The following is a 570,190-nucleotide window of genomic DNA, read 5'->3' on the forward strand; positions in this document are numbered from 1 at the left end:
GAATGATTCTTTATCATCTTTCTCCACCACCAGATAGAAGGTTTCTTCTTGGCAGAGACTTGATCTACCTTTGTATTCCCAGTTGTTCTGCAGGGCTTCAGACATGATTGATATTAACATGTTTTTGGAAATGAATATAATCTTAAAGCAAATCAGGAAACCATTATTAGCAAACATTACAAAGCTCTATGTGTGATCTCAATTTCTTTCACTAGACTGAGTTTCTCCAGAATCAGTAAATCACTGAATCTCTCTGTCTTTCCAGAGTACTGAATGTTGACTGTGGTATGTAATTGGGCATTAAAAGGTGTTAGCAAGATGCCTCCAGGGATCTAACTGAGGGCTAATGCAATCAGAGAGGACTTCATTAAGTGGGACTTGGGTCGGTAAAAATCTTTTTCCTTACCAGCAGGAAATTAATGATAATCAGTATTTGTATAGTATTTATCATATCTTCGCAACATCACTGGATGCCATCTTTGTTTTTATCCTCATTTTCTAGATGAAGAAATCGAAGCTCAGAGAGGGTCAAGACATCCATTTAGCTAGAGGCAGAGCTGGAACTAGGAACCAGATCTAAGGAAACCAAAAGCACCTTTATAAAGATTTTGTTCCATATCGGTAAAATCAGTGAGTACCTCTGTGGAGAGGGCCACGACAGTCTTTGATTTCACTTTCAAGCAGTCGATAAAGAAAATTGGGAGAAATAAGGACCGATCATTTTGCCAGAGCTAATGTAAAATTCTATCAATGGACACTGTTAACGCTTACCGGCTTTATAAAAGACTACGATTCCCAGCATGCCACAAGGTACCTCTGGGAGGACTTCCATTCCCAGCATGCTGTACTTTGGAACTCTGAGTCCCAGAATGCAACGCTCCCTTGCTCCCAGAGCGTCGTCGAGACTACAGTTCCCAGCATGCAGTGCCGCCCCCAGTTTCTGGCGTCCCGCTGGACCCCGCTTCGGAGAGACCTTTTGGACTCCAGAGGGCGGGTCCTGAAATCCCAGTCTCCTTTGGGGGACGTGTCCGCGGGCCAGTTCTGGCGCGTTGGGCCTGTCCAGACGAAGCCTCGAAGGGATTGGTTGGGGCCTGCCCCGGGCTTCCCTCAGGCAGCGTTTGAGGCAGCCCCAACAGGGTCCTCCTGGGGCCTTTCTCCCTTTGAACTGCGGTGGCGGGCGGGCGCACTGTCTCCTGCACCCCTCAGGGCCGGGGCCGCCATCACCATGGCCACAGCTGCGAGTCGGCCCTGCGACGGCGGGTCGCGGGACATCTTGTGGCGCGTGAGTGCGGCGCGCACTATGGCGCGCCCTCGGCCCGCAGCTGGAGTCGGGCCTGGCGGGCGGGCGGGCGGGTGCTCGCGGGCGCGCTGGTTGGCGGAGGGCCGGCTTCTGTGTAGCGTGGGGAGCGCGTGGGGAGGGGGCGACCAGAGGGACCGATTGATTACAGGGATGCGGGGGGTGTCCCGAGTGGAATCTGATTGCGGGGTGGGCGGGGCGGGCTAGGGAAAGCTGGTTACTCGTGTGTGCTAGCCGGACATCCTGAGTGTAAACTTGTCATGGGGTGGGACAGGAGTCCTGAGTGGAGGCTGGTTAGAATGACAGGGATGACCTGCACGGGAACTGGGGCAGGGATGGTCAAGAGTTTTATGCAAGGGTGGTGTACCTGGTAGGTGCAAAATAAATAGCTTGTTGACTACTTGGAGTAGGAAGTGGGAAAGAATGTCTAGAATTGGAAAGAGTGTGGTGTGGCCTTAGCAGAGGCTGTATCCCAAGCTAAAAATTTTGAGTCCTTAAGTCTTGCCTGTTCTTTACCACCTATATTATCAATTACTGATGTCCTGTAGATGTACTTCAGGAAATATGACTGCAGTTTTTTTGGGTTTTTTTGTTTTGTTTTTTCTCCTTTTTTCCTTTCCCATTGCCACTGCCTTCCTTCAGACACTGACTGTAAACTTTGGCTTTGGGCAGTTGTGGTAGACTGCCTCCTAATTGTCTCTTGTGTGGGTCTTGCCTCCTCTGATCCATCTCCATCATAGGCACCTTACAAACCCAAGAGTATTTTACCTTCCAAAATGTAAATCCGATTAAAGTAAAGCACTTTCATGCTTCAGACCCCTCAGTACCTCTTCTTTACTCACTTAATCAGCAGTGTATCTTGTGTCTCTAAGTGGTAGACACTGGTGATTCACACATGAATACAATGCAGTAATTGCCCAATAACTGCCATAGCTAATAATTGCGAACACAATTATGGTATACAGATGATCCCTATAAAATGTATACACCTTTTAGATATTGACATATCAATCAATTAAACCTAAAGAGAGAAGTCTAAGTTGCTGTAAAATACAGTTGTAAAACTAAGACAATACCTCTCCTTCCTTAAAGTGTGATATTTAATGTAGCATCTGACGCTGGACTAAATGCAAGCATCAGTTCACTGATAACACAAGATTTGGTAGTTGTATGCAATGTTATTAATAGGAGTAACCATTGGGGTTTATATATAGCTGCACGGACTATGATCTGGGTGTAAATACTAGTGATTAACATCCCATATGAAAAGATAGGATTTGCATAACTGAAATAACTGAAGTAGTGTGACTTCCTGATTGAGGGATTTTGTTTGTTTAATTATAGGTTTTGGGCTGGAGGATAGTTGCAAGTATTATCTGGTCAGTGCTGCTTCTACCCATCTGTACCACAGTATTTATAATCTTCAGCAGCATTGATTTATTTCATCCTATTCGGTGGCTCTCTGGTAAGTAGTACTCAGTTTGGGGAAATCAAATTTACAGGACCCGTTTCTCAACATAAAAGTTGTGTTATGTTTCAAGCCACCCAGGTGCCCCTCAAATAATTTTTTAATCACTGCCTATATTGATAGGCATGGCAAAACATTCACCTTGAGGTAACCTTAAGGCATTCCTTTTATAGATCATCTTTTCACTATATAATTATAAGATTAGTAAACCTGTCAGAGATCTGTATTATCACATGAACAAAAAGATTATTAGAAGACCACATAAATGAAAACTTGCCTTAATTTTTGTTTATGTGTTTGTCTTTTTTGATTGCTTTTTTGACATTTTCTTTTTAAGGACCAGAACTGTTTCCTTTATCTATTTAAAAATTTGGAATAGAAAATATGACATCTTTTTAGAAAACCTGTCTGAAATTAAGACTACTTCATTTCTGTATTGTGGCTAATAAGAAAAAGGTGAGAAGAGAGAGAAGAGGAAGGAGTTAAAGACTAAGAAACATAGATGTAAACACAAAGACTGATGAGGAGGAAAAGCTTGGAGCAGACTAAATGTTTCTCAAAAATCCATGGACATGAAAATAAAATTAAATTTATTAAACTATGATCATGTTAATTAATAATAACCTCCAAATTATTGCCATGTACTGCATGCCACATACCATTCTAAGCATCTTAGTATATTGTTATCCTTCCTACAACCCTATATAATAAAGAGGTATTATCCCTGCTTTATAAATGAGGAGGCTGACGCTCAGGTTATAGAAGTCTGTGCAGAGACACACAGTCAGTCAGTAACTGAACCAGGATTTGAACATTGGTCTCTGACTTCAAAGCCTGTTTTTCCACATACCACACTGGAATTAGAGAGAAGTGTTGCCAGAGTAGGTTTTGAACTCTAAAGTTCTGCCTAAAGCTAAGAAGCACATATACTCTTGAAATTCTTTTTATTTCCCTTTCCACAACAATAATAGAATAAAGAATTATAGTCATGTTAAGTTTCTTATTGAGACGTCTCAATCACTTCTTGCATGGGACCTACGGGGCAGATAAAATTAAGCCATAAGCCAGCACGGGGATGGCAGGTATTTCTGTAACCACCTTCTCTGAGTCTGGATCACTCATTGATCTTGGCGGTCTGGTCACAAGCTTGGAATATTCAGTACTGAAATCTAGAACCATTACCAATTGTTCAGATTTGGCATTTAAGAAAAAACTTTTTGCCATTTCATGGGCCAGCGTTTTTTAATCCTAATAATACTTTCTCTCCAGATTGGATTTGATTTATGCCATTTTTCTCATCAAATGTTACTCATCTCCTTCAACTTTTGCTTCAAAGTCTTTTTAGAGAAATTGTACTCTTTCCTTACTTATTTCCAGTCACATGAATCGGTTCTTTCATTCTCTTAGTTCAGTATAATGTTGGGGTTTAATTGTGAATCCTTAACAAAAACTCTTTATTAATTTTGGTGAATAAATTATACTCTTAAAAGTTATTGATTTCATTATTAAGCTTTAGTCTCTTCAGAAAATGTATTTCCTTGCTATTAAGCTTTAGTCTCTTCAGAAAATGTATTTCCTTGCTGTTTTTATTTCTCTTATTTATGTTTTTAGGTGTAACATAAGTATATATGTTAAACTTGGCCAGATTTTTTAAATGGAATATTGCTTGTTGAACTACTCTAAAATGTGAATATATTAGTGTTTTACAAGGATATCATGATTTTTTTGTTTTTTTAATTCAGCATTTAAATGATTTATGGATTATGCTATTTTCAGAAATGTTACTCATTTAGCTATAGGAGCTAATTGCATTTGTTAAGAAGAGATCTGAAAAATATTTACATTGTAAAAAGAAGCCTTGTCGGTGTATTACTAAATGTGGTACTTCTCTGTTTCACATGAGGAAAGACATTTGCATATGGTAGTATTTTGTCTGATGTTAACATCTGGGTCCTCTAAAAGAAATTCTAGTATAATTTTAAAGGACCCAGAGCTTGGTCCAAATAACTCACACTGTAGTTCTTGAGTTGATGTCCTGTAGGACCTGTCAGCAGTGTATGAGTAAATTCTTGAAGAAAAGATAACTTTTAAAATGAAAGTTACAGTTGTGGTTCAAACCCTTTTTCTGTTGCAATATACTAATCATGACTACATGACTGAATGAACTTACTAATTCATCTCTCTTATGTTTTAGATTCTTTCAGTGATCTGTATAGTTCCTATGTAATCTTTTACCTCCTGCTGCTGTCAGTGGTAGAAGTAATAATAAGTATTTTTAATGTGGAGTTCTATGCAGGTGAGTTTTCAAATGTTAATCATCATAAAAATATGTGAATTTATATTCTTAATGGCAGGCTCAATGCATTTTGTATGTGGGTGTGTATAATAGGCTTGTTTTGTGTCAGCTTAAAATGTGTATACAGAATCATTTGCTTTGCATGTTTTAACTAAAAATTTATTTGAAGGTTAATTTCTCTCTGTTTAAAAAATATCTAGAGCTCTTAGGACAGATATTGTATGATTTCACTTATATAGGAGGTTCCTAGAGTCGTCTAATTCATAAAGACAGAAAATAGAATGGTGGTGGCCACAGGCTGGGGGGGGGAGGGGATGGGGAGCTGTTTGATGGGCACAGAGTTGCAGTTGAGGTGGTGGGAAAGTCTTGAGGTACATGGTGGTGATGGTTAGACAACAATGAGTATACTTATGCCACAGATCTATATGCTTAAAGATGGTTAAAATGGGGGAAAAAATGGTTAACATAGCAAACTTTACTTATGTGTGTTTTACCACAATAAAAAAAAATTTAGACCTTTTAATAGTTCACAGCTGCTGTTAAGGCTGTGACTCAGCAGATGTATTATAAAAATAACTCCTTTATAGGGTAGGAGATCAGGACCAGATGATTTCTGAGGTCCTTTTCAAATATAAAAGTCTATAATTCTGTAGTTTAAAAAAACAACAACTGTATGTTTTGCCTTGAGAGAATCACCTGCTAGATTCCAGAGCTTGTTCTTTTTCCCGTTTCTCTTTTTACTTTTTGTGCCTTTTCTGATTCCTGTGTCTATCCTTGTGGTACAGTCAGAAGCTTCTTCTGACACTTCTTTTTTGACTGTAACATCATTCCTCTTTTTAGCTCTTCAGTAGTTGCTTCTTAGAGTTGGTATAAAATTTCCAGTCCTACTCTGGATGTTATAACACATACCCTTTTCCTTTGCTTTCCTAATCTCTCACTCCTAGCTGTTGGATCTCTTTTTCTGTTCAAGCCATATACAGATCTCCTTGGCTTATAGCACGTGTTCTTTTATATGGTCCCATGTACCTAGGTCATCTTGATGTAGATGCCACACTAGGGCTTTCCATCCTGTCATTCTTAAAGTCTGATTAGTCACTTTGGCTCATTCCTTCAACAAGCATTCTATGTGCTGTGCATGGTGTGGGGATAAGACATAAGTATTATGGTCCCAGTTATCCCTAGAGGATCACAATTAATGAGGAGACAGAGTAAACATCAAATATATTCAATTACAATAGACTGGATAGTATGGGAATATATAGGAGCACCATTTACCCAGCATGGGAAGCTTCCTGGAGGAGGTGATGCTTAAAGGATGAATTGTATTAATTCGAGAAGGAAGATGATGATCCAGGGAAGAGGATAGCACATAAAAAGGCTTAGAGACACGAGAAGCTTTGGTATGTTCAGAACATTTTAAATCAGTTGCACACTCGGTAGGTCTCATGGGCATTTCTTGGGGGGAGGGAGAGGTGATAGCAGCCTCTTTCTCAAAGTGTAAAGCACCTAAGCCCTCTCCCTTCACACGAATTTTCCATGTCTCTACAGTCTCTTTACTTGGAATATATTAAAAGAAGAATGTGTATGTGGATAGGTCAGGAAACCCTCTACTAGCTGTTTTCAAAGGTCAACATCCCTCCTACCCACACTCGCCTACCCCAGCACACTTCCAGAAAACTTATTTTGATTATCAGAGAGGTATTAGAAATTCCTATACGAACATTTATTTTGGTATTCAGTGTTGTCATTATTTGCGTAGTTTGTGGTTTATTTTTCACAATTGGACTATATATTGACCAGTTCAAATGCTGAAGTAAAAATAACTTGTCAGAGGACAAGCACTATCTTTTAAAAATTATGATTTCTTCTTTTCTGGCACCTAAGAGAATGGCAGGGTAGACACTATTTGAACTATTCGGAAATTTTAATTAAAAAGAACTGAAAAATGTTAATCCTGCTGTCCTTAGGTTTCATCTCTCAGAATCTTTGGTTTCTCTTTTTCGTGTGCATCTTTTTATATTCAATCTTTTCAAAATCTTTTAACTGCAATTTTTTTTTTTTTTAAAGATTTTATTTATTTATTTGACAGAGAGAGACACAGCGAGAGAAGGAACACAAGCAGGGGGAGTGGGAGAGGGAGAAGCAGGCTCCCCGCAGAGCAGGGAGCCCGATGCAGGACTCGATCCCAGGACTCTGGGATCATGACCTGAGCTGAAGGCAGTTGCTTAACCGACTGAGCCACCCAGGCGCCCTTAACTTCAAATTTTTGAGAATTTTTCTGTACTTTACATTGACTCTGTGTTTCTTCCTCCCCTCTGGAATAGTCGTGCAAGTATGAGAGGGAATAATAGTTCAGGTCCTCTGACTACATTCGCTGCAGTCTAAAGCCTAAAGCCATGGTAATGTGCTTTGTTTACAGTTGTGCCTTCCATTCCCTGCTCCAGACTGGCACTGATAGGGAAGATCATTCACCCTCAGCAGCTCATGCACTCATTTGTCCACGCTGCAATGGGGATGCTGGTGGCTTGGTGTGCTGCGGTGATAACCAAGGGTCAATACAGTTTTCTTGTGGTTCCCTGCACTGGTACTGAGAGGTAATGGTAACTACATTTTTTTCTATAGAACCTTGTCTAGTTACTAAGCCAAAGGTGACCTGGATAGGTAAATAGTTTATGGGCATTCTTTGCTTTCGAGACTTTTATGGAAGTTGCTTTTATACATAATATCAAATGTTTTTGATATTTATGTTTGTTGAATTCAACAGTTTTTTTTTTAAACATTGTCTGTGCAAGGTACTGTGGTAGGTGCTGCTGGATTTATGAGAGGGATTCATGCATAGATTATAGGTCCTTGAGAGTTAAGAACAGGAGGGGAATTAAGCCATGGACACAAACGGATGTGATAGGAGAGAAATAGGAATTTATGTGACATGGGATGTAATAAGAAAGTGAGATGTGCACATAAAACCTGTGGCAGTTCAGGAAACAGGGAAGATCCCTGGCTTCTTAGAGGAGGTGGCGTTTAGGTTGGGGTTTAAGGAAGGATTGTATGGGAAGAATGAAGGAAAAACTTTAAAATAATTACAACCACCTTCTTCAGTAGAGTACTTTTATAATTTTGAAACTGATACAGTTTTTTGGTGGGGAGAGCACACGCAGGGGCAGGGGGCAGAGAGAGAATCTTAGAGAATCTTGAGCAGAATCTTAGAGAATCTTAAGCAGGCTTCACACCTGGCATGGAGCCCAATGGGGCTCAGTCTCACAACCCTGAGATCATGACCTGAGCCAAAATCAAGAGTCGATTGCTCAACTGACTGAGCCACCTCGGCGCCCCATAAACTGATAACAGTTCTTGAACACATGACATTGATAAAAATTTCAGGTTGACATTCTGACTTTAAAAATAAAAAAAGATTACAGTAGTAATCTTAAGTTCTCTATTTTTTCTTCTTTTTTTTAGATTTTATTTATTTGAGAGAGAGCACGAGTGAGGGGCAGAGGGGCAGAGGGAGAGGGAGAAGCAGACTCCTCACTGAGCAGGGAGCCCATCTCGGGCTCTGTCCTAGGACCGCAGGATCATGACCTGATGCTGAAGGCAGGCACTTAACTGACTGAACCACCCAGGCACCCCTATACTACTGAATATTTAATTTCTTTTTGTCCCCCAGTTACTATTATGTAAGGCAGGTTTTTTTTTTTCCTAATATGATCAATTTTCTTTAGTGGAAAGGGCCCCGTGAGGGATTGCTCAATTATAAGAGACAACACAGAGAGAAGCCCAAAGTGATGGCATCTCTAGCAGGTCCATAACGTTCAGTTCTAGTTCCTCTCTGTCCACATGTAAGCAGCGTTGCTTGCTATCACAGGGGACATTCTTACGTTTACCAGATTTCCAGAGGAAGAGCTAAAGAGTTAGCCTTTAGAGAGGTCAAATTCTCATGCATCAGGGAAAGGGTTTTGTTCATCTTTTGCCCTCACTGAACCTGAAGTGAACCATTTTGTTAGAATTTGGGACATTTCTTAAGTGAGTAAGTCAAAGTTTGAGCCTAAAGCAGTGATACATGTCCCTGACTGTTGAATTAATAACCTAACTTTTTCTCTCCAGTTTAAATAGCCCTGCTGCACAGACCTGCTTAAATGAGTATCACCTTTTTTTTCTACTGGCTGGAGCGTTTATGGGCTACAGCTATAGTCTCCTGTATTTTATTAACAACATGAACTATCTGCCATTTCCCATCATACAGGTAAGATAGCATTTGGGCGCTACCTTATGTCAGCATGTGGCAGATGCAAAATTGCCTGGATGTATGTATATATAACTGGCCTTATCTGATTAATTCAAGATTTGATCAGTAAAACTTAGGACTGAGATCATCAAAATGCCATTTGGAGAGGAGAGATTTGTCTTCATGAGTTTTAGCATATGTGTGAGAGCTATCACTGCCCTTCCCACTGCCACTCTGAGAACACTGCTTTGCCCCACTCTTTCCCTCCCTGCTAGGTAGTGGCAGTTGCTGTGACCTAGCAGGGCTGGGGGAGGAGGATGATGACATTCATGCAGCGTACCTCTGTGCAGCTGCCGGCTTCTTTTTGAACCTAAGAACTCATGGGCTTGAGGATGTGCAAGTAAGTATAGAATGTCAGTTACTGTCTCACATCTTTTCTAGAACGAGGCATGATGTGTATAAATAAAACAGTTTTGACTGGTTTGAGTAGGACAGTTCAGACTATCTTTCAGTTAGGTTTTTAAAGATCTAATCTGGTGGGGAGCCTTCTGTGCAACTAGAACCACCTTCTAAGGCAGGAGAGAGAAAGATCAGTTGAGATTTCTCCTGTGGCATCAAGGTTCTCCCCCAGCTGTTCCCACTCTTCCCAACTGTGTTCTTATTCGCTTCATTCCTGTGCTGTGGCAGGCTGAGGACTGGGCCTTGGAGCAAAACTATTAGAACCAGCCCCTTCCCACTAGGACCCAGTCTGGTGGGGAGGGAGTGACATGTAAACAAACATGTCATGAGAGTATGAGGGTGTGTAGGTTTGGCTTCTGGTTTCACTGAAGTTCCTACCTGCCTTTTGCCTCCATGAGAACAATCTGTTGAAAATTCACGTACTGCAAAGAGGTAGTGCTCACAGAAAAGGAGCTGGCCCTTACCTCCCTGCAAACCATGAGTGTATGAAGAAAGAGTCCCAGTTAGAAATTCTTCACATTTTGAGAAGATGAATTAAAAGCAGAGTATCAGCTTTGCCACTTTAAAATTTTACAAGGAGGAAAAACCCTGAAATTCTATACAGAAATATCCATGCTGAATCATATTTGATCCAAATATAATTAAGAATATAGAGAAGAAAAGTGTTAGAGAAAAATGAGATACCCCAAAATACCTTGCTTCCCCCTGGACCTCATTTGAAAGTGACCATTTGTTTAACATCACAGACATGCAGTAGAGTAAATGTAGGAGCAGACCAGTAATTGATAGTACTAATAAATTGTTCCTACCATGTAATGTCACATTTGTAAAATTTGACTACTAAATTATTTTGTAATTTCTATTGACAAAATTTTAGATTTATTCTTGTATCCCAGAAGTTTCTCTTCTGATGGTAATATTTAGCTTTTACTTCAGGTTTAACTTTGGCAGAAGGTTAACTTCTGACATTTGGCCATTCAGTATTTGGCCAAAATATATTTTGGGGGCCTCTCTTGTAACCGTGAGTGTATAGTATTTGGTCTGCCCGGCTGGGTGCTCTCTCCAGCCTGGGGATGCTTGGAATAGGGGTTTTGTTGGGTGGGTACAGTGGAATAAGGGAGGTCAGGATTTGGGCAGGAGCAGTTGAAATGATGAATCTTTGTGCCCAGGATCATAGTTTTTCATCTATCTCGTTTGTAACTGTGTTTGTTTCCCAGCTGTGTAGATTTACCTTCTCAGAAGATTGAAGGGGAAGGAGGACACCATACCTTAGCTTTCTTTGCTTATCCCTAAGAGCCTGGTGTGCATTGTATGATCTTCCCTTAATGCGCTTTAAGTTGCTAAGGAAAGCAGGATTATCAGGAAATTGTAAGCTTGATGTGAGATCAGGCCTATTTCTTCTTCTGAACCTCCATAAAGTGATATGATGGCAATCGCCATTTACTTTTCTTCTTTAACTGGCCAAGCTGACCAGAGAATGTTAGACCTCAAAATAAGAATTTTTTTACAAGCAATAACAACCATTATTATTAGCATCATCATCATCATCATCATCATTATTTTTGGTGCTGCCTGTCAGCTTTCTTCCTAAGAGTATAGTGGTAACATTTTGATTAAAAAATATTCAAATACTGTAGATAAAATTAAAGTTCCCTTTGGCCATTCTGGGGCCAGTCTCAATCTTTGCCTCAGAGATAATTGTGACCAGTTTAGTGTATATTCTGCTAGGCTCTTTTCTGTACATTTACATATGTAGGACCTATAACATATATCTTGTGGGGTGGAGCTTCCATTAATAGTTTTATATTGTCCTTATTATTCAGTAACTACAGTTTTCATGTAACTATGAAAAATTATATCTTTTTAAAGATCTAATTCTAACCAATTTACCATTAGCCTACTAATTTTTCTTTAAACTAGTCTATAGTTCTAAAACCAATTCCATTGTCTTTATCATATTCTTAATGACAGACTGATAGGGAAAAGCAGAACATTAGCATGGAGTAGAGGACAAAGAAGTGGATGAACATCAAGACAGGGCTTGGCAAGTTCTAGGCCAACAAGACTAAAAGTATTAAATGAGATAAGAATTATAGAGCCTGGCACATAATAAATCCTCAGTAAAGGGTTAGTTTCTAGCCAAATCACAGAAGAAACCCAATAGGGAATTGAAAAACACTTCAGCTACGGAGCAGTAAGAGGGTATATTAGCTATTCTCTGCATATCTACTGAAATGCCTACCTGTTTCCCTAGCCTCTTTGGACCCTTGTGAGTCATGGTTGAGGTGAGAGCTTCAGTAGGAATAGTATAGGAACTATACCCTTTTTATTGGGGGGTCAAGTAAGAAGGTTAGCATCCAATGGCTGCATGGAATTGTGCCATTCCATATCTCAGACTTTGAACATATCCAAATAAACCAGGATACTTGAAGCTGTGTGTTTAGTGACCAAGTATTCATATGGGCTGCTTTTTGGTAAGATGCTGTAGGAGTTCACAGACGTGGTATGAAGATAAAACTTTTACCTATGTATATAATTATTTGCTTTTCTTTAGCTTCTGAATTTTCTTAAAGAAGGATCAGTCGTAATAGAAGCACAAAAGAAGACCAGAATTTGGGAAATTCATCTTTGCTTCATTAAATTTCCTTAGGTTCTTTCCAATAATTTAAAAATATTTTTTCCATTGGCATTTTTGGGGCAGGGAGAGGAGGGGGGCTAATAATCTTTATTTCACAAGAAGTGTAGTTTTATCAGGAAAAAAGCATTTCACATTTTTTCTTAATTGATACTTCTTAGATTGTTAGAATTGAAGGTACTACTCATTTATGCACTGTTTAGCTGGGTCAGCCTTCTTATCGCACAGATAACTGGAGACATGACTTGCTCAGTGCTGCAGAGAGAAGCACTAGAACTCAGGTCTCCTGACTCAGTCTAGTGTCTTCTTCTGCCTCTAGTTTTTCTTGCAGATAGCATTTAAAAACAGTGTAGAGGCAGTGTGTACATTATATTTAAGATTGAAGTCTCTGAAACTGGCCTGCGTGGATTAAAATGTCAGATTTTCCTTTTGCTAACTGGTAAATTGGTTCAGTGTGCCTCAGTTTTCTCATTAATAAGATGAGGATAATAATGGAACCTTCTTTATAGGGTTGTGCTTAGAATAGTACATGGTACATGCTAAGCAGCCAATGAATGTTAGCTGCTGTTGTTCTGATCATCATGTTTTTTGTACTTACTCCATCTCCATAGTCCTCAGTTTAAGTATAGATCAGTATTGTTAATTTTGTCATTTCTGCTCTCATATTAACGAGATCTGTATGATGTAAATATTAAATATTTTATCATCAGAAATCATTGATTTTTTACCTCTGGAATAAACTTTGTTTTTTTATACAATGATTATGTTTTTTATATGTGGACTGTTTTAGTTATGTGTTTGCTTTAGAATGAAATAGATCCTCTTCTTGGATGTGTCATTTGATTCTGTTTTTCTTTTTTTTCATAGCAATACAAGTTCTTACGCTTCAGGAGATCTCTGCTCTTGTTAGTTAAGCATAGTTGTGTGGAATCACTGTTTCTGATTAGAAATTTCTGCATCGTGTATTATTTTCTTGGTAAGAATTTCTGCTTTTTCATACAATGTATGTGCTAGCTCATAGCTCAGAAAATGTCAGTTTCAAAGTAATTTTTTTTTTTTAAGATTTTATTTATTTATTCATGAGAGACAGAGAGAGAGACAGAGGCAGAGGGAGAAGCAGGCTCCCCGTGGAGCAGGGAGCCTGATGCGGGACTCGATCCCAGGACCCTGGGATCATGACCTGAGCCGAAGGCAGACGCTTCACCGACTGAGCCACCCAGGCGTCCCTCAAAGTCATTTTTTTTTTTTTTAAAGATTTTATTTATTTATTTGAGAGAGAATGAGAGAGAGAGAGCAGGAGAGGGGGGAGGGTCAGAGGGAGAAACAGACTCCCTGCCGAGCAGGGAGCCCGATGCGGGACTCGATCCTGGGACTCCAGGATCATGACCTGAGCCGAAGGCAGTCGCTTAACCAACTGAGCCACCCAGACACCCCCTCAAAGTCATTTTTTTTTTTTTTAAAGATTTTATTTATTTATTTATTTGAGAGAGAGAAACAGCATGAGAGAGGATAGGGTCAGAGGGAGAAGCAGGCTCCCTGCCGAGCCGGGAGCCCGATGTGGGACTCGATCCCAGGACTCCGGGGTCATGACCTGAGCCGAAGGCAGTCGCTTAACCAACTGAGCCACCCAGGCGCCCTCAAAGTCATTTTTGATTGTATTTGTATGTTCCTTAATTTTAGGTATGTGATTAGTCCAACTGATTCATTGTTTAGATTGTCATAGAGTATTTAGTTAAGGGATAATATTGTTAAAGAAAATTTGGTATATACATACAATGGGATATAATTCAACCTTAAAAAAAGAAGGAAATCCTATCACAAGCTACAACATGGATAAACCTTGAGGACATCATACTAAGTGAAATAAGCCAGTCGCAAAAAGACAAATACTGCATGATTCTTCTTACATGAGATATTATTTGAGTAGTCAAACTCTTAGAAACAGAAAGTAGAATTGTGCTTGCCAGGAGCTGTGTGGGGAGGGGAAAGGGAGAGTTGTTGCTCGGTGGGTAGAGAGTTTCAGTTTGCAAGATGAAAAAGTTCAGGAGATCTGTTGCACAAGGTGTATATGGTGTATGTACACTTAGTGGTTAAGATGGTAAATTTTGTTATGTGGTTTTTACCACAATAAAAAAAAATTCTTTTTTAAAAAAGAAGAAAATACTGTATATTACTCTATAAATAACATACTCCTTTTATAACTTTTTGTAACTTGGTATGAATATACTGGAAATATCCTGCTGCTGAGGGAACCTTATAGAATTTATTAACATGAATTTTAAACACAAAAATACTTGTACTTATTTAATATGATGAGCAGTTCAAGTTGAATGGAAAACATTAATCTCAATAGCAACACATAATAATATAAACAAAATTCAACATCCTAAAATACTGTTTTCAAACTATAGGTTTCCCCACTATCTGAAAGTAGAGAGTTCCTGTGAAACCTTTTGTAAGCCGAAATGGCACAAAGTGAAGTAGCAATTAGCTTTAATTTACAGGGAAAGAGTTTTGAACATCCCCCACCCCCAAAATAACCTCTCAGGCTTTTCTGATGCTTCAGGACACATCTTGCTAATGGATGCACAAAACAAATGGAGATAAAGCACAGGTGCTCACTGACACAGTGAAAGCTATGGAGGCTTGATGCTGAGACGCTGAGCGGATTTCCTGGGTTAGGAGCTTGGCTGCGCCCCTCTCACTGTTCAGGATGCCCTGCTTCTGTACAGTAACAGCTCTGGCGTGGGGCAAAACAAGTGCTGAATGCTGTTTTCGCTTTTGTGCCTTATTCTTAAGTGTGGATTTCTTTCAGTTGGTGCAAACAGGTGCTAGCATAGGCCTTTCATAGAAATGAAGTGACATAACACAAACTTTGGAAAAGCAGGGGTTACCTATATAACTTTCTGACCCTACTTTTTTCTATGGAATAATTTTACAGAATTGTTCTCACTGGGTATAGGCCATTCTGTTGTCCACGTCATTCACTTGTAGTTTAAATAACCCATTTTTCTACATAGCTCTTATAATTGTCATTCTAAGGTTAACACTTTATTGTTTTTTATTAACCTGCTACCATGAGCCTGGATGTTCCCTACAGTTGTACATTTGGGCTGACATAGCAGCCGCATCAACATTTCCGTGGTCAGCTGTATCTTCTGTAATCCCATTTATGTTCCATTTCAGATTTCATTTCAGGAGTTACCACTTTTCATTTCTTTGTTGCACTTTGGTCTTTTTGGCCAGTTTCCTCTTTCAGTTACTCATTTTTGTAAAATGTTATGTGGGCTTTTCAGGGAGACAAGGAGGTAGCACAATTACATGTTTTGCTGTCTGTGCCTGAACTGAATAACAGACGTCAGTGACCAGTGGCCAGCAGACTTAGAAAGAAGGGATGTGATTAGTCAGAAGTTGTGGTGTGTATCTGTTATCTACATACCGATTTGTGTACTGAAAAGCTAGAAGTACTATATTCAGTTGCTCACAGTAAATGTACCGTGGTAACTGAAATTTGAATTGTGTTGTTGGGGGACTGTTGTGATTTAACTAAACCACTGAAGTATGACTGAAATATGTACATAATCTGACCTGTGCAAAGCAAGGACTTCGTATATTTAGAAATTATTCTCTTTTCCTGCCCATTCCTTTTTTTTTTTTTTTAAGATTTATTTATTTATTTTAGAGTGGAGGTGGTAGGGGGCAGAAGGAGAGAATCTTAAGGAGACTCCCCGCTAAGCACAGAACCCCATGTAGGGCTTGATCTCACAACCCTGAGCTGAGATCATGACCTGAGCTGAAATCAAGAGTTAAAACGCCTAACTGATGGAGCCACCTAGGCGCCCCTCCTGCCCATTCCTAATCAAACAATCTAGCTTTCTGACTGAGGTCTTGGTATCTACTTGGTCATCTCATCAACCTCATATTACAAAACATGGTTAAGATTTGCTTTATATATTAACTTTTTATGTTCATAGCGTGGTATTTTTTTCTCTCAGGCCATATCCCCAAAGCTTGGATTAGCACTGCGATGGACCTTCAGATAGATGAGTAAGTGACAGATGAAAAGTCTGATTTTTCATGCTGCTAGTTTCCATCCTTTTTAGGTGTTTGCCACTTTCCCGATGTGTTGTTCAGATTTAGCCTTTAAATTTTTAAAAAATGGTATTCATTTTGGAATATACCTAGTTCACATAATTTAAAATTTCAATGCCATAAAATAGGGTATACAGTTAAAAAGAATCCTTTTGCTCCAGTCTCTAGTCACCCAGTTCCTCTCCCTGGAAGTCAGCAATGATAATTTGTTTTTTATTAGATATAGCTTTTATATTATGGAAAAGTGGATTTCTTGAGTTGCATGGACATACCTCTCGTTTGCTTTTCTCCTCAATCATCATTCTCTGCTATGTTGTAGTAGGTGAGCACAGTGCTATGGTATTATTCTAATTTTGCCTCTAAGGAAGCCAAAATTGAACAGGGTCATGGGACCAGTTGAAGGTCGTTAAGTGGCAATCGAGTGGCAGCACTAGGGTGTATTGCTCTAGTTATTCCCAATGTACTTTGCACATAGTTAAAGCTTTAATCTTTACTTGGCAAATAAATGTAAATTTCTCTATTAGTATTTGTTCTTTTAATTATTGGCTATTCTACCGTGAGATTTTTTGTGTGTCATATATGGGTTTAACTAATACCATTTTTCGGGAGTGAGGATACTGGTATTTGTGGGTGCTTAAGATATTATGGTTTCTACATTGTGGATTTCAATTTCTTTTTTGTGTGGATTTCAATTTCTAACTTTTAAAAGTTCCTAGGTAAAATGTAGTTTTGTCCTCTGCTTAATTGCTAGATACGAAACTAAATGCATGGGTCATTTATTATGTTAGCCCAAATTTTACGTTGGGTCAAATGGAAAAAGAAAAATAATAATGATATTTGATTGTAATTTAACATAGTACTTTTTTCTTTCTTTCACTTAAAATATATTTTGTTCGTATGGCAGTGCCTAATATACTGTCCTTAATATATGGTGGGCCCTCAATAAATATTTACTTAAAATCTGAAAATAACTTTCTTCTCCCCAGGAAGTGTTAAGCACTATGCTGGGCACGCCTAACATAAGGTGTTTTAAATCTCATAATAGCCATAAGAGGTAGAAAGAGATTATGCCACCATTGTATGGATGAAGAAATTGAGGTGGGTTAGGTCAAGCAGTTAACATAATCACAGCACTGATAAATGGCAGAGCCAGAGGTACTAATCCTGTTTTTAAAATTGCTAGTTGTGTGATTGTAGGACTATGATGACTTTGCCAGTTGATCTATTCAAGGCTTTGGTAAAATAGTGTTCACTTTATTTAGCTTTTTTTTTTTTTTTTTTTTAAAGATTTTATTTATTTGAGAGAGAGACAGAGAGTGCTTGTGCGGTGTGGGGAGGGGCAGAATAAGAGGGACAAGCGGATTCCCCGCTGAGCACAGAGCCCCATGGGGCTGATCCCAGGACCCCAAGATCATGACCTGAGCTGAAGTCAGATGCTCAGCAGACTGAGCTACCCAGGCTCCCCTTCTTTTAGCCTTCTAACAGTTTCTTAAATTATTTTAAAAGTAAAGATTGTGATTTTAGATAGTGCCATGTGCTCTTAACTATTGTGGAACTGTTTTTAGGGTGTACAGATAAAGCTGAAATCTGGCCCAGGAGAGGTGCTAGTCTTGTTGAATGGTTATGTATCAAACTACAGAGCAACAATAGTAAAATTTTACCCAGCCTCTAAGGGTTGGTTTATAGGCTTGACTCATTCTTCCTCCATAGTAAATGACAGTGAAGATTTGGAACACAAGAAACTGAGCACAAATTTAGGTCTGTTCTTCCTTTAGGGCTCCCTTACATAGTTTATAAGAAAGTATTAGGGAGAGAATTTTATGGGGTGTAAAAGGAAAGGAGTCTGTATCACCATTATTACTTAGAAATAAGATTTATTTGTTTTTCATTATGAGGCCCCAAGTCTGTTAAATGCTTAGATTGTATTTTCCCCATAGGATTAAACAGTAATTTCTGCTTCCGTAGGCAGTTTCACAGGCCTCTTGACACTGTGCGTGGCCTCTTGAATCTCTCATTACTCTACCATGTCTGGCTGTGTGGTGTCTTTCTTCTGATGACTTGGTATATCTCATGGATACTCTTCAAAATCTTTGCCACAGAGGTTAGTATTGAGTTTTTTGTTAATGCTTTTGTGTTTTGAAGTGCACAGATTTATTTATAGCAGAGCACTGAGTATGCTCTTGTGCCCAGAGCCATTTTGAGTAAGTTGGGTTTCGGTCTCTTTTCTGAGACTTCATTAGGGACGCATCATTTGTAACCATAATTTACTCTGTGTGTATGTGTGTGTGTGTCTGTGTCTATGTCTATAAGGAACAGTGTTAGTGTTCTTGATTTTTGGAAACTAAACTGAATGAACTGCTAGCGGAGCTTACTCTGCTTTATCTGTAGTGTCATTCTCTTCTGAAGGTTTCCATTTCTCTATTGAGCACATACTAAATGCCTGCATTTTAAATTAGCTTTATTTAAAAGCTATTTAAAAGCTATTGTTAAAACTACTATTAAGATATTTAATATAAGACAATAAAATATTTGTTCTTTGAGAGAAAGTTTTAAATTTTGTATTGAAATGATTTTAAATGAATGGGAATTCCATTGTCCTTATCATCCAGGTGTTTGTCTTAAAAAATGAGTGTTTCATATTACCATCTCTGTAGGTTTGTATCCTTCAGTGGCTTCAGAGAATATTTGTTTCTATTATTGGAAGCCAGAGATCTAATCACATTGGGAGAGTAACATCTTAGAAAGTAGTGTGTTTGGGTATATTTAATTTTAATGCAACCTATTATTAAAACATGGAAGATATTAATTTGGTTATATTGTCTCCTGTTGTAATAAATTCAATTAGTGTTAACTTACTGAATGTAATAAAGTCAAGAAAATAATTATCTTCATAGTCTTGATATTTGATTATATTTGATAGGCTCATCTGTTCCCTGTTCAGCCACCATTTTCAGAAGAGTCAGATGAATGCCTCCCGAAGGTTTTGAACAGCAGTCCTCCCCTCATCATAAAGGTATCTGAATTGTGCATTTTGTGTCTTTACACAGTCATCTCTAACTTGTCTTATGGAATGGACTTAATATTTAGTGTATTTAGATATATTTTTTGAGGGCCTAGAATATTCTAGTACCAGTATTGTAAAAAATCAACTACATGCTACATTGAATGCTGTTTACTTTTTCAGTTTTCATTCCAAGTGACTAAAATATAAGGATATAAGCTAATTTGTACAAGCCAAATTATATTTAGGATAGATATAAAAATATTTCCAAACATGAAATACCATGATATGCAACCATGTGCGTTAGCTTTTCACAAACTCCTCATGGTAGCAAAACAAAATGCTGTTTTTCATTTGTTTTTTGTTTTTGTTTTTTATCATTGAGTCAAGGTGTATTTTTACTCGTGTAATATTGTTGGTTGTTATCATCAAAGGTGGTGCTTGATAGGTGTACACATACAGTGAACTCTCTTAAAATAGAAAGAATGATAATGATCCCAAAATCAATTTTAATCAAAAGAGTTTAAAGAAGCTGTAGTAAGTTTACAAATGAAACTGAGAATAACTTGTTTTGATTTAAATTGTATTTTAAAATTTTAAAGTAGATCTACAATATGTGTGATCCTGTTAAGAGATCATAGTGCTTAAAAAAGAATTTGAAGAAAATGGAACCCAGAGTTTGGAATACACTCTAGAAAAGTTACAAACTAATAAGAAAATGAACCACTGAGGGTCTGATTATCTTTAAACATCTATTACGACTAATTTATTAGATAAACAAAAATATCAGGTACTCATTGGGATACTTAACATATCTGTATTCACTCGGTAGGTGTCAGTCACTGTTAGTTGCTTAAGGCATAATAATGAATTAGATGTGGCACAGCCTAATGGAAAAGGCAGATACACAAAATAATGAAAATTTATTGTGGCAAGTGCAGTGGGAACCAAAACACTTACTCTGCTTGGAACCAAAACAAGAAAGCTTCACAGAAGTGATGGTGTCTTGAATGATGAGTGAAGGGGTTTGCCAGGAAATAAAATGAAGATTTTCAGTAAAAAAGTACAACATACGTTGTGTGTCTGCTGTGTGCCAGGCACTGCCTTTGGATGTGGTAGCAAGTAAGACGCAGTCCCTGCCTCACAATTTAGTGGGTGGAACCAGATGAGACAAGTAAACAGGCAATTACAATAAATTATGTTAAGTGCCACGGTTGAGAGCTGTGTGAATATATGTTTGTGTGAGGGAAGCCTGGGAAGTTCCAGGAGGAAGTGATGTTTTAAGTTTCCCACCATAGATGTGGGAAAAGACACAGATCTGTAGCTGTAGCCGCCAGTGGGTGGGGCAGCCTACAGAGGGTAGAAGCAAGAAAGTTCCAGGACTCTAGAAAGTGGAAAAGTATTTACTTCATGAAAAATTTCAACTAATTTCCCTTACATATATAATGCTGAGCCCAATTCATAAATAAGCTTTTATGTAGAAGTTAAAAAAATTAAATAATGTGTATTTTTTTTTTTCCCCTTTTAGTATTTGGCCTTGCAGGACCTGATGTTGCTTTCTCAGTATTCTCCTTCACGAAGACAGGAAGTTTTTAGCCTTAGCCAACCAGGTATTGCTAAAAGTAACAGATATGGGCTTGTGTGTGCAGAAAGTGTTCCATTTAAAATTTTTGGTGAGAGAGATGTGTTTAATACAATATCACACAGCTGTGAGTCCATTAAATGAAGTATTGATTTAAATCTTATGCAAGTAAGTGTTTCCATTGCTGTGGTTAGAAGTTGTATTTCCAGAAAAGTATTTTTAAACTCTTATGTATTATCTTCTTCAGCATCCTCATTCCCTTAACCTGAAGAAATTATGAGGTAGGTTGACAGTTTAAGAGCAGAAGAGTATAGTTTAAGAATCCTCAAAGTTTTAATGCTACAAAGGGTCTTGAAAATCAGGTGGTCTAATCCCTAGATGGGGGATCTAAGTCTCAGAGAGATTAAGTGGCTTACATAAAGTTAATGTCAGAGATGGAGTAAGAAATTCTATCATTTGACTCCCAAATACAGAGCTCCCTCCTTCTGCCGTGCTACTTTGCCTCCCTTTAAAAAAGAGTAAAAGAGTACTAGATTTGATGGTGACCCCAGGATGCTCTTGGCAACTCCGAAACACTTCTCCGTTGTTACTTGTTACAAACTCCTTGTTACAACTATGCCAGTGCCCTGCCTTGTTCCTGGATGGAAAGCATCTCAGCCCAAGCACCAGTGAACAGGGAACCTAGATAGCTTTTCATCTCTGTAATCAGCTTTTCATTGTTTTGCATACTTGCCAATTCCCACATATAAAAGAAACCTTCTATAGTTAAATGTTACATGGAAATGAAATTCAGTTACATAAAATGATTGGAGCCACACTCTCCTTTTGGTATCATGAAAAATCCAGAGCTGATGCTGTGGAAAATTAACAAGTCTTTCCTATCAGAGTTAGGTTCACCAAGGGATTCTCTATAAGATAAATACTTTCACCAGATACTCCAGTAAACTGCAACAGGCTCACGTGTTCTCTGCCAGAGAACTTACGTTCTAGAGCATATTATTAAAATTCAACTCGACCATTACATAGTTCCTTAGTGGTCCTGAGTTACTAGCAGTACAAAACATTCTGGGGCCTATTGATGGAGATTTTGTTTGCTTGCCAGTTAAGTTATAGTCCTCTTGAGCTGTATGTAAATGGGGACAGTATTTAGGGAGGGATCTAAGTGAAGAGAGAAGGATTATTTGGTACCTAGGGTGGGGAAGCCAGTTTTCAGTGGACTCCTCAGCTATTCTCAGCATAGAAAGATTGATTGGTTGGTTGATTTCTACATGGCAGTTGTAGGCGATAAAGGTCTTAGAAAATGAAAAGATAATGAGAAGTAAGAGAATTTTTACAAGATTGTGGATCACAGTAGTTTAAGTTAAATAATAAAGAATGTAAATTCTCTATAAAGTGTGATTGTTATCAAATACTGTGTTATTCCTACAGATATAATAACAAATAGGAGCTATTATAAATGAAAATGTAAGGAAGCATAGTGGGGCAGACACAACAGTTTATAGGTCACTGGGGGTCATGGGTTGCATCTCATAAGACATGCTTGTATTCATTGTCTTAGTCTTTAGTCTGTTCAGTGGTGCTAAGGAAGTAACTTTGCTCTTTTTCACCCAACCCATGCTCTAGTGTTTGGCTTTATTTTAGCAGCCAATGTAAGAGGTTTTTTGTTTTGTTTTGTTTTGTTTTATGCTAAAATTGCAAGCTTTTACTCATAGACTTTTTGGAAAATTATTTTGTCCAAATATTTATTGAACTCCTGCTGTGTATTAGATGACAGGAGTATAAATAGTAGCTTAGCCAAGGAAAGTGGGCCCTGATGCAAAGTGTCATGTAACATTTTTTTTTTAAGATTTTATTTATTTGAGAAAGAGAGCCCATGAGTGGGGGGTGGGAGGAGAGGCAGAGTTCAGAGAAGCAGACCCCCTGCTGAGCAGGGAGCCCGATGCAGGGTTCCATCCCAGAACCCCAAGATCATGACCCGAGCCGAAGGCAGATGCCTAACCAACTGAGCCACCCGGGTGCCCCTGTCATGTAGGATTTCTTACTGAGTTTTCTCCTCACATTGAGAACGTGACTATAAGATTATGTAACATTTTAAAAGCTGGTATTTGGACCTCCTAGGTGGACATCCCCACAATTGGACAGCCATTTCAAGGGAGTGTTTGAATCTTTTAAACGATATGACTCAGAAACTGGTTCTCTACCAAGAAGCCGCTGCTACGAATGGGAGAATGGTGTCCTCATACTCCGTGGAACCCAAGAAATCGAATTCTCCAGGTAATTCATATATTATTGCAAGAAGGCAAAGTATGTACATTTTGTTTCCTAAGAAAGATGATGGTAGTTAATCTAAGGATATGTATATATGAGTGTGAGGGATGTATTTTTAGGGAAAATTGATCTAATACATGGAATATTGTACTGAACCAAGAAAAAGGCCTGGGTATCATTATAGATTGAAGAAATTAAGTCTGCCGTGCCGGTGGTGGCTCATCCTGTAGAAGCCTTCAGCTTCCTCAAGTGCAGAGCCAGGTGAAGCATTATAGGTCATACTGGGTGCTGTTCTCGTCGCAGTATCCCAGACAGATAGTTGCTGGACAGTGCCCAGAGGAGAGCACCTGCAGTGACTGAGCAATTTCACTGTGGGGGCATCACATTCATTGTTTTAAGAGAGCTTAATAGAATATTTGAAAGATGGAACCTGAGGGCAAGAAGTACAGTGGAGGGACCGAGGCTATTTGACCAAATTCCTTAAGTAGAAGAGGCCTAGGAATGTAAGACTAATGAAAGGTCTTAATGTCCACATGGCTTTTGGAGGCAGACCTTGAATGAAAATGAGCAAAACTGGCTGGGTGAGGACTGTGGTAAACTTGAGAGTGCGGGCTTCACCCGAAGGGGAAGCCGTGGGTTAGCTTCAGTCCATAGGTTATAAGAATTTAGAGCTGGTGTGCCGCAGCCCCCCTGCCCCCCATTAAGTGAAGCCTGAAAGCCAAAAATATTGTGGGTGAAATGTTCCACTTTTTTAAATGTTGGCAATTAATCTTGATATTTAAAAAAAATCCTATATGGGTCACAGCAAGCATCATTACTTTGGAGGGGCCATAGACCAAAAACAGAGATTACAAATGAAAAATGATTTAGGTAAGACCATGAATGTCAGATTGTAAAGGATTCTAGAGTGTTTCAGTTCTCAACATTCGGATTAGCATTTATTTTACTCAACAAATGTTTACTGAATGCTTACTATATACCAAGCAGTGTGCTAGAGGCCAGAGATTCAAAGATGAAAATACACTCTTGGAAGTGACTTCTGGTGGAAGGCACATAAATAATGACAGGACAGTGTAACTGCTAAAAGGAAGTCTGTCACAAAGGAGTCTGAATGGGTAGGATGATGGTTGATAATGGAAGGAGGCCTTGTATGTCCAGGTAGGAGTTTGCATTTTGTAGGGAGAGGGGTGCCATTAGAGGATTTTAAATAGGCTAGTTATATCACATTAGCATGTTAGATCATTTTAACCCTGGGTTGGGGGGGGGTGGTGTCATGGGTCTGACCAAATAGGAATTATTCATTACTTTAAATTGCTGTCACATCCCATTGCTCAGTCAAAATTTGTTTCTAATTTTGCAAAACTTAAAAAACCTCAGTCTTAATTTTTAAATCGATTCTTCAAATATTTCCAAAGTCTGGCACTTTAAATGTTTGATGTTTTATGGCAGTTTTATTAAGACGATAGAATAGAATACTAATGTAATTTATTTGTCTTTGTGCCTTGTACTGAAGTGGCTGGAAAAATATTCCTTTGTTTTATACAACAGAATCTATAAATTGGTGGTTATAAGATAATTGTCGAAGAAGGTATTTACGGATCATATTTGTAGATGGATCTGGGCAGATTCATCTCTGGTGTGACTTCCGTTAACTTGAAAAAATTCTGTGGAAAATGGATAAATGTGCACCCTTTATCAGTACTCTTTCACAGTACAGGTTTGTTTTAGTCAAGTAACAGCTGCGGTAGGACCTTGCGGTAACACTGGGCATATTCCAGTGCAATAATTGAAGTTGTTGTCGTTTGAAAATAAAATATAAATTGGTAGGTTCGTTCAACTCGGCTTAGATTTAGAGAAACTGACCTTGAAGGTGAAGGTATTCTCGTGGGGGCGGGGTGGGGGGGTTGGAGAAAACAAGAGAGGCTGCACCAGTCTGACGGAAGAGGATGTAGAACGCTCCACGAGTGGTCACTGAGCTGCAGTAGTAAAAGCTGGATGTTGAGAATGTGAACCCAAAGGAACCAAGCTCCTGAGCCTTGGGTAAATGCATGAAACCAAAACCTGAGATGTGTACAGTTTGTTCAGGTTGCCTCTTCAGCACTGGATCTGTTCTTTTACAGAAGAAACTACTTTTCAGACCCCGAAATCTAGCCAGCTACCTCGGTCTTCAGTGCCACCATTAGTTAAGACATCACTGTTTTCCTCCAAATTATCTACGCCTGATGTTGGAAGTCCCCTCAGAAGCCCGTTTGGCTCTAGTGTAGTGAATCGGATGGCTGGAATTTTTGATGTAAATACCTGCTATGGGTCCCCTCAAAGTTCTCAGCTAATAAGAAGAGGGCCAAGATTGTGGACTTCTGCTTCTGGTAAGGGGACTGTTTTCTAAAATTTGAAATGTCATAGTTACAGAGACTTAGATATCCTGAGTTTTCACCTTCATGGTTTTTTGTTTTCTGTTTTTTTATTTAGATCAGCAAATGACTGAATTTTCTAATCCTTCTCCATCTACCTCTGTTAGTGCTGAGGGTAAGACAGCGAGACAACCCAGTATGATTTATTCATGGATTCAGAATAAACGTGAACAGGTAGGATGATATGGTTATAGGATTTATATTCGCATGTATCATTGAGAGTATTAAGGATGCCACATGAGTAAGCCATCAGGGATAAATAAAAACTTTTTTTTTTTTGATGCTTCATGTATTAAGTTGACTCATATGAAATTGCCAGTATTTGACTGGTTTTGAGTTATGTAAATTGCAATTTCCTATGACTTCATCTAATGTGAAGCCTTTGATCTGTGAATTCTTTCATTTAAGAAATACTTACTGAGTTCTTTATATATGCAGAGTGTGGTTTTAGGCACTGGGAAAACAGCAAACAAAAGCCTCTGACCATTTGTTTACATTCCAGTGAAGGGAAATAGATGAACAAGCAAATGTATTAAACTATATCTCTTTCAATATAACAAAAATCTATTAATTGTAGGACTTATTTTGTGTACTGTTAAGGAAAAAAGTTGCCAGTTAAACCATGACATGCTATTGATTATAAGATGCATCCCAATATGTTATATTCAAAATACGAACAATATGTGTTTTAAAAGGGAAGAAATTTGATGTCTTAAGTGCTATAGAGAAAAATAGAGCAGGTAAGAGAGGTCTCATGGGTAAGGCAACACTTGATTAGAGACCTGAAGGGAACGCAGGGAACAGCAAAATGCAAAGGTCTTCAGGTGGGAGTGAACTTGGTTTGGGTGAAGGATAGCGTGGACACTGTAGGTGGTGGGGAAGTCAGAGAGGTAGCAGGCACCAAGAGCTCATCAGGCACATTAGCTATTGTGAAGACTCACATTTTCTCTGAGTGAGACAGAAAGCCATAGGATGGTTTTGTCCGTGAGAATGACATGATGTAACCTTACATTTTGAAAGTGCTGCTTTAGCTGTCGTGTTGAGATGAGATTCTCGGAGGGCAGGAGTAGGAGCAGAGAGACAGTTGTAAAGCTGTTGAGGTAATCTAAGTAAGAGATGATGGTATCTGTCACCAGAGTGGTTGTGGTGGAGACTGTAAGATGTGATCAAGGTCTGGATATATTTTGAAAGCAGGTGTAATAGGATTGGCTTATGGTCTGGTTGTGATGTAAAAGAGAGAGTCAATGTTGACTTTCAAGTTTTTGGCCTGAGAATCTTCTGAAATAATATAGTTGCAATTAGCTGATGATTCTGGAAGAGGAGATTTGATAGAGGTGAGGTAGGGAAATCCTGAGTTCGGTTTATGTCCATTTTGAGATATTTATTAGACAACCAATTGAAAATAAGGAGTAAGAACTGAGACATAGATCCAGAGTGTAGGGAAAAGTTCTGGGTTAGAAATGGGAATTTGGAAGTCATCAGCATACAGACAGTATTTAAAGCCATGAGACTCCATGAAAACTCTTCGGGATTGGATACAGAAGAAGAAAGATGCAAGAACGGGACCCTCCAGGGACTACAGGTCTGGGAGATGAGGGGGAATGGCAGAAGGGACCAAGTGACTGTGGTGTGAGAAGAGAACAGAGAGGAGGAGAAGTGAGTGGCCACATTCTGCTAATAGGTAGCCTGAGAGCTGCACTAGGAAGAACTGTTGTGCTGGGAATGTGGAGGTCGTTGAGTCCTTGATGAGCTTCTGGGTGGAGCAGCTGGGATGAATGCCGATTGGATGGGGCCAGGAGAGATTGGGGAGGAATGGGAGGCCACACGGAGAGCTGGATCTTTCAAGGAGTTTTGCTGTAAGGGGTGCAGAGAAATGGGGTAATTAATAGCTGGAGGGAGTTGAGGGGTCAAAGAAGGGTTTTATTTTTTAAGATGGGAGTTCTGACAACATCTTTGCTGATGGAATGATTGATTAATAGAGACTGTGGGCATTTTACAAACTTTGGGATCCCATTTGCCCTACATGCCATAAGTCCTGCCATATCATGAATTTTTTCAAGTCAGTTGGGGTATGTAGCTTTCAGCTTAATACTAAGAAAATTGTTTCCCATGGAAATGTCAACTAGTAGAAAACCATTTCATCTCTTAAGATTTTTTTTTTTGTAAGGGAAACACACTCTTTTGGTATTAAGAGGCTAAAGGGCAAGACAGTTGTAGAGAATTGAATAAGAAAATATCACTGGAACCACTTTGAATTCCTTTTATCATAGGGCTCTAATTTGGGGGTTAGCATGTGTACATGGAAATGCAGTTTAGGTTAGACGACCCATCTTGGTTATCTAATTTATAGTACAAAGGTATTTACTTGTGTAGTTTACGGCAAATATTGTTCTTTTTCTGTAAGATGTGAAGTGTTTCACAGCAAGAACCTGGGAATGTGTTAACATTATATTTGAATAGAATTGAGAGCTGTAAATGTGTTCATTCTTCCTTTTCTCCAACTCAGGTTAAGAATTTCTTATCAAAACGGGTGCTGATAATGTATTTTTTCAGTAAGGTAAGAATATATAGTTAAAGTGTTGGGAATGGTGGGGAGAGGAAATGAAATAAGAAATGAAGTACCAGGTTGGATTTGACTTCTAAATACTAAGTTCGATCCTAGCAAGCCAGACAGCTTTGTAGAGTGCTTCAGCAAACCTCCGTGTGAGGAAGAGCTGCCCTAGCACTCAGCTCATCTCAGTGACTTCCTAAGGCTTGACTCCAGTTGACCTCCTGAGTCTCCTGGCTGCAAGCAGCTTTGTGCTTCCTGCAAAATAATCAAATCCATGGCGGTCCTTCACGGCTCACTATCTTGCTATAATCTTTGTGGCCAGTTTGGTGTTCAGAAGAGAGATGACTGGATTAGGTTGCAGACGTTAAGCTTGTGTGGGACAAAAAGTTGTAATTCAGGCCACAAACTGAATGACTTTCCAGCTTGTGTGTCAGCTGCTTCAGCTGCCATAGGAGAGTAACTCTGAATTGCAGAAGCTAAAAAGCTTTCCTTTTTCACTCACTACAGCTGTTGTATGTTAATCCTTTGATGAGCAAAACCTTTGCCCATATGTAGGGGAAAGAATTTTTGTTTTGTTTTATTTTAATCTAACTTCTTTAGTTCTGAAGATCTTACAGTATTAGCTAATATTGTACTCCAAGTGCATTGGCATGCATCATTCATTTTTATTCTGTGGGGAGAGATCTGAGTAAGAGTAACTGATAGAACGTAGGTACACAGAACAAAGAATCGTTTCAAGAGTTTGAAACTGTTTTCTCACTTTGGTGGCAGGGAAGATCCACCCACCTAGCAATGACCTTTACCCAAAAGAATCTACCTCAGGCTCTCCATTAGAGCTTTGGGACAACTATCAGCCCCCTGAGGAAGGTGTCTTGTCTTTTCCACCAAAAGGAAGAGGGGTTGGCCGAAGTTTTACTTCAGAGGATGGGAAGAAAATTCACCCTTGTGTCTTATGCACGCCATATTCTTTCCTCTTTAAGTTCCCTCATTTAATTCTAACAGCATTCCTGTGAGATGTCTCTCTGTCCTCATTTTACAGATAAGGAAGCTTGAGGCTCAGAGGGGTCAAGTAACTAGCCTAAGGGCCCATAGCCAGTAAGTGGCAGAGCACATGCTCAACAAATCCGCTTTTTCCGTGGAAGTGAACGGCTGACTTTGATTCTAGTTTTGCAGGTGGATCTATTTTATAATAAGGAGTTGTAGACACTGTTGTTTGGGGTTGAGAAATGTAACATGCTGATGTACTTAATAGGCTTCATTGGGTACATCACAAAGTCAGCGTTTGTTTAAATGGGCCAATTGTTGCTCCTTACTCTTTGACCTTGCTATATTAAAGAAGGTTGGGTGGTATTTCTTTGGAGGGGGCTGAGAGTAGACCGTTTTAAGAGAGGTAATATGTATTTAGGCAATTCTGAGGTTTAAAAAAAAAAGCATTGTAACCATTCTCAAGTGATCTCTGTACTAATCTGAGGTCGGTTGAGTGTGTGTAACTATTTTAAATGAGAAACTGAGACACAGAGATTTAGAGATTGTGCAAGGGTCACATAGTAAGTTGGTGGCAGAATGCTTTACTGCAGTTAAATCATATTGTATAAGAATTTCAGATTTTAATTCTTGAGAGGCAGCTGTGAATTTTTTATTGTTACAGGCTACCTAGTTGATTAGATGAAATAACAGAGTTAATGCCCAGGGGAACTTACTTAAATGTTTCTGTTGTATTGTAGCACCCAGAGGCTTCTATTCAGGCTGTTTTTTCAGATGCCCAAATGCATATTTGGGCATTAGAAGGTAAGCATTCGCAGTGAACTACAACTCTGATTTTAATTATTGGTTAAATACTGAAGTATCTCCAAAAAAAAAAAATACTGAAGTATATCCATGAAAGGTCAGTTCTGGACCTTGACCTCAATCTTTGAATTTTTAGATACATCTTTATATCTTTGTTTTATATAGATCATTTTTCTTAGATATTTAAGTGTACTTTAATTTGGGCAGAAATTATCCTTGCATTTAAGCAGAGAAACTGAGTCTGGGATTCTTGCCTGTCTTTTCTACTTCAAAAAACTGCAGTTAATAGATTGTTTTCAATTGTCAACTTATATTGACATAACATTTTTAACATTTTAATGTATTTAACTTAGCTTGAATATGAATACTTAGTTGTTAAATAACTGTTTTTTTAATCTCCTAGATCCTGCCTTCTCAGTGCTTAAAATGATACTTTCTCAGAGAGCCCTTTCCTGACCCCCTATGAAAAGTATCCTCACAGCTGTCACTCTGTTCCCTTATTCTGCTTTTTCTTTCTGCCACTCATCACTACCAAACACAGTATTATTTAAAAATTTTTTTTCCTACTAGAATGCAGACTGTCATCTTATTCATGACCCCATGTAGTTGAGCACCTTTTCAGTGCCTGTTCCAATGTTTTGCCCATTTTTCTATTGTACTACCCCCTCCTCTGTTTTAAGTTCTTTATATATTCAGGATATTAATCCTTTCTCAGCAGATGTATTGCAAATAGATTTGCCTAATTTGGATTTCCGTTTAATTTGGTTTTTTCTTTTCCTCTTGAGGTCTGTCTCACTTAGTAGCAGCATCATTTACTGAAGATAGATTTGGAGTTGTCCAGACTACACTACCAGCTATTCTTAATACCTTGTTGACGCTGCAAGAGGTAGGCACTATTTGGATTTGGTAGAGGTCGTGTCTTTCCCTCCCTCCCAGGTTTTTCAGTTTATTTCTTATAGATCACATTTATTGAGTGACAAAGCATATGTTAGAAGTTAAATATGGTACTGTTCTCACCCTTGGGAAATTATAGTCTAAGAGAGACCAGGAAGAGAAACTGCTGATTCCTTTGTAAATAATAATTTTATAGAAAAAAGTTACTAAACCTCTGGTATTAATCAGATTATTTAGGATATTAGGATTCTGTTTAGTGATGTAAATTTGGATCCTTACACAACTTGTAGTTACTAAAAGTGACCTGTAGTTAAGTTATCCATGCAGATAAATGTTACCTATTGGCCAGAGGCTCAAGAAGATAGAGCTGAGCCTAGTGGATCCCTGCTCCCAGACTGGGTGCACAGTTTTAAAGTAGCAGGTCTTTTTAGTCCTAGATGTAAAGACAGAAAAATAAAACCTGTTTCTTGCCTTTGAATAGGCTGCCTTTCCTGACTTCATGTTGGGTGCCGTGTCACTGTAGCTGTAAGTCAGATGAGAGATAGGAACACTGGGTGCCAGAAGCATCTCAAGGTGGGAGCTGGGCTGCGCAGTAGGTTTTCCGGAGGAATGGTGTTGAAGTAGGTTTAAAGGAGGACAGTTGGCATATCCTTGAGCCTTAGGAAGCAGTGTAAGACTGAAAAGAAAACATGTTTCGCCGTTCCTTTCTTCAACTCTCAATTTATTTTACCTCTTAGAAAGTCTTACCCATCAAAGCCAGTGATTTTTGTTTTTCCCCCTTTGAATTCTTTCTGTGCTCACTTTCTCATGTATGTTTTTTAAGACTTGTGTGTACACGTGAATAGTTTTATTATTTGTACTCTTATCCCAGCTACCTTTCTCTAAAGAAAGAATTTCCAAAAAAAAAAAAAAAAAGAAAGAATTTCCTAGTATTTTGCACACCATCTAACAGTCGCCTTGCCTAAGCACACAGTAGGGTTCCCAGGACTTGAGCATATCTTCAACACTCATAGCATAGTTTGTTTTTCATCACCCTGGCAGTGTAGTTTACAATAAAATAATAACAGGACAGTACTTTGTAGTCTGTGGAGCGATTTCTTCTCTTGTTTTGTTTTTTTCAATTAGGAAGACTTATTTTTAAATTCTCTAAATACCAAACTTCTGTTTTGTTTTTTTTTATTTTATTGAACTTTTTAAATTCAAGTATAATTAGCATACAGTGTTATTATAAGTTTAAGGTTTACAATATAATGATCCAAGAGTTCTATACATTGCTCAGTGCTCATACAATACGTGTACTCTTAATTCCCTTCATCTATTTCATCCATCCCCCACCAACCTCCCTCTGGCAACCACCAGTTTGTTCTCCATAGTTAAGAGTCTGTTGTTCTTTTTTTTTTTTTTTAAAGATTTTATTTATTTATTTGAGAGAGAGAATGAGAGAGAGAGAGCACATGAGAGGGGAGAGGGTCAGAGGGAGAAGCAGACCCCCTGCTAAGCAAGGAACCCGATATGGGACTCGATCCCGGGACTCCAGGATCATGACCTGAGCTGAAGGCAGTCGCTTAACCAACTGAGCCACCCAGGCGCCCATCTTTTTTCTTTTTTTTTTTAAGATTTTATTTATTAGAGAAAGAGAGCACGAGCAGGGGGGAGGGGCAGAGGGAGAGGGAGAAACAGACTCCCCATGGAGCGGGGAGCCTGACACAGGGCTTGATCCCAGGACCTGAGCTGAAGGCAGATGCTTAACCAACTGAGCCACCCAGGCACCCCTTGTTTGTTTTGTTTCTTAACTCTAACCTCACTCCTGTCAGAATGGCTAAAATCAAAAACACAAGAAGTAACAAGTGTTAGCGAGAATGTGGAGAAAAAGGAACCCTCGTGCACTGTTGGTGGGAATGCAAACTGGTGCAGCCACTGTGGAAAACCATATGGAGGTTCCTCAAAACATTAAAAACAGAATTACCGTATGATCCAGTAATTCCACTACTGGGTGTTCACTCAAAGAAAATGAAAACACTAATTTGGAAAGATATATGCACCCCTATGTTTATTGTAGCATTATTTACAACAGCCAAGATATGGAAGCAACCCAAGTGTCCGTCCATAGATGAACAGATAAAAAAAGATGTGGGGACACAGACACACACGCACACACTGGAATATCACTCAGCCATAAAAAAGAATGAGATCTTGTCATTTGCAACAACATGGCTAGATCTAGAGAGTATTATGCTAAGTGAAATGTCAGTCAGAGAAAGATAAATGCTATACGATTTCACTCATACCTTTTTTTTTTTGATCGTCATAGCTATTTTGTGAAGGAAGTAGGATAGAGCTATTTAGGTCTATTTTACAGATGAGGGAGGCTTGGGAGTGTGGTGACTTACCTCAAGTCTCACACACAAGTCTCGTAGGTGGCAGAGCTGGGACTTGAGCCTGAGCTATTTGCAGGGCATTAGCAGTATAGAACTGTGGATTTGAAGGCTCAGAGACCCTTGACCAATATTCTTTTATAAGTCACAGTTCATTCTTTGTTCCTCTAGACCCCTGTGCTGCTCTACCCAACGTTTGTATAGTACTCCAAAAGAAAGGATTTTTCTTTAAATTTTTAACAACTCCATAAGGTTAGAATAAGGCCTATTGTACAGGATTGTGTCTCTCTCAAAAAGTCTGTATCTGTTGGTATGACTTACTCAGGATCATGCTCAGTAAATGGTCGAGGCAGATTTAAAAACTAGGCTTTCAGACCCCAGGCCTCTGTGAGGGCTTGGAGGGGTGTGCATTTCTTAACCTCCTTTCGTGAGATAGAATGGCAATATGTCAGAAGGACCAAAGTCTGAGAGCTAGAGTCAGTTCTACCTGTTTATAAATCCTAGCTCCTACTACTTCCTAGCTGTGCAACCTTGGAAATACGTTTATCATATTTCATTGAATCTAGGATATCATTAATTAGAAGATACATCTCCAATTCAGAAATTATAAAATGGAGGGGAAGTGTTTTATATAACCAATAAATATAGTAATCTCTAAACATCAGCATCTGTATCTGGAAAATGGAGGGAGTGATAACAGTACTTATCTCATAGGGATGTGAATTCTGAATGAGATCATCTCTGTAAAGCATTCAAGGTACCTGTCCCATATTAAGTGCCCAGCAGATGTAAGCTTGTATTACTTTGTTACTATTACCATGTTGTATGACAGTGTTCTTACAGTGTACAGGAGAAAAGGTCTTTCAAGACTTAAAAAAAGTATTGCTATCAATACTGTAAGCAAACTTGAGCACTGGGTGTTGTATGTAAGCGATGAACCACTGAATTCTACTCCAGAAACCAATATTGCACTGTATGTTAACTAACAAATTTAAATTTAAATAAAAAAATAGTGTAAGCGAGCATTCCAAGAGACACAGGTCCAGCCTCCAGTACTTTCTTAGAGACCAAGGGTAATTTATTAAATGTCTTTCAGATCAGTGTCTTCATCTTTAAAATATAGTACCTTGCAGGGTTATTATGAGGGTTAGAGAAAATCTGTAAAAAGCCTAGAGTGGTGTCAACTGCCTGGCAATTATCAGACAGTTACCATGTGCTAAGATACAGAATAAAAAAAGACAGACCTGGTTCCTAAAAGACAGGAAATTTTTAACAGATATAAAACAGATTATTGACGAATACAAATAGTTAACTACAATTGTAATAAGTACCACAATGTACAGAAATGCAGGTCAGGTATGCAATAAATAGCAGGTACTATTATTATAAAAACATCCCATTAAATGGTTGTGATGTTAGCATGGTGGCTTTGTTAGCAAATTATTTTATTATTTAAGTGAGATAACATACATAAAGCAGTTAACTCAGTTTCTGCCACATGTTAACCACAATCAGTAAATTTAGCTATCAGCATCATCATCTATTATTTTTATTACTTTGTAGCTGTGGTTCTCGCCAGGGGCGATTTTGCTCCCCAGGAGACTTTGGGCAATGCATGGAGACATTGTGACTGGCACAGAGAGAGGGTAGGGCTATTGGCATCTGTTGGGTGGAGACCTCAGATGCTGCTAAATGGCCCGTAATGTGCAGGGCAGCCGCCACAACAGAGAATCACCCAGTCAAAAATGTTAGTGGTACTGAGATTGAGAAACTCTGCTCTGTAGTCATGATTTCCATTAAGAAATTCCCTAACAAAGCTGTTATCCTTACCATTTGTTTGGGATTCTGGCTTTAGTGGAATAACCTTTATTTAACTAGGTTATAAGTAGGATCCTTGAGACCAGGGACTTTGAAGTCTCTGCACAGTGGACATTTGTTAATGACACTGATAGATAAATACTCACAGGAGAGCAACTGGGGTTTTCTCTTCATTTGGGTTTTGCGCATATACTACTGCATATAAATCCAAATGGGCCCAAAGTGCCTATTTTCATAGGATAGCTGTTCTTTAGGCTTCTATAAGGGATTTTTAACTTCTCCTGAAGAGTATATTGTTCAATGGTATACTGTACTCACCACTTACCCATTTCATTGTTTGGGATAATTCTTTTTTTTTTTTTTTTAAGATTTTATTTATTTATTTGACAGAGAGAGAGACAGCGAGAGCAGGAACACAAGCAGGGGGAGTGGGAGAGGGAGAAGCAGGCTTCCTGCCGAGCAGGGAGCGGGGCTCCATCCCAGGACCCTGGGATCATGACCTGAGCCGAAGGCAGACGCTTAACGACTGAGCCACCCAGGCGCCCTGTTTGGGATAATTCTTAACTAGATATTTGAGATCATATAATCTGAGTCTTCAGGCCAGGAACATGTGTAGTGCATAAAATGAGTGCTCAAAGATACTTGTTTAATCTCACAGCTAATTAAGTACTTCAGTTCTGACCATGGGGCACATCATTAAATATTATAAACTGGCCTTCCATAGATTTAAGTTATTCATGTACGACTTTCATAGTTTTTGCTGTAACTGTTTATTACCATATATTATTGTCATAATATTAGTCATATGCCACCTGAACTATTATTTTCTTAGTATTTTAAGTCATTCATTTTTAACTTAAATTTATTTAAAAGGAATTTTTTTTTTTTTTTAAGATTTTTTGTTTATTTGAGAGAAAGAGAGAGAGACAGAGAAACAGCATGAGAGGGGAGAGGGTCAGAGGGAGAAGCAGGCTCCCTGCTGAGCTGGGAGCCCGATGTGGGACTCGATCCCGGGACTCCAGGATCATGACCTGAGCCGAAGGCAGTCGCTTAACCAACTGAGCCACCCAGGCGCCCCTTAAAAGGAAATTTTATATCACTTTTGTAAAAGGAAAACTAGCTTGAGTTGCTACAAATAAAATATAGGTGTACAGTTCCTTATCTCAAACCCTAGGATATATCTCAAAATTCAGATCTTTTTAGATTTTAAGAATATAACATTGTATATGTATCATATATTACATAATACTCCTATTGGAATCTGAGGTAGAATCCCCTTTATCAGATACATTAATACTTTTCTCCAGTGAAATATCTGAGTATTCATATTTAGTGAAATAAAGACTGTGAATAGCCTGTGTCAGCTCAGGTCAGGCTTTACTGCCAGATGAAGTCAGGTCAGCTTTTGCCACCAACAGTTACAAAAGTTTTTGTTTTCAGGGCTTTTCTGGATTTTAGTCTTAAGGATAAGACAATTAAAATGAGAAAAGACAATAATTGAAATCTCTAGCTAGTAGATACTGTTTTTTGCTGAAGTCCCTGAACCTGAAACCTGTTTATCCTTTGTCATAAAAGGAGATTAGTGAGGATGAAAGATGTGTTGTGGACATATTAGCTCCAAACTCAAGACTTTTCCTTCCTCATTTAACTCTACATCCTTAGGGTCTGTTGTTCCTTACTTATTTTTTGCATTTCTTTTTTGAGCTGTTCCCACTATTTGTAGGAGCTGATATTTTATGACTTATTCTTAGAGGTCTTTTGAAGAACAAAGAAGAAACAGTTCAGTAAAATTCATTCTTTTGCATTTACCCTTAGGACCCTTTTAAAATCTAAGATGTATTTTGGAATCTTAGTGATTTTCCATTTCCAGTATCTTGGAACAGTTTGCTGTTTGATCATCCTAGGAATTATTTCATCATTACTCATCAGTTACTCCCAATTGTGGTAAAAAGACCAATGAGAAAATAGGAGAATGATGGAATCACGTAGTATCACGTCATCTTTCAAGAAAAGGCCTATAAGCAATTTGGACACACATTTTTATAGTCTTTTTTTTTTAATTTTTTATTGTTATGTTAATCACTTTTTTTTTAAGCTTTCATTGAGTACGGTTGCTAATTCAGAATTTTAAAATTTTTTATTCACACTGGTAATGGGAAGAAAATTGCCAGTATGTTCAATAATTATTTAGATAAATCAGAACATGAATGCAAATAGATAGCACTCTAGACAGCTCTGTCAAATCAAAATATAATGCAATGTACTTATGTAACCTTACATTTTCTAGGAGTTACATTAAAAAAATACAGGTGAGGTTAGTTTTAATGATATATTTTATTTAACTCAGTAAATCTACAATATTATAATTTTATCATGTAATCAATACAACAACTACTAATGAGATATTCTACGTATTTTTTAACACTAAGTCTTCAAGGTCTGATACGTATTTTCCACTTACAGCATATCTCAGTTGAGAGCTGCCACATTTTAAGTGCTTAGTAGCTACATGTATCTCAGTGGTCACCATATTGGGTAGCACTGCTCTAGATTTTACTGGTGATCATGTAAGAGGAATTTCAGACTGTGAATCTTCAGATGACAATATTCTAGGTATATTTTCTCAAACTCAAGAATAAATGACAGAACAATGTATTTTTAAGGAGAAAAAGGAAATATATGTGATATTCTCATCCAGTAAGTCATTCAGGAGGAAAGACTTGTCTCACAATATTTTATAGTAAGAACCTGTGAATCATCCCATTTGGTCAAAAGTACATGTGACAGTATTCTTTCATTTTCTATGATATTTTGCACCAAAATTTACTTTATATGGCTCATAAGTCGATAAGTGCTGAAGGTATACAAAGGTGTATACAAAGGTAATCGGAAGGAAGTAGATGATGTTGAAATGAAAAAACTCACTGGATTGGTCATTCGAATTTTTCTTTATAAACCTAAGAATGAAAATGTTTTCCAGTTACAGTGCAAGGAAAATGGCTAGTCTCTCTTCAACAAAATTATGAGCTGTCAAAAATTTTTTAAAATACTGCATTTTGATGGTATCATTCTTTTGTAGATTTTTTGTAAGATGACTTTAAACTATAAAAAGGGTCTATTGGACCCAGGTGGTAAATGATGATGACTATTTTTCCTTGTCTGATGAGGGTTAGTCAGAAAGTTTGCAAGAAAATTGAAAAGGGGGCGCCTGGGTGGCTCAGTTGATTAAGCGACTGCCTTCGGCTCAGGTCATGATCCTGGAGTCCCGGGATCGAGTCCCGCATCGGGCTCCCTGCTCAGCGGGGTGTCTGCTTTTCCCTCTGACCCTCCTCCCTCTCATGCTCTCTGTCTCTCATTCTCTCTCTGTCAAATAAATAAATAAAATCTTAAAAAAAAAAAAATTGAAAAGGAGGTAACTTTATCCCTTATGATTCAGTGTTATCTAATGTTGCTTAAGTTTGTCACTGAATACCACCTCCCATACCACGTAAAATTATCTCAAATATGTCCCAGTCTTAGGAAACACTCTTATAAGTTACTGTTGAAAGAATAAACAATTGGACTTGAACTTGTCATGGCAAACTGAACACACGCATTAAATCTTGTTCCTTCCCCCAAACTCTGCTAAACTATAGTAAAAAGACTTTTAAAAAGACATAAATCCATAAACAGGAGAGGAGACAACAGCAACAGAGTTTTCAGAGCTGGAGAGCAGATGGTTGAAATAACTAACTTAGCAGATCCCAGAGGCAAATCTGAAGTCAGTAGTGGGATAAGCACCAAGTACCTCTGGAACCAGGGGCGAAGGGACAGGTACCAAAATAAGGATGGGTGAGAGCTGTTTGAAAATCAGTTAGATCCTTAGATTCTCTGCTGCTGGTGCTCCTCCCTCCTTTAGGGAGGTTTATCCTTTAGAGAGGGTAGAACACCGGGGTCTCTGGGCTGGCAGAGTTGTGAGTAGATACAACAGACACAGTTGTGGGTTCTGTTTGAAAAGCATAGGGGTGTACTCGCCTGAGCACAGGCCCTCCAGAGTACTGGAAAACTCTTCTCTGGGAACTCTGACTAATCCAAGAAAAAGTTTACTGAATTGGGCACCCACCCTAAAAAAACCCCATGTGGATCACCTGTTGTGAAGCCTATTGTCCGTAATCTCTGTGTACTCAGCTTTGGGTCAGCTTTTTTAGGAGGTCCCCACCCTCAGTCATGAGCCAGGGATCACTAGATTTCTGAGCAAAGTCTCTAATGCAGAAGATAGAGACCAAAGAAGCAAAGGAAGGGAAAGAAGAAACTGTAAAAACAAAAAACCAAAACAACAAAAATCATTAAAATCCTCAGAAATAAGAGAAGATATTACATCCTTGAAACAAAAATAGGATGCTAAAATAAAAAAGATCACTCAGATAATATAAAAGAGTTCTTGAAATTAAAAACTTGATGGCAGAAATCATTTTAACTGTTTTTAGTTCTTTTGGTGGTTACATCCATAAGTATAAAGAATAGGCTTATACTATTATTTCTTGTCACTGTAGACATGATCTTGCTATAGTAGATTAATCCACTTATACATTCCTATCTTCAGTTTTCCCTTTTCTTAATGTAGTTATATCATTTAAAAATTATATCGTTTACCTTGGATCTTTAAAAGATATACTTAAATCTCTTTATCAAGTATAAATAAAGTCAGTTCTCCCCACCTATTCTTGCTCACAGATGCTTTATCATCTAGAAATGAAAAAGAAGATAAGCTAGTTTAGTAAATAACTTTATTTACGTAAAGTATAGTTTTGGTCTTTTTCTTTTTGCTGAGATTTATAATAAAAGTACTCTTAGCTGTCACACACCTTAAGCAGAGTAGGATATCTGTGTTTCACTTACCAGCTTTGCATTTTCAGACCATTGGAGTATAGCTCCTTTTTAGAGGACGGGTCTGGACTTTTCCCTGCTAACTGCTGTCGGGGCTGAGCCTCCACTGCGTTGTTTCTCGAATGGTTTTTTTTTTTTCCCCAGCAAACTGTTCTGATTGTGATCCAAAATAAATGTTGTCTAGTATGTCTGTATGATGTGTGTATCTCTATCAGTCTATTTGAAATAAAATCTCCTTAATCCTTTGGACTAATATGGCTTTCTTCGTATTCTGAACTATTTTCTTTCTTTCTTGATCTAGGCAGTCGACAAGTACTTCAAGCTTCCTCATGCTTCCAGTAAACCACCTCGGATTTCAGGAAGCCTTGTGGACACTTCTTATAAAACATTAAGATTTGCATTTAGAGCATCACTAAAAACTGCCATCTATCGAATAACTACTACATTTGGTGAACATTTGAAGTAAGTTTACCTGTTTTAATCCATGATAAGAATCCACATTCAGGAGTTCTGTTGAGAAATAGGTATGAGAATTACAAAGGCTCACATGTTGAACATGTTTTTTTGGGGCTTTTACAATTCCTACTGGGAATTAACAGCTTGGATTTAGACTTTATATTTTAAAATTGGGCCTATCATATAAGCTTTGGGGCCTTCTTTCATATAGACAACAAAGAAGATAGAAAGTTATAAAAGCAGTAAATGTAATTTCATATAGATATATATGAATTATATATATAATTTTTTTTAATTACCAAAACATCCTTATGAGAGAGAAAAGGCAAAAAATGGAGTACCTTTTCAGAAAAGCATATTAAAAATAATTCCGATATTACATCTTGGTCAGCTAACTGAGACTTGGGGTGAGCAGAGTGTTCCATAAACGAGTCTTTGGTACTTTGTGAATCATGCTGGAAAAACAGTGACAGATCATAACACCTTCGGAAACGGAACCAGAGAGAAAACCACAAATGCCAAACCTGTTTATATTTAGTTTCATTGATGTTTATTGCTTTCTTCTCATGAAACAATCTAGTTAGGCAGGATAAGGGATACAAGTTTATTAACTGTGTTTATCACAATTATAAGTGACCTTTAGAGGATATAAGAGATTGCTTTTTCTGTATGCAGAACTATCAATAAATAGTTCAGAACTTCCTCATACTGCCTACTTTTAGAAACAGCAGTATATTTCCTTTTACTTCCATAATACACAGCAGAAATAGTAGGTTTTTATGGAACACTTGGTTCTGTGTGGGAATGTAAAGAGCTGTAAGAGGTTTATTCACTTGTTTAAAAACAAAATTTTATTGAGAGCCTTCTAGATCTGTGCTCTCCAATACGATAGCTGCATATGGTGGTTTAAATTTAAATTAACTAAAAATTCAGTTTGTCAGTCACACTGGCCACATTTTAAGTCCTCAGTAACTACATATGGCTAGTGGCTGCCATATTAGCTTAGATCTAAAACATTTTTGTCATTGCAGAAAGTTTATTGGGACAGCACTGTTCTAGACAATACACTTAGCACTTTATACATGTTCTTTTCATTTCCTTTTCTCAAAGAGTTTGTGAAGTGTAGAAGTTATCATAACTCCACAGATACGGAAACTGAGGCTCAAGGAGGTTAAGAACTTGCCTAATAGCACAATCTAGTTGGTATTAGAACATGAACCTGAAATCAGGTCTTCCTTCCTATTCTTAAAATGCCACCTTTTCTCCCTGTGCACTGGACTGCCTCTAAGATGTAAGGTGCCATGGAGGATGCTCAATGGATGTGGAGCATGAAATAGTTGTACTGATGATAGAGCAAGAACAGGGAGAAAGGGGGACACAGGGAGTTTTAGATAAGAAAGGGGGATAGATAACTGATTAAAAAAAAAATTAGGAGAATGAAATTCTGCCTTAGTTTCTTTTCTCTGGGAAGAGCCATGTTTTAAACATGATGAGGTCAGCAGAGACTATTTTGTACGTCTAGGACAGAATGGTGTGGGGGAAAAAAGATGTGGAGTTAAAAAACATTTGGATTTATGTCTAGTTACATCATTAATTGTCTGTGGTTGTGGTCAAGTTACCTAATGATTTAACTTACCCATGATTATGCAGAACCAGAATTCAGACTCAAATCTTTCTGACCCCAGAGTCTCTCCACCGGTGTCTATACTCTTAACTGGTAGGCTGTGTTGTCTTCCCTAACCTCTGACCTTTTCACAAACGTCTGTTTACCTGTGTTTACCGTCCTATGGAAAAGGTGTGTCATTCGGCCTCACTAGCACCCAGAGGGAGTACACACAGTAAAGTACTTGAAATGGTTCAACTGGAGGCAGCTGAAGGTTTAAGCTGGCAGAGATGTAAGGCAGTTTGGGGTGATTCGTAGTGAAATTATTATAATACTTTTTTTGGCACTTTTAAAACGGTAACTTTCTGTAACCTGGAATTTTATCATTTAATAATAACATCTTCAACAGCCAGAAAACCAGAATCTTTCATTGTATTTAGTTTTTGCCCAAAAGTTTAAAAGGAAGTTTTCTACTAGTTTCGGTATATATTTGCCCTAATTTTGCCAAGGTGATGTATTTTAGTGGGGGCAAGAGTGGGGAGAGAACTCCGTTTCCCCATCCACGACATGACTTATGTTCAAAGGGAAAACTAAATCTAAACCACCAAGCTGTTACCTTTGAAAACGATTAGTGGAGTCTATTGTGTTTTAACCAAACATTTTAGTTTAAAGGATTTTATATTAAAGGCAATTCAAATACTCCACAGCTCAAAGATAATGTTGGAATCTGGTTTAAATAAAATAATAAAATCCAGAAAATCTACTGCCAGGCCTGGAACTCTGCACAGCAGGTTCCACAGCAGAGCAGGTTAAAATCGATGCTTTCACTTGTCAGTCTTAATTTGCTTTGGTCTTTTAGAAGGTAGAAGCATGCCGTTACTGAATGCAAGCCCTCCTCCTCATTAGACTAAGGAGGGTTTTCATCCAGCTTTCTCAGAAGTACTAAATAAGTGAAGATTTCTATTTGTTTTTAATTGTTTTGAAAAATATTGACTGTGTGCTCTGTGGTTCACTTAATATGCTTAATGTAAAATAAAGCTTATGCTTTGAATTTATGTTTCATTTAGTGCTGTGCAAGCATCTGCAGAACATCAGAAAAGACTTCAACAGTTCTTGGAGTTCAAAGAATAGCTCAGTAATATAAACTGTGTTCATTACACTGCTGATACAGCTACAGATGGGACAGTAAATGTTCAGCATTCTTGGATCAGAAGAAAATGGACTAATTAGATGCTTCCTTTGTCGTGGTGGTTGCTTTGAAAACTATACTTTAATGGGAGAAATCATGGAAAGAAATTCTCAACAGAATAACTGAAAACTGCCTTTTCTGTACCTATTGCTTTTTGTGTGTGTGGTATAATAAAATCTTTATTCAATTTTACAGAAGCCTCTATGGCGGTAAAAATGTCTGTAGCTTCTATAGCTTAATAATAATAGCTGGAAAATTTTTAGAATTTACTTTTGAGCTGAGTAGAGCCAGTTCAGAAGGTAAAATAGGTTGACTTGATTCAATCTTCCTAATTGTGCTGAGAGTTTTAACTCTCTCTACATTCAAAATCCATAAGCCTTTTAGGAGTAGTTTCTTTTTACTGAAGGATAAAGGTGGTAACAGTGCAGAAAAATTCACAGAAAAATTACTGTTTAAAGGACATATTTTGTTAATCTGGTAGGTTGTATTTTTCTTTCCAAGGACAAATTAAATTTGCATGATTGTCCAAAAAAGATCTCAATTTACAGATGCTAACTCTATGTAAAGGAATGTGGAAAAATTCAGTTCTTAAGTTTCAAGATTAAACATTCACATTTGGTTTTCGAAAGACGATTGACAACTATGAATTTGTTTTGTATCATGCTGGTAAACAATAAGTATATGGGTATTTTCCCAACTAGTTTTGCTTTCTTTTTCTGGAACAAAACATTAAGTGATTGCAGAGGTTTTCAAGTGAGAGAAGTTTTGCAACAAAAACCAGGAAACTTTCCCTTTTTGCTCTCCATTTCCTCCACCCCCACCCTTCATCTTCATTAGATCAGATTATGTGGTGAAGCCTGTTTGGCCTCACAGAGGGAGCAGCCTATGCCGTGTTAACTGCTAATAAAAATATATTAGGAAAATCTTTACAACCAGAAACAACTTAGTCATCAAATAGCAAGTGAAACCAAAATGTCGGAGGGCTTACTGTACTTGGGAGTATGTCGTATGTCCCAAAAGTGAGCGAGGTAGTTTTATTATTTATTAGATCAACTTCTTTGGAGATGAAAGACAGGAGGTCCCACTGGTAGGTGTTCACTGTTGGCATAGGGCTGAAATGCTTCCTTGTAATTCTTTTCCTATTGTTCCCTCTACTTTCCCCCAATTTCTTCTTTAAAGTCAGTACAGTATTGTGTATGAATCTTTAATGTGGTATGTATGTCTACCATTTGTCTGATTACTTGATGCATTATATCTTTATTCCTTTTGTTTGTTGCCCCTTCAACCAGCACATGCCAAATTATAAATGAATCCTGCTGTCCTTTAGAGTGTCTTTAGGAGACAATTCCCCAGTTGTCGAGTGTTTGGAGTATTTAGGCTAATTGCTACTTTTCTTTCTTTCTTTTCCTTCTTTTCTTTTCTTTCTTTTCTTTCCTCCTTTCTTCCTTTCCTCCTTTCTTCCTTTCCTCCTTTCCTCCTTCCTTCCTTCCTTTTCCTTTCCTTCTTTCCTCCTCTCTCTCTCTCTTTCTTTCTCTTCTCATCTGAAATGGGGTGCTCTCTCTTTTGAATATGAACATTGAATTTTGACTGTAGTAGTTCCTTGGAGATGACCAGAAGATTGTGGCTAGGTTGACTGAAAACTGTTGGGTTCCGTGTTTTAGAGTTACTGAGCTTTTTCTGTTCCACTCTGTGCTGCCCTTGGCTGAGGCATTTTGGGAGAAAACGACTCTTAACCTTCTGCTTCCGTTAAAGAAGAATTGTGGTATATGACCCATTGGATTCCTGAGAGTGAGGATGGGATGATCCCTTTAATATCTGACTAGGTTTAGAGTTTTGCCATTTCCCATATACTTTGGGAAAAGGTATATTTGATGAGCAATGTGAACATTTCTGAGGTGTTCATCCTTATTTTCTCTCAAGGGAATGTGCTGTGTACAAAATACAGGTCACATAATGTCCACATGGTGGAGATTTGGAAACTGCCTCCCCAAATCTGGATTGTATTTAGTAGATAAGAAAGTCAGTTCCTTTTCCCCATTGTGTGTTGATAATCTACACACCATCTGTTTGGGTAAGGTGTTGCTCAACCACCTGTTATTAAAGAGAGCTCCTTCTCCTGTGTACAAGGAAGAGGATCTTAGGAAGGCCAAGAGGAGGGAAGCATTTCCTTTAATGAAGTCACATCCTGCCTGTGAGCCCACTGATGCTATGACATTGACCTGAAAGTTAGAGCGTGTTCTTTAAAAGCTTTTCTTTGTCAGTACAAAACATGGTTCTGTCAGCTCTTGTACTGTTCGCTTGACCTTATGGAAGGTGTAAATTCACATAGCATCTTTCCCGGGGAACTGGGAAACTGTCCTACAATAAACCATGTACAGTTGAGTGGCTGTGGATAAGCAACAGTTTGTCACTTTGCTGGATTTGTTCCTTGGTAATTGTTTTGTATATCTTCCTGTAAATATGGTAATCTGTTTATATCCTTTTGTATATCACTGACACTGAATTGGATAGAAAAATAAATTGACAATTTTTCTGAACGGGACTACTAAAATACGTGTATCCTCGAGGTCAATTATTTAATTTCTGGTGTGTGTGTGTTTCTTGAGCCATTTAGTCTCAGTTGCTTATAAAACTTGGAAAGGTTTAACTTCTTGAGAAATGAGGAGCTCTTGCCCCTAACTGGACTGATTTGGTGGGTGATATGTGGTCAATGAGAACTAAGGAGACTGAATTCTGAAGGTCTCTTTCTTCCAAATCTAAACCAAGGATGCGGGTGCTGAAAGCCATCTCTTTTCTGGCTGGAATAGTGTTTCTGAGTGGATCATATTCCCCAAGGCTAACAGTTATGTCTGTCAGCTTTACTTAAATTAGTCTGAACTTCACCTCAAGGTAGTTGAGGTGCTACACGAAGGCCCTCAACTCCCTCTTTTGCTCTCCCAACCCATAGTTCTCTTTCTCTAAAACCAAATAGCTTAAAACAAAGATAGCTTTAATTCCATAGTTAACAGTCCAGCTATTCTTAGCAAGCTGCTGACCACCATTTTAAAATAAGCAAAACTGTTTTTGTGTTAAGGGGAATAAGACAAGGTGGGACAAGCACATAGCCCCTGTAGTTCTCAGTCATGGTCCTAAGCAACCTTGACATTGCTGTAGTGATTTGCACGTTGATCCAGAGCTAGCTAATCATTCAGAAACAGTCACCAAGTGGCTGTTACAGCCCAGCTATTAGAAAAATTCAACCGTGAACAAGACAGTTCTTGCCCTTGAGGAGTTTATAATCTAATGCAGTGGCATTTGAAACTTGGACCCAGAAACATGAGATTCACAGGGAGTACCTATTAGAGGTGTAGAGTCGGGGCTCCACTGCAGGGCAGACTTGGCTTCAGGAGGTCTGGACTGGTTCCCAAGAGATGTAGTTTTTTAACAAATTCTAAGCAGTGGTCTGAATCACACTGGGAGAAGGGTTTACTTTAGATCAGGAGTTAATCAAAGTTAGCATGCATCAGAACCTTTGGAAAGCTTATTAAAACAGATTGCTGGGCCCCACCTCCAGAGTTTCTGATTTAGTAGGTTTGGGGTGGGGCCCAAGAGTTGATATTTCCAGCAAGTGTCAGGTGATGCTGATGCTGCAAGTTAGGAGACCGCACTTTGAGAAGCACGGCTCAAGTGGATTTCTCTTACGTGGGGCTCTCAGAGGAGTGTCTTAAGCACATGAACTATCATTTGCTAGAAGGTAGACTTCTTCCATCTGATTCACTTACTGGAAAGCTTGAAGAATATGGTTGGACCCCATAGGTAAGATGGGAATGCTGAGAAATAGGTTTCATACACTTACCTTGAAACTGGAGCAGGTGATAGATGATGAGTTGCCCTGCCATGCCATTATGTGCTTGTGCTCGTGTTCCCTTGCCTGAATTTCTGCCTTGGTATGCTTCCCATCCTTCACAATGAGCTTAGCCTTTCCAAATACTCCCAGATAGATCCCTATGTGTTTTTTCAATGCTTTGTCATTCCCTCTTTGGACCTTAACTGATTACAAATCTGTGTCCCCTTCTAGACTATGAATTCCCTCTCCTTCCAGGATTCTAGTCACACTTTGTAATCTATCATCTATGTCTTAACTTATCTTCTCTATTTTAGTATTTTTGACTTTCTATGCTTTATTCTGGATAGTTTCTTCTGACCCATTTTTTTTTTTTTTTTTTTAGATTTATTTATTTTGAGAGAGAGCGCACAAGCAGGGGCAGAGGGAGAGGGAGAAGCAGGCTCCCCACGGATCCCAGGACCCTGAAATCATGACCTGAGCCGAAGGCAGCCGCTTAACTGACTGAGCCACCCAGGCACCCCCTGACCTATCATTTTCTTCAGTTAAGTCTAATCAGCAGTTAAATTTATCTGTGAACTCATGTAGACTATGAGCTCCACTAACAATAGTTTCCCAATAAATGAGTGAAAATTAGTGGTCCTTTCTAGGGTTCCTTGAGTTTTTATCTTTAGCAGATCTTTATAATTCTGAAATCTAGAGGGTTTTTTTATTGGTTAAGTTTGGTGACAAAATTTATTTGGCAGCAAAACCTGACCTGAATTGATGTGGGGCTATTTGTAGACTTAATTTATTTCATATAGGATGACTATGCTTATTGTCATAGTATGTTTGACTGTGAGGTGCTGTCCCAGACCCCACGAGAATGTTATGTAATATGCATCATTATTACCTTTCTAATACCTGAAAAGTTCTTTATTCTGAAACATCTGGCCTCAGGAGTTTAAGACAAGGTGTTGTAGACCCGTTTTTGTAAAATGCTGTTAATTCTTCCATTCACTCACTGCCTACCGTATACCAGACCCTGAGATAGGCACTGACTGTACAAGGTCATAGACCTTGTCCTCAAAGCATTCACCACCCTGTGTGGGAGAAGTAAATGGAGGCAACCCTTGTTGGCAAAGAACCTTACTTACACAATTGATGTGTCTTGCTATTGCTGTGGCTGATTGAGCATCTATTCTGCTCCTAGCCTATTCCAACCAATAGTTGTTGCTTGCATTTGTGCCCACCTCCTTTATGGACCCTTTCGGCACTAAATGCAGCATCTTAGGTCCTGGCGCTAGCCCGCTTCATCGCTTGCATTATTTTGCAGGAGCCATGTGGCTCCGCCTTGCCTCCAACTGCTCATAGTCTCCCTGCACACACGTATCTTACCAGATACGGTTGAGTGTGCCTTGCAAGAGATCCTGGTGGTAAAACAGTTCTGGAAGACCTATGGGATGTCCCTGGCAGAGAAACATTAGAAGGTGGCCTCTCAATCACAGGCCTTTACCTTGAAAGTCTTTTAAAGATATGTTGACTCTTGATTGACTTATCCTATTTGTCTCTCAACTTATTAGTAACAGTAGTCTACAGTCTTGAAAAAATAGAAAACGCTAGGGGTGCTGGGTGGCGCAGTTGGTTAAGCGTCTGACTCTTGGTTTTGGCTTGGGTTGTGATCTCAGCGTCGTGGGAGCACCCTGTGTCAGGGGCTTGAGATTCTTTCTCCCTCTCCCTCTGCCCCTCCTGCTCATGCTCTCTCTCTTTCTCAAATAAATACATTAATCTTAAAAAATATATGTATATAAAACACTAGTCCCTCCCTAACATTATGACCCTTAGTTGCAAGGACACAATCCCCACCTCAGTTTAGCGTAAGCATAAAAAAAGGAGTTGATCCTAAGGGCACCGGGAAAGTCTTGGTAAACACAAATATAGATTTGCTTCTGTGAAGAACCTGGAAAGTTTTCAGGATCTCTAAATGGTTCTTCTCTGCTTCTTTCTGCTTCAGTGCTTTATTCTGTCTCCCTATCTTCTGGCCTTCTTACGCTCGCTCCAGCTGCCCTCTAGCTCCTGAGTTTATGTAATGGAGACTGGCCATTTCTGAATGACAACCACATTCCTCATTGAAAGAAATTAGCCCAAATGGATCAAGTATTCAAGGGTCTAATTAGGCTTGAGGGAAAAGTTCACGCGGTGCCAACATAGCTTCTGCAAGCTTACCTTTGTTGATTAAGAGAGAAAGGAGGGTAGGGGCAGTTACCAGAGCCTCCCAAGTTAGGGGCAAAAATTTGGGCCTACAAAGGCCTACAAAGAGAGGCTGTTACAAGTCCCTTTGCTTTGGGTTGGGACCCCAAAAGGCTGCACCCTAGAGGGAAGGGTAAAGAGGAAATTGAATGAATGAATTGTAGTTGAGTTAGAATTATCATTAAATTGATTTGTGGTAATCCCTGTTTGCCAGTGTTTCTAGATTCTGGGAGAAACTATCATAAATCCTCTGTGGAGAAAAACAACATCCTAGGCTTCAATTATTTTTACAAACAAGTTTTCAAATACAGTGTCTGCACACAATTGAAAATAACCAGGCATAGGAAGAGACAACATGAATGAGAACAACAAAAGCAAGAGACAATAGAATAGACCCATAGGGGCTCCAGATTAATTAGTTAGGAGACAAATTAAATTAACTTATGTATATTGTTTTAATTTTAATTCTAGTATAGTTTGCATAAAGTGTAATGTTAGTTTCAGGTGTACAACTTAGTGATTCAACACTTCCATACAACACCTGATGCTCATCACAACAAGTGCACTCCTTGATCCCCATCACCTATTTAACCCATCCTTCTACCCACCTCTCCTCTGTTAACCAGTTTGTTCTCTATAGTTAAGAGTCTGATTCTTGGTTTCTCTCTCTTCTCTCTCTCTCTCTTTTTCCTTTGCTAATTTGTTTTGTTTCTTAAATTCCACATATGAATGAAATCATATGGTAATTTTACTTTCTCTGACTGCCTTGTTTCACTTAGCATTATACTCTCTAGCTCCATCATAGCGAATGGCAAGATTTCATTTTTAGGGCTAAATAATATTCCATTGTATATATATATACCCCATCTTCTTTATCCATTCATCTATGGATGGACACTTGGACTGCTTCCATAATTTGTCTGTCATAAATAATGCTGCTCTAAACGTAGGTGTGCATGTATCCCTTTGAATTAGTGTTCTTAAATTCTTTGGGTAAACACCCAGTTAGTGGGATTATTGGATTGTAGGGTAGTTCTATTTTTAACGTTTTTTTTTTTTAAGATTTTATTTCTTTATTTGAGGGAGAGAGAGAACAAGCAGGGGGAACAGCAGGCAGAGGGGGAGGCAGACTCCCCGCTGAGCAAGGAGCCTGATGCGGGACTCGATCCCAGGACTCTGGGATCATGACCTAAGCTGAAGGCAGACACTTAACTGACTGAGCCACGCAGGTGCCCTATTTTTAACTTTCTGAGGAAATGCCATACTGTTTTCTACAGCAGCTGCACCAGTTTGCATTCCCACCAACGCTGCATGAGGGTTCCCCTTTCTCCACATCCTCACCAACACTTGTTTCTTGTGTTTTTGGTTTTAGCCATTCTGACAGGTGTGATGTGATATCTCATTGTGATTTTGATTTGCATTTCCCTGATGAGTGATGTTGAGCATCTTTTCATGTGTCTGTTGGCCATCTGTATGTCTTCTTTGGAGAAATGCCTGTTCATGTCAGAAATTCTTAAATAATTATGATTAGTATGTTCAGTAAGAATAAAAATGAAATTTTAATTTGTTGGAGAACTAGAAACTATGTATATATGTAGTAGAAACTACACATGCATATAAAACTGTATCTATCTATCTATCTATCTATCTATAAAATTTGAAAAAGCACCACAGAAATTCTAGAGCAGAAAAATAGAATAGCTAAAATTAAGAAGTCAGTGGATAGGTTTACCTGCAGATTAGATATAGCTGGAAAAAAATTACTTCAAAGATAGGTCAGAAGAAATTATTCAGAATAAAGCAGAAAAGTAAAAAATATTAAAATATAGGAGATTGGTTAAGACAGATGATACAATGAGAAACTCTGCAGGTGTGATTGGAGTCCTGGAAGGAGGGGAAGATCTAATGGGGCAGAGCAGTTTTGAAGATTTAACAGTAGAGAACTTTCTGAAATTGTTACAACATCAAGCCACAGATTTAAAAAGCTCTATGAACCCTAAGTAAATAAATAAAGAGAATACGTACTGAGGTACATCATAGTAAAAGTGCTAAAAACCAAAGACAAAGTCTTAAAAGTAGCCAGAGGAGGAAAAAAAAAAAACAAAACAACTGCTTTCAAATGAGCAACAACTAGACAGCTAACTTCTCAACAAAAACAACTGAAGACAATGGAGTGCAAATTCTAAAGTTCTGAAAGAAATCTACTAACCTAGAATTCCATACCCAGCGTTAATCTATAAAAATGGTGAAATAAAAATGAATGAACAAAAGTTGAGAGATTTCAGCAGGTCATACTAAAAGGAACTTAGTGGGGGCGCCTGGGTGGCTCAGTCAGTTAAGTGTCTGACTCCTGATCTCAGTTCAGGTCTTGATCTCAGGGTGGTGGGTTCAAGCCCCATGTTGGGCTCCACGCTGGGCATGGAGCCTACTTAAATATAAATAAAAGGAACTTAATTTACAAAGGCGGTTTTTTTCAGGGAGAAGAAGGAAGGGGAGTCAGAAGAAATTAAGAACAACAAAAAAGGTAAATATGGCATTTAAATCAGAATATTTGGGAGTTAAAATATCCTAGGGTGCCTGAGCGGCTCAGTCGGTTAAGCATCCAACTCTTAGTTTTGGCTCAGGTTGTGATCTCAGGGTTGTGAGATCAAGCCCCACCACACTGAGCTCCACATTCAGAGCAGAGTTTGCTTGGGATTCTCTCTCTCCCTCTCCCTCCTCCTCTGCGCCTTCCCCAGCTCATGCGCACACTCACTCTTGCTCTATCTCAGATAAATAGATGATAGATAGATAGATAGATAGGTAGATAGATAGATAGATAGATAGATAGATAGATAGATAGATAGATAGATAGATAGATGAAATCTTTAAAGAATATATCCTAAGGTCTTTACATTGGAAAGAGAGTAAAAGTGCCAGCAGTAGATTTTGGCATATTAAAGGAGGTGCACTGTGACTTAAGGATAGCCATTGAAAGAATAGTAAAAGTTTCAAGTTCAGGCAGGAAAAGCACGGAATACCAATATAAATATATAAATATGTATATATATAAATATATATTTATTTTATATAAATATAAAAGTAAGTAGGAGGGGAAAAATCTAGAATAGGCAGGAAAAAGAGAATGCACATAGTAAGATACAGATTTAAACCCAATATGTCAGTAATTGAATTAAATAGAAATGGACTAAATTAAAACACAAAGATTATCAAACTAAATAAAAAACAAAATTCAACTGTTTGCTGCTAAGAAGAGCCACATTTAAAACATAAGGATAGCTATGTTGAAAATAAAAGGATAGGAAGAGATAAACATGCAAACACAAAAAAGAAGCCGACCTACTTGCATTAATTTTTTTTTAAAGATTTTATTTATTTGACAGAGAGTGAGTGCACAAGCAGGGCGAGTGGCAGGCGGAGGGGAAAGCAGGCTCCCCGCTGAGCAGGGAGCCCGATGCGGGGCTCCATCCCAGGACCCTGGGATCATGACCTGAGCTGAAGGCAGAGGCATAACCGACTGAGCCACCCAGACACCCTAGGTGTATTAATTTTTGACAAAGTCCACTTCAAGGCAAAAAACTTACCAGAGGTAAAGAGGGGCACTTCAAAATAAAAGATTGAGTTCATGAGAAAGATACAGTGCTAAACGTTAATGCACCTCATAACAGCCTCAAAGTACATTCAATCAAAATTATGGGCAAAAGATGAAGAGGCACTTTTTTTTTCTATCCATGAAGTTGTTATTTACATTCCTCTTAGCTGACATACAGTGTTGTTAAAAAAAGTTTCAGGTGTACAATATAGTGATTTAATGTTTCCATACAACAGGTACTTAAAAAGAAGGGTATTCAAATGGCTTATAAGAGGAGGTAGATATTCAGCGCCATTAGTTATGAGGGAAATAAAAATTTCAACTATACTGACATCCCACCACACACCCATCAGAACGGCTTCAGAAGACTGACAATGACAGGTGTTGAGTATATGGAACAACTAAAATTCCCACAGTATTTCTGGAAGGAGTGAACAAATGAGCAGTAACTACTAAAGCTAAACCTATGCCCATCCTGGAATCTGTCAGTTCCACGAATTGGTATATGCCCAAGAGAAATTAGTGCACGTCCCCACCAAAAGTCATTTACTAAGGATGCTTGTAGCAGGATTTTTCACAATAGCCCCAGACTGGAGACAATTCAGATGTCCATCACTATAGTAGAATGGATAAATGTGCCGAACTTGTACAATACGATTTTACACAGCAATCCAAAGAATGAACTACTGCCGTGTTAAACAATGTGAATGAAGTTCAGAGACATAATATTAAGCAAAGGGAGCCAGACATACAGGGATATATACTGTGATTGCATTTATATGTGTTTTAAGAACAGGTAAAATAATGTTTTCACCCTAAGTCAGAATAGTGGTAATGGGGAGAGGGGTAGCGTATTGACTTGCAAAGTTGTGGGGAAACCTGAGGTGCTGGAAATGTTCTGTAGCTGGATTTGGATTATGTGGGTGTATACATATGAACATTCATTGAACTGCATATGTAAGGTTTCTCTGTTTTATACCTCAATTTAAAAAACACATAAAAATGGACAGAACCACCCAAAAGGAGGAATAGACAAGTTGACCATATCACAAGGTATTTTACACACCTCTCTTAGCAACCGATAAAATAATTAGGAAGGCTGTAGAATATTTGAATGACACGATCAGCAAACTTGATCCAGTGGGCACCTATGGAACGTTGCGTCTAACAACTGAAGAACATGCATTCTCTTCAAGCTTGCATCGAACATTTACACATCTGGCCAGATGTGGGTCCATAAAGCAAGCCTCAACAAATTTCAAAGGATTAAAATCATTTAGAGTATGTTTGACCGTAAGACAGTTAAGGTGGAGATCAGTTAAAAGTGTTAATTAGAACATTCCATATGTTTGGAAATTAAGAAATACGCCTTAAAATAGCCCACAGGTCAAAGAAGAAACCACATGGGTGGGAAAAATGATTTTAATCAGGTGATCATGAAAATCCTTGTTGACACCTAGGAGATATAGCTAATGCCGTGCTTAGGGGGAGATTTATACCCTTAAGTGCATAGATTAGAAGAGAAGAAAGACTGAAGTCAATGAGCTTGGTATCATCTCAGAAAGCTAGAAAGTGAATTTAATCTCTAGTCTTTACCACTTCTATACCTTTTCAGCGCACATGTGGTAATGTATTATAATTTCAAGTTTCTTCGGCTCAGGTCATGATCCTGGAGTCCCGGGATTGAGTCCCGCATCAGGCTCCCTGCTCAGCGGGGAGTCTGCTTCTCCCTCTGACCCTCTTCCCTCTCGTGCTGTCTCTCATTCTCTCTCTCAAATAAATAAATCTTTAAAAAAAAAAAAGTTTACTAGTGCTCCCTGGAAACTGCGACCTCGGAGTTCCTGGGGTTCGGGGATCATGTCTTATTCCTTATAACCCCAGTGCCTATATTAAGTGCCTTGCATGTGGTTGATACGTGTTGGAACTGAATTGAGTTCATCCCCAGTGCCTTGGGGCTTTTGAAACCCAGGGTCTCAGACTCAAGGGCTTGCAAAAGCCAGACAGGTGACGTGAGGAGCGAAGCCGACCGGATGGGATACTGGCAACCTGGAGGGCGTGCACCCCCTCTGGAGGGAGGACCGCCACTGCTTGGCCCTGGTTGTCGCGAAGGGAGCGTATTGGCCCGAGAGGAATAGATCTCCCCATCTGTTTATAAGAAAGCACAGATTCAGATTTTGATGTGAAATCTCCATTTTTAAAGTGTTGGAAACTAATTAATTAAAAAAAATAGAGCACGTGCCAAAGCAAACTACATGGCCCTACGGCTGCCAGTTTGCAACCTCTGTTTTATTTCACACCTTACGTGGTGGGAATGTGTTTCATGTCTCAGTAGCCCAGCCAGCAGACTCTTAAGTAGCCTCTTCCATCGAGTATTCTTCTGCCTGAAGTGAAGGGTCGTGGCGGCTTCCTAATTGGATTTCTGGGTCCTATCTGTAAGAAGTTTGCAGGGTTCTTTAAAGCCCCCTTTGTAGTTGGCTGTTTACCCCAGCTGAATCAGACATGAATTCCCAAAGATTTGTTTTCCTCTTTTTGTTGTAATATTCTTAATGATGCATTCTGACTTTTTCACTCTGTTTTCTACACATTTGTCACCACTTCTGCTTTTGGATCTTCCTGCTGGAAAATCTGAGGCTTACATGGAAGATTGATTTTTAATGCCCTTGCGTTGTTTTTCAGCTGTAACATTTGCATGCAATTATGACATTTTAAAAATAGGAGACCACGGGGTTTGAAAAAAAAGAATCTTCTGGGCAGATGAGCAAATGGAAAGGCCAGCCTTTAATTTTGTTAACATCCCAATTACATCGTGGTAACCCTTGTGACGATTTCTGTCCCTTGTAATGCAACACCTGGTTTTTGTTCCAGGGACAGAGCCCAAGCCTGGCTGACTCAACCCTTGCTCAATTGTGAAAGAGTTGGCTGGAAGGCTCATGTTTCCCACTGGCCAGCAGAGGTCACTATTTCAAAATTGTTAGTGGAGAAAAGTCTTGGCCACACCACTTCTCATTTGTTTGGGGGGAGGTTTTATTCATAGTACTGGTGGGAGATTTATTTTTTCATATTTTTCTGTATTTTCTAAATGTTCTTAAAAATTGTATGTATATATATTATATATAAATATATATTATGTTTAAAATTGCTGATGACTTGAGTGGCCTTCTATAGATGCTTATAGAGTGATCACTGCCACCATGTTTTGAGCACCTGCTAGGTGCTGGACCCTGGACTCTATGCAAATTCTCTTTAATAGCCATTGATCTGCCAGGGTTGTCTTGACGTTTACCTCAGTTTTCCTGGAAGACGAACCTGAGGTGAGAAGTGAGATGATTTGCTCGAGGACACATAGCTAATAGAGAAGGGATTCAGATACAGGAAGATCTGTCTTCAAAGCCAGGCTCTTAGTTTTCTTGGGAGCTGTACTTTTTTTTCCCAAAGAAGGAATATTTTATCAGCTTGAAGCCAACAATCACCAAGAATGTGTGAGAGGAGTATGTATTTTTGAAGCAAAACCTTAGAAATAGCTTGCTATTTTTCCTTTGCAAATTTCAGCCTGTGATTTTCTTGCAGAAACTAGGCTTGACTCCTTGTCTTCTTTGAAACTGGGAACCAGTGATGTTCTGTCAGGCTTTGCTCCTTTGCCTCGGGAAAACAGAACATTATAATACATTGTCTCCAAAAATGTCTCAAGCTTAAGACTTATTTCATGAGTCAAGTTTACTAAAAAGATTTCTTATTTCAATTTATAAGTCCAGTGGAAAACTTCCTCACTTTGGAAATACTGCTTGTGAATGAAAAGATAAATCTGTTTTAATGGACTTTTATTTATTCATGTTTTAAAACATGAATAAGTCACCAGGCTTTTCCACAAAGCTAGAGAGTTATGAGAGGACAGCTGTGTTCATCACCAGATAATGAGTGGTCAGTTTGACCCCCCTGTTCTCACTGAAGAGGTCATGTGAGAACAGCAAGAAAAAGCTTTGTATCTTTTGGGCTGCTATAAAAGGACATTGGGTTCTGGAGTCAGTCTTCCAAATTGGCCTGGCATACTGCAGTCCATCATTCTTATTTAAAAATGTTTAATGTTTTTGTGGTTGCTATTAACTATAATAATAAATAATAACAATTACTATTATTATTAGAACAGAAGACCATATTACCCTTTTAGACCTTCTTAATTAAATAATAAGATGGAGCTGGCTTATTTTCTTTGTCAGCAAATATTTAACCAGTTTTCACAAGGATAGCAAGTAGCTCAGAGTAGCCAAACTAAGGCTCTAGTTGGGGGAGATAGGTGATGAATATAAACAAATGTCATGTGGTGGTGAGTACTCTGAAAAACAAGTAGGTAGTAGATAGCACAGTGGGATGCTGTTTTAGGGGGGGTGGTCAGGGAAGGCCTTCCTGGTAAAGCGATGTTTGGCCAGAGACCTGAATGAGAAAGAGCATATGTGGATACCTGGGGGAAAAGTCCCAGAGAACAGGACCCCAGTACCAGGGCATGCTTGATAAGTTCAAGAGATAGCAAAGCAGGCAGGGTGGCTGGGCACAGTGGGGGAGGGAAGGTAGGGGGAGGGGAGGTCAGACATAGGAGGGGACCAATCCATGTCAGGCCTGGTAGGTTAGAATAAGGACTTTGCTCTTACTCTGAGTCAGAGGCAGCCAATGGAAAGTTCTGAGCAAAGGGCCCACTTATGTTTTTAAAAAATTCAACCTGGCTGTTCTGTGGGAAGTAGACTGGGGAGAGCGGGTGGCCGGGAAGAATGAAAGCAGGGAGACTACTAGTTAGGAGGCTACTCTATTGTCTGGTTCCGTTTCCCTGCAAATACCGTGATGTGCTGAAAACCAAAGCAAGTTGTTATGCAAGAGCAGTTGCCTAGTAATGAGAGTGAGGAAGGGGTATAACTTAGTGGCCTGGCAGCTACCGCACCTTGCTTCCAAAAACCACCATTAAGGATGAGGAATGCCTTGGGCCACCCAGGGGAAGTTCCAAACCTGAAACTGCTACTTCCAGACACTGGGCCTCTCCCCTCCCTCCCCTCCCTGTCACTCCCAGCTCCCAGGCTTGTCAGGTTTCCTTCCTAAGTAAAGCTGCATTTAGCCACTTCTGCCCATCCCCACTGACCCCGCCACCTGAGTCCAGGCTCCCCAGCATTGCTCTCTGGGGCTTCTCCTGACGATTCTAATAGCATCCACACTTGCCTCTTTCTCCATCCACTTTCCACACAACAGGTAGAATGGTATTTTCAGAACAGATTGGATCATGTCAGTCTCCAGCCTAAAATTCTTCATTAATTTTGGATCCAGCCTTTTCCCTTCCCCAGTCTCATCCTCCCCTCACTCCGTGGCTTCCAATCCCACTGCCCTTCCTTCACTGCCTGGAAGGGATCTCCGTTCCTCTCGGCTCAGGGCTTTGTCGCATACTTGACCATCTGCTGGAAAGCTCTTCCTCAGCTCCACAACCAGAGACTTTGTGTCCTCTGAAATTCCAGTTGAATCATCACCTCCTCAGGGAAGCCTTTTGTGACTTCATCAAGCCTCCGACTCCTCCTCCCACTTCATAGCCTCTCATCACATGGAGCATTTTTCCTTCAGGACCTTATCTTTGCTGGTTCATATGATTCCCAGATGTGCATTCATTTGTATGATTGGCTGACTACTTTGTGTCCACTACCAGTTGGGGAAGCTCCGTGAATCTCTGGCTCCTTAGGACAGCTCCTGGGCATGGTAGGGTCTCAATCAATATTGTTGGATCAAGATGGAGGGTCCTCTGGATACACTACTTCAGACCTCTCCTAATGACTTTCCGGAAGGCCTGCACATCCTTTAGTAACTCCTTCACTCACTCTATTAACTTAAGCCTAGATTCACCCATAATTCCCTGAGTGTGCAAGGACACCAGGCACTATACTCGGTACTAGGGCTAGGGTGCCACCTAAAGCCATTCCTGCCCCCAGAGAGCGAGGGGCACTCAGGAGGCTTTCAGAGAGGAGAGCAACATGGTTGGATCAGTGATTTAGAAAGACCACTGTGGCTGCCGGGAGGAGACCCAGCTGGGAGGCTGGTCCAGTGATTCAGACTAGAGATAACGAGGCCTGATGTGGGCTACAGTGTGGAGATGGAGAGAAGTCCCTGGGAGGTAGGAATCACAGGCCTCGGAGCCTGGATGTAGGTGGAGGAGGGAAGGAGCCTGGGAGAACCTCTAGGATCCCAGCTTGGTGGTGTCATCGTTCATGTGAGAGAAAACACAGGATGAGGAGAAGAGAAAGGAGGAGAGAGAGAGGAAATGAGTGTAGTAGAACCTGGCTTATTTATCAGTTTCCATTTCCTGAGAGAGTCTGATTAACCTGAGGCTTCATTTAGAAGAGACTCCACTTTTAGGAATAACCAACTTGACTCTTTGTTTTTAATTTGCATACAGTAAAATTCACAGTGCACAGAGCTATGAGTTTTGATAAATGCATAGAGTCGTGTAAACACTGCCACAGTGAAGATACAGAACAGTTCTCTCATGGCCCCTTCCTCCACCAAACGGCCTCACTCCAGGTAGTCAAGTCTTTTCCAATCCTTAACTCCTGGCAATTACTCAACTGTTCTCTGTAATTTTGTCTTTTCCAGAATGTTACATCAATGGGGTCATACAGTATGTAGTCTTTTGAGTCTGGCTTCATTTACTTAGCATGATAGCATTTGATTCACCCATGTTGTTAGGTATATCAAGGATCAATTTTGGGTTATTGCCGAGTAGTATTCCATTCTGTGGACTTACCACAGTTTATCTGTTCTGCAGTTGAGAAACATTTGGTTTTATATTTTTGAGGATTACAAATAAAGTTCCTAAAAATCTTCATGTACAGGTTTTTGTGTAAACATAGATTTTCATTTCATACTGGGAATGGGATTGCTGGCTTGTATGCGTTGTATGGTAAGTATTATCTTTAACTTTATAAGAAAATATCAAATTGTTTTCCAAAGTGACTGTACGTTTTTACATTTCTTTTTATTATTATTATTTTTTAAAATTTTGGAATAGTTTTATTTTTTTAATTAACATATAATGTATTATTCGTTTCAGAGGTACAGGTCTGTGATTCATCAGTCTTATATAATACCCAGTGCTCATTACACCACATACCCTCCTTAATGTCCATCACCCAGTTACCCCAGGCCCCCAGCCCCCTATCCTCCAGCAACCCTCAGTTTGTTTCCTTTGATTAAGAGTCTCTTATGGTTTGCCTCCCTCTCTGGTTTCGTCTTCTTTTATTTATTTGAGAGAGAGAGTGAGAGTGAGCACGAGTCAGGGAGGGGAGGAGCAGAGGAAGAGGGACAAGCAGATTCCATGCTGCACACGGGGCTCCATCTCAAGACCCTGAGATCATGACCTGAGCCAAAATCAGGAGTGGGTCGCTTAATAGACTGAGCCACCCAGGCACCTCCCCTTTTGCATTTCTACCAGCAATTTATGAGAGTTCCAGTTGCTTCACATCATTACCAACATTTGGTATTTTTCTATTTTTGACTTTTAACCATTCTAATGGGTGGGTGGTGGTAGCTCAGTGTGCTTATAATTTGCGTCCCCTGATGACTAATGATGATGAGCATCTTTTCACATGCTTATTTTCCATCAGCATATTTTCTTTTCTTTCTTTTTTTTAAAGATTTTATTTATTTATTTGATAGAGAGAGACACAGCGAGAGAGGAAACAGAAGCAGGGGAAGTGGGAGAGGGAGAAGCAGGCTTCCTACAGAGCAGGGAGCCCGATCCCAGGACCCTGGGATCATGACCAGATGCTTAACGACTGAGCCACCCAGGCGCCCCTCCATCTGCATATTTTCTTTGGTGAAGTATCTCTTCAGATCTTTTGCCTATTTAAAGCCTTTGGTTGTTTTCTTTTTGTTAAGTTGTAAGGGTTCTTCATATATTCTGAATACAATTCATTAGTTGGATATATGATTTGCAAATATTTTCTCCCTGTTTGTGGCTTTTCATTCTCTTATTAATCAGTGGCTTTTGCAGAGCAAAAATTTTAATTTTTTGTCAAGTCCAATTAACACTTTTTTCCTTTATGGATTGTGCTTCTTGGTCTCATATCTAATTACTCTTTACCTAACCTAAAGTCACACAGATTTTCTTCTATATTTTTTTCTAGAAGTCACAGCTCTGCATTTTGACCCATTTTGAGTTAATTTTTGTATAGCGTCTCAAGTGTAGGTTGAGGTTTGGTTTTCTGTATATGTATTGCAGCTGTTCCAGCACTCTTTGTTAAAGGACAGTCCTTCCTCCACTGAATTGCTTTTGTCCTTCTGACAAAATCTACTGGCCATATGTGTGTCCCATAGAATATGGACTATTCTGTTCCATTGATCTATGTGTATATCCTTTTGCCAGTATCACACGGTCTTGATTACTCTAGCTTTATAGTGAATTTTAAAATCCGGTAGTGAGTAAGTCCTCCATCTTTTTCTTTTTCACAACTGTATTGGCCATTCGAATTCCTTTGCCTTTCTAAATAAGTTTTAGAATCAACTTGTTGCTTTCTATTAAAAACTGCTGGGGGGCGCCTGGGTGGCTCAGTCGTTAAGCGTCTGCCTTCGGTTCGGGTCATGATCCCAGGGTCCTGGGATCGAGCCCCGCATCGAGCTCCCTGCTCGGCGGGAAGCCTGCTTCTCCCTCTCCCACTCGCCCTGCTTGTGTTCCCTCTCTCGCTGTGTCTTTCTCTGTCAAATAAATAAAATCTTTAAAAAACAAACAAACTCCTGCTGGGATTTTGACTGAAGTTGTCTTGAATTTATAGATGAATTTGGGGAGAATTGACATCTTAATAGTACTTAATCTTCCAAATGATGAATATAATATACCTCTTCATTTATTTAGATCTACTTCGATTTCGTTCATCAGCATTTTGTAGCATAGAGATTCTGCACATATTTGTTAGATTTATATCTAGCTATAGCTTTTTAAGTGCTATTATAAATAGTACTTAAATTTATTTATTTATTTACTTAATTTATTTACTTATATTGTCCATTGAGGCATTTTATCTGCATGTATATATTACATCCATACAAAAAGAATCCTAGGGTTTTGCCTCCTGTCTTTCTTCTTCATGGTTCATGATGCCAGCTGAGGTCGTCAGTACAATGAAACCAAACTGTTGGGATGGGAGCAGATTCTTCTGCCACTTTTCTAGATCTTTGAGTTGTACGTCAAATCTGGGGCTGATCACTCCACAGTTGTTTAACCTGCCTGTGAGTCTCACAACATTTTCCCACCTGTGTGGTCATCAGTGATTGCAAATTTGCCAATGTAACCATGCTTCATCATCATAGTTAGAAACTGGACTATGACTCTGGAGCATGACCTAATAAGAACCTGGCATTTGCCTCCCTTTTCAGCATTGTTAATGTTCTGGAGAGCATCTGCTGGTACATTCATGTGTACCATTATGGCGACACAGAAAGATGACGGAAAGAGGACAAGCAAAATTTTTTTTTATTTCTAATGGTTTATTGCTAGTATATATAATGGATTTAATGGATATAATGGATAATACAATGGATTTTTCTATACTAACCTTGTATCTTGCAACCTTGATAAACTCATCATTTATAGGTTCTAGGAGCTTTTCTCTTTGGTAGATTCCATGAGATTTTGTACATGATGGTAATGTTGCCTGCCAATAGAAAATTTATTTCTTTCCAACCTGTGTGTGTATTTTTTTTTCCCCTTGCCTTATTGCACTTGCTTAGGACTTGCAGTGTGATGTCGAATAGGAATAGTGAAATATCCTTTTTTGTTCTTAATTTTTGGGGAAATCATTCAGCCTTTACCACTAAGTATAGTGTAAATGGGTGATGTTAGCTGTAGGTTTTGTTTTGTTTTTGTAGATGCCCTTTATCTAGTTAAGAAAGTTCCTTTTTTATTCCTATTTTAAGTTGATTCTTACTCTCTCTAATCATATATGAGATTTTACCTAGAACATCTTTATTGGCCCTTTATTACTATGTTCCATATTGGGATTCTTCAGGGGTTTCTCTTTGTTTTGTTTTAAAAAGGGCATCTTCAACTTAATAAAATGAAGTCTGGAAGTGGTGGAAGTATGTTGGATGTTTCATTAATCATCATCATCACCTCTCATTTTCTGGTTGATCTGATCTTTTTCCACCTCCTCATTGAGTCTCCATAGATGCCTTGGTGGGCCAGGTACTGTCATCTTTATTTGGCAGGTGCCGTATTGAGGAACCTGGGATGGTGACTTGCTCATGTCCCTCAGCTTGATAACACCAGAGCTACAACCACTGAATAAGTAATTTTATGGACTGTCCTCAATGAAAGTCCCAAAGTGCAGTGAAGTAAACCCAGGCTTTGGACTCAGACAGACAATCTTTAATTTTAATTAAATTAAAAGAATTTATTTCAGTAAAATTCATGTAACATAAAATTAACCACTTAAAAGTAAGTTATTCAGTGGCATTTAGTACATTCAGAATGTTGTACAATCATCACCTTTATCTAATTCCAAAAAATTTTCATTAGCCTAAAAGAAAACCTATAGCCATTAAGCAGATAATCCCCATTGGTTCCTCCCCTTAGCCCCTGGCTACCACCCATCTGTTTTCTGTCTCTATGGATTTACCTATTAAGGATATATCATATAAGTAGAATCATAAAATCTGTGACCTTTTGTGTCTAGCTTCTATCACTTAGCATATGTTCTTGAGGTTCATCCAGGTTGTAGCATGTATCAGTTCTTCATTCCTTTTTATGGCTGAATGGTATTCCATTATGTGTATGTGTATGTATATATATGTACAGTTTGTTTATCCATTCATCCATTGATGAACATTTGGATTGTTTCCACAACAGCATTGTTTTGGGTATATGCCTCCCATATATAGCAGACTCCTCAATGAGCAGGAGTGGAATTGCTGGATCATATGGTAATTCTATGTTAAATGTCTTGAGGAATTATCAAACTGTTTTCCACAGTGGCTGAACCATTTTATAGTCCTACCAGCAATGTATGAGGGTTCCAATTTCTCCACATCTTCACCAACACTTGTTATTTTGTTTTGTTTTGTTTTGTTTTTTAATTATTATAGCCATCCTAGTGGGTGTGAAGTGATACTGCATGGTAATTTTTTTAAAAAAGATTTTATTTATTTATTTGACAGAGAGAGACACAGCGAGAGAGGGAACACAAGCAGGGGGAGTGGGAGAGGGAGAAGCAGGCTTCCCGCAGAGCAGGGAGCCCGATGTGGGGCTCAATCCCAGAACCCTGGGATCGTGACCTGAGCTGAAGGCAGATGCTTAACGACTGAGCCACCCAGGTGCCCCACCTCATGGTAATTTTGATTTGCATTTCCCTAATGACTAATAAGTTTGAGCATCTTTTCAGGTACTTGCTGGCCATTGTATATCTTCTTTGGAAAAGTGTCATTTGCCCATTTTTTGACTGGGTTGTCTTTTTGCTGTTGGGTTATATTAGTTATTTATATATTCTGGATGCTAAACACTTACCAAATAAATGATTTGCAAATATTTTCTCCCATTCTGTAGGTTATCTTTTCACTACCTTCATAATGTCCTTTGATGCAGAAAAGTTTTTAATTTTGATGAAGTCCATTTTTAAAATTTTGTTGCTTGTGTTTTTGGTTTCACATCTAAGAATCCATTGCCAAATCCAAGGTCACCAAGATTACCCCTATGTTTTCTCCTAAGTATTTTATGGTTTTTAGTTCTTGCATTTAGGAAGTTGATCCATTTTGAGTTACTTTTTGTAGGTGGTATGAGATGGGGTTTCAACTTCATTCTTTTGCATGTGGATATCCAATTGTCCTAGCACCATTTGTTGAAGAGACTATTCTTTCCTCAATGAGTGGTCTTGGCATTCTTATTTTTATTAGTTTATTTATTTTTAAAGATTTTTATTTATTTACTTGAGAGAGAGAGCAAACAAAAGAGAGAGAGAGAGTGAGAGAAGACAAAACACGATCGGGGGGGAGGGGCAGAGGGAGAGGGAGAAGCGGACTCCCCAGTGAGCAGAGAGCCAGATGCAGGGCTCGATCCCAGGACCCTGGGATCATGACCTGAGCCGAAGGCAGACACTTAACTGACTGAGCCACCCAGGTGCCCCAGTCTTGGCATTCTTATTGAAAATCAGTTGACCATGGATGCATGGGAGGCAGACACTCTTAACTGAGAACTTTGGCATATCACTTAATTTGGAACTTTTATTTTCTCACCTATAAGATGGGGAAGATAATCTCTCTCTGAGTTTTCAGGATAAAATGAGATCACATATGAAGACTGTCGGCCATACTACCTGGCACATAGTAGGTTCCCCAGTGAATGTTAATTCTTCTCTTGCTGCAAGAAAGAGAGACAGGGTAAGCAGTGTAACATCCATCACCTCTATTCCTTCTCCTTTTTCATATTTCCAGGACACAGGAGACCTTTAGATACACAGAAGTGTCTATTTTTGCCTCAACCATTTGCTGAGCATATGTTTACAACCCCGGATAAAGATGGTGAGTAGAGAGGCCATGATAGGTTGAAGAAGTGCTTAGCTGGAAATGTAGTCGGGCAAATGAAGTAGTGGTCAGTCTTTAATAATTCAACCAGGATCCCATAAACACTTACCTAGTACTGACTGTGCCAGAATCTGTTCTAGGTTCTGGAGTTACAAAGACAAAAGGCTGCCCCTGCTCTCAGAGAGGTCTCAGTCTAGAGGAAGAGACAGAATGTTAAACTGGTAGTTATAAAATGGTATAATATAAGTTCTGAGATAGAATGAAGTTAAAACTGCTGAAAGAGTGTGCAGGAAGAAAATAATCCTAGTCAGAGGATTTCAGGAAGGCTTCTGAGAAAAAATGACACTTGAGCTGGGTATCAAACAATTCTTGGAAGGAGTGTGAAGGACAAGAAGGAAAAATGTTAGCATAAGAAACATCATATACAAAACTATGAAGACATGAATATATGTTCTGGGTTCTAGGTGATGAAAAATATTTTAGGGTGCTTGGAACACAGGATAGGGCTCAGTAGTGGAGTGAGAAAATTTTTTGACTTCATTTAGATGGCTGTTGGGATCTATTAATGATCATTGTCTTCATCAGGGAAGTGACATGGTCAAATCTATGTTTTAGAGACTGAGAGAGAGACCTGTGTGGAAAATGGGCGATAGGGAAGAAGAGGATGAGGCTAGAGGCAAGAAGAGTTGGGAAGAAATGGGGGCAGGGCAGGGGGGAAGTGTTAGGTGGATTTATGGTGAATCAAATATGGGAATGTGGGAGAGGAGGGACCTCGGATGACTCAGACTTCTGACATGGGGGACTTGGCCATGGGGCCATTCACTAGGTAAACACAAGAATGAGGAGCTAAGTTGGAAAGAAAACATGATGTTTGCTTTTGGAGATGGATCCAGATGGAGATGGAGATATTGAGTAGACAGGCTGTATGTGGGACTAGAAGGGCAAAAGCCAGGTTGAGCTGGAACACTGGTTAGTATAAAAAACACACATTACTGTCTGGCCTGCTAAAGGGAGAAGTGGGTTTTATTTATTTTTCTGTGTTTTGTTCATGACAATTAAAATATTAATGAATTTTATTTTCATACCAAAACTATAAAAAAAAAAAACACAGCTCATAGTCCTACTACTCAAATAATCCCTATTGAAAAAGAGAATAATATATATCTAGAAAAGGAAACAGTTCAGAAAAGTAAAAAATGAAAAAGTACCCCCCAGTCCTCCATTCCCTTAACCACTGTTAACACTTCCTTGTATTTCCTTGTAGGAAAAAAAAAAAATGCATGCACGCACTAGGTTCTGTATATCCCCAAAGGGGTCCTGCAATATACAAGTGTTTAAGAGGACTATTTTATTGAGCAGATTAAACTTCTCATTGCTTTGTCAGGTTTTACAAACTCATCTGTCCTAGTGGGGTAGAGCTGTGAGCTCACAGGGGGAAGGGCAGGATCTCCATTTCCCTAGCTCAGGCGTGGGGGCTGGCTCAGGGTTGGTGCCCAGTAAAGAATAAGTGAGTGAGCTGTTGCTACATGTTGGAAATTTGGAGAGCCTTTGCCTGCAGTTACAGTTGATTAAGTGACTTACTCAGCAAGTGTTTTCAGAGTCCTAAGTGTGTAGTGTTGTGAGAGAGAGAGAGAGAGAGAGAGAGAGAGAGAGAGAGTGTGTGTGTGTGTGTGTGTGTATGGTGAGGGAGGGATGGCAGAGGACTCACCTCCTGGACTCACTGAAAGGTAGAACTGGAAAGGCCAGTCATCTTCTTCCAACTGTCTTGCTTTTTGAGGTGGAAACTGAGGTCCAGAGTGATATTATGATTTGCTAAAGCCGCCTGGCCTGTTGGTGGCACAGCCAGCACAGGAAATTCAGAAGGGGGAGCATCTAGTGGTGTGTTGGAGGGGTTGGTGAGCTACCCTTGCTCCTTTCTACCTCTTCTCCTCCTACCATAAAAGTAGCAACAATTCTCAACTCCAAATCCCCAGACACATGCAAGACTTTGAGGTGCCCTATGCAGCCCTTGGCCCTTGACCTGTGTGTAACGGGCAGGTTGGAGGATATCCTATACCTGTTAGAGGCAGCTGGCTGGTATAGAAGGGAGAGGACTGGACTGGGAGTCAGGAAGCCTGGATGCTGGTGCCAGCTCTGCCACACCCACCATATTGCTGTGGGCCAGTCACATCCTCTCTCCTTTGAATGTGGGCATGGGGGCGCCTGGGTGGCTCAGTTGGTTAAGCGACTGCCTTCAGCTCAGGTCATGATCCTGGAGTCCCCGGATCGAATCCCGCATCGGGCTCCCTGCTCGGTGGGGAGTCTGCTTCTCCCTCTGACCCTCCTCCCTCTCGTGCTCTCTCATTCTCTCTCTCGCAAAAAAAAAAAAAAAAAAAAAAAAGAATGTGGGCGTGGGTCTAACTAAATCTCCAAGGACCTTCTTACCATTATTGATCTCTCATTGTAAGATGCTATATTTAACCAATTATAGGAAATCAGATTTTAGAATTTTATGATTCTAAAATCCTGGTTTCCCAAGATTCCAGGGATGCTGCTTGAAGTCTCTTACTCTTTGCAGAATCCTCTATTCTGAGACCTGACCTATTGTGTCATAGGGAGGGGCTCCATATACATTTTTCAACTTGAGGTCAAGGCCAAAGAGACCAGACCCCTAACTTAGGAGAGTGTGAAGCCCGACAGGTCCCTTGGAGTGGCCCAGATCACCAGCAAACAGTGCAGAGGGGGTGGGCTGAGATGAAATGGGGAGACCACCTCAGGAGCCTCCAGGGACCCTTCCAGTAGCCCTGGTAGATTATCCAGCCCAGGTGAACAGCCCTGTTTTGTACAGGAGGAAACTGAAGCTCAGAGAAGGGAACCGAGCCACTGCTTCCAGTTGCCCTAAGTCCTGTTCTTTGGGTGGTGTTCTTTCTACACATTGGACAGGGTTCCCTAAGACACTGCTGTCTGTGAGGGAAGCCCAGAATCCAGGCCCGGAAGGAACTGAGAGGAATGGGTCTCAACCCCCAAGGCTCTAAGGTCTCCTGGGAGCTCGCTAACAACCTAGGCTATGGGGCCTTGCCCCCAGACAGATTCACAGATACAATTAGAATATTTTCTAGTTGGGACCCGGCATCTGGTTTTGTTTGTCTTAATAAACATTTTTATTTTTCGGAAAAAAAAATTTTTAAAGTAAGCTCTATGCCCAAGGTGGGACCCGAACTCACGACCCTGAGTTCATGAGTTGCATGGTGAGCTGACTGTGCCAGTCAGGCGCCCCTGTTTTTGTCTTTCAACTTTGGAGTTTGAGACCCTCTAGGCTGGACTCGACTCTACATTGAAAAACACCACAAAAACAAAAACGTAAGAAAAGTGATCTGTGATCCCTGGTTCTCGTCCCAACATTGCCGCAGACTGGCTGTGAAATGCGTGCAAGTTCTCGAGTGAGCCGCTTGGATCTGCAACAAAACTTTCAAAGCACTTTTCACATCTGTTACCTCCGCGTGCAGGTTTCGCCGGTCGCATTTGATGAGGAGAAAACTGACCTCGGAGAAGGGAAGGGTCCTGCCTCAGCCGCTGGGACGGGCGGGGACACGCCCCGTGCGCTCTGCCGCCCAGCCAGCCCAGCTCCGACGACAGAGCCCTGCCGCTCCCGCCCGCGGCGCCGCCCTGCCCGGCCAGGCGGCCGGAGGGCAGCGGGCAGCGCAGGGCTCCGGCAGCCGCCGCCTGTCAAACCCTCCGCCCAGCCCCGCGCCCGGCCCTGCCCAGGCCCCCGGGCAAGGAGGCCCCGCCCTCGCGCCGCGATTGGCCTCTGCGCGGCAGCCTCAGCGAGCCAGTGGCTGGAGCGGCTGTCGGGCAGGTCGGGGCCCCGCCCCCGCCCCGGGATGCCGCCCCGCAGGACGCGGCGGCAGCGGCAGCTGCGGGGGCTGCGGCGCCAGTGGAGGCGCGCGGAGCCGTGCGCCCCGCGAGCTGCAGCCGCAGCGGCGAGGTGAGAGGGGGCGCGGCCCGTGACCCGGGGAGCGGGCGGGCGCCAGGGCCCGAGATCCGAGGCTAGGGTCCCAGCGACGCTCGAATCCCGGGAGCTTTGGAATGGCGCGGGAGCGGCGCGAGGAAAGGAGAGTTTGGGGGCCCCGGGCCCTTGTTCCAGGAGGGATGTTGGAAGGGCCGAGACTCTGTGGAGGGGGACCCAGCGCGCGTGTTCGTGGAGTGTGAGCCAGTGAGGCTGCTAGTGTTGCTGAGTGTCTGAGCGGGTGAATGAGAGAGCAGTACGTGTGGCACACCGTGTCCCCAGTGTGCATTTGCGGGGGTGTGTGGTATGCGTGGGAGCCAGCGTCCATGGGCGTTACCGACTTTGTGCGGGTTTGCGCGTGAGATGGGTTCATTTTCTCTGCTGCGCGGGGAGTGTGCGTGTCTCTGTTTGCTCGTGATGGGTTCGTGACGCGGGAGTGAGCGCCAATCATCGGACGCCCCCTCTCCTGGCCTCGGTGGTCGGGGGTCAGTCTCGGAGGGTCGGCGCCCCAGACCCGTGGGTGCGCAGTGCACAGTCCTGCGCGCAGCCGGGTCCCCGAAGCGTCCGGGAGACGCGCAGCCCCTGACCCACCTGGAGTAGTCTCCGCCGCCCCGCCAGAGTCCTGCCCTGGAAATCGTAGTTGCCGCCCGCTCCTGTCTTACTGGGTGACACCGCACAGGCGCTCTCACCCCTCCAGGCCTCAGTTTCCCCATTCTTCCTTTGAAGAAGGCTGGTATCGGTGGAGGCGGATTTTGAGCGGGAGGGTGCACGAGCTTCGCGGAATGCGCGGTGGCGGCGGGTGGCCGGGGCCCTCGACACACCCGAGAAGGAAGTGCGAGCCACTCCTGTGCCAGAAAGGGGCTTTTGCGGGATCAGGTGGGTTTGTCAGGTTAAGGTAAGTGTGGTGGGGCTAGCCCATTTTAGAGACGAGGAATAAACCGAGGAGGTGGTGGTGACCTGCCCAGACCTCCCCCGGGATAGAAAGGGGCTGGCTGTTCCGCTCATTCTAACGCGCGGGTGCTGTCTCCCCTCCCCAGGAGCCCGGCGCGACCCCCAGCGGCGCGCCCTGCCCTGGCGCCATGCACTGCGAGGTGGCGGAGGCGCACTCAGACAAGAGGCCGAAGGAGGCCCTCGGCGCTCCGGGCCCAGGCCGCGGGCCCACTGGCCTCGGCGGCACGCACATGGCTTTCAGGGTCACCGTGAGCGGCGGCGGCTGCGTGGATGGGGCCCCGCGTGACCTGCTGCCCCGGCCGCCTGTGCCGCCGCCGTGCGCCCACGACCTCCTCCGGCCGCGGAGCCCCCGAGACTACGGGCCGTCCAAGGCCGCCGCCACCGCCGCCGCCGGGAAGGGTAAGTCTGGCCCCGCCAACGTGCCTGGCAGGAGGTGTGGAGAAATTCGGGCTGCCTGGCCTGGACACCGCACACCTTTGTGGGAATTCTCTGGAGAATTTGCTGGAGCTTTCTCTCGTGTTCATCATTCTCTCTAGTTGTCTGGGATTCGGTTGTCATTATAAAATGATGCCTGTTTAGGAAGCATCTAATTTAAACTCAATAAACCTATTTTGGAGAAGTGTGTATATAGGAAGTTCAGATTAGGTGATTTTGCTTCTGTGTATTTCTGATAGAAGTTGTGTGAAACTTACAAAAATCTTATAAATTAGGGTGACTAGCAACTCGAGTATCTGAGCTGGCTGCAGGCATATTTGGACGTATTCCGATGGCACTAAATAACAAAAACCAGAGGCCTTCAACAAGACCTATACCCTCCTGGAACCTCAGTTTCCCCTTCTGTCAAGTGAGGAATTAATTATATCAGATGATTTCTGGATTCCTGATGGAAAATTTTATGAATCTGTGATCCAGCTTGAGTCAATTTCTGGCTTAAAAAATGGCCTTTCTGAATTTGAAGCTTCAGAAGCATCATCTTTGGTCAGAAGTTCCTTTGCAGTACCCTTCCTCTACCCAGTGAGGCTGGTGGGTGTAAGGTGCAGGCCCCAGTAGGGTTTATGGGCTCAAAGTCAGCGATGATGCTGGCATTCTCATGAACCTCTTCTCATCACAGTTAATTATTATAGAGCCATTATTTATAAGTTTCATGCTGACAGATAACTAACCAGAAATTGGGGAAACTGTTAAGGTGCAGTGTCGTCCCTCCCCCCCACACTTTATTTTCCCCCTGAGAGAAACCAAGGCTTGGGGTTTCATTATTTTAGCTTTTAGGACTTCTTGGTTCTATTCCCAGGTGATTCTCAAGGAAGACAAAAAGTTTCTTTTGGCTCTATAGACATCACTCCTTTAGCATCAGCCCCTGTGACGTAGAAAAGGTAGGATGTCTTGGTTTTAGAGATGAGGGCTTCTTCTGGGTAGAAAATAACTAACTTCCCAATTCAGGCACTGGTAAAATGAAATGAACGTAAACAGTGTTTTTCTTTTTAATGAAAACACCTGACTTTGTAGGAGAGTGCTATTTCTTGTGTCATTTTCAATCTTAGTCTCTTCTCCAACAGATAGGGATCCTGTTTGAAAGGGTAAACACGGGAAACAATGGCTTTAGAGTATTATTACTGGGATACCCATAGGAGGTGTTCTTTTACTGGGGAGAGAGGAGTGGTGCGCAGCAAGACATGAGTAATATTTGCTGCCCTGAGCTCCATGGCTTGTCCCGCTCCACACATAATCCTCCCTTAAACAGATACCCTCCTGCCACGTTTTAGTTTTAAAAAATCATAGCTGTCGCTGAAGATCGAGTTCTCTGCAGACCTGGTGCATGGTTCTCCTAAATGTAGTCTTTGTTTGGAGCCGTGGTTAGAGACCTCTCATCTGGATGCTTTGCATATGGTCTTCCTACTTCCATTCTCCCAAACCCCGATTATTATTATCCACACTCCCCCTCCTCCACCAACGTCTAATATATGAGATGTTTAAGTCAGGATTGTATTTGGAAAGGGCAGAGGAGGATAAAGGGATGGGAGGAACAGCCTCTTTCTTTGTATCCTAAGATGGTCGTTCTGGTTAAACCTTTGTTAGAGGCTTCTAAACTGTTTTCTTCTCGGCCTCCAGCGAGCCTAGCGGGGTAGAATTTATCATACCCATTTGAAAGATGAGGAAACTGAGGCCTGAGGGTGGGGAAAGTGTCTCCTGTGTAGCAGGCTACAACGTGGTCTGGGTGGGAGTTCTCTGGCCAGCCTTTGTTCACTGACCTGGGCTGGAAGAAATTTCCAACGTGGCCTCTGTCCTTCCAAGCAAGTTCTTCCTCACAGTCCAGCCCCTCAGTGATCTGAGACAAAATCCGCTTCCCCACAGAGCTTCAGCAGTCCTCTTAAAAATGCCACAAGGAACCGGCACCTCTTACTGCCCCTGCTCCCACCCAAATATTCCCCAGACCATGTAACCCTTTGAATGTTTGGTGTCTAGCTCCAGATCTTAGGTTTATTGGAAACAGATGCAAATACCAATTGAAAAATCTTCATCGACTGTGCCCTGCCACCTATGATCTGTGGGAGCTTGGGGGGAAGTTGTTCACTCTCTGAGCCTTAGTTCCCCCATTTGTCAATTTACGGTGAGACCAACTTGGAAGGACTGAGGAGAGCTTTAGTGAAAGGCCCGCCTCAGTGCCTGGCTATTGTGGGGATTCCTCTTGGGGTGTGTTTAATGCGCTCCGCCTCTGGTTTTTCATTTGCATGAGAGGTAGTAATGTCTTCCTCCCAGGGTAAACCTAACAATGGTTGTAAGCATGCTTTATAAACTAAAAAGGTAGAAGGGGTCACTGTTATTAATTCATGCTGGGCACCATGCTAGGGTAAGTGATACTTGAGATCAAGGGGGCAGGGAAAGGAGGGAGAATGGTTTGATTTTTAAAATGCTGAATGTGAAGTGCACTCTCGGGTGTGGTGGCCATGGGAAGTTGAGAGGAGCCAAGCCTCAGGTCTTTTGTGGCCACAGCTGCCCAGTGACCGGAGAGAAGACGGTATTGCTTGGTCTGGGGTCAGGTTTCAGATGATCTGCCTTCTGCTTCGGATAGACCCTAAGCCGAGGAAGGGCACAAGCCCTTGGGTCTAGCAGCTTATCCATACATGCTGGGCTTCTCGGCGTTTCCAGATCTGGAGTCAGGAGGTGCTGGGAATGGTGCGACGTCATGGACTAACATTGTCATCATTAACAATAAGAATCACTATCTGTTTATGGCAGAGTCCCGCTTATCCAGATTCCAAGCAGTTGGAAAGGCCAAATTACCAGATGCTGCATTTTTCTTTCTTAGTATTAAACACCCAACACTGTGCTTTTGGAAGTCCTGACAAGGAAAGAAGGTAAACATCTGGGCTTTATGGAGGCAGACAGCTTTGTGGCGATGGCCCGATGACGCCTGGTCCCCGTGCACAGTGCTGTACGATTCTCAGCGTGTGTTCCCACGCATTCTCTCATCTGCCCTCACGCCATCTGTGCTCTGCCTACCTTGTGGGCTGCTCTCAGGGAACAGATGTAGAGTGCTTTGCGGTCTTTAAAGTGCTGGGCAGATCCTGGCTGTCATTACTACGGTTCCCATTTCATAGATGAAGACACTGAGGCTCCAGGATGTGCTCAGAGCTACAGACAGAAAGTGGCAGTTTCTAAGCCTCCCTGTTGCAAATATTTGATTCTGGTTCCCCAGCTTGTACCTTCTACATGTGTGTTGGCGGCTGAGAGCTGGCCTACTGGATGGCCTCCTGAACGTGCCCAGAGAATTTAAAATATTTTTGCTTTTGGTATTTCTTCTGTCCTCTTTGGAAGGAGTACCTATGCCATAGTTAGAAAACTTCTTAGTTTACCGTTTGTCCAGAGTTGCTATTCCCAGACTGAACCAGATAATGAGCTCACTACTTAATTCACAGCGACTCTCTGGGCCCTTTTCACTGTGTGCTGAGATGGGACACGTCCTAGAAAAAAAAAAGAGGCTGATGATCGTGATACATGTGTGGACACTGCCATTAGTAAATAGCCATCGTAACATGGCCGAAAATGCCAAAAAGTAGTCGATCTTGTAACTTAAAAAAATAGTATATAGATTTTTTTTTTTTTTTTCTTGAAAAAGGAAAACAAAATGTAATTGTAGTTTGTGTGCATGGGCATCAGAGGCCGGCGATGGTGGAGAGTAAATACGATGGTTTTGGTGGCGTTACCTGGTAGAATGTCTTCATCCGAATCAGAAGCCACCGTGATGTCCTGGGGAGGTATTGGAGGGGCTAGCGCATCCCTAATAGAAAGGTATGAGTTATTTTGAAAGCATTTACCCCCTCCGGCTCTGGTGGGCAATTTGCTTGCATTTCATCCATTTTAAAGTGCTGGTCCTGTGATCCGGAAATAATCAGATCCAAATTTTTTCGGTGCTTGAGGTTTCAGAAAAGGGGGAGAGAAACCTGCTGGCCAAATGTCAGGCTCAGTGAGACAAAGAGAAACATGTATGTGTGTGGGTACCCAAACGTGATAGGAATATGTTGCGTCTACAGTCCTAAGAGTTATGTATCCGACAAATCTTTTATAGACATGTAGCGGAAATATAATTCCCAAAGATTCCCCAAGAATCCTGGGTGGCTAGAATTTCTATTCCCTTCCTGCCTCCCAAGCTCTCCAGAAGCTGCTAGGACTTGGCGTACAAAAGGAAAGGAGAACCATCACATGAGATCGTGACTTAATTTAGGCCTGGTCGTTTCTGAGCAGTTTACCTGTGGTGCTTCGCTGGGCTGAGGTCTCAGGACCCCTTTAGCTGTGGCATCATATTGATAGGCTGTGTTGCTCCATCTGTGATTTAAAAACATTAAGTTTCTTTATATGCTGTGGTTTTCCTTCACACTTCTGAGGAAAGAAAAAAAAGCCCGCCCCGTCTTTGACTTATTCATCTCCCTGCGTTAACATTTGCGTGAGAAGCTAAATGAGCCAGCACACTTATTTTTACAGTGCGTTAAAATCTCATTACAGGCATAAGTGCACAATGAATCATTTAAAAAAATATATTCTTATGTTCTTTGTTCTGGATGTTGCATAATTATCATCATTTTCTTCGGTTTTATTTTGTGGAGTTTGGCCAGCATCCTAGAAAAGGGGAGAAACTAAAGTTTTCAATCCTTTTTTGGATAGGATTAGGAAAAAAAGAAACAAACAAATAAATACCAACTTTATTTGTAAATTGACCAGTGACTATTGCTAATTGTGGCTTTTGCATAGAGAGGATAATTGCTCTTCCTTCCCTCAGTTTTCTTGGAAAAGAATTCCCTTTTTTGAAGCCGATATGGTGGTATTTCAACAACCTCACCTTATATATATGATTACATGTAAAGTTAGATTCCGTGGCTTGCTAATTTATTTTGCTAATATAGATTTGAGTTGCAATGAGTTTGGACCTAGAGAGTTGTGTTGTTTCTTTTGGTAGGGGGTAGTTTATTTTTGAGCTTAAAGAAACAAAGACATTCAGTTCAAGGGGAGAGAAGAAATGAAACAAACTTCTGCAGTGGGCTTTGAAAAATTCAACTGCATTATGCAGAAAGCACAGCTGTAATACCGGGGCCAGGAAAAAAAGAGCAAACTCCTGAAATATTCGTGCTGCTCGCCTTCACTGTGCTAATGATTCTAGCAGTTTAAAAAGGGACTTCTTGTTTATCAACAGTGGCTGCCCGAATTAATAGTTTACAATGAAAAAAAAAATGCTCTCAGCATTAGAAGCAAAGTCCGGGACTGATAGCTGAGTGAGGAAGGAAAGCAGAAAAGGGGGAGGGTGGTTGTAGCTGTTTTGGTCTCCCTAGGCCTTATTTATAAGAAACTGAAAGGAAACAGACCTGGGATGGGGTGGGGGTGGGGAGAATACAACCCTAACCCAGTGGTCTTACAGTTTAAAGTCACTGAAAGCATCTGTTTTCTTCTTTTCCCCATCTTCCCCTAAACTCCAAAGGGTTATTCCTTCAGAGGGTTTCCGGCGGATCGAGGCGGATTGTGTTAGCATTACAAGCTGTGTTTTTAAAGTCAGCATTTGAGTCAGATGCACTGAGGAGCCCTTCAGTCCACTAACTGAATAATGCATTTCCTGTATGGCCTGAATTTATTTGGTGGTTATGGTTGGGCCTGTCTGGAGTGAACACATGCACCATTGTGCAGCCTCGATGCATGCGGGCCATGCTCTTGGCTTTGAGTCTCTGTTTCCCCATCTGTAAAATGGGAAGCAGTTGGATGGGATGATCCATAGTCCCTTCCTGCTCTGATGCTCCAGGATTCCACATGAACTGGACTGGGGAGGTTAAGAAGGATCAAGGATGTGGGAAGAAGCCACCTTTGTCTCAGACTTGACTTTGCCTTGACTTCTGAGGCTGACCACCGAAGAAAACAGAAGGGGGGGAGGTCAGCTAACCTTACTGAGCACCTACCGTGTGTCAGGCTGGGCACTAAGGCTGTGACTGCATTTAATGAGGCCCAATAACCCTGTGAGAAAAGGAGGCATTATTCTAGTTCTCCATATGGGGCAGCTGAGGCTTGGGAAGTTTAGGTGATTCGCCCCAGTAATAAGCTGACTATTTAATTCACAGCGACTAGCTGTGCAGGTAGTAGTAAGTGGTAAAGCTGGTGTTTCCCCCCCTAAAGCACAGCACTGTCAAGGACGGGCTTGACAACCCAGGCAGTGGCGAGGAGTTGCTGTGGCTATGGAGTGTGCCCCCCATCCCGGGGGAAGGTGGCAGAAGGCCACAGGCTGGTCCAGACAGCTGTTCCCTGGAGCAGCCCTTTCTGAGGCTCTGCTAACCGGCCGAGGTGTGACTTTCTGGGGAGACTGTGTCTGTCCACTTCACTGCGGTAGAAATGGGGGAAAGATAGTGGTTCCCAGTTGTGACGTGCGGTCCTCAGGCTAGGACTCTCTGAGGCTGTGGAGGGACCCTCTAGAAGCAGCTCCTTCTCCGAAGCAGTGGCACACACATGTCCCACGGGTTATTGCAGGTTCTAGTCCCTTTTTGAGCCTTTCCCACAGTTTAGGGAGACTCCTTGCCCAGGCCCTGGTTGCGGTCTCCCTTCCACTGCTTCTGAAGATACTTTTGATGTTTGAAGAGAATTCCTCCTAAGCCCCACCATACCTAGTGGTAGAACGCATGCTTCACTGGGCATGGTGGCTTGAGATCTCCTAACAATCATTTCCTATTCAATGATGAGACGAAGAAGGGCTTGGGAGGGAGAACAGTCCAGGAATCAGAGTAAACCTGAGCATTTGTTTGTGGGAAATGGGTCTTTTGTGTCAGATGAAGAACGAACCAGATGATCCCTAGGAGAAGGATAAAGTCCTGCTGCTGGTTTGTGTCTGTGGCCTTGCACGAGGGTGCACGTGTTCATGAGACGGTGGACATTCTCAGAGAATCACACTTATTGCAGGAGTCTTTATGGCCCCAGGCTTCTTTGCCTTTGGATGTTGACCCTGAGTCTGAAGGGGAGAGTAGGAAGAAGTATCAGGAGGGCACTGTGGCCGGGCCTCTTCCTACTTGTGTCTTTTTAACAACTAGATTACTCTTTTAGATGTTGTTGCCTTTTTTTTTTTTTTTTTTTAAATAACAGGTTTGATGGAAAATAAAGCTTTAGCAAGAAACCAGGGAGAATTATAAACCTGACTTTAAAAATACAGATCCCATTTGCTGTTTTAAGCTCTCCGGAGGGCTGGAGATTGGGTTTGTTTTGGAACGTTGCTGGACTATATGAATTACTTCTCTGAGGCTTGGGTATTTAATACCTAGTAGAAGTTTGTATAAGAGCTGATGATGTATTTTGCCGACTTTCCAACCCTGTAAATAAATTACATGTGCTGGCAGAGGTTGCCAGGATCCACTGTGTCAATTGAAGCTTAATTTTTATCCCAAACCACTTAATACTTTTGTCCTAGCGAGTAGAGAAAGTTACCGGGTCTTGTCCAGCAGCGGGCCCATTCCAAGACAGAGACAGCTTCGCTGAATAGGCCTCCGTGGGTCCATGGATCTTGACACAGTTTTTCGGTGATTAAGTAGCTTCAACGCTCTCAAGCCCAACCCTCCAGGCAGAGGATGATAGTATAATTTTAAGTGTATCGTAAAAATGAAACTCAATCGCTTCCACTCCCCAAACCTGCCTCACTCCCCTTCTCTCTGGAGAAAACAGCCATAATTATGTGTTTAATCTCAAGACTGCCTGTGCATTTTATCTTATTTGAGTGCAAAGCCCAGGTAATAACATTGGCATTTCCAGTGCGAAACAAAATAGGGTTTCTAATTTGGAGACACTATTAAATATTTCATGCTTCAACCAAACTCAATTCTTTTTTTCCTATAATAAGTTTAAATATTAATTCTCTGGAATGTCAGATGCCTAAAGCTAGGCATTTAGTGATCTGCAGTTTCAAGTATCTCGAAGAAGGTTTATGAAACAGGATATTTCACTGGGAGGGATGAGTTGTGTATTTCAGAGATATCTGAATTCAAGGCAGCGTCTTCAGATTTACTTTTTAAAGGGAAAAGGTCGTAAAATAAGTTGCTTTATGTGCTGAAGGATTAAGTGGCTTAGGCTGAAATAACAGCAGGGACTTGACTGTTTTTCCCCCTTATATTTTAACAATGCTTTCTGGGGGAGGGGGTGGGTCATTTTCCCGCCTGCTTGTCTCCTCCCCCATCACCCTCCCCCCCCCCCCAGCAGCCAGATGGCTTTAATTCTAACCAAATCCCACGCCGAGGCCAAATGATTGATCAAACAGTCATTTGTACTTACGTAGCGCTCTTTGTGAGAATATCTCTGCATTGGAGCTTCTCGCCTGGGTTGGCTCTTCTTGGGGCTTTTAGACAGTTGACTTCCAGCAGACTGAGGGGCTCGGAGAGGCGGGGGGCCCAGGGGTTGGTGGAGAGCAGAAGTCCCAGACCTTGCCATCTAAGAACTCCTTGCTTAGAAACTTTCTGTTACTTCCCATCCCTGACAGCAGGGGTATCCGAGTTTTCTGAATACCAGGACAAAAATCTTTCCTTGGTCCACATGACAGCAGTTATATTTTTAGTGTGTGTTGATGGACAAGCTGCCTAATGAGGTTATTAGTTTTAAGCCCTCTTTTCAATAGATTGGTATTTTATCATCCACTTACCCATCTGTAGAGACATCCATTTATTCTCTGGACTTTGGTACGTGCTTTAAAGGTTGCCTGTGATACTACAGCTTGGCTTATAGATTGGCAACCGGTCGGCCAGTGGGAAAAATCTGAGCCCTTTGGTGTGATGTTCCAGATTTCCCAGCAGTCCGGCTCCGTCTCTTGCCGATACCTGCTCTGCTCGTTCTCTAGCAGTGTTGGACTTTTCCTTATGCAGCTTCAGACCTGGGATTTTTCTCTTTACTTGTCTTTCTGTCCTTATAAATCGGGAGCTTCTTCTGATTCATCTCTGTACCCTTGTGTCCAGTACCAAGTCTGGCATGAAGTACGTATCCGAGAAACAGAGGGTGCTGATTGAGGCTGTGGGCATGGAACTAGGCTACCAGGTTTGAATCCTAGCTCTGGGGACTAACATGGGGGAACTTGGGGCATGTTAATTGAGCTCTCTGGGCCTTGGTGTCCTTACCTACAGAATGGGGATAATGATAGCAATGCTCTCACGAGGCCATTATGAGGATGAAATGAGTTAATACATGTGCAAGTGCTTCAATACAGAGACTGGCCCATGGTATAATGCTCAATAAATGTTGGGATGATGATCATTGTTGTTACTGCTGGCATGTAAATGTTTGGGAAACAGAACCTCTTGGAAGGGCCTTCCTTCCCTTCCTTGCCACCAGACTGACCCCTACTTATTCTTTAAGACCCAGCTCAAGTGCCACCTCCTCCCCGAAGCCTTCCCTTTCTGCCTAGGCTGGGTTTTGCTAGAGCTCTGACACACACACGGCCCTTATCCTTCCTTCTGCTGTAGCACTGCTCACTCCGTGGTGACTTTCTGTTGGCTTACGTGTCTTTGAGAACAGGGGCCGAGTTTCATGATCCCTGCGCAGCCCGGGGTCTGGTTCAGAGTGGGTGTCTAGGAAGGGTGGGGATGGGATCCAACCCAGGCTCTGTCCTCAAGGAGCTTGTAGCCTGTAGAGGAGGAGCAAAGTTGTATGTTCTTGTTTTTCCCACAAAGTTGAACACACAGTAAGCTCTCTGTGTACGTGAGACTCTGATAAACGTGAAAGGAGTTCCTACCTGCACACACAGTCATATTCCCTTTCCAGCACCTACTTGGGGCTCTTCATAATGAAGTCTGCCCCTAGCTGGCTCGGGGACCTTGGGCATGTCCTCTCACCTGTCTGGGCCTCCCTATCCTCTCCTTTCTGGGAAAACTTGACTTCAGTGATCACAGGCCCTTCTGGGTTGTGAGCCTTTGGAGTTGGCAGGCCACGGGCCAGATGGAGGAGCTCGGGGCATGACAACTGTCCCAGAGGGGCTGGTCCAGGATTGTAGGTGCTCTCTGCCACACACCCTCCCTCCCTCCTAGGCAAAATTTCAGACATTTAAAAATGTGTCTCATCTTGTGGTTTAATGAGCAGATATTGGTGGTTATAATACATCTGACCCAAATTTCTCTAAGAGGAAGAAGAACCTTGGACCAGGTGTTGGGACTGAGGACCAGGAGCCAGACAGTGGTTCTCTGCAGCCCTACTGAGGGCTGGAAATTGACGTACCTACTCTGGATCCCCAATCCAGGTCCGGCTTAGACAGAACCCCTGGGGGCATTGTGTCGGCCTACTGGCTTCTCTCCAGGCACTGTTGTGGTTTCAGGGCTGTAAACTGTAAAGCTCTGCCCAAATCATTACTCTTCGTTCAGTTCCCCTCTTGAACAGATGGGAAGACTAAGGATTCAGAGGGGCCATGTTGTCACTTGTGCAAAAGTGACCACTTTTGGAGTCATTTGGAGTCAGAACTGGGTTCAGATCCCTTACTACAGCACTTGCTGAACCTTGGGCAAGTTCATTGAACAGTGAGCCTCAGTTTTCCGCATTTGCAAAATGAAGGTAATTCCTGTCTCCTAGGGTTGATGTGGGGATGAAGAGGAGACATCTGTAGAGCACCTAGCTCAGGGGCTAGCCCCCAGGAGGCATTTAACAAAAATGAGCTGCTGCTGCTGGTCTTACTGAGTGCAGAGCCGGGACACGTCTTCAGGCCCGACTTCATCTGAGGCTCCTCTATGGCGTGGTACCCTGTCCCCTCACTCTGGTGCTTGTTTTTCTTTTGTGGTGAAGTTAGAAGAGTAAGGACTCTGGAGTCGGAGAGACTGAGGTTCTGAGCTGAGCTCTGGAGGACGCAGATGTGATTGGCTGGCATCTCGGCTTCACCTGGGGCTAGGGGGAGGTGAGGAGCTCTTGTCCCCGCTAAGGCGGGCGTGGGCTGCCTCCGTGTATTCTCTGACCGGTCCCGGCCCTGGGTCAGTCCAAGACCCTCACATGGCCTGTGGTGGCTCTGGTGTCCAGCAGGAGGGGGAGGGTGTTTGTGGGAAGAGCCAGGAGGCAGAGCGACCCGCCCCCCCGTTCAGTGGGTCGGGATTTGCCTTCTGACTAATACCCAGTTGGATTACTTTCATTCTACTTCCCAAACGTGTGATGCCATTACTCTTCTGCCCCCACTTCCCCACGCATGCAGGTGGCTTCCATTTGTTGAACCCTGTTGTGAGTAGAGAACCCATAAAGCCGTTTAATTCTTTCTACATTTACTCCTTGTGGGGGAGCATCATCACCCTCATTTTACACGAGAAAAGCTGAGGCCCGGAGAGGCTAAACGACCTGCCCCAAATTCCAGAGCTGGTAGCTGCAAGCCTGGCTCCAGGATCACGCCCTTCCTCACACCTTGCTCCCTCTCTGGGTCCCCCTTCAGCTCCTCTGGACCTCTGCTGCCTTGGGCCGAGGCTTACCGGGCATCACTGTTGAGAGACCGCCTTTCCAGGAAGCTTTACCGTTTCCTTCCTTCATCCGCCGACTCCCCTTTGTCACTTTTCTCTCACTGAACAAGTCAGGTATTATAGATTCTTGGTTCTTTGTTTTCCTCTGTGATGAGACCGTGGGCTCCTTGGAGCAGGGTCTGGAGTGAACACATCTCGGCCTTGCAGAGGGAGTGTGGATCAGAGAACAGAATGAACACAGGACTCCAGTGGAATTCATCTGTCCCTTTTCCAGTCAAGGGGCGCTTTCCTGGGGACGTTCCTCAATCAGATTTTCAGGAAAGCAACCCAGAGTGGATTTCTGTTTCTGAGCCTCAGCTTCCCATTTGTAAAATGGGGGGCAGTGAATCCCTGCCCAGCCAATTGTCAGAAGCCTATGGGATATAGTGTGTGAAAGTGTCCTGAAAACAGGAGGGCCGTTTGGGTTTGCTTGTTGGTTTGTTTATTCATCAAAGTGTATTGAACGGCTTCTGTGTCCCAGGTATTGGGCAGGGCCCGGGGACACTGTGGTGGTCTAACAGAGCCTTCGCTTGTGTGGAGCTTGCAGTCTTGAGGGCAGTGGACAGTGGGTGAGTGTGTGCAGGACCCCTCCCAGCCTGGCTGGGTCCCTCTTCCTCTTCTGTGCAGCTTTACCGCCTTATCACCTGGCTTAATGTCCTGAGCAGACTCCTGAGCTCAGCCAGTCTAAGCCTCGTGACCTGGGACCATGTCTCTGAGCCTGGGTTTGCAGGCATATGAAGTGGAGGTGTTTGCCAGCTAGCTCCCCTTGCAAAGCTAGTGAGAGAATCAGGGAGGTCTGTGGGAAAGGGCAGGACGCTGGTGGAGGAGGGTAGTCAGTCCCAGGGAGGGGGACCACCTTTGCCAGCCCCTTTCTTGTACCTGTTGCTTGCTTAAGCTTTCCTCTTGGAGGGAATGTCCTTTTTCATCGTCTCTGGGAATACAGGCCAAGAACTTTCCTTTTGTGAAATCTTCAGTCTTTCCTGTCCCAGCCTCACATGCCTCCCTCCCCCACTGCTCCCAGTCTCTCCCAGTGGCTCTGGCTGCTCATACAGGAGAGCTCTTCGCTGGGGAGACCCAGAGACCAGTAAATTCCCATTGTGTGATACTGGGCACGGAGATGGGGCAGTGGGACTGTTAGGGACCCTCCTCTCCCCCACTCCCCATTTTCAGTATGCTGCCACAATCATTTATCAAGTACGGCCAGACACTGGATTATCTTTTTTAATTGATGACTTTAAATAAAAATATTTTTCCCATTTTTGCATTCCCACATCTTCGCCAACACTTGGTATTGTAATTCTTTTTAAATGGAGCCGTTCTGGTTAGTGGATGAGTGGTGGAATCTGTTTTAATTTGCATTTCCCCAATGGGCAGTAACGTTGAACGTTTTTCCACGTGATGATGGGCCACTCTTATACCTCTTTTGTGATGTGCCTGTTCAAGGCGTTTACCTATTTTTTTATTGAGTTGTCTTGTTTTATTATTGAGTTTTAAGTGTTCTTTTGTATATTCTGGAGAGAAAGCCTCTGTCAGTTATATGTATTGTGAATATTTTAACCAGCCTGGGGTTTGCCTTTTCATTTTGGTCTTTGAAGTTTTCTTTCTCCTTCTTTTCTTCTTTTTTTTTTTTAAAGATTTTATTTTTAAGTAATCTCTTCACCCAATGTGGGGCTCAAACTCACAACCCCACGATCAAGAGTCCCATGTTCTACCCACTGAGCCAGCCGGGCACCCCTTCTTTTTCTTTCTTTTTTAAAGGATCATCTTGTGTAATTTTTTTTTAAAGATTTTTATTTATTTATTGAGAGAGAGAGAAAATGATAGAGATCATGAGAGGGGGAAGCGTCAGAGGGAGAAGCAGACTCCCTGCTGAGTGGGGAGCCCAATGTGGGACTCGATCCTGGGACTCCAGGATCATGACCTGAGCCAAAGGCAGACGCTTAACTGAGTGAGTCACCCAGGTGCCCCAGGATCATCTTGTGTAATCTTAAACTATCCTGTGATGTAAGTGTTTTTATGGGACACTTTTAAAATTGAAATTAATTACAATTAAATAAAATTGAAAATCCAATCCCTCAGTCATACGAGCCACATTTCAAGTGCTCAGTAGACACATGTGGCTAGTGGCTACCCATACTGGATGGAGCAGATATGGAACATTTCCATCACCACAGAAAGTTCAGTTGGACAGCAGTAGTCTAGAATATCATTCTTTAATTTATTCATTTGTTCAGCACATGCTTCCTGGAGCCCTATCATATGCTAGGCTTTATATCCAGCCCAGGATAAGTAGGTGTAACCCAGGCTCAGACTCTCCCTTGGGGAGGGCAGGCAGATGGACATAGTAGCTTGGAGGTAGGGCCAGCATGCTGGTTACCAGGCCTGGCTCCTGTTGGGAATGGGTCGTGAGTCCTAGGGTCTGTCCTGATCTCAGGAGAGCTCACAGGTCAGCACTGACAAGAGAGGTATCAGAGCAGACTTTCTTGAGAAGCAGCATTTACGGGGCTGGTTTCTGCTGGTTCCCCACAGAAGCAGCCCAGAGAGGGCAGATGGTTCATGTAAGGACATCTCTTAAGCCGGAATCACGCTCAAAAGTCTTCCTCCTGGCTCCCTGCTATAGCCTTTCAGATAGGAGTGCCTTCTTGACTTCGGACAAATTGCTTTCTGTTATTCATAATCCTGCTTTGGGAGGTGGATTACCCTTTAAAAGATAATTTGGCTTGTTTTTATTCTTTATTTTTAATTTTTTATTAATTTTTTTACTTGTGTCAGTAGTGTATACTTACTGTAGAAGAATTGGAAACTATAGAAACACATACAGATGGAAATAATATTTGTTTATAATCTTACTCCCCCCTTCCCCGCCCCCCCCACAATGGCCGCCATTTACATTTTGGTATATTTCATTTGTCTTTTTTATTTATTTTAATTAATTAATTAATTAATTTATTTATTTATTTATTTTTAAAGATTTTATTTATTTATTTGACAGAGAGAGAGAGATCACAAGTATGCAGACAGACAGGCAGAGGGAGAGGGAGAAGCAGACTCCCCGCTGAGCAGGGAGCCTGATGCAGAACTGGATCCCAGGACCCTGAGATCATGACCTGAGCTGAAGGCAGACGCTTAACCGACTGAGCCACCCAGGCGCCCCTGTCTTTTTTTTTTTTTAAATACTTTATATTAATTATATTTTTTGTATCCTCAAGATCATTCTGAATATAAAATCTTGTGTACTTATTTTTAAACTCAACATTCTATCTTAATAAACCTCTTCCACGTTATTAAAATTCTTTGTAAACATTCAAAAATACACGCATTTTATTAAATTTGTCAAATCATTTTAAATAGGTGGTCCCTTAAAATAGTTTAAAATTCAGAAGACCCAAAAAGTGTTCTTAGGAAAAGCCTTCCTCTTCTGCTTTTTTCCCCTGCCCCGTTCCCACTGCCAGCGACAACCAGCGATGCCTGGCCTCTCAGCGGAAATTAATGCCTATACAAACAAATCTGTGTATACATTACTTGTACAGTGCATAGTGCTTAGAATTTTTTACCTCCTTCCTTCATATAGACAGTGCTGCAATGAACAAGTTTACGTAGTAATCCCTGTTTGCACCTCCAGTTATTTTCTTAGGCTGGATCCCCAGAGATGAAAATGACTGGGTGAAAGGATAGTAACATTTGACACACATTATCAAATAGCTTTTTAGAGGGTTGCACCAATTTTCCCAACTGCAGGCCACGTCCTAGAGAACTTACTTCCCTGCATCTTCATCAGCGTTTCCAGAATAATTTCCTAATTTGAAGGTGGAGATGACATCCAGTTATCATTTTGTTTTACATTTATTTGAATGTTAGTGTAGCGGCACATTATATTGTGTGTGGGTTCACAGTTCATAGCTCCTCTTTTGCAAGTTGGTATTTACATTGGGGTCTGAATATTTTACTTATAAAATTTAAACATTTATTATTCCATATACGTAGACGGTAAGCTGAGCATGTTAATGCTTGTTCATCGTATTTGTTGCTAATATTTTTGAGTCCCCTGTTTAAAGTTTTTAACGATGATTTTAAAACAAAAATTTGAAATTTTTTTTATAGTCGTATTTTCCCAAGACTTTCCTTTGTCATTTCCTTCATTGCTCTTCTTTTTGCTCTTCTGTTGTTACTATCTTTGGGAGTTTGTTTTATTAACACTCTAAAAATAAATTTTTATGGGCGCCTAGGTGGCTCAGTTGGTTAAGCGACTGCCTTCGGCTCAGGTCATGATCCTGGAGTCCCGGGATCGAGTCCCGCATCGGGCTCCCTGCTCGGCGGGGAGTCTGCTTCTCCCTCTGACCCTCCCCCCTCTCATGTGCTCTCTCTCATTCTCTCTCTCTCTCTCAAATAAATAAATAAAATCTTTAAAAAAAATAAAAATAAATTTTTATTTTTAGCGAAATAATGCTAACCAGTTTTTAAAATCACCTTATGAGGAGAGTGGGTCCCCGTACCTACGTGGCCGCCCTCCTGGGGGGCAGCTGCCTTCAGCCAGGGCTGCTGGGGTGCGCATCTCCAGGGGGCGCCACTTATCCCTATCTATAGGAACGATGCTCCCCAGACTTGTGCAACACGGTGGCACTGCCTTCAACTTACTTGGTTGTCTTTTTCTCGTATTTTCTTCCATGTGTTTAGGTTACAAAAACAAAAATAAGAGCTAAACATGGTACCGACTATGGTCCAGTCATGGTCTAAGCACGTTACAAACGTAATTCCTGTAATTCTCCCAACAACCCTGTGAAGGCGTTACTCTTATTTTCCCGCATTTGCAGACCAAGAGACAGACTCAGAGGAGGAAAGTGACTTGTCCAGGGCTACACAGCTGGTGAGTGGTGAAGTCCTAACCGCTGTGCTCCGCGTCTCTAAGTAAGATTTGTAGGGCTGTCTCTGTGTCCCTTGTACCCATTGTTGACCGGCACCTGTTATGACCAATGAGGATTCCGATCTCTAAAGCCCCGCCCCCAGCCCAGTTCTTTCCCCGCCTGCACGCCCGCCACTCCATCCTGCCGGGGCGGCCACACAGTCTTTGCTTGAGCCTGTGCGCAGTGAGGACTGGGTATAATCCCCTGTGGGGATTTTGCTCTCTTGGTTCTGGCTGAGACCCCACCAGAGGCACTGGTGGCTACCTTCTAAAGCGGGACTTTACTGTGTTCTAAAGCGGGGCTGTAGGTGCCTAAACTAAACTGGGGTTTTTGAGATCCTTACCTGGCATACCCTTGGGTTGGCGTGGATTTCTCCAAATTCTCCAAAGAGGGGATTTCTTCTGAAGCAGTTGTTGAAAAAGCTGTGACGTTTTCTTCTCCAGGGAGGGGATGGTTTTCTCCTCTCCACAACTCAAGTGAGGGGGTTCTAAGACCCACTCAGAGAGCCTGGCACAGCCCCTGAAGCTGAGGAATGACTGTGTCTCTCCATGCCTGATGGTGTCGAAGAGGAAAGCAGAGGCAGAGTGAAGAGGGTGGCTGCGCCGTAGACGCTTGTGAGAGGGCATAGGGTTGTGTTCTGGGGGACCTGCCTGATGGTTGTTCTCAGACCTACCCTCTCTGCCCAGGATGGCTTCTTGCCAGGCAGAGGTGAGAGAGACTGGAGGTGTCCCACGGGATACAGTGGGGTGGGGGGTGTCTGCCAACCAGGGAGTTCTCCCACTGAACAGCTGAGTCCACAGAGCTCCCACAGTGGCAGGCAAGGGGAGTCCATTCCTGCCACAGCAACAGACAAGAGTAAGAGGACTGGAGACGATGCCCCTTGCCCTGCCCAAAGTCCCCAGCCTGAGGCAGGCCCGAAGTGTGGGAGGGGAGGAGCTTCACTATAAATGAAGCTCAGGGTTGAGGTTATTAATCTGGGTAGGACATCTTAGTTAGTAAACCGAGACTGTCGGGGGACTGAAGTGTCTGGAAGATGGTTTATGACCTAAGAATGATCCAACGAGTTACGGGGACTCCCAGAGACTTCTCAGGGGTGGGGATGGGGGGCAAATCAGCAGGTTGGGTTTTAAAAGGGACAATTGCGGGGAAGTGGGACTTGGGAAGGGGGAGGTAATGATAAATTGTTTCTATAGCTCTCTCTGGGGTCCACTTTTTCAGCATAGTGGTTATGTTTGGCACAGAAGATGGAATCAAGTCCTATACTATGGGAACTTTTCCTTTGGAGTGCAATACTTTGTTTTCCTGGGGTTCTTCATTTGCTAGTCTTATATTTATGTATCTATTACCATTTCTCCCGAAGTATTCCATAAGTTTTGTGGCACCCGCCAATCATACTTTCTCAAATGCGCAAACACATCAGGTTATTTTCGTTCCATGTCTCCCACACCTCAACAAAGTAAGAGCTATTCTACTGCACAGCTGACCTCCTGGGACCCCTCTTTGAAGCTCTCCTATGTAGGACTTCCCATTTCATGGTTCACGCCTGTATCATGCACTGCAACTGGTTTAAGCGGAAAAGAGATTTTTTTTTAAAGGATGCTGGGTGGCTCTCATAATTGCCTACTAAGGCTAGAGAACCAGGCTTGGACGCTACATAGCCAAGAACCTTATTCCAAAGCCTGCCACCGGGCTGTGCAGTGAAGACAGTGGGTGCCAGACTTTGGCAGCAGAGCCACGGTCCCTGGTCATTGGCTATCGCTGACTGCTTGTTTTTATGTGAGCAGTTGGAGGCTGCAAAGGGAGGCTGGGAAAACATGTCTTTTCTTCATTCAACTAATTTTTATTGAGCACCTACTATGAGCTAGGCACTCTTCTAGATGCTAGGAAAGTAAGCAAACAGGCAAAAAAATTTCTGCACTCATGAAACTTACATTCTAGAAGGGGGAAAGGCGCAATTATGAAGTGAACAAGTTGAATATAAAGTTTACCAAATAATGGTACATACTATGGAGAAAAAGCAAAAAACAGTGTGGGGGACTGCTACTTCACTGGGTGCTCATGATAGGGGACATGGAGCAAAGGCAAAGGATGTGAGCGATCATATATTTTCAGCTTCTGTGTCTATTTTCACTGTGCCCGCGCGTGCGTGTGTGTGCATATTGAAGTGGAGTGGGGGGGGGGTATGCCTTATAAGGTGAGTAATTTTCCCAGTAGAAGAAAGGTATTCAGATGCTGGGCACCCAGAAAGAAAGGCAAATGCCCTTTGCATTGTATTTTCTTGTTTTCTTGGTTTAACCCTATAATTTGCTGGAGTGCATCCTCCAATGACTTTAAGAGGTCAGTAAAGATGTTTGTCTGAAAAGTGCCTCATTCTTGATGGTTTGGCTGGGGAATTTTGATAATAATAAGAACTAAAACTTCAGTGCTTATTACTGTGTGTTAGGCATAGTTGACTTGGATTCATCCTTACACCAATCCATTAAAGTGGGTGGTAGAGATTATTATTATGCTTGTTCTACAGATGAGGAAGCCAGTGAGGTTAAGTAACTTGGCCAGGGTCACATAGCCAGTGAGTGTCAGGACCATGATCAGAACTCAGGCATCCGGCTTCAGGGCTGGTCCTGTTAAGAATTGTGACAATAGGGCGCCTGGGTGGCTCAGTTGGTTAAGCGACTGCCTTCGGCTCAGGTCATGATCCTGGAGTCCCGGGATCGAGTCCCGCATCAGGCTCCCTGCTCAGCGGGAGTCTGCTTCTCCCTCTGACCCTCCCCCCTCTCATGCTCTATCTCGTTCTCTCTCTCAAATAAATAAATAAAATCTTAAAAAAAAAAAAAGAATTGTGACAATACTGTCTCCTTGCCTTACGGCTTCCCTCCTTGCTGTGGACAAGTCTGGTGCCATGATTCCGGAGGCTTTACCTGGGTTCCTTCCCCACCCCCCTTCATCCGTTTTCTAGAAGATTTCTGGATATTCTCTCCATCCCTGGTGTTGTGAAAGTTTCCAGTGATGTGCCTTGATGTGGGTTTTTTCCCATTAATTAGACTGGGTGCTTGGTGGGCCCTTTGTTTGCATCATGAATCTGGAGATTCAAATTTTTTTCCATACCACATCTTCCTTGTCTTTTTCTGGAAATCCTACTAGTTGTATGTTTGCTTTCTGTATAGATCCTCTAATTTTCTTTCTTTTTTTAAAAAAGATTTTATTTATTTATTTTACAGAGAGAGACACAGTGAGAGAGGGAACACAAGCAGGGGGAGTGGGAGAGGGAGAAGCAGGCTCCTTGCTGAGCAAGGAGCCCGATGTGGGGCTCGATCCCAGGACCCTGGGATCATGACCTGAGCTGAAGGCAGACGCTTAACTGCCTGAGCCACCCAGGTGCCCCATGGATTTTATTTTTTTAATTTTCAATTTATCATGATTATGATGATTATTATTTTGATTGCTAGGATTTTAAACATCTTTTCTCCTGTGCCCTGGGTTCCTGTTTTCCATTTGATTGACTGGGCTCCTACTTCCAGGTTACAGGCTGTGACAATTGTCTGGACCTTATAAAGACATCACATTATACTAACCCTCCTGCTCTTCACTGTCGCCCCTGGCGTCCTCACTGCCCACCTCGCCTGCTCAGAGGCGGTCATTACAAGCACTGTTTCCAAAAAGCCATTCTTCTCACCGTCAGGCCCCCCGCCCTGGTTGAGACCACACCCCCACGCCTGCCTGTTGGATGGTGCTGGAGGAGACCTCCACATGCCCGAGGATCCGCCTGCCTTGTCAGCTCAGAGCTCCGGAGGGCCTCCCCACAGTCCCCCTCCTCACTGGGTGCTCCTGAAGCCCTGCTTTTGTCAAAGGCCAAACCATCTGCTCTCATTTCCCTCAGAGACTTGGCCCCGCGCGGTTTTCTCTCCTGCAGTGCACGTCTCACCTGCTCCCGGCTCCCGGCTCGCTGCCAGCAGCATCCGGCCGTACAGTCTGCAGCCAACATCCCTGCCTCCATGGCTCGCTCCCTCCTGCGCCAGCCCCACCGCTGCTTCTGCTGAAGGGGAAGCTTCCTCAGGGAGCTGTGTCGGTGTGCAGTCTCCCTTCCCTCACTTTCATGGCCCTGCCCGCCCCGTCCACACACTGCTCGCTGCTCGTCAAGCTGCCCTGTGGCCTCCGCGTGGCCTGATCTAGCCATCCTGCCCGTCTCCGTGCCAGGTCCCTGCAGCAGCGTTCGGCACGGGGACGGCTCCGGGTTCTCTCTGCCTGCTGCCCTGCCCTGGCCGCCCCTTCTCAGGGCCCCGGCCGGCTTCTCCACCTGAGGGCCGGAGTTCTAGTGGTGCTGGCCTCCAGGCTCCGTCCTGCCACGTCTCCACCACCGCCTGCGCCATGCCCCTCCCGGGCGCCGCTCTCCTGGTAGCTGCCGGAGCCACCCCGTTGGCCTCCCTCACCATCCCTGCCTCCCTGTAGCTCATTCTGTCCGCTGCAGCTGGGCTGAGTAGGATTTCAAATGTAAATCATACCACGACACTGTGGACACTAAGGCCCTCCTTTGGTTTTCTGTGCACCTGCCCTGGACTACCAGGCTGAGGCGACGTCCGTCCTCATGGACTGCGCCCCTCTCTGCCTCCCTCCTGGCACTTCGGCCCCGCTGACCTTTCTGTCCTCTGAGCACAGTAATCTTGCCCTTCTGTTAGGGCCTTTGCATGGCTTGCTTGTTCTGCCCCATGCGCTTTTTCACGTGGTGGACCCAGGTGTCTGTTTCAACCTCACCCCCCACCCAACTCCTTTCTGTGATTTATTTTTTAATTTTTTAATTTTTTTTTGATTTTATTTATTTATTAGAGAGAGAATGAGAGACAGAGAGCACAAGAGGGAAGAGGGTCAAAGAGAGAAGCAGACTCCCTGCTGAGCAGGGAGCCCGACGTGGGACTCGATCCCGGGACTCCAGGATCATGACCTGAGCCGAAGGCAGTCGCTTAACCAACTGAGCCACCCAGGCACCCTCCTTTCTGTGATTTTTAACTCCGTTACATTTTCATCAGGCCACTTGTCGCTGTTCCGATCTTCTTGTTCACGGTGGGTCATCCTTCACTTTTAAGAATGGACACTTTGAGAAGGAGGTACCTCGCTGGGGCCTAGGGTGGAGCTTGCAAAGAGTAAGCTTCGGACCCCGGGTGGGTGGAGCGCGCTCCCATTGCCATCGTGCATCTCTGGGTATTAGTCTCCCTGAGAGGCAGGGCCGCTCTTCATCCATCTCCGTGCCCATCTCTGCACAGGGCCTGGTGCAGCATCCGTGGAGCCTGGGTCCCTGTTTGTTGGGGGGAAAAAGGCATTTCTTGTTATTCCTGTGTAGGCCTTAGTTTTGATGCTGACTGTAGCTAGATAATAGAAAAGGTGGGGGACCGGGGTGCCTGGGTGGCTCAGTCAGTTGAGTGTCCGACTCTTGGTTTTAGCTCAGGTCATGATCTCATGGGTCATGAGATTGAGCCCCATCAGGGGATTCTCTCCCCCTGCCCCTCCTCCTCACTCTCTCTCTAAAATAAATACATCCTTAAAAAAAAAAAAAAAAGAAAGAAACGGCAGGGGGCCATGGTGGACCTGAATTTCCACTGGCCTTGAGCACTGGGGCTGCCATGTAAAATGTCTCTGTTTTCTCCTCTGTAAAATGGGATGGTTGTCCATGCCTGGGCCCCTGTGAATCTCAGGGGAGATACAGGGTAAGAAAGGACCTAAAACAACTATCAAAGAGGGGATTTGTGTAACTTGTTCTGCAGTTCAAACACAGTGACCATTTATGAGGCACCTACTGGGGCTAGAATAAGCTGCTGTTCTCATGTTTCCATAACACAGTGAATCTTTCTGACAATCTTGTGAGGCTCCTGGTGATTTTGCTCCCGAAAAAGCTGAGGCTTGGAGGAGATGCGTGACTGGCTGGTACCTCGTGGAGCTTGTCCTGCCTGCCTCTGTTTTCTTAGGCTCACCTGTCTCCTACTGGGCTTGGATCTTGTCTGTCTTTAGACCAAAAAAAAAAAAAAAAAAAAAAAAAAAAACCCAAAAGAAAACAAAACTCCCCAAATCCAAATTGCTGGATTTTTTCTTTGTTTCTAACTTTTTGGAGGGAGGGGAGGATTGGGGAAGGCAAGGGAAGTGGGGACAAGGTCTTAGGACTCCCCCTGTCCAGCCTGATCCCCGAAGCCAGGGGTGTGGGTGGCAGGCACAGCAGGAAGAGGCCCTCCAACACCCCGTGGGTTCATGCGTTTCCAGATGAGTTAGCTGCAGTCATAGGGGCTCTACCCTCCCCGCTTTAAAAAAAAATCTCTTCTCTCTCTCCTCTCCTCTCTTGCTCTCTGGCATGCACTCTGTCTGCCTGCCTCTGTACTTGGTCCCTTCTTTCTCTTGCTGTTTCTTTTTCTTCCTTTTTGGTGTCTCTCTACTGTCTTTACTTTCTCTTTTTTCTCTCTGGCGCTTTCCATGTCTTTCTGTCTAGGCTTCTCTCTGCCTCACAGCCTGTGTTTTGTCCTGCCTTCTCTCTGTTTCTGCCTTTTGGGTCCTTATTCCCATTTAGCTTCCCTCTACCTGCCCTTTCTGGCAAGTGCCCCTTTTGTGGTTGTGAGAAACAAGAATCTCTGTGGTAGCCCATGATGGCTCTTCCCTGCCCCTGAACTGCCCTGGGAGAAACCTGTGAAGACACAGAGCCCTGGGAGAACTGGGCACAGTCCTGGGGGCAGGGTGGGAGGAGGGCCGGCCTCCCAGGTCACTCTGGCTGCAGGCCCCTGAGGTAGGTCTGAGGATGACCCCACTGCCTGTGACCTTATTCAATTAGGGGACGCTCATTGACCCTCCCTCTGTTCAGGTTCTGTGCTGGGCGCTGAGACACCACCCTGCCCTAAAGGGGCTTTTGGTAGGGACGTGAAGTAGGAAAGCACTTGCTGTGGTGGGTGATTATCAGTTACATACACAGGAGACCTGCAGGGGCTTTATGAATCCTGCTGTGGGCGCAGGCTTCTCCGCAGAGGGGTCGCTTGAGCCAGGCTTTGAAGGATGAGGAGGCCCTTTAATGGGTGGTGAACAAGGACAAGGCCTTCTAGTCTAGGCTCTCTTATTCTCTCTCTCTCTCTCTCTTTTTTTTTTTGAGGGAGAGAAAGTGGGGAGAGGCAAAGGGAGAAGGAGAGAGAGAGAATCTTAAGTAGGCTCCTCACCCTGAGATCATGACCTGAAGGCTCTCTTATTCAAAGTATGGTTTACAGGGGCGCCTGGGTGGTGCAGTTGGTTGGGCGTCCAACTGTTGGTTTCAGCTCAGGTCATGATCTCAGTGCCATGAGATAAAGCCCCACATCGGGCTCGGCACTCACTACTTGAGACTCTCTCTCCCTCGCCCTCTGCCTCTCCCCCCATGCTCTCTTTCTTTCTCCTTCCCTCTCTCCCTCCCTAGCTCTCTTAAATAAATAAATCTTAAAAAAAACAAAAAACAACAATGTATGGTTTGCAGACTAGCAGCATGGGCGTCACCTGGGAGCTTCTTAGAAACGCAGAATCCCAGCCCCACCCCAGACCTACTGTATCCAAATCTGCCTTTTTTTAAAAATTTTATTTTATTATGTTAATCACCATACATTACATCATTAGTTTTTTATATAGTGTTCCCTGATTCATTGTTTGCGTACAACACCCAGTGCTCCATTCAGTACGTGCACTCTTTAATACCCATCACCAGGCTAACCCATCCCCCCACCCCCCTCCCCTCTAGAACCTCAGTTTGTTTCTCAGAGTCCATAGTCTTTCATGGTTCGTCTCCCCCCCTGCCCCCCCGATCCCAATCTGCCTTTTAAGAAGATTTCCAGGCGATTCGTGGGCACACCAAAGCTGGAGAAGCACTGCTGTAGGCAAAGACTTGTGCAAAGGCCAGGTTGCAGGGAGAGCCCGTGTGTTGAGCAGTGGGGAGGAATTTGGTGTTGCAGGAGCAGAGATGTGGCTGAAGGTGGCCGAAATGAGGCAAGAAGGGAGGATTGGACTCAAACTGCACTGGTCCTTGGATGACCCACTTAAGGATGAGAAGGGAGCGAGGCTATATCTGCTGTTTCCCAGACCTGCCAGACCCATAGACCCACAGGCCGCCGTGTCTGCAAAGACCTTTCAGGATCATCAGTTCCTATCTTTGCATGAAGTGAAAGGGGAAACTGAAGTCCAGAGACTCCAAGTGACTTGCTTAAGGTCACACAGCAAATAAGGGGCAGGATAGGACAGCTGGTGCTATTTGGGGATGTATCTGTTTGTGATAAGAATGATTGCTGCTGGGGCGCCTGGGTGGCTCAGCCGGTTGAGCGTCTGCCTTCGGCTCAGGTCGTGATCCTGGGGTCCTGGGGTCGAGCCCCGCATCGGGCTCCCTGCTCAGTGGGGAGCCTTCTTCTCCCTCTGCCTGCCACTCCCCCTGCTTGTGTGCGTGCTCTCTCTCTGGCAAATAAATAAATAAAATCTTAAAAAAAAAAAAAAAAGAATGATTGCTGCTTAGTAGGGTCGCACTGTAGGCCAGGTTGTGGAATCAGGTGCTTCCTGATGGGCCAAAGAAATAGGTCTTTCCCCTTTTGTGATCTGAATTTAACACACGGGAACGCTAAGGCTCTGAGAGGTCAAGTCACCTGCTTAAGGACGAGTGACTGGAGAACAGAGCTGGGCTCTGCATTTATGTGTGGCTGACTCCAGGGCGCATGTGACCTGCCCCCCGGGAGGATAGGCCAAGAAACTCGAGCATTATCCTAGAGGCAGTGGGAAGACACAGGAAGCTTTTGAGCAGGTAGGACCTGCAGACCCTGGTTTGGGGGAAGATGGCACTAGGGCGGTGAGCCCTAAGCTCTTTGGATGGCCTTGGGTGAGCAAGCTCCTTGGTCTTGGGTTGGGTTTACACGGCCAGCCGTTCTAGCAGAGAGTCTTGAAGGTCCATTCTGAGTCTGGCTTTGTGTATGTCATGCTGTGATGTGTCACATCAGAGCGGCTGGAGGGTGGCTCGGCCCTGGTCCCCATGAGGGTTTTCCTGCTGGCCTGTAATGGGGTGCGGGCCGTTTCGGTCCTGGGGTGGGAGGCAGAGAAACAAGGCTGCGGGACGGCCGGATGGGTGGCAGCTGCGTCGGGGGAGGAGCTGACCGGCCCTTCCAGCTCGGCCACCATGGCTGACTCCGTCCCACATGTGATTCTGATTAGGCGGCCTGTGTAAAAGTTACCTAAACACCACTCTAATTGCTCTGTTTAGGAACATTCACATGCGTGGGAGGGTGCCTGGCACCGGCTCCCCACATGTGCTGGGGGTCTGCGGGGAGCACCACATTTGCACGAGCGTGACACGCACCGGGGCCGGGGCTCCTGCAGGACGAGCTCAGGGGGTTCTTCCCAGGGGCCTGGCAGGCGGGCGGGGAGGAGTGTGACGCCTCGGGGCACTTGCTTGTGGCGGAGAGCTTGTTCAGTCTCTCTCCCTGTGAAGTAGGTGGCACTGTCCCCACGGGGAATAACGCGGCGTCTGGAAGGCGTGGAGAGCAAGAGTCGGCCGGACTGGTCCTCTCACTGTCTGACCTCGGGCAGGTCCCGTCACCTCTTTGAGCCTCAGCTCTCCTCTGTCGCAGACCGTCTGTCTCGCAGGCTTGTTGGGAAGATAAAGTGAAAGAAGCGGCCCGTGAGAAGACTTGACGTGTTGTGGGACCGGGGCCGCCGTGTGGCGCAGCTCCCCTTGCAGGGGGCACGGCCTCTGCGCTGCACACGACTCAGGGTGATGCGCACAAGGCCGGGGGGCTCTTTATTTCATTGACTGTCGTGTGGGGGAGACACCTCGGCTGGGTGTGTGTCGGGGCGCCCCCTGGAGGTGGAGAGGGATGGCTGAGCATGGGGCAGCACCTGGGACTCTTGGAGTGTCCGGAAGGAGCCCCTCCCCGAGCTGCACCGGCAGCCCCGGCTGGGGTCTGCGGCTGGTGGACTGTCGGTGTTTCCCCACTGCTTGGCTTGGATGAGGGAGTGTGGGCAGCATGCTGTCCTCAGGAAATTGGCGACAGAGGTAAAGGTCTCTGTGCCTTGAACTTCGCCTGCCCAACCTCCCTGTTCTGTCCACAGACTCCACTCTTCTCTATGTCTGTGGATATTCCCTTGTGTCTTGGCGCCTGCCTCCAACGATAAGGCATTCACCCATCCAGCCCCACAGACCTCTTCATGCCCGTTTGTACGAACACCCATTGGTATTTTCATACCTCTACCCCCCCGTCGCCCGTCAGCCAGCATTCACCAAGCCCGCCATGTCCCCTGCTCTTGCTGTGCACTAGATTTCCCTCTGATGAATCAGAGCTGCCTCTGTGTGAGGGTTCGTTGGAGGGGGTGTGTGGCTGGTTTTGACATCAAGGAAGGCTGTTAACTTCTCGACTCTGCTTCAGAGAAGAATCAGATCAGAGAGTGAGTCTGAAGGAGTCTTTCCTTTCCAGCTCTCCTTCCCCTCCTGCCTACTTGTCCGTTTATCCATTCACCCATTTTTCCATTCATGTGTCCATCCACCTAACCATCTCTCCACCCTCCCACCTACCTCCCCACCCATCTTTATAACCAACCATGAAATCCTCTAACTGCCAGAAACCACCCAACCACCCTACTACCTATTCACCTACCCAACTACCTTGCAACTCATTCACCTTCACACCATCAGCAAATATATTTTTAAGATTGCAACATGGAAGAGGCGCTCTATTAGATTTTGGAATACTAGCCTGATATATGACCTGCGTCAGTTGAGTTACTGGGACTTGCTTTTAAAGCTCTGATATTCTATAATATGTGGAAACCCAAGACAGGGATCCTACTCTCATTTATTCAACAAATCCATATACACAACAGTTGCTGAGTACCTACTGTGTACCTGACACTTTTCTAGACACTTGGGATCCTGTGGGGAACGAGACAGACAATCCTTGACCTCATGGAGTTTACATTTTAGTAAGGGAGACAGACAGTAAGTAAACAAAAAAATAAATATTGCTGTATGTGTCTCTGTGTGCTGGGTATGGGCTAGGCTCCCTCAGGGAGTTTCTGGTCTGGTTGGAGATGAGATAGGTCTGGGCAAAGAGAACATTCGCAAGCTCTGTGAATGTGTGCTGTACTCCAAACTGGAGTGCACTTAAGTAGGAAGGACCACCAGTGGCCAGAGGGGCAGCCAAGGAGGACTTCCCCAGGATGGGAGGCCAGAGTTCAGCCTAGGAGGTCACAATACTGGGGAACCTACTAAAATGCTCAGACCAAATGCCATCTGACCCTGAGTGCCATCCCAATGCCCTGGATCCAGTGATGGCCTCCGTACCAACTTGCTGGGTGAAGCCAGTCCGTTGCCCACGCTGAGCCCCTGTCCTAGAACCACGAAATGACGGGGTTGGACCAGATAAGCTGTAAAGTCTCCTGGACCATGACTCTGAGATCTGTGAATTTAATTAAAAGGGGAGACATATTTATATCATGTTTTATGGTGGCATTCTTGAATATACCATTTTGAGTAATAATCCTTGTAACATTCTTGTGAGGGGAGGAGGTGCTACCCCCATTTCACAGATGAGAAAACTGAGTCTTTCCACTCTGTCAAGCCACCTGCAGTCCTTACTTTCCTTTCAAAGATTTGGGAAAAGCTTCAGTGGGGGTGGGTGGATGTGTGTGTCTGAAAGGGTAGGTATTAGGGGTATTTGAGCCCCTCTTTTGTCTAGTACCCCATCTAAGATGGCAAATGCTTATTTTCATTTCTGTTTGAGGGGGAAAAAAACAACGAATGGTTTTGGTGTCTTAAATAGCAGGAAAACTGGAACAGAAGGTATTACAATTAACTGCTTTCCTATCAGACAAGCCCTTGGCAGCAGCCACTTGGTCTTAAATGGCAGAGCTAGGACTCAAACTCAGGGCTGTTTGATTCCCCAAACCTCTTCCTCTTTCCCCTGTCTCCATTTCAGGGCTCTCCAAACAGCCTGGGAGAGTGCCAGGGAAGCCGGAAGGGAAAAGGGAAAGCTTTTATCGTAACCATCTTCTCCTCCATCCTCCATATGAGAAAAATTGGGGGATGTGCTCTCTTTTTTAAAGAAGAAGCTTCTTGGGCTCTCAGAGTCGTTTTGCAGTGGAAATCGCACAGTTTAGGTCCAGCTAGGAAGGCTCTGTGATTTAGCAGGTGCTGTAGAAGCAGATTCTTTTGTTGAAGGGCTCTGCGTGCACTCACACTATGCAAACGGGCCTAGCTCCAGCCTCCCTATTAATTAGGAACATTTAGAAAAGTTCCTGACTATACCCAGAGTTCCCTCTCGTGAAACTCCACAGGTCAGAGGCCACACATGTTTTGATTTTCTTATTTGAGGTATTATGTGTTCAAGGTAGATTTATGCTACAACCTTTGTTTATTGACTTGTACTTTTCCCTGTGAACCTAATGGAACATGACAGACGATACTTACAAGGCACGTGTTTCCGATTAAATCATGTGAGACATTAAAGCCCGATAAATGAAAGCCCCTTTGAAAGGCCAGGTTCAGAGAAAAGGAGGCAGTCCCTGGTGGAGCCTTGACAGTGGAGTTGCCCCCTCAGCTGCGGCTGTAGGAATTGTGGAAGGTGGCAGGCAGTCCCTTTGCGTGGAGGGGACCCATTTGTCACTACTTCCCAGCTAGTGACCAGGGCTGCTTAGAGGTCTGAAAAAATGGACACGAGGAGCCTCTCTTTACCTCAACTGTCTGGCGAAGAGAGAAGGGTAAAGAACACTCCTTTTTAGAGCACCTACTGTGTGCCAGGCTCTGCCACATAAGTGCTTTCCTGCAGAGTCTAGCTGAATCTTACGACAACTATGAGGTTATTAGCTTCTTGAAGGGGCATCAGGATGGCATGGATTAAGACTGTTGACTCAGCCCACGGGATGGCTTTTAGGTCTGTCTGTGACTCTGGGCAAATTACTTAATCTCACTAAGCCTTGCTCCCTTCACCTATAAAATGGGGACAATGATAGTGTCCCTTATTATCTGTGCTCCACAGTACATTAGCCAACATCACTATTGTTATTAAATGGAGGCCCAGAGAGGCTGAGTAACTAGCCAAGGTCACTGCCAGTAGGGAGTTGTGGCTGGAGCCCAGTCCTCAGGTTCCAGAGCCTTTCCCACTGCTGCTTAGGTTGCTGTGGTGGAGGAGCTGGGTCCGGCAGCCTGTGGCCTGGGAGGGCAGCTCACCTGCCCGGACTCCTGCACCAGGACGTGGGGTATTCCCTTAGCCTTCCCCAGACTTCCCGGGAGCATTAATGGGAAAGCTCGGTAGGCAGGATTAACCTAATAGGGAGTCTTTCCATGGAGGTCAATTAAAGGATTTGGGTAAATGGAAAAAGTGGAAACAGCTTGGGAAGGCTTCCCCCACCCCTCCCTCCCGTCTTCTGTCTCCCTCCCTCCCCTCCTTCTCCCTCCGTTACCCTCCTCGACCCCCTCCCTTCTTCTGCCCCCTGTTGTCTCAGAAGGGGTCTGAGGGGTGGTGCTGACCCATGGGACTGAGCAGAGCACTTTTTTTCCTTATCTGGACAACTGGTGGTAGGCGACCTGAGAAGTAGTGAGAACAGATTGGATTTTTTTATGCTTAACATTTCTTTCTGGGACCTCTAAGTAGCTTAACTGCTTTATAGGAGTAGCGATTGACAAAGAAGAGGGAAGATGCCGACCCCCCTCCACCTGGCATAATGGAAAAGCTTGCTTTTGGAAACACTGACTTCCTCTCTATGGAAGAGCCTTTATTGACCATCACCTGCCATTTCCCGGGAGATGGCACATCTGACTTCCATCCACCTGCAGGGGTTTGGGAATGTTCTGAGGGGTTCTGGGGAATCTGGCTTTGGAGTTGGCAAGCTTGGATTTACCCTCTGGTTTTGCCACTTGCCAGCTGGGTACCGTGGGCAGGTTGCTTTCTCCCTCTGAGCTCAGTGTCCTCATATGATAAATATTTAGTTGCCATAATAGATGTGGAAGTCTGGATTAGGGCCGACACCATGTTAGAATCTGCCAGATCTTCCCAGGAGGCACCACAGGGCCTAGGAAAAGCCCTAAGAAGCCAAAGGCCTCCTTGGCTCCTTGTCCAGTATCCTGTTAGGTGTGTGTTGGCAGCAGGTGTGAGTTCAAGCTCACCCTGCTCATTTTCCCTCCCCTGGCCTCTCTTTGCTCATCTGCAGAATGGGGAGGAGAATCCCTTTCCTTTCTCATAGGAGGGAGTGCCTATGAAAGCACTTGAAAAACTGCAGACCATCCAGGTAACAGTGATGATGCTCCATTCGTCATGTGGAAGGTTACGGAGAGCTTTACCTCCTTGGAACTCAGAGTTCTCTGCAGTGGGTGTCCTCTTTCATTGTCAGGCAGTGCTGGGAGTGGAGGTGATTTGCTCAAGATGTGGGGGCTACCTGTTCCCACAGAGCCGGGAGCTAACCTGAGGTCTGTCCCCCTGCAGGCCAGGCCTGCTCTGCCCCCACCCCGATGCCCGCTCTCAGAGAGACCTTGGACTCTGGGAGCTGGCTCCCTGTGTCCTAAATGAACTCTCCTCTCTTCTCCCCTCCTTCTCCCCCTTCTTCACCACGGTTCATCTGCTCACCCAGATTTAGGGTGATGTGGCTCAGGGGTGCAAGATGGGGAGCCCATTGAATTGAAAGCTCTGTGAATGAACAAGTGAATGACCCTGCTACTAACTTTGTGTGTCCATGGGCAAGTTATGTTTCTTCTCTGTGCCTTGATTTCTCCATCAGCAAGACAGGATTGGGAATACCTACTTTATTCCTGCCACAAATTTGTTACAACAGGGCAAAAGCAGTGCTGACACTGAGCAGGTGGGACCTGGTTCAAAGCACTGTTAGGCAAGGTGCTGTAATGAGCACAGGGGATCCTGGGAGAATACCCCATATTCTGCAGCCTCAGCCGTGAGCAAATGTTCCTTCCAAGTGAGAAGGGTTTTTAAAGGCCACGTACGGTCTTAAATGCACAAGTGGGACTGAGGGAGAGGGTTTTGTTTCTTTAGTGGGTAACACTGATTCTCAGAACAAGTTAAACAAATCCCCCCTTATTGAAGAATGTTGCTTGGGGCTAGGCTTGATTAAAATCGGAAAATCTAAGAGGCTTAAATGTGTGTGGTTTGGGTTGTGGAGGGATCTGGAGCGCTTTGCCCTGCCCTGCGTCTCCCTGGCCATCGTTATAGAGTCATGAGGCCACAGAGGGCCTGTGGCAGTGATTGGCCCATCCAGCACCCCATTTTATCAGCAGGGAGCTGGAAAGCCTTCCTGGCTCTAACTGCCTTGGGCTGGGAGGTTTGTGTTGAGGGCTGTGTGGGGACCAGCTTGCTCTGTGGATTCTTCGGGACAAGGGCTGTCCTAGTACTCTCAGAAACCCCATGCCCTGCTCCCACCTACGCAGGGGAAGGACAACTCTGGTTTTTGAGCAGCTCTGGATGCCACGGCCTGTACCAGGGGCCCCTGTATATGTTTTCTCCTGTCGCATCTCTGTCTTGTTTCCTTCTCTATGAAATGTGGGTAATAAGTAATAGTGTCTGTTTCCTGGGGAACGGTGAAGGTAAAGTGAATTAATACATAGAAAGAGCTTAGAACATTGCCAGGCACAGAGTAAATGCACAGTAAATAGTAGCTTCCATGTGGATCCTGCCAGGAAGGGAGATGAGAGACTCGATGCCACAATGCTTCCTAGGCAGCAGGCGCATCCCTGCAAGGAGATAAGCTGTGGTCACTTTCCCCTATAAGCCCGGTGGGCAGGCGAGGCTTCTGAGGACAGGATCCTGAGGCTTGTGGGAGGGTTTTAGCAGACTAGTTAGTGCCGAGTCTTTGCTTAGAGTTCTATGATCATGCAGAGAATGTGGCCAGAATCTTCTGTGGCTGAGGTCTCAAGATAGATTGTCCCTTGCTGACATAGTTGTTCCTCATTAATTGGTCAGGGTCAAGTTTCAGAGCAGACTGCAAAGTGGCAGTAACCCCAGCTCTGGAGAGCATCCCCAGTCTCACACCCCTGCTACCTGGGGGTGCCATTAGGGGTGCCCTGGTCCTGGGTAGTGAGTGTGATTGAGGGTGAGAAGGAAACTCTGACCCACAGCCAGGGGCTCAGGGTCAGCCACCTGATTCTCCTCTAGGCCCACCCCAGTCAGGAGGCCCTGTCCTCCTACCCCACAGGCCACAGATATGTGCTTCCCACACTTTGGCACGGGGGCAGCTGCAAGGGGAAGGCTCCCTTGTGGGAGCTGACATTTATGGTACATTTATCCTGTGCCTGGTGCTATTCTAAGTGCTTTCTTTATATCAACCCACTTAATCTTTACCATAACCCTTCGAAGTAGGTACCAATATGATCCCCATTTTACAGGTGAGGAAAGAGCCTTGGTATCCTCCTGGACAGGCCCCAGGTATCCTCCTGGGGAGGGGGAGGAGCACTGATCTTGGAGCCAGGAGTGGACTTCTAGCTCTAGCCCCAGCATCATCATCATCATCATCTCCTTCTTCTTCTCCTTCTCCTCCTCCTCCTTCTGCTTTTTTTTTTTTGTAGTCACATCTGTCACCAAAGTTATTACGATATTATTGACTATATTCCATATGCTGTGCTTTTCATCCCCATAACTTACTTATTTTATAATTGGAAGTTTGTACCTCTTAATCCCATTCACCCATTTCACCCATCCTTCCCACCTCCTCCCCTGTGGCAACCACCAATCTGTTCTCTGTATTTTTGAGTCTGTTTCTGTTTTTTTTTTGTTTGTTTTCTTGCTTAGGTTCCAAATAAGAGTGAAATCATGCAGTATTGGTCTTTCTCAGTCTGACTTGGTCACTTAGCATAAGATCCTGTAGGTCCATCCATGTTGTTGGGAGTGGCAGGATCTCATTCTTTTTTTTTGTGGCTGAGTAATATTCCATTGTATGTATATACCACATCTTCTTTGTCCATTCATCTATGGGTGGACAATTGGGTTGCTTCCATAGTTTGTGATAAATGCTGCAAAGAAAATAAAAGTGCATAATATCTTTTTAGATTAGTGTTTTAATTTCTTCAGGTAAATACCCACGAGTGGAAATGCTGGATCATATGGTATTTCTGCTTTTAACTTTTTGAGGAAACTCCAAATTGTTTTCTATAAGGACTGTACCAATTTACATTCCCACCAACAGTGCATGAGGTTGCCCTTTCTTCCACATCCTCATCTGCACTTGTTATTTCTTGTCTTTCTGATACTAGCCATTCTCACAGGTATAAGGTGATATCTCGTTGTGGTTTTGATCTACATTTTCCTGTTGATTGGTGATGTTGAGCTTTTTTTCACATGTCTGTGAACCATCTATATGTCTTTGGCAAAATGTCTTTTCAGGTCCTTTGCCCATTTTTAATCCAGTTATTTGGTGGGGTTTTTTTTGGAGTTGAGTTGTATTCTTTATATGTTTTGGATATAAATCCTTTGTCGTATATATCATTTGCAAATATCTTCTCCCATTTAGTAGGTTGCCTTTTTGTCTTGTTGATGGTTTCCTTCACTGTGCAAAAGCTTTTTATTTTGGTGTAGTTCCAGTAGTTTATTTTTGTGTTTGTTTCCTTTGCCTGAGGAGACAGATCCAGAAAAGTATTGCTAAGGCTGATGTATAAAAGATTACTGCCTCTGTTCTCTTTTAGAAGTTTTATTACGGTTTCGGGTCTCACATTTAGGTCTCTTTAATCCATTTTGAGTTGATTTTTGTGTATGGTATAAGAAAACGGCCCAGTTTCATTCTTTTGCATGTAGCTGTCCAGTTTTCCCACACCATTTGTTTTGTTTTGTTTTGTTTTTAGAGAGAGAGAAAGAGAAAGAGTGTGCATGTGCCAGGGGAGGGGTGGGGTGAGAGTGGCGGGGGAGGGGCAGAGGCAGAGGGAGAGAGAGAATCTTAAGCAGGCTCCACACCCAATGTAGAGCCCCATGTGGGGCTCGAGCTCACAACCCTGAGATCATGACCTGAGCCGAAATCAAGAGTCAGACACTTAACTGACTGAGCCACTCAGGAGTCCCCCCAACATCATTTATTGAAGATACTATCTTTTTCTTATTGCATACTCTTGCCTCCTTTGTCAAAGATTAATTGATCATATAAGTGTGAGTTTATTTCTGGTCTCTGAGTTCTGTTCCATTGATCTATGTGCTTAGTACCATATGGTTTTGATTACTACAACTTTGTAGTGTATCTTGAAATCTGAAATTATGATACCTCCAGGTTTGTTATTTCTCAAGACTGTTTTGGCTCTTCTGGGTCTTTTGTGTTTCTGTACAAATCTTAGGATTATTTGTTCTAGTTCTGTGAAAAATGCCATTGGTATTTTGATAATGATTGTATTGAATCTATAGGTTGCTTTGGGTAGTATGGTAGTATGGACACTTAAAAATATTAAATCTTCTAATCCATCAGCATGAAGTATCTTTCCATTTATTTGGGTCATCTTCAATTTCTTTCATCAGTGTCTTACAGTTTTCAAAATACAGGTCTTTTACCTCTTTGGTTAAGTTCATTCCTGGGTATTTTATTCTTTTCTATGCAATTGTAAGTGGGATTATTTTCTTAATTTCTCTTTCTGCTAGTTTTCCTTGCCCTGCCCCCATCTTGACCCTGTAGTGAATGGAAGGGTCCACTCAGTGAAGGAGAGTAGAAAAGGGTTGGAAGTAGAAGTCGACTATGTGAGCAAATAAATGCAGGGAGGGAGAAATAACATGAAGGCTGTCTGCCTGCCTCCTGTAAACATTTATTAAATGCCTACTGTTTGCTGGGCATTGTTCCAGGGGCTGGGGCACTGGGCTGACTGTGGAGGAGCCTGGGCTTTCTGATAGCAGTATTGCTAACAGTGGTACAGTCCTTTAGTTTTCAAACAGTGTGTTCCCAGCATTGTCTTTTTTGACTTGAGAGGCAGAAGATCCCTGGTGGTTAAGAGCCAGGGCTCTGGAGCCAGGCTCTTAGGTTTGAATCCCTATTCCACCGCTTACCAGCTTAGGCAATCTCTTTCTTTCCTTCTTTCTTTTTTTTAAGATTTTACTTATTTATTTGACAGAGAGAGAGACAGCGAGAGAGGGAACACAGCAGTGGGGGTGGGAGAGGGAGAAGCAGGCTTCCTGCCGAGCAGGGAGCCCGATGCGGGGCTTGATCCCAGGACTCAGGGATCATGACCTGAGCCGAAGGCAGATGCTTAATGACTGAGCCATCCAGGTACCCCAACTTCTTTCTAGGTCTCAGTTTCTGCATCTGTAAAGTGGGGATAAAAATAAGGTTTAGAATAGTAGCTGGCACATCATGAGCACTCTCAGTAAGTATTCCTTTGGGCAGGAGAAGAGAGTGTGGGGCAGGAGGGAGATGAGGTGGAGCACGCTCTGGGAGGCTCTGAATCCCAAAGTTCTTCTTTAAGGGAGAAGATGACTATCCCTGAGTCAGGAGTTTAAAACCCTGCCCAAACCACATCGAGATGCCACGGCACACCCACTAGGATGGCTATAATCAAAAAGACAGACAATAACAAGTGTTGGTGAGGATGTGGAAAAACTGGAAGCCTCCTACACTGTTGGTGGGAATATGAAATGGTGCGGCTGCTGTAGGAAACAGTCTGTCAGTTTCTCAGAAGGTTAAACATAGAGTTACCACATGACCGATCAACTTTGCTCCTAGGTATATACCTAAGAGAATTGAAGACGTACATTTATGCAAAACTTGTACACAAGTGTTAATAGCAATATGAGTTGTCATACTCAAAATGTATCAACCCCAGATGTCCCAGCTGATGAATGGATAAACAAAATGGAATTTATCCATATAGTGGTATAATGTGCAGGCACAAAAAGGGGAGAACTACTGATAACATGTTACAACATGAGAGCCTGGAGAACTGTTGTGCTAAGTGAAATAAGCTAGACACGAAGGGCCACATGTCACACGATTCTGTTTATATGGAATGCCCAGAGTAGGCAAATGTACGGAGACGGAAAGTAGATTAGTGGTTGCCAGGGGCTGTGAGGGGGGCGGGGAGGGAGGGAAAACAGAGAGTGACTGGTAACAGGTACACAGTTTGTTTTGAGTCTGATGAAAATGTCTGGAAAATTAGGTCATGGTGATGGGTGTACAATTCTGTGAGTATACTAAAATCCATTAAATAACACTTTAAATGGGCAAGTCTTGTGGTATATGAATTCCACCTTGATTGAAGAAAACCAAAAGCCCTGCTGATCTGACCCCCCCCCCCACCTCCCCTGGGGACACGCATCTCACTCTGCACTCCGGGCAGTGATACCTGGTACAGCCAGGTCTGTGCTCATGTGGTTCTCCTTTCTGCTCCTCCTCGCTGGCTGTAAACACTTCATAGATAGCACGGGAGGAAACCCTGAGCTTTGGAGTCTCTGTTTCCTTACCTGAAAGTAAAGAGTCTCCTCTGAGTCTCCATTTCCTCACCTGAAAACATGGCATAGGACCATTGGGAGGGGAAATCAGGGCAGGCAGCAGCCCGGGATGGGTATCAAGAGCAGGAGCATCTGAGTACTCCATTGTTCATTAGTTCCACCAGGCCGGATACTTTGTACACTGTAAGTATTCCAGAATGTTTGGGGTCGTGTAGGACAATGGTGGGGCCGAGGCCCCGGTTGAGTAGGTAGCTGGGCTCGGCTATCACCTGGTAGAGGCAGCCCAGCTCAAAGTCCCTTCTCTGGGTCAGGGAGGCCTGGATTTGAATCCCAGCTCTTCTTCCAGCTGCGTGACTTTTTGCAGATCGCTCAACTTCTCCGTGCTTCAGTGTCCTCTTTAGTAGACACAGGTTGTGGCAGGCATTCTGTGAACTGTGTTGGCTCCCCCACCCCACTGTCCCCCAGTTCATATGTTGAAGCCCCACTCCCCAGTGTGATGGTATTTGGAGACGGGGCCTCCTCTAAATTAGGTTTAGATGAGGTCACGAGGCTAGGGGTCCTTATGATGGGATTAGTGCCCTCATAAGAAGAGACACCAGAGAGCTCTCTCTTTTTTCTCTCTCTCTGCCATGTGAGGACACATCAAGAAGGTGGCCATCTCTACAAGCCAGGAGGAGAGTTCTTACCAGAAGCCAGCCGTGTGTCACCCTGATCTTGGACTTGCAGCCTCCAGAACTGTGAGAAATAAACGTCTGTTGTTGAAGACAGCCAACCTGTGGTGTTTTGTTACGGCAGCCTGGGCAGACTGAGACAAGCCATTAACAAGAACAGTGGATATCAAATGCAGACCACAGCGTCTGGCATGTAGTAAGCACCCCTGCTCTCTTTAATAGGCAGCTCCGTTTAGGACTGTGATGGTCATTCGTAGCTGTGGGACCTTGGGCGAGTCCCTTGCTTCTCTGAGCTGTTTTCTCCTCCATAGAATGAGGTCAGGGTGCTGCCCACGCAGGGCTGTGGCAAGGCTCAGATCAGATAATCTAGGTCGAGGGGCTTGTAAACTGTGCAGTGGCATGCCTGTGGAAGGGGCTCGGTGTTTATGGAGTAGGGACGGTGGGAAGGCCCGGCAGGGCTGTGTGGGAGGACATGTGAGCAGCGGTCGTGGCAGCAGGTCTGAAGGATGCTCCTGGCTGGCAGGCTCTCCACATGGGCCTTTGAGGAGGGGACCGTCTGCAGCAGCATCTGTCTACCCGTACCCAGGTGGCAGCCCTGAATCGAGGTACTTGGGCTTGGCCCCACAGGTGGGTGTTCTGAGCGGGGAGCCAGGTGGAGGGGAAGAGGGGCCGGTGCCCAGAGGCAGCCGTGCCTGCTCAGGATGTGGGAGGGGGAGGACAGCCCACAGACTGCTCGTGACCGTGCCACTCGGTGTCGTCAGAACCTCAGTGAGGGAGAACCTTGGGCTACAGAGAAACTTCACAGGCTGTGGCCAAAAGCTGCCTTTGGGGAGATGAGTAGACCTAGAAGCACCAGCCGAGTTGGCTCCTATTTCCTGGTCTGTGACATCAGGGACTCGGAAGTCTTCGGATGGAAAAGCACTGTCTGGAGCTCCTTCCGCGTCACCCTCTGGAGTGCATCCCAAGGGGCCGTTGGCAGTCACATTTATCTTCAGAGCCGTTGGCTGAGTTGTCTCCCAGCTCAGACGTCCCAAACTGGAGTGACAGGGAGGCGTGTGTTCCCGGGAGCGTTTATGGGATTTTCTGGTTGGTTCTTTAATGGAGGTCCTGTTTGTTTGCTGTCTGGTCTGGGCTGATGGGGTGGGTAGGGTGGGGAGTCCTTGGAATGTTGGCTTGGGCAGCACAGAAGGCCTCTCTGGGGCAGAGGAGGGCAGACGTCAGAAAACAGAGACAGGGAGGTTTTCAAACTTAAAGGGTAAGGTTGCTGGAATAACTGGGCTGGCCCCACCCCGTAGATCCTTGTATTTCAGAGAGGCGCTGGCTGTCGTTCTTAGAACCACTGGCTCTGCGCCCAGTTCTACCTCTGACGGGCTCTGTGACCTCAGCAAGTTTCTTAACCGCTCTGTGCCCCCATTCGCTGGCCTGTGAAATAATACTAGTAGTGCTTACCTCCTAGGTGGGTTGTTAGGATGAAGTGCGGCGATGTATACAAAAGCTTTTAGAGCAGTGTCTGGCACAGAATTAGTGCTAAGTGTGAGCTGGACTATGCCAGAGGCCTGAGGACGGCTAGGTCCTTACAGCAGAGCTCTCTTTCCTTCTTCCAAGTTCCTGTTCAGTTCAGCTCCACCGGTGCTCACTGAGCCCACGGTGGGGCCACACCCTCCACTGAGAGGGGGACCCATTCTCTGAGCCTGGCGTCCCGGGAGCACTCACAGCCCCGACAAGGGGAGGCTCAGGGACAGACAGTGCCCCCCGCGACAAGAGGAGGCAGGGATCAGGGAGGTGCCAGTGGATTGTGTTTTCAAGGATGATTGGGGTTCCTTGGTGGGGAGCAACTGCATGTGTAAGGTGACTAGACTAAGAAGCAGAAGTGGAGAATCAGGTGACGAGACTGGTGACCGGCTCACAAGCTGAGGTAGGCAGGGGAGCCACGGAAGGGTTTCAGACATTGTCTTTCCACTCACTTTCCTTAGAGAGCCAGTCATTGCGTCATTCTTGGGGTCAGATGCCCTGGACTGTCTTCCCCACTACCTGGTTAGTGCCCAGAGGGTCCTTGTCCTGCCTTCTGCCAGATCCCTTCCCCAGTCTTTTTTTTTTTTTTTTTTTTTTTTTTTTAAGATTTTATTTATTTATTCATGAGAGACAGAGAGAGAGAGAAGCAGGCTCCCAAGGAGCAGGGAGCCCGATGTGGGACTCGATCCCAGGACCCTGGGATCATGACCTGAGCTGAAGGCAGACGCTTAACCATCTGAGCCACCCAGGCGCCCCAACCCTTCCCCAGTCTTGACGGAAGTAGGCTCAGTAATTAACTAAGGTCATTTGTGAGCTCACCCAGCGAATCTGGGGGCACCTCCTGTAAAATCCTGATGGCCGTGCTAGGCACAGTCGGGGGGCAGGCATGGTGTACAAAGATGCGTGTGTGGGGATAACCATGTCAGAGGCGTTCTGTTCCTCATCTAAGGTGGCTCTTCCACGCGGCTATCACCCAAGGTCCAAAGGGGAAGGTCTTCACAAGATAGTACCCCAGGAGTTCCACGAGCAGATGGCCTGTTCCAGCTGGGGGCATCGGGCAAGGCCGGGGGGTGGGCCTTGGAGCGTTGGTGGGGAGGGGATGCCAGGCAGCACCGTCAGCATGGGCAGAGGCTCCGGGCAGGGAGGGCGAAGAGCAGCCATGAGCTCTGCTTGGCTGGAGCGAAGGGTCTGTGGCAGGAACAGAGAGAACTATATTAGCTCCGAGGGTCTTGCCTGCCAGGCCAAGTGAGAGGCAGGGGGCAGAGGGAGAGGGGAGTTTTGTTTTCCTGTAGACCCAGGGAGCCATGGAGAGCATTTAGCTGTGCTCTGGTTCCCTTATTTGTTACATAGTATGGTTCTTTGGAGAAGGGGCAAGAAGAAGTGAATTAATCAGTCTTTAAGATGGGGATGGGTAGTAGATACTGTGTTTGCAGAAAGGTAACTTGTTATGCAACCATTATAAAAATCCTCAGAAATTTCTGCCTTAATGAAGGAGGCAGTTTTTCTCCCATAGATTCTTGAAAACTTGGGTTTCAAGCAGGGAATAGCAACACATAATTTATTTCTCCTGGTGCTTGATCTGAGATCCCATGGGAAAGAACAGGAAGGAATTAGTGAGCTCTATATTACAATTTAATTGCTTGAAGGAAAAATATTATTTTTTATTGTTAGCCATTAGCTGCTTCTAGTTTTATTAAACTCAACCCTGTGCCGAGCACAGCATTAGCCACTGGAGCTCTCCGGCGCCCTGAGGGAAGGAAAACGTTCAGAATGGTCCCACCTTGTAAAGCAGGGGGTTACTGCTAGGATCTGAGCAGCATGTGATTCTTGGATTTCTGTCATCTCTGTACTTGGAGAGCAGCATTCTGATGGCGGATTCGGTCCCCATTCTGTCCCCTGGCACTGGGGACAGAGGCCACACTGGGTCGAGGAAAGGTCCCTGGCCAGTGCCTGGGTCAGGCCTGAATCTCTCCTAAGAAGCGTGAACTTGGCTGTATTTCTCTGGTTCTATAGGTGGGGTTTCTAGGGGCAGTTGCCAGGGCTAAAGGAGAATAAAACCGAATACCCTGGTATTCAGTAAGTGCTTGATAAATGCCAGTGAATGGGTCCCAGGACAGAACGCTTCTCCTGGCCATTGCCCTTCCTTTGTTCTGGCTCCAAGCCCCAAGCTCAGGCCTACTGGAGCCCTGCTCAGCAGGCCTGCCTGACCGCGCTCCCGGTGCGCAAGGTTGGGGGAGAAGCCCCAGCTTAGCCCGACTCCTCTGCTGTGTGGCCAGCTTGGTGCTGGCCAGATGTCAGCCCCTGAGAGAGCCACACCTTATGCACATCTGCGCTCTCAGAGAGCTCCCAGCAGGGTGGACGAAGACAGACGAGTGATCAGTGATGGTGCAGAATGGCCAGCGTGGGGCCTCGTCCTGCCTGGGAGGCTTCTGATGCATGTGCGGGGGCGTGGCGGGGGGAGTGCTGAGGGAGCAGGAAGAATGAGCTTGTTTTGGGGGGACTGCCTTCATTCCCTGTCACATACCTTCTCCTGGTTGGAAGGTCTCCACTCCTCCAGCCCTGCGGGGTCTCTTTTTGATCTCTACTTCCCCCCCTCACTCTGTTCCTTCACTCTTCACCTACAGCTTGTGCTTTGCACACATCTTCTTGGTGGACTCGCACCACCACCTTGGAGGCTTATCATTCCCTTTCACAGGGGAAAGGTCACCTCACTGGGGATCCGGCCAAGCCCTGGTAGAGTGCAGCAAAGCAGGGGGCTTTCCTAGGCCCTGCCTACCCTAGCAGGCTACACAGAAGGCCTTTTCAACAGATGTGGGTAGGCCCACTGTGGGTTGTCACATTTTCACTGACTTACCTTCCTTGATTTACTAGGAACCACTAGCCACCTGGGCCCTGGTCCCTCATGTCCCTCTGGGGAGGCAGTGAACCATCAGTGTTTTCAGAGTGGCCCTGAGCAGCCTTGCCCGGAGGCTGCTCACTCCCCCTCCCCACCCCATGACTTTGGCTGCCCTCTGCATCAGAGCTGATGCTTGCACATTTCCTGCTTATTGAGTGGCCCTATGGCCTAGGATTTTTCGAGACCGCCTCAATTTATTATGATAGAATTTATTTCCCATAAAGCAGATAAGGAAGGCAGAAAGGGCCTCTCCAAACTAAGGTCAGCTAGCTTGTAGAAAGGGAGTCCGGAGTTCTAAGCTTGGACCTGCATCCATGGGGGTGCATGGGGACGGGAAGACAGTGGCCACGGTCTGCACACCTTCCGTGGGCCGTGTGCTATGCTGTCTCTCCTAGTTGCCCCTCTCCCCCAGCACCCAGCTGCACTTACCCTGAAAGCACACACTCCCTCTGTCTCTATGCTTTTCCCCACTTTCTTCTCTCTGCCTAGAGTGCCCTCACCTCCTGTATTTGGCTAACTCCTGCCGGTCTTTGAAAACTCATTTTAGGACCACACTAGAAGGCCTGCCCTGACCCCCAGGCTGGGTTAGAGCTTGGGCCCCCACAGTCCCCTGAGCATCCCTCCCCACAACACTGACCACCTGTGTGGTGGTCGTCTCTTCACTGTCCTATCTCCCCCACCAGGCAGTAGACCGTGAGGTCCGGGATTGTGTTTATTCTTCTATGTCCTCAGGGTCCCCCATCAGGCTTGGCTCAATTTGATTAGTAATGATAGAGCCCTCTATATTGTCTGTTTTCCGAAGCATGTTCACATCCATTGTTACTTTGAGCCTCCCAGCTGTCAGAGTTCGGTAAGGCCATGGTGGTAAGGTAAGGAGACTGAGGCTCAGGAATTCGCTCCGTGACCAAGCTCCAAGTCCAAAGCTTACTGGACTGTCTCCCCCTGCCTGCGCCAGTGTGTGTAGATGGCACCTGCTTGTGATGCCCACACCCTTGGCAACCCCGAGGCCAGGACTGCTTGTAATCAGATTGCCTTCCTCCCTACTGAGCTCGTGCTGCTGAGAGAATGGAAATTTGCATCAGTGGGGGGGGGGGGGCAGTGAGAGGCTGGGGTGGGGGGTGGCTCTGGCTGGGGTGCTGGGAGACCTGGACGGGGTTGGGAGGGGGCTGGGTGAACACATCAGGACCAGGCTTAGTGGTTGTGCCCTCCGGCACTGGGGGCTGCTGGAAACCATCCCACGTGGGTAGCCAGATGCCTACCCCACATGGCTGAGTGTCCTGAAGGTTTGGGATGGTCAGTAGCAGCAGGGAGATGGATCAGATTACTCTGGCCTTTTGAGGTTAAGCTGGCCAGCATGGTGGCTTCCGGGCATGGACCTGGGTTCAAGTTCTGCCTGGTCAGTATGCTGCTGAGTTGACACAGGGGGCCATGTTAGTCACTTACCTTCTCTGTGCCTCAGTTTTCTCCCCCATGAAAGGGGGAGTACGGCATTCTCAGAGGGGACTGTAAGGGGATTGCATTATTAAACAGTGTCTGATACATACCGAGTACCACAGTTATTACTTCCTTCTCTGGGAAATGGAGATGGGTGCTACACTGCTTGTCTCCTTGGGTTGATGTGAGGTCTGGATGAAGCTATATGCACACTGTAAAGCGCTGTACAGTTGTGTTTTCTCAGAAGGGAGGTAGATGTGGAGGAGAGAGCCTGGCTGTTGAGCTGCTTGCTTGGGAGGCTAGGCCACCTTTCTGGGGAGGCGAGGCCACGGGGAGCCACCCAAGGGGGCCAGCCTGACGAATGGGCCAGTCCAACAAAGACTGAGCATCTTCAGCCAGAGGGCAGGCAGGCAGAAGGTGGGTTCCAGAAATACTGCAGGGTCCATCAGGGTGGCAGTGCCAGTCCAGAGAGCCAGGCCTGAAGGGGGCCTCAGGCCAGTGTGTGGTTTCGGCGCAGTGGGGAGAAAGAAGGCAGAGCTGGGGCGGCCTGGACTTCTCCAACTTCTCTTCCCAGCCCTTTCCTCACCACAAGCCCTAACTCTAAATCAGGGGCAATGGTAGCACCCTCCTTGCACGTCATTGTGAGGGTTAACATAACTCTGAGATAATGTAAGAAGTATGTGTTAATATGTATAAAGTACACAGTAAGTGCTCAATAATTGTTAGATATTTTTATTGTTATTGTTACATTCTTCATATCATTACACCATTTTTTCCACATACATCCCAAGTACATTGGATACGTCTTGCTGTTTTCTGGTTGCACAGAGTACTTTTATCATTTAGGTGATGGGGAGCCATGGAGGGTTCTTGAGCAAGGGTATGGCATGGAGCTCAGTTCTGAGATGACTAATCCGGCAATGGTTTTAAGCCTCATTGTGAGGTTTGGTTAGTTCAAAAAGGGGCTTTCTTGTTTTTACGGTATTTTTTAAAATGACTTCTCAAATCCTCTTTAGTTGTGGGGGGGAAGAGAGGCTGGATAAGAAGGGTTGTGTTAAGAAAAAATGAGGCAATCGCAGGGGGGTAAGAGACTTAACTGAGATAGGAGGGAGTGCAGAGTGGGCTGTTGACCAGGCCTAGGGGTGCCAGACAGTGGGCTGCAGACCAGGCCTGGGGGTGTCCACCCACCCAGGACAGGCTGTGGGTGTGGAAAGAGATTCCCCCCCCACCCCGTCAGTCGCATACGTGTGGGACTGGAGAATAATCATAATTTAAATGATCTCTTTGCCTGCAGGGATGCAGACATCGGGTGGGTCTGGTTTGCTGTGGAGCTGGTGCTGGTGGGTGGACGAGGGAGGTTGGGATTGACTGTGAAAGGGGTACAGAGGCCGCTTAGAGAAACTGGAGTTCGAGAAGGTAAGCTGTCCAGAGTTGCAGGACCATTTCTTAGCAGATCCGGAGCTCAGCCAGTGTAGGGTTTGGTGCTGGTGGAGTGGCTGCAGGGAGTGGCCAGTGGAAGAGGGGGGAGACAGGGAGGAAGGGGGAACTGGAGAGGCAGGGAGTTCAGGGAGGAGCCGGGGGTGTGGGCAGGTAAGGCACCCAGCTCCTCTGAATGTGTGTGCCTTTGGGACCCTGGGCCCAGGGGTCTTCCCAGGCTTCATACCTAGTGATTCTGACTCATGGAATCCTGGGCGGGCCCAGAAATCTGCATTTTAAACAGATTTAAAGGCAAAGTAAGAGTCTCTGAGGGGTACTGATGTAGGTCCACCTCCGGTTCCTGCAGTGGGTAGCGGGGATGATGTGGCAGGCTGCAGGTGGTGGTAAGGGCTGGGCCTGGGCACCAGGGACTCCCTGTGGAGGGACTGAGGGAGGGGTGGGCCTAGCCTAGGGGGGTGGGAGTGAAGTTTTGGAATTTGCTTAAAAGCTGGTTGCAAGAGATGGCAAACTTGTAGGCATATGGGGATCCACGAGCTGGGTGGGGACTGGAGAGGGATTGTCCAGGCAGTCGGACTGGAGGTCAGAAGCAGGGGTCCACAGCTAGGAGACAAAGGAGGACCAGAGCAAACATGATGATGGTGTGGACACTGAGGGCCTGGTGGCCTTGCCCACAGAGGTAAGGCCAAAGTCAGGGTAAGGCCAAAGTCAGGGCAAGCCCAGTGGCCGCCCTGAGTGCCTCACTCTGGGTTCCTTAAAACCCTCCCAGATCTTCCAGCTGGCAGCTGGTTGGGTCCCCCAGCCTGGGTGGGGATGAGTGTGCTCTGCTGTGGGGTGAGTGGTCCCAGCCAGTGGCAAGGACTGCAGATCAGGAAGCTCATATTACAGGTGGGGAGAGATGCTGAGGCTCTCCATTCATTCATCCACTTGTTTGCCCGTCAAATATGAATTAAGGGCCAGGCTCTGAATAGGGTGCTGTCACATGCTCCCTTCCTTTTTGAGAGGCAGCGGTGTCTGGTGATTAGGAAAGAACATGGCCCTGGAGCCTGAGTGTGCTTCATCCCTGCTCCTTCACCTGCTGGCTGGGCACCTTGGGGAAAGGTACTTAATCTTTGTGTTTCATGGGCCTCATCTGTAAAAAGAGGGACATACCTGCACCCACCTCCAGGAAAATGCTTAAATACATGCGGGGCGGCTAGAGTGGCCCCTGGCTTTTCTTCTCGCTCCGGCCACACCCCTGGGCAGTCCACGCACTGTCGCCAGCATGCATTCCTGCTGACGCCAGTCCCTCTCCCAAAATGCCCTTTCCTCCCATCTTTGCCTTCTGAGGCTCAGTTCAAACGTGCCGCCTTCTGACTCTCATTCTCTTAGCTGAGAAAAGGCGTTAATCGTTCCTGCCCTGCCTGCCTCACTGGGCCACAGAGGGAGAAGAGACAGCTTTAGTGTGCCGAACGGTGCCCGGCAACGTATGCAGCTCTGTGCTCTCAGACTTGTTTCGGGGTGGAGGAATTGGGATGGAGAAGCGCTTACTGCATTAAAGCCTCCTTCCTCCACCTGGGGGCTTGGCAGGTCAGTTCAGGCCGGAGCCCCTTTGTTTGGTCCTGGGAGGAGACCCTGCTGTGTCCCACATGAGACCGGCTGAAGTTGTCCCAGCTGTGCCGTGCAGACCGACCTTCCCAGGGCCTTGGAGATCACCCCTTCCTCATGCATGGTGCTGATAGGGGGACTGGAGTCTGGGGTGGGGTGGCAGGAGGGTAGACACAGCCCGTCTCCGCCTGTGGCCCTGAGGATGCTCCATGATGGTGCTGAGCAGGCACCGTCATTACAGTGCGAGGTTCAGGCCTCGGCTGGACCTGTTGCTGTTTGGTTCTTGCGTTCTGCTCCTTCTGACCTGCGCTGGATTGGGGGCCGGGGGGACTCCGAGATAAAATCAGGTCTAAACCTGTCTCGAGGGGCTCACGGCTGAGGAGTCAAGCAGCTGGGTATGAGATAATGACCACACAGAGCGACTCAGGGTCAGGAGCGCAGAGGGAGCACAGGGCCCAAGGGAGCTTCATTCCTGAGTAGATAGGCTGCCTGAAGACCCAGAACCTTCCTTCTTCCTTCCCTCCCTCCCTCCTGCTGATGTCTGCAGTGCCCTGGCAGGGCCTGCCTCTGATGGGCACTCCCTCTGCCCCCTCCCCTTGAGGTGAGGACCCGGCCTGGCATGCAGAGCCTGCCTGGGCCACTCAGCCACGTCTGTCTTGCTACCTTTACTCCGCGTGCTCCTTCCTCTGCTTTTCCCTCTGCCTGGGCTGCCCTTCTTGATGTTTTTGCCTATTTCCTACCTGCTTTGCACAGTTTGGCTCAGATGTCACCTCTGTGAGGCCTTCCCTGAGACTGCCTTCACTCTCGGGGGCTGTGGCCCGCCGTGCTCCACCCCCTTCCTTTTCTCTGTGTTTGTCTTTTTCCTGTCTGTTGAATGCAATCTGTGACTTTGGGCTGGTCTCAGCCTCCCCCGTCCCGCGGGGGTGGTGTCTGTGGAGACCATCAAATAACCTGAGAAGAAGCATTTCAGTTTTCACAAAGGACTATTAAAAGCAGAAGTGGTGTTAAGCATTTCTAAAGTGATGGCTGTGTTTTGTGCCCCCGTCGATGCCTGGTGTAGAGTGGGCCTCTGAGCTAGGGGCGTGTGGCTAGCGCAAGGTCGTCCCAGCTCTTGGGCCTCCAAGTATCTGTTGACAGAGTTCTCAAGGTACTTGCCAAATGAATTCTCCACCGTTCAGTAAAAACTTGAAGACTTCCCAAGTGATCACACCGACTTAGTCATTTAGCAGATTTTTCTTTAGCACCTACTGTGGCTCGTGACACTTTATAGGTGCTGCGGGCCAGCCCTTGGGGAGCTGATGGTCTAGTGGGGCAAGCAAGTGTCAGGCAAGGGAGGAAGCGCACACTGTGGAAGCTCAGGGAAGAAAGGCATCCTCCTCTGTAGGGGTAAACCAGGGAAAACTTCCCGGAAGGGGGGCCTTTGCTCTGGGACTTGACGAACGGAAGGGCTTTAGTGGTGGTCATGGGAGGGAAAGCAGAAATGGTGGGCAAGGCAGGCACAGAGGTGTGGGGGAGGCCTGGGGGGATAGCACAGCAGTCCCTAGTGCTCAGCTCACTGGCTTCAGCGGGAGCTTGCCCATCTGCATGAGGAAGGAAGGAGATCCTTCTCCCCTCCCATCTCTTCCCTCTTCCCTACCTTTCCCTTGCTCAGTGCTCAGAGCACATGTTGTAGGGACTAGTCAAAATAGAGACTCAGACAGATTTATCCCCGTGAGCCCATGGTCGCATTCCTGGGCACAGAAGGGGCGGCGGGCCCTCGGAGATGTTTGCAGAGAAAACAGAGCCTAATGAGAGTCTGACGAGGTGCTCGCCATGAACCAGGGACTGAGCAGGCCTCGCCTGCCACACACAGGGCTGAGCTGGCCATGCAGGAAACCCTGCTTCTCTGGCCCCCAATGGGGCAGCCGCCAGGGAGGGCGGTGAGGCTGGGGTCCCATAGGCTTGACATTACTGTGTGGCCCCAGGCTGTCTTGTTTACCTGTGTGACTGCTTCCTCAACTGAGAAGGCTACCTGGCCTCCCCAAGTCAGAGTGAGAGTTTGATTCGGGGAGTCGAGGGGGGAGCAGCTGCCCCCGAGCCTGCACCTGGAAGCCTGCACAGGTGGGGGCAGTTATCACCATCACCTGGTGATAATGGGGCTGCCAACCCCCATTAACTGGATCCCCTGTCCGCCAGAGTTCCTGCCTCACTATCCTCACCATGGAGGGGAGGTGGCCGGAAAGTGTAGGAAAGACCCCTGGGCTGGGTGGTGGGAGACAGGGACTTTGGTCCAGGGCTGACCCATCTTTTGTTGAGCAAATTTTGTGGATTGAGGAAGAGAATAAGCAAACCTGCTCTCTGGCTGGGTGACTTTGAGGATGTTCCTTGGCCTTTCATCCAGGCAAGTGTAACAGGGATATGACAGTATCTACCATGAGGTGTGATCATGGGGATTAAACTTAGTGCTTCAGAATTGGGTAAAAGCTGAGTTAGATGGTTGGACCAGGTGGTCAGTATGGTCTCACAGTTTTCTTGGAATGGCTGGGAAGAAATAATTTGTAAAAGAACCCCTTGGGAAGCCTTCAGGAGATCCTTACTTTTTTTCCTCTTTCCTGTCACCCCTGGCCCAATACCATGTCTGAGAGACCCAGGCAGATAGCACCTTGAAGGGTATGAAAGGTGATGTGAGCTGGGCCTGCTTCCCTCCCACTGTCTGCACCAGAGTTGAGTGGCCCCCTTCCAAGTCTGGCTTTCCTGCCTGGTTCTGGGTCCAGCTTCCGCCTCCCCCTGCTCATCTGCCCTCCGGCCTGTGAAAATCTTCTCTTAACTCCGGTAAAGCTGGCTTCCAGCCCAGGCTCTGCCCCTCCTAGACTGTGTGACCTCAGCAAAGTCACGTGGTCTCTCTCAGTCTATGTTCTCCCAGCGCAAATCCCGGCATTGGGGTAGCTCTCCAGAACTCCCTCCACACAGCTCTGGAATCCTCTGCATATTGAGGCAAGGGAAGGTCTCAGCCCTGTCAGGAGCATCAGTCAGGTGGCAGACTCAGTGATGCTGTAGGACGTGGTCTGACCTCCCAAGCATGGTGGACAAGGCCCTTCCTGATCCATCCCTAATAAACTTGCTTCTCCACCCTTGCTCCCTTTAGGCCGCGCTCAACTTTTTTCATCGTCTGGACACACCATATGTTCTCATGCTTCTGTGCCTTTGGACGGTTGCTGTTTCCTTGGCTGGAAAGCACTCATTTATCTCTCAAAACTCAGCTCAGATATCCCCTTTTTGAATTCTCCCTTCTCCTACAAGCAGAGTCCGTTCTCCTGACTAAATGCAAGCACCATTTACCCTGTGTTCTAGTTTTTTGGCTCCGTTCTCTGGTTCCTCGGATAGACCTTGAGCTTCGCAAAGAGAAGGAGAAGGCCCGATTCACTAGTGCCTTTAGTGTCCAGCTCAGGGTCTGGCACAGACCAAGCGAGGACCGCTTTCCTCTGCTCATGAGGGGTTTTGTCCCCTGCTCTTCTTTTCCCCCTTGGGGGGAGAGACAGTGCTGTGGGTGAGAACAAAGCAGTGTCCTCTGTCAGAGAGGCTTCAAAGCTGATGGGAAGTGGAATGGGGCTGAGGCAGAGAAGGGACAGTTGTGCTTTGTGGAACTGACCTACCAATGTGTTGTCTCCGTAATGGGCTGCAGGGGAATCTCCAGCCAGCCAGCCAGCCAGCCGTCCATTCAGCGAGCACTTAGTGAGCACCAGCTGCATGTCAAACCCTGTCTAGTCCCCAGGGAAGCAGTGGCAAATAAAAGAGACACTGCCTGAAGGGGCTCACGGTCTGGTGGGAGAGATGGAGGAAACAGTGCCCATGGGTAGGACTGAGACACTGGAGGGAAGCCCTCAGGACTGTGGGAGCTGAGGGGCCAGCCCAGCGGCCTGGCATGAGCTTTACAGAGATGTGAGCTCGCTAAAGGGTCCGGCAGGGGGGAGGGTGTGTTTCTCCCAGAACCTGTGGATGAGAGTTGGCCTGTCCACAGTGGTGATGTGATGGAGGGCTCCCAGGTCAGGCCGGAGGGGTCGGGGAGCATTTCCTGGGGCCAGATGGTTGGGGACCGCCTTGGCTCTGATCAGATGTGGACTGGAGCCGAGAGGAGCCCGGTGGCCAGGGCCGAAGCTGGCAGGGAGGGGAGGCGATGGGTTGGGGCCACTATTTGAGACTGGGTGACCGACTGCATGGGGGTGGGGGAGACAGTCATGGGCAAGTAGGGAAGTGACAGTTGTCTCAGGAAATAACTTGTTGGAAGAGAAGGGAAAAACACAAAGAACTCAGCAGGAATCTCTGCAACTCAGGGTAATTTTGGCTTCGGAGAGCTAGCCCTGCTAATCAGATTGTAAAAATCAGGTACCGGGGTTTTTGCAGAAAATGAAGCCGATCAAAGCCAGGGTCGATTAGGCTCTGATTAAACATTGCCGAGGAGGGGCAGACTCATTACCGAGGAATGTACACAGGCCGGCAGCACTGACGGGAGATAATAATAGCTCGCACCCGGCTGCGCAGACACCACGGCGCTCTGGGGACTCGGTGCTCCACGGCGGGGTGGCCACAAGGAATGGCATGTCTGCGGGCTCCGGCGGGAATGAAGGTGGCAGGGGGCGCACGTGGAAGTCTGGTCCCCCTGTCTGTGGCCTCCCTGGATGGGGACTGCTCCTGCTAGCTGGGCATTGGCAGAAGTTGGCCAGAGCCTGCACCCTCCTGTTTTCCACCTTTGCACACTTGCTCATGCCCTTCCTGCTGTGTTAAGAGCCTCCTTCACCCTTTCCTATCTGAAACTTTCCCTCCAAGACCTCCTCCAGGAAGCCTTGCCTGACCCCTAGCCTGGGTCAGGTGTCTCCCCAGGGTCCTCACAGCTTCTGTCATTCTGGGTTGTCATCATCTGTTTCTGTGTCTCCCAGCCCCCTGCTTACTGTGAGTCCCTTGATGGCCGCGTGCTTCTCCATGACCTGTGTGTCCGACTCAGGGCCAGACACAGAGCAGATGTGTGTTCATGAATCTGGGCAGAGCCAAGTCCCTGAAACCACAGGGAAAGAGCAAAGCAGGGTCAAGCACTGCTTACCTGCCTTGGGAGTAGCTCCGGGACTTCTGAGAGGTGCTGCTTTTGGAGTGGGGGTGGGGTGCTGGGGGCCTGCCAGCCAGGGCGAGGCCCCAGGGGTCTGAACTCGCCTGCTTCCCAGCTGAGGAGAGGCAGGTGGCTCTACCAGGCTGGAGTGCGTGCAGATTCACTGGAAGGAAAGATGGGAATGGGTGCCAGGCTGAAGAGCCTGGATTGGACTCTCGGGGCTTGGGGGTGCCACTGAAGGTTTGATTGGGGGCAGTGACAGAAACAGAGCTGTGCTTTGGGAGAGACCTCAGTTTCTTGTTCTGTGAGAATGGGATCCCTCTGAACTAGCTGCCCTGGTGGATTGGACTTCTATTAGCTGTTTCACCTTGCAGTGCAAAGTGAAGCAAATCTGCACTGGTCCCCGTATATGGCTCTGAGGGGCAGGGGCCCGGGCCACATCAGCCCAGGAGTGAGAGGGACCACAGCCAGCCTAAAATCAGGCTGAATTTGGTTTACACACTCCATAAACATACACCTACCATGTGTCAGCTCTGGGCTGAGCTCTGGGGATCCTCTGAGGTTCTAACAGCTTGGCTCCCCCCAGAGACAGGAGGAGGAGCTGAAATACCGAGGTCCGGGAGGGGGCCCCCTATCTGGGGAGACATGGACACTCCCAGGCCTGGCTGGGAACGTTTGGGGTTTAGAAGGAAGGAACACAAAAGCCTGTAACCTCCCAGCTGGAATGTGGACACTTCATCCATCCTGCTCTTCTATCCCTCCTCCAGCCCTATAAATGTCCAATTTGGGGAAAGGATTCAGCTCTAAGCCCCAGCAGAGTAAGGTTGATTAAGAGACTGAGCTCCATAAAATTGTCCGTGCTCTGGCAGGCTGGTGAGCAGAGAGAGACACTGAGCCTCAGGCCTGGAAAGGACTGTACAAAGCCCTCGTCCTTCCAGTCCAGGCCCTCCCAGTGCCCCAATCCCTTCTGCAGCATCCCCAGCAAGTGACCACCCCGAATGTGCTTGAGCGTCTCTGCTACCCACCTTCTCTCACCATGCACTCCCTTCAGGCTGTACCACTCATTACCAGTTGAGCATTTTCTGGGCACCTGGCTGGTTCCTTCATTCCGCAAACCTGCCCCGTGCCAGGCCTTCTTCCAGTGCTGGGAATACAGATTCACTAAGGCTGCTACTAGTCATTGTGCTCACTGGGAGCCAGGCACGTTGCGGACTGGTTTGTATGATGCTCTCAGTGGGTCCATGCAGGAACTGTCCACAGATGGGGCCTTCAGAGTAGGATAACTCATACAGGGTCCCACAGGAAATGAGAAGCAGAGCTGGGGCTTTGAACACAGGACTCAACCCACAGTCTCTGCTCTCGGTCACTGTGGGCTCCATGGCTCGTTGAGAGGGGGCCTTTGTATCTTTTTTCTAAATTTTTTATTTACTTGAGAGAGAGCAAGAGTGAGAGCGAGAGAGCACAGAGGGAGAGGGAGATGCAGACTCCTCGCTGAGCAGGGAGCCCAACGAGGGGCTCGATCCCAGGACCCCGAGATCATGACCTGAGCCAAAGACAGATGCTTAACTGACAGAGCCCCCCAGGTGCCCCATGGGGGGCCTTTGTGAGGGCCTCAGGCTCTGGAGATGGCCTGCATGGGTTCCTAGTCACATCTACCACTCCTCTTACTATGATAAGGGAGTCCTTGGGTGCAAGTGCTCAGAAGAGGGCTTGGCTCTTGGTACATCCTGAAGGTGCGGAAGCGAGGAAGTGGACTGCCAGATTCCACATGCCAGGACTGAGCTTGTCTGATCCTTGCCCCGTGTCCCTGGCTCGCTGTTCCTGGTGGCAGCTCCCTGACCACTGGCCATGTCCCGTCCCTCCACAAGCCCTGTTATTTTGACCTCCTGGATCTCTCTTGAGCGTGTCCACTTTTGTCCTCCTCCACCGTCACCAGCGTAGTCTAAGCCTGGCCAATGGCAGTGACCTCCCCTCTGGGCTCCCTGTCTCCCCCTAGGCTCTTTCCCACCCTCCTAGTTAGGATGACCTTTTATAACCTTTACCTGTCACGTACTCTGACCTTGCTTAAGACTTTGCTAGGCTGCTGTTTTCAGAATAGTGCTCCCATTTTGCACCTTAGTCCACAGGGTCTGGGCGATCGGGCCTGTGACTGCCTCTGTGGCTTCACTTTTCTGTGACCGTGTGCTCATTGTCCACATTCTAGCCACACTAGCCTCCTTTCTTTCCCTTGAGCGCACTGTTCCTTCTGCCTCGGGGCCTGTGCACGTGTTGCTCCCTTGACTCAGAATGGGTTGCCTTCCTCTGCGGCAGCCTTTGTTCACCTTCGTGTCTCAGTTCAAATGCCACTTCTGCGATTTAGAAGCCTTCCCTGACTTCTCTCCTGGGCTCTCACAGCTCCCAGTGCAGGGCCTCCATGCCATGCGCAGGCTTTGTTTTGCATTTATTTGTGTGATTCTTTGCTTCCTGACTCCCTCACTAGGTGCTAAGCTCAAGGCAGGGACATGCATTTAGCTCATCATTCTGTCCACAGTGTGTGGCCCATAGTAGGCCCACAGCAAATGCTTGTTGCACATAAGTTCAAAGGAAAGAAAGGGAAGGTGCCTGTGGGCCCTCAGGAGGAGAGGAAGAGACTCGTGGGGAGTTGGCTCAGGTCTCACAGGTGGTCAGCCTCTCCAGGGACCTTACCTTCTCTGCAACAACAACTCTCCTTCATTATGACACTGCCGGGGAAGCTCACTGATTATGGATTTCGTGGGGGTGGGCCAACATCCTCCTTCAGCCACCAGGACCTCTCTCTGGGAGGCAGGAGCAGTCTGGACTAATGAAGCCAGCATCAACCTTTCTGCTGGGCATCACACCTTCCTGGGCCAGTCCTGTTCCTGCCCTTCTGGAGGCCTAGGGCAGCTCCTTCTCTTTTCTGAGCCTCAGTCTCCTCATCTGTAAAATGGCAGGGTTGTCTGAGATGATCTTCGAGGTCCCTTCCTGCTTTCTGCTAGTGTGTCTTAATGAATTACTGCTGCACCTTTTTTTTTTTTTTTTTTTTAGTAAAAATCCTCATAAATTAACCTAAGGTAAAAGGGCCTCTCATTATCCTTTTCCTCCTTGCCTGACCTCCCTGGCTCTGTGGTGACTGCTCACAAAAAATCTGTCCCGACAGGAGTGTGGTGGTATTGTGGTGAGTGATGCCAGATCCACCCAGGTAGAAGGTTCCCAACCTGCAGCAGTAGCACATAGGGTCACTGCCAGGGCCTTTGGCATCAGTGTGTGGCCTTGCATTCCTTAGGGGGACACATATTAAAAGGTAACCCACAGAGGAAGGCCCTGTTCTGATGCCGTTCAGTTGATTTCAGTCACGTGTACAGGGTGAGAGGTGAGTGGCCCTCGGCCTGCCCAGATGGTGAACCCCTCGGCCCAGGATGCCGGGACTGTGCCTGACTCCCCTCATCCCGCAGCCTGGCCCACCGCCCACCACCAGGTGTCAGCTCTCAGTGACCACTGGATGGCTGAAGGAGAGAAGGAACTGTTGCAGAGTAGGCCATGGGGTTGGGGGTGTTGAAGGGGTGGCAGAGAGGGAGGGAGGTTCCTCACCTTTACAACAGGAAGCATCTGTGCAGGACTGGTGCCGAATCTGCCTGGAATGGCCTCGGCTGGCCAGATGCCAAGAGTTTATTGCATGCAACACAGCAATTTCAAATTTCCTTTATTTTCCAAGAGCCGATGAATTAACTGAAAGATTAAGAACACTTGCAAAGTAGCCGACAAAGTGGTTCAAGTTCATGTGATATGAACTCAGCACAGGAGTGTACAGGGGTGGGGGTGGGTAGGGGCAGCCAGGGAAGGCCCCGAGACAAGGAGCGAGTGGCTGGGTGTGCGTGGCTCTGTGGAAGGAGATGATAGAAGATCAGAAAACAGGGGTTTGAGTCCCAGCTGCGCTGCCTCTCTGCTGTGTGCACTTGAGCACATCGCTTAGCCTCGGAGCTGTTGGGGAGAAGAAGAAACGTCCATCATAAGCTCCCTGAGGGCAGGGACCGAGTCTGGGGCTGCTCTGTCCCAGGCCCCCACACCTGTCTGTGGGATGGGTGGTCACCGAGGGGCCCCTTCACCTGCCCCTCCTTAGCAGTCCCTGAAATGCCGTCCCCCTCCCGGTGCTGTGGAAGGAACTCCAGTCCCTCACTTTGCCAGCCCAGAGAGAACATGCATGTTCTCCTTCTTGGCCACCTTTGACTGGAGACATTGGCCCTGGCCAGCAGCATCCATTTCTCTCATTTTGCTCACAGTTTTACATGATTCCTCCCAAATCTCTTCTCGGATCCGGGCCCCTCTCCTGGCTCTGACCAGCATATTCCACCCCACTTGGCGTCATCCCTCGAGCAGTGAGGCCTGTGGGACTGTTGCAACAGTCCAGACAAGAGGCAACAGGGCCCCGAAGCCCGGCCCTGATGGTCTCTGCCCACCCTGGGCCGCACTCCCCGTTCTGGTGCAGAGCATGCCCCGTGTCCCTCACTCTGTACAGGGACTCACCGCTGGGCACACATACTCACGCAGCCCCAGACTCCGAAGAGAACCCTGCTCCTGATGCTAGGGTAGGTCTCCAGGCAGCTGTGAGAGTGCTGTAGTCTTCCTTTTTGACTTGGTTTAGAAGACGGAGGCTTACATGGCCTCAAGGCTGGGAAGACGGGCCTGCGATGCCTCCCCCTGACACCAGCAGATGGTATCAGCGTGTTTGGGCTCGGGGCCCAGGAAACCTTCCCCCAGCCGTGTCCAGGGTGGAGACCACCTGGCCAATGTCTGCTACAGGCTGGGAGAGTCAGATGGTGGTGGCTGTGTGTGCCATGTTGGAGAGGTTCGTCTCGGGTTTGATAAGGGGTATAGCTCTTCCCCATAGTCCATTCCAGATCTTCAGACGTGTCACACCCTGCTCACTGGGACAGCAGTGGGGCGGCTGTTTTATTCCTGCTGCTTAGTTATCAAGGTGGATTGGTCTTAGAATACATCAGGTGGCCTGAGCAGCTGTGGTTTTGGAATGCCGTTTGTTCATTCATGCACTTATCCATTCGGCAGACATCAGGAGCAACACACACACACACAGGCCTAGACTGATCCCTGCCCTAAGGAGGGCTGTGACCATAAGAGGATGATACTCCCTTTGAGGTTCACAGGCCACTTTCCTTTCCATGATTTCATTTAATGCTCATGGGGTGAGAGGGTTTTATTGTCTCCATTTTGTAGGAGAAGGAAACTGAGGCTAAGAGAGGGTGAGAATCTTGCCCAAGGTGACCCAGCTCTGTCAGTAGCAGAGGTCTGTGGCCACCCACTCGCCCTGCCGTATCCCAGTCTGGTCCTGGCGCCGCCGGGTGGCGGGCCTCATGCTCATGACGTGGATAGAGCAGAGATTCGTGGACAGGGAGAGTAAGTTTTCTGAATCGGTTTGGGTCTCAGTGTTCCCATCTATGAAATGGGTAGGATAGAAATCTCTCCCCTTGCCTTTCCTTATGAGGACGTCAAGGACAAACACCGTATTTGATATGCAGAGGTTTTAAAGCTATTAGTAGCTGGGACGTGACGGACAGTCAGTGTTGGACCCTTCCTGGAGACCTCCCTCCCTCCCTCCTTCATGCAGCGCATAACTGGAAGCCACTGCTCGGTGGAGAATCCGACCTGGTACCTGACCTTGAGGAGTTCACCGAACTGAAGCACTCTTCCGGCTGCCCAGGGAAGCCTGGGTGTCACTCATTACTGGAGAAGACCCACGAGCCGGAGACGGACGTGGTGCAGTGGGCCTGGCGTCACCGACACAGAGCCCCCTGCGTGCGGGAGGCTGGCGTGCGCACTCCTGCTTCTACAGCGGAGGAAGAGGCTCAGAGCGGCATGGTCACGTGTCCAGGGCTGCACAGCTGGCATTTGGATGTTCCATCTCTGTGATTCCGCGGCTGAGGAGTCCTTTCTGGAACACCTTGCCTCTGAGCAGCTCTCCACGTAAGAGAGAGAAGCTGACAAATGGAGGGGCAGTGCTGGCTTTCTGGGCCCCCTACACCTTGAGCACTGGTTTGGGGCAGGGCTCTGGGTCTCTGGGTCTTCATTTTCTCGTGCTGGCTCCCCCCCCCCCCCCCCCCGAGTACGCCGGGACTCCTGCTGGAGCAGCAGATGCTGCAGGTCAGACTGAAAGCCTCACATCTGGTCTCCCTCCTCCTTTCATCTGAAACCCAACTCGGATTCTCAGTAAACAAACAGTAAATTCAACAATACAATCTTCTTGAAATGCCTTGTAGTTATTTTAAGGCTGTTTGGGGGTTTATTTTAATTGTGGGCCCAGCTCCCACAGTCATCCAACTGCTGCTAGGGGCGTTCGCGACTGCTGCCTCCCCGCCGGCCCTGTGGACCCCGTCCCCTTCCAGCAGAGGCCTGTGGGGCCCAGAAGTAGAGGAGGGAGATGAGGTGAGGTATGGGGCCACCTCTCCCCACCCCCCACCCTCCTGTAGCCACCCGCGTGGTGTCCAAGGCCAGCTACAGATCCCGGCCTGGTGGGAGGAAGACATGGAGGTGAGGGGATGACCTCCCGGGCTGAGGAGCGGCCACTAGGGAGGGAGAGCCAGGCCTGGGTGTAGGTTCACACTCTGGTTACCAGGCTCACACAAACCTCACTTTCTAGCTGAAATGGGCTGAAAGTTGGGTCCAGATAAGTCCGATTTTCTGGCTAGGGAGGGACTGTAGGGGTCTCGTCCAGTGCGTTCCCCTTACAGTGAAGGAGACTGAGACCTAGAGAGGGAGGGGCTTGCTTCCACTCCTCACCTCCCCAGACTCAGAAGCATCACCCTTACTCTGCTCTCAGCTCATCCTGTCTGTGTCCCAGCTAATGGTACCGGGTATGAACCCCCCCCCCCCACACACACCCCTTCGGTGATGTTCCATTGAAATCAGTGGCTGTAGAAGTCCGAAGCCTTTAAGTTTAAAGGGAATCGGGCACTTGCTGCAGAGGCTAATACTTGGACAGGCCAGGGGCTGATGGCTCTGTGCCATCATTATGTCCCTGCAGTGGCCTTCCCATCGTGGCTTGGGGTGGTGGGTACCAGCTTTTGGGAGTCTGGGGACCTGGTTTTCTGCAAGGGGTCTGATCTCTGAGCCTTGGTTTCTTCATCCACACAGTGGAGTGAAACAGCTACAGCCCATTACAAGGCAGCATCTCCTGGGCTAAGGCCTGATGGTCGGTCTTTGTGTTTTGAAGACCTCTCTGCAGCAAGGCTCTTGATGACAGGCTCCCTCTGAGGGTATAATGTGCTGGTATGTGGTGTGGATCTCCAGGAAAGGGTGTCCAGGCATCTCCAGGAGCAGAGGTGGGAATGCTGGGGGTGCTCATGGCCTCAGGAGTGTGGGAGGAGCGGACTCAGCCAGTGTTTCCCTGGGAGCCTGAGTCTGACGGTGCCAGGCAACAATGAAGGAAGCCCACGTTTCGGGGCCATTGCCTCAGTGTCAGGCCTCTGGGGGGACTTTGGGTATTTTTATTTTCACAGCAGCTCTGGCAGGAAGACACCCCTTCTACCCACTTCATATTTGGGGAGACTGAGGCCCAGAGGGGAGAGTCACATGTGAGGCCCTCACAGCAGGGAGGTGGGAGGCAAATGCCAGAGACCTTGCTCCACCCCTGGCTTGGGAGAGAAGGACTAGGGATTCCCCGCCAAGATGGGCAGTTCTTGAGGTGATGACAGAGAAGAGGGAGAGGAGGTGAGGAGGTGCAGCGGACCCCAGAAATGGCGTGAGAGCAAGTGGGAAGCGAGGGTACACCGCACAGCACCCGGGGCCAGATCCAATCGGAACGGGGCCCAGGCCCTGGGAGACGTCTGGTCTGGGCCTGGCTGAGACCCGTCTATTTATTTGTACATCACCAGATGTAAACTAATTTGTTTAGCAAGAAAAAACACATTTTTATTGCCTTCCAAAGAGAGCTGTTTTTCCTCCAGCCGGCCCATGTGCGTTCAACAGCCGGGCCAGGGAGCAGAACTTTCGGGAACACGCTGAGGTGTTGGTGAGGCAAGGCTGTCACTTGCAGGGTGTTGGGCTCCAGAGCTCACAGACCTGAATTCCAGCCCAGTCTGTCACCGCTGGTTATGCGACTTTGGCAAGTCACTTGGCTGCTTGGTGCCTTCATTTTCTTACCTGGAAGATGGGGGTGGCCATGTGTCCTGCATGGAAGGAGACCATCGGTGCCACCAAGCTTGCTCCTCAGTGAAAAGCAGTTTCGGCAGTTGTTCACTGCCATAATCACAAACCTACAAATGGCACCCTGTTGATGGAACTGTTAGCCCTAGCATGAAGCTTATTATGCCCCTACCGTGCATTTGTAATCACGGGGTGCGGCCAGTGGGGTGCACTGTCCTCACGGGGAGAAACCAAGGAACTGCACCCTGGGAGTGGGGGGGAGAGGATCCAGGAGACCTTGGTTTCCTGGGGACCTGCTGTGTGCTCGTCGTTTTGCTAGGTGCAACATTAAGCAGTGGCATGTTGCTTAATCCTTGAGACCCTCCACAACAGGTAGTACTGATATTCCCCTTTTGTAGATAAGTCTCAGAGAGGCCTTATCAAAGTTGCATGAGAAGGAGGTGGATATTGAAGGCGTGTTTGTCCAAAGCCCATGCTCCTTCGGGTATGAGGCAAGAATGAGAGAGAATTTTTTTTTTTTTAAAGATTTTATTTATTTGCGAGAGAGAGAATGAGAGACAGAGAGCATGAGAGGGAGGAGGGTCAGAGGGAGAAGCAGACTCCCTGCCGAGCAGGGAGCCTGATGCGGGACTCGATCCCGGGACTCCAGGATCATGACCTGAGCCAAAGGCAGTCGCTTAACCAACTGAGCCACCCAGGCGCCCAAGAGAATTTTTTTTTTTTAAGATTTTATTTATTTATTTGACACAGAGAGAGGAGAGAGAGAGAGAGTGAGAGCACAAGCAGGGGAAGGGCAGAGGGAAAGGGAGAAGCAGACTCCCTGCCAAGCAGGAAACCCCACACAGGGCTTGATCCCATGACCCTGGGATTACCACCCGAGCCGAAGGCAGACGCCCAACTGACTGAGCCACCCAGATGCCCTGAGAGAGAAGTTTTAATAACTTCAAGTTAGTAAAGCTCCTAGCCCCCAGATGAAGCTAAGGCGGGGGCTGCAGCCGTGGCTCGGCCCTAGGCTGCAGGGCACTCTGTGGGAGGTTGGGATGGATGGTGCTTCTGGCCCCAGGACACAGACATCCAAAACTGGAAGGCTCAACCCAAGGGTTGGAGAAGGGATGGGCGCCTTGCTTGTTTCAGCCTCATTCTCCTTAAGGAACATGTGACAGGCCCAGTGGGCAGGTAATTTCAGATTGAGGACTTGCTGTGGACAGGCCTGTGTCTGGCATGGGGACCTGCCCGCAGGGTTCCAGTGTGGAGGAGGTGGAGGGAAGGTGGAAGGATCATCAGGAAGACCAAGGTGGGCTGTGGGGGATGGGATTGGAACTCTCAGGCTCAGAGGATCCAAATCCTGTTTGGGAGGGGGCGACGCTGGGCTCCCACCTAGCAGGCTGGGGGCTGGTCCAGCACTCAGCTAGGCTGGAGGAAGATAGTGCTGGGCAAGGAAGGATGCTTCTCAATCCAGGCCTGGACCGACTCCTGCCTGAAAGTCTTTTTTTATTCCCTGTTCCTCCAACAAAGCCGTTGAGGCTGAAGCCTTGGGGGCTTGCGGAATGAGGTGTCCCCAACTTTTGCTTCCCACAGACTTGGCCAAAACCTCAAATCCCAAACCAGAGCAAACGGTGCTAATTTGCTGAATCCCAAACCAAACCCAAGGATTAATTTTTTCTTTCCTGAACTGTAAACCAAGTCTATGATTTCTTCCTCAAAATAAAAGGAGGTTCTGTTCAAGAAGTTTCAAATTGTAGCTGTGCCTCTTTTTCCCCTTCTGCTTTTGCCTGGGGATTCTTGGACGGGGTCCTGGTGGCTGCTGGCTCTAGGTTGGATGCTCTGGGCCAGGTAGAGAGAGGAGGTGGAAGAGGGTGGGGTGGGGAGGGGGAGGTTTGGTGAAGGAGGTGGCGGGACCATGAGAGCCCTAACGGGAGGGGTCCTGGCCTAGGAGCCAGAAGACCTGGGTTCAAGTTCAGGCTTTGCTGCTCTGTGCTCTGTGAGAACATGTTTCTGAACCTCCGTTCAAGTGTTGCGTGCGGGGTCATGAGGAGATGAGCCTTGTGTCTGTGCCTTGCAGCCAGCAGTGAGAGGTGACAGACAAGGACCCCCGCGTGTTTGCACATCTCCTCATTTCCATCTTCTCTTTAGATTTCTCCAGACAGGCCTGGGAGATAGAGAAGATTTTTCCTGCTGGCTTTGGGGAATCTGGGTTCACTCAGAGTGGGGCTGTGACTTACCTCATCTGGGACCTAATTTAGGGGTAAGCCAGGCACAAGCCCGAGTTTCTCATTCAGGGAAGTGACAAGAGCACCAGTGTAGCACGAGTTTCGGTGTCAGGCCACTCGACTCTGCCTCTCTTGAGCTGTGTGACTGCAGGCAGGTCACGCAACCTCTCTGAGCCTCGTCTCTAAAAGTAGAAGAACAACCCCACATGAATGATTTTCTTGTCCCTGGGATTAAAGCCTTCTGAAAGAGCCTGGCACACAGGAGGGCACTCAGAGAGTAATTGTCCAGTGAGTAAATGGAGGAAGAGATTTTAAGAGTCGGGACTGGGAAGAGGCTGTTTTGAGGAATTCCAGGTTGCTGCAGCAATCCAGACCCCACCTTTAATCTCAGTCCAGCAAAGCAGGGGGCCCAAGGGAACCAGCCGTCGCCAGGGAGACACTGTGGCTCCTCACTTTGAACGTCAGCCCGCGTGAGGCTCCTGGCCAGGAGTGAGTTGGGAGTACTGAGTTGGCCCCTACTGTGTGCAGGCAGTCTGTCTGTCCGCCCTGCTCTTGGGCTGAGGTGAGAGGGATATGCAGTGGGCACTTCTGCTTGAATCTGCTTGGAATCTCCCTATATCCCCGGCTTGGCTCGTCCACACTGCCTGGGTGACCTCAGGCCAATCTTGTCCCTCTCTGGCCTCAGTATCCTCCTGTGTGAAATGGAACTTGCAGGTTTCTGTAGGTTCTTAGCCTCCCTTGTGGGGACAGCTTCAGCTCAATCCCAAGGACCTCTGGGTTGGCGATGAGATTTCACTCATCTGACCCCAGCCACCCCATTGAGCATGTCCCTACGCCTCCTCAGGTGTAGTATGCTTTTATCCCGAGCCTAAGCTATGGGGAACAGAACTCTGGAGAACAGAATGGGGCTGTATCTGCTGCGTCTGCCTCCCTCCCAGTCCCTCATGCCTGCTGGGTTCCTGGTGTAGGAGTACCAACAGCCTGCCTGTGACCCTCCAGAGCACATTTATGTGAGGTGGAAACAGGATCACAGAGAACATGAGTAACTTAGACCTGTGATCAGAACCAGTGTTTCTTAAAGTTCCCTGAAAGATCATCTGAGAGGCTTGCTCAAATCCAAATGCCTGGGCCCCAATGCCCAGAGAATCTGTTTTAAATAGGTCATGGGTGGGGGCTTGGGAATTCGCATGTCCCACTGCACTGGGACCCGCACTTTGGGTAGTCCCAAACTAAACCACCCTCACACAGATACTTGCACAGTTTCCAGCCCCATCTCCGGTGATGCTCAGCATAGCCATGAGGAGCCAGGCTATACCTGCTTCCGTCATTCTTGCCTTCAGTCAGCTGTTAACATTACCTCACACCAGGTGTTGTGCTTGGCACTACGGTTAGAGCGGAAGGAGGCTTGATTCTTGTTCTAAAGATGAAAAGTAGGCCCTGAGAATGGAACTTTGTCCTTTTGCTTTGCTATCCATCTGTCCGTCTGTCCATCTGTCCATCTAGCAGATACCCACTGTGCGTCTCTGTCCCAGGCTGAGCTGGGTATCCTTGACTAGGAAGAATTCCCAGTGCAGCAGGAGATGCATGGGAAGCTCAAGAGTAGTGGGTGCCCATAGATAGGAGCCAATGCAGGGGGATCAGGGGATGCTCCCTGGAGGAGGTGAATTGCCCACAACCACGTTGGCTGATAAGCATGGAGCCAGGGCTTGAGGCCAGGTCTCCCCTGCACTGCGCTGCCTCTCTATAAAACCCTTTGGCTCATTTTCTCAACCAGGTATGGATTTACTTTGTTTTTCTGTGTATCTGAGGTTGGGTTTTCCTTGGGCAAAGGGCCCCAGTGCTGATCCAGGTCCTTTTAGAGGTATTTTATCACTGTTACCTCTCTAAACCACTCCAGCGTTCCACTAGTAATAATAAAAAAAAGTTGTGTGGGGATGGTGTGGACAGGAGGTTAAAGACATAACACTTATGGTCCCAAACTGAGCATGGGCTCAGGGAGATGGAGGGGGCCTCATGGGGACGCAGACTGGAACGAGGCTTCCATGACCACTGGCGCCGCTCTGCCTTAATGGGCACGAGATTGTAGGGAACGTGGCGTGCTTGCCAGCTCGGGGAATAATGTACCCAACACTGGAGTGGCCTGGCTGGGCAGAGACCTGGGGATAGTCTGGCCAGACTGGGCCTGGGGGAGGCCCCTGCATGGCCTCAGCCTGGCGGGTGGGGTAAGGAGGGGCTGAGGGCCAGGTAGCACAGTCAGTCCCAGCAGAGAGTAGTAGGTTGGGGCTGCAGCAGCCACGGGGCACTCTCCATGTCCCCTACAGATACACTTGGAGAGGTGTGGTCCTGTTCCGTGCCGAGCCCCGAGCTGGGTACTGTGGGTCTTAGGAAGCAGAGAGAAACAGAGGCTTGGCGGGAGAGGCACGGGGTGAGAGGAACTGGTAGAAAAGCTGTCTTGGAGGCTGCAGGCTGACTTCACAGAGATCAGCAAATGTAAGCCCCTAAAGGCCACGTTCGTTTCAGGTCGGCAGAGAGGCCTCATTGTCAATCCCGCTCACCAGTCTGTGTGGATGGAGACACATGGAACCTGCTTCAAGATCCACAGTCAAATAAATAGTCCAAGGATAGGGGGTGTTCTGACTCCTGGAGAAGCAGAGTAACTGACTCTGGGCCCAGGGGTAGGAGGACCAAGGAAAGCTTCATAGAGTGAGTGATATTGAGGCTGGGCCTCGAAGCATGTGTTTGGGTTCAGGGGATGGTGAGAAGACGTTATAAGCGAAACTCCATGCAGCTCTCAATTGGGCCGGGTGGGTGGAATGTTTCCATTTTGCACAAAGGGAAGCAGGGCTCAGGAAGGGGAAGAGGCTTGCCCGAGATGGGGGCCAGACCTCCTCCTGATTCCTCACCTGGTGTGGTGTTCTGCCCACTGCCCCACACTGCTCCCTGGATGTACTCTCAGGCACCCGAAGGAGCCTTGGGAAGGCTTAGAATAAGCCCTGGACTTCTGTTCCATTTTGGCATGTGGACTAGTGGGAATGGCTTGGCAGGGGATCTTCAGGGCTGCCTGGAGGCAGGACTCGATGCCATTGGCCTTGGCCCTCCCACCCTGCACGTGGGCCACTGCCGGTTTGGCAGGGGTCCTGCTGCTTTGCCCAGGCCACACTGTAGCTCACGGGTGGAGAAGTTGAGAATTTTCTCATACTGCAGTACAAGGAAGCCTGAATTAGAATTTAGAGTCCCTTCTTGCTAGCGGATGAATATTTGAGTGAAAAGTAAGGGGTGAGGGAAAGGACCTTCACAGTTGGGCAGATCTCTGTTCGAATTCCTGCTCTGCCTTGGCTAGTTTCGAAAACCTGAGTGTCCCATTTCACCTTCCTAAGCCTCAGTCTCCTCATCTGTAAAAAATCTAGGAAGACGGGACACCTGGGTGGCTCAGTCGGTTAAGCATCTGCCTTCGTCTCAGGTCATGATCCCAGGGTCCTGGGATCCAGCCCCGTGATCCAGCCCTGCATTGGGCTCCCTGCTCAGCGGGAAGCCTGCTTCTCCCTCTCCCACTCCCCCTGCTTGTTTCTCTCTCTTGCTGTGTCTCTCTCAGTCAAATAAAATCTTCTTTTTTTTTTGAAGATTTTATTTATTTATTTGACAGAGGCACAGCGAGAGAGGGAACACAGCAGGGGGAGTGGGAGAGGGAGAAGCAGGCTTCCTGCTGAGCAGGGAGAAGCGGGCTTCCTGCTGAGCAGGGAGAAGCGGGCTTCCTGCTGAGCAGGGAGCCTGATGCGGGGCTCGATCCGAGGACCCTGGGATCATGACCCGAGCCGAAGGCAGACGCTTAATGACTGAGCCACCCAGGCGCCCCTCAAATAAAATCTTTTAAAAAAAAATCTAGAAAGATTTAATGAAATAATATATATTTGAAGAGCATTCCAATTTGTGTAGATGCGCAGTAAATAGAAATCCCATTTCCGACAGAAATCCCGTGAGATCAGTCTGCCTGTCTCCTGAAAATATTGCTGATGGAAGGTTTCCATTCTGTCCCTGAACACTCCTGGTGATAGGGAGCTCTCTACTTTGAAGACAGTTCTATGAAGTAAAATCTGGTCCCTTGTAGCTTCCGCCATTGATCCTGGTTCTGCTCCACGATGCCTCACACACTGGGGGCCCGCGAGCCTTCTCCTACCGAGGAGCCACTTTCCTGGGCCATCAGCCCCGGGAGCCCTTCTCAGAGAGTAGGCTACCCAAGCTCCTTTCAGAACTGTGCCAGGAGCTGAGGACCTCAGGGTACTCCCTAGCTAGGCCTGGGAGGAGAGTTTTCACACCTGAACATTTCTAGTGAATTCAGCTTAAGAGTCCAACAGCTTGTTAAATCTGGGTAGACAGATACCTCCGTGGTATCTGTCTCTATCCTTTAAAACCCCTCTATCCTTTAAAAACATCCTCTGCTAGTAAGACGGGCCCCCACTTCCTGTTCTTCTGTAAATTATTTTAAAAGAATTCTTCACTGCTACTGCTATAGCAGTAACTAATTCGAAATGAGATACACTTTTACAAATCCGCCCCCACACACACACAAAAAATCGCATTTCCCCTGCTCACTGATCCTTTCTGTCCACATGCATGATTTAAAAATACTTTGACTCATTTGTTTATCATCTGTGACTCAATAATAAAAAAAATGCACTAAACAGAGTTTGAATCATGGCATGGATGTTGCTTTTATATTCTACTTTGAACTCTTTCTTCATGAGCCATATCTTCTCAAAATAATGCCCATGTAGCGTTTTGTTACCCGGACACATGGAATGTTTCCTCTGTTGCTGGACATTTAGGTTGTTTCCTGCTTCCCACTTTCTCTTGTCAATAATAACGGGAGGGACATCTTCATTTAACAAAGAGCCAGTCAGCTCCTCCTGCGGGCCTGGGGATGTGCAGGGTGCTGGAGGGCAGAGATGAACAGGGCCCCTTGGAGGAGCATGGTCAGCTGGGGAGACGGAGGTGTGAACAGATGACTAGAACAGAGTGTGGTTAGCTCTCTGCTGGGGGTTGACACAGAAGCTGGAGCTCTGCTTGGAGGACCCAGCATGGAATGTGAACCTCATCATGGGATTGACATGTACTTTAGGATTTCACTGGCTTGTGTCGGAGAGTTTGAATGGAAAGTGTCTTCTCTTTAGAGAATTGCTAAGATGTGGAAATGTACCTTTTTATTAAGCAGCTGTATGTATTAGGGTCTGGGGCAGAGAAGAAATGAGTGGGGCTTGTCCTTGTCTTTGAACTGGTGACAGTCTTGTCGGTAAAGCTGTGTGGACATCCCAGAGGACGTGTTCAGAAGAGGGCTGAGAAGAGGGAGGCATCAGGTTGGGGTTGGGGGATGGAGTCTCACTTTGGGGGCATTTGTCGTCTAAAGGGTTGTCGCCTCACTTGTAGAACTTTGTGCCTCCCGAGGTACTCTCTCTGCTAGGCCAGCCCGTGTGACTCGGGAAACCATCTCTGTCATGGGAAATGTGGGTTCAGGCTGGGGGGACACTCCATTCCTGTCACCTGAGCCGTTCACAGCCGGAGAGAGATCCAGTCCAGAAATAGGGCTCCTGCCTGGGCCGGGGCTGCTGGGCCACTTTTGTTTTATGCTTTGGGTCACTTAGATAAAAGCAGATAAAAAGCCAGACCAATAATCTCCATTTGTTGTCACAGAGGCTGTCCAGTCTCAAGTGTCTGCTACTAGCCTGGCCGAGCGGTGCCGAGCTGCAGGCTGCCCTGTCGGGAAGCCCTCTCTGACACCCCTCACCCTGAGCCTTTGATGCACCATCTGCTTAGTTCGGCCGGTAAATGATGTGCTTGGGGCCAGGCTCACGCTGAGTGCTGGGGGTGGGGACACAGGGCAGAGTTAGACCCGGTCTCTGCTTTCAGGGTGCTCTCAGTCTTGGTGGGACAGATACATAGCAGGCAATGACCATGCGGTGGGAAGGGCTGGGACTGAAGCAGCCGTGGAGCCTGGACATCCCACCAGTGCATAGGGTACTTGTGGGCTAGGTTATGTCTGGCTTGTTCTCCACACTACCTCCAGCACCTAGCATGCTGCCTCGGACAGAATAGGTGCTCAGTAAATATTTGTGAAATGAACAGGTACTACCTAACCCATCCTGGGCATGTGGGGCGGGGGGGAGGGGGGAGCAGTCATCACCCAGTCTTACCTGTAGAAAAAAATTTCCCTCCACTCCCTTCATCTTTCCTTTCTCCCTTTCTCCCATCTGTCCCTTACTGAGCACCTGCCAGGATCCAGGCCCTGTGCTGGTAACTGGGTATACAGAGGGGGCTCTGTTCACACCCACCTCATGCCGGTGGGTCCTCCGTCATAGCGCACGTGAGTCTTCAGTGCACATCTCTGTGTCTGTGCCTCTCACCTAGAGCTCTGCCAGGACGGGGAGGGACCCGAGCACAGGGCCAGGCAGAGAGGACATATTCAAGGGCCGTTGTGGAGAGGTGAGAAGCTCAGAGAAGCAGCTCCTGAAGCTCAGAACAAGGGAGGGCTAGTTTTAGCTGAAGACTGTCTAGGAGGATATCCAGGCTGAGTCCTGCTTTTCCAAATTCTGGCAAGCCATGCAACCTTGCACAGTTCACTTCCCTGATCTCTGCCTCCATTTCCTCATCTAGAATGTGGGGTGCCTCCCAAGGGATGTGAGGAGGGTAAAAGGAGATAGTGGGCACAGAAGCACCTTGTATGATGTTGTATGTCTTTTAGAAGTAAGGGGTGCCAAGGGGACCTAGACACAGTCCTAGCTTCTGTCTGTCTGCCTATCTGTCTGTCTGTCTGTCTATCTATGGTGATGCTTGGTGCTCGCTAACATCCTTGGTGCTGTTAACATCCTATAATGCACAGGACAGACCTCAGGACAAAAAATTCTCTGGCCCCAAATATCTGCAGTTCTGAGGTTGAGGAGCCCAGCTGTGACGGGAGAGAGTTCGAGCTGTATTTCAGCCTATGCAACACCATGGAGAGGACACTGGTGAGGAGCAGGTCTGGGTAGGGGAGAGGTGGAAGTGGAGTTTGGTGGGGCCACAAGGGCCATGGTGATGAGTGGGGTTTTACCCAAGGACAGCAGAGAACCACTGAAGGCATGTCTCTGGAAGAGACAAACAAGAAAGTATTTTGAAAATTTGCTCGGATATCAGGGCTGAGAATGGACCACAGGGCCAGCCTGGGGCCTGAACACAGCAGAGCTCTACCGCACAGTGGCTGGGGGCCCCCGGGGATGCACTGCCCTGATCTGGGCCTCCCGTTTCCTCATCTGTAGCATGGGAGTAATGAGGCTGACCTCAGGAGCGGTGGAAACAGCATGTACACTGTAGTGGCCGTGCCAAAGCGAGGGGCGGAGAGATGGTTGGGATGGGAGCCGATGTCAGAGAAGGAGGGTGTGAGTTGATAAGCATCATACCTGGATTGGACCAGGTACTGCTGTTAGGCAGCAGGCCCTGGGCTCTTGGGGGACGGTCGGGGTGGCACACATACATACACAGTACTTTATAGTTCCCACAGTGCTTTGAATCACTTTTATCCTCATTCTTGCTTTAAGAAGTGTGCATTATTGGGGCGCCTGGGTGGCTCAGTCATTGGGCGTCTGCCTTCGGCTCGGGTCGTGGTCCCGGGGTCCTGGGATCGAGCCCCGCATCAGGCTCCCTGCTCGGCGGGAAGCCTGCTTCTCCCTCTCCCACTCCCCCTGCTTGTGTTCCCTCTCTCGCGGTGTCTCTCTCTGTCAAATAAATAAATAAAATCTAAAAAAAAAGTGTGCATTATCTGCATTCACTGTCCAGCAAGAAATGGAGCCTCAGAGGTTCCCTGGTAGAGAATGGATGGACGAAGCAGTATAGGGATGGGCAGCACAGGAAGGTTCGTGAAAGGAGGCGACATGCTCTGAGGACAAAGGCCAGACCGAGCTACATCCTGGGAGAGGGCTAGTCCCTGGCTTTGGGGCAGGATTGCTAGGATGGAGGCATGGGGAGCGAGGCCGAATCTGATTTAATCACTCCTGCCCCGTGGCTCCCCAGCCTGGCTCTAAGCCATCAGAGGGGAACGGGTTCGGTAAAGTGTAGAAGTCGTCAGGGGCAGGCGTGTGTGTGTACATGATTATTTCCTCCGCCAGGGGTGTGCCTCTCTGTGCTGGGCTTCAAGTCTGCCGGGCCAGGGTTTGGATCCCCAGGAGTGACTGACTGCAGTGGGGTAGGAGGTGGGCAGAAGATGAGGCTGGAGGGGAGCTGGGCCAGACCCTGCAAGGGCCCAAGAGCTCTCCACGGTGCTTGGGCTCTTTGTCAACGGGTGGGTTTCGGGAACCCCAAGTCAAGGTGTTTGGCCTGGTCCCTGCCTGAACAGGGCGTCCGATCCATTGGGACCTGGGATACCATCCTGGGAGCTGTCAGTGAAGGGCACAGGCGTCAGAGTCATCCTGACCTGGGCCCAAATGGCTGGTCTCCCCTCTCTCTAACTCTGAGCCCAGGTTCCTGCGTGCTCAAGGTAGAGAAATGACAGAGCTGTAGTAGGTGGAGGGGACGGAATGCCGTCAGGTGGTGGTTGTGAAGAGCTGGCCTGGGCACATGGCAGGTGCTCCATAAGCAGGTGGCTGTGTGTCCATCAGCGTCAGCGACAGCAGGGCAAAGTGCCTGAGACCAGAGGCCCTAGAGCCAGCCTGCCCAGGTTCAAAGCTTGGCTTCATGCCTGCTGGCTCTGCCGCCTCGGGCACTCGGGTTAGCCCTCTCTGTGTCTCTGTAGTTCTGTTAACAAGTTTTAAATTTGAAACTATGAAGAAAGTCCTACTGACCTCATAGGATTGTTGTATTACATGAGTGAATACTCACTTTTTGTCTTCCGTTCTGTTCTGAATCTCCTCTCACACACACTCTCACCCCATCATGGGGTCACCGGGGCCTCTGTGTTGCTGGAACCAGGACTGGCTTCTTAGGCCTCATCGTCCTTGGCCTTTTGGGACATCTGACACAATTGTTCACTCCTTCCTCGAAACATGTTCTCCATTTGCTTTGAGGACACCTCTTGGTTCTCCTCCTGTACCCCTGGCAGCTCTCTCTTACTTGCCTCTGCTGGTTCTTCTCCTCTCAGTTTCCAGATGTCTGTGAGCCTAGGGGGTCTCCTCTCTGCCTGCATTCACTGTCCTGGTGATCTCCTCCGCTTTGTGCCTTTGAATAGCGTCACTGAGTCCCCATTCCTGCTTCCAGCTTGGCCCTAGTGTCTGAATTCCAGACCACCCCGCTTTGCAGCTGGATGTCTGAGGGACGCCTCCAGCTTGGCGCATCCACAGCTGAACTCCTGGAAACACCCCTGCAGTGTCACCCCAGGCACCCCCATTGTCCTACTAGTTGCTCAGGTCCAAAGCCTTAGAGTCCCCTTCTCGCTTCTTTCTCCCCCCACATCCTTCAGCAGACCCATTTCCAAATCTCGTTGGTTGCCCCTTCACCCCAGAGTCCGACTGCTTTCCACCCTCTCCCTGCTGTCAGCCTGGCCCACTCCCCCATGGTTCTTCCTTGGGTTGTTGCCGTTGCCTCCAGTAGGCTCCCTGCTCCCACCCTGGCCTCCCTGCAGCTAGCATCCCGTTCTGACATCAACCCAGTGACGTCACTCCATGGCTCGGAAGCCTCCAGTGCCCGTGCACCAGAATCTCTGGTGGGCCTGGGCTCTCTGCAGGACTGGGCGCTGTGCATCCCCATCAGGGTGGTTTCAGACCTTCTTGTGAACGGATTCAACTTGGTGAAGAGCATATCCTGGGTTACCCTTCTTTTTCTGAACTGGGTTCCCTGTTGCCTTCCCCATCAGTTGGGCAGGAGAAAGCAAAAGGGAATTGAGTGAGAAGGGAAGGCTGGCCTGGGATGGGGCTGCCCGGGCCAGTCTCGTGCTGCACTCCCGGCCCCTTTAAGAGATGTCTGGAGCCACATCAGAGGAGGCTTTTCCAACAACATGAGCCCATAAATTGTGGCTCCTTGTAAAGGCCAGGGTCTAGGGCCACCCAGCCATTGGCCCAGAGGAAGCCACAGCTCAGCCTTGGAATGTTTTGTCTTCCTGACCCCTGGCTCTGGCACCATCCCCTGAGAGAGACGTCCGTGGAGCACGGGCAGCCCACATTTCTCGAATTCCAGCTACACGTAGCCAGAGCTAAGCCAGCACTTCCGTAATATTCACTCCTCTGGCCACCCCGACCACCCTGCCAGGAAGGGATAGCTCGTCCCACAGAACAGATGAGGAAACCGAGGCATGGAGCAGTGAAGAGCAGTGAGGTGGGAGCCCAGAGGTCAGCCTCACCTCCCATCTTAAATCATGCCCATCGCTCAGCTCTGCAGTCTAGGGGCAATCTCCAGCTGGAGGAGCAGAAGGAGCACAGTTGTACCCAGAGGGGTCCTGGGGTGGAAGAAATGGGATCATGTGTGAGACATGCTCAGCCTGTGCCTGGCACCCAGGGGCCATCCTTCTTTCCCAGCAGCCCCCAGGCCTCGTGAGTGGGTTGGGTTTGGGTCAGTGTATTCAGTGCTCACTGATGCCTGCCTCCCTTGGGCCCAGCCTTGTGCCAGAATTTAGAAGCCTAGAAGGAACCAGACAGGTCCAAGCCCTTGAGTGATGCTTGGTGTGGCAGACAGGCGATAATACAGGTTGAGGGAGGTGCTAGTGGTAGATGTCACAGAGCAGAGTGGAGAACTGTGAGACGTTTAGCAGATGGAAGAGGTAATATATTGGCTATAGGTTGTCGAAGTTCAAACTCTGGCCCCAGAATTTACCAGCCGTGTGACCTCAGGCAGGTTACTTACCTTTTCTGTGCCTCAGCTTCCTCATCTATAAAATCGGGGTGTTGACAGTGTTTTCTTTTTTTTTTAGAGAAAGAGAGAGAGAGCGCACACACATGCCAAGCATGGGGAGGAGCAGAGGGAGAGGGAGATTCTCAAGCAGACTCCATGCCCAGTGCAAAGCCCGATGCGGGGCTCGATCTGACGACTATGAGATCATGACCTGAGCTGAAATCAAGAGCCAGATGCTCAACCGACTGAGCCACCCAGGCACCCCAACAGTGTTTTCTTTATGGGCAAGGAGAGAAAACCTTAAAAGGGCTTAGAACGATCTCAGCGTGTATGGGGGGCTCAGTAAACATTAGATGTCATTGTTACCATTGGTGACTGGTCAGATGGGGGACTGGCACAGAGGGAGGCCTGGAGGATAATGCCCCGGGGAATCTGGAGGTGGGAAGGGAGAAGCAGGTATGGGGGTAGAGGGGTGGGGGTAGGGGTGGGGGGCTCAGCTGACTCTGGGTACCCGTGAGGCATCCCTTGGAGATGTGGAGGTCCTTCCGGGGTTGATCAGGCCTGTCAGAAACTGCTTCCCAGCTGCCTCCAACCCAGGAGGCTGATGGCCCCACAGGTGACAGGTCTGCCTTCAGGATCTCCAGCTTGATTATTTTCGGCCGCTTGGGATCCCCAGGCAGGAGATGGGAGAACAGTGATGGTCATCATCACCATCATCATCATCATGATAATGGCAGTGATAACTACCATTTGTGTGGGGATTTACATTTTACAAAGTGCTTTCTCATCCATTACCTCATTGGGAACACATGGTTCCAATAGAAGGCAAAGGATGCATTTCTCTCGGGTCCTGTGGGGCCCACTCCTCCGAAAGTCTGTTTCAAATGATGATAATGCCGTGCATTTTTATAGTGCTTTGTACTTTGCAGCGTGCCCTTACGTGCATGCTCGCATTTGGCCCTCACTGTGGCTCCTCACAATGCTCATCAACCAGGAATGAGCATCCCATTTGACAAGAAAATCTGAGGCCCCTGAGCATGCCAGTGACTTGCTTGCAGTGCCCCAGCTTATGAGCCTGGGACTTGAGTGTGAGAATGGGGGGCTACTGGGGGTCTTCCTTTTTCAGTTTAGCCTTCCATACAGGGCAGGCCTCCCTTCTGTAGTAGCAGCTCAGCCACTTGATTACATACCCCCAAGGACAGGAAGCTCACTACCAGAGTTGAACAGAGGTCTGTCCCCCAATCCATGGCTCTCTGTCCCTTCCACTGGGCCTAGCTGTGTGGTCTGGTAATGCACAACTTGGCTGAGACATCAGGACAAGAGGTTTGTCTCCTTGAGGTACAGCCCTTCGAATTGTCTTTTCAGTGACCTTTCGAATGGCGAGGTAGTATCCAGCCCCCGCACCAACTTAGTCCTCATCTGTGCGTTTTATCTATGCCACTGTCTCTGCTGTCTTGCCCCCCATTGGGGCAAATCCTGAAGCTAGCCAGAGAAGGGGCAGAGTAGACCATGTGGGGAGTGATCATGAGAAGGAGCCTAGGGCTGGGCATCCGGGGGTCTAGGCTACACTTGACCCTGACAGGTCAGCACCTTCTAGGCCTTCTTGAATCAGGTCCCTCGGTAACCCAGAAACCGCTTCACGGTTCTTCCAACCCTGTGGGCCTGTGTGCAGTCTAGGGGAGTTGAGAAGATTAGGCCTTTGGGGGGTTGTCGATGTTGGGGGATTGTTTCTGATGGAAGGAAATTAAGCTTTTTTAGGGGAATTTTGTTCCAGGATAAGGCTCAAATGTGTTGCTGAGCAAACAAGCCATTCATGGTGGGCCTCCTTTTCCTTTGGCCCTCTGCCCCAGATGTGCTGCCTTCAGTCTCCACCCCCCCAATCCTGCTGCCCAGCTCAAATACCCCCTCCTCCAGGAAGCCTTCTCTGAACTTCTTGACTATTTCTCTTTTAGCAAGCATTTGCTTTCCTATCTTCCCAAAAGGCAGGGACCCCATCCACATCCCTGATTCTAAGGAATTGTTTGTGTTTCCCACTTTGCTCCTCTCCCGATTGTGTCCCAGGAGCTGGGCAGTATTGAAATGTACACACATGTATATCTGTTTGCTCAGTCCTACAGGCCTGTGGGTGGGCACTGCCCAAGGCCACTCATAGAGCCACCATTCAAACGTGGGTCTGCCAGCACACATTCTACCCCACCCGGCCACCTCCCCAGTGAATCCTGCCGTGGCTGTCGACCATGGTCCACGTGTGGATGTGCTTTGATTTGCAGTGACCCACTGCTCTCTTTGTAGTCCTCCTTCCCCATGGAACCCTGAGGGGGGCACATTCCTATAAACTTGAGCAGGCAGAGAGCTCCCGCCTCTGTCTAGCCAGATGAGATGAGAGGGATGAATGTCTAGGCTGGCCTGGGCTTAGGGGTCCCCTGGGGCCGCTTTCCCCCTCCCCCTGGCCCACTCCAGGCCAGCCCAGACTCTCCCCTTTCCCCACCCTAGGCTGGCAGTCAAGTTCAGGGAGACTGGTCCAGGCTCTCTCCCTCTTCCACCCTTCCTCTGCCTCAGGTCCCTGGAAGGCAGCTGAGGGTGGAGTATGTGCGTGAGCACTGCTGTCTTTTCTGTCATGTCCCTGTGTGACCAGGGGCCAATCACTGCCCCCCTCTGAGCTAGCTTCCTTGGCACAAATGGCGTATGCTGTCCCTGGCCGCGAGTTGCTGTGACAGTTAGGTGACTTTACATAGGTGGAGGGCCTGGTGCCATACCTGGTACGTAGTAGGTGCTGAATAAATGTTAGTTTTCCTTACTCCATCTGTGAGAAACCGGCCCCTTCCTTGCTGAGAAGGGAGGATGATTGGGGGAGACAGGTGTGGGGTGGGGTGAAGTGAGCCAAGAAAGACCTTGCCGGAGATCTGGAAGATGGGGGAGGCAGTGGATCCCTGGTCTCCGGAGGAAGGCCCTAGTGCCTCTCGGATGCTCCCTGACCAGAGGTGTCTGGAAAAGGGGCAGGTCTTCCTGTATGCTCATGAGAAGGCTCCCCAGCACCAGGAATGCGTGGGAAAACCTAAAGTAGATGGGAAGGACTTTTGAGCTGCACAGGACCTTTGCAGTCATTTAGCCTAATTGCTCACTTTAGAGACAAAGGGACTCAGGAAGTGGAAGAGGCCTTCCCAAGACTGCCCAGCCAGAAGGCAGCAGAGCGGGGTCCCTTTCTGTTTCAGTGCCTCAAATAAATGGTCAAAAAAAAAAAAAAAAAAAATCAACAACTGACATTTACCAAACCCTTGCAATGTACCGGGCCTGTTGTGAGTGCTTTTCATCTTTAATCTCGTTAATCCTCACCTAAATCCTTTGAGGGGGGACCTATTATTTACATTTTACAGATGAGCAAACTGAGGCTCAAAGTAGCTGAACAACTTTGGCACAACCTTCCTGGGGCTGCAGGGCCTTGGGGTTAGGATTGAGCATCAGTGGGAGGGGCTGGGAGATGTCTGGGGTGGAGTTTGCCTGTAGGATCCCTCATAGATGCCATTGGCTCCGGGTCAGCCGAGGAGGGCCTGTGTAGAGCGGTGTCTTGACTGGGTAGAGCAAGGGTACAAGTCTTGCTCTCTCATCAACTCACCATGTAACCTTGAGCAAGTTCTCTTGCCCCTCTGGGCCTCAGTTGCCCTGTGTGTACAATGAAGAAGCTTGACAAGACCCTCCTGCCCTCATATTCTCTGTTCTAAGAGGTTACCCTGTTACTGGTCACCTTGTGATGGGCAGCTCATTACCTGTCTAGTCAGCCCATCTGTGTGCTGGACACCTCTCCTCTGCAAGGAGCCAAACTCTCTGAGTGCCCAAGAGTTTCTCTACCGCCTGTTCTCCCGGTTCCCCTGCTCCAGTGCTCCCTCCGTGAGTGTGGCCATCACGCCCCGCACCTGGCCCTTGGCTGCCACTTTGGAAATGCCTCCTTCCCTTTTCTGGGCCCTCCAGAGGCCTTCCCCGGTGTCAGAACACCAAAAGGCCTTCAGGGCCTGGGGTCATCCCCCAGCAACTCCCTGATGCCCAGATTCCTGCTTACTGGGCATCAAGACACACGCTTCATGCCAGAAACATAAGGCACTCACCCTGCCACCATCTCCATTTACCGAGGGGAAGCTGTGGGGTCCCACAGCCAGGACAGTGGTGCAAGTGCGTGCCCCACAGCTCCTTGGTGATTCTTTGAGCCTCTCTGGGCTTCATCCTGCCCACAGTGCCTCCCTAACCTCCCCCTCATTCATTTCAACAACTGGCCTGTGTGTGTGCTCTGGGTGGGGCTTCTGCAGGTCCCTGTCTCTCAGAGGGAGGAGAGACAGCCATGGGAGAGGTCAGCTTGTCTTGGATCCCCCTGGCTGGGCACTGTGGGTACAGCAGGGAGTGGGGAGTGGGACACGTGAGCGGTCAGGTGAGAGCAGCTAGTGGAGGCTGCCAGGAGGAGACTCTAAGACCAGTATGGTCCTCTTCTTCCTCCTCTAGGAAGTCCTTCCTGACGACCCAGGCCCTAGTGCCTTCCCCTTCCTCTGACCTTGCGCCAGTAGTCACTGCTATGTTGCTTGTCAGAACTCTTTGTTGGAATTCAGCTTTTCATATTTTCCTTCCCTATTGACAGCCTGGAGCCAGGATCTGCACTGGGCTTCTTGTGTCATGGATTTATTATTTTCTTCATTTATTCAATAAAACTCTGTTGGACTCTATGCCAGGTACCACGTTAGCACTGGGCAGAGGAAAACCCAAGCAAGAGCTTTTATGCTTTCCTCCAGCTGCTGCCCAGCATCATATATAATGACAGTGTAGGATGGTGAAGGCTAAAACCGCCCAGAGGAAGGAGCCAACAAATGCCCTGGATTTGAGCTGGGCACTGAAGGATGAGTAGGAGTTTGCCAAGGGCATTGGGCAGAGGGAACAGCATGCACAATAGCGTGGGGCCTTTCAAGATTACTCCATCTGGGGAATGTTGAGCATAGGGGCGGGGAAGGGAGTGGTGGGCAACGTGGCTGGAGAGGTGGTCAAGACCGCACAGGGCTTTGAGATTGGGTATGATCAGAGCCTCAGGTTAACAAGGTCACTGGAGGCCAGGGAGAGTCTGGCTGGTTGGGGACCTGCTGGGGCGCTGGGGACCCAGGCCAGGGCAGTCCTCCAGGCTGAGGTAATGAGGCTGAAATGGAGGGAACAGGGAGGATGGAGAGGAAGGGGGCAGGACCTACATAATAGCTACCCTAAAACTCAGTGGCTCAAATCACCAAACATTTCACTGTGTCTTGGAATTTTGTGGGTCAGGAATTTGGGAAAAGGCTCTTCTGGGCGATCCTTCTGCTCCACGTGACATCAGCTGGGGTCACTTTGGTGGCATTCAGTTGGCTGCAGGTCTGACTGATCGTATGCTGGCACGTGGGTGAGGATGGCTGCAAGACTGGGCTTAGCTAGGCCCCTCCCTCTCAAGTAGTCTCCATGCGCTATCTCCTGTCTCGGAGTCAGACTTCTTATGTGGTGTCTCAGAGCTCCAGGAGACCAAGAGGGAAGGGGCCAGTCCTTAGAAAGGCAGGCTCATGATCAGGCATGGCATCCCTTCCCCCAAGCTCCCCTTGTCAAGGCAGTCACAGACCAGCTCAGATTCAAAGAGGGGACACAGAGCCACCCCTAATGGGAGGACCGTCAGCCCACATGCAACTCCCCACCATCTCCCTTGGAGAGATCTGAGCCCCTCTGAGGACTGGGAGGCAGAATCTTATAGATGTTGGGTCTCAGCCACTTGGTAGAGAAGCTTAACTCTGTAGCACAGATTTGAATCTCTCACCTGTTAGCACACACCTTGGCTGCCACCCCATTACACATACACGAGCCTCTAGCTTACTAGTATACATCGAGGTCATTAGGAGTTTAACATACACCTGCTTCCTTCAGTGCCAGAGCATACCCGTGGCAGCCAGCCCCCAACACACACCACAAGGCCACCCAGTGCATGAGCCCAGGGTTAGCAGACATTTCTGCTTTTAGCCCAGCTTTGGCCAGTTGCTAGTACTGCCTGGAAAATTGTGTCGAGGATTCTGAACTTAGCAGAAAAGAGATGTTGTGATCTATTAGTGATGTCTGCTTTGTCCAAGGCGTGGGGAGGGGCAGTGTCACTGTCCCTTGGCTCACTGATTGGGTTGTCCTTTTTCCCCCTTAGCACCCCTGGGACCACCGCCATAAGGGTCCCTCCACTGCTCTAGTCTGGCCGTGTATACCCAGGGGGTCACCAGATTTGCATATACCTGTCCCTTCAGAACACTGTCAGCACACCTCTGCCCCCAACCCTTTGCCACATACTGGCCCTCCAGGCCAATGGCATGGGTTCCAGATGCCCCAGCATGCCCGGACCATCCCCTGCCAGCCAGTACCTGAGCCAGGCAGACGCCCAGCTCTCTGGGGGCTAACACCAGCCTTTATCAGCCTCACATCACATTCCTTAACTTCACCATCTCCCTCTAGCCCCTCCAAGCCCTTTCTCAACCACGGAAGGTTTAATTGTTGCAAATGGAATCCGTGTTCTACAGAAGTCCAATAAATCTGCAGTCTGTCTTCCTGGTAATCAATCACAGATTGCAAATCGCACGAGGAGAAGTCTATAAGATGTGTTCTTCATGTCTAGTATGTTGGGTTATTTTCATGTCTTGTGGTTTGAATTTGGCCACTGTCATTTTAGAGGAATTTCCTGCCATCTGCGTTCAATTGAATTTTCTCACAGATTTGTGCTTGCTTGTAAATACTAGGGGCTGGCAGAAAGGGGAGCTTTGTTCTTGGTGACATTTCAGAAATCCGTTAATGCAGCCTCGCCAGCCGATCTGCAGCTTGGCCTGCAGGGAGGCGTGAGGTGAAGGGAAGGTGCAGATTCCCAAGTGGCTGTGATGCTTCTCTGGCCAAGCTCAGCTGTGGGGGTTGGGGTGGAGTGGGGCCACCAGGTTAGAGTCTTTGCCCCTCCTGCCTACACCCAGCTCTGTTTCCCTCCGTGCTTCTGCTAATTGTGAGGGTGTGTGTGTGTGTGTGTGTGTGTGTGTGTGTGTGTTTGCCCAGCTAATCCTTCCTCTTCTGCTGGTGGCAGGGTGAACAGTCAGGCTAAGGGCCGGCCCCGGCCCCACAAGCAGCCAGACCCTGGCAGTATATTCTGGCGGCACCTCAGGTGATGGGAGAGGTCACTAGCCATGGGACTAGGGATGCAGACGCCCCAGTGTGGACCCCAGTCTGCTGTAACTTGCTCTACGACCCTGAGCAAATCACTTTACCCCTCAGAGCCTCCGTTTCTCCCATTGAAAAATCAAATACTGATCCCCACCTCAGTGGATGTTGCAAGGATTAAGTGATGGCGGCTGACAGTTGGGCCTCAACAAAGGGTGGTTCTTTATTCCAGCAACAGTTTATTGGCCACCTGCTTCATGCCAGGCCTGCTGCTAGGCATGGGAAATGGAAGGATGAATACAAAACACGTGGTCCCTGTCCTTGAGGACCTCATTGTGTGGACCAGCGATGGCTAAGGTGGGGCACCAAGGCCATCTATGAGTGGGGGAGAAATACCAGAATGTGGTTGACACGACACATCTCATTTTTGATAAAGTAATAATGAAGCTGATGGCAGTCCTATGTGTCAGGCAATGTTCTTGAACACTGCATGTGTTTTTAACCCATGCTTCACAACGTGGTGGGCTTCACAATGACTGAATGAGACAGGTTTTCTTATTACCTCCCATTTTATGGATGGGGAAGCTGAGGCACAGAGAGGTTATTACAGCTCAGCCAAGGCCACACATACCTAGCATGTGGTAGAATAATAGTTTATGTCTATGATTTACAAATGAATACATTTTCTCCTGATAGGGATATGAGATCAAAAATGTTTAGAGACTCCTGGTCTAGAGCGGGGACTGTCAAACTTCAATGTGCCTGAGAAATATTTAAGGAGCAGACTGAATGCAGACTCCTTAAACTCCTTAAATGAATGAATGAATGAATGAATGAGAGAGAAAGAAAAAAAGAGAGAGAGGGAGAGAAAGCGGGTGCCTGGGTGGTTCAGTTGGTTAGCGTCTGACTCTTGATTTGGGCTAAGGTCATGATGTCAGGGTGGTGAGATCAAGCCCCATGTTGGGCATGGAGCCTGCTTAAGATTCTCTCTCACCCTCTTCCTCTGTCCCCCTGCCCCCTCTAAGAAATGAATGAATGAATGAATGCAGACTCCTGCCCCACCTTGGGGGGCCTAGGAGGTTTCTAAGGAGGGGGCAGGCGAGGAAGGAAACTCCCGGGTGACTGTTCTGGAGATGTAGGTTAGTGGTTTTCAGCCTCAGGGCCCTCATCTGGAAAATGAGGGCAGGTGCCCCTGCCTGGCAGCAGGGGTGTGGGTCCCCAGAGGGCTGAGCACTAGATGCTTCTCACCTGCTCAAGGACAAGGCCCCAGCAGTCTGGCTTCTGCTCCTGGGCAGCCGCTCTTTCTGCTGAGTCATTCCCATGTCCACATAAGCAAGCTGTTCTTTCTCCCATAGTACAAAACAAAACAAACCTCTCGACCCACTTCCCCCTTCAGATCCCGCCTCGATTCTTTCCTTCCCTTTAGAGCAGAGCTCCTTGACAGTCGGCTGTGCTTTTTTGTCCCGTTTCTCTTCCGTTCTCTTCCGAGCACACGCTCGGCTTCCACATCCACAGCTGCACTGACACAGCTCCCAGAGGGGTCCCCGTGGCCTCTGTGTTACCCAGGCCACCGTCATCTCTTGGTCTGTCCCCCTGCCCAGCAGCAGCATTAGCCCGGGCTCGCGGGCCTCCTCAAGAACTCCGCGCCCCCCAGATCTCATGGCCCTCTGCTCTTTCCAGCCCCTTCCCTGTCCCCGTCCTCTCACGGAGCTTTTTCCCTCTGTCTGTGTAGGCTATGGCTTTGAGGACCGTGCATTTGTTGACCGTCACGTCTGTGCCCAGCCCAGCCCTTCCCGTGGAGCTCAGACTTGTACATGAGGCCGCCTTCCTCGAATCTCCACATGGATGTCTGGGCGGCGTGCCAGATTTCATGTGGTCAAAACCAGGCTGGGGCTCCTCTGGTCTCCATAGTCCGTCACAGTGATGGAAGCTCTGTGAGCACTGTCCTCCGTGCTCGGGAGATGTGCACCAGAAGGTCAGCTGCACGTATCCATCTTGTTCCCACCCCATCTAGGTTCAGAAGCTAGAACCATGCCTGGCACAGAGCAGTGCTTGCTCAGTATCTGTTGGATGGATGGATGGGGCGTCACGACCTTGGAAACTGTGAAGTGCTGGGCCTGCGTGTACATGTGACCCACACTGCTCTTGTGCCGAGGTGCCTTGCTTGTCTTGGTCTCAGCCCCAAGCCAGTTGGGATGTGGTGCTCCCTCTCCCAGAGAGATCCCCTGCTTCCGTCCTGTGGCAGGGGTGGTAGTACTTGGGCCGGGAGACCCTTAGTGAAAACGAAGCCCAGGGATCTCTTGGCACCTGCTCACTGGGGTCTGGTCCAGGTGGAGACCTTCCTTGTGTGCTCTCCTTCCTTCTTGCTGCTGCTGGTAGCCGGAAGGGCTTGGCCAGGGAAGAGCCAGCGCGGGGAGGACCTGTGAGGTACCAGGTGAGTGGGGCATGGCCGGGCTCACAGCTGGGCTTCTCCTTCCAGCGGGATGTCAGCCTCACCCTGATCCTCTCTCACTGCTTACAGTGCCTCCCTGCTTAAAACACCTGCAGGCACACCCATGCTGGTGGAACTAAGGTTTTCACAGCAGAATTGGGAGGACAGCCTGGTGATGGGGCGAGGGCAGGGAGAAGGAAGAAAGAAGAGAGGCCAAAAAGAGAGGCAAAGACACCAAGAGAGACAGAGAAGGAGACCCATCTACCAGGAAAACCAGAATGGGAGAATGGGACAGAGAAAGAGACCTGGAGAAAGAGGCTGAAAGACAGAACAGGAAGACACAACACACAGAGTGGGAGGGCAGAGCCCTGTTCACAGACATCTCCATCGGGTCATGGCAAGAGTGTGGGTCTGGGTCTGGGTCTGGGTCTGAGTGTTTATGGGCAGGGCACAGCAAAGTGCCTCTGGGAGAAAGAAGAACCGAGAACTGGAGGCTTGAGTCTTGCCCACTCTGTTGATCATTCCTTTGTCTCCATCCATATGTCCCATCTGTCCATCTGGCAATTCAACATTTATTAAGCTTCCATTCGAAAGGCACCTTTTCTTTCCCCTCTGCTTCTTCCAGCCTTGCTGATGCTCAGGCCCTGCACACTCCCTCCAGGCTGACCTCTAGCCGGGGCTCATCCCTGTAGGGTGCAGAGCCTGACCCACGGCAGGTGTGCAGTCTGAATCTGAGAGACAGAGACAGCAGAGAGAGAGAAATGATGAGCCTCACATGGATCCAGTATTTCTCATTCCCTTGTAATGTTTGATCCTGTGGGCAGAGCTGCGGATGCAGGAGTGGAAGCTTGGGGACACCTCCTCTTCCTTTTTGGTGGCCTTAGGCTGTCCTTGCATCACCGTCTGTGACACTGTGGACCTCATTTTTAAGAGAGGTGACCCAGGAAGCTGGGTCTTCCAGCCAGGATGACCTTCCTCCTAAACCATAGGAAACATCTGGAAGATGTGGTTGAGGACTCATTTGCTTGTCAATAACCTTCACCTGAGTTTGGGTCTGTTCCCACCCAGACTGGGCACTGAGGACTCAGAAATGAGTGAGATACTCTCCTTGTCCTCAGAGGGCTGATGGCCACAGGACTGGAGGACATGGTCTGGGGCTTTCAGAGAGTCCTTGGCTATGTCATCCCGGTCCGGATTCCTTACCTGTCTCTGCCACCCCCTTTCCTATTCAGCACTGGCCTGAGTGGCCAGCAGCTGAGGATACCCCTTCAGAAACCTCACAGATGAGACTCCCCATCTGGCCTCAGATCACAGCCTCCTCTGCCTCCAAGCTCCCACAGCTCCCCATGCCTCCTGCTCTAATGAGCTGGTTTTCCACTGAAAGGGGTGGCCGACTCGTCTTTGCATCCTGCGCACAGAGCTGGCATAGAGTGGGAGAAAGGGGCCTGACATCAGATGACCACCTGCTGTATGCCAAGCATGTGCTGGAGTCTCTGTGTCCAAGGACACTTGGAATTCAGAGAACAGCGCCACATTATAGATGAGGACACTGAGACCATCCAAGTAGGAAATGGCGTGTCTGAGATTTGAATCCATATCTCTCTGCCTCAAGTCCTGCAATCTTTGCCCTTCACCAGCTGCCCCACAATGGGAGTCCCCATCAGCCCTTGCTGACCACCTTTGTCCTGAGAGGCTTGGGGACTTGATTTTGTCTCCTGCGCCCCGAGTCCCTCCCTCCCTTCAGTACTTGAGTGGAGCATCCCCCCGGGCCCAGTCAGCTGACGGTAGGACAAAGGGAGACCAGGACCCCGTGCACCAGCCCTGTGGCACCAGAAGGCAGCCACCCCACCCAAAGACAGCATCGCAGGGACTTGGGTCTCGGTTTGGGTTGGATCTGCACACTCCTCCTGGTTACGTGTCTCAGAACAGCAACACTGGGAAAATGTTCTTGGAAATTCTGTGGTTGATTCTGTGTTTTTGTTTAGGCAGGACTGGGAATGGGAGCCCTTATTAGTATCAGTTTGGAAAAAATACTGAGGCATTCACGGCCAACTGCTTAATAGTTTTCATTGAATTAATTTTAAAATGAGAACCTTGTTTCCCTTATTTAATAGGAGAAAACGACTTCCACATTCTGCCTGGCAACAGCCTCGGTTACAGGCTTTCCACAAACAATGTGCACATTAAAGGCATCGCTCTGCCCATATGTGGAATGAATAATTTTGTGCAAACTATTTATTATAAGCACACGATACACTTAAGCTTTTTTTTTTTTTTTTAATTTTTATTTTTTACTGTCGTGGTGACAGATCCAGCCCAGGACTGGACTGTTAAAAAGACTCTGGCTCTTTCAGGCTGTGAAGAAATGGACTAACATTTGAGAAACGCCATAGGGCTGAAAGGAAATTGTTAACTTATTTGGCCCAATGACCAGGGCTCCCTGGGCCAGAGTGCGTTGCCGGGGAGAGGGTGGTGAGGGGTTTTAATAAAGGCTGCGCTAATTAGGCCAGCGCCCGCCAAAAAGAAATGTGAAGCCCCGGGAGAGGATGCTGGTGGATGGACGGGGTGAGATGAGCCTTGGGAGGGCAAGTCCTGCTTCACCTGTTCATATGTCCCTCCATGTCTTCTTTCCCATTTTATTGAGATATGATTGACATGATAGTGTCTTAATTTAAGGCGTACCAGGTTTTGATTTGATATATGTATATATTGTAAAATGATCACCACCATCAATTTAGTTAACACCCATCATCTCCTATGGTTACTTTTTGCTTTTCCTTGTGGTGAGAACTTCTCAGATCTACTCTCTTAACAACTGGCATATATGCAACATGGTATGTTTAACTGTAGTCACCATGCCCCCAGGACTTATTTCTCAGAGATCTGCCTTGTTCTGGATGCTGAATACAAATCAAGAAAGTCCTATTTATTTTATTCTACCATTGACAGGGCACTACACCCCTTAACTTAGGACCCCATGAGGTAGGTAGGTGGTGGTGTTCTGGTTCCAGTGATTTCTTCCTGGAGTATGGGTCCTTTTTATGTTTTTATGTATTTATGTTTTTAATCTTAAATGCTTAGAATTGGATCAAGCACCGTTCTTTGTGTCCCTGTCTTCTTTGGGACCCCGTTAATATGCCCACCTCTCTCTGTCCCCCTTTTCTCTCCACCCCTCCCCATTTGAACACTAACTCATAAGAAAATACATTTACCTGACTGTTCTCCCCACTCTGGTCTCTCTGCTTCCAATCTGGAGGTTATCACCTCACTGAATTTCATTCCTGTCTTTCTATTTTAATGACACTTTTTATTGAAGTAAATCTTGTATCTAGAAAAGTACATACATCCTAAGTGTGCAGTTTGGTGAGTATCAGAATGGGAACGTAACTGTGAAATCAATACTCAGGTCAAGAAATAGAATATTACCTTCACCCCAGCAAGCCCTGCTCACACTTCCTCCCAGGCTCTTCTCCCTGCCTCTTTCTCTGGGGGACCCACAGGCCTGCCTTCCAGCACAGGTTGGTTTTGCTGGGTTTGGACTTTATATAGCTGGGGTCATATAGTATACACTGCCCGTATCTAGCTTCTTTCACTCACCATCATGTTTCTGAAATCTGGACATAATTCTTGTGTACCTGTGGTCTTTTGTTTTGTTTTTTCATTTCAATTGATATATAGAATTGCAGGCTTATTGATCTTTTCCACGGCTGGTGGCCATTTGGATTGTTTCCAGTTTTTGACCATTAGGAGTAATGTTGCTATGAATTCAAATGTGTGTGTCTTATGATGAACATACATTTGCGCTTACGCTGGGTGTATCTAAAGGAACAGGTATGTTCATTTTTCATGTATAATGCCATGCGGTTTTCCAGTGACTGCCCTGTTTTAAAACGCCCACTGGCAGGATAGCAGAATTTCCGCTGCTCAGCATCCTCCCAACACTTGGTGCTGCTTGTTTTTAAAGATGTTAGCCTTTCTGGGGCGCCTGGGTGGCTCAGTCGTTGGGCGTCTGCCTTCGGCTCAGGTCATGATCCCAGGGTCCTGGGATCGAGCCCCGCATCGGGCTCCCTGCTCAGTGGGAGGCCTGCTTCTCCCTCTCCCACTCCCCCTGCTTGTACTCCCTCTCTCGCTGTCTCTCTCTCTGTCAAATAAATAAATAAAATCTTAAAAAAAAAAAAAAGATGTTAGCCTTTCTGATGAGTGGCTGTAGTGAGATCTACTGTGGTTTTGGTTTGCATTTTCCTGTTGACCAGTTATACTGAGCACTGTTTTATAGGTTTTTGTTTGTTTGTTTGTTTTTACCATTTGAATATTCTCTTTTGTGAAGTGCTTATTCAAGTCCTTCAAAAAAAATTTGGGGGGGAATTATTGGCCTTTTGATGCATAGAAGATCTTTATTCTGGATCTAAGCTCGCTGTTAGGTGTGCCGCAGGTATCTTTTCCCACCCTGGCTCGTCCTTTCCCTCTCTTCATGGTGACTTTTGAAGAGTAGAAGCTCTTAATTTTTAAAACCGTCTGTTTTATTAATCTTTATTTTTATGGTTAGTGCATCTTATGTCTTAGTCAAGAAATCACTGCCTACCTCAAATGGTGAACATAGTCTCCTGTATTTTCTTCTTGGAGCTTGGTCATTGTACACCTTCTATTTAGCTCTCGAATCCACCTGGATTTGATTTTTGTGTATGGTGTGTGGTACGGGTCAGGTTTTATTTTTGTCATATAGAAATCTGATAGAGCCACTGGCTTCCATTGAACACACTGTCCTTTCTCCACGCTCCCTTGCCATAAATCAGTGAAGCAAGAGGGTCCATTTCTGAATTCTCTATTCTGTTCCGTTGGTTTATTTGTTTATCTTTGTGCCAATTTCACAACCTGCCGTCATATGGTCAGGCTCGCTATCTAGTTGTGGAGGTTCTGCCACTTTGTTCTTCTTCAGGATTACCCTGGCCATTGTTGGCTGTTCACATTTTAATACAAATTTTAGAATTAGCTTGGTAATTTCCTCACAGCAAAAGAACCTGCCGGGATTTTGAGTTGGATTGCTTTCAAATCTCTGGGTAAATTTGGGAAGATAAATTTGGAATTTCCAAATTCACGTGTGGAATTTTTCAGCCCATGAATTTGTATTCTCTCAATTCATTTAAGTCTTCTTTAATTTCTCCCATAATGTTCTGTAATTTTCTATGTGGAAGTCTTGCACATCTTCTGTTAGATTTATCCCTATGTCTTTGATGTTTTTTGATATTATCATAAATACCTAAAAAACTTCCTGTTCTGTTTATTACAGATAGATATGCAATTGATTTTTGGGTAGTCATCCTGTGTGCATATCTTGTCAATTCAGTTATTAGTGGTTATCATTTGTTTCTACATTTTTTGATTTCTGATTGTCATCAGTGAATAATAACCATTTTCTTTCTTTAAATCCTTATATATTTTTTCTTTCATCTCTGCCTATGCACTAGAGATAATTTTGTCATTCTATTTCTTTTTTAAAAAATTGTTTTTTAAGTTTTTAATTCCATTTAACATACAGTGTAATATTAGGTTCAGGTGATTCAATACTTACAGTGATTCAACACTTACATATAACACCCGGTGCTCATCACAAGTGCCTGCCTTGATCCCCACCACCCGTTTAACCCATCCCCCCACCCACCTCCTCTCTGGTAATCATCAGTTCTCTATAGTTAAGAGTCTGTTTCTTGGTTTGCCTTTCTCTTTCTTTTTCTCCTTTTGGTTGTTTGTTTCTTAAATTCCTCATAATGAGTGAAATCATAGGGTACTTGTCTTTCTCTGACTGACTGACTTCGCTAATAAGCATTATACTCTCTAGCTCCATCCATGTTGTTGCAAATGGCAAGATCTCATTCTTTTTTATGGCTGAATATTCCTGTATGTGTGTGTATTTCACACATTCTTTATCCATTCATCAATTGATGGACATTTGGGCTGCTTCCATATCTTGGCTGCTATCAGGGTGCCTGTATTCCTTTAAATTAGTGTTATTGTATCCTTTGGGTAAATACCTAGTAGTGCGATTGCTGGATCCTAGGGTAGTTCTATTTTTACCTTCGTGAGGAACCTCCATACTGTTTTCCACGGTGGCTACACCAGTTTGCATTCCCACCAATAGTGCACGAGGCTTCTCCTTTCTCCACATCCCCACCAACACCTGTGTTTCTTGTGTTGTTGATTTTAGCCAGTCTGACAGGGGTGAGGTGGTATCTCATTGTAGTTCTGATTTGCATTTCCCTGGTGATGAGTGATGATGAGTATCTTTTCATGTGTCTGTTGGCCATCTGGATGTCTTCTTCACCATTCTATTTCTTTAAAATAGTTTTTATCAAAAAAAAGTTTTTATCGTGTGTATGCATGTACCTAAACAATATATTGTTTAGTTGTAGTTAATTTAGTGAATTCTGGGACTCCCTTTTTAACTTCAGCATTATGTTAACTAGTCATTGCAGGTGCCTCAAGTTCGTTTATTTCCACTGCTGTGTAACATTGCATCCTATGAAGAGAGCAGGGTTATTGTTATCCACTCCAGTTGGTGGATATTTGGATTGTTTCCAGGTTTTTTTTCTTTTTGCTATTATGAAGGGATCTGCTACACGGACTCTGTACATATTTTCTGGTGCACATATGCAAAAGTTTTTCTAGGGTGGTAGTTCTTAAGCTTTTTGGTCTGAGGATCCCTTTATACCATAAAAATTATTGAGGACACAAAGGACCTTTTGCTTGCATGGGTTCTCTCCAATAGCGTGCTAGTAAATGTGTAACAAACGACACCCTGAGTAAAACAAACGCTGATTGCAGTGTTTGCTGATTTCTGTGGTCTGCAGACTCCACCTTGATAACCACTGTTCTTAAGTATCACTGAGGTGTAGAATCCCTGGGCTGAAGGGCATGTGAATTCACCTTTACGAGATGATGCTCAGCTCATTTGCAGAGTAATGGACCAGCATGCACCCCATGAGCAGAGCAGGAAAGATGCTGCACCCATAGCTTCTCCTACACCTAGTATTGTCAGATTCACTAATTTTTGCCTATCAAAGGTATAAAATGGCACCTCACTGTGGTCTTGACTCACATTTCTTGACTCACCCTGTGGTGCCAACTTCCTAAGGCATCTCGTGAAGAAGGCCTTCCACGACCTGAATCCTACCTCCCGTTTCGGCCTCCTTACAGCTCTCTGTCCAAACCACACCACTCACCTCCAGGCCTTTGCATGTGCTGTTCCTTCCATGAAATGCTCCTCCTCACCTCAGCCTCCAGCCCCTTGTTCACTGTTGCATTCCCCAGGAGCTGGCACAGGGTCGGGCCTGGCCTGGCAGGTCAGTAGACTTTGACTGAAAAAAAACTAGAAGGAGCCAGATAGACTTGGGTTCCAATCCCAGTGCGGCACCCTCCTCAATTCTATGATCTTGGGAAAGTTACTTAGCTTCTCTGAGCTTCAGGTTTTCCTCTTGGGTGAAATGGAAATGATAATGGTTTGTGTGGTTAGTATGAGATAACTCACCATGAAACAGCCTAGCTTGGGTGGTGAGGCCCTTCCTTCTGCTCTAGCCTCTGTATCCGAGTCTGTGGTTTGCAGGGGGTCTTGCTGTTTGGCAGGGAGTCCATAGCTACCCCCTATTGCCATACTGCTCACTGGGGTTGGGCAAAACAGCACACAGAAAGAGTGACTCGGTCATTCAGCAAGCATTTACTGGGATCCCGGTATGTGTCAGCAACTGTCTTAGACCCTGGGATTTAATCAGTGAAAAAAAGAGTAAAGTGGGTGGAGACCAATAGTAAGAAAGGAAACTATAGAGTATGTCATTTGGTAACAGTGTAACAGAGGAAAAAATGAGCAGGAAGAGAGGGTAGGACATGTTGGAGAGGGATATTTGGCATACTCCTGTTAAATAGCGTGTCTAGGAAAGGCCTCGGGGTTCATGTGATGTTTGAGTATAAGATCTGAAGTGTGGGAATAAACAATGAAGGTATCTGGGGGAAGAGCATTCTGGGCAGAACGCACAGTAAGTGCAAAGGCCCTGGGGCCAGAGTATGTTTGGCATGTGTGAGAAATAACCAAGAGGCCAGTGTGGCTGGAGTGCGTGTTTGTTTGTTTACTCAGCCAGTCATTTCACAGACATTTCCTGAGCAAGTATGTGCCAAGCTTTGTTGTGGGCACTGAGGAGATAATGTGGATCAACTCAGTTCCTTGTGGATCTCACAGTTTTGTGGAGGAAACCGACAGTAAACCAACTAACAGTTGAGACAGTCTGCTCTGAACACAGCAGCCCAAGTGATCCTTTTATACTGAGTCAAGCCTGTCACTTCTTTGCCATTAATACTTGATATTGTGAAATGATACCCATTTCACTCGGAGCGAGAACCTGGGTCCTCACAGTGGCCCTACAGTGGCCGGGGGCCCCTCTGCCCACAGCATCATTTATTTCCCTTCTTACTTCCTCCTTCCTCAGGGCCCTTGATTTGTCCGTTCCCTCGGCCTGAATGCCCTTCCCTCAGAGGTCTGCTGGGCTAATTCCCTTTTTCTCTTCGGTGCCCACCTCAACACCCTAATTAAAAATGATGCCCCCTGCCTGACCCTGGCATACCCGATCCCATCACCCTGCTCCATTTTTTTCAAACAACTTTTCACATTCTAACATATATTGTCCATATATATATACATATATATATGGACACTATATATATATTATGTTTATGACTTGAGATTTATCTTCCTTCTGGTATGTAAGTTCCAGGAGATCAGGGACTTTCATCTGTTTTGTTCACAGTCATTTCCCAAATGTCTACAACAGCTTCTGGTACATAATAGGTGCTCAGTTAATATTTAATGAAAAAAATCGGTATTGTGTCTGCTATATGGCATGATATATGGTGATTTAAAGAAAGAAAGGGTGAGAGGCTGGCAGAGTGAGGCTGCTATTTTGGGTGGGCCAGGAGGGACTCTCTGAGGCAGTGGCATCCTGACAGAGACCTGGTGGAGTGAGGGAGGGGGCCCAACGCTCTGTGGGGAAGGGGGTCCAGGCTCCTGACCACAGTGGGAGCTAGTGAGTGGGGATGAGGTGAACAGAAAGAAACAGAGGCAAAATGGCTGACCCTAAGTGGTGTCTTTTAGACACATCTTCTAGTATATGTGAGTTGACCCTAAGATGGATCCCCACGCCCCCCTCCACTTTGCCCCTTCTTTTCAAAACAAGTTGACCTAGAACATCCTCTCTCAGGGAAAGAGCACTGGGCTTGGCATTGGGAGTCCAGGGCCAGCCTCCCAGCTGGCTGAATTACAGGCAAGATAAAGCCCCTCTCCAAGCCTCATTTCTCTTATCTCTAGTGGGGAGGTGATGTGTACCTCCCAGCTTGTCTGAGGGATGGATTTGGACAGTGGATTTAGAAGGGCCTTGTTTCCACTTGTCAGCATCTCATGGCTGAGGGTGGTAGGAGAAGACCTGGGAGCAGCATGGAGAGGGCCTGCTGTGTGTCAAGCGCCCGTCGACACCCATCTCCCATTTTAACCCCCTCAGTGCTCACACTGGCCCTGATTTATACCTATAGGCGCCGTCCTGACATAGCTCCCCCATGCTAGTGGTGTACAGAGTGGGGCAGAGCTCCCATAACTTACCCAGGTCACAGCGAGTGAGATTCAAACCCACAGCTGCTGTGCTGTGCCATGTCCTTGAACATCAGCACTGGATCTGGCCTCACCTCCTTCCCCATGGCACCATGCAGAGGGGGACACTGAGGCCAAACAGGGGAGTAGCTTGTAAAGCTGGTCCAGACTGAACCCAGGTGTCTAGGCCTCCAGCCTCTGGCTCTCTCCAGACCCCATCCCTTGTCCCTTGTTCAGGTGACTTTGACCCCTAGGGTTGTCCAGAGGGCAGGGGTATCTGGGAGCCCCTGCCCGTCCCCTAGTCATAACGGACAGTTTCCTGTTGCTCAGAAGGTTTGTTTCCAAGGCTTGCTGGGGCAAAGGTAAAGCTTTATAGAGCTTCTGGAAAGAAGAAACCTGAGTGTAAATCAGGTTTATGGCCTGGATAATAAAGTGTCTATTCCAACGGATACTTTATTCCTCAGTCCCCTTGATTCCTTCCATATGAAGCCCTCTGTGTTTGGGTCATGGCAGCCCTTGGTGGTTTCATTTGTTCAGTTACTAGAAGCTGGGTGTTCTGGTAAGTCTTAGATGGGATAGAAAGAACTCCGACACAGTCTGTGGGCCTCAGATTGTCCTGTCCCTTGGTTCTTTGGTAGTGATTGAACATACTTCTTTAGCACAGAGAATTTAGCTGTGTGCCAGGCCTGTGCTGGGCATCAGGGATAGAGAATTTCTAGATTAGGATAGGACACAAACATGCAAACTGACACATATAGTACGGGGGGCAAGTGCAGGGAGCTGGGAGGGATGGGGCAGCATCCAAGGCAACCTGGTGGCAAATCAGGCAGAGCTTCCCAGAGAAGACATCTAATCTGAGATAAGAAAAGTGAGTTGGACTTAGAACTACAGGGGGAAGGCAGAGGGAGTAGCTCCGGGAGGCTGGAGAGAAAGAAACCCTCATAGCAGGAGGAAGGAGGACTTCACTGCGTGGGATGCTTGGATGGCTTCCTGAAGGAGGTGGCATTGGAACGGGTGTGGCAGGACGGCTAGGACTTGGTCAGCACACAGAATAACCTTTGCGAAGGCCTGGAAGTGTGAGATGGCATGGTGAGCATGCGACACGGTAAGCAGTGCCAGCGGCCTGTTACTGAGGTGCGGGCTGGAGAGCTTGGTGGGACCCCATGCCAGAAGGCCTTGTGTGTCCTGCAGCAACTGCAAAGTCCCTGGCAGTGTGCTGGGGGGGGGGGGGGGGGTCTGTGCAAAGGACCCTGGCTCCTCCTGCCTGCAATGTCCCGAATAATCTAAATTGAGTTACTCTGCCACTCATTCCCCTGTCACAGCAAGGCGGCTTCCCTGACCCCAGGTTGCCAAGCAGCTGACATTTATCATTACAGCATCCCACCGTCACAGTCTTCGTTCGTCAGACTTCCTAAGCTTGACTTCTTTGACGGGCACTGGTCCTTGCTCGTCACGGGGAACAGAAGCAGGGCAGCTTGCTGCCTGGGGATTCATCAGGGTGGGTGTGGCCTGGCCCGAGGGGCTCTGGGCCTGCTGGGCCACTGAGGGGCCCTGGCCCTGGCCAGCTGGCCCCCAGAGCAGCCTGTGAGGCCCGATGCCTGGCAGCGCCTAAGGGTGGGGTGGACACCGTGAAGGAGAGCTTTGGACTCAGCCTAAGGTAGGAGATGTGGAAAGGACAGGCTCTGGGGTGGGGCTGCCCTGAGCATGAGACCTGGGCCAAGTCCCTTACCCTTGGCATCCGTGACCACCTTGTGAAAGAGAGGTACTACGCAGTCCTTAGCACAGGGGAATTCACCGCCAGGCCAGCTGTGGCTGTTCTCGGCCCAGAACGAGTGCTCAGTGATCATGGATTCCTCTACTTTTTCCCAGCACAGATGGGCAGACTGGCTCTTCCTTCCTGAGAAGCTCGCGGAGAGGTGGCCTCCTGTCAGGAAGATGTGTTAGGGAGATCACCCTCACTCCACCAGCGAGGCTGCCTGTCCCCGGCACCCCATTACCATCACCACCCCTCCACGGTCCATACCAACTTGAAGCTCCATCATTCACAAAGTGCCTCCACACCCTCAGTCTCGTTTGATCTGTGTTAACAACTGCATCGGGCAGAATTAGTCACCCACGGTTTTTCGGGTGAGGAGCCCAAGGCCCAGAGAGGTTCCGGAAGTGAGTTCCCCCAAGGTCACATGGTTGGCAAATGATGGAGTCAGGACTTGGTCCCAGAGCTTTTCCAGAGTGCCTCCCTCTCTCTTCCTCCCTCCGCAGACACTTCTGGAGCTCCTACTGTGGGCGCCGGGGTGTTGCGCTAGGCAAGGCATTCCCGCTCTAGAGCAGCTCATCCGTGGGAGTCAGCGGATGGGCAGAGTGGCTCTACGCTGTGCCAAGCAGGGCACAAGAGAGGACAGCACAGGAGCCCAGAGGGGTCAAGGAGCATGCCCTGGAGGAGGTGAACATGGGAGCAAACCTTGTCAGAGTAGGAGTTCTCCAAGGGGAGGGGCTTTCCAGGCTGAGGGACCCGCATGGGTGCAAAAGCTAGGAGGCCAGCTTTTGTTGAAGGATGCTGGTCCTTTTCATCTGTGGAAGGACAGCTGACATTTCCAGGACTTTCTGGTTTTCCTGATCATAGATCCCTTTTGGGTAATGCTCGGGAAGTGGAGTAAGGCTTTTTGTCCAGATGGATGGGCCCGTCTAGGGAAAAGGGGGTGGGGCTCACAGTTGGGTTCAGGTTTAGGCCCTGCTAACTCTAGGGCTGACCCTGTGTCTTTGGGCAAGTCTCTCAGCCCCTTTGGACCTCTGTGTGAGACATGAGATAGAAGAGCCTCATATAGGAGGGGGGGTTAATGGTCTGAGCTGTCCTCAGGTGAGGCCCCTGGATTTCCCGAGATAGAGCTGGGTTGCTGGGATTCTTGGGCCTTCGGGTTTAGGTGTCTCTAAGTGAAAAGTGGGAGAAGGGGTATTTGTTTCTGAGCTGCCCCAGAGAGAAGCTGTTGGCCAGATCCTCCAAGGTCAGGCAAGGGAAGAGGCAGGAGGATTAACGGGGCTTGATTAGGAGGCATTTCTGACTTTGTTGGAAGGAGAAGAATAGGGAATGTGAGCACTTTCACTGGCTGAGTGGGGAAGGGACACTGGGGAGTATGTGTGACAGAGTGGGCACCTAACCCCGTAAGGATCCAGAGCCCCAGGGAGTGTGTACCACACGGCGGTGGGACACCTACCTGGAGTTCTGTGCTTGAACCTGCTGTGGTTCCCTCCTGCCTCCGAAAGCCACAAGCACCTTGAGAAGCAGGCAAGAAAAATGGCAAAATGACAGGCACTGGGGTCAGACACACCTGGGTCCGAGCCTTGGCCTCAGCTCTTTCCGTGGAAAGCACTTCACACAGGCTCTGGCTTCAAGTGTTCGTTTTGAGGGTCCCAGTGCCCCATCGTCCGTCCATCTGTTTGTCGGTCCAGAGCTCACACAGCCGGAGCGACCCTCTGGAGCCGGGAGGCCTGGAAGCCGCTGGTTGTCGAGTCCCAGCTGGGCTGCTGATTGTTCAGAAGAGCTGGGGGCTCTTTCAAAGGAAACTGCAGTCAATTAGTGGAGAGTGGAATTTGAAAGGCCCAAATCCCTTTTTTCCCCCCAAACTTCAAATCTGGTTTTCGTCAGTGGCTTTGAAAACAAATACCAAAAGAACTTTTTTTTTAAAATTTTTTCCTCCCCTTTTCCCTTCCCTCCCTTGTGCACCCTTCTTTCCCAGGCTTTCAGCTCTTTGCAGAGTCTGCTCTGGCAGCCTAGCCTGCCTGGCCTGGCCATGCCGTGGTCTGAGCAGGTGGCCATCGGGACGTCACAGCCCTTCCAGCACTGGAGCTTGCTGGGGGAACCCGATGGGATGATTTTACCTGTGGTTTATAGTCCCTCCTGCGCCCCTCTGGTTCATCCCATGTTCCCTGGGCCCAGCTCAGAGAGGGTATCAGTATGGGTGCCCTAAAGGAGAGGGTGTAAGGGAAGTGGATGAACAAGATGCTTTCGGGGCACAGAGAAGACTTTCAGTGGCGGAGGCACAGAGCCGGGGATTCAGAGAGGTGTTCTGGCTACCCATCCTTGCCTCACCCATCTGTGGCATTCCTGACTCATCCATGCCACAAATGTCCACTGAACACCCATTCTGGGCCAGGCCCTTTGCTGGGGACCCCAGGTGAATAGACAGCATTAGCCCTGGACGAGCCCAGAGTCTAGTAGAAGAGAGTATATACTAGCTGTGTCAACCCAGAGTGAGCAGGATGCAGAGAAGCCAGGAACGGCCAGAGACAGAAAAGGTACTGTCCTAGCTTATAGTAGTCAGAAAAGGCTTCTTGGAGGAGGCGGCTGCTGAACCAAGTCCTGAAGGATGAGTAGCAGTTTGCAAAGGAAAAGGGGTGAGGGAGGACATTATAGGCAGAGGGATTCAGAGAGCATAGGCCCAGAGGCAACAAAGAGCCAGATTGCTCTGAAGGATATTGGGTATAGCTGTACCCTGAGAGCCAGTCATGGTGAGAGGTTGGCAGAGGCCAGGCCATGGGGGCCTCAAAGGTCAGGCTGAGACCCTTGCGGTCTACATCTTGTCATTATTCTCTGTTCTTGGCTGTTCCATTAACTCCTAAGGGCAGGGAGGCGGTATCAGGTTGACCTCTGAAACTATGTGTCATCTGGTATAGTTTAATCTCCAGAAGAACCCTCTGAGGTAGGTGGTTTTGGTCCCTTTTTACAGATGAGAATACTGAGGCCCAGAGATAATGAGGTCATAGTCTTACTATGAGTGTCAGCTGAGCCTAGACTCTGAGAGCTGCCTCAGCATAGACCTGAGTGTGTGTGTGTGTGTGTTTAAGGGAACAGGGTAGGGGTAGGAGCAGCAGAGTGGCTCAGACTGCCTGGGTTTCAAATCCTGCCTTTACATCTTTGATGACTTTGGGCCAGCTGTTTAACATTTCTGCACGATAACTTCCCTCCTCTGTAAAGTGGGCACCGGGATGGTGCTCCCGACCTCCCTGGGCTTCCGGGAGGAGCGGGATAGTCTCCGTGCTCAGCATGGTGCCTACACATAGTACTTGCTCAGTACATGGCTATGGTGGTTCGAGTGCACACACCCAGCCGACAGGCAGCTTCAGATCCAGGCCCCCCCGAAGAGCAGAGTGCCGGGAACCTCGGAAACCCTGCCATCAGATGAAAAACTGACACCCAAGGAGGGGCAGGTCAGGATTTCCACTAAAAGTGGTGTGGAGTAACTGCCCTGTTTTTAAACCAGACTCATGGCCTAAATTTTTTTTTTTTTACGATTTTATTTATTCATTTGAGACACAGAGATACAGAGAGAGAGAGAGACAGCATGAGCAGGGAGAGAGGCAGAGGGAGAGGGAGAAGCAGGCTCCCCGCTGAGCCGGGAGCCCGATGCGGGGCTCGATCCCAGGACCCTGGGATCATGACCTGAGCCGAAGGCAGACGCTTAACCATCTGAGCCACCCAGGCGCCCCTCATGGCCTAAATTTTGTACTCCTCCTATTTGGTTACAACAAAAAGTAGTTGAGTCATTAATTGGTGCTGGATGCAAACTCAGGTATTTTTCCTTCTTTCTGGGCATTCTTCAGAAAGGGAGTCTGTGGGACCTTGGAAGGGTGAGCTGGTGTTGCCCAGGACGGGCCGAGCGGTGCTGGGCACGGCCTCTGACTTCCGGGTGCCCAGCCCTGCTGCCTGGGGTGGCGGCCCAGCACACAGGCGCACTCCTTGTGGCCTACTTCCCCTTCCTTTGCTGCTCCTTGACTGGCAGCCCTGGTGCCCCCCTGTGTTGAGGGAGGGACCGTCGGCCCAGTCGGCTGCAGAGGAAGTTGAGACCGGCCTGGACTCTGGAGCTAGCCGGCTGAACTCCGACTGTGCTGTGACCTTGTCTCAGGGCTAGCTGTGCCCCTTGTCTGAGCACTTAGCACACTGTTCGTACCACTGGTGACAATTTATCAAATATCTACAGTGTGCTGGACCCCAGGGAAGCTATTCCCGTGTGTTCTTTTACTTTGGATCTCACCTCATTACCATTTGTTATGTGTTATTATCCCTGTTCACAAAACAAAACTGTATAAACTGAGGCTCAGCGAAGTGTCAGAGCTGGGGTTAGGACCCAGGACCGTGAGCAAGAAAGCCAAGCTTTTGGCCACGTCCACGCGCCCTTGGTTTCCTCAGGCAGAGCCTCATGGGTGGCTGTGAGGAAATGCGAGTCCTGTGGGAGAAGGTGCTCGCTGCTCGCTGGGAAGCCCCGCAGGGAGCTGGCTGTCCTCCTTCCTGGCTTCCCCCAGCCCAGGGGGTCTATAAATATGCACTGGGTAAACGTGGGTTTGCCCTCGTCGGTGGCAGCCCAGGAGAGAGGGCTGGAAAAAAAAACCCCACCCTGTCTCCGAGGTAAGACAGGAAAGAAAATATTATCGTCACCCTCTGGTGGATCCAGGCCCGGCCCTGTCAAATTCTGAATCACCTGAGAGAGTCTGGTTTCGCGGCAACCGCAGAGAAGGGCTGGGGTTCCAACCCAAACAACTTGTGCGCATCTGCTTGGAATTTATTGATTGATTTATAAGGCGCCTCCTGCCAGCCCTGAGGAGATGGACAGGCCCTCTCAGAGCTGCCACCCTGTGGGACACGGGGAGAGAGGAAGGCCAAGGAAAACTCCTCTGACTGCAGCAGGGAAGGCGGCTGTGGGCCCGAGGGGTTTCCCCAGCAGCCTGGCGTGAGCCCGGCCAACTTGGTGCAGCTGGGAGGAGGGGCAGCAGGGGCCTGATGGAGCCCGCCGGCCACCCTGCCCCGGCCTGACCGGGCGCACTCGCTGTAGTTCTGGACGGTGTGGTCGCTGTCACATGGCTGCGCTGTGTCTCCTGGTGTGGTTCCATCTCCAGAACAATGCTGTGTGGTGGTGGTATTATACCCAGTTTGCAGATGAGGCAGCCGAGGCTCAGAGAGCATAAGGATTTGTTCCAAGCCACATAGTTCCCAGAGGCAGATCCTGATATTGAGGCTTGTGCTGTCAGTAGGAAGCCGAAGGGCTTTGGAAGCGTCTGGCCCAACTTGCTCCCTCTGCCCTCTACTCCCTGCCCGCCATGTGTGGATGAGGAAGTCCAGGCCCAGGACCCCAGTGGCCCTTTTCCCACTGGTTCTGCTGCCTGTGTTTTCCAGTCACCTGGTCAGGTCCCACTTCCTTCTCCCAGTGACCCCCCCTACCACTCCCCTCCAGGGTCACTGCTGGTTTTATATCCGTTGGCTCCTTCTGCACATCCCTCCTTTGGCCTCTGGGTAAGTGAACTTTTTGGGTTGGAAAGGGGCTTATGGACAGCTGCCTGGCCCGAAGTGGCAGTGAGAGGAGCTGGCCAGGAACACGCAGGGGTGGCAGCTAGGACATGGACAGAGGACTCCCTGCTCCCAGGCCCCTGGGGCCTTGCTGTTGCTCCATGCTGCCTCACTGGCCCTGCTCAGGCTGGGGAAAGGGGGAGCTCGGAGCAGGTTCAGGACTGGCTTGGCCACTTCTACACTCCATGGCGCTGCAGTGCCCTCTGGTTCACCCTCCGCGGGTCTTGGCCTCATCTGTCAGCTGAGGGAGGGACCGGGACTCCTGACCAGCTGGGCCTGAGCTGACCCGGAGGAAGCCTGTCCTTTTAGGCCAGTATCTGTTTTGCTCAGTCTTTTCCTTCCTATGGCTGACACCCATTATAGTTGCTGTGATGGTAATGAACCAGCGGGCACCCTTGCCTTTGGATTTTTGGTGTCCAGCACCAAGCAGGCCTGTAGTTACTATCGGTCAAAATGAAGAGAAACAGGGAAACCTCCCTGTCCCTAGAGATGCCTTTCCTGGTCTCCCCTTGCCCCCTCCATGTGTACTGCCTCTCTGAGGTCGGGCCCTGCCTTGAACATAGCATGGCAGTTACCTCCATCGTGTGCGATCCCTCTTAACACCCAACCAGAATGATGGCTCTAAGCCCAGATTGGATCCTGGGTGTCTCCTGCCCTCAGGATAGCAGCCAAGCTCTGGCATCTGACCCACAGGGGCCAGCTTCTCCCACGCATGTCCAGTCAGTGTCCTGGCCTCGGATCTTCCAGCCAGTCCCCCCGAAACACCCAAGCTCTTTCATGCCCACATCCTCTGCTCACACATGTCCTGTTTCAGGAACATTCTTCTCTCCCCTGCCTGTTGGCATATGCCTATCTGGGGTAAGTGCTCAGCAACTTTGGTAGCTGGGGTGGTGCTCACGAGGCAGATAGTGACATTTGCCTCCCATTGATGGAGTCTCTGCAAGGCCTCTGCTGGACACACTCTGCCCTGTGCGTGGGACAAGGCTTGTAGGACCCTCGCACACTGGAAATAGAGTGTCTGTTCCAGCCGGGCGTCAGCCTTAGTTAGCCTTGGGGGGATTATTTTGGATCCTGGCCAACGTCAGGGGCAAAAGTGGACAGCCGGTGAAGCTCAGTTGTACTTTCCTTCCCTAAGTCTGGAACAGTTTGATTTTGCCATCCTCAGGATACAGTCTAGATTCTTAGACCCCAGGGGTCCGGGGTGGGCTTCGAAATATGTACATAATCGGGGCACCTGGGTGGCTCAGTCGTTAAGCGTCTGCCTTTGGCTCAGGTCATGATCCCAGGGTCCTGGGATCGAGCCCCGCATCGGGCTCCCTGCTCTGCAGGAAGCCTGCTTCTCCCTCTCCCACTCCCCCTGCCTGTGTTCCGTCTCTCGCTGAGTCTCTCTCTGTCAAATAAATAAATAAATAAAATCTTTAAAAAAAAAAAAAAACATATTCATAAAGATTTTCTAACGTTAGCTAAATTTATGCTATAATGTTAGTTTTTTTAAAAAAAGCAGGATATATAATTGAATGTACAGTATGACTTCAATTATGTTAAAAACTCATAGAAAAGACTGGGCGCCTGGTGGTTCAGTCGGTTAAGCGTCTGCCTTCAGCTCAGGTTGTGATCCTGGGGTCCTTGGATCAAGCCTGCTCTGCGGGCAGCCTGCTTCTCCCTCTCCCACTCCCCCTGCTTGTGTTCCCTCTCTCCCTGTCTCTCTCTCTGTCAAATAAATAAATAAAATCTTAAAAAAAAAAAACAACTCATAGAAAAGAAACTGGATGGGGCGCCTGGGTGGCTCAGTCATTGGGCATCTGCCTTCGGCTCGGGTCATGATCCCAGGATCCTGGGATCGAGTCCCACATCGGGCTCCCTGCTCGGCGGGAAGCCTGCTTCTCCCTCTCCCACTCCCCCTGCTTGTGTTCCCTCTCTCGCTGTCTCTCTCTCTCTCTCTCTGTGTGTGTTAAATAAATAAATAAAATCTTTTAAAAAAATGTACATAATCTTGTGAATGTATTCATGCATTTTTCTGGCGGGGGGGAAGATGGTCCACCATTTCATATGTTGTAAGAGTGACCTCTCTGGTCTCAGTGTCCCCCTCATTCCTCATTGACACTCACAGCACTTTACCCTCAGGGACCCACTTGTAGCCCCCCAGTCCCAGACATCCTCCCACCTCCTCCCTCCTTCAAACACTAACACCGCCTCATCGTCTGTAGCTCAGTTCAGAAGCCTCCTCCTCCTGGAAGCCTCTCCTGACCTTATAGGCTGGGTCAGGCACCTTCTTGTTCCCACCATCCCACGTGGCTACTGTCAGCCCACCAGGGAGGAGCTGCATCTCGGTGTGCCCCTGTGTATCCCTGGCAGCCCCCAGCATGGGCCACTGACCCCGCCTAGGACCAGCACAGGGCAGTTGCTCAGTGCATAGCAACAGGAATGGCCTCTTAAGCAAGAAGGGCAGAAGCTGATGGATGTGGGTGAAGTAGGAAGGCCCCCGCCTGGGAAACAGAATTCTGCTGCTGTCACGGTCCACTTATTCATCGCGCAGCAAGGACTGGCTGGGTCCTGCTACACATGCGGGGCTTAGGGGCCCAGGGGAAGCAGACCTGGTCCCACCGACAAGGAACTAAAGAAGCTGCGGTCGTGACCGTGAAGCTTGCAGAGCAATGCGAGAGTGGCCCCGGCGCCCAGAATGCAGTCTGTGAGGAAGGGGAGTCTGAACACATCACAGGTACTGCAGGGGTACGGAGCAGCGATAGGAGGTACCAGGGGACCAATGGGTTCGCGGACGACCCAGCGAGCGCTTGCTGAATGACTGAGTGAGGGAGTAGGGGCAGGATTAAAGGCTGGTAAAGCAAAAACAGAAACAAAATAAAAGCAAAGAAAAAAAAACAGGTAAAACTTGAGTTGGAATCAGAGGTGGGAGCACTCTGTGTGGGCTAGAATCAGAAAAGCTTGGGTGTGGATGTCAGCTGTATTCCTACACTCTGCATCTTTTCATTTCTTTTTCTTGCCTTCCCATTCTCGCGAGGACCTCCTTAATATAACATTTAACGTTATTACATGGAATATAATATAGAATACGATACGAGTGGAGGATGAAGGATGGAAAACAAAGATGAAGAGTATCCTCATCTGCTTCCAGCATCAAAGGCAAAGCTTTCAACATTTTACCACTAACTGCAATTGACTGTTGGCTTTTTGGAAATACTCCTTATCATATAAAGAAAGTTCCTTTCTTTTCCAGATTGGCTGGTAGTTTTCTTTTTAAATCATGAATGGATATTGAATTTTATCAAATGCTTTTTCTGCAATTATTGGATGCTTATATTATTTTTGTTTTTAAGACTACTGATGTGGTGAGTAACATTAAATGACTTTTTTTTTTAAGATTTTTTTTTTTTTTTTTTTTTTTTGCGAGAGAGAGAATGAGAGACAGAGAGCACGAGAGGGAGGAGGGTCAGAGGGAGAAGCAGACTCCCTGCCGAGCAGGGAGCCCGATGCGGGACTCGATCCCGGGACTCCAGGATCACGACCTGAGCCGAAGGCAGTCGCTTAACCAACTGAGCCACCCAGGCGCCCCTTAAATGACTTTTTAATGTTAAACCAATTTTGAGTTCCTTGGGTATACCGAATCTGGTAATCATGTATTTTTTCCATTTACATAGTGCTGGATTAAATTTGTTAATATTTTATTTAGAATTTTCCCATTTATGTTCATGAATGAAATTGACTTGTAATTTTCCTTCCTCGTTCTTTTTTGAGGTTTAACTGCAGGGTTTTCTTAGCCAATAAATTGTGGATTATTCCCTCTCCTAGTTTCTTGAAGAGTGAAAGTTAGATTAGAATTATTTCTTCCTTGAGTGTTGCGTAGAAATCTCTGGAAAAGCCATCTGGACCTGGAATTTTCTTTGTGGGAAGATTTTAACCTGCTTGAGCCACCCAGGTGCCCCATCTTTGTGGGAAGATTTTAGACCATTTATTTAGTTACTTAAATGTCCATAGGACGATTCAGGTTTTCTGCTTCTCTCATCAGTTTTGGTAAATTATATTTTCCTGGGAAGTTGTCCATTTTGACATTTCAAAATTATTGACACAAAGATACTCATAATAATCTCTAAACATCTTTATATTGCCTGTAACATCAAGTGTTGACTCATTTTTCATCCTTGATATTATTCATTCCCGCTCCTTCTCTCTTGTGACCTGTCTTGTCAGTTGTCGATTTTACTCATCTTTTTGAAGAACCAACTTTAAGACTAATTTATTGATCTCTACTGTGTGTGTGAAAATGTGTATTTTCTATATTATTAATTTCTGCCCGTATCTTTATAATTTCTCTTTCTGCTTTATTTTGTTCTTTTTTTTAAACATCTTGAAATGGATGTTAAAACTCATTAAAATCTCAACACTTCCAACAAACACATTGAAGACCTTAAAAACCATAATTTTTTCTTAAGTCCTGGTTTAGTGGCATTGCATGAGTTTTGATATGTGTAGAAGTTTCGAATCAGTTCAAAATATTTTGTAGTTCCCATTGTATCTTTGAGTCATGGTTAATGGGGCATGTTTCTTAATTTCTAATCATATGAGATTTCTAGTTCTCTCTTACACTGTGGTCAGAGGACATGTTCTGTTCATTTCAGTCCTTTGAAATTTACTGAGAGTTGCTTTGTGGCCCAGTTTTGACTGTGGACCCCCTTCTCACTTTCTCAACGATACCACCACTCCGGTGATCCTCCCCTCTTCCCTGCATCAATTTTTGCCTCCCTCCCGGCTCCTTGCCATCAGCCTACAAGCCTGCTATCATTTCTGACATCTTTTAAAAAACAAAAGCAAAATCCTCTCCTGACTGTATATCCACCTCCAATCTCCTTCTCTTTTCCTTCCTATCTGTCTTAGCCTGGCTTCTCCTGAAGGTGGAGATTTTCATGCTCTGGTACAGGTAGTTTCCTTGGGAGGTGATTCCAAGGAGCCCGAATGAGAGACGGGGGAGTGAAACAGGGCAGGGGGGAGAGCCTGTCAAGTACGCCTTCCACGTGCATCCTGGAGCGCTGTCAGGGGGGGAAGTATTCATTCATGGGCGCCCGTACCTGCCGGCCAAGGGTGCTCCAGAGCCTTCACCCTTTCCCATGTGAGGGTTGGGTGTGTGAGGTTGCATCGCACATGCTTGTAGGAGGTGCCGGCAGCCCGCCCTGCCTGAGGCCCGCAGCCTGCCAGCACCTGGCCCCTGCAGCAGTGACCACAGTCAGAGGCGGCGGGGAAAATGTGGAAGGATCACGAGAGAAGTCTGAGGATGCATTGTTGCAAATTGAAAGAGCTGTCTGTGCTCAGCATCTCAAGTGTCTCTCCTCCCGTTCCCTCATGAATGATCTCCAACCAGCCCGTCACACCCCCCAAGCAGCCCTGGTCCAGGTTTCCAGTGGCTTCCATGTGGCCAAATCCAGGGGACAGCTGTCAGTCCTCATTTCAGTTGCCCTCTCAGCAGCCCTGGACATGGTAGATCACTCTCTGCTCCCTGAAATAGTTCTTTCTCTCAGCATCAGGATGCTGCTCAGACTGGTTTTCCTTCTGTGCCTCCGGCCATCTCCCCCCACCCCCCCATCAGCTCTCTCTGACCTCTAAACACTGGTGTGCCCACGCTGAGGCCTTGGACTGCTTTCTTTGCTGTTTATACTCACTCCCTTGGTGGTCTCATCCTGTATCGCTGCATTTCAGACACCATCGATCTGCTCTTGGTCCAGAGTTCTGTCTCTGGCCCTGATCTGGCCCCTACACTCCAGACCTGTCAATCCAGCTGCTCTTCAGCATCTCCATTTGCTGGTCAAAAAAGACCAAGACTGACCTCCTGATAGTCTCCCCCAAACTGGGTCCTTCTCCTGTGTTTCCCATCTCCGTAAACGACAACTCCATCCTCAGAGGTCTTGAGGATATAAAACGGACTCCGCTTTTTCTTGCATTCCCTATAGGTGCTCTGTCAATAGAGCCCAATGTCTCTACGCTCACCAGCTCACCGCATAGCCCCAGTCCAGCCCCTTCGTCATCTTGCTGATTGATTGCAGTGGCCCCTTAGCTGGTTTCTCTGTCTCCGCCTTGGCCCCATCAGCACAGCAGCCAGAGTGGCCCTGTGAAAGCAGCACTTCTCAACCAGAGCCACTTTGTCCTGTAGAGAACACTTGGCAGTGTCCGAAGACATTCTTAATTGTCACAACTGGGTGCTGTGTGTGTGTGTGTGTGCGTGTGCATGCACGTGAGCTACTTGGGACGCTGCTAAACGTCCTGCGATGTAGAGACAGCCCCCAGGACAAAGAATTATCCAGCCCCAAATGTCAGTAGGGCTGGGGTTGAAAAACCCTGTGTTAAAACATTAATAATGTTGCTCTTCTGCTGAAAACCCACCCAAACAAATCATCTCATCCAGATGTGGAGGTAAAGCAAGATCTGTATAAAGCCCTGTGAGGCCCTACATCACACACACACACACACACACACACCCTCTATACACCTCCCTTACTACTCTGGTCTTTGTTCCTCCTTCATGCCCTCAGGCTTACTCCTCTCCAACCACACTGGTTTGCTGCTGATTCTAGAACATGTTAGGTCTCCTGCTGCCTCAGGGCCTTGGCACTGACTATTTCCTCTGCCTGGAATGTCCTCCCCTCCGGGCCCCAACATCCCGTGGCTCATCCCTCACCTGCTTCAGGTCTTTACGCAAGGGACATTCTCAGTGAGGCCTTCCCTGAACATCCTATGTAGAAGTGCATTTTCCCCTCAAATACCCCCTCCTGTTTTACTTTTCTCCTTTAACACTAACATTCTAAGTTGTTTATTTTATTTCACATCCCCCTTTAGAAGGTGTGTTCCGTAAGAGCAGAGGGTGTTACCCGTATTATTCACTGCTGTATTCCTAGCACTTAGAATAGTCCCCAGTGCGTAGCAGGCGTTCAGCAACAATGTGATGAATGAATGATGAATGAATAATGTTTGGTAAAGTGTAAGTACATACATGTGATATCTGTGATTATTATTACACTATGGTGCTACTGAGGGAGATGGTAGAAACTCTGCCATAAGGTCTTGAAAAAAAAAATAACACAGATGGGGACAAGTGGTTAACTATTTGGGGAAAAAAATAAAGTTAAATCCTCACCTACATTATCCTGCAAAATACATTCCAGATGGATTAAGGAGTTAAGTGTGAAAAATGAAGCCACACAAAAAATTAGAAGGTATTATAGGGAAATATTTATCTTATGTCTGGTTGGAAAAGGACTAGCTTTACATAAAGCCCATGGAAATGATCTCAACCAAAGACTGTTACACTGGACCTTGTGAAAATTTAGAACACTTTTACATATAAAAATTTATAAACAACAATAAAAGGCAAAGTGAGGAGAGCATTTGCTACAGAGAGCAAGCCTGATGTCTTTACATAATAAAGCCAACTCAAAATAAGAAAAATGGAGAAAGGATAGGAACAGGTCGTTGACAGAAGAAAAAATACAGTTAGCCAAAAAGTACTTTCAGTTATTTGCCCGCATTGGCATTAAACTCCAAATAAAAACGAAATATCGTTTTGGTCTCGCAAATTAGTAAACACAAAGGAAATCCTGTTCATCCTTGCTACAGTGTGCAATGAAGTTGGCTACCCCCATGGTCACTAGTGTGAGTATAAACCGGGACAGTCTTTCTGGGGGGCAGTCTGACAATATGTTCCACGAACCTGGAAAAAATTCAGTCTCTCTGACTCAGGAATTCCTCCTTTTGGAAGTTATCCTGAGGAAGCACTCAGAGATACAGACAGTGATTTATGTTCAGGGGTGCTCATCACAGCATTATTTGTAACAGTAAAAAAATGGGAAACAACCTAAATGTCTAACAACAGAGAATAACTAAATTATAATGCAATCCCATGATGGAATACTATGCAGCCATTCAGAAGGGAGTTTTTGAAGAATCCTTCGTGACAAGGGGAAAGTGCTCGTGATTTGTGTAACAAATACTAAACAAATGTCAGTATGTAATAAGATGCTAAATATTTGTATATGTATTTGTATGTGTGAACACGTGTGTATACACAGACATGGTCACACACGTAGGTGTAATGCAAAAAATGAACATATCACAATCTAAGCAGTCTGAGAGATGAGATTATGGAATTATTTTTAATTTTTGAAGATTTTCCTCCAAAAATTCACCATAAATGAGCATGTACAGTTAGCCGTGAATATATCTCAGAAGGGAAAACCCAAGGCTCGCATATTGAATGGTCCATGATGGCTTTCTCAAGGCTGTGTGTGTGTGCAGGAAAGAACAGGAAGGCTCTCCAGGCTTTCTAGAGCTCACTTGATGTAGCCCTTGATGATGTAGCCAGAGAGACTCCCTGCCCTCGCGGAGATTGCATTCAGGTGGGGCAGACAGATAGCGAGCAGAGAGATGATATGTAGGTGGTGGAATGTACTAGGAAGAAAATGGAAGCAGGTGAGGGGATAGTGAGTGGTGGGGTCTGGGGGAGGGTCAGGAAGGCTTCTTGCGGGGAGGGAGATCTGAGTGACAGGAAGCAGCCATCCCTGACCTGTCTGGGGCCACGCACATCAGGTGGAGGAAACAGTGCAAAGGCCCAGAGAAACGAGCTGCCGGTGTGGGATGGGGCCAGCATGTCTGCAGCATGGCAGGGAAAGTGTGACAAGGAGCCCAGGGGTGCTTTTTCTTCTCCTCCTATCTTTGGGGGGGAAGACCTGCTCTCCAGCACCATCTCATGACTCATTTGTTTCCAGAGCACCATTCTGAGCCAGGCACTGGGCCAGGAAGGGAGGCTAGAGGGAGAACTAGAAAGAGGGCCTCAGGCGCCCACCTCAGGGGGGCAGCTGGGGTCTGGGGTGGCTTATTCATGGAGCTGGGAAGCACAGAGGAGATCTGGGAGGGCTTCAGGGAGGAAACATTTGAGCTGGGCCTTGGAAGATAAGTAGGAATGAGTCGGCCACATTGAAGTGGGTAGAAAGGCATTTCAGGAGAGGGAAGAACATAAAGCGGGGGGTGGGGTAGGAGCGCACGTTCAGGGCATAACGGGAATGTGGCAAATAACTATTAGGCCTGGACTGCATGACTACGTGGGGGTGTGTGAGTGTGTGTGCGTGCGGTCCTGGCAGATCAGACGGAGAGGTGGTTTGGAGCCAAGCAGTTTGAGGGTCCAGGCCAAAGAGGTGAGATTCTCTGCTTTTGAGGACTGGTGGTGGCCAAACGCTAGGTGGGGCTGGCAGCAGGCTGGCTGCAGCAGGATTCTCTGGAACCCTCATAGAAGTAAATCTTCCCAGCCCATATGCCCTGAGATTCTGATCTCATTTATCAAGGGCAGGACCCAGACAGATTTGTCAAATCCCTGGGGTGATTCTACTGTGCCAGAGTTTGGAACCCACTGCCATGGATGAGGAGTTACTGAGGAGCATTAACAGGGAGAGTCAGGACTCTGTCCTCCGCCCTGGGAGCCCTCCCTGGTGGTTGCCCCCTCTGGCCTCTTGGGGTGTTGTTTTCTGTTTCTGTATTTGAGCCTTTGGTCATGAAGTCCAGCCCGTCTCTGCATTTTGCACGGCTGGCCTCCTGATGCTCAGCAGCGTAGTAGACTGCACTTAGGCTGGCTCTGTTGGTGAGTGGGGCGGGGCTCTGATGGTGCAAAGTGGGGTGGTCTGGGTGCACATCTCACTTGATCATGGCTCAGTTGCTTCACCTTCTGAGCCTCAGGTTCCTTGTCTGGTAGGTGGGGGTAATTATCCCTCCCCCTAGGTTGATAGGGTTAAATTAATATATAAAGTGGCTGGTATTTAAGCTCTGCGTAAGCTCTCTGTGGGCACTGTGTCTGGTTCATGGTTCTATCCTGGTGCTGGTACAGAGTGGGCATCAAAACTGTGTGTTGAATGAATCAGTGAGATGCTGTAAAATATTAGCTTCCTTCCCTGGTCATTCCCCTGCCCTTGGTAGATGTGATCCTGGTGTTCAGGTGCTGGGTATCAGGGAATTCAGTAAAAACAGCATTGATCATCTCCTGTCTGGCCATGGGAAGATGCAGGGGGATGAATAGGGTCCTATTTGTTTGAGGCAAGCCCTCTGGGGATCAGTAAGGCAAACACAAAAATGCTGTAATTCAGGGTATGCTCTTGAAGGCAGAGACCCAGGCCAGTCCTGGCATGATTGTGAGCTCGGGAAAGGACCACTGAAAGCACCCTGGTAGAGAACATGGGAAGGCTGAAAGGACCAGTGGTGGGCAAATACACAGGTCACTTGGGGAGCAGGGCCCTCGGGGTGCTGGAGCTCATGCCCTTGTGGTCTGCCTTCCTCTCTCTCTCTCAGATCTGTGCGCTCACCTTGGGCCATCTCTTTTCCTATATCCTGTCGGGTGGAAAGACTGGAGATTTAGAGTCAGGGAGGCTAGGCTGTATGCCTTGGAACAAGTTCTCTCAGAGCATCTTAGGGTTCTCTTCCATAACGTGGGGACAATATGGTGTCCTTCACATGGCTGCATCATGGCTGACATAAGGCAAGTCATGCCAAGCCCAGTGCCTGGCACACAGCGAGTACATAATTAATGCCAGTTCTTGCGTCCCTCCTCCCTTCCTAACCCACCTCTTTCTGGTTGACAGTCAGCCTTGGGAAGTCCCCAGTGGGTTTCCCAACCAGGCGCATTGGCCCTGCATTCTGCTATCTCTTCAAGATAATAAATACGAACAAAACCCAAATCCATTATTAGCTTCTTCTAGACTGTCTGCATGATTTATGGCTTCAAAGTGTCTCTAGTTAATCTGTCAAAAGGGATTTTAAATTTCATCCGTCTTCCCTGCTGGCAGCCTCCTCTACCTTGAATTCAGCTTTTGACGTGTCTAGTACCGGGTTCCCATTTTAAAAACATTTACAGTGGGCCGGCAGGAAAAAAAAAATCAGAGATGGAGCGGCAAGCAGGAGGCTCAATTTGGCACATCTGCTTTTAATTCTACGCATCTCCTAAAGTGCAAATAACTTGAAAGTTCGCCCAGGGAAGAGGTCCGCTGTGCCCACAAGGGCTGCCTTAGGTGACTTTAAAGGAGAGAGGGATAATTACTGAAAATGAATTGTCACTGAAATAGAACCCTCCCGATCGGCCAGGCTGACCATCTGCTGCTCACATGTGCAGGTGGCTCTTCGCGCCTCCCCCTCCCAGGCCTGCAGAGCACTCAGCGCTGGGGTTTTCTTAACCTCTGCCTCCCAGGCCGCTCAGGTAATTGTTCAAGACTCATGCCAACTGTGGGAGTGGCTGCACAGTTCCAACGTGTGGCTGTGGTTGCGGGACCTGGAGTTAGGGCACAGGAAGAAACTCCCCAGAATTTGGTTCAGCAGATGTATGGTAAGGCCCTGTGACTGGCAGGACCTGGAAAGTGTGTGTGTGTTCGTGTGTGCATGTGCACATGCACGCCCATGTGCATTTGCACATAGCACTCTACAGTTTACAAAGCCATTCCACACATATCATAGGTGGTGAAGCTGAATTGCATTCATCTATTTATTTGGTGAAAATGTATTCAGCTCCTGAATACAGAGGCTAGTCCCTTTGTCAGGTGCTAGATGTGGAGATGAATCAGCCACAGCCCTGCCCTCAGGTACCTGGGGGAGAGATGGCAAGGTCTACACCTCTGGGGGAGGAGAGCAAGGGTGTCCAGACAGGTTTTGCTGATGAGGCGTCATTTCAGCTGGGCCCTTTGGGATTTGTGCTTGTGACAGGTATTTGTAAATTCGTATTGTAAGCCAGGCTGTATTCTCTAACCTGGGAGGTGATCAAAATAGGCAAAGTCCATGCCCTCAGAGAGTAGAAAATCAAAGATGTGAGCAAAGAAACAAGATGCTATTAACACTAAGTGCCATAAAGATGGTAAAAGAGGATAGCATGACCGTGAGGCTTCCAGGACATCAGGGAAGTCTTCCTGGATGAGGCAACATTCATGTTGAGACTTGAATGGTGACAAGAAACTGCTATACGGACCTGGGAGAAGAGAGGTCAGAAAATACAAAGCTCATGAGGTGTGCTTGAGGACAAGGCAGGTATCTTTGTTGGTTCAGGTTGCTCTAACAAAGATAGAGTGGACATTTCTATCTCCCAGTTCTGGAGGCTGGAAGTCCCACATGCAGTGTCTGGGGAGGGCCTGCTTACTCTATAGTGGTTGCATATCACAGAGAAAGAGCAAGGATTGGGAATGGGGGATCCTCTCTAGGCTAGGGAGAGATGAATATTAACAGTAGGTGCAGTTAATGTTTGTTGAATAAATACTTGAGTAAATGAAGAATGAATGGATAATCTGGCTTGCATATTGGGATTTGGTCCATACCTGGGCCAAGGGATAAATCTATGACTCTATCATGATAGAGGATGGAGTCCAAGGTTACTGAAGTGGCCCACGAGGCGCTACCTACCCCAGCCCTGCTCATACTACTTCCTGGGCTTCTTGGTCCTAGCTCTGAAAACTCAGAACCTCCCAAATACCTGCTGCTGTTGCATGTCTCTGGCTGGATGGCGGTCCGTGCACTTTTGATGCTCTTCTTGTCCTGTCTTTCTGGCAAGTAATCTTTCAAGATTTAGCTTAAGAGTCATCTCTAGGAGGTTTTTCCAACTCCTTCCTGCTTACAAGCAAGAAAAAAAGATTAGTACAGGTATGTATCCAGACCTGACGCTGCCAGAAGCTGGACTTGCATTTGTATTCTCTTTAGAACTTGCCAGCAAGAAGACAGTCCTTCAGTGGGTGTCCAGGTACCAACATACCAACAAGCCAGTGTTGCTAGAACTGCCCCTCCCCCTGTTATATTTTAATTCCCTGATGACTAAAAATGTAGAGCATCTTTACATCTTCTCATGTGCATCGTCTTTCAAGCAGTGTCTATTCAAGTCCTTTGTCCATTTCTCAGTTGCACTGTCTATCCTTCTATTGCTGAATTGTAAGAGTTCTTTTTTTTTTTTAAAGATTTTATTTATTTATTCATGAGAGACAGGGAGAGAGAGAGAGAGAGGCAGAGGCAGAGGCAGAGGGAGAAGCAGGCTCCCTGCTGAGCAGGGAGCCCGATGCGGGACTTGATCCCAGGACGCTGGGATCATGACCTGAGCCAAAAGCAGATGCTTAACCATCTGAGCCACCCAGGTGCCCTGAATTTTAAGAGTTCTTTATGTATTCCAGATACAAGTCTTGTTAGATATATGAATTGGGAATATTTTCTCCCATTTTGTCTTACCTTTTCATTTTCTAAATGGTGTTTTTTAAGAACAAAGATTCTTTAACTTTGAAGCAGTCCAGTTTATCAACTTTTTCTCTTATATTTCTTGCTTTTTGTGTTCTAAGAAACCTAGCCTGTCCCAAGTTGTGCTCTCTTCTAGAAATTTTATGGTTTTAGCTTTAAGTTTAGATTGATAATGCACTGTGAGTTGATTTTTGTGTATGATATAAGAGTCAAGGTTGTCTTTTCCATACAGTTATTCTGTTTTTCCAGAAACAGTTGCTGAAAAGACTTCTTTCTCATTGGTTTGTCTTGGCACCTTGGTAAAAAAATCAATTGTTCATAGTAGTGTGGGTTTATCTGTAGGCTTTCTATTTGTTCCAATGATCTATATGTCTATTCTTATACCACCACCAGACTGTCTTAATGATTACTGTAGTTTTATAAAAAACCTTCAAATCAGATAGTCTAAATCCTCTGACTTTGTTCATTTTTAATATTTTTTGACTATTCTAGGTCCTCAGTATTTTCACACATATTTTAGAATCAACTTGTCAAATTTTGCCAAAAAGCCTGCTGGAATTTTTATTGCGATGGCATTAAATTTATAGTCCGTTTGGATAGAATTGATGTCTTAACAATGTTGACTCTTCCATCCATGAACATGGTATCTCTCCCCATTTATTTAGGTCTTTTTTACTTACTTTTTTTTTTTTTAAGATTTTATTTATTTGTCAGAGAGAGAGAGAGCACAAGCCGGGGGAGTGGCAGGCAGAGGGAGAGGGAGAAGCAGGCTCCCCGCTGAGCAGGGAGCCCGATGTGGGACTCCATCCCAGGACCTTGGGATTATGACCTGAGTCAAAGGCAGTCACTTAACTGACTGAGCCACCCAGGCGCCCAGGTCTTTTTTACTTTCTGTCAGTGGTATTTAATAATTTTCAGTGTAAAGGGTCTTACACAACTTTTGCTAACCTTGTTCCTAAGCATTTTATGTTTTTTGATGTTATTATGTTATTGTGTTCCAAGAAACCTTTGCCTGTCCCAAGTCGTGCTTTCTTCTGGAAGTTTTATGGCTTTAGCTATAATTGAATTATTCCTTAAATTCCATTTTTGCATTATTTCCTCTAAGATATAGAATTATAATTCATTTTTATATGTTGACCTTGTATCCTGTGACATAGCTAAATTAATTTATTCTTTCTAAGTTTTTGATATTGGAGATTGCTTAGGACTTTCCATGTAAACAGTCATGTCATCTGGGAATAAAGAGTTAGGCTTTTTCTTTTCTTAATATTCATGCTTTGCCTAATTGCACCAGCTAGGATCTCTAAAAAAATGTTGAATAGAAGTGATGAATATGGACATCCTTACTTTGTTCCCAATCTTAGGGAAAAGCATTCAATTTTTTGCCATAAAGCATGATGTTAGCTATAGTTTATCATTGATTTTGCTTCATTGAGGAAATTCTTTTCTATTCCTAGTATGCTGAGAGTTTTTATCATGAATAGGTATTGCTTTTTTTTTTGCACCTGTTGAGCTGATCATATGACTCTTCTTTATCCTTTTGATTTAGTGAATTATGTTGATTGATCTGGAACCTTGCATTCTAAGGACCTCACTTGGTCATGATGAATTACCCTTTTTATATATTACTGGGTTTGAGTCACTAATTTTTTAAGCAAATAGATAACCAATTTGATACACTTTAACTATAAATATGAAATTTTAAATAAAAGAGCAAGGAGTGATTTATAAACCATAAAAAATCCTAAAAGATGGGTTAAGTAGTGGATACACTAAGAAGTCGCATACACAGCCCTGTCACAGTTGTGTGTTAGTTGCTAGAGATAAACTCAAGTCAATAGGTTTCTTGAGAAATTAGCAAAAGAATCCCTTAAAAAAAAAAGGTAGGAGTTGGCAAAACTGAAAATGATACAAAATAATGATTTAAAAAAATGTATATTAGTTTCCTGAGGCTGCTGTAGCAAATTACCACAAACTTAGTAGCTTAAAAACAACAGACATTTATTCTCTTACAGTTCTGGAAGAGTCTGGCATCAAGGTGCTGGCTCGGGAGGCTCAAGGGAAGAAACTATTCTTTGCCTCTTCCCGCTTCTGGTGGCTGTTGGCATTCCTTGTCCTGTAGCTGCACCGCCCCAGTCTCTGCCTCTGTGGGTATATTGTGTCCTTTCTGACTCTTGTCTCTCATGAGGACGCTTCTCATTGGCTTTAGGGCCCACCGGGATAATCCAGGAAGATCTCCCCATCTTAACTTCATTTCATCTGGAAAGACCCTATTCCCAATAAGGTCACATTCACACATTCCAGGGATTTGATGTGGACTTACCTTTTCAGGGGCCACTCTTCAACCTATTACACAGTGTAACTTTAAGATTTCCCGTATGAAACAATGATATTTGATTCCTGATAATGAAATAAACTGAATACTCAATAAGAAGACTAAATCAACTATGATTTAGTTGATTTTGACCAAGTTAATACTTTTAAAAAATGCTACTCTGAACACAAAAAGAAAACTTACTAACTCAAACTAAAGGCATCTCCTCCAACACAAATTGTCATCTTTATAAATGTTTAAAATAAACACGTTTGGGCTAACTGGGTAATTTGGGAATACAGCCATTTGGCGGAGTAATTTGTGGCTAATTGGCTTTTGATGAATTGGTCATTTGACACGTTGATTTTGGGCCAGTTGGCTCTTGGAGAATTGATGTTCGTCAAGTTGGACTGTCTCCCACATGGGCCTGGGGCTTGATGTCTGGGGCCAGGCTGTGAGGCCCACATGGGCGCCTGGCAGGCTAAGTGCTTGGTCCAGGATCCAAAGATCATCTTAGATCAGGAGGGGAGAATCCCAGAAGACCTGGCCGTCCCCCAGCCTTGGCCACCACTTCATCCTGAGACCCTGCTCCAGGCAATTTGGGAGCTACAAATAATAACAGAATGAGAGTGACCTTTGATGGACTGTGTGCTGGGCCCTGAGCTAAGCGCCTGTGGGCATTGGACCCTCCCAGCAGGCGTGGGCAGCAAGCATGATCATCTGCATTCTACAGATCAGGGAAGGAAGGCTCAGAGAGTTTAGGTTACCTGGCCACAGCCACAAGGGCAGATGAGCGGCAAAGTGAGGATTCCAGACCAGGTAGCTTGGTCCGTCTCTAAAGCCCATGCTATTAACCACTTGGTCAGAAAGGATCAGATGCAGTCCTTGTCTTCAAGCAATTGCCGGCTCAGTCAGCTCATTCAAAAAGAATTTCCATGGGCCTCACTGCAGCCTGGCTCTTTCTCCAGATGAGGAAACTGAGGCCTGGACGAGGTGTGGGATTTGTGGAAGGTTGCCCAGCTGATCAGCATCAGAGTTGGGATTGGAGCCAGGCGGGGCCTCATTCCTCCTCTCTGGGCCACCTCCACCTCCAGCCGTGCTCCTGGATTTCTCCACTCCTTTGTGTCCTTTATGTCGTCTCTGGAAGTGGGACAGACCCCAGAGGCCTCCCCGCCTTCCATCCCCCAGCTCTCCTTGTTTATGTCCACGTTAATGGGCCTTTGCAGGCTGGTCCAGCTGCCGAGTGTGAGCCAGCAAGCCACCTGGAGCTGCGTCTGCCGCAGAATGTTTACGGTGCGCAGAGCCGAAACGAAACAACATCCATCTTGTTGACTGCTCCCAAACACTGCACTCATTCATGGCCAGCCTGCTGACAGGGTCCCCGTGCTTGGCAGTGAGCTGCCACAACTCACCCGGCAAGACCTGGCAGTGAGCAGGGTGAGGAGGAAGCAGGCGGACTTTGGGGAACTCGTGTCCTAAGCCCGGGCCCTCTGCCCATTTTCTGTCCACCCTGTTCTCTAGCCAGATGTGCGTGTTAGGGTGGCACACTGCGACGTCAGGGTTGGCCCAAAGAAACGATGCTGGCATCAGAAGCACGGGCCAGAGCTAGGCACAGGCTTCAGGGAGGCCCGGGAGACCATCTCTGTAACCATGAGGTGCTGAACAGTGGAGGCCGGCAGCCTGGCAGCTCGGCAGCCTGGAGGGAGCCTGGGCTCGACCCCAGGCCAAATCCCCGCACGGTCCTCATCACCTCCCAGACTCTTCATCTCTCCAGTGGGCTGAAGGATGACCTCTGTCTTGCAGAGCTGATGGGAGAATCTTTGAGATACACTCGTAAACCAAATTGTTCCTATAAACATCTCATGGCTTCCAGGCTGCTAAGGAGAGTGTTACCCCCTCCAGCTGTCTTTAAGATACGGTAGAAGGGAGGCGCCATGGAGTGAGTGCCTCACGGGGACTCCAGAGCACCGAGTCTGATCCTGATGTGGCCATTGTCTTTGTGAACTTGGACAAGCCTTGATCTCTGTGGGACTCAGGCTCCCTTTTCTGTAAAACAGGAGGCTGAGATTAGATTATCTTTCCAATAGAAATTTTAGTGTGTTTTAGCCCTGACACCTGACCTCAGAATGACTGAGGTATATGCCTCCTAGGATGTGTGTGTGTTCCCCCTGGGAATGTCCTCCCTGGGCCTGTGGCAGTCCTGCGGGTGGGGCATGAGATGGCCATTGTAACCCCAGCCAAGGGATTATTCCATGCCTGGAATCATCAGCCCTGGGCCCAAATCCCAGGCAGGTTTGTTTCTAGGTGTGTTAGGAGAAGTCACTTTACCTTCCTGGGTCTTGGTGTCCTCACCTATAAAATGGACTACTTGATCTCTCTAGGAGGATTGTTGAGAGGCTGACATGAAACATAGCACAGTGCTCTGCCCGACCAGGTCTGGACATAGCTTACATCACACATTAAGGGCTGTAGGAGAGGGACTCCCGGCCTTCCTGGGAGCAGCCGATCACATGGGAGAGGGTGGCAGGGTCAGGGAACGCTTCATGGAGGCAGTGGCCCTGCTAGAGAAAGGGTAGGGAAGGAAGGTACGCTCCCTCATCCTTGGGGTGGGCGGCACTTCAGTCCCAGCACTGATCCATCCTGATGTCCTTTTCCATTTAAAGGTCCATGTCAGTCACCTGACCGTGGGCTCCTGAGGGAGCACCAGTGTCTGGCTCATCTCCATGTCCAGTACCCAGGCCTGGCACACAGTAGGAATGTGGGGGGGGGGGGGGGGAAGAGATGGATAGGTGCTGTTTTCAGTGCATTCCAGAGAAAGCCTTGGGTTCCTTTGGGAAGTGGCAGTCCTGCCAGGTAGTGAGGAGCCCCAAGTGTTAGGGCCTGGGGCAGTGGGGGAGGCTTGGGTCCTGTCCAAGACCAGCTCCTTGTCTGGGTCATGAGGCCTTTTGACAGGGGATTCAGAATGGCTCTCTGGGCCTAGAAAGAACACGAACGTTTAGAGGCACCTCCAGTGCACTTCCCTTATAGGAAAGGAAACTGAGGCCCAGGGGCTGGAAGCTGCCCCAAGACATGCAGTGAGTCTTCAGGGAAGCGTAGAACGCCAGGCTCTGCTTCCCTGCCCACGGGGGCCTTTCCTCGGACTCTTGACATAAAGTGTGAGAAAGGGGGTTGGCACTGAAGGCGGGGACCGCTGGACCAAAAGACACAGCACTGATCGTTTACTTTGAATGTGAACCTGCCTCCCTCCCTGTGGAGGTGAAATGTAGCCTCATGGGCAGACTTTCTCTTCTGCAGTCCCAGCAGCCACGGGCGTCCTTGAGCAGGCTGCACTCCCTAGAGACCCCTGCAGCCTCCAAAGTCAGGGCGGGGCCCCCCAGAGCAGAGCCCGGCCAGGCCAGCACTCTGTCCACACACACCTCTACCACCTCACACAGGCCGGCTCCTGTTTGGAATGAAAACACTGCTAGGTGCTGCTTCCCAGTCCCTCAGACATGCTCGTGGAAATGCTCCTGTTGTTTCCATCCCCCACCTCTTGGGGGAATCCGTGGGGTTCAACCAGGAAGGCTGTAATGGCTGGAGTGGGGTCTGCTCCAGGGGCTGCCTCTTAGAGAAAAGGTTTCCTGTCTCTCTTGTCTTTCTAGATCTGTCTCTGCGGGCAGCAGAGGTTCACGCGTCATTCAAGGCCTCATTCATGGATGCGTTCTCTTCTGCGTTTGTTCTTCAAACTTCCACGACAGAGTGCAAGGGGGAGCTCTGCCGGGGACACAGGGCTGCCGGGGGGGGGGTGCATGCGTGGTGGTGGGGGGACAGCACGGGCACAAGGGGACAAAGAACAGGGCAGGTCCTTGAGCAGATGGGCACAGTCGCAGCAGGGAGTGGGTTGGGAGCCAGCAGGAGAGGGGCTGGAGCAAACAGAAGGGGCACGATCTTGTTTTCCTGGCTTAGAGAGTCAGAAGCCATCTTGTGGGTAATGGGGGCTGAGGAAGGTTAGGAGCAGGCGGAGGCTGGTCAGACTTTTGTGCTTTGGAAAGAGCACTGGAGTGGAGGGATTGCATTCAGGAAGGAGGGAAGACTGTCCTCCAGGTGAAAGACGTTGGTGGTTTGAACTGAGGCAAAGATGGGGGTGGGGGGGGACTGAGAGTGGTTAAGTGCAGGAATGGGGGCTGAGGGAGAGAGCTGAGTTGGGGAACATTGCAGGAGAAGGGGAAAGTTTGGGGTGGGGAGGAAAGGCATGGGGAGGTGAGCCCGGTCACACGGTCTCAACCCCCCAACCTCTGCTGATCACCAGCGCCGGGGACTGCACCTGCCCTTTCTGGCCTGTCTCTCCCGGGGCTTCCCAGAGTCAGCCTGGCACACCCCGCCTTGTGTCCCCAGCCCCCTTCCCTGGGGACCCGCATGGAACCATGTGCCTGCCTTCTTACGGGCCCTTCTGGGCTCAGGGCTGTGTGTCACTGGGTCCAGAAACAGACCCTGCCTGGGCTTCAAAGACATCAAGATGGGCCGGCCCTCGGTGTGTCTCAGCACCACAGCGTCTGACGCACTTGGCCGCATGGCTCTCCTGTACTCGCCTCACTGTGTGACTCTGGAGGAGACCTCGCTTCCCCCACCTGAAATCTGAGGAGTTGGCCAGGGTCAGTGGTTCACATCAGCGCTTCCTTTTTCTAACAGGGCCCTTTTTGTCCTGCCTCCTTCACTCTCCTCAAATGAAATTCATAGATAATGTAACCCGCCTGCACCCTAATTTTTTTTAAGTCCATATAATGTTTCAACTGTGTTATAAAAAAGAAACAAGGGGTGCCTGGGTGGCTCAGTTCGGTTAAGCGTCTGCCTTCGGCTCAGGTCATGATCCCAGGGTCCTGGGATTGAGCCCTGCATCGGGCTCCCTGCTCAGCGAGGAGCCTGCTTCTCCCTCTGCCTCTCCCCCTGCTCATGCTCTCTCTCTCTAATAAATAAATAAAATCTTAAAAAAAAAAAAAGAGGGCGCCTGGGTGGCTCAGTTGGTTAAGCGACTGCCTTCGGCTCAGGTCATGATCCCAGGGTCCTGGGATTGAGCCCTGCATCGGGCTCCCTGCTCAGCGAGGAGCCTGTTTCTCCCTCTGCCTCTCCCCCTGCTCATGCTCTCTCTCTCTAATAAATAAATAAAATCTTAAAAAAAAAAAAGAGGGCGCCTGGGTGGCTCAGTTGGTTAAGTGACTGCCTTCGGCTCGGGTCATGATCCTGGAGTCCCGGGATCGAGTCCCGCATCGGGCTCCCTGCTCAGCGAGGAGCCTGCTTCTCCCTCTGAGCCTCCCCCACTCATGTACTCTCTCTCTCTCTCACTCTCGCTCTCTCAAAATAAATAAATAAATCTTTTAAAAAAAAAAGAAAGAAACGAAAGGGAAGTAACTCCTAAGTAACGTGATTTTCCCTATACGAGCCGAGGCACGACTGTGCCAGAGGCGGGATGAGGTCGTCAGTTGCTGCACCTGTGTGCTGCATCCCGAACGGGCCGGCTACAGACACACAAACAGCACAGGCTGAGTGACCGAGGTGACGTGATTCTCTGAAATGGTGAACGAGTCCTGGTCAGGTTCCAAACAAAACACAGTGCAATCTTCCCTCAATTTACATCGGAGTTCCATTCCTGGAAAATTCAGTGTACATTAAAACCATGAAAAAAGTTGTTTATATGTAAAATGGGGCTATGTTCTAGGCGTAGCTGACCAGATTGCTCATTTACAGTTATTTTGGATGTCTGGAAAGGTACCCAAAAGTTAGTGGGGGGCTGACTCTCCCTGTGGGCCGTCCCAAGCTCCTCCCCACTAAATGGCAGTGGCTCCCAGTCATTGTGACCAGCAGAAAGTCCCCCAGTGACATTCAGTGTGCCCCCTGGGGTGGACCCCCCCCCCCTGGAGAATCTCTGTTGCAGTGATGCCCCTTGTGCCTGGTGGGTGAGGAGGCAGACTAGAACGCTGGCTGCAGTTCCTCGGGGAGGGCAGAGGAGGAGAGCAGAAGCCCTGTGGGATAAGGCTAGTGAGGGAGGGCTTCCTGGAGGAGAGGCCCTGGGAGCTGTGTGGTTTCAGATCTGGGGTCCCAGGGTGGGGGATTTTTCAGAAGCCAAAGCACTTCTGTGACTTCCTCAGTAGGCTTTGCCAGCTTATCTGTCCATATTATGGAACAAATGATCTTTTTCATAGACTCTAAAACTGAGCTCCCCTGAAGGATGAGGAAAGGTCCCCTCCCTCTGCCTGTTCCGTGCTGTATCCCAAAATGCACCCTTTCCAGGAGGTGAAGGTGTCGTCCTGCAGGATGGTGGTATTTTCTCAGTCAGAACAACTGATCCTTCCCAGAGAGACCCGAGATGTCCTGAGTTGGAGGAAGGGGATTTTAAGGCGTTGGCATCTCTCATCCCACCCCAATCCCCCACCCAGCTGCCTGGGGCTGAGCATTTCTCCCCATCATTATGTCTTCCTTCTTGTTTCATATACTTTTGAGCAGTAAGGGAAAAAAATCAACATGAGCATAGGAGTTAATTAGCTTGATGTAAAGGAGTTTTTTTTTTTTTTTAAGCCAAACATGAAATAATAAATATACGCCTCACATAAACATTTATGGTCCTGTATTTACTGGAAAAAAAAAAAAAGACAGATGGAATATGTTTGTCTTTGAGAAGTTTTTATAGATTCAACAGCCATTTCCTCTGGATTTCTTGTCATCCCATTACTCTGAGGCTCTTTGGGGCTTGGATAAAAACAAACGGTTTTTGGTGATTATCACTGTGGCTCCCTGATGATTTGGGGCAGGCCGGGGCCTGTGTGGGCTCAGGGCACTCCAGGTAGTGATAGGACTTCTGATCAGAGTCGTAGGGGATTTTACAATTTCAGAACCAGAGACTCTCCTTATGGCTCATCTGTGATGTCACAGAAACTTAGAACTGTAGTCATTGAAATGCTTAGCTTTAGGGCACCTGGTGGCTCAGTTGGTTAAGCGACTGCCTTCGGCTCAGGTCATGATCCTGGAGTCCCGGGATCGAGTCCCGCATCGGGCTCCCTGCTCAGCGGGGAGTCTGCTTCTCCCTCTGACCCTCCCCCCTATCATGTGCTCTCTCTCTCTCTCATTCTCTCTCTCAAATAAATAAATAAAATCTTAAAAAAAAAAAAAGAAATGCTTAGCTTTAGAAGAAATGCATCATCTCAGAAGGAGGGAATTAAGGAATTTTAGAATCCCGGATGCATGGAAATTTCTCATTTTAAATTTTGGAATCTTGATGGCTCAGCATGAGAAAATGTAGAACCTGAGAATTCAGGAGATATCAGAGTTTATTAGACCCCCCTCCCCCCCCATACTTACATATGCTAAATACTCACAGTGCTTTCTTCTGCCAGCCCTTGGGCCCGTGCTTTGTGCCGCCCCCTCCTCACTCAACCTGGAATCTTCTGTCACTCCTGGAGGGGCACTGTGGGTGCAGCCTTTCAGCCTTGCCCAGGGAAGGAGCTGGGACGAGGAGGAGGAGGAGAAGGAAGAACAGTAGCAGGGCAGGCCAGAAGGCTGCAAGACAGCAGGGGGAGGGCAGCGGTTCCTGCAGACTCACCGTGACCAGAGGAAGCCCTGAGTCCTGAGGACATGCTGGGCAGCGCAGTTCTGTCAGCTGCCTTACCTCATGTGAACGTGCCTGTGCCCTGTAGGACTCTCCTCTTCTGGAAGCCATTAACAGGAAGGGTACCCAGAGGTCCCCTGGGCGCGCTCACAAGCCCCTTGCCCTGCGAGGGCTGGTGGTGGGCGGGGAGGGAAGGGGTCCTGTTCACACACCAGTGTGCTGGATGAGGGTCTGTGCCACGCGGTAGGGGTGGCAGATTAGCCCACCTCTATCTTTGGTCTATGCTCAAGGATGGATTTTGGCACAGTTTTTTATTATTAAAACAATAGGGAATATTTCAAAATATGTAATAACAGAGGTTTTTTTTAAATTATTAAAAAATTTATATAAGGGGCGCCTGGGTGGCTCAGTCGTTAAGCGTTTGCCTTCGGCTCAGGTCATGATCCCAGGGTCCTGGGATCGAGCCCCGCATCGGGCTCCCTGCTTGGCGGGAAGCCTGCTTCTCCCTCTCCCACTCCCCCTGCTTGTGTTCCCTCTCTCGCTGTCTCTCTCTCTGTCAAATAAAAAAAAAAAATTTATATAAGGTAAAATTCACATTATGCGTGAGTGTGAACAGTTCCGTGAGTTTTGATAACTGCATCGTCATTACATGAGAAGTGGAGACACCATTATAATCAGCAATCAGGACAGTTCCCTTACCCCCCCCAAAAAGAATGATGAGTTTAGAAAACATTCCTATAATGAAGCCACTGCTCTCCCTGCATCTACTCTTTTCCTTCTGAGGTCTTTTTTTTTTAAACACAAAGCTCAGACATGTCCCACACCATAAGTCAGGTCTGGTTGCTCCTGCTCTCCTCCTCTGAGGGCTCCCTGCTGCATCAGTGTAAAACCCAGATCCTCACTGGGACCCCCAAGACCCTGCCCGTCAGGTCCAACTTCCTCATCACCTGTCTCTTTCACCCCTGCTCAATACAGCGACACTTGGACTTCTTGCGATCCTACCCTGGAGAACGCTCCTACCTCAGGGCCTTTGTGCTTGCTGCTCTCTCTGTGTGAGTGCTCTTCCCCCTGGTTCCACCTGGCTCCTTCCTTCCCTTCCCTCAAGGCACTATACAGACCCCTCTGACCTCTCTTCACCATCCCCATCTCTCTGCACTCTCTAGCTTCTTACCCTTATTGTAATTCGCAACATTTATCTCTACTTGACATTATGATACATATTTATCTGTTTACTTTTGAAATTGTCTTCTCTCTTACCTACATGTAAACACTGTGAGAGTAGAGACTTATCTTTCTTGTTCATCCCTGCATTCCTGGTGACTGGTACCTAGACCACTTTATTTCTGCTGCCTAGTGCCCGGTCCTGACACATAGTAAGCATTCAGTATACATATGTTAAGGGAATGAATGAATAACATTTGATGTACATTTTACATCTGATATTAAAAGAAAATTTTAATTTTTTTAATGACTCAGGTTATTTTAATGTCTATGGAAGTTTGAATCTTGCTCTTTTCATTCTGTATAATTCTTATAAATACTTTTTGTTCTAATTAAAACCTGTAATAAATCCAGTAAAACCCCTATAAGATGCCTTGTGATGAGACAAATTCATTTAAACATCATTGGCCCTGGCCTCTGCCCTCTTTCCAGCCTCTTCACAAATGGGGCAGGGTGAGTACATGGTTCTCTAGGGCTTACAGGGCATGCTGGCCTTAGGAACTGACTGCCCCATACCCATATGAGACCTCTCAGTTCCTGTGTGTTGTGTGTTTTGTGATAATGGGCTGTTCCCAACATATCTAATAAGTAAAAACTCCCCCCCCAACATTAACTGGAAAAACCACCAAAAGTATGATTTTTATATTATGTAGTAACACAACTCTGCACTTTAATTGGAGTTTTGGGGCTACAGTATTGTATTATGGTGGGGTTTTACTGTATTTTGTGTAATGGATGCAACTTCTGAGGACCCTTACTATAGTTTAACTAATCATTCTTTCTATTACTGGATATATAGGCTGTCTTCTACTCTTTTCTGTTATAAATGACCCTGAACTGATAAATGAAGAGATTTGTTTGTTTGTTTTAACAAGAATGCCCAGAGTGGTGAATGTGCAGGGAACAGGTGCTTTCCTATACTGCTGGTGGTATAAATTGATATATTCCTTCTGGAGAGCAGTTTGAACTGCAGGTAGCAAAATTCTTAAAATTATGCAAGTCTTTTGTCTCAGTAGTCCCACATCTGGGGATTTATTTTAAGGCTATAAATATGGGTGGACATAAAGACAGGTCTATAAGGACATTAATTACATGATAGTTTCTACTTTTAAGCTTTCCTGAACAATCTTAATCCCAACTCTGGAGGAGAGGTTAAATAAAGTATGTATAACCATATAATGGAATACTATACAGTCATTAAAATTATTTGCTGGAAGGGTTTTTTTACATTTGGCTATACCAGATATGCTTGTATCAGACCTTTCCTCTAGAAAAAATATAAAACCAACTGTTTGAAAATATCAAAGGACTACGAATACATCCAGGGCTTGGAAAACCAACATTGTAAAGAGAAAAGTGCACTGATGTGGATCTGACACTGTGCCACTTCTTCCTTTCAGGTATTTGCCAGTTTGCAAATGGTGTAGAGCCAAGATTCAGAGAGCTAAACAGCTTTCTACAGCCTTACTTTGTTGGAGAGACAAAAACTGGAGTTTAGGTTACCAAGATAGGCAGCTCTGGAAGAGCCAAGATTCCATTGAGACAGGAAGTGGCGAAATGCAAGCCTAACATTCAGTATGTTGCTTTGCCTTTCAAAATATTTGTTGCTTCTTAAGTGGCACAGGCTAAGTGGCTGAGAGATCAACTGAGTATGGCAGTTAAGAGGTTGAGAAGCTAGGCAGAGCTTTCAACAGCCTCAAATTCTAGGAAGACAAAACTGAAGGTTATTGTCAACCAAGGAGGAGGAGCCCTGGCATCCCAAGCTTTTAGTTGGGGCCTCTGAAGGGCAGCATCCTAGGAGAAAGGATGAACAAGAAATAGAGCAACTTTTTCAAAGTCTTAAACCCAGCTTTGAAACAGCTAAAGCCTAAACTGGATAAAGATGATCTTCCCCTCTTTTAACTTCCTATAAGAAGCAAAAGAAAATCCTCTCTTAGGAAGGTAACATCATCCGGAGCCTGTATAAATTTCACACACAACATTGGGCATTCAGTCGAAAATTAGCAGGGATACAAGAAGGCAGGACCAGGAGGGGGGAAAAATCATGGTAAAAACAGACTCACAGGTGATCCATATTTTGGAGTTATCAGACACAAGATTTAAAATAACTGTGATGAATATATTCAAGAAAATAGATTACCAAATGGAGAATTTCAACAGCTTCCTGAAAGCTATAAGAAATCAATGAAATGGAAATTTTAAAACTAAAAGATAGAATAAATTTAAGAACTCAAAAGATGGATTTAATAGATTAGATACAGTTAAAGAGAAGATTAATGAATCAGAAAATAGGTTAGTAGAAAATATCTAGACTGAAGCATGAGTTAAAAAAGGATGGACATTACAGAAAAGAGCATAAGAGATTCATAGAACATGGTGAAAAGGCCTAACGTACATTGTTTCCCCAGAAATATAGAGGGAAGAAAATGGGCAGAAGTCATGTCTGAAGTGATAATGACAAGCAATTTTCCAAAACTGACAGAAAAACATTAAATTACACATTTAAATAGACCTATGAATCTTAAGCAGGATAAATAAATAAAAAAAAAATCACACTGAGGCACATCTTAGTCACAAACAGCTGAGAACTAAACATAAAGAGAAAACCTTAAAAATAGGAGTGAGGGGAGCAATGTAGTATCTTGAAAGACATGGAGATGACTTTTTAATAGCAATGCTGAAATCCAGAAGACAGTGGAATGAATCTGTAATGTACTGAAAGAAGGTAACTGCCAACCTAGATTCTATACCCAGCAAAAATATCCCTCAGAAGTCAAGGTGAAAAAATAGTATTTTCAGAGAAACAAAAATTGAGAGAATTCCTTGCCAGCAGACTTACAATTTTTTTAATATCTTCATGCAGAAGGAAAATGACTCCCATATGGAAGCAGGAGGAAGAGAAAACATTTGAATAGATAGAGACTATATAAAACATTGATAATATCTGGTGAGGTTTAAAAATATATGTAGAATTAAAATACACAACAAGAATAACCCAGAGACAGAGAGAGAGAGAGAGTGTGTGTGTGTGTGTGTGTGTGTGTGTGTAGAGTCCTGAGGTTTTTGCACTTTTCAGGAGGTAGTAAATATACTTATCTGTATTAGACTGCAATAAGTCAAAGAAGGATGCTATAATTGCTGGAATAACCACTAATAATAAAATAATGTGTGTTTAGCAAGCTAATAAAGATAGAAAACGGTATGATAAAAAGTACTTGATTAACCTGAAAGAATGCAAAGAAGAAGAGAAAAAGAATATAGAGTAAGTAGGTGGGACAAATAAAATACAAGTAGTAAGATTATAGATTTAAAGCCAAATATAAGTTACATTAAATGTAAATGGTATAAATGGACTAAATCCTCAAAAACAAAGATTGTCAGAGTAGGTAAGAATTATTTTCTAGGAGAATATTGTATTAATAAGGATGCTTTTGGTTGTAAGTAACAGAAAACCCATCTGAGATAGGCTTAAAACACTATAGGAACTTGACTCTTCACACAAAAGGTTCTTGGTGCCACCAATGCTGTGACTCAGTGTCTCTTTGGTTTATTGCCACTGTCTTCCAACCAGCTTCCCCTGGGATGACAAGTTGGTCTGTCAAGGCCTCATGCCTCCTCATTTGCATGTAGAGGAGGAGAAGCTGCTCTTTCCCCAGTCATCAAACAGAAGTCCCAGGACTTCTATTAAACCAGCTTGTGTTATGTGCCCAGCTCTGAGCCAGTCACTGTGGCACTGTGGCTGGCAAGAGAACATCATGCTGGCGGGTTCAGGCTTCCACAGCCCACTCTGGGGTGGGGTTAACAAGAACAACAGGGAGAGCATCTCCTGGGTGCCTTGGGTTCTGTTGTAGGCACGTTACACGTGGTATATGAACCCATTTCAACTTCGTGAACTGGCACAGAGATGTTAAATCGTTTGACTTAGACAAGGGCACAGCTAGCCAGTGGCAAAACCAGGATTCCAATCTAGTCAGTCAGGCCCCAGAATCTACACTCCCACCTGCTGTCTATACTGTGTCTCCTTCTCAAGCCCCGTAGAGAGATACGGGAAATACGGGACCCTCTTAGGGAACAAATACTAGGTGTTATGGACTGGATGTTTGTGCTTCCCCAATCCATATGTGGAGGCCTAACCCCCAGTATGACTAATTGGAGATGGGGCCTCTCTGGAAGGAATTAAGGTTAAATGAAGTCATAAGGGTAGGGCTCTGGTCCAATACAATAAGTGTCCTTATAAGAAGAGGTTGTATGCATTCCCTATCTCCTCCTCTCCTTCTCTCTCTCTCTCTCTCTCTGCATGCACTGAGGGAAAGCCACATGGGAGATGTAGTGAGAAGACCACCATCTACAAGTCAGGGAGAGAGCTCTCACCAGCAACCAAATCAGCAGGAATCTTGATCTTGGACTTCCTGCCTCCAGAACTGTGAGAAAGGAAATGTCTGTTGTTGAAGCCAGCCAGTCTATGGTGTTTGGTTATGGCAGCCCAATCAGACGAGTACACTGGAAAAGCAATCACTGCATGGACTCTAAATCCCTTAATGATGTGGAGCAACGTCAGGCCAATGCTGCCTTCCAAGTCCGGGGGAGCTGGGCTCGCGTCTTGACTCCATCCTCTTGCAGCTGCATGACCTTGGACAAGTCCGTTACTCTTGCTCTGGAAAATGGCATTAGTAATTCTGGCATGCAAGGAGCCTACTATTGCTCAGGTTTCACTAGCCTGAGTCCCCGTAAATCTAGCTCAGCTCTAAAGGGGGAGTTTATAGAGTTTTTGTGATGTGGGATAAGAGACGATGGGGGCCATAAGCCCAGTGTGAGGCCTTGAGCGTTGGGCTCTGTAGCTCCAGAAGCCTGCCAAGGTTACAGGCCCCCTGATGGCTGTGAATGCCCCAAGGCCGCTCCAAGATGGGGGAGGGGGCCTTGGCCAGCCCATCCCACCCAGGCTGTGGAGATGAGCAAGAACCTGGCCGTCTGCCTTGCTGCTTCTCTTCTTTCAGAAGACCCCACCTTCTGCTGTTCGCCAGGCCTTGGGGTCTGCTGAGGAGGGGAGAGGGGACAGGGCAGCCCCGTAAGGCAAAAGGGGTCCTGCAGGGTGGTGGTAACGCAGGCTCTGCCTCTGCTGTGTGTCCAGAGAGAGCCGCTCGCTCTTCCTGGGCCTGAGAAGTGGAGCCCCTTGTCTCCCACCGTGTGGGACCTGTGGCGTTCCTCCTGCCCTGGCCCAGCCCTGCTACGACTCAGAGGGAAGAGCTGAGGCCCAGAGAGGGGCCCGAGGCCCTGCTGTGCATGACGGAGGCTGCAGCACCCAGGCTCAGACTCCAGACCCCGTTAGCCCGAAGTTGCCCTTCTTTGGCCATTGATGTGCACCACCTGGGAGCACACACCTCTGTTCCTGGAGGCCCAGCCCGCAGAGCCTGATTGTGTCTCCTCTGCCTGTCAAGAAAACAAAACGGAGGGGCCTTTACGGAGATGCTGACTCTGCACCAGACCCCATGCCTCTATGTACGGGAACTCATTTAATCCTCACAGCCGTGTTTGGGAGCTGGGAGTCTTATCCCTGTTTTACGTATGAAGAAACTGAGGATCAGAAGGGTGAGGTAGCCCATCTAGGGTCAGACAGCCAGAAAGTTAATGGTAGAGCCAAGCCTTCGACCTAGCTGTGTGTGTCACAAAGCCAGTGTCTGGCATATGGTGGGCATGAAAATTAACTTGGGATAGTCCTCCAGCCACCCACCTTCCCAGTGCTTCCAGGTATCTACTGTGGGCCTAGCTGTGTGCTAGGATGGAGTGGGGAGATCCCCGAGGGGGCCCTGATGTTCCTGGGCGGCCAGGACAAGCCTGTCCCTCATCTGGGTCCCTGTTTTCTGTACGTGAAGTAGGTTGGACAGAATCATGTCTCAGGATGCACCAACAATTAGCAGCTCTGGGGCTCCATAACCCCTGTCCTAAAGGAGTTTATAGACTTGTGGGGGAGGCAGGGTTTTAACAGCATCGATGTGGTAGTCCAGAGTATTACAGCCTTGATTTTGTGGTGATGTTGTGGAGATTTAGAAATAAAATATTTCAAGTATTTGGCTGTGCCAGGTGGGCATAAGGTGCACCTGGAAGGGCAGCTAGCCACAAGGACTTCTGGGAGCTGAGGTGGGGGAGCTCAGGGAGGGCAGGGAAGGTTCCGGAAGGAGATGCACTTCTACCAAGTTCTGGGGGCCCAGAGGAGTTTGGGAGGTGTCAGGCTGTCCTCACTGGACGGGCAAGGATGTGTGCAGCATAGCAGCAAAGCATTGTGGGAGTGCAAGGTAAGGCCCAGGGGGAGGGGTGAGGCCAGGCTGTGAGGACCCCCCCCACAAGTCCGGCTGAAGACACTTCATTTATTGAGTGCCTGCCAGAGGCCAGCCCCGCATTCAGTGTCTGACAGTAATTTTCACCTCATCAACTCTACCCTCTAAAATTCTCCCCAGTTTGTGGATGCAGGAAGGTATGATAGTTTCGGATTTGGAATTTCTGCCTTTGTAAGTGCAAAAACCCTGTCTCTAAATACTGCACCAGCTCAGCTGTTGGCAAATTACAACCCCAGAATCAATGAGCTGTTCTTCTAGATTGAGTTTTATTGAAACAGAGCCCCATTCCTCTGTTTACATGTTGTCTGTGGGTGCTTTTCACTGGTGAGTCGTTGTGGCAGAGACTGTGTGGTCGCAAAGCCTACAATATTTACTGTCTTGCCCTTTACAGAAAAAAGTTTGCCAGATTAAAAATGTCTGCTAGACTAGAGAGCTGAGTCAGAAGATTCAGTGTGAGTCGGAGCCCTATACTTGCTGTGTGAGCTTAGGCAAATTGCTTGTCCTCTCTGAGCCTGCCCAGCCAACCCTTGGGGGTTGCAGTGGAACTCGTAGGTGACGGCTGCAAGACGTTTTGTAGACTGTAAAGTGTTGTACCTATCACCAGCTTGGCACTGGGTGGGCACTAAAAATCTGCTTGTGGGTGAACGAGGAAGAGTCACTGTGCAGGCCTTCTAGCCTGGCTGCTGCCTGCTCCTGGAACGGCAAGGAGATGGCATCTGGACCCGAGATGCTGAATGCATCATTGTTCTCCTCATGCAGACTTGGCAGGTTTGAGCATAAATTAAAATTCTTGTGGGGAGTCACCTTATATGTGGTACCTCTTTATAGCCAAGTCATTACGGTAATTTGCAAAAGTCTCTGGTGTGTAACTGGAGTCCTTTGCTTCACATTTGCTGGCTGTGACCTCATTCAGGCTGCCCGGTCCTGCATTTGGTGACCCCTGAGCCTTGGGGACTTGTCCTTCTGAGCCTGGCTGCAGGGTGATCCAGACCTGACCTTCCGGGGATAGAATGCTGGGCCTTGCTTTGCACAGGGATAAATAGGAGAAATCGTTATGGTTACCATCCTCATGCCTTTTCAAGTGCTTACTGTGAGCTGGGCACCATGCCAAAGGCATTGTGTCCATAATCTCACGGGTTTGTCCTTACAACCTGAGTAGCTATTATCACCATTTTATAGATGAGAAAACAAAGACTTCAAGAGGAAAGTAAACCAAACCCTTACCTAGTCCCGGGGGTGCCAGTCAGGCTCTGCTGGGGGTTTGCTGTGTGACCAAGACAGGTCCTTTCCTTCTCTGAGTCTCGGTTTCTTCGTCTATTACTTAAATGGATGGGCAGGCAGTCCCAGCCCTGACATTCCAGAATTTCTCACTAACTTGTAAAACTGAGCATAGGACTCCCCCACCCTCCAGTTCTCCAAAGAAGCTTCACATGCATGAAAGCTCTTGGCTGCAGTGTCGCAGGGGGAGACATGGCCCCTTCCTGGGGCACCCGCAGCCTGCCTCAGGGCAGCAGGGCCAACGTGCCCCTCTCATTCCTCGGCCTCTGTAGAGAAAGATTCCATCCTTGCTCCCCGGAGATGGAGAGTGAGCAAGGGTAGGTTCTCTGATGCCTCTGGGGACAGAGAGGCAAGATGCCAATAGGCGGGAGGGCAGTGGCAGGTCTCCTGGCTGACTTGGGCCTGTGGTGGGCAGTGGTGACAGAGCCCACATCTTTCTAGTGGTCACAGCATCTCTGGGGCACATGTTATAGCCTCTGGTTTTATTTCCAGCCGTTGAGAAAGCAGGTGGCCCAGGGAAGGGTCTGGTATGGGCTTTGGGAGCAATTGCCATGAAACCTGGGACAGTCCCTTTGCCAGCTCTGATGCTTACTTACATCCTTCTAGAAGTTAGGGAAGCTGATGGATTTTTATCTAGGATGCTATGAGGACCACACAAGACAAGGGCCTGAATGAGCTTGGAGCCCCAGGCAGTGTCAAACTGTGCCCTGAGGGGCTCTGTCGCTCCTCCCTCCAAGAGCTGGCTTGTTTATTTATTGTAGAAAGACCTCTTACTATATCCAGGGAGAAGAAGCCAATGGGCCTCAATTATTTGCTGGGTAATAACTATTTTTTCCCATGGAAGTGATGGGTTTGCATCTCAGGTGTGTCCTTTGCTCCCTGTGTGACCTTGGGTAAACCACTAGACCTCTCTGAGCCTTCATGTGTTTGTCTGTAGATGGAGTAGTCTTACCCATCTGGCAGAGCTGTCCTAGAAACTGAGAGGTTAAGGAGTCATTGTAATGGTTGTTTGTACTTTGACCTTCCCAGAGGCTCCCCAGCATGATCTTCACTGGAGTCAAAGGTGGGGATGCTTGTTTGGGGATCCCCAGTTGCTCATCAGTTGCCTGAGAGGCAGCAGGACAGGACCTAGGCTTTGAAGCCCGAGAGATGTGGGTTTGAACTGTGGCCCCACCTCTTATAGACCCCTGAGCCTGATCAGAGGCACCCAATCTCTCCAACCTTCAATTTTTCTCATCTGAAAAATGGCTAGAATGAGCCCACTGCACAGAGATGGACACTCAGAAGGATCGATGTGGCTGGTGCCTAGGAAGGGCTTGATAAATGCTGGGCTCCCAGTGCCTTTCTGGGGGCCCACCTTCCCTCGCTCTACACATCCTCCTTAGGTGAAGTAAGTAACCCAGAGGCCCCCAGTGGGTCTGGTGGGTTTTTGAAGGATGCTCAGAACCACCTCCCTGACCCAAAGGTTCTGGGAGAAAGACCCTGGCAGAACAGCCCCATGTGATGATTAAGCTCTCTTTGCTCCAAATGCTATTAATGTTCATAAAATTATCCACAGTTTTCTGAGGCCCAGGCCCAGGGTTTGCCTCAATGGGACAATAAAATCGCATGCAGAAACGATTTGGAACAGGGAAAGACCGCCAAGCTGAGACGGAGCTAAACGAGCGGCAGCCTGCTCTCATTAACTCAGGCCGTTCACATTTGTTACCAGGGATTTCTTTTTAATTAAAAAACAACCAAGTTATTAAAAAATAAGCTTGTGAGGGGCTGGCCCAGCAGCAGCTAGGGCCAGCGGGAGTGAGCGTTCCTTGCAGCAGGAATGAGCCCAGGGCCCGGCCGGGGAAGGTGAGGGGGGCTTCTGAGCGAATTTTCATCCGTACCTTCTGGAGCAGGCTCGCCTGTGCCTGGGAAGGCAGAGGCTCCTCCGAGCCCCTCCCCTGCCCTGGGACAGGGCATTTGCATTCCGCTTTGCAAACTGTACTCTGCTCGGCAGGTGGATGCCTGGTGCCTGTCAGAGCTGTGGGCACACGGCGAGGGAGCCCTGAGTGTCGGGCCTCCTGGGCGGAAGGGCCTGCCTCTGGGTTGGGCTGGAATTAGGGTTGGTGGAGGTGGATTCCTTGAGGCTGGGGTCGGGATTTTGTCTAAGACGCCACTTTGTGTTACACAGCAATTCAGAACTGGGGTTTGGGTCTGACAGACCTGAGCCCGAGATCCAGCCCAGATTCTTACTAGTGCTGTGATCTCAGGTGAGTACCCTAAGCTCCCTGAGCCTCTGCCTTGTCTCTACAGTGAGGATGACCTCCCTCAGAGGGCAGGGCGGGGGGTCCAGGGAGACAGTGGTGAAAACCACCAGCCTGCACCCAGCGCCTGCACATCCTGCTCGGCGAAGGTGCTTCTCCTGTAATTCTCCTCATCCTCAGTCTCGGCGGCTAGTCCGGACCTGGCGTCAGCTCTTTGCTCAGCTTAATGGCTCATCCTGCTCAGAGTGGACGGTACCTGGACATGCTTGAGCCTATTAATAATGCTTTATGACCTCTGTCCGACACTTGATGCTTTCCCAAGTGCTGTTTGACAGCGAGGACAATTTCCACCCTTGGAGCATGCCTGCGAGTTGCTAGTACTGTGCTGGGGGCTTTGCACCTCAGCTCTCAAAACCTCACGGCATCGCTGGAGACGTGACATGGCTGTCCCCATTGTACACCTGGGAGCAGAGGGTCAGCCTCGGGGGGGAGTTTGTTCAAGGCACAGACTTGCTTGGGGGCAGTCTGGGCTCACACCGAGGTCCATCAGGCCCCAAAGCCCATGTCTTCACTCCTTAAGGTTATTGCTGCCAGGTGCCAGGACAGAAAGCCTCAGAAGATAATGTCCAGATTCACCCATGTCACGCTGTAGAAGAGAACGCTGAAGCCCAGAGAGGGGAAGGAGCTTATTCCAACTATGCCTAGCAGTTCTGGTGCACTTTATACAGATTTTCTCAGGGTTTTCATTCCCATCTTCTCCCCCAGTTAGTCTTCCTAAGAACCCCGTCACTGGGCAGGGCAGGGCATACGACGGTTAGGCTGTCAAAGAACCGTGGAGAATACGGAGCTGTGAATAACTGTGTACCGTGTTTCTGTGGTGTAATGCAATCTGGGAAATAATGCAGATTGAGCTTTGGTAATAACAAGAGCAGATGGTGTCTAGTGAGAACCTACTCTGTGACCTACGACGTCCATGCCGCTCACCAGCCTGCTGAGCAGTGCAGCCCCAGCACGTGTCTGTGAGCCTTGTCAAACAAGTGTTTGGTGACCAACGTGAGGGTCAGTCTGTGAGGCAGGAGCTTGTCCGCCTGGTTCGCCAGTGTTTCCTGCCCCGACCAGAGTGTTGGTACATCATAAGGGTTCAGTGTTTGTGTAACAGTCATTCAGCCGCGGGAGCTCAGCATCCGCATCTGAGTATTGGGGATTTTGCTCCTGATCCCGCTGGTGATTATGGAAATTAAATAATGGATCTTGGTGCCTTGAATGCAGCAGGGGTTCAGTGAGTGTGGGCTCGAGGCTGCTGTGTCCCACCCTGTGCCCTAATGACTGCCCTCTCCCTGCCCCCCTCTGCAGGCTGCCCCCACTCATGTTCTTTCCTCTTCCTGTCTTTCTTTGCATAGTGAACGGGAGCTACGGCCACTGCACCCCAGGCTCAGACAAGAGCCTGCTGGACCTGGACCTTGCGGAGGGCCCCGGCCCCACCTGCCGCCAGGGCCTTTTTCTCCCTGCGGGCACCCCACCACCCCGGGGCCAGCCCCCAGCCTGCGAGAGGCTCCTGCATTTCCCCCACCCTAGCAGGTATGTGCTCCATCCTCACCCATCAGCTGCCTTCTGTGGATGCTTCCTGAAGGCCAACCCCGAGGGCCTCCAGACCTCATCTAGTCTGCCTCATTGTGGGATACACAGGGAACCTGAGGCACGAGAGAGCCAGGGACCAGCCAGAGGCCAGTAGCACAATGACGGCTGCCTGGTCTAGGCCTCGAACCCCCCACATTGCAGTACCTCATGAGAGACAGAGATGGTTTTATTGAGGTAGGCTTCCCCATTGCAGAAGCTGAGGTGGCTTTTCGCAGAGAATCGGTAATTTCAGAAGAGGAAGATTCAGGGGTGGGATGGGGAAGGAAAACCCAGCTGAGGGGGTATACACATTGTAGTGCCGAAGCCTGGACCATTCAGAGCGTGGAGAGGGGTTCCTCCACCTGGGGCCATCTCCTGCACTAGGAAGCCATACCTCCCAGAGCCCTGCTGGGTGACCCTCATTCGATGCCTGTACCTTTCCAGTGATGCCCACTTGTGGACAGAGCTTCTATCGCATCGTGTGTCAGGCTGGAATCTGCCTCCTGTGGCTCTCCCAGCTGTGCCTCTGTGCCCTCTGGTCTGCTGACAGCCAGACGTCAACCACGGGCAGACCTCTGTGCCCCCGGCTCAGCCCCTGCACCTCACTGCCTTGGCAAAGGAAGCAGGGCTCTCCCCAGTGGAGCTTACTTTCCAGGGAGAGCTTAGGTGAGAGAGAGGAGTACATAGCAGCATGCTGATTCTTCCCACATAGAGCCAGTTTCCTTTGAAAATGTAGACTCCCTGAGACCTTCGGTGATACCAGGGAGCCTTCTGACTTACAGGAGTGTTAGTGCGCGCGAGCTGCCTGGACAAAACACCACAGCCCAGTTGCTGAAACAACAGAAATGGATTTTGTCACAGTTCTGGAGGCTGGAAGTCCAAGATCACGGTGTCCCCAGGTTTGGTCTCTCCTCAGGCCTCTCTCCTTGGCTTACACATGGCCACCTTCCTGTGGTGGCCCTTCCACTGTTTGCACGCTCTTCATCTTATAAGGACACCAGTCATACTGGATTAGGGCCTCACCCTTACAACCCCATTTAACCTTCATTACCTCCTGGAAGGCCCTATCTCCAAAGACCATCACACGGGGGGTTAGGATTTCAACATACACATTTTGGAGGGACGCAATTTAGTACGTAACAAGGAGCGAGCCTCTTAGTTTCGAGCTGTATGTTCGGTGACAGTCCAGTGCATTTATCTGCTTGATTATTCACTGAGGCTCCGCCAGCAGCATCTGGTTCCTCCAGGGAAATTCTTTCTATCTCAGGGCAGAAGCTATGCTAACCTAGGGAAAGCTAAAGCAAATGGGTTTTTATTTGTCTATTTATTTTTTAATTTAAATTCAATTTAGTTAACACTTAATGTATTACTAGTTTTAGAGGTAGAATTGAGCGATTCATCAGTTGCATACAACACCCAGTGCTCATACTTCAAGTTCCCTCCTTAAAGCCCATCCCCCAGTTACCCCATTCCCCACCCCCCCTTCCCTCCATCAACCCTCAGTTTGTTTCCTAGAGTTAAGAGTCTCATGATTTGCCTCCCTATTTTCATCTTATTTTATTTTCCCTTTCCCTACATTCATCTGTTTTGTTTCTGAAATTCCACATATGAGTGAAATCCTATACTTGTCTTTCTCTGATTGACTTGTTTCGCTTAGCATAATACACTCTTAGTTCCATCCATGTCCTTGCAAATGGCAAGATTTCATTCTTTATGATAGCTGAGTAGTATTCCATTGTATATATGTATACCACATCTTCTTTATCCATTCACCTGTTGATGGACATCTGGGCTCTTTGCATATTTTGGCTATTGTGGACATTGCTGCTAAAAACATTGGGGTGCAGGTGCCCCTTTGGATCACTATGTTTGTATCCTATGGGTGAATACCTAGTAGTGCAATTACTGGGTCATAGGGTAGTTGCTATTTTTTTTTATACAGATGATCAGAAGTATGTGTCATTTTGAGTGTCATTTTGAGAATTCAGAGCGCAAGAGAGCCTATGCCTAGAACCCATACCTAGAACCCCACACCAGCATCATCCTGAGCTACTGCCATTTCTGCTGCTGATCTGGCACCGTCACGTTCCCTCATTTTCCTAAAGCAAAAGAGGGCTCCAGCCCCTGTCCCCCACCCAGTCAGACCCTGTCCCTTCTCCTTCCCACTGGATTGCCTTGTGTCGGGGACTCCTCTCCTTGCTGCCCTGCCTCCTGTCCTCTAGCCCCCAGATCCACTGCCTGGGTTCCTGGGGTCCTCCTTGCCTCCAGCCCAGCTTTCTAATGCTAATAAAAATCCCTCCCACTTTGCAAGGACCTGCTGCCTGTGCACATCTCTCATTTAATCGTCACCACCAATAAGTGACAATCCTGGAGTGCTTGTACTTGCCACACAGGAGGCCAAGCACTTACCATGTTAGCACCTCACTCAACTCCCATCTGTCAGAGGGTGGGGAGACTGAGGGAGAGAGGCCACAAAACTAGCCCGAGGTCACCCAGCAAGTGGTGAGAGTTTCAAGTAACTTCGGCAATACCCTGATTTTGTCATTTCTGTGCTGAAAATGACTACCCACCAGCACTATTGTCAGTAGAATGTATTATTACATGCAGTTTGAGGCCTAGCTCCATCACTGACTTTCTGGGTGACCTTGGGCAAGATGCTGACCCTTCCTGGGCCTCGTCTTCTTACGTGTAAGATGAGGATAGGAACAGAGTACACAGGCCCCCAGTAGTATGGGAAGGCACCCTGAGATCTGGCCCCTGCCTGCCCACCCGTCATGCTGGCCTTCTGGCCTTGGGCCCAGTGGGCCACACACTTTCACATCTTCATGCCTCAGCCTTCAGAGCCCACACCGCCCACCACCTTGGTCTCTTATGTTTGCCAGAACTCTGCCCACCCCTCAGCAGAGTTTAACTGTTCCCATGAGAGCCGGTCCTCCATCTCCCCCATGAGAAGGGAAGCCTCTCAAGGGCAGGGACCTGGTTTGTGAACCATCTCATGTCCCCAGCATCACCCAGCACAGAGGGAAAAGCCTGCAGAGGGACCTCTCTGGCCCTTCGCCCAGGCTTGAGCCCCTGAACCAGTGGGTACACAGACCCCACGAGATCCGAAGTCACCCTCCTGTCCCCTTGAGCCTCTGTCAGAGGAACGCTAGTTTTCCCAAGTTCAGCAGCTCCCTTCAGGGTCCAGGATGACAGACAGAAGAACATTGGAGTCCTTGACGCTCGGAACGTTGAGGCTGCCAGGAAACGTAATGGTCATCAAGTTCCATCATTTTGCAGAGGGGGAGGCTGGGCCCCTGGCAGGACAGTGCTGTGGGAAAATCACAGGCTGCTGGTTCAGACAGATCGAGGTCCCAATTCCTGCTGTAACACTGCCTGCCTCTGGGCGCTTGGGCAAGCTGCTTCGGTTTTCCTAAGTATGCACCAGATGGTGGGCTCTCCCCCTGAAGAATTTGATTATGCATTCAGCAGATAGCACACATCGTTCTGTTGCAGTGGGGTTGCGTGGGACGGCCCTCGGGAAAGCGCCCGGCCCGCAGGGCTGCTCAGCACTTGTTTGCTCTGTCCAGGGACCCCTGCTCAGTTTCCAGACGTGTGACGTGTGACAGGAGTCGCCTGGGGAGCCCAGGGCTCAGGTGTGGGGCAGGATGGGAGCGGCCGCAGGCCTGCCGGGGACAGAGGGACCGAGAGGGCAAGCAGGAGGCTGCCTCAGCTGGCATTTGGGGCCAGGAGACACCACAGCCTAGTTGCCCTCTCCCCACCTGCTGCCATGGGAGGTTCTATTGTTGTATTCGGGTAATTCAGTCACAGGCGCTACGGCTGTTCTCTGCTGCTGGTCCTTAAGCCTGATGCTGTTTTTTAAAGGGATTGGTTCCAAACAGATGCTTACCTGGAGGCCCACCTCTGCCAGGCCCAGGATGACGACCATGCAAGGACGGATATGCTTTTATTTATTTTTTAAGCTTCACGAAGTCACAACTTTCCTATCAGATCTTTAAGCTCCTCAGGGCTCTTCTGCCGGCAGCGGTGGCCCAGCGTCCCCAGGCCCGGGGAAGGGGATGTGCATTTGCTGTCCACCTTGGAGTCCACGCTCCTTCTGATTCCACCCAGTGGCTGCACTCTGGACAGGGAAGAGAGGTCTTTGCTGGGTGAGGCAGAGAATTGGTCAAGTGTAGCTGAGAAACAGAAGGGCCCTTTTCACAAGCCTTTATTTATCTGGGGAGCACTTCAGGTTTATCCTGGAGAAATGTACACCCCCAGGAGAAGGGGAGCCTGGCTCCCAGCCCAAGCCCCATCACCGGCTTGCTGCTTGGGACTGTGGGCAAGCCCTGTGCCCTCTTGGCTCCTTTCCTGTCTGTGCAGTCGTGGGGATGGAGCCCATGCTCTCTGAGCGCCTCTGGGCTCTGTCTTTCTCCCCTGTGCCCCCCCTTCCTCCTCCTGAGTAGTGCTGGGGCGCCCCAGCTGCAGGGAGCCAGAGAGGGAGGCTGGGCTGCAGGGCCACGTGGAAAGCAGGGACAGGTGATGATCCCACAGCCCCTCTGCAGAGAGCTACGGAACACTGGCGGTGATCTGGCAGTAATAAACGCACCATTCACCCTGCCATTGTCTCTCCAGAGGGCTGTCACGGCATCTGCTGTCCCTCTTGATCCTGGCAGCCACCCTCTGAGGCAGTGAGGGCTAGTCCTTGTTTTACAGGTGAGGAAACTGAGGCTCAGACAGGCCCAGGGACACATGGGGTGTCCTTGTCAGGCTTTGAGCACATAAGCAGGCTTCCTGTTGTGCCCAGCCAGCCAAGGTGCTTCTTTGACCCTCCGTCCAGCGTCACCTGGCTGGTGGCCGGGGATCCTGGGGCCTCTGCCTGCACTTACATGTCCTGCATTTGGGGAGGGCCCTCTCTCGGAACACGGGTACCACATGCGTGCTGAAGACCCATCACACCATCATCACTCTCAGGAGGAGAATCGTTCCAGTGTCAGGATGAGGAGAGAGGCCCAGAGTGCCCTTGCCCAGCTTTGTGCAGCGGGGAGTGTCTGAGCCTGGCCTCAAACCCCGGTCTCCTGCCTCCCCTGTGCTGCCCTCCCAGCCTCCCTGCCCACAGCCTCCCCCAGAGTTGTGTTCCGTGCAGTCACAATGTCTGGGCTTGAAATCCCGGGACCACACCACCAGGCTTTTCCTCAGTCATTCTTGGGATGCCCCTCGTCACCATGACTTGTGTTTCAGACCCCCAACCCACTGACATTCACTGTGGAAAAGACAGATTGCTTGGGGCAAAATGCCACAGAATTAACATTTCTAGAAACTTAAAAAGATTACAAAAATTAAGAAAGAGCTAAGGGACAAGTAGGCCGAATTTAAAACAAACTGGACCTGGATGTCTCTCCAAATGCCAGTCTTAGCCTTCTTCCTCCAGAACTCACTAGAAGGTCATGGGGAGGTCAGGGCAGACCCTAGGGAGGCCTCAGCGCAGGATGGCAGCCGGGGCTGGAGAGGGCAAGCTGGATTTGGTAAAAGGATGACACGGGACTCTTTCCTGGCATTCTCTTCAGACCTCCTGCCTTTCTTGAACCTCTTCCCAGCCCCGTCCTCTTTCTCTCTCTCTCCTGTTTGCCCCCATATTCTTCCCTGCTGACCAGACCTCCAGCCTCTGGCTTCTCTCTCCCTCTGCTTCCAGCCCTCCACTTCCACCCCTGCTCTGGGCTTCCCATCCCTTGGTCCCAGGTTCCCTGCTGTCCCCCGCCGGGGCCTCCCCTCTGTGGAGTGCCCCCCCTCACGGCCTCTCTGCTCCCTGTCTTCCAGGTCGCCCAGACCTCAGGCCACGTATGTGAATGGTGGCCTTCCAGCCACGCAGCACATCAAGCAGGAGTCCCTGCCTGACTACCAGGCCATGACAGAAGCTCGCACACCCTTGTCCACTCACTGCCGGGCCCCGCCAGCCACTGGCCTGCACACAGACCTGGACCTGCCGGGCCGAGGCCTCGCTAACCCCGCCCCTTCCTGCTACCTTCTGGGCTGCGAACCCAGCTCTGGCCTGGGCCCCCCGCCTGAGGCCCACCTCCCTGAGGGTAGCCTAAAGCGTTGCTGCCTCCTGGGCCTGCCCCCCACCTCCTCGGCCTCCTCCTCACCCTGCGCCTCCTCCGATGTCACCTCCATCATCCGCTCTTCCCAGACAGCTCTGGTCACCTGCGTCAATGGACTCCAGAGCCCCCCGCTGTCAGGAGAGCTGGGGGGGCCTCCCAAGCGGGCCCGGCCTGGCCCTGCGACCACGGAGAGCCACGAGGGTGGTTTGCAGCTGGAAGCCTGCCGGAAGGGGGGCTTCCTGAAGCAGGAGCCCGCGGACGAGTTCTCAGATCTCTTTGGGCCGCCTCCCCAGCAAGGCCTGCCTCCCCCCTACCCCGCGCCTCAGTTGCCGCCCGGCTCGGGCCTTGGGGGCCTGGGGTTGGGCCTGGGCAGGGGGGCGGCAGGCAGGCAGGCCTGCCGGTGGGTGGACTGCTGTGCGGCCTACGAGCAGCAAGAGGAGCTGGTGCGGCACATCGAGAAGAGCCACATTGACCAGCGCAAGGGCGAGGACTTCACCTGCTTCTGGGCGGGCTGCGTGCGCCGCTACAAGCCCTTCAACGCCCGCTACAAGCTGCTCATCCATATGAGGGTGCACTCGGGCGAGAAGCCCAACAAGTGCATGGTGAGTTCCCACGGCCGCCAGGCCGAGCAGCGCAGCCCCCACCTCCGCACTAGGGATGGCTTCCCCGGGGGGGCTCCTGAGCTGGGGGCTGGCGGGGATCCCCTGCGGTCGAGGACGGAAGGACCGATGCTGTGGATGTGGCCACTGGTCAGGACAGTCTGCCCCCCCCCCCCCCAACCGGGAGTCTTGGCTCCTCTGCTCACCAGGTGTCCCATCCCCCATCCCAAGGTGTACCGCCTGATCAAACACACTTGTTCAGGTCGTGACAGTACACGCTCTGAGGTCAGAGCAGGCCCGGGCAGATGCTCACCATCTCACCCACCAGGGGTCAGGTGCGTCGTGGACACCTGCTTTCCTCCAGCGCAGGGCCTTCATCGGGCAGCCTTCCCAGTGAGGGTCTCTGGGCCTCCAAGGAGGGCCGCGTCCTCACAGGCATCCAGCCTGGGAGTTGTGGCTCCCTTGGGCAGGTTTTGGGGTAAGGCCAGGGTTAACCTATAAGGATCCAGCAGTGACGAGGCTGGGATAGAACCTCAGTTTCCCGGGAACACACACACATGAACTGTGGGCACCTAGGCTCCAGCCCCTCTGACTTGTCATTTCTGCGTTGTGCTTTCGTGGTGGTGGAAATCCATATCAGAGTCTTTGTCCCTGATATCCTCAGGAGACCTGCTGTGCCTACCCCCAAGGCCCAGCTACCCCACTGGGAGAGGCACCTGCCTAGGAATGGAAGGACTGGAGGAGCCGCCCAGTCTTCCAAGGCCCAGCTCCGCCTTCTCAGCCACTGGGGCATTGGTGAGGCAGGGGAAGCAGCAGCGGGTCTGGTCTGCAAGACCACGTCCTAGCCAACGTCAAGTTCTCTGGCATTCGCATGCTGTCACCGATGCTGGACCCTGGTTCGTGAAGTGTTTGTTCTGGGAAGGGGTGCACTTCTGTTCCTGCTCAAGGCCCAGGGCAGCATTTGTAGGGGCCAGAGGGGAGGCAGAAAGCTTTGGCAACTGGCAGCATAAACTCCCCCTTCCTGGAACCAGGTGGTCACCCTTGGGGCCCTATCTGCTTGTGGAGCTGTGGTCTGGGCATGCAACTGGACCAGCTTATTCAGCTCAAGGGGGCTGGGTCTTGAGGATGAGGAGGAGGTCACTTTATAGACAAGTGGGGTGGTGAACAGTCTCTGCAAAAGGACAGGAACAGGAGGGAGCCCGTGGTTGGTGTGTTGGTGTTGTGGGGAGAGGCTGAGCTGGGCAGGCTGAGAATTTGACTTCATCATGTGTCTTGGGGTTGAGGGCATGCTGGAAGGAGCTGGTGGCCGGGCCAGTCCTGGGGATGCCTCTGTTTGTCTGGGGTGTTGTGACACATGGCTTGATGAAAGGCATGCCCCCACCTGGAAGGAGATGACCGCAGACTTCCAGAAGACAGAGGGCCCCTTCTCCCTCTGAGACCCTGGAGCTGATAGCTGCTAAGCAGCAGTCCTTCACGTCTCCTCTCCTGTGGGGCATCCTACTGGTGTCGGCAAGGGGCTGATGTGGAGGCCCAAGCCCTGGCACAGTGTGGTCAGTGGCCTTCGTGTGGAATTATAGCATGTGGGAGTGCCCATGTGGACTGCAGGGACTTTGGAGATAATCTAGCCTTCCCTGCCTGTTTTCTGGGAAACGGAGGCCTAGTGAGCAGGTCAGAGAGGCCCAGTTTACCCAGTGCAATGTGGGAATCTCTCTCTATGGTTCTTTCTCCTGGGCCAGCCAGGATCTCACTTGATTCAGCAAACTCCACAGAACACTGGCTTACACCTGGCTTGTGCCTGGCTCTGGGGACCCAGACCTGGACTTCCCAAGGTCTTCGCCTGCAGGCACCCATGGTCAGTAAGGGGTGGGAGATGGGTGTGGACAGGTTCTGCGTGGAGTTTGTATAGGCCCAGGGACGGGAGGCCCAGAAGGGCTTCATGGAGGAGGTGATGTTCAAGCCATGTCTGTGCTCACCCACGGTTTGCATTTAATCTTTATAAAAGTCCTGTAAAACCAAGGTTGTACAGATGAAGCAAAAAGGGTTCAATGGAGTCCAGCCGATCTTCTACCTGCTACTATGAGAATACCTTATCTTGCCTCTTGAGGGGTTCAGGCTTATGGTGATAATACCAGCAAGCAGCTTCTCAGTGTTGACTACATGCAGGAGCCATTCTTTTGGCAGGGGGAGGAGCAGAGGGAAAGGGAGCGAGAGAATCTTAAGCAGGTTCTATGCTCAGCATGGAGCCATACGTGGGGCTTGATCTCCCCACCCTGAGATCATGACCTGAGCCAAAATCAAGAGTTGGACGCTTAACCCACTGAGCCTCCCAGGTGCCCCAGGAGCCATTCTAAGTGATAACTCCGTGCGGTCCTCGTAACAACTCTACGGGATAGATACTATTAACCCCCATTTTACAGAGGAGGAAACTGGGGCTCACATTGCGTAATTTGCCCCAGTTCACACAGGTAGTTAGGGGCAAACAGTAACCAACAACAGTAATAGAGGCTATCATCATCACAGTAATAATAGTAACAACAATAGAAGTAACTTGCCCGTGGTTGCACAGCTAGTAACCATTAGGGTGAAATCTGAACCCACATCTTCCTAAACTGTGATGCTTTTGTTTGTGTAGATGGTCCTGTTACACTCATTGTTCTCTGGGGCCCTGCTGGGTGCCATCATCCAGAGTTGGGGCAGAGACCTCCTCTGAGCTCCTCCCCGCCCGCCATGGGAGCGCGCCCCCTTCCTGCATCGCTGGCGCAGTAGGTGACCCAGGGGAAGGGGCACCCAAATAAATAAAATCTCCCTTCCCTGTAAAATTATTAATTTCTCATGACAGGCCTCTGCTACCATGTGCTGTAATAGACAAAGGAATTTTGGACCCGGATCCTCTGGAGAACAGGAAATAGATGAGACACTTTGATTGAAGAGTAAATGGCCCACTAAAATAGCAGTTAATCCTTTTATTATCTTTCCAGCAGCCGTGTGCACAGTTCTTTCATGAGGTAAGCCTTCCCCGCCCCGTCCAACTGTAACACTCCAGGCCCGGCAGCTGGTTTACATTTAGCCTGCGGAGCCTCCGCTCACGCACCAGGCGGGCCGGGAGGCGCAGCGAGGAGCCGGCCGCCCCCTGCCCAGGTTCTCCGTGCTCAGGGCGGCCTGGGATCGGATCGGGCCTCGGCTCGCGGGGGCCCCCGGGCTAGACCGCGCCGTCCGGCCCCCGCTCTGCCCTCGCCACGGCCCATCCACGCCATCCAGAGGAAGCTCCCTAATCTCTCTGCAATATCCTGTTATGTTTCTTATGTTGTCCGAGTTGTCTTAGCCTTATTAAATGTGGGGTTTCATCTGCATTAGGATAGCGAGGATACGTCCAAGCCAAATACTGCCGCGACGCCTCCAAGACGTTAACTTTGAAAAGATTAATTTCTTGCTTTCTTAGGTTGGGTCTCCCAGACAGTTGGAATTCTGATTGTCTGAGACTGCAGAAATTAGCAGGCTGTGTAGTTTGCTTTTCTGTACATCAAGAAAAAGGCAGGGCGAAAAAGGAAAACCTTTCATAACCTTGGGTTTTAGAAAACAACAGTAATGATAGCAACAATCCCTGTCTTTGTGAAGAGGCTTCCCGGAGCTATGAGTGCAGTGTGGAAGGTGTGTGTAGACAGGTGAAAAGCCCAGGCCTGGAGTTACACCAACCCAGGTCCCCACCTGGGCCTGCCACGTAGCAGCTGTGTGACCTCAGGCAGGGGACCTAGCCTTTCTGAACTGTAGCACACTCGGTTGTAAAATGGGGCTATAATAGTAGTCGCCTTTTAAGGATTGTTGTCATTAGGGTTTGAAGAGATGACTTAGGGTGGTGCATCCCCCATCACGCTCTGTCATATCAACTGGTGCTGAGGTGGGCAGGGCTGTCACCCATGCCGGTGACCTTGTCAGGTGTCTGCCAGCAATGGGGAGTACCTGCTCCGTGCCAGACAGTGTCTGCTTAGGGTGACTGGAGCTAGAAGGGGGAACTGGGGCAGAGGCATAGGGAGGAGGCTCTGGTCCCTGCCCTCACAGGCCTGGGAGCCTCGAGGCTGGTCTTACATCCTGCCTGGGTTCCTCTGGTAGCTGCATTTGCACTGATCACTGATCCCCATCCCTTATGCCCCTCTCCCCTGTTTGCCACTCTGTCACCAGTGCCATTGGACCTGGGACCAGGGAAATACATCCCACCAAAAGCTGAGCATTATTGATTGGCCGTGATCAGCCAAGGAACTCAGAACACCAGCCACCTGGCTGGGCCTTCCCAGCTCCCAGAGGGCCAGCCCGGGCCAAATCTACGCTCATCTCCTCTAATCCTGGGGCTTCTGGCTCTCTTTTTGCTTTACCTCGGTCCCCCAACCCCTGAGAAATAAATAGCACTGGGTGCTGGGAAAGGTGGGGGAGGTAGAAGGAACTGCTCTTTGTTGAGACTCAGGCCTTCTGATACCCTGGCCCAGTGCTAGCCACATCCCAGTCCGTGGTCAAAACTCTGAGGCCCAGAGAGGCTAAATCAGATCCCAAGGTCACGCAGTCTGCCAGGTGGCAGGGTACAGCTCCCCGTCAGATTTGCCCACCTGCTCTGGTAGGCTGTGATTTGGAAGTCATAGAAATGCTTGACTGGGGCAGGGGCGGAGGGTGTCTGAGATCCTATTTTACGGAAAGTCCTCAGGGAGAAGAGAACAAAATATTCTGAGGTATGTGATGTACAACCATGAGTCATCATTCCCATTTTTCAGAAGAGGCTGATGTTCACAGATGAAATGGTTTACTCTGGGTCGCCTGGCTCAGCTGCCTGGACCATTCCACAGGCCACATGGCCTTCCGCCCACCTGCCTTTGCTCAGCCTCTTCCTTAGCAGAGTCGAGTCCTCGGTGCTTCTCAAACCACAGTGGGGCGGGGCAGGGGGCTTCCCTGGGCATCTGCTCCTCCCCAATTCCATGTCCTGAGACTAGCCCTGCAGGTTGGTCATGTTTCTGGGCCAGCAGACACCCCTGACTCATGTCAACATCTCCAACTCATTTTAGGGAATTTTCCTAGTGCCCAAAATGTGTGAGCAGGTGGGGCTACCAGTCCATCTTCGTCATGTACAGAGCAGAGACAGGGAAGACAGACCCTGAGAGGACAGTGAGGGGCCCAGGATCCCAGAGCAAATGGGGCAGCTTCAGTGGACAGGGAGATTCCAGAAGGGACTGGTAACCCAAAGGTTGGGAAAGGTTAGACTGTGGGAGAGTGACCTCAGCCGAGGGCAGAGTCCTCCCCAGAAACACTTGACTCACCTGAAGGATAGGCGCCCCTGTGTGCTGGGCCTCATCCTGAATGCTGGGGGTCCTGAGACAAAGATGAGGTGATGTGACTTCTGGCACCATAGGAAGGACACCAATTATCCTTGAATCTTTTTTTTTTTAATTTTTTATTGTTATGTTAATCCCCATACATTACATCATTAGTTTTAGATGTAGTGTTCCATGATTCATTGTGCATAACACCCAGTGCTCCCTGCAGAACATGCCCTCTTTAATACCCATCACCAGGCTAACCCCTCCTCCCACCCCCCTCCCCTCTAGAACCCTGTTTGTTTTTCAGAGTCCATCATCTCTCATGGTTCGTCTACCCCTCCGATTTCTCCCCTTCATTCTTCCCCTCCTGCTATCTTCTTCTTTTTTTTTTTCTTAACATATATTGCATTATTTGTTTCAGAGGTACAGATCTGAGATTCAACAGTCTTGCACAATTCACAGCACTTACCAGAGCACATACCCCCCCCAGTGTCTATCACCCAGTCACCCCATCCCTCCCACCCCACCCCCCACTCCAGCAACCCTCAGTTGGTTTCCTGAGATTAAGAATTCCTCATATCAGTGAGGTCATATGATACATGTCTTTCTCTGTTTGACTTATTTCGCTCAGCATAATACCCTCCAGTTCCATCCATGTCGTTGCAAATGGCAAGATCTCATTCCTTTTGATGGCTGCATAATATTCCATTGTATATATATACCACATCTTCTTTATCCATTCATCTGTTGATGGACATCTTGGCTCTTTCCACAGTTTGGCTATTGTGGACATTGCTGCTATAAACATCGGGGTGCACGTACCCGAAAGATCCCTACTTTTGTATCTTTGGGGTAAATACCCAGTAGTGCAATTGCTGCATCGTATGGTAGCTCTATTTTCAACTTTTTGAGGAACCTCCATACTGTTTTCCAGAGTGGCTGCACCAGCTTGCATTCCCACCAACAGTGTAGGAGGGTTCCCCTTTCTCTGCATCCTTGCCAACATCTGTCATTTCCTGACTTGTTAATTTTAGCCATTCTGACTGGTGTGAGGTGGTACCTCATTGAGGTTTTGATTTGGATTTCCCTGATGCCGAGCGACATTGAGCACTTTTTCATGTGTCTGTTGGCCATTTGGATGTCTTCTTTGGAAAAATGTCTGTTCATGTCTTCTGCCCATTTCTTGATTGGATTATTTGTTCTTTGGGTGTTGAGTTTGATAAGTTCTTTATAGATTTTGGATACTAGCCCTTTATCTGATATGTCATTTGCAAATATCTTCTCCCATTCTGTCAGTTGTCTTTTGGTTTTGTTGGTTTTTCTGTTTCCTTTGCTTTGCAAAAGCTTTTTATCTTGATGAAGTCCCAATAGTTCATTTTTGCCCTTGCTTCCCTTGCCTTTGGCGATGTTTCTAGGAAGAAGTTGCTGCGGCTGAGGTCGAAGAGGTTGCTGCCTGTGTTCTCCTTTAGGATGTTGATGGACTCCTGTCTCACAGTTAGGTCTTTCAACCATTTGGAGTCTATTTTTGTGTGTGGTATAAGGATATCCTTGAATCTTATGCTGTTATTGCTGGATGAGGGAGGGAGGGGAGCCAGGAGCTGAGAATTTGAGGTCTGGCTGCATTACCTTGTCTAAGTCAGTCAAGGGGGCTAGAACATTATTGGGCCTTTTTCAGCTTATATAGAGCTTCCACACATGCACTCCTCAGAGTGGAGAAATAATTCCTGGAGACCGGAATCATTATCCCCATTTTACAGCTGGGGAAAATTCATGCCCAAGTTCAGGCCTCAAGTGCATCATAGGGTCAGATTTGAACCCAGGTCTCAGCCCGACTCCAGAGATGATGTGCTAACCATGACCCTAAGCCACCTCCCAGGCAGAAAACCATCAGGCTGCTTATAATATCAAGAAAATATCCAGATTTGTGCCAGGCCCTGGTGGACCATGGGGTCACAGAAGGGAATCAAAGCCAGCTTTTGGCCTGGAGGAGCCCCCGTTAAGCAGAGAAACCGATAGACGTGTGCATTTAGCGGTTTTCCCACGCTAGTCACCGATCACATTGAGAGCCTGTTGCACGTCCCCTGCCCTGCAGATATGACGAGTCCTTTGTGCCTGTTTTGGAAGAGAGGGCACTTGTGGGACGAGCAGTGAGACATTTCACCTTCTCTACAATAAGTAAGTCACCCGAAGATAAACTTCCTTTCTGGAGGCTGCAGTTTCCAGTGAGAGAAAAATTTATCAATTGGAGCATGTTTTCAAACCCCTGCCCTTGAAACTGCTGCTGTAAATGAACACAGAGAGGTCAAGCTGGTCCAATCAGCTTAGGTGCCAAGTCCACCCACTTTGGAAATGGGGCCTGAGCCTCAACTCCTTGTTCTAAGGTGGGAAGGGTGTGGTAGGAAAACTTTTCCGGGCACAGGCAGCATCTAAGTTGGCCTACAGATATGCCCTTTTTAACAACCCCGCCTGGGGTCCCTCTTGGGATCAGTCAGTTCTCATGTCTGCTTATTATCAGATGAGGAAGCCAAAGCCCAAAGAGGGTGCACCAGTGGCCCAGTGACACCCAGCAAGTTAAAGGTAGCCACGTGATGCCTGCTTTATTTCTCCCAGCCCTGAGGCTTCCTCTTGCTCCCAAACTCCTAGAGAGCCTGCACATTTCGGCTCCTTTTGCCCATTTGGGTCTTGGCTTTTGCTGGTCCCTCGGTCTGGAATGCCTTTCCCAGCCCAGCAAACTCCTAACCATCATTCACAACCCAGTCCAATGTCCCCTCTCCCACCCCCTCCTTCCCATGCCTGCTGCTCTCCCCACACATGTTGCCCCTTATATAACAGTGTTTCCTGGTGTGGCCAAGTGTCTTGGGGACCACATGCCCTTTGATGTCTGGCCTGGCCTTGGAGGCAGAAGAGCTACGCCTGCTCTCTGGTACAGAGCCTCTGCCCTAACGGCGATCTGACCTTCCCACTCCAAGGCTGCATGAGTTCTCTGTGAAGTCACAAGATTGGCAGGGCCCTAAAAGATGGGCATGTCTACCCTCTAATCTGGTGCTTAAAAGTTCTTTGGCAGGAAGGCCTGAACTTGAAACCTGCCTTTGCTCCCTGTCAGCCTGTGACCGAGTGTGAGTAATTTGACTTCTGTAGGGCCCCGTGTTCTTACCTGTGAAGTGGAGGCAACAGGACAGTCGGGAAGCTTCCAGGACATGCCGTGTATGACGTGCTTATGCAGTGCCTGGCACATAGTAAACGCACAGCAAACAGCTCTGTTTGGGGCAGTTTGCATTAGGAGAAGAGCAAAGGGAGAGTCTGAAATGAATAGTAGCCAAGCAGTCGTGAACATCCCCAGAGGAACAGAAAGGGCTGGTGTAAATCCCAGCTTGGTTGTGGACTGGCTCTGTGACCTTGGACAGGTCCCCTCGCGGTGCTGAGCCTCAGTTTGCTGAGCTGGGAAATGGGAGAATGTCCAGCAGTCTGTGTTCGGTGAGGGCCCAACAGATGCCAGTGTCTTTTTCCCTCTTGAACCCAGGGTTCCAGCTCCACAGAGCTTGGCTTATACTGGGATGCCTTTCTCTCTCCTCTAATTTTTAAAAATTCAGACTCAGGCGGCTTTATGAGGAGAGGCTGCCTGGAAGCTCTGGCCTTGTGATGAGATCAGAGGCCTGTACGGAGGGAGAAGGTGAGACCCCAGATGGAAATGACTTGCCCAGGGGAAGGGGAGAGGACCTGGAGACAGATGGAGTGGAGGCTCGTTCCAGCTCCGCTGCTCACTCGCTCTGCAACCTCGGGCAAGTCGCTTCACTCCCCAGTCTCTCTTGTTGGGTCCGTAAAATGACAGCTGTGATGCTTTCCCCAGAAGAGTCTCTGTGCGGGGTAGCGGGGCCATGCACTACCAACCACACAGTGCCCTGCAGGAGGAAGCAAGTTCAGCTCCCAACTCCCAATCCAGTGCGCCTGCTCACTACCGGGCCTCAGAGGACACGGTCACCGTCACAGTCATGCTCCTGCCATCAGGCATGTCACAGGGTAGCCGCGTGCTCCCCAAACACAATCCCTAGCCTGCAGTGTTCCCGGGCCCCCTCCTTCCCTGCTCCACAGCCCACCCTCCCCACCCCCACCCCTACTTCATCTCCATCCCTGCCCACCTCCTCCTGTCCTGTTTAAATTCTGAGTCAGGAATCCATGAGCCAAGGGGGACGCCTAACCAGCCCTGAGACCTCAAACAAGTCACGTGGCCTCTGGGAGCCTCAGGTTCCTGTGTGTATAAAGGGGAGACAGTTGTGAGATTAAATGAGATCATGCGTGTGGAGCACTTACCTCATGCCTGGCAAATACTTGGTGCTTGAAAACAGGAGCCCTTGTTCTTTTTTTTTTTTTTTTTTTTTTTTTGAGTCATCAAACCCAAGGTCTAGCATCCTAGGGGCACCAAACTTGAGGGTCCGGGAGGAACACTGGCCAAGTTTTGTGAACTCAGCACTGCTTTATGGAATATGAAAAAAATTAAGGATAAAAAAACACAGTTGTCTGAATTGAATTTAAAATAATAAAAGGGGGAAAAAAGCTTTTTAATTTAATGTAAATGGAATTGAAATTGATTCTCTTATTAGAATGAGAAAGTCAGATAAAATCAACAGTGACTCTAAGAAAGTGTCCAGACCATGTTTTCTGAGAGGGGCATCGTGGAAACGGTAAACTGCATGACTGAGCATTAATAGGCTCTGTCTCCGCTGGATGGCAGATGGGCTAGCTGAGCGGACCTCATCTGTTTGGTGGGTGATGGTCACATGACCCCTATGGCCTCAGCCACCTTGGATGCTCCAAGACCCAGGATGCTCAGGAGTCCTTACCTGCGCCTCTCCCTTGGGAGAGAGCCTGGTGCTCATCTGAATTGCCTCTCTCCTCACCCCTGCCAACTTTTCAACAGCTTTGTTGACACCCACACTGTGCCAGGTTTGATGCTAGAAGCATGAGGTGCAATGTCAAGTGAGGAATGGTCTGGTGGCAAGGGAATTAACACAGAAGAGGGAGAAGGCTTCCCCTAGGATGTCCTGAGAGCTGGGCTTTGAAGGGTGAGTAGGAGCTTTCCAGGTGCAGATCTCAAGGAAAGGCTTTTCGGGGAAAGAGAACAAAGCGTGGTGAAGTTTTGAGACGTGACAGTCTTGACCCTTGTGGGAAGCCTAAGTGTCTTCTAGTGCTTGGAGTGTTATCTTCATGGGGCCGGGAGCAGAAATGGTAGTTGGAATTGGACCTTAAAGGGCCTCCAAGTTCAGTATAAGGAGCTTGGACTCTACCCTGAGGGAAGTACAAGGAGTGGTAGAAGGGTTCTGAGCAGGAGAGTGACACAGTGAGTGTTAACATGGAGAACACTGGGCATGTGGCGGTATGTAGTCGTCGGAGGGGGAGTGACAGCGGGCAGATGAGGACACAGAGGCCAGGAAGGAGGCTTCGTCCCCAGGTCCACCAGAGCAGCCCCCCAGCCAGTGCCTGGGCCAGCACGGCTTGGCCGTCAGCCAGGGCCTGGACCCCAAGGCCAGGCCAGCTCAGCCCAGCAAGCCACACTGGGGCACTGTGTCCGCAAGGTTGGGTAATCGAGCTCAACCCCCTTTGGAAACGGCGTCCGGCACATTTACCAGTGGGAAACGGGAAAGGCATTTCCCATAATGTGGCTTTGTAAAGTTTGCACAACTGTTCTTTGTTTTCCGTCCATCCCCACAATAAATCTTCCTCCACTGCCAGGACGGGGCCTCCGTGGTCTGTAAGTGATTACGGCACCGACTGGTGCCTCGCTGCCTCCTCACGATGCATTCTTCTGACGTGGGGAGCGATGCAACGGGAGCCCGTCCCTGGGACTCTGTGGCTTTGCAAGTGGCCATTTCCAAATAGCAAGGAGGTGGCTGCCTGGAGGGGCGCAGCCCGCGCCAGCCCTCCACATGCCCCCGGCCCCCTGGACAAGTCTGCCGCGCCAGGGGCATGAGCCTGAGAGGGCAGGCATGCACGGTAGACTGGGCTGTGCCTTTCTTGCAGATGGGACAGTGGGACTGGGGTCTCCACAGGCCTGCATTTTGGGGGGCAACACCTGGAAGTCTCTGCTGGGCCTGGAGCAAGGTGAGCACCCAGTGAGTGTCTGTTCAACTGATGAACCATCCACAGCCTCTTCGTTTTATCAGAGTGGAAAAGCATAGGGTTTTGGAGCTGAAAAAACATTTGCACCTTCCTGGAGCCCGGACGAGTGGTTGATGGGTGGTTCCTGTGCTGGGGGAATGCACAGGGCAGTGGCAGGACCCCTGTTTTATAGTGAGGTCACTGAGATCCAGAGCTTCTGCAAGCTGGCCAGGTGTCCCTTCTGGGACTCCACCTCATGTCCTTGGCTCCTGCTCCGTGATCTTCCCACTGCACACGGTTGCCTTTGTACCCCCATTTAACCGTGAGTTTCTGCTTCCCAGAATCTACTGAACCCAAGTTTTAGGAGTCATTTTGACCTACGGGGTCAAAAAACCTGACCAGGTTTAGTTGCCCCTGACTATGATAGCAATCAGGAGACAAGAGGGTTAGCTCCGGGAAGAAAAATGAGTCTGTTGTGCCCCACATACTTCCTCAAGGTCCGCCTCCCCTCGCACCCCCACTACCTGCCCCCATTCCTTCTCCCCAGGCAGCCAGGACAAGAAGAGGTGGCTCCCTGAGGCCATAAATCTGAATGTCTGTACTTCTGCTGTTTGCCTATGGGGAAACAGGCCCTTAGAGAGGCTTTGGCTCATTGAAGATCACAGAACAAAGGAAGGAAAGCTCAGCTCCCTGGCCTCCCAGCCCAGGGCCCTTCCCACTATACAGAGGCACCACCAGTTGAGGACCTACTAGGTGCTAGGCCCCATGTTGAGGGCTTGGATGCCTTGTCTTCATCTGTACCGTCACTGCCTCCCCTGTCCTGAAAGAACACAGGCCTGTGTGGTGTCTGCACCAAGGAAGAACCTTCGGGAAATCTCATCTGTTGCTGCTCCCAAGCCCTGCAGCACTCTTTGACAGATGGGGACCTGATGACCCACTAGAGGTCGCCCAGTAGGGGATGGCGTGCGGCTTGTGCAGCCCACATGTGTTAGTGTCGCCTTCCCTCCCGGCAGGGCTCCGGGGAGACTCTAACCTCACACCTCTGCGTGCAGTGGAAAAGCACAATGATGGATCACTGTGGGCGTTAGGCCCTGAGAAGCCTGGCTTGTGCAGACGCCCAAAGGCATGCACTTCCCCTGCTTGCCTCTGCCTCTCACTTTCTTCATGCACACAAAGCCACCTGGCCTCGGGATCTCAATTTCTTCATCTGTGTGAGGAGGACTTGACTTAGTTCAAAGCTCTTGGAACTCTGGGCCCTGATTTGGGCAGTACAGGGAGAGACAGCATGGCCCAGGGGTTCAGAGCTCGGTTCCCTCCCCAGCTCTGCACTCAAACTGCCTTGTGGCTCTAGGAAAGTCCGAGACCCCTTTGGGCCCTCAGTTTCCTCACCTATAAAATGGAAGGTTTGGGCTCCAGGATTCCTACGATCCTTTGAACTCAAGACTTTTAGACCCCCATCTTTATCTTTCTGCATTCCTGGCAGGGCCCCAGGGAGGAGGAAGGAGATGGAGGACAAGGAAGGGGCAGGTGTGAGGCCCCCCATGGAGCCCTTTGGTCTCATCTCCTTCCACGTTCCTCTCTGTTGCTCTGCTCCAGTCACCTGGCTCTTGGCTGTTCTCCCAACATGCCAAGTTCATTCCCACCTCAGGCTCTTTGCTTGGTTCTTCCCCTCTGCCCCACATGCTCTTGTCCCAGCCCCACCTCCGTCCACGTGGGCCACTGCTCCCACGCCCTGCCGCAGCTGTTCATAGGTTCAGTCTCCACCAGTTCTGTTTTTATGACCGTGGGCCCAGAGATGGAGCAAGAGAGCAATTCTGTATTAATTGATGACCAAAATGCCTGACAGCCATGGAGGCAACAAGGGAAATGATTAAACTACCCGAAAGCAGCTACCTTAAAGTGTGAGGCAGGAAGCAATGTGGTATTTGTTAGGAATGTGCTCTCCTCCAGATACTGGATTAAGCCCTTTGTTCATGTTCTTTCAGTGAATTTTTGATATTGGCATTACTGCCCCATTTTATAGATGAGCAGACCGAGGCTCAGAGAAGTTAAGTGTTGGGATACCAAACCCTGGCCTCCTCCCACTGCTCCAGGACACCCCCCGCATCCACATGATTTTCTGAAACCGTGAGCTGATTACTCCTTGTTTTCACTGAGCTTGCCCCAGAGGACCCCTGACGGGGGAACTTAATTAGTTACTGTGTCTTCTCAAAAGCAATCACATGGAATCTGGGCTTTTCATGGATTTGGAGTCAATCTTTCCAGTTCACCTGTGCTGGGTGGTGGGAAGGGGTTGCTCTATCAGGAATTAGCACCATGAACCCAGTCCCCATGTCCCACTTTCCTGGCTTCTATGTGCAAGAAGATAGCTGACCTCACAGCAGACTTGCAGCCATCAGAGGAAGGGAGTGGTTTGGGAGCAGCTGCCTGGAGCTCCAGCCCTGAGAAAGGGTCAGGATGGAAGGGCTCTGTGGCTCATGACGGCATAAGCTGGGGCAGAAGAGAAAACGTGGGGAGGTCCTGTAGCCAGTAAGAGTTGGAGTCGAGACTTGAATCCAAGTAAGCCTGCAGGTATAACCGCTCCTCAGGAAGATCTAGACCCTGCCCTCAAGGTTCCTGAAATCCAGTTTCCATGTCCAAGGTCTTGCCTGATCCCTTCTTTGTCATGACGTAGGCTGGGCAAGTTATTTCATTATTCCAGTCTGTTTCCTCATCCGTTTTATGGGAACGATAATCCTGCCTTCTCTGGGTGGAATTGCTTATGGCTCCTCACCCCATGTCATCCTCATAACAAATTCATGTCTTTGGGAACATTGCCCCATCTTCATAGTGAGGACCCTGGGGCCTGGACAGGCAGGGTGGCCAGCAGAAGGTCACACAGTAGGCCCACCGTCATAGCCAGGGTTGCATAGTGGGTGACACAGCGGGTCAGCAGCCCTGCTCAGAGTCATACATCAGGTCAGCAGCTATACCCAGGGTCACACAGTGGGTCAGCAGCCCTGCCCAGGGTCACACAGTGGGTCTGCTTTCATGCCCAGGGTCGCACAGTGGGTCAGCAGCCCTGCCCAGGGCCGCACAGTGGGTCTGCTTTCATGCATAGGGTCGCACAGTGAGTCAGCAGCCCTGCCCAGTGTCGCACAGTGGGTCTGCTTTCATGCCCAGGGTCGCACAGTGGGTCAGCAGCCCTGCCCAGGGCCACACAGTGGGTCTGCTTTCATGCCCAGGGCCGCACAGTGAGTCAACAGCCCTGCCCAGGGCCACACAGTGGGTCTGCTTTCATGCACAGGGTCGCACAGTGGGTCAGCAGCCCTGCCCAGGGCCGCACAGTGGGTCTGCTTTCATGCCCAGGGTCGCACAGTGGGTCAGCAACCCTGCCCAGGGCGTGCTATTCCCCTGCCGCACCTCTCCTCTGAGTTCTGTCAGCTGTTGTGCAGGACCATGATGGTGTCTCTCGGGCCCGCTCTGCGGCTGCTGCCCCCACAGTTGGCCCAGCCCCGGGGCTGGGGGAAGACGAGGTGTGGTCCTGAGGCCTGAGGAACAGAGGGTCTGTCGCCTGCAGTCAACACCTCTGTCAGGAAGTTCTCGGCTCGTGCCTTCAAAGCGCCAGCCTTTAATTGTCTCCACATTGTGAACCTAGGAAGGTTTGTCCTGACAACTGGTTGGTGAAATCAGCCAGGAGATCCCCCTCCCACAGCCTTTCAAGAGCTGTCTGAGGTGGTTACCGAAGGGTATAAATTAGATTCACCTGGCAAGACCCCACTTCCCCCTGGAATATTCATGAAAACACTCTCATTGGATCCTGTCAGAGGAGCACGTATGAGGCCTGGGCCCCCAGGAACCTGGGCGAGTGAGAAGTAGGAGCTTCCCGTATTCACTGGAGAGGTGGTGAAGTGAATGGGGCCTCATCATGGCGTTTGCCAACCCCCATCTAGCTTCGGCTTCTTCCTCCATAAAAATACTAAAAATTATATTTTATGACGGCATTGGCATAAAGTCACATTCATATTATGTATTAAAACATTTTCTTTGACCTAGAAGTTCCTTTTTTTCTTCCTATTTTAAATTAAAACATTTTCATGAGTCCCTGAAAATACTGTGGACTCTCGCCACCATGCCGGCATGCCTGATGGATAAGTCAGCCCAGAAGCTGAGCCTGCAGAGGCTGCAAGTCCACCCCTTCCTTTCTCTGGGCTTGTTTCATCCTCTTTGAAGAGGGTTAGGCGCAGGAAACACCAGAAAATTCTGTTGTGATGTTCTAGTCTGTTCCTTCCTATACTGGTCCATTTTTTCCCCCTTATCCTTTTTTTTTTTTAAGATTTTATTTATTTATTTGACAGAGTGAGAGACAGCGAGAGAGGGAACACAAGCAGGGGGAGTGGGAGAGGGAGAAGCAGGCTTCCCGCTGAGCAGAGAGCCCGATGCAGGGCTCGATCCCAGGACCCTGGGATCAGGGATCATGACCTGAGCAGAAGGCAGCCGCTAAACCTATTGAGCCACCCAGGGGCCCCTCCCCTTATCCTTAAGTTCTTGGCTTCTATTAAGGATTCATGGACATTCACAAAAAAAGATCTATATGTAGTTGAACTGATGTAAATGAGAGAAAAGGACATAAATACACAAAAAACTTAAGCTCGTTTAGTTATGATTGAACTGTGTTTTCTTGGAGCTTCCTGGAAGCCAAGGCAAAAAGGGCAGCTTGTTGAATTACAGAGTTCTGGGCTGTCTGGGAAAGGAAGAAGAGCAACCAGCTTGTGTGTTGGGGCCAGTTTTGTCTGGATCTCAAACCCTTATGAGGCCGTGGTGAGAGTCCCCTGAGCTGATGGCTGGAGGAAGGCAGTTGAATTGATTGATGATAATACAGAATCACTGAACGAAACAGTAGACCTTATTTTCACTGATAATTTTTCTTATGTTCTTTGAGAAAAGCCAGGGGCAAGTAAATACTGGCAGTGAAGCTACCTTACCTGTGTCCTCTAGGCTATGTCGTGCTTAGTCTGTCCATCCCCCTTTCACAGATGAAGAAACTGAGGCTTAGAGAAGCTAAGTAACTTGACTCTGATCTTCTATGGCAAGGGGGACCTGACTTCTATGGCAAGTGGCCATTCTCTGCAGACTTCACACTTCAGTTTACTACTTGGGGCACATTCGGTCCCTTCTTCAAGGAGCTCATAACCTAGGGGACTCTATGGATCTTACAAAGAAGAGGGCAAGGCTGTGTGCTATGTGCTCTGAGGGAGTCGAGTCCTAGGAGAAGGAGCAGCTCTCAGCCTGGGCATCGGGGAGGGGGAGTCAGCGTAGCATCATGGAGTTGGTGAGACAGGGCATTCCAGAAGGCAGTATTAGCCTGGGCCCAGAGGGGAGATGCGACACCTTGGTCAAAGCTGTGGCAGAGTGGAGAGAGGCAGCTGCCTGCCGGGTTTCTTACTTACAAGCAGAAGAAACCAGCTCTGGCTATAATGAGCCCTGTGTCCCCCTTTGTCCCCCACCCCCTAAAATTTATTGGCAGGCCCTTGTGCCCACAGACCCATGTAAGGAAAGAGGAGCAGATTTTGAGGACAGGCGGGATCTCAGTTTTCCCAGAGGTCTGGAAACAGGGAGCCTACACCTGCTTCTCTAAGAGACAACAGAAAGTCCAGACACCTCTGTGCTCACTCCAGGACCAAAGCTGTGGCAGGGCATCCCACTGGCCAGGCCCATCTCTGGTCTCCCTCAGGCTGACAGGGTGTTGCTTCCTCCTTTGTGGAAGGCATGAAGGTCCTCCCTATTCACACCGTCACTTCCCACACCGAGGGATTCTTCAGTCTGGGGGAAACTGGGCAGCGAGTCAAACCAGCACATCTGTCAGCTACAGAAATGATTGGAGCCGAGAGATACCCAGGAGGGACCGTGGACAGAAGGGGATGGGGAGGCCATTAAATGAGGGATTGGTGCTCCACTCTGGCCGGGGTTCATTGAGGGGACGCTGGTACAGCCTTGGCAGTGCAGGGGAGGAAGGTGTAAGCTGGTCTGGGGCATGCTGAGTAGGGAGGTGCCGGCCAGAGGACCACTGGGTTGGGGGGATATGCAAGGAGATGGGGTGTCATCAGCCTGGAGGCAGACCTGGTCAGTGATAGGGAAGAGAGCCTTTATAGGATGGGGGAGGCAAAGGCCAGGGGGAGAGAAGTAAGGGGTTTGGGTGGCTAGGTAGAGCAGACTGGTGGGTAGAGTGGGCTGAAGAGTTGAGTAATGAGTTTGGTTTCAAGGGAGAGAACCTTGGACTTGTTGGAATTTGGATAAGACAGGATGGAGGAGAGCAAGGAAGTTTGGGAGAGGCTGAGAGGGATGGTGGAGGGAAACTGCCTGCACGGTGAGCTGGGTGACGTGGGTAGGGGAGGGCATGGCGCAGGGTGTGTACGTGAATGTTGTGGTCATTTGTCCTCTCCGCAGCTGGATAGATGCAGGCAAAGCTGATCTATGGATTTGCCCTGAGAGTGCGGTTGTACTGGGCAATGGCTGAGAACCTGGGGAAGACAGTAAGAGGCATCTGAGCTGGGGCAGGGAGGGAAGTGAAGGCCCAAGAAACCCAGTGGATGGGAAGCCAGTGCAGACAGGAGGCCAGTGGGTGAACTAACTGAAAGGAAAGGTAGGTGTGGTCACTGTGCTTGGGCATTTTACATGTGTTGTCTTGAACTGGGAGATGTGTATCTCTCTTTTGTGGATAAGGAAACTGAGGCACAGAGAGGTTAGGTAACTTACCTGTGGTCACGCAGTTAGTGCTGGAACTAAGTTTGTCCCTGCAGTCTGACCTCCTCCTGCTGAGTGCGGAACGGGGAAGTGCCCAGGGAGCACTTCTCCGGAAGCCAGGGAGGAAAGGGGGTGGGTTTCCAGAAGGTGGGGAAGGAACACTGAACATCTGAAATGAAGAAGCAGAGAAAACTGGGCTCTCCCGCTGGAAACGCTTGGTGGAGTCATGGGGGACAACGAGGGCAGTGTGGGGTGATGGTGATTTGGGTCATCCTTGCCTAGTTGATTGGCTGGATCACATAGTAGGGGATAGTTTGGGGTGTTCGCTCACCTGGGCCCTCTCAGACTCTCATCTGTCCCCCACTGACCAGGCTCTCCCATTCTCCAGGAAGACTAGCAGGCTGGAGGGCTGGGTACCTCTGCATTCTGCCGGGATAAGGGGAGGGCCCTTACGACGTCCTTTGTGCATCAGCTCCTGCATCGTCCCTAGTACCCTGGGCTGGTGCACGGGCTAGCTCAGAACAGCCTCTGTGTGTGTGCGGCCACGTCTGTGTGGGTCCATTCAGCTCCATGTGCCTGCTCTGGGCCTGCTTTGCGCAGAAAGTTGGCCACACAGCAAGGAGTCCTTCCCTGGAGATGCTCATGGTCTAGACGGGGGACAGACAGGGACCCAAGTTACAAGACCCCGTGATGAATCCCCTGGAGGAAAATAAATGGGAACCCAGAGGAGAGGATTTAATCCAGGGTGGAGAGGATCCTGGAAGGAAGCTGGATAAGAGTCATCCAGAAGCAAAAGGATGGGAAGGGTGTCCCAAGGAGAGGGAACAGCATAAGAAAAGGTCTGGAGATGCGAGCTGCAAGTAACCTGGAACATGGCGTGGTGGAGAGGTGAGCAGGGCAGTATCGGAGGACCTCGCGGGTCACATGGAGGAGCCTGGGCTTTGCCTGCAGGGCTGCAGAGACCTCAGAGAGGGTTGAAGCAGGAGGGCCATGCTGTGTGTGTGAACATACGTGTGCATACGCTTCCTGTGCCTCACGAGAGCCAACATGCATGCAGTCATGCCAGGGCACTGACTAAAATCTCTGCCCCACTCTTGGTAATTAACAGGTAATGACTTGATTCTAGAGGCTTTTCCAAGAACGTAGTGTCTTTGGTTTGCAGTTTCTCAGGGTTTAATAACCGCTTTCTCCAAATTTATAGAGGCTGCTGGAGAACACTGCGCTTGCAGGCGGTTTTCCAACTTGGCCCAAGAACTCTCAGTGCCGGGCCAGGGTGTCCACTGAGGACCCCTTGCAAGATGTCAGGGCCAGATGGGGCTGCCTGCTCTGCACCTGGAGTGATTGCGCTGTTTGTTGAGAGGGACCCCCCGAAGGAGCCCAAGCTTTGGGTCAGGTGGGCCTCCCCCCTCCTGTGGGCCTGTGGTCAAACCCTGGCTGAACTCAGTCCTCCTCCTTTCAACCATATTTGTGTCTAGATCCCGTGGCTAGGCAAGGATCACTGTGGCCCTCGTTAATGGTATGGCTGGAACCACAAATATGGCTTTGACATGGGGGCAGCACGGGGCTGCTTTCTTTATTAGAGACCCCAGGCATCAGGATCTCATCAGCTTCCCCGGTCAGATAGGGAGTGGGGCGTTGTCTCCCCAGAACGAATCCCCAGGGGCCACTGTGCTGTGTGGCATTGGGAAAGTTTCTTTACCTTTCTGAAGCTTCCGTTTCCTCCTCTGTAAACTGGTGCTTAGGGGGGGTGTCCCAGGAGCAGACCCTGAGGGCAGCTGTGTATACAAGTGGTCTCCTAGGGGAGACGGGGAGGGAGGGTCTGCACTGTGATGGTAGTGATATCTGGCTTCCAGGGTGGAGAGGGCTTTATTCTCATTCTGCAGTCATCTGCTGAGCCCTTGGAACACAGCCAGCCATGTGTGAAGTGCTGGGGACAAAGCGCTGAATGGGACCTAGGACAAAGACAGGCTGGGGTGGGGGGGGCAGGTAATTGCAGGGGAAGCTGACCCAAGGCCCAGAGACATCTGTCGAAAGTGAGGCTCAGAGCTGCGCTTGACCAGGGCCTCAGAGAGAGTGACCTCGAAGGAACTTGGAGCAGGACCACAGAAGTGGAGGTCTGAAGTGCGAAAGGCCTGGAGGTGGGGGAGGCCCTGTCCCAGATCGCAGCATCCTACTGTCGGGGAGCGCCCGGAGCAGGGGGGCAGCGGGGAGGGGGCGGCGAGGTCTGTTTGCACAGGTTGACTGCTCTGTGACAATTGTTGTTGTCATTATCATTGTCTTGTAATTTGTTCAGCAGCTTGCCTGGCATGGAATGCCCTTTTCTGCCGTTTCTAAAAAAGGCCCTCAGATGCCAGGCTTGCCGAGTGACCAGAGAGAGACTTGCGGCCTCCGGCATCAGCCTGAGCTGCCCCCAGGGGATGTGTTGAGGGTCACTCACGTCCCTGTCTAGGACAGCATGGAGCCCTCCTCCCCTGAGGAGCTCTGACCGTGGCTGTCTGGCTTCTGGAGTTCCCACGAGCCTCTGAGGCCTGCATCTGTATGTGTTTGCCTGTCTCTGGGTGCTCATCAGCATGTCTCTAGCCACATGTACTTGTCGGGTGTGTGTGCGCGCGCATGTCTGCATGTTGGTATCTGTGGCTGTGTTTGCGTGGTTGAATGTGTCTCCAGGCGCCAGGGTATCGTGGATGTTCCTGGGCGTGCGTTGGTTTGTGACTCTGTGACTGTCAGGGGTGTGTGTCTGTATTTTCCCTGGCCGGAGAGGCCAGGGGAGCACCACTGAGAAGGGCCGGCTGGATTCGGGTCCGAGGGGTGGTAGGTACAAATGCGGAGTGAGGAAGTTTCTCCTCCCCACTGTCCTTCTCCCGTTCTCAAGACTCACAGGAGGAAACTGTCAGGAAGCAAGTTCAGCCAAGCACCAGGAATGACTTTCTAACAGGCAGGACCTGCCCCAGTGGAGGGCAAGGGTGGGCTTCTTATCCCAAAGTAATAACTTTCTTATAGCGCTAGGAGCTCTCAGAGGATGGCTGGCAGGGAACGAGGGGGACGGCCGGGGCACTGCTACTATTACCTAACTCTCGTGAGGCACAGGAAGCGTATGCACACGTATGTTCACACACACAGCATGGCCCTCCTGCTTCAACCCTCTCTGAGGTCTCTGCAGCCCTGCAGGCAAAGCCCAGGCTCCTCCATGTGACCCGCGAGGTCCTCCGATACTGCCCTGCTCACCTCTCCACCACGCCATGTTCCGGGTTACTTGCAGCTCGCATCTCCAGACCTTTTCTTATGCAAGAAAGTTATTACTTTGGGATAAGAGCCAAGTGTGGGAGAAGAGGCTGACCTGCCGCTTGGCAATCCCATTCCGCACACACTCCCTGCACCTGCTTATTCTGTACAGCCCTGGCTCTGGGCCCTGAGAAGAGTAATAGTACCACTACTACCACTACTAACAATAATAGCTAAGAGAGATGGAGCCCTTACTGGGCTAGGCATTGTTCTAAGCTTGCTAACGCACTTGAGCCAGGCGCTAATTTACAGATGCAAAACAGAAGCCCGACTCATTAAGCAGCTTGCCTGGGGTCCACACAGCAAGCAGAGGCACAGCTAGGGGTGCAACCCACATCCCTGAGTTGAGAGGACTTGAACTGCCAGCCCGCCTCCCTTGCCCCAGCGCCAGGGGGTAGTGCCACCCAGGGCTTGGAAGAGGCTCGCTTCTGTCCCCAGAGCTCATGTGCATCCAAGAGGTGCCCCGGCTGTCCCCCCTGTTCCTGCCAGCCATCCTCTGAGCGCTCTTAGCGCTAGGGCCAGGTTATTAATCGCCAAGGCCCAGAGGCCTCCGCAGTGCCGGCTGGGGATTTTAAACCACCAGGAATGTAAGGGGCCGCTGACTGCATGGGGGTTGTTGGCCATGGTGCTTGGTGCGTGACGCAGTTTCTCCTCCGACACAGCCTGAAAACAGCACCCTGCCTCAGCCCCTAGGGACCCAGGAGCACGAGACAGAAAGTGCAGCTTAGAAGGAGCGGTGCGGGTGGCCTGGGTCCCTGCCCTGACACTCTGCTTATGGTTATCAATAGCAATACAGGTTTCCCCCGCTATTGGAAAATAGACTGTTCCTATGAAAACTTTCGTAAGCCAAAATGCAGGTCTTTCAGAAATGCCAAGTGGCATAACGCGAACTTTCGGAAAGTGAGAGATACCTGGCAGTAAAAAGAGCAAATGCTTACTTACTGCTTAGTACATGCCAGAGACTATGCTCAGTTAGGATTGGCTCCCAACACCCCAGGAGGGAGGTGTCACTTTCCCTGTTTTACAGATGAAGGAACGGAAGCTTGAGAAAAAGAGAATTGCCAAGGGCACACGCCAGGAGGTAGAGCACCAGGCTTTAAACCCATACTGATTAGCCCCAGAGTCCTTACTCATGTTTACATTTTTTAAAATTACATCATATTCGATACAGTCAAAAGCATACATGCAAATATGTGAACATAATAAAGTGTAGCAAAATGAACATCCATGAATTTCTGGAACCACTGTTCTTTTTCTGCGTAGCATTCTCTGCTTTTCTTGACCTCGTTTCATCACCCATATATATCCATAAACAAGGCATTGTTTAGTTTTGCTTGGTTTAAAACTTTATAAAAATAGTATCGGGCTATATGTGGTCTTTGCAAGTGTTTCACATAATATTATGTTTTTAAGATTTTATCCTTTTTATTGTATGTAGCTGTAATTCATTCATTTTCACTACTGTGTAATACTACGTTGTGTGAATAATCCAAGCTTTAATCATTCTCTTGTTGATGGACATTTGGGTTGTTTCGGTTTTTTGCTAGTTCGCAGTGCTGCTGTGAACATTCATCCGTCTTCATGTGTCTTTCTAGGCCAGTGGAAGAGTTTCACTAGAATGTGTGCCTGGACATTCAATTGCTGGGTCAGGAAACCTAAGATGGTGCCACACGGTTTCCAGAAGTGGTTTTATCATTTACACTTCCACTTATAATACAAGTACCCCCTGCTCTTCAGAAGTTCACATTATGCCACTTTACTTTCTTGAAAGTCTTTACAGTGGTACCTGTTTTCACTAACCAAAAGAAAAGAGGAAGACGATTTTCACTTTTATAGGAAAAAAAAAAAAAAAAGCTGAGGGACGCCTGGATGGCTCAGTCGGTTGAGTATCTGCCTTCAGCTCAGGTCATGATGCCAGGGTCCTGGGATCGAGTCCCGCATCGGGCTCCCTGCTCAGTGGGGAGCCTGCTTCTCCCTCTGCCCTTCCCCCTGCTTGTGCTCTCTCTCTCTCAAATAAATAAATAAATGAAATCTTTAAAAAAAAAAAAAGCTGAAGCAGTGTTTAGGGTTTGTTTTGCAGCAAGCTATTCTATAATAGCAGCCCCAGGAGCCGGAGTGGTGCCGCCATGCTCCTTCCCTGGGAACCAACAGACAGTATCTCAGCATTAAGCCGCGGGGCTTTGAACTGTGTCCGTGAGCATCTGTGCTTTATCTCCATGTATTTTGTGCATCTCTTAGCACAAGGTGTCCTAAAGTATCAGAAAAACCTGAGAGAGGTCTCATAGGACGCTCTGTTTTTAGATAGTGGAGGAAACCTGTACATAGAAGTTCTGTTGTTCCACACCCTCAAAAACATGTAACTTTGTCAGTCTGGTGGGTGTGAAATGGTATCTGGTGCTGTTCTTTATTTTTATTTAGCTGATTACTAATGATTACCAGTACCTTTTCATAATTTGTGGGCCGTTCATGTTTCTTCTGCAGAATGCCTTCAGTGTCCTTTGCCCATTTTTCCATTGGTTGTTTGCTTTTTTTCTTATTGGTTTATAGGCATTCTTGATATTTTCTGCCAGTTTGTGACTTAAAATTTCTTTTTTGACTGTGTTTTTCTTGAGCAGAAGGTCTTAATTTTAATGAGTTGAATTCATGAATCTTTTTATTGTTTGTATCTTTTGGCTTTGTTATAAGAAATCCTTCTCTACCTTGATGTTATAAACAAACAATCTTGTATCATAATGGGAGGATTTATTTTAAAGTTTTTAAAGCGTTAACATTTTACCCTCATTTAAGGTTTTAATCCAATGGAATTAGTTAGGGGGTATGGTGTGAGGTAGGGACCCAGTTTAATTTTTTCCATATGGATAATTATTTATTGAATTGCCCATCCTCCTTTCTCCATTGATATGTGGTGCCATCTGTCAAAAATCAGTTTCTGTACATTTGAGTCTGTTTCTAGGTGCTTTTGTTCTGTTAGTCAATTTTTCTATCCTTATACCAGTATCATACTATCTTTTCTTTTTAAAGATTTGTTTATTTTAGAGAGAGAGAGGAGGGGCAGAGGGAGCGGGAGAGAGAGAACCTCAGGCAGACTCCCCACTGAGTGGGGAGCCTGACGCGCTGTTCAGTCTCACTACCCCGAGATCATGACCTGAGCTGAAAGAGTTGGATGCCTAACCGACTGAGCCACCCAGGTGCCCCAGTATCAAACTATCTTAATTACCATAGTTTTGTAAGGAGTCTTTGCTGATCTAATGGGAAAGTCCATCCCCCACTCCCACTCCAGTCTCCTTCAGTGTTCCTTGACTATTCTTGGGATTTTACACTTCCATATATATTTTAGAATCAATTTTAAAATTTCCATGAAGAAAACTCTTGTGATTTTGATTGGAATTCCATTTATTATATAGATCAGTTCGGGGAAATGGCCCTCTCTATAATATTAATTCTTTCTATCTATAAACATGGTCTTTGTTAATGATTTTCTACAAGGTTTTATATGTTTCTCCATACATGTTTTGCATATGTTTCTTTTAAATATATATTCATAGGTTTCTTTTGGTTTTTGTTGTTAATTAGATCTCTTTTTAAATTACCTCTTTTGTTCCTGGTGAATAGATATACAATTGCTTTTTGTGTATTTATCTTATACCCAGTCATCTTAACAAATTCTTTTATTATTTCTATTAATTTTAAATGTAGAGTCTTCCGGTATTTCTATACTGTCATTCATATATGTAAGTAGTGATGATTTTATTTCTTCCTCCTCAGTCTTTATACTTTCTTTTTTACCACTTTGAAAAGAAACAATGATAGTGGTGGACATCCTTGTTTTAGTGCTGATTTTAAGTGCTTCTAACATTTTGTCATTAGTATAATGCTTCCTGTAGGATTTTTGTAGATACCTTCTACCAGATGAAAGGTAGTTCTTTTTTTTTAAATCTTCTTTTTTTAGAGAAGTTTTAGGTTCACAGAAAAATTGGGTGGATAGTACCGAGAGTTCCCATATATTCTCTGCTGTCCCCAGCCTCCCCAACTATCCACATTCTGGACTCCAATGTACATTTGTTACAGTCAGTGAACCTACATTGACACATTGGTATCACTCAAAGTTCAGAGTTTATATTAGGGGTTTACTCTTGATGTTGTACATCCATGAGTTTGACAAATGTATAAGGACATGTATCTACCATTATATTATCATACAGAATAGTTTCACTGCCCTAAAAATTCTCTGTGCTCTGCTGATTTATTTCTCCCTATCCCTTAACCCCAGGCAACCACTGATCTCCATAGTTTTCCCTTTTCCAGAATGTCATACAGTTGAAATCACAATACGTAGCCTTTTCAGATTGGCTTTTTCACATGTGATATGCATTTAAGGTTCCTTCATGTCTTTTCATGGCGTGATAGCTCATTTCTTTTTGGAACTCAATAATATTCCACTGTCTGGATGTACCACAGTTTATTTATCTACTGAAGGACATCTTGGTTACTTCTAAGTTTTGGTGGTTATGGATAAAGTTTCTATAAACACCCGTGTGCAGGTGTTTGTGTGGACCTAAGTTTTCAGCTCCTTTGGGTAAGTACCAAGAGTATAATTTCTGGGTCATATGGTGAGAGTATGTTTGGTTTTGTAAGAAACTGCCAAAAAGTCTTCCAGAGTGGCTGTACCATTGCATTCCCACCAGCAATGAATGAGACTTCCGGTTGCTCCACATTCTCTCCAGTTCTTGGTGTTGTCAGTGTTAGGGATTTTAGCCATTCTAATGGAATGGTAGTGGTGTAGTAATAGTAATAGTAATAGTAATAGTAATAGTAATAGTAATAGTAATAGTAATAGTAATAGTAGTGTAGTGGTCTTAATTTGTAATTCCCCGAAGACATGTGATGTGGAACACTTTTCATATGCTTATTTGCCATCTGTATATCTTCTTTGGTGAGGTGTCTGTCCAGACTTTTCCCCCATTTTTTATTCAGGTTGTTTGTTTTCTTATTGTTTAGTTTTAAGAGTTCTTTGTATATTTTGGATAATTGTCCTTTATCAGATACGTCTTTTGCAAATATTTCTCAGTCTTGGCTTGTCTTCTTGCTCTCTTGACAATGTCTTTTGCAGAACAGGAGTTTTTAATTTTAATGAAGTCCAGTGTATCAATCATTTCTTTCATGGATCATGCCTTTGGTGTTGTATCTAACTCAAGGTCACCAAGATTTTCTCCTATGATATATTCTAGGAATTCTGTAGTTCTGCATTTTATCCTTAGGTCTGTTATCCATTTGTAGTTAATTTGTATGAAGGACATAAGGTGTATGTCTAGATTTTTTGTTTGTTTTTGCTGTAGATGTCTAGTTGCTCCAACACCATTTTTTTAAGACTACCTTTTTACCATTGTATTACCTTTTTTCCTCTGTCAAAGATCAGTTCATTATATTTATGGGAGTCTGTTTCTGGGCTCTCTGTTCTGTTCAGTTGATCAATTTGTCTGTTCTTTCACCAATATCACACAGTCTTGATTACTGTAGTTTATAGAAAGTCTTGAAGTCAGGTAGTGTCAATCTAACATCTTTGTTCTCCTATTATGTTGTGTTCACTATTCTGGGTATTTTGCCTCTCTGTATAAACTTTCAGATCAGTTTGTCAATATCCACAAAATAATTTGCTAGGATTTAGATTGGGATTTTGTTCAATCCGTAGGTTAAGTTGGAAAGAATTGGTTTCTTGACAATGTTGAATCTTCCCATACATGAACACGGAATAGCTCTCCATTTATTTAGTCCTTTGATTTCTTTCCTCACACACACACATGCAAAACAAAACCAAAAACTGTGTAGGTTTCCTCATATAGATCTTGTACATATTTTGTCAGATTTATATGTATTTGCTTCTCAGGGCATGTGTGTGTGTGCTAATGTAAATACTATTGTGTTTTTAACATAAGTTCCATGTGTTCATTGCCAGCATATGAGAAAGTGATTGATGTTTGTATATTAACCTTCTATCCTGCAACCTTGTTAGAACTGCTCATTAGTTCCAGTAGTTTTTTGTTGATTCTTTTGGATTTTCTACATAGACAGTCATGTCATCTGCAAAACAAGACAGTCTTATTTCATCCTTCCAAATCTCTATTCCTTTTCTTTTCTTTTTTGTTTTCTTGCCTTACTTTGTTAGCTAGGACTTTCAGTGTGATGTTGAAAAGGAGTGGTGAAAGAGGACATCCTTGTCTTGTTCAAGGCATTCCTTTTTATTTCTAATTTACAAAGAATTTTAGAAAATAGGAGCATTGAATTGTATCAGATGGTCTTTCTGAATCCATTGAGGTTATCATACATATGTATATGTATAGTTTAACTACTTCTATTTGTAAATATGGTGAGTAAAATATATACATTTTTTATGTCAAATCATTCTTATATTCTCCCAACTTACATCTCCAACTTGGTTATGGTTTTTTTTTATATATATTACTAAATTCAGGATCTTTACCTCTTTATTGTTGAGTGACACTTGCCTATAGTTCTCTTTCCATGTACTTTTCTCATTTGATTTTGGTATCAGGGTTTTTTGTTGTTGTTGTTGTTGTTTTGGCTTCATAGAATGAGTTAGGGACTATTCCTCTTTTTTTCTATTCCTTGAAAAGTTTGTATAAGATTGTAATGATATGTTCTCTGAATATTTGGTAAAACTTGCCTATAAAACTGTCTCAGTCTGGAGTTATCTTTGTGGGAAGATTTTGAACTACTATTCCAATCACCTCAGTTGGCAAAGAACTATTAAAGCTTTCTATTTCTTTTGAAGTCAGTGCCCCTCCCCCAGAATTTGCCCATTTTGTGTATGTTTTCAAATTTATTGGCATAAAATTGGTCATAAAGTTCTCTTTTATTTTTCACATCTTTCCTGGATCAGTGGTTATGTCTCCCTTTTTATTCCTAACATTATTCTTTTTTGGTGCCTTCTCTCTTTTTTTCTTAAATCATTTCACCAGAGGTTTGTCTCTGTTATTAGTCTTTCCAAGAGCTAATTCTTGGCTTTGTTGATTCCGTCTATTGTATCTTTGTTTTCTACTTTATTAATTTCTGTTTTTGTATTTATCTTCTTCCTTTTATATTTTTTAGTTTGTTTTGCTGTCCCTTTTCTAATTTCTGAAATGGGTCGCCTAGCACATTAATTTTTCAGACTTTCTCTTTTTCTAGTATAATCATTTGCAAAATAAATTTCTCTTTTAATGTTACTTTTACTGCAACTTGGAATTTTTTATATGTACTGTTGGCATTATTGTTCAGTTCTGAGTATTTTTAATATCCATTATGATGCTTTGATTTACCCAATGAGTCTTTAATTTTCCAAACATAGGGAAATATTTGTCCCTATTTGTTACTAACTTCTAATTTAATTTCAGTGTAGCTGAAAAACATTTCTTTATATGCTATCAACCATTATGACTTATAAGGCAGTTTTTTGTAAATGTTCATAGGGACCTGAGAAGAATGTGTACATTTTATTTTCATTCAGTAGATCGACAATCATGTATTATTCAAAATTTCTATAGCCTTACTAATTCTTTCTTTGTTGGACCTATTAGTAATTGAGAGAAATTTGTTGAAATCTCCCACCAAGATGGTAGGTTCTGCATTTCTCTCAATATTTGCAACATCATTAGGTTCCTAGACATTAAAAGCTTTTATCATTTAGATAACTCTATCCCTAATTATTTTTTGTTTAAATTCTACTTCATCTAATATTAATATGGATACACCAGCTTTGTTCTGGATAAAATTTGCATGATCTATCTTTTTCTGTTCTTTAACTTTTAACTTTTTCACATGCTTACGCTTTCGGCACATTTATTGTAATTAGCAAATGGTGGAAGCCATAGTTTGTTTCTTCAGTTCATTCTGACATGCTCTCTTTTAATTAGAGTTTAGTCCACTCTCAATTCTTGCAATTACTAATGTATTTAGATATGTTGCGGGCATCTTACATTTTGCTTCTACCTCTGCTTTTTCTATGCCAACTTTGTTTATTTTGGCTTAATTATTTTGTTTGTTTTATTTTGCTTTTTTGATCGATTAAGAGAGGGTTTGTTGGCTTTTTTTTAAATGCATTCTTCACCTAAGGGAGCCTAAAGTTAATACCTTAATTCCCTCCCACAAGGACCTTAGAACATTACCTCTAATTACTTCATCCAAATTTATATCCTACTGTCATCCAAGTATTCTGTTTCTGCTCTTGTTTCAATGCCACAAATTAGAGAGCATTATTATTTTGTAAATCAATGTTTGTTTAGCTCTACCTACATATTTACACATTTATTTGCCTATGATTAATTCTTACACATTTTAGACCCTCCTTCTGCAATCATTTTACTTTTTCCTGAAGTTCATCCTTTAGAAGTTCCTTGACTAAGTCTCTCTTTCCCTCTCATTTGTTTATCTGAAAATTCTTTCACCCTCATTTTGAAAGATAGTTTTTGAAATACCCAGTTCTGGGTTAACAGTTGTTTTCTGGAATTTATGATTCCATTGCCTCTGGCTCCCATTCTATCATAGAAAAGCCTGTTGATACAACTGCTATTCTTTTTGTGGGTTTATCTGTATTTTCTCTCTACTGCTTTTAAGATCTTGTACTTCATTGTTCTGAATTTTCACTACTCTGTGAGTAGGTATGAACTTGTTTTATATTTTTCCCCCAGCTCTGGAAAATCCTCAGCCATTATCTCTTCAAATATTGCTTCTTTTCTATTCTTTCTTCTTTGCTTTTGAGGCTTTGATTAAAGTATCTTATGCCTCCTTATTCTGGCCCCCACACCTCTTATTTCCCAAGCTGCACATCTCTGTGGTCTGAATTCCTGATATTTCTTCAGCTCTTCCAGGTCAGCTGTATCTGATCTGATGTTTCACCCATTTTGGTTTTTAAACATTTATTTCAACAATTATATTTTTAATTTCTCAAAGTTCTACTTGATCCTTTTCAAATCTCACTGGATGTTTTTGACCATCTCTTATTACTTGTGCATATTTTGTGATTCCATCCTTTATTTCTTCAAACATTTCACCCATAACAGTTTGTATTCAAAGTCTGGTAGTTTTAAAATGTGAAATCCTTGGAGGGAACATCTGATTTTGTGCTTCTTTAGGTCTTCAGGTTCTCCCTCTGCTTGTCCCCTTGCTGCTGGGTAAGTTTGAGCATGAGGTCATGTCGTTGGTATTTTGTCTCTGGGCACTCTGGAGGCCTGAGTTGACTGTGCTTTCCTCCCTAGAGGATTAGCATTTGCTTTTGCCAGAAACTGGGGAGCACTCAGAATCAGGTCACCCCAAACCCCAGCCAGACCCCAAGCTCAGTCTAAGAGTCAAAGGTCCAGCCCCCCAACCTTGCCGCAGCCCTAATGTTAATGGGGCAACTCCATCCCTCACCTGTCTAGTTTGAGCTCATAGCTTCTTGCTTTTGTTTCTCCCTGAGCTTCTGAGAGTTTCCTTACCTTCTAGAATACAAGCAACTCAACAAAAACTATTTTATGCATGATCTGGTTCTTTTGCAGCAGAAGGGCCTAGAAGCAAAACTTCAGTTTCCTCATCAGTAAGACGTTCACCAATAATAAGAGTAGCTACCCCACAGTCGTTGTAGGAATCATAGGAAATCATATACGGCAAAGCACTGTAAAAATGTTATTTGAAGTATAACTACCATATGTTGTTGATCTTTTACGGTGCTGAGTGCTTTACATGCATTATTTCATTTACTCCTCCAGCAGATCTGGTTCTGTCATCACCTCCATTTTACAAAGGAGGAAATTGATGTTTTAAGTGGTTAAGGTTCATTTGCATCACTGTTATTATTATCACTGTTATGTTGTTGTTGGAGAAGAAAATGAGAATAGCTGGATGTCCTAGGGTGTCAGGGAGTGGGGTGAGCGGCCTGCCTGCTGCTTGAGGGGCAGTGTGGTGCAGTGGGGAGCATGGGGGCCGGGACTCAGGAGAAAGCGTAGGTAGGGGTGTGGCTCTGACAGGTTTCTGCTGGCTGCTCTTGAGCCAGCTCAGCTCATGGTCTGGGGTGCCAGCTCCGCCCTTGGGAGCAGAGGCGTGAGGTGTGGGTGCAGGAGCGTGTCTCTGTACACCGTGAGCAACCGCAGAGGTGCAGCTCCGAGTGCTTGCCTGGCGGAGGTGCGCTTCTCCGGTGCCCCCACGTTCCTTCTGGGTCTCATCTCTGTAGGCAGTGCAAGTCTTGGTGCCCTGGTTTCTGTTCACCCCTTAGCTCCTTGAATGGTAGGATTCCTTCAAGTCCCTAATTCCTCCTGGCTCTTTGTCACCTAGCAGATGCTGACTCCAGGGTAAACAGTGGATCTTCTCTACGGTTTCACGCAGGAACCACGTCTACACTGACCGCGTCTTCACGAGCCTCTGCTCGTCCATCTCCGGGAAGCTCACTCCTTCCCCCAGCATTGTGTTCTAACTTCGTCTTACATTCAAACACTCTGTCGTGTCACCCTCGTCATCACCCTCGCACCTGTCATTGCTAGTGGATAGATTTTTAGTTTGGTAAATATCCATAACCCTTGCACCCCCAGGCCCTCTCTTCGTGGGAGACACGGAAAAGGGCTCTGGAACTAGGCAGCTCTGCATCCAAACTCTGGCTTCTCCACTTGCTGGCTCTGTGGACAGATAACATAACCTCTGTGAGCGTCTGTCTCTCTACCTCTAAAATGGGGACAGTGAAGCCAGCCTCCCAGGACTGTGGAGAGATTTGCATGCTGTAGGTTCACCATGAGAGTGAGTTCCCTCCAGTTTCCCTGGCTGGCCTCTGGACATGCTGTTTGTCCGCATGTTCCACCTAACCAGAGCACTCTGCTGGCTCCCATGGGCCTAAGTGTCTTTGGTTCCCCTCCCCGCCAAGCCCAGCGTGTTCTGAGGCTTGCCATGTCCGAGCCCAGTGCCCACCCCGGGCCCATCGCTCTAGTTCTTGACTGGCTGGGAGGCAGCTGCCAGCCAACTGTTTACCTTGGGAGCGCGAGCGCTTCTCCGGCAGCATTGGCCAGCCGTGGAGTGAGGGCAGATTTATGAACTCGGTCACACAGAAACTATTTAAGGCCCTGGTTGGCCAACAATCATGTAAAGACATACAGTCCTTGTTTGAAAAAAGATTGCATGTAGGTGCCCACACTTTGATCTGATTTACAGCATAGGCCAAGGATCCAATTAGCAGTCACAGTCGTCTTTCAGCTGAAATCCAGCGCCTTCCAGGATTATGCAGACTTTCCAGGGTCTGGGCTATGATGAAATTATAGCTGGAGGCTTGTAAAGTTGCGCACCATTTATAAATGCAGTATATTCTTAACTGTTTTGCTGCTCAGCTTACCTGCAAGGCCCCTGTGGCCTAGCTGCTTGTTAAAGTGACCCTAGGAGATTATTAGAAAGAGGGACCTGGTTTCAATCCTGGCTCTCTACTACTTGCTGTGTGACCTTGGGCAAGTGGTTTAGCCTCTCTGAGCCTTGCTTCATCTATAACTTGACCAGTGTGGCAGACTGGGACTCAGGAAGAGTTGGGCAGGTCCCTCTGCCTTGTGGGGATCAAACAAATGCGTAAGGGCAATCAATCAAGCACCCATCGGTTCTAGTGCATAGTAGGCGCTCAGTGATGGTGCACACATTAGGGTTCTTGAAAGGAGCAAAATTCCGGTATGGGGCTGGGGTCTTCTCTGGCGCTCTGCCTGGCCACCTGAGGCCTGGTGGGGCAGGGGGCAGGAGCGGAGTGGGCAGCCGAGTGGGGTACGCTGCCTGTGGTCCATCTAGCAGCGGGGCCCAGAGTCCTGGAGTCGCGAGCCTGTCAGGATGGCCTTTGCAGGGGCTGAGATGGGCTGGAACTGGGCATGCCGGTGGAAGATTAGCAAAGGACCAGGGCCTGATGCCTCATTAAGGCAGTTGGGCTTGACCCTGAGGACAAAGGGAGCCACACAGTGAGAAAATGGACAGGAGGGGCAGGCCCAGCAGCTGGATATACCAGTCAGAGCCTGCCAGTCATCATCCCAACCAGGAGTGGCTTGGCAGGATCAGGGCAAGGGCTGAGCAGATGGTGGGATATAAAGAAAGACAATCACCAGGACAGAGGGACTGACAAGCAGTCAAGGGAGAACACATTGGTGAGGGCAGAGACCTAGAGCCCTTCTATCTCAGAGAGTCCCAAGTTCTGGGCCAGTTCTGGGATTGAATGCATGACAAGGCAGGGTTGTGTCTTTGAGGCCCAGAGGTCCTGTCTCCAGTCAGCAGCCCCAGTGTCTGTCCACTCTGTGCCTCTTGGGTTCTGAGGAGGGTGGGCACAGCCAAAAAAAGGTCTCTGCCCCTAGAGAAGCCAAAGCCTGAAAAGATGGGGTTTATACAAAATGGCAGGGACCAGTGAAGCCCACTGTGTTATGAGTTCCTATTTCTAAGTGAGCCCAGAGTTCTAGGACGTAGAACATTTTCTAGGCTCTTCTAGCTGCGTGTTTGACTCATCTGTCAGCTATAGCACATACTCACCAATTTGGGCTCTGGGCTTTGTGTGTCTCCTACTTTTTGGTTTCCGGGACAGCACAGACAAGTCCAGTTTTGTGCTCTGTTTACCTAGAGGCCTTACGGCCCTGTGACAAGTTCTAGGTGGCCTAGGGATAGAAGCACATAAAGTACACACTAACGATGTCCTAGATGTATAGGGTCCTGAATGGAGCAAGGTAACTGGCTCGCCGCAGGGGAGGGTGGGCGTTCATTCATGAACTCACTCAGCCTTTGCCGAGAGCTCCTCTGGACCGTGCTCTGGGCTGGTGCTGGGCACCACGACACCAGTGGGACAACCTTCTCAACCTTGCCCCGAGTCTGGTGGGAAAGTCAGACACTGCAGCCGGGAGATATGACATGGGGAGTGGCCCAAGGGGTGGGAGTTTGTTAGGAAGAGAAGGGGGGACAGTGTGAGCGAAGAACTGTCCTCTTTTGGGACTGACTAAGAGTCTGCAGGGGCCAGAGTGGAAGGCCTGGGATGGAGACGAGAAAGGTCCTGCGGGGCTGGGTCACACAGTGCCTCAAACGCACAGAGTGGCTAGGACATCATCTTAGAGCTCCACAGAGGGGTGATATCACCAGCTTTCAAAAGATCATTTTGATAGTGACAGAGCAGTGACTTAACTGCAGGGGATGGCACTCAGCATGGGTCATTAAGCTACCCTTGCTACAGTGGACCCTTTGAACGTGTCCCCATGCCCCACTGCCCCACCCGCGTGCTGTCGCACTTCTGGGACCCAGGCTCCCGGCGCATTATTTACACATTATGTGCTTCTGACAGTGTGCCCTTCTGCCTGGCAAGCACTGCCCACCGCAGGGCCCCGTCCCTTGTCTTCCAGAGCCCGGTTCCCGATCTAATTAGTGGCTCCATCCTGCTTTGATTGGGGCTCTCCGAAAGACATTTGATCGGCAGTGACTGGAGTCAAGCATAAGCCCGTGCAGAAGGGCGGATTATTTATGTGTTTTCTGCTGTTCTGTTTAACCACGACTCCAGAGGGGCATATGGAACAGATAAGAGATTATTTAGAAATCAGAAATTTGCAAGAGACTGGAAAGAACTGGATAAAAACCATTTAGGCACTATAACGTGCTTCATTTGAGAAAGATACATATTTACCTAGTCTGTCTGATTTTAGAGGAAGTGAATTAGGAGAGGCATTCAGAAACGTAATTGGAGTGACAAGATATTTCATGGTAGCTGCCTGTCGGTACCAGGCGCCCCGGCCATCTGCGCTGGGTCTGTTTCAAGGCACAGCTGATGGGCTCAGAGGCTCCGTACTTCCTCGGCCCGGCCTTGGCCATAGGCTGTGTGGTTCCTTTGCATCTGGACATCCACTGCTGCCCCCACCCCTTTCCTTCACAACCCCCCAAGAAGCTTTCTAGACGCTTCCTCGCTTCCTAACATCTAGTGGGTCACCAAGTTGCTAATGGCCTGGCCTCCTCGACCTTTCTCTCGAGCCAGACGGCTTGAGTCCAATGCCATCTGCAGCCCCTTTCTACGAGCACGTTACCAAACGCTCTGTGCTTCACTTTCTTCATCTGTGACACGGGCCACGGTAATGCCCACCACTGCTGGAGCCAATCTGAGGACACCAGTGTGGCCACACGGCTACGGTTTGTTTCTGGTCCCAGGCCTGGCCCATGCGATCACCCTGGGCAGGGGGGTAGGGAAGTGAGCAGGTGTGCTGTGCATGCAGCATGCTGAGCCCCAGGCTGCGGGCTCTCAGGGTGGTCACGCACCCCCAGTGGGGTCTGTGGCTTAGCGTTCTCCTCCCGGGGCTGAGAGTTAATTCTGCTCCTCATTTTGACCACGCGCTGCTCCCCCATGTGCCTGATCTCTGAGCTGAGCCGTTTTGTTTCTCTGGCCTCTCTTGAAGCCTGACCCCTGGCCACAACCCCATAGCCCACATGCACACACACCCTCGGCTGCGCAGCCCCTTCCAGTCCCCTTCCATCCATGCTCCGTGCTGCAGCCACGGTGGCCATGCCCCGTCTCTTTGAACAGCCTTCGGAGCCACAGACAAGGTCCAGGGTAGAGGATTTACAGAATCAGAGTGGCCCAGGAGACTGTCGTGTCCCAATACACTGCTTTGTAGGGAAGGGAGTGACTTAGGCACCTGAAGGAAGAGGAGAGGTGGCCAGGCTTTAGATCCGAGAGTCCCATGGAACTTTTTAGAACACACCATTTCTACAGGTTGCTGAGCCTAGAGGAGCCACCCAGTGGGCAGCACTTAGGTCTGCCAAGAAAGACAGCTTCAGGGGCCTGGGAACTGCCCGTCCTTCTCAGATCCCCAGGTTCTCTGCCCTTCTTGCAAGGTATTATCCATTCTGCACCCCAGAGAATGTCTCTTCCAAGCCTCACAGGCCTTGATGGAGCCTGGGAGGATGAGGGAATGTCCTTCATTGGTGGCTTCAGCAGGATCAGAAGGCATGTCAAGGGTGGGGAGCCCTCCTGAGCCCCCAAGGCAGTGGCTCTCAGAGGAGTGTCCCTGAGCTTCTCAGAGGTGGCCGCTGGGGCCTGGTGACAGGTCAGAATTGGTGGGGCCTGTGTCACTGCCTCCCTGATGTGACGCCCCCCGTACCCACACTCTTCACCCAGTGGCCCTGTTGCCCACGGGCTCAAACCTGAGTCCAAATTGGCATCAGAAGTGGAAACTGGCCTGAACTAACAAGCTGCTTGAAGAGTCCTGTGGTGCCAGATTTGAGTCAAGTCCTGGCTCCTCCTCAGATTTGCTCTGTGACCCTGGGCAGGTTACTTCACCTCTCGGAGCCTTGGTTCTCTGCTTTTACAAGTTAACATATGTAAATGGCCTGGTACTGCCCATCACTACCTCAGTTGTCCAAACGTTACCCCACAGGGCTGTGGTGGGATTGATGGGGTCCTCTGGACACCCCAAAGAAAGGGCTTGGGTGCAAGTCCCACTCACTGGGTGATTGTTCTAGCTCTTGGTGCCTCAGTTTCCCATCTGTCAAAAGGACATTGCATGACTGCCCTCCCTTCCTTGTTTTGGGGATGCTCAGATGGGATTTCAAATGTGAAAGTCCTACAGGGCTGTGATAAGGGAAGGTGTGGGTTCAGGAAAGCATGGTGGAGTCCTGTGGTCTTGTGGGCAGGGGAAGGCATTCTCTGCACTGAGAGGTGGCCCTGGCAGGGGATCCTGGAGGCAGACTTTGGAGAGGTTCAGTGTCCTCTTTTCTGGTTAGGAATACCCAGGGAAGCTGTCGAGATGAACACTGCTCTGTCTTAGTGGGCCCTATGTCCCAGAACATTGGCCAGACCCTTGCTCTGGCCAACAAAACAGGCCCCCACTTCTCTGGACCCCCTGGCTGTCTTCCTCCTTGCCCCCTCCGCTCTAGCCATGCTGGCCTCCTTGCTGTACCTCCTTTCCTGCCTCGGGGCCTTTGCATCGGCTGTTCCCCCTCCCTGGGATTCTTCGTTCCCGGAGCTGTGTGTGTGCCTGGCATCTTCTCATTCTTGAGGTCTTAGCTCAGATGCCACCTCTCCAGAGAAGCTTTCCCTGACCATCTCCTCCCTACCGCAGCCCTCCCATTGTATCACAAGGCAAGTGCTTTTGCCCGTAGCACTGACATGGTCTGACATTGTCTTGGTTGGTCTCCGTATCACCCCACTAGCATGTGAGCTGCACAAGGGAGGAGGCCATATAGTATCTTGTTCACCACTGTGTCACCAGCGGCTGAGAGGGTACCCAGCATTTTGTAGGCACTAAACATTGCATGGATGATGGATGGGTGAGGGTGTAGATGGAAGAGTCATGGTGGGATGGAGAGGTGGTGGCTGGATAGGAAAAGGCTGCCTCAGGTGGGGGATGCCATCTCAGCAGGTGTGTAAGCCAAGGGAATGGCCCCTGGCAAGGAGGCCGTAGAGTGGGTTCCTATCCTGAGGGAGGGTCGGATGCGGTAACCCCACAGATCCTTCCAACCCTGGCTGTGCTTTCCTGGCATCCTCTAGATCTGAAGCATAACCTGTGTTCCCCGAGGCTGCCAGGGCTGGGGTCTACTGCGCATACCTGACCAGCCACCGTGGGCCAGCTAAGTAGGGCAAGATGTCGCCAAGGCTGAGAAGGTCGGTGGTCCCCTTGCTTGGCTACGGAATCAGCTCAGATACCAGCTCTACATTGCATTGGCTGAGCCCTGCCGCTAGTTGAGGACCTGAACAAGTTACTTATTACCTCTGAGCTCAGTTTTGTCGTATGTGAAATGGGAATAACACTAGTACCTACCCTCCAGGGGGTACTAGTTTTTTGGTTCAAAAAACTTGATTAAATAAATGGGAGCTCCCTCTTTTCTGTCACTGAGGTGGTTCATCTCTGCCTGCCCAACTCCCTCCTCCAGGATAGAGGATAAAACTAAAAATAGAAAAAGGCTCATAGAGATAACCTCACGTGGGGCTGTGGTCCTGGAGCAGCCAGTTTCTCCTCCGGGCCCTCATCTCCAAGTGGGAAGCCATCCCTGGGAATGAGCCGAGCCTGCAGAGGAGAGGAGGGATGGCAGGGGGGGAATGTTTCTCTTAGGCCGCGGGAATGTTTGCTTTTCTTCTTCAAGAACTGGTTGTGGTCATGTAAATCACCCTGGAGGAAAATCAGAGGGTCCCCAAACGCATCTGTTGGTTTTTATATTAAAAAAAGAAAGAAAGAAAGACAAAGACAACAATCTTTGTGGTTGGCTTAAAAGTATTTTAATCATCAATGAACAAGGGCAGAATAAACCCCCGGAGTAGGCAGGAATGTGGCCAGGGGACCTGAGGATGGAGGCCTGGTGGGGGCTGCCCGCCCCCTGGCACCTGGGCTCCGCCACGCCGAGCTGGCCCATGCATGCGGTTTGTACACAGGCTCACAGGGACCTGCCCATCCCGTTCCCGTGGGGGCACAATCTCCACCCATAGAAGTTTAAGGTTGGGGTGTGCGGTGAGGCCTGGGGAGCCAGAAGGGGAGAGTCCAGGGGGGTTCCTTCTTTGGGCTTGGACAGGTGGAGTGGGCAGGTGGTCTGGGAAAGTGTGTATGTGTGTGATCGACTATACCTGGGTGCATGGTAAGTGTTGTAGGAATTAGGAGAGAGTGGGTATGCGTGTTTGTGTGATTAGATCTGTGAGGTGCGTGTGTATGTGTGTGTGTGTAGGGGGCTTGTTTGCAGTAGGATTGGAATGTGTATGATTTCAGAGTATATGTTGGGGACTGTGATGGGGGTGTGGACTTTGGTGTGGGATAGGGGTGTTTATGCAGTTAAGTATGTATATGTTGGGGATGTGGTTGGGGAGTATATGGTGAAAATAGGCACATGCCCATTGCATACCCCATGTCCCCCTGCACACCAACACCCGGAGCATATCCAGAACCCCCAACAGCACAGCCAGACACACGTCCGGCACCTAGTGAACACCCGCATACCAGCACAGTCACATGACACACTCTCAAGCACACTCGTCCAGTAGGTGTGCGTCTTGTGCCTGTGCTTGCGTTGGATGAGGGTGAGTTTGAGTTTGAATTTGGGAGGTGCAGTGTGGTTGTGGTACGTGCTTATACTGGGAGAGAATAGTTTGAGAGTGTGGTTGTGTTCAGGTTGTGTTGGGTGTGTTGATTAGGTGTTGATTCTGTGTTGGGTGTGCATGTGTGGTCGAGGCATGCGTGCGTTTGGAGGAACGTGTTTGAGAATCTGTTTTCGGCGTGGACGTGTGTATTGGGTGTGGGAATGTGTGCTGATGTTGGGGGGGTGGTGTGTGTAGTTAGGTGTGTGGGGGGATGTTGGGTGTGCACCGGGTGTGTGTGCGTACGTTAGGTAGAGGGGTGCTGGAGTAGAGCTTGCGCTGGCTGGGAGACACGAGTCTGCTGGCCCAGCCCAGCTATGGTTTGAACCCAGGAGCTTGGAGGCCCCACTCCTTCCTCCTCGAGTCGAGGACCGTGGGAGGTATTGCAGGGGGCATCTGGGAAAGTTTCTTAAAGATGGGCAGAGCCTAGAGTGGTGAAGAGCGCCCTGGTGGCCAAGGACGTTGCAGGCCGAAGGGCCGGGAGGGAGGAGGTCATACAGTGCATCCAGGGAAGGCAGTGGGCGCGGAGAGCGGGGTGCGAGCTGAGGGAGAGCAGAAGGAAGTGGCACTTGGGCCACGACACGGGGACTCTGAGTGTCAGGCCCACAGCAGAGACAGGAGTCCGTGGGCAGAGGGAGGAGGAGAGGTCACAGGTGGGAGAGGCCCTCGGAGGGGCAGGACTGCCCGCAGCGCAGTGCTTCCTGGAGTGCTCAGGGGGCCCCTTCCATCGGTCTCCCGGGCTCTGCCCTGCCTGCAGTGGAGTGACTGACCTGGCACCCTCCAGCACCCAGGGAGGCAGTAGGGCAGAGCCGGTCACCCTACTGGACAGATGGGGACACGGGATGGGAGGGAGGAAGCAGCCTGAGGCCTGCGCGTCTCCCACCATCTGTGAGAGGCCTGCGTCCTGGGCCCGGGGTGCTGAGTGCAGATGGGCCGCCACAGTGTCCAGAGCGCCGCCTCATGGCATCCCCAGGCTTCACTGCGGCCCCAACAGGCAGGTGCTTTGAACTTCTTTCTATGAATGTGACATAATCATAGGCTAGAGATTTTGCAAAACCAGAAAGAGAGCATGGGTGACTTTCTGGGCCACCACAGTGCAGTGTTTCCTTTGGGCCTGTTCCCGTCTGCGCGTGGCTGAGCCCTTAGAACAGCGTCTGACCCACAAGGGGCGACTTCACATTCATGGCTGGGATCTTGGAGTGAGAAGCGTCCGACTCCCAGTCCAGCCCTCATGTCGGATGAAGTACTCACCTCTCTGTACCTATGTGAGGATGATTAAGAATCAGCATTGATCAGTTTAGCCTTCTGGCTTAGGAGATTCCCGTGGTTATGCGGCCCATCGAAGCCTGTGGTTTTCATAGCAGTCTTAGAGTCCATCATGAGGATGGTGGTATGGTTTACTCCTGTCTGCTGGCACTGTGGGATCTAGGTTGTCCCTGATCTTCCACTGCTCTGATTTCATAACAAGAGTATTTCGTTAACTATCTTCTTGCATAAAGCTTGTCTGGTCTCCAGCCTGGGTGGGCGCCCAGAACCCCGATGTCAGGGGGCAGTTGGAACCTGGCACGGTGTAAGTCTGTGTTCACCCTACACACAGTCCCATCTAATCCTACAACCCCCAGGGGCAAGACTTTCTCCCATCTGGGCTCGTTGCTCCCCCAGCACCACCACCGAGAAAGGCCACGGATGCTCACTTGCTAATGTGCTAATGGGCTAGCTTCCCTCTGGCATCGACGGCTCAAAACCTCATCATCCATGATTTGCAGTGAGTTGGTTCTGAAATCAACAGTAGTCTGAAATCTCCAGGAAGAAAACCCCTTTTCCACCCAATTTGAGCCTGCATGGCTATAAGGAAACTGAAGCCTTCCTCAATAAAATCGAACCCAGGTCTCCCGAGGTTGGCAAAGGAGACGGACAATCTCATGAGGCGGGCTCTACCTGGTGCCCCTGGCTCCGGTCAGGAGTGTCGTGTCTGCTCTTGACGGGTCTCTTGCCGCCTCTGCCCTGTAGCAGCCCCAGGAGGTACGACAACCTTCCCTGCGTGCCTCAGAGCCTCCACGGTACCACTTCCGGGATGGGTGACCTGAGCAGGGCACTGCTCTGTGACTCTGTTTACTCATCTGTAATATGGGGATGATGACAGTGACAACAACAATAATCATACCTGCTTCATGGGGCTGTCGTGGGGACTAAAACACTCCTGACATGTAGAGTGCTTGCAGCAGGGCCCTAAGCACTTGGTACCTGTTAGCTGGTGTCCTTTTAGCTTGAAAATGACTTTACTTTTGCAATCATGTTTCTGATAAGGGACTTGTCCCCAGAACATATTAAGAACTCCCATGGTTCAATAATAAAAAAGATAAATAACCCAATTTAAAAGTGGGCAAAAGGGGCACCTGGGTGGCTCAGTCAGTTAAGTGTCTGCCTTCGGCTCCCAGGGTCCTGGGATCGAGCCCCACATCGGGCTCCCTGCTCAGCGGGGAGTCTGCTTCTCCCTCTGCCTCGGCCCCTCCCCCCTTTTCCCTCTTCTCCCCGCTCGTGCTCTCTCTCTCAAATACATAAAATCTTAAAAAATAAAACAAAAAATAAACATGGACAAAGGATTTGAAGAGACATTTCTCCAAAGAAGACACACACATAGCCAAAAGCACAGGAAAAGTTGCTCAACCTCATTAGCCATCAGGGAAATGCAAATCAGAACTATAATGAGATACTACTTCACGCCCGCTAGGATGGCGTCAATAAAAAAGATGGGTAATAATAAGTGTCGGCAAGGACATAAAGAAATCAGAGCCCTCACACCGATGATAGGAATGTAAGATGGTACAACTGTTTCGGAACATCATCTGGCAGTTCCCCAAACAATTTAATACAGAGTTACCACATGATCTAGCAATGCCACTCCTAGGCATACACCCCAAACAGATGAAAACATATGTCTATATAAAATGTTGTACGTGAATGTTCATAGCAGCACGATTCATAAGAGACAAAAGGTGGAAACAAACTAGATGTTCATCAGCTGATGAATGGACAAATAAAATGCGGGCTCTCCATGCAATGGAATGTTATTTGGCCATAAAAAGCAATGAAGTATTGATCCATGCTGTAACACGATGAAATTCGGAATCATTACGCTAAGTGAAAGAAGCCAGTCACACTAGGTGCGGCATGCCAGCGCTAGAAGGGACCTGTGGCAACATCTTCAGCCCTCTCCTCTTTATTTTTACAACTGGGGAAACTGAGGCCCAGAGAGGAGAGGTGCTACCGTAGAAAAGAGGAAGTACTTTGGAGTCAGACAGACTTGCATTCAGGTCTCAGTCAGCCTGGACTCCTGGGGTGGCTTTGGGCAAGAGTCATCTTTAAAATGTGGAGTCACTGAGGCACCTGGCTGGCTCAGTAGCGCATAGGACTCTGGATCTTGGGGTTGTGAGTTCAAGCCCCATGCTGGGCATGGAGTCTACTTAAAATAAGACGTGGAGTTGTTGAGAAGGTAAAGTGAGCGGACTGGGGGTCTAGGTAGAGCTTGGTGACTGGGGGGGAGAGGTTCATCCCATGTTTAGCAGAAACTGCCCCTCCCATGCAAAGAAGCAAGAAGGGAGGCAGGCCAGCAGGGGGGAGTTGGAGAAGCAGGAAGATTCTGTCCTTGAGTTTTTAAAAATAAATATTTGTAGAAGTTTTATATGCTTTTTGCAGACAACGTGGAAAACACAATAGCATAGATTTATAAAAAAATAAAAGTCCTCCCTGCTGCCCCCTCCCACAGAAAGACTCTCAAGTTGGACCTCTTTGGGCTGCTCCTGGCTCCTTGAGTAAAATAGAAATGGATTTTATGAACCATATTTCTAATGAGAAATTACCACCATTCTGCTCTGGTAATCCCTGGCAGCTCAGGCTTGGCTCGGCACGAAGGGAGAGGCAGGGAAATAGACTTTGTCAGACCTGGTCTGAGCCAAGCTCACCAAGTTTGTGTTCCAGAAGGTACAGTCATTCCAGAGATGATGAAAACCCACTGTGGTGTAGGCACTTAGCAAATATGTCTTAATACAGGACCCTTATGGATCCAGGCTTGAGTGGGCCTGAGGAGCCCACCAGACAGCCCTAGTTCTTGGTGACATTCTGGGGGGCTGGGTATGTCAGGGGGATTTGGCCTGGGTCAGGGCCCGAGACATGCAGCATTCCAGAGCTAAGTAACACCATCCATCCATCAAAGGCAGGAGCAGGTGGTGAAAAGTGGAATAGAGCTCAGGACTCAGCAGTCAAGAGCTAGTTCTGTGAGGATGCAGGAGGAGATGGCTCTGCTGCCCTTTCTGTGGGTGTGAGGAGAATACCCTTGAGGCCAAAGGTCAGGGAGCACTGGGCTGGGAGTCAGGACCTGGCTCCCTCTCTGGTATCACCACTGACTTAATGGGCAGCCTTGAGCCAGTCTCTTCTCCTTCCCCAGCCCCAGTCTCCTCATCTGTAAAATGGGGGCAGACTTTCCTAACACCCCTTCCAACTCAGACCTTCTGTGATTTTAAAAGAACCTTCCTTCTTACCCAAGGATGGGAATAGGCAAGGGTGACTAACCCCGACTGAGCACATTGTTCCAGTCAGCAAACGTGCCCTGAGTCCATGTTGTGTGTCCTGGCCATTGCTGGGCTGTGGAGTGAGAGGGCCGGTCAGCGGGACCAGCATCATTCCCTGTCTGACTCACACCCCCAGCTGGTGGGAGGAAAAGACACAGAAGCCAAGAGTTAAAATCCCGAGTCCTAGGGGCTATGATGAGGGAAGGACAGGACTGTGGGACCCCAGAGGAGCCTAGCCTTAATAGTGGGGGGAATTGAGGAAGGCTCCCTGGAAGAGGCGGCATATGAGCTGAAGATTGGAGGATGAGCAAGGTTTTGCCAGGTAAAGGGGTGGGAGAAGGGCACTCTGGGTAGAAAGTGACGGGAGCAGAGGCACAGGCTTCCTGGAGTGTGACACCCATCACTGGCATGTTGTATTGCTGGGTGGAGCCCTGTCCTGACCCCAGAGATGGCGGGTGCTGCCATCTCTTATCTCATTTGGCCCTTACAATAAACCCTCCAGGAAGGCGTGTTAACTCTTTTCAGAAAACAATTCTGGACCAGTGAGTCGAAGTAACATGCCTAAAGACACAAGGCAGTACACAGCAGAACTGGGACTGGAACCTTGGTCTGCCTGAACCCAAAGCCACACCCCATCCAGCTGGCTCAGAATGTCCTCAGACATTCAGCTGAGGCGGTAGAGATGTGTGTGGGAGCAGTCATGCTTCCCTGGTGCTCTGTGCTCTTGGTTGCTGCTGGGAAGTGAGCTGCAGCCTTGCCCTCCCCTCTCCATGCTTGTGGCTCGGATTTGCCTGTGTGTCCTCTGCCCTAGGAGTGAGGCCGTCTGTCACCACTATTTAATTAAACTGGCCGCTCCGTCTCCAGAGACTCTTCGGTCGTCACTGGCCACCACATGTGGGACAGCTCGGTGATATCACCCTGTGAGGAGGCATCTGTGCCCATCGGGGGGCGGGGGGCATCCGACGGGGTGGGCCTTGGGTTTCCTGAGGCAGGCACGCAGCTATCGTTGTCATGGGCTTCATCCCCAGTCGTTTTGAAAAGTTGGTCACATCCATGCCTTCCTTGATCCCCAGATCCCCTCTAGAGGTCATCTTGTGGTCCCCATATATTTATGTGGAAGGAAACTGAGTTCAGAGGGAAGTCCTTTGCCCACGTCACAGAGGACAAGAGCAAATGTCACGTCCAGACCTGACTCAGATCTCCGGCTCCACATCGAGGATGGGAGCATCCTCAAGTCCTGTTCCCCAGGACAACTCACCCAAAGCCACACGTGGAACTGAGCGGAAATCTAGTTCTGCAACCTCAGTCTATCTGGGAAAGGACCACACTGCCCACCGTGGGTTTTTTTTAAACTTCAGCAAAACACAGTGGTATAAAATATAAAGTAAAAAAATGTGACATATCAAGAAATAGAAAGTAGGGGCGCCTGGATGGCCCAATCAGTTAAGTGGCTGCCTTCGGCTCAGGTCATGATCCCAGGATCCTGGGATCGAGCCCTGCATCGGGCTCCCTGCTCAGCCGGAAGCCTGCTTCTCCCTCTGCCTGCCACTTCCCCTGCTTGTGCTCTCTCTCTCTCTCTCTCAAATAAATAAATAAAATCTTAAAAAAAAAAAAAGAAATAGAAAGTAGACAGTGAAGTACAAAGAAAAAAGGAAAAGTTACTCCTAACTACACCACTCAGTAATACCCACTGTTTACCATTTTAGAGTATTTTTCCAGACTTTTCTCTGTATATACGATAATTATATTCTTTACTAGAATGGAATCATACTATATTTACTGTTTGTAACTTGCTCTTTTCACTACATTGTGTCTGGGACATCTGGTTATGTGCATTTAGCTGAGCGAGTGAGTGAGTGAGGAACGAACGGATGGCTAGTGAATGACTGAATGAGCATCTGTCTTGTGTCACCGGACAAGTCAGGCTCTGTGAACTGTGCTCAGACTGCCTTCCCAGAGTGGGGAGCCTCTGACTCTATTCTGCCACTGACTCCCCATCCTCCGTCGCCTCGGACCTCAGTTTCTCCATCTGCATGGGGGGGTCGCAGGTGGTGATGGTCGGTCTTCGGCAGTGTCTGATCCTGCCTCTGCATAGCCCTGGGAGGGGGGCGCCCTATACTATTGTTACATCCCTATAATGCCGACAAATGCTGAATCCCAGAGAGCTTGGAGGGTTTCTGCCAATCACGGAGTTGGAGGGGAGTTATGACTTGAACTCAGGCCTGGGTGATTCCAGAGCACGCTGTACCCCAGAATGAGCATGTAGGAGCAGAAAGAGTCTGCCTAAGAATCCAAGGGGACCAGAGCTGGGGCAGGGGGCCAGGGAAACCTTGTCAGCCCTGCCCTCTCTGGTCTGCCTCGATGTCCCAGTCTGTAACACAAGGGCCTCCAAAGGCCAGCCAGTCCTAACATGGAGTCTTGGGTTCCTACACAGCCTGGCCCAGCCACCCTGCCTTTACCTGAGGGCCAGAGTGGACCCAGAAAGGAATCTGGCCCAGGACCTGCCCCAAAGCCCAGAGCTTCTGCAAGGCAGCCACCGCTGGAGCTTAGCCCTGATGCCTGAGGGAATTCCAGGCTAAGGGAACAGCATATGCAAAAGCTCCGAAAGTATGGGAAGTTCCGAAAGCCCAAGTAGTCAGTGTAACTGGAGCCTAGAGAGGAAACAGGAGCTTGGGGAGCCAGTCACAGCTGGAAGGCCTGCAGATTCAGATGTTGGGAGTCTAGAAACACCAGGCCTGAAGGCCTTGGGTCATATGCTGAAGGCAGCAGGGAGCAATCACTGGGTTTTGAGCAGTGGCATGGACAGGCTTGCCATCTAGGACTCTGTCTGACTGCAGGGTAGGTGATGGATTTGGGGGCAGTGGCCAGGGTAGAGGGAGGGAGGGGCCGGTGAGGAGAGAGGCTGCGTACCTGGCCCTTCCGTGGGGAGCGAGCAGTTGGAAGGCCTCACCTGAGCCCTGAGCCCCTTGCCCCTCCCAGGCTCCCAACTTGATTGCCCCAGGACAGAGCTGCTGGCTCATCAGCCCTCAGTCGTTGGGCTGGGCCCAAGTGCAAGGCAGAGATTTATATTCTGTAAATTATTGGTGCCCAAGTCATAGCTGCGCAGCTCAGCACAATGGCATCCTTCTCTTTTTTTTGTCCTCCTTCATTTTAGAAGCCAAAGCTAAATATTTTAATTTTACATTATTCCTGACATAATGCTAATGAGTTCCAGGCGTCCCCCTGAGTTGGGCTCAACTCTGCAGGGCCAGGCTTCTGGGAGGGGCCCTGCTCCCCGGAACGCCCCTCCTGCCACCCCCTTGGTTCTTGGCCAAGTGCCTTGCGGCGCGTTTCTGCTTAAGGACCCCTTCCTGTTTTATCACACAGTTACACTTTTTTTCAGACTCCTTGGTCTTCTTTCGTGTGGTGACCACAGAGGCCTTCTCCTTGTCCAAGGGACAGAAGGCTCCCCTGAGAGCCGGACAGCCCGCCCGTCCCCTTCAGACCCCCGGGGCATCCCAGGCACAGATGAGGGCTGGGACACCTCCCCCAGACTCCTCCAGAGTTTCCAGCCTATGCCGGGCTGAAGAGTGCGGGAATTGGGGTTCCAAGGGAAATAAACGATCTCGGGGAAGCTGAAAGACAGTGTGGTGGCTGTTACTGCTAGTATTGTTCTGTCCTGGCGACGTGAAACATTGAATTCTTTGCTTTTTGTCCTTTCTTTCCCACGGCCTAGTGTTTCCCAACCAATCTGCTTTTTGTTGAATGCCGTGTAAGAACAGGGCCAAGGGCTTTGGCATCAGCCACCCCTGCCTTCAGTCCCTTGACTCCGTGGGCGCCCTGAGCCCAGGCTCTCTGGGACCCTCTGTCTCCTTCTCAGTGAAAGACGATCATGTGGCACCTCGTGTCCAGGGTGGCCAGCAGGTCAAAGAAGGCAGTGCACAGAAAGGGTGCACGGCTAACTTATTTATGTCCGGTTCCAACGTGAAGTCCACACACTCCAGTGAGGGAGAAAGAAATGCGGTGTGGTCGTTTGCCATGAACTCCCTTCCCAGTCTGAGCGTCCGCATGCTGCCAATCCAAGAGTACTGCCGTCTTTTCTCTTGGTTGTGTCTAAGTTCCCGGGTGGGGGGCTTACACTGAACCAAAGGGTCCTCAAGGCTTTTCTCGAGCTGGCACCTGCCGAGCCTTCCAGCGTCCCGCCCCATCTTTGGCCAGAGTCTGCCTGTGTCCCATCCCTCCGAAAGGCTGCCTCAGGGCCAGCTCAGACTCCGTCTCCCCCATGGTGCTGTGCTTGGTACCTCCTGAGACATCCGGAGCCCTGCCCGTAGGGGGCCTGGACCCCGCCTGGGAAGAGCCCTGCTTCAGGTCACACAAGCTTAGCTGGGGGTGCTGATGGCACCCCCAGAGCGTGGCCCCAGGGGTGAAAGGGCAAAACTCAGAGCCTCCCCACTTTGAGGGACCGCAACCATCTACACATGTCTTGCTTCTCCTCCAGTGTCCCGGGAGCGCTGTCTCAGGAGTGGGGACACAGGAAGCTTTGCTCTTTCTCCTGACAAAACCTCTCCTGGCCTCTACTAATCTGGGGTCTCCCCACCCTGCCCCACACTTCCCTCAAGGCTCAGTTGTTTGTTGCTTGGGTTCTTTCATTCATTAACAGATATTTACGAAAGCCCACTCTGTGCCAGGCCCTGTGTTGGGCGCTTTTAGATGGGTTTATGGCAGAAAGATCGTTTGAAATCTTAGCTGTGCATGAGTCATCTCTGTCTCCAGAGATCTTTCCATTTGGCCCTGGGGCCTGAGATGTTGAAACCTGAAAGCCAGAAGCTCATTCCTGTCTGCTCTGCTTTCTGTTAAGTTATCTCCTCCCTGAGGCACCTGAGTAGAGGCATAATGCTATTCCACCCATTTGACAGATGAGAACTGAGGCCCAGCAGGGAAAGGGACTTGCCCTGGATACCTGGCCTAGGGGGCTCCCCTGTGGCTGACCAGCTGGGTGCCCGGCTTCTAGCTGGATGTCACTGTGCACAGTGGGGCAGCTGGGGCCAAGGAGAAGGGGTACTGGCAGCAGTCCCAGCTGTGGAGAGACCCCAGCGGAGGCCTCTGAGTCCCAGGCCTGCCTCTCACAGGGTTGCCACGATGCCAGTGGGACCAGGGAAAAGAGGTGTTCTGAACAGTGAGGCACTTGGCCACCAGAAAGGTTTGCTGTGTCTCTTCTGAACTTCTCATCCCCTCTGGGGGTTGGATTTCATTTGGATTTTTTGTTTGTGTAATTTGTTTCTAATGGTAACTGACCTTCCTTCACCAGCTTGAGTGTGAGTGCAAGACTGTCCCCTTTCCTTCCATCCACCATGAATCCAGGCACTAGGTTGGATCGGTGGTGGGAGGATGTGACATGGGCCAACTTGGCCCCATTCAGGGTGGCTAGCTGGGGGGTGAGGAGTGGCGATGGTGCTGAGGCAGGTCAGCCCGGCCTGTTGATAGCCCTGGGCCTCAGGTAGCAGGTCCAACCCAATTTAGAGCTGGTAGCTTTCCGGAGCCATCTTATACTGTCCAAGCAGCCCTAATGAACAAAGTTGCCTGGCTTGGTTCCTGAACATCGGGGGGCACAGGTCACTCCCCTCCTCCCCCAACCAACCTCCAAGGTCCCTACTATCCATAACCGGTGGTCTGGCCCAACCCTGCCCCTGCCCCTCACAGCCTCAAGGTGGGGGCCCAGAACCTCATAGGACATCCTGTACCCAGGAGCAGGGGCATGCCGCGCTGGTGTCCATAACGGGCATCTGAGGCCAGGAGCATCACCCCATCTTACAGTGGGAACACGGAGCCTCACAGGGGCCAGGAGGAAGAGGAACCAGACCCGAGCCCCAACTCTGCTGGTGGTGGGGAGACATGGTGCCCAGGCCCGGGGGCAAGCTTATCTGAGGGGAGGGGATGCTGAAGCTGGTGGCTGGATAGGACCCTTTTGTTCACCATGGTCCGTCTCCCTCCTCCTCCCAAAGCAGCACTGGCCAGTCTCGCCGCAGCTCGGGCAGTCACTGCCCCGAGCCACAGAGGGGTCTCCTCCGCGAAGGGGACCGGGCACTCCTGCTTGGCGCTTGGCTGTGGAGATGGGGTGGGCTGCCGGGTGGCTCTCCCGCCTCTGCCTGCCTGCCTCCCCGCCCGGGGGCAAGTTCCTGGAGGCCAGGCCGGGCAGCCAGCACGGTCCCAGGCATGTGCAGTGTCTGCACCAAGGGTGAGCGGTCAGCGGGGGCAGTCCTGGCGTCGGCACCATGATGGCGGCTGGGCAGCCCTCGGTCCCGGGCGCTCGGAGGAGGGCAGAACCTGGGAGGATGAGGGAAGGCCTGGGGAGAGGAGTGGACACGAGGCCTGAGCCAAGCCTTAGAAGGCAGCGAGGACTAGACAGGCAAACGGAGGACACAGACACAGGCCTGGGGGCTGGCAGGTGTGGCCTGTGGCTGAGCCGGGGAGGAGGAGGGAGCACTGGGCTAGAGGTCAGCGCGGCCAGAGGCTGCCCTTGGCCTTGCCTTCGGGTTCTCTAAGACCATGTGTGCCCTCCCCAAAGCCAAGCCCATGCTGCGGCCGTGGGAAAGTCGGGGGTACCGTGGGCCCCTGAGGGCTGCCTAGAGCCGTGGAGAGAGGTGTGTGGGAGTGTGACTGTCCCCGAATCTGGCTGGTTGGGTGTTGGGATGGTGTGAGGGCACGTCCTTATCCACTGACCTCTTGCACGCCGTTTCCGGATACTGTCTCGGGTGAGGGTCTTCTCCCCGTGCACACACACTGTTACGAGGCCGCGCATGGGGCGTGCACTGTACTGTGGGGGGGGCTGTCAGTCCGTGGGGGGGGGGGGGCGGGGAGTTTGTGTGTTTGAGCCTGTGCCGGGGTCTGGGGCTCGGGGGTCCTTGTGGATAGGTGTGAGCGTGTACATGCTGGCTTCTGTCTCTGTGACGTGAGTCCTGTCGGTGTGAGCATGTGTTTAAATTGGTGCTGTGTGGTGTTGTCCTGGGCTTCTGTGTCTTTGGCGCAGGGCTTGGTTGGGAGGGGAGGTGTCAGGCAGTGTGTGTGTGTGTGTGTGTGTCTATGCCTCCGGGTCTGCGGCTGGGGGCTCGGTGCATGTATGTGGCAGCCAGCCGTGCCGTCCACTCGCTGCCAGGCCCTGGCCCCAGCAGAGCTGCTCCTTGCACCCCGGGGATGTCTAGCCTCCGCTCAGCACCAGGAGCTCCCCCCGGGACCCACCTGTGTACTCGGTGAACAGACTCTGTGCCCCTTTGCTCCTCATTTGGGGGCTCCACACACCCCTGGAGGGGTGGCCTAGCTCCTTTGGCCCTTGCTCGCTGGGAATAAGAACGTGCTTCTTGCCCAGAGACTTTCTGCTGGAGAGATCCCAGCCAGGAGTCTTCAGTGCAGTCCGGGTGAGGTAGGGACAAGGGGTCTGCAGCCCTCATCCAGCCTTAGAAATCTCCCAAGGGCAGGTACAACCTGACTGGCTCTGGGGGGTGGGCGGAAGGGAGGGCTGTGTTCCCTCTGGCCCATTCTCCCTTTGCCTTCTGTGCTTCGCAGTGCCTCGCCCCCACTCCCACCCCCCACCAGCCTCTCTGGATGGTTATAAAGCCACGGAAAGCTGAGCAGGTGTGAAGAGACCCCCACCCTGGCCTGGGATCTTGCTCATGGCTGCCCAAGACACTAGTGTGGCCTGGGGCACAGAGTTCGGGCACTGGAGGCAAACCCAGGCGCCATCCCTCAGGAACTCTGGGAATCTGACACCTAGACTCCCTGGGCCTTGCTTCCTGCCTGTGTCGCGAGGGAGGGGTTGGTATACTGTCCTAATGGGACGAAGGAGATCGTGTTTAGGAAGAGTTTGGCCCAGTCCCGGGTACAGGGTAAATGTGAGAGTGGTTGTTCTGTCATAGTCTCCCTCCTGCACGCAGCTGCCCTCTCCTTCACTGGTGCAGACAGCACCGCAGGCCCGAAGCGAGACCGGACCCTCGGGGGCTCCCAGAGCCGGGTCCAGGCTGCTACCCTCCGGTCTCACCTCCCAGGACTCTCTCTGTGTCTGTCCCTTCCCTTCTCACCTGGACCCCCTGAGGGCTGGCGAAGCAGACTCTGAGGAGACTCCCATGGAAACCCCATAGGGGCTCAGAGGACGGTAACCTCGGGGCCAGAGTCCCCGTGCCAGGGTACGGGGCAGGGGGGCTGGACCTCAGCTCCCAGCTGGCTGGCCTTTCGAGCTGGCCAAACACAGAATTATTTGACATCTTGGAGAAGGATCTGGCACCACACATCCAAATCATTGTTATAAAGTAAGTTAAAAGTTTGCACAAAAATGAGAAGTTGATCCCCGAATGGCCTGCCAGACTGTTGTAACCCAATATATTTTACCCTTAAACCAGAAATGTGTTTGTTTAGAAGCAAGTCACTGGCAAATGCCAAACTGGAGGCATTTCCTCCCCTGCCCCCACCCATGCCCTGTTTCCCCAAACCCCCTCCTTGCCCTTTGTGTCCAGAGTCTTAGCCAGAGCATGAGAAACCGGCCCTCTCTGCTCTTTGGGCCACAACCGCCACAGGGAGGAAACTTGACATTTATTAGGCCCCCACTGTGTGCCAGTTTCTCTGCTGGGCATATCCTTTTATTTACTTCTCGCCATCGTTAACGGTGGCCCCATTTTAGAGAGGAGAAAAAATGAGGGCCATGAGGGCACGTGATTTGCCCAAGTTTGTGACTGTCGGTGGCGGAGGCCGGCACAGACCTGTTTGCACGATCGCATGGTCTGTGGCTTACAGCACATTGCCCCACACCTCACATGTGAAACCGCGTTCTTGCACCTTCCCCAGGGGCCCGAGGGAGAGAACAGTCTTGCTCAGCACCAGTGGTATGTCTGGCAGCGTGCTTCCCTCAGTGGTCTCGCTTAGCCACTCTGCAGACGAAGGCAAGGCTCAGAGAGGGCAGATTGCTGAGCTGGGTGAGCCCAGCCCCGCTGGATTCTGACAGCTGACCCAGTGCCCTCCCCCTCCCCCAGCCAGAACTGAAGGGTCCTTGGGCTCGGCCTGCAGAGGGAAATGGTGGGCCCTCCCCAGCTCCTGGGATGGCTCCCCTCGGTCTTTCATCTCCCGCCCCTGGTTCTGTGAGCAGCACGCAGCCCATAATGGATTGCAGTGGACTTTTTTCAATTAATTCTGATTTTCCCCTGCCTGTTACTGTAAAACTCCAGATGGTCTGGGGCTTCACGGTTCCCGGGGTATTTTTCCCCGTTATTTTAATCTTCTTTTGTAACACGCCCCACATGTGGAAACTGGGCCTTTCAAGACTCTGCACTCTGAGCATCAGCCGCAGCTCTTTCTTCTCTGCTGCGCCGCCTTGTTTTTCCTTTTTGTGTGGTGGCATCTCCCCTCTTGGAGGGGCCAGGAGGAAGGGCATCCTCCTCTCCCGGCCTCAGCTCTACATCCTGGGCTGGGCCTGGACTTTGCCTAGAAATGGAACCCAGGACGTGGGCCCAGTTGGAAATTATCGTAATAGCTGCTGAGGGCATCCCCGTTTTTGGTGCTTTCCACCGGGGTCCTGAGGCAGTGGCCAGAGTGGTTAGGGACACAGAGAAACAGATGGGCACAGCAGCCAGACTCGAGATCAGATCCCAGCTCCGCCAGTCACTAGCTATGTGACCTGGAGCCAAGGGTGTCCCCTTGCTGCGCCTCAGGCTCCTCCTCTGCAGAGTGGGGCTATCAGCAGAGCATGTTGTCGTGATTAGTGACACAGCACGTGAGACGCACACAGCAGCCAGCCCTTGGTAGGCGCTTCCTACCCTGTTTGTCCAAACCCTGCCTAGGCGTCAAGTCCTGGAGCTAGAAGGCTTTAGTGAGCCCCCCGCCTTCCCCAGCTGGACGCCACCTGAGATCAGCCCCTTCTGGGGGCTGAATACATTCTCTTTTGTTTGGACTTATGGGGCTTTTGTGGTCTTTTTGGCCCTGAAGTCCCAGCTCCCAGCACCCTGCCAGGCACACAGGGGCAGCTGAGTGAGGCAGGATATGAATCAGTGTGCACAGAGAGGACGAGCCTGAATCCCAGAAGTGAGGAGGTAGAAGGGTGAGGCAGGACAAGTGATGGGGTGCGGGCAGCAGTGACGAGGGTGAGTGATAGGTCAGGGGTAGGTGGATGGGGCATGTGGGTGCCTTTCAGAATTGTGGGGTTTGCCTGGCCCTGCTGCCTTGTGTTGAAGATTGAGGAGGCAGTTCTTTCTATAAGCGGTGGCGGTTCTGACTGTGGCTTAGCCCTTTGGGACGAGTAGCAGCAATTCCCCCTTTGCCCCCCTTGCAACAGGGTGGGGGACATCCCGGGAGGTCTGCTATGCGGGGTTATATACCTGAACATTGACAGCAGGGAGGAGGGGGTCTGTCCAGGGCAAAATCTGCCCTAGAGCCTCAAGGGACTGGAGTGTTGGTGGGGGGAGTGTCAGGAAGGTCTGTGTGCGTACCCCCTTGGGGTGCAGACCCCATGGAAGCATCATTACACCTTTGGGTCACAGTGGCATTGCCTTAGGGCCCATCCTGCAGCCCCCTCAGGGAAACCAAGGCCCAAAGCCAGGGATGTGCCTGTTGGCTTTATTTCTGCTGCAACACCTATGTCTCCATTCTGGCAGCATCTCTAACCCCACAACACAACAGTGGGGGGCACCACTCCGTGCTGCCCTCCCAGCCCCCACATAGCCAATACATAGGGCCCCATCAGGCCATTCCCACCCCAAAAGGCTGCCTCACTCTCATCAGAGGCTGTTTCTGGCACCCAAGTGATGCCCCGTGGGATTGACATTGGAAAGGGTTTTAGGGCCAGACCCAACGGCAAGCCTGTCAACCAGGGCCCTCTGGTCTTTACTTCTGGGGTCAGTAAAAACCTGACCTACACTGGTGTCTTTTCTGAGGGCAAGATAGGAGCAGTCACCACCATGATGATAGTGATAACATTTACAGAATGTGTCCTGTGTGCCGTGCAAATATGCACCTCGCCTTGCCCTCACATCACACCAACTCCCTGAGCTGGTTTCTGTCTTCATGTTACAGAGAAAGAAACTGAGGCACAGAGAGGGCCACTGACTTGCCAAGGTCACAGGGCTGTCTGCTTTCCAAGTCTGGACACTTAACCCCAAGTCGTGCCACACCAGACCCCTGAAGGCCTCGAATGCCAAGGGGGTTGGCTGGATGTCGGAAGGCATGATGAGCTCTAGAGTCTCGAGTGGGGTGACCCCAGGGACAGCACAGGCCCAGCAGAGCGAACACACATAGGTGTGAACCCGGGAGCGTGCCATCCTCCTGGCTCTGCCTCTGTTGGCTGTCTGTGTGGTGGTTGGATGGGGAGGACCTGGTGAACCTTGGCAGCAGCTGTGAGCAGAGCCCACACCCTCAAGGTCCCTGGCATGTCCGGGTGCTGGCCTGCTGGGGGTGTTGCTCGGGAGTGGTCCCTGCAACGTCTTCACCCCAGAGCAGTCCTGATCGGGCAGCACCCCTTTTCCACCTGCCGCTACCTCTGGTTCTACCTTGGGGGATAGGCATCCCATCAGGGCGCCCTCAGCTGCTGCTTGTTCACCCTAGCCTGTGACACCACTCTGGGAGGTTCTGGGGGCATAGGGGTAGGACATGGGCATGGCACAGACCTAGGGCACAGGAATTGGGGTACTTGGATGAACCCTGCAGGGAAGAGGGTGCATTCACAAGGGCACATGCCTCCCCAGGCCTGGGAATTTCTGTTCTCACCCCCCATGGATCAGGTCTCTAACCCAGCCTTTGTCCCGCAAATGAGAAGCCAGCCCTGCCCTCAGGGAGCTCCCAGACCCTCAGCCTAGAGGCCTGGCGAGAAGGCAGTAGGTGTGTAGCAAAAAATCTTCTAACCCACAGGCTCAGGGTGTGACCAGGGAGGGGCCGCGGAGCTGGGAAGGCTTCTCGTAGGAGGCCTTGCTTGAACACCACGAGTAGATGAGTAGACATCTGCAAAATGAGTGAAGGAGGGAAAGGCATTCCAGGCCCAGGGAACAGCTCAAGCAAAGGCCTGGGGGCCTGAGAGTCCCTGACAACACTCAGAGTCGTCACTCCCAGCAGCTCCAGCAGGACACGGTGGGTGTGTGCAGATGGGGGAGGTGTCAGGTTTGCAGCAGAAGAGTGCGAACACCAAGCCGCAGATCCTGGGCTTTTGAAAAATGTATGAATTAAATAGTCAGCGAGTCGGCTGAGATGGAGGCTGGCCAGACAGGCATAAGGGCCCTGGTGGGAAGGAGATGATACACGGGTCTCCAGAGTCTGGGGGACTGTCGCACAGTCAGGAAACACACGTGGTGCACGAGGAGTTATTGCTCCTCTGCCTTAGATGTCCTCCCTTCGGGCAGCGGCCAGAGGAGGGACGAAGGACCAGCTGGGTGCCAAGAGGCAGCCCACTTTCCTTCCAGCCGTGGCTCCTCCACCTCATTCTGGGGTGAGCGTGGCACAGGGCCATCGCAGGAGAGCGGAGGAGTAGCTTGTGGCCTCTTCACTCCCCAGGCAGGATTTCCTCCTGGTTTTGATGCATGGAAAAGGCACCTCGTCTGGGAGCAGAGGCGGGACAGTCTCTAAAACCCAGCTGCAGGCTGCCCGCCTTGGATCAGCCCCAGCAGAGCATGGCCTGCAGTTGTGGGCGGGCCTTCAAGGGAGGGACGCGGAGGGAGCTCACCCCAGACCAGTCATTGTCCCCAAGTCCCTGTCCTCAGGTCTGTCCTAAGCTGGGGGATGAAACTCATGGCTTGGGCACAGGAGCTGGTTCCTCTGGTCTCTTCCTCCCCAAGGGTCACCTCCCCCTGCCCACCTGCCCTGGGAAGGCAGCGGGCACAGCAGAACCACCTGGGCTTTGGTGTCAGAGGTGGCCTGCGTCCTGTCTTTGCCGTGTCACCGCCCTGTGATCACCACACGAAGCGTCTATCTCTGAGGTGGGAACTTGGAGGCCGCACACTTCAGGGCTGTGGTGTGGTGACCACCGTGCCCCACGTCTGCGTGGACGGAGCAGGGTCGGGTCTGCGCGGGGTCCTCCTCCCGGCCCATGGTGTGCCCCACAGGACCCGCCGGACAGCGAGGACAAGCAGAGAGGAGCGGCCGGCCACACGAGGGGCCCGGGAATGTGCCACGGGGCAGCATTCGAGCTGGACTTTGAAGGCTGAGGGCAGACTGGATGGATGGTTATAAGAGAGAGGATGACCCTGGCTGAGCGACTGGCGAGCAGGGGCTTGCAGCGGCCTGGTGGGCTCGTGCTGCTGTAAGGGTGTGAGCAGGAGTCGGGGGGGGCTTCAGGCAGAGCCCCGGGGCCCGTTTCTACATCAGAGACTCCTCAGGTGGTCGTGTAGGGGGAGCGCAGGAGGAGTGAGAAGCCTGAGGGTTCTGGGGAGAGCGGAGGGTGGGGTACTCGGCAGGGGCTGTGGGACTGGGACGGGGCAGCCTGGGCTCCCAGGAGGAGGTGCTGCATTGGGTGCTCTGTCCATCCCTCCCCAACCAGGGGCGTCGCCATGTCTGTGTCGCACCTGTGGCCTGCCCACCGCCCGGCACGGGGCCTGGCACACGGTGGGCCCCGGACAGACGGCCAGATGATACATCGGAGACCCTGAGTTTAAAAATTGGTGGTTATTCTGACAGCAATCGGCACTGATGTGCGCTCCAGATGGACAAAGCCCTTTGACAGTCAGCGTCCCCTCACCTGGAGCCCTCCTATCGGCCCTGAGTGGTGGTCACACAGTCTTAAGTTTGTAGGTGAAGAGATAAGAGAGGTCAAGGGCACTGCCCAAAGCGTCACTCACATCCAGGCCTCAGGTTCCAAATATAGGGCCGTCTCCACCTGCTCTCCTGTCCCTTCAGGGCAACATATCATTTCCACATGCCATTGGGGATCTTTCCAGATCCAGAGATGGAAAGACCACTTTCTTCTCTAGCCCTAGGGGCCATTTCTAAGTCAGGGGAATATTTTTTCCAGGACCCTCCAGGGTTTCCCAGAGAGAGTCTGGGTCCCGATCACTTCATGGGGAGCTGAAGTGGGGCCCCTGGAGGCCTGGGCAGGACTGGGGGCAGAGGATGCTGGGGCCGTTTCCAGGCTGAGTAGTGGGTCCTCTGGGGGCTGCCGAGCACCCCTCACCAGCCTCTCCCGCAGTTTGAAGGCTGCAGCAAGGCCTTCTCGCGGCTGGAGAACCTCAAGATCCACCTGCGGAGCCACACGGGCGAGAAGCCATACCTGTGCCAGCACCCAGGCTGTCAGAAGGCCTTCAGCAACTCCAGCGACCGTGCCAAGCACCAGCGCACCCACCTTGACACGGTAGGCCCGAGGCCCAAGGGCAGAGGCCGAGGGGGAAGGGGTGGGAGGTGTGCACGCTCCCTCACTTGTGTGATGCAGGCGAGCAGCCAGGGCCCGCGCAGAAACCTGCCTTCGTCCTGAGCCCTGGACCTTCTGGGCAGGATGACAGTATGCGGGGAGAGGGAAGGCCTGTCATTATAGGATGTTTATCCGATAGATAGGAGCAATTGTCCATCTCCCGGTTGGGACAAATGTCTCTCAACATTGCCCAATAGCCTGGCGAAGAGGAAGTTGAGAACCACTGCTTCTGCCTGCGGCTGCTGGCCTGGGCACCAGGGTCCAGGCATATCCCCATGGAGAGAGGGGGCTTCCCATCCTGCATCCTCTGCCCAGACCCATCAGCAGCCCCAGAGCAGACCTTCCCTGCTCTTCCCCCCCGCTGCCCCTCCTGCCCCATGGAGACAGGCCAGAACCTCTCCAGGGCTGTACTTTATCCCCTAAGCACGGTGGGTGAGGGCTTGAGGTGAACAGGGCCTCAGACTCTGGATCTGGGCCCCAGATACCTGTATGTCCACCCCCTTTCCCTCGTTTGGGCCTAACGGCATGATAACCTGCAACTTTATCACAGTGTCGGTCCCAGCATTCTGTCGCGTGCATCCAGACCTCAGCGGTTAACAGAGCACTTTCTAAAACGTCGTCTTCCACTGACCCTGCCCGTCAGGGGGTCGCTGACCCTTCTGACAGATGAGGGAAGCAGGGTTCCAGGAGGTTCAGTGCCTGCTCAGTGGGGAGGTGGCGGAACTGACCCGGAGCTGGGCCTCACACCTGTCTTACAGAGCCTGTGTGAGGGGTACGTGTGGCTTGGGAGGACCCCGCCCCCAGGTACAGCAGGAGACAGGTCTGCATCCAGAGTGTATGTCTGGGCCCCCTGCCTGTCTCTGCTCTTTGGACAAATGTTTGGGGAACCCTGCTGGTGGGGGGCTGGGAGACCTGAGTGGCCATCTGGCTCAGCCAGTCTAGGAGACAGATACACAGATGAGGAAACAGAGGCCCACAAGGGTGACTAACAACAGTGGTCAGAGCTGGAGGCCCTCTGGTCCAAGCCCTTTACTTGGACCGGAATAAGCTGGGAAAGCCAAGACCCAAAATGATGGCTGGTGGGGGAGAAGGGGGCAGAAAACATAGAGAAGTCATGCTGTGGGTGCAGGTTAGTCCCTCGGCAAGATGTTCTATACGTTTCCTTCACGACCAGTATCCCATACACTCTTCCCCAGTTTAATGTTGGTAACAACCCATAAGGTAAGGGCCATGATCCTCATTTTGCAAAGAAACTGAGACTCCGATGACGTCCCTGACTGTCACACAGCTGGTACGCGGCAAGGTCCAGTGGCTGGTGTATGAGCCCCCTGGAAAGGTGGAGCTGAGTACAGGGGACAGGGTAGGAAGGAAGAGCCCTGTTCCCAACTGAACCCAACCCTTCTCTCCACCCCTCCCCCTCTCAGGCTTCACTGTCACAGGCTGTGTTGGGGACACGAAGTGAGGAGGCATTCTCACCAACTCCTGCCTTCATTACGTTCTCACAAGCCCAGGCTTTGGGGCCCTTGGCCCCTACCCAGGCCCTGAGGGGCACAGTCTGTGCCCAAGCCGCCTAGTTAGGTCTCCCAGAGACCACAGGACAGCATCAGCACCAGGCCCGCTGCACGCCCAACCCCCAGCCTGAGCAATGTCCCTCCAGGCCTTCCAGGGTCACCTACTCTGACTTGCCCCCTTCTTCCCTCCCTCCTTGCTGCATTTCCTGGACCCAGCCCCAAAGCAACAAGCCTCTGGCCCCCACTTGGTATGTGAACAGAGCTGTGAGGCCTAGGGCAGGTCAGGCCCAGAATGAGCCCACAGGGTTATGTCAGGCCTTCATCTCCCCGAAGGTCCTGGTGAGGCCCCCTGTAGGTACAGCCACCAAGCCCAGCCCCCACTCGTGCCCATCCACACAAAAACAGCCCTGGCGATCCTACACAGCTAGGTTGCCTTCCCAGCACCCACGGCCCAGAGGCCAGTGGGTCAGCCTATGTGGGCTGGGCCTTCTTTTCCAGAAGGGACCCGGTCATGTTCCCAGCTCCCCTCTGGCGCCAGAGAACGTGGGATTCTCCCCATGGGCAGGAAAGTGGCAGAACAGACTAGAGAGAGCCAGCCAGGTTTTAACTCTGGCCCTCCACCTGGGCCCAGAGCTCCAAGGAATGTCACCTAGCCTCTCTGGGCCTCAGTTGCCTCCAACACCTACGTCATGGGGGAGCCATGGGGAAATCAACTCAAACGATGCAAGTACAGGCCTGACACGCGGTCCACACGGCAACTGCGAGTCCCTCCTTTCCCTCCTCTGACTCGCTGACGGAATGCTGACCAAACCCTGCCGTGTCCCCAGGCACTCCGAATCCTGGCTGCCCCTGCCCTGGGGGTGATCATCTCTCCTGCGCCCAGGCCAGGGGAGACCTCCTCACAGAATGTCACTGACACGCTCTTGCTGTGAGACCTTGGGCAAAGCGTCAGCCTCTCCTTCCTCCTCTGTGCTTCTCCCACAGTGGGTGTGAGGCTGGACGGGCTGCCCAGTGGAGACCTGGGGGGCCGTGTGGGCTGTGGCCCAGCGTCCTTGTTACTGAGGCTCCGGAGCCAGGGCAGTGACTCCTGCCTGGTACAGTCCCAGGGTTTCCTGAGGGCTCACAGGGGAGCGGGGCCGGAGGAATGTTCTGCACACGTCAGGCCCTGGAAAAACAAACACGGAGCTGGGCCTTGCGCCCTTTCCCGTCGAGTGTGCCTGCACACTTGGAGCTCTGTTTGTTTGTTTTTTTGGCAAGAGTGTGTGGATTTGTATCAGCATCCCCGAGGGACAGGGCCTGGGGCAGGACAGGCCGGGGCCCACGAGAGAGGATGTGTATGTGTACGTATGTGCGTGTGTTGGGGTGGGAGCCGACCCCTGGGAGAAGTGGTGTGTGGGTGTGGGTGTGTCTACACGTCTGTGTCTCACGCGGCTGGGAGGGGCAGCTCTGAGGTGCGCTCCGTCCTCCTGCCCCGCACCTTCCTTTCAGCGAGGCAAGCTCTCACTTCTCTGTCTCTTTCTTTTTGCTCTCCTCCGTTTCTTTAACCTGGCACCTGTCCGTGGCAGCACCAAGGTATGGTCGTCTCTTTCTGCTTCTCCCTCCCCGCGAGGCCCTTGGGTCTGTGGTTGGACTGGCCCCTCCTCAGGCCAGCAAGGACCGAGTTGCCTTGAGGCCGGAGAGCGGTGGGGGGACAGTTGCACTGGGTGTGTCTGACAGGGACATGGCTGTCCCTGGCACTGAATCTGAGAGGGGCCACCTTCTCCTTCTCCCCAGTCCCCTGCAGTTGCCAGAGGCCGGAGGGCCTGGAGAAACCAGAACCGTTAGGTATATTAGGGCTGAATGGTTTCAAGCCCCAATAGCAGCTGGAACCCCAAGCATGGTCCTACGGGAGCCCCTGGGGGAGAGCTCAGAATTCAGTTAGAGCCACTCCCTGAGACGGTCCCTGGGATGAATCAGAAGGGACCATCCCCCGAGGAAATGCACTCACTACCTGGTAGAGAAGGACATTGAACAAACCCAGCAGTGCTGGGTGCTCGGTGCTGCCCGGGGGAGGGTCGGGGTGGAGGTGGGAAGAAGATTCCCGAAGGGCTGGGCGGGTGGGCGCACAAGGACAGGGGCAGGAGGAGGGGTGAGAACTTCAGCTCACCCAAGTCCCAAACGGCCTTCAGTGCTGGGAGATGGGCTGTGTCAGAAGGCACGAGGGAGCCATGGAGGGGTTTCCCAAGGTGAGAGCATGGCCAGGGGCCCTCTGGCGGTGGTGGGAGGGGAGATTGGGGCACAGAGAGCAGCATGAGGCCCAGACAGGAGCAGGGGAGGCGGTAAAGGTATGGATTGGTTCCAGATGAGCAATGGCGGGGGGCGGGGGCGGCAAGGGGAAGGAGCACAAAGGGCACGGACCTCCAGTTTCCCCAGGCCTTTGTCTGAGATCTGGCTCCCTCCCGGCCTCCTGTGATCCTCGGACTGAGGAGCTGGGTTTCTTATGGACCAGAGAGCAATCTGGGGTCTCTGGACCCACTGCAAGGTGTGGTTAGTCACTCCCAGCCTGGGGCCCTGCCATACTCCAGCTTGGCCCTGTGCTGTCCCCTCTCTTCCCCCTCCTCCTCCTCCTTTCCAAGGCAGCCACCTCACCGTACTCCTTGTCCACTCGTGCCTTCTCTGCAGCTGTGGGCCTAAAGGGTGTCCTTTCCTCAGGGCCAGTGTCCGAGCTGGGAGAATCCTTAGAATTCAGGTGGCTCCATTTTGCAAGGGAGAAACGTGAGACTCAGAGATGGGAGGTGACTTCTCTGAGGTCCCAGCATGAGGGTAGAATGGAGACACAACCCGTCCTTCACTCTGAGGCCCATGGGCGGCGCTGGCTGAGTCTGACCCCTCCTGGCTGTGGATACTGGGGGAGGGACCGGCTGTGAGCCGGTAGCCTGCCCCCTCCCCGCTGTGGGTCACACAGTGCGACCTTGGGCTGACAGACGGCCCCTGCCTCACGCCGCCTCTGCCTCTCTGATGTTACAGAAGCCCTACGCCTGTCAGATCCCTGGGTGCTCGAAGCGCTACACGGACCCCAGCTCCCTCCGCAAGCACGTGAAGGCCCATTCAGCCAAAGAGCAGCAGGCGCATAAGAAGGTAAGACAGTCTCCATTCCAGGCCCGCCTCTGCCGGCGCCCCCCTGGCCTCACAGACACCTGCCCAGCAACAAGCCAGGTACCTGCACTCTTGCCTGCATTCACCCTTCTGCACACCCGAGGATGCTGCCGTCCATCATCCGTGACCTGCCTCCCACCGAGTTCATTTCCTCACCTCCAGTCGGCCAGACATCTATCCACCCACAGACCACCCACCAGCTTCTCTGTCGTCCATCTGCCCCCTCGCCCTGGCTCGCTTAGTAAACATTTGATGGCAGGCCCTGTGTAGGCATTGAGGATGCAAAAATGGAAAACCATGGTGCCCTCCTCCAGTGGGAACCTGGCAGGGAGAGACAGACATAAAGAGATCATTCAGTAGAATAGAATAAAGACAATAGAGGTCTGCAGAGACTAGTCAGGGGCACAGAGAAGGGGGCCTTAGCCTGTCGGGGTGGGAGCGCAGTTGTGTGCGCTCTGGAACCAGCCTGCCTTGGGCATAGCTCTGGGCCCCTTTGTTCTTCACGTTCCTCAGCTGTCCGATGGGGGCAACAGAGGACTTGCTTTAGAGCATTGTCATGAAGATTATGTGAGTAAATATACATCAAGGGTGTAGAACAGTACTTGGCCCAAAGTAAAGGCCCAGAACAGAAGTTGGTGCGTGTTGTCATGAAATCTGGAAGGGGTAAGCATTGGGCAGGCGAAGCCCCTCAGGAGAGCGTGCCCCAGGGAGTGACTGAAGCTGAAACAGCGGGCACCCTGCCTGCCTCGAGGCCAAGCAGCCCCTGCCGGGGGCAGGCATGACAGGCCCAAAGCTCTACCGAGGAGTTTGGGCTGTCCCGAGGATGGTGGGTGCCATGGGGGGGGGGGGGGCGTCTTAAGCAGAGAATGTCATCTTGGAAGACAGCACTTGAGGCTGTGTGGAGAATGGGTTGGGCTGGTTGGAGGGGATCCTGAGGTAGGGAGGCCACTGCTGAGGAGCAGGAGAGGTAGTGGGGGCTGGCTGAGGCGGGAGAAGGGGGGTGCCAGAGGAGCCACAGAGGTGGACTCTGGGAGGCAGGATGGTGGCAGCCCCCTTGACAAGGACCGAGGATCTAGGAAAGAAGCAGGCTTGCAGGAGAAAGCAGTGAGCTGTTTTGGACAAGGAATGTGGGCGCCGCAGAGGGACCCAGTGCAGTGGGGGGATGGGACTGCTACTCGGGGCCCAGCCCACCTCTGGGCTCAACCCACATCTCCAGAAGAGCACCAGGGCCATGGGACACAGGTACTTGAGTGCAAGGGAGGGTGGGGGTGGGGATGAAGAGAAACACCCAGGCCAGTCCAGGGAGAACAGCGTGACCGTGGAGGGTAGAGCAGGGAGAGCTTCTTAACTTGCTCTGCAAGACTTACGCAGTACCTACTGTTTTCCAAGCACTGTTTTAAGAACTCTGGCTAGAGCTGTAAGTAAAGCAGAGAAAGGCAGAGAGGCTGGAGAAAGTGGCCTGCATCAGTCGCGTGGGCTGGGGGTGCCCAGAGCTTGGCCTGGGCCAAGCAAGCCTCCACTGGAAAGACACTGGGGTGGGGGGCAGCCAGGCTTGAGGCTTCAGTCTTCATCCTGCAGGCAGTAGGGAGACCCTGGGAGCAGTAGAGCAGAAAAGGGACACGGTCCAAGCGTGCACCTGAGCTGGCCGGTGAAAACACCCCATCTGTCCTCGCTCCGACGAGGGAGGGACGAGTTGAACCCAGTGCAGAGTCCTGCAGCACAGGAGTGACAGAGCCAGGGTCCCACCCCAGACCGGCCTGCCCCAGGGCCTGAGCTCTCTCCTCTGCTCTCAGGTTGAAGGGCCTGAGCAGGGATGGGGAATGGCCCAGGCTCCATGCCAAGGCGGCTTCTATCCCGAGCAGACTGGTGCCCGAGGACCAGAATCCTGCCCTGGTTTTCCCAGGCCCCGTGCTTGGCTCGCACTGAGCCCCAGGGACCTGAGGCCACAGATCTGCAAACTTCCCAACCATAAGCATCCATTAGGAGCCATTGGGGATGATGTATCTTTCTGGGTAAAGCGACCCTTGTATTATGACAGCTCCTTGGCAGCCCTGCTATGTTTCAGAGAGAATTAGAAATGCTTTTCTTCCTTAATTCTCCTCTCCTGCTGCTCCTAATCCGATTGACATTGCGGTCTGCGAGAACATGCCTTGACCCTCTTTTGCCAGAAACTGAATTTACATGGAAAGCAGCTGCTGGGCCAGGGAGCTGAGGGTCCGTCGGGAGGCTGGGCGTGCCGTCCCCAAGCCTGGGTGCTGGCCCTCTGGCCTGGGAGGGTGGGAAAAACCTGGGCACTGACTCTCAGCTGCTTTGTAACATGGAACAAGGCTCTCACCTTCTCTGGGCCGGTTTTGTCCTAGGTAAAATGAGAGTCTGGACACGTCAATCTTTGGAGCTCTGATAGTCAGGCTTTGGGATTTCCCTGGGAGAGGGGGCCCTCCCCACCCAGGTGCAGGCCTGCCTCATCGCCCCATGTCCCAAGGGCCTCAACCAGCCATGCCCTGTCTCCATCTGGCCTATCTGGGGAGGTGAAGAATTTTGGGGATATGGAGCTCAAGTCTGCCTTTAAGACAGCTGAGGGTTATTGGCCAAAGATTTGCCAGCCAATGACCTCCAGTCCATATATAGATCCGGCGTGCCCACTGTCACATGACCACGCGGGACTCGGCCAGCTGGGGTCAGCCGGTACCTTCAGCAAGCTCCTTTGTACCTGTCCTTTCCATACTCCACACAGCAGCCTGGGGTGGGGGGCAGTTGTCGTTGCTCATTACAGGCAGGGGCGAGCCAGAGAGGTTGAGTTACTTGTCCAGTGTCACACAGGGAGTGAGAAGAGATGGGTTGGAATTTGAACCCAGGTCTTCTGTCTCTAGCCCTAGACTGTTTCCACTATGCCTGTGTCAGGAAGAAAGAAGGAGTGGGGGAAAGAGGGGAGGAAGGAAAGACACTTTCTATGTACCCACTATATGTTACTTTACCCACATGAGTTCACTGTGGCAGCCACGAGAATGGGCCACACAGTGGCTGCTTGGGGGAGGCCCCAGTTGCTGTACTTGGCCGCCCATCTGGGCCCGTGCATGTGAGACTGCGCCTCCTGTAGGCTACTCCAGCCAAGAACTGAGTGTGGCAGGCCCTGCGGGGACACTGAGGCAAGACCCCTGCCCAGGAGACACGGGACCCCCTGACTTCCAACACAGCACAGCTCCCTGAGGACTCCTAGTCTAGGATGCTTCCACCAACTTCGTTCCCTCCCTCCCTCCTTCACTCTGGGTCAGACTTGTAACTCAGCCCACGGCTCTCCCAGCCTGCCCAGCTCTGGTTTTCTCTCATGCACACACTTCCCCTGTTAAAATCTTTGCCTGTTCACTCTTACGTTAGCGTCGGCCTCTCAGCCCTGAACTAACCCAGTGTATACAACTAGCTCCATTTTACAGATGGGGAAGCTGAGGTGCAGTGAGGTGAAGGGTCTTACCCTGGTCTTACCATCCTTCCTGCCCTGTCCCCTAAACCGAGGGTTGCCGGCGGGCAGGTGGTCTCGCACAGACACCCTCTCTCCCTCTGCTTGTTCCTCAGCTGCACGCAGGCCCTGAGCCCGAGGCCGACGTCCTGACCGAGTGTTTGGCCCTGCAGCAGCTCCATGGGTCCACACAGCTGGCCGCCAGCGACAGGAAGGGGGGCCGCACCCTGGGCCAGGAGTTGCTCCCAGGTACGCGTGCAGGGAGGCAGGGCCAGGGGCACGGCCCTGCAGGAAGACGGCAATGCTCTGTGGGCTCCCAGGGGCCACGTGGGCACCCACTCCTCTGGCACACATTCCTTCACCCTCTTCTGTGGCTCCATTGCCCACAGGAGGAAGCCCGGGCTCCTTTCAGCCTGGCCGTCGAGGCCTCACGGGGCCAGGCGCACCCCACCCTTGGCACATCAAACCCAGTTCCCTGAACATCCCGTGCTCCCTCTCATCTCCAAGCCACTGTATACGCCTTGCCGGCCTCCTCACCCCTACCCTTTACTCCTGCACTTCCTTCAGGCCCCACGTCAGGGTTCAGGCCCAGGCCTCAAGCTGGAGTCGCGTGTGCCCCACCAGAGCTCCAAACCACAACAACCGGCTGCGGAGGAGAAGCCCGAGGCTCGGAGAGGGTGGACCACTTGGTCATAATCCTTCCAGCTTCTTAAACTCTGCGGCCCAGACATGGAGCCCCTCGGCCCCTGGGATGCTGCAGGCCCGTCCAGCCGGACACGCAGAGCCTCTGGTCCAACTGAGGTAGCCTGCCTGTCCTCCCTGGCAGCTGCGCGGGTCTCGGGCCCCAGCAGGAAACCCTCGCTGAGTGGCTGGCGGTGTGGCCTGAGGGGGGATTCCCGCTGACAAGACTGGTGCTCTGCCCTCCACTCCCCCCAAAGAAACCGTAGTACCAGAGCAGAAAGCTCTTCCCACCCTCTGGGATTTCTTGAATTACTCTAACTATTTTAAACATTTTTTTGTTTTCTAATTTTTAATGCTTTCCCCTCAGTGTTGAAGTAGCAGCAGATTTAAAACTATGTCAAAGCCCCTACCAAACAGCCTCAGGAAGGGAAGGCGTTTACGCTTTCTCTGGGTCGCCCTTCACAGGGATCTGTGCTCACAAAGGTCCACAAGGGCAAGGACGCCCCAGGAGGATGGGTCTATGGAGCAGGGATCACACCCTCTTCATGGGCTGCTTCTCACCAGGTCAGAGTTGCTAAAATAGCAGGCAAGAAGAGACCCTGGGGACAACGGCTGTGTTGAGGATTCCGAGGCCCAGCAGGGAAGAGGCCTGTGACTGATTAGCAGCGGCTGCCCTGGGGCAGAGGGCCCTGCAGCCCCATCATTTTTACCCTGGGAGGACTCAGAATTGGGCAGGAGGAGGACTGACCCAAGGTCATGTGGAGAAGTCAGCAGCAGATCCAGGCTGGAAGTCTGTTCTCGCAGACACGAGGCCAGGGCCTATCCCAGGGAGAAGGGCCAGGCCCACCATAGCCATCTCTTGAGCACCTGCATGGGCTGGTCACTAAACGAACATCCTCTCATTCAGTCCCCATGAGCCCATGCTGTGGATGAGAAGCCGAGTCACTGAGGCCGCATCAGGGATGGGACGGGCGTTAGGGTAACACCACGCCTGTCCAGGCTTGCTCTGACAGCGAGCGAGTGGTGTCTTCCCTGCCTCAAACCTCGGTTTCTCCCCCAGACCTGCTGTGACAGCAAATGTGATTGCGACGTGATCGCGTCTATAACCCAGTGTGGCAGATAATTTTATCCTGATTATTGTTGTTGCTCGCGGTGAATGAGAAGAGTAACTGTTGATTCACCCATCTCGTTATAACACATGGCCAACTGTTACCGAATGTGTGCCAGGAGCCGTTCTGGGGACTGTACGTGTACATGTTAACAGAATCCTCACGGCAGCCTCAGAAAGTACATGCTACTATGCTCTTCCTTTTCCAGATGAGGAAACGGAGTCCTCGAGAGCTTAAGTACCGTTTTGCTGAGGCTCCACAGCCAGTAAGTGGCAGAGGCCAGACTTGAACCTGGGCTGTGTGGCCACAGGCGGTGCCCTTAATCCGACAGTCCGCTGCCTCCCTGCTCGATGCTGCACCGCGGCATCCTGGCACCTGCTGTGTACCTGGCCCCGTGCTGGTCCCTGTCCTCAGGCTGCTTCCAGCACCGCGGGGAGACCAGGACCAGCCAGGCAGACCCAGAAGTTCTGGACCTCTCTGCGTGTCAGCTGGCCACACGGCAAATGCCTGAGGCGCAGTTAGGAACAGATGTTAGGGCCAGAAGTCAAGCACTCGTGGCTGATGATTCATGACGCTGATTTATAGCCTCCAGTGGTGCATTCTGGGGAGAGGCCAGCAGGCTCCACGGCGTTCCCCCCCCCCCGCCACCCCTCATGACACAGTGACATCCTCATTGCCATCGCTGTCTGTCCACATGCTCAGCACGCCTAGCCCACCCTGCGTCTGTCTGCACGGCTGGACAAGAGAAGGTGGGCAAAGGCAGGGGAAAACGGGGCAGATTCAAGGAGTGTTAGGACAGAGGAGTCCAGAACAGAGGGGTGAGGGAGAGAGAAGAGCTCGCCAGGGTGACATCAAATTTTTGTTGTCTAACGATAGGAAAGTCCCAAGAGCTTGTCTCTCATCAGGAAGGCCCAGCTCTCTTCACAGGAAACCCTCAGGAGCTTAGCTGGCAGGCTCCTTTAGCAGACCCAGGGTGTAATATGATGGGCAGTGGGGTTATAAAAGCACGAGGTCAGCAAGGCTGAGGGAGAGAGAGCAGAATTTATCAGGATTCTAGGCCTTCCTAGCTGTCAGGCCCCCAAATTGGTTCAAGATGGCAGGTGAAGCAGTGCTCAGGAGAGTGGTGAGTGGAGCAAAGCATGAGCAGCACCGAGCCAGGCTCTATCCCCAGAAGTCCCCTCTGGTGCCTTCCTGACCAAGCTGGGGAGGGATGGTGGTGAGGGACGTGGTGGATGGATGGTTGGGGCTGCCCATGGGAGCAGAGGTTCCCAAGATGGGAAGGGAAAGGACTGGAGCTGAGAGGCAGAGGGCCCCCAAGAGCCCATTCAGAGTCCCGGGGTCTCACAGCCAGCCCACAGTGAAGCCTGGACCATAGGCCCCTACGAGGACGATTTTGGACATAGCCTGAGCTGGAGCTCCAGGTCAGTTCCTGGGCCTGGCTTTAAATGGACTTTCTTTTGGTATCACTTGGGAGGCTTGATTCGCTGCAGTTGAGGCTTGGAGCTTGCCATCCCTGCCCTGGCCCTACTCAGTTCCTGGTAGTAGCCTCCTGAATTGCAGGCCTGGACGAAAGGGGGCAACCTGGGATGGGCTAGCCTTGGAACCCCAGCCACCGGAGAATGTCAAAGTTCGTTCTTGACTCCATCCATGAAAAGAGTGTGCTGTGTGCTCAGATGGTCCTCATGGTAAAGAGCATTGGGTCTGAACCCACGATGACCGGGGTGCCGTGCAAACTGTAGCAGCTGACCCAGTTCCCACCACCATCTGTCCCCTCTGTCCACGGCTGGGTGTGGTCCCCAGGTCTGCAGTCGTCCCGGGCCATCAACTGGATGACTTAATTTCTAGGAAAATTATGGCAATTTCTATTAAAATTCAAATAAATGTGGCCAGATTTTAAAAGGAACAAAATTGGCCCCATTTTTTTCAGATAAAATGGAGAAAAACCTGCCACCCCTGCTGTGTCTCTCTCAGGCTCTAGTCCCAGAGTAGGCGTCCATTCTCCCCTCTAATTGGGGTTCCTTGGTGAAGGCATTTGGGAAGCACTGGCCTCAGTAGCTGCTCCCAGACCCTCAGTTAGGCCCCTGGATCAACATCTGACTATGACCTAATGTCCCCCATTTGATTCATCCCCCACCTGTCTTCTTAACAAGGGTAAGACCCTTGGGAGTAAAAGTGATAGAAGGTGGTATCACCCTGCAGGCGTCTTCTAGAGGTTTAGAATCGTAGATGAGAGTATGACTGCCTCCACTCCTCCGTCAGGAGCCTTGTGTCATATACAGCCTATACAACTGTCTGTGGCATCCCTTCTCATAGGTCTCCTGGGCCAGCCTGCCATCCAGCTAGCACCATCATCCTGTCTTTGGGACCCCTCACAGTGGACATCCAGGCTGTGCTTGCACGTCTCTGGGGGCGGGTAGTTCATTTCCACCAAAGGCAGCCCGTTACCCTACAGCACTCTGCGTGTGAGAAGTACGGCTAAGCCCTGAGTCTCTCTCAAGCTGCTCTCCATTCCAGGACCCCTGTCTGCTTCTGGGGCTACTCGGAACAGCTTGAGGCAGCATGCTCCATACAACCCCCCACCCTAAAAAAATGCGCGCACACACACACACACCCAGCCTGACCAGCTGATGCCTCTGACAGGCCCTTGTCAGTCCACCTCTGCTTTCAGGATAGCCTCAGCCCCCACAGCCCTGCAGCCAGGGCATGAGCAACGGAGCCGGGCCGTCCTCCCCTCGTTTGGGCCCCGACCTCCTGTTAATACCACCCCACTGGTTTTCCTCCGTGTGTGTGTCTTTCTGCCAGTAGGCACACAGCTCCTGGGTTGTTCACAACCACCTCTAGGGCGTGGCCCAAGCCCAGTGGTATTTGTTTGCTTCCCTGCAGGCGTGTATCCTGGCTCCATCACCCCCCATAACGGGCTCGCATCGGGCATCCTGCCCCCCATGCACGAGGTCCCTTCCAGGCACCACCCCCTGGACGCCAGCACCAGTTCCCACCACCATCTGTCCCCTCTGCCCACGGCTGAGAGCACCAGGGACGGGTACGTACAGCAGGCTGGTCCTCCGGGACAGCGAGCAGGCACCTGCTCGGGAGGCAGGTGAGGGCAGGCGTCCTGCGCAATTTTCGGTTGTTACTGATAATGCAGACGGTGGGCATTTATGCAGCACTTGCTGTGTACCGTACCCTGTACCGAACACCTCCCGTGCACGGTTTCATTGGCACCTCGCAGCCACACAGCAGGTAGAGGGTGTTGGCACCTGGACTTGCTGACGCCTGCCTCGTGTCCTCCTCCCCCGTGAGGGTGGCTGAGGAAGGCGCCGTGCCCCGTCCCGCACCCCGGACTGCCATGCCAGGCGCCCTCGGGGGCCTCACTCTGGCTTCTCTTTGGCTCACACTGTGGGTTTGGTGAGCAGACTGCCCACTGCCCACTCCAGGGGTGCTCATCTGGCCCTCACCCCCACTTCTGGCCGCGGCAGCTGTGGTCACTGCCCTGCCTTCGGGGACTGTCCAGGGACCCCTCGTGCAGGATCACTGCAAGCAGGAGTGGCCTCTTCCTGTATTCAATGTGGTTCCCATTGTGGCCACTTAATTGGCTGGAAATGGTAAATGTGCTAATTGCTGGCCCCTGGTGCTGCCAAAGTCTGTTTTCCTTGCAAATGGGCAGAGGGTGGTCACATAGCCCCACCGTCTGCCCTCCCCGCCACTTTCACTTACCGCTAGCAGGACTTGATCAAACTTGTCCCCCAAGGCCTGGCCTCAGTACCTTCCACCTCCTCTGCCCTTCCTCCCCAAGGCCACAGCCTTAGTCTTGGCATCGGCCTGCCTGTGCCTGGGGCCAGCCTGGCTTCATCACCAAATCTGTTGTCCAGGGCTCCTAACCAGGCTCCTGCCACTCACTCATCCGTTCATTCAGCGTCCAGTTATTGAGCCCTTGGTGTGGGCTGGCCCTGGACCCCGTGCTGGAGCCACCGATGACCCCAGCCCTGGAGAAGCTAACCATGAGGAGGGGACATAGACCTGCAGGGATTGACGTTGCAGGACAAGGGCTCTGAGGGAAGAAGCAGAAGGGGCTGTGGGCGCCCAGAGGAGAACCCAGTGCGGTGGGGGACAGCGCAGGGAAGGCTTCCTGGAGGTGATGCTAGGCCGGGCCTCCACAGTTAAGTAGCAGTTGACTGAGTGGAGGGATAGGAGCAGTGAGTAGGCGTGGTGAGAGCTTGGCGTGTTCTGGGGAACATGCACCTTCCTTTGAGGTGACAAGCTCAGGAGGGAGGTCGCCAGGGCCAGATCACCCAGCCTGTGGCGGGACTATATCCGAAGGGTGCCAAGTGGTGATGTGGTCGGTTTGGGGAGGACGGCGTGGCTCGCAGCGTGGGGCTGGTTGCTAGGGGCAGCATCGAATGTGTGTGGGTGGCGGCCTGAGCCAGAGCTGGTGGGTGGGGAGGAGGACCACAGGGAGGCATTAGTGACAGAGAATCAGTGGGCCTCTAGGAAACGCTGGCTGGGCAGGGAGAGGAGGAGCCACCAGGGATGAGCCCCTGGGGAGGCAGAAGTGCTGTTCATGGAGAAGGGGAAGACTGTGGTGAGTGGGTGGAGAGCCACGAAGAGGCAGCCTGATGGGGTGCAAAAGGGGACCCAGAGATCAGGCCTCCCTGAGCCTCAGTTTCCTCCTCTGTAAAATGGGTATTAAGATATCCTCCTCTAGGAAGGTGGTGAGGGTCAGCCATGCCTGACATACATGTGCCTGGCACTGTACATGTCATCTGGTGCAGGTTCCACGGACACCGAGCCCCTGGACCCCATCCACCCACCCACCGGCTCAAGCCACCTGCTCACCCACCAGCCAGCCCCAAAATATCTCCAACCAAACTAAAATAAACCACCGAGGCCTTTCCCCACTCAGGCCTGTGCACTCTGCTCCACCTCATTCATCACCTGCCTGCCTCCTGCGTAAGTGCCCGTCAGGAATTCCTGCAGCGAGAGGCAGAGTGCTGACAAGACCAGGACGGCCCAGCCCGCCGTCTAACCGCCCGTGTCTGTGGGAGCGAGGGCTCGAGTCCTCCCAACCGGCCAGGCGCCTGGGCTCCGTCGGCTGGGCTGCGGGAGAGGAGAGCCCTCAAGCCTAAGACCAGGCCCAGGCCCAGCCTGAATGGGTTTTTTTTTTTCAGCCCCTCGGAAGAGAGGTAAGGCACGGGGGGAAGGCCTTCAGCCTCCCCTTCCTGCCAAAGTCAACAGGGAAGGCCACTCGCGGCTCCCCGGTGGTTTGCTGGGACGTTTAAATAGCTTGACAGAATTATCTGATTCACTCAAAAATATGCTAAGAGGGCCCGACTTCATGACCAAATTTATTTACCCTGGCTCAGGGAAGACGCTGAAAGGGCGGTTTTTTTCCCTAGCCCCATACGAGGTATGAAGCCCTCAGTGTGCCAAGCCAGTGAGGTTTTATATTAATTTTTATAGGTTCCAATTGAAGCAAAAATATTTGATTTAGGAATCATTTGCATGACTCAGAAGAGGAGCTCCAGATGCTCTTTTTTCCTTTTAAAGAGTTCAGGTAGAGCAGCGTAACCTCAGCCTTCATGTCTGCTGCCGAGAGAGTCGTGTTCTGTTTAATTTCACTGGCTGTGAAGGTGGCAAATGTGAATTTATGGCAGGTTTGAGACAGGAAAAACAAACTTTGAGAATGCATGTTTTTTTTCCCCCCCTTCAGATCTGGTTCTCCTTAATTCTGCAGCACTGTTAATCTCTGGGTTTTGTAGCTGAGCGTTTCAGAAACCCGTTTGTTAGTATTTATCAGCTGTTTGCTGTGTGCCAGGCCCAGGGCTGAGCACGGAGCCCCTGAGAGGTGAGGCCTGGCCCTCCCGCAGGAGCTCCCAGGGGAGGGCACCGACCGGAAGTCGGGGAAGAGCGGCCTGGGTGCCAGCGTGGGGCGGGCGTAAGGCAGGCGGGCACCGCGCAGCGGGCCCGAAGGAGGAGGATCCACCCTTCTGGCCACCACAGCCCAGCCTCAGCCAGAGAGGTGGCTGTGAGGACACATGGCTTACGCACAGCCACACGCCCCCCGCCCAATTTGATGGCCCTGTAGGAGAAGCCTAAAAGTAGTCCTGAGGAGGATAATGAGAAGTCGTGGAACCTTGATGAGGATTCAGTTCACTAACTTGAGGCTGCCTGTGCGAGATGTTGGGCTGGGGCCCAGGGGCCCAGCACAGAGAACCCCCGTGTCTGCTTGCAGTGCACTCAACGGTGGTGGGGTTCCAGACATTGAAGGATGGCAGTGCAGCAGAGGGTGCCCAGGTTGGAGGGAGCAGATGGGGGGACCCAGCAGAGCTACCGACGTAGGGCCCACTGGCCTCTCCCCAAACCTTCCTCTGTTCCAGGATAGTCTTGCTTCCCTCGGAGAAAGGCACTGATCTGTCCCCTTAAGGCATCATGTTTTGGAGGGTAGGCAAGGGTAGTATTCCTGGCCTGAAAAGGTCACTTTAGCTGTGACATTGAATTTGTAGTATATTTTAATGTGGATCGTCCACCAGACCCACAAAGGCAAATAAGAGAGTAGACACTCTGAGCTCCCCCTGCCTCTTTCTGCAATGCACATAGGGCTTTACAAGCAATGAGCCTTCAGCCTGGTCCCCAGAGCCCCCAAGTCCATCTGGCCCCAGGGCCAGGTTTGTTCCTGTGAGCAGACCCCAGAGGCGTTGGTGACAGCATGAGGAAGGAACCTGGGCTGCAGTGACGTGCAGTCCAATTAGATGACCCGCATGGGCTCAGCTGCGTTCAGGGTGACTGCACAGCTCTCAGCTGCTGCGGCCTCATTCCAGATTGTGAGCTTCCAGAAACACAGGCTCAGGCCTGCACCACCTCAGGCTCTGTATGAAGGGAGGTGGTGAGCCCCCCATCATAGGATGTATGCAAGTGCAGGGATGGAGACAGAAGATCTCTGAAAGCACACTGTGCAGGGGAAGAAAGCCCAACTTAGACATCAGAACTATCTGCTAGTTTTCTTTCCCTGCATCTTTATAATAACGATGACGACTCACGGAGTGGCTCAGAATACATCTGACATCATATTGGGCGCTCTGTCCACTTTGATTTATTTAATTTTACCCTCATCCTAACCTGTGAGGTTGGTGCTGTGTGGCCAGGACTAACTTGGCGAGCCACGTCTCTGAACCTTGGTGTTCTGCTCTGTGCGGCAGAAACAAGGACTTCTCTCACGGGCCTGAGATGAGGCGGGGCTCAGCAGGCGCTGACTGTTAGTGCTCTGCTCCGGAGCTGCCCGGGGGTCAGCACAGCTCTTCCTGGGCCTGTCCTCCAGGTGGCCAGAGCGCAAGCGCAGACTGAGAGCAACACAATCCAGTGGGGGGGCGGGGGGGGCTGGTACTTCGCCCAGGTCACGAGAGTCCCAGTGTACCAGCTGGAGAACACAGCAACCCTGGGAGCAACACAGGGCTCAGAGACATTAAGCATCTTGCCCGAAGTCACGCAGCCAGTGAGAGCAGATGGGGTTTAAAACATGGTTCTGTCGACTCCAAAGGTGATGCTGATAACCAGTGTGCCTTGCCGATTGCCAGTCCTAAATACCAGATAGAAGCTCTTCTTTACTGATTCCTTTGGACTCTCAAGCTTAGAGGACTTTCAAAGTTAATTCCAGTTTGAACATAATCTGTAGTAAAAGTTTCCTCTTCTAACTGCACTGTCTTAAGTAAGAGCAGATCAGGTAGTGAGCTCAGCGTGGCCGGAGGGAAGCAAGCAGCAGCAGCCATGCCTCTGGCCCCCACGGCCCCCAGAGCCTATCCTGCTGATGACTGTCTCTGTTCTCTCCAGGTTGGGACCCGGCCTCCTCTCCCCTATGGTCAGCCCACTGAAGGGGCTCGGGCCACCACCGCTGCCACCATCCTCTCAGAGCCATTCTCCGGGGGGCCAGCCCTTCCCCACACTCCCCAGCAAGCCACCCTACCCGCCTTTCCAGAGCCCTCCACCCCCACCTCTGCCCAGTCCACAAGGTAGGCTCTGGCCGGGGGCCTCTCTCCATAGACACCCACTGACTCCTGCTCGGGGTGCCCGAGGGGAACGGGGCACTGACCTGGGGGAGACAGTGGGTCGTCAGAATGAGGGAGGGCACTGAGGGCCACCATGGGAGAAGCCAGGAGTCAGGTGACCCAACACGCCTCGTCTGGGGCACTTCCTGGAGGAAATTCCACCGGAGGGGTGAGGAAGAGTTTGTCCCATGGACAAGGCATTGAAGGGAACAGCATTGCCGCTGGCAGGGGTGGGAATGGCCTGCCACTTGGAGGGAGGTGAGTGAGCAGGCATCTCCGGAGGTGGGGATGGAGGACCGACAGTCCCTTTCCTCAGAGCACTGCATCAGCCACAGATGACTCAAGTCAGGTGCCGCCACATGAGGCTACCTTACCCGCCCCCGCCCCGTGGCAGGCAGAGAGCTGGGAAAGGGGCCCGGGACCCCTGGCACCTTCTCCCCCCTGGAACCCTCTTCTCTCCCTCACACCCAGCATGGCTGGACAGGACGATGTGGGAGGCTGAACAGCGCAGCAGGGACGGTCCCCTCTTGGCCCCCGGCTCTCTTCCTTTGCTAATGCAGCCCCTGTTGCCTCCCTCTGCAGGGTACCAGGGCACTTTCCACTCCATCCAGAATTGCTTCCCCTATGGCGACTGCTACCGGACGGCTGAGCCCGCAGCCGGTGGGGACGGTCTGGCCGGGGAAGCCCACGGTTTCAACCCTCTGCGGCCCAATGGCTACCACGGCCTCAGTGCACCTTTACCTGCCACCGGTAAGCTCCACCTGCATGCCTCCCTTCCCTGACCACCTACCACGGCCCAACCCTGTGCTGGGTGCTTATGCACATTGGCCTGAAGCCCCGGGACGGCCCAAAGAGGTAGAGTCATCGCCACTTGACAGAAGGAGAAATTGAGGCTCCCAGAGGTCCCAAGACCCCACAGAATTGGCACTGACATCCTGCCTGCCTCCAAAGTCAGTGTTCCTTCCACATCGTCACACGGCTGATACGTGTCTGCTCTCTGGCAGGTTTCTGAAGACAGAGAAGAATCAGACTTGAGAGCTTGGAGTCTAGTTGATGTTTCGCTTTAACTATTTACTGAGCACCTACTGTGTGCCAGGCACAGTTGTAGACCGTGGAGATACAGCAGGGAAAGAGACAAATACGGATCTCTATTCAGCAGATAAAATGAGACCAGAGTGGCCACACTAGTAGGAAAGGACGGAGCCTAGACATTGTGCTTGTCCCTTGTGCTACATCCGTGTCCCCTCCAGGGCCCTGGGCCTTCCACAAGTAATGCCCCTGCCACGGGGGAGAAAGGCAGCGACAGGCCAGGGTGGAAGGGCTCAGACCAGCAGGGCTGGTGCTGATCAGAGCAGGGCATCAGAGGGGTGGGGCCAGACCCTCCCGGAGTAACTCAAGCCACAGCCCACCCCAAGTCAGCCTCCAGGCCCGCATCCAGGGGAAGCTACGAGGCCTGGGGCAGGGTGGGGGCCCCAGACAAAGGAGAGCCTGAGACCCTGTGCCAGAGGCCCCTTGGGCGGCTCGGGGGGGGTGCAGCTGGGGGTAGAAGATTAAGGACATAGGGATAACCACGAGGCCACAGATGATGAGATGCGGAAACCTGGGGGTCCGTCTGCACGTGGTCCGTGGGTTCCTGCTCGCACACATGCTCTCACGTCTGTGTAGGTCTCCTTTCTTCACACGTCTGTGGCACATGTCTGTGGCGCCTGTTGTGTCGTAGGGCCTGCCCAAGTGGACTCCAAGCAGTGCGAGCCCCCCGAGTGTGTAAAGAGCTCGCAGGGCACAGGTGCTCATGTCTCACACGTGTGCAGACATCACGCTTGGGCCGATGTTCATGCCCTGTGCACGCACGCGCATGCTCCCTAGCCCCGTATTCCCACCTGCCCGCACCCGGTGTTGCCCCGAGCCCATCCCATGACTCCTGTCTGTGCGCACAGACTGCGTTCGAGCGTGCTGTGTGTCTGCGGGTGGTGGCGGGTCACATCCGTGCGTCATCGGCAGACGTGTACCCCATCCCAGGGTGCGTGCGGGCGGGGGGTGTGTTTCCTGTTTGCACACACGTGGGTTGGTGTGTGATGAGGCCTGGCCAGCCATTCCCAGCACTGCTGGCTCTCGCCCACCTCATCCTCCCCCTGCTCCATCCGGCCCATGGCGGGATTTCTGGGTTTAGCGGCAGGAATAAGTAACTCGGCAAGTAACGGGCAAGAGGCAGCTTCCATGCCCCCACACCAGCGTAGTGGATTCTTCTGGCCCCCTTCCTCCCCTGCTATCTGGGTGGCAGCCCAGCGTTCAGGGCCCATTCCAGGACCCGCGAAGCTGTCTACACCTCCTGCCAAGCTGAGCATAGACAGGCAGGATTGATCCAAACTAACAGGGTGGGGCTGTGGGGCCTCAGGAGTAGTTTGGCTTAATCCCACTGCACAGATGGAAAGACTGAGGCCTGCCTATTTTCGGCTACAGAAATTTGTGACAGCAGCTCAGGGACAGAGCTTAGGGCAGGGACTGGATAAGTCCCTCCAGGTTGAAGGCCTTTGAGCAGTGACCCCACACAGAGACAGCACGTCCAGTGGAAGAACCAGGTGTCTCGGGGCCAGATGGATCTGGGTTCAAATCCCAGTTCCCTCACCTACAAGCAAGTGACCTTGGGCAAGTGTGGCCTCTCTGAGCCTGCCTGCTCAGCTATAAAATGGGATAATGACTCCCACCTCACAGGACTGTTGAGAAGCTTAAGTGAGATAGCTTCAAGAACCCTCAGTAAGAGCCCAGTGAGTGCTCATCTCCTTCTTCGGGTTTCTTGTGTCTGGTTGGGTGAAGGAACCTGAAAGGGTGGGGGTGGGCTGGGTTCCCTCTGCCAGGAGGGGACCAGCCCCCGAGGGCAAGAACTGTGATAGCCCAGCCCTCCCTTCCCCACATTCTGCCCTACAGTCCAGCACTGGACGACGGACTGCCCCAAGGTCGCCCGTCTGTCTGTCCAGCTGCCCTGGGCCCCTTGGGGGGAGTGCAAGGCCTAGAGCGCCTCCTCCCACCCACTGGCTCCCCTGTCTGGAAGAGCAGAGGCTCAGGGCCCGGCCGAAGGGACAACCGTGAGAAGGGACCCTGGGCAGGAGGATGGGGTCAGGGGGCTGGGAAAAGATGATGAGGCAGAGGCCCTGCGTTCTCCAGCCCGAACCCTGTTCCCCACCGTACCCACAGGCTACGAGGCCCTGGCCGAAGCCCCCTGCCCCACGGCACTGCCACCACAACCACCCGAAGACATGGTGTCCAGTGGCCCCGAGGACTGCAGCTTCTTCCCCAACGGGCCCTTTGACCACTGCCTGAGTCACATCCCGTCCATCTACACGGACACCTGAAGGAAGGCCCCGGCCGCACCTGCACCCCCCCCCCCCCCCACCGCAGACACTACCTTGCCTGCTAGCTGTCCGTCCCCACCCTCTATACACCCAGCCTGAGCCACCAGGCCGAAGCTCCCCACAGACTCGGGGTGGCCTGCGCTGGCCAGGGACGATCCCCTGAGCCCGATCTGGCTGCTCGGACATGCCTGTCAGGATCCGTGACCTGCGACGTTCCTCTGACTGTGTTTTCCTTTTCTCTCCCCAATGGTTTTGAAATCACAGACCTCGTGTATATAAAATGTACAGAACTTGTTTTCCATTCCCCTTCCAGTTTTATATTGTGGGTTTTTACAAGAAAAACATTAAAAACTGGAAACGAGACGTGGGGACCTGGTTCTGCCCGCGAGCCAGCGTCGAGACCAGCAGCACGGTGGAGGGGTGTGTAAGGGAGCCGGGGCGGGCGCCTGGGAGGCGCGGGGAGGGGGGCCCGCCGCACACGGCCCGCACCGCCTGCTGGTCCCAGACGCGGCGCAAGGCAGGTGAGCCGACCAAGGCTAGGGCTCACACTGGAAGCCAGATCGCCTGGCCTAGACCGTTGCTCTCTGCCCGGACTTCTCAGCCGGTAGAAGAACAGGCTTCCAGGCAGGCACTGGCTTCGGGTCAACAGGGAAGGCCGTGGGGCTACAGGGCAGGCCTTTTGGAGACAGAGCCCAAACAGCCTCCTGAAGGCGGGGGTCAGGCTACGGACAGCGTCCCTGGGCCACATATCCCCACCCCACCCCAAGCCGTCTGGGAGGGGAGAAGGAAACCAGTTCTAAGGGCACCGAGGCTCCATCAGGGTTGCTGTCCTCCCCTGCCTGGCTCCCTCCCCATCATCCAGGCCTGGGCAGATGGCCTGGACAGTGTCCTACATCTCACCACGTCACCCTGAAGGTCACCTGGTTAAAAAAAAAAAACGTCCTCCAGGAAGATTCCTACTTCAGCATTGCCGAAGTGAAATGCAATAAGGGAAGTCACGGGTACTGCAGACCTACTGTGTGCTGGGCTCTCCTCGGGCAGCTCTGTGTCGAGCCTCCGGTCCCCCTTTAGGTGAGGCAGAGCAGTCACGATTCAAACCAGCTCAAAGGAACGCCTCTTTGTCCCACATGGCTGGGGCAGGGAGGCAAAGCAAGATGGAAAGATCTAGTCAATCCTTCTTTTTTTTTAATGGTTTATTTATTTTAGAGAGCGCAGGGTTGGGGAGGGGCAGAGAGAGTCTTAGACTCTGCACCGTGCGTGGAGCCTGACTCAGGACTTGATCCCACAACCCCAAGATCATGACCTGAGCCAAAATCAAGAGTCGACGCTTAACCAACTACACCACCCAGGCACCCCCCAATCCCTTCTTTATAGAGAGGTTCGGGGTTCAGAGAAGCCACCCAGCCAAGCGGTGACAGAACTAAGCCTGCCACCTGTGTACGTGCCCGGTCTCTCCCTGCAACCTAGGGAGGCCATGCGTGCTGCTCTGTGTCCAGGGCCAGCCTGTCGGGACTGTGCCTGGGTTCCCTTCCCTCTGGCTCTCAGCTGGCTCCAGCCAGTGAGGAGCCCCGCATGGGAAGGGAGGAGGAGAGCAAGGGTCACTGGGCGGGCTCTGTCCTCACTCAAGAGCCCAGCTCCAGCCACGTGGGCCCCCCCACACTGTGGCGGTCACGGCAGGGCTCCCTGTCTTCCCTCTTCAGGCATGGGCTGGGGGCTGGAACTGCCCCCACTCAGGAAAGTCTGTCCCTCATTTGCCTGCCACCTGTTCACGCTGTTGTACATAACTAACTAACCCTTTCCTTCAACCCTCCTCACCTGCCCTGGTCAGACGCCCATCTGCTTCCTGCCGGAGCCTGACAATGACCCCATTTTACAGATGCAGAGACTGAGGGACCGGGAGAGCACAGCCAACGGGTGGTAGAGCAGGGATTCAAACCTGGGGATGGGGCTCCAGAGCACATGCTCTCACTCACTGCACTTCCAGCCCTTAAGGACTCAGGGCAACCTGGCTCCCACCTCCTGCTCTCAGCCCCGTCCAGGCCCCCAGCAGGGAGATTCCAACTGAATGCCACACAGCACGTGGGCAGCTGGGATGAGGACCCAGGGCTCCTGACTCCCAGGCGCCCCTGATCCCGTAGTCCCATCCTCCACTGGTTTTATGGAACTAATTAGGTCGTGGCAAAATTCCTTTAAAAGAGATGCTCAGGAATCAATACTGCATGTCATTGTAAGCACTTAATCTGCTCCAGATAAGCAGAATTAAGCCGTACAATGAGGACATATTTCTATTAATAATGAAAGGGCTGAGCCGTGAGCAGGAGAACACACAGGGAGCTGGCAGTTGGATCCCATTTAGTTTCTGAGAGACAGAGAGAGGGAGAAAGGGGGACAAAGGCAAAGAGAAACAAAAGAGAAAGAGAAAAGACAGGCGAGTGAGCTGGAGACAAAGGCCCGGCACACAGTAGGGACTCAGTCATAGCAGCTTTCATCCTGACCCTGAGCTGTAAGTGTGACTGCCCCCTTCCCTTGCTGGGGTCTCCTCTGAGCCTCCGCTCCTCCTCTTGGCACCAGGAGGCCTCCCGCCCAGACGCCCGCAGGTCTCCATCCTAGTCTAGCGAACACAGCAGCGGGTGGGCCTCTGCAGCAGAAGCCGCCAAGAGACTGGACCCAAGCTCCTTCCCGGCCATGCTTTCTAGCAAACACAGAACCGCGGCCCCTCTCGAGCTCCGACCGAGTGCCCGGGCTGCAGCCAGGACTGTGCTGCCATCACGGGGCGGGGTGCTTACTGCCCCCCTCACAAAGGGGCTTCGGGTCAGGTGGAAATGGTCAGGATCTCGTACCTGGAGAGGCCCTGGGGGATGGACCGCCGCTTGGGGCCCCGCGGGGTCTGTAGGGCAGCGCAGCTGAGTCTGCCCAGGAGGCCCCAGAGGGGAAGCCAGGGTACAGGCTTGGTGCCCAGGCCTGCCAGGTGACTGCACTGCCCTTCCAGCCCAGCCATGCTGGGGGGCCCCTGCTGCCCTGCCCTTTGTCCAGTCCAGGCTGAGACTGACCTGTCCCCCACCCTGCCTTATCCCTATCTCCATCAGGGCCCCTGTGTCTTCTGTCTCTTCCTGGGCCTCTGTCTTCTGTCCCCTGTCCCTGTCTTCTGTCTCTCCCTGTCCCCCGTCTTCCATCCATCCCCCTGTCCCTCTGTATCCCATTGTTCCCTGACCCTCTCTGCTGTCCCTCACTGCTCCCCTTGGTCCCCCAGTAGCTCTCTGTCCCTCCATCCTCCGTCTCCCCATCTCTGCTGAGCCCTTTTGTCCCCCCATTTCTCTCCTCCCCCCCTTCCTCTGCCCCTCCCAGTTCACTCCCTGTGTCTCTTTTTCTTCTGTGTCTTTCCCCTGCCCTCTTTAAACTGCAAGTCTTTCTTCTGTGCCCAATTCTCCCTGCCTTTGCCCCCTCCTCGGTGACTCTCGCTTCACTGTCTGTGGCCTAAGGCAACATAGGGCTCTAGTGGCTAGGGGGAGAGGACCCAAAAAGGGCGTCCCAGAAGAGTGCTGGTGGGACAGGCCCTTGGGGCAGGGGCCTCTGGTCACTCACTCCCCTCCTCGGCCACCTACAAGGGGTCTCTGGGGAGAGTGGGTATCAGGACCTCCCCTTCTGCCCTTCATGGCCAGGCCCAGGGTCCCTTGATGCTGGGCACAGGGATTCCCCATCCCTGGATCTGCCGGGACTCCCTCGGACTCCAGAGTCTCTGTTGCCGCTGGCCCTTGGGGTCCCCCATGACTCAGGCCACCAGAACTAAGAGGCCCACCGAGGCCACCGGCTCCGCCCCCTCTCCATGGATGGAGGATCCCAGAGCACATGGAGAACGGGGCACCAAGCAAGGGGGGAGCCGTGGGTGCCATGCCCGCTTTGTCCCTCGGGACGCCCCTCTGCCCACTGCTGTGAAGGGAGCGGGCGAGGCTCCCCCTGGAAGCTCGGGAGGCAGGTCCTGCTCTGCCCTCCGCACGGCTGACTGCCCGGCCCCTGCAGCACACAGCAGGCGCTCAGTACTTGTTTGCTGAATACATCTGAGGGGCATGAGAGCCAGGAGCGAGGGACCCGGGCCCCATCTGCACAGAACCTCACGCAGAATGGGGCTGCAACACGCATTTGTGAGCTCGCTGCCCCGTCCAACCCCTCGTTTTCCAAATGAAAAGACCGGTCCCAAGAGTGTGACGCGTCCAAGTTTACGGAGCAGGTCAGTGGCCAGCAGTGGAGAACCCAGGCCTCCGGTCCCCAGCCTGCCCCCTGCCCAGCCCATCCTGTCTGCCCACCTGAACACCAACGGCATCCCATGCCTTCCGGCTCTGCCGGGACCGACGTTGTTAGGGCACTCTGCGAGGTTAAGTGTCATTAGCCCATTTTGCAGAGTGACGAACTGAGCCCGAGAGAGTGAGGGCAGAGCTGGAAGTCCAGAGCCGGTCTGTCGCACTAGCATCGGGCTGCCCTCCCCTGCCGACTTGGGTCCCGGGGAGCGGCCCGAGGAGATTCGGTGCCCTCCCTTCTCCGCCAGCCGGAGGGAGCCCTTAGGCTCTTACAAGTCCTGATTTATATACTCGCCTGGGCCGGCAGCCCTGCCAGGGATTTATAGGTTTCTAAGTAATCGTGTCTTTGGAGGGAAATGCAAACGGGCGTGAACCAGGAAGGAGAGGCTGCAGCCCAAACTGACAGAGCCAAAACTCTTCAGTTTATTCCCAGGGGCCCCAGGGCCCGTGGTGTAATGGGCCCTGCAGAAGGCCCGCCAGGGGCCAGTGAGGCATCGGGCCTCCAGCAAGCCGCGTGCCAGGCCTTTCCACCAAGGAGATGTGCCCTGTGTCTGCAGGAGGGTGGGGCTGCTGCCTGAGCTCCCGCGGGGCCGGGGAGCATGGGGCGCGGTGCTGGGTTTGGTCAGAGCAAAGAACGGGGGCCGCCGGGTTTCAGGATCACTTGGAGGAGGTGGGAGTGTGGAGGGGATGGAAACAGGTTTTGCCTCAAGTTGAAAATGTTGAAGCTGGAGGATGGGCCCGTTAAACTATTCTCTGGGGCTGGTTATAATATCCTCTGTACTTTCATGTATATGTGACATTTTCCAGAAAAAAAAAACTGACCCAGTCCCAGCGTGGCCAGGGTGGGATTTCCTTGCTTCCCAGGCAGCCTAGATGGGTACGAGAGGCAAATTCAGACGAGGGCCCTGGAGGGGGGTCTAGGGCCCAAATTCGTCTTTACTGTAGGCCTGTCTTGTCATAGCAGGGGCCATGTTGGAGGTCTTGTGTCCCCAGGGCCTCACACAGGGCCTGACACACGGTTGGTTTTCTGGATTAATTTGCCAGTGACAAATGAAAGTCTGTGCAGAACACGGGCCAGAACGGGGAGAAGTCCACTCACCTCACACCTGAAGCTGGTTGCCGGTGCTGAAGGTGTGCCTCAGAGTACAAGAGACTCAGGGGGACTTTGAAGACAACCCAAAAGCTCTGCAGAGTGCCCTAGAAAGAGGGTGCTGACTATACTGGGAGACCCCCGAGCAGGCTGGGACCCCAGGAGATGGGGCTGGGGACAAATCTCAGATTTCTAAAAGGCAAAGCCCTCTAAAGCAGAATGGACTACTTTAGGATGAAGTGAGCTCCCCATCCCTGGGGGTATGCAAGCAAGAGTGGACAGGAAGCTATGAAGCAGTCCTGTCCCTGGGTCAAGGGTTTCAAGGGCTAGACCGCACAACCTCCAGACGCTTCTCAGGCCCAACCTGAGACAGCAGCCATCTCCTGCCTACCCAGGCAGCAGTGGGGCCTGCCACCCAGCATCGTTCCTGAGCCTGGACTGAGGGCAGTGTGTGTCCAGGTGATTAATTGCGCGTTCGCAGGGAAAGCAGGTGGCCAAGGCTTGGGTTACTGCCTAAATATTTTCTCAGAGGTTCGGGGCTGGCAGACCTCACACCCAGGCAGCCCAGGACAGCGGGAAGGGGCAGCCATGATGGGGGCCTCTGTTCTCGTGTTTCCCCGACTAGGAGCTTGTGTGTTGAGAAACCAAACCTTGTCTGGAGGCTGCAGGGAAAGAGCAATGTTGACCCAGGACTGCAGGCTGGAGTACACGCGCTTCTGTCGGCCTTTGGAATCTGGAAGGCGGCCAGGCCACAGGTGGGACAGCATCTCACCAGCATTTCCCCTCACAGATGGGGAAACCGAGGCTCAAGAGTTCAGACTGGCCCCAAGGGTGGGGGCAGTGAGGGATGGTTGTGAGGTACAAAGAGATTAAGTCTCAGAGAAGGAAAGGCCCCGCCCAAGACAGCTCAGTTTACCCATTTGCGTAGCTTAAAGCAGAATCATCTTCTCCCCCAGTGACGACATATTGGAATCATCTGGGAGTTTCCACACCTCCACACACAGACCCCACCTGTGAGCAGGGGGATCAGCCCTCTGAGGGAGGGCAGGGCTTCTGTGTGTGGAAGGCTCCCCCAGAGGCTCCAGTGTGCACAGGGAGGGCTGGGAACACTGGCCCAGGGGTTCCACCAATGGCTCCCACTTACCCTGGGCCGGGCACCGTGGGCGCTCTACATGTAGTCATTTAACCTTCACACAGCCCTGCAGGGCAGGGCCGGTTATCATCCCCATTTCACAGATGAGACGACCGACGGCCCGAGAGGTGATATAAATTGCCCAGCCTCACACACGGGCAAGCCAGGCTTCGGACTCCTGTCCTCCTGACTGCAAAGCCCTTGCCCCGGGCCAGCCTCTGTGCCCCAGCACTTTGCTGTCCCCCAATCCCTACAGTGTGTTGTGATGCCAGGTTGCGATGCGTTCCTGGGATGGGGGGGGTCAATCCCAGTTACCACCTGGGGGAATCGAGAGCTCTAGTAGAACAGAAGGTCTGCCTTGTGGGCTGTGGCTGGGTGAGCTGGTATTTTCACCCACGCTTGGCACTTCGCCCTCACCTAAGATTTCCTCCACGTCAGTCTCGCCTCCACCGCCAGACAATGAGCAACCTGAGGTGGCAGCTGGCAGGGGACTGGAGCCCGATCCCCGAGAAAGGAAGTTCAAGGGCTTCTCCTGCTAGGAAGCAAAGGGGGAGCGGGAGGACGGCCCCAGGGTGAAGTCACTGAACCCTGCACGAGGCTGTCTGCCAGGCCAAGCAAGGCGCTGCATGTTGGGCCGCCGTCTCCACAGAGACTGGTTTTACTAGGTGGCTCCATGCCCCAGGGAGGCCTGGAATGTAACGGGCACATGCCACTCTCTTTTTGTTGATGGAGAAACTGAGGCTCAGGGAGCTTGGCGCTTTTGAAAGATGGGGAGGACCAGTGTTGACAGCAGGGATTCCGGTGTCTCCAGAATTGCTCCAACTAGGGGGCTGTAGGTAGGTCACCTCACTGAGTCTGGGGTTCTACTCTGTCAGATGTGACGATGGCCCTCCCTCAGCCCACAATTAAATGGGGCAATACTGTCCCATAGTAGGTGCTCAAGAAATATAACCATATTGCTTCCATTTGAGGACTGCCCATTAGACAAATGCCCCAAGTAGTCTCCCCATAACTCTAAACCAAATTTCACGTTGCAAGTAGGGAAACTGAGGCCCAGGAAGATGGTCTGAATGACTGGGAACATGTGGCAATTTGGCAGTGGATCTGATCTCAGGATTCCCAGGGCAGTGCTCACATCACCCCAGGCTGTCTTGGGCAGAGGCCTCACTGGTCAGAACACCCCAGCCTATCTACGCAGGGCCTGTGACCTTGATTCAAATCCTGGCTATGCATCCTTAGACAAGCTCTCTCTGGGCCTCCATGCCCTCAACTAAGAAAAGGAAGGGGCGCCTGGGTGGTTCAGTCGGTTGGGCGTCTGCCTTCGGCTCAGGTCCTGATCTCAGGGTCCTGGGATTGAGTCCCGCGTCGGGCTCTCTGCTCTGCGGGGAGCCTGTTTCTCCCTCTCCCACTCCCCCTGTTCTTCTCTCTCTCTCTCTCTCTGTCAAATAAATAAAATCTTTAAAAAAAAACAACAATGAAGAAAAGGAAAACCACGGTCCCACATAAGGTGTCCTGGGGAGTTGCTCCAGGTCAGGTCACCCACGTCTTCCTTCCACACAACAAAGCACTCAGTATGTCACACAGCATGGATGCCAACAGGCTGGCTGGGGACTCCCACACAGCTGTTGCCCCCGGACCCCCACCCCAGGAGATGGCCCCAGCTCCCGAGTCTCATGGCTTCAAGGTCCATTTGTCAACAAGACCTAGAGTTTCACTCAGGCCATCTCAGAAAGGACAATCCCTGTCTTACAGATAGGAAAGGATAGGAAGTTGCCCCCAAGTGTAGAACCCAGGCCAGGACACTTCTGTCACAAGTCCTTTTCCTGAAGAGATCCAGCCCAGAGAGACTTTAGACTCAGCTGTTTCTCATTTTCCTCTTGAGTCCCTTGGCTCATGCCGATCAATTCATCAAACTGTCTCCACGTCTTCTCTGAGCTGGGCACAGGAAAGTGAGATTCCTCAGTCTCGTCCTAGCCCTGGGCAGCCTCACAGCCCAGGGGAGAAGACAGGCTCATAAACAGGCCCTATCAGAGCCCTTGTCACATTGTGCGAACCAAGAGCTGTGTTCACACACTCCCCCTAATGAGGTGCTTACTAAGAACGCAGCGGCCTCTTTTATCTTTGTTCAGCTCTGACCGTGAGGAACTCCTTCCCTCAATATTTTGGGTACGTTATATAGTGAAATAAGGCAGTATATGTGGTGTGAAAACAATTTTCTAAAAATATATATACGTCTAGAAGAAAAATTAGACGAATGTGCTTCCAAAGGTTAAGAGCGGTTTGTCTTTGGAAGATGGGGTTGATGGTGACATTTATTGCTTCTTCATGCCTATTCCTACTTTCCAGATACACTCCAGCTTTCTTCAGCCTTAGTTTCCTAAGCTATAAAATAAGGACAAAAATTTCCACCTTACTGGAAGTTATGTAAATGGGATGAGCCATCTGAAAGTGCTAGATATACAGTAAGCATTTAATAAATAACACGGTATTAGTATTAGTTGCAGAATGCCTGAACCCAAAAAGGGCTAAAGAAAATCCTAGTAGCTCTAAGTCCCAATCCTCTCATTTTAAAGGTAGGGACACTGAGGCTTGGAACTGTTGCCTAGGGGAGAAGGAAAAGGGGAGAGTGACCATTTGACAGAGCCTGAGACATGCCTCTTGTTTTCCTTGCCTGGAACCCAGTAGGAGCCTGTGGGAGAAGTTGCTGTTCTAACATTTTTTTTAAAAAGTCTATCCAAAACCGATTTTAAAACAAACCTATTTTTTAAAATAAATGTTACTAGAGATAAAGCGTTATATGTGATAAAAGAGTCAATCCATCAAGAAGATATAACAATTATAAACATAAATGCGCTGAAGAGCAGAGCCCAAAATACATGAAGCAAAAACTGACAGAATTGAAAAGAAATATAGACAATTCAGTAATAGCTGGAGGCTTTAATACCTCACTTTCAATAATGGATAGAACTAGGCAGAAGATCAGCAAGGAAAGAGAAGAGCTGAGCAATACTATAAACCAGTAGACCTAACTGACATCTATAGGATACTAGAGGTTCTAGTCAGGGTTATTAGGTGAAGAAATAAAAAGCATCCAGTTTAGAAAAGAAGTAAAACCATCTCTATTTGTAAATGACATGATTTTGTACATAGAAAATCCTAAGGAATCCACAATAATACTATTAGAGCTAATAAATGAGTACAGCAAGGTTGCAGGATATGAGATCGATACACAGAAGTTAATTGAATTTCTATGCATTTGCAATAAATAATCCAAAAATGAAATTAAGAAAAAAGTCCATTTACAATAACATCAAAAGGAGTAAACTACTTAGTAACAAATTTAACATAAGTACAAAACATGTATTCTGAAAACTACAAACCACTATAGAAAGAAATGAAAGAAGACCTAAATAAATGGAAAGACATCCTATATTCATGGATCAGAAGACTTAATACTGTTTAGATAGCAATACTCTGCAAGCTGATCTATAGATTCAACACAGTCCCTATCAAAATCCCACCTGGATTCTTTGTAGAAATTGATAATCTGTTTATAACACTCGTATTATATTCAAGGAACCCAGAACAGTCAAAATACTCTTGAAAAATAAGAACAAATTTAGAGGACTCACACTTCCCAATTTCACAATTCATGACAAAGCTATATAGTAATTGAAGCAGTATGGTATGGGCATAATGACAGATGTATAGATCAATAGAGTGAAACCGAGGTTTCAGAGATAGAGCTTCACGTTTATGGTTAATTGATTTTTGGCAAGGATGCCAAGACAATTAAATGGGGAAAGAACAGTCTTCTCAACAAATGGTGCTGGGACAACTGGATATATATATAAAATATAGACCTTGGATTTTCATGACCTTGGATTAGACAATATTTTCTTAAATACGACAGTAAAAGCACAACAGCACTAACACAACAAATTGAACGCTAAAGTTAAAAAATGTGTGCTTCAGAGGACACAAGAAAGTGAAAAGACAATCTATAGATCGGGAGAAAGTACTTGCAAGTCGTATATCTGGTAAGGGACTTGTATCTAGAATATAGAGAGAACTTTTACAAGTCAACAATAAAAAGACAAGCCAATTAAAAAATGGGCAAAAGATCTGAAACAACATTGCTCCAAAGAAGATTTACAAATGCCCAACAAGCACATGAAAAGATGCTCAACATCATTAGCTGCCAGGGAAATGCAAATCCAAACCACACCAGGATACCACTGCCCACCCACTAGGATGGCTATCGTCAAAAAGTCGGACAATAACAAGGGTCAGCGAGGTTGTGGAGAACTCGGAACCCTCAGACATTGCACGTGGGAATGCAAGAGCACGGCTGCCATGGAAAACAGTTTGGCAGCTCCTTCAAAAGTGAAACATAGACTTCACATATGACCTAGTCATTCCACTCTCAGGTGGAATAAAAACCCAAGAGAAATGAAAACACATATCCACACAAAATCTTGTACATGAATGTTCATAGCAGCATGATGCGTGATAGCCAAAGAGTGGAAACAACTCAGATGTTCATCATAAACAAAATGTGGCGTGTCCATACAATGGAATATTATTGAGCAGTGAAAAATGAGGTATTAATATTGCCGTGAGATGGGCAAACCTTGAGAACATTATGCTAAATGAAATGGAGCTGGTAACAAAAGATCACATATTGTATGATTCCATTTATATGCAATGTCCCAAGTAGGCAAATGTAGAGTGATAGAAAATAGATTCATGTTTGTCCAGGATGGGAGATTGAGAGGGAATGGGGAGTAACCGCCAATGAGTGTGGGGTTTCTTTTGGGGGCGTTGAAAATGCAAAACTGATTGTAATGATGGTTGCCCAACTGTGAGTATGCTAAAAATCGTTGAATTGTACACTTTAAATGCGTGAATTGTATGGTATGTAAATTACATCTCAATAAAGCCATTATTTTTTTAAAAAGAGAGTCTGTGTGCTGAATTTCTTATAAACCTCTTAATGATGACAAAATCCATGCATTTTAATAAGTGACTGTCTGGGTAGCAGGACCAAATGACTAATTATTATTTTTCCCACTGGCACTGTGTTTCTCACCAGTGTGAAACCCTGTCCCTTGCTTGGTCAGCTCAGAGACAGAAAAGAATTAACACGAGGAACACAGAAAACCAGACACACAAGAAAACAAGGCAGTTCTTAATTCTGGAAAATCATAAAAGTACGAGAAAAAGAAAGTAATCAGAGTCCAGTGCTCAGAGGAACTGAGAACAGTTACGCAGCCATGATAACAGAAATCCAGGATATCTGCTTAATGAAACTGTGCCACAACTCCTGGGCACCTGGGGAAGAGGGAAGAGGAAAGATCATCACTGCCCGCCCAGGAAGCCAACAGCAGTATCTCCAAGTGAGGAGTCAGGAACGAGCGGTTAACATATTGCACTGAAGTTCGGAAAGTGACCAAGAAGAAATGGCTTCAGGATTTGAACGGAGCTGCCTCTGGAAAGTGGTGCTGGGAGTGGGGCTGGGTGAGAGGGAAAATGTGGGTACTGGCGATTTTTGTTCGAAGTCCATAGTATACTATTTGGTTCTTTGAAACAATGTGTTTGCATTACTTTGAGAAAAATTAAAATGAACGAGCAGTAGGTATAATTAATCCCTCTTGGTAGAAGACAATGAAGCTCAGAAGACACTGATGCTTGGCTAAATATTTGCATGGCTAAGTGAGGACAGGAGCTGGGTCCCCTACTGCCGGGCAGCTCTTGGGGGCCCATGACTGCAAGTGATGGTCACGGGAAAGATGAGAACGGGAACATTACCACATTGAATCTGGGGAGGAGAGTCTGCTTGACCCTCCAATGCCAGAAGGATGGTTGGAACAAAGTTCAATCCATTAATGTTATGGCTGGTGAAGCCAGTTGAGTTCAGAAGAAATGTATTTGCATTTATTTGATCCAAAAGCTTTACTTTCAAAGAGGGGGAAATATGGGACCAGGGGAAATTCTTCTCAATGACCGTGAATTCCCAGGCCACAAAGCAGAGGAGACAATTTCCATAATATTCCACCTTATTCTGCACACGTTTCCAAGCAGCCTTTGATGCTGCAGTTTAGAAAAGCAGCCCAGAGCCTCTTGCTCTAAAACAAATCAGCTGCTCCCCACCCGCCTTCCTCACTCCCCCCTCCACCCCCACCTCGCTGCCTATTTTTGCAGCCTCAGCTCCCACCCACCCAGTTCCACCGCCCCCTCCCAGCCTGCAATCCAGTGGGGGCAGCTCAACACTAGGGGGCAGTGTTTTGGGGACACCAGGGGTGGGCTCACACAGTTAGCAATGGGAGGCCCCGGGCTGGTGGGAGACTTTCAGGTGAAAGGACACTTGCAGACCAGTGTGAGAGACATCCAAGCTCCCCTAGCCCCGGTTGAAAGTTCAAAGGTCTTAGTGAGGCCGCAGGTCCCCCAGATCAGAGCCTTGGCCTTCTTCCCATCATACGCTCCCCTCCCATTCTTTCAGTTCTGCCTCTTGCTTCCAGACATTTGTTCATGCTGTTCCCTCTGTCTGGAACACTCTTCCCTGAATTTCCCAGGTCACACTGCATGGTCTGCAGTAGGCGGGCGGCTCCCCCCTAGGCTGGACGGGCAGTGGTTGCTGCCGAGTGAGCTGGCACAGGGGGGTCTCAGCAGGAGGGGGGAGTTAATTACTGCTCCTGGAACGAAAGAAGAAAGGAGCCGAAGTGTGACTGCTGAGCTTGGAGGCGCGTCCAGCCTGGGGCGGCCTCCACAGAGGTACGAGCACCTTCTCACACAGCGGTCTTCGGTCCCCTGGTTCAGAGCCACTTAGGGCAAATGCTACAGCAGCAGATCCCCAGCCCTTCTGAGGCCCTCTAAGGTTGGCGGCCACGCTCCAGGGCTGTGTCTAGGCTCAGGGCCCTTCCTCCAGGCAGACTTCTACTGGGCTCATGAGGATCTCTGTGGCCCCTAGCCCTGGTCCCTCAGGATTTCTGCCTCCTGGGTGCTCCATGCAAGTAGGGAAGAAACAGAGCCCACCCTGGCCCCCAGGCCCAGAGTGCAGAGCTGTGGGCATTTTCAGGCATTCGCTTCCCTGGGCCTCAGTTTCCACACCAGCCGAGTCAGGGCTCTTGCCCTGATTTCCCAGAGAACTGTGAGAGTTGGGCCAGTGTGGAAACATTTCGACAAACCCCAGAGCCCTCTAGAGCCTGGGGGCAGCCTGAGGACGAGGAGGACTGCCGGAGGTCCCCACAGGCAGTGGGTGGGTAGGGGCAGGCACATGATCACTGCAGTGTGGGGTGGGGGGCACAGGCTGTTCCCCAAGGGAGTAAGACACCATCACAGACCAAGGGGAAACAGGCCCAGAGAACGCTGGCGGGACTGGCATGAAGCCTCTGGCAGATCTGGGAACAGAGCTGGACCTCCTGCCTCCTCGCAAGGACAGGAGAAACCCTACACCATGATAAACTTAAGAATTCTCATTGCAGCTAACAGCCCCTTAGAAATACATAATAAATAAAGACCGCTGAGCACTCTGGCTAGGAGTAGCTGGTTGGCTTGGGTCATGGCGCCCCCTAGTGGCTGTTTCTTCAGCTTTTCCCCACAGGCGCTTTTCCTACTTGAAGTGCTGGGGGCAGTAGACTGCGGGGCCCAGAGACTGCAGGGGGCTGTCCCCAGTGGAGGAAGGGGCCAAAGACCTGGATCCCCCTTGCACTCACTGTAAAACCTTGGACAAGCTCTTGAACACCAACTCATTAGAAGGGACTTTGGAGATTACTAATCTCCCCCTAACTCAGGACTCAGAGAACAGCCTAGGGATGACAGGCAGGTGTGACATGTGCGCAGGGAGTAGGCACAGGGGTGCTGGGGAGGGTGCACCATCCTGCATGGGCTGGTCCTGGAGAGAGGGTTTCCAGAGCCAGGGAGACCAGATGAGAAGCCAGAGCCCCCCCTACCCCTGCCCAGGCCCCAGAATCCTCTGGTCAGCCACCCCCCTCTCCCCCCACCGCTGCCACTGTCCTCCCTCCCCACAGCCTGACTCTCAGCTGCTCCTCTTGCCCCAGACCCCCAGCACCACCGGGATGCTCATTGAGGCTGAGGGCGAGTTAGAGTTCTCATCCCAACCTCTGGGCTGCCCCAGCCTTGGGGCCTGGGGCCCCTCTCCCAGCTCTGCACCCCTCCACTCATTCAATGCTCACACACCGGAGACCCCCCAGGGGCCGGCCCTGTCCAGGTGCTGGCAACAGACTCTCCTGGAGCTCACAGCAAGCCTTCTCCCATCTCCCTTCTCTCCTACCTCCCAGAGCCCCACCGCAGGCCTTCCCTCCTGCTCCCCCCAGACCCACATCTGATGGCCCTCTTGTGACCACTGGCCGCAGACCCACAGCCCTCCCCATCCTCCACGCCCCATCCCCTGCCCCCTCCATCTGCAGCCTTTCTTCTGCTGTTTTCTCAGCGGCACTAAGAGATGCTCTCAGCTCAGCTTCACACACGCATGGCCCCCCCCGCCCTCACCAGCCACTTCCCATTTCTGTCCTGCCTTCAGAGCCCGAGTGTTCTCTCACTAGCCCTTCCTGCCTCACATTCACTCCATCACCCCTTGTACCCGAGCCCAACAGACATTTTTTCATCCCACTCTCAGCCCATTCACCCAACGAGCTGGCCAGGCTCACCCCACACCATGCCCTGTGCCCTTGGGTCTCTGGGCCTTTGCACCTGCTGTTCCCTCTGCCTATAACACCTCCCTTCCTCACAAACTAATGCCTTCTCGTTCTTCAACACCAAGTCTGAGTGTCACTTCCTTTAGGATCACTTCTGGGATGCCCCAGGCTGGTTTGGGCATCCTCTAAGCACAGCCCATGATCCATGTGACCCGGCCCCTGGATCTCTCAGTCCCGGAGAATTTTTTTTAGTTTCTCAAATATGAAAATTTCTTTAAAAAAAAAAGATTTTATTTATTTATTTGACAGAGAGGGAACACAAGCAGGGGGAGTGGGAGAGGGAGAAGCAGGCTTCCCGCTGAGCTGGGAGCCCGACACGGGGCCCGATCCCAGGACCCCGGGACTATGACCTGAGCCGAAGGCAGATGCTTAACAACCGAGCCACCCAGACCCCCCTCAAATATGAAAACTTCTTTCCAGCCTCAGAGCCTTTACACGTGCTGCTTATCTGCCAGGACCCATCTGTGTCCACACTGTCCCCAATTCATGTTGGGAAAACCAGTGTCCCCTCCTCCAGGAAACCTCTGTCTCTTCAAGCTGGCCAGGCGCCTCCCCAGGTCCCAGAAGTCCCAGGCTTCCTCCACCCAGCGCTGATCCCTCTGGGCATTACAGAACACGTACACATGCGTCTCCTATAAGAGTAACAGCTCATCCTTCCTGGGTACTTTCTAAGCACTTTGCATGTATTAATCCTATAGTGTATAGAATAATCCTACTGTTATCCCTGCTGCACAGATGGAGAAAGTGAGGCCTTGTGTCCTTCATCCAGGGCTAGAGCCAAGCACGCAGTCTGTACCGGGCAGGGCTTCCCAGACCCAGAGCTCTGCAAGAACAGATGCCTCCAAATCTGGTTTAAATGGAAACCAGCCTCTGAACCGCTCCCCTCCCCACCACCAGCCCTGGATGAAGGCTCTGCACCCCCTTTCATGCTGTTTATTCTTTTGAACAAATTGTGAGTTTTACAAGACATTCAGGGTCTGTGGAGGCAAACACATGCTCCCACGGCAATAGCTCTCGGACCGGCTGGGCCCCCAGCCCCACTCCTGCCCGTGCTTTGCCATGCAGCCTCCAGCAGGCTCCCACCCTGCTCTTTGGCCTCCAAGGAATGAGGGCCTCCCCATTCTGCAGCAGCTGGACCCTCATGACATCCTAGGACAGGGCACTGCCATGATGTCCGCTCAGCAAGGGAGGAAGCCGAGGCCCCGAGAGGAGAGGCAAGGTGCCCACAGTCACGCGGCTGGTTAGGGGAGGAAGCTGGGAATTCGAACTCAGGTCTCCTGGCTTCATTCCTGCCTTCAAGGCCAAGAAAGCACAGAGGTTTTGTGTGCCTTGTGACTGGCCTGCTGTCCTCCATTCACACTGTCCTGCAAAAGCCTGAAGGCCTAGCAAGCAGGGACATTGTATTCTAGGTCTGGGTCTGCACGCTGGGAAGTCACGCACCTCCCCAGGCCTCAGTTTCCCCTTCGGAAGAACGTCAGGTCACACCCCTCTGAATGGTGACTGCCAGTGATAAGGTTCTCCATCTCTCTTTTCTACCAATTTTTGAGTAACTCTCAGAACTGTCCAAAACACTGGAGCTTGTTTAGTCCAATATGCATTTCCCAACTAAAACTTTCTCAAAATAAAGTAATTGAACAAGTGCCCCATAAGTGTGAAACTATGTAAAGATTCAACTATGAGGCAACACCCTCTCTTCTGAGAGATAAACTGGGGGGGAAACTTGCCTTGTTTTCAAGCATATGTGGGAGCTGCCTGTCCTCAGAGGCCTGGAGGAGGACCCTGGCGGCACTAGGCTTCTTTCGGGGGCACTGATCCTAACACACTGTGGAGGACAAAGATGTGCACAGCCTCATTGCCACGGCATTCAAGGCCTTCCTGCATCTGCTCTCCAACAGCTTCTCTGGCCCACCTCTTACCCCAACCTTGTGTGCCTGTGCTCCAGCCATCCTTCTCTGAGCTGCCCAAGACTTCAGGCCCATGGGGACAGTTCCTGGGAGGGGAGGGTTGTAGACCCAGGTGGGCCAGGGCAGGCATCTGAAAGGTAACATTGCCCTGAAATCAGAAGGACAAACAAGAGCCAGACTGGCAAAAACATTCCAGGAAGAGGAAACAGCAGGTGCAAAGGCCCTGGGGCAGGGATGAGCTCGGAGTGTTTACAAAGAAGCCAAACTGCTGGCATGTGGCGGGTGAGGGGAAGAGTGGTAGAAGGTGAAGAGAGAGGTGGGCCAGTAGGGGCCTGGGCAGTGATGTCCTCAGCAGCACTGGCCCACAGCGGAACCCTCACACCCGAGTGCCAGCAGGAGGGAGAGTGTGAGAAGCCTGGGTCGTCATGCGGGAGCATCACGTGGGGGGTAAAACAAATGGGCTACAGAGGCTCACAGCAACATGGATGAGTGTGAGCAATATAATATTCAGTGAAAAAAGTTTGCTCCAAAGACAATAGCCTAAAATAACTTTAAAAAAACAACCATTTAGGAATACTCATGGATGTGATGAAATTAAAAAAAAAAAAAGGAAAGCAAGCAAATGAGGCACTGGGATTCGGGATGCTGGTGACCGCAGGTGGGGGAGGTGAGAGCAGGATTGGGGACTAGATGGCTGGGTGGAGGACTTTTGTCGTGGGTGCTTATCACATTATTAAAAACAAACAAACAAGCAAACCAGAGCGGCTCATGCATGGACCCGTGGTGAATTTGTCTCATGGACCAGCCTAGGGAGAAGCCATTTGATCCAGAACCTCAGAGACCAGGCCCGGGGCTTGGGGTTTTACTTGAAGAACAATGGGAGCCCCTGCAGTCTTTGGGGCAGGGGAGTGACTTGATTTGATTCCTATTTTATAAGGACCACCCTGTTTATGGAGAACAGAGTGAGGGGTGGAGAGGAGAGGGAGGCAAACCCACCAGTTAGAAGGCCCCTGCCATTGCCCAGGCAAGAGGCGATGTGGGGGTGCAGGGGGCCAGCAGTGGCTGTTAAAGTGAGGGCTCTGGTTTGCCCCCCAGGCTGGAGATGTGGGCTGCTTACCCTCCCTTTGCGTCTCACAGATGGATCTCCTCTCTTCTCCACACCGCTTTGTGTCCAGAGGGGCTGTGACCCCTGCAGACAGCATCCCCCGGGCTCCCTGTCTCTGGCTTCCCGAAGGAGACCAGAGGGCAGGAGGAGCTAGAATCTGGAATATCGCTGCTACAATGAAAGACGCATGGCTACACCTCGTACCAACTACTACTGCATAAGAAGCTCGTACTGAAGGGGTCTCTTTGGATTTGGGAAGTTGTCTACACCTGGGGGCCATTTATTCATCTCCTGGGGGCCTGGCATGCCTGCCAGCCTGGGATGGGACTGAAGTAAGAGAGGGCTCTGCATTCTGCCCGCCGCCCTGCCACACAGGCCCGGTGCCCCAGCAGACCCAACAGAGCGTGAGTGTCTGGGGCAGACTGGGGTGGGGCAGGGTGCGATTGTCCGCATGCGGCAGAGTCCACGCAGGCCGCTGAGGTTCTGGAGCCCAGCCGGCTCTCCTCGGCTGGCAGTTCTCCTGTGGTAGAAAAGAAGCCTGGCCAGGCCGGGCTCTGGGAGAGGCCAGACCCCACAGCCATGGGACACCCCAGGGCTGTGTGACCTGAGCTGCTGGCCAGATGTCCTCCGGCTGCCTCCACTCCCCTGCCCCCTGTCCTCCCCCCTGCTCTGGGCCCCAGGAGGCTGACCTGTGGGGACTGTATTAAGGGCCTCCTTTGCCCTCTGGCTTCTGGCTGAGCTCAGCGTCCAGGAGCCCTGGCAGGAGACTGGAAGGGGTGGGGGTGGGGAGGTCACAGCCGTTGTTCTCCCAGCTCCCTTCCTCCAAGGTGTCCTTGGGAGAGGTCATTGCTCTGTCATAGCAGATTTTCCACGTGACTGTCTCCTTCCAGGTCCCACTAGCTGCTCTGTCCTCTCACTTCTTCAGCCCTAGGGACACTAAGGAACTCTCTAGTTACTGCACTAACCTACTGTAATTTCCTACTGCCTACCAAATCTTTTTATTAGTTCCCTTATCGACACCCCTCCTTAAATTATCCCAATCTGAGCATGCTGTTTCCTCCTGGGACCCTATAAGATGAGAGGTGTGCAGGCAAAATTCTATTTAAAAAAAAAATTTTTTTTTAGAGAGAGAGAGAGAGAGCTGTAGTGAGGGAGAGGGAGAATCTCAAGCAGACTCCCCTCCGAGTGTGGAGCCGGACCCCGACATGGGGCTCGATCCCAAGACCCTGAGATCATGACCTGGGCCAAAATCAAGAGTCAGACACTTAACCGACGGAGCCGGCCTGGTGCCCCGTGCAGGCAGAATTCTAAAATGACTGCAAGGGCCCTGCCCCCGGTATATGTGCCCTGTATAATCCCCCTTGCTTGAGTCTCTCAAGCGTCACTCCTGTGATTATGTTATGTAAGACCCTATCCTAGCTGACTGGAGAGAGAATCTCCTGCTGGCCCTGAAGAAGAAACTAGCATGCTGGGAGAGACCCATGTGGTTAGGACCGGAGGATGGCCTGTAGGGACTGAGAGTGATTCCCAATCAACAGCCAGCAGGAAGAGGGGAACCCCAGTCCTGCAACTGCCAGCAACCAAATTCTGCCAACAAGCTGAATGAGTCTGGATGAGGACCCTATGCCTCTGATGACCTTGCAGTCCTGGCCGTCCTGCTGATTTCTGTCTGGTGAGACACCGAGCAGAGAACCCAGGTGTGCAGTTACCCAGTTTCTGAACTACGGACACTGTGAGATGAGAAGTGGGTGTTGTTTGAAGCCATTAAGTCCATAGTAATCTGTCACGCTCGCAGCAAAAGGAACACCCTGGATTGGATCCGCTGCCCCAAATCGTAAAGCTGGGTGTGAGCAGCCACACTTCCCCGCTCAGCGCACACGCATGCACAAAACTGGGCTGGAGCAGGTCCAGAAGGCACAAGCAAATCAAATGGACACATGGCTTAGATGCCATGGGACCTGCTGCTGGGGTTCTGCCATCCCTTTGGGGGAATTCCCTGTGACCAGATAGCAGAAGAGAAACCACTAGAAGCCCCAGGTTTACAAATGAGTGTGCACTGGAGTGGATGGAGACACATTATGGCCCCACTCAGGGCTGCCCTGAAAGAGAGTCGTGAAGGGAGGTTCTCCCATGGGTGCCTGACCGCCCCCTTCAGTGCAAGAAGTGATAGCCTGAGGTGTGCATTTCCACTGATCCATGGGCAGAGGTTCCTGGGTGAGCCAGTGGCTCGGCGACTTGAAAAGAACAAGATCGGAAAGCTGGGGACCAGGAGATAGGTATGTGGCCCAGCGTCTCAAGATAGATAAGGGGCAAAGACCTTCGTCTCCCATGTAAATGCGCACTAGAGGGTAGCCACTGTAGAAGAGGCTTTCGTGAACTAGAAGGACAAGATGACCCACCCTCTGGGCGTGAGTGCAGCTCTCTCCCCAGCCAGGCCCGTCCTCGCTCCATGGGCTCGTGAACAAAGTGCCCACGGCAGCAGGTGTATTAGTCTGAGTGGGCTGCCATAACAGAGTGGGTGGCTTAAACAACGGAATTTCACTCCTCATGGTTCTGGAGGCTGGGAAGTGCAAGGTCAAGGTGCCAGCAGGGTGGGTTTCATTCTGAAGCCTCTTCTCTTGGCTTGGAGGTGGTGCCATCTTACCGTGTGCTTCCATGACCTGTCTTTGTGTGCATGGAAAGGAAGAGAGGGGGAGCTCTCAGGTGTCTCTTCTTATAAAGACACTAATCCTGTGGGATCAGGGCCCCTCCTCTAGAGCGTCATTTAACCATAATTACCTCAGTAGAGGCCCCATCTCCAAATACAGTCACACAGGCAGGTTGGACCTTCAACATATGAATACCAGCCGGGGTAGAGGCTTCTCACAGGCTCAACAGCATGGACCTCCCCCTACCAAAGCTGATTTGGCTACTGCCACTGTTGAGGGCCCAGCCTGCCTGTAACACAGGCCAGTGCTGCCCAGTTTGGGCACCACTCCCCAGGAAACCATGACGATGGCAAGTTGATCACATAGGAGTGCATCAATTAATCCTCCTGGAATCTGGGTATAGATTTGCCTTCTCTGCTGGATGCTTCTGCCAGTAGAACCATCTGTGGCCATGCAGAATGCTTTCTCCACTACCAGGCTATGCCGTGCTGTATTGCCTCCAACCCAGGAATGCAATAAACAGGGACAGCAGTGTGGCCGCGGGCTTGCACCTAGCAGCTAGCCTGTGGGGACGGTGGGGCAGCCCTCGGAAGGTTTAGTGGCAGTGCCAGCTGGAAGCTAACCGTGGGAGCTAACAGAGCTGTCACGTAGGATGGGATGTGTGCCCTAACTAGTGACCAGTGGATGGTGCTGTCTCCCACCAGGAGCATCCCCACTCATGTTTTTATTTCAGTAACAGCCTGCTTGCATGGGATTCGCATGTTACACCATTCTCTCGTTTCAAGTGTACAATTCAATGGTTTTTAGCGTCTTCACATTGTGCAACCATCACCAGAGCCCGCTCACGCTTACACCTCCCTAACTCTCTTACAGAACTTTCGTTTCCCATCTCTGCAACACAGCAGATCATGTTGAGCTCTGCCCAGATCCCCTTGGATTTCTTTTTTCCATATTTGGGCCCCTCTTGGGTTCAGCATGTTTTTGCATCCAACAGGTGCATCTGAGGCTCATTTTGAAGAACATCCCTTGGACCCCCAGAACCTGCTTGGCCCACAGGCTCAAACAGCTTGAGGTGCCTGGGCGTGTACATCACCCCCGGGCAGCCCTTAACCAGTGACTGAGAGTTGAGGGGCGCCTAAGTCCAACTCTCTGGCCTCGTGTGCAGATAACTTGGAGGCATGACATCCACTCCAGAGCTGTTGCACTGAGGCTGAGAGCTGACCTGAAACAGCATCATTCTGGCATTCCCCCCTTCCCTGTCCTGCCCCCCACTCCCCTTTCCTGGCCTCCCCTAAGAGTACTTCTTTCATAAATCACTTCTCCACCAAACCTCACGCTGGAGGTCTGTTTTTGAGGAATCCACACCATGACAGCGGGCTTTGGCTCAGCAGGCTCGGGGGCGCTCCTTCCCCATAGCCCTTCTCAAGGGGCTTTGGCCCGGAAACACAGCCATGATTCCACTCGATTAGCAGCTGGGCTTCCTCTGAGCCGCTCTGAGCTCCTCAAGCCACTGAACTGATAGGCAGAGTCGCCGTGCTGGCCTGGGTGGGTGATCCTGATTACCAACAGGCAAGTGGGCTCTGCAGCACATGGGGAATGGGGCGTCCCCCGGGGAGCCACTGAGGTCGGGGAAGAGACGCTTCCAGTTGGTGGGAAGCTGCGGCACGCACCAAAGCAGGATGACGAGGACTCAGGCCCTGGGAGGGTAAAGAACTGGGTCATCCCCCGCCCCCAGTACGGAACTCCCCCCAGCCGTGGTGCTTCCAGAGCATGAGGGTAACAGAATGGGTGCTAGAAAACAGCAGGAATGACTGACTTCTGCCTCTCGATCCAAACAGTCATGGGGACCGCCACCACCGTCTACACCGTATGTTGACGGATTACTTTCCTTCCCCTTCCCTGCCATCTAGCTCACGTCCTAGCTCAGGCTTCAGGTGGGAGCATCACTGCCGGAGAGCACTCACGGCAAGGCAGCAGCTGGGGGCTTCATTTCTCTCCCCCCATTTTTAAGATGAACCTTTCTTGCTCTGAGAGAAGAGCAAAGATCGGGAGTGTGGCACAGGGGACTGCAAGAGTGACTCTCCGTGTGCCCCTCCCCATCCCATTCTCGGCCCTTCTCTGCCCCCTTCTGTGCCCCAGGACCAAACCAGAGCACTATGAACAGCATCACCCAGGCTCCTTGGCCCTCCGGCCTCTGGTTGAGTTTGGCCAATGGAAGGCACTAGAAGGAGATCAGAGAGTGGGAGGAGAGCAAGGTAGGGCTATTTCCACCCGGTTTCCTCTATGGTCTGGGCTACTTTGGGGGGCTGCAGTTCTATTCCTTTGTGACCACAGCCCCTGTATGACAGACCCACCTCCACAGCCTCCAGCCCGCTCAGGGAGCACTATTTGTGAATCTCTTGAACCTTCCAAGTTGACTTCTGTTTCCTACCAGAACCCTCATGGCCAGGATACCTACCAGACAGGCAGTTGGAGAGGTCGCATAGAGAAAGGTGACACATGTCCAGAGCCCAGGCTAGCCCTTACCAGGTACTAGATGGAGGGTAAGGGATAGACCTGCATGAGCCACTCGAGAGAAAGAGCCCTGAGAAGCAGAAAGGAGAGCCCAGGCCCCACCGGGGAGTGCTGACATGCAGAAGGCAGGCAGAGAAGGGGGGGAAGCGCAAGGGATGGAGGTGCAGCAGCCATGAGACAGGAAGGAGAGAGGAGTGTCCCAGAAGTCTAGACAAATGTGTGAAAATGGGTTAGGAGGTCGAGGGAACAGAAGACAGAGAACTGACCACTGGATTTGGCCCCAAGGTCATCACTGGGGACCACAATGAGGGAGTTAGATGTCATCCTTACCTGCGATGAACCCAGAGAAGAGGCAAGTGAGTGCCACGAAGTCTTGGAGGGAGACCTGCAGGGCACAGCTGGCCTCAAGGGCAAGCAAGGCCGGACTTGCTCGAGGCTCTGAGCAGGCTCCTCGGAGGTGCCGATGAGGCCTGAGGGAGGGCTGGCCTAGGCAGAGAACACCGCACCAGCAAGGCCTAGAGGCATTTGGGGAAATTCCTGTGCAATGAGGACTAAAGGCATAGAAGACCCTGGAACAATCACTTGAGTTGCAGGTTTTGAAGGCCTTGCAGGCCAGCCTGGGGAGCTGGGCCTTGGTCCCGGAGCAGTGGGGAGCCAGAGAAGAGTTTAGGTGGGGGAGTGGTCAGATTGGGGTGTTAGGATGCCCAGATCAGGATCTGAGAGGGAAGCACCCACCTCATTGTGGGGGCAGCACAAGGCCGGGCCCACTGTCGGTGCCTGATAAGTGCTCACTGACTCTGGGAACAGAACACGGGCTGTTGCGGATGTTGGAGGTGGTGGCTGGCATCACCCCATGACTGATGTTAATATACTGTGGTAGTAAAAAAATTTACTCCAAATTGGAAAAAAAAAAAATCTAAAAGCCAGATGTTCAAAAGCACTGGCTTAATTACAGACTGACCGTGAAATGGCCAGGGTTTCAAAACCAGGTACGTTTCACACATTTCAGACTGAGGTGTTATCGCTCATTTTTCCCAAGTGGGGCGAAGGGGGGGCAATTGTTTTGGCAAATGGCTGACGACATCAGAAGGCAACTCAGTGTTTGCTGGGGAACTGGCTTAGAGCTGGGAATTAATTGCCCATGAATGTGGAAAAACAGCCAAGTCCCCACAGAATGTTCCATGGACCGCGTCTACTACTCAGAAGAAGAAAGAAAGAAAGAAAAAAGATGTTCTGATTCCAATTATAAAAAGAAAAAAGATGAAGAAAAGACACCACCCAGCAGCTAATTACTGACAGGCCCATGCCTGTGCTAGCTCAAATGCAAGAGCTGACATGATAGAATGTTAGCATCTTACTCTCTGCTGTTAATAAAATGTAGCACAAAGGCTCAGAGGAGCTGTACATCTGCTCACAGGATGCTGCCCAGCTTGGGGAACCCTCCCCAGCCTGCCTGCCTGTTGGCTTGCCATGGCTACAGTGGGATCCCTAGCCAGCGCGTGCGGGGCAGGGGGGGATGGATGTCCCGGTGTGGGGAGTGGACAGCCCCAGAAGGAGGGAGACGGCGTGGGCTGGAGCCTGCTGGCCAGGATGCCCTCCGCAGATCAGCTGTGTGTGTGTCACCGGCCGAGGGTCTCTGATTGCTGAGGGGTCAGCTGGATCGCCCCACTTGAGAAGAAAATTCCAGCAGGAGAAAAACATATATAAAATTAACAGTCACAGCAAATGATTGGAAACCACCTCAAAGTCTCATAGCAGGGCACTGGTTAAGTAAAGGACGACGAATCCCTTCAACGAAATACTACACAGGGGCTAACAAGAATGAGACAGCCAGGAGTCTCTCCAAACTTGAATGCAGAAGAAGTTCATGACTTGGGTCAGGGAGTGAATTAAGGGCTCTGTGAATTTGGCTGGGGAAGAATTACATCTTAATTTTCGCTAACCTCTAACTGTAATTCAGTGTTTCCTTCAATTATGAATTTAGGCCGCAAACCCTGGAAGAATTATCAGTGACTTGGTCACCAGAGAAGTCACCGATTTTCTCATACGGCTTTACAGTTGCTGCAGGTATCTCAGAAATATCAGTTACATCACGACTTTGAAACTATTAATAATGATTACACCCACCGCTCGATCTTGTTATTTAATGCATTAGTAAAGAAATGCATGTATTACTAAACCACAAATGTATTTCTCTATTTTGACAAGTATATTAAACATAATTGGTTTCCTCTGTAACCTTATGTGTTTTATTTTATCCATTTAAAACACTACTCTGTGAAGGGGTCAGAGGCTTTCCCAGACTGACAAAGGGGTCCATGGCTCAAAAAAGGCTCAGAAGCCCCGATCTGGTGTTAATGAAAAGAGAAATGTGCAGAACAGCATGGATCATATGCTACCATTTGTGTGGCTTTTTTTTTTTTTTTTTTAAGCAGATCAATGGAACAGATTAAAAACCTCAGAAATAGACCCACACAAGTAGGCTCAATTGATGTTTGACAAAGGTGTAAAAACAATTCAATGGAGGAAGGATGGTCTTTTCAATATATGGTGCTGGAGCACTGGGACATCCATGGGCCAAAAAAAAAAAGGAGACTTCAACCTAAACTTCACACCTTATACAAAAATTAACTCAAATGTAACAGGTAAAAGTGAATCTGAATAAATGGGTGGGCTGTACCAATGTCAATGTTCTGGTTGTGATCTTATACTATAGTTTTGCATCATGTAACCATTGGGGGAAACTGGGTCAAGCGTCCATGAGATTTCTCTGTGTTATTTCCGACAAGTGCATGCGAATATATAATTATCTCAAAATTAAAGATTAGTTCAACATAATAAAGCTTGTACAAATTGTCTCTGGGAGGAGACACACACAGAAAGGGGGACACTGCTGAGGAGAGAAACAAGAGGGGACAAGGGAAGTGGGGGAAAATCTGTTTCTGGCTTATACTTATAAATTGTGTACGATTTCCATGCATTCCTTATATTCACAATTAATTATTTTTAAAGAAAAACAAACAAACATCTCCTGGGGAGAGATGAAGAAATGAGCATGAGAAGAAATTACCCCAGTCAAAGTCAAAACTATTTCCCAGGTTACACTTGAATTGCAAGCATTATTATTGATAAATTTCCCAGCAACCCTGTGAAAGGATTTCGATTAAAATATTAATATGTTATTAATACTCATTTCCTTAAAAACTGACTTCATGCTTCTTTGTTCCAATTTTCAAAATGAAATTACAGGGCTTGGGGGAAAAAAATTTAAATGATTTCATTCCTTGTGTGAGAACTGAGCCAAGTTGCTGTGTGTACGCAGCCTGTCCACATCTTGGAGAGCAGCTGGGCTGGGCAGCACATCCCAGGAGGCTCCACAACCTCCCAAGACTCATGCCTCTCCCTTGTGGGGGAGCAAGAGAGCATAAGATGGCTAGGACCTCAGCTCTAGACTCGGGTGGAACTCGGATTTAGCCCCAGCTCTGCCACTTATAGACAGTATGGCCAAGCACAAGAACCTGACCTCTGTAGGCGTCGATCTTGCCCTCTGCAGACGGGGGTGTTATGGTGCCTGCCTGGGGGGTGGGGGTCACTGTGAGAATTCACAGAGAGAATTTGTGGAAAGTGCTCAGTACAGTGCCTGGTACATAGGGAGCACCAGGAAGTAAAGAGCCACAGCTACTGGGCTTTGCAAGTCTTCCCCACCTGACACAGTTTTAAAGAAGAGGCTGCTGACAATCATCCGACGATACAGGTACCACAGACACCCTACACCAAGGTGGCATCAGAGGTGGTATTTCATGCAAGAGCTCCCTGCGTTCTCAGCACGCCCCTAAACCAATGTTACGGGGGGCAAAGGGAGGCCAGAGAGGATATGGGTTGTGCCCAAGAACACACAGCTAGGGAAAGGCAAGGAGGAAGAGCAGGGCCTGAAGACCCTGAGCCTTGGCCAATGAGAAGAGGCCATGACTCATCCAGGGTCTCTGAGCAGCTCCCCAGTAAGAGGAACGTAGGCCCAGGTCCACCAAGACTACAGTACCCAGGAGTGGAAGGAGATGTGAGGATCCCCAGAGCTGCAGAGAGAGAGGATCTCGTCCCCTGCCCCGGGTCCCGAGGGGTGTGTTTTGTCTACAAGAAGGTGCAGAACACCCCCTCTCTCCAGGAAGACTGGAGGGGGGGTGTCATGGTGGGAGAGCTCTCCAGGAGGGTTTTGGGGACCAAACCTATTAGTGCAGCCTTAGAAAACACACCTCCTTGCTCCACACGAACCTCAAGAACAAGCATTCTGTCAATCCTGGCTCACACAGTGGTGCTTACGGTGAACCCCAGGCCACGATCGGAGCTCAGGCACCAGCAGATGCTGACCGCCTTCAAGCCCAGGGATCCCAAGAGCCCTTTCCACACCGGTCACCACAATGCCTACTTTAGCATTTCCTCAGGGGGCTCTGGGTGCTGTGGTCAGAAGGTGGCAGTGGTTTCGAGAGGCCAGTGTCCTTAGGCCGCTCTCCCTATGCTATGTTTGAACCTGCTCAGAAACTAGGGTGCATTCACCTGGTTTAAAAACAAATCTGAAGATAGTAACTCAGGGAGAAATGGATATTACAAACTCTGTAGCTGTGCTCAGGGATGTATGTGGCCCTCTGCACCCCCTTGGTCACTTAGAAGCTATGTGACTTTGGGCAAATCACTATCCCTCTCTTTGCCTCACTTTCCTTCATCAAATAGGGATAATACACCTCTTCCCTGGCTTGTTGTGAAGATTCAGTGAGGGAAGGAGTGTGGTGCTTGGCACACAGTGTAGTCTCAGCAAAGGCTCACTCCCTGTTCCTCTGCCCCCTGTGGACTCCCAGCAGACAGAGCACAAACCTTAAGGCAAAAGATGCTGCGGTGGGTGGCCAGAGGCAGGGCAACTCAACTCTCCACCCCAAATGCCCAAGGTGACCCTGAGATTCAGCTTTTCGTTCTGTAACAGGCACTTGATAGTACGTGCCTCACCAATGCTGAGCCCACACTGGGAGCTGGGGACACAGGAAGAAACAACACCTTGTCTCTGCCTCCAGGAAGCTTGAAGACTTGTGGGAGGAGGGACATCTACTCAGTGGGGTCCAGGTGAGAAAGGGCGACAGAGGGCCTGGACAGGCCCTGCAGAAGCCTCCTAACCCAAGCTGAGTTGGTCTGGAGGAGGGGGCAGCGGAGCTAAGATGAGTAGGTGAAACTGGAAGGAGTCTAGGTAGAGGACTCCGCATGCGTGAAAGTGCAGAAAGGAGAGAAAGGAGAGGAATAAGCCAAGGGACGGGGGTTGGGGTTGGGACTGGTGTCTGAAGACGGATAGAAGGGCACCTATTTCACAGGCAGGGCAGTGCAAAGATGATTGCTGAGCAGTTGGCAATCACACAGCCCACCCTAGAGGCTCATCATTTTGATCTCCCCCGGAGATCCCAGGTCTCTGGGGGGCGCTTCAAGCCGGGCGCTGCAGAAAAACTATTCTTCGGCTCCGCGGGCGTCGGACCTGCGCGCTTCTCTGCGGCCAGTCGCTAGGCAACGGGCCCCGCCCACAGTTGCTGCCCGCGCCCCCCCCCCCGACGGCGCTCTGATAGTACATCCGGCGTCAGGCAATGCCAGCCAGCTGCCTTCCAGAACATTCTCCCAGCTTATAGCCAAGCCTCAGCCGTCAGGGATGAGTAGTGCTGCTGCTGGCTCCGTTTCTCTCTTCCCATACTTTTCTGCCTGGACCTGGCAGACTCTACTCCTGCAAGACCGGGCTGGGCCAGCCTGTGAGGAGAGGAGGCTGGAGAGGTGGGCAGGCTGACTGTGTTGAAGATGTTGGCCCCAGACCAGTAGGGAGCCATAGAAGGTGTGTGAGCCAGGTAGCAACATGCACAGATCTGGTGTTTCAGTGCTCATGCCACTGCTGCTGAAGGACAGCCTGGAGGAACAGGGCATTCAGGGAGCAAAGACCGGATTGACTGGGAAGGCAACAGAGAGCAGGGGTCCAGTGACCCCTCTGAGGTAAGTTAAGCACGGTGAGAACAAGCTGGGGCTATCAGAACTTGGGCTTCACACCAGGGGTAAGGGAGGAAGGCAAGTCTCCAACCCTGCCCCACGGTTCTTTTCACCCCATCTGCCAAGTTTCCAGGAAAGATGCTAGTCTCCAGAGATTCATCAGATCATAGGCCTGTAGAAGAACTGAGCAATTGTCCCCTCTGTGGAGTCCTGTGGACATGGACTCCAGCAACAGGACACTGCCCTTCTCAGCAGGCCAAAGCTTCCAATCTCAAACCCCACAGGCTAAATAAACATCCTGTGTCCTTGCATTGGTCTGGAATGTTATGGAGTCCATGTGGTCAGACTCTCATACCTGTGTGCATTGATCAGAAATACTTTAATGCAGCTTGGTTGAAAAATCTTTCAAAACATGGAGTCTAAAATAAAAGTGTAATGAATAAGTAGGGGCACTAATCCAGCCTTACTTGGCCGTACTGACAGGCCAGGGTCCAATGAGGTCAGGGGGAATGGGGCCAACTGGAAACCAGGGCTCCTGCGGTCCTGTGAACCTAGGGGCAGGACCAGCACTGTTGTGAGGGGAGGGCTGGGGTGGGAGGAGCTTCAGCCTCAAAACCAGGCTAGTCCAAAATCACATCATCTGGTCCAGACTGAAGCCAATGCTGACCTACAGGCCTTGGCGTACTTAGGTCGGCCCCACTCAAAGAATCGTCTGTAAAGCAGTAACTGAAACATTCCTAGGACTGTATCCTGCTCCAGTGCCTTCCAACAGAGCAGGCCCAGGCCCAGCCACCGCACTGACGTTGGGAGAACAGCCAAGTATCACTTCTCAGAGATTGTCCTGCCACCTGTCCTATAAGGGTGCTGGGACACCCCTGCCTATAGGCCAGGCAGGAAGCAGGTCAGCCTGTTTTCTTGACTCCAGTCCTTCCCTGGACAGAGAACAAGACACGGTCTCTCACCCAGAATCCTTCAATCTAGTCCCCTACTCTGTGCAACCCCCTACTGGGAGTGCTACTTTCACCTTCAAGATGGAGTTGAGACCCCAACTTCTCCAGAAGGTCTTCTCTGTCACCCCTACAGCTGGGTGAGGGAAACTAAAAGAAATCTTTATATTTTGGGTCTGCATCAGATTTGCTCAAAAGGTCTCCACTGCTTAAAAAAAATGGTGATAATACCAATAATGATAGTCAGAAATCTAGTAGCCTGGCCCAAGCCTCTCGCTGGCTAACAGAGGCAAAGGGAGAGGGGAGGTAGGTTAGGGAGGGACCTGCCAGACCCAGACCCGACCCCTTATCCAACACCATCCTCCCACAAGGATTTAAAGAGAGAATAAACCTTCCACGACAATTTCTACTGCTTATTTTATTTCAACAGTCTACTGTCCCCAAAGAAACGGATACAGGGGGGATTTAGAAGCACCATTCTACTCTCTGAGAACAGCATCAGTGCTTATGAACAGCCTACTTTTTAAAGTTGGCAATCACTATAAAAATATCAAATAGTCAAACTTTAATAGACTTTTTTTAACCAGAAATGATGCCTATAGTGGCTTGAACTTTATGGAGGGGAGATGAAGCAGCCTCAGCGGTCAGAATGCTTAGTGAAGCCCCGTGGAGAAGGGGCAAGGGGCAGTGGCCAGGCAGCCCTCGCGGGACAGGGCAACAGGGAGGGATGCTGCAGAACCGGCTGTCAGCGCCCGGGGCCCCGCTGCCCACACCGGCCACCTGGATGTGCAGGGGCGCTTGGTGTCTGTGCTGCCCCCAGCTGGGACCAAACAGAGGCAGAAGCAGAAGGCTGAAATAGATGGTGCCTCCTGTGCTAGAGCGGGGCCTGAGGAAATCAAAGACCGCACCTGGGAGTGAGTTTAACAGCCACACAACCCAGACTCGGTTAAATTCATTCCTAAATGTGAGCTTCCACCAGCCCCGCAATCCTCAGAGCCCTGGCCCTCCCCTGCTAACCATCCTCCACGCTCCTGGTCAATGCCACATCTCAGGATTGAGAGAACTTTAGAAATCACCCTCCTCCCTCCTGTCTTGAAATGGAAATTAACTGCCATCTTATACCTACCACTATCCTTCCTCCCTACACATGGCCGAATGTGGACAAGAACATCATTGCTGTTACACCCCCACGCCCCCAGCCCACGGGCCCCAGTGCCCGGGCCTAGTCAGACGGCTCCTGAGAGGACGGCTGGCTGGGCTCACGGGGTGGCGCCTCGGGCCCCTCCGCGTCCTGGTCCTGGTCCTGGTTGTCTGTGAAGGACAAAGAGGAGGGGCTGGATTTACAAAGAGGGGAATGACCTACTTTCAGAGGTAGACTTTCTGTCAGGCAGTCTCACCATCCCCAGCCCCAGCGGAGAACACCTTTGCCGTTCTTTGCTAGGTGTCCGGACGCTGGCCACGCAGCCGCGGCCCCGTGACACAGACTCCAGCTCACCCTCGAGCTCTGCCTGTCGCCAGCTGGTGGCGAGAAGCAAGCTACCCCGCAGCTCTGAACCTCAGCGTCTTTCTGCCTCACAACACCACGTCAGCAAGGGGATGACAGGAAATAAGAACCAACGCTAATGCCATCCCCGGGGTCAGGTCCTCGGAATCCCCTCCTGAGGTGGGCACCATCGGTCCACTTTGGCAGAAGGTGAAGCTGAGGCACAAGGAGTGCGTGGACTTGCCGCGGGTCCCACAGCCGCTAAGTGCTGGAGTCGGGACCCCCAGGCCGTCTGGCTCCGCGGCCTTCAAGCCACATTCCATCTCTCCGGCCTGTGCACCCGGGTGTCTCACACACAGCAAGTGTGCAGTAGGCCTCACCTCCTTTCCCTGAGGAGCCTCACGGAAGGACTGAAAGGGAAAAAAATCCTAGAACCTTTAAAGCTGCAAGAGCCCTCAAAAGGAAACCGAAAGCATTTTTACATCCGAAACGTGCGTGGACTGTCACAGGAACTCTGCGACAGGTCCCACTTTACAGACGACCAGACGGGCCTAGCTCCCGGTCTGACTCTCCACAGAGCGGCCGGGGGCAGAGGGCCATCCGTAGCGGCCCCAGCCCAGCTCCAGCTGCTGCTCCTTGCCTGGCCGGAGAGGCCCAGCCGAGCCAGAGAAGCCTGGGCCCTCGGTCTCGGCCCGCGCCAGCCCCCCGCCGCACCTCCGCCTGCAGGCGCGGATAAGGGCAGGGAATTAGCATCGCAGCCGGAGCCAGACAGGTTCTGTGGAAACCCGCGCGCTGCCATCTGCCATTTACATATGCGAGACCCTCTCTGGGTTCCACTGGTTTTCGCACCTGAGACTGGGGACCCCCTCTCTCAGATGCTTGCGTATGGAATAAAGGGAGGGGTTTAGGGCAAGAGCTCATCCCGGGGCCCAGTGCGGCCCTTCTCTCACTTCAGATTAGGCCCCCTGCCTCCAGAAAGTCTTCCTGGCTCCCCAGAAGCTGACGGACGGGAGCCCCACTTACCAGCGGTTTCCTTGTCCGCATCAGACGGGACAGCGAGAGAGAAGGAGGCCGGCGGCGGGGGCGGCGGCAGCGGCGGCAGGAAGTGGAGCGCAGACAGGAAGCCCGGCGGGAGGAACTGAGGCTGCGGGGCTGGCGGCGGCGGCGGCGGCGGCGGCGGCGGCGGCGGGTAGTAGCTGGGCTGGAAGTCTCCCACCGGCTCAGGCACCTGCGGGGCACACGCAACCCACAAGCCAGAAAGGGAGAGGGTTAGCCAGACAGCCTGGTCAAATGGGTCTCAGGCTCCTCAATGGGGGGCTCCCCAAGGGGTAGATTCACCAGTGTGGCCCCCACACCTGGGGACAGAGCACTTGGGACAGGGTGTTTGGCCGATACCCCCCAAATGATTGGAGGCAGGAAGAAATTCAGACACATCTCAGGTGAGCCTGGGGAACAGCCACACAGTCACACTGAGACCTTTTGTATATGCACAGATCTGGGACCTCCTTCCACCCTCCTGACCCCAGGAGGGAGGTTCTAGTACCCTCCTCGTGATAATGATGGCACACAGTGTCCATGAGGGGCAGCTTTGGGCCCAGGGCCACAGGGCTGGTAAGCAGCGGAGGCAGAACTGGATCCGTCTGTCAGACTACCGCTCTGTGCTGGGGAAGGGTCCCAATGCATCCCAACCCCCCATGGTCCCTTTTCCTGATTCAGCTAAGGACTTAGACTCTATAGAGTCGGGGGGCCTTTGGAGGCCCTATTCCAACACCACAGAAGAGCTGGGTGCAGTACAGCCGTTCCTGAGGCAAGGGCAGCTGGGGACCCCAGCAAAGCGACTCCGGCGGGCAGCCCTCTGTGTGGCTGCCCCTTCTTCCGAACATGGAAGCCACGCTTGTGCCACGGGTCGCTAAGGCTGGAATGGGGGCGTCTGGAGGGAGGACTACACAGCTTAGCACTGAACAGACAAAGACGTGAAACAATAAAAAAATCATAATGAATTTCAGATGTAGTTCCTCTTATTTACTTCTGCATCCAGAAACTTCAGAGCACTTTACAAGCTGTGTTCTGGAGAACGCTAGTGTCCTGTAAGATATTTTATGTGCTCTTAAAAGTGTTCTTTGACAAAGGAGTTTGAGAAACCCCACACACTGCCCCCACATCGGTGAGTCACACATGAGCACATTAAAGCCTTGAGGCAGTCTGCAAAAATCTCTTTAGATTAACCCAGCATTTCCTAACAAGGAAGAGAAGAAAGCCCACCTTCAAGTATCTACTATGTGCCAGGCCCTGTGCCAGGCACTTTCCAGGCATTACAGCTTCTTCAATCCGTCAACGACCCTATGAGATAGGTACTCGTTCCCCTACTGCCAGAGTGAGAACCTGAGTCAGACCCTCAGAGGTTAGATGGCTTCCCCAGGCCATTTGGCTAGTAAACAGTGGAGGCAGGACTGGATCCCAGGTCTGTCCAGCCCTGAGCTTGTGCTGTTTTACGGGAAGACAACAGAGGAAGTGAAGCAGCAGCAAATGGGACAGGGACACAGGAAGACAAGGCTGAACACATCTCTGGGGAGTATCTCAGAGCCCAGGCAGGGGGCAGCAGGACAAGGATGAAAGCAATCCATAGGCTCTCGGGTTTGAAACAGCATCAGAAATAAATGCTGATCCTCTCTCCAGACGTGAAGGGGGTAGGAAGGGGGATTATTAGGGCTTTAATTCCAAGCTGCTCAGCCAAGTCTCTCCCTGGATCACAGCTCCTGCCTGGGGCCTGTGGTGGCAGCTCAGGCCCCGATAAACCAACTGAGATCACACTCTTAACAAAGGCCGTCTGGCAAGCCTGTCAATCAGAGCTCTACCCTGGACGCCAGGCTCCATCCGAGCTTCTGTGTGAGCAGACGGTGGGTGCGTGCTCCACTTGGCCAGAGCCCCCTCTTTGTGTGAAGCCTGGAGGCACTGTGCTCTCCTTGGGCTGCAATGGGGTGGGCAGCACCCACAGAGTTCAGGTGTGGCGGGGGTGCTGGTGAGAGTCAAGGGCCATGTCTGCTCTGTCTCTGCATGACAGCCATACCTTGGGAAGGAGAAAGTGAGTGCCAGGGGCCCAGACTTGGGGTGAATGCTGTTACTGACCAGCTACGTAATCTGAATACCAGGCCCTCCCTCCCCAGTTTTGTGACCATAAACAAATACCTAACTCCTCGGAGTCTTCTTCCTCTACTCTATAGTGGGGTAATACAGCGTACCCTGATGGCTCCCATAAGGGTCAGTAGGCACCCTGGAAATTATCAAGACCAGTGGTTTTCAAACTCTTTCCCTTGAATCAATGGAAAATGACTTATGTAAAACTTTACAATGTCTAAAACAGACAGAAGAGATCCTGCTGGGGCTGCAGCCGGAGTGGGGACCCAGCGCCCTGTGTGCCTGACCTGTGTGGACACATCTGGGAGGGCATCTCACTGGCTCCGCTCTGCAGCTAAGACTCTCGGCCGGTATGTAAATGTCCAGTGTTCCTCTTTCTTTTCAATCACTTTCCACATTAAACAAGGAAGCCTGCTCTGTCCTCACTCTTTTCTACCCTCCCCGCAAGAGAAACATCTCTCTAACACCCAGGTTAGGCTTTCCACTCTGAGAGAGGGAGGAAAGGTAATGGTGGTCTACGTTTCCGTGAATGTGAGCTACATTAGAACCGACCTGCCCCACAGGTCCAGCCCAATGGGGCCAAGTCAGGACTAGTTACCCAGGCTTCTGACTATCCTGCAGTCCTGACCGGCCTCAGGGTTGCCAAGAGGTCTGGTCTGGAAGAAGCTGGTAACCAAGGCCACAAAACCTGTTCACCCCGACTTGTACCTCACACAACAGAGACGGCCTGACTCTTCCTTACTCAGTATTCAAAATTCCAGGCTTAAAGAACACAGCAGTTAGTAAAGGACCACTGATCTTACAAAAAGATTAAACCTCATCCATTCTTTCAACAAATATCCCCTGAGGTGACAGGTGTTTGGGGAAGGTTTCCCTATTCTTCATGATTAAGCTTCAACTCCTCCTGAAAGGTGCCTGAAGTCTCAAGTGGCCCATACCTTTGGGCAGGGGACCTACGTCTGCTCCTGGCTCTGCCCTCAACAGTGTGGTGCCAGGACAGTGAGACTTCTTTCCTGGTGCCCAGCAAAATGAAGCACCCTTCCGGGCCCAGCATGCAGTGAGTCCAGGCTAACGGTCACTCACTCAGTCAGTGGTACCGTGCGGCTGTCCCCCAGGCTTATCCAAGCTATGTCTGCATTCCTTCTTGCCTGATCCCCCCAGCTCTGAAAAGCACATGCCACAGCCCAGACAGCCAGGCCAACCCGTTTACACGCAAATGGACCTGCCTACATGTGTGCACTCCGAGAGGTGAGCACTGCACACGGTCAATGTTGCGTCCATCCTGCCAGTGCTCAGGGCCTGGCACAGACTGGCCCATCGGTTCGCTTCCTGGGACTGAGGATCCATAAGAGCAATAGGGCATCTGGGATAAGGAGGAACCGGGAAAGGAATGGAGATGGGACTTACCAAGGCTCCTCCATGGAAGTGGCTGCAGGACACGTGCCGGAAGCCCCGCTGCAGGGGGATCCCCGGAGTGGGGGATCCATCCTGGTAGCCCAGTGGGAATGGGCAGTAGGAATGCATGTTGGAGCAGCTGGGGTACAGCTTGGAAGGCTCTCTCTCCAGGTACTCGGACCCCATCACACAATCTGAGCTAATGCTCAGAGAGAGCCCTGAAAAGGTAAGCAATGAAGGAAGTGTTAAAAACACACAGAGCTAAAGAAAAGAGCATCACATCACTGTACAAAGGTAACAGCACAACACTCAAAGCCACTTACAAAGAACTCCCACGTCCATTATGCTTTTGATCCTCCCTGCTTTTTAAGCCCTTCAGCCATGTCCCACTGCTCTTAGAAAAAGTCCTTGGCACGGCCATAAAGCCTCATGAGGGCTGCTTCTCGCCTCCACTCCAGCTTCCTCACACACTATAACCTAGCAGTTTCTCCTTTCTCATCAACCTCAAGGCCTTTGCAGATGCTGTTCCCTCAGTTTAGAAGGCTTTTCCCCCCAACCCCACTGTGCCTCAGTAAGTCCTCAGTACTCAGCTCCTACTCTTCCCTCAACCACAACTAAACCATCAGTTATCAGAACTCTATACATTGATTTGCGTGATTCCTTGATCAGCGCTGTCCCTCCCACAAGGACAAGATCCTTGAAGGCAACAAAAGGGACTTTTCCCCCTTTGGTTCTTCGTCACTAGTGTTGGGGCACAGCTAAGTACTCAGTCCCTGTTGAGATGGAACAGAGAAAGACCCTGTGTCCACGGAAAGGTATCTTCTAGAATTGCTGTTTCAGGTCTGCCTTCCCCCTCTAGTTTCCTGGGGATCTAAATTTTCCTAGAATGTCCCAGAAGGCAGAAATGGCCTTCAGAGAACATCCAGGCCAATCCCCTTAGCATAGAGGGTAGAGACTGCCACAGAAGGAAGGAGCTTGCCTAAGGTGACTGAGCAGTCTCCGGGCCTCCTGTGCTCCTTCTACCACAGTGCCATAGAGAAAACCAAAAAAGAAAAAAAAATCACGTGTCTGCACCCAAAAAGAGCCTCAAATCTGTGTATGACTTGAAACTGTACTTTTAATACTGAAAAACCACCAAAACATAAGGAACCATGTAATTTATGCATATGGTGGGAGCGGTGGAAAAAGAGGTAATATCAAGAGACCAACTGTTCTCCAGTGGTGCACAGAGAACTCTCATTCCCACTCCTAGCTAAAGGGCGGAAATGGGTGCGCAGGCGCATTGGGCCAGGGCCCTTCCAAAGGAAGTTGGCTGGGAGGAGCCTCCAGCGGCTGGAAAGGGAAGAGTGCGCAGGCGCAGTCATCACTGCGTAGGCCCGCCCACAGGGGCGTCTTGAAGACGGCGCCACCAGCCCAAGAAAAGGGCGGGAAGAAGTGCGCAAGTGCAGTAGGGCCCATCTCGCTAGGGCATCTTCCTGAAGGAGAAGCCACAGCTAAGGGGATTGGGGGCCATTTTCTTTCTCCCAATACAGAAAGGCAAGAAGCTACATGTTAAAAGCCGTCAGTCAGAATCACCCATTCCTTTCCAGCTCTCTTTTTACCTCTTTGCAGAATGGCCCCCAACCCAAATCTCTATTTAGAGAACAGTTTCCCACAGCAGGAGTACCTCTGAAAGCATTTGCCCCACCCCCACCCCAAGGGCCCATCCCGGTAAGATCCCGGGTGGCCTGCGCCGCCAGCATGGGGCACGGGGAGGCTGCAACCCGGAGAGGCATCCCAGGCGGGGCGAGGCCACGCGGGGCCCGGGAATCTTACCGAAGTCGGCGAACGGCGGGCTGGGCACGGGCCGCAGCGGCCTGCGCAGCTCCAAGCAGCCGGAGTAGCCCTTGCCTGCGGCCTCCGCCCCGAGCTGGAGCCCCACGGAACTGGGCACGGCCGCAGTGGCTCGTTCGCTCAGCCCCACGTGGCCGCGGCCGCCCAGAACTGGCTGGAAGGCACTCGGGCCCGGGCTCGGGCCCCGCGGGGGCCTCTCCGGGAAGCCCGCGGCCACGCGGCACTCCGGGCCTACCTCCCGGTCTCCGGAAACTGCCAGCGGAAGCAGCTGGCGGAGGCTTGAGCCCGGGGCGGCGGCCGCAGCCCCAGACAACAGCTCCGGCCGGTGCGCGCCAAGGGCCATCTCCTGCTCCTCCTCGGAGGCCTGCTTCTTGAGCACCTTCTGCGCTGCCATAATCTTCTGGCGCTCGGTGATCAGGGAGCACTTCTCGCAGGTGCACTGCTTCCAGCGGCACTTGCCCGCGTGGCCCTTGACCGGCACCAGGAAACCATGGTTCCGGCACCGCGAGCACTTGGGGGTACGCAGCATCTTGTCGGCCAGCTTGGCAGGGTCTGCCTTCATAGCACAACCGCTACCTCTGGAAGCTGCGGAGCGAATGCAGCGAGGACGAGTGGCGCCCCACAAGTCTCTGGTGCTGGGGCTTTTGGATACATTTGTAACAAAGTGGTTCTCAGTAGGTCCCGGGAGCTGCACGGGACCTTTGCATTTTCCCTCCTTTTTTGAAGTGCAGAATTTGGAGACTTTGTGTGTCTTGGTTAATTACATGCAAGGGATTGGACTGAATAAATTCTTCATGGAATGCTATTGCATGTATGTCATCTGGGTTATCTGAAGTCTTACCGATTTAATTTTCCAAACTTTCTATTCCCGCCACACCATAGACAGAAGGTATTTTTGTAACTTCAAAAGAGGCGGAGTGATAGTCAACGGTCCACAGATTTAAAGCTCCAGAAGTATGGATCTCTCAAACCCATTCCAGGAGAAAAGCAGCCTAAGAGGCAAACCGTGCTTCTCCTTCCAAAAGTTGCTGCTTCTGCTGAATTTCATTTCTCTCCCCCGCTGAGAAGCAGCGGCTCACAGTGATGCTTCCAGAATAGTCTCAAGAGTTCAGTGCAGTGTGATAGTTGCTCAAGGGTGTGCCCTAATAGCAAGACTTTTGTTGGTATAGAAATGCATTTTTGGCAAATGGTGCATTGCTGTTGCTGATGCCTTCCAAAGTAAAGCATACTTTAGACAGGGTATTTTAGCATGAGCTTTTACCATTCTTACTTTGCCATGAATTTAGTTATCCCTGTAAAGCAGCCCAAATTTTGGGGTCATCTGAAAACTGGCACAAACTTCATAGTTTTATGACACTCTGAGGTCTTTTTTTTTCCAGGTCCAAAAAAATGGATCACTAACACCTATGTTGAAAAGCTTATAATCATAGGATCAGTTATATTTAAGGAGGTAGTTATACTTAAAACCTGGCTAAAATGTGTGTGTTTTAAACTGACCTCTTTCTGAAATTTTCTGTCTGGTAGCAGAATGGCAGAAGCGAGGCCCGGTGTCCACCTTGATTTTGCGGAGCTCTTGGTTGCGGCTGGCTCCTTTGCGCTTCTCACCAGAGGCCTGACAATAGGGAATGGTTGCAGTTCTGCGGCTGATTAGAAACCCAGAGCTGAACAAAGGTTTGTAAAGCCCTTTTCTGCTTTAAAGAAACATATTCTTCATTTTAATAAGAGGGCAAAAGTATACGCTTCCTGTATTATTTGGCCCTTCAGGGATTTCACTGGTAATTTTACATCCATTTAGAGAGATCTAGGTTTGTCTCTGCTTTGCTCTACACCCTCTATCTTAGTTTTTGATTTTAAATATATGGTCTTGTAGATAAAAGGACAGGAAAGCTCGTTTTCTGACTCTACCAATTCAAAATGTCTAACTTTTTCACTGAACTTCTCATTTGAAAATGGTACTTAAAAATCATTGTTACAATACTGCTGTCAAAAAAATCTGGAGCATAAGCTGCATTGTTTCATGATAAGGTCATATTCTGCATTATCAAATTTAAATTTTAACATCAAATAACATGGGAGGATGAGACAAAAAAAGAAAACTACTCTCATTTACATTTCATGCTTGACCACCCAAGCTCTCTTCATTTTCCTATTAATGATTTAAAGGAAAATCCTATTCAAAGCCAACTATTTGAATTAACATATTTTGGCCTTGTTAACTACAAAATGCTTCCATATTTACTTCATAACTTTAGGGGCAAAATATACCCAAGGTGATGTGAATTTGCATCATGCTTTGAGAACATTAATAAACAACCATATATCTTTTTAATCAGTAGTCACATTATAAGATGCAAAAACCCCAGGGTTTAAACAGTAAACAAATCTAAGAAAAAAGAAAAAAAGACTAGTTTATTTCTCTCTTCCCTGGAAAGTCTCAATTTGTGTAGGTAAATTCCAACAGAGCTTTATTTATTTCACTCTTGGAAATTCAGGCAAATTGATAGTTTTGTTTTATTTTGTTTGATGACTGATTACTTCTTAGGCTGCTGCTTTTTAAAAGAAATATATACATTTCTTTAAATTGTTATTTCTTTAGATTGTTATATACAATTCTTTAAATTCTTAAAAATGATGGTAAAAGTGAAAAACTGGAAGTCATAAAAGGATGGGAGCCCTTTAGTGGACCCTATAGTAGACCCCTTTTTTTCCCCCATACCTAAACCTTAGGATATTTATGTTTAAGAAAGTCTGCATCCTCTTAAGCAGTGGTTTATAAAATAACAAGTCATAGTTGCTGAGGAATCACCAGTTTGACTAATGAACCACAAAGGGGCTGGTTGGTGGTCATATGTGACTCCCAACTTTGAGGCTCCTTTTCCCTCGAAGTCCCAGGTTTCCTGTCTTGAATAATGCCTCTTCTTTTCAGTGATATGTTTGCTCTTGGTACTGTTTAATTTATATTCGTTGTAAAGAGTCTTGTATTATACAATGCATGGAGGTATCATTTACAATCATTAAATATTGCATGCATTGTAATGCTTCCTCACTGAGAGTACACAAGAGTAAGGAAGGGCTTTTTTGCCTATAGCTTCTTTCCCCTAACAGTTATAACCCAGATATCTGCTATCTTCCCCTTCTTCAAGTTCTCTCCAGTGAGCAATGAAAACTTTATTGAAGATTTTGTAGGGGATGGAGGAGAGGATTTACATGACACATCCTATAGCAGATACTTTCAAATCCTGCCTTAGCATTTCTGTTCTCTCAATATCCTCCTCTGCTGTGCCATATCTACTGGAGAGAAACTGGTCTGCCCCCCAGCTCCCCCAGCCCCCCCAGCCCCCCAGACTCTCTAGCTTCTCTCTCCTTTCTTGATTTTTTGGGGAGCTCTGTAACAGCTGTGACTATCTTATTTTCCTTTATGTCTAGCAGAAAATAGACATTTGGTAAATATTTGAATGTACAAATGGCTCTTGCCTCCCTCTCCTGCCAATGTCGAAATTTTCTCATCACTAATTGGCACAGTAAATCAGCTTGGCTTCAGCAACTCTCCCCAAACATACAAAACAAAAAGCCCACAGTGAACAGGACCACTTTCCCGACAAGCAGAATTTGGTGACCAACTTTGGTTCCTTGAGCTCACCCCAACACCTAATGGTTTACTAGTAGTAATAATATCAGCCAGCACTTTGTGTTTCTGTATGCAGTAATTCTTCAGTCCTTTGTGTGTATTCATGCATATAATCCTCACAACAGTCCTCTAAGGTAGGTGCTGTTATTTTCACCCCCACTTTACACATGAAGAAACTGAGGCCTAGAGAAGTAATTTGCCCAAGGTTTTCCAGCCATTGAGTGGCAGATCTATGATTCAAAACCAGGAAATCTATCCTCAAAGTCCATATTCTTAACCATATATCTGCTAACTATTTCAGTATTTCTTCTAAGCAAACACAGTGCTCTCCCCAAGAAAGCTTTGGTTGATGAATAGAAATGTTTGTCTTATTATATACCCATTACATTTGGGGCAAAGGGGGTGAAGCTGATAGCAACCTAGGGAAGCTTCCTTTGATGCCCTGCTTAGTTGCTTTCCGCCACCCACAGCCAATATTTATTGAATGCCAACTATTTGCTAAGTATAAGAGACACAAAAGTAAATAAAAAATCAGGATCCTTACCTTTAGGCATACATTCTAGCTGGCAAACCAGACAGTAAACAAATAATTCCAAATGAAAACTGGGGAGTCGGGGTGGCAGGGAGAACCAGGATGCTATGGGAACCCATATGAGGGCCTAACCTGGATCAAGAGATCGGCTCCCAGGGTGCCCGGGTGACTCAGTTGGTTAAGTGTTCGACTCTTGATCTCAGCTCAGGTCTTGATCTCAGGGTCATGAGTTCAAGCCCTGCGTTGGGCTTGATGCTGGGCATGGAGCCTACTTTTGGAAGGAAGGAAGGAAGGAAGGAAGGAAGGAAGGAAGGAAGGAAGGAAGGAAGGAAGGAAGGAAGGAAGGAAGGGAGGAAGGAAGAGGACAGGAGGGGAGGAGAGGAATGGAAAAGGAAAAGGAAAGGAAAAAAAAGAAAAGAAAAAAGAAAAGAAAAACCAGCTCCGTTGAGGGGTTGATTTCCCTGCTGAGGCTGAAAGGCTGAGTAGGAACCAGTCAGGGACAGGAGCAGGAACCAGGGGTGCCTCAGACAGATGGAAGAGCATGTTTGAAGGCCTGTGGTGGGGTTCTAGTACAGTGGAGTCAGGACTGGAGAGAGAGAAGGTATAGAAGTTAAACAGTAGCCAGATCATGGAGGGAGTCCTTGGGGAGAAATTATGGGTGTCACTCTCTAAGATTAAGGAGAAGAAATGACATGGCAGAGGCAGGCCAGAATGGAACCCACATATCCAGACATGTCCCTGACCTTGGTTTTTCTTTCAGAAAGTAGGACAAGAAGTAACTAGGACTCACACAGGTATTGCAAGATGAAAAGGAGTTGAGCATGGTTTTCTTTGGGGTGGCCTTTGCAGGTGGAGCACACACCCATGGCTAGCCAGGGCCCTGGACTCACACTGTGCCAGCCGCTTGATTCTCCTAAGCCCGCAGCCCTGTTTACTGGTTCATGTGACCCCTCCTAGGAATCTCCTTAGGAATCATAAAACAGAAGTGAGGGAAGACAAAAGAGTGACAGAAAAATAGAACGAGATGAACTCAAACGGGAAAGCAGTTGGAGAGGTTTCGTAGGTAAAGACTAGAAGACGCAATCCTGTGGAACAAACGAAAAGTATACAATCTGGGCAGAGAGGGCGTACTCAAAGTGGTACAGTTAACTGAATTAGACCCAGTAGCACAGACATTTGTTTTGTTTTCACTTGCTAACTTGATGAAAAAAATACTCTTACACACAGAAACTTTCATCTGTAACTGCGACAGGTACTGTCAAATTTCTATAAATTTCAAGAAATGTTTTGTCTTAAAAGATGAGAGGAACATGTCCCTATAAATACATTGTTAATAGGGAATAATAGCCTTAATCTCTCTCTCCTTTAGTAAAATGCAAATTTGTTTTAACACAACATGCATGAATTTAACGCCAGTATATGCAAGGCACCGTTCCTTAATAAAGTGAGAGTCAAAAAGAAGAAAGGAGCAAAGAAAATTAAATTTAATCTTTCTCTATGTGTATGTTCCTTGTCTAGGTTTTTAAAACAGTACATTCTTACCCCAAAAAAACAAAACAAAACACCCAGAATTTCCCCGACTTCTGCTTCTATGAGAATGGCAAGCAGAGATCAAGAATTGCTCTTCCAAGAGACCTTTTCATTTTATGTCACAGCATCAGTACAAATTCAGTCCATACTGTAAATAAATGGCAGGAAATAATTGCTTTAGAGACAGGCAAACCGGGTGAGAACCTGGTCACTACTCATTCGCTGTGTTACCTTGGCTAGGTCACACTTAACTTATTTGCACCTCAGTAGTACAAGCATTAGTAATATTTGTATAATGTGCTACGAATTCTAAAGTACCCCACATTTATCCCATTTAATGATATTAATATATAATGAATGCATACAGCTTTGTAGGTGGAGGGGTTCAGAACAAGTCTCCCCAAAATGTACTACTTTGGCATGTGAACTATTTTGAGCTGAAAGCAATCAAGACCCTGCAGGCTTAAGAGAAATTTTCTACCCTTCCTTAAATACCTAGAAGAATCTAAATGGAGGGGTTTTGCCAGAATAAGAGTTACTATCAGAGATAAGTTTTATCTGAATGACTTACCTGTATGGCAGGGCAAATATCTAATTATTAATCTCTTCTTCTTATTGCCCTCCTCCCCTTTGAAGCCCCAGGCCCCTACCCCATTCCTTAGCTCAAGATGGCATATATACCTCATTTAACTTTTCCATTATTGAATCCCTCATATACGTAAGGGTTCCCATACATACAAAATTACATTTGTTTTTTCCTGTTCATCTGTCTCATGTCAATTTACTTCTTCAACCAGCCAGAAAAACCTTTGAAATTTAGGCATGGTCTCATTTAAATCACAGAACAACGTCTGTAAGGGAGGTACTTTTGTTATGTCCATTTGACAGATGATAAAATCAAGGCTTAGAGAAGTTAAGAAATGTCTTCCCCAAGGTGTACAGAAGTGACAGAAACATGTGTGAATAGCTCCCAAGTCTGTTCACTCAACCATTATGCTCTCATTGCCATCATTTAGTTATTTCATTTACTTTATACTCTTATAAAATAAGATCTCCGACTCTTGCAGGATTATAATGCATTTACAATGCCCAGCACAGTGTCTGGTATCTGGCACATGGTTAGCATGCATTATATGGTACCAAAGAGGAGGAAGGGCAAGGGAATGGGGAACGAAGAGAAAGAAATAGTATCCCCACCTCCACCCAGGAGATTTGATTCAGCTGCTCAGCCTTTCCGGGTGGCTCCAGGCTCTCCAAGCGTAGATGAAACCCGAGCTGACTAATACCATAGCTTTACCCCCATGTGGCTGTTGAACACTTTGAAGTGTGGTCAGTCCAAATTAAGATGTGCTAAAAATATAAAATACACACCAGATTTCAAAGACATAGTATAAAAAAGAATGTAAAATATCTCACTGATAATTTTATATAGATTACACATTGAAATAATGATATTTTGAGTATATTGAGTTAAATGACATACTGTATTTTAATGTGGTTTTTCACTTTTTCAATGTGGTTACCAGAAAATTTCAAAATGCATGTATGTCCCACATTGTATTTCTACTGGACAGCACTGAAAGAGAGATTTGTCTGTACAGGCCTTCTTCTACTTCCAAAGAGCAGGTTTTTAACAGTAGCTCCGGTTCAAGCTGTTACACCACTGTCATGCATAGTAGGCCACTTCGACAGGTCCCTTCCTCATGTTGGTGAGATTACCTTCACCAACTTGAATCTACTCTTTGTCAACTGAAACTCTGTCTCATGCTTTAGAATTGGAAATATTTATCTATTAGAAGATGTCAACTAGAAGAGTCTAATAAAACTCTGGATTGCATTTTGAATCTTGAGATACATTGATGTTATTTTTATAGGAATGTTTTCATATTTATCTTGTTAGGTATAAATTACTAGTAAAAAACTCTGCAAACTAGAAAAGAAAGAAGAATGTCATTATATACTAAGGTTACACCATTCCTGAGATACACAGCCCTTTAGATTCTAAGATCACAACCAGAGGGCATGGATCAATTATGTACATGCTGCTTGATAAATGGAGTCCTTTGGACATTTAATATTGTTAAGAACTTTGGAAATTTAATAAAAAAATGATTTGATTTACACCCTTCTCCCCTAGAACCCACCCTAGATAAACAATTGCTACCCTGGGAGCACTAATGTTACTTTGCACAAATAATTCCTTAACAAACAAAAAGGCATGAAGATTTGTTATGAACAGTTTTCATCTAAACATCTAGAGATTATTACCTCCCACAACATTTTTTTAAACATGGTTAGACTGACTTAGTTTAATGAGTTTGGGGATTGTTGCTTTTTCCCCTGCAACTTGCCAGATAAATCAGAAATATTTATTTTCAGAGACAGTTTAAGGATCTCCATAATTCCCGGTCTGTTTAAGCTTTACAGTAAATCTCAGTTGAATGCCTGTCATTGTTTCCAATCTGGTCAAGCAAAAAGAAAAAAGGCATACAATTCATCAGAATAATTAGTTGATTGGGGTTAAATAATTCTAGGAATAAACATCTGACCCCCTGGCACATCGTAAACCTCCTGGAGTGAGAAGGATTATAAATTAAATGTACAAGATTTAAAATCATCCAGATACACCCTGAACATTATTGCAGGCATGTGGGACACATTTAGATAAGTTAAAACCAAGTGTGGGTTTAGAGTTTAGCCATTTTTGATCAGTGGTTTACTAAAGCCTTACTGCTTTGGTGTGAGGAGCGAAGAGAGGAATAGTGGCAACAGTGCCCCCTACTGCCCAATAGCCACCTCCCTTCCCTGAAACAAGTTTCAGGGATATTTCAGACATCTGGTACCCCAGGAGATAATGAAACTCTCCCAAGTATAAGGAAGTCAGGAAGGAAAAAAAAATCTAACATTCATTGAGGGCCTACATTGTTGCAAGCACTGTGTTGTCATTTAATTTAATGACGATATGAAGTTTATCACAAATTCAGGAAAGAATAGGATGAGGTTTATAGATAAAGAAACTGAGGTTCAAGAAAGTTAGATGACATTTACAGGATGTGTAGCTAGAAATGGAACGAGCCAGGGTTTGGACCCAGGTATGCCTGGCTCCCAAGCCAGAGATTCTTACACTGTAGCATGCTAGCAGTGGCTGGAGGCCTTGGGCACAGTTGGGACTCAGAAAAGTGTCATGACCAGCCATCCTGATTTGCCTGGGACTGAGAGGGTTCTGGGGTCGCTGGACTTTCAGTGCTACACACGGGAAAGTGGGGGGCAAACCGGGACAAGCTGGCTGCCCTAGCTAGAATTCAACTGAGTAAAGCACCAGGCTAGGAGGGGCAGTTTGGAAAAGGAGGGAGGCTGCCCAGCTGTGTCTGTCCTGTTCCTCTCTGTGGCCCAGGCTGCTATGCCACAGGTGAGCCATCTCTGTCCTATTTATTTGATGCTGTGACACATCCTGGGGCACTGTCAAAGAAGTTCATATTCCTGCCAGTTCTGGTTTCTCAGTTCCCATCCTAAATCATCAGTCAGTGGGAATTTAGTTAACTGAATAAATCATTCACTCAAGTGGAGGGGAAAGAGCAGAGACTGGGCCATCACAGAAACATGAATGCTGTGAGGATTAATGAGGGCCAGAAAAGGCAGAGGTGAATAACAAAATTGACATTCATGGAATGCTTATTAACGTACAGGGCGCTGGGCCAGGTAGTTTGTGCACATTATCCCGTCTTTTAACAACTATAAAGGTAGTTATAATTAACCCCCATTACAGATTTTAAAAATAAATAAATGAAGCTTCAGGAAGAGGCTAAATAACTTGGCTCAGGTCATGCAGCTAGGAAAAAAAAGTGAAAAAATTTGGTACTGAAGATCCCTAAATTGTTTCCTTCAACTTGTACATTTTCTTTAGCAATATTTTCGTGGTACAGAACAAGTATTTCCTACAAACGAGATAAACTGATTTAACCTCTGTTTTCATAAAGTAGCCAGTGACGCATGCTACATGTTAGCAAAAACATCCAAGTTATGGGGCGCCTGGGTGTCTCCGGCACTTAAGCGTCTGCCTTTGGCTCAGGTCATGGTCCCAGGGTCCTGGGATCGAGCCCCATTTCAGGCTCCCTGATCAACGGGCAGCCTGCTTCTCCCTCTCCCTCTGCCCCTCCTGTTTGTGCTCTCTCACTCTCTCTCTCTCTCTCTCTCTTGCTCTATTTCAAATAAATAAATAAAATCTTTAAAACAAAACAAAACAAAAACCACCAAGTTATACCTTTAGGAAATAGAGGCCTAAGTAAATGGTGCCTGCTATTACTACTCTAGCCTTTCCTTACTCCTTATTTTAAGCTCTATTTTTGATAGAGTTCAGCATTTCCCAAAATACGCTCCATGGAAGACTATGTCTGTGACATATGAATAGGTACCATATAAAAAAGGGGTTCTAAGATCTAGCAAAATTATGAAACCCTACATTAGCAAAGTTAAAGTTCTTTACTATGGAACTTCTCACTCTGTAATATGTTCATGGGCCCAGTGAAGCTCCACGAGGAAGCTCTAGTGTTCTCAACCTGTTATTCATTATTGGCCCTCCATCTCTAGAAGCCTTTTTAGACATTCCCCTAATCACCCCTTTCCATCCACCTGCTCCCCCAAACTAACTACTAAGGAATAAGACTTTGGCGAGTAGGTTGAGTTTTGGGGGGGGTCACAAACCATTGCATTGAGGGGTTTTTGCCCCCTATGAACTAATTTTTGCCCCCCCTTGGGGATGATATTGCTTCACTTGAGAATGCAGACTCTGGTATGAAATGCTCCTCAAACGTGTTTGACCAACCACTGACCTTTTTCAAGTGGACCAATATTCCCAGGAACAGACTCTGGGAATCCTGATTTATTCAGCATGAGATAGTTTAACACTGTTGTTTTCTTATGACTCAAGGAGAGACTCTTCTCTTTCATGCTGAAATTCCTGATGTTAAAAGATATACTGAGACATATTAAAAGTTTTAAGAGTTTATCAGCACCAACCAAATGGGAAGTAGTTAGAAGCCTCTGATGACAGGAACTAGGGGAAAGACTTTTATAGAGAAGATGCCAAAGCAGACCAAAGAAATGATTTGCTTGGCTGTTGCTTAAGTGGTTGCCTTATTTGGAAAAGCCTAGTTGGTCATTTGTGATTGGCTGTCCTTAGTTTTCAATTTCTTAACACTGACGGATTTGCAGGCTTAGGTTTTGGTTTCCTTACATAGACTGCTAAAGCATTAAAGCCACCTTAGTCTATTTGCCTTGTTTAATTAGTTTAACACTGGTATAAGACTACAATAAGAACAGGAGTTCAATAAGACTTGTTGATTGAGAAAACCTGTATCTGCCTCTGCTCTCCTGATGGCCATCATCCTTACTTTGTGATTAGAATTTTATACCACCAATTAAAAAAATGGTATAACATACATAAAGTGTCTAATGTTCACTAATCTTAAGTGTACAGCTTGATGAATTTGCAGAGTTGTATACACACCTACTTCCAGATAAAATATTTGATCAGAGAAACTTTAAAAAAAGAAATCTTTGACCTCCCATCATCCACATACTGTGGTTTTCAAACTTTATTGAAGTTTAATGAAGAATCCACCTAAGGGAGCTTATTAAAATTGCATATTCCTACCCTCAAAGATTCTCATTCAGAGGGTCTGGGGTGTGATCTTAGATTTTAAATAAAGCATTCCAGGTGACCCTGGAATGCAGGAGGTCTATGGATCACATTTCTGAGAAATGCTGGCCTCCCTACAGCATAAAAGTCAAAGTGCTGAACAAGGTGTTAAGGCTTTGCCTAATTTGACCCAATTCTATTTTTCCAGACTCAACCCTGGCTAGTTTCCACCATGTTGAATTACTCATCTCTCCTCAATAGGTCATGTATTCATGTTTCCCCTAACCTGGACTTACCTTTCCATCTACTCTATGTGACTGATGGACTCCTACTCATCCTTCAAGACCTAGCTACGTTGTCATCTCCTCTGGGAAGTCTTCTCAACCTCATGAGGCAGTATTAGTTGCTCCCCCATTGTTCATACAGAATTTTATTCAGAGCCCTATTATACTACTTACCACACAATGCTGATTTCTAAATCTCTTTGTTTAGAAATAAGTAGGAATATGTCTGCACACGGCAGGGCACAAAGTGGGTGAATGAATGAATGTATGCTACTGATTTACACATGGAGTCACTTAGCTCTCATTTCCCAGGCCAATGAGACTGCAGTCTCCCTCAGGGAAGTAAGGGGTTTTGACTCACTTTTGTGATCTCCAAAATTACGCCAGGGACTCAGTAGTCAATGCAAAAATACCTAATGAATGAAAATAATCAACAGACTCTCTGTCCCCCCAATTTAGTGAGTACCTCCATGCTTCCTAGGCCCTCACTGCAACTCTTGGCGGGAAACAGGAGTGGAGTGTGAGTGCTGGGGTTAGGTGTCGTCCGTATCTAACAGATGAGAGTGTTAGGCTAGAAGCCGCAGGACTGGCCTCCAACACCAGGTTCCTGGTTCTCTCTACCCGTTCCCTCCACAGAACACTCTGTTGTCATGGAGACGGCCATTGTCCTAAGTGGGCACAGTTAGGTGAGGACTCCAGAAAGGCCCCTCAGGAAGGCAACGGTGCATGGCGACTCTTGGCCCCCTCGTCCAACTCCTTATCTACTTGCTCGCCTATTCCTGTGTGTACTCCTGTTTGTACTTGTTGATTTATTTCTTTAGCGTCTTTGTAGAGGACTAGGCCGCTGAGCTAGACAAAAGCCACCTGGGCAGGCAAAGCCCTACCTACGGCTCAAGGTGAGACCTAGGGACCACTGCCCATTGGCTGAGGAGGGCTGACAGGAAGCGCTGGCGGTGTGAGGGCCACAGGTGTGAGGGAGGGATGGAGGGACGGAGGGCGGTCCCGGACGTGAAGGGCGGGGGATACTCCTCCTCGACCTCCCGGGAGCGGGCCTCAGCGGGCCGGTAGCGCCTGCGCAGGCGCGCATCAAGCTCGGGCAGAAGCCCTGCGGACGCCGCCTGCGCCTGGGGCTCACCCCCACCGTTGGGTTCGCGGGCGCGCGGGGGAAGCTCACGACGCACGTGCACCTGCCCTGCGGCCCCCGCGAGGGAAGAGCTCGGGCGCGGGAAGTGTGGGACCGGACGCGGCGCGGTCATGCGTGACGCTGGCGGGTACCGGGCCCGGCAGGCGAGAAGCGCGGGCCCCGTCCCGGGCAGGCCGTGGGCGGCGGCGGCGGCGGCGGCGGAGTTGCAGAGCTACGAGTATGGCGCCACGAGGTACCTGCTGCTGTGCGGCCCGGGCGGCATGCGGAGCTGCGGGCTGACGCCCACGGCCACCGCGCCCCTGGACCTGGCAAGTGCCGCATGCAGGCGGACCCGGCAAGTACAGGGGCATCGTCAGCGGCTTCGACGGGCTGCGCGGCCCGGCCCGAGGCTGGGCCCCGACCCTCCTGGGCTACTCCCTGCAGGGCCTGTGCAAGTTCGGCCTCGGCGAGGTCTTCAGGATCCGCTGCACGGAGCTCCTGGGCCCGGAGAAGGCGTACGAGCGCAGAACCAGCCTGTACCCGGGGGGTCGGCCCGCGCCGAGCTCTTCGCCCGCGCGGCGCTGGCGCCCATGGAGGCGGTGAAGGTGCGCATCCAGACGCAGCCCGGCTTCGCCCGCACGCTGCGCGCCGCCGCCCCGCGGATGTACGGCGAGGAGGCGCGTGGGCCTCCTCCAAGGCGGTGGCGCCGCTGTGGATGCGGCAGGCCCCCTACACCGTGATGAAGTTCGCCTGCCTCGGGCGCACCGTGGAGGCCCTCTGCGAGTACGTCGTCCCCGAGGCCCAGCGCCAGCGCACCAAGGCCGAGCAGCTGGCCGTCACCTTCGTGGGCGCTACATCGCCGGCATCTTCCGCGCCGTCGCGTCCCGCCCGGCCGACTCCGTCGTGTCCGTTTTGAACAAGGAGAAGGGCAGTGCGGCCTTCGGAGTGCTCCACAGACCGGGCTTTGCGGGCGTGTGGAAGGGCCTGTTCGCCCGCATCGTCATGAGCGGCACCGTGACTGCGCTGCAGTGGTTCATCTACGACTCGGTCAAGGGCTATTTCGAGCTGCCTCGCCCTCGCGTCGCCCAGGCGCCCCCACCCGAGAAGCAGGAGTAGGCGTGGATTTGTCAGCTCCTGGGGCCATCCTTGGCGCAAGTGTCCAGGCAGTGCTAGCGTGTAAGATGTTTTGTTTTCTGGCTTTGGAGAGGTGACGATATGTAGTCCGAGTTCTCTTGAAATGATTGATTCCTTCCTTTGTGGCAGTCCAAGAGGATTGCAGCCGTTTCAATTAGGAGTCCAAACCATTATCTTTGGGGAGTTGGCACGGCAGCTTTAACTCCGTAGCTTTCCAGCAACTGTAAAGAGAAAATTCTTAACGGGAAGTAATATTAGGTAATTTAGGGTTTCTAGATTGTTTCTTCTCTGATTCACCATTCGGTGGAGATTTACTGAATAGCCTACTAATGAGGTTTGAAGGTCAGCACAACTATATGGGGCAGGGAACAAAGTAAAATTCTGCTACAAGGTATTCACCTCAATAGAAATCGTGCACCTATTGAATAGATGAAGGACTCATTCCATGTTTCCTGTTCATGTCCATCACAAGTAAAAATTATTAAAAGTTAAATTGTGGCTTCTATTGCCTGATAACTTAGAAAGTATTCCCTGTTTTCAAAGAGACATGACATGAGAAGATCTGCATTTTCTCATTTTGCTTTGTCCAATTCTCTTCCTGATGTTGCTGATTAGAACATAGCTCCCTCCAGGAAGTGCTACAATTGGATCAATGTGGAAAGCCAAAATGAGATGAAGGGCAGGCTCTGGGAATAAATATGTAAAGAAAAGCCTCTGTTCTCTAAAAATTTCTTTTGTACAACTCAGCTTTCAACAGCCATACATCCAAAGAAGATCATACCACCCTGACATTTAAAAACATACACATGAAACCCTGCAATTCCGATTTTTTGTTGAATATTAAAGAGTGGTTTTGGTGACTTTGGAAGGAAAATCTCACTTTTAATGTCACAAACGCCATTTATTTAATTTGGTACATGTTTCCATGACCTTTATGATGGTTGAGGTTCATAAAATTTACTGAAGTTATAAGGCACATTTTCAGTTTTCTGCAGCCTTCACATCTCTCATTGGGGAAATTATAAAATTAGTGAAACTCTGTGAATTAGAGATGTTTGTAGAATGTAAGTAGGAAATAAACTTCAATGTGATATTTGCTGTAATTTGCACACAGTGTTACATGATTGCCTTAACTTGTATTAAAGACTGCAGACTTAAAATATGTTGGTATTTTAACTATGTAATAGGAAATTGTTTAGTGGTTAACAGAAGTTACAATGTCTAAATTTAAGTAAGTATATTTGAACTGTCTTGATTGGATAATAAAGAACTTGGAGGAAAAATCAGAACTTGTGAATGAGCTAGAATCAAATTTATATTTAGTGCTTCTATTTTGTTTGTTATTGGGGAGGATACTATGTATTATTAAGACACTAACTTTCTGGGCCCCTGGGTAGCTCAGTCGTTAAGCGTCTGCCTTTGGCTCAGGTCATGATCCCAAGGTCCTGGGATCCAGCCCCGCTTTGGGCTCCCTGCTCAGCAGGAAGCCTGCTTCTCCCTCTCCCACTCCTCCTGCTTGTGTTCCCTCTCTCGCTCGCTCTCTCTGTCAAATAAATAAATAAAATCTTAAAAAAAAAAGACACTTTCCTTAAGCAGTTAGTGTCCAGGTTTTTGAAAAGAGAAGTTCTCAATGAAGGAGAATGATAAATTTCAAGGGACTAAATTGTGTGGGTTCTTTCTTGGAAAATTTTGAGACATATATTTCTGTCTAGTGTTGCCTTGTAAAATGTTTGTAGGAAGTTTCTTTGGTCAACAATTTATTAAAGTTCTTTATATCTGTACTATAATTTAGGGGGGTTGCTGCAAAATCTTTGTGGAGTTTCAGGATACCACTTGTTCTGCTCTGTGGTATTTCTTGATTGTTCTGTTGAGAACACCAGATAATTTCTGCAATATACAGTGTATGCTTAGAGAATTATAATCTAAGGAGAACTCTTTGGCATGATTCTGACTATCATGGACATGGTCAAGGAAATTTATTTAGTTTGGGTCAGCAGTTTTCTTCTTCAGTTCCTAGATTTCTATTCATCTTTTTTTTGTTGCTAGTTTACAAATGTCTGACTAAGTAAGGGCCACGGTAGCAAACAATAAAGAACAAAAATTAATTCAAGTAAGGTTAATAAATAAATGAAGGTTAATAAACAAATACATTTAAGTAAGGTTAATAAATAACAGTTAAGTAATTTAATGACTCTTTTACGTTCAAAGTCATTGGGGATTTTTTTTCCTAGTTACTGTTCCTTTGGTACAACTTAAACTTCTATTCAGTGTTTTACTTTGTAATTACCACTCTGTGAAATTATGCAAATCTCTTAGAATTAGAAAAGCCATGGTATATGTCTGGTATTGTGAGACTTTTTTTTTTAAGATTCACTTATTTACCTGAGAGAGCGAGCAAGCGAGCATGTGCATGCACGCAAATGGAGGTGGGAAGGGGGTGGGAAGCGGCAGAGGGAGAGGGAGAGAATCGCAAGCAGATTCCCCACTGAGAGCCCAGTCCGACGAAGAGGGGCTCAGTCCCCTGACCCTGAGACCACGACCTGAGCCAAAACCAAGAGTCAGACGCTCAACTGGCTGAGCCACCCATGTGCCTTGGTATTGTGAGACAATCTATATGCATTTTCTCATAATCTCAATACTTGAAGTAGTACATTTTATATATAAAGAAACTGGGACTCAGGAGCTAGGTAACTTTCTCAACATCATATAGCTAATAAGTGATACAGTCTGAATCAGAGTCCACATTTTCTTCACTACTGAAGCTCAGCACCTTGACATAACCAATAATTATCTTTTTCATAAACTGCTTTTTATAGTACCTCAAAAATATTTTTTTTTACATTTCTATTTGTAAAAAAGGATTTCATTTGTATATACTATAAAGCTTTCCTAATTTTACACTAATGGAAAGTTTGTAACGTGTTTTAGTTATGAAAAACCTATGGCATAATTGCTTAGAAGTAATCAAACTGCTAAATATTTAAATCCACTTAATTTAATATTGAAATCATTTTCCACATAAGGTCAGTGCCTCGGTCCTAACTAGAAAGGACTGACGGTCATAAAAACGGTGTCTAAATTTTTTTTTTTTTTTTTTGTAATTTGTGGTACTGCAGTTTCAAGGCTTTATTTTATCACATTTTTTAATTCTTTCCTCTAATCTTTAGTTCCTACAGCTAAAAAAGCTGGCTTAGGCTATTTATCTTTTCCCCCAGGTGGTGATCAAAGTAGCTTTTTCAAGTATATGAAATTAATTTCATGATAGGGAGCTGTAATCTCATCCATTGATCTGTTCTTTGAGAAGTGAATAAAGAGAGTAGGTAAAATCTTGAAAAACAACGGCCATATTTACATGTTAAACCACACTGATAAAGATTGGAAAGAATCAAGGCATTAATGTTATGAGTATTTTTCCTTGCTGTATAAATGTGTCTTTAGAAAGTATTTCTTTTGAGGCTTTCAAAGGCAAGAATAATCACCGAAGTCAGAAGATCACATTTTGATAGGCAGCCATTCAAGTATGGTATGCTTGTTCTATGTGCTCTTAAAGATCTTTTTTTTTTTTAAAAAAAAATCATGAGCAAAGAACTGTTTGAAAGGGAATTTATTTATTTATCTATCTATCTATCTATCTATCTAGTCATTTATTTATTTAAAGTAGGCTCCATGCCCGGTGTGGAGCCCAATGCAGGGCTTAAACTCATGACCCTGAGATCAAGACCTGAGCTGAGATCAAGAGTTGGACGATTACCCGACTGAGCCACCCAGGCACCCCTGAAAGGGAATTTAAATTTTATTATTATTTAGAAGGCTTTGCCTTGCTTTTTCTTTTTTATTTTTTTTTAAGAATTTTTTAAAAGTTTATTATTTAGGGAGAGAATGAGTGTGAGCAGGGGGAGGAGCAGAGGGAGAAGGACAAGCAGACTCTGCACTGAGCATGAAGCCTGACTGAGGGCTCGATCTCACAACCCCGAGATCATGACCTGAGCCACAGTCAAAAGTCGGTTGCTCAACTGGCTGAGCCCCCCTGGGCACCACTGTCTTGCTTTTTCTGAATGCTGTATTTGAGTGGGTGGATAAGTAGAGAGAGTTCTAATAATGTAATTATAACTAAGATTTGTGTGTATGTGTGTCCATGTATTTTGAGACCTTCAGTGATAGAGTATCCAAAATTTCAGAGGCAATTTGGTAGTTCTGCCCATGTCCAGCCTATAACACTGTTGATCAACATCTGTCATATGCCAAGTGTTGTGCTAGGCAGAAGGGTTTTTGTGATGAGCATAATACATGGTTCTTGCCATTGTGGAGCTTACAGTCTAGTAGAAAAAATAATTTACAGTTCTGCAAAGTGCTACGAAGAAGTACAGGGTGTTTGTAAGATTGTACATCTGATATTTGAGGTGAGACCTAGAGGATAAATAGGAGTTAGACTGGCAAAGAGATGGTACATGGCCGTGGACACAGTATGCGCACCTGCCCTGAAGAAAGAGAAAACCTGATGGTTTTAAGGAACTGAAAGAAGTCCATTTCGAATGGAGCCTTCCAGTTGGGGGGGGGGCGGGTGTTATGACATGAAGTAGGAAAGGTAAACAGGAAGAGGGTCATTCCCAGCTTTGTAGCTCATGTTTAAAAATCTGGGCTCCTTAGAGTGTTCTTACAACCACTAGAAACCCCATAAGGGCTATAAGCACAGAATGACCTTCAGGTTGCTGTGTGGAAAGAAATGGAGTAGAGGGAGAAGAGATCAGTTAAAATGTTGCTGTAATCCAGGTGAGAGAGAATTTAGGGAAGCCTGGACTAGGATGATGACAATGGGGATGTTAAAATATCATGAGAAGCCAAAAAGTGGAAACAACCCAAATGTCCATTGATGGATAAACAGATGGATAAATTGTGATATATCCATACAATGGAATATTATTCAACCATAAAAAGGGAAAAAGTACTGATAAATGCTACAATGTGAATGAACTTCAAAGACCTTATGCTAACCGAAAAAAGCCAGACACGAAACATCACATGTTATATGATTTCTTTTCTATAATACATCAAAATAGGCAAATCCATAGAGATAGAAAGCAGATGAGTGGTTACCATGGGTTGGGGTGAAGAGAATGGGAAGAGATCATTTAATGGATATGGAGTATTTTCCTGGGGCGATAAAAAGTTTTGAAAGCAGGCAGAGGCAGTGGTTGAACAACCTTGTGAATACACTAAGTGGCACTTAATTGTATACTTTGAGATGATTACTTGTGTGTTAAATTAATTTCACCTCAATAAAGATATCAAGAGATGCTTCATTCATAGTAGCCCCAAAGTGGAAATAACCCAAATGTCCATCAGCTGATGAATGGATTAAAAATGTTGCATATCGGGACACCTGGGTGGCTCAGTCAGTTAGTGTCTGCCTTCGGCTCAGGTCATGATCCCAGGGTCCTGGGATGGAGCCCCGCATCAGGCTCCTTGCTCAGCAGGGCGTCTGCCTCTCCCTCTCCCTCTGCCTGCCGCTGCCCCTGCTTGTGCTCTCTCTCATTCTCTGACAAATAAATAAATAAAATCTTTAAAAAAAAGTTGCATATCCATACAATGAAATATTTTCACCATAAAAAGGAATAAAATACTATTTGACATAATAAAATACATGCTACAACATGGGTGAAACTTGAAATCATTTTTCTAAGTGAAAGAAGCCAGACACAGCCAAATATTGTGTGATTTCATTTATATGAAATGTCCAGAAGAGGCAAACTCATAGAAAGTAGATCAGTGGTTGCCAGGGGCTGGTGTGGGGTTGGAGGGATGGGAGGGAGGAATGGGGAATGATGGCTAATGTGTAAGGGGGAGTTTCTTTTTGATACGATGGAAGTGTTGTGGAATTAGTGGTGATGGTCGCACAATTTTGTGAATATACTAAAAACACTTTAAACAGGTGAATTTCATGGTATGTGAACTACATGTCAATAAAGCTGTTATAAAAAATGTCTTGAGACTATTAAATACACCTTAGATATCTTTTTCTTCTTCAAGATACAGCCCTTACTTCTGTCTTTCTCCATCAAGTTAAGACTACGGCTGCAAGGATGGTCACTAGACTTACTGTGGTGATCATTTCGCATTGTGTGTGCAAATATCGAATCATTATGTTGTACGCCGGAAACTAATATGATGTTATATGTCAATTATACTTCAAACAATAAGAAACCTGGGGTAAAAAAAACAAAACAAAATAAAACCACAAAGACTACAGTTGCAAAAGTAAACTGCTAGCCGGTGTCATTGTCAGATTAAATTCCATATGAGTGAGTAGGGAAAAATCCACCGTGTTGTAAAGGCTGGAAATCGCCTCTAAGGAATGAATGATATCTTCATCTCTTAGTGACGCAGAGATCATTCATTTTGGATAATCACTTCACAATGTGAGTTGAGCCGCCAACAATTTTGCCCTTTATTGTAAGAAAGAAAGAGAAGCAGATAGCTTTTGAGAAAAGCAGACGTGTGTACGGAGCAAGAAAATCTCAGTTAACCAAAATATTCAAGAATTGGTGGTTTTATTTAATTAACTGCAAGGTAACCAAAAATCCTTTTTTATCTTCAATTCTTGATGAACTTTTGTCTATATGTCTGAGTACTTCTTTTTTATAGTATGCCGAATATGATGAATGATCCAGGGATTTGGAAAGCCTCGTGTCTATCAGTTATGAAAATCAGTGCTTATTGTCTAGCCATAGAAGGTATAAGGCTTTTGGATGAATGTACACTGACCCTATACATAAGTGGGTATGGATGTGAGTATGTGTGTGTTTAATCCTCAGTGTTACTTTGAAATCTTGTCATTTGCTTCTTTGCTAAAGCACAGGGAAGGGGAAAATCTGGCTTACTTTAAGATTACTTAGTGAGTGTCTACTATATGATATCACCTCTATTATGCTAGGTACTTTCACATATTATCTCAGTGTATCCTAGTTATCTTTGTGTTCTATTAGGTTATTTCAAAACCTAGTGATTTCATGTGTAAACTATATGTTGTCCTGGGAGTTACGACCATGCTCCCAAATGGTAGGATATCTAAGGAAATGATATTCCTAAGTTATTATATGTTTAATATATGTCAGTATGTCTATCTCCCCAGCCACAAAGACATAAAACATGTTTTTGGAAGATACTAGTAAAATTTGGTACTCTGGAAAAAGATTCTGTGGGTTGAAAGCATTCTGCCCCTTCGCAAGGCTGGTAATTCACATACGTGTAATTGTTAGTCTTCAGACATGAATCAGAGCTGCTGACAGGACGATTGTCCGTTTGTAAGAGGGTGGACGGAAACCTGGCAAAGAGCCCCAGTCCTTTCATCTCCATTACCGTCCGCGCTCGGGCCGTAGTCACATCTTACTCCCAGACATGAAAATTTGTCGCGGCAGTCATTGTCTTAGACCTCAATGTCTCCCCCGACCCTTATCAAAAATATAAAGCTTTTTTGTTGTGCTAAATCAGTACCATTCACTTGATCTGTCTGTTGTGTTTGGAAACTTTTGTTCTCTTAGATCATCACCTGTGTCTGATAACTGTTGTTACTAATATTTATAGCAACAATTCACTGGGCCAGGTATCGTGCTAACTACTTTACATCCAATGTATCATGTATTTATAACCATCTTGTAGAGTTGGTACTTGTATAAGTTAGGATTTTTGGGGGGAGGGGGCTGCAAGCAACACAAAACCCAATACACAACAAGTCAAACAATAAAAGACATTTATTGTTAATGAGGAATCTGGAGATAGGTAAACCGAGTTTGGTTCAATAGATGAGCATTGCTCCAAGGACCTAAGCTCTTTCGGTCCTTCCACTCTGCCATTTTTGATGTGTCAGCGATGTTCCCCTTGTTTTGAAGGTACAGCTACGGTAGTACCCAACGTCATGTCTCGGCAACAGCATCCAGATGAAGAAGCAAGAGGGAAAAAGCAGAGGGGCTTTCTCTTTATTTGTCTCTCTTATCAGAGAGGAAAATCTTTCTCAGAGACTTCTGCCAGATTTCCCCTTTGGCCTCAGTAGCCAGAATTAGGTCACTTGCTTTCCTGTGGACCCTGCAAACCCATCACTAGTTACAGCATGAGACGACTTAGGTCAGTGCAATGCATCCGCTGGGATTAGGGCCACTGTGAGCCAAACAAATGCGGGATTTGTTGTTGTTGCTGCTGTCAGCAAGGAAGAAGAGTGAATTAGCTATTGGGCAAGCAGTCCCTGCCCTTATAGCTTCCCCTATTTCACAGATGAGGAAACGGAGGCTCAGAGAGATTAAGTGAGATAAAACCATAGTGACAAAACCAGGATTCAAACCAGGGCTCTGTCCCCACAGCAGTTTGCTGTCACATTACTTGCTTTAGCCTGGAACTTGCTATGAGGCAGAGCTACTATAGATCATATCAAAAGAGATTTATTACTGAAAGTGTCAGAAAAACTGCTTTCTAACAGTGACTAAATCATAATGAAGTCTCAAAGCCAGGAATCTTTGGACAATGGCAATCCACGGATAACGAGATATGATTAGGTATAGGTTTTGCTGTCGTGCCCTGAAAAAGAGAAAGTAGGTGAGAAAACACACACAAAGAAACATCTAAAAAGAAAGCAAATGTTTATAATCCTGTTTTGCAGGCATCCTCAGTCTTTTCATTCTGCGATTTTCTGCCTGTTGACTTTCCAGAACTGGCCGATTTCTTTCACATGCTTTATACCAGAAGGATCCAAAGGACTCATCAGATGAACAAATTTCAAAGTGCCACTACCAATTTTTTTCTTTAAGAAATGCATCAAGCATCTGATTCGCTGCTGATAAATTCTCTGTAAGTAGCATTATAATTAAGCACACACAAAACCATTCTGTGTTTCCAAGAATACAGCTGGGCTGGCACTGAATTAGCGGTAGGGCATGGGCACCGAGCGGGAGGGTTCCATTGCATCTCAAATACCATGTACCTTCTTTGTGTGAGGACCAAGCCATCTCCGCGCCCCCCCCCCCCGCCCCAACACCCTCTGAATCTCGGGCCATTACCCATTCACCCCGTGTCCGTCACTGAGCTGGTTTATTGGGCACCTTCGCTGGGTCTTGAGACAGGCTGTCCTGCTTCCAAGCGCTGGTCAGAAAAAATGCCAGGAAACCAAAGTGGTGCACCTCTCCCGGCACGACTCCCTTCCACCTGCAGACTGGTAGACCCGGCCCTTGGAAATGAGACAACGGTATGCAGCAAAACTGGGGAAAGAGAGAGGCAGTGAGGGCGTGGGGGTGGCGGGAGAGGGCTGAGTGAGGAGACCAGGCTCCCAAACTTGGCTTCACCAGTGCTGGCCCATGTGGCTTTGGCAAGTTACCTTACCTCCGGCTCCCCAAGCCTCAGTTTCCTCCTGGGTGAAATGGGGAACCACAGCACCTACCTTGAAGACTGTGAGAATTCACAATAATTTATGTAAAACACATGGTATAAAATAAAAGCTCACTATATTATTATATTATATTATATTATGACTACCAGCTCCTTAGTAAACACTGAAGTCTGTTAGCATAGAGAAATGTAGCCTGTGTAGTTACTGTTCTTACGGTTGTTCTTGGATATATACAAGATACATTTGCTTTAATTTCTAATGCATCATAAAGTCCATAACCCTTTGTGGGAAATGCAACATATAGGAAAATGAAAAGCGAGTAGCCTGGGGGTGTTGTGTGTACAAAAGCCAACAGGGGCAACCCCATCTCTCCCTGGCTTCTATGCAAACAGTTTCCTTTACAAATGTGTTTTTGGTATGCAAATCACTCTATGCAGATTTCTGTGTGCAAAATACAACATAGAAAAATGGCCCTCTTGCCAAGGAAATAGGAGATGTTGGCCGCCATCAAATGAATTAGCAGCAAATTTTAGGGTTTTTTTCCTACTGCTCTTTCTAACAATGTATGGGGTGAGTGTATTTTTGGCACATTAAACTGAACTATTTTGGCTTTCGACTGTGTGTTCTTGTGATAAAAGTGCGCTTATGGAAGCCTGTAACTACTTTTTGAAGCCATAATAATGTTTGGTGGTATTTAATTTAGCATTTCGCAACAACGCGCCACCTCCAATTAGTAAAGGTGCTTGTTCGAAAGTCACAGATGGCCTCCCGGCGCAGGTCAGGCTGCTGGTCTCCGTAACTTCCTACTTTTCTGTGAAGATTTGTGCTTATTAACAGATTCAAGTTTATGTTTTGGAAATGTTTTCCTCATAATTAGTGTATGTCTTAGGAAGTGAAAGGAATACATTTAGTATTAAAATCATCCTTTTCTAAGGATGGGAGGATGGGAAGATGGGACGCTAGCTCTTATTTCGCAAGGCAATATTTTACCATCCAGGCAGGTAATAATACACCTTTTTGCTGGTGTTCCTTACGATTTTCAGTCTTTTCCTCTTGGCTCCTCTTGGGAGGAAAAACTTTGTCAGAGGTCACTTGTAACAAAGGGTGTTTTGTTTTTCTCAATCACGCTTAGGGGAAACAGCACCTGTCAGTCAGTGGCCCACCATGCTTGCCCTCTCTCCTCGTCTTCCCTTTCTCTTCCACCCACACCTTTTTGCTAGTTTTGGATGTTTCGTATTTGCCAAATGAGACACTCACTAATTTTACAAAAACAAAGCTTAAATTGAAGACATTTTTCTATTTTTTTTTTAAGATTTTATTTATTTATTTGACAGAGAGAGACACAGCGAGAGAGGGAACACAAGCAGGGGGGGTGGGAGAGGGAGAAGCAGGCTTCCCGTCGAGCAGGGAGCCTGATGCGGGGCTCGAACCCAGGACCTTGGGACCATGACCTGAGCCGAAGGCAGATGCTTAATGACTGAGCCACCCAGGTGTCCCTGGAGGCATTTTTCAAAACAAAGTACCTCATCTGACAAGTTAGCTTTCTTCTATTGGACATCGGGAATGGCTGCAAAAGAGGGAGGAGAATAATAGCATCACTCACTCATTTACTCATTTACGCACGCATGCATTCATTCATTCACCATCATGCTTAGCGCGGGTCAGGCATTACTGAAGGCACAGGAACATAAACTGGAAACTGGTCACAACATTGCGGGGTTCACTGTCCATCAGGGAAAGCAGATGTAGAAACAAACTCACACTGATGTCCCAGCAGAAGTATGTACATCGTACAAAGGTGGGATCATTAGCTCCATCACGCCTGTAGTGAGGAAAGATTTTGGAGGAGTTACATCTATGAGATGTTTTGAAGAACAAATAGGTATCTCCAGGTGGGTAGGGGTGTGTGGGGGGAGAGAGCACCTGAGGCAGAGGGAATAGTAAGTACAAAGGCACAGGGCCCTGAACCAGGAGAGAGGGTGGGGAGGTTTTTCACTGGACAAATTTCTTTGGCCTAAGAACAGAGAACGGGAGAGGGATGGGAAATATTCTCAGTATCTCATGTGTTTGCTTCCCCTTTTGTATTTCTACCCCATGTTAGGTCACCTTATAGCTTGTCCAAACTATTGTCATAGCTTGTAACTGATCTTGTTGCCCTCAGCCTCGTCCCCTACTAACGTAAGAATACGTCAAAAGCCCCTGCAGTGTTCATCCTCGCCCTTGCGCGCGCGCGCACACACACACACACACACACACACACACACCCCACTGTGGGATAAAGTCTGAGCACCTTACCCAGAGCATTTGAGGCTTGTCACGAGTCGACCCCACTCCCTTCCACGCCACTAGCATTGATCGCTTCCTGCTCCACAGGCCCCAAGCCTGGCCTGCCAACTTCCAGCTCCCTCCTTTGCCCATGTCAGTCCCACTGACCAGGCTGTCCGTCCCTCACTGATCTTCACTTCAGTCCTTTAAGATTTAGCTCGGGCGCCCTTTATCGGTGCGGGATTGGCTCCATCATCCTGTCCGCCAGCGTGGTGTCAGGGACTAAACAAAGGCTTTGGGGTCCCAAGATGTGGGCTTCAATCTTGGCTTTGGCTTTAGACAAGCTTCTGAGACTCAGTTTCCCCAACCGTAGAAGATGACTGCCTACCTTGTACTGTTGTTCTCGGATTATTAACAGAGAATGTTTATTAAGTGCCTGACATGCAGCCAGTCCTTGGACATTCAAGCTATTATTATTGTTATACTAATTTAACCTCTTTGTGAAATTCAGGCCCTAGTAACCACCTTTCTAATTTGCTATGAGGATTATACAAACTGATGAGTAGGAAACTCCTGTAAACTGAAAAGCCTTTTAGGTAAAGCTAATTATTATTGGTATCTCTACTAACATATTCATCATTTTTTCATTCATCCATCCACTTATTCATTTAAGATTTATTAAAAATTCCCAATATTTGGTACATCCTGAGCCCAGCATGGGGGATATCAAGATGAATTTGAAATGCTCCCAAAGAGCCTCATGGGAGAATTAGACAGAGAGGCAGTCAAGTCTAAAACCAGGTGGGGAACCCTGTGACCAAGGTAGGTCCTGCAGCATATGGGAAGGCTTAGGGATGAGTTCTAGAACTGTAGCCCCTGTGCTTAGGTCTGGAAGGATGTGGTGAGGGGTAGAAGGGCGTGGAGGGAGCTGGGGGGGTTGAGGGGTGGAGGGAACTGGGAGCTGGGTCAGCCTGCCCGGGTGGGTGTGAGACTGCTTAGGGTGTCGGGGATCTGCAGTGGGGGCTAAGGAGCTGGCTATGGGTTAGAGAGGAGAGTGGGGTGAGGCGGGGTAGACCTAGGGAAATTGTGGCAGGACCAGAGGCCAAACAGGCAACCCTGGCCTGGGGTGAAGGTTCTCCATGCTTGTGTGCAGGGGTGGTACAAAGGGTTCCATGGTCCCAGCCAGGCTGAAAGTTCCTTGAAGGCAGAGATCAGAATCAGTCCCTCTTATTCCGCCACGTTTCTCAGGGCCCGGCCTGTGGGCCATAGTGCTGAGCAGTGAGTCTGAAGGGCGGACCATGATGGGAAGTTCTAAAGGGCAGCAAGGACTGCCACCCCAGCCACCAGCCCAGCTGTGCCCCCTGAGTCCCCAAATCCTCCTTCCTGGCACTGAGTGGCGGGGTGGTGTGTTTTTGCCAAGGAGTTACAACATCCATAATGTCATAATGCAAGTTAACAGGAAAATAGGGTTTGTGTTACAGACTTTCACTTTGAGTCAATTTTGCTGAAATGCATATAGTTACAAACTGAAGGCCAGTCTGCCAAAAGGCTTTCAAGTTGCAGGGAATGATTCCCTGTAACCGTGATTCCCTTTAAAGTCTGCGGGACAAGGCCAACAGCCATGTAGGTGTTAAAATAAACACTAACTTGTTGATCGCAAAACGGGCTATAGGGTACTGTTTATAAATTGGTATAAGTTGCAGGTTAATGACCTTTTTTCCCTTCCATATGTGGAAAAATAAGCACAGAACAGAAACACCCTCTATCCAAATAGGAGGAACCCAGTCAGGTCTGGTACTATGTTACTACCACCCTCTGAAGTAACGTTTTGAAAATAAACACTTGAAAGTCTGCCCTGGATTGTTGTAATCTTATTAATCTAACAAAGAGACGCAGTAACCGCCTCAGCCAGGGGGGTCTGTGTTTACCATGTAATTTGCAACAAGCTGATAAACACACCCCTGCCCCACTTGCAGAAAAGTCTCCTGTTCCCTGCAAGGAAGGGTTGGCAGAAGAAATAGTAATAAAGGATTAGAGACCCAAAAACCATGGTTTAGGTCCTGGGTAAATGTTTGTCATCTCCCTTACTAGCGCCCACCCCACCGGCCTCCCAGCCCCCTGCCATCTTCAAGTTCAGAGGTATGGTATGTCTTTTCTCCTGGCCTTGCCTTCCTAGGGGCTCCGTCATGATGCTTCTGGCCCTTCTGGGCAAGTCTACCAAGTTCTTCCTATGAGGGATATCTGCCCTGGGGTCTTGCTGGTCAACTCTGGAGCCATTCTGAATTCTGTGATGGATTTTTAGGGCTGTCTTCTCTCCCTAGTCTGAGGGAGGTCCAGGGGACTGTGCGCCCTCCCCCTGGTCTCTAGCGGGCGGTGGTATTTGACAGTACCATGGAGCATGACTCCTCTAAGTTCTCGGTTGCAAACCACAGGACGACCTCTGGCTAACTCAGCAGAAAAGGAATTTATTGCAAGAGCAGGGGCAGGAGCCGAGGAGGTTAGGCAGCCAGGGCTATGCCAAGTTACCACAGGGACAGTCCAGCCGCCCCAGCATATGGACCCATCCATCCCTTCCTCATGGCTACCAGCTCTTCAAATCATCCCCAGGTGTGGTCCAGCACCTCTATCTCACTTGCTCGGGATGAAAACCCTAGGAGGGGCGTGTGTGTTTGGCTGCCCCAGGCCTACCTTCTTGCCTCGTCCAGGCAAAGTAAGCCCTGCCTCCCACCAGGACCCACACAAGAGGAGATTTGAATGTTGGGTAGTTAAAAGAGGAAAAATATCCACTTCACTCATCCCGGTAATAAGAGCTAACATTTACAGAGCACTGTGCCATGCACTGACAGGGATGAACTCATGCAGTCCTCACCACAAGCCTGTGAGACGGGGCTTCATTTTACAGATGAGAAACTGAGGCACAAGAAACTGAGTAGCATGGTCAAGGTCACGCAGTTAGGAAGTGATAGAACTGTGAGTCAAGCTTCACCATCGGGGTTTAGACGGAGGTCAGTTATTACCTGCAGAGGCTCTGGAAGCCACAGGTAAACCACACATGAGCCTTTCTCATATTAGCCAGCTCCCCCGCTTTCCACCACTAGCCTTCTCTCCTTCTTTCTGCCCTGTTTTGCTTTGCTTCCAGGCCCGCCCCATCCACTGTCCATGTGGAGTCTCACCCGGCCCTCTCTCCCCCACATCTGTCTGTGCAGCGCCCCTCCTGGCTCTAAAGAGTCTGTGGCCCAAATTGGAAATGCACCAGGATGCAAAATGCCCGGATTCATTCTAGATGATAAATCCCTCCACTATATTTTAAAAACTGTTTGTCCTTAGGAGCATCTGTTCCGGGATCTGAATCATGAAAATAAAGGAGTATATTAACATTTACAAATCTAATGTTTCTAAGGGTTGTTTTTTTTTTTTTTTAATGTCTTATCAATCTGTGATTATAACATGGATAGCAATAGAATTTGACATTTAGGGATTTCTGGGTTTTTTAATTGGCACGTTTGGAATCTGGTACATGGAAGGCCCCTAATCAATATTTGCTGCATTAAGGAATGAGAACCAGTGGCTGTCACTCTGGTAATTAGAGCCTTTCTTAAAAGATTGACATTTTTTTTGTGTGAGCCTGTTACAAACAAAGCCTCATTTTCAGTCTCAAAGTATCCTAATTTTTTAGTCCTTTATTGATTTCCCTGTTTCTTACCTCCTTTTGATGACTGATTACCTCCATTTGCACTGTTGGAAAGGGCTTTTTGTTTTTGGAAGTAATTTTCGTTCTCCGCCCCCCACGACACACACACAGCATGAGAGAATTCTTCGTGTTCCACGCCATTACTGAAATCTAAACACTGCGATTTTGATTCTGAATCTATCAGGCAGGACCGTGTGTGTCAGTTTGTCTTCTTCTGCACGGCCCATATCCCACTGTGATTTATCAGCAAGACATAATAATTATCCATAATTGTAGTGGGCATGACAGTCAGATAAAGTCTGAATGTTAAACCTGTCCTTCAAAAAACAAAATATATACAATGCACTATGTCTTTGGCGGGCCCGAGTTGTAGTTAAAGGTACCCAACAAGCTCCTTAAAAACTCTGAGTAGTTTCTAAAACGATAATGGGCTAATCCTTTAAAAATAAATGTATTTTGAATTAAAAAAGTAATTTAAGATTTAAGACTCCAGGAGTGCGGCACCTGGCTGGCTCAGTCAGTAGAGCACGTGACTCTAGATCTCGGGTTGTAAGTTCGAGTCCCACGTTGGGTGTAGAGATTACTTAAAAATGCAGTCTTAAAAGAGAGAGAGAGAGAGAGAGAGAGAGACTCCAGGAGTGATACAAAAAGGAAGGGAAAGACCTCAAGACGCCTTTTCCTAAATCAGAATGATTGAATTTGTTTCCACCAGCTTGATCCTTTCCTGAAGGCGGTGAACCAGAGTGCATCCGGTCACCCTCAAACATCTCATCCATCTCCTGCCACAAAAATGAATCAACGTTCCATCCAGACCCTTATCCTACTTCCCCTCAGCCAGAGCACCTGCCAGGCTGCATTAGAAATGCCAGCACAGATGGAAGTCCACGCACTCTGGGGCTAGGGGGAGACCGGGAGGAGAGCAGGAGCCCCCACCGCCTCTCCTCCTAGACACGTCGGGCTCACGCTCCCTCCGGCGGGGACGTGTCCTCTCCCGCTGTCAGCAGCAGAGCTGCTGGACAGATGTGTGCGTGGTCAGCCGACGGAGATGCTGCCAGGGTGGGAAGCTGCCGGGGCGTGTGATGCAGGGGGCGGGTGCTGGTCCCTCAGCGGCCCCCAGACAGGCCTTGCCGCCGGTTGCTTAGGGGGCTCGTCTCTCCCAAGGGTCTAAATACCATAAAAGCCATTTCCTTAAAACTTCTCTAAGGTTGCTGCTCACACTGTCAGTTCCTTGAGGGCAACCGCCTGGATTTTTAGCATGTGGTACATCCGCAGAAATGGCCAGGGCCCCAAAGCAGCCATCTTTTTTCTGCCTGGACAGGTGGCTGAGAGTCTCCTGAGGTCCCTGGGCCTCCTTGTGGGGCAGACGGATCTGGAGGCAGATTCCAGCACAGCCACCAGGGCAAGCTTCCTCAGCAAATGTGGGCCTCCCTCTCTTCACCAGGAAAGGGGGGGATCGTAATACCCACCCCCACGGGTTGTCGTGAGGCTCGCAGGTGCATAAGCACAGCGCCTGGCATGGCGCCCGGCATCTCTAGCTGCCCTTTCACCGGACTTATATGTGGTCAGGATCTTTGAGACGGCCACCCACGTGGCGTTTAAGAGATTGTCCCGAGGTCCAAAACAGTGATGAGCCACGAGGGACTCCCAAGCGCACAAGACTCTCCTTCCACTGAGCTCCCCCACAGTACTTAGACCCCCACCTCGGCCCGGGCACACGGGCCGAAATTCCCCATGGGTTTCCTTAGCTCGTCTGTGACAGGGCTTGCCAACTCCCCTACAAGGGCTTCTCTTGAAGGCACTTGCCTCTCCTCCTGCGGGTACTCCCTTCGTCGTTGGCCTTAACGACTTCAAAGAGCCAGAAGGGACCAGAATGACCATCTGACTCCCAGATGGGGTAACGGAGGGCCACGGCAGAGTTGTGGCTGATAGCCCCGGACTCCCGGTCCAGTGCTCCTTCTGTTCCCCATGCTGCCCGGGCCAGCGCGTCCTGAGGTGGAGTTGCCAGGGAGACACTGTTCAGATGCACCGCTCCAGCTGCCCCGGCAACACAGCCAGCCTAGCGCCGGCAGGAAGGTGGGCGGCAGAAGCTGTGCTCGGAGCAGCTGTTTTGGGGTCTGGCCGCTGTTGACTGGGGAGCCTCCTAGAAAGTCGGACACGAGTCATCCTGGCACCACTGTCTAGAGACTGACATGACTTTCTCCTGTGGCTCTCTTCAGATCCTGCACGGTTTATGCCCCAGGAGTGCACCCTGGCCCCTCCTCTCCTTGCCAGGCCCAGACTCCGCCCACACACATGGGCCCCTGTCCTTCCCCCACCCTGCTGGCAAACCCACCCCAAGGACAATCCTGCAGCCCCCCTCCTCTGTGCCTACCCACGCCGCTGAGTGCTGCTGGCTTCTCAGCACTGCTGGGCTGTTCCCAGCTGTCATTCTCCCTGTTCCAGCCCACCCACAGCTCAGCCCCTTGCTCCTCTCCTGAGCCCCCTGCCTACTCGCCACCATCCCCTGGCTCCAGCTCTCTCTCAGGGGAATCTCAGCCTCCATGTTCTCTAAGCTCCGGCACCACCAACCGACCCCCATTCCCCCTGCTCCTTGTACCTGGGAGTCGCCCCTGATTCCGCTCTCCCTTCCCTCAGGTTGTCCATCTCGCTTCCTGACAGGCTGGCTACCTTCTCTCACTTCCCATGGTCACTATCATCTTGCCCCCAGCCTGGCCCCCTCATTCAGTCCTTCCCCAACACTGAATAGGTTAGCTGTCCAAGTCAGATTCCCTCCCCATCTGTGACTCTCAGGGTTCCCCTGGCCTCCTGGGTGGGGTCTACCCCCGAATTTGGCAATACATCCGTGGCGCTCTGTGATCTGGTGTCTGTCAGTCACTCTAGCCACGTCCTTCCCCTCTACCTTTCCTACTTCCTGGGCCTTCTCCATGCAGGTCCCCTGCCTGCAGCCCTACCTCCCCTCCCAGCCCCCTTCTTAGTTGGCTGACTCCTTGCCATCCTTCCAGACTCGACTCCTTTGCATCACCACCTCCTGGGGCAATCCCCAGCCTCTGGGATTAGGCTACAGCCCCCGATCACCCGTCTGTCCAGCCTGGATCACAGGCTGCTGCTATCTGTTTATACATGTGTCTGCCACAAAGCTGGAGTGTTCTTCCCAGGCAGGGGGCATTATCCATTCGCCTCTGGGCCCCCCAGACTGGCACAAGGTGGGTGGTTGGGTAACTGACTTGCAATGGGGCTCAGGTGGGAATGTGAATATGCAAAGCCCATGCCTCTGGTCTGGCCAGAGAGAATAACGTGTCCTGTTTATGTGGAAGGACCACATCTCCAACTTGACCTTCACTCTCTCTCAGCTCTGATGCCCAGAACTGGGCTACAGGGCCACACAGTCCCAGCTTCCAATACTGACTCGACCACTTACTAGTCCGGGGACCTTGGACGGCCTCTCTGAGCCTTAGCTTTCCCATGTGTAAAATGGGGATGCTAATGCTTGCCTCATAAGGTTCTGATAAAAAATGAAATGAGGGGATGCAAATAAGGGCCTGGTAGAGGGTCTGCACATAGTAGACACTTAAAAGTGGGAGTTACTCTCCCAGTGGTCTTTTTAGTAAACATGTATTAAATTAAGTACAATAGGCCTGAATCCACTAGGATGTACTATTTTTTTTAAAGATTTATTTTTTTATTTTTTTATTTATTTGAGAGAGAGAGAATGAGAGAGAGAGAGAGAGCATGAGGGGGGAGGGTCAGAGGGAGAAGCAGACTCCTCGCTGAGCAAGGAGCCTGATGCGGGACTCAATTCAGGGACTCCAGGATCATGACCTGAGCCGAAGGCAGTCGCTCAACCAACTGAGCCACCCAGGCGCCCCACTAGGATGTACTATTGCATGGAGGGAGCATTGGGAGAGGGACAAAAAGGCACCAGTTCTACCTATGTCACGAAACCAATGTCCTCGTTGGTTTAAAAGTGGGGGGGGGGGGGAGTGGATTGGTTAAAATGGGAACTAGATTCCCTCCCAGCCTATAGATTGTCAGATCCTAACATCCTTTGATTCTACAATTTCATGAACTACCATATGAAGCCTGAGGCCCTACCGTGGTTTTTAGGGCAAATGCATCCAGAAATTCTACTGAAGGGCAAACAACCAGCATTGGGAGGCCAAGTCAGTCGGCAAGTCCCTACCTGCAAACATTTCCATTCACATGAGAAGGTGACTTTCTTTCTGAAGGGTTCAGAGGCAATAATGTTCAAAACAGCCACTTTGTGAATCTCAACAATGCTCAGCATTCCAGCAATCACTGTGAATGGCTGGCAGGAGCTTATGTCTGCAAAATGCAGCCTTCTAGATGAAATTTGCAGAGAAATAGAGGCTTTAGACATTACAGTGTTTTCAAATATCATTATTACTGCTCTATAAATATCCCACACCCACTGTGTATCAGGTGCCACATGGGAAATATTGGATTCAGTTGGAGATTTTCTTAAAAGACTCATAACAGTACCATATGCCAGTCATCTTGGATAATATTTACGTACATGCTGCAGAAGCAAAGATTAGCTGTGTCAATACGTATAGAAAAACCCCACAAAAGAGAGTCTGTGGGGTGTGTATTATCGCGCTTATGATCAAAAGCATTTTCCTAATTTGTTCTCTTCTTTAAGAGCTGTTTCACCCATAAACTACAGAAAGGTTGGAGGAGTGAAGAATTAATACAACAATAATCCAGGGGAAATTATCGGAGATCCCTGGGGTCTACTACTACCAGTGATTCAGAACCTCTGCAGCTAAACTGAGCAGTTCCAGAGCTGTGAACAGCAATTAACCCTTCCATTTGCTTTTAACTACTGGGATTCAAACACGGTCCATTCCTTTTCAATGGTCCTTGCCAGCAGACCAAAGGGGAACTTGCTTGGAGGCAAAAAAGTTTTTGCATAGGAGACATGCAAGAGGAAAAACTACTCCTACTAATATGATTCCCAGTGCAAATTTGCACAAAAGCACTGTGCAAACAACCAGTCAGCTACTTTAGTAGGTAGGTGCTATGGACTGAATTGTGGGCCTCCCTCTTCATATGTTAGAGCTCTAACCCCCAGTGTGATGGAATTTGGAGATGGAGCCTCTGGGACGTAATTAGGTTTCAATGAGGCCATGAGGGAGGGGCCCCATGATGGGATCAGCTCCCTCTTGAGAATCAACAGCAGAGAGCTTGCTTCCTCTCTCTCTGTGCCACGGGAGAACAGAGTGAGAAGGGGTCCTCTACAAGCCAGGAAGAGTGCGCTCACCAGAGCTTGACCCTGTTGGCACCCTGCTCTTGGACTTCAGTCTCCAGAACCGCAAGAGAATAAATTGTTGTTTAAGGCCCCAGTCTGTGGTATTTTGTCATGGCAGCCCAAGCCGACGACTACATTGGGGTTCCTACACACTGAACTTTCATCTTAGACAGTGATGAGATCAAAACTCAGGGTTGCTTTAAGCAAAGGGACGCACTCAAGCGGCCATGTAGGCGGGGAGGGGGGGTTACTGCCTTTGCCAGGCGGTTGAGGGCAGGTGTCGCTGGCTCCTGGTTCTTCAGAGCTGGTTATTGACTAAGAGAAAGTGTGACTATCTGCTCGGGAATCAGTCCCAAGCTAAAAATATTAAATTGTTTCATTATTTGGAGAACAGAGCAGTACTAAACAGCCTAATGCCAGCAAATGGTTTGAAATTGAGAAACACTATTGTGGAAACCAGGCGGGTGGAGGGCAGGGAGAGGAAAAAACTTAGTTTACTGTGAATTGCATTTTCCCTTTACTGCACAGTTTTCTTTTTAATTGCAAAGTGTCTGGTTGAGCAGTTATTACTGGAATTTATTTTTGTAATAAAAGCTCTTTGTTAAATCACAGTTTTATTAACAGTGACATGAACTGGATTTTGCTGTAATAAATAAGATGCTGAAGTGCTTTTAAAATTGGGAAAAACAAAACCAAACCTCTGCAGCCCACCCCAAATCTTACTATGAGTGTGAGGCAGAAAAAAAAAAAAAAAAAAAAAACAACCCAGTGACCTAATTGTATTATCTGAGAATTCTTGGGCTACTTGTGTTGAGCGTGCTGTGGGCTTGGCTGGCTTCCGGAGCCTGGTGTTCGGGAGTCGGCCCGCCCTCAAATGGCTGTGTGACCTAGGGCAAGTCCCTTCCCCTCTCTGGGCCTTGGCTTCCTCCTCTGTTCAAAACAAAGATAAACACAAAAGGAGGCTGGATCCTTCTGCTCTGACATTCTCCTCAGGAATTTGAGCCCACTCAACAGCAGGCAGATGTTTTCTGAAAGATGAATTCCTGGACCTGGCAGAAAATGAAGGGTTAGGGACAAAATTGAAACATAAGAACCATTCACTCACCCAGGTGTGGAAACGCCAGTTTGTCACCATTATTATCTTGTCCTTCACCTCATGCTGGCGGCTGGTGGGGGGTTGGCAGGAAGGGTGTCCAAAGCCATGTGGGGGAAGCTCCAGGTCATGGGAGGAAGGGCTCAGGCCAAGGCCTCAGGGAAGCCGGCACAAGAGGGACCTGGGGGAGCAGGTGGTTCAGAGGTGCGCCTTGGGCTGCTTACTTAGGGGCAGATGAGGATTCTGTGCTCCCGGCAGGGCTAGGCAGGCGCCCGGCGGAGCCCACAGCACCACGTGCGGACTCCTCCACCCCAGCCGGAGCCCCCTCATGGCAGTCACGGAGGCCAGCCCCAGGAAGCAGACAGGAGAGGCTCCAGCAGCCCTCCCACCCAGCGGGGCTGGTGAGTGCCGGGGTTTGGCGGGGCTACATTGGTTTGCTCGAGCTACCATCACAAGGTACCACAGGGGGGCGCCTGGGTGGCTCAGTCGTTAAGCGTCTGCCTTCAGCTCAGGTCATGATCCCAGGGTCCTGGGATCGAGCCCCGCATCGGGCTCCCTGCTCGGCGGGAAGCCTGCTTCTCCCTCTCCCACTCCCCCTGCTTGTGTTCCTGCTCTCGCTGTGTCTCTCTCTGTCAAATAAATAAATAAAATCTTAAAAAAAAAAAAAAAAAAAAAAAACAAGGTACCACAGGCTGGGTGACTTAAACAACGGAACCTCATTTTCTCATAGTTCTAGAGGCTAGAAGTCCAAGATCCGGGTGTTGGCAGGGCTCATTTCTCCGGAGGCTCCTCTCTTTGGCTTGTAGATGCTCATTTTCTCCTTCTGTCTTTCCACGGTCTTCCCGCAGCCTGTGTCCCAATATCTTCTTCTAAGGTGGATTAGGGCTCACCCTAATCACTTCATTTTAATTTAATCACTTCTTTAAAGACCATCTCTCTGAATACAGTCACATTCTGAGGTGCTGGGAGTTGGGACATCCACATGGGAACTTGGAGCGGACATCATTCCGCCCGTGACAGGAAGCTCTGGATGCTTTATTTTCATAGGGACCCTGTATTGGTTTCCTAGGGCCACCATAACAAATTACCACAGACTGAGTGCCTTAGCATAACCTAAGTTGATTTTCTCAGTCCTGGAGGCCAGAAGTTTGAAATCAAGGCGTCAGCAGGGCAGGGCCATGTTGTCTCTCCAAAGGCTCTAGGAGAGGTTCTTTCTTGTCCCAGCTCTGGTGTTTTCTGGCAAAGCTTGGCATTCCTCGGCTTGTAGAACCATCTCTGTGGTCTCTGCCTCCACCTCACATGGCGCTCTCCTCCCCAGGTGTGTCTGTGCCTAAACTTCCCCTCTCCTTAGAAGGTGCACCCCGATCTAGTATGACCACCCTTAACTTGATTCTACCTGCGAGACTCTCTTCCCACATTAGGTCACATTCACAGGTATTGGGAGTTAGACCTTGAACATATCTTCTGGGGAGACAAAATCCAACCCATAACAGACCTCTTCTCCTTATGCCCCTGCCCTCCTGGCCTCAGCGCTGCTCAGGTATCATTATTTGGCTGAAAGATTCAGAAAGAGCACTGACTGACCTCCCTTATTCAATACTTTTTCAAATGACAAACTTTTTTTTTTTCTTTTCCTGGTCCCTTTTCTCTCCCGCTCTCCCTCTCTTTATCTCTTTTCTTTTTCCTTCCCCCTCCCCGTCTCTTGTTTTCTCCTGTTTTCGTCTCTGCTCTGCCCCTGTCTCTCCCTGTCCCCACTCCCCTCTTGGTGTCCCATCTTGCTTAGGTACCTGCTGAGAAGACATCATCTTTTTCTCAGACATGATGACCAGGAAGAATGTTTCTCAGTTGTTATAAAAATCCTGAGTGTCTGCTTTGTTCCGGGGAGCACACAAAGGCTTTCCTCTCCAGCTTGTCATGGATTGGGGCTGCTTTTTTCAAGTGTTTTATAATAATTATTTGGCTTTTCACCCTTCTGCATTCTCTCTGGAATTAATAAAGTTTAAAAAAAATTTTTTTAAAGGCTGGTTGTTTCCTTCTACTAAGGAAGCCCCAAACTGAGACGAGTCAGTTAATTCAGCATGAGTCCACTCTGTGCCCAGTGGAGGAGACAATTGCTGGTCCCTTGTTAATAGGAGCCCATCATGGGCCATGTGTGGGGTTTGCACATAGATACAGGATCATGCAATCCCAACTTTTTCTAAATTTTCCTTGTTAGTGCCCCTGAAGCTTCTAAACCAGATTTTTTTTCTAGGCTGCCCCTGTCTATCTGGTTGGTCTATTCTGGATCCAAATCTTGGTTCATTGCCCTCACCAAGGAATGCAGATGCTTAAGCCCTGAGGGAACAATTAGCAAACCAAATCTAGCAGAGTATTAAAAATAGGCCACGACCAAGTAGGGTTTACCATAGGAATTCAAAGAAGATTCCAAGAAATGAACCATTGATTCACACCACACCATGGATGAATCTCAAAATCATGATTCTGAGTGAAAGACGCCAGACAAAACAAGGGTACATATAAAACTCTAGAAAGTGCAAATTAATTTATAGTGACAGAAAGCAGACTCGTGGTTGTCTGGAGATAGGGGATTATGAGGGAGGTGTCAGGAGGAAGTGACTTCAAAGGGGCAAGAGGAAACTTTTTGGGGCAATAGGTATGTTCTCTCTAAATGGTGGAGATGCTTTCACAGAAGATATACATATGCCAAAACATCAGCGCATACCCCCAAAAAGATCAAAGAAGATTCCACGTTTCAGAAATCTATTAATGCAGTCAAGTGTACAAGATTTGGTACAAGGGGTACAACTTGGCCAGGCCCACCCCCCCTCCCCCCAGCGAGTACAAGCTGGGACTTGCCCACAACTCTCTAAGAACTATGAGTCCCCACTTACTCAGACCCGAGAGGCTCTTGCTGAGGGCACCACTGGCCAGAGCCCGGGCTCCAGGTCTCTCTGTCTCTTCGATCCTGTTCCTTTGTCTCCTCCACATGGACCTGACTCCCACAGGGCCACACTTCAGCCTGTGCGTGAAGGGGCTTTCTAGCCATGCTGCCCACACAGGGTAAAGAAAGAGACCCTTGCAGCTGCTTCCTATTTGAACAAGCAGGGGTGCTCCTGACACCCCGATTTCTCTGCTGAACTCAGGAGAGACAGGCATAATCAAGGAGAGTGGATGCAGCTTTTTAAAGACATTTAATACCTGCCCATTGAAAAAAAGAACATCCACACAGAAAATTAAATGAATGCGCTGCTCAAAAGACAGGTTGGGGAAGGCTTTTGATCAGATCTGGGAATGCAGCCAGGAAAAAATCATTTCCACAGCCGCTGGGAATGGAGACAATAACCCTGTTAGAGAAACCTTTGGGAGGGGCCAGTCCTGACGGCCCTCTCTGGAAGGGGTCCCTACCACCCCTTTTATCCTGGAGCCACATTCTCTACACAGTTCTTTAGGACCTTTGATTGTTCTCTCTTGGCGGGGGGTCAGGGGGGATCCCTCGGCTGGGTACTATGTTAACTGTGGTATATCCTTCCTGTGGAATACTACTCAGCAATAAAAAGGAGGGAACTGCCCACACACGCAGCACCATCGCTGAATCTCAAGAAGAATATACTAAGTGAAGGAAGCCAATCTCAGGACACGTACTGATTCCCTTTCTATGATATTCTGGAAAAAGTAAAGCTACAGTGATAGAAAGTGTAGAAGGACCAGAGCTGGGGTGGGGAGGCATCAATGGCAAAGTGTCCCCAGGGAACTTCTGGGGACGATGGAAATGCTCTATGTTTGTTTGTCAAAACTTCTCAAACTGTGTTAACAGGTAAATTTTATCACATGTGAATTATCCCTCAATAAAATTGATTGAAGATCACTGAAAAAAGAAGGAAGGAAGGAAGGAAAGAAAGAAAGAAAAAAAAGAAAGAAGAAAGAAAGAAAGAAAGAAAGAGGGCGCCTGGGTGACTCAGTTGTTAAGCGTTTGCCTTCGGCTCAGGTCATGATCCCGGGGTCCTGGGATCGAGCCCCACATCGGGCTCCCTGCTTGGCGGGAGGCCTGCTTATCCCTCTCCCACTCCCCCTGCTTGTGTTCCTGCTCTTGCTCTCTCTCTGTCAAATAAATAAATAAAATCTTAAAAAAAAAAAAGAAAGAAAGAAAGAGAAAGAGGTGGGGGGAGGGGCGAAGGAGGGTGGCAGCCACTGGCTGTGGCTGGGTGCTTGTCCCTGCCCTCACAGGCATCTGGGAGGGGTTCCTTCAGTATCTTTCTGGTGATGAGCAGCCCTGTGGGAAGTCCTCACCAGGCCCAAGACCCCCCGGCACTCACACTTATGTGTGAATGAGTGAATCCAGAGACCGCTCCACCAGGAGGGGCACCTCGGACCACAGCTCCCACAGATGCGAGCAATGGCAGGTCCCTGACCTCCGCCCACTAGGCTCCCTGGCCGATGCCATCCTGGCTGGGCTCCTGAGGACTGCCTGCTTCCTTCATCCCCAGCCCTCACTGAGCCCCTCCTGGGTGCCAAGCCCCCCGCAGGTGCCGCTGACTTTGAGCTCTCCCGAGGTGGTGGTGAGGTCCCTGGAGAGCAACATCATCGGATTGTCACTGTAGGAAAACCCCCGCGGCAGGAGACTTCTGTGAGCCACGGCTACACGCCGAAGACACGTGCGGCTCTTCCAGGGCACTCGGGTGCGCGCGGGCTCAAGGAACACAGAGGCACGTTGTGGATTATGTACAGCTACGATGGCCCGCCTCAGACGGCCCTGGGGAGCCAGCAAGTGTTCGACCCCCATCTCACGGGTGGGCGCACAACGAAGAGACATTCCCAGACTCCCAGTCATTTTGTGCTGGCCCACACTGGAGTCTGGTACATTCCTCATCACACTGCGAAAGAGGGAGAGGAGAAAATGCACCCATTTCTGTGTTCTGTGGTTGGGTGTTGTCAGAGGCTGCAAAGCCTGAGCCCTCTCCCGTGGGGGGCCACCTGCCCGTGTCTTGGAGGATTGCCAGGCCAGCTGCAGAGCACATTTGCTCCCACCCTCTGGACCTCTGTCCACACCGCAAAGGCCTGAGCTCACCTAGATGCCATTTGGGACTATGACCAGCAGGGGGCACCCCAGGACTGACGACTTCTTTGGACGGGCCCACAAGGATCACCCAGAAATCCTGTCCTTCACACACTCAAGATGAGTGTCCCTGCTCTTCCTCTTTTTCCCGAAGCCCAGATGGTCAGATGTCTTCAGTAAATCATGTTCAGACGAGCCCTTCTGCACCTGACACTCTTCACCAGGCCCAGCCCTTTGGAACAAGTCTTTCTCACCGGGAGAAGCTTTTCCAAGAGGACTGGTCAGTCCCATTCATCGAGGAAGGCAGACAGATAATTGTAGGGTGAAGGCTGGGGGCGGGGGGTTGCTGATTGGACAAGGTTCCTAGGGGCCCCTACTATGATTCACCAGAGCCATGTCTCGAAGCCTACTCAACCAGTTCCTTCATTAGACCCCCTCACTCTCTGGGATCTGGGGTGTCAGAATCTTGGGACCCTACTCCCACAACACCCACACTGGGTAGGTTTGGCTCTGACCCAAGGCCAAGGGTTTGGGTCAGGTTCATCCTGAAGTCAGTTCCAGGGGTAGCCCAGAACTGCCCTGGGTGGCAGGGGGTACTGTGGGGCCGCAGGAGGTGTTCTTAGTTACTGTAGGGTGAGAGCAGGCAGCCTTGCTCAGGAGTGTGCAGTGTGTTGTGCAGACAAGCCCCAAGCAAGCAGAGTTCAGTGCTGCAGTTAAGTACCACGTACAACAAAGTTAATCCCACACCTACGTAAAGACACACGTGATGGCACTTGTGTGGCATGATAATTGGACAGAAATAGAAGATGTGTTGTGTGAAGGACCGTAATTAATCCTGCTTTTGCTCAGCAAACCTTTTCACAGCTTCCTGTCCTCTGCTAGTGTTCTGTTGCCTAAAGTAGAGGTGATGGTTTCTCTTGACACCAATTTCATGTCCATCCTACCCACCCGGACAGAGACATCGATTTTTGGAATCATCCTTCTCTTACTTGCAGTCCTCGTGGTTTAGATGGTGCCATCCCCACACCCAACCTCAGGAGTGAATATGTGACCCAGACATGCCCAATCAGAACACCACATGCACCTGTGCCCCAGTGACTAGTTTAGGAATGGGCATGCAACCCAGTCACAGTCCATGAAACTCAACCCTTAGACTTTGGTTAGATCTGTGGGGAAGAAAGAAATCTCTCTTTCTGCTCGCCTTCATGTGGAGAAAGTGAGGTCAACCCATGTTATCCTAGTTGAGTGGGGGAAAAAAAGCAGAGACCAGGTCCTATTGACATCATTTGATCTCCTGGATCCAGCCATGCCTGAAGCCACCATGAACTTTTATGTTATGAAAGCCAGTAAATTCAATTTTTTGTTTAAGTCAATTTGACTTAGGTTTATGCCACTTACAAGTAAAAATATCTCACAGTAGAGAAATTTAAGGCCAAAGGAAGATAGGTGGGGAATGAGAGGGAACCAATCAGATAGGAGGGCCTGAACTTGGACAGGTACTAGGGAGAGAGAGAAGTGGACAGATTCAAGAAGAACTTAACAGACATCATCAGTGGGACTCCCTGAATGAATGGATTTGTTGGGAGAGGGAGAGAGTGGAGTGAGGATGAGCCTGGGGGCCAGCGTCATGCTATTGTTACAAACAAAACCAAAAGGAGTCCAGCCTTGAAAATTTCCTGGGGGGACAAAACCAGTTTAGTCATACAAGCAAAGCTTCATTTAGTTTATTTCGCAAGGCTAACTTGACCTGGGTCATTTCTTGCCTCTGAAAATCATAAGCAAAACTTGTTTTCCAAGAATGATACGAAGTAACCACTGACCAATTTCCTATCATTTAAGAAAATTCTAATATTATAACCAATTGCTGTGAAGAATAAACAGTCATGGCTTTCTCGCTAAGATAAGCTGTTTTATAACGACATACCCTTGAGCCTCATTCCATGTTTTGGTTTGAGTGCTCCTAGTTTGCAAACTGTCTTTTTTGATGTGTGCACAATAATTCTTTACTAATTACTACTTCAGTGAGTCTTTGGTTTTATGTTGGCTGTTTCTGAAACTTTGACATCATTCACAAGGCAGAGAGTATGAGGAGGCGGGGTCCATGGAAAGTCACCAGCTTCCACTTTGCAATGTGTGGCTCAGGTGCCCGTGGGCAGCCACATGGGCTGCTGGCCGTGGGGATCTGAGTAGGCACTGTGGTAGGTCAGCAGAGGGGAGCATCTGGAATCCTTGAGAGTGGAGACGCTGCCGGGGAGAGGAGACAGGAGTGTATCCTCAGCACTAACCTACGCCTGGTGTGTGATGGGAGCTCAGTGACTACTTGCTAGATGAATGAGTGAAGGACAAAGGAAAAAGCAGCAGGGCTGGTGGACTACAGATATGAATTTGGTCCAACTTCTTACCAAAAAAAAAAAAATCAGATTGGGACATTAGGACACCAGGTTGGCTTGTTCCTTGGGATGGGCACTTTGTCTGGCACCTCCGAGAGGGCCCATCTCCTCCAGTTCCGGGGCCAGATTCCGCCCCCCCACCCTCCTCTCTCCCTTATGCCATCTCCAGTCATAGCCAGAAAGAGCTGGCAAGGAAACAGGCCACTTGCTTTCATTTTCCTTTGCAAGAGCTTGGTCTTCCTTTAACGTCGGTGCCTCTTCGCACGTGGCCCTGGCCCCTCTGTCCTCCTCTCCCCACTCCCCGGCAACTTCTCCCTCTCCAGACACATCCCTTTGCTGACCACCATGGGGCATACTCAGACCCAGACGGCCAGCAGTCCACGGGACAGCTGCCTGGCTGCCCACGGGCACCCAAACCACACATTTGCACGGTGGTTGCTGGTGTCTTTCTGGGTACCCCTCCTCCTCCTCGTACTCTCTGCCTTGGTGAATAGCATGACCCTGGCCCCTGGCTCATCTTCACTCCTCTCTGTCCTCCAACCCCACCAACCACCATTTAATTACTCACCCAGTCCCTTTGATGCTACAGCTAAATTCTGCTGCCCACTTTGCTCTTCCTCAATCCCTCTCTGACTTCAGAGCCTTGAATCTGGCTGGTCGGCCTTCATTCTTTACCCTTCCTCCTCTACCCCCAAGCTCCCCTGGTGATACAACAGGGGGCAGCCAGGAGCCAGCCTCGCCCACACCTGTCCCTGGACCACAGGGTTGTCGCTGTCATCCACCAAAGTTGCCCAGGCTCCAGGCACTGTCCAGCCCAAAGGCAGTTAAGTGAGCTCCTGAACACGGTGGGTATTTGGGGCTCTGGGACGGAAGCTGTAGGTGGAGAACAGGTGGTGGGGCCAACAGTCTCCTTCACACTGCTGGGATTTTTGAAATTATGGTATAATAATACTTTTAAAATATCAATTTCCAAGTGTTTATTTCTAGTATGTAGAAATACAGTTGATTCCCATACATTGGCCTTGTATCCTGCAAACTTGTTAAACTCCCTTATTATTTCTAGTAGCTTTTTTAGGAGGTGTAAGATTTTCTACATAAACGATCATTTTATTTCTTTTTCTTTCCCTATCATACTGGTTAGTACCTCCAGGATAATATTGAACAAAATTGATAGAGAGGTCATCCTTGCCCCGTTCCTGATCTTAGAAGGTATTCCACTTTCTTAAAAATCACTCAGACTTTTAGCATCACGTATGATATCAGCTGAATGTTTTTTGTGGATGCCTTTCATATCAGGTTGAGAACATTTCCGTCTGTCCTTAGCTTGCTGAGAGCATGAGAGGAGACTAGATTTTGTCAAAACATTTTTCTTGGGATGCCTGGGTGGCTCAGTCGGTTGGGCGTCTGCCTTCGGCTCAGGTCATGATCCCAGGGTACTGGGATCGAGTCCCGCATCGGGCTCCCCGCTCCGTGGGGACCCTGCTTCTCCCTCTGCCTCTGCCTCTCTCTCTCTGTCTCTCATGAATAAATAAATAAAATCTTAAAAAAAAAAACAAAACATTTTTCTTGTATTAAGATGATCATATGTTTTTCTTTTTCAGTCTGTTAAGATATTAAACTCTCCTTACATTCCTGGGATCGACTCCACTTAGTCACGATGTTACCATCTTTTTATATATTGTTTGATTGTTAAGAATTTTGCAACCATGGCTGGTGGGGAACATGAATGGTTCCCTGTTGTACGTGAGGGACATTGTGTCCCCTGCTCCCTGTGGGTGACTCTTTCCCTAGACTTGGGTTGTCCCTACACCACATGCCCTGGTCAGTTCTCAGCTGAAGGCACGAGCAAAACATCTCCAGAGCTTTCTCTCTGGGCACCTCTTCTCTGGTGCCAGTGGACCTTAGTGTCGCAGCTCTCTAGACTTTGTCTCCTCAACTCGGGAGGACAGCTCCACCTGGATTCCCCTAACTGTACCACAGCCTGAGCATGCTCTCCAAGCAGGAAGCTGAGGTACCGAAGGCTCACTCCTCGGGGCAGTTCCTCGCTCAGGGATCCAATGTCCTGTGCTATCTGTTGTTCAATGTCTGAAATCCACTGTTTCATATATTCTATCCAGCGTTTGTCTAGTATTTCTCGGATGGACGCAAAGTTCCTCTTTTTATGTGAGAACTGTTTTTAGGTAGTCCGGATTCTCTGTTTTTCTTACTCAGCATTTTAACATAAGCATTTTCATGGGATCATAAACTTTCCACATATGTCACTGTGAGGGATGCAAAATCTCCCATCAAGTAGAAAGAGGTGTGACCCTCCCCACAGCAGGCACTCTGCCTTCCCTCCTCAGACTTCGCCCATCACTCTGACGCACTTCCTAACAGAACACGTTCTGTGCCACGAACTTCAATGAGGTGGTGATTAAGGACTGCCGAAGAAGCGCTTTACAATTTAAAACTATTTTTTTTTCCTGAATGGAGCAGGTGTCTGGAAGTCACAGTTACAGGAATGAAAGGATCACATTATTCACAATTTTCCTGTAATTAAACTCATCCACTTTCTGAATGAGGCCCTGTGCCCAAAATAATAATAACTGGGGCTCCCACTTGGGGACCTCTCACTGCCTCCACACCAGGCAACTTCTTGGGCACCAGAGCTGGGCTGTGGTTTGCTCCAGAGGCTGGTGAACCCCAAGAATGCCTCTCCAGGAGCCCAGAGCAGGCCAAGGCCTGTTGTCAGCCGAACTCTAACTCCAGCTTTGTTCCCTCTGGTGCTGGTGGAGACCTGGGGGAGAAGACAAAGAGAGCACATTATGAGGGGGTTGATAAGATAAACTTAGCAGCAAGGCAATGCTTAATTACTACCATTTATTAAGACTCAGTGCTCCGTATTTTAATCCTCACAAAAAGCCTGTGAGGGACAGATTGGGAAATTACAGCTCAGAGAAGTGAACTAACTTGCTCAAGGTCACACAGCTGAGTTGGTGGTGTTCCTGGACGGTTTAACTCCAAAATCATTTCTTTGAACCACTATGATTTGTTTAGCTAATAGAAGCCTCCCCACACCCCTGAATTCCCATCCACCCTTCTCCCCCACAAGAAGTCCAGGGGAACTTAAATGACTGGGATGGCCTGAGAAGTACTGAGCCCCAAGAAATACTGACTGTGAGTGGCCTGAGTAGGTCCTCTGCCCTGTGCAGGTCTCTCCTGCCCCTATGCCCACAACCTGCCCCCAAGCTCCAGAGCTCTTCTCCTCCCCTGAGCTCTAAAAGAACCAGAAGATTCTTTAGTGAAGTCTGTCAACTGTCAGTTGACAATTGTCCCAGTGTAGTGTAGTCTCTTTTGGAATTCTCTGGGTATCAGTCTTCCAACTTTACTGATGAGGAAACAAAGCCCGGTGGATAAGGGATAATTTGTCCAAAGAAAGTTAAAGGAAACAAAACAAAGTTTGAACGGAGGCCTGCTGAGGATCCTGTCATACCCTGCTGAAAGATGACCCACCGGTGGCCAAACTGTATTTATCGAGAGCCTTCACGTCCCTCATCTCCTATGTGAACCTATACATACTTACTGAGTGGAAAACAGAAGGCGCTCTGTCTCTCCTGGGGGGAGGAGGCATGTGGAGGATCAGACAGATCACAGATATTACACTCTTAATCCAAGGCCGGCCTGACCACACAAATTGATTCTGAGGCTTCCTCTAAACCACTCTGTGGATTAATTATACCACGTACCCTTCAGGGTACTTGGTTAAGGACAACAAAAATGGACTTGAGCAACTTGAGCAGGAGAGGGGTTTGCTGGAAGGATATTCCACAGTAACAGCTAACCTCACTGAGCCCTTGCCGGGTCCAGGCACGAGCCAAATGCTTGACCCATGTAAACTCATTTTATAGATGAGGAAATCAAAGCATGGTGCGGTGAAGCAAGTTGCCCAAGATCAACAGCTAGTACTCGGAAGAGCCAGCATTCCATCTGGCTGGCTAGTTCTGGAGCCCAAACTCTTCATAGCCACGGGGGGCTTTCTCGCTATTATCTCTGATGGTCTTCCTGCTTTGTGTCCCTCCTTCAGGAGCCAAGGTCCCAGCAGAGTTTTGAGCTAAGTCCATGTCCCACCTTTCAGGGAGAGGAGAGGAGACCATCTGTTCTGCTGGGTTTCCAAAGTGGGAAGCATGGCCCTACATCTCGACTGTCTTGAGATTTCCCCCACATGTGGAAGGTGTTTCAGATACTGGCTAATCCCCAAAGGTCAATGGCATTCTACAAGACTGAGAGGACTCCTAATGAAGACTGTCCGTTATGTGCAGCCCGCAAAACCTTAGGCCCCCAGGTGGGGAGATAAGCACACAGACTCTGGTCTCCTTAGCAAATAGGGTTGTTCCTGGGTTTTGGGGTAGAGTGGGTAACTTGGAGCACGGGCTGGTGGTCCTTGGTGGGGACAGTAGGGCTGGGTCCCCTCGATGCCCAGGCTGGAAGCCATGGTTCTCAGGACGGTGTCAGCATCCCTCCCCCCGTTTTCCTGAGAAACGGCAGCGGCTGCCTCCCCATCCCTGGAGTCACATCCAAGGAGAGCAGAGCTGCTATCTTTGTTTGGTATTTTTCAATGTCAGCAGCAGAGAAGCAAAATCAGCCCAAAGGGCTGTTTAATTGCAATATAAAAAAATCATGCTTTTTCAAGGGAAAAAAGGAGAGTCCCCACCCCTTCGGTTTCCAGCGCAGTACCATCTCTGCTGATTCGGCCTCATTCAAATCCAAACAAGCGCATTCATCATTGCAAAAAGTGCCATTCAAGCGAACGCTCTCCACAGGCCTGTGTTTCGCCTCAAATGTTCCCAAGCCCAATTAGGCCTCCTGCAAGCTCCTGGACCCCAGCAGAGCAGTGTGGAGGGAGAGGCTATGGCAGCTCCCTGGAAAAGGCTGGCTGGCTGCCTGGTTCCCTGCCGGGGCAGAGGGAAAGTCAGCAGGAGCTCTGGACTGAGTCAGAGGTCTTGGCCCAAATGTCAGCCCCGACCCAGGACACGTCCCTTCCCCTTTCCAGGGCTTGGTTCCCTATCTGGAAGATCAGAAGTCAGGCTGGGTCAGGAGCAGCGAGTATGCAAACCTTGCACCCCCATTTCCCCCTCTCCTGCCTAGACCCACATCTCTAACTGCTCAAGGGTTTCTATCCTGAGCCCAGATTTGGTCTCCGAATCCTTCTCAGCACAGCACTTCAGGCAACTAGCACTTATGATGTGCATTGCCACCGCCGGGCTAGGAGAGGCTCCTGGGTGTCTTCCCGGTCATGCACTTGAACTTTGCAAGCAGTAGTAACAGGCACCAGACCCTCGCTATGTGCTCCCTGGGGGCAGTCTATGTGAATACTTATTTAACCCACTGGGCTACCTCATGACTATTACCGATGGCCCCACCTCATGGAGGAGGCCCAGACGGGGGTAAGAACTTGTCCAAGTTTACACTGCTGGTAACCAGAGGAGTCAGACTCAGGTCATCTGGTTAAGACTCTGAGCCCTAACCCTTTAGACGCGGTAGGTCAGTCAACAAAGAGCCAGCCTTTGAATAGAAGCGGGGCCACCCCCGGGTCATCTTGATGGCCCCAGCATTCTGCACTCAATAAATGTTCGTCCAATCAGCAGGTGAATGAATGAATGAAGTGAAAACTCAAAACTACAGGGGACAACACAATAATAACGACAATAAACGGCTGCCAGTTAGTAAGTGCTTACTGTTTGCCAGATGGACCCAAGGCCCCCAACTCAGAGGAGCTCACTGAATATTTGTTGAAAAATGATAGTAATACTTGTCTCGTCCAATATCCCCACACCCCTTTGAGATAAGAACCACACGGCCCCGTTTTATCCAGGGGAGAATGTTCCCCCTGGTTAGTTTCCTGTGTTGGCAAAGAGCAGAGGGGGGCTCTGTGCCCAGGTCTGACTCTCAGTCCTGCCCCTTCTGGACTCTACCTCGGTGCTAGGGGAGGACCAGGGAAGAGGGCAGTTGGATAACTTGGAGCCGGGTGTGTCCTTGTTAACCAGCCTGGGGAACCACCCCCCCACAAGTCACTGAGAAAAGGCCAGTTAGGAGACCAGCCTGGGGCGGCCTCCCGGTTTCTTCCATCCGCATCTGGTCCTGCTCTGCCTGGTCGCTCTGTGACGAGAGGGCTGGCCCAGTGGGGGCGGTGGGGGGGGGCAGGGGGCGGTGGGGGGCACAGGGGGGTGGATGCGCTCCGTACCCTGCACCTCCCCTCCTGCCTCACCAGCAAGAGCCAGCTGCCAGGGAAGGGAACACCCTGGCCACACTCAGGCAGCGCCTTTTCAGTCCTTTTGACTGTGACCCACAGAAAGAAGTTTGCTTTACATAAACACTCTGAAACCATAGTCCTGCATAACAGCATTTACCCTTTCTCATTGCCAAGTATTGGGATGGTTTCTATTCTGTTCTATCCAAAGACACCGCCAGTGGTGACACACAAAGTGGATTTCATGGCCCATTGGTGGGTTGTGTGATTTGAAAAACACTGTGAGGTCATACTTTGATTAACAGCTAATATTAATTGAGCGCTCGCTACCACTGTGCAGCTAGGAACCCAGGTGACTCCTACAACAGCCCTGTTGGTAGGTCATTCTGATCTCTCTTTTTCAGATGAGGGAACGGAGACCCAGAGAGCTTCCATGACTTAGCTGAGCATCCCCGATATACCTGTCAACAACGGCCACAGGACTAGCAACCTGGACATCTCCATGCTGCAGAATAATAAGCACTTATTTGCCCTCACCAGTCCCTGGGGGGTGGCTGCCGCGGCCCTGCCCCACATGTCTCATCCTCAGCCTGCGACGTCAGGCCAGCCGGGACACGTCCTCTTCCAAGCCGCGGCAGGGGCACGCAAGCCCCATGGCAAAGCACACTTCAAGCTCCCGCCTGCATCGCATCTGCCAACTCCCGAGTCATGGGGATGCACTGATGCGCTTTCAATTAAGGCTTTGGGCTCTTCAGAAGAAAAGAGACAGACCCATGCATATCAGCACGGCAGTAATACACGTTCCACCCAGACTGCTTTTGGGGTGCAGAGGCAAATAAAATGGAAGGAAGGGAGGGAGGGAGGGTGGGGGGAAGGGAGGGAGAATCCAGAGGGTGGACATGTGAGCAAATGGCCTCACATCTCTGAGCTGAAATTTCTTCACCTTTAAAATGATGACACAGATGAGTATATTTTAACATGCTGTGGAGGGACAAAATTAGGTTATGGCACAGCATGGAAAGTAGAATCTCATTTTCACAGCTTTGTATTCATATTTAATTAGTATATGCGTGTGCATGTGTATTGGGGTGCATCTACGTCTGAAAAAGGTTCACCTAAATCTTACCAGTGGTTTTCTTGCAGTGGTGAGATTTGCAGTGATTTTTTATTTTTTCTGTTCACTTTATCTACATAAATATTTTTACCAGGAGAATGTATTACATACGTCATCAGAGAAAGTAATGAGGGCAATTACATTTTGCTAAACAAAACCCAAGCCACCAGTGCTTCTGTCCCATCCCCAGTGCCCTCTGATGGAGGTAGCCCACCTGCTTGGTGTCCCTCTTTTGGAGCCTAGGCCTGCTTATCTCCCAGAGAGGGTGCAGACCCACACACACTCCCTCCACATTCTGGCCTTGTGCCCTTGTTCTTCCTGCTCACTGCCCTGAACACTCTGGACATCTTATCTGGCACATTTCATTTCCCTTCCCTGTTCCCATGATCTTTAGCAACACGGAGTTAATGTCCACTAATACTCTTCGAGGTTGGAATTCATTCGTTCATTCATCGTTCATTCATTCATTCATTTTTCCATATATTCACTCATGTATCCATCTACTCATCAAACATTCACTGGTGCCCACTCTGTACTAAGCTCTGTACTGGATTCCAGGAGCCAGCCCTCAGAATTCCCAGTCCAGCATGTGACAGGCACCAGCTCATAATAACATGCACAAAATGCCACAAGAGCACAGAGGAACACTTTGGTTCTCCTGCTCTAATCCTCAAGCTTACAAATAGAGAAATATTATCACCTTCCTCCGACAGAGAGGCATGACAGCGGCCCCAGTGTCAGAGCTGGCAGCCCCTTCGAGGCATCTGTGAAGGATTGTAGATACGCGGCCAGTGTAGCGTCTCTTCTCCCAGCCCATGATCGTGGCAGACATTCCTGATCAAACAGGCTTTCCCCATGAACTTGGGGCACCTTTGAGTCAATGTCTGCACTCTGTTCCAGGCAGCCATACCAGGCAACTGGAGTTGGCCTGTGGGTTATCAAGTCCAATTCTGGGTTGGGGAATAAAGACTCAGGCTCAGGGGCACTGAAGGTCATTTGACAGTTAATCTCCTGACTCCTTGCCTTAGGGACAGAAAGCACGGACCGCAGAAGGATTGTGCTCGGATATACCGCATGCTGTTCCAAACCGCCTCCCTACACGGATAGATGAACTCTCAGCTTTCTCCATTCCCTGCCCCAGGGCAGGCAGGGAGGAGAGATGATCCCTGACTGTAGAAATCCAGGAGGCGTGGCAGGATGGCTTTTTGGCAGGCTTGTAAATTGCCAAGTGGATTAGGAAGGATAAATAAGCCGGAAGACACCAGGCCCACACACAGTAATAGGCCCAGCTTGGACGTATTTCATTTCTGATCACACCAGAATGGAGCAAGAATTATGGACAAAGTGTATAAACCTAAGTATCCGTGCTTGATAATTTACTCTCCTCACTGTCATTTTTAATGCGCCATGTCTGCTCTTTCCAACCCAGAAAACACTAAACCCAGCCTCTTGAAGAACCTCTTCACACTACAATATGCCAAGAGTCTTTCTCAAGATTTGTCATGGTTCCCATGGGAGCTTCCCCACCCTGTGACCCTGCTGTGGGTACTAAACATGAGAATGAGTCTGCAGAGGGGGCACGTGACATATGGTCTGTATGTTAACATCAAGCACACACACGTGCCCATATCCACACTCCTTTCTCCAAAGCCCCACCACATTTTAGGCATAAGAATGAGTTGGGAGCATAGGCTTTGGGGTCACATGGACTTGAACTGGAATACTAACCCCAACACCTACAAATGGTGGGAGTTTGGAGGAGGCATTTAATCTCTCTCACCCTCAGTGTCCTTATTTGTAAATGGACTAATGACATCTACCTCGTGGGGTTGTTGTGTCCATGCTGAGAACATGATCTGACACTTAACAAAGTTCATGGTACGCAGTGAAGACTTTAAGCATGACAGTTATGATCATGGTTATTGTCCAGACACAGGATGATGGACCTGCCCCTTGGGGCCTGCTGAGATGCTTCTAGGCTGAGGTTCACAGAGCCCATGACTGGACACAGAATTGACTCGGAATATATTGGATGGATGGATGGTCTGATGGGTGGATGGATGGATGGTTGTATGGATGGATGGATGGATAGATGGATGGATGGATGGATGGATAGATGGATGGATGGATGGATGGATGGATGGATGGATGGATGGATGGATGGATGTTTGGATAGATGGATGGATGGATGGATGGATGGTTGGATGGTTGGATGGATGGATGGATGGATGGATGGATGGATGGATGGATGGATGGATGAATGGTTGGATGGATGGATGGCTGGATGGATGGATGGGTAGATAGGTAGATGAATGGACAGGTAAAGGACTAGGTGGAAGGATGTCTGACTAGGTTCTATTTGGGGCAAGAAAACATCAAAGCAGGGATTTGAGAAGGCTCAAGTGTGCTCTTTCTGACATCAATCTCAAAGGTGACGTTTCCTGCTTCCCTCAGTAACCCATCACTCACCCACCATTAGAGAATTCCCTAAACTCTTCCCAAACTCATCAGCAGGACTACACAGATTCAGGCACATCTCTCACTTTGTTTTGCCTCATCCAGTCCCAAATCCTTACCTTAGCATTCAGGCCCACTGCAGCCAGGCCTGTCCACCCACCCCCTGAGCTGGGCACAGCAGGGGGCTCCACGGAGGGCAGGGATGGCTCTGGGAGGTGCCAGGAGCCCTGCTTTGCAGTTTGACTGAGGCATATAAGGGAGGCTCCTGCTAGCAAGTGTGAGTAGGGTGAGGTTCTGGGCCCCTTCAAATCTGCAGAGCTGTTCGGGGTCTCATCTCAGCTGGGCCCGTGGGCACCATTCCTTCCCAGCTTTAATCAAAGGCTGCAAGTCCCCCTGCTTGGCAGTCCACCATCTCAGCAAGATGCCCAAGGCGGCGCAGGGCGGGCCTTCCTTGTAACTCCTGCGGTCACTTGACACACAGTAAATTGCTTTTCATGAACTCAGGCAGGAGGCAGTCCACGGGGAGCCAATGTCTTGTGACGAGTGACGTTCGGGAGGTGCAGTCTTTATTCCAAGCAGGCAGGGCTGGGGCTGCCTGGCACAGCGAGCCTGCGGCAGCTGCAGCCTGCTGTCCCCCAGCCCTGGCCCGGGGCCGACTAAGTCAGCCCGGGGGCCTCCATGAGGGAGCGTGAACAAAGACACAGGTGGAGGTGGTGGGCGAGGTGCCCTGAAGGGACCCGTGCTAGCTGCCTGCTGCGAGTTCTGAGCTTTGGTTTCCCTCTCTTTAAAACGAGTGCAGGGGGGGCTCAGACTTTAAGTGTCTGCCTTCTGCTCAGGTCATGATCCCGGAGTCCTGGGATCGAGCCCCGCATCGGGCTCCCTGCTCAGCGGGAAGCCTGCTTCTCCCTCTCCCACTCCCCCTGCTTGTGTTCCCTCTCTGACTTTGTCTCTTTCTGTCAAATAAATAAAATCTTTAAAAAATAATAAAATAAATAAATAAATAAAACGAGTGCAGGGGCCTCTCCCATTTCACTGCATAATTCCAAGGAGGATTGTGCAAGCGGAAGTCATCCTAGTTAACACGGCATCCTAGTTAACAAAGGCCCTTTCCTTGCCAGGAATCCCATTCAGTGAATAGTCTCCCCTCACCTGCAAACGGCTGCCTAGGATTCCACCATGAGCCTCAGGCTCCCCAAGCCTCCATTGCCCCCTCCTGCCCCTTCCCAGAGGCAGCACTTTCCACACACTGGGAGAGAAGGCTGGGGAGGAGAAGCAGCCGAGGCCGCAGCTGGTGGCTCCCCAGCTGGCCACCTTTCATCCTGGCTGTGGGCAGGTTCAGTGAGGAGCAGCGGGGGAGCTGGGGGCCTCCCTCCGGTGCGGGGGGGAAGGGCCAGGACAGGGGGTCCAGGATGCTGCAAAGGAAGCTGGCTCTTCTACCCTCTGGAGGATGACAAGGGAGGGAAAGTTCTCCCTCAAGTGCCAGCCATTCCCAGATATGTGCAGGGTGTGTCACAAAGTGTCATGTGATGCTCCCAACAACCAGTCCTAGGTAGATATGGATTAGTATCCCCATTTTACAGGGGCAGAAACTGAGACCCAGAGAGGGCAGGGAGAATGTCCCAGCCACAGGCTGGGAGGTGGCCACGCCAGTATTTAGATCTGCTCTGTCTGAGGTGGGGGTGGGTCTTGGAAACGTGAAGGGGCAGGTGGGGATGAGAATGGAAGGCAGGTGGATAGCGAAGGGCCGAATGTGGAGGGTGCAGGTTAAGCCATGAGTTGAGAGCAGAAGATGGGATTAGGCCTCACCCACAGCACTGTGTTCTCCGGACTTCTCCAGTCTGGCCTCCAAGGGGCCCCTAGTCCAGGGCAGGAGAGGCCTTTACCTAGGCACTGTCTCCAGGAAGCCTGGGGGGCCACAGGGAGGGGGAAGAGGTGGGGACAAGAACAGTAGAGGGGGTTTACTTCCTTCCAGTACACCCAAGGCAGGTCCCCCCCCCCCCCCCCGCCTCCTGTCCCCAGAGCTGTGAGGGCACAGGCAGAGGGACTGGTGGGCAGGAATGTTGTAGTGGGAAGTTCTTCCCGGGTGGAAGTTGTATTAGAGGGACTCTGGCCTTCTAGAACAGTCTTGGCCTCACACTTGCTGGAACAGAGGACGCCTACCTAGGGGGAAGGGGTCCCCTGGGAGTCCTACAGTGATCCAGCACAGAACTGTTTCATCCTGGTGGCCGGCAGCCCCCTCCACATCTCCTCAGGCTGGGGAGCCCCCCAGATCCACATGCACCCGGGACCAGTCCTTCCCTGACTCCTCTACCCCGGGAGACTCGCACATCAAACGCTTCTCTCTCTCTTCTCTCTCATCTCCTTCCTCTTCTCCTCATCCTATCTGCAGGCTTTTCCTTCCAGTGGCCCAGGCTAGACACACTGGGATCATCCTGGAAGACTCTGTCCTTCCCATTCACATCCGGTTGGTCAGATCTGTGGCTTCTTCAGATCCCAGTATTCCTCCCCACTCTTGAGCCCCCACCACCTGGGCCTGGAGACTCACAGTAGCTGCCCACTGGTCTCTCGGCTTCTCCCCTGGCCCCTGCAGTCTCTTCTCAGATTAGTGGCAAGAATGAGCCTGATTCACATCAGATCACAGCCCCCCCACCCCCACCCCCTGCCCCGGGCTCAGAACACTGAAGGGCTCCTAGCTCATTCGAGCAAAAACCAAGATCCTTACTGTGGCGCCTAGGCCCCACCTGACCCGGCCCTGTCCCCTCGCTGGTTCCCCCTTGCCTGCCCCTTGCTCATTCTGCTCCCACCTCACTGGCCTCCTGTCTGTTCCTGGTCCTCTCAGGCACACCCCCCATCAGGTCTTCACCCTGGCTCTTCCCTCCGCCTGGAACACCCAGCACCCTCTTCGATACTGCAACCTGCCCGCCCAATCTCCTTCACCTGCTCTTCTTTTCCTCTTAGCACCTTCTAACAGCTACATCATTTACTTACTGTGTCTATTCTGCATGGTTCTCCTGCTCAGGTAAGGCAGAGGCAAGGGTTTTTGTCTTATTCATTCATCTCGAAGCCTAGAACAGGGCTTAGCACATTGTAGGCTCTCAATAAATATTTACTGAATAAATAAAAGTCATTAGAAATGTTCTCACTGTAATCCACCATGTTATAAAAAGTATGAAAAACAGAAAAGAAAGAAGAAAATTAAAATTACTCATGGTTTTACCACTTAAACACAGCTTTATCATTAATGTTTTGGGATAGTGTCTTCTAGTCCCTTTTGTTAAAATTTTTATGGCAAGACCCATGAACTGCTTGTCTCCTACAGACACTATCCTAGACCATTTCCAGAGATCATCGTTTTTCTTTTTTTAAACGATTTTATTTATTTATTTCACAGAGAGTGAGAGGGAGTGGGCGACCACACAAGCAGGGGGAGCGGGAGAGGAAGAGGGAGAAGCAGGCCTCCCGCTGAGCAGAGAGCCGGACATGGGGCTCGATCCCAGGACCCCGAGATCATGACCTGAGCCGAAGGCAGACACTTAATCAACTGAGCCACCCAGGTGCCCCAAGATCATCTTATTCTTTTTCACAACAGACCATGTGATAGGTATTACTCCTATTTTTCAGAGGAGGAAACAGAGGCCTGCAGGGATGAAGAAATCTGCCCAACTTTAAACGTTATCTTAACAATTGTGTTAGTACTGGATGCAGCATTTTTTTCTGTCCTTTTCACTTAGCAATATCATGATCATGTCCCCTGTCATTAACACTATTTGTAAACCTAATTATTAATGGCTACAGAATATTCTTCCCAGAAGACATGCTATTATTTCCCTAACTAATCCTTCACTGTTTAGAATGTTGGCTATTTCTAATATTTTATTACTTTAAATAAATAAACATTAAGATTTTCCCACATTTTGTTATTGTTGTTGTTGTTACTTCCTTCATCTAGATTTCAAGAGAGGAAAACCCAGGGGTCAAGTCGTACAAACTTTATTTATTTATTTATTTATTTGACAGAGAGAGAGATAGCGAGAGCAGGAACACAAGCAGGGGGAGTGGGAGAGGGAGAAGCAGGCTTCCCGCTGAGCAAGGAGCCCGATGCGGGGCTCGATCCCAGGACCCTGGAATCATGACCCAAGCCAAAGGCAGACGCTTAACGACTGAGCCACCCAGGTGCCCTAAGTCGTACAAACTTTTAAAGAGTCTCTGGATGCCTGTTACTGAATGCTGTGTTGACATCTGTGATGGAAAGATTCCGAGTGTGTGAGTTTCGGGGGGGGGGGTCATCTCAGATGTTTTACTGTGGTGTCTTTGTCCCGGGCACGGGCCAGAACACTCACGTTTCTCCGGGTGAAGACCTTGTTCATTATTGAAGCCCAGCCCTCAGCACGGCTACAGCCAAGGCCTCCGACCAGCCACATTAATACTGCAGGCAGGGCTCCTGAGGACCTAAATATTTGATGGGAGAGTGTGCTGGGCTGTTAGTGAGCCACACTTGGAGCAAATGAGACCCTCCTCCCCTCCTGCAGTACCCAAAGCGGTGTGAGGCCTGGCCACCATCGGCCAGCGCGGCCAGCTACCGGTGGAAAGCTACTGGCCGTGCGACAGGCGGGTTACCAGTGATGACACATCTCGCAGCAGCCTCAGCATTCGCTCTGATTTCCCAGCTGACGGCCGGCAGCAGGATCCTGCTGTCCGGTGGGAGGGAAAGGCAGGGTCCGCGATGCCCAGCCAAAGCTCTGGAGCCCAGCAATCCCCATGAGTGGTCGTCTGTGACTACATGGCTTGTCCTCGGAAAATGGGAATGTTCATTCAGTTCAGTCACTCACCACTTATTAAGCACCTACTGAGTACCAGGGTCCATGCTCTGCACTTTGAAGTGATTATTTTAATGGCTCTTAGAAGGGTGCCTAGCACACAGTGTTTTAAAAGGGTTAGCTATTGGGCGCCTGGGTGGCTCAGATGGTTAAGCGTCTGCCTTCGGCTCAGGTCCCTGCTCCTTGGGAGCCTGTTTCTCCCTCTGCTTCTCTCTCTCTCTCTCTGTCTCTCGTGAATAAATAAATAAAATCTTTTAAAAAATAAATAAATAAATAAATAAAAGGGTTAGCTATTATAATAATAACAACAAACACTATTATTTATTTGTTACTCATATTTATTATATTTATTATCTCAATTCTATGAGGGAGGCATGATCATTATTCCTATTGTACAGATGAGGAAACAGAGGCTCAGGGACTTAGCTAAGGAGCCAGGAAGCTGACCAGAGACCTTGACCATTCATTCTAGATCTAGAACTGGACATGAATGCCATGGTCCTGGCTCCAGCCTCACGACCCCAGCACCTGCTCCTTGCCCAGCCTTGGCCATAGGGAGAGAGAGACAGACAAACTCCTGGGGCCGGTGGACCTGCCTCACATGATAGGCATGGTCCTGAGAGAAGCCCCTGTTTTCCCAGAGAAGGACCCACACCTCAGGCTGGCATCTAACTTCTCACCCATTATGGAGCTCCAAGGCCTGGGTGCCAAGGGCCTGGAAGGCAAGAGTGAGTGGTGGGGATGACTGGGGTGCGATATAGTACAGAGGTTGGTGGTGGAGGAGGCCCAAGTCAGAGAGCTGGTCCTCAGGGACACATTTGGCCATGTGACACTAATACAGGGCTGGCACCTCGGGATGAGGCCACCTGGAACAGCCTTGTCCTGGGTCGCAGTGAAGAGTGAAGATCTGCCCTACACAGTGGCCAAGGGGAGAGGCCAGGACTCACTGTCCGTCTAAGGGTCACCACCTCATCACCCTGGGCAGCCTCCAGACAGATGTGTCCCGCTCCCCACGCTCTCCAGCTCTCTCTGTGACACCGCATGCCCCCTCATGTCCCAAGAATACCAAGCGGTACCACCATGAACACAGCGGTGTTCATCATGCTGGGGGTAACAATAATGCTATATCCCTACAACTCCTCTCACACACACAATCGCTGACTCTCCTTCCTTCCTTCCTTCATCAGACATGCTAAGAGTTAGCAGAATGTCTCTTCTCTCCTCTACCTTAAATCCGGGAATGACTTCCTTCACACTTAGAACAGAAATCAAACTCCTTCCCTGGCCTACAAGGCCCTGCATAATCTGAGCTGGCCTGGTGTTCTGATGTCTTTGCGTTCCTCCATGAGCATTAGCCGCTGCCTTTGTCTGAAACTCCCCACCTCCTCAGTGGTTTCTCAGCCTCAGTCCAGCGCCCCCTCCCTGCCCCACCCCCTTCACTCTACCCCAGCACCCTGTTTTCATTTCTCAATAAATCCTTTTTCAGTAATTTCCTTGTTTGGTGTCTGCTCGGATTCTCAAAGTCCCAGGAGCACCGGGCCTTGTCTTGTTCCCTGCAGGACCCTGAGTGTGCATGCTGCGGGCTGGCGCTGCGGAAAGAAAGGAGGAGAGGAAGGGAGGATGCCAGACCAAGCAGGTTCTCTGTGAGCCGGCCCTGGGGGTACAGCAGAGACCGGGTGGCAGGAGAGGGAAGGACGCTGCATGCACCCATTGTGCCCCGGCCAAGGGAGGAATGGGGCAGGTGTGACTTGGCGCATTCTGCAGGTGAGCCTCAGAAGGGCCGCACAGGCCCTGGCTCCCCCTCCCCCAGCATTCTGGGGCGCTGGCCTCCACCGCCAGGTGCTCAGGTACTTGGTGGATAGTCGGAGGAGCGGGCCTGCCCTGCTTGTCATTCCAGCCGCGGCTTCCTTCACTCGCGCGCTTCCCACCGCGCCAGGAGTGGGTTTGTGATAACGTCCAAATAAATTATTTAAGCGACTTTCCGCGAGGCGGGGATGAAACTCCAGGCTGATAACCGGGTGGGGGCTGGAGGGGAGATTCAGGGCTCCCGCGCTGGCCGTGACCATGCGTCCCACGCCCCCTGCAGGTGGTTCGGGCAGCTCCCCGGCATCCGTGCGTTAATTAAACCCAGGCGGGCAGGGGGGCGGGGGTGGGGGGGCGGGCATGGTGTTGGTCCCCGTTCTTGGGCTCAAGAACCACCGGCCAGACACCGTGCAGGGAGAACATACAGGGGTCACAGGCTGAGTGAACTGGCGGGAGCCCCCCAGAAGCCCCCCAAACGGGAAAAGATTCCTGATACAGGCAGGACTGGCCTGGGTCCAGAAGACTTGGAGTGGAGAGCCCCTGGGAGAGTGGAGTGCCGGAAGGGGTGGAGAGTGGAGGACCTCCAACAAGGAGGTGGTTGTTGCTAGAGGAAACACCTCTGAATTAGGGGCAGAAAGAGGGCTGGGCCTTGCAGCCTGGCCTTGTCACAGTTGGGACCCAGGTGTGCCTGTGGGACGCTAGCCGTCCTTCCACATGACCTGCAGGGGCTCCTAACCAGGGCAGGGGCCTTCAGGCAGGTGACTTGCTCCTTGTCCACGGGGGATAACAGCACAGTCCCTTCAGGTCACCCAGTGCGGGGAGGTGATGTAAAGCCCGATCCGGTTACCACTGAGTGGAGCCCGGGCCCAGCCCACATGCCTGGGTATATGAGTAGTACCTTCCTATTTATTTCTAAGAATCAACTTAACTTGCCCGGGGTGGTAAGAAGGGCCTTGCGGCTTAGGCTGAAGTATAATTTGGTCCACACCTGTCACTACCCAGTCCTACTGTCCCCAGCTCTTGGTAGTAGCTGGCTCCGTGGCTCTGGGCCATGTGGGTCCTCAGGTCTTGAAGGGGTTGGAATCATGTGCCCGCTCCTGCCTGAGGGCCTGTGATTTCAGGGTGCACACATCCCCCAGTGGGCCCTGAAATCTTTTCCACAAAGGTCTTTTCCCTCTGTGGAAATTCCTTCTTTCCCTCTCAAGCTTCCCTCAGAGCACCACCGCCTTCAGCAAAATTTCCCTGAGAGCTTTTGAATTCCAAACCAGGAAGGGAAGTGTCTAGCAGGCAACTTCTGCTTTGGGGCCTGCCACAAACCACCCCCTGAGCCAGAACAGAGCCCTGTTCAAAAGAGACAAGGGTGGAGAGAGATATCAGGAGAAAACATACACCAGTATCTCAAGTGGTATTTCTGCCCTCCATAAGCACCCAGAACGGCATCCTTTGGGGGCTGCCCAGATGTCATCCTTCCTCTGCACTGAGGTGGGTGACAGGGCGGCCTGGTGACTGCAAGGAGAGAGGCAGGGCCTGGCCCAGTGGGTCCTGGGCAGGAGTCTCGGTGGGAGGAGGCGGATTCTTGGCTCAGGAATGGGCACCTGAGCCCATTTCTTTCTGAGTCTCAGGGGAAATGGGTGCCTAGTCGGTGGGCTCTGTTCAAGGTATCATTGAAAAGTTTTTGTTTGAGAGATTGTTTGAGGCAAAGGATCAAGCCAAATGGGTTTAAACCCCAGCTGCCATGAGCCAGCTGTGTGATGTTAGACCAGTGTTCTGACCTCTCTGAGCCTCCACCATCTCATGTGTAACTTTCATGTAAAGCACTGTCACGTTCCTCCTCCTGTGGGCCTAGACCTGCCCAGTGGGGCTGGTGTGAGTCTCTCCAGTGCTCAGCCCTCCAGTCTCTCCAGTTGAGTCCCAGAGGACAGTGAGGTAGAGAGCTGGTGTGGTGGTTGATGTGTTCATCTAGAAAATGAGGAGGCCAGGAGTGAGGCCCAGCCACGGTATGTGGTGCTGTGATCTTAGGAAGCTGTGGCCCCTTCCCGGGCCTCAGTTTTCCTTCTGTTAGCGGAGATCTTAGTCCTTGCCCTGCCCACTCACAGGACACAGATAAATAATAACTGCTCATCCTCAGGGAGTGTTCCTGGAGGCTCTGCTGCCCTGAGCACCCTACGTGTAGAACCCATTTAGTTTACCTGACAGCCCTGTGAGGTAGGTACTATCATCCCACTTTACAGCTGAGAGCAGAGACACGGAGGGTGAAGTCATTAGCCCAAAGACACAGCCAACAGTGGCCAACAGTGGCCAACAGTGGCCAAGGCTGGCTTCAGAGTCAACCCTGAACCGTCACAGTGTGCACTGGGGGCAGGGGAGGAAGGGAAAGGGTTTGCTTTCCAAGTTCTTGGGTTGGCAAAGCTGGCCCTGGGCACCCCCTAACACCCAGAGACTGGCAGGACTTGCCAAGGTCCCAGAGCCTGGTGGTGAGCTCTGCTCTGCCCCTTCAAAGTGGACCCGGATGAAGCTGAAGCCAGGGACTGAGGCTGCTGGGGTGGTGGGTGGGGCTGAGGGAGAGTAGGGAGGGGAGATCTGGGGGTCGGGGGAGAAGACAGACTGTCAGCAGGCCACCACCTCCTCTCCAGCCCCAGCCAAGGCGCAGATCTGTGTCACCAGCAGGGCCCCCCACCTCCAGTGCCCCCCAGTGAAGAGGAGTGGCTGCCCTGGGAGGGATGCCTGCAGCTGGGCCCACGTGGGAGGAAACACACTCCCACCAAACCTCTGCTGGGCCAGGCCCCAGAAAGCACTTTTCATTTTGCTCACTTAATCCTGACAACCACCAGCAGCATGCCATTGTGATGACAGCCCACTTAGCAGAACAGAAACTGAAGGCTAGCGAGTGTGGGAAGAAAATACACAACCGCGAGCAAAGGGGGCAGCTGAACAGGCAGGGTGTGAAGGCCCTGCAGGTGGTGCAAGGTGGCAGGAAGGCTAAAGGCTTAGCACCAGCAGTTAGTGAGCACCTACTGTGTGCCTGGCAACGTGTGGGGGCCATTAGCTCCATTTGACAGAGAAGCCACCTGAGGTTCAGAAAAGAAGTGGGTGCCCCCTCCCCCCCGCCCCGGGTCACACTGCTGTCTGTGTCAGAGCTAACTTGAAGCTGTTCTCTGCCCTCCTGGAAGTTTCAGTCAGTTGGGGGAAACATTCATACCAGAACCAAGGCAGCTGAGCTGTGACTGAGACAGAAACCGATTCCTTTGGGAGACAGAGAGAGAAGAGGGGGTGCCTGCCAAGAGCATTTCATGAAGAAGGAGAAGGAGGTGTCTGACTGGGCCATCTGGGCTGCTGTGCACCAGTTTGTTTGTTTATTCATTCATTTATTTATTTATTTTAAAGAATTTGTAATTTTTTAAAGTAAACTCTACCCTCAAGGTGGGACTCGAACTCATAACCCTGAGATCACACACTCTACTGACTGAGCCAACCAAGCCAGACACCCCTCCCCCGCTTTTTTAAAAAAGAATTTATAATTTTTTGTTGTATTTTTATTTATTATTTATTTTATTTATTTATTTATTTTATTTATTTTATTTTATGCTGTGCGCCAGTTTAAAAGGCAAGGTGGGGGTGGTTTCAGGTATGACAAGAGCAGGAGCAAAGCACGGAGGCAGAGTGGGTCAAGCAGGGCTCTGAGAATTGTGGCGTGTCCCAGGAGGCTGGAGCACCTGCCATGAGCGGTGGGGGGCAAGGTAGCCCCCTGCTGGGGTCCCACAGGGAGTGGAGAACCTCTCTGAGGTTTGGAGCCGGGGAAGGTCAATGGGAAATGGCTGGGAGGAAGACGAACGGGGCACAGACCCCAGAGAAGTGAGAAGGAAGAGCTGGGTATGGAGGCAGGCACCTGTGGGGCTCCTGGGGTCAGCTGGACCAGTTGTCTGGGGCTTAGGCTCTGGCACCAAGCACATCTGGCTTTGAGTCCTGGCTCTGCTCTTACTTGCTGGGTGGCTTGGGAAGTTCCTTGCCTTCTCTTGAGCCTTGGCTTCTATGTGAAGAACAGCCTCCTGGCACCATTGGAGATGGCAGCTGTGAGCCCAGGGCTTTTCATTCAACCCTCCCCACCTAGGAGGTAGGAGCTTACATCACCTCCATTTCACAGAGGGACAAACTGGTGCCTGGTCACGGCTAGGACATAAAGGTCCAGACATTTTGACCCACCAGGAGATAACGTAGAGGGGCTGGCTAGGCTCCAGGGTGGCTGAAGCTCCGCTGGGCCAGCATCACCCTTCAACTTCTCTCTCTATCTAATCTTGCTTCTGCCCCCTCCCTTCCCCAGGTGCTGATCCCTAATAAATATCCTCCACATCAAAGTACATCTTGGGGTCTGCTTCTGGACAACCCCACGTGCCACTGGGCTCATTTATATTCCAGCCTGCATGACAATTCTAAATCCCGGGTGGTGCCCACGCACTGTTTTTGTGACCAGCGTGGCCTCAGAGGCCAGTCCTTAAGATGTCCCGCCTCCCACCCCAAGGAGGAGCAAGGGTCGATCCATGAAATGAGGAACGAGCTGAGCCAGGAAGGGGCCTTTAGAGCCAGCCACTTTGGGCCCTGTGGTGGGATGAATGGTAGCTCCCCAAAAGGTATGTCCATACCCTAATCCCTGAAACCTATCAATTTTACCTTATTTGGAAAGAGGGTCTTGGTAGATATGTAAAGATTTTGAGATAAAGAGATCACCCTTGATTATTTAAGTGGACCTTAAACGCAATGACAGGTGTCCTTATAACTGAGATGGAAGGAGAGAGACACACACAGAGAAGAAGGGGCTACGGAGATGGGAGCGATGTGGCCACAAGCCCAGGAAGACAGCAGCCCCCAGAAAAGGCAAAGGAGGAACCAGGTCAGAGCCCCTGGAAGGGCTGCAGCCCTGCCAGCACCTGGATTTCTGACTTCTGGCCTCCCAAACTGAGAGGGAATGTATTTCTGTTGTTTCAGGCCACTGGGTTTGTGGTCATTTGTGACAGCAGGCACAGGTAAGGAAGACAGGCCCCATATCCAGTTCCCATCCCACTCCCTTAGGAGGCTTTCCAGGGACTCCCCGGAGGCCCCTGCGGTGGGGCACTATGCCAGCCCCGGGCTGGGGTCAGGAGAGAGACACCGGCTCTTCAGAGGAAGTCTTCTTTGCCTGGGATTTTGACTTGGAGTAGGAAGTACTCATCAGGAACGAAGGGAGAAGAATAGCCAGGGAGACGAATATCGTTTGCCTGGAAGAACTGATCATCATGGTGCTTTCTAGAAAATTCGGCTTGGAGATATGGTGGGAGCATAATGTACCAGGAGGAGAGAGGAGGGAGACAGAACAAGGGCAAGGGCCTGATCTCAGAGGTCACTCGGTGCTCATGCAAGGCTTGTTTTTCTAAACTATGTTTTAGAACAGTTTTAAATTTCCAGAACAATTGTGAAGGTAGTAAAGAGTTCCTATACGCCCAGTTTCTCCTATTATTAACATCTTACTCAGAATGGTACATTTGTTATAACTAACAGACCATTATTATTAAGTCCATACTTTATTCAGATTTCCTTAGTTTTTACCTAATGTCCTCTTTCTGCCCCAGGATCCCATCCAGGATACCCTGGTTGTCAAGTCAGCCCAGGCACCCCTTGGCTGTGACAGTTTCTTAGTCTTCCTTGTTTTTGATGACCTTGACACTTTTGAGGAGAACTCGTCAGGTATTTTGTAGAATGTCCCTCCATTGGGATTTGTCTGATGCTTTTCTCATGTTTTGTCAGGGGTTATGGGCTTTGGAGAGAAAGAGTGCAGGGATAAAGGGCCATTTGCATGACAGTGTAACAAGAGTACTTACTGTCCTACGACTTCTCCACTGTTGATGTTGACCTTCATCACCTGGCTGAGGTAGGTAGGGCTTGTCAGGTTTCCCTACTGTCACTGTGAAGTGACCCTTCCTTCCTTCCCGTACTGTACTCTTTGGAAGGTGGTTAGGATGCCCAGCTCACACCTGTGGGGTGGGGAAATATGCTCCACCTCCTTGAGAAGTCAGGGGTTTCAAGCAGAAAATTCACATGGCTAGGTTCTCTTCTTCAAACCCAGTTTTGACAGAGATGTGTGGAAATAGACACGGTCACCTTCTGCTCATGGAAGTGTAGATTGGACCGTGTTTGGCAGGACAACTGGACACATCCATCCAAATGCACATACTCTCTGACCTAGCAAGTCAACCCTACAGAAATGCCCACTCCTGGGCACAGCAATATCTGGACAAGAACACCTGTGGCAGCAATATTTGTAGCCATTAAAAACATGAAATAAGGGCGCCTGGGTGGCTCAGTTGATTAAGCGGCTGCCTTCGGCTCAGGTCGTGATCCCAGGGTCCTGGGATCAAGTCCCGCATCGAGCTCCTGGCTCAGCGGGGAGCCTGCTTCTCCCTCTGACCTTCTCCCCTCTCATGCTGTTTCTCTCTCTCTCTAATAAATAAATAAATAAAATCTTAAAAAAAAACGTGAAATAATTGGACACCCACTGACAGGGAAATGGATGAGAAAGCTGTGGTAGCTTCATATCACACAAGGCTAAACAACGAGCTAAAAAGAAAGACGTAAATCTATGCATGTGATGTGTGAGGTTCTCCAAGATGTGTTACAAATGAAAAATACTTGCAGGCTCTCATTTATGATATGATTCCATCTGCATGAATAAAAAAGATGTACTTTTATATATGCATGTATGAATAGAAAACGTGTGTCAGGAACCACAAAGAACCATCAGCCATGGTGGCTCTGAGGAAGGGGACTCCGTGGGGGCCAGAGGAGAAGGGCAATTTTTACTTTTCACTTTATAACTCTCTCTTTGACATTTTGCACAATAAGCAAGTCCTGCTTTCATGAGAAAATCTTTTCAATATTAAAAATATTTCCTCCAAGATTTGCATTTTAAGACTCCACCGTGGCTGCTTGTGAAGGATGAGTTGGGGGAACCAGGGTGGGGAGGAGAATCCAGTTCGCAGCTTCCAGGGTGTCAGATGACCAGCAGGGGAGACAGAGAAGAGGGTGGGTTTCCAGCAGAGGCCTGGCAGGAAGCAGATGGTGTGCTCAACAAGGGGGATGGGAGTAACAAAGTGAATGCTTACAAGTCTACGGAAGCCCACGAGGGGTGGTACGGCACCCAGGCCAGCCGCATCTGGGAGCCATCACCACCCCTAGGCCTAGAGGCAGAGGGAGGGCAGGGTTGCTGGAACGGGACAAGGCAAGTGTGGGCGAGGGTGCCCGGCCGGAGCTGCAGCTCAGAGGAGCCTGGCAGGGAGGGAGCCTGGGGAGCAAACACCCCAACCTCACCTCCCTCTGCAGATCGTAACTCCCACTGGCCAAACACACCTGGAAGCCAGAGGACAAGTGCAGAACAGGGTAGAGGAGGATGGGAGGGGACCCAGCAAGGAGAGGGAGAGGTCTAGGTTCTGACCTGGGTGCCATCATGATGGATGGATGCTCCCCCTTAGAGAAGAGGGAACCCAGAAGGAGGAACAGGGTTTCAGGAGGATGAAGAATTCCATTTATGGTCCATTTCAGGCAGTGTAAGCTACCTGCTTAACAGCCGCAAAACGAGATACTGGGTTGGAGCCTAGATCTCAAATAGTCTGGCTTCTTACAGTGGTCCCCTGGCACCCTTTGAGATTACCCTTCTTCCACCTCTACCTGCCCGGAGCCCTGCCTGGGCACACAGGGATGGAATCTAGAGGATTTCTGTTGGGGGGCTGACACCAGGGGTGTTGGGCCTCCCCTAGTCCTACAGGGTCACGGAGGAATCTGTAGGTCTGGCCAGGCCTTAGGAAGGCAGCCTAGGGATCCAGGGCCTCAGGGCTGGGTTAAGCCGGGGAGCAGGGGCTTACCCAAAGCTTGCTCAGACCAGCCTTGGCTTGGGGCTGGGAGATCTTGGGCCACCCCATTATTCCCAGATAGGGGGAGATCTTTAAAGACAGTTTGGGTTTCTGTGGAGGGGTTGGCTGTGGAGAGGTGGGGAGGGGCACTATAGGGAACTGGTGTGGCCACCAGGTCCCGAGAGGAATGAGGATCCCAGAACAATGCAAACAGGGTGTTTGTCAGGAGAACCAGAAGTATTGGTACCGGCAGCACATTCCACGGGATTCTATAATCAGATTAGCTCCCGGTGGGTCCAAGAGGGCTGGGAAGAAAGGTGGGGAGAGAAAGTGGCCCAGAAGAAGGCCTTCCCTCTGAATTCTCCTACTCTGCCTCCCCCCCTTCTAAATCTTTACATCTCACCATCTAATTGCCCTCCTCAACATTTATATGGGGAAACCGAGACCCATCAGTGGGTAAAGGACTTGTCCAGGGTCACACAGTGTCAAGGATAAGTCATGCCCCCAATTCTGTCCTTTCTCTGTGGGATGCTGTTTCCTGGCCCCTTTGGTGACAGTCTCATCCCCATCCCATAGAGGCCTGGGACATAATTTGCAGGGTTCGGTGCAAATGAAAATGTAGAGGTCCTTGTTCAAAAGTTATTAAGAATTTCAAGGGGCACCTGGATGGCATAGTCGGTTAAACGTCCTACTCTCCGTTTCAGCTTAGGTCGTGATCTTGGAGTTGTGAAATCGAGCCCCGAGTCAGGCTCTACCCTGGGCATGGCGTCTGCTTAAGACTTTCTCTCCCTCTCCTTCTGCCCCTCCCTGCCTCTCTTTCTTTCTCTCTCTCTCTCAAATAAATAAAAGAATCTTTAAAAAAGAATTTCAAGATGGTAACTACAGAGTACTAACCCCCGCCCCCGACTTGAGGGCACAGAATGCAGGAAGCAGGCCCTCACCCCACACCCAGCTCAACAGCTTCGAGCTGCTACTCTTCTTCCCTTCCTCCTGGTGCAGCCCATCCCCCATCGTCCCATAGGTTTCAGCTCCTGGGTGTCCCTCAGCAGTACTGGGGGAGGAGACGTCCTCTCTGGCCGTCTGGGAGCTTCCCAAGAGGGTTACTCCAGAGTCCCCAGTGCCCAGCACAGGCCTGTGGGTATTTGTAAGTGATTAAGCACATGTCTTCCTGCTAGGACATCTGGGGGGACAGCTTGGAAGCACCCCCCCCCCCACACACACACACACACTCTGGCTCCCCTGGGGCACAGCAGGGTGAGCTCTCAGACACAGTGCTTCCTTCTGGGCTCACCCAGGACCAAGACCAGGCAGGCTTCCCTCCCTCTCTGGTTAGGGGTGTGTGTGTGTGTGTGTGTTGGGGGTGTGTGTGTGTGTGTGTTGTGTGTGTGTGTGTGTGTGTGTGTGTGTAGAATGGGAGAATGGGGAGGGGAGAGGGAATGGAAGACTAAGAAAGATTAAGGTGATAAGGGGATTTCACAGAGAACAGCTAGAAAACTCTGTGACAGGGGTAAGGATTATTAGATTAATAATCAGGGCCAGGCCCCTGGCTCCAGGCTCTAAGCCCACATCTTTGCTAAGTGTGGCTGAAATTCAAGGAGTTCACGGAGTACAACTCCCTCCAGACACTCAGTCTGGGACAGATCATTGATATTATTCCCATTGCACACTTGAGAAACTGAGGCTCAGAGAGGTCAAAAGTCTTAAAAGTGGCTGAGATGCAGTTTAAACAGAGAGGTCAAAACTCCTAAAAGTGGCTGAGATGCAGTTTAAACCCAGTTCTGGCCCAAAGAGCCTCCCTGGCGTCCTGGGACTGCCCCCCACCCCAAGGTGAGTCAGGCCCTGTTCCCAGCCTCATGGCATTCACTGTCTGGTGGCTGAGACATAAGGGTGCTCAGAGGAAGGAGAGGTCACTGTGGGCTAGTGTAGTCAGGGGAGACTTCCTGGAGGTAGTGGGAGAGAGACGCAAAAGCTATCTTTGAAAGTTTAACACCACTCTTCAGGAGAGGGTTAGGGTAGCTGTCATCTATGAACAGAGCAGCCTGAACAAAAGGGTGGAGGAGGACCAGTCATGGTGCGTTGGGGGTCTCTACACAGGGCCTGGTAGAACTGAGGTTCTAGCAGGGGTCCCCAAGTGGGCAGCAACCAGGCTGAAGAATTTTGCCTCAGTCATCTTGGCCAGGGAAGCTCTAGATGGGGCAGGCTGGAGTCCCTGGGGGGAGGCTGTGATCAGGCAGGAGGCTCTACTCTGGGCTGCAAGGATCAGGGACCAGCTCAGCAGCAGAAAGGCTATGGGGTCAGACTTAGGTCATCTGGGAGTGGCCAAAGGAGATCATCAAGGGCCTGTTTTCTGCAGAGTTCACTCTGCCAATCAGTTCCTGGCCCTGGCCCCGTGAGTCTGCAGAAATCTCAGGCCTAGCAGGCCACCCCTCTGGTGGGAACAGACCCCGAAACCCTTGGTTCTGTCCTCTCTAGTTTGGGTGCCTCACACTCACCAGGCCCCAGGATGGAGTTACAGAGAGAAAGATGGTGACCAGCAAGCCCCCAGGAATGCCCGTTTGGCAGATGGGATCACTGAGGCTGGCAGTAGGCAAGGACTTACCCCAGGCTGTACAAGAATGAAGGGAGTGGCAGGCCGAGAACCTTGATCTAGGATGGGCCTTTTAATTCCCGTTGGGGAGAGGAAGTTAGCAGTGAGCAGGCACAAGTCAGGGGCCTGTGGAGCAGGCATGATTGTCCATCCTGACTACTTAAGGTGACAGCCAAGCTCAGAGAGGCTAAGGCCCCTGTCCAAGCACACACAGGTAGAAAGTGACTCCAAGACTTCTTGGAGGAGGGGACTCTGGAGGAGGAGAAGAAAAGCAGGGCAAGAGCATCATGAGCAAAGGGAAGAACAGGAACAGAGGTGGGGGGATAAGGACCAGCCTGTTATGTCTGGAGAACAGTGGTGAGTTTGGTGGAAGCTGTAGGCTGAAAGGGGGGTAGGGAGGAGGCAGAGAGGTAGAACGAAAGAGCCTTGGGTCAGACATTTGGAGTTTACTCAGCATGTGATAGGAAGCCACTGAGGGTTAGTGTGTTTAAAAAAGCAGAAGTTTTGTTATAGACAATTTCAAATATATATACAAATAAAGAGAATGGGATAATTAGCCCCCATGTGCCCATCGTTCACCTTCCAGCAGTTACTTGCTCATGGCCAAGTTTGTTTGGTTTTTACCTTCACGGTCACCCTCCTCTGCAAACTGGATTGTTTAAAAGCAAACCCTCACTAGCATATCATTGAACACATTACAATTTTAGTGTAAAGCTTCAAAAGTAAGGATTCTTAAAAAGAAGAAAAAAAACATAATCACAACTGTTACAGGCTGAATTCATATGTTGGAGTTCTAACCCCCGGTGCCTCAGAATGTGACTGTGTTTGGCAACAGGGTCTTTAAAGAGGTCATTAAGTTACACTGAGGATTACAGTAGCTTTAGTCCAGTATGTCTGCTGTCTTTACAAAAAGAGAAGATTAGGGCACAGACGTACACAGAAGGAAGAAGATAGGAAGACACAGGGAGAAAATGACCATCTACAAGCCAAGGAGAAAGTCCTCAGAAGACACCAATCTTACTGGCACCTTGATCTTGGACTTCCAGCCTCCAGGACTGTGAGAAAATAAATTTTTGTTGCTTAAATTTACCACTCAGTCTATGTGGCATTTTGCTCTGGCAGCCTGAGCAAACTATGGAAGACTTCTATTTATTTACTTAGGTGTTATATTGTTATACTATTATAACACCTTAAATATTAATCAGAATTCCTTAGTATTAGTCAAATATCCAATCCCAATTATCTCATGATTTTAGCAGTTGGTTTGAATGAAGATCCAAATAAGGTCCACACACTGCATTAGATTACTAGATCTCATAAATCTCTTAATCTGAGGGTTTCCTCTCTTTCTTCCCTCACCCCACCATCTGGATTTTTCTTATTTGCATTCCAGTTACATTATTTAACATGTTCCTCTGTCCCCTGTATTTCCTGTAAATTGATAATTAGATGTAGAGGCTTGATCAACTTCATGCTGATATTCTAGAAAGAATAATTCATAGGCAGTATTGTGAGCTTCCATCAGGAGAAATAAAATGTCTGGTTCTCATTTTGTGATATTAGCAGTCACTGATGAACATCAACCCAATCTGTTATTTCATTAGGGCTTGGAAAATAAAGATATTCCGATTCCATTATTCCTTTACCTTTTTTTTTTTTTCTTAGCTAGAATGTTTCTACAAAGAAGAACTTCCCTTTATTAGCTATTAGGTTACCTTGAGGAACAGTCACTGAAGGTGTTACAGTTTAAGCAGGTGTGGGATAGGATCAAATTTGCCTTTCCTAAAAGAAAATCTTAAACGAACAAATAGGACAGAATAAACCAAGGACGTTGTTAAAGAGCTATTCTCCAAAACCACCATCCTCTATATGTTTTATTATTTATTTAAAATATGTTTATTTTAAAGTAAGTGTTGGGGCACCTGGGTGGCTCAGTCGGTTAAACATCTGCCTTCAGCTCAAGTCATGGTCCTGGGGTCCTGCGGTTGTGGGATTGAGCCCCGAGTCAGGCTCCCTGCTCAGCAAGGAGCCTGCTTCCCCATCTCCCTGCTCTCTGCTCGTGCTCTCTCTCGCTCTCTCTCTCAAATAAATTAAATCTTAAAAAAATAATAATAATAAAGTGTTACACCCAACATGGGACTTAAACTCATGACAAGATCAAGAGTCACACACTCTACCAACTGAGCCTGCCAGGCGCCCCTAAACATTTTAAAGGTGGATTTTTCTCAACATTTAAGGAATAGATACTACCAAAGCCAAGTAAACTGTTCTGGAGCATAGAGGAAGGAGAGTTTCCAATTATTTTCATGAAGGCAATTTAACATTGATAACATAGCAAAGCACAAAATAGAAAACAATAAATCAGTCTCACATAAATATTAGGGGTGCAACTATCCTAAATAAAATAGGTTTTAAGAATTGTAATGGTCAGTTTTGTGTCAACTTGGCTGGGCCACAGGTATTTGGTCAAACATGATTCTGAGTGTGTCTATGAGGGTGTTTCTGTATGACATTAACATTTGAATCAGTGGCCTCAGTAAAGCAGATTGCCCTCCCCAGTGAGGGTGGGCGGGAGGGAGCCTCATCCAATCCGTTGAAAGCCTGGATAGAAGAAAGGCTGAGGAAGGGAGAATTCTTTCTGTCTGTCTTCCACTGTCTGGGACACTGATCTCCTGCCTTCGGACTGAGACTAGAACTGAAACTTAAACCATCACCTCTCCAATTCACAGTCCTTCAGACTCAGACTGGAACTACACCATCTGCTCTCCTGGTTCTGGACTTCCTGCCTCCATAACTGCATGAGCTCATTCTTTATAATAAATCTCTATCTATCCATACACACACACACACACACACACACACACACCCTGTTCTGTGTTCTGTTTCTCTGGAGAATCCTAATAGGGGAATACAGTTTAGAATCCAGAGCATGGTAAGAAAACGGCACATGTCTATAACTAATCTTTGCATGGTTCAATTTTAGAAAACCTATTAATGTGGATTAATATCAAGAATGTAATATTATAAAATGCCACATTAATAGATCAAAAGAGGAAGAAAAGTATGTCATTTTCTATATAGATTCTGAAAAAGCATTTGTTAAAATACAACATTAATTCCTGATTTTTAAAAACCTCTTGATAAAATAGAAATAGAAGGACACTTCCTTAATAGGATAATATATATAAGGGCAAAAGCATCAGTATGTATAATGGTGAACAACTTGAAGTACTGCCAGTAAATTCATGAGCTAGACAAGGATGTTCCCTTTCACCAGGCTTGTTTACCATCACTGGAGATACAAGCCACTATAATTTCACAGGAAATAGGGGCATAATATCAGAAAGAAAGAAAAAGACAAAAGTATTGTTTTTGCATAGGATTGATTACACACTTGAAAAACCCAAGAAAGTGAAATAATTGTTCCAAATAAGATAAATCAGTAAGATTATGGGATTTGAGGTAAGTTGATAAAAAATCAATTTTACATCTATTTGTTAGCAAAAAGAAAATTGGAAAATGAAATTTTAAAAATACCATTTGCATTGTCATCAGAAAACACCAAATACTAGTAATATATCTAATAAAGTATGTGTAAACCTGTATCTAAAAACTATAAAATATGACTAAAAGAAATTAAAGAGCAAGAACAGAGACATGCACCATGGATTGGAAGACCTGATATATTTAAGATGTCCATTCTCCCCACATTGACCAATAGATTCAGCACAATCCCGATCATAATCATAGTAGCCTTTTTTGAAGAGGTTGACAAACTGATTCTAAAATTCATATGAGAATTTAAGAGTCTAGAATAGCTAAAACAGTATTAAAATGAAGAAGTTTGAAGAACTAATACTGGCTCTCTTAAAGACTTACTTTATTTTTTAAATTTCTTTTAAATATTTTATTTATTTATTTGACAGAGAGAGACACAGTGAGAGAGGGAACATAAGCAAGGGGAGTGGGAGAGGGAGAAGCAGGCTTCCCTGCTGAGTAGGGAGCCTGATGTGGGGCTCTATCCCAGGACCCTGGGATCATGACCTGAGCTGAAGGCAGGCGCTTAACTGACTGAGCCACCCAGACACCCAAGACTTACTTTAAAACTACGGTAATTAAGAAAATGCAGTATCAATGTAAGTGTAGATCAGAGGAAGAGAATAGAAAATCCAAAATAGGGCGCCTGGGTGGCGCAGTTGGTTGGGCGACTGCCTTCGGCTCAGGTCATGATCCTGGAGTCCCTGGATCGAGTCCCACATCAGGCTCCCTGGTCGGCAGGGAGTCTGCTTCTCCCTCTGACCCTCCCCCCTCTCATGTACTCGCTCTCTCTCATTCTCTCTCTCTCAAATAAATAAATAAAATCTTTAACAAAAAAAAGAAAATCCAAAATAGGCTTTCCATATATGGTTATCTAAGTTCCAATCAAGGCACCAAAAAAATTCATTAGAGCAGGAATTTGTTTTTTAACAAATGGTGTTGGAACAACTGGATATTTACATGAGAAAATACTAAACTCAGCCTCACTCTCATACCACACATGAACATTAGTTTGATATGGATTATAGACCTAAATGAAAATATCAAAATTATAAAGCTTCTAGAAGAAAACATAAAATATTTTGGGGGACTATAGAGGTAAGCAGAGATTTCTTGGACAGGACATAAAATAACCATAAAATAAAAAATTGATGTGAGACTTGGAAATTAAAAGCTTCTGCCATCAAAAGACAACATTGAGAAAATTAATAGGCAAGCTACAAATTGGTAAAAAAATATTTGTGAACAGGTATATCTGAAAAAGGATTAGTATCCAGGAAATATAAAGAACTCCTACAACTCAATAATAAAAAAGATAACCCAATTCTTAAAATGAGCAAAAAAATTGAACAGATATTTCACAAAGGAAGATGCACAAATGGCCAAAAAGCAAATGAAGAAAGGCTTGACACCATCAGTCATCATGGCAATGCAAATTAAACCACAATAAGATACAACCACACAGGGGCACCTAGGTGGCTCAGTCAGTTAAGCGTCTGCCTTCAGCTCAGGTCATGATCCCAGGATCCTGGGATTGAGCCCCGCATCGGGCTCCCTGCTCTGCGGGAAGCCTGCTTCTCCCTCTCCCACTCAGTCCCTGCTTGTGTTCCTTCTCTAGCTGTCTCTCTGTGTGTCAAATAAGTAAATAAAATCTTTAAAAAAAAAAAAATACAACCACACACCCACCAGAATAATTAACATTTTTAAAAATTGGCACCATCTATTAGCAAGGTTGTGGAGCAACTGAAAAATTTTTTTTTTTTTTTAGTAAGCTCTACACCCAACTGGGGCTTGAATTCATGATCCTGAGATTAAGAGTTGCATGCTCTACTGAGTGAACCAGCCAGGCGCCCCTGAAATTCTTAAACATTACTGCTGGGAATGTAAAATGGCACAACCACTTTTGAAAAAAAGTCTGATAGCTTCTTATAAACTAAACATACATCTACCCTCTGACCCAGCAATTCCATTCAAGAGAGATGAAAAATGTATTCATAGAAAAGATTTCATAAGAATGTTTGTAACAGCGAGGCACCTGGGTGGCTCAGTTGGTTAAGCGGCTGCCTTTGGCTCAGGTCATGATCTTGAGGTCCTGGCATCGAGCCCCACGTGGAGCTCCCCACTCATCAGGGAGTCTGCTTCTTCCTCTCCCTCTGCTTTCGCACCCCGTCCTGCTTGTGCTCCCTCTCTCTCTCTCAAACAAATAAAATCTTAAAAAAAAAGTTGGCGCACCTCAGTTGTTAAGCATCTGCCTTCGGCTCGGGTCATGATCCCAGAGTCCTGGAATCAAGCCCCTCATCGGGCTCCCTGTTCAGTGGGGAGCCTGCTTCTCCCTCTCCCACTCCCCCTGCTTGTGTTCCCTCTCTCACTGTGTCTCTCTCTGTCAGTTAAATCAATAAAATCTTAAAAAAAAATTTTTTTGTAACAGCTCTACTCACAGTAGGTCCCAGACTAGAAATAGCCCCGGTTTCTATTGATAGGAGATTGGCTAAACAAACTGGAATATCCATATAATAGAACAGCACAGCAATAAAAAGGATCAAACTATAGATAGCCACAACAACTTGGATAAATTTCAGAAACATTATGCTGAATGAAAGAAGGCTTACATAAACATGTGCATACCATATAATCCCATTTATATGACACTTTAGAACAAGCAAAACAAATCCACAATGAAAAAACTCAAAGTTGTGGCCTCTGGCGTGGTGGGGGTGGAGACTGGGACGGAACATGAGGGAATCTTCTGGGATGATGGAAATGTTCTGTCTTATTCAGAGTGGTAGTCACATATGTAGATGATCGCCAAAATGTGTAATCTGAACACTTGAAATCTGTGTATTTTATTATATGTAAATTATACCACACACACACACACAAAAAAATAAAAAGAACAGCTGGGAAGAAGATAAAAAAGAATCCAGAATTAGACAGAAATACATATGAAACTTTAATTTGATAAAGATGTCACTGCAAATGAGTGGGTAAAAATGGATTATTTAATAAATGGTATTGAAGTAACTGGAAAAAAGCAGGTTGGAACCACATGTCTCTGCCAACACCAGCCCTAGTTGTGGATGGATCAGAGATTGAAGGTAAATAAATGAAACCGGGAGAGTACTCAAGCACACATGGATAATTCATGATTCTGAATCTGGAACTTTCTCAAAATAATTCACACTCCTTGGAAGAAAATACGAACATGACCTCTAAAATTGAGCAGGTCTGATTGGAAACAAATTCCACAAATAAAAGGAAATAATCAAACATTTTGTATAGATGAGGTCACAGGTCAAATTTTGTTTTTATCAATAATCCAAAAGGAAAATGGGCACGGGATGTGGACAGCTAACTCACAGAGTGTATATTCAAATGGCTTCTAAGTCCATGCTCAATGACAGCTCAAGAAATGACAATAAAAACTACGTCAAGTTACCATGTTCCCCTACTGGATGATATAGATCACATTTTTTTTTTTTTTTGTAACATCCGTGTCCCTAGGAGTATAGGGCAGCAAGCTCTCTCACGCATTGTTGACAATGGTATAAATTGTTACACTTCTTGGAAAGACAATCTGGAGATATCTATCAAATATAAAAACCGCACATACCCTGTGACCCAGCCATTCAACTTCCAGGAATTAATTCAACAGATACACTTCCACATGTCCAGAAAGATGAATGACAGAGATATACAGTGCAGCCTTGTTCACAGTGGCAAATAATGGCCATCAAAAGGAGGCTGGTTGAATAAATGACCATGTCTGGTTATAATGGAATTCCATGAAACTGCCTGAAGTGCACCCAAGTGGATTAACGTGGTCCCTCAGAACATGGACTCTGCAGCGAGAATGCCAGGGTCCCAACCCCAGCTCTCCACTTACCGGCTATGTGACCTGGGGCCAGTTACCTGACCTACCTGTCTGTGCCTCCGTTTCCGTATCTCTAAAGTGGGATTAGTAATTAGCAATAATAGTAATAATAATGCCACCTACCTCAAAAGGTTATACTGAGGGTAAATGAGTAAAAAAACAGGTTTTAAGACATTTTGACCAGTGTCTGGCACATGATAAGTATGTGTAGACTATAATTATTACAAATCTGAAACAATCTCAAAAATACATTAAGCACAAAAAACAAAAACAAGATGCTATTCCAGTTGTATAAAACTGGGGTGTGCAAGATAGTTCTAAATATTCATACTTGTGTCGGGGCGCCTGGGTGGCTCAGTCGTTGGGCGTCTGCCTTCGGCTCAGGTCATGGTCCCGGGGTCCTGGGATCCAGCCCCGCATCGGCTCCCTGCTCGGCAGGAGGACTGCTTTTCTTTCTCCCACCCACCCTGTTTGTGTTCCCCCTCTCACTGTGTCTCTCTCTGTCAAATAAATAAAATCTTAAAAAAAATAAAAAATAAACAGTCATATTTGCATATGCACAAGAAATCTCTAGAAGGAGGGACTGGAAAGTAGAGATTGCATCTGAGGAGCGATCAGGGATGGGAGACAGTTCTCACTGAGTAACTTTTATACTTTTAAATATATTTTTTACAAAGTGCACATATTATCTATTCCAAAACTTTAAAATTAAAGATATATTTTTTGAAAAGAAAGTCCCTTGGGGTGATGGAACTGTTTGTGTCCTGGTTTTGGGTGTGGTTAGACAAATCTGTATGTGTGTTAAAATTCATGGAACTGTACATCAAAAGAAAAAAGCAATTTTACTGTCAAATAATTAAAAAAAAAAAAAAGTCCCTTTGGCTTCAATGCATAATACAGAGCAAGCCGGAAGCCAGGAGGCCAGTGAGGAGGTGGTTGCATTTTGGAAGAAAAGAAACTCTTAGAGCCCAGGGAAGGAGCAACAGTAGTGGAGACCCAGAGAAGAGAATTCAGAACTGTACAGGAGAAAATCTTGCACTTCATTCTCTCAGGAAACACAGCCTGACTTAGCGTACACTGTTTGCTGGGCCCTGGACATGCACCCACTCAGCCTAACAATCCCAGCAGATGGGCCTGATTGACTAGGGCTGTCAGGTCTCGGCTGGCCTGGGCCAAGATGGCTGGGGCGTCTCTCCATGGTGTCTTTCAACCCCCAGCAGGCTACCTGAGGTTGTTCTCATGGCAGCAGTGACGGGGGTCTAGAGGGAGCAGAAGCATGCAAGGCCCCTTAAGGCCCCTGAAAGCTCAGAAGTGGTCCATCATCACCTCTGCCCACATTCTATTCATCAAAGCAAGTCATAAGGCCAGGCCAGATTAATGGGGTAGGGAAATCACCTCTCCCGCTTGATGGGATGAATTGTAAAGTCCTACTGCAAAGGACATGGAAACTGGGGCAAGGATGGAGAACTGGAGAAAGTCCTCACTCAGGTCCAGCAATAATCCCAGGTGACTGGTAAATGCTTGTTGTGTTACGCCAACTACTGAATTTGGGAGATGGTTTGTTACAGAGCAAAAGCTGACCAATACACCTTCTCTGTCGCATGGGGTCTACTTGGGGGAGTGGCAGGAAGTTCCCTGTGGCTGCAGCATGGTAGGCTGTCAAAAGATGGGAAGAGACATAAGAATGGCTGGGTCTACACGCTTTCTCGTCTCCTGGACTGGCAGGATGGGGACAAGAGGAGAGGGACCATTATTCCTTCATACAGGTGAGAAAGACTGGGGCCGAGAGAAGGCAGACATGCACCCAAAGCCACACAGCCGGTTTGCCCAGGCAGGGATTGGAACCAGGGCTTTCCCTGCTGGGCCCAGAAAAGCCAGGGGAGGATGGGGAGCTCAAAGGTACTTTCTCCATCTCTTAAAACCCAAAGGCCATCACATATCCATAAAAGAATGCTGGACACGAGTGGGTGCTGAAATCGCCGAAACTCCCCTTGGCACCTACACTCCTGCAGGACTACACTTATTTATTCTTCCAATTTGAATGAATATTTTCTTTCCTCCAAAAATTCTCTGGGGCTCCCTCTATATCATTAGCAGCAAATGGATTTGCAGGTGTTTAATTAGGCTAGAAAATTATAGACAGCCAGGAGCCTTGACCAGGACTCTCGCCTCCTGGGGAGGCCCTCAGCCCAGGAAATCAGGCCAGTTCCAGGGAAGGGGCCTCCCTGTGTGGGTCCCTGTAAAGCCACTCAGCTGCCACTGACCTTGTGGCTTTGGACTAACTGCTCCACTCTCTGGGCCTCGAGCTCCTGGTCTGCACCCTGAAGGGCGGACAAGGTGAGAAACGGTGTGGTGGGATCTGAGACAGCAAGGCGACAGTGTGAACAAACTGGCATTGCCCGTGGGCGGACCCACCATGGCTGTGCCGAGTGCATTACAGCCCCGGAGGTTGGGAGGTGGCCGTGAGGAGCAGGCAGGACCCCCGCAGCAGGGCGGACATGGGAGGGGCTCTATCCTCTCTTAGAAAGGGCAGATGATCTGGTTGACCAGCAATCCTACTCGTGCCCGATGGCCCATAGTCAACACTGACTCACTTCAGCTTCTCGGCACTCCTGGGGGGAACGTCTGCTAGCCCCCCTTCCCCCATTCACAGCAGGTATGAAGCATGGGCAGTCGGACCCAGGCCTCCAGGCTCTTTCCACAAACCTGCTGATTGTTGGTGGCAGGCCTCCCACCTACAACCACCCAGGACTGGACGTTCTGCATTTGCCCCTGCTCTCTGCTCCAGCCGCCGCATCCCTGGGGTGCCCTCGCCCTCTGGCTTTTGGCTGGTTCCTCGGGTGGGAAGCCGCAGCAGTTGCTGGGAGGGTGGGAGGAGAGAGAGGCTGGGGATTTATTGCTGGGTTCCCTTCCTGTTGGACCAGCTTGCTTCCTCCAGCAAAGCTGGCTGATCAAACTGGTTCCCGGCAAAGCCGTTTCCCACCCATCGGTCTCTGCAAATCTCTAGAGCCAGCATCTAGCATTTTCCTTTAGTTTTCTGTAAAACGTTGCTTTCAAAAAAATTGAATTTGGCTTTTTAAAAATAAAATTTTTATTTTAGAACAGTTTTAGATTTACAGAAATCTTGTGAAGTTACTTCAGAGATCGACTCACTTCTTAAACTTCATTTTATTTTATTTTATTTTTATTTTTTATTTTTTTTAAAGATTTTATTTATTTGACAGAGAGAGACACAGTGAGAGAGGGAACACAAGCAGGGGGAGTGGGAGAGGGAGAAGCAGGCTTCCCGCCGAGCAGGGAGCCCGATGTGGGACTCGATCCCAGGAACCTGGGATCATGACCCGAGCCGAAGGCAGACGCTTAACGACTGAGCCACCCAGGTGCCCCCTTAAACTTCATTTTAAAGGGAAACTTTTCATTATTCCTGCAAACAGAAGACCAGCATGACTTGCCTCACATTGACTTCAATCTTAAAAATGAACACTGAAAGCAAAACAATGTTATTAAATTTTAAAAATTGAAATAAAAAATTAACAGCGCCAGAGGAGTACTAATAAATCTGACTGATTTATTAAAATGCATTCTGTGCAGAATTGGCCGGGATCTCTGCACGTGTGTAGACAAAAGAGGAAGTAGGCTATGAAGCCCTTCACAGTGCAAGACCATGGCCAGGCATCAGGTGGTTTTCCACCCTGACCCACATCAACGGCCCTGCTGAGAGTTCTGGGAGGAATGAGCCGGCCATAGCACAGCCAGCATTGATGAAGCACCTGCCTCTGGGGCAGAGGGGTGGGGGGGTGGGGGGGTAGGGGGGGCTGGGAGAGGTAGTGGGGGCAACGCTCTGAGGACTTGCATCTATTAGCTCATCAGAGCCTCAAGACAACCTGATGAGGCGTTAGGTACTACTATTATCCCACTTTTTAGATGGAGAGATTAAGGCTGGTCGAAGAGCTGGTTCAAGGCCACAGGCAGAAGCCATGCTGTGGCAGGGGTGGGGGGTGGGGGAGAGGCAAGCTCGCACTTGGAACCCCTGTGCTCTGTTCCTGAGAGCAGAAAAAGCAGGGACTGTCTTTAAAAGGGGATTCCAGGAGGATCTCCTCAGTTTTATTTCCACCCCACCAACTTTGTACTCTGAAATTCCTCGATTACATAGAAAAGGTGAAAGCCTAGAAATGAACACCCTATATCCTTCTCCAAGATTCAGCAATTATTAACATTCTCTGTATCCATGTATGTATTTTTCCATTTTGAATTGAAAGAAACAAAGCTTCTCCGCCATGTGTCCTTGGCAATAATACCAGGTTTGATGTGCTTGTTGTTTTTTTTCTAAGTACATTCAAGAATAAATACATTACCGTGAAAATGAGGAGATATTTGCCCATGCATCTCCTAAAGGCATCCTGTGCACTCCTACAGGTATGACTGCCATATCCTGGGAAAATCGGGCCTTGAAATAGGAGGGATCTCCATGGATCTCCGTGGTTATTTTCAACAAGGATGCCACCCAAGCCCACCCGCTCGCTCCAGTGACGGGGCTGGGGACTGCGTGGGGAGGGTAGTGTGGGGTCTGGGCGGGAAAGGCGGGGGCCGGGGGATGTGAGCAGTGCAGACGTTCCCTGTGCGTGCACACTCTTCCTGTGTATGTGCAGACGCCCTCCCTCCCTTTAATCGGGAGCCTGCCCGCTTGTGCCTCTCAGAGAGGCCAGCCACAGTGCCCTCACCCTGCCTCACCTGCTTCAAACCGAGACACTGTTTTCTATGCTAGGCTGTCAGCTCCACACAGGCAGGGACACGTGCCTCTTTACTCAGCATCGCACGGCTGTGCCTGGCACAGACCTGACACTAGCATTGGGTTAAATAAACGATTGCTGGAGGAACAGACGAATGAAGGAATCCATGGCCTGGGGCTCAGATTCAGACTCGAGGCCTGGTGCCAACCCCAGGGGCCATTTAGCCCTTGTCTGCAGAACCTCTGCGTTGGGGAGCTCAGTCCCTACATTCCTGAAAGGTGACCACATTTGAGGGTTTCTTTCTAGACTTTCTTCCATAGATATGATTTTTTTACGCCCCTTCAAAAGCTGAGACTTAGGTTTGTTTCACACAGGAATGAAATTCCCTGAGGAAAAGAGAGGGAGCTTTTGCCTAGCACAGGGAGCCTGCCAGGGACTCGGGGAGGGCAAGGACCCTCTGCTTTCTCCTGACCCCCATTAGGCATATTTCTGAGCAGCAGTCCAGTTTCCCAGCAGGCTCGAGGTCCGAGGGCTCCTCATGCCCCCCACAGTTTGCTCATCCTCACCACATTTCTCTACTGGTGAGGAGATGGGAACATCCTTCTCGGCTTGGGAGGCCTTATTGACAAAATCGCAAGCTGGATGAGGCAGTGGAAAGTGCTCCAGCTGAGACACAGCCGTCCCGGGTTCTCTGCCACTGGGATTCACTGTGTAACCTTGGGCCTTGCCTTCCATATCTGTAAAATGGGGACAGTGAGCTTGTTCTGAGCCCAGGGATAAGAAAACATTCTAGGTCAGATTTCCAAGCCCCAGTGGCTGTCTGCAAATAGCAGCTGAACCACCCCATCCCCAAAGGCCTCAGGCACAGATCCTCAACAGAGAAACACCACAGCCTATTTCGCCTGAGCATGGACAGAATTCTGGCAGAGGAGCCAGGCAAGGGGCCCCACAGCAACCTAATTCTGAGCCATCGATGTGATGCATAGAATAAATTAAGTTCATAAAGTCAGAGTGGGTTGTGGCAACTTGGCTGCAAACCACTCTCCTTGGCCACCTTAGCCGGGGGCGAGCAGGGCTGCCCTTGAGAGGCCCAACCCAGTGTCTGCCATGTCCACCTGACCTTCCCACGGGCCACGCAGGGTCTGGGCACCAGGCTTTGCTTAGGCTGTTCTCCTGCCTGACATTCTTTCCCTGAGTGGTTCAGCCCCACAGTTTCTAATCCAGGAGAATGGGGTCTGGGTGGGAGTGGAGGCATTCTTGGGGGTGAGGTGCCCAAGCCAGTCATCTGGGTTCAAGGCCCAAACTTGGGGTGAGAGCTGTCCCTGACATCCAAAAGGTCAGGAGAGAATTAATTCCCAGGCTCCATCAAGAATCTCTCCTATTGGGACCCTCACACCTGCATAATAACCACCCATCCTTCAAGGTCAGTATCAGGACACGTCTTCCAGGAAGCCCTGTTGGAATGTCCGGGATTCAGCCACCTGATTCCCCCAAGATCTTCAATGGCCACCCTGTGTGAAATTCCGGCACCCCGCTTGCCTCAGCACTTTTGTTTTGGTGCAGTCCTTATTGCCATCTGCTGTGCTTTAGGTTTGCTTATTTGTTTATTTTCTGGCTCTCCTGCAAATGCAAGCTCTGTGAGGGGAGGGGCTTTGTCCCTTTTGTTTGCTTTTGTATCTCTGTGCCTAAACAGCACCTAGGAGCAGTAGCCTCAAATATTAAACAAAGAATGGATCAAAGGAAGGCACATGGCATACACAAAGCCTTGGAGGTGTGAAGGGGCAGGGAAGAAAGAAGGTGCTCCGGAGTGGAGTGTAAGACTGCAAAAGTGAGATCCTCAAGAGGCAAGGCAGGAATGGTTGTAAGACCTGAACTGAGAAGGGTCCTGAATGCCAGACCCACGGTTGGGGTGGGGGCATGGCAGGGTGTTAGTTGGGAGGGCAACAGGTCCTCTCCGGGTTTGGAAAGACCTTTCTGGCTGGGTGGGAGGAAAGACTATGGGGACAGAACAGTGAGGAGGCCATGGAATTAGCCAGGTGAAGGAAGGTGGGCACCTAGCCCAGAGTGGGCAACATGGGGGGAGAGTCGTGGTGGAATCAGGAGAGTGAAGAGGAGGCCCACACCAGGCTGGGGACTGACCAGCGGACAGTCTGTCAGACTGGGCTTTGCCTGGCAAGCCTCACCCCAAACGGTTGCCCCACGGGGCACAGGGAGCTGGAGGCTCCAGCCTGGACTCCAGGGATGCACAGCACCTTCTGTTAATGGCAAGAAACAGGACCCACCATTGCCTACCTAGTGTCTGCCATGTTGAGCATGGAACAGGCAAGTTAAACCAGTGGGGGGATCTTGGCTGACACAGCAGGCCATGTGAGGGACAAATGAGACCATGGAAGAACCTTACTCTGCACAGGACTGGGCACCTGGTCAGAGCTGCATACACTTACTGTTGTTAGTATTACTCCCAGAACCTTAAAGTTTGTTTTATTATTTTTTTTTAAGATTTATTTATTTGAGAGAGAGAGCACGCGAGCAAAGAGAGGGGCAGAGGGAGAGAATCCGAGTGAGGAGCGGATGCGAGGCTCCATCCCAGGACTCTGAGATCATGACCTGAGCCGAAATCAGGAGTCGGCCGCTCACCCGACGACGGGGCCACCCAGGCGCCCCCCAGAACTCAAAGTTTACAAAATATTAAGCCCCTCCTCATGCTCCTCACAGGGCCCTATGAGGTGGGGCCTCTTCTGCCCTCGGGAGGACGGGTTACAGGAAACTGTAAGCCACTTACAGAGCTGGTGGGAGGATTAACTGAAAGCAGGTAAAGTGCTGGAAAAGAGCCTGGCGCCCAGCAGGTGCTCGGTAAGTGCTAGTGATCAACACACAAGTCAGGCACTTTTACCAGCAATGAGCTTCTGCGGTGAAAAATGAGCCCACCGAAGCCTGGAGAGATTGAGACTTAATTCCCAGGCTCCATCAAGGTCACAGGGCAAGTGGTCACAGGGCAAGTGGCTTGGAGAGGATTCTTGAGATGGGAAACAGGTGACTTCCCGTAGCTGGGGCAACACCAGAAAGTAGGTTCTGATGAGGGGGCTGGCTTCAGGAGAGGGTCCCTGGGGAGGGGCAGTGAGACAGCATGACAGAGGGCTGGGGCCACAGTTTGGGCTTTGGCACTTTGGGCTTCCTCCACTCCTTCCCAGCTTTGCAGCCTGAACCCAGTGCCCTCCACCCCTGCTTACCCACCCAGCGGGCCCTCCCAGTCCAGCTCCTTGCCTTACAGACAGGGAAACCAAGGCCGGACAGGGTGGCAGGGTGGAGGTGCCTGGGTTCTAGTGCAGACCCACCACGTTCTCATCCCAGCCCTGCCACTTACTAGCTCTGTGACCCTGGCCAAGCCTCTTACCTACTCTGATTCTCTCTTTCCTCATCTTCTATGATCCGTCAAAAGTGTTTACCCTGCACCAGGCACTGAGCTAAAGGCTTTGCATGTACCATTCCATCTATTCTTGACAACAGTCCCATTTCATGGGCTCCTAACACATAGCAACATGCTCAGAAACACGCAGCCACACAGAAATATACCACAGCTCTCTTCTCATGGGTATACTCAGGTACTAAACCCCAATTACCAAAGGCACGTATGACCCCCTAACCAAGGCGTCTGTGTTCACACTTACATTCAAGCAAGCAGCAAGATAACATCTGAGAACGGACACACACTCATACACACCCACATGTACACACAGCCTATGTCCAAGCGCATAGGGGTGCAGCTCCCCTCCCAGGATCGCGTATTTGCAGAAATCTCTACGTTCTGCACTCTACATCCAAGCACACACGGCCATATACAGTCGTACAGAAACACACACCACCACCCAGCAGTGGGATCACACACGGATGTGCCGAATCGCACACGTGCTGCAGTCATTCCCCGGGGTGGGCTGGTCGGCTCTGGCCTGAGGCTGGGAGGACATCTCCTCGGAGACAGGCTGGAGGCCCCCAGCAGGGCCTGGGAAAGCAGGCCACTGCCTCCTGCCGGAGCTCAGGCCTAGAGGGGAAGAGAAATGATGTGTCCACTGGGCTCCTGGGTGGAGGGTCCTGGGTGGGAGAAGTCCTCTTAGGCTGATCCCCGGCTCCCATTTTCTTCTTGCTGCTATGCTTTCAGACCACCGGGCCCCCTGGGCCCCCCGGGCCAGGCCCCAGCCGTTGCTCCAGCTGCCCTTGGCAATCTTGTCCTTGAATACTAAGAACAAGCATTGACCAGTGTCTGCTGAGCACGAGGCCAAACAGGGAGAACTCCAGGTCAGGGGCCTCCCCAGCTCTGGGAAGCCACCTCCTTGGCACATCAGGATAAGACCTCCAGGTCTGAAAGCTGTAGACATCAGTGGAATAGCTCGTCTCCCAGCCCCACTTCCGGGTCCTAACAGGCTGTGGCCCTGTTTCCATGTGGTCCAGGGGGAGGTGGCATCCCTGGCAGGTTCCTGGGGAACCCCAGGCTCCTAAAACCCCGGATCTGAAGGAGTCAAGTATCTCAGGCTATCCTAGGTCCCGCAAGACAATGGTTGGAACTGGAGCCAAGGGTTTAAGAGATTACAGCAGAAAAAACTTTAAAAACTCAGAAACCTCCACACCAGGCCGATTGTCTTTAAGGATTCAGCACAACAGCCAAGAGCAGATAAAACGCAGGTTTAAAAGTATGAAACTGTGCCAGGCCTGGGCCCTGGGGTGTCCCCTCAGGGCTCCGGGACCACTTCTCCTGGGACTCTCAGAGTGAGGTTGGACAAATCCTGCTCATCTCTGGGCCTCAGCCTCCCTGGCTGCTGGACACGAGTGGAGATTTTCAGACTATGTTCCCCATTTTGGGAGGGGGCTTGGGTGGAGGAATGCCAACTACGTGGAGCCCTAGGATTCCTCTTCGCCCTGCAACAGAAGCCCTCAGGGTGACCACGGGCTGGCCAGCCTTATTTCTTCTTCGGGGGCGCACAGGAGGACTGAATTTCTTACCTTTTTGCCACCGTGACAAAAGCCAGTAAGTGGGATTTTTGGAAGGGGTGTTGGCAGAAGGAGCGTACGCTGCTCCCAGGCCCAACTTTAAGGCCCCTGGTGTGACACTCTGCTCTTTTCCTGGCCCCCCACAGCAGCAGTGGTGAGGTTACATTATAGACAGTGGCATTCTAAGATGGAAGGAACTTGGGTCCCTGAGTCGTCACGTGGAAAAGAGATGCTCAGGAGAGCCACTGACCACACTGTATTTGTGTAAGCAAGAAATAAACTTTTATGGTGTTACCCCTCAGAGATTTCGGGGTTTGTTACCTTAGCAGAGCCCAGACTGGCGTGACTAACATATTCCTCTTGGAGAGATTTCACATCTCGAGGCTTCACGCAGATTTTTATTTTTTAATTTTAATTTTATTTTGTTTTTTTTCTAAGTAGGCTCTATGCCCAACGTGGGGCTCAAACTCACCACCCCGAAATCAAGAGTTGCATGTTTTACCGACTGAGCCATCCAGGCACCCCCAGATTTTTATTGAGGAGAGAACTCTGTGACTAAAACCCCACATCCAAGATGTCCCCTCTCAAGGTCTCCCAGCTCTGATGTTTTGAGAGTCTATATTCAGAGAGCTGTGCGGCAGTGGGAGCCAGGAGTCTTGAGCTTGGTCATATATCCTGGCTGTGTGGCCTTGGGCAGGTGTCATACTTCTCTGAGCCTCAGTGTCCTCATCTGTAAATTATAGTAGAGGCGGTGATACTTCACCCACAGGGGTGTGGTGAGGATCCAAAAGGAACTGTAAACTCTAAAGGTGGGAGATGGTGCTTCCGGGAATGCACTTTACCTCATTATGCACATTCCATCCCCCAGCCCCCACTCAAGGCTAGGACAGAGAGAGACTGTAGGGCTTTATTTCTAAGTGGCGTACCTGGGAGTCCTGAAATTTCCTTCATCTGGTCACCGAAGGAGTCACTGCTCTAGCTGCAAAGAGTCCAGCAGCAACACACGGAAGTCCTTGCATCCGGGTGTATACACCGGCGGGAACACATCCTGCTCTGTGCTGAGCCCTGGGCCACAGGCTAGTGTCTGCTCCCATTCCCCTGCCTTCCCTACAGAAGTAACTACCATCTAGAATTTTGTGTGAATTATTTCCTCAGTTAAGGAAGAAAACAAACTTGCATTACAGATCACACGTGTATGAAAACCTAAACAGTATAGTTCATTTTTGCTTGTTTGGGGGCCTTGCAAATGTTGGATCATGTTGTATGCAGTCTTCTGCAATAAGCTTTTCTCACTCAGTATTATGTTTCTAAGATTCCTTCACATAGTTGGCTGCGGCCATGCTTGATTCATTTCCATGGCTGTGTAGGATTTCATTATATGGACATGGCATATAATTTATTAATTTATTAACTTATTAATTCACTTTCCTGCTAAGGATATTAGCTTGGTTGCTAAGTTTTTGCCATTCTAAGCAGCACTACCGCGAACGTCCCTGTACCGTTCTCCTGGTGCTCATGTGCATGAGTTTCTCTAGGGTTTACACTCCGTAATGAAATCACAGGTTCCAAAATGGTTGCAGTTTCACTGCATTAGGAGCATAGACAAATCCCTGTTGCTTCACACCTTCACCAATACTTGTCACTGTGACCACTTACTCTTCTGTAGAAAATCTCATTGAGGTATTAATTTGCATTTTCCCGAGGATTACAATGTTGAACATCTTTCCTTCAGGCTTATGTTCCATTCATATTTCCTGTTGTGAAATGCTTGCATGTATCTTTTTCGTTTAAAAAAAAAATTGAGCTGTTTCAGGACACCTGGGTGGCTCAGTCGGTTAAGCGTCTGCCTTCCGCTCAGGTCATGATCCCACGGTCCTGGTATTGAGCCTGCTTGTCCCTCTCCCTCTGCTGCTCCCCCTGCTTGTGCTCTCTCTCTCTCAAATAAATAAATTAAATCTTTTTTAAAAATTGAGTTGTTTGTCTTCTCTTATTAAATTATAAGAATTCTTTATGTATTCTGAGTAGTAATGCTTTGTTTCTTATGTGTGCTGCCATATATCCTCCCAATTTCTAACTAGTCTTTTCAATATTCAGAAAAAAGTTAAGTTGGAGGAAGCAGAGACTATGCATGGTGATAAACACCTTAACCAAAACAATAACAACAAACATTGTTAATATTAACATCCTCAAAGAAATAAGAAAAAATATTGCATCCAAAAAAAAAAAACCCCAACAAGATACCATAAAGAAGGAGTGGTCAGAGAACAAATAAGGAGCTCTTGGAATTATAAGGAAAAAAAAACTACTCTGTAGGGGGTTGAAGAAATTTTTTCAGAATGGAGAACAAAAAGAGGTGGAAAAAATATAAAGAATGTAGAGGGGCTCCTGGCTGGCTCAGTCAGTAAAGCCTGCAACTCTTGATCTCAGGGTTGTGAGTTCAAGTCCCACATTGGGCGTAGAGATTACTTAAAAAATAAAAAATAAAAAAATAAAGAATGCAGAAGACCAGTCCAAGAGGACCAATATTGAAATAATTTAGGATGGATTTACTCCAAGACATTTTGAGGATACAGGAGGCTAAAAGCTCCCAGAGAGAAAGAACAGGGTTCCTATAAAAGATTAGGAAACAGAATGACATTGATGGGCGCCTGGGTGGCTCAGTTGGTTAAGCAACTGCCTTTGGCTCAGGTCATGATCCTGGAGTGCCAGGATCAAGTCCCGTGTCAGAGTCCCTGCTCAGCGGGGGGTCTGCTTCTCCCTCTCACCCTCCCCCCTCTCATGCTCTCTCTCTCTCTCTCAAATAAATAAATACAATCTTAAAAAAAAAAACAGTAAAAATATTTAAAAACATAGGAAACAGAATGACATTGAAATTTTCAACAGACACTAGAAGACAATAGAGCAAGCCTTCAAAATTCAGAAGGAAAATTATTTCCAACTTAGAATTCTATACCTAGTCAAACTATCAATTAAATGTGAGGCATTGTTAGAAATGCAAGGTCTCCAAAAATATACCTCAAATACTTCCTTCTAGAAGCTATGATGTTCCTCCAAATCTAATGGTGAGTATAAAAAGAGGAACACGTGGGATCTGGGAAGCAAGAGATTTGACATAAGAGAAAAGTGCAGGGAATCCTCTAGGTGACAATGAAGGGACAGTCCAGGATGAGAGCTGAGCAGCTGGCCTTGCCATCCACCTGTCCGGGCAGAGCAGTCAGAGATCTGCAGGGACTTCTTCCACATGAGTAAGTCAGTAAATAGTTAATGTGGGTGATCATATTTAGAGAAGATTTACAAAAACTGAAGGAGAGTTTGGGGACAAATAGGGATGAATACATAGAAAATGAAGCAAAGAATAAAACAATAAAACAAAAAAAATCTATTAATTCCAGGAAAAACACAAAGTTGTGCAGGAAAAAAATTCATCACGGAACACTGGGAATAGCATCTGTTCTGTTATGATCTCATCAAAATCCTTCCAGGCTGGCAACAAAGAAAACATGGAGAAATTGGGCTATATCAAAAATAAAAACTCAACAGAGTGAATAAGCTACCCATGGAAGGGGAGAAAATATTCACAAGTCATATATACAGTAAGGGGCTAATATCCAGAGTATATACACAAACAACTTGATTTAAAAAATGGGCAAAGGACTTGAATAGACATTTTTCCTAAGAAAATATACAAATAGCTAATAAGCACATAAAATGATGTTCAACATCACTAATCGTCAAGGAAATGCAAATCAGAACCACAATGAGATACCACTGCTTACCCATCAGACTGGCTACTATCAAAAAAAGTAGGGGCACTTGGGTGGCTCAGTCGTTAAGCATCTGCTTCGGCTCAGGTCATGATCCCAGGGTCCTGGGATCGAGCCCTGCATCAGGCTCCCTGCTCCACGGGGAGCCTGCTTCTCCCTCTCCCACTCCCCCTGCTTGTGTTCCCTCTATCGCTGTGTGTCTCTCTCTGTCAAATAAATAAAATCTTAAAAAAAAAAAAGTAAAAACAAAAGCAGAAAAGAGCAAGTGTTGGGGAGGATGTGGAGAAATCGGAACCCCCGTGCACTGTTGGTGAGAATATAAAATGGTGCAGTCACTGTGAAAAACAGCGTGGCATTTCCTTAAAAAAATTAAAAGTAGAATCATTATATGATCCAGCAACTCCACTTTTGGGTATATACCCTAAATTAATTGAAAAACGGGGACTGGAAGAGATACTTGTACACCCATGTTCATAGCAGAATTATTCACCAGAGCCAAGAAATGGAAGCCACCCAAGTGTCCATCAGTGGATAAATAGATAAACAAAATATGGAATACGCACACAGTGGAATATTATTCAGCCTTATAAAGGAAGGAAATTCTGCAATATGCTACAACACGGATGAACACTGAAGACATTATGCCAAGTGAAATAAGCCAATCGTAAAAGAGCAAATACTAGGGGCCCCTGGCTGGCTCATTGGGTGGAGCGGGAGACTTGATCTCAGGGTCATGAGTTTGAGCCCCATGGTGGGTGTAGAGATTATTAAAATAATAATAATTATAGTAATAAACTTTAAAAAAAGAACAAATATTGTATAATTCCACTTACATGAGGTACCTGGAGTTGTCAAATTCGTAGAGACAGAAAGTAGAATGTGGTTGTCAGGGGCTGGGGAGAAAGGGGGATGGGGAGCCACTGTTTCATGGGTACAGAGCTTCAGTTTTGCAAGATGCAAAGAGCTCTGGATGGACGGTGATGATGGTGCACAACAGTGTGAGTGTACTCCATGCCACTTAATGAACTGTACACTTAAAAACAGTTAAGAGTACACATTTTGCATTATGTATATTTTACCACAATTAGAAGTAATTTACAAATTAAAAAAAATTTTAAATCACATAATCACAATGATATTGGAAGGATGAGCGGGGGTTGACTCAGTGAGTGCGTGGGTGTCTGTCTGTATGGCTATGTGTTTGGGGGTGCTGGTGTATGTGAAAGAGCTAAATCCTCATCTCCATGGTGGGGAAGTCAAAGAGAATGCCTCAAGCTGAAAGATCAAGGCATAGAAATTAGTGAGTTATATAAGATAGGAGGTAAATAGCAAACAAATCAGCTGGAAGAGCTGTGTTTGCCCCTGGGGAGAAGGAAAAGGAGGTGGGGAGTGAACGACATAAGACTTTTCACAGTAAGTCTTGCAAAACTATTTGATTCTTGAAACTATGGGAAGTAAAACTTTGATAAGAAAAAATGAAGTAAAGACAAAACCCAAACAAAAGCACATGGAAAATTGCTGAGCCTCCCCTAGAAAGCCCTTTGACTCAGGCAGTGGGTACCCAGGTCCTGGGAGGCCTCCAGGTCACCTTGAGGAACTCATTGTCATGGATGGAGCCGTCAGAGCTCCTGCCCTCCATCCTTTTCCCCCACATTAAATGAAGGACACAGAGCTGGGGACCCTTAGAGAAGCAAGACCCATCTGGATGGATGGACAGAGGAGCACTGTTTTTGGAGTAGCCATGAGGTTCTTTAATGTGTATTGAAAAAATACAATTAGCATCTCAAACCTGTGATTTCGTGGAGATTATTGCTTAGGATGAAGCTAAGTTTATTAAGTGAAAGGATTTAAAGGAAAATCGAGGCTGACAGGAGAGGAAGTAAGTGAAAAGGGAGGAAGTCATTCAGGGAAGGTGAGAAGGACGGGTTATGGAAAATACTGACCTAGTCCAACCCCTCATGTGAGGGACAGGGACACCAAGCCCAGAGAGGGAAAGGTAACGTCTCAGTGTCCAACAGCAAGGCAGTGAAAGAGGGAGATGTGACTCCAACTCTCCTGAGAGCACATGGCCAAGAGTCAAGAAACCCAGGCTGGACTGGTCCTGCGCTGCCTGTGGTCTGCTGTGAAACCCTGGAATGCCTTCATCCTCTCCGGTCCTGGGTGTCTTCATCTGCATAATGAAGGGGTTCTGCAGCTAATAGCAATGATGTTCCTGGTAATTGCAGATAATCATTGTGCAGTGCGTACTCCGTACTCTTACAGAAACAAAAACTACAATAGCAGAGACTCATACAGGGTGTGCTATGTACTGAAAATTCTTCCGAGAACTTTATATATGCTTAGTTCATCCTCACTAATTCTGTGAGATAGTGTGGCAACCCGTCTCCAAGAGCCCCACGGTGATTTTTGTCTTCTGGCTGTCATGCTCCTGTATGGGCCTTTTCCACATGGATGAGAGCTCACCTGGGTAACCAGTAGGATATTGCAGAAATGATGTAGTGTAACTTCCATAGTTAGATCATAAAAAGACATTTTGACTTCCTCCTTGCTTTCTCTGTCTCTCTCATGAATCAGTAACTATGGGGGCAGCCGGCCACCATGCTGTAAGAACACTCAAGCAGCCCCATGGAGAAATTTGAGTGGTGAAAATCGGAGTCATCCTGCCAACAGCCAACATGAACGTGCCAACCATGTGAATGAGACAACCCAGACCCTCCAGCCTCAGTTAAACCTTCAGAAGACCACAGTCCTGCTAACATTGTGACCCAACTGACCTCCTCCCGGATATCTGACCCACAGACACTGTGAGAGATAATAAATATCTATTGTTGTTTTAAGTTGCTAATTTTTGGTGTATTTTGTTATGTAGTCATAGATAATTAATACTGTTAGGTAACATTGTCATCCCCATTTTATAGATAAGGATGTTGAGGCACAGAGGATTCAGACACCTTGACCCAGATCATACAGTTAGCAAGTGATTTAAACTCTAGCAGTTTGGATCTATGTAAAGTTCACGTAATGAATTAGAATCCCTTTTTTTTTACAGGAATGAAGATACTCTGTCTAGTCAGAAAGAGAGAGAAAGAGAAAGAAATACAGAGAAACAGTGGCAAAGATAAATGGGCGATTGGCTCAGCGGAGCATGAAGGACTTAGACTTCTGTAAAGTGAAGGTCATGGACAGTGGGAGAGCTCTGCTGCCCTTACAGCTCAGCTGTGATTAGCTCAGGTCGCGGGTCTGTTACCCTAGCTGGGTGGGTGACATAGCCTTGGGTACCTGGGTGTGGGAATCTGACATCCTGAGTAGCCCCACCTGAGGTTCTTATTACCCTGCACACTCACTGTCTGGCCCCAGATCAGAGATCCTCAAAGGCAAGGACGTAGTCTTGCTTATCCATGCCCCTCACCTGGCATAAGGCCAGTCAAGGGAGTCTGGGGAAGTGTATACAGAAGGTCTTCTGGAAAGCCCTGGCTGCAACCTCTCTAGAGGAGACTGGAAGGCTTCCCAGAGGAGGAGGCATTTGAGCTCAGGCCCAAAGGATGAAATAGAAGTCAGTCAGTGCACGAGTGTTCTAGGCAGAGGGTACAGACTCGCAAAAGCCTAAAGCTCCAGTTCTTGGGGGGCCAGGGTGAGGGAGTGGAGTGTGCATGGACTGGGCCCCTGGCATTTCTGGAAGCAGGACATGGAGGCTTGGGAGGGGCACAGTGCCATGCTGACAGCAGGTGGAAGGTCACCTGTTTCTGTCTTGTGGGGAATCCACTGCACTTGCGGTTGGGTTTGGGGATTTTCTTTGGAAACCCAGAAGTGGGCAACAAGGCCTATATGCTTGAGTCAGCCCAGAATGGAGAGAGAGTACAGGTGGGGACAAGGCACCCAGGCAGCAGAAGTTATACCTCACTCTCCCTTTGGTGTCTGGCATCTGCCAAGAGCTGCGCTTTCTCCATTTGCCCCTCATTGGAATTAACCAATTTATGTGCCCTGAAAAATTCCCTGTTCTGCCACCTGGGTTCAAATGTTAGCTCTGCCATTTACTAGCTGTGTGACCTCCCCATTCCTTAGTGTGCTCATCCGTAAAATGGGATAAACATATGACCTGCCTCATAAGGACTAAATGGGTTAAAGCATTTAAAACACTTAGATGGGGCGCCTGGATGGCTCAGTCGTTAAGCCTCTGCCTTTGGCTCAGGTCATGATCTCGGGCTCCCTCCTCAGAGGGGAGTCTGCTTCTCCCTCTCCCTCTGCCCCTCTCCCCACACTCCCTGCTTGTGCTCTCTGCTCTCTCTCAAATCAATAACTAAAAGCCTTAAAAAAAAAAAAATAAAGCACTTAGCTGGTGCCTGACCCCCAGCAAGTGTGCAGTGAGAAGTAGCTATTATTATTACTTGATATGGTTTACCTTTTAACTTTTTCAAGTATTTAGTCATCATTTATCTAATGCTTGTTATGTGCCAGGCCTTGTACTTATCCTCTGAAGATAAGGATGACATAGTCCTCCCAGGGGTACGGAACCTTCAGTAAGGCAGAAACAAATATTGGTCAAATGTGTCCCATGCCAGAGACCCAGAAATGCAGGACAGCGGCTTCCTGTCCTCAGGGAGGTCACAGGCTGACTAGGGAGAGAGGGAAGTGGCCCACATTGGCTGTGGGCTGAGAGGAGCCTGGAGAACCTCTGATGAGGGGCTGTTGAGAAATGAGCAGTTGCCCATCTTGGCAACTGGATCTGTGGGAGACCATATGAGCAAAGGTCCCCCTTTGGAAGGGGAGGTCAATGAACGCCTGCACTCAATCTTTATTCTTTGAGTGTTGGGAAGTCACCAGGGGTTTTTGAACAGGGAATTCTGTTTGAATAATAGAACATAACTAAGTTATTATGTACCAACTGTATGCTTCATGGTGCACAGACGTAATCTCATCTACTATAATCCTCACTGCCCTGTGAGATGAGTTCTGTCATCATTCCCGTTTTAGATGAAGAAACTGAACCCGAGCTGGGAACCAGTTTCTTTAGATGAAGAAACTGAGCCAGTGATGGGAAATAACCTGTTAAGGTTAACCTTAACCTCATATCACCCTGTTTTATTTTTTCTCATAGCAATTATGGTGATCTGAAATTATCTGTTTGTTTTCTTGCTTTTGTGTCTGTCTCTCCCAAGTGAGTTGTAAGCTGCAGGAGAACAAAGAGGGACCTCCTATATTTCTACACTGTATCCCTCGGCCTCAGATAATGCTGGGCACGAAGTAGGTGCTCCATAAGTTTTTGTTGAAAGCGTGCATGTAGTTCATTGCCTGTGTGTGGATGGTCTGTCTTCCCACCAGTCAGGGACTTCACCAGGACTGGTACCTTGTCTGATTCACCTTGGCACCCCTAGGCCCAGGAAGGGTTGGCACAGAGCAGGGCTGTTATATATACTTGTTAAATGACTGAATGAACAAAGGCTAGAAGGGCTTATGGCACGAATGCCTACTGGGCTCTCTGGGGTCTGCACCCCTCTCCTATGAGGTAGCCACAGCCATTGCCGAGGGGCTGCCCTTTGTGGGAAGGAATAGGGCTCAGTAACAGGGCTGCTGATAGACAGTGGCTTCCAGGCTTGGGACTAACAGCTCCCAAAACTCCTTCTTCTGCCCCTCTGCCATGGAGGTGAAGTGGCAGGAGGAGACAGGAGGGTGAACCTACATTGGGCCCAGACACCTGCGAGTCTGTCTCTTTTAGTGGCCGATGCCCTTGAACCTCATTCTCCGAAGAAGGTTGTGCGGGATCAGCCTCACTTACCAGCAGGCAGGGAAAACCTAGTCCCCAGTCTGCTCCCCACGCCCTGCCATGGGCGAGGTGGGCCTGTGACCTTCCAGAGAAGGGGACTTCTCCTTTATACAAAGAGTAGACAGAGGTCCTGGGTGTGCGTTCCCTATAGGCAGGGATAACACATCCTTTTTGTGGAGCCCCCCAGCCCCCCCTTCTCTATCACAGCAAAGACTAGGTGTTGTCCTGCAGGTGCCCCTGATCGCCCCTTTGCCTGATGGAGAATGCTGACGAGGATGAATGTATAAAGTCTATGTGCCGGGCCCGAGCCACCTGCCTCACATCCTCAGCCATGGTCACGTGACCATGTAACATGCACAGAGGCACATGGGCACATTAACCAGCTACACGCATGCATTGTATCTGGGTGGTAGCGGATGAGGGGTGCAGAGGTCCAGTGCAGCTCCCCGAGCTTCTACCTGATCTCACACGTCCGGGTATGCTGACCCTTATCCACCACCACCACCTCTGCCCCATGTGCACATTGCGCAGACCGGTGCCCCAGGGAACATCTCCCCTCCCACCCAGGTTTACTCCTACGCACCCCTCAGCCTTCTATCAGCCTGTCACCTCCTCCAGGCACCCAGTGCTGCTTCCCCTGGCCTGTCTGCTACCTCTGGGGCAGGGACCTTGCCCGGCTCATCTCAGCATCTGCAGCGCCCATCCCGCAAGCGGGTCCTCCGCTGGGTCAGCGCGCGCCAGCTGAGGGAGGAGCGGACCAAGGACAAGAGGGAGGAGGGAGAGGCGGCAGCGGCGGGAGGAGCGTGGGGGCGGGGGCGGCGGCGGGAGGGGGCGCGCGCGCCGGCGGCGGCCGCCCAGGGCCGGGGCCGCGCGCCCAGCCTGAGCCCGCCCCGCCGCCGAGCGTCACGGAACCTGCTTGAAATGCAGCCGAGGAGCCGGGGCGGGCGGCAGCGGTGGCGGCGGCGGCGGCGGGGGCAGCGGCAGCCCCGGCGCCGCGGCAAGGACTCGGCGGGCTGAGGCGCGGCGGCGGCAGCCGCACGGGGTACGCGGGGCGCGGCGGCCGGAGCCCGGGGCCCGCCATGGGCCGCCCCGAGCGGGGCGCGCTCCGGCCGCTGGCGCCGCTGCTGCTGCTGCTGCTGCTGCTGCTGCTGCTGTTGCGGCTCCAACATCTCGCGGCGGCGGCGGCGGCGACGGCGGATCCACAGCGCGGCGGCCAAGGTGCGTGAGGCTGTTCCCCCGCCCGGCTCTGCGCCGCCGGAGCCTCCAACAAAGCGCGGCCCGGCGACCGGGTTGCGGGGTGCGCTGGGGTCCCCGAGCCCGGGCCTGGGTGGGATAGGCTTCTCGGGACCCAGCTCTCCTTTAATTTGCCCTCGACCCCCGCCCCCACGGCTCCCGGTGTCGTTGGCTCTGCCTCTGGCACCTGCTCCTGGGGGATGGGCCCAGTGAGGGCCAGGCGGGCCGGGAACTTTGTGAGGGGTGGGCAGGGGGTGGTCATTGATGGTTTCTGGTGGGCTGCGTGATTCTAGCCAGCGGGATTTATTTGACACGCGCGCTCCGCGGTGGCGGTGAGCTGAGCCGGGCGACTTCCCCGCCTGACAATGCGTTTCCGGCAACCCCTGCGCGCGGCGGAGAAAGAGGGGCTGCGTGCGAGGGGGTTATGCCCGCAGCGCGAGTGCGTGTGTCGCGGCGTGTTCGGGGGCTCCTTGTGGGGCTGCGTCTGCGTAGATCTCTATGGGCCGTGAGTGCGGGTGAGTGTTCTAAATGGGGGTGTACCCAAGTGGTGTCACACCGACTGTGTCTGGCCTCTAGTGCCACCGAGCAGCCCGCCATCCCATTACCATTCTGCCCTCCTTCCGGATCGAGGGCGCCCGAGGCCGCCGAGGTCGTTGGCTCCATCATCGCCTCCTTTCCTTCACCCCAGTAGAGCCCTCCCCGCGGCCAGGACTGCACTGTCCGCGGATCCGGCTCACGCCCCTCTCTCCCCCGAGCAGGGCCGGTCAAAGAGTGCGAAGAGGACCAATTCCGGTGCCGGAATGAGCGCTGCATCCCCTCCGTGTGGAGATGCGACGAGGACGACGACTGCTCGGACAACAGCGACGAGGACGACTGCCGTGAGTGGCCGGCTGGGGAAGAAGGGAACGGGGCGGGGAGGGGGGCGGTGCCGGCCACCTGCTTGGACCTCACTGCCGGGAAGCTGCCCTGGCGCCTCCTTCCTCAGGGTTGGGCGGCTCTTAGCGACCCAGCGTGAGCTGGGCGGCCAGCGTGTCCTATTGGGGTCCGGGGCGGAGCCCGGGGCTGGTGTGGCCCAGGCGGAGGGCGCGGTACGCCCGGGTTGCCGGGCCGGAACTGTGGGCAGGGACGCAATCGTCCCTGCAAGCGTCTAGCTTCCTGCGTTTAGCCCTCCTGGACTCCTGCGTCGGCCCCACGGAACGCGCCAGTGTTTCAAAGTTCTAGGCAATTCCGGGCCTCGCCTTGCTGGTTTTTTTTTTTTTTTTGTGAATGAATGGGCTCCCCGGGGCCCCTGATTGGCCAAGCGAGGACCACCCCATAGGCCCCCGTGGCCAGAGCGGCCAATCGTGGAGCGGGCGGGTGTGCAGTTTTCGGGCGCCGGGCATATAAGGACCCGGACCCGGCCCCGCCCCGGTCACACCCCCGCGCGCTTCTCCAGGGAAGTAAGTGCCGGTGAGGCCCGGGCGCTGGCTGGCTCCCTCTGCTTTTCTGCCTAGTCACCGTGTAGTTTTTTGTGCCACCCTGGTGAGCGGACCACGCTCTCCTGCTGGCCCGGCACGGGCATGAGCCATGGGGCAGACCAGGAAGCAGGGGTCCAGGAGAAAGAGTTTGCTTCCTGGAGAGGGCCCAAGGATTCCGAGGCTGCACGTGAGCCCTCAGTTGGTGACGGTGTGCACGTGGCAGGCCTCCTTTGCCTAGTGTGGTGCCGCTTGTACACCCGGGCCCTACAGCTTTGCAAGTTCTTTCTTAAGGTGCTTGTGGCTTCAGATGTTTGTGCGGGCAGAAGTGAGTGAGTAGGCAGTTGCTGTGAAGGAGTGTAGCTCCAGGAACAGAAAAACGGGACTCTTTAGAAACAGACGCGGGTGGTCATACTCATGGTTATTGAGTGCCTGCTCAGTGCCAGGCCTGGGGCACTTTGGAGAAGGAGCCCACCCCACAGGCCAGGGAGCCCCGGGTCTGCAGGAGGGCAACAGGTGAACAGATCCACAGCACCACACAGTGGCAGGAGGGTAGGTGGACACCTGGACAGGCATTGTTGAGTCCTTGAGGTTGTCTATGGGCTTTCCAGTCAGCCTCCGGATTCATTCTCAGACGCAGTCCAGAGATGGCTCTGTGTCTTGGGCGCATCTTCCCCTCCTGTCTTCATTCACTCACCTGACCACTTGGGCTCATGATTCTTGGCTTGTTTTTGAGGACCAGTTCTAGTAATGTCATTGGAAGTCAACGCCACTCACACGTGCTGTTTGCCGTGTGCCAGTCCTGCGGTGAGCACTTACCTCACATAAACTCCACTCTTCTCAGCAGGCCGATTTCACAGGCTAAAGAAACTGAGGCACTGAGAGATTAAGCTACTTGCTCCACAGTTATTGACCTGCTAAGTAGAAGCCTAATCATAACCTCATCATTGATTTCCCGGTGCTTTTGCAAGGATGAAAATGGCAGTGCTGGGGTAAAATATTATAGCGAGTCTCACCCCTGGGAGTTGTTCTGTGATCCTCTTACAGCGGGAGCGCTGAGGATGAGGCGGGGAAATAGAAACTGCAATTCTGGGTTGGTTTCAGCTTATCTCCCTGGCTCTGTATAACAACAGTCTTGTGAGGGTTTTTTCTTGTCATCCCCGTTTGTAGGTAGGGATGCTGTCTCAGAGACGTTGGGTGATTTGCCCAAGGTCACACAGCTGACAGTGACAGAACTTGGTCAGGATGTTCACATGCCTCTTAGACACAAACAGTGGGGAGTGTGACGTGGAAGGACCCAAGAGCATGATCCAGGAGCTAGAAAGCCATGCTCTGCATGTTGGGCCTGTTGCTTCTCATCTCCATGTGAGCCCTCCATGGAGGAGTGAAGTAGTGGGTGTCCGGGTGACCCCTGATGGGACCAGGGGAGCTCTCATGGCCAATCGGGGCTCCTGCTTTCCTTCTGAGATGGAGGGCTAGAGTCACAGGTGCAGAGTTAGTGAACAAAAGCAAATGAGGTTGAGGGCTTGGAGTGGAAAGGGTGGGAGCTCTGGTTCGTACCAGTCCTACATGGCTTAATTTTTCTGAGCTGGTTTCCTCATCTGTCAAATGGGGCAGCTGTCCCTCCATGATAGGTTGTATGTGTGGGAAGTCTTCAGACAGGGTTGGTGAAGAGAAGGGAATGGATGAGCCCAGGAGCCACAAGGAGAAATCTTGAAGAATGCGGGTGGGGGTTTTGGGTGGCTATGTTGGGCTATGTGTTTGAAAGTGATCTTTCATCATCCCTTCCTTCCCCATGTGGGGAGCTCCCTCCCCCCTACCCCCGCCCCATGCTGGGCTGCCTGCCCAAACTGCATTTCCTTGAACTACCCTCTCCTCAAGTCTGTTGTCTCCTCCCTGAGCAGCCTCTCTGCCTTATATCTGATACCCTCCTTTGGCACTCCAACCCTTCTACCCTATGAGAGAGCCTGAACCACCCACCTCTGTACCTCTCTGGGCCTGCAAAATGGGCATTGCAATTTGTAAGTGAAGTCTGGGTGAGGCAAAATGAGGGCAAGCTCCCAAAGGTGCCAGAATGCAGCCTAAGAATACCAAATGCTGATGGAGGCTAGAGGGAGGAGGTTTTTATGTTGAGGAAGCCAAGGAAGACTTCCTGGAGGAGGAGACAGCTAAGCCAGCCAGGCCTTGAAAGATGATAACTAATATCATTCCCACAAGGCTTACTATTTAAAAATAGTTGGTGCGGTCCCCGTATTTTGGAGTGGGAAACAGGAGTTCACAGAGGTGAAATGACTCCCCCCAAAGTCACATAGGTCCCCAGGGTTGGAGCAAGAACTCAAACGAAGGGCCGTTAAGCCCTAATCTTTATCCACAGTGGGTGGGACTTGGCACTTACTGGAGACACCGATAGAGGTGGGAGGATGGGGAAGTGAAATGCTTGTGGGGCTTCAGTTCCAGGTTCAAAAGACCTTCAAAGTGGAGGAAAAGGTTGGAAGCCTGAGGGCCAGGCTCAAGGAAGCCTAAGGGCAGCCCAGCCAGGCAAAGTGGGGTGGGATCCCCAGCTGTGGACCTGGTCACGTAGGCCAGTTGGCGCCTTGGCCTGTTTCCTGTTGCTCCTTAGTGTCTGGGGGGCAGAGCCAGGGTTCTGGTCTCTGGCCAGCCCTTTGCTCCCAGAGTAACAACAACAACGAACACTTACTGAGTAATTGCATTGGCCCAGGCGTACTCAGATTCTACCCGCGTCACCTCGAGCTCCTGCCTTCTGTAGAATGGAGCAGGTCTCTGAAATACCCGCATTAGCACCATTTTACAAAGGGACAGAGCAGTTTAGTAACTAGCCCAAGGGTATATGATTTTTAAGTGAAATTGCTGGGGTGTGAACGCAGGTGCCCAACTATGGCACCTGAGCCGTTTCCAGCAAGTCCTTGCAGACCTCCATTTCTCCCTCTTGAGATGACATCAAGCCTCCCCCCATCCCCCCCCCCCCCCCCAGCTCTGGAAAGAACTCCGTGCTTCTCTTTATGGCCAGGCTGGGGATACAGGTAGACTGGTTTTGTGCTCAAATTCCTCCACCTTGTTCAGGCTTCTTTAGGTTGCCCTTGTTCTCCCAGCCCCCATCAGCCCTCCATGCCAGGTTTAATAAGGAGTGCGCGCAGCACAGTCTCCCATGGCCGAAGAGTTCATTAGCTGGGAAACGCCGGGCTGCAGGAGCACCGAGGCTTGCTGGGAAGCAGCCTTGTAAATATTAAAGCTCGGCCACAGCTCCCAGCTGGGACTTGCAGCCGGCATCTGGCCTTCAGAGTGCTGCCTGGCCTCAGCCCCCGTTCTCACACTCCTGACCCCAGGCCCAGCTTCATCTCCTTTTTGGATGGAGGCGTGGGACCACAGTATTACTCCTCTCTGAACTGTGATTTCCTATCTGACCAGGCAACTCCACCATTCAGAGTCTTCCTGAGCCTCCCACATACCCACAGGATAAAGGCAACTTAGACTTCTCTGCATTTGGCACTCTGTGACCGGCTCCTATTGCCACTCCCCTCCAGCCTCTTCCTATGAGCCTGAAACACCGAACTGTAGCTTCTGTCTCACTCTGGCCTTCCTACTGCTTCACACCTCCAGGCCTTTGCACGTGTCACTCCATCTGCCTAGGACAGTCCTTCTGTTCCCTCCGCTGGCAACATTCTTACTGCCATCTTAGAAGATTCAGTGCAGGTCTCACCTCCTCTAGGAAGCCCTCCCTGCTATCCTCTATCCCCAGGGCCTAGATACAGGAGTTGAGAGAGAGAAGGGACTTAGGGAGCTGTGTTGAAATCATAACTCAGTGGGGCCCTGAACAGACACACAAGGTTTTCTCTCCCAGCTGTGACCTTTTGTTGATAGGTCTTTGGGGCGATAATAGTCTCTCCCTCCCAAAGATACAATGAGGATTAAAGGAAATAATGTGCCTGGTGAGCCACAGGTATTCAATGAATGGTAATAAGTGTGATTGCTCTCGGAGGGAGGAGCTTCACTGAGGTCTCTAGGTACCTGATTGTCGGGGGGGGCCTCTGCAGGCCACCCAAGAGCCCCCTGCTTCCCTTGACCCCATTTGCTTAGCCAGATGTCTGAAGGTCCCGGCAGCTGGTTGCCCAGCCATAGTGGATATCGTCCCAAGGCCATTTAGAGGGACCTGGAAGTGGCAGAGAGGTGCCCAGGGAGGGGCTGAGGGAAGAAATGAATCAAACAGGCCTAACTGGTCTCAGTGGATGAGTGGCCTAGGGCCCTGAGAGAGACAGAGGATGGCTTCCCTCAGGCCCTGTGTTGGTCCCAAGGTTGGTTTCTGTCCTGTCTGGCTGGTGTGGCTGTGCCTGGGAAGGGAAGGAAGCCCTACAGCCCCCAGGGCTCTGCCCAGCAGGCCCCAGGCTTCCCTCTCTTCTAGATCCAGGGCTGGCCCCCCGGGGCTGGTGCCTGCACGCCTTGGGAGTGTTTGCTGTAGACTCTTGAAGACTCTCCCATGGGTCTTCCCACGGGCGTTCCTGGGACAGAGTTCTGCTCCATGAGCTCCTTAGCTTTCTCAGGCCTTCAGGGATCCCGAGTGCGATAGGCCTTAGGGTGGGTTGGCCCCATCCTCCCTAGGTGTCAGCAGGCAGCTGGCTTGACAGCTTTTCCCTCTTTGGGGAAATAGCGGCAGCAGGTGAAGCAGAGAGATATCCCCCTGGGGCGAGGGTAAGAAGCAGGAGGGTGTGTGGAGACCTCAAGGGACGTAACCAAGTAGAAGCTCTTCTGGCCCCAGGGTTAGTAGTCAGAGCCCTGGGCCAGCTCTGTCCCCAGGAAGCCAGACCTGGGGCCCCACAGATCTTGCGTATCCGATCACCCAGTCTTTGAAGGCCTGGTGGAGATGCCCCCCTCCCTCCGATTGCCTTCCCTGACCCCTTGTCCTCCAGCCCCCTGTTCCCTGAGCTCCCACAACTTGTCCTTGGGCTTCCCTCAGTCTCAGATCCTCCTCCACATGGTCTGCTCTGCCAACCCAGCCAAATCCCCCTGGGCACTGGGGATTCTAAAAGAAGTAGTTCCCTGGAGGGAATTACTCATAACAGATATCGGCTACTTAACCCATGCCTGGCACCATGTTGCAAATTTGCATTCATTAGCTTTGCTACTCACAACCCTGGGAGAGCTGTTTTCTTATTATTCCCATTTTAAAGATGATGAAACTGAGGCTTACAGAGAAGTGACTTGGCAATGTCTGAGGCTTAAGTGGTAGAGCCAGCATTTGATTCAACTCTGTTTGCTCTGGAGCCTGGACTCTTCCTCAGACTCTTCCTCTCTGAGCACTCGTCTACTCTGTTGGGGTCAGAGGGCCTGGGGCTCAAAGGATATAGAGAAAATGGGTAAGTGGCAGCGATGTCCAGCAGTACCTCCCCGGGCTACAGGTTTCTGGCCTGGGAAGGATTCTCCTCTCTGTGGACCCCGTGGAGGACCAACATAAGGTGCCCTATGTGCAACCTTCCATGGGTATGACCCTCCACAATTTCCAAGGCCTCTCTTGGCCATTGCCTATGAGGTGAGGATTACTGTTCCACCAATACAGATAGGGAAACTGAGGACCCGGCAAATTGTTGCTGATATAGGTGAGTCGCTCTAGGAGTGGGAGGATACTTCCTCCAGGAAAGTTCAAGAGCCCGAGTCATCAGGACCATCCACTGAGACCACCAAGGTGTAGTCTTCATTTCTCTGAACCTCCCATGTGTGTCCCTGATTCTGGGTCTTTGCACTTACTGATTACCCATCCTTCAACACCTAGCTCATTGCCACCTCCATGGAGCCTTCCCTAGCTTTCTAACCTCTTCGGTGACCAGATGCCCATGGCTTTGTGCACCCATGTCATAGCCCATCATAGGAACCCCAGGTTGCTGGGGGGAGTGTCTGAGCAATTTGCAGTGAACCACAAGGCCTGTCACAGAGGAGGTGTTTGAGGAATGGCATGTGAATGAATAAACGTGACTGAGGAAATGTCACCCACTTTTGAGGGTGAGAAGCTGATATTGGTCATATGGGGGACCCTTGAGGCCCAAGAAGGGAGCTGCGTATCCTAGGGACCTTAGTCAGGCTCCGTCTTGTGAGCTGCGTCCCTTGAAACCCGGAGCACCAGAGGCTTATTGGCAGCCACACAGGGCCCGGGCTGCCGCCTTGCATGTGCATGTGGGCTTCCCAGTGCTCACCCTGTAAACTTGGGGGCTTTTCCAGATCAGGCTTCAGAAAGCTGCAACCAAGGCCCTGGTGTCCAGAAATCGGCCCCATATTCATCAGGTACCCATCCTCAGAAGCAGAGTGTCCTCAGTTCCTGGGCTAGACTGAGTTGGGACAGTACGCTCTCCCCTCTCCCCTGCCACCCCTGCCCTCTCTCTTCCCTGCTGGATCAGGGAACAAGGTGTTGTCAGGATGAGGGCTGGGCACAGGCTCCTGCACAGGAAGGGGCTTGGGGCTCCCACACTAGGCCCTGCCTGCCCTAGATTGCTGGGAACTCCTCTAAAATCCTGATGTTCATTATAATAGGAGTTAGTGAGTGTGCTTGCCGCCAAGGACTTTCTCAGGCAAGACCTCCTCAGCCAGGACACGGAAGGATCACTGGGGCCCTTCACAAAGGAAAGAGGTGAGGTCACTTGCTCCGGGTCGCCCGGCTGGTCAGTGACAGGACTGGGCTACGCCTGTTGGGCCACAGTCTGTCACAAGTGAAAGGAAGTGAGAGGCGCTTACATATCCTAGTCACAACAGCGAGAGTGACCCGAGGGGCCTTGCTTCTTCTCCAAGCACCCCAAGCATCCCTCTTGCCAGCCCCTGAGCAGCTCTGGCCCCTGGGTGCCCTCAAGCGTGAGCTGGGGCCCTGAGCACTAGTTTTAACCCCCGGCCGTGCTTGTCCAGTTCCTCCCACAAGACCCCAGGAATCTCCCCATAGCTTGAGTGGCGTTCAGGAAGGGGCCCTGGCTGTGAGCTCCCCATCTGCTGTACCTGGTCTGACCTCTGTGTCCCTGGCAGGACCCAGCCTAGACGCCTACAAGCTGGCCGCTTTAGGGGTGCAGAACTCAGCATACCATCCGGCCCCTCAGAATGCCCTCTGGTGACTGGAAGACTCACCCAGAGAGGCAGGGCTGTGAGGCTCCTGGTTCCCAAGATCCCTCACGTCCTCCACACACCTGCCCCTTGGAACATGGCAGGACAGACAGCCCAAAGCCTCTCTGGGGGACTGCCAGTCTAGGTCCATGGGAGTGGTCGTGTGGCCAAGATCCCCTGGTCACTGGCCGTGAGGTGCCACAGGAACTTTATCCCAGCTGCTATGGAGACAATTTCAGCGCCAGTCCTCTCAGCCTATGAGAACCACACAGTATGGCCTTTTTTAGTTTGTGCCTCATGGCAATCCTTGGAAGAAGATGGTGCAGGAGTTAATTATCATCCCCATTTTCCTGATGAGGAAACTGAAGCTTAGGGAAGGCCCAAGGGCCACACAGCTAGTTGCTGGCAGTGCTGAAGCTGAAACCCACCTCAACTGATTTTATTTTTCCAATGGAAATAACTTTGATTATGGGGGCACCTGGGTGGCTCAGTCGGTTAAGCGCCTGCCTTTGGCTCAGGTCATGATCTCAGAGTTCTGGGCTGGAGCCCCCTTGTCGGGCTCCCTGCTCAGCGGGGAGTCTGCTTCTCCCTCTGCCTCTGCCCCTCCCCCACCACTTGTGCGTGCTCTCTCTCTCAAATAAATAAATAAAATCTTAAAAAAAATAAAAAAAGAAATAACTTCGATTATGTAAAAGTAATTTTATACCTGGAATTTTAAGAAAAACACCAGCAATACAGAAAAGCAAAAAGAGGAAGGTACCATCCCCCCTCGGCTCTACCATCGTGGAAGCGGCATCTCCTCCCAGAGGTGTTTCTCTGCATGTGAGCTGGTGTGCATGAGCACATGTATTTTTTTTCTTTTAACAAAATGAGGCGTGTTAATGCTAATTGTTTTCTCCCCATGCCAAACATGGCTTTCTTTGTCAATAACAGCAGCGTCCCATCATCGTTTTCAAGGGCTAGAGAGTCATCCATTGCAGGAATCTTCCATAACTTAAACGACACAGTCCCCTATTGATGGATATGTGTTTAGTTGCTTCTGTTTTTTCCTCCTGCTCTACACAGTGTTGGGATATGCATCCTCGAACTATATACCTTTGTACATTCGTTCTTAGGATGGATTCCTAAGAAAGATACTGCTGAGCATGTCCATTTTTATCCTTGCCATATTGCTCTCTCAGGGTGATGCTTCCCCACCTCACTACCATACCCCTAACTCCCTACGGCCCTTCCCAGCCAGGCAGGCAGCCCGTAGGACCTCCCTCTTCCTTGAGCACAGGGCCCCCTCATCTTGGCCCCACAGGGCAGACAAAGTAGCCAGATCCAGGCCACACAAAGCAAAACAAGGAAAAAGGACAACTGTGTTCTGGCCCCAAGGACTCCTCACCCCCACCAAAGAAAACAAAAGGGAACAAAACCAGTCTTCATTCTTCTGCAGATATTTGTAGAATCCATCCCCATAGCATTATAATAGTTGTTCTGTCTCTGTCTGTAACTTGCTGAGTGACCCTGGGCAAGTGTCTCTCCCTCTCTGAACTTTATTTCCCTTTTACCCATTGGTCCTTGCTCCTCCTGCACTGTAACGAGCACTCTGAGCAGACTTCTTCTCCCTGGAGTTGGCTCAGGGCCAGTTCTGGCCTGGGAGTGGGGGACCTATGGCCCTTGAGCTCCTTACTCTCTGATAAGGGTTAATGGAAGTGTAGCTGGCTCGGTGGGTGGATTCTGGGCAGGCAGATGGAGGTTAGCTGGATTTTTTTAGGACCTACTTCCAGAGCTCAGTCCCGAGGCTCAGGTTCCTTGGGCCACTTTCCCTTCTGCCTTCTTCCTGCGCCCATGATTGGGTTGGATGCACTGGAGTAATGGACAGAAACAGGCTCCCCAGCCCCATGACTAGCTGGGGTTCCTGGTCTTATACTCTTGAGCTTTAGATCCTTGGTCTGTGAAGCGGGGATAATAAGCCCACCTCTCAGACGTGTGCAGGCTGATATTCTGCACAGAACCTGGTGCTGAAAATGAGCTTCCCTGTCCCCCTTCCCGAGCCTGTGATGCCTGTGCAGGGAACGGCCCAGCCGAAGGGACTGTCAGCAGCTTCCCTTTTCCTCCACCAAGGACGCAAGAGGGGCAGCTACTCAAATGACAGCAGGAGAGATGTAGGTCAACTGGCCAGTCAGGCTGGCCAGGCAGCTTCACGGCCTGGGAGGGACTGTAAGAATCCTCTCACTCTGCTCCCGTCTGCTTTGGGGGCCCCAGGTGACTGCTTCCCGGGTGGCCTGGGGGTGCTGGCTGAGCAGATGAGGCCAAGGAGAACTGGTTCGCTGCCGGCCTGGGGGCCTGGCATGTTAGTTATCCAGAAAGGGCCTTACTCTGCCAGCGAGTCCAGGTTCACATCAGAGAGCTGGCAGCCGATGAGAGGCAGGAAGGCCCCATGAGGGCCAGGTTAAGCTGCTGGAGTGAATAGCTGGAGGCCAAGGGTGGGCTTTCCTGGTGGCCTGAAGCCAGGGACATTCAGGCCAGTGCTCGGCCTTCCCTCTTCTACTTCCTGGACCCCAGGCTGAGGCCTCTCGTAGCCATGTGCACCAGCACACGTGTGTGTGCGTGGGGTGTGTGTGCTCCACGACCGGGGGTATATCAGGAAGCAAGTGACTGTTCTGGACACACTAAAGCTGCAGGGTCAAGGTGACGTTCTTCCTCCCACGCCCGCCAAGGCAGCTGAGCCCAGCCAAAGCCAAAGCCCCCCACTGGGTGTTTGTGGCAGGGAATTCTTTGTAGCTGGAGAGGGGCCAGCAGCCTCTGTTCCCAGCCTGCCCCCTGCCCCGCCACAGCAGCCTCTCCCCACTAAGCCCCAGCCTGCAGCCCTCAGTCTGGTCCCCACCTGCCCCCCACCGCCCAGAGGGCTGAGGTCAATATAAACCCCAAGACCCAGATGATGGGCCTACCTCTGCCCCGCCCCAGCTTCCATCTTGCCGACTGACCGTGGCAGGTCCCTGCCTCTCTTGGGGTCTCTGCTCACTGGGAGTAGGGCATCCCTCTCAGACCCAGTTCTCTGGGTATCTTCTGTTTTCCCTTAAGAGCCAGAGTGTTCACAGGAGCTGGAGTCTACCATGGCCAGGCCCAAGGCGTGCGGGGTACAGGAGCTGCCCCTGTTCCCTGAGGCCAGGAATTCCAGCGCAGGGCCTGTGAAATCCAACCTCTCCCACAGGGCATGTGGCCTAAGCCATATACACAAAGCCAGAGCCAACTTCGGCAGACCCTACATCCCCTTGGGGGTTTCTGCCGGTTTATTTTCTTGCTGAGTCTGACTGGGCTGATTCTTGAATGCCCGTGAACTAGGCAGAGCCGACTTTGTAACCGTGGCATGGGTGATAGCCTCGTGTCCCCGGCCCCTGCCTTCCACAACTGCCTACTTCTCAAGGGTGCAGGAATAAGCATGCCGCCCACCCCCCACCCCCTGAGCCCCCCAGACCTGGGTTTCACCTATAGTTCTTCCACATCCTAGTTGGGGCCCTGGGACCAGTCCCTCAAAGCTGAACCTCAGACTTCCGTGCAGTGAGTAGTAATTCCTGACCTTTGCACTGTGCCTAAAGCCTCATGGGTCCCACAGAGCCAGGAACTGGGCCACACCAGGGCACAGAGGTCTGCCAGCCTGTGTGGTTACAGCCCCTGTGCTTTGCCCCTTCCTCTCCCAGCCCCTCGCCCTCCCCCTCCCTGGCCTTTGGTCTCCCCCACACTTGCAGATTCTATGCTGGGAGCAGAGGGCTCTGTTGCTTAACTGAACCCTATTGAGAGCCAGTCCCCCCAGGCTCTCAGTGCCACCACACTAGGAACCAGGCGGCCTCTCCTTGTCACCGACTTGCTGAGTGATGGGGGGAGGTCTCTGCCCTCCCTGGGCCTCAGTCTCCCCATCTGTGCTGGGAGGGAGTTAGGGCTGGATCTGGAGTTTGAGTCCCTTTGGGCAGCTTTTGAAATTCAGATTCCCTGACTAGGTCCGGGCCTGACTCCAGACCTTTGCTGGCTGTGCAGATAGGGGGGAGCCACAGAGGTGAGGCCTCTCTTAGCCATGTGCACCCCTCAGGCCCTCCTACCTCTGACCGCCCCTGCGAGCATTGCGTCATCTGTGAGAGGCTCCCCTATGACACGGATGACAGCAGAGCCTTGAGCCAGGTGGCCTGCAGGCAAGTCCATACTTCACCTCTTCCTTGCTGGGGGGCCTTAGGCAAGTTACTTCACCTCTCTGAGCCCTTGTTTCATCTGTGAAATGGAGGCATCAATACCTCCCCAACAAGGTGGTTGGAGGACCGTGTGAGATAACTTAGGAAGAGCACAAAGAGCAGTGCCTGGCCATGGTCAGTGTTCAGTTCAGGATTTGATAGGTTTGTATTGGCCTCCTTCTCTGAGCCTCCATCTCCCATTGGTCCTTCAGGAATCCCCTCCTGGCCCAGGCTGCTGCCCTGCCATGTGGAATGGGAGGAGTCAGGGAGCCCCCCAAAAAGGCTCCTTTGTCCCTGCTTCTTCCCTGTGGCCCCAGGCCAGAACTTACTGTCCTAGTTTAATTAGGAAGAGTTCTTCCAGGGACTTCATTAGGAAATGAGTCCAGAGCCTCGGGGACCTCTGGGAGGGGTGGGGCGCAGGAGGAGGCTGCATTGTGTCCGACCCTGCCCAGCCCTTATTCCTGTGCTTCGGATGTGCCCAGGAAGATGAGGGTGCTGGGTCCATTAGAAGGGAGGATGCAGGCCTGTGACATGGGGTGCAGGCAGCCAGGGCCTCCATCTTCTGTCCCCTGCCCAGCTCACCAGCCCCTGCTCCAGATGGGGGTGGGGAAGGTTGAGAGAGGAGGTTTCTCTGGTTCTGCTCCACCCCCTTCTGGTGCCTGCTGTCCCCAGCCCGGCACAGAGCAGGCCTTGGTGGATATGTGTTCAGTGAATGAATGAGTGAGCTGTGGCTCCTGGAGCTGGAGCTGCAGCCTCATTTGGCCAAAGGAGCCTTCCCACCCCATCCCAATGCAGTCTTGCAGGTTGGAGTAGGTGATGTCCAACTTCTGCTTGAATACCTCCAGGGACAGGGAGCTCAGTAATTGACCAGAGGGCTTCTTCTGTTCCTAGATAGCTCTTTCTGTTAGAAAAGCTATCTTCCTTTTCAGGAAGACCAGGCCTGCGTCCTGTGACCCGCTCTGTTTCTGGGGCCTCTGCTCAGAGAGACTGCCTCCCACTTTCACCCCCCAAACCTGCTCAGCATCCCTTCCCAGCTATGACACTGACATCCTATGAGGCCTTGGGTAAGGCCCAGTCCCCTCTTGGGCCACTGCTTCTTGGGGCCTGGCAGGCTGCACACTCTCAGTCTCTATAAGCCGCCTCCTGTAACTGTGACCTGCTTCCCAGCGAAGTGCAGAGTGAAGACAGATGTGCCATGCCTAGAGGTCAAGTGACAGCTCTGCAGACATCTTGGTCTTGCAGTTAGCAGGGCAGCAGTTCCTAGACCCCACAGTGACCTGCGGCCCAGCACATAAGCACTTGGGGCTGTGGATGGGCCTCTTCTGCCCCTGAGACCAGTTCACAGCATAGCATGGGCACCGCTCCGGCCCTGGTTAGGAACCTGAGAGTCGTCGCTACCCCTGTCTCCCTCACTTGTAGGGGTTGCTAAGTCCTTAGATTCCTCCCCTGCCACCTGCCAATCCAGACCCTTTCCCCATCCCAGTGTGGCCTCCGTGGACCACTGTAGCAGTGCCAGCCTCATCTCCATTCTTCCCCTCCAGTCTGTTCTGTGCTCTGCAGCCAAATGCTGTCAAGCATGCAGAACTTTGTCCTGTCCTTGCTCAGCATCCTACAGGGACATCTACCACTCAGACGATCGAGTTTGCTTGACTGACATTCAGGGCCCTTCAAGACCTAACATGCACCTAGCATCTCTCCAGCCCCAGACCTCACCACCTACTTGCCCGCCCCCCCAAACACCTTGACTATATTCTCTAGCAGGACTCAAAACGAGGAGTAATGTCACAGGGGCATCATACTCTTACATGTGGTTCCCTGTGCTTGGAAGGTTCTTCCTCTGCTTGTCCAATAGCTCTTTATCTCAAGAGTCACCATTTCCAGGGAGCTTTTCCCTCCAGCTCCAGGTGGGTCCGGGCCTCCTCTGGGCTATCTGTCCCTGTGTTTCTCTCTGTCCTTGCCACTCTGGATTGGGGTGGTCCGCTGAAGAGTCTGGTTCACACCAGACCACAGGCCTCAGGGGTTTGGGCCCAGGGCCTGAGGAGGGGAGGAAGGGAGGAAGCTGGGGCGGGGGGGCTCTGTCTGGCTCTGCATGTGCCCAGTGCCCCTCCCACCCTGTTTCCACTCCTCACACTGCACAGGCCAGGCCGGGGTGTTTCTGTGAGTCCCAGGGAAGTGCCTGGTATGGATCCTTTGAGTCCAAGCTCCAACGTTCGGTGAAGGCCTCTTCTGTGCCCGTGCCCTGCCAGGACCTGGAGAGGATCTGTAGATGGAAAGTAGGCCCTGTCTTCTGAATGTTGGCCGACTAACTCAATGTGTGACCTCGAATAATCGGCATGCCTTCTCAGAACCTCGTGTTACCTTGGCTGTGAGAGGGGTGGAGGTTCCCAAGACACTTCCCCTTTCCCTTGGGCATATCTGTGCTGTGTCTGGGGTCAGACAGGGCCCTGCAGGGCCCTGAAACTTCGGCGAGACAAGAACTTCCTTTCCGTCTGGTTTCTGGGGCCGTGGGCCAAGCCACACGGGGCAGGAGTGAGCACAGGGTTTGCTCTCTTTTCAGGGGAAATGCCCACGCCCACATTTGCCCAGCAGTTTGGTGTTGCCAAGTGCCTACTCCCACCCAGCGTGACCAGCTCATCCCAGTGTGCTCATAACTGTCCTGGTTTTCCAGCTGAAAGTCCTAGCCTCCCTGCATCCTGCAAACTCCCTCCAGGTCTGCGGTGGGACCGAGCCCGTGCTGTGGGTTCTGCTGCCCCACTTGGGCAGAGCTCACTTGAGAATAAGGAAAAAGCTGGTCCTTCCCCACATTCTGGAGATTTCAAGGAGACACAGAGCCCCTTTGGAAGGTGTGGAGGAGTTAGGAGCATCCTGGCCGGGGTGCCAGTATGGACAGGGCCAGGGCGCCTGGCCATTGTTCTGATCCTGCCTCTAACACAGCTTTGTGACTGCTGTCTCTGGGCCTCGGTCTCCCCAGCTCTTCCCTGCTCCCCTCACAGTAATATGGTGAGGATCATTACCTTGATGACCCTGCCTTGCCTTCCTGCTGCCATTTATATTCTTCAAGGCATTTTTCTGTTTGTTTATGTCTCATTCTGGCCTTGCTACTCCCAAGAGGAGTGTTCCCACATTAAATAGGAAGGAGCTGAGGGCACAAGTTTCTACAGTTTACAAGGCCCTTCCCATGTGTTGCCTCGGGGCTCCTGGTATCCCCTGGGAGGTGGGCCTGGCAGGACTTACTGCACCAGTTGCACGGAGGGAAACATTGAGCCCAGAGGTCCACAGGATGGAGGGATGAAAGCAAATGGGTGGCCGAGCTGGGGCCATGGTGTGTGGTGGTGACAAGTAAGTGGGGGTCACTGGCTGGATGGCCCTCTTCCCTCCCCATTCACACTTCGTCAATGTCTTCATCAGTAGGAAGAGATGGAGACAGATGGAAGGGAAAGGAAGACACAGGGAGGAGGGGGGAAACGAAAGGATGGAGGTGAGGTAGGGGGGTAGGGAGAGAGCGCTGGGGAGGCCGGGGGAGGGGAGGGGTCCAAACAGAGCCGCTACTTCCTCTTATGGTTCTCACAGTCTGTCTGCACCAATTCCTGACAGATGGAGGGAAGGGGAGAGCTGGTGCCAAGAGGCTGTCACCGCAGGCGGGCAGAGCTGGGGTGGGGGGAGGGTGCTTTGCGGCCAGGGTTGGCATGGGGAGGGGGCAGCAGCTGGTGGTCTGGCTGCTGGGCTTCCTTGGAGCCAGCTCCCCGGGAACTGCATTGGTAGAGGGGCATTGATGCTGCTGGGCAGGAAAATGGGCAAGGGGTGAGCCCATCACTTGCCTAGGAATGGCCATGCCCTTGCCCCTGCCCAAGCACAGATGGCCACTTCTCCCTTTTCCATACCCTGTGTCAGCAGGGCCCTCCCCCAAAGGATACCACTTACCCAGCCCTCACTGGGTGTGGGCTGGGCAGGTGCTGGGGGGATGGCTGGGGCTGAGCTGTGGTCAAGGTCGATGAGGACAAGAGAGCATGGGCACCTGGAGACCCTTGGGATCATGGGGCCATGGCGGGGGGGGGGCTCAGAGCAGGTGGGGCCCAGTCTCACGTCTGCAGGGCCAGAACTCACCCCCTCTTTGAGCTTCCCAGAGGTTTCCCAAGGCCTCTTGATTTTTCTCTAAGCTCTGACGGGTGGTGGGCAGGCCTGCTCCAGGTTTGGTTTGGGACCTTCAGCATCCCTTTATTTAGAGTGTGGGTTTCTCCAGGCACAGTTGGGTTTCATGCTGTCTTTTCTAGCACCCCCTGTGCCCCAGGCAGGGCTCAGCACAAAGGAAGGGGTCCAGTGAATGCCTGTTGAATGAATGAGCGGATCCTCTGCTTGCACACCTCCTGGGGTGGAGGAGACCTCACTTCCTCATATGGTAGCTCTTTCTATTTCCAGAAACAAAGTTCTTTCAGATTCTATGCTGAGAGGCACCATGGGTCCTAGGCCTATTACAGGGGCTATACAGAGCTCCTTGCTGATCCTGCTGCCTTAGAGCAGTCTTGTAGACCAGAGACACCCCCAAGCCCACCTCGATCCTCCATGGCATCTGACAGGGCTGGGTCTCCACTGCATTTATCTCTGGGTTATCAGTAATCACAGCTGATGTCCGAGTCAGGAGGTAAGGGGTGGCTGGATGGGCCAGGAAGGCCTCCAGGGGCAGGGGGCTGTGGCAGAGTTTGGGGGTATGTGGGGCTTGGCAGGGCTGAGGACGGGTGGGGATTACACTCTAGATGTAGATCCTAGGTAGACCCCTGTCCCAGCCTCTGCCCCTGCCTTCCTCCCCACACTATTCCCAGGCAGATCCTTGACACTAAGACTTCAGCTGGGCAGTCCTTCAGGAGAGACCTGGGAACCTGAGGCCCAGAGCCCATCCTCACCTGGAGACCAGGCTGGAGCCCAAGGATCTTACCATGGCCCATCCTGGTCAGTGCCCTGAGACGTGTGTGGGTTAATGACTAGGGCCTGAGCTGTCAGGTAGCTGGGTAGAAGCTGGGCCTCTTGCTGCTCCCTAAAGTTGGTCCTGGTCAGAATTATCCTCCCCACTAATATTAATAATGGCGATCATTAATGATAAATTATGGTGCATCCACCTTGTGCCAGACCTCAGCTGGGTGCCCTGGGGGAAAGCCAAGAGTAGACGGTGGTACCAATCCTGAGAGCAGGACATGCACCTTTCACTGCATTTCTCTCTTCCCCAGAGCCTGTCACAGGCTGGGCACATGGGGGCAGCTTAATAAGTCGTAGCAGTTGAGAAACAGGTTCCGGGCCCCTCTGGGGGACACACTTCTCCCCTTTCTCCATCATTCATAGATTGATTCCACAAACATTACTGCCAGGCCTTGTGGCCACCCAGCATGGCCCTACTTCCTGAGCTTTCCCCTCACCACGGCTCTCTGGATCCCCACTGGCTCTCCAGTGAGTGTAGTGGGTAGTTGTGGTCGCCTCGAGTCCTTCATCTGTACAATGGGCGGGGGGGTGGTAACAGCAGTCCGTTCCTCAAAGGACCGTGGAAGCGTATTAGAGGAGGTGATGACCACAGGACCTAGTCATCACTCAGGAGGAAGTGGCAGAAATGAAGATCCCAGAACATCTCTGTTCTCTTTGTGTGACCTCGTGAATCCCCTGACACCCCCATCCCTCTGCTAACGGGGATGGCGAGGCATAGAGGGGTGGGGTGACTCAGCATGTGAGTGGCAGTTTCGAGCCTGGGCCGCTAAGACTCTGAGGTTCATGTGTTTGCCCCTGCACCAGGCGGGGATGAAGGACTTAACCCGAAAGCTCCTTTGGAATTGGAATTGCAGAGGCTCCTGGCTTCCCGTGCTGATCTCCTGCAAGCCTCCAGCCCCCAGATCCCAAATCCCTCCTAATCCTAGGAAAGAGGCAGCCCCCCCAATCACATCCGTCAGCAGCTCCCAGAGCCCTCCCTGGGCCTGTCACCTCCCACAGGAACCCCGAAGCGGCAGGCAACGGCCTGGGCTGCAAGGATGGGGGATTTCCGAGTAGGGTTGAGATCTGTCACAACATTAATGTTAATTAAGCCTCGTTAATTCAGTCCTCTGCTTACGCAGAGCTCCTGACAGCAAATTACTCATAAGTGAGGCGGTAAATTTATTGCTGCGTTTTCCCAAACACTCAGCAGCAAAGCATGTGCCCCTGGGAAAGTCAGAGGAAAGGCCTGGGGATGAGTGCTGCACGATCCCCGCCAGCCTGACCTACCTGGGCCCTGTGGCCCAGAGAAGAGCTGGGGCTCACCGGGAAACCCCGGAGAAGATGGACTCTGGGCCAATCAGAGCAGGCTGCTGGGAGATGTGGTGAGCTCCCCCTCCCTGGAAGCACGTAAGCAGGAGGGCAGGGAGCATTGCAAGTCCCTGTGGACCCGCCTATCATCTTTCCACCTCATCCATCTCACACCCCAAACTGCGGTGGCTCTGCGCTTTGCGTCCTCCCATAGTGCCCTGAAGTCACACAGTGGGGTCCCTAAAGAGTGAGTGTAGATCTGGATGTGAGCCCCAGAACTGCAGTGCAGTTTGACAGGAGCCCAGTGGCCTCCACAGGGACCAAGCTCCTGGTCTACTGAGGCTGGACAGCCCTGCCAGGGATGCCGTGAAGGGGTCTGTCCCTGTCCTGGGTCATAGGGCACTCTTGGAACCAGGGCCAGGCCCACATCTGAGCAGATGGCCCCTGAGCCCAGTCTCCCTTGCCAGGCTAGCTATCAGTCCTCCAGGTAAGGGTACCGTGTCTCCTGAGTTCAGTGGGAGCCCCTCCCCCTTGGACCTGCTTCCCTCCTTGGCTTTGAGCTGTGCCATGCCTGAGACATTTGGAACAAACCCAGGCTCTGGGTACCTAGAATTTTTTTTAATTAATTAGAGCATTAAATGGTAGCCCTCTGGGAGAATCCCACCATCTGGCTGTCACAAGAGAAGCAGGAAAATCTACGCATATTTGTCTGTAGCGAGTGAATGTCCTCTGAAGCCCCCTTTGCATGCGTGGCTGTGTCAGCCGGGTACTGTGGCATGTGCACAGCGTGGCACGCGTGTCTGAGTGTGTTTGGTATGCGGCGCACATCTGAGTGTGCAGGTGGGTGGTGTGTGTCTTTCTGTATGCACATGTGCTCCATGCAAGGACACATTCTGTGCGCGTGCCCCGGAGGGTCTGCACGCCTGTCTGAGCACACTTCGGGCCTCACTGCTAGGGGGCAGCAAGTCAAGCTGGGCTGTGTGCCGAGAGGGGGGCGACCTCTCCACCCCTCCTGGCTGAGGTGGTGATCACAGCCCCGGGCAGGGGCGGGGGCGGCATGCACAGGTGGGCTAAGTGTGGCTCTGGCAAGTATGCACATGGCCTGCAGGGGGCGGGCGGCTTGGGATTCTTGTCCCCCGTTTGACAGATGGGGAAACCCAGGCCTGCCCAAGCATAGAGCCAAAGTGGAGGGGCCAGGACTGGAGCTCAGGCTCTGGGACTCCCTGTGTTGTGTTCTTTCCGCTGCGCCAGCCAGCATTTTCTGGCCTTTGGCATCTTTTATGCTGTCGGATTTTCATGGTGACTCGGAGGTGTTCCCGAGAGAGTACCGGCCCCATTTCAGGGTTGCTCGGCGGGGCAGGGCAAGGTCAGGACTCTCACCGCAGATCCTGTGTTCTTCCCATTTTGTGGAGGAGGCGGCTAGCCACTGGGCTGGCCTCGGGTGGTGGCATCAGGGCGGACTACTGGGCAGATAGAAAGCTGTTTGGCCTTGACCCAGCCTGTTCCTCTCTGAGCCTCACAGGGTGGTTGTAAGAACTAAATGAGGAGGTGTATGCAAAGAGCTTTGTAAGCCCCAAGGTGCCGTGGAGAGATGAGGGTCTGGACCAGCAGTGGCCATCACACTAAGATGAGAGCCACATGTCCCCAGGGTTCCCTGAGAAGACCAGGAGGCGGTGTCCTGGATGGAGGCCGGTGCCCTCCCTAGCCTTGCAGATTGTGAACCTTTCCCCAGAACCATCTGCCTGGGTGCTAGCACTGTCCTCCAGCTTCAGCCTCCCACATGTGGCCCATAACAATGAACTAGAGCAAGAATGGGGCTCAGAGAGCAGTGGGACTCACCGCTTACCCAACAGGTGGTGACACGAAGGCCCGGGGAGGGTGAGTGGCTTGCTCAAGGCTGCACGGCCCTTCGGCTGCGACCAGAACCCAGGCCTCCTGGACCCCAGCTCTTTGTCTTCAGAAAGGGAGAAAGTGGACACAAAGGAGTTTTTTGTAGCCGGGGGAAGGATGTAGGTGTGCCAACCAACTGGAGAGAACTTGGGATCCCCTGAAGCTCTAGGTCATTATGCAAGAATGAAGGACTTTTAAAGCAAAGGTTTAATGATTATTGTCTTGACTGCGTATGCAGAATCTGTATGGTGAATATGGTTTGTATCTTGGCCTGTAAATTCCACATAGATAGAAAAGACCGAGCCTCGAGATTGCATGTGCTCATTCACTCACTCGTTCATCCCGCACACATTCCCTAAGTGTCCCCTTGGTGCTCACCATGTAGACCTATCCTGCCTCCAGTGAGTTGCGAGTCTGGTGGGGAAAGATAGTCGTGTGACAACAATACAACGTGACGAGTCTGTGACCGAAAGAGGCCTTGGATCCCACATGGGGACGTGGAAGAAGACTCCACGGTAGAGTGGGGGAACTTCCAAAGAATGAGGAAGATGTGCCTGTGTGACCCCCTGGCCTCCCAGCCTCCCATGGGCTCAACCTCGGACAGGCTCATCATTCACCCAGAAAGGGGCAATGGAGCACCTTCCAGCTGCCCTCCCCTAAGCAGCTCTCCAAGGACCAGCCTTTCTACTTACACGTGGAAAAACCAAGTGAGGAAGAACCAGGAGGCCCAGGATGACAGAGGCCAGGCCTCCTGATGCCCCTTAATAACTGTAACAAGAACTTCCTGAGGGCCTACTGTGTACAAAGCCTGGGAGTGGGGGAGCAGCTGAGAAAAGTTGGAAGTTCCATCACTGAACATTTTCTAATATTTCTATTTTCTGAAATATTACAATATTCTGAATGTCTTCTAAGTGCCAGGCCCTATGTCAACTGACAGATGTATCTCACAACCAACTACCCTGCAAGTCAGGATTCACCATCACAATTTTAGATGAGGAAGACGCAGGCTCTGAGAGGTCAAGTAACCTGCCGGTGGTCACCCAGCTACTCGGGGGTGGGGGCAAGCTAGGATTTGAGCCCCAGTTCCTTAACCTGCTCCTGGTGGGAAGGGGCCTGTAGTGGGCAGCAGACCCGCATCTGCCAAACCTCTGTGCTCGGAAAAACTGTCTACTTGAAGAAAAGGCAGAGGTGGGTGGAAATCCCGGGGCCATGGGCATGCTCAGAACACAGACTGTTCCAGAAGTGGCTTCCCTTCCACCCAGGCTGTGTTGGGACCTGTCTTGTTGGGGATACCGTGCTGGCTCAGAACCTCAGGGTGAGGGGTTTTGAGAAGTGGCAGAGGCGGCCAAGGTCTGGGCCAGGGTGCCACTGGGATATGAGGATCTGCTGGCCACCTGTCCCACTCCGTCTCTCCACTTGCCTCCCATAGCCCTGTCTGTCTCCTTCTGCCCAGATCTGGTCCAGAGGCCTCACAGCTGTCCTGCTGGGCCCCTGGCTGGAGGCACTGAGCTGTGGCCCATGGCTGTTAACTCTGCCCACACTGCGTGCCCCATGGCTGGCCTCAGATAGGTGGGTGGCCTCAGCCAGAGCCCTGAGCCCCAGCTCTGCAGGACCAGCACCCCGAGACATGGCCAACTCCGAAGGTCTTACCAAACTGCAGGGCTTGCCAGTAGCTAGCAGGACACCTGGTACACAGTAGGCCCCCTGCTTGATTCTTTTGGCTTCTAGCAGCAGAGATCTAAGAGTTTCCAGTTAGAGGGGGGGTCATGAGACCCTCCCTTGGTCCCTCCCAGGACACAGGACTAAGGGTGTGTGATGGACACGGGGAGGCCCTGGGGGCCCTTGCACCGAGCTCTCCCCGAAGGGCGCCTGGGGACCCCCTCTGCCCTGAGCTTTTTGCCAAGCGGTCCAGTGGCAACGCGTGGGCCTGCCTTTCCTCCCCAACTCTGGCACAGCCGTCTCCCAGGAAACGAGGAATTTTCCTTCATTCCCATCATTAGGGTGCCAGGGCAAACAAACAGCCTAATCCAGATGAGCCCTGGACCACAATCACATTCTCTTTTGGGGTTTTCTCTTTTTTTCTAGCAATTTTGAGAAGACTGAAGTAATTGGTATTCCGTACAGGTTAATAGAATTGCTGCCTTCTCAGTATTATGCCTTAATTTCCTTTATCACATAGCAAGTTGGAATTAATAGCCCCTCTCCTTCCTTTTTTCCCACCGAAACGTATTACCAGCCTGTCTGGTGGTTAAAGTCATTTTATGGCAGCTCTTGGCTCCTTTCCACTTCCCTAGGAATCTTTCCGACCAGAGCCAAAGAACAAGGAGGGGTGAAAAACCCATTTGTACAAAGTGGGGATCTCCTGTTGAGAACTTATTTCCCTCTCTGTTCAAGAGGAAGGAACGTGTCCAGCCTCCAGCCGGCACAGCTGACTGAGTCCCCTGTCGCTGAGAGCATTCAAGAGGGCAGAATGGCCATATGTCAGCGCTGGGAACAGAGGATTCCTGTACGGGCTGGGGGAAGGGGCAGGCCTTTGCCACTCCTGGCACCTGGATTAGAACCTTCTAGGGTTCTGCTCTCTGTCTGGGAGTTTAAGATTCTCTCTGTTGGACAGATTCTGTGTACCCATGGTCCTAATATGGGGTCATTTGAGTTTAAGTACTTTTAGATTGTGTGTGTTAAGATTCTAAGGTCCTCTCCTGGAATTGAAGATTCTATTCGGTGATTCTAAGGCTATTTTATGACTCTGTGAGCCGCTGAGGCTGCCTTGGGAGTGTGATCTCCAGGTAGCCTAGGCCTGCTCTGGCCTCAGTTTCCCCAGTTACGAAGTGTAAGGATTGGACCACACGGCTTCTAGGGCCTGACTTCCAGGTATGTTCTGCCTGTAGTCCTTGTTGGTTCCTTCTGAGCCTAACCCCCCCCCCCACTCCCCATTGCTCCATCTGCACTGGCCACCTCCCAGCACCTCAGGGGACCCAGAATGTTCTCCCGTCTGAACAAAGCCCCTTGTCTACTTGCCCCTTCCAGCAGGAAGGCAACCCAAGCTCTCCTCCAAAGTCCTAGCAAGAAAATCAGTGGAGGAGATGGTAAGAAACAAGACAATCATTGACAAGAGCTCTGTTGCCGGGCGCCTGGGTGGCTCAGTTGGTTAAGCGACTGCTTTTGGCTCAGGTCATGATCCTGGAGTCCCGGGATCGAGTCCCGCATCGGGCTCCCTGCTCAGCGGGGAGTCTGCTTCTCCCTCTGACCCTCCTCCCTCTCGTGCTCTCTCTCATTCTCTCTCTCGCAAATGAAAAAAAAAAAGAGCTCTGTTGCCGTTGTGGCCTGTACTGTTCACCATATAATTTCAGCATCTACAGTGTCCCATGATGTATGCCCCCCAGGGGTGTAATTATTGTTAGCTGCATTTCATAGGTGAGGGAACTGAGGCTCGGAGGTTAAGTAACTCACCCATAGTCACACCGGTGGTTCCGGGACACCGAGTGACCTGCTGTTGGTGCAGCCTCAGGCCGCCCACCAGCTAAAGCTGAACGGGATATCAGCAGCCCGAGGTGGCCATTGTGATGAGGGAGCTTGGGGACCCAGGGGCCATGTCCCCCAGGAAGCTGCTGGGCAGGGTTGTGGCTTGCACATTCCCCCTTCCCGCTAGACTCGACCCCTGGGATGTTGAAGGGCTTCAGAGAGTGGACCCCATTTCCTTCCAAATGCACCAAGAAGCCAAAAAAGAAACCTCTTTCTCCATCTGCTTTTAGAATCTACCTCTTACTTCTGGATCAAACAAGATTTCTCAGGGGGGGTTCCCCAGCCCCCACTGCTGCCAGCCAAAATCACCCCTTCTTGGAGGTCCAGCTGTGCCCTTTGCCCTGCCATCAGTCCCCACGCGCAGAGAGGGGAGGTGCTGGTGAGGGCTGAGACCCTCAAGTTCAGTGTCCTTGTGTTCAGCTGGGGCACTGAGACTCAGCAAAGGGGGGCTGGCTGTCTGAGGCCACACAACAACCTCACCTCCCTTGATTTCCTTGTAGAACATTAGGGATAAAATGGTTGGGTTCTGGTCCTGCTCAAGCCCTCTGACCTTAGGACATTCTTTCAAGAGTTTTGCTGCCTCATCTCTCAAAGGAAGTGATGCCCCACCACCCTTTGCCCACCTTATAGCACTGCTATGGAGAGCCAGGCCCAGGAGAGAGCTGGGGGCAGGGGGCAGGGGGCAGGGGTCGTGAACGTGCCCTCAGCACCACATCCGTTCAGGATCATTGTGCTGCAGATTCCCTTTGGACTCTGCTGAGTTTCCAACCAGGAAAGCAGGTGCTGAAAGCAGGTGCTGACGGCACTCAGCCCTGCCCCAGGCCTGGAGAGCCCTTCATCTGTCCCTCCCACTCTGGACCTGGTGAGGTGCCTAAGGCAGGCCCATGAATGACACACATGGAAAACCTGACTCCCTTCTCCTCCCATGTCTAGATGAGGTTGAGATGCCGGGAGGGTCAGGAATTTGTCCAAGGTCACTACGGGGGAAGCCAGCAGTAGTGTGTCCAGAGCTCTAAGGCCCAGGCCACTCAGGAGCTCCTCCCCACACCCCCAGCCCAGGCCTGGGTTTGTGGAACTCCTCCCCCAGGGAAGCCCTGTGAAGCGCCTTCCTATAGCCAAGGGTCCAGCTACGATGAGGCCCGAAGGGTCTGCTTCTCCCTGAGGCTGGCTTCATGGTAGCTGAGCCCGGTACTGCTGACTGACCGAGTCATTGGGATGACTTAGCGAGCTCACTCTGCTCCGGTCTAGTGGAGGGGAGCCTCTCCAGGCCATCAACAGGGAGATGAATGCTGTCCAGCAAGGCTGCCCATCACTTCGTTGCTGACAGCCAAGGTGGGTGTAGCCTGGAGGGGCTTGGTATGGGCGCTGCCCACATCTAGCCTGCCAAAAATATGGCAGCAAAATAAGCAGCCCATGGGAAAGGAGTTTGTGAATGCTTCTCCTTTAGTGCTCTGGGCCGAGCGAGCCCCAGGCTGGGCCTCCACTCCTTTCTGCCTTATTGGAGGTGGAGGGCATTGTCAGACGCCATCAATAGTAGATGCCTGGGGGGCTCAGTCCGTTGAGCATCCGATGCTTGATTTCGGCTCAGGTCATGATCTCAGGGTCCGCCCTCAGCTTGGAGTCAGCTTGAGATTCTCCCTCTCTGCTCCTCCCCCTGCTTGTGCTCTCTGTCTCTCAAATAAATAAATAATCTTTAAAAAAAAAATAGTAGGTGCTGGAGCTGGTCCTGGGGGTGGGGAGAGTTTGCCTGGTGGAGCTGGTGGGAAAGGCCACGGTCTGCCCGTGCCCTCTGAGCGGACGTGGGAGCCCACGGGATCTGGGGACAGGCCGGAGCAGGTAGCGGAGGAGCTTGAGGTCCTCGTGAGGATTGTGCTGAGACACTTGGTCGTCTTCTAGAGGAGATGGGAGCCTGGCAGGGTGAGGAGAGATGGCTTTCTGGCTAGGAGGAGGATGCCAGCAGAGCGGTGGCTGCTGGCTCTGGGTCACAGCCCCTCACCTGAGCCACACAGCGGGCGGAGAGCCCCTGGGACAGAGCCGTGGTTCCCGTGGTTCCCGCCCTCCAGCAACCTCGATCGGGACCTTGTGGTGGGTAATCCCATTCCTCTGAAAGAAAGGCATGCTGAGATCCTCTTACCCAATCCCGCCGTGCCCTGGAGGAAGGGAGAAGGCACTGAGGACACAGGACTTCTGCCAGGACTCCCAGGCCAGAGACGGGAGATATGCTGCCCGTCGGCCACCAGGATGGCCCAGTCTGGCAGCCTAATCGGTGAAAGCATTCTCATTTTCCACGTAGCCAGGGCCACTGCCAGGTAGGTAGAGGGTGCTGCATCAACATGACCGAGGGGGCCTGGGCCCTGACTGCCTCCCTCCCAGATAGGCTAGGGTCATAACTCCATCATTCACTCCCTGACCACCAGCAAGCCCCAGTCAGGCTGTCGCTCCAGGCAGCACCGGCCCATTCTGTGTTCTTGGACCCCTCTGCCTTAGCTTTCTTGCCGCTGGCTGCAGAGTTCTGCCCAGGGAGCCCTGGGTTTCCGACTTGATCGGTGTGGGTAGACGTAACAGAGCCCAGAGCAGTCTGTTGGGTGTCACCAAGCATGTTGGTGGCAGAGCCTGGCTGGAGTGGGATCTGGAGTCTTTTCTTCAACTGCAGGGAAGAGGCAGAGCAGTGGCCCCTTCTTCCATCGGTGGCTGGTGGTAGGAGAACAAGGCCTGGAAGGTGGGAGGCCTTGGCAGGCTCCAAGGTTGGCCCAAGGAAGGCGGAGCCATGGACCCCCAGCTCAGGTGGCCTGGCAGGGGCTAGACTGGAAAGTCCCCTCTGAGAGGAGGCTGAGTCCCCACTGGGTCCAGCTATCTGCTCTCCACTTGAGTGGAGGGGCAGTGTGCAGCTGGAAACCAGACTGGACTCTCTTGGAGGTCATAGGGAGTTTCCCAGCCACACCTCCTACCCTCTACAGGCTTCTACTCTGAGGGGACCATGAGTTTCCCTCTAGCTATTTCCTTGGCCCTAAACTCTCAGTGCCAAGTGGGCGGCCCAAATCCAGGGTGGGAGCAACCTGAGCTGTGTGCCACCTTATCATCAAAGCAGCACCCTTCTTGTGATATTTGGTCCTTTTGCAGACACCAGCCAGGGACCCCTGCGGATCCCATTCACCTCTCCCCAACACCCATCTTCCCCCACCCCCTACAGCTGTCGCTGGCTCAATACCTCCTGTGTCCACAAATCACTGTGACAGTTAGACCCCTTTGTCGTCTGTCCCTCGGAGACGCTCATCTTTCCCGTGGCGACAGGGAGTCCCACATACCCCAGCAAGGGCTTGTACCTCCCTTGGTGACAGTGGGGCTGGGGGCCGGCAGCTATGATGTGCTGGGGCCCAGAGGAGGGACTGGGCTGTGGGAAGCCCCAGGTGATCCTTTTGGAGGGACAGCAACACCTCTGTCATAGAGCCACAGACCCAGACTTTCAGCTGGAGGGTGTCCTTAAAGATTGGTTCACACGAGGAAACTGAGGCACAGGGTGGGAAGAGGTCACACGGCCCATCAGAGGAGTGGAGCCGTAGATATTCTCTGAGCACTCACTTGGCATCAGACCCTAGGTGAGGGGGACACTGGGATGAAGGAAATGATGGGCATAATGGGGAAGCACTGGTGTGCAGCCAGGTGAACACCCAGGCTGAGGACATTGAGGAAAGAGCCCTGGACCAGGGGAGACCGGGCTAGGGTTCAAGTCTGGCCAGGAAGTCTTGCTCAAGCCCCTCCCCCTGTCTGGAGCCCTCTCTTCATCCTCACCTAGTGGATGGCACGTCCCTCCCAGGACCCGCAGCAGAGGGTAGTATGGAAACCCTGTCTCTTCATTTAGAACAAGGTGATGTGGGCAGCTCATGAGCAACATCTGTGTCCTCTGCCACCACTGACCCTGGGATACTGCGCTGACCCTGACACTCCCTGGGCCATCCCTCCACTGCCCCTCCTCCAGCTGGGGAGTCTGGCCTAGCTCCAGTACCACTTCCTCCAGGAGGACCTCTCTGCGGCGGCCTCCCATCCAGTCTCCCCTCCAACCTCCCAACCTTCCAAACCTCACTGCCACACCTTGGTTTTTTTGGTCTTACAATCTGGACAGGTTAAAAAATGTAGCTCCTTAGTGTTGGAAGAAGAGGAGAGAACCTGGAAAATTTTGAGGGAAACTGCCCAATTTAAAAAGCAAAGATGCCCTCACCAAAGAGTGGTCCTCCCAGGCTCTCTGCTTCGTCCTCTTTCATCTTCTCCCTCAGACCCTTGCTGTGTCCGCCCCTCCGCCTCCCAACCGCCACCCCCAGCACCTGCTGCTGCTTCATTTCCTTTTTCTCCCCAGGTGGGATGAGAGGGTGGGGGAGAAAGCCACTCAGATGTCACCTGCTGATGGATGGTGGTGGCCTGAGGCCCCGGAGCCTGCTGGGCGACACAAAGCCAGCAGCCAAGCCCCGCCCACCACGCTTCGTGGGTGTTGGGACACTGTGGGAACCATTTGCCTTTCCTGCACCGCCAAGAGCCTTGAGTCTGCTTGTCAGCATGTGGGGATGCTTGGATTCAGAGATACGGTGCTTTGCCAGGATGGAATCGGAGGCCATCTCTAAGCTTATGGACTTGTGTGACTCGTGCAGTGACTATCCTGGAGTCCCGTCTCGGGGCCAAGGGTGAGCAGACCAGAGTGTGCTTGGAACCTTGGCTTCTTAGAGAGAATCTTAAATCTTTGGAAGCTGTTCTAAATGTTAGATCAGACCCACAGGATCTTTATTTTTTTTTTATTTTTTTAAGATTTTATTTTTAAGTGATCTCTGCATCCAACATGGGCCTTGAACTCATAAGCCCGAGATCAAGAATTTTGTGCTCTACAGACTGAGCCCACCAGGCGTCTAGACCCACAGGAATCTTTAAACAGAGGATTCTTAGGAACATCACACATCCAGGGAGGGGTCGGGGCTTGAACCCAGTGCTGCTGGGCCCCAAAGCTGCTGGGGATGGGCTTTGAGCCCAGGGTCCCCCCCCACACACACACCAATGGGCTCTCCCCTCACCCTGTTTCCGATAAGTAGTGCAGCTTCATGTTCGCCTGTTTTATATGTCGGGGTTTCACTTGGAAAAAGGGCTACTCTGCTTAAAAATAAAGAATAAAGTTTTCCAGGCCCTGAGCTGCCTGCAGCTCTCGGGCCAGGGCCCGCCACAGCCTGAGAGGGTGGCTCTGGCCAGTGGGTGACCAGGCAGGCAGACAGGGGCCTCCCGGGAGGGGGTGCAGCTTGCTCTGGGCCACAGTCTCCTCCCCCTCTCACTCCTGCTGCATTGTTGCTGCAGCTAGAGAACACTCGGGGTCTGTCGTCCCGTTGACTGGGCTGACAGTTTAATAGTAGCTTCCTGGGCTGTCATTTAAATCTGCCTGCCAGGTTAGTAGGCCAGGGGCGGGCTGGCACGCCCCCTGCCCCCACCCCGGATCTTCGTTCTGCCGGGAGCTGTTGTCTTGGCAATGCCAGGGCCTGGCCAGCTCTGCAGTAGGGTAACTGGGGGGAGCAGCCCTTTCATCTCCCCGACCCGGGTACAAGTGGCCCAGCTGCCTTAGGGCTGGGCTGCAGGGCCAGAGCCAGGCCAGCCGATGCTGGTCCAGGCTTGGGAGAGGAAGTGGGAACAGACTAGTCCCTCTGTGCCCTGGGAGGGGAAGGGACCTACCCAGGTGCCTCAGCAACCATGTTGAGCCAGAATCCACCTTGCCTATGGGTCTCTGCTCTGACCTCAAAGAATATGCCCTGGAGCCCCCTGGCCTGTCCGCAGAAACCCAAGGGCCTGCATTCCTGACATCTCTCCCATCTCCCTGTCCCAAGTGGTCTGATACCAGTCTCCCCTCCCCTGCTCTTCTCTGCATGAGTCCCTGCTCTGAGGCCTGTGGTCTCCCCTTAGCTTTACTCTGGGCCAAGTGCCCTGTGAATACCTTCTATTTTTCATGGCTTGGTGGAAGGAGCTGGCCCAGAGACAGAAGACTAGGTACCAGCTTCAGCTGTGTGATCACAGGCCAGTCTTTCCCTTCCCTGGGCCTCATCTTCTTATCTGCAGGATGAGGGACTTACACGACAACGTATTTCCTCAGATGTGGTTCATTGGCCCACTTGTTTCTTGGGAAATTAATAGACATGGCATCTAAAAAGGAAGTTTCTTGGCTAAACAGGTTTGGGAAGTGCTGGAAGAAACAAAGTCAATCTGGTATCTGCAGGCCTTCTCAGGACCTTTTGTAAGCCAATGGGCATCATGAATCTACAAAGGAGGAAAATAGCAAGACTTATCTGAAACCTCTGCATGGATGGCTACCCCTGCTCTCTGTCCTACCCTTTGCCTCTCTCTTTCTCTGCTAGGGGCCAATCATCCATCTCACACAGTCTCACCAAATCCTGAAGAAAGCCCAGGCAGCAGAGGCTGGGTGAGCTCAGGGAAAGGGGGCCTCCCAGGGGCAGCTTGGTACCAGGCAAGGTCAGTTGGCCGCCAGCCCAGTGGAGCTCCCAGGTCCCTTGCCACTTGCTTCCTCTCCAGCCCCAAATTGCCATTCTGCTGGCTCCTCCATACCCCAGGCCCTGTTATCCCTTCTCAGAATGCCCTTTGTCGCTCTCGTCCCTCCCACGGTTTGGCTGACTCCTCTTCCTTGAATATGGTCCCCTCCTTCAGGAAGCCTTCCTTGATTCCTGGGCTGGGTCAGGTGACCCTCCCCTGGCTTCATGGCCACGCAGTGGGACTGAGTCAGAATATCAGGGCACAAGGGGTAGCCCTCCCACAGATATGTGCTGGGACTGAATAGCCGTTCTCTCTGGCTGGCAGAGTGGGAGAGCTGCCTAGGGACCGTCAAGCCCCTGGGCTCTGACATGAGAGAGCTCTGATTGCCAAGAGGAATCCGCACCAGGCAGCTCCACCTGGCAGACCTGACTGATGTTTGTTTTGAAGCCCCTGTCTGCACTGGGGCTGCTGGATGAGCGTGGGTGGGGAAAGAGCAGCACGAAGGATACGTGTTGTCTCAGGGAAGGAGGCCTCTGGGGGTGGAGAAGCGGGGAGGTGCTGAGTGATCATAATAATTTCACGAGATCATAGACTCTGGGTGTTGAGCGGGACTTAAGATTCAGTCGGCACCACACCTCCATCTCCAAATGAGGAGGGAGGCCCTATGTGACGGGTGGGCCCAAGGTCACACACACAGCGGCTGGGGCTGCTGACTTCACACGCCTCAAACTTGCACTTTTATGCTTTTCAGTTTATAAAGCCCCGACACAATCCTTAGCCCATTCGCTTCCCACAGCCTTGTGTGTTTGGCAAAGCAGCGATATGATCTCTGAATGTAGGTGAAGAAAGTGAGGCTCAGAGAAGTTGTGTAACTTGCAAAAGGTCACACAGCCCATATGTGGCAGAGCAGAGTTTGACTGACCGCGGAGTATCTGATGCTTTCCTCTGCCGGTGTTCTTAAGTGGCAACGCCTACCTCCTTCGTCCGGGATTTCCCATTCTCCCCAACTCTGCCCAGGGGTAGGCTCCTCCCCACCGCCCTCTGGAATCCCAAATCCTTCGTGGCAGCCCATCTGTTGCCATGGTACCAGATTATGATGTCGCAGACCCTGGATGACTATGCACAGCTCCTGGGCTGTGGAGTACAAGGGCTCACAGAGGTGGGCATTGTCCAAGGGGCAGACTGGCATGGAAGGAAATAAATCCCTGGAAACGGGGCCACGGCCTCGAGCCCAGCTAGGGAATCACCCTGGGAGTTGGAGCCAAGGCCAGGAATGGGGTCTGGCATGGCTGGCTCTGATGGGCTTGAAAGACTGCTCAGCCCTCATGCCTTGGCGGGGCTGATGTAGCCTCATGCCTCTGTCAGGCTCATTACACTGACCGACTCAACACGGGGATGCTCACTGGGATCCCTTGCGAGAGCCCTTTTGCCTTTTGTCCTTGCACTGGCACTGAAAGCCACCATCCCTGCTTGCCCAGAGAGGGAAGGAACTTGCCCAAGGTCACCCAGAGAGGAGGTGGCTGTGCCAGCATTCAGTCTCACCTCTTGCTCCAGATCTTTCCATGGGGTTACATTCTCAGACATGGCCCACTAAGGTTATTGAGTCATGGTCCCCAACCTGAAAATGAGCATGCTGCCTCAGTTTCCCCAGAGTGGTCCATTAGCAGAGACAGGTTGTCACAGGCCCATGTTTATTCTGGCGCACACTTCCAGGCACATTCCAGGGGAATACTTTATGTGGTACTTCTGAGCGATATGGCTGATCTGCCCCATTGCCTTGTCCTGTGGCCGCGGGGACCTGAGAGCTATTTCACTGGTCACACTGCATTTGCTTTTCTGGGGTCATCTTAGCCTGATAATACGGAAGTGGCTGAGGGCCTTAGTGGGAAGAGCCCCAGCTTTGGCAGCTGCCACATGGAATTAAAATCCCACTTCTGCCACCTACCCCCCTCAGTTTCCTCTTCTGTAAGATTGCCGATGTGAGGAGTCCCTGGGATACTGGGTGAAAGGTGCCAGGCCAGAGCCAGGGTGGAAAATGTCCAAACCAGTCACGACAGGAAGCAAATCTCTTCTCCAGAACACTGCGTGGGACATCCATCGCTGAGGCTGCCCTTCAGGACTGCGATGGTGCTTTTGGCTGCCCTGGGCTCCTTGCCTGGTGCCTACAGGGCTTGGCCCACTGGGGGAAGCCAAGCTCACTCCCAGGTTCCCAGAATGCCAGGGAGGAAAGGGCCTTTCGATAGTGTCTGGCTGGCTGAGACCAGGGACAGAGCCCCTTCATCACCTTCTTCGTCAGGCTTACCTTGCTCTTTTGGGTTCTGCCTGTTCAGCACTCACCCTGAGTTCCTGGGGAACAGGTTGGGCTGATTTCTCTTCCATGTGTTCAGTGCAGAGCCGGGCACAGATGCAAGCTCACTGAATGCTGAAGCGAAGCTCCTGCGGGATTTTCCCACCTCATTTGAGGCTTTTCTTCCACATCTGATGCTGCTGAATGTTTTATCTGGCGAACTGTGGTTGGGGGGGACAGAGGGATCTGACTGTGATGTCAAATTGTGGCCCTGCTCCCACCCACGTGACCTTGGACACGTACTTAACACTTTTTGGCCGGGATTTCCTCGTGTGTCAAGTGGGGACATACGTGGCCCTTTGTCATGGCACACAGAATGTGCTTGGAGAAAGTTAGAACAGGATAAAGAAGACATTAGGATATACATTTTCTCTTTTCTATGGACACCGAGCTTCTTGTGGAAGGGATGCTCTGGTCCTCATGTTAGAAAATGCCCCAGGTGGTTTATAACTGTACTTACTTTCAGACGATTACAGGCGGTGACTTACCGAAAGGCGGTATTGGTATCTATTACCCACACCAGCTCCTGGGTGTGGAGCTCAGGGAGGGCTGCTTGGGGGCCTGGGCTGAGAGGCAGGAGAAGTTGTTCTGATCCCTGCCTTGCTGTGTTTCCCTGGGCCAGCCCTGTTCCCTCTCTGGGCCTCAGAGCCCCCCATCCCACACCAAATCTATAGGTAGACGGATTCCTCTCATTTCTTCTAACCCTGCACAGACAGAGGTATTCTTCTAAAGAAAGTGTGAAGAAAACTCATCTTAGAACACAGATGTCCTGCAAGGATTCCACTGAAAGGCAGAAATATAATGGATTCAGGAGACCCAGTGTCTGTCCTCAAATCCCGGCCAGGCTGTTCAGGCCAGGGGGAGCAGTCACATGGCCCCAGAGGCAGCCAGAAGGCCTGTGGGAGGAGTTACATAATCCAAGGCTGGCTATCGGGAAGAAGCTTCCCTGGGAGAAGGTGAGCCCCGCCCTGGAGGTGTGGTAACAGAGGCTGGGCAGCCATGCCCCCATTTGGTCCAGTGTCCCCACTGAGATCCACCCTGAGTTGGGCCCTGTGCTGAATCTGACAGAGTCCCTACCCGGAGGAGCATCAGGCCAGTGGAGGGACACAGAGAAAGGCAAGCCATGTTGGCCCCTGCCCTGTTACCCCAGTTTTGTTACCAGCTGTGAGATCTCAGTCTTCTATATATGTCCCGTGTTTCCTTTGCATCTAACTAAGGCTCAAACCATAAAAACAGCAGTAGCTCTTGCTGACTGCATCTTCGGTGCCAGGACCTCTTTCCATGTTCTTTGTACACTGTGACTTGTTATTCCTCCTCAGCACCCTCGTTTTCTTCTTCCCATTATATAGATAAGAAAACAGAGGCTCGGTGGTTAAGTAACACCCCCATGGTCACGCAGATCGAAAGAGGCAGAGCTGGGATTCAGAGCCCCCCGAGGAGCCTCCCTTCCGGGGTGTAAGTGCCTCGAGAGCACTTTCTCTCAGGAGACTGATTGGGTGTCTCACCCAGCAGATGGTCTTTTCATCACTCCAAACAGAACATACCTCATTAATCTTGTCTCAGAGTAATCATTTGCTTTTAGGATTCATTAGCAGCAGCTCCCTGGTGCTTCCAGAAGGGCCTGGTTAGGAGGAGCAGGACAGGCCAGTAAAGGGGCTGAGAACTGGCCAGGGGGGCTAAAGTAACTGCCGTAGGTGATCAGGGAAGGCTTCCTGGGGGCAGTGGCAGTGGAACTGGACTCTGGGGGAAGAGGAGTAAGACAGGAGAACAGGCAGTCCCTTGGAGCATGGATCCTGGTACCCTTGTTGGACCTGAGCTCCTGAACTTAGAGGCAGGGCCAGGTGTCACTGTCTCCAGCCGATGCTCAGCAGATGCCTGGGGAATGAATAAGGGAGTCTCTCCTGTCCTCTCTTGGTTGGCGAGGCCCTCTGTGGCCCATTGGGGTGGTGGGAGGTCATGTGGTCCTACTTTCAGACAGCGCACATCCTGGTCACCCCAGAGCCACCTGACCGTATCCCAGAAAAGCCTCCTGGGCCCACCAAGCCCCCTCACACTCTTCTCCTTGCCCCACAGCCAAGAAGACCTGTGCAGACAGCGACTTCACCTGTGGCAACGGCCACTGCATCCCAGAGCGGTGGAAGTGTGACGGCGAGGAGGAGTGTCCTGATGGCTCTGATGAGTCTGAGACTACGTGCAGTGAGTCCTGGCGCTGGGGCTGGGGGGGGGAGGGCGCTCAGCTTCCTCGTCAGATCCTCCTTGTTGGGAGGATGGGAGGCTCAGTGGAGTTGATCTGTCAGACACAGCTCCAGACCTGCCTTGTGCCGCACCGTCGGGGGCTCCCAGCCAATGGCCAGGCGTATTAGCTGCTACTGGTTTCTGCTGACTCCCTCACAGGCCTCTTCAGCTCGGGCGCTGCTCCTGGGGCACCAGGAGCTAGAAACAGGCCTTCTAACCAGAAGCAGCCAGAGCATATCCTCCGGGTCTCCCCACAGCCTCCCCCACTATTTTTCTGGAGGACTCTGATCATAATTCTAGGAGTACTGCTAACAGTGAGTGCCTATTAAGTGTTTGCCATGGGCCAGACACAGTGCTAGGCTCTTTGCGTGCACTAATTCATCTTCCCAAGGCAGCCTTATGAGGGTTCACTTTCTGAATTTTGCAAAGGAGGACACTGAGGCTCAGAGAGCTTGAGTGACTTGCCCAAGACCACCCAGCCAGGACTCTGAGGCCTCTGCCCCAAGCCAGCTGAGCCCAGGAGCCCCAGCATCCACGGCAGGATGGATGGCAACAGAGGCAGCCTGGGGTGAGGCCGAGGGCCCGAGCCAGAGCCCCAGGCCCGCCTCCCACACTCGGGCTTTGTCTCTCCTTGATTTCTTTTCCAGGCCCTAATCCTCAAAGCAAACTTACACCCGGCAGGTCATTCTGTGACATTTGTTAAATTAAAAAGGAGATGAGAAGGGGGCGGGGAAGGCCCCAGCAGTCCTGAGGCAGAGCCTTAGCTGAGTGAGACTGAGACAAAAGGTTGGTGGGGAGCACGTGGAGGATGGGAGGGCTGGTGCGGACCACGAGTCACAATCCCCATCCTCGTTAGGGGTCACATTCGCCCCAGAGGCAGAGGCGGGGACAATGGAGGCCCGCAGCCCATCTAGGGCTGTGGCTGGTGATAACTGGGTTTCTTTGTCTCCTAGCAACAGAGCTACCAGTCTCCCCGCGAGAGAGAGAAAGGGGGAGAGAAAGGGAGAGCAAGAGCGACCCCGGCCCGAGACAGGAGGCCCCCTTGTCTCCTTGCACAGCTGCCTCTGCCTCTCCTGGCCAGGCCACAGGCCCTGTCCTTTTCTTACCCCCCAGGCAGCCAACCTGTCCTGGGGCTGGTCCGGAGCTTTGTCGTGAGCTGCAGAAGGCACAAAGCCCAGCCACGCCCACTGTGCTTCTCATCCTCAGGGCCAGCTTGGATCCCTGTTTAAAGAGAAGGAAACTGAGGCCAGGATGGGTTTGGCCACTTGCCCGAGGCTGCCCGGCTAAGGCGGGGCAGAGCCGTGTACAGCCAGGCGTGTGTGTTTGGGGAGGGGGCTACGGCCACCAGGGGCTGTGCTGGGGGCACTGCAGTCAGCCAGCTGGGCTATCCCAGCCCCACTCCAGCCCTGGACACTGGGGGCAACAGGGGAACGAGGGGAGCCTCAGCACAGTTATTACTGGGGTCTGTCCTGCTGCCTGAGAGCTGGACTCCCCCTTCTCCCCATGTGTCTGTCTCATTGTGTCGATGTCCCTTTTCATCTTCCCGGCCCCAGATCCAGGGCCCTGCCCACCCCGCTCTCTTGGACAGCCGCCCCCTGCCTGCCCCCCCGCCCAGCTTCCCTCTTGCCATCCCTCTCCTCCATGCCCTGCCCCATGCCCCTCTGTCTTTCTTCCTCTTGCTTGTCCTAGCAGTTGCTGCCTTCCCATCCCCTGGTGAGTGCAGGGGCCCTCCAGCCTCACCCCTCCTGCCTCCCAGGCCTGCTTTGTACCCTCTGTAAGGCACTGTTATTTGACGGTTGAATGACTGGAGAAGTTGAGGGCCTTGCTTCCAAGACACGCAGGTGGTTTGTGGCTGGTTGGCCTTCTGTGATAAAAGACGGGCTGGTCAGGCTCTCTCTGAGGCTTGATGAAGTGCCCATGGGAACAGGACCCAAGGCTGCACCCTGGGAGTCAGGAGGCCCAGCCCTCCTCTGGGCTGTCCCAGTGAATTTGCTGTGAGGTCCTGCACACTTTCCCATCCCTGTCTGGGCCCCAGTTTCTAACATCTCAGAATTCCAAAGACCATGATCTAAGATTCCTGGACTCTTAGGACCCTCTTTCTCCCAGCTGGGGCACAAGGCTCAGGATCCCACTTCCTGTGCAAAGTTATATTGGTCAGAGGTGGGCATGGCCTGTGGGTAGGCCTGGAGGAAGCGGGCCAGAGTGGGACCTCAAGGGTCAGGCAGAATTTGGGGTAGCAGGACCTGGCGGCGGGCTGGCTCACTGCTTCCCCACCAAATGGGAACCTGCTAGCCAACCCACTGCCCATTTAACTGGCGTTGCCATAGCAACCCCCACAGTCTACCAAGTTCACCTCTGTAGCCTACCAGGTTCCTAGGGACTATGCCAGCTCGAAGAAAGATTACAGGCAGTAGTAAAGTGTAGTGGATTGGGTGTGTGATATATTTGGGTCCAGGTCCTGTGAGACCTCAGGTTGGTTGTTCAGTCTCCCTGAGCCTCAGTTTGCTCATCTGTAACCTGCCCTATGGGGGTTACGACGACGAAATGGAAAAAATGTGGCAAAGTGTCGGTGCTGGAGTAAATGGCTGTGTTACTCTTATTACTGTATTTTGATTCCAGGCCCTCTCTCCCACATACAGCAATTTAACATTTTATTTTATTTATTATTATTATTCCTTTTTTTAAAGATTTTATTTATTTATTTGAGAGAGAGATAGCAAGAGCAGGAGAACAAGCAGGGGGAGTAGGAGAGGGAGAAGCAGGCTCCCACCGAGCAGGGAGCCCGATGCGGGCCCGATCCCAGGACCCTGGGATCCTGACCTGAGCCGAAGGCAGACGCTTAACGACTGAGCCACCCAGGCGCCCCTACAATTTAACATTTTAGAATAAGGAGGGTGGTCTGCATAGAGAGGGAAAGGGATTTGGGAGCACATCCCCATTTTTGTGCTCCCCCACTGTGTCTCTGCCCCTAGCTAGCTGCGGTTTCTCCAGGCTCTCTTTCCTTCTGGTTCTGGGATTTGTGTCTCTCAAATACGGCCAGGAGTCACAGTAGGAAAGCCTGGGACATTTGCCTATTCAAAGTGGCATTTCAGTTCTAATTATAGCTCACTTGATTGGGGACGGCTTCTGACCCACCTTCAGGCGTCCTGTGGGAGGGGTACGGCGTGGGGAAGGGGAGGTTGGTTCAAGGTGCGTGGGTGGCAACTTTAGGTACTGCTTATTGAAAATGGGAATTTATTCATCATCTTAGAACCTTTCCACTGGAAGGGGGACCTTACGGCTGAACCAAGTGAAGTGCCCCTTCCTACTGTAGATAAGGAAGTGGAGGCCCAGAGGTTTTCTGAGGCCCAGAGGCGAGCTAGAGGCTGACCAGCGAGGGGTACTTCGCCTGAGCCCATGGGAAGGAGCTGGGCGTGACTGCCCCCTGACACGATGGGGTGGCCCCATGCCATGCTTCCTGGGCAGCGGCCGGACACGAGGAGCCCCACCGCCTGAGGCTCTGGCCCTCCTGGAGCTGGCCGTCCCCAGCTGGAGGTCGTCTGCCCTTAAGCATCACATGTCCTGACACGGCAGATGTCCTCGCTCACTAAGCAGCCATCAGACACTTCCATTCTCTTACGCGACAGACATTTTTCTTTTTATTAATTTGTGAACTCATAAATCAGAGAACGCCAGTGGATGGGATTTCTGGGGCAGGATCCTCTGGGAGTTGATAATGCCTACAGCCACTCCGGCATGCCATTCCAGGCCCTTGCCGACTCTGGAGGCTTCCTGGTGTCTGAGAGACAGTAGGCTTCTTCACACCTGCCTCTCAGGACCTCGGGGACACCTGTTGGCCAGGGCATTCCTCGGGGCGTCTTTCTTGGAGAGAGGCTCCATCACGGTGGGCGCTGTGGACTGTGATCCCGTGCACTCCCGGGGGACGAAACCAAGGCCCTGCCAGCCCCTTACATTAGCATTTCGTGAGATGAAACAGCGGCAACTGGTTTCTGAGTGTGTTCCAGGCTCTGAGTGTCAAGCTTTCCATGTTTCCTCATTTAAACAAGCTACCAACTCTAGGAGATTACGTAGCCCCGTTTTCAGATGGAGCCTTGGTGCAGAGAGATTGACTGGCCGAAGGACCTGCATCTTAGTAGATGGGTTTGGACCCAGGTGTGCCCAGCTCCAAAACTCATTCATTCTCTTTCTCCTGCATCGTGCTGCCTGGGGGCCTTTGGCTTCAGTTGTCCTGAATGTGGACATCAGGCAGCCATGTGGCAGACCCTACCTGAGTAAAGGCCCAGTGAGCCTCCCTCCTCTGGCAAACGCTCTCCAGCCCGGAGGTGCCGGGGGCACCAACAGGGCCTGCTTTTCTCATGGGCAGTGGTTATGTGTGGTAAGTTAGGCCATGTGTTTGGACATAAGAGACCTGGGCTAGAAGTCCAGCTTGGCCTCTCTCCACAAGACTTTGAGCAAACACCTTACCCTCTCTGGGCTTGGCTCACCTCATCTGTAAAATGGAGGTAGTCACAGCACTCCCCTCCCTCATGAGGAGATCCTGCATATCAGCGCTTACCCAGACCAGCTCCCCAGGACTAGGCAGTGAGGAGGCCTGACCCTGGAGCCTGCAAAGTGAGGTTCCCATTCTAGCTTTGGGGAAGAGCCGTATGACAGCAGAGATGGTCAGGTTCTAGGAGAGAGGGGTGGTTGGGACACCTGGCATCCAGTAGCCTAGGCGGTCCCTTCCCCTCTTTGGACCTCTGTCTCTTGTCACTATAGTGGGTGCTCCTCGATGTGACCTCTTGTGTCCTCACCTTCCAGGATGGTGCCTTGGCTCTTTGAGGGTAGGAAGGCTGGTGTCAGGCATTGCTGAATCCTCCAGAGCCTGTAATTAGAGCTGTCTATTTAAGGACACTGCAAATGTCTTATTAATTATAAAGAAAGGAAGCAGATGGATTGTTTAATCATTGTCCTTGCTGAAAGGTTATGCAATTAACTATATAAATATTCATTAACAGTTCAAGCGGCTGCCTGCTGTGCTGGGGTCTGCAGAACCAGGCCCCAAGAGGTGGGGAGGACAGTCAAGGGCCATTTCAGTCACCTGGGCGTTTGGGTGTAGAGTTTGGGGCTGGTTCAGGCTACTTCTCTACCCCCAGGAGCATGCAGGGCAGGTTCAGTCAGAGGAACCTGGACTCTGCCTCTCACTTGCTGTGCATCTTTGGACCAGTTCCTTGGTTTCTCTGAGCCTGTTTCCTCCTCTGTCAAATGCAGTGCTTACCTGAAGGACTGCTGCCCTGCTCTGCTCCGGGGTACTGCTGTGATGATCTCTGGAGTTGGCACGTATAGCCTGGGAGGTTGCAGGCCGCATGGGAAATGGAGTGGCCTGACACACTGTGGGTGCTCAGTAATATGGCTTCCTCCCAACTCCCCCGTGAAGTTCCGTTTCCTGAGGCCTGGCTCAAGGATAGATGATCACCTTGTCCCTCTGTCTCATTGCTCTCAGGAGCTTGAAGGCATACAGAAGACCTCTATCACTCTTATGGGAGTGAATTTGAAAGAGATGAAATATTCTGTATCTTTTAGACTTGCAGAATGTTAACCCAGTGATTCTCAGATGGGGTGCGCGGGAATCACCCAGGGGTTGAGGGGAGTTACTGAAATGCAGGTTCCTGGGCTGTGCCCTCAAAGTCTGGATGCAGTCTACTATGAGCCGGGCCCAGGAACCTGCGTTCCAGCAGCCCCCATAGCCCACCCTGCAGTCAGGAGTCTGGGAAACACTAGTTGGCTTCAGCACCCTCATGTGCTTCCGGGGGTCCTGCGGTGTGCGGGTGATAGAAGGGCTCTGGAAGGGCCCCACCTCCCAGCAGCCAGACCTCCTTCACCACCCTGCACTATGGCCCCAAGGCTGCCTGATGTCCACATTCAGGACAACTAAAACCTCAAAAGATCTTGGAGAGTCCGCACTCTCTAGGGCTCTATGCAACAGTTATTTGTGAAGGGGAATGTTCTAAAAAATGAATCCCATGAATCCTGTATTCCCAGTGGGTTGCCTCCTGTTTCACGAAATGTATTCCTAGGAAGAACTCTGGGGTCCCAGGTACTTCTCTCCCTTGGCATAGTAGTGTCTTGGGGGCCCTGCCTCCAACACCTGCCCCCTGCCCCATCTTACCCCTTTTCTCCATCTCTTGTGCCCTGCCATCCCATCTATGAAAGTCAGAGAAGGGGAAACTGGTCTGAGATGACGGGGCAAAATTGAGGGGGAGGCATGAGTGACCCCCCCCCCCGCTGGCAGGTGCAACAGACTGTGCCAAGTGTGTGGCGTCAGACACAGCTGACTTTGAGTCCTCACTCGGGTCTTAGCAGCTGTGTGACTAGTGCCCAGTGCTTACCGCCAGGTCTCGTACCCGGCAGCACTTAGTAGATACTCACCAAGTGAATAAACAAATCCTCATCTGTTCATTTGGAGAATTACAGTGGATAGTGAGCACTGGGCTGGGCGTTCTTCTAAAGGCCTTACAGACATTAACTTAGGGAATAGTATCATTCCCACTCTGTTGGCACCAAGATGAGGACTGTTGACTAAGGTCACATAGCCAGTGAGTGACCAAATCCATGCCCAGGAAGCCAGGTTCTAGAGCCCCTGCCCTCGACCTCCACGCTGGAGGCCTCGACATAATCCTCATCCTGCTGGGCAATTGTGCGGATTAAGTATCTAGCTCTGTGCCTGGCACATCTGAGCGACGACTGAGTTTACGCCCTGGAAGGTAGCAGGGAGCCAGCCGCAGAGGTCTGAAATGTGTCTGTCACGGCTGGGTCTGTCACGTGGGTCATCCTGGGCCGCTCAGGATGAGAGCTGTCCCCAGCCCTGATCAGGGATCTCATTCTTTCTTCCAAATTGAGAATCAGCCCTGGGGCTCCAGGCCCCTGATTGAGTCAGCCTCTGATTGCCGCTGCAGTAATTATAGCTGTGTGGTCCCGCTGGGCCCTGCTGCACGCACAGCACCGCTTTCTACAGCAGACTCGGCACCATCGCTGGGGGCGGGGACAGCAGGGGGCGGGGCTTACCTGGGCAGCTGCTGCGGCCTTGGTGAGCCCTCCACATCCACACGTTCAGATCATGGAGTCACTGATGTGCCAAACTGAGGCCCGACTGGGGCATATTTCACCCCAGGGCACACGGCGGGGAAATGGCAGAGAAGCATGCAGGGCATGGCAATGTTGTGTTGCTGGAGCTCAAAGGGGATGTTTGGAGGGCGGGAGGTGGGGCTGGTGAGGCAGACAGGGCAGGCTGGATCGAGGAGGGGCTTGAGGGCCAGGGACCAAGGGCCCATGAAAGGGCGTTAGGCAGGGAGTGGTGAGAATGTAGGATTCCGAGGGTCTTAGGGGCAGACAGAGGCTGCTTCTCAGATGAAGAAACTGGGACCCGGGGCAGGGAGGCCCTGACGGATTCCCAGGGCCTCGGGCCGGGTGGCTGGAGTCCAGCCGGAGGACTGGTTGGCGCCATGCCCCGTGTCCTCCTTGGCTAAGCCATGCGCGTGTGTCTGTCTCCTCAGCCAAGCAGGTGTGTCCTGCAGAGAAGCTGAGCTGTGGACCTGCCAGCCACAAGTGTGTGCCCGCCTCGTGGCGCTGCGACGGGGAGAAGGACTGCGAAAGTGGAGCGGACGAGGCCGGCTGTGCCACCTGTGAGTCGGGTTAGGTCCCAGGTCTGCAGGGTGGTCAGGCAGCCTCGGGGAGCAGTAGTCCCTTCCGGGAGGGGCCTTCTCTCGGGGCTCGGGGGGTGGAGAGGAAAGGGTAATGATCCGGACACTAGTAATGGCCAGGCGCTCTGGAGAGACGTTTCCTGCTTTCATCCTTACAACCACCGCACGAGCAGCCATTCTCATCCCCATTTTATGGGTGAGGGAACTGAGGCTCAGACAAGCGAGGAAAAGCGCCCAAGGCTGAGTGGTGGAACTGAGATTCAAACCCGGCTCTGGACAGCCAAGCCCAGGAGTATTTTTATCATATCTGACATCTGCTCATCCATCCCATCCGTCTCCACCGACCCCTGAGCAAGGGCTGGGGGCCAGGGCTGGGCCTTGGGGAGTAATGGTGGCCTCCCCAGCCAGGGCGCTGGAGGTGCTGGGGGGGGGGGGAGGGGCAGACTCCTGAAGTGTGAAGGACGTCTGATGCTGAAATCTCAGACTCGAGCACGAAAGTCACAGGGCGGGAAGACCCCCAGCAGCCTCAGCAGGAACAGATGGAACTGGTCACTGGGGCAGTTCCACATCACTGAGCTTCAAACACAGGATTATCTCCTTCCCCGGGAGCAGGCCAGCAGGTCCGGGGCCAGTGGGGCTATGCAATTGGATGGACACCTACTGTGTGCCAGGCCTGGAGCCAGGCTCTGGAAGGGATGATGAGGTGAATCCTACACACTCCTTCCTCCGGGAGCTCATGATTAATAGGAGAGACAGACTGGCTGTCAATAACTAGGCTGCAAGGCTGGGCTGAGATATGGGTGGTTTGGGGTATTATGGGGTATTGTGTGGGCTTTTGCCAGGCACTCACCCACCACTGCCTCCCACCGCACTCCCTCCTCCAGCCTCTATATTTACATCCTATCCATCCTCCCTGGCCCGGGGGAAATGCCATCTCTCCGGAGGCTTCTGAGTCACACAGCACTCTAGATTCCAAGTCTGGAGTTCTGATGTGTCTGAAGCAGGAAGCATCTGGGTATGGGGGGAGATCCTGGCAGGCAGTTTCAAAGCCCTAGTGATGGCACTGGCTTGTTTCCTCAGCTGTGATAATTTTGCGGGGCTTCGATGGCCAATGAGAATCCTCTTCCCTCCTTACTCCCCCCCACCACCCCATAATCAGATGCTTCCTCAGCTCTAAGGGCCATCAGCCGCTATTGCATGGGGTGGGAGTATCTCTAACTAGGCCATGTGGTGGCAGGCATGTTCCTCATTAATTATGCGAGACAGGGGAGGGTGGTTCGAAGGTCTTACTGGACGTCTCTGCTACAGCTCCCAACCACCTGGGCAGAGGAGAAAGAATTCTTCCTTCTCTCCCTCCCCAGAGCTGCTTCCAGTTGGGAGTGCTGGGAGTGGGGTCTCTGGATGCAGGTCTGAGAATATGGCTCTTGAAGCTATTGTCAACTTTAAAGCCTCAGGGAGAGCTCAGTGTAAGGAAGTGACTTAGTGAGTCCTCCCCCCCAGACACATGCAAGCTGAGTCTGGCAGGAAAGTGAGGAGCTAATCTAGGCATCTGCGTAATCTTGAGGGGCAGACATCACAAGGTAGTGTGTGCTTTCCCCACCAGTGCCCCAACATCCCAAAAGCCCAGAAGGGGGGAAAATGCAGCTGTCAGAAACTTGATAGAGCTGTCAGCAACACATGATGAGCTGCCTACATTGTGAAACTGAAGACATCATTCTATTTTATGTTCAATAACAATGAAAAATGACATTTTTCTATCAGAAAATAAAAAACAGACTCTTGGCGCCCCCACATGGAAAGATCGGGTGCTGCCACCACCATGTTAACCCAAGGCTGCAGCCCCCAGGCGTATCCATGGCCTCTGTGTAAGGAATGAAGAAGGGAGGAGATGAGGAGGTCGCTGCTCTGCTCTGATAACTGCCTACACTCCAGGAAAGGAGGAGCAAACCAGAAAGCTGAGAGGGGTCAGAGTAGGAGGGAAGAGCCCCAAACCTGGGTTCTGGTTCTGTGTGACTCTGGGCAAGTTGCTCCTCTCTGGGCCTCAGTTTCCCCATCTATAAACTAGCAGTTGGGCTGGTGGTCTCCAAAGCCCTCCCAGCCTCTGAGCTGAGTTGCTCACTAGAGAGAGGAAACCCAGGGCCCCAGGAAGGGCCACTGACCTGTGCCCTTAACTACTGCACATGCATACCCTCGCTGGCCCTGCACCCGTTCACTCCACACCCGCCCCCTGCAGGGACCTCTGTGCCAGGCCCTCCGGTCGAAGCTGGGTCTCAGAGCCGGTCCCCATGCAGTAGTCGTGAAGGAGACAGGACATGAGACCCAGACACTTGAGCATGCTGTGAAGGGCACGCAGAAGGAGAACAGAGGGAGAGGGAGGCTTCCCAAGTAGGAGCGCGTACAGTGTGTTATAAAAGAGGTGGACTTCGGGCCCCTGAAGGATGAGAACTCGTCACTGCGAAATGCAGAGACAGTGGTGGGCAGGAAGAGACAGGAAGTGGGCAGAGGGGAAGAGCTTGGGTGAAGGCCTGGAGGTGAGCAGGTGGGCGAATGGTCTAGTATGGGTGAAGCCAGGGTGTGTGCGGCTGAGGTGTTCGGGTAGGGCAGTGGCTCCGGGCCAGTGGCCTTGGACGCCAGACCAGGGGACTGAGCCGGGATGTGTGGGCACATGGGGGTGGGGCAGGGCCAGAGCCTTGCCCTCAGGAAACAGCCCCAGACCTCGTGCCTGGGGGAAGGGTCGGTGTCCCGTCCGGTATCATTTCCTGGGACCATCACGAGGCCCTTGGAGACGGGCAGCGCCCCGCCGCAATGCTGGCCGCCGCGGGGCGGGAATGCTCGCTCCCAGTGAGGCTGCGAGGCTCAGGGAGGGGCAGGCGCGTCGCCCCAGGTCCCCGTGCATGGCCCCGGATCGGAAGTCCCCCGCCCCCCGCAGGGCGCCTGCGGCCTGAGGGCGAGCCTCAGGGCCCCCGCAGCAGGGCCGACCGGCTCTCTGTCCCGCGCAGTGTGCGCCCCGCACGAGTTCCAGTGCAGCAACCGCTCCTGCCTGGCCGCCGTGTTCGTGTGCGACGGCGACGACGACTGCGGCGACGGCAGCGACGAGCGCGGCTGCGCCGACCCGGCCTGCGGGCCCCGCGAGTTCCGCTGCGGCGGCGGCGGCGGCGCCTGCATCCCCGAGCGCTGGGTCTGCGACCGCCAGTTCGACTGCGAGGACCGCTCGGACGAGGCGGCCGAGCTGTGCGGCCGCGCGGGCCCCGGGGCCACGGCCGCGCCCGCCGCCTGCGCCGCCGCCGCCCAGTTCGCCTGCCGCAGCGGCGAGTGCGTGCACCTGGGCTGGCGCTGCGACGGCGACCGCGACTGCAAGGACAAGTCGGACGAGGCCGACTGCCGTAAGCCCCCGCCGCCCTGGTTACCTGGGTTACGGTGGGATGCGGGCTTGGGGAAGGTGGAGCCCTCAGTTGGAGGTCCCCAGGCTCCTAAGTTCCGCAGCTCAGGTCCGAACCCAGAGGCCCAGGGTCTTCTCCGGTCCCGCCCTCCCTGTCCTGCCTCCCACCCCCTGCCCTTGCCCATTTCAGGCATTCACCTGCTAGCCCCAGTGCCAGAGACCCAGGTAGGCTCAGGAGTTGCCCCTGCCCTTCCTACCTGCTGGGCCTGCTTGTCCTTCATGGCCTCAATCCTCCCAGCTGGGCTGGGTCTCTCCCCCTGGGCTACCCTGAGCCACCCTCTCCTGCAGCACAGCCTATGCTGTGATGTCATCTGTTCATTCCTCAACCTCCCTCGGGCCCCTTGAGCTCCTAGGGGATGGGGAGCCTCCCAGTAGTCTCTGGGTTCTCCACGTCCCACATAGTGCCCGGCATGCAGACGGCGCTCAGGAAGGGTTTGCTGAAGGGATGAAGTCGTTAAGTAATGAGCACCAACACTCAAAAGAAGGCCATGGGTCTGTTGTGGGCAGGTGGCCCTGGGGAGAGGCGGTGGGTGAGAAGACAGGAGACCTGAGTTTCAGCCCTGGCTCTGCCAGCCAGAGTGCTGTGTGATCCTGGGTGAGGCCTTCCCCCTCTCTGAGCTTCAGTCTCCCTATCTGTATGCTGCAAGTGCCCTGGCCAGGTGTCCTTTGAGGACTCCCAAGCTCAGCTACTGGTTCTGTTCTTGCTGAGGGTGGATATGGGCTGGGGCTGGGGACTGCGCGAGGAGAGCTGTCCCAACACCACATTGGCCCTGACCCTCCCTCTTTGCCCTCTCCTGGCAGCTCTGGGGACCTGCCGTGGGGACGAGTTCCAGTGTGGGGATGGGACTTGTGTCCCTACGATCAAGCGCTGCAACCAGGAACAGGACTGTCCGGACGGGAGTGATGAAGCTGGCTGCCTGCAGGGTGCGTGGGGTTGGAGGCAGAGGGGCGACACCCTCCCTGAGAGAGCCCTGAGCTCTCCCGGCTCCAGGGAGAGCAGAGTTCAGAGAGGTCTCCCCTTGGTCCCTAGGATGTGTCTTCCCCCAGAGCATCACTTGCCCCTAAATTACTCCCTGCGGTCCTACTGGCCCCAGAACAGGATTTTAAAGGACTTTGCAAAAGCTAAAAGAGGCCTAGGGGGACATGAAAAGGCACTGCAGGAAGTCCATCCCCACCATTTGTCCACGCCCAAGCCTCCGAGTGGCTTCTTTCCCAGTGTTAGCTGAGCCTCCGTCCCCAGGGAACGCCCTTCATTCTCAGATGACTCTCTGGTCATCACTCCCCACTTGCAGGAGCCAGGACCCTGACCATAGGTCATCTGGGGAAATGGATAAAAGGTTGGGCAGTGAGGTGGCCTCCCCTATGCAGGGCCTCTAGGGCACAGGTGGCCCTCAGATGGTCAGTCCAGTCCCCGGGGTCTCTGTAGGGCTCCTGCTTTTCTCTCTCAGGGCCCAGTACTGCCAGATCAGGCACAGACCACCCCCGCCCCCCGCCTCACCCAGCTAGATGATGCTTGGGTATCCTGATTATCCCTGGGGTCCCGCCCTTCTGAGATCAGAGCTCCCACCAGCCCTGTATTCACCTGTCTGTCCTGGGTCCTCTAGAGACTAGTGGGTACTGGGGCTGGAGCTTGGCTCGCCTCCCATGGACCTAGACCAGCCTAGCCCTCCCTGCCCAAGGTCTCACAGGTCCTGTCCACTCTCTTGTCCGGCCCGACAGAGTCAACATGTGAGGGTCCCCGCAGATTTCAGTGTAAGAGTGGCGAGTGCGTGGACGGCGGGAAAGTGTGTGACGCTCAGAGAGACTGCCGGGACTGGTCGGATGAGCCTCTGAAAGAGTGTGGTACAGTACCTGTCTCCTTCTGGCTGCTGGACTGACCCCCCCCCCCGCCCAGCCCCCTCCTGGCATCTGTGCCGAGGCCTATGCCTGCCCCTCTGCACACATTCTGCTCTGACCCTCTCTCTGGACTCGTGCGCTGTCCTGTGGCCTCAGGCGGGACTCTGCCTCTGGGGCCTCATTCTGCATCTCTGCAAATCGAGCTGCCTTTCCTTTCCAACCCAGACGCTCAGTTATGCTTCCTCTCACAAACTCGGTCTCTCCTCCTCACTCCTTCCACATTCAGACCTCTGAGTGTATGCTCCCTCTGAAACTTTCCTCCTCAGTGATTTCTGTCTTGCTGAACTAGCCAGGGCCCTGGCCTCTGAGGCCTTCCAGCCCACTGCAGGAATCCCTGCAGAGGGAGAGGTAGGGGACAGCAGGCAGGTAGCCAAGTGAGGTGCATCCCAAGGTCTGCCTTATCCTCACTCAGGCCTGGCCTGAGCCAGGTGGCCTTGGGATGCACCTCACTTGGCTACCTGCCTGCTACCCTCTATTCCCAAGGAGCTTGGACTTTCTGGGAGGCAAGACTTATAGGCTGGGCACGAGTAAGGGGCTAGAGCTGTCAGGGTGGGTTCCAGGCTAAAAAGAACGGGAGAGTCTGGGCTGTAGGTGAGGTGGGCATCCCACAGAACATGCTGGAAACCCAGTGTGGGCTCCACGAAGGTTCATTTCTGAGCTCAGGGGTTTGGACAGAGAATTCCTGGGAGGACAGAGCCTAGATCAAACCCTACCTTCCTGACAGACCCATTTTCACTCAGCACCTCCCCTCCTGGGCACTCCAGGGAGTTTCATTCTCTAGAACTCCCCAGAAGCAGCATGTCTCCACCCCTGCTGGAGATTTTAAAATTGATTTTGAAAGGAAGAGTGGTTGGGTGAAGGTCACTCAGGCTGCACCTGAGCTGGCAGGACAGACACTCCTCTTGGGCCCACCTGCTCTCTCAGAGGCCCTGCCGGGAAAAGTCCCAGAGGAAGGAACCCAGGCAAAAGAGGATAGGGAAGTGGAAGCAACTGAGCCTAGCCCCCCACCCCACCCAGATTTGGAGTTAGCCAGGGACTGCTAACCTACTGAATCTCTTCTTTTTGGTCTTTTGCATGACACACCTAAGAGCAGTATGTATGCATGTATTTGTGTCTCTGTGTGGGGGAGAGGCCAAAGTCTGTGTCCATGGCTCCTCCTCTGAGTAAGGCAAGGGAACCGCTAGTCGGGTCTCTGTGGGTCCCTGCATCCGTGTGAACGTGTCTGTGGAGTCCACGGACCTGCCGCTGCCTCCGCACATCTGCTGGTGTGTGTGAGCATGCATGCAGGGACGCGCATGTGCTGGGGAGAGTGACTCTGCCCTTCCTTCCATGGCGGCCTCTGGACCACCAGCCCCCTCCTCCCCTGCAAGCACCCAGCAGAATCACCTCCAGGCTAGATGAATTGGGGAGGCCCAGGGGATCCCCTCCGGCCTCTGCCTTGGTGCTGGCCTTCCAGAGCAGGGTCAACAAGGTCCGGACCCACTCTCATTCTCTCGCCCGGATGCACCTCCGCGCTAGAGGACTCTGTGCTTTTCTCTTTCAGAGAAACCTGAGCCACTTCGAGCTCTCCCTTTTCCCTTTTCAGAGCCATCCTACATATGCTAGTCTGTCAAGTGCTCAGTAAATACAGCTGTTGAGTTGCTGCTACCTACGGGGGGTGGGGGGTGGCAGTGAGTGGTGCATGAATGAGGCGGTGAGTGAGCGGTGAGCAGGTGGATGGATGGCACTGAGGGAATAATACAGTAAGGAGAGGTCAGGGAAGGCGTGGAGTGACGGAAGATTTCTGGAGGTGGTGCCCCACAGAGAGCCCTTCAAAGCTGCCGTGGCTCAGCCCATCCCAGGGGACTCTGGGCTGAGTCCCCCCTGCCAGACCCTCCAGTCATGGGGTTGCTGTGATCTTGTTCTTTCAGTTCCACCAGCATCCCGGGGAAACAGGAGGAGGCCCAGGGGTAAAGGGGAATCATCCCTCTGCATGGCTCAGGCTGCAGGTGGGGCACCCACAGCTGTGCATGGCCTGGGGTGGGCCGCTCAGACCAGCTGTGTGCATGGCCACAGCTCGCTTAGCTCAGCTCTGCTTGGCTTGTCTGGAGTGGCGGTGCATGAGCCCGGTGGGTAGAAGGGTGGCAGGGCACCTTCTCTTGGCTTGCAGAATTAACCTGTGATTCCAAAGCCCAGAAGATGCTGTGAGAACATGGTGAGCCTTGGTGCTGGCCTCCCTAACCTCCCCTAGGACTCTGCCAGAGGGGACGAGGGAACGGAGGATGGGGAGACCAGATGAGCTCCTGGCATCCCTTCAGCCCCTGCAGCAGTTGGTACTCCCAGGACCAGGCCTGTGACTGAGTGTAGGAAGAGGGACAGGTGCTGAGAGGGGAGAAGGTGGAAATAATCCATCATATTACGTGGTAGGAGAGAACTGACCGAGCAGCAGCTCTGTGTAGAAAAGGCTGGGGTCTTAGATAACCACAAGCTCAGTGGGGACAGCCTTTGTTGTTCAGACTCCCTCTGGGCAACAGCAGACTAGCCCTGGGCCCTGTCCAGGGAGGGACATGTGTCCAGAGGAAGGCACTTGAATGGCAGGGCACCAGAAATCAGTGCTTTAAGGAGATTCTGAGGGAGCCATCAGACTCTGGCCAACCCCACCCAGCAGAGGGGAGGGAGCAGAAGCTTTAGGAAGGCCAGTCTAGTGAGGAAGGCTCTCCTAAGAAGGAAGGGGGCTCCTAGAGGCTGTAGATGTTTAAGCAAGGGCATTTCAGAAGGGTTTCTTAATGTATCCTGAGGGTTGGGGGTGATCCCCGCACGATGAGGTCACGAGGAAGGAGGAGGTGAGACCCGTGTTTGTGAAAGGAGAGACCTTAGGCGGCCTAACTGCCTCCAGCCTCCAGGTAGACAGAGCCCTGACCTGGGAGACAAAGGACCTGAGTTCCACTCTGTCCCTGTCTTTGTGTCCGGCCCGGAGCCTCCTCTTGCCCAGTCACCTGGTTACTGACGCCGCGGCTCAGCATCCTGGCTCTGTGAGGGTCCTGCTGCCCTGAGTCTCTGCCTCAGCCCTGGGCCCAACCCCTGCCCTGCCCCCACCCTAGCCCGGGCTCCTGGACCCTCAGGAGCCTGTGTCCCTCCCCAGGGCTGAACGAGTGTCTGTACAACAATGGCGGCTGCTCCCACATCTGCACAGACCTCAAGATCGGCTTTGAGTGCACATGCCCAGCAGGCTACCAGCTCCTAGACCAGAAGACCTGCGGCGGTGAGACCCTCCCCTCACCGCCCCCCGCCCCCCCCAGGCAGAGGCGGAGCGCCCTGCCGGTTCTGACCTGCGTTCCGCCCCCCCAGACATTGACGAGTGTGAGGACCCCGATGCCTGCAGCCAGATCTGTGTCAACTACAAGGGCTACTTCAAGTGCGAGTGCCACCCTGGCTACGAGATGGACACGCTGACCAAGAACTGCAAGGCTGTTGGTATGGGCACCCCAAGGTGGGGGGCACGGGGGCAGCCCCGAGGGGACACAGGAAGCAGCCTGCTGCCACCTATGTGTGGAGCAGATGGGTATACGGGTGCGCGCGCGCACACACACACGAAGCACTTCGGACGCTAAGTATACCTCATACACACAGCACATTGCACACGAACGCCCACACAGACCCTGCCCAGAGCCACCCGGGATTGCAGAGATGGCACATGCAGCACGCGCAGCGTATAGACGCACACTGGCCCGTGCAGACGACGCACACAGCACAGATAGTCCCCGTGGAGCGTGTGACGTGCGCAGGCCGACACGTTGTCGTAGGCACGGGGCATTCGGCAGTAAGCAAAGCAGACACGGATCCCTGTGTGCCCTCCCGGGACTTACATCCTGGTGGATGGGACAGACAAGAAATCTGATCAATAAGTAAAATAGAGAGCATGGCAGACGGTGGTCATGGTTAAGGAGGAACACATTGTGGAGAAGGGGAGAGGGAAGTCTGGGGCGCGGGGTGGCAGGCAGGGCCACGGTTTTAGATGGAGCGGTCAAGGAATGACCTGCATGAGAGGAGGTGAAGGAAGGAGCTGTGCAGTTACCTGCAAGAGCCACACTTCAGGCCAAAGGGACAGCAAGTGCAAAGGCCCTACGGCCAGAGCGTGTGTGGTGTGTTCGGATGACAGCGTGGAAGCCGGCGTCGCTGGGGCAAGGAGCATAGGAGATGAAGTCAACGAGGTGACTCCGGGCCGATCACAGGGCCTTCTAGGCCATTGTCAGGGCTGACTCTCGATTTCACCCCAAGCCAAGGGGAAGCCTTGGAGGGTTTTGAGTAGAGGAGGGGTGTGCTGTGCCTTCCATTTCCACAGGCTTCCTGTGGCTGCTGTGCTGGGAGGAGGCCGTAGGGGGCACAGGAGGGAGCAGGGAAACCATTGAAGAGGTTTTGGGCCATAACCCAGAAGAGATGGTGGCTTGGACCAGGGTGTTGCAGTGTGAACAGTGCGAAGCAGACAGACTGGACATACTCTGAAGCAACGGGATTCACATACCAATTGAAAGTGGGATGTGAGAGTTAAAAAAAAAAAATCAAAGATGACTGCAAGGTTTTTGGCCAAACAACTGGGGAAACAGGATTGCTATTTATGGAGCTGGGAAAGATGGTGCGAGAAGCAGGGTTGGGAGAACAGTACATTGATTTGGGCATGCTGAGTTTCCAAGAAAGCCGTTCTGACATCCGAGCGGAGGTAGTGAGGAGGCAGCTGGACGTACGAGTCTGGAGCTCAGATGCGCACATACGATGCGCAGTGTGCGGATTGTAACAGGACAGCGGCCGCAGTAAGGGACACGAAGCCTGCAAACCCCAAAACGTACCCCAACAGCGCCAGACGCAACACGTTAGCACCTCATGCGCCACGTGCAGCCTGTTCTCGCCGCCCCCCAGTCCCCCACGTGGGGCGCGTGTCATCCACACGCGGATTATGTACGTGCAGTGGAAACAACCCACAACTGCCCTGAAATCACGAGGCCCGCAGAGGAACATCTAAAGTGCAGTCACACAAAAATCCCAACCATCCGCACACTGGGTTCCAATCACAGACCTCTCTCCGTAGAAACGGCCTCAAGATACCCTGTAACCCAGCTCCTGGCTTCCAGAGGATAGTGTCGCTGCTCTCGTTTTGGGATGAGGAAAATGGCACAGTCAGGGGCAGGGCTTTGAAGTCGGCTCTCCTTTCTCCGTCCTGCACCCGGAGTTCTGGTTCTCTGGACTCTCTGAGGGTATCACGTCCTCCCCTCCCCCCTCCCCTGGCCCATCACCACACACAGGGCACAGGCCATCACCTACCCGGCCCCCAGGGAACTCATTAGCCTGGCATAGATGCACAGTGACAGGGACCAGGTGGCCTGCTGAAGTGTCAGCTGGAAAACGGGGAAAAGGCCCATGCGGCTCCAGGTACAGGTATTGGTACCTGAGAGTAGCCCCATACATCTAACACCAGGCTGGAGGAGTGAAACAGGAGTTAAGTGCTGGTCCCTCACAGGCCTCTGGGGTAGTGACCCTCATACTGAGTAGCCAGGAATGTCTCGGTCACTAGTGATCTCCTAAAATATCCTCCTAAGTCTAAAAACGACTTGTGTGTGCATGGGTAGTCGTGTGTTGTCTCCATTGCACGTATATAATCTGTGCTGTATATCGCACATATCCCATCCCTGCCACTGTTTCAGAGTCAAGGGCAAACTCTGCACCCAGCTCCCAGGACCCTTCCTGATCCCTGCCAGTCTCTGAAGCTTCATCTGTTGTCATGTCCCCAAACACATTCCGCATAAACTAAAGCCTCAGTCTTCAGGGAGAGGAGTCTGAGCCTGCGTCTTCTCTTTTAAACCTCACCCTAGTTCTGATGTTCATCCTCGCACTCCAGCCTCAGTCCCCTTTCTAAAACACTTAATGCTCACATGGCCCCTTCGTGAACTATTGCAGTGGGGCCCTAAGCAGGGGAGTTGGGGAGCAGTGCATTCTAGGTAGAGGGGACCACTTGAGTAAAGGCCCGAGGCAGCCAGGCCCCACCGTGGCTAGGTCATAATAGGTGGTCTGGTGGCTGGAGTCAAGGTGTGTTAGGGGTGAGTGGTGAGGCTAGGCAGGGAGCTTGGGGTCACACCACAGAAGGCCTTCAGTGTAAGCCTTGGAGGAAATAGGGGGAGTGTGTGTCTAGTAAAAAGAATACAGATCCTTCTGTTATGTATGGTACTTTGCATCCTAAGCCCCGCCTTTTGCACTGACCCGTCTTCTCAACCTTCCCGCGTGCTAGCTGGCAGAAGCCCGTCGCTGATCTTCACCAACCGGCATGAAGTGCGGAGGATAGACCTGGTGAAGCGGGACTACTCGCGCCTCATCCCCATGCTCAAGAACGTCGTGGCACTGGATGTCGAAGTTGCCACCAATCGCATCTACTGGTGTGACCTCTCCTACCGCAAGATCTACAGGTGAGCAGTGGCAGGTGTCCCGCAGCCAGGCCTGGGCGGGGGCGGGGGCCTGACAGGAGGGGGGGGGCCTCTGGGCCCCCTCCACCTCCAGGATCCCCAGGGGACAGATGGGGACTTGCGAAAGGACGCAGGATCACGGGATATGGAAGTGCCAGGTCTTCTCCAACCCCGGGGCTGGCCGAGGCCCAGAGCTCTGTGGGGAGAGCAGCTTTGAGCCCACACCCCTGGGCTCTGACTGACCCCTGGCGGCCCGGCGGGGCAGTGCAAGACACAGGAACCGTTCCCCCAGGCCAGGAAGGAAGAAGCTCTGGCTTCGGTGAGGACATTTGAAGCGGGCCATGTATCTGTGTGTTGGATCCTGGGGATGACTCAGTCAAAGATGACTCAGACCTGTCACTCATGACATAGTGACATCTATTATGCTGATCCTGAGAGAAAAGTACAGAGGGGGCCTCCTACCCAATCTGGGGTGTCAGGGAGCTCTTCCTGGATGGCACTGTCCCTGGTCCAGCCCTTTACTTTGTCGGACACCAGAGGCAGTGGACTTCGGCTCTCCAGAAGGCCCCTCACACACACAAGGAGGTCCTCCCATAGGTCTTTCTCAAATCCCACAAGCCTGCCTCCCTATCCGGGCCCCTTTTTGGACGTCATGTACTTTCTTTGTCCTGAGATCCATGTGGCAGGACTGCCAATGACCAGGCATGGGGTAGACTGTTAAAAGAATGATGGGATGGTTGAATGGATGGATGGATGGATGGATGGATGGATGGAGGCAGATATACCAAGTGCTACTCACTGACAGCTAGAAGCCTACCACACCCCCAACACACAGACACGTACTCAGTTTGCACTCACACACAGAAGCAGCTAGAGCCGTATCTGCCCCACTGTTACGCCTGGAAGAGGCAGGATTTGATGACAGACTGGGTATGGGGCCGAAGGAGGTGCATTCTGGGAGTTTCAGATTTCCGGCTTGGGAGATTGTGTGGCTGGTGCTGCCATTCTGTGAGTTGGGAGCAGTGGATCGGGTGGGGTGTGGGCCATTCGGGCTGGCTGAGGGGAGGGGAATGGGGGTGGGCAGTTTGGGACACGTTGAGTTCAAGGTGTCTGTGGGACATCCAAGGGTGCCGGTTGGCTTTACAGTCTGGAGCTTAAGAGAGTGGTCAGGATGGGAGAGTCAGAGTTATGGGTGGCAGTGGGCGCTGTGGATCTAATCAACCAGAGGGAGGACGTGGGGGAGGAGAGAGCCTTGGGAAAAACAGCATTTGGGAGACAGAAAGTCCTGGTAGTATTACCTCCTGAGTGTCCGCTGTGTTCTCAGCCCCTTCTCTCCGTTCTCACTGACACAGCCTTTCTGCAGACACTCTTCATCCCTCACCCAGCTGCTGTAATGATCCCCGAGCCAGCCTCCCTGCCTCCATTCCTCCCCTTCCAGTGCATCAGTGCCACAGTGATCCAACATGCCTTTCTGACCATGACCTGTCACCTGCTCAGTCACTCCCTCCAGAATAAAATCCTGACTGCCTAGCATGGCCTGCAGCCCCTGCCTACACTTACTTCCAGTCTGTATCCCACATACTCAGCTCTGCCCCCACCGAATGCCTCACTGTTCCAGAACACACACCTCTGGACACTCGCACATGCCATTCCTTCCGCTTTCTGTTCCTTGTGCTCCTGGTGAGCTAGTCTTTTCCGGACTCAACTACAGAGCCTCCTCCAGCCCTCCAGGATAATGGAGTCTCCGTTTCTTGGCTGCTAGAGTCTCTGATGCGTTCCGTAATCACGTTGTACTGTGATTCCCTGGCTATAAATCCCTGTCCCCCACTAAACTGAGCTCCTCCAGTCCAGGGGCTGTGGCAGATTCAAGCCTGTATGCTTGCCCCTGGTGGCCCAGGAACTAGCCAAGTTCCTCTAAAATCCACTGCCATGGCCTAGAGGGGAGGGGGCTCTGGGGAAAGGGTGCCCAGGCAGGTCCAGATGGACCCATGGGTAGAACACCTGCCCCATGGCCAGCTCTGGTTGCTCCTAGCGCCTACATGGACAAGGCCAGCGACCCGGCAGAGCAGGAGGTCCTCATGGATGAGCAGCTGCACTCTCCAGAGGGCCTGGCGGTGGACTGGGTCCACAAGCACATCTACTGGACTGACTCAGGCAACAAGACCATCTCTGTGGCCACAATTGATGGCGGCCGCCGCTGCACTCTCTTCAGCCGTGACCTCAGTGAACCCCGGGCCATCGCAGTCGACCCCCTGAGAGGGTGAGTGTCCCCACCCAAACTTTCCATTCTCCCTGAGTAGGCACTCAGTCCTCCTGTGTCTGTCATAAGAGCTATCTTGAGGACTTTGGAAGGCCCTGGGCCACTCAGACGGCCCAAGGGAAGAAAGTCTGTGTGGGCCCCTCAGACTATTAACCCCTGACCAAGGGCTCTTTGGGCACTGGTCACCAGGGTTCTCCTGGACTCTGCCACTCACTCATCATATCATAGAATCAGTGCATCGCAGAGCAGAGTCGGGCTCTAGAGATTGCCTAGTAAAAGCTCCTGGGGCTGGACAGGGAGCTCGTTATTTCCCACACAGGCCGTTTCCTTTCAAGGCAGCTCTGTCTATTAGAAAGTGTTCAGGATTTTTTTTTTTTTTTCTCAGATCCCCAAATCTGCCTAAATTTGACTTTCTCCATTGGCTTCTGGAGTTACATCAAACATGGTTACTCCCTGCCCCGCAGGACAGCCAGCAAGATAATGAGGACCAAAGGGACCGGGTCTGCTCTTCTCCAGGCTGCCCACCCCTGGGCCCTCAGTCTCTGGGCCCCTCACCACCCAGGCTGCCCGGCTCTGGCCACACCTCCATTTTGGGGGTAGTGATTTTGAACAGAGCAGGCCCCCTCCCTCCCTTCCTCAGGAGGGTTGTCCCAGGAAGGCATGGTTTTTCAGCAGCTGTAGTCATATTAAGTTTACCAGGATCACTAGCTTCTTCCTATTACTGTTTCTTTCATTGTAAACGGGGATAAGAAAACCTTCTTCTTCCAATGAGGGCGGCCGGGGGCCACGGTGGCACCTGACAGAACGCGTGAGGCCTTGGGCAGGGACTGACAGCTGCGCTTTAATGAGCCCACACAGGAGCGCCCAGCATGGGACCGGGCACCCTACTGATGCTGAGTCGTCTCACTTAACCCCCACTTCAGCCCTGCTCCCTGTGTGTCCCCCCACACGTGGTTTCACCCAGCCCATCTCCAGTCCAGTGGATCTGTCCGAGTCCCAGCAGGAAACCCACCGCACACCCTAATTCAGATCATTTGAGGAGGGCTCACAAGGGGACTGTTTACAGAGGAGTGGGTGAGGTCTGATGCACTGTCCCTACCAGTGAGCCCTTAGCAGCCCTAGGCCTGAGGGGTAGGAGAATGGCCTGCGGCCCCCTGCCTACCCCTGCGGCGAGGGGTACCCGGGTTGGGAAGGAAGGAGGAGCATCTTCAGAGCAGTAGCCAGCCGGAGGCAACTTTGTAGAGAGGAGTCTGGAACAACGCTGACCTCAGTCTCTCCTTCCTCCTGCTGAGACATTTTGCTGAATGCAACGGGAAGTCAGAAGGCTAGGGAGCCAAGCCCGTTGATGTGGTTCACACATGGGTCAGGTATTTGGTGTACAGAGCAGAATGGGGATGGGTGGAGAGCGACTCCACGGCTGCTAACAGAAGCACTCAGCCCCCCAGCCCCAGGTCAGCCTTGGCCTGACACCAGGTCTCAGCAGAGGCAGTTTTAGAGAGAATGAAGCCTCCAGGCTTTAGAGTTCAGCTTGCATTTGTATATAAATTTGAAGGTTGGTCCCACTACTTATTAACAGCGTGATCTGAGGGAAGTCAACCCCTCTGAGCCACAATTTACTCATCTATAAAATAGGACTAATTACACTCTCCAGGGGCTGTGGTAGGGCTAGAATGAAAACATAATTTTGTCCAACAAATACTAAATAAGAGCCTGTTCTGGGTCACACATGAGCTACCTGCCAGGTACACAATGAGGAAACAAGACAGACAGCCTGCCCTCAGTGGAGCTTACAGACTAGTGGGGACAATAGATAGTAAAATACACCACACCACCCAAATGCACACAGAAATAACTGATTGTATAAGTGGTAGGAAGGCAAGAATGGGTGCTTTCAGAGATGATAACAGGGCAAACCTACTAATAGAGAAAGATTCTGTACAGCAAGGACGTTCACACAGAAGGAGCCCGGGGATGGGTAGAGGCCTGAGGTTCTGTGAAGGCCTGTCCGATAAAGGCTTGGTGCCCTGGAGCCCCATGGGGCACATGTGGGGTTTGGAAGGGTAGGGTGGTGGTGGGAGAGACAACCAAAGAGGCAGGCAGAGCTCTGTCAGCTGTGGGAAGGATTTGGGATTTTGTTTTAAGGGCAACAGGAGAAACCACCATAAAGTTTAGAAACTAGAGAGTGACAACTGATTTCCATTTCTGAGAGGTCATTTGCCTGCTCTAGAGGGACGGGAGTAGAGGGGCAGTGATGGCTGCATTTGTAAGTACAGGAGGTGAAACCTCTCAGCTCATTGCATAGCACACAGTAGGTACTCAATAAACGTTCGAGAAAGAAGAGAGAGAAACCCTGGGCCAAGTTCCAGCTGTGAGACCCCCTGGTAAGCCGCCCACTTTCCTCTCTATGGACCAAGAAAATAAGAGAGGGTTGACGAGGGCCTTTCCTGCTCTGGCCTCTAGGGCTCCAGTTAGAGCTGCCGGAGTGGGAGAAAGGGGCTCAGACGCTGTTCAGCTGAGGCTGGGTGGACTCTCGGGGCTCTCAGATGAGGGGAAGCTAACACAACTGCTAACTCTTAGATTCGATGGTTCCAATGAATTTCAGAGGCCTTCCCGGTCCCCACTGAGCATAATCTTCAACATTCAATGGGTCATTGAGCCCTGTGACCCAGCCCGCCCTAACCCCACCCCCTGACTAAAATTTCAATTGAGTTCTTCTCTCTTTTAGGTTCATGTATTGGTCTGACTGGGGGTACCAGGCCAAGATCGAGAAGTCTGGGCTCAATGGTGTGGACCGGCAAACACTGGTATCAGACAACATTGAATGGCCCAATGGAATCACCCTGGGTGAGCCCTGCCTCCCCCTGGATTGGGGGCCTATCCCACTACCTGGTGCTGACTACCATCTGGAGCTCCATGGGTCTTGTGTTTATATCCCCTTATAGTGCCCATGCTTGTATTTCTGGATGGTTGCCCCAGGCTGGCCTCCATGGGAGGCCTGGCCTGGAAATATGAGTAGGGAAGTGGGCACAGAGGAGCAGAGATCCTGGTTGGGATCCCAACTCAAGACCCGATCCCCTGTCCTTTTTCCTCCCCAAGATTTGCTGAACCAGCGCTTGTACTGGGTGGACTCCAAGCTTCACCAACTATCCAGCATTGACCTCAGTGGAGGCAACAGGAAGATGCTGATTTCCTCCCCTGACTTCCTGAGCCATCCTTTCGGGATAGCTGTGTTTGAGGTGAGCCCCGGGAGGGGAGACATGGCCCTATCAGGAAGCTGAAGCCTAGAAAAGGCTTTTCAAATAGGATGGCTCTCTGAGACTTGTCCAAATGGAAACAAAGGCACAGGGAATCCAGCTGACTTGTGTGTACACAGAGTGTGAGCTGCCTGCACACAGAGGCCTGGCAGCCTGTTGTCCTGTGCTTCCTTCCCAAGACCGCTTTCAGAGCGCTTGTCACAGGTACGTTGCTAGACCACGTGTGTTTCCTCTCTGTACCCTCAGCACCTGGCACTGTACCCCCATATACAGAAGATACCCAATAAAGGGAGGGAGGGAAGAAGGAATATACACTTCCTTAGAATCTACTGTTGGAAATAGCCTGAGAGAGGCTATTCAATTCAGCACCCTTCCACTGACCTTCGCTGGACTCTGGGGTCCTAGAAGTGAATCAGACATCGTCTCAGTCCTCACGAAGCTCCCCAGAGGGTGAAGCGTCCAACCCCTCCCGTGCCTGTGTTCTGACCCTAACAACCTTTCTCCTTGGGGAATGAGGAAGCCAGAACCAACCAAGGTCTCACCACATCGATCTCTTCCCCTACACTAACTCGGCCACCAAGGGGAGGGAAAGCAAGGGGACGGTGGTCTATGGTGGGCATTGGCCATATTTGCTTAGAGTGACATCACTCAGCACTGCTCTGAAATTGTGGGCAAAGCCCCGCCTCCAAGTCCAGCCCCTGCTTCGAAAGACAGGTGTGTTCAGACACACGTGTGTGTGCTCGTGCGTATGCGTGGCAGGTACGTGTAAAGTATATATGCATGTGTGTACATAAATGCATCCATTTACAAGCATGCATTTCTGTGTGTGCTGGTGCTTGTGAATATGTAAATACTTATAGCAAGACTTAGTTAAGTGTCTGTTTTGGTACAAGTGTGCTTTTGTGGGTACGTGTCCAGATCTGTGCATGAAACTGCATGGCTGTACCTGTAATTGTGGATTTGCCTGCAGATGCACCTGTAGGCTTATACGGACGAAGTGTTGATGCATATTTACACGTGTACCCGGAGGCTGTAGGAGGACCCATTAGGGAATAGTCCTCAGTAGCTCATACATCCCCTCCAATCTTAGTCCCAGGCCCCGGCAATGGTAACAGTCATCGAGACCCAACTTAGGGTTTCTCTTGGGCTCCAGGAAGCAGGCCTAGCTCAGCATTAATGAGCAGTCTTCAGGACAAAGTGCAGAACCAACAAATAACCCTCTGTGACAGAAAGAACCAGAGTATATGCCAGAGATTAGAAGCTGAGAGCCCACCCCTCCACCCCCCATGAATGTGTGGACAGGAGAGCTCAGGGGAGATGCAAGGGCAGTTCTTGTGACAATGGTTTGGGACCAAGCCCTCAGACTGAGGTCATGCCTTTAGGCTCTAGACCTCCCATCCTCTGCATCTGTACCCCCACAGGACAAGGTGTTCTGGACAGACCTGGAGAATGAGGCCATTTTCAGTGCAAATCGGCTCAATGGCCTGGAAATCTCCGTCCTTGCTGAGAACCTGAATAACCCACATGACATTGTCATCTTCCATGAGCTGAAGCAGCCAAGAGGTGAGCCTTGCCTGGCCCCGGGTCCCCTGCCCACGCCCTCTCCCTGCAGTAGTCAGGCTGCATGCACATTCATGGAACGCAATGTCCCAGTGCCCCCAGGACACATGGCAGTAGCCCCTCTCGTTGGGACCGTGCTTTGCTGTCACACATTTTACCTCATTTCCTTCAGCTCTTGGTGAAATAAGGCTGGGTGTAAAAACCATGTAAAGTCCCATTTGTACCTACAAAGAGTGGGTATTACTTTTCTCATTTAGGAAGCTGGGGCTCAGAAAGGTAAAATGACAGAACTAAAACCCAAACTTAGGTCCGTCTGATTCCAAGAGCTCTTTCTGCCATGAGGGAGCATGTCGCCTCTCTTTTATGATGGGTACCCATTTTGCAGCTGTATAAGCTAATGTATCCTAGGGCCATGGAGCAATCTGGCTCGTCGGTTAGGACCAGAAGCTGGGAATCCTGCTCCTCGGGCGCCCCGGGCTCTATTGCTAGGATATATGCTCAGTCTACCTGTAACTCAGCTGTGGCCGCAGGGTGATGGTGGGAAGGCACAGGGGAGAGAGATGAACTTGGTGCCTGATTCTAGACCTGGAAGGTTAAATAAGAAGGAGACATGGCATGTGGCATAGTGGGGGAAACACAGACTTTGGAATCCAATAGACCTCGGTTTAAATTCCGGCTGTAAAATTGCTAGAGTTATAACTTGGACCAGTTTGTGCTCTTTGAGCCTAGGCATCTGGTATCTGTCATTCCGAGGCATGCACCCACCTCTCAGAGTTGTCATCAGGACTAAAGGAAAGTGGTGGGGGTGGGGCGGGGGGTGGGGAGGAACACCAGGTACAAGGCTGAGAGGTGCCCAATAAAAGTAGGCGAGAAGGGGGCACCTGGGTGGCTCAGTCGTTAAGTGTCTGCCTTCAGCTCAGGTCATGATCCCAGGGTCCTGGGATCGAGCCCCGCATCGGGCTCCCTGCTCGGTGGGAGGCCTGCTTCTCCCTCTCCCACTCCCCCTGCTTGTGTTCCCTCTCTCGCTGTGTCTCTGTCAAATAAATAAATAAAAAATCTTTAAAAAAAAAAAGTAGGCGAGAAGGCTTTTGGAGCAAGCCGAGTGGGAAGGACCTCATCCTCAGGAGAAGGGAGGACTTGGCATGTCTTGTCTTTGCTCCAATGCTCTCCCTCTCTCCCTCTCTCTCTGTACCATTAGCTGCAGATGCCTGCGAGCTGAGTGCCCAGCCCAATGGCGGCTGTGAGTACCTGTGCCTTCCTGCTCCTCAGATCTCCAGCCCCTCTCCCAAGTACACGTGTGCCTGTCCTGACACCATGTGGCTGGGCCCAGACATGAAGAGGTGCTACCGAGGTAGGCAGACCTACCAGGACGCTGGCCCCTGGCAATGTGAGACCCCTCCTGCTAAACTCCTCCCTTGGCTTCTGGAACGCCATATGCTCCCAGTTTTTGTCTGTCTTTTCTGGCTGCTTGTTGCCTCCTTTACTTTCCTTGAATGCTGGTGTCTCCCAGGGTCCTTCCAAGGCTTTCTCTTCTCACTTCCAAGAAAAAAATGCACGTATACATACAACATTTTAAATTCAATTTCATGGGGTTTCTGGAGTCTCTTGAAGACCTGAAATTAAGAATCCTTATCCCTATGGCTTCGGTTACTATTTCTATGCAGGTGACTGTGAGCTTGCCTATTCCTCACCTAGAACTGAACACAAGACATAGAAGCCCTTTCGTGGTATGACTGGGACTAATAGTTAATACTTCAACCGTATAAGTTTATATTCAGTGTCCAGTCTTGATACAGGGCTAAGGCCTTTGGTTTGAGCACAAATTGCTATATAAGATTTATGTATTGTGATTTCCAGGTTCAGTTGTTTAAAGTGGACTAAGAATTTAAATCTAGCAGTGTAACAATATACATGTAAAAACCCTTTTAGACTTACATGATTTCCCCCTCTCCCAGTCTTTTAGGGTGGTCTTGCCCACGCCTAATTCTATAGCCTTGTTTTAATGACTTGTCTTAAATCAATGTGCGGTATGAACACAAAGTGCTTGGGATTCAACTAAAGAAAAGGTCAGAGCCCATTCAGGAGGTTTAGGGAAGGCTTGGCATTTGAGCTGAGCCTTGAGGATAACTTCGTGTATAATTGGTAGAGGCAATAAGTTAGGCATAAAGCAAGAGAATTCTCTGTCCGAGTGACCTCCATGGCATTTCCCCTCCAGCACCTCAATCTACCTCAACTACGACGTTAGCTCCGACCACAACGAGGACACTAGCCGACACCACGAGAAGCCCTGGGACCACTGTCCACAGCCTCACCTACCAGAACCACAGCACAGAGACACCAAGCCTGGCAGCTGTGGTCCCAAGCTCAGTTGGTGTCCCCAGGGCTCCCAGCATCAAGCCATCTACCCCAAGCCCTGCGACCAGCAACCACTCCCAGCACTGTAAGGAAATGAGTTCTGCGTTCTTTCCTGACATGAGAGGGGCCTTCGGGAAGCCAGGATTGGGGGGGGCGGGGGGGGGGCGGGATATGTGGAAGAAGAGATCATACCAGAGCAGAAACTTGGACCTCTCTGAGGAAGCAGGTAGAGGTGCCTACCTATGATTTAGGAGTCTCAGGTGCCCCTACCTTGTAGAGGGTCCTGTGGGAAGCCACCTCCCTATCTCCGAGCCTCAGTTTCTTCACCTACAAAGTGGGAATGATAATTACCCTTCCCCCTCCTGCTTCATCAGATTGCCTGGAGAGACAGAGGAGGTGGTGTAAACAGAAGGGCTCGCATGCAGAGCCTCTGCTGTCCCTGGGCGTGTGCCTGGCTTCACGTGGTACTGACCTGTGGATGTGGGGGTGTCCCTCTGGTCTGGAAACCTCAGAAGCTCTGGTCTCTCTTCTTAGCCCTCTCAGCCAGTTCCCCAGATAGTAATACCGTCACTATGGTCTGCTTGTGCCTCTTTCCAAACCCTGGCATGAAAATAATTACGTTCAGCACTTACGAAGTCATCGGGAGCAGTAACTGTCACGGCCAGAAATGTTCTGTCTCATTAGCCAGCAAATACCTTTTTAATTGAGTCACCTGCCACGGCGAGTTCACTTAAGATAAACCATCTTTAGGGGCGCCTGGGTGGCTCAGTCGTTAAGCGTCTGCCTTCGGCTCAGGTCATGATCCCAGGGTGCTGGGATCGAGCCCCGCATTGGGCTCCCTGCTTGGCGGGAAGCCTGCTTCTCCCTCTCCCGCTTCCCCTGCTTGTGTTCCCTCTCTCACTGTATCTCTCTGTCAAATAAATAAATAAAATCTTTAAAAAAAAAAAAAAAGAAGAAGAAGATAAACCATCTTTAAAACTTCTTCCCACATGTGGCCCAGAAACCAAGCAGCTTGGTAGCACCTTTCTCATCGGGCCCATCCTGCTGGCAGATGCTGGCTTTGCAGAGTTGAGCGCTCACTCTGAAGTTCGGAGAGGCAGGTGGCGTGAGTTCCAGGCCCTCGCGGCTGGGGCAGAGCTTCGGGAGCTCAGGGTCTCCCCTCCGGCTTCCTGCCGCTCTGGGCCTGCCCCTCGCCGTCCGGGGCTTGCTCAGGCGCAGTGAGCGGGCGGCACTGTTGCCGCGGGCTTCCCAGGCAGGCCCCCCGCTTTGAAGCAGGCAGGGCTGTGCCAGGCACCGGGCACAGGAAGCTCTCTACGTGAATTATCTCATTTGACCCTCACAGTGTCCCCAGGAGGTGGGTAACGTGCCCACACAAGCAGGAGCGCTGGGATTTGAACCCAGGATGTCTGACCCCAGGAGCCTGTGCTTTTGGTGTATCCCATTGAACTACTTATTGAAAATAAGCTGGTTGGGGCGCCTGGGTGGCTCAGTTGGTTAAGCGACTGCCTTGGGCTCAGGTCATGATCCTGGAGTCCCGGGATCGAGTCCCGCATCGGGCTCTCTGCTCGGCGGGGAGTCTGCTTCTCCCTCTGACCCTCCTCCCTCTCATGCTCTCTGTCTCTCATCCTCTGTCTCTCAAATAAATAAAAATAAATTTAAAAAATCTTTAAAAAAAAAAAAAGAAAGAAAATAAGCTGGTAATGCAGACGGACAGACAGACCGCCCAAGCAACAAGACAGAGCAATAGATATGGGCTGGAGAAGACCGTTGCCTCGGTCAGTCAGCAACATAGAGACCTAAGTGTTTAGTCCGCCAAGCACCACCCGCACACACAGCTTCCTGGCACGTGGTACTGTGGGAAGGGTAAGGGACTCGGGGCACACGTCCCGGGTTTGGGTCCCAGCTCTGCAGCTTCTCTGTGAGTCCCCAGAACCCCAGTAAGACTCTGTTTCCCCGTGTGTGAAATGAAGATAACCTCTGTCCGCGTTTCGATAGGATCTGGAAAGACTGAATTGTTAGGCCTTAGCCAGGATCCTCACCTTGGAATGAGGGCAAGAAGCAGTTGGGTAGTTCTTACAGCTTGAAGTCAGCAAGGACTTGGGCTCACGGTGATGGAGCGTCATTCTGCACGTTTGTGTTTTGCAGATGGGAATGAAGGCGGCAAGATGGGCTCAACAGTCACTGCTGCGGTCATTGGGATCCTCGTGCCCATGGGTGAGTGTGGCCCCAAGTCTCTAGGGAGACGAGAAAACCCGAGCTCGGGCTCTCGGGAAAAGCACTAGCACGAAACACTTAGCACATTACCTGTCCCATTGAGGAAACTGTGGCTCAGACTTTTTCTGCCCCGGCAGCCTTCTTGCCCACTTCCCAGTGCTGTCATTTGGTTTCTTAGCTTGGCACATAAGGCCCTTCTGGACCTGGCCCCAGGCAACCGTCCCAACGCCTCCCTATTCCCCAGCGTTCACACTCCGCATGCCGGCCATGTGAAGGTGAACTGCTGGCTCCGTGGGCACAGGGCTGGCGCCTCTCTTGCTCGCCCCTCCCCCCAGCTCCTAGCAGTGGCTGGCACATGGTAGGAAATAAAATATTTGTTGAATTAATGAGGAGCGCTGCTTGCCATTCCTTTAGTAAATTGTGCTGTCTTGCTTCCTTTCTGTTTGGTTTTCAACAAACATTTATCAAGCAGCTGCGATGTAGCAGACTGTGATAAGTGGAGAAAAGGTGGTTAAAAACGAATAAGGCACGGTTCCTGTCCTCCAGAACTTTAGTCTTGTTGGAGAGACACGCATAACAGATAATTAATTGGACGATGACATGGGAAGTCTAAAATTAAGCCACAGGCAGTCCAGTGGAAGCGCTGAGGAAGTACTTAACTTGGAATCAGAAGAGAAGGGAAGTGGGCAGGGAAGGTTTCCGAGTGGAAATGACGGGTAATGACTCACGCCGAGTCAGCCCAATGAAGAAGAACCCAGGGCAATCCAAGCAGTGAAAACAGCAGGAAGCAAAGCCAGGAAGGGGAAATAGCATGGGAGAGCGGGTGCGGGTGGGTTTGGAACTAGAAGTTTGATATGGCCAAAATACAACATTTGGTTAAAGCTCACAGAGAACCACAGAGGCTGATTTATTCTCTCCCACCCCGCTGTTCACATAGTGTCCTGAATATGCTGTCTCTTGGACCAGTCTCATCTCTTGGTGGGGTCTTCGAATTGCCACTGCCCATTCATAGGTTGATCTCCCTTGCTTGCCTACGGGCACCTCAGGGATGAGGACTTTGCCCATTTATCTTGGAAATCCCCAGTGTAGTGGTGAGCTAGTGAGTGAATGTTTTCAAAACTTCTGCACTGTGCAGGGGACTCTGCTGAGTGCCAAGGATCCAGGGAAGAAGAAGATAAAAGACTTTAAGAGCCTTCAGTCTTTAATCAGACTTGGTCCTCAAAAGTGATGCAGGAGGGCACCTGGGTGGCTCAGTTGGTTAGGCGACTGCCTTCGGCTCAGGTCATGATCCTGGAGTCCTGGGATCGAGTCCCACATCAGGCTCCCTGCTCAGCAGGGAGTCTGCTTCTCCCCATGACCCTCCCCACTCTCATGCTCTCTCTATCTCATTCTCTCTCTCAAATAAATAAATAAAATCTTTAAAAAAAAAAAAAGTGATGCAGGAGTGGTGTTAATATGTATTACACCATGCTGTAAGAGCAGTGTGATGCCCTGCGGAGGAGAGGGAGTGGTACTTCCCGAGAAGATGCCATTTGAATTGGCCTTGAAAGGCTTTAACAGGAAAGATGATGGGGAGACTGTGGCGGGCTGATTTTGAGTAGAGTAAGCGGAAAATACCCTGAACATTGTTTAATGAAAGAGAAGCCCTTTCCTGCGATCCTCTACTCGATAGAAGGGCTTGTGTACTCTGTTTCCCTGATAGAACCCCCTCCGATATAATTAATAGTTTTAATTTCTGCTCTTCTGAGGGGTGAAAGATGAGTATTCCCTCCCTGGCATTTCCCTATTAGGTAGAGTATCTTTTCATAAGCTTAATGGCCATTTACATTTCCTCCTTAATGCATTGCTTATTCCTAGTCTTGTCTGGTTTTTCTGTTGGTTCTGGATCTTATTCTTATTTGTAGAAATATTTATACATAATGAATATTAAACCTTTGTAATATAGGGGTGCCTGGGTGGCTCAGTTGTTAAGCGTCTACCTTCGGCTCAGGTCATGATCCCAGGGTCCTGGGTTCGAGCACATGGGGCTCCCTGCTCAGCAGGAGGCCTGCTTCTCCCTCTCCCACTCCCCCTGCTTGTGTTCCCTCTCTCGCTGTGTCTCTCTCTGTCAAATAAATAAATAAAATCTTCAAATAAATAAATAAATAAACCTTTGTAATATACGTTACAGATATTCTCTTCCACACTCCCACTTGATTTTTAAATATATTTGTGCTTCTTTTTGCCACACATAAATTTAAAAATTTTAAGTATCCGATCTGTTCATCTTTCATGTTACGATTTTTGGGTTTCGTGTTTTGCTTAGGAAGGTCTGCCTCACTGTAAATTATTAAAATATCTCCCCATATATTTTTCTACTAAATATTATTTTATATTTAGACAGCAACCCATTTGGAATTTATTTTAGAGTATGCTGTGACGTAGAGATTTAACCATTTTTTTTCTACTGGCCTCTTTCATTTTCCCAAGACCATTATTGAATAATCCCTTCCTCTGATTTGAATTGTCATCTTTATTATAAACTACATGCCTATCCAGACTTTGATCTGCTTCTGGGCTGTTCATTGTCCTTCACCAATTATCTGTCTGTTCCTATATACTGCAAGAACAACTTCACGCTAGGTTTTAATACCTAATAGAGCATTATTGTTCTTGCAATATTTTCTTAGATTTTTTTTTTTCAACTTCTCTTCTAGATAAACTTTAGAATCATCTTAATGATGGAATCTTAGTCTTTGGATATATAAGTTGATGTGGGGAGAATTCACATTTTTACAATATCAAAGCTTCCCATCCAGGAACATGACACTTCTCCCAATTTACTTGAGCCTTCTTTTATATCCTTCTGTAAAATTGTATAGATCAAATAGGACTTGCACAATTCTTGTTAGGTTATTCCAGGTATTTTATAGTTTTTCGTTAAGCTACTGTGAATGTGTTCTTATCCCATTCCATTCTCTAATTGGTTATTGCTGATTAATAAGAAAGCTATTGCCTTTTTTGTTAATTCTTGATGAACTGAAGTTATTTCTAATAGTTTTTCATCTGCTTTTCCAAGATTTTCTGAACATATGGAACTGATAATACTAACACTTTGGTTTCTCCCTCTCCCCTGTGTGTCTTCTTCCATTCCTGATCTGGTCTCACGCCAGAGCTAGGTCTCTGGAACAATAAACAGTAGCGGTGGTGACAGGTGTCCTGGCCTTGTTCCTGTCTTTAATGAGTATCAATGATCACAGTCTTACCAAAGTAAAAAAGTCCCTCTCGAGCAGCCTGGATAGCTGTCATCAGCCTCCACTTGAAAGCTCACGGTGATCCCCTACTATCTTGTGAAGCTGCTTGCCCCATTTTTGCCCAGCTGTGTTAGAGAATGTCCTCCTATACTCATTCATATGTTCATCAGTTGCACGTCAGAGCCGGTGTCTCCCTGCTGTGTCCCCTTCTAGAGATGCTCCTCTTCTTGCAGAGCCCCAGCCCACCATCCACCCTCCATCTGGGGAGAGAATGGTTTTCTCAGAGAATTCCAAGGAAGCTGCAGCGTTAGAACGAAGGTGTGGTGAAGAAATTCACTCATTCACTCAGTACACGTTACTGAGCGAGGCAGAGCGATGAAGACACAGTTCGTGCCCACAAAGAGCTCAGTCTGGTTGGGGGTACACACACATATAAAGTACAGTACCGTGGGCTGGGGCACACAGGAGGGAGCAGCTGACTGTTCCTCTAGAAGCAGAGGAGACTTTGCGTTTGAGCTGGGTCTTGAAAGATGGGCAGTTAATAAAGGAAGATACAGGAGCAGGGCTTCCAAGCAGCAGAAAAAGGACATGCAGAACCACCTGAGGAACAAGGGGCAGGAAAGTTGGAGAGGGGGCGAGAAATGCCCTGACATCTGAGCGATGGCCTAGAGCCTACTGGAAGTTCAGTGTGCTGTGTCCCTTTCTCCAGCGGTAATAGCCATGCTGTGCATGAGTGGCTACCTGATCTGGAGAAACTGGAAGCGGAAGAACACCAAAAGCATGAATTTCGACAACCCGGTGTACAGGAAAACAACGGAAGAAGAGGACGAAGATGAGCTCCACATAGGGAGGACTGCTCAGATTGGCCATGTCTATCCTGCAGTAAGTATCCCTTGCTGGAAGAATTCCTTCCTTCTTCCTTCCTTCCTTCCTTCCTTCCTTCCTTCCTTCCTTCCTTCCTTCCTTCCTTCCTTCCAACATTTATCAAGAACCTACCATGCACCAGACACCATTCTAGGCCCTGGGGACACAGAAATGCTGGGGCAGGTGGTTGGGGTGGAAATGTATCAGGACCACCTCGTAGCTAGAGGCTGTTCCTAGGGTAAAGAAACCAAACGTCTTTCTTTCTGCTGAGTACGTTTTCAGAACCTTTGGCCTAGAAGGGTAACTGTGGCCATGCGATTGAGATGTGTTCATTTCACACAAACTATGTGCTGGCTGCAAGCCCAGCGCTGTCCCGGATATGCACTGTGCGCAAGGAAGGAAGCAATGTACCCACTTCCGAGGAGCTGGGGGTGGTGAGAGTCACTTACTGTTGGACAGCTGTGTGCGAGTGCATTGGTGGAGCTCAGGAGTCTCTCTTCCAGGAAGCTTTCCCTGGTTTCTCTGTTCTTCCACAGCCTCTCTCCGTCCCAGCACCTGTCACACTGTAGTCAACTTGTCTTTTTGCTCATTGGTCTCCCCACTAGACCGTGAACTCCTTGAGGCCAGGATCATTGAATTCATCTGTTTCCCTGGGGCCCAGCACAGCATAGCGTACTGGGAGCCAGTACATATTTGCTGAGCAAACGCTGAGGGACCATCAACAAGGGAGCTGTTAATTCTGTTTGGGAAACCAGGCAGGGAATGTCTCCCAGAGGCTGTGATAGATGAACTGTATCCTTGAGAGGTTAATAGCAGTTTTTCAGCAAGAGAAGGAGGAAAATGGCATTCCAGAAAGAAGCAGGTGCAAAGGCTGAGGGATACAATAGGGCCTGGCTTGTTGGGGGAGCGAGGACCGCCAAGTGTGTGGAGCGGATGTCGTGGTTGTATAGCAGAGTCAGGGGGCTGAGTGTGACCTCCTAGGTCATCCAGTCCATCCCCCTGTCAGGCAATCAGCAGCTTTGATCACCCACTGTGGGCAGAGCCCTGTCTTGGGGAGACCAGAGAACTGGAAGACCCAGCCCCTGCCCTCAAGGAGCTTTTTGTCTTGCCGGGGGAACCAAGGTCACAGCCGCACCAACTCCCGAAGAACCCTCTTTCCGAGCTGCCTGTCGTCAAGTGCAAGGTAGGGCAGCGCCACTCCGAGTCTGAGGGGCTGGTGAGTGAGGGCGTGAGCCTAGGCAGGTGCGGCCCATCCTAGAAGGCGTTCTGGTCCTGGAAGGCTGCAAATTGTAAGCTGGGTGTTGGGGCAAAGAGGAAAGAGGAGTTCACTGTAGACCGAGGAAGTGGCCCGAGGAAGAAACGATCGCGTATGGGGCAGAGCAGACTGCCTTGCCGTGGAAGCACATTATTCATGAAGGGGAGGCATGGGAAATGAAGTTGAGCAAGTGAGGAGGGCTGGCAGATGGCCTTGAGACTTAACCTCGGCCAATCACACAAATAGGTGCTTGACCAAGTTTTACAAATTGGGGGTGGGGGGCAGTGGAAGAAGCGTTGAGCTTAGCCTGAGGAGGTGCCTCCCAGTTTCACTGCTCCGTAGCCTTGTGGCCTTAGTCACTTCTCTCTGCTCACTTCTATTTGTAAAGTAAGAATGATAACCCCCATTCTATCTGCTTCCTAAATTCATAGCGTTCAGGTGAGACAGCACGCGTGCGAGAGCTTTTGTGAGTTACAAAGCACTCTACACGCGTCAAGTGGCACTGTGTCCCAAGGAGCAAATAACGCCTCTGGAGGAGCCATTCCTGAGGCATCTAAGGCCCGAGGAATAAGCTCCTGCCGGCTGCAGAGAAATAGAGTAGGAAAGGGAGGAAATGGACATTTAGTGGGAACCTCCTGTGTGTCAGACACCGCTCGGTGTTTGATGTACATTTCCTTGTGTAGTCTTCACAGCAACTTTATAAAGTTGATATGATTAGCCCCATTTTGCAGATGAGGAAACTGAGACTAGAGAATTTGAGTAACTTGCCTAGGGTCACCACTAAGAAGTGGCAGAACCAGGACAAAAACTCCAGGCTGTATGTACACAAAAGTCCATGCTCTTTCCACTTACATCATGGGGTAAATAGCCTGGGAGCTCTGAGAATCAGTATCCTCAACAACCTGTTCTCCCCGCTGTCCTTTTCTCAGGGAGCTCTACCATCACTGCCTTTGGTCTAGAGATCTGTCCTGGAGAGAGAGGGAGGGTAACCGGACTAGAAGAAGAGAGTCTCATTGTCTCTATGTGTCTATGCTGGTAAAGCAAGGCCATGGCATTCACGCAAAACCACAAATAACCCAAAGATGATTTGAAAGGTAGTGGGGTCACTTTTTATTGTCTGTAGCCTGTCCACAGATGGGAAATGCTAGTCTGGTTCTATTTTATTATGCTGGCCAGGTTGATCTAGAATACTCTGGACCCCACGTGTGTTAAGCACTCTATAGAGATGCTCTTGTTTGGTTCCTCAACAACTCTATGTGGTAGGTCCTGTTCTTACTCCCATTTGACAGATGGTAAAACCAAGGCTCAGAGAGGTAAAGTGGTTAGCCCAAATTCACTTAGCTAGGAGGAAGATATTGAAACACTGGGGTCTGCCCAAAGGAGTGTACCCAGGAAATGGAAAAGTGGGAAACAGGATTACAACAGACCCAGTTGGGGAAAGCTAGATGTGTAGCCTGGAGGAGAAAACACTCAGAAGGAAAGGAAGGGAACTCAGACACTGTCTGCAGATTTCAAGGGTTGTCTGTATAGAACTCTCTTGAGTCTAAGAGAACCGGGGAACATCGGAATATTTAGAGAAAGAGATTTCTTGTCAGTAGAGGAAAGAGGTTAAGTCCACTGTCTACTCTGCCAATGGAATAGACCAGCTGAGGGGTTAATGGGCTCAGCCCACTAACGGTCAGCCATTTGTGACAGGGGAAGTCTAGCATCTAATGAATAAAAAGTAGGGTTGAGGGAAAGAGGAATTGAATTTAATTGACCTGTATTGCCTTCTGATTCTGTATAATCAGTTAAGAGGGTTGCAGCGGATCGCCTGCCTAATTGTGACTCACAAGCTAGAGACAAGTAGCTAATGGCCTGGTATTAAACATTTGCCAGAGCTAACCCACTAATGTTGAAAAAACCTAAAATCCTCTAAGGAAGGACTGAGAAATTTGAGATCTCCCCAGCACTCCTTGACAATGAGGCAGAAGAGAATGATGGAGAGAGCAACAGCTCTGGATTCACACAGGTCTGGGTTCAAATTTTAGTTCACCCACTTGCTATGTGATCCAGGACAAATGTTAAAGCTCATTGAGTCTCCGTTTCCTCATCTGTAAAATAAATATGACAAACCTGTCTCTTGGGCTAGTATGAAGATTATGGGAGCTAATGCCTATAAAGTCATAGAATGTCTGCTGCCTGGTGGGGACTCAGTAAATCGCTCCTGTGGGTCTAATGGTGATTTCTTTGCTCTCTCTCCCCAGCGAGTGGCATTAAGCCTTGAAGATGATGGACTGCCCTGAGGATGGGACCACTCCCTTCGTGCCTCATGGAATTCAGTCCCATGCACTACACTCTCTGGATGGTGTATGCCTGGATGAAGGGGTTTCTGTGTATGGGTGTGTGTGTGTGTGTGTGTGTGTGTGTGTGAGAGATTTCTTTTTAATTTATGTTGCGGAAAGGTAACCACAAAGTTATGATGAACTGCAAACATCCAAAGGATGTGAGAGTTTTTATATGTATAATGTTTTATACACTTTTTAACTGGTTGCACTACCCATGAGGATTTCATGGAATGGCTACTGCTGAGTGACTAACATGATGTACATAACCAAATGGGGCTGATGGTACAGTAGCTTACTCATCATTTTAAAACTATATTTACAGAGAGTATTTGGTTTGGGGGGAGCTTTTTTAGATTTTGCAGTTTTGGGTTTGATTTTTTTTTTTTTTTTTAGTATATAAAATGATTATGCTTTGTGGCTATCCATCAACATAAGTGAAAAAAAGGAGAAAACACTTCAACTCCCTCCCCCACTTAGATTATTTATTAACATATTTCAAAAAATAAGATTAGTCCTATAAATAATTTAGAGACACAAGAGTATTTATTTTTGGTATGATTGGCCCACCATGCAGACTCTGTGTGCGTTTACGTTTCTATGTGTATGTGTGTGAGAGAGACAGATCTGTAGAGAAGAGGCGCACCTGGGGCTGTTCGAATCCATACAGAGAAAAACATGGGGAAACAGTCCACGGAGGGTTATCTGTAGTTTTCAGAGAAGCCTTTGGAAATTTGGCTCAAAAAAATGGGTGCCGTGGTTTGTGTAAACACGTAGTGGAAGAGGCAGATCTTTTCCACCTCTGGCAACTCCTGGGATCCTAGTCCATCAGGCATAGCCTTTCAGTTCCCCTATGGCTGCTGGGACTCCCGCTCGGGCTTTCTCTTCTGTGGCTGGGGCCAGTGCCAGATTTCACATGGTGCCAGAAGTTCTTGTGAGCTCAGGCGAGAACACGCCCGAACCTCGGCTCCTTGTTTTAAAGTTCGGCATTTCAAGTAACTTCCTTTTCCTTCAGGATGCTTGGGTTGAATTCATTATGTTTCCTCTGAAGCACTCCTAGGGTGCCATCCTTACTCGTGGAGAGCTAAGTGGATACATTTCTAGAACAGCCCAAGTTTCCTGTAGAGACTGGCTCAGGCACTGAACCTCTGAGATAGGCAGGGGGTGAGGATAAGGACAGTGGAATAGGTTCTGTTATATCTCTATTTCTCCCTTTCCCTTTCCCTTCCTCTCTGCCATTTCCTGTAAGTGGGGGAAACAACATAGGCTTGCTACCATCATGTGTTCATTTAGATGAAAGTAGCTTTTGGCTGAAGTCAGAGAAAGTGGCCAAACTTGAAGTCCTACAAGGGGGAAATGGCATATACAACATTATCGTATATTGGATATATATGTTCACACAGGGATTTGGTTTACTACTTTGTAAATAAAAGGAAAAACTCTGGATATATGTATAGATTTTTTTTTCATTATGGACACTTTTGTTTTTCCTGGGCGTCGGGAGAGGTGGGAGAAGTGCTCTTTTCTCTTTGTGGGGTCTGCCATTGAAAACATACTCCTACCATCCCAGAAGGAATTCTGTCCCCACCAGCTCTCTCTTCCAAGATCTGATCTTTTCTTAACTCTGCTGTTCTGCCACTTCACTCCCACCAGACAGCCAGGGACAAGACATGTGAACAAATTGAACAAATTCTGACACCCCTCCCCTCAGCAGCCCCCAACTCAGTGAAGCTTGGATATCTCACCAGCTTGATACCCTTCGCATTTTCAGGCAGGCATTCGGGAGTTCTATAACCCTGCTCCTAGAACCTTTCTTCACGTCACTCATGATCTCCTCACTTCCGAGAAAAACAACTGTGTTCTGGAGCCTTGGCCCTATGCTCTGCATAAACAAGCAATTTCCTCACGATATGCATGTGTTGTAGTCCTGAAACATTCATTGAGAGGCAATTGACCTAAAGACCAATACCAAATAGGATTTTAAGAACAGGTGGCCAACTCCTATGGAGCTTAATCACTTACTACTATTCTTTCAAGAATGGAAAGTAAAATTATTTTTGACTGGAGAAAAATGACAAAAACATTGAGATTTACACGAAACAAGCAACTTTTTCTATGACCCGTCTCCAAAGAAATAGAATTCCCTGGGGAAATGAGAACGGTGACTAATGTGTAGTTTCTAAACTGTCAGTCAGATCCTGGCCTTCCCAGAAAAAAAACAAAACAAAAAAAATGGAGTCAGGATGGTTCAGCCTGAGATCTCAAAAGGATGATGAGACACAACTTTCTCAGAGACATCCATGTTTCCTGAATATGCTACAGCTGCAGTTTGGAAGAGGCGGCTACGGAAGCAAGCTACGGAAGACCAACTGCAGAGTCCTCACGTGTCCGATGGTAGTCAATAAGATGAAATCTGAGGAGGCCAGGTCCATCCTCCCTCTCTAGTCTTGGAGGCTTCTGAACCTCATTTTGAGGTATAATTGCATTTCTGTTGCCTTTTGCCCCTGTGCTGTCATATACCTACAGCCAATAACAGATCATAGAGTCATCGGACTGTAGAGCCAGAAGGAAACCTAGACATGAGGCCAGGAGGGTAGAAGATTTATCAGACATTTTTTTTCTCTGTTTAAAAGAAACTGGTCCCAGACCTTTTCTTTCCTTTCCTTCTCTAGGAGACTACTTTGGGCTGCCTGAACATTGTACCAAACCTGCTATCTACTGGCCTATCTTTCCAGTGGAATTATGAAGACGCTGGTAGAAATAGCCTCCCAGAAACAGAAAACTAAAATTTTATTTATTTACTCTTGATAGCCTGATTATTTATAAAATAGGTTGAGGTAACCTTTAACCTCAAGATGAGATCGGAATTAAATTTATGGCAATAAGTACTATGATCCTTCCAATTTTCTCTGTGATTGCAGTATATCCATTCACTGAAACCATTTGCCAGGTACCAACTAAGTGCCGGGCACTGCAGATGGACGGGTCACTCAAGTGTTTTCTGTCCTTACGGAGTTCACTAACAGTAGAGGAGGACCTGTGGAAACAAAAAAGGAATAGATTCTTTTCAGAGTACTCTTAAGGCACAAAGGAGAGAGAGGTCATTTCTACATAAGGAGATAATGAATGGGGTCAAGAAAGGCATTGTGGAAGTGACCTTATACTAAGTCTTGAAAACTAAGTCGGGGTGTCCGGGCTGCCCCAGGCAGAGGAGGACACGGAGACATGAAACAGCATGGGGACTGGAAGGAACTGCATGTAATTCATTGTAATGAGCAAAAGGTTCAAGGGGGACTTAGCAAGAAATGAGGCTGAATGGAAAGACAGGTTCAATGTAAGCACTTTATAGAATACTTATGTTTAATTTCTGATTCAATTATGCAAACATTTCTTAGTCATTTATTGTGTACGAGGCACCAAGGGCATCATGGAGAGTTCATCAGGATGCATCGCCAGCACTTTGCAGACATGACAGTCTTTAGCCTCCAGCTTTCCAGTGGCCAAAGGGAAATAGTGACTGCGTTTCATATGTTTGAGTTGACCCTTTTTTTGAATATAAGGGTAATGGGATTTTCACAGAAGCACTCCACGTTGTCAAGAGCCTCTGAGATTTTCTCAACACCGAGAAAACGAAATTTTGGAGATGGGTAGTCTGCAGAGGGAACCCCAAGCACTGTCTAGTCAGGTGCTGGTGGGAGTTGGGAGAGAGCACAGGAATGTGAGCCTCATTCCTCTCCCTAACTCCAGCCATACTATTTCACAGAATATTAATGAGTTAGGAATGAAAACATTCAGAGTAAATAACTTCCTTTCCCATCAATGCATGAAGATAGGAGTATCGGAGTCTTCTCACACTGTATCTTTAAGGTATTGGGGATTTTCAGGATACAGAGAACTTAGAGGTGGAGGAATTACAGCTTCAAATTTTCAGTTAATATAAGAAATCAGGAAGCTCTGTTCATTCAGGCTATGCACCATGTGCATAGTCAAGAATCAGCAGAAACCCTCTGCATTTGCAAACACTTTGTGCTATAAAAAGTAATTTTTAAAAAGCCACCTGTATATGTATATATATATTTAAAAACATGAAGGTTTTGATACTTTTTTACAAAAACTACAAGAGAAAACATACCTGTACGAACCACGTGTTTTAAAGTAGCATTTTGTACTCTACAGCTGTTGTTCATTTGGGGGTGAAGTACTGGTTTGCAGACTCCATCACATTGTACCCAAATGAATTTTCCTTGTTTGTCTTCCCCCCAACACCCTCAAATGACCATATTTGATGTAACAGGCATGTTAGGATGTTGGGTCACACTAACGGTTTCTGCTCTTTTTGTCTTGTCATTCCGAGTTTCATTAGCTTCTGTACTCAGTGCCCTTTGCAGTCTGGTTTTTGTTCCAGAAGCAGAGGGTGGCGTGCTGCATCTCACTAGCTATACTGACATCATCTTGGTGAACGAAAAACCAAACGTGAACATTTGTAAAATCAGTGCACTGTTTCTAGAGAGAGATTAAATTCATTTTTTAAAATCTGAAGTGTTGTTTCATTGCGATGCTTTAATGAGGGGTGGGAGGGTAAGCTATCATTGATTGAGCCCCTAATGTGTACCCAGTATTCAACATAAATTATTTTAGCCTTCAACAATCCTATGAAATAAATACTATCAATAATATTGTTCCTATTCCGTAGATGAGGAAATGGGTGAAGGAACTACCCAAAGTCTCATGGTTACATTTAGTATTCCCAAAGTACCTTCAGCGCATGCTACATGCAGCATTCTCTGCCTCTTCATCGGGCTCACTCCTGCTTGTCCTTGATACTTCGCTTAAGACTCTTCCTCCACAAATCCTCCATTCTCAGACTCACACCTAACTCCTAGGGTTAGGTAGTTTCTGCTTCCACAACAAATTTTGCCTATTTGCATACCAATACTTCTGTCCTGCCTCCGCTTCCAGGCCACTGAGGTTGCTTTTACCAAAGACCTCCTTGATTATAAATCTCATAAATATTTTCAGTCTTTATCTTCCTTGACCTGGAAGAAGTATTTAACATTGTTGGCACTCTTTCTTGAAATACTCTTATTTTGGTTCACATGACACCATATTCCTGGTTTTTTCCTACCTCTCTGGCTACATCTTAATCTCCTTTGCCGCCCCTTACATTATGGTGTCTTGTCTCAAATCCATCCACATTTATCATCTCCATTGCCACTACCTGAGTACAGGTTACCATTATCTTGGACGATCATCATCATAGATTAGCAACTACATATCTGAACTTCTTTTTTTTTTTAAGATTTTATTTATTTACTTGACAGAGACACAGCGAGAGAGGGAAAACAAGCAGGGGGAGTGGGAGAGGGAGAAGCAGGCTGCCCGCAGAGCTGGGAGCCCGATGTGGGGCTCGATCCCAGGACCCTGGGATCATGACCTGAGCGGAAGGTAGACGCTTAACGACTGAGCCACCCAGGTGCCCCCTGAACTTCATACTTTTAATCTTTCCATTTTCCAATCTATTCTACAATACTGCAGCCAGAGTGATTTTTTCTAGAATGCAATAGGTCATGTCACCACCATCCTTTCTACTTTCCTGCTTAAAGCTCTTCATCTGTTTCCCTTGCATTAAAATCCAATACCTTTGGGTTTTAGCCCACACTCTTTAATATGGCTTGTAAGCCATTTGGCTTCTGCCCGTTCTGCAACCTCATTACTATATACACAACCTCATTCTGTATTCCAACCACACGGTCTGGGCCCTCTATTTGGAATATTTCCTTCAGGAAGACTTCCCTTAGGCCCCTCGATTGGATTAGGAACCATCCTGTGTGCTTCCATAGTATTCTGTGTTTCCCCTATTTGTAACCTTTATCTCTACATTATAATTCTTGTATGCTCCTTAATTTCCTCCTCTGCAAGTTCTGTAAAGGTCTGTCTTGCTCACCATCGTATTCCCAGCACATAGCACAGTAAAAGCGCAGTAAATTATGCTGAATTCAGGCACATCAAATACACAGACCGTGTTCTTTCAGCTATACCATGTTATCTCATGCCTCCAAACCTGGATCACTTTACAGCCTGACTGGAGTCCAGTGTCCTTTAAATTTTCTCAAAACTTTTGTTATTTGCCACATCTGCAGATGCTCAGATTCAGCAGTCACCTTATAATTTTTATAATTTCACTCTTGGACAATAACTTCGTGGTAATTACCTGATGAATCTATATACTTAATTGCAATTACCACTTCAAGATTGTGAGGATTCAAAGAACAAACATTTGTAAATGGATTCACATTTATTAGGTGCTTAATACCTGGTGGTTCCCTTCTCTTTTTTTATACAATTCCCTTGTTACCACCCATATCCAGTGTTTCCTTTTTTTTAAGATTTATTCATTTATTAGAGAGAGAGAGTGAGGGGGAGGGGCAAAGAGAGAGGGAGAGGATTCCAAGCAGACTCCCCCTGAGCAGAGCCCAATTCAGGGCTTGATCCCAGGACCCCGAGATCATGACCTGAGCCAAAATCAAGAGTCCAATGTTCAACTGACTGAGCCACTCAGGTATCCCCCCAGTATTTTTTTTAATAAAATGCCTTACGGTTTTATAACAGTTTATAGTTCGCAAAGTATTTTTCCTATTTCCAAGATACTGTTTCCTATCTTTACAACAGTCCTGCCAGATGTATAACATTATTTTTCTCATTTTAAAGATAAACTTGAGGTCCAAAATGTTAATCAGTTCACCTTCAGTCACAGTGAATCAAGTCGCACAAGGATTATTTTAACACAAGCTTCCAGTGATTTTCCCCTCTCACACCCACTCTACACTCTGCTACCCATTATGTGGGGGGTGGGGGGGGCGGGAATAAAAGGAGTAATGGTAAGACTGGGAATGAGAATCGAGAGACCACTGACCTCAATACAGAACAGTACACAGTCAGCAGCCAGGCCCCAAGAATGATGCCATCTCAGCACTGTCTCTAGAACTGATTTCATTCCCCCCTCTGGTTGGAACTTTGATGAGCTAAAGCAGTCTTCTAATAATTAAGATTTTGATTGTCCTTTGCCTACTCAAGGTGGAAAATTTTTCCACAGCCAGAAAGACTTCACAGAGGTCAACCACTTTGGCCTGAAAAGACAAGGGCCTCTTGGGCATCAGTCCTCAATCGCAGCACATCTGGGGTGCTTTGCAAAAACATACCAACGCCTAGGTTCACCGCAAGAGAACCTGATTAATTGGTTTGGGGTGGGGCCCAAGCATCAGTATTTTTAAGATGCTCCCAAATGATTCCATTTGTGCAGCCAGGACTGAGAATCACTGCTGGGTAAGCAGTGCAGAGAAAACGAGAATGGGAAATTAAATATTCAGTTTAACTTCTACTCACAGCACCTACTCTAGAGACCAGTGAAGCAGAAAGGGAAAAGTAGAAATAAAAAGAAATAAAGATTAAAAGGGCTAAAATGGGAGATAAATTAGTTCCAGGGAAATGACAATCTCCACCGTGGATTCGGGAAAAGCGTCTCTGGGAACAGTTTCCTTGAACTGGTCCGTAAACAGCAAAGTTCAGTCGCAGCCAACTTCTGAAACATCGTGTGCTGAGCCCCGTGGGGTCAGGTCACTTAACCTTTTTTTTTTTTTTTTTTTCTGTGAGGTCAGCTCATTTAACCCCATTTTATTATCGAGACCTAGGTCCAGGGACGGTTATCAGCTTTGCCCGACGCACACAAGTCAGGTGTACTTAAATGGACGTCGAGCCTGAAAGGGCGCAGCATTCGGCGTGCTCAGCCGGAAGTCTCGAAGCAAGGTCTCCAGACCCGCCGCCCGAACCCAGGGGTCCTCCAGTCGCCTTCGGCCTCCAGCTTGCGAGAACCCCTGGTGTTGAGCTCAGCCTCGCTCCCGCCTCCGGCCGACGGGGCACGGCTCCACTGACCCCGCCCTCGGGTGAAAGGAGCCTTGTTTCCGCCGGGGAATGGGCCAGACTTGCCCCCACTTCCGGGAATGGGGGCGACCGGGGCCGCCTCGCCACGGCCGACGGCCTTGCCTTGACGTCACTTCCGCGCGCCCAGGTAAACGTCAGTGGTGGGCGCAAACAGCGGCGGTGGGCTTGCTGGTAAAGTTTGGGCTTGGTACCCTCCTCGTGAACCATGGAGAGTGACTTTTATCTGCGTTACTACGTGGGTCATAAGGGCAAATTCGGCCATGAGTTCCTGGAGTTTGAGTTCCGACCCGACGGTAAGAGCGGTCTCTGGCCCCCTGGGAGCGAGGACTGGGCCTGGGGTCGGGCGAGTGGGGAGGCCGGGTTCCGGAATGTGCGAGGAGCTAGAAGAGGAAGGTATTGATGACTGCGGCGCGGATCTGAAACGATCACTCCTGTGACCGCTCCACTGGTTCTTCCCATGCGCAGGGACTTCTGTTTGGTGACATTTTTTACTAGAATGCCTCACTCAGCAAACATTGACTGCCTACCTTGTGCCAGGCTCTCTTTCACAATCTGGGATACGGGAGTGAACGCCAGACAAGCTTCCTCTCATGGAACGTATATGCTGGTGCTGGGAGAGAGATAAACAACAACAACAAAGACTCCAGATAGTGACCGGTGGTCAGAACATAAAACAAAATGATGGATTAAGTGCTGGTGGGCTGCTTTTAAGCAGGGTGGCCACTGGCGCGCTCTCTGAAAAAGTAGTATTCGAACTGAACCCTGACTGACAAGAAGGAGTCAGCCTTGTGAGGCTCAGGAAGAAGAGCATTCTGGACAGAGGGAGTAACAAGGACTAAGGCTGTAGGGCATGAATGAGCTAGGAGGTATGTTTCGGGTAGCCAGTACGGCTGAGGAAGTAGTGAGCTCCGAGGAGAATAGTAGGAGACGATGTCAGATAAGTAGGCAGGGGCATACCATGTATGTCTTTATAGGCCATGGCAAAGAGTTTGGATTTTATTCTAAATGCAGCAGGAAGGGGCACCTGGGTGGCTCAGTCGTTAAGCGTCTGCCTTCGGCTCAGGTCATGATCCCGGGGGTCCTGGGATCGAGACCCGCATCAGGCTCCCTGCTGAGTGGGGAGCTTGCTTCTCCCTCTCCCACTCTCCCTGCTTATGCTCTCTCTCTCTCTGTCAAATAAATAAATAAAATCTTAAAATAAATAAATGCAGCAGGAAGCAATTGGAAAGTTTTAAGGAGAGAAAGATGTGATCTCTAATCATTGGGTGCAAAATGGGCAAGACTGGAGACAGGGCTGCTTATTAAGAGACAGTTACAGTTGTCAAGACAAAAAGGATGTTGATTGGGCCTAGGGTGCTAGTAAAAGCGGATAGAAGGATTTAGGATACTATTGGAGGCAGAACCAATAGGACTTTGCTGTTTGCTAAGATCTGGGAGAAGGGCCACTGTGGTGAAGGAAAAGGAATCAGAGATGACAGAAAACTCCCACTAAATGGGGACACAAAGATGAATCTGACAAACCCCAGTTATAAACAATGACAAGATACTGTGTTTGGTAGTGTGACAAGATAGCGTGTTTACATGTGTGCCTTCTATTCCAAGGGTAAAAACTCATGTGTTTCCTTCTATCTTTTCCTTCATACCCAGCATATACCCAGATTACCCTTTTGGATGCACATATACACAAAGGGCCTTATATACCAAATATTACTGCTTAATAATAAAACCACAACTTTTCCATCACAGGAATAGATCAGAATGTTGCATGGTCACATGAATAGTATCTAAACAGCATTTTACAGTTTCCAAATTGCTTTCACGACTCATTTGAGCCTCAGGAGGCCCTGTGTGCAAGTAAGTTACCATCACTCTCCCTGTTTTCACCTGAGGACATTAACCTGCAGAGATATGATTTGCCAGAGTCACAAAAGAGTCTGCTTGTGTTCTTTTATCACACCTGAGCTGCCTTTTGCAAGAATTATAATTCAATGTCAGCAGTATTTTTGGCTTTGAGGCTATTTAATAGCCTAAAGTGAAGAACTGACAAGACTGCCATTGTTGGAACACCAGAAGTACAGGTAGTAAATCTGGTAGTCACTGAAGGGAAAACTAGGATACATTTTAAGCAACAGCTGATAGTCTTGGTGAGCTAATGATACTTTACTCATATGTTTTTAATATACACTGAATTTGTTTTTTGTTCCTCACAGGGAAATTAAGATATGCCAACAACAGCAATTACAAAAATGATGTCATGATCAGAAAAGAGGTAATGAGCCTTCTGAGGGCCTTTCTTTCACTAAAATTTAGCCTTTTGTCTTGTTTTTGTTCTTTCTGGGAGTAGTATTGGAAAAGAGAAGTATAGACATATCTATGGACACCTTCTAAATTTTTTCTCCCATCTTTTAGTTTATATTTTTTCACAGTGCTGAATCACTTACTGGTAATCATTTAAAGTCTTGCAAATCTTGGTTTAAACCCTGAATCTGCTACTTACTATGTGCCCCTGGGCAAATTCCCTGTTCTTTGTCTGCAGAAACAAAGGTTTTAACCTACCCCCCACTCTCCAGTGCTATCATAGAATTAAATACCTTATACTTAAAGTGTTTGGTATATTCCCTGGTGCGTAGCTTTCAGTAGCGCTCTTTAATTTGCATTTGAATGGGGAACAGGGGCATGGGAAAGCAGTTCACATCATTGAATGCACGTTAGATGCCAGGCGTGGCACTTGGTATTTTATACACATAACGATTTTTATTTAAGCCTGATTATAAGCCTATTTGACGGGTGGTATTATATACCCTTTACAGTGAAGGCCGGATATTAATTATGGGGCTTGTTCAAAGTCACCTCACCCTGGCCACCCTGCCTGCCTCTGTCCAGTCCGTGCGCTCCATGTTATATAACTTCTGCTGCGCTCTTGAGGCTTCATCAAAGCTTCTCTTTCCTTTTAACCACTTTGTCACATTTGAAAATGTCTTGTCAGTATATTTTCATACTATTATCTTTAACTAGCATTCAGGTTTATGTTTACCCACACATGTCAGCCTCCTTATATTTAATGTGGACTAATACACAAAATGTATTTTTTTTTAAAGATTTTATTTATTTGCCAGAGAGAGATAGCGAGAGCAGGAACACAAGCAGGGGGAGTGGGAGAGGGAGAAGCAGGCTCCCCGCAGAGCAGGGAGCCCGATGTGGGACTCGATCCCGGGACCCCGGGATCATGACCTGAGCCGAAGGCAGACGCTTAACGACTGAGCCACCCAGGCGCCCACGCAAAATGTATTTTTAAAGACATGTCTCTACTCTTCATAAGCATGTCATCTAGTTAGGAATAACCAGGTTATTTACAGATCTTTTGTTCTGGGTTCAGGTGTGAGTTGGGTGTGTAAGCAAGGAGAAGGTCCAAGTGAACAGGATGTGCCAAGAAGTAGAAACAAGGAGATGGGGTCTGAGATGTAGTCATTGGGCACTTCTGGCTCAGCCTTCTTCACACCTGAATGCCATCCCCCTTACAGAGGTGCCAGAAACTAGTTTTTAGGAGCAGGCTTTTTTTGTTTTTGTTTTTATCTTTCATCACTATCTATCTGAGTGAGAACACTTGCTTAGGGATGCAACTTAAATCCCATTTTTTAATTTGCTTTCAGGCTTATGTACATAAAAGTGTAATGGAGGAACTGAAGAGAATAATTGATGACAGTGAAATTACCAAAGAGGATGATGCACTGTGGCCACCCCCTGACCGAGTGGGCCGGCAGGTGAGTGTTTTAGTAACTGTCCTGTAGTGCAGAAGTCTTACAAGTAAGATGAGTTTTACTGCCATGCATATGACATTGAATCCGTGTGTGTGTGTGTGTGTGTGCGCCCTACACAAAGCAGGTTATAGCACCTTTATCTAAGGCAGCAGTAATCCCACAGGGAGGAACAGAGAGAGCCAGTGGTACTTCCAACCACCTAGAGCCTAGCCCTGGATTTCCTCATGTGACTCTCCCCCCAGCCCTTCTCAGAGGTTTTGCTGCCCACCTCACATACTGAGTAACTACTATGGACAGAGCATTGTGAACATACAAAGAGAAATAGAACATGGTTATTTCAGCAATCTAATAGAAGGAAAATCATGCAAGCAGCTAGGTATATGTGTTTAAATTCATGGCTTTATATATATTCTGAAGACCATTATGGTAATGAAAATAAAGGCCATTGTCATTTTTTTTTTTTTAAGTTTCATTTATTTGACAGAGAGCACAAGCAAGGGGAGGGGCAGAGGGTGAGGGAGAAACAGGATCCCCACTGAGCAGGGAACCAGATGCAGGACTCGATCCCAGGACCCTGGGATCATGAGCTGAGCCGAAGGCAGATGCTTAATGACTGAGCCACCCAGGTGCCCCGCCACTGTCATATTTGAGTGTGTTAACAGGGAAGCTATTTCTCTCCACCTCAACTGCTACCTTCCTAATCTAGACCTATAATTGATTTCCTTTTTTCTTTTGTCCTGTACAGCCTGTTTTTCCATCCTGAAACCAGACTAATCTTTTAAAATGAAATGTATTCCACTGATTTTAAGTTCTCCACTGCCTTCCCACTACATTTAAAATAAAATCCAGGACGACTGGGTGGCTCAGTCGGCTAAGAGTCTGCCTTTGGCTCAGGTCATGATCCCAGGGTTCTGGGATTGAATCCTGCATTGGGCTCCTTGCTTGGCGGAGAGTCTACTTCTCCCTCTGCCTGCTGCTCCCCCTACTTGTGCTCTCTCTCTCTGACAAATAAATAAAATCTTAAAAATAAATAAATAGGGGCGCCTGGGTGGCTCAGTCGTTAAGCGTCTGCCTTCGGCTCAGGTCATGATCCCGGGGTCCTGGGTTCAAGCCCCACATCAGGCTCCCTGCTAGGCGGGAAGCCTGCTTCTCCCTCTCCCACTCCCCCTGCTTGTGTTCCTGCTCTCGCTATCTCTGTCAAATAAATAAAATCTTAAATCAATCAATCAATCAATCCGAACTCCCACCTTATCTTCTACCATTTTCACAATCTTTTACTGTGTTCAGACCTCACTGACCTTATTTCTGTTCCTCAGACACACCTAGGTTGTTCTTAGTTTAGGACATTTGCATTTGCTGCATCCTGCCTGGAATAGTCTATCCAATATTGTCTTTATTATTGCAGGTTTCAAACATCACTTCCTCAGTGATGTCTTGCCTATCCATCCAATCTAAAATGTCCTTTCCTGTTTTCTTTTCTTTTTTTAAATAGGATGTTTTATCTTCTTTGTAGCATTTATTATTGTCTAAAATTGTCTTGTTTGCTTTTCTTTATATATCCCTTTTCCTCCCCCCACTGCAACAGATTTGCATATACCCCTGCAAGCTCCTTCAGTACAAGGATTTTACCTATTTTTTCAGTGCTAAATCTCTAGTGACTAAAATAGTACCAGTGTGTAGTAAAAGCTCAATAATAATTATATTTATTAATATAAAAACCCATATAAGTTAATTCCTAATTCACCTCAAAATGGTGGACCAATTTTTTTTTTTTTGTAATCTAAATCCAACTTAGTTAACATATAGTGTTTTATTAGTTTCAGGAGTAGAATTTAGTAATTCATCTGATGCATATAACACCCAGTGCTCATTAAATCAAGTGCCCTCCTTAATGCCCATCACCTAGTTACTCCATCCCTCCACCCACCTCCCCTCCAGCAACCCTGTTTGTTCCTTTTTTTTTTTTTTTAAGATTTTATTTATTTATTTGACAGAGAGAGATCACAAATAGGCAAGCAGGCAGGCAGAGGGAGAGGGAGAAGCAGGCTCCCCGCTGAGCATGGAGCCCAATGTGGGGCTCGATCCCAGGATGCCGGGATCATGACCTGAGCCGAAGGCAGACGCTTAACCAACTGAGCCACCCAGGCACCCACTGTTTGTTCCTTATAGTTAAGAGTCTCTTAATGGTTTATCTTCCTGTTTTTATCTTCTTTTATTTTTCCTTCCCTTCCCCTATGTTCATCTGTTTTGTTTCTTGAATTTCACATATGAGTGAAATCATACGGTATTTGTCTTTCTCTGACTTATTTTGCTTAGCATAATACTTTCTAGCTCCATCTACATCATTGCAAATGGCAAGATTTCATTCTTTTTGATGGCTAATATTCTATTGTATATATATACATATATACACCACATTTTCTTTATCCATTCATCTGTAGATCGACATCTGGGCTCTTTCCATAGTTTGGCTATTGTGGACATTGCTGCTGTAAACATTGGGGTGCATGTGCCCCTTTGAATCACTATTTTTGTATCCTTTGGATAAATACCTAGTCTAACTCTTGAGAAAGAGTGAAAAGAAAATCCCATCCTGAGTACTTTCTAAAGTTAACTTTTTAATTTATGTCCACGGATTCTCAGTAAAATCATGTATATGTATTTTGCTTTACCATTAATTTTCAGCTCTATTAACTCATTCAGCAATCACAGTAGTCCTGTGAAGAGAACAGGGCATACTCCTATACACTAGCAACAACCTGTTGGATAAGGTAATTACAACAAAATTCCATTCATCATAGCAACAAAAGCTATAAAGAACTTGGGAGTAAATTTAATAAGCTGTATAAAACTTAAAAGGGCTTCGGGGCGCCTGGGTGGCTCAGTCGTTAGGCGTCTGCCTTCCGCTCAGGTCATGATCCCAGGGTTCTGGGATCGAGCCCCACATTGGGCTCCCTGCTCGGCAGGAAGCCTGCTTCTCCCTCTCCCACTCCCCCTGCTTGTGTTCCCTCTCTCGCTGTGTCTCTCTCTGTCAAATAAATAAATAAAATCTTTAAAAAAAAAAAGTATCATTTTTATGGATGGAACAACTCAATTATTATATCAATTTTATTAAAATAATTGATAAATTCATTCCAGTTCAAATCAAAATCACAACAGGATTTTTCCTAAAGCCTAAGAGAGCATTAAATTCATGGAAGATCAAAGGGACAAGAGTAACCAAGATAATTTTGAAGATTTCTTGAAAAGGTACAGTCATCTGTACTGTGATATTGCCTCAGAATTGACCAGTAAACAATGGAGCAGAACAGAGAGCCCAGAAACAAACCCATGAATATATGGGAACTCGGAGCAGGGTATGACAGAGGCGAACTTTCAAATTAATAGAAAAAGGATGGATTGTTTAACAAATTGTATCAGTTGGCAGTGTGTTTATAGAATATTTTTCAGTTAGACCATTTGTAGAAATAAAACAAGATTTTAAAACAAAATATAGACTATCTTTTATTATTTTGGGTAGAGAAGGAATATTTTAAATTCCTCAAGGGAAAAGATTGATAAATGTGACTTCTTTAAAGTTAAAACTTCTGTTTAGCTAAAGACATCATGATAAAGTTGAAAGATAAGCCACAGACTGAAGGAAGATCTTTGCAAAACATACCTGGCAAAGGGTTTATATCTAGAATATATCAGGAACTGCAAATTAATAATAAAAAGATAACTGGGGGGAAAAAAAGATAACCCGGTGGCAGAATGTGTAAAGGTTCTGAACAGGCAATTTATGAACCGGAAAAACAAGTGGCCAATAAATATATGAAAATATCTACATTTGGAAAGTGAAAATTAGGAAAATAATGAGATACCATTTCAGACCCATTAGAATAGCAAAAAGTGAGGGTGGGGGCATCAAGTTTTAAAAAGGATATGAGAGGGGCGCCTGGGTGGCTCAGTCATTAAGCGTCTGCCTTCGGCTCAGGTCCTGATCCCAGGGTCCTGGGATCAAGCCCCGCATCGGGCTCCCTGCTCGGCGAGAAGCCTGCTTCTCCCTCACCCATTCCCCCTGCTTGTGTTCCTGCTCTCGCTATCTCTGTCTCTGTCAAATAAATAAATAAAATCTTTAAAAAAGTGAAAAGGATATGGGAAAGAAAAAGGGGATCTTATATACTAGTGGGAATAACATCAGTACAACCATTTTAGGAAATAATTTGGTAATAACTGGCAAAATTGAAAAAAACTTACACTTTCTAGGAATATTCGTAGAGACATTTTCACATGCATACAAGGAGATGCATAGAAGAATATTCTCACCACATTGTTTATAGTACAATAAATTGGGAACTTAAGTCTGCTTCAATAAGGATATGAATGGAATATTCTAAAGCATTTAAAACTAATGAACTAGATCACATACAAAAACAGTGTTGAATGAAAAAAGCAGAAGGATGCATATAGTATGATCATTTATGTAAAAATTTAAAAACATACTACCAAATCTAAAAACATGAGTGGAAGGAATACACCTCAACTTCTGGGATGCAGGAGGGAGAATGGAATGGGAGGTGGACCTAAACTTTGTATGTGTAACGTTTTATTTCTTTAAAAAATCTGACACAAGTATGACAGCCTATTAACATTTTCACATCTGGGTGTTAAGAACATTGGTTTCATAGTTTTCTATATTTTCTGTTAGAATTCTTTTCATAATTGAAAACTATAAATCAAAAAGAAATAGGAAAAAATTAAGAAAAAAGAAGTAGGACTCACTAGATTGGCAGTTCCACACGGGCACAGGCCTTTGGTGTTGCTGATCTGTCCCACGCACCGAGAACAATAGCCGGCACACGGTGAGCACTCCCACAGAAATTTTTTAAAGATTTGTGCTACTTGTGTCACTGTAGAAATTGAGACCCAAGAGCATTCAGCTGATAGTGACAAAGCTGGGATCAAACACAAGGTCTAGACTTCTTCTCGTCCCATGTTGCCCAGAAAGGTTAGATTCTTGGTATTTTAAAACATAAGATTTATACATGTTACTCCACTTTCTTAACAATGAAAACTCCTATATAAAACTTGTAAATTCTTCCAAATCCCAGAAATAGTAGAGCCTCACAAACACATCTTCCTCTAAGAGTATGAGCTACTCAAGGACTAAACCAGTATCTAATTTCTCTCTTTGTTTCTAGACTCAGTACATGTTAGTGCTCAGAGTGAACCGGTCTTGTTTATGTTGTAGAGTTTGTGTGATTTGACAGATGATAGATCCTCTGTGTGGTTGATGGAAAATCCAACTTGGCCTGACTTAGTTTTTTTAAATGTTTCTAGGAGCTTGAAATTGTCATTGGAGATGAACACATTTCTTTCACAACATCAAAAATTGGTTCTCTTATTGATGTCAATCAATCCAAGTAAGTGTATATGACCCTTATAGCCAGACGTGTCAGTTTTGAAGCTGACTGATATGAAACCCTTAACCAGATTGGGACCGTTACAGCAAGACAGAGGGGTCAGGGCACCTGGGTGGCTGTTGGCTAAGCATCCGACTCTTGGTTTCAGCTCAGGTTGTGATCTCAGGGTCATGAGATCAAGCCGCACGTCAGGCTCCACATTCAGTGCAGAGTCTGCTTAAGACTCTCTCTCCCTCTGCCCCCCACCCCCCGCCCTGGTCTCTCTCACTCACTCAGTCTCTCTAAAATGAATAAATCTTAAAAAAAAAAAGGGGGGGGGGTGGCCAGCTTTGTTCTCATCATGAGAGACTTCAAATTATTCTCAAGGGCATTCTGTTGCTTTTGATGTTTTATTCAGTCAGTGTTACACAGAGCTTCTCAAGTGACACACACACACAGAGTAATGTCATAGGAGCAGCCAGAGTAAGAATCTGGCCAGAACAGAAAATGAAATATGCCAAAACAGGTGCTTGAGGTAAACTGTAGAGTCACTGGGTCAAGCTGAACACCTTTTCAGTGTTGGCCATTCAGACTAGCACATCTTATAGTCTGACAGTGGTGAAACTTGAAATTATCTAGAATACAAACTTAAACTTAAAAATTCATGTTGTCAGTAGGGCAGATTATAAAGCTGAGACATGAGTCTGTATGCTACAAAGAGTCCTTAGAATTTGATGGCCTCTGGGCGTGCCTAGATGACTCAATCGGTTAAGGGTCTGACTCTTGATCTCAGCTCAGCTCTTGAGTTCAAGCCCCATGTTGGGCTCCATGCTGGGTATGGAGCCTACCTAAAAAAAAAAAAAAAAAAAAATTGGCAACATCCAGCTCCTGTGTTTTGAGGATTTGGAATTAGATACGGCTTCCTTTTATTTTTATTTTTTAAAGATTTTATATATTTATGTGAGAGAGAGAGAGCATGAGCCAGGGAGAAGGAAAAGCAGGGAGCCTGACACAGGGCTCAATCCCAGGACCCTGACATCACGAGCTGAGCCAAGGCAGACGCTTAACTGACTGAGCCACCCAGGTGCCCCAGTGGCTCACCTGTAGTCCATGCTGGGTGTAATTGTCTTCCTTTGGACAGTCTCCTTTTTCTTAGCCAGTTGTGCCGTAGTAATCTTTAGCCTCTTGGTGTCCTGCTTAGTACTTCTTTTTAAAAAAAGTTTTCCTAGGGACACCTGGGTGGCTCAGTCAGTTAAGTAGCTGCCTTCGGCTCAGGTCATGATACCAGGGTCCTGGGATCGAGTTCCGCGTTGGGCTCTCTGTTCAGCGGGGAGCCTGCTTCTCCCTCTGCTTGTGCTCTTTCTCTCTCCGTCAAATAAATAAATAAAATCTTTTTAAAAAATAAATAAAAAATAAAACAAGTTTTCCTAATTCTGAAAGTAATACATGCTCAGTATAGAAAATGCAGAAAAATAAAAGGGGGAAAATCACCTACAAACTTATCAATTAGACAACCATTAATATCTTGAAGTATTTCTGATCTAGTTCGCATGCATTAAAAACTATTTAACTTTTAAAAAGCACAAAAAATATAATTGAGATCAGCAATCTGTTATTTTAATAATGATTTTTTCATTTAATAGTAACTATTTCCCCATTAAAAACTAACATTTAAAATGATCTCATTTAATATATAGCATATAGCCTTTTCCTTCTTTATGGACACTTGGTTGTTTTTAAAGTTTTAATTCTGTAAATGCCTTTATGTAAATAATCTGGGTTATTAAATGTTTTGTTTTTGTTTTTTTGCCAGTTTTTTCCAGCTTTTTAAATATGTTTTTCTTCTTGCATTATAGGGATCCAGAAGGCTTACGAGTATTTTATTATCTTGTCCAGGACCTGAAGTGTTTGGTCTTCAGTCTTATTGGATTACACTTCAAGATTAAGCCAATCTAGATTGAAAATTGATGTGGACACAAGGGGGGTTGGGAGTACCTGTTTTTAATTACCATTATCAGGACATTTTTGTGTATATCAGGACAATATTTTTTTTATAAACTATAAATGACTGTCTTTAATAAATACATAACAAAATTGCAGTTTTTTGTAAAGACCTGAACATGTGAACTCACCTCAGTTATTTTTTAAAACAGCCTATGTGAAGTATTGCCAAAAATCTATTAATCAACTATAGATATAACTACCAATTTACAGGAATAAGAGAATAGAAAAGTTAGAAAATACAATAGATTAAAAAAAAGAAGAAGAAAATACGATAGAAATCCAACCAATATCCAAAGGAAACTCCAGGGCAGAGGATCTGGCTTCTTCAATAAACACATTGCAAACATAAAATAGAGATGGTGTGGGAACTGGTAGATTAAAGGAGATTTAAGAAACACATAATCAGTACAGTTTGGACCCTATTTGGATCATGATTCAAAAAACAAAATTGACATCATTAAGGAAATTTGAACACTGGGTATTTTATATTAATAAAGTATTTTCTAAAATTTTAGGTGTGAAATGGGTTTTTCCCCCTCTGGCTTTATTGAGATATAATTGAGAGGGTTTTTTAAATCCTCTTTTATAGATACATCTATAGGTATTTCAGTATGGAGGAAAACATTTTGGTTTAGTACAATATAAGGGATAATGCCTGGTCGCAGAGTTTTCTAATCATTTTAAAATCAATACCAACAGTCGTTAGGTATGGACAGTGTGGGAATTTGTTCAGTACGTAGATCTGTAAGGACTTTTTCCTTCCTGCTAAATTGCACTGCTTCCTTAGGCAAATTGCTGGTTGACCAGATTGTGGGTGCTGAAAGGAACTGGGCTTGATAAATCTCATTTGTGGAGAGGTGATTAGGATAAGCTCATCCCACAAGACAGGCCAGCTTGGGACATGTCCCAAGTCTTTGGCCAGTGTTCCCTGCACCCCCGCCCCCCCAATACACACAATCTGCCTCCTTCAAAGATAGCAGCAACTTAGGTCCAGATCTGGGATCAGAGATGTCAGGGTTCCTAACTCCAGTGCATCCCTCTCTATAGAAGGGTACCTGGGGCAATGAAGTTGATTAGGTAAAGTAGACAAGAATAGTAACTCCGTATTTGAAATGACCGTGAGAACCTCAAAGGCTGTTTAAGTGTCGCACACCCACACCCACAGCTTCCATGTGGTCTCATGTGCCCTGGACAAAAGGACAGATGAAACAAGGTTCAGGTAATATACAAGGATAAACCAGGAGCCCAGAGAAGAGCCCCCCTGAAAGGACGTGTCCAGTGTTGGGGACTGCAGCGAGAGACGTGTACACGGGGCAACCCTCTGAAAGGTCTCCTGGGGGAAAGAGGAAGGGGCAGTTCAGAGAAGAAGGGCCCCAATCCCTCAGATCTGCGAAGCTGGCCGAGGGCAGGCGGAACCGACGCGATCTAAGAAGCCTCAGAAGGCAAGCACGGACCGAGCGGTTGTCGGGCGAGAGAAGACCGAGTAGTGAAGAGCGGCAGGAAGAAGCCCTGGCAGAGGTTTCGCGCAGGGACTGTCGTGTTTGCTACGGTATCCCTCGAACTAGCATAGTGCCGGCACGAGATCGGCGTTCAGCAAATATCTGGAAATAGGTTTCGGCGGGTCCGAGCTCCGGCTAATTGCGGATTCACGACACCTCCCCCGGTCCACTTAATCTTACAGAAAAGGCAGCCCAGCGCGCGCAGTTAGCAGCAGCGCGTGAAAGCCCCGCCTTCCGCCCCGCCCGACGCACGCCGGAGGTCTGCACCCGGTGCGCCGGCGGCGCCCACCGTTTACGACAGGCCGGAAAGTAGCGGCCGCAGCTGTCGCCGGGCCGGGTCGTGCCGAACCAAGCCACTATGGGGGTGAGGCGGAGGCAAACTGCCGCCGGGGCAGGGACGGGGAGGTGGCGAGGACCTGAGAGGCGGCAGTTCGTGCCAGGAGGGAATGAGAGAAGTGTGATTAGTCTAATTAATGTGTGACTAGTTAACTTTGTCGCGCTGAGAAGGAGCGGGGGAGGCAGAGCGCGAATCCAGGAGGGGCGGGGCCGGGGCTGGGTAGGGCTGCGCAGGCGCGGTTGATGCACTTGCTGAGGCCCTCCCTCTCTACAGAAAATTGCGCTGCAGCTCAAAGCCACGCTGGAGAATGTCACCAACCTCCGCCCCTTGGGTGAGGACTTCCGGTGGTACCTCAAGGTGCGGCTGGAGGGGCGGGACCCTAGGCGGGAGAAGGGAGGAGCATCGGAGGGGCTGTAGGTGCCGCGACGTTCCGGGTGGGGGAGCGACTCCGGAAGCGGGGTGCGCGGCAGGGGCGGGGCGTCGGTCCCGTGCTAAAGTCAGTTTCCAAGGGGAGCTTTGTCTCCAGCAAGATTGGAAATGTATAGCCATTAAATGTTATTTTCCTGAATAGAATTTGTTCGCTTTTCTAAATGTATTGGTTAATTCTTAACTGGTAATGTCTCGCAATTCCTTTTTTAATTTTTCCTCCGTGAACTATTTCATGTTTTGTAAACACTAAACGAAAGACGACTTGAAGGGGTCTTGGGATTGTTTAGTAAGGAGGGGAATTTCACCTTCTGTTTTATTTGTTGATTAAGCTTTATTTATCGTGAAATCGTTTTAATTTTGATCGTGGCTTCCTCCATCCCTCCCCGCCCCATACTGCTGAATCTGGTACTCTGGTGGCTTGGTCTACAGAGTCCCCCCTCTTACCTGAGCAGTGTGAGGCCCTTCACTCTCCCAGATCTCAGAGCTTCTGCTCTATTTCCTTCCTCGTCAAAACCCCAGCATCCTTCAGAACCTGGCAAAAGCTCTATCCCTTTTAGGAAGCTTTTTCTAGCCACCTTTACTACCAAATATTTTGAAGCTCGAATACGAGGGCTTATTTGAGGAATTGATGTTCTTCACTTCAAAAAGCACAGAGTCTAGCAGAGGAGACAGAGAAATGGAGTAACAACAGCGATAAGTACTTTTACTAGGAACCTGCAAGGCCTGTGAGAACACAAGGGAAGCTCCAGTACCAACAAGGGTGCCATTTCTGCACTCAAGGAGCCTTGAATTTCTAGCCAGACTGGGTACTTCTTAGAGGGCGGGCGGGCACGCCAGCAGGAGAAACACTTGACCTGTTCTTTGCCCAGAGAGAAATTTCGGTTATGTCCTTGGTGGGGCTGGTTGTAAAGATGAGGTGAAATTGTGGACAGGAAGGTAGGTTGAGCCTGCCTACGTCACACTTTTCTTGCCCTTCCCATCTGCCCAGCTGAGCCAACTACTTTACTAATCCTCTTTTTCCTCCCCCAAGATGAAATGTGGCAACTGTGGTGAGATTTCAGAGAAGTGGCAGTATATTCGGCTGATGGTAACTACTCCCCCTACCACCATACCCACACACAAACACACATAGGCCTCTGGGCAGGGATTTGGGGAGGGAACCTGTGGCCCTAATCTCTCAGGTCTTTGGACCCTGCTTTTTGTGGTTTGGAAGGGCAGCCACTAGTGTGGTCAACTTACATTGGAATGTAAGGCAGTTCAAAATCAAGGGGAGTCCCTTTCTTAGTCTCAAGAAGCTCCCCAGGATTCTTGTCCTAGCAGATGGCGCTCCCTGTTTGTCTTGGTCTCTTCACCTGTCTAATAAGTGGTAGACGGGATCATGTCTTCACCTGTCTAATAAGTGGTAGACGGGATCATGTCTAATTAATGTGTGACTAGAGATTCTGTTTACCCTTGCCAGGACAGTGTGGCACTGAAGGGAGGTCGTGGCAGTGCCTCCATGGTCCAGAAGTGCAAGCTGTGTGCGAGGGAAAACTCCATCGGTAGGTCAGGCCACGAATCCTGAGTTCTGCCAACTGGGGCTACATCTTCCTGGTACCAGAGCAAAAGCAGGCTCATGTTGCTGTGGGTGGACCCAGGCCTGAGGTGCCCAGGCTGTGGCAGCCGACTCTTTTTCCCAGAGCCACGTTTGGGCACAGGGATAGGGGCAGAGTGTGGACTCAAGTCAACTTTGTCTTCTCTTTTACATTTCAGAGATTTTGAGCAGCACCATCAAATCTTACAATGTAAGTTTCCTGCTGTGGTGGCAGATTTGGTGGGATTAAATCTAAGCTGGGAGCTAGGAGGCCTGGGTTCTAGAGTTTGTCTGCACCAGTGTGACTTGCTTTGGGACATTCATATACTCACTTGTTCACTCATTCACTCACTCAGTCACTTATTCACCATACACTGGCTGAGTGCCTGGTAGGCAGAAGATTCATAAACAGGCTGTTACAGTGTCTTCTCTAATAAGCACTGGGTTGTGGGAGCTCAGGGAACCTCTGGCCCAACCTGTCCACTCAGTTTCCATCACTGGGAGCCCTTGCCTTGTCTACACTGGGGGACTCCTGAGCTTTCTCTGGCACCCTTGATGTTGACATTAGCTAGTTATACATTACCGTGTAACAAATTAGTCCAAACGGTGGGGGAGGGAGTGTGTGCTTTGAGTCTCTTTGTTTAAAGGGTAGTTACTTGTATTCACCCATTCCTTACTTAGTATTTTTTTTTTAAAGATTTTATTTATTTATTTGAGAGCGAGCACAAGCAGGGGGTGTGGTAAAGGGAGGGGGAGAGGGAGAAGCAGACTCCCCGCTGAGCACGCACCCTAACGCAGGGCTCAGTCCCAGGACCCCAAGATCATGACCTGAGCTGAAGTCAGACACTTGACTGAGCCACCTAGGCACCCCCCCTTACTTAGTATTTTTGAAACATGTCTGATTTATGCCAAATTCTCACCTTTGTTCTGAAGTTAAAGGGAGAAGTCGCGAGGACTTGTTTTCAAGTAAATGATACATCGTAAATAAGACACACCAGCAAACAAAAAGCAGCCCAGGGCCAACAGAGTGCCTCATCCCTGCCAGGCACGTGACTGGTGTGAGGGACAGAATGATAGTGTGTGGGTGCGGTGCTTGGCATCTCTGAGCCCATGGGTCAGGTCGGCATGAATTTCCTCGTTACGCCAGTCCCCTCAGAGGTGCCTCTTCCACATGAAAACCCCATCTCAAAGGCTTTTAAGTCCACCTCCTGCCTCACAGCATGGCAGAGGTTTAGCAAAAGGCCACAGTTAAGCATCCTGGGCCGTTGGGAAAATCTGGAGACTATAGCCTAACATTCTTGTTCATATTTTTTATTTCGATAATTTAATCTGCTGTTTATTGAGCATAGTGTCAGGTAGTACAGCTGGGCACCTGACACGTAGTTCAGATCTTCACAGCAAGCCTGTAGTGGTGTCCTCAGCCCCATCTGACAGTCTTAGGCCCAGCTGGGAGGAGAGGTAGAGCCGTCTGAGCTCATATCCAGGCAGGCTGACTCCAGAACTCAGTCTGTCTTCTGCAGCAGCTGTGTCCAAGAAGGTCTCACGAGGAGCAGGTGCCCAATGCAGGCTTCTTCCAGAAGAGGAGGAATTGCTCCTGAGTCCCATTCTGGGCTCCCAGGGGTAGTAGGGCCCACTTGGCAGGAAGGGCAGGGGCAGTGAGATCTTCCCAAGGGCCCAGTTGGGCCTGCCCCCTGAACACACTTCTTTTCTAGGCTGAAGACAATGAGAAGTTCAAGACAATCGTAGAATTTGAATGCCGAGGCCTTGAACCAATTGATTTCCAGCCCCAGGTGCGTAACCTGTATCTCTGGGGGGTGCATATAGGAAGTCACAACAGAACTTTGCTTCATCCAGAGACCAGGGACTAGGACTTCTCCTCTCTTACTAAGTGCCTGCTATATGTTGGGCATTATGCTGCTCACGTTTACATATTACTTCATTTAATCCTCACAGTAACCCTGTGAAGTTATTCGTCCTGTTTTTCGGACAAGGAAAGAACTTGAGATTTTGCAGCTTGCCCAGGGTGACAGTAAGCACTGAACGGTCATTTGAACCCAGGTCTGATTTCAGAGCCAGCACTCATCCCACTTTATTTATGCAGCTTTTCTACCTCACGACAAATCTATGAGGCAGGGAGACAAAACAGCATTCTCATCCCCCTATCCTAAACAAGAAAACCAAGGTCCAGAGAGAGGAATGACATGCCCGGGGCTTTCAGGAGTTCAGGGGTAGTGGAAAGGTTTACCCCACCCCCCTGCCTCTGGCCCAGGCCTTTAGAGGAACGACTGTAGGCCTGGGAAAGCTTCCAGGCCCAGGAAGTGCATTATTTCAGAAGAGGTGCTCACACTGCATCTCTGTCCTCCCATCCCAAAGGTGGTATGAAAAGAGCCAGTTCCCTGGCCAGGCCTCACCGGCCAGACCAGTACCTCCTTTCCCCCAGACTAACTGCTGCCTTCCTGTCACCTCCAGGCTGGGTTTGCTGCTGAGGGTGTGGAATCGGGAACAGTCTTCAGTGATATTAATCTGCAGGAGAAGGTACAGGACTTGGGGGCCTTGCGGGGTGCTGTAGGGTACCTGGTGGGAATTACCCTTTCGGTGAACAAAGATCAATAGAAAGATGATTCCACGTTTTTTTAATTTTTGTTGGTGATTTTGGTGTTTAAATGGCCCCAAGTGTAGTGTTGAAGTGCTCCCTAGTGTTCCACAAGCAGGAAGGCTGCGATATACCTAATGGAGAAAATGCATGTTAGATAAGCTTTGTGTAGGCATGAGTTCTAGTGCTGTTGGCTGGGAGTTCAATATTAATGAATCAACTATATATAAGGTATTTTTAAACGGAAACCTACCCAAAACAAGGTTGTATATTGATTAAAGAAAATGTGATCCAAGGTTTCCAAGAACCTAACCCTGTATTTCCCCTGGGAGCAGTGATTCGCTATTTACTAATTCAGTGTTTGTAGTGATTCTGTAGAATATAACTACCATGAATAATGAAAATCAGTTGTATTACTGAACATGTTACTACCTTACATAAGCCTTGTGGTCAGGCTCAAAAGGACAGAAACCTCCTTCAGTTTGCATAGCACCTAATAACAACAATAACTGGAATTTACTGAGCTCTTACATGTGCCTGACACTATGCTAAGTACTTTTACATGTTTCCTCATTTGCTTCTTTCAACATTCAACACGAAGTCTGTTACTATTCCTTTTTTTAATAGAGGACAGAACTGAGGCTCTGAGAAGTTAAGTGACTTGCCCAGAACGCACTCTAGCTCTGCTTCCAGGTCCTACACATTCATGAATATCTCAGTAAGAGCCTGAACTGGCCCTTTAAAGTCCCAGAGTGCCATTGTCCCCACCGTCTTAAGCCATCTCATGAGGTTGACGGGGCCATTTTTTCCCTACAGGACTGGACTGACTATGACGAAAAGTCTCAGGAATCTGTGGGAATCTACGAGGTCACCCACCAGTTTGTGAAGTGCTGAACCTTCTTCGTGCACACTTGCCTCTAAGAACTGAGAAGGGACAAAGGGACAACGTGCCCCGAGCAGCAGAGCCCCAAGGCGCGTCCCCTCATCCCTTGTCTCCTGGAAGCTATCCAAGCCCTCACGGCCTGCATGCTGGGCTCTGTCACAGCTTCCCAAGCCCCACCAATAAAGCCCCCGTTTGTGCTGCCCTGGTACATGGAGGCAGAGTCCGGCAACAGCAGCTCCCTCCACAGAGAAGAAGTCGTGTTGGAAGTCTCTCATTGCTTCCTGGCACACTGCCACAGTATAGGATCCAATTTGTAAAATATGCAGGAGCACATAGCTTATAAGGGCTCTCCAGCTCTTGGGGAGCAGGTAGGTCAACTCAAGGGACCTCAGGTGTCAAGGCCAATGGTACAAAGGGCAGCTGGGCCTGTGGAATGACGCCATGAGCCCCATGGTCCTGAGCCAAAACACTACATTTACCACCTTGGCTCTTAAGTAAACCCAGGCATTTCTCGCTGGTGTCACTTCATATTCCAGGGCTAGCAGGGACTTTTTAGAGGCAGCAGTCCAGTCCTGGCATGAATCTGCTCTGTGAAATTCCCGCTGGACGGTCATCAAGTCTTTGTCCATTTGCTGTGATGAGGCAATCCTCTCCCATCGGGAGTCAATATGAAAATTCTTCCTTCTGCTAAGTCAGCCTCTGTGCTCCCTGGAGCTCCTGCTGGTCCTGGTTTGTCACCTTTGTGGTCATGCTTCCATGTTCTGCCCCTGGACAGCCCTGTGGAGGTCTGAAGACAGGAGTCACGGCCCTGTAAGTCTCATGGGCCCGGTTCCCTGGTTCTGAAGATCCCCTGCAGAGTAGAGAGAGTTATTCGGTGCACAGTTAGATCATGAGGGCACACTCAGCGTTCACCCTGGTGAGTCCACCATTTGGAAAACCTGTTGTGAGAGACCTTACTTCTCCAGTGTTCTGCTGGAGCCAGAATTCTTTGGAAGTAAAAATGATTACCTTCATTTTCTGAGAGGCCCACTGGGGAAAAGTCTGCCCACTTCCAGACTGGTTGTGGGGGGCACTAGGAAGGGGCACTCCTACCTCAGATTTCAGGTAAAGCTGGCTGTGTCCAAGGGTGATAAAGCGATCCCTACCTTGTCCGTTCTCCAGTCTGGCATCTACATCATGTTTCCTCTAGGTTCCCTGTGTTCCTGGCGCCTGGACCTGCTCTTTTCTGCATCTGACAGAGCAGAGCTTCTTTGGCCTGCCCTCAGCCAGCAGGTCTATCCAGTCTGTCACCCCCAGGGTCCAGTCCACTGCCCAGCCTGAAAGCAAATATGTGGAAGCAGCCTGAGTAAGCAGCCTTTCTGGGTTTTAGTCTGTTATGTAATAGCCAGTGTGTGTGAAGCTCACAAAGACAGACAATAAAAGGATCTCAAGGTTTTCTTTATATTTCAGATTATTTTCTCATTTTTCAGGAGGTAGAAGAACCCAAATAATCATTAACAGATTAAAGGAAAATTAGATAATGTCAACAGATGCAGAAAAAGTGTTCAGTAAAATTTAATACCCATTCAACAACCAAAACAACAAACTATAGAAACTCTTAGCAGACTGGGAATAGAAAGGAACTACCCTCACCTCATGAAGTAGATCTACACAAAACGTAGAGCAAATGAAATGTGTGAAGTATTCCATTCAAGGTCAGGGTGAGCTGAGGATACCCTTGATCACTGCTACTCTTCTTGTGTGGTCCCACCCAGTGCACTAATACGACAAAGAAAGTAAAGGGAAAGTATAGAAAAGGAAGAAACAACTCATTTTCACGGATTGTGATTTTCCACTTACAAAATACAAAAGCATTAATAGGTGCTGGATTTAAGATCAACATACAAAAATCAAATTCCATTTCAGTACACTGATGACATGCAAAATGTAAATCAAGAAAAAACTACCATTTATAATAGTAACAAGAAAAAATACCTCCAAAAGTAAGTAGGAGTTAAATCTATCAAAAATGTTCATGACCTTAGTGTGAGAAAATTATTAAACTTCACTGAAAGGTGTTAAAGCCTAAATAAATGGAGACCTATACTATTATTGGTGGATAGGAAGACTTGATATTATAATCCTTCTCAACAAATGTATTTATAAAGTTCTTGTCCAGATCGCAGCTATTTTTTAACAGAACCTACGTTGACTCTGAAATCTGATGCGACACGGGGGAGACCCCCCCCCCACCAGATGCCACAATGTAGTGACAGAGCAATGGCAATGAAGCCAGCGCCGTATTGGCACCGTGAGACAAGACAGACCAGTGGGACAGCAGACAGACCGCTGCATGTGTGAAAACTGGTTTAGGATAGGTGCTGTTGCAGATCAGTGGGGAAATCTTTTAACTCGCCAATAAATGGTGCTGGGGCAATTATTTAAATGTGTGCAGTAGGGGCGCCTGGGTGGCTCAGTTGGTTAAGCGACTGCCTTCAGCTCAGGTCATGATCCTGGAGTCCCGGGATCGAGTCCCGCATCGGGCTCCCTGCTCAGCAGGGAGTCTGCTTCTCCCTCTGACCCTCCTCCCTCTCATGCTCTCTGTCTCTCATTCTTTCTCTCGCAAATAAATAAAATCTTTAAAAAAAAAAAAAAAAAAAAAAAAAAAAAAATAAATGTGTGCAGTAAATGATACTGGGACCCTGTTTCCCCTGCATAGGAAAGTCTATTCTAGGGGCACCTGGGTGGTTCAGTTCGTCAAGCGTCTACCTTCGGCTCAGGTCATGATTCCAGCGTCCTGGGATCGAGCCCCACGTCGGGCTCCCTGCTCAGCAGGAAGCCTGCTTCTTCCTGTCACTATCTCTATCCCTATCTGTGTCGCTCTCTCTCAAATAAATAAATAAAATCTAAAAAAAAAAAAAAAAGTCTATTCCAAGGTTACTTATCTTGGGGGCTTTGGTGCAGCAGCATGTTGGGGTACAAGAACCCAGGGCTCAGTGTCTGGCTCACTGTAAACGCTGGGCAAGTACGGTCCCTCTCAGGACCCCATTTTCTCCATCAAAAAAAAGGGCACTTTCAGCTCTGACATTATGTTACTGGATAAAAATTAGTCAAAATGGTGGTGGCATGTCTGAGGCCTGCCCCTCATCACCAGGAAAGTTAGTTCCCTGCTCCACACTCCAGGACTGGCCTCCTGTCCAAGTAGTGAAGTTAAAGCTGCTAGATGCAGGGACAAGTGGCAGATGAGACCATCTGAGTCCTAAGTTCCCTGCCGTCTTGTTTGGACATTCCGCAAAGATCCTCAGTGTGCCCTTCTAACATTATCCTTGAACAGCTGTTTAAAAGGTACCATCTTTATCCAATAGCATTTTTTGAAGCTTGGCTTTTGGTGAATAACAACGAGTTGAAGGTTGGGTAAGATTAAGCTGCATTCTCGTGGACAACAGTCATTTCTGTTGTTTCCCAGGAAGGGCAGAGGCCCCCAGGATCTCTGCCTGGCCAGGCAGCCTTATCATCTCACAATGCTGTCCCCATTCCTCTGTGAGCCAAGTCACCCTGGGCTGAGCCCTTTCCCTGGTTAGCTATCAGACCCCCAGAGAAAGCTGCATGCCTGGTCTTCAGAAAGCTCAGGACTCACAACACCGACCATCTTCACTCTCCTGACACTGTGCAGCTGAACCTTGATTCAGCCATCTTCCCTGGGGGCCTCTGCTGCAGCAAGCGCTACAAGGCGGAAGGTGAATGAGACCTAAGCTGTGCTGTTCAAGAGCCAAGCAACTATAAAAGTTACTCCCAAACAGGTGCACTGGATCCTGGGAAAACTTTTGAAAAAGGCATTTCCTGGCCCCACTTCATTCCTACTGAATTAGAATCTCTGGGCTAAGACCTGAGATTTTCTTTTATTTAAAAGCATTCTTGAATGAATCTGATGTATCCAGACCACCAGAGCACACCCGGATTTCACAGCAGGGTGTGCTCTGGGCTGCTGCAGGGACTAAAGGAGATAATGAAGGCAACATGTTCAGCACAATGTTGGGGACACTGTACGGCAGGGAATGGAAGCAGTGACGACTTGGTTAGAAATGCAGACAGTCTGGGCTGTTCTCTAATGACCGACTAATCACATGTTGCTGCTTCCTAAACTGGGAATCAGCAGTGAATAACTAACGGTGCCCTAATTCCCCAAGTATGGCTGTTACAGCTCCCTCTTCTGAGCCTACTGCCTCCTATTGCGAAAGAATTGGTTTGAAACCAAAACATACAATCTAACAAGATAGGACAAATGCCCGCTGTTGATTATAAAAGCCAATTACTTAGATTTATAGCAGACATGGATTGAGTTGCATGTGAGAAAGACCTGTGGGCTTTGGGTTAGTCCATAATAAGCTCAACCTATACCAACTGCAAACTGCATTAAAAGTGGTCATAGGCTAGAGCAAAAGAAATAATGGCAAGAGGTAGGGTGAGAGCAGCACCCTCCTCCCCATCGGTCAGTCCATGCTGTGGGGTTGTTTCATTGGTGCTCTGCACTTTAATGCAATTACAAACAAAACTCACTAGGCCTGGAGATGATTCCTGTGGGGTACACTGTGAGAACAGGAGAGGTTTATCCAGGAGAAAACATGAGGAAGCGTAAGGTGGGGCGGGGTGGGCAGACATGATCAGTCTTTATAGAGCTGAAGAATTCCCATACAGGAAAGGGCAAAGCCAGTTATACTCCATAGGGACAAACTAGCACCAAGTGTAGAGTTTCTGAAGCAGCCTCTTTTCTTCAAGAAGAAAAGATTATAAGGATTCAGACCTCACATGTGACTTAGACCAGATTTATCACATCAGAATTCCGGTTCTGATACATCCAGGCAGGAATTACTGGTCTAGACAATCCAAGGAATTTTACAACCTTAAGAATCACTACTACTACAGACAAATATAGGGAGTTGAACTGTCAAAGACTAATCAGTGAGAAAACCAGAAACTTTTTTCTCCCTTTTGAAATATCCTAATAACAATGTTTTAACAATAACTAAAGAGGGAAATGAATTTGCAATCAATTCAATGAGCTAGCTTGTCTGGAAGACCTGGGCTCTCGCCAGATTGGTGCCACTCTTCCTACTCACCTAGCATTAATATGGAGAGGCCGCTTCAGTACATTCTACGTATTTAACTGTAAGCACTATTGTTCACTCTCTCTGCCCAACTCCAGAACCTCTAAGCAACAGTCCCCATCCTGCTGTTCCACGTACTACACGGCTCATGTGCCACGCACTACGTTGAACATGGGGATGCATGATATAGCCCTCAGCCCTAAAGACGCTTGCTGCGACAGATAAACAGACAATCCCACTACAGGGCTTCAGAGGGATAATCAGTCAGTTCCCAAAATTTAACAAGCTCTGGGGCCCCTCTGGTTGCCCACAGTCCAACAGTGGAGAAAGTTGCAGAAACTGAAAAGTGCTGTGGGAAAGGAGAGACTGCCAAGACGTCTTAGGCATGCTCAAAAGGGGGCACTAACTAATTCGGTCTCAGAGGATGGGGTGAGGGAGGGACAGTCTCCTAGAGGAAGTGAAATCTAGTTGGAACCTGAAAGTTGAGCAGAAGTTGAGCAAAAGGGCGGGGAAGGAGTTGTGTTCCAAGCAGAGGCAACAGCATGGCATGGCATCCCTGAGGAAGCGTAAGGCTTTAAGAGAGGTGAGGCTGAAAAGAGATCAGCTGGGTCAGCTCCATCAGAGACTCAACTGTCACATTAAAGGATATGAACTTCTTTCCAAGGTAATGAAAAACCATTTTAGAATTTTAAGCAGGGATATGATCAGGCTTGAACATGAGAAAAATCACTGGCTACAGTGAGGAGGGAGAATGGACTGGAGGGAATGAGTGGGGTCTAGAGGCAGGAGGGCCAGTTAGGAATGAAGAAATAGACTCCACCTCTTGATAGGAGGAGCCAAAAAATTACCTTCATCGGTATGGGTGTCAGGAGGGAACAAGAGAGCGATCTCCAGCAATAACCCACTATGTGTCAGGCTCCTTAATGGCTAAAACAGAAGTCAAAGCTAGGAGTAGGAGGATGGAGGACAGGATGACCCTGCAACACCATAACCTCCCTCACTTTCTCTATCCACCACCTGTCTCAGTCTCATGTCTACCTCCTCAAATCCTGGCTCCCATTCTTTGTCATTGTGTCAACATGAAGGTAATTAGGGAGGTGTCACTAGATTTGGAAAGCATGTTTGATGTGGTCTAGCTTAAAACATAAGCTATTAGAAACCACAATGAAATACCACCCAGAATGGCTATATGGCAAAAAAGACGGATGATAAGCACTGGTGAGCATGTGGAGAAACTGGAACCTTCATATTCTACTGGTGGAAATGTAAAATGGTGCAGCTACTGTGGAAAACACCCTAGCAGTTCCTTAAATGACTAAACAGAGCTACTACATGACTCAGCAATTCCATTCCTAGGTCTATACCCAGAAGAAATGAAAAAATGTTCACATAAAAACTTATACACAAATATTCACAGAAGAATTATTCATAATAGCCAAAAGTATAGAGACTTATAAACTACCCAAACGGAACCAGGAAGAAATAGAAAACCTGAACAGACCCATAACCAGTAAGGAAATTGAAGCAGTCATCAAAAATCTCCCAACAAACAAGAGCCCAGGGCCAGATGGCTTCCCAGGGGAATTCTACCAAACATTTAAAGAAGAATTAATACCTATTCTTCTGAAACTGTTCCAAAAAATAGAAATGGAAGAAAAACTTCCAAACTCATTTTATGAGGCCAGCATTACCTTGATCCCAAAACCAGACAAAGACCCCATCGAAGAGGAGAATTACAGACCAATATCCCTGACAAACATGGATGCAAAAATTCTCACCAAAATACTAGCCAATAGGATCCAACAGTACATTAAAAGGATTATTCACCACGACCAAGTGGGATTTATTCCTGGGCTGCAAGTTTGGTTCAACATCCACAAATCAATCAATGCGATACAATACATTAATAAAAGAACAAGAACCATATAAGCCTCTCAATAGATGCAGAAAAAGCATTTGACAAAGTACAGCATCCTTTCTTGATTAAAACTCTTCAGAGTGTAGGGATAGAGGACACACACCTCAGTATCATAAAAGCCATCTATGAAAAACCCACAGCGAATATCATTCTCAATGGGGAAAAACTGAGAGCTTTCCCCCTAAGGTCAGGAACACGGCAGGGATGTCCACTATCACCACTGCTATTCAACATAGTACTAGAAGTCCTAGCCACAGCAATCAGACAACAAAAAGAAATAAAAGGCATCTGAATTGGCAAAGAAGAAGTCAAACTCTCACTCTTCGCAGATGATATGATACTTTATGTGGAAAACCCAAAAGACTCCACCCCAAACTACTAGAACTCATACAGGAATTCAGTAAAGTGGCAGGATATAAAATCAATCCCAGAAATCAGTGGCATTTCTATACCCCAACAAGACAGAAGAAAGAGAAATTAAGGAGTCGATCCCATTTACAATCATACCCCAAACCTTAAAATACCTAGGAAAGTATCTTAGGCAAAAAATCTGTACTCAGAGGGCGCCTGGGTGGCTCAGTTGGTTGAGCGACTGCCTTCGGCTCAGGTCATGATCCTGGAGTCCCGGGATCGAGTCCCACATCAGGCTCCCTGCTCGGCAGGGAGTCTGCTTCTCCCTCTGACTCTCCCCCCTCTCATGTGCTCTCTCTCATTCTCTCTCTCAAATAAATAAATAAAATCTTAAAAAAAAAAAAAAAGAATCTGTACTCAGAAAACTAGAATACTCATGAAAGACGTTGAGGAAGACATGAAGAAATGGAAAAACGTTCCATGCTCATGGATTGGAAGAACAAATATTGTGAAGATGTCAATGCTACCTAGAGCAATCTACACATTCAATGCAATCCCCATCAAAATACCATCCACTTTTTTCAAAGAAATGGAACAAATAATCCTAAAATTTGTATGGAACCAGAAAAGACCCCGAATAGCCAGAGGAATGTTGAAAAAGAAAAGCAAAGCTGGTGGCATCACAATTCCGGACTTCAAGCTCTATTACAAAGCTGTAATCATCACATTATGGTACTGGCACAAAAACAGGCACATAGATCAATGGAACAGAATAGAGAGCCCAGAAATGGACCCTCAACTCTATGGTCAACTAATCTTTGACAAAGCAGGAAAGAATGTCCAATGGAAAAAAGACAGTCTCTTCAACAAATGGTGTTGGGAAAATTGGACAGCCACATGCAGAAGAATAAAACTGGACCATTTCCTTACACCACACACAAAAATAGACTCAAAATGGATGAAAGACCTAAATGTGAGACAGGAATCCATCAAAATAGAGAACACAGGCAGCAACCTCTTCTCCCTCAACTGCAGCAACTTCTTCCTAGACACATCGCCAAAGGCAAGGGAAGCAAGGGCAAAAATGAACTCTTGGGACTTCATCAAAATAAAAAGGTTTTGCACAGCAAAGGAAACAGTCAACAAAACCAAAAGACAACTGACAGAATGGGAGAAGATATTTGCAAATGACGTATCAGGTAAAGGGCTAGTATCCAAAATCTATAAAGAACTTGTCAAACTCAACACCCAAAGAACAAATAATCCAATCAAGTAATGGGCAGAAGACATGAACAGACATTTCTGCGAAGTAGACATCCAAATGTCCAACAGACACACGAAAAAGTGCTCAACATCACTCGGCATCAGGGAAATCCAAATCAAAACCTCAGTGAGATACCACCTCACACCAGTGAGAATGGCTAAAATTAACAAGTCAGGAAACGACAGATGTGGGCGAGGATGCGGAGAAAGGGGAACCCTCCTACACCGTTGGTGGGAATGCAAGCTGGTGCAGCCACTCTGGAAAACAGTATGGAGGTTCCTCAAAAAGTTGAAAATAGAGCTACCCTACGATCCAGCAATTGCACTACTGGGTATTTACCCTAAAGATACAAATGTAGGGATCCGAAGGGGTACGTGCACCCCAATGTTTATAGCAGCAATGTCCACAATAGCCAAACTATGGAAAGAGCCAAAATGTCCATCAACAGATGAATGGATAAAGAAGATGTGGTATATATATACAACGGAATATTATGCAGCATCAAAAACAAAACAAAACAAAACACGAAATCTTGCCATTTGCACCGATGTGTATGGAACTAGAGGGTATTATGCTAAGCGAAATAAGTCAGTCAGAGAAAGACAATATCATATGATCTCACAGATAAGAGGAATTTGAGAAACAAGACAGAGGATCATAGGGGAAGGGAGGAAAAAATGAAACAAGATGAAACCAGAGAGGAGACAAACCATAAGAGACTCTTAATCTCAGGTAACAAACTGAGGGTTGCTGGAGTGGTGGAGGGTGGGAGGAATGGGGTGGCTGGGTGATGGACACTGGGGAGGGTATGTGCTATGGTGAGCACTGTGAATTGTGTAAGACTGATGAATCACAGACCTATATCCCTGAAACAAATAATACATCATATGTTTAAAAAAAAAAAAAGTAGTAGGAAGGGCAAAATGAAGGGGGGAAATCGGAGGGGGAGACGAACCATGAGAGACTAGGACTCTGAGAAACAAACTGAGGGTTCTAGAGGGGAGGGGGGTGGGGGGATGTGTTAGCCAGGTGATGGGTATTAAGGAGGGCATGTACTACATGGAGCACTGGTGTTATACGCAAACCATGAATCATGGAACACTACATCAAAAACTATGGTGACTAACATAACATAATAAAATTAAATTAAAAAAAATAATAATAGGGTGCCTGGGTGGCTCAGTTGGTTAAGCGACTGCCTTCGGCTCAGGTCATGATCCTGGAGTCCCGGGATCGAGTCCCGCATCGGGCTCCCTGCTCAGCAGGGGGTCTGCTTCTCCCTCTGCCCTCTTCCCTCTCGTGCTGTCTCTCATTCTCTCTCTCTCAAATAAATAAATAAAATCTTCAAAATAATAATAATAATAATAATAGCCAAAAGTAGAACCCAAATGACCATCAACTGGTGAATGAATAAATAAAATGTGGTATATCCACAGGCTGAAATAGTATTCAGCAATAAAAAGAAAATACTGATACATACTAGAACATGGATAAACCTTGCAGACATTATGCTAAGTGAAAGAAGTCAACCACAAAAGGCCTTACATATATAGTGTATTTCCATTTATACGAAATGTCCAAAATAAAAAAATTACTATAGGGACAAGAAGTAGATTGGTGTTTTTAGTGTTTGGGGGAGCAGGGGGAGTTGAGGGAAAAGGGGAATGACTACTAATGGGTAGAGAGTTTCTTTTGGGGATGAAAATGTTCTAAAATTCATTGTAGTGATGGTTGCATAACTGTGGATATGCTAAAATGATTGACACATTTTAAATAAGTGGAATATATAATATGTGATGTATATCTCAATAAAGCTGTTTAAAAAAAATAAGCTACATGGTATCCACAAAACTCGCTTTGGGCGACCTGGGGGCACCTCAGTGAGGAGCAGATAATCTCCAAAGAGGCTGGTATGCTGTGAATTTGGAGATGTGCCACACTTGTTCTGGAGTCACGAAGAGAGAAAGCCACCTAGACAAAACTTGACTTCCCAAAGCCCACTCCTCACAAAGGAGACTCCACATGGGAGTTGCTTTAGGGTCAGGAGGAGCACGGATTCATTTAACAAAGTTCGTTCTCCTGAATCGGGAGGCCAGCTAGTTTAAGATGTAATTACTGGAAGCTTAGATGAACAGTAACATAATAAAAGAGCCTTGGACAAGGAATCAAAAGAGCCTGTCCTGATCCTACCACTTATCAAGTGACCTTCTTACATTCCCCAACTATCCATCTTCTGTATGTAAACTGGAGATAACAACTTCAGTCCATTCCAGAGTTGAGAGGATCAAATCAGCTGAATGCTTTACAAATGTGCAACACTTATGTATGAGCCCCAACTCGGTCGAGACTTAATAATTGTTTCTGCCATCCCAGGTACCACTGCAGAAGTCTTCCCAGGAGGAATCCAAGACCAGGAGGAAGGGGGGATAAGTTGTAAGTAGGAATGCTGAACACGGAGACAGACCACAGAAGAGATTCCTTTAAAGAACTTCATGTCCCCAAGGGGTGCTGCCCAAGGGTACATTCACCCTGAACATATGCATGAAATATTACATCTCAGCTCTGCAAGTTTCAACCAAAGTTTTGGTTTTAAGAGCTCATACTGTGGGGAGCTCGCTATTCAAGTGAGGTCAACGCTTCGATAAGGAATGGAACAGCAGCAGCACAAACATCACACAGCAGCAAGAGAACACAGACTGAGCTTCAACTACCTGCCAGGTGCTTCATCTGTATCATTATTGCCAGTCCTCATTACATCTCATGCATAGGAACTGTCCTCGATTACAAAGAGGAACACACACCAGAGAAGCGGAGTAACTTGCCTTTGGTCATACAGGGAAGACATGGGAGAACCAGGATACCAGTTCAGGTGTTTTGGAGGGAGGGGTCACTATTTATCTGACAAATATCATACACCCATGATCCTCTCCCGTCAGCAGTTCTTTGAGACGACGCCGTCGGCCTTGGCCACTCAGAGTCACCTGACTCACCCACCCTGCAAATGGCCCCACAGATAGCATAGGTTTTAAATTTGCCTTTGAACTTGCCTGTCGCTTTGTCAACCATTTCCTGAGCCCGCACAGGTGCACGAAGCCGCCAGCGTTGTTCGGCGGCCGAGAGCACAAGGCAGGCACCCCGAAGAGCAGAGAGCAGGAAGCAGGAGTGCGGCGCCCCGGCAGCGATACCGGCGGCGGGGCGGGACCTCGGCTAGTGCTTCCGGTGGCGCACGCACGCGCAGCCAGGCTCCGGTTCGGGCTTCTTCTTCAGCTTTTCTTGATCGTGCTTCATAGATGGGAACAACGTGATGTTCACGTGCACTTGCAGCTATCGGCTGTCCCTCTCTGGTTAAACCATGGAATACGGGGGACCTGGTACCTGTTGGGTAGTCACTAAATAGTGATTACTGAGTGAAGGACCGGTGGAGTCGACTAAGAAGAGGTGCAGGCATGTTTATGTGAACTGTAAGGAGAATTAAGTGAGATAATGCACTGGAAATGCTTTGTGACTGGCTCACACCAGAATTCAAATCCCAGCTGTGCAGTAAGTCCCTGGGAGATCCACACAAATGCAGCTAAAATTAAACACAAACAAAAACCCTTCCTTTTCAAAACACAAGACAGAACAGAACCAAACACCCTTCCTTTCATGTTACAGCAGCGTTCAACAACAGATTGTTAACAAAAATTCTGTGTTCACTCAAAACCAGATTTCAAACGTACCGAGTAGTCTCGTGTACATTAGACCATAGACAGCATGAAAGAGTCAACTGATTAAATACACACCAATTATAAATCTTCATTTGGCTGGAATAGTCAAATAGTACTCCCCAAATCCATAGGAATACCCTTTACTGCCGCAGGACTATCAGAATCAGGCACCAGCAGCCCACTTTCCAGAAAAATGAAGAGGATTTTTAGAGAGGATGTCCCAGGAGAGAGAGAAGTTAAAAGGGAGGATGAAACAGCACTTCCCACCTCACCTGAAGAGCCAGGAGCCAGTGGGAACTTACTGTTACCTGCACTTAGAGAACTTAATGTTGGAAAGTTCTTTGCGGGGATTAGGAAATGAGGTTGAACAACAACTAAAAGGAACCACCTCCAAGCAACAATTAAATTTTATTTCTGCTTCAACAATAAATACACCTAAGTTATCCTTCCAAATCCCACCTCCTGATCAAATGCCCTTAAAATTGAAATCTCCCATTCTCTTTAGTTGTGATCTAGTCCCACTTGGCAATTATATATTTAGCTTTAAAACCATGACTTTAAAGGTCAAGCCTTGCAGCACTGACTGCTTAGGCACCTCATGATTAGTTTCCTTTGTATACAGAGTAGCACCTTTTGGCTACATAGGGCCCAATTTTCATGTCAATGAAGCGATGGAGGCTTTTCACCCACCCAGAAGCTAAGTTTTGAGGCATTTGCCTTCTATGGCATCAAATATGTCTTCTAAGGCCTTCTCTACACATTGGAGAAACTCCTGGGCATTGCGGCCTGGGTAGGAGGAGACGTTGCAGCCTATCCAGTTGTCATGAACAGCATACGCAATGCCAAAGCCATCAGGGACCACAGGGGCAAAGCCACCGATGTTCACTGCTGGGCTGGTCAGTGTGCTTGTGGACAAGATGTTGTGGTTTATCTGCCCATATGCAGGGTCCAGGTATAGCTCAGGCAGAACAATCCCCTTGGCTGCTGCCAGGTACCGCAGAGCAAATAAGTGTCGGTCAAAGCCCTGGCCTGTCAGAGACAAAATAGAAAACCAGAGTCTCAGAATCCCAGAACGGAAAGTGACCTTAGTAACTGTCCCCCCACCTGTAGTCGGAGTCCCCTTCACAGCATCTCTGAGAGTGGAAGAAGGCTCTGCCTGCTTATGCATGCACACCTCCAACTCACTAACCTCTGCAGCTGAGCCTAAAATGAAAGTATGATTTTAAAAAATTCTAAAACTGAATCAGTTTTTGACTCAAACGGTCAAAAAAAAAAAAAAAAGGCAAAAAAAAAAAGAAAACATGAAGAGAGCTATGGATTCAAAAACTAAAATAAAATCCAAAGTCTAAGTCTAGTGTAAAAGACAAGATTGAGTCACTGGAACAAAATGGAAAGGGTTTTGACCAGCGTTCTCATCTCAGCTTTACTGCTCATGTGTTGTGTAATGCTGAGCCAGCGGCCTCAGTTTCCTACCCCTAAAATGGAGATCGAGACCAGAATGTCTCAGAGATCTCTTTTACTTCCAGGACTTTTGGCTGCATGATGTGATCTTCCAGGTCCTTTCTAGGTCTTGAATTTTACCACAGAGAGGTAAAGGAAGGATGACAGATTTGGGAAGAGCTTTTGAGATGGCTTATTTATAGGAAGCCAACACATTGCAAGTGAGGTGAAGTAAGAGGGGCTACAGGCTTAGAAATCCTGAACTGTCAAAAGTGAGTCAAATGACCAATAAATAAGAAAAAGAGAATCGTGTGTCACAGCTGAAAGTGACCTTAAATGAGGACGAAGTTAGATCCATTTCTCTATCCCTGCGTAGGAGGAAAGAACATTCTGATCCCTAATGGCTACTCTGGCTGTTTAGACTGCTAGCGTAGACAATAATCATCATGTGGGGATTGGCAGATGGACTGAATGGGTGAGCGGTGGAAATCAGACACGGAGGAGGATACGACTGCGGCTTACGCCAGAGCGGAGGGCAGGCTCCCCACCCCCACTCACCCATTGCTGCTTCTTTGGTCAGTTGGCCATGATACTTGGAGCACTCGGCCATCATCTGCTGAAGCTCTCCAGCACTATGTTGGGAGGGCTCCCTGACAAAGGCCTCAGAACACCTCTTCGTGAAGACGGAGGCTGGGCGAATGGTCTCAGTGCGGCCGTGCTTGAATGCTGCGGTGCTACAGGACTCGTAGGTGGCCACGGTCTGCCCGTACTGCCGCAGGAAGGCCATCTGGAAGGCCAGCTGAGCTACCGAGTCAGGACTCAGCTTCTGCTTCTTCAAGAACTCTTTGCCCCCTCTGCGAAACTGGATGAAGCTGATGGTGAGGGTTTTCACAATGGCATCGAACTTTTCCTTGGCGGAGCTGATGCCAGTCTTCAAGGCATCATTCAGCTTGAAGTTCAGTTTCTGCACGGCCGCAGGGGAATCCGTGCGGGCCGGCTGGCTCTGGGGGCTGACAGCAGGGGCCTGAACGCTATCTTTAAACATTTCGTTTAAAAGCCTGAGCACGGCCACCCCGTCGCCCCAAGCATGCTCAAAGTGGACGGCGGCAGTGCCATCCTTGGCTATAATGAGGTTAAAGGACTTATCAAACCAGCGGTTGGTGCCGTCACCGTGCAGCATGTTGTGAGACAAGTGGACAAGGTCCTTCATGGGGAAGTCATCTAGGCAGAGACAGAACACGGCAGAGTCCACTTTCCTCAGGGTCTCCTCATTGCCACCACTCACCAGCTTCTGCCTGAGCTCTGCCCAGACGTCTCGGTTCTCAGTGGTCAGATATGCCACGGGAAACGCGGGGGCCGGGCTGTCGTCTGAGAGAATGTACTTCAGATGAGCCTGGATTTCCGAGGCACTCACAATGTTTCCATCTTGATCCAGGACATCAAAAACATAGAAATGTCCTTTTCTTAGGACAAGGAGGTGCCTAGCCTTCTCATCAGTAACAAGCTCATCCCGAATGGGTCTGGGTAAACGAGTTGAATTGAAAAGTCGAAAATACTGGGACATATCCAGGGGATATGCATTAACCAAGTAGGCACCATACCAGGACAGGAAGGAAGGCACAAAGCGTATGAGTTTCTTGAAGGTTTCAGTGTCACTTTTGGCAGGGTTCAAATGGAAAACCTCTGGCTCCAAAAGACCAGCCCGGAGTGTCTTCAGAAACCGGATGGCAGAAACAGTCATGTTGGTTGCCCTGGTGAGCTGGTCGTTATACTCAGACTTTGGGTCAGGATTGAATGCCATGAATGGATTAAAGTTCAAGACGATGGAGTCTCGAGCACTTAGGTACATATCAAACCAGGGGCCTAAAAGATAAAGTAAAAAAGAACATCATAAAAAGTTAATGCAGTCCCTAAAAATAAAATTTGAGAACGAAAAATAATCAAGCATATGCAGAAAAAATGACGTCAACCTCCAGAGGGTGAAATTTCCTAATTATTTTTTTGATCTACAATAATTCATGGCATATAAATGGGACCACAGAATATGTGGTCTTTCGCATCTGGCTTCTATCATTTACTATGTTTTTGAGGTTCAGCCAGGTTGTAGCATGTATCAGTTCTTCACTTTTTTGTATTGCTGAAAAATGTCCCATTACGTGGATACACCACATTTTGTTTATCCATTCATCTGTTGGTAGACCTTAGGTTGTTTCCACTTTTTGGTTATTATGAATAATGCTGGTATGTACAAGTTTTTGTGTGGATGGATATTCTCAATTCTCTTGGGGAAACAGCTAGAAGTGGAATTGCTAGAACATGTCGTAAGTCTAAGTTTAACGTTTTGAGGAACTGCCAGGTTGTCTTCCAAAGTGGCTGCACCATTACCACCAGCAGTATATGAGGGTTCTAGTTTTGCCACGTCCTGAGCAACATTTATTATTGTTACTGTCTGTCTTTTTGACTAGAGCCATTCTGGTGGGTATATTATTGTGGTTTGGATTTGCATTTCTCTAGGTTTATTGCTTTTTCTTCCTCATTGTTTCCTTTCTTGACTCTTTAAAGAAATACAGTAACACCTCACTTTCATTCATCTCGAACAGAACAGTTGTTAATTCTCACCCCCTTTCCTTAGGTTTCTCTTGTTTCATCACTTTCAGGGACAACATTCACCATCATTCTATATACTCTGTACATTTGTTTGCTCTTTTTTTTTTTAAGATTTTATTTATTTATTTATTTATTTATTTGACAGAGAGAGACACAGCGAGAGAGGGAACACAAGCAGGGGGAGTGGGAGAGGGAGAAGCAGGCTTCCCGCCGAGCAGGGAGCCCGATGTGGGGCTCGATCCCAGGACCCTGGGACCATGACCTGAGCCGAAGGCAGACGCTTAACGACTGAGCCACCCAGGCGCCCCTGCACTTGCTCTTTTAAGAAATGTTTGAGGGCGCCTGGGTGGCTCAGTTGGTTGAGCGACTGCCTTCGGCTCAGGTCATGATCCTGGAGTCCCGGGATCAAGTCCCACATCGGGCTCCCTGCTCGCCGGGGAGTCTGCTTCTCCCTCTGACCCTCCTCCCTCTCATGCTCTCTGTCTCTCATTCTCTCTCTCGCAAATAAATAAAAAATCTTAAAAAAAAAAAAAAAAAAGAAAGAAATGTTTGAAAAGCAATTAGAAATAACAATCAGTTCATGTGGATCATCCAAACTAGCCTTCTGCATTCCTGTGGATTCTTTATCTGTAAAAATTCCAGAAGCAATGTTTTATCAGAAAATGTGTCTTCCAGGGAAGTTCCTGTTGAGATTAGCAAGCACGATAAAGTCTACAAATAAAAACCATCTCCCACTGGAGGAAATAATTTTCACATGTAAAGCACTGGGGAAGGGATTAATGGACACACATTTATCTGTTATTCATTTGTTGGTCCATTCATTCCATTTCATTCTTCAAGAACATGCTGTGCCAGGCCCTGCAGAGTCTGGGGGATAGAAAGAGGAACAGGACATGCACTCTGATCTGGATGATGGATACCCTCTGGTGAAGGATACCAACAGAATTAAAACATGATGTAACACACTGAAATGGCAAGAGAAAAAGTACTGGGGTAAGATCCATTTGATGAAAGAAGACATGAATTTATGTCTCTGATCCCTCTAGTAAAAGAATTTTAAACAGATATAATCCAATATGACAAAGAGAATGAAACAGGAGACAAGAGCAAATACTGGAAGTCCCAAAGCATTGAGACAACTGGTAATGACTAAGGCAGACTCAAGAACGCCAGCCCTGGGCCAGGAGATAACATGACATACACAGCAGAACCCCCAGAGTGCTCAGAAATTGGCAGCCTTGATATATCTGGTTGAAAGGCTATTTAATTAGACCCCAACTCCCACCCCCTCCCCCACTTCCCTTCCTGCGCCAATTGCAGACTGAAGTTTTCCTCTCTGGAGAAAGTATAACTGGGGGATGAAGTCATAGCTGAGATCTCAAGCCTTCTTCCCTTACCCTACTCCTTCAACAGTAGTAGCAAGTGGCAGTTTAATGGAAAAGCCTTTCCTGGGAGTCTAACCCAGAGACATTAACATTAGGGGCCCATTAGTCAGGTCACATTAAAGTAAGGCTGTGATGGACCAGCTCCACCCTCCTCCACAGAGCTTCCAAAAGCTTTTTAATATCTCACTCAAATTCAAGACAACAGAGAAGGAATACAAAGGATCTGAACAAAGAAAAGAGGACAAAACAAATAGGAAAAAAAGCACCTTGGAGATAAACTATGAAGGAAGATGAGAGCGTAAAAAACCTTCCCCAATAAATTATTAAGCACAGAGAAAACTAAAGAAAGCATAAGATTATTATTAACTTCAGGGGAAATATGTTCACACAAGAACAGGAAAGACAATTTCAATAGGCCCCACGGCTCAGCTGACAACAGTGTTTATATGGTATGGTCCTAATAGTATAAACACTAAGTATGGAGGGAACTAAAATAACAAGTGAGCACCGTGATAATCACGGAACCGGACGTGTGCACGCATGTGGTGGGGAGATGAGAGACTGCCCCATTCTGGTCTTCCACAGTGAGACGTCAGAGACCATGCCTCCAAATGAAAAAGTGAAAACGCAGTGGTAACAGGCATGTGATTTGGAGGATGGGGGTATAGGTCAGAAGAAGGAGCGGCTGAAAGCGAGGAGCAGGAAACTAGGGGAGGGTCAGGAACTTGCTGTTTTTCCAAACCAGCCTGGTAGAACTATTTGATTCTTTAAACTATGTGCATGTATAACCTTATTAAAATATAAACTAAATGAAAAGAAGTGCTGTGGGAACAGAGGCAGAAACGACCAGCTCTGGATGGAGAGGGAGGAGGACTGACAGTTTTCCTGGAAAAATCATCCCACCCGTTTGGTTTTTTTTTCTTTTCTTTTTAAAATAGAGATGTAACTGACATAAAACATGATATTACTTTCAGGTGTACAACCCAATGATTTGGTATCTGTATATATTGTACAATGATCAGCACAATAGGTCTAGTTAACATCCGTCACCACACACTGTCACAAAATTGTCTTTTCTTGTGATGAGTTTTTAAGATTTATACTCTTAGCGGCTTTCAAATATACAATACAGTATTATTAACTACAGTCACGCTGCTGTACGTTATACCCCATGACTTCTTTCTTTTATAACTGGAAGTTTGTACCTTTTTGACCCCTTTCACCCAATTTGCCCACCACCACCTCCCACCCCCACCAGCATCGATGGCAACCACATACTTGGGTCTTAAAGAAAGAATTTATTAGGTTAAAAAATGGTAGTGAGAACAACATGGACAAAGGCACAGAAGAATGAAAGACTAAAGGGTTGAGGGAACAGTGAGTTGTCAAGTTTTGCTGAGGCAGGAGAGTGTCAGGGTAATACAAGTGATGAGGCTGGAGAGGGCAGTTATGCCAGAGTATGAAGGATCTAGGATGACACACAGAGGGCACAGGACTTAATCCTGCAACCTTTTCACAGAACCAATGATTAGGCTCTGCCTGGATCCTACCTGCAGAGAAGGCAAGACATTGCTCTTCAGCACAAACTCCAGGTAAGATCTTAGTGGAGGAGGGCCTCGCTCTGCCTTAAAGCTTACCTCAGAAAGAGTGGATGAGGCATTACACTGGTGGGCTGGTCTCACCAAAAATATTTTGAAACCAAAACCTTACTTTCCATTGTGGAGGGCTTGGGGGCTATCATGCCCACGGCCCAGCCCACCTACCTGAAATGTAGCTCGTACGTTTATTCTGCTTGTCCTGAGCAACCAGCTGCTCATGCAGCTCTTTTCCAATCCCATTTTCAAAACTCTTGCAAAACTGTTCTGTTTTCCTGAAATGTTCACGAAAAGACAGAATCAGTCCATGACAGGGAATACATGATTTCTAGACTCATGACCAGGAACTCTTACACTGAGATTTGGGTCCCCAGTAGCATATCCCTCAAATCTAGGACTGAGATCAGAAAGTCCCTTTGATCAGAAGAACAGCAATCAATCCAAAGCAGACAAATTTAGGATATCTTCTTAAAATGACGGATCAGGAAGATCAATCATCATCTCATAAAGCAATCTGTAATCTAGGAGGTAGCTTGGCATGGAGAAAAGGAGATAGGCTTTAGAGTCCAGAAGAGCTGAGTTTTAATTCTAGCATTGTCACTGTCAAACTACGTGACCCTGAACACGTTACTTGATCTCTCTGAGTCTCGGTTTCTTTATGTGTAAACCAGAGATAATATACCACCTTACAAGGATAAAAAATATTTTTAAAGCTAAGGATTCAGGATAGTTTGAAACATGATACTTAGTAACTGGTAGCTATTAAATCATTACCATGTCAAGAGAAGCTTCAAGTGACTAATACAGAATATTTAAAAGCAGAGGACTAGATTATGAACAATTCATCTATATTTCCCACCACTATCCAGGGAAGGACTCTGTGATTCCAATGACAATGCCAGTTATCTGCACAAAACCTTCCAATATGGAAAAAGTGAACTGCACTGGGATACAAGAGCTTAACGCAAGCCACTTTTGACAATATCCAATATTACTGTCCAATTCCATGCTGAATTAGCTTCCTAGGACCGCCTTAACATCCACAAACTGCATGGCTTCAAACAATAGAAATTTATGCTCTCATGGTTCTTTGAAGTATAAAATCAAGGTGTTGACAGGACCATATTCTCCCTCAAGACTCTAGGGGAGACTGTTCTCTTTGTTCCTGGTGTTACCAGCTATCCTTGGCGTTCCTTGGTTTATTGATGCATTCCAATTCTGCCTCCATCGTCAATGGCTGTGGCTCTGTCTCTTCTCCTCTTCTCACAAGGACACCAGTCATACGAGATTAAGGACCCACCCTACTCCAGTATGACCTCACCTTAATTAATTACACCTGCAACAATCCTATTTCCAAGTAAAGTCACATACTAAGGTTCCAAGACGGGAATGAATCTGGGGGGCATACTATCTAACTCAGTACACATGCTCACCAAGCAGACTTCTGGCCTGCCATATGCTCTTGTCAATGAACTCCCTACCAAGAGCACATGCCCTCCGCCAATGACCAGTGCCAGCTAGCCTCCAGGTCCACCTGACAAGATACAGTACAAATCTGGCATTCTGGCTTAGAAACCATTGCCTGTTGAGTCTGGTCAGAGAGAATCTCACTTCAGGGCTTGCTCAGTCGTTCCTGAGTGAAAATCTATTTCCTGAACTTGAAAATGTCAGGACTAGGTCCCAGGTCCCTGGAGACCCCACTAAATCACAGACACTCCCTGAAGCTTGGTCCGCTAGTACTTGCCAGCCTCTCTTGAACCACCCAACCAAGGTCATCTGGGGTTCTCAGCATTTACCTGAACTGGCCATCATCTAAGAGAGGTTTCTGCGCACGGAGGTATCTCTTAATGGTGTCTTCAAGCTTGGGAATAGGCAGCCTGGGAAAAAAATAAGTTAAGTGTAAGGGTGACAATATGTGGAAGAGGTCAGTTAGCTTCATAACCCAAACTAATAAATAATTACTGGGTCGTGAATTTCCTTCCCCAAAAAACCAATAATGGGAAGCCACAGGCCAATCAGAATAGAAGGATTTACTAATGCGAGTATCAATGGTAACTTTTTTTAAAGCAAAATAAGAACTTTTTAATGTCTTAATGATGAATTTTACAAGCAAAATAAATATTCAAATAATAGATTCAAAATGGGGAAGCAGAAGCTGCCCGAAGCATTCTTGTTTCCTACTCACAATTACGATACCTCTGCTAACCCTGTATTGGCACTGATTTTAATCCTACCCTTAGTTTGAACAACTGCAGTTTTCTCCCCCAAGATGAAAAAAGAAAGTTCTATTTTTAAATTGTCTTGTGCATTTTATGACAGAGAATCATACAGAAATGAAACACAGGTCTGTCCAAGGGCCAGCCAAATATGGGATCGACCATTAAGCCATGCCCGGTCACCAAGAGTTCTATGGGAGAACCAGATCTTCCTGTTTGCTTCCGTACTCATCATTCTCTACCAGTGCGTTCCCAAAGACAGCGATGGTAATGGAGTTACTGGTCCACAGTGAAATGAAAACACATGGACAGCATAGTGAGGTGCACTTGCTTTTTCATGTCAGTAATTTAACTGAATGATATATCCTGTAGTACCAAAACTTACTCATAGTTTGCCAAGTTCATGCTGCCAACCTAAAATTAATACTGATACATTCAATACATCTAAATACAGCAGCCATTTAGGAAAACTGGAAAGTTATCCATAAAACATAGCTTAAAACCCCACTATAAGATATACTGTGATTCTTCAGTTTATTTTTCAATGCATGATTATAAAAAACAGGATGTCAAAATTAATCTGAATTATTTACAGTCATTATGGACTTAGGCTGTACTGAGTAACTACTCACAACACTTTAACATTGTGAGTACTGTCCTTATATTCATGGACTTACACAGAAATCCCAAATACTACCTCAGTTACCTCATAATTACAAAGTTACCTACTTACCCTTCTCAAGACTTTGTTTTAATAGGGACACTAACAAAAGTTCCTCTCTTTAAACAAAATTCTCAATTAGATGCAATGACAGTTTTATAAAAAACAGTCCTTATTGAAAGCTCAAGTGTTAACCCTAGCCTGAACTTACTTTAGTGGGGAAAAGCAAGTCTTCAGAATGATGATTTATTTTGGGGTTATTAATACAACAGAAACTGAATTTAAAAAAAAAAAAAAAAAAAGAAACTGAATTTTCTCAGTGGAACTAAATTAAGGCAGTATGGATTAAAAAAATATAAACTTTTTATCATGGATACCAGTTTTCTGTAAATCACCTGTTTTCTGTATAAAAATTGTTTTGAAGATTTTATTTATTTATTTGAGAGAGAGTGAATGAGAGGGAGAGAGAATCTGAAGCAGACTCCCTACTGAGCACAGAGCCCCACGGCAGGGCTTGATCCCATAACCTCGAGATCATGACCTGAGCTGAAACCAAGTCAGACACTTAACCAAGTGAGCCACCTAGGCACCCCTCTATATAAAAAAATTTTTAAAAGATAATAAATATGGGGCGCCTGGGTGGCTCAGTTGGTTAAGTGACTGCCTTCGGCTCAGGTCATGATCCTGGAGTCCCAGGATCGAGTCCCATATCGGGCTCCCTGCTCGGCAGGGAGTCTGCTTCTCCCTCTGACCCTCCTCCCTCTCATGCTCTCTGTCTCTCATTCTCTCTCTCTCAAATAAATAAATAAAATCTTTAAAAAAATAAATAAAAAATAAAAATAAAAATAAAAATCCTTTAAAAAAAAAAAAGATAATAAATATGCCAATTTACCAGGTTTTCATTTTTGCCTTATATAAAATGCCTTCAGTGTAAATGCCAAATAGCAATACCGTCCACATCACTGGATTATCTAATACTTTGGCAGATGATGGCCACGTTTATGAAATTACTGGTTCACAGTGAAATGAAAAAACATGGACAGTATAGTGAGCTTTTCACAAAGCTAAACGTACTTCATTTAGAAGTCTGCCCTTAATTCTGAGATTGTCTCACTTTTTTTGGATGGGGGACGGGAGTCACTAAAGGTCCTTTCTTTTAAGAAATAATGTCAACAATATTTCCCCCCCATAATTTTAATGATCTGTGAAATGTAGAAGGGTAAGAACTACTGTCACAGTGGAAAGAGAATGAGATGGAGACCCAGGCTTGAGTCACAGCTCTGCCACTGCATTTCTAGTTATAGGGTGATAGGTGGCAAATTTCTTGATGTCCCAGGCAGGAGATGGAGAGGAACGGCCTCACAGAGAGATCTGAAATCCTATCTATCAAGTTCCACGTCCATCTAGCATAGGTTTATCACCAACATGTCTAGTATATGGAGAGGTGAAGTTCACAGCCTTTGGAATCCCACAGATCTGGGTTTGCACCCAAACCGTCACTTACTATTCATGTGATCTCAGTCAAATTTCTTATCTCTTTGCCCCCCTCTTTTGCCATTTGTTAATAGCTCACTGGGCTACTATGAGGATCAAGTGAAGTATTATCAAGAACTTAGCAATGTATTATCTATTTCCTTCCATCAGCTCAGCAACATCCAGTTTGGCCCCGACTAGCTATTACTCTTCACTAGCCACTCCCACTAGGTCTTTTATGTATTTATTTTTTAAGTTTCTTTTTTAAAAATTTTATTTCTTTATTTGGGAGAGAGAGAGAATGTATGGTGGGGAGGGGCAGAAGGAGAGAGAGAGAGAAAGAAGCAGACTCCCTGCTCAGTAGGAAGCCTGATGTGGGGCTCATTCCCAGGACCCAGAGATCATGACCTGAGCCGAAGGCAGGCAGACGCTTAACCGACTGAGCCACCCAGGCATCCCTGGAGCCATTTTAAAATGGAGTTGGAGCAGCCATTGTGGAGAAACCGCCTTACTTGCTTTTGTTTGAACTGGCCAAAACCTTCTGGACAAAACGGTAATTGTCTTAAGCAACTGAGAAGTCAACAGAAGAACAAACACCCTGATCAAAAGACTGATGGTTATGGACTTCCTGGGGAAAAAAAAGTCAGCAGTTAACGTATAACCGGAGTAGTTTGGCTTGTAAACATGCATAAACATTTTTCCCCCTTTTATTCAACTCATGTAATTGCCCCCTTCCTCTTCCTCATAAAAACCTGTTGCTTTCACCCTACAAGTAGGAATCCTATTTGGGTATTTACTTGAATTTGTGCTCCCCACACAGTGATTCTTTAATCCCAAATAAACATTCATTTGCCTCTCACTGCAGCTCTTTATTTTCAGGATGACAATCATGAAATGCTGCTTCCCATTTATCACATTTTATCTTAACTATCTGTTTACCTGTCAAATCTTCCCCACTGTATGGTATGCTCCTCACCATGACTGATTGGTCTCCAAATCCATACCAATAAATGTTTCTCAAATTAATAATGTGAATGAGTAAGTCAGGTTGATCCACCCTTTGTCCCCTCAGGACGTGCAGTTTTATATTCTGAGGTTAACTGTTCAGTGTATATAAATATGGCCCTTAAAAGTAACACCTAACTGAACTATACATCTAAAAGTAGTTAACATATATACGATGGAATATTACTCAGCCATCAGAAAAGATGAATACCCAATTTTTACATCAACATGGATGGGACTGGAGGAGATTATGCTAAGTGAAATAAGTCAAGCAGAGAAAGTCAATTATCATATGGTTTCACTTATTTGTGGAACATAAGGAATGGCATGGAGGACATTAGGAGAAGGAAGGGAAAAATGGGGGGGGGGAATTGGAGGGAGAGATGAACCATGAGAGACTATGGACTCTGAGGAACAAACAGGGTTTTAGAGGGGAGGGGGGAGGGGGGATTGGTTAGCCCGGTGATGGGTATTAAGGAGGGCACGTACTGCATGGAGCACCGGGTGTTATACGAAAACAATGGATCGTGGATCACCACATCAAAAACTAATGATGTATTGTACGGTGACTAACATAACATAATAAAATTTTTAAAAAATAAAAATAAAATAATAAAAGTAGTTAAAATGCTAAATTTTATATGACGTATATTTGAGCACACTAAAAAGGAGCAAAGAAAAAAATCATTAACACTTAAAACAAATAAATGACAGTGCACGGGTACCTAGAGGGAAATGGTCAAAAGGCAGCAGTGATGGGGGCACCTGTGTGGCTCAGTCGGTTGAGCGTCTGCCTTCAGTTCAGGCCGTGATCTCCGGGTCCTGGGATTGAGCCCTGCGTGGGCCTCCCTGCTCAGTGGGGAGCCTGCTTCTCCCTCTCCCTCTGCCGCTTCCCCCGCTCATGATCACTCTCTGTCTCTCTCAAATAAATAAATAAAATCTTTAAAAAAAAAAAAAAAGGCGGCAGTGATATGACAGGAACAGGAAGAGGGAGGGAGGGAGGGAGATCCAGTTGGACTACCACAAAGGGACTAGTCCTTCCCAGGAAAACTAATTAGGATAGTTCCCTATTGTTGGCATCTTACCTCACTCTGCTCACAATAGTGAGTGTTTCATTCCTACCTCGCTGGTAAGAACTGTGGCTCAAAGAAGTTAACTGAATTGCCTGAAGTTACTAAGTGTCACATCTAGAATCTGAAACCAAGTTCTACTAGACTTCAAAGGCAGGGCTTTTCACCAAGTGGGACATCAAAATGAGTGCCAAAGATAATACATTTTACCAGTCTAGAATCTGAGATAAAAGGAATCTCATCTTATTTAACCACCAATTTACAGCTAAGGTAATGGAGGCCTGGTGGTCCTTGTTCAAAGTTATGTATGGGTGAGGACTCAGTACTACTGTTTTTAGCTCAATTCCTACAGATTTTTTGTGCTGTAGGTTGGAGGAAATGATCTTGAGTATTACTCCCAGCTTTCCAATTCTAAAATGGAGAAAATCCCTCTGATATTAAACCTGACTAGAGCCCAGGCCTGCCAGAAAGTCAAATACTACTGGGCTTGGCAAGTGAAGACAGGTTCTGTCATTTCTCACCCTTCACCCACATACAGGCTCAGCTCACACACAGGCTGGTAAGGAGGAGGTAAGTTCCAGGCTTCACCCAGAGGCACTTTTCTTTTCTCCCTTCCTCCTGCCAAATTTAAGCAGGGGGGTTGGGGCTAGATAATCTCATTTTAGTCCACTTTAGATGTCTGGACACTGTTATTTCACAATAATCACCTCAGATGCTATTCCTGAGAGGGTGGGGGTGGGCAAAGATGACAGTGGGTTACACAGTTGCTGGATGTGGAGAAAAACAGCAACCTGGTAGTTGGGGGTGACGCCTGTGACACACAATCTTTGTTTTGTTCATGGGGTGGGGAGCCCTGGCCTCCAGGTCCTGGACTGGGAGATCCCTGGTGGCAGTTTGGTGAGAAAGGAAGTGAGAAGGGTCTTTGAGACAATTTTGGGATTTGGCACTGGGAACTAACTGGTGAGTAAGCAGAGAAGTTAAAGTCTGGTTTTCTAACATTGGAAAAGGAGCCTTGGCTGGCTCAGATTAAGGCTGGGAGTTCAAAGACTGGGAAAACTGGGAAGTCAAATTAAAGAAAATACCAGGTGGGAAAAGAAAAGAAAATACTGAATGAGGGAAAAGGAGAGGAAGATTTATTGGAACTGTTTTCATAGGGGAAGTAGACTCTGGGCAAAGTGTTAGAAGGAGGGAGTAAGCTCAGGTGAGGAAGAACACAGAAAAATTTGGGGGGTGGGTTTGGATCTAAGCTGAATTAGAGTTTGGGAGGGGCACTGAGGGGAGCGTCTAGAATTCTGCGAGGGGGCTGAAGCTGCAGAAGATAATGTGTGTTAGGGAGGATATATTAGGGAGAGAAACCTCGGGGGTAGTTGAAGTTTTGGAACGTGAAGGCCTCCAGGTGAAGACAGGACTCGTTGGAGTGATGAGGTTGGAGGAGGGTAAGGTGAGCACTTGAGAGTGTGCTGGGTGACCCATGGGCTGCTAAAAGAGCAGAGTATTGGAGGCATGGTGAGTGGGGCTGAGCAACTGGCTTGAAGATGGAGTGCTGGGAAAAGTTGAGGGAGAGTAATACTATGTATCAGGAATTGGCCTGTCCATATTCTGGGCAGGAACGGGGGCGGGGGGGGGGGGCAGTCATGAAAGTACATCAGGGGACACCCTAGTTGGAGGGGTAAGGGTGGTGCTGGAGATATGCAGGGTGGGCATTTTTCAGGAAGAAATGTGAGGGACTCTCCGGTATCTGGATGGAAGCTGGGTTACTGGAGAGAGAATCTGAGCAAGCAATGGGGGGGGGGGGGGGGGGGGTTCTGGTAGGGAATGCCAAAGTTCTGAGATTCCTGTGCCAGGAGATTCTCAAAGTGAAGGATTTCTAGATTTCGCGTTGCGACAGCGTCCCAGGTAGGAGTTTGGGGGGTGGGAACGGGTTCAGTACAAGAGTCGTGAGTGACTGGTGTGAAGGTTGGGGCCGATCCCAGCGGGCGACGGGGACCGGGAGGCCGGGCTCACCTGGGCAGGCTGTCCTGGAAGTGCATAGTGGGCACGATGCTGAGCTGCAGGTACTCGCGGGACCCCGAGCCTGAGCTAAGGGGCCGACACAGGGGTCCCGGGCCAACCGCAGGGCCCCGGGGCCAGGCGCGCAGCAGCAGCAGGCGGGCCACCATCGTCCCGGGAGGCTGCGGCTGCGGCTGCGGCGGCTGGAAGGATGGGGGGATGGGAGTTCGCGAGGACGAGACAAGGCCGCCAAGCCCAGGCCCACGCGTCGCTGCGTCAGGGACAGCGGCCCGGCTCGCGGGACTTCCGGCCCCTGGCCCCGCCCACGGGAGCGCCCGCCCCGCCCCGCCCCGCACGCACCAATAGCTCCCAGGGTCCAGCCCACTGGGGGGCGTCCCCACTCGGCTGCTCTTGCTGCGGGTCTCCCTGCGGCTCCCGAGGCGGCGGGAAACCGAGCTCCGAGGCCACTCCCTTCTCCTGTTTCGGCGCAAGATAGAAGCTGGAGCTGAGGGAAAAGAAAGGAAGGAAAAAGAAAAGAAGGAAACAAGAATCTAATAAACCCTAAATTTGATCTAGGCTCCCTCCCAAGGAGATCGTGGGCACAATTTTAAACCTATGTTTCCTCGTCTAAGAAATAGAGGTTTATGAGCGATCATTCAACGTACCTTTCACGATCCTAGACCTGAAATGAGGTAACTTGGTATGTACAGTGCCTGGCGCTGTGAGCAGTAAATGGCGATGATGGTTGTTGTTGTTACTGGGACTCGTGACGTACACGCTATGGAAGATCTCTGACCTCCCAGGGTTAACACCGCCCAGCTGCCCTGCGGCCTCGCCTGAGCCGGTATTAGAGGAGCCCGAAGCGTGGAGCCGCCCGTCCAGCCACCTGTTCTGTGCAGAACGCCCCTTTTGAGCAGCATCTCTTCAGCTTGAATATGCTTTCTCAGCTTGAATACTTCCAAAGGCAGGAAGCTCTGCCGCGGTTCTAGGGCGTATTCCGTACTCTGGACTGCATGAGGCTGCCTGTCACCACAAATCACCTCCACGTTTCCTTCCAACTCTGACTCTAAGATTATAGAACTGGGGGCGCCTGGGTGGCTCAGTCCGTTAAGCGTCTGCCTTGGGCTCGGGTCATGATCCCTAGGTCTTAGGATGGAACCCTGCATCGGGCTCCCTGCTCAGCGGGGAGCCTGCTTCTCCCTCTCCCTCTGCCCTCCCCCCGTGCTTGCTCTCTCTCATGCTCTTTGTCGCTCTCTCTCACTCTCAAATAAATAAATAAAATCTTTTTTTTAAAGATTATAGGACTGGAACAGAGATCTGTTGTCCCTCACCCATCACAAGACAAATAACCCCATCACACTCCATTCCCCGCTCTCAGCTGCAGCTGAGCTATTAGGTAGGCTCTGCTCCCATTTCACAGAAGGAAGAAGTATCAAAAGACATAAAACCATGTTGGCTGCTTTGAGGTACAGAATTCCATTCTGGGAACTTGGACTTTTCTTAGCTGCAGCTCTCTCAGTCAGGGCCCTGTGTGTCTGAGGTAGCCCTACATTTGGTCCGGCCCATAGCTGGCTAAGCAGTGCCAGAAGCTGGAGCACATTAGAAAGAGCCCTGGACTGGAAGTCAAAAGACCAGAGTTTTTGTCTCAGCTCTGTCTTTAATCTAGTCAGGTACCCCTGGTAGAACAGAAAGATCACCAACCAGCTCTGACACTTACTCGGTGGTGACTACAAATCCTTAAGAACTGAACATAAAACTCGAAAATGCTGAATATCTAATCCTCCTTCCCTGAGGGGAGAACAGACAAAGCTGACCCAAACCTAAAACATCAGTGCCATTTGCCTACAGTGCATAGGGCCAGAGAGAGAATATAAAATTTTTTCTTAAAAAGATCATTCCACCAGGGGTACCTGGGTAGCTCAGTCAGTTAAATTTCCGACTCTTGACCTCAGTTCAGGTCTTGATCTCAGAGCTGTGAGTTCTTGTTGGGCTCCACACTGGGCATGGAGCCTGCTTAAAAAACATAATAATAATAATAATTCCACCAAATCCAGACAGTTTTCAAAGCCTTGAAACCTGAACCAAACATTAGGAGCTATGTAGAGCTAAGGGGATCTGAGGACCCAGAAGAAACAGAGGACCCAACAGAAGAGCAGTGGCTTACTTCTAGAGACAGAAGGCCAAGGAATAGTGCTCATCCAATATAACAGCTGAAAGAGGGGCTCAAAAGCCTTCCATAGGTGCATGGCTGATAGGAACAAATCTAACCCCTCACACCAGTGGCCAAGGCCTTCTAATTCTGGCCCTCACCTGCTTTTCCAGTACCCACTGTAGGGTCGAAGGCAGGCCACCCCAAGATGGGCCACTCTGACATGAATGTTATTTTGAGCTGAAAGCAATCAAGACCCTGCAGGCTCAAGAGAAACTTTTGCCCCCCCCTCCTTTAACTACATAGAAGAATCTAAATTGAGGGGTTTTCCTAGAATAAGCGCTTTTAGCAGAGGTAAATTTTATCTGCGTGATCCACCTTTATTACAGAACATACATCTAATTTACCAAACATCTGCTGTTCTTATTGCCCTGTGAATTGCATTCCTTTCCTCCAAAGTCCCAGACTCTTATCCCACTTCTCCTTAGTTCAGAATGGTTCCGATATATACCTGATAGTTGTTTCATATTATGTAATATTAAACAGATAGTTCAGGTATATACCTCATTTTGCCTGACTGTCCTTGGAATATCCATGTCTGTGTGGATTCCTCATATGTAGACTATTAAATCTGATTTCCCCCTGTAACTCTGTCTCGTGTCAATTTGATTCTGAGTCCAACTAGAAGGACCCTTGAAGGGGAGAGCAATTCTTGCTCCTCAACACCATCATGTCACCCCAGGGATCCTATGCCGTAATCACACTGAACTACTCAGCATTCCCAGACCTTGTCCTTACTCCATGCCTTTTGTTTAGCTGTGACTCCATCTAGGATGTTCTTTCCATGCATCTCTGCCTAGTATACCCCAACATCCTCCAAACCCCACTTTAAAACCCACAACCTCCATGAAGTCTTCCTCAGTCCTCATCCTTCCTCTTTCCCACAAGAACACATCCCTCCCTCCATTGCACATTTACCCTCCTTTATTGTCATATATGTGAACCCTAACTAGATTATGATTGATTTCATTAATAGTTCATCTCCCACAATAGATTTTGAGGTCCTCCAAGACAGGGATCTTGCTTTTATTTATGCACCCAGGTGCCTAACACAAGGCCTGTCATGGATAGCAGCTTTCCTTCTTTTTCTTTGGGATGGTCTTCGTGCCTGTATCACGTTAAGGGTAACCATGAGTTGGAAGACTGGAAACATCAACTTTTGCTATGTAAAGGCCAAGAAAGTTCCTCTACTTAGAGAATCCTGAAGAGTACATTGTTTGTATTGAGTAATCCCAGAGTTTTGCTCTGCTTCAAATTAATATGAAACAGCAGAACATGGTGGTCAGGTTAAAATTTTTGTTGTTGTTGTTTTTGTTTTTGTTTTTTTGTGAGAGAGAGAGAGAGAGTGTGCGTGTGGGGGAGAGAGGGAGAGAGAGAATCTTAAGCAGACTCGGCGCTGAGCACAGAGCCCAACACGGGGCTTGATCCAAGGACCCTGAGATCATGCCCTGAGCCAAAATCAGAGTCAGATGCTTAACCGACTTTAAGGTGCCCCTTAAAGTAATATTCTTATTCAAAATCAAAGTTCTTAAGGACAACAAACTTTAAATAGACATCAGAAGATTTCACATCTCAATGAAAAAGAGACCCAGGTTTTAAAGAAATGACAGGGACTAGTACCTAGACTTGGCCTGGCAGCCCCACATTCTTCAGTTCTACTGGCTCTTACCTGGACTAAATATTGCTTCAAATAAGGAAACTCACAGGCCAGGCCTCAAAAATTGATTTAGTGGGATTTGTTGTAACAAACTCCAAACCTTTAAAGAGAAACAGTATGTGAAAAAGTATTTAAATACAAAAAATTGAAACCCAAGTATAAAAAATGTGCTCCCTGCCCCATTGTGATGGTTAATTTTATGCATCAACTTGACTGGGCTAAGGGATGCTCAGGTAGGTGGTAAAACATTACTTCTGGTGTGTCTGTGAGGATGTTTCTGGAAGAGATTAGCGTTTGAATCAATAGACTGAGTAAAGAAGATTGCGCATCCTCCAATCCACTGAGGGTCTGGATAGAACAAACAGGCGGAGGAAGGGTCAATTTGTTCTCTGCTTGAACTGGACATCCGTCTTCTGTCCAAGAACATCAATACTCCTGGTTCTCAAGCCTTCAGGTTTGGACTGGAGCTACATCACCAGCTTTCCTGGACTTCCAGCTTGCAGACAGACTTCTCAGCCTCCATCATCTTGTGAGCCAATTCGTTATAATAGATCTCTTTCTGTATATCTATATATATTCTATTGCTTCTGTTTCTCTAGAGAACCCTGACCAATACACTCATTTAAAAACTTTTTAAACTCACGTGTGGATACACTAGATATTTGATTAAGCCAGTGAATGAGGAATTCATGGCATGTGAAAAAAAAAATCTGTCCTTTTAACTCATGACTAATCTGACATTCACTTGAAGGTACTCTCAAGACACAAAAATAATGGCCTTGTCCCACCTCCTAGGTGTGATGGGTTATAAAAGACCACTTCCCAATGGAAACCTTCATCCCCACCGGGTCCTTAGGCCCCAGTTCTTTTCCGCCCCTTTGCCAATTTCAGTGGGCAAGAACCTTAATGAGAGTGTGCATGTGTATGCTCTGGGTTAGCAAAAACCTCACAGAATTCAACAACACAGAAACCTCAGTCAGATTTTTTTAAAGATTATATGAGAAAAGGACAAATAATGACAAAAGGAGGGGCGCCTGGGTGGCTCAGTCGTTAAGCGTCTGCCTTCGGCTCAGGTCATGATCCCAGGGTCCTGGGATCGAGCCCCACATCGGGCTCCCTGCTCTGCGGGGAGCCTGCTTCTCCCTCTCCCACTCCCCCTGCTTGTGTTCCCTCTCTGGCTGTGTCTCTGTCAAATAAATAAAATATTAAAATAATAATAATAATAATGACAAAAGGAGCTGATGTCAAGAATTTCGCGTTTAAAAAATCACACACAACTTCCAGGTCTATGGGGAGATCAGTGCTTCCCAGGGATGCCCCGGAGACAATACAAAGGTACCCATCAAAGATGATGAGTATCTGCAGACGGGCCAATAAAATGATGGCTTTTAGAGCAATCTAGGTTTGAAATAAAAGAAACGCCTGGCCAATATTCACTTTCTAATTATTCACAGTTAACAGAGTTATCTGAGAAAGGTTACAGGGACAGACCCCTGGATACAGACAGCTTTTAGGATATGTAGGTAGATGACTGACAGGGGAGAGGGATATGAAATAGATAGCAATGCCACATAGAAGGTCAATGGTGGAGGCACTGGGTAGACAGATAAATGTAGACATAGAGAATCACAGAACGCATTTTAACAAGATCCCCAGGTGAGTCATAGGCACCTTAGTGTTTGACACTCGTCTCTCCCATTGGACCAGTACCGCCTACCTCATTCTAACAAGGAACATTTGTCAATGACATTTGTACATTTATCACTTTGTAATTCACAAAGCACATTTCAAATAGTAAAAGGGAAAGCAACCGAAAAGCACTGACGGCCCCCCTGTGCTGTGCACTGATCTATATAAGCTCATTAACCCTCACAACCACACTTTGAGACAAGCAAGGTTGCCAACAGGTATTCCCAGAACTCAAAGAGTTTGACCAGGGAAATCCATCCAGGATGCATTCTCACATCACACTAATTTGAAGACACCCTACTGAGCCAGAGCAAGCTTGTGACCATGACTAAATTAACATGATTAACATGTACCTTCCCGAAGGGTCACCATATTGTCCGACACATTCTTTTTGGCCCAGAGATCCCGAGGTTCTTTGGTTCAATTTCAGAGTGCTACTTTAAGTCAGTTTGTTACCACATTTTTGAGGATCCGTTAGATTGGGTGCAACCAAGGCCTCTCTGTGATACACCTAATGTCCGGTTATCAGAATTTCCATCTACCTCACATGGTTTGAGCAATTTTGAACAGCTCAAAATTGGGTCACTCACCTTGTACTTTACAGGCTCCCTGATAATTTGAAATAGTGTAATATGAGATAACAATAAAGCCTGACTTTATGTATACAACTTTAAAATAATGCAACTCACTGGAATTAAAAAAAAAATCAATCACGACACCACTTCAAAGCTGGGGTAAATTGTGAACGGTGTTTCCATTCCTGCCACACGGTGGCGCCACTTCAGCCAGTAAACAGAAATCCTTGCCGGGTCCTGTCGGTATTGTCTAAACTGGGCTGTGGTTTACAGAGTGTCTTCTAGTAATGGTGGTGGCTTTTATGTAGTCTTTGTGCTTTAAAATCTCTTTAAACATCTTATAACGATGTCATTCAAACCTTCCATAAGGGGCAGTGCCACTGAGAGAGCTGAATATCGATTATAATAAAGGAGATGTGTATAACCCCGTGATACCCTCTGCTGTTCATTAGCAGAGACCACACCATAAAATATTAGAGATAATACTGAGAATATACAAAGCAAAAGTATGCTACAGAGGCTGTTGACTGATGATTTCCTAGAAGGCATTTCCCTAAGAAATACACTTCAGCGAAAATGAGCAGTAGGTGACAGGCATTTGGATTCCCGCCCTGAGTAGACAGGGTTTGTTTATCGCATGTTCTCAGCCATATGCTGGGAGATCCCTAGTGACCAAACTATGGTTTAGCTGCTGGTTCGTTTCGCAGTTAGGCCCGTGGACCAGGGAGAGACAATCTGGCTTCAAATCCTGCTCCCACCACTTCCCAGCAGCATGATTTGGGGCAACTCGTTAACTCTCTACATCTTATCAGAAAACTGGGCACTTACCAGTGCCTGGCTCACGGGGTTGCTGTATGAGAACTAAATGAAACGATGTAGTAGGGGCCTATCCCAGGTAACTTGGGACAGAGTAAGTGCTCTGGGACAGAGTAAGTGCTGGGACAGAGTAAGTGCTGGGACAGAGTAAGTGCTCATCAAATGTTAGCCACACTCCTCCTCAGCACTACTACTGTCCCAGCTCAGGGCCACGCCAAGTCCCCCAGAGATGGAGAGCTCCCATCAGACAGAATTCTTTCCTCTTCATCTCTATTCAAATCTGACATGAAACTAACCGAGCTTTTCTTGGAAAATCAGGGCGTTATTCAGTTCCTTGCCAATCTCATTTTGGAGTCGTGGGAAAACTTCAGAGTTTTCCTGAAATCGTAGGAAGGGCTGTGATAGCCCCATGAATCAAGGCTGGCAAGAGGTTGGCAGAGTCTTCAGGGACCTGTTCCTCCCCTTTGCCATGTCCTCCCTCCTTCTCTGGGCTTCTCTAACCACATCCTCACATCCCTGGACACAGCATCCCATGAGCTTGACCCAGAGTTCTCCCCGCCCCTCCACTGAATCTCAGAGAGCTGCACTCCATTAGAACCGTCCTTACTCCTCCTCGGGAGGCCTTCTTGCCATTTGTAGGGAACAGGCTGTTTTAGAGACGAGTTAAAGGGTGAGAAAGGAAAGAAGGGGGTTACGGGGACATGTCTTGCCCTCCTCAGAGTGGCATTTAGGTGGGAAGATTTAATAGTAAATATTGATGTCAGTTTGGACATTGGGCCAGTTTGGAGGGCCGGAGTGGAGGTTGCTTCTGATTGCGAGACTGGACAGGGCCCCGCTACCGGCAAAGGCCCGGAGGACGGAGAACAGGAGGGATGCTTGGAGCTGCAGCCCTGCCAGGTTCAGAACCTTTCTATTTTTTCCCCATAGACCTCAAAGGTTTTAGCTACCAACCTGCGGTTTTAAAAGAGTCTATTCACTTTGCCATTACACACACACACACACACACACACCTGGGTATATAAACAAGAGAGGGGCCTCAGGGAGAATTGTTGGGGTAAAAGACAGGACAAGACATACAAGCCTTTCAGTGGTCTAGGATTCCGAGGTCCTCACTTGGATAAAGTTCTAGAAAGAGCCCTGGAGTCCTGGACCGTTGCCCTTAACTCCGTCGATAATTTGCTGTGTTACCTTGGGAAAGTCACTTTTTCCAGCCTTTGTTTGGAAAGTGAGGGGGTCTGACAGCATGATCTCTGCGACCCCGGGTGAGGGCTCCCCTCTCCCGATGCTGTTCTACCCCCATACTGCGCTCCAGCCCCTGAGAGACACTCAGTTTCTGCCACAGCTCCTTGCACAGCTTCCAGCACAAAGTAGATACTTGGTAGATTGGGTGTTCAATGAGCGAATAATAAAAACATTGCCATTGCTGGCCATGCCCCATGTGCCCTGCACCGTGCCAGGGACCTTTATGGACATTTGTATAATTCCGACAGCACCTCGAGGTGGGATTTCTTTTTAACTTCTGATGCGGGAAGTTGAGTTGATCGTGCCTCTTGGTTAACAGCCCGTTGTTGTCATTGGTCCGGGGGATGCTCTTTTCTGCTTTGATCCCCCACCCCCACCGCTAATCTCCGCTCCTCTTCCTCTCCTCTCATAGGCATCTATTCTAACACTTTTGATACATCTGTAAATACGTATGTGTTCTTGTAAAGTATGTTCTCTTGCTTTGTGTGTGCTTGTGTTTTGTGTGTATGTCCATGGTATTGTGATACCTGTGTTCTGCTTCTTACGTTTTTAGCCAACACTGTTTTGCAGAGTCGCCCACGTTGCTGTCTAGCCCACGGCCTCTGCCTGCTGCCAGAATCCCATAGCTGCAGCCCCCACAGCTTACTGGTCCGCTCCTCTGGCAGGGAAACCCTTCCGTGCCTTTGCTCCCTGCTGGCATGGACACCACCACCAGGAATATCCTCCTACACATCCCCTTCTCTGTCCCCTGAAGAGAATTTCCCTGGGAGATCGTTCAGGAGCAGCCGTGCTGGGTCACAGGGCACAGGCAAAGCAGAGATTATAGTCCCTTTTCTTCGTTTTTTTTTTTTTTTTGAGAGAGAGAGAGAGCGCGCGCGTGCATGTGCTACTGGGAGTGGGGGGGATGCCAAGGGCAGGGAGAGAGGGAGAGAGAGTCTTAAGCAGGCTCCATACCCAGCACAGAGCTGGATGTGGGGCTCAATCTTATGACCCTGAGATCAAGACCTCAGCAGAAATCAAGAGTCGGACACTTAACCGACTAAGCCACCCAGGCGCCCCTGTAGTCCAATTTTAGAGCTGAGAAACAGTGTTTACATTACACAAACAGAAATTGGGGATCTAGGATTCATTTCCAGAATTTCTGCCTCCAGATCCTGGTCTAGTTCTAAGGGGCCTCTATAAATAACTGGTCCAAATCAGCTCAACAAGTAGTTTCTCTGTTATGTGGATCTCAGTAATGAACTCAGATAAACCGACTGGGTTGTCTAGACAGCTTGGCATTTGCTATTAAGGGCGTACTCGCCGTGGTGGGTACATTGCCCTGAGACTGTGGCTTGAGGAACTCGGGCTTCTTTGAATTACTGGCAATCTCTTGCACATTATAGCAAAAAGCAGTCAAAAGCATGTCCCACATGTATCGTCTTACTTCTCATAACAACCCTGTGAGGTAGGAACGGTCAACATTTCCATTTTATAGCAAAGGACACTGAGGTTCAGCATCATTTATCTGCAAAGTGGCAGGGCTGAGAACCAACCCTAGGCCTCTGGACCCAAGTCTAGTGTTATTTCCACCCCCAGCCCCACGCCCACCCCATCACCCCCGGAGCTGGTAGCCTAGGAAAACAAGCCTGCCCCCCACATTCAGGCATTTGGATGAGATCACAATAGCTCAGAACCTTGAGCCAGTTGTTTGCAAATCCTGTCTGCAGATGTCTGGCATTCAGCAGTGCTAGCCCCAGCCAGGAGAGACCCCAGCTGGCGCGCAGGAGGGAGAGGGCCACGGAGCCAGGGAGAGCTTCTCACCTGGGCGATTCTGGAGCTGCCGTGTGTCACACTGTTTTGGCTGGTGGCTGCAAGGGGCTGTGACCTGAACCAATGAAGGGACAATCTGGCTTCTCTCTCCGGCCCTCCCCCAGACAGTGAGAAATGTCAGTGATGGCAAAAGAAAAATCATGGGCTCTGCTCTTGAAGCCTTTCCTGACAAATACCTCCAGTTTACTTTATTCCCTTCCATTCGGCTTGCAAAGCCATGCACTTTAAAAAATGTACTGTGGTTGCCCCGCATCGGGCTCTCTGCTCAGCAGGAGGCCTGCTTCTCCCTCTCCCACTCCCCCTGCTTGTGTTCCTGCTCTCTCTGTCTCTGTCAAATAAATAAATAAATAAATCTTTAAAAAAATTTTCTTTTTAATAAATAAATAAATAATGTACTGTGGTTCCATTTGACAAACATTTACTATCTGCCCTGTGCCAGGAAGCGTGCTCAGCACGGAGGTTTTCTTTCTTTTTTCTTTTTTTTTTTTTTAAGATTTTTTTATTTTATTTTATTTGAGAGAGAATGAGAGAGAGCACATGAGAGGGGGGAGGGTCAGAGGGAGAAGCAGACTCCCTGCCGAGCAGGGAGCCCGATGCGGGACTCGATCCCGGGACTCCAGGATCATGACCTGAGCCGAAGGCAGTCGCTTAACCAACTGAGCCACCCAGGCGCCCGCACGGAGGTTTTCAATGATCAAGCTCATGAGCTGTGAGACACCGAGCAAGAGAAGTCACCCCTGCGAGCGGTGGGTGATACCTGCTGCGCAGGGGGGTTGCAGGGCAAGCACCCCCTCAGACGGAGTGAACGCTTGACAAGCAAGTTTTGGTGGTATTACTACTCGATGTGGTAAGTGAGGAAGGTGGTAAATATGAACTATTAGGGAGAGAGAATGCCCTCTGGAGAGAGCCGCGAGGCCACAGTAGGCTCTTCTGAGCAGAGATGAGATGTAGCTGATCCTGAGCTGTGAGACAAGTTCCCTGGGGAAGAGACATGGGTAGCAGAGGGAAGTGTGGGTGACATGATGATGTTCCCACCCTGTGTGATGCTCCTGGACCCCGTGCTGCCCCGCCCCCTTCTGTAGCCTGTTCGGGTCTCTCTCAGGCACTGCCAACCTGGGCTTGCACCCATGTGCTTCCAAGCCTGTCTTCCCCCAAGACTAGAGTGCCTGAGGTCTGGACCTATAGGGTCAGCCCTTAGCACAGGGGCATTCACAAGGGTATCCTCTTTAGAGATTTCTTAGGTGACTGAAAAACACAGAAGCATAAAAAAGCATGAAGCATACAAGCAGTGGTGAAGAGTTCTGTCAGCAGGCACGTTGGGCAGACATGGGGAATGGCAGAGATCAAAGCTGGAAGTTGGCAGTGGTGAGGCCGTCAAGGGCCCTGTGTGGTGGGCGGGGGATTTCTCTGGATGGCTCAGACGAGGGTGGTAGCAGTGAGAGAGACAAAATGCAGGAAAAAGAAAGGATCAGTCCCTAAATGGATTTGTGGGGGTGAGGGGTTAGTGGAAGCAGTTGGGGATGGCACTCTGCTGCATCCTGAACTGGCCTCCTACTTTTGGATAATTACCATGTTTGCCAAGAGTCGACAAATACTTTTTCAGATGGGGCCTCTGACATTCTGCCGTGGTTGATGGGTTTCCATCTTGACTTCCTGGCATGGACGGTACTTGTATTGGTCAGGGTTCTCCAGAGAAACAGAACCAACAGGTTATGTATATACCAATGTATATACATATATATACATGTGTATGTGTCTGTGTGGATGTGTATACAGAGACGGGGAGAGAGACAGAGATTTATTTTAAGGAATTGGCTTATATGATTATGGGGATACAAGTCTGAAATCTGCAGGGTAGACCAGCAGGCTGGATACCCAGGCAAGAGTTACAGTTCAAGTCCAAAGGCCATCTGCTGGTAGAATTCCTTCTTGCTCAGGGGAGATCAGTCTTTGTTTTATTCAGGCCTTCAACTTATTAGATGAAGCTCACTCACATTATGGAGGGTAATCTGCTTTATTCAAAATCCACCAATTTAAATGTTCTTCTTTTTTTTTTTTAAAGATTTTATTTATTTACTCATGAGAGACAGAGAGAGAGACAGAGGCAGAGGGAGAAGCAGGCTCCCTGCGGAGCAGGGAGCCCGATGCGGGACTCGATCCCAGGACCCTGGGATCATGACCTGAGCCGAAGGCAGACGCTTAACCGACTGAGCTACCCAGGCATCCCTAAATGTTATTCTTATCCCAAAACACCCTCACAGAAACATCCAGGATAATGTTTGAACAAATATCTGGGCGCCATGGCCTAGACAAGTTGATGCATTAAATTAACCATCACAGTACTCTAGAAATCAGCCACATTCCTGACATGGGCAGGATACAGCAGTGATACTCTCTCTCTCTCCCTCTCTCTCTCTCTCAGCTATTTTCACACTCCAACAGGGTCACTTTGGGGAAAACTTCAGGGGATGTCTCCAGCCCTGTATTGCCCACATAGGCCACACCATCCATTGTTCTCTCCTCACTCCAGGGGCCAGGACATATCTGTAAGGAAGCAATTTCTGTTGTCCTATCTTCAAGTTCACTTATCCTTTCTTCTGCCTGCTCAAATCTGCCTTTGCATCCCTCTAGTGAATTTTTCATTTCAGTTATTGCTTTTTTCAGCTCCAGACTTTCTTTTTGCTTGATTTTTAAGTTTTCTCTCATCTTACTGGCATTTTTATTTCATACATAATTTTCTTCACTTTTTCCACGTCTTCCTTTAGTTCTTTGAGCATCTTTAAGACAGGTGTTTTAAAGTCTTCACCCAGTATATCTGCCGTTAGGTCTTTTTCAGGGACACTTTCTGTTGATTTATTTTTTTTTCCCCTTTGAATAGGCCACACTTTCCTGTTTCTTTGTATGCCTTGTGATTTTTTTTGTTGGAAACTGGACATTTGAATCTAATAATCTGGTAACTCTAGAAATCAGATTCTCCTCCTTCCCCAGGGTTTGCTGGGTTTTGTTATTATTTTTAGTTACTGGTTTTGTTGTTTTGATTGTTGTAGGCTGTCTTTGTGCTGAGGATCAGCCTGAAGTATAAACTTAACATCTTCTCAGGTCTTTTCTAGGCACATGCTTTCATTTTCTAATTTCCCTTGAAAAAAAAATTTTTTTAACGTCTTAGTCATTAATGTCTGTCTCCCAAAAGGAAAAAAAGAGAAAAATGAAGGGCGGTGGGCACCAGCCAGTAAAATTCCCAGCAAGTCACTTCAGCTGGAGGGGGAGGGGCTTGCAGCTATGGCGGGAGGTGTGACAGCCATGGCAGCCACCTCTCTGCACCTTCTGTGATCAGAAGCAGCAGTCAGTGTCAGAGCACAGATATTTGGAGAACAGGATTCTTTTTGCCTGCTCTGGCTCTTGCAAGTTGTGTGCAGTCTGCTCCAGGAACACTCGCACAGCTGCCTGCCATGTGGCTGGGGATGGGGGGTGGGGGGTGGGCAGCTGCTACTGTACTAAGAGCTAAAATTGATCAAAATTCACTACAATTTACTGTCCAAGTCTTTCCCTGGAATTTACAAGCCTTAAACAGACTCCAGAGTTCCAAGATAGTTACATCAGACAGATTCTTCCAGTGCAATTGTTGTCTAGGTGGGGAGACAGATTCCTAGTGCTTCCAATGCTCCATCTTCCCAGAACCCCCTCTTGTATTTAGTCTTAGAGTATTGTTTGGCTCACCAGATGGACTGAAAGAAGAGGGCATTCCAGGCGTTGGGAA

At 49.2% G+C, this 570,190-nt stretch overlaps 7 protein-coding genes, 1 long non-coding RNA gene and 1 pseudogene across 27 annotated transcripts; 7 read left to right on the forward strand and 2 right to left on the reverse strand.

The window, feature by feature from the left end:
- Window positions 1-966: 966 nt before the first annotated feature.
- Window positions 967-54,808, forward strand: NDC1 (NDC1 transmembrane nucleoporin). 3 transcript variants are annotated; one of them, XM_064589118.1, is made up of 19 exons: window positions 967-1,282; window positions 2,642-2,762; window positions 4,960-5,061; window positions 7,481-7,655; window positions 9,166-9,304; window positions 13,248-13,356; window positions 16,376-16,427; window positions 18,438-18,573; window positions 19,393-19,485; window positions 21,002-21,083; window positions 23,174-23,329; window positions 25,444-25,689; window positions 25,793-25,908; window positions 28,241-28,291; window positions 30,010-30,073; window positions 30,859-30,959; window positions 40,328-40,488; window positions 51,804-51,850; window positions 54,579-54,808. In XM_064589118.1, the coding sequence occupies exons 1-19, from the start codon at window positions 1,226-1,228 to the stop codon at window positions 54,791-54,793; spliced, it is 2,223 nt and encodes a 740-aa protein (XP_064445188.1). In that variant the 5' UTR covers window positions 967-1,225; the 3' UTR covers window positions 54,794-54,808. The 3 variants fall into 3 exon arrangements, with proteins under 3 accessions (XP_064445188.1, XP_064445189.1, XP_045753614.1); XM_064589119.1 differs by lacking the exons at window positions 51,804-51,850; window positions 54,579-54,808 and adding an exon at window positions 47,483-47,712 and having other exon boundaries at window positions 969-1,282; XM_045897658.3 differs by lacking the exons at window positions 51,804-51,850; window positions 54,579-54,808 and adding an exon at window positions 43,153-44,990 and having other exon boundaries at window positions 971-1,282.
- A 13,741-nt stretch (window positions 54,809-68,549) lies between these two features.
- GLIS1 (GLIS family zinc finger 1) lies at window positions 68,550-292,400 on the forward strand. Of its 4 annotated transcripts, XM_064589120.1 has the most exons (12): window positions 68,554-69,413; window positions 70,161-70,310; window positions 70,472-70,784; window positions 205,514-205,691; window positions 211,527-212,409; window positions 270,550-270,711; window positions 275,286-275,396; window positions 278,985-279,117; window positions 283,542-283,698; window positions 288,480-288,658; window positions 289,277-289,444; window positions 291,887-292,400. In XM_064589120.1, exons 3-12 carry the CDS (start codon window positions 70,514-70,516, stop codon window positions 292,042-292,044), a joined length of 2,400 nt encoding a protein of 799 aa, XP_064445190.1. In that variant the 5' UTR covers window positions 68,554-69,413; window positions 70,161-70,310; window positions 70,472-70,513; the 3' UTR covers window positions 292,045-292,400. The 4 variants fall into 4 exon arrangements, with proteins under 4 accessions (XP_064445191.1, XP_064445190.1, XP_045753615.2 ...); XM_064589121.1 differs by lacking the exon at window positions 270,550-270,711 and having other exon boundaries at window positions 68,550-69,413; XM_045897659.3 differs by lacking the exon at window positions 70,161-70,310.
- A 24,089-nt stretch (window positions 292,401-316,489) lies between these two features.
- On the reverse strand, window positions 316,490-330,804 carry DMRTB1 (DMRT like family B with proline rich C-terminal 1). The gene is made up of 4 exons (XM_045899091.3): window positions 330,225-330,804; window positions 328,422-328,627; window positions 324,903-325,107; window positions 316,490-323,707 (listed from the first exon to the last, which is right to left on the reverse strand). The coding sequence occupies exons 1-4, from the start codon at window positions 330,802-330,804 to the stop codon at window positions 323,619-323,621; spliced, it is 1,080 nt and encodes a 359-aa protein (XP_045755047.2). The 3' UTR covers window positions 316,490-323,618.
- Window positions 321,313-367,779, forward strand: LOC135364179 (uncharacterized). Its single transcript, XR_010410939.1, has 4 exons — window positions 321,313-321,455; window positions 331,767-331,913; window positions 352,759-352,946; window positions 367,583-367,779. It is a non-coding gene; the product is annotated as an uncharacterized LOC135364179 (long non-coding RNA).
- On the forward strand, window positions 342,476-345,403 carry LOC123858356 (solute carrier family 25 member 3-like; annotated as a pseudogene).
- A 59,879-nt stretch (window positions 367,780-427,658) lies between the features above and the next one.
- LRP8 (LDL receptor related protein 8) lies at window positions 427,659-503,724 on the forward strand. Of its 11 annotated transcripts, none has more exons than XM_045897661.3 (20): window positions 427,664-427,984; window positions 428,758-428,877; window positions 463,348-463,470; window positions 471,042-471,170; window positions 474,188-474,571; window positions 475,429-475,551; window positions 476,347-476,469; window positions 479,645-479,764; window positions 479,851-479,976; window positions 482,780-482,954; window positions 484,984-485,211; window positions 487,937-488,055; window positions 488,308-488,447; window positions 489,887-490,028; window positions 491,224-491,376; window positions 492,241-492,465; window positions 494,526-494,594; window positions 498,537-498,709; window positions 499,698-499,874; window positions 502,193-503,724. In XM_045897661.3, exons 1-20 carry the CDS (start codon window positions 427,846-427,848, stop codon window positions 502,229-502,231), a joined length of 3,027 nt encoding a protein of 1,008 aa, XP_045753617.1. In that variant the 5' UTR covers window positions 427,664-427,845; the 3' UTR covers window positions 502,232-503,724. The 11 variants fall into 11 exon arrangements, with proteins under 11 accessions (XP_064445195.1, XP_045753617.1, XP_064445193.1 ...); XM_064589123.1 differs by lacking the exon at window positions 476,347-476,469 and adding an exon at window positions 478,434-478,511; XM_064589124.1 differs by lacking the exon at window positions 476,347-476,469 and adding an exon at window positions 478,434-478,472 and having other exon boundaries at window positions 427,666-427,984.
- A 6,528-nt stretch (window positions 503,725-510,252) lies between these two features.
- MAGOH (mago homolog, exon junction complex subunit) lies at window positions 510,253-521,449 on the forward strand. Its single transcript, XM_045897665.3, has 5 exons — window positions 510,253-510,501; window positions 512,419-512,477; window positions 513,859-513,969; window positions 519,289-519,371; window positions 521,207-521,449. Exons 1-5 carry the CDS (start codon window positions 510,414-510,416, stop codon window positions 521,304-521,306), a joined length of 441 nt encoding a protein of 146 aa, XP_045753621.1. The 5' UTR covers window positions 510,253-510,413; the 3' UTR covers window positions 521,307-521,449.
- A 1,623-nt stretch (window positions 521,450-523,072) lies between these two features.
- CZIB (CXXC motif containing zinc binding protein) lies at window positions 523,073-528,876 on the forward strand. Of its 4 annotated transcripts, none has more exons than XM_045897664.2 (8): window positions 523,073-523,217; window positions 523,464-523,521; window positions 524,650-524,706; window positions 525,079-525,160; window positions 525,372-525,403; window positions 526,905-526,982; window positions 527,662-527,727; window positions 528,602-528,876. In XM_045897664.2, the coding sequence occupies exons 2-8, from the start codon at window positions 523,498-523,500 to the stop codon at window positions 528,677-528,679; spliced, it is 417 nt and encodes a 138-aa protein (XP_045753620.1). In that variant the 5' UTR covers window positions 523,073-523,217; window positions 523,464-523,497; the 3' UTR covers window positions 528,680-528,876. The 4 variants fall into 4 exon arrangements, with proteins under 4 accessions (XP_045753620.1, XP_045753619.1, XP_064445205.1 ...); XM_045897663.3 differs by having other exon boundaries at window positions 523,074-523,217; window positions 523,464-523,547; XM_064589135.1 differs by having other exon boundaries at window positions 523,150-523,310; window positions 523,464-523,547.
- A 12,507-nt stretch (window positions 528,877-541,383) lies between these two features.
- CPT2 (carnitine palmitoyltransferase 2) lies at window positions 541,384-557,205 on the reverse strand. Of its 2 annotated transcripts, XM_064589133.1 has the most exons (7): window positions 557,099-557,205; window positions 556,794-556,938; window positions 556,449-556,636; window positions 549,816-549,896; window positions 548,188-548,294; window positions 542,991-544,295; window positions 541,384-542,021 (listed from the first exon to the last, which is right to left on the reverse strand). In XM_064589133.1, the coding sequence occupies exons 3-7, from the start codon at window positions 556,601-556,603 to the stop codon at window positions 541,690-541,692; spliced, it is 1,980 nt and encodes a 659-aa protein (XP_064445203.1). In that variant the 5' UTR covers window positions 556,604-556,636; window positions 556,794-556,938; window positions 557,099-557,205; the 3' UTR covers window positions 541,384-541,689. The 2 variants fall into 2 exon arrangements, with proteins under 2 accessions (XP_064445203.1, XP_064445204.1); XM_064589134.1 differs by lacking the exons at window positions 556,449-556,636; window positions 556,794-556,938; window positions 557,099-557,205 and adding an exon at window positions 552,882-553,003.
- Window positions 557,206-570,190: the final 12,985 nt, after the last annotated feature.

The sequence above is a fragment of the Mirounga angustirostris genome, unplaced genomic scaffold (assembly GCF_029215605.1).
Source record: "Mirounga angustirostris isolate CCGP_5_RB_7025 unplaced genomic scaffold, mMirAng1.0.hap1 SCAF_4, whole genome shotgun sequence".
Lineage (NCBI taxonomy): Eukaryota > Metazoa > Chordata > Mammalia > Carnivora > Phocidae > Mirounga > Mirounga angustirostris.

Excerpts from the sequence above, each read along its gene's own strand:
- CZIB (XM_064589135.1), top strand. The coding sequence starts at position 523,212 with ATGGGGGTGAGGCGGAGGCAAACTGCCGCCGGGGCAGGGACGGGGAGG. Across the intron at positions 524,707-525,078 it reads GGCAGTATATTCGGCTGATG|GACAGTGTGGCACTGAAGGG; the intron begins GTAACTACTCCC and ends TACCCTTGCCAG. Across the intron at positions 525,404-526,904 it reads GCACCATCAAATCTTACAAT|GCTGAAGACAATGAGAAGTT; the intron begins GTAAGTTTCCTG and ends CTTCTTTTCTAG.
- NDC1 (XM_064589118.1), top strand. The coding sequence starts at position 1,226 with ATGGCCACAGCTGCGAGTCGGCCCTGCGACGGCGGGTCGCGGGACATC. Across the intron at positions 5,062-7,480 it reads TAATGTGGAGTTCTATGCAG|TTGTGCCTTCCATTCCCTGC; the intron begins GTGAGTTTTCAA and ends CTTTGTTTACAG. Across the intron at positions 21,084-23,173 it reads TTTTAGCCTTAGCCAACCAG|GTGGACATCCCCACAATTGG; the intron begins GTATTGCTAAAA and ends TGGACCTCCTAG.
- CPT2 (XM_064589133.1), bottom strand. The coding sequence starts at position 556,603 with ATGGTGGCCCGCCTGCTGCTGCTGCGCGCCTGGCCCCGGGGCCCTGCG. Across the intron at positions 549,897-556,448 it reads TTCCAGGACAGCCTGCCCAG|GCTGCCTATTCCCAAGCTTG; the intron begins GTGAGCCCGGCC and ends TTTTTTTCCCAG. Across the intron at positions 542,022-542,990 it reads GACCAAAGAAGCAGCAATGG|GCCAGGGCTTTGACCGACAC; the intron begins GTGAGTGGGGGT and ends TGTCTCTGACAG.
- LRP8 (XM_045897661.3), top strand. The coding sequence starts at position 427,846 with ATGGGCCGCCCCGAGCGGGGCGCGCTCCGGCCGCTGGCGCCGCTGCTG. Across the intron at positions 482,955-484,983 it reads TCCTACCGCAAGATCTACAG|CGCCTACATGGACAAGGCCA; the intron begins GTGAGCAGTGGC and ends GGTTGCTCCTAG. Across the intron at positions 491,377-492,240 it reads CATGAAGAGGTGCTACCGAG|CACCTCAATCTACCTCAACT; the intron begins GTAGGCAGACCT and ends TTTCCCCTCCAG.
- GLIS1 (XM_064589120.1), top strand. The coding sequence starts at position 70,514 with ATGCACTGCGAGGTGGCGGAGGCGCACTCAGACAAGAGGCCGAAGGAG. Across the intron at positions 288,659-289,276 it reads ACCTCTGCCCAGTCCACAAG|GGTACCAGGGCACTTTCCAC; the intron begins GTAGGCTCTGGC and ends CTCCCTCTGCAG. Across the intron at positions 289,445-291,886 it reads TGCACCTTTACCTGCCACCG|GCTACGAGGCCCTGGCCGAA; the intron begins GTAAGCTCCACC and ends CCGTACCCACAG.
- MAGOH (XM_045897665.3), top strand. The coding sequence starts at position 510,414 with ATGGAGAGTGACTTTTATCTGCGTTACTACGTGGGTCATAAGGGCAAA. Across the intron at positions 512,478-513,858 it reads ATGTCATGATCAGAAAAGAG|GCTTATGTACATAAAAGTGT; the intron begins GTAATGAGCCTT and ends ATTTGCTTTCAG. Across the intron at positions 519,372-521,206 it reads ATTGATGTCAATCAATCCAA|GGATCCAGAAGGCTTACGAG; the intron begins GTAAGTGTATAT and ends CTTGCATTATAG.
- DMRTB1 (XM_045899091.3), bottom strand. The coding sequence starts at position 330,804 with ATGAAGGCAGACCCTGCCAAGCTGGCCGACAAGATGCTGCGTACCCCC. Across the intron at positions 328,628-330,224 it reads CCCGCCGTTCGCCGACTTCG|GGCTCTCTCTGAGCATTAGC; the intron begins GTAAGATTCCCG and ends TTACCTTTTCAG. Across the intron at positions 325,108-328,421 it reads ACTTCCATGGAGGAGCCTTG|GTGCCTGAGCCGGTGGGAGA; the intron begins GTAAGTCCCATC and ends TGTGCCCCGCAG.